Source organism: Melospiza melodia, chromosome 15 (genome assembly GCF_035770615.1).
Source record: "Melospiza melodia melodia isolate bMelMel2 chromosome 15, bMelMel2.pri, whole genome shotgun sequence".
Lineage (NCBI taxonomy): Eukaryota > Metazoa > Chordata > Aves > Passeriformes > Passerellidae > Melospiza > Melospiza melodia.
The window spans coordinates 5,239,912-5,759,507 of NC_086208.1; the positions used below are offsets into that span (position 1 = coordinate 5,239,912).

Below are 519,596 nucleotides of genomic sequence, written 5' to 3' on the forward strand. Positions count from 1 at the left end.
CCTTCATCCTTGCAGTTTTTGTCTATTTCTGGCTCTTACTGTATCAATAGGCTCCTTTATACTCTTACCTTTGTTGCCATCAGAATCTAAAGCTGAGGTGAATTCTAGGCAGAGCCTGTTTCCATTATTATCTTTATTTTGAAGGAATCATTTGTCTTCATTATCTGCAGCTGCATCCTGAAGGATTTAAAAAAGGTACATATGATATTTTCCACTTATGGGAGCTTGGGCTTTATGCAGGGCTTCCCCCCCTCCTCCTGCCTGTTAAAAAAAGAAGTTTCCGCTCCACTGCTGGCGTGACAGTATAGAAAGTGTCTCACAGACAGACTGTCTCTCAAAGAAGCAAGAATCCTAAAACCCAGCAGATTCATGTCTAAACCTCATTCTTTCCCTACTGCATTATGAATCAGTGTACCCTGCTGCAGTTTCTTTCCCTCTGCAGTTTTCAGCATACTCCACCTTTTTAATTTCCTCTGTAGCTCTACCTACAGCTGGCAAACTAATCAGTTTGCCTGAGCAGTGCACCTCAAAATATTTGTTTATGTGGAGTGAGTCTAGCTGCATTTTCTGTTTCCCATCATCTGCTGATCATGTTAATCTGTTTCAATGTTTGGTTCAGGTACTGGCTGGTCATCTTAATCTCTTTCAATGTTTGGTTCAGGTACTGAGCTCAAAGAGCAATTATTTTATTCAGGGTAAGGAAGGAGGCACTAGAAAAAACTTAATATGAGCTAGCTGTGAAAATGAGTGTTTGGCACACTTTTAGCATGAAGAGAAGCAGAGACTTTTAGCACAAGTAAGAGAGTTATGAAGTCACTGTGTGGACTTATAGAAATGCACAATTCAATTTTTCCCCACTATAGGGTCTACATTGCTACAAACCTCTGTTGCCACAGAATATTTAATGCTGCAAACATGTGGCTTAGACTTAGACAGCTGTTGAACATAGGCAATTTCAGCTTCACTCCTTTTGCCTTCAGTCAATCCCTCCCACAGCCTTTGTTGCTGTGACCTACATTTTGAGCAAATGCTTTCTGATGGCATTTCAAAAGAAACTAATCTTGCACTCAGACTGAATCATGGCTGGATTGATCTGTGCTCCATATTCGGTGCATATGTAAGTTTATTTCTGCCTCCATCCCAGAGCAGCAAATCCTTAATGATCTGTGCTTGCACACAGGCTCACCTGCAAGGCACAACTGCCTGGAAGGAACTTCCAGGGCTTTTCTTTCTCCAAAAGCTAAGCTGCTGCTGGCTACAAGGACTAAAGATTTATTAATGGTATCAAATCTTTTTTCAAAATTCTAAATGTGCAAAGGAAGATAAAAGCTTTAATTAATAACTTTAAAAACATGCCATAAGACTAATAATGATGCTCCAGTAATTAACACATACCCTGGTTATACTGTGCTAACTAAATTCCCTATGCAGTTGTACTGTCAATAATACACCACGTGGAGAGCAGGATACCAGTGTCAATGTTTTCCTTGAAGTGAAGCATCCTCACAGCCTCCAGAGCTCTGGGATCAACAATGAGACAGAGTGAAAGAAAAGTACAAGAAAGGCACCTACTCAGGGAGCTCTTCTAAGTTACAGAATGTACTGTTAGATTTCTGGGTGACAATGGTGACATTGAAATGGCCCTTTGAGAACAATGGATCAATATTAGTCTCCTAAATGTGTCATATACCTACACCCTATGAGGCAACTTTTTCTTTATTTATTTCTCCAAAGTACAGTGCCCATTCCCTTCCTGTTAAAGGTGCTGAAGCATCTACTGCAGCAGTCCATGAACTTGTCCTTATTGTTTTTACACAGACAGTGCAATTGTCCTGTTCAGGCATTATTAAAGCCTTGCTATTACAAGGGGACAGTCTGATTTAGACTTTGCTGGCACTGTCACATTTACACAAGCACTCACTCCATAAGAGGGACTGCTGCAGAGAAAGTGTCACACTTATGGATTTGAACCATGCACTACCACACCCTCAGCTGTGGAAGGATGTGAGTTTGCATCCCTCTGAAGCATCCTCTCATAGACTGAGCAACATAATAGAATAACACCAGCCTCTTTCCAGTCTTCTCCCAGGACATCACTGGGATTATCCCTGCACCCACAGTGAAATGCTTCATGCTGCCACCGAAGCTGCAACATGGATGCACAGGGAAATGAAATCAGCTGTAGTAATTTCTGGCACTGAGGCCCAGGGCTGATGGGGTTCCTTGCAGGGACATCTGGTCATTAACCCTCACAGAATAAGGGCTTTTAGATCCTTTCAGTCAGGACAATGGGCTATATGCTAGGAAATGCTAACTTTGTGCAGCAGAGATTTACTCACACCTTTTGGGACCTCAAAAGCTGGTAGCTATTGATTGAGGCAAGGGTGATGAAGCACAGTCACAGCTGCCTTCATCTTTCATGTGGGGTCCATGGAGACCACTCGTAGTAGCAGGCAGAGTTCCCTATTGATTCAAGTAGCTTGGCAATTAAAAACCCTGTTTTCATCCTTTCAGTCATTTACCTTTCACCAGATGAAGCCAAGAGGCTCAGCCAACCTCAGCCAATGGCTGCTCAACTGAGGTGGGTGCACCCAGCTGTAACTGCAGATAAAGCTGAGCACAGCTTCATTTCATGCAAGTGAGAGTTGCCTGAGACACACACACCCCAACAGATGGGACAATGTTTCCCAGACACAGACTGAGGCCAAAAACCTGGTGAAGTGAAAATGGTGTGGCTCTGGAGAGGCCTTGCTCTGGGGAGAGCTGAGAGGGGAGGCACTGAAGCAAGGCTGTGTGAATGATTTTTCTGTGCTGCTTAAATCCCCCTCCTTTCCCTCCAGCTCACCACTGAAATTCAAGAGATGACAACCTCCGTGTGGGTCATTTGAACCCCATGGGGAAGAGGAGTGTGTCCTTCTGTCCCCAGGACTATTGTCCCAGAGTGTTTACAAAGGCTGAAGCTTAGGAGGGCCTCAAACCATCTTTGTTCAGCATACAGCACAGTGGAGTTGGGGGCAGTGGAGGGGCTCTGTCCTCCTGTGCTCTCAGTAATACCAATGGTAACAACTATGGCAAAGGCATGGCCTCAGCCCAGTCCATTTGGGGGCTTAAAGCACACATGGACTTTCCATCAGGAAAGTGGATGTGTTTTTTCATAAATCACTTTGCTGCCTAAATAAAATAAAAGGCCATTTCATTTTCTTAGCCACAGTTTCATAAAACAATAGACAATAATGCCCAGTTTATCATGCACATGGAAGACAAGACAGCAGAATAATGCATTCAAGCTACAAAGATTCCCAGAAACAATAGAGGACTTTGCCATGTGTTGTGGAGAAAACATCTCTGGTGAAGGCTCATGCAGGCTGAATGCCTTCTGGCTATTCTTGCAACACTATGCATGAGAAGACAGTAGTTATACCAATATAGGACAAATTATGCCCTAAAAGTCACATATAAGACAAAGCACTGTTGCTATTTTTAGAGTTAGAAATGCAGCTGGCACTCTCCAAATGGACTTTGAAAGAAATCCTTTATGCCTACACCCATGGTTTCCCTGAGCAGCCTTGCACTGAGATCTCCTAGTGCTGAAGTGTGTGTGCTGGGCAGCTTTGAGCAAGGAACCATCTTCCTGTCAGGTGAGCAGCACTGAACACAACTTGCAGGACTGAAACCTCAGCTAGGTGCAGTGAAAAAGCTGTGTAAGACACCCTTAAATGTAAGGACACCCTTGCATCTATTTTGAAGGGTTAAAAGTGTATTCCACACAAACACCCTCTGTTCATGGCTGCAATTCCTGACCATGCACCTTCCTCTCATCTCCTCCATTCCTGAGCCTCATTCCTCCACTCAGGCAGAAAGGCATATCTTGACTCTGATCAGGCAGGGGCAGAGGAGGAGCAAGAGCTGCTTCCTTGACCAAAAGCAAGTTTTGGGCTGCTGAAAGGCACTGGCTCTGTGTATTGCATCCCTGTTGCTCCATGAGCCCTTCTCACATTTTGTTGCCATGGATAACCCTCCAAAGCCAGCTAGCTCCTTCCATCTTCTGTTTAACTCTGGACAGTGCAGAAACTCAGTGGATTCCACTGGGAACCTCTGTCCAAACTACAGAGAGAAAACTTCATTTTAAAAAGCACCTTTACATATATGTGGGTAACTATGGTAATAAAATTCTTGCAAAGCAACAATGCAACTTCATAGGAATAAGTTTAAAATTGCTGCCCAGAGCGCAGTACAACAGGGTGATTATATGCCTCCAGGACTGCTGAGTGAGGGGGAGATTCCCACTATTCCCAGCTGCTGAGCACCGTGGTGTTTGTAGATTCTTATCTTTTCCTTGATCTCCTGTTTAGGACCAGCTAGGAGAACTGTTCTCTTCACCAGCTGGCTGTTATGGGGCTGCCATTAGAGGCTGGTGCTGTGCCCAGGACAAAGAGTGGTGGCCCCCTGCCATCCCCAGGGGCTGCCCCTGCCTCCAGCCACCCAGCTGTGACGCTGCTGCCTGCCACAGGAACGCTGCCACTGCGGCTCTCTTGAATCAGCTCCAGAAACTTAACAGTTAACTCCTGTCTTGTTTATAGAGAAATGAATTTTAAATTCTTATCCCAATACCTTCTTCTTCAACATACCAACTTTCTCTCCTCAATTTCCCTCTGTATTTACTTTGTGTTATTAAATGATGAAATCCAGCTAATGGGCACCCTAATTATTGCAGCATCCAAATGACAGGCTTCAGGCAAAATGATAATTACTTATTCAAAAGTATTCATAAAATTAACATATTCTGAATAAATTCAGGCTTAATTTAACAGGCCACTGCACTTATTACAAGCATTTAGCACATCCAATTGTTTAAACTTAGTAGAAAGCAGCTTACTCTTTCAAAAAATATCCGGGTCAGAAGTAGATGTAGCCATAATTTGCCTTAACAAAAGCAAATGTCAAACAGTTTAGGGAGCTATACAGCAATTTGTTCAAATGCTTGTAAGTTAAAAAGCCTACAAAGAAGCTCTTCCCAGGCTTTTAATTATGGCAAAGTATCCAAACTCTTTCTTAAATTTTGTTTCTCAGCCAAAATCAAGAAGGAAAAAAGTTATAGAAAAAGTTATAAATTCCCTTTCTCTCCTCCTCCTCCCTGTCTTGGAACAGACACAGGGCTTTATGCTGAGATCCTTCTATGGTTCCAAGTATTATATTTGAGATTTATTAGACTGTGATATACGGTGCAGAGTGTTCCCCACTGACATACTAACACACTAAGTGCTAGCTCTGGTGAGAGGGGAAAGAGCTATTTGTGTTCACATGGAAAATCTTGTGTGCCGCAGTGTCAACCTCTGCAGTAAAATCAAAAAGCTTTGGGAGAATAATGGAATGATTTATTTCATAGCACCATTCACCCTACCTGCAGGAGTGTCTAGTGTTCCTTCTGTCACTAAAACTGTGTCACCTGTACATGTCTCATTGTATTTCAGCCTGCTTTCTCAAGACTGGGAGGAGGCCTTTCAGTCATGCCATCTCTCTATCTTTCAGTCAGGGAGAAGTGAGTAACTTTTGAACAAAATGGGTCACTTTCCAATGAACTGAAAGAAAAGCAAGCAAGCACTAGGTTCATCGTTAGCTAGGGCTACTAGAGCTGTGTGAAAATCAGGTCCTGTGGCATGATGGCTAATTCACACAGACAAACACACACTACACCTCTCTTGCCTCCTCCTTCCCTTTCTTGAAAACACAGTTTTGTGCCCATACCACCTGGGACCCTGACTATGAGATCAGGAGAAACATTGCAAGGTGTCCCCCATCCCAGGTCCTGGAGTATATTCTTAGGTTCCAGCAGAATGAAACATTGGCAGCAAACCAGTGGATTAACTAATTCTCCTGTTACTTAAACAATGGCAAGGAAGAAAACTCTATCTATGAAAAAAATCCTTTTACAGCACTCTGACCATTCCCATAGCTGCCCTGTGACCTGTTTTAAAGATTTCTTTTGTTGCTGCAACAAAATTAACAACAGCAACATTTCTGTATAGCCTGTACTGGAAATATATAACCTGTAATGGAAAACATTACAGATCCTTGCTGTTTCTTCTTCCTGTTCATCAGATAGTATTGATATCCAGTTCATTAAAAGAATTATGGAGTAAATCACACTTGAAAGAACAGGATACCAGTCAGGTCCAGATGCTTCCAATTTACTTCACTAAAATACTTCTGATTAAAACACATTACTAGTGACGTGTCTTAAAAGGAACTTGGACTTCAAGCTCTGTAATAACTGCAATATGTTCCCAGTCTCTAGCCTTGCCACATGCCTAAGCTCAGTGTTAAAATCTCCTGCAAAAAGAGTTATTAGGTGCTTCCTTCAGAGACAGGCTTTCTCACTGCAGTCATTGCTGATGTCCTGGCACACCCTACAGAGGATCATGCAAATTAATATCATTATTTAGATGTTCCAGACTCACTACACATCATTATGGCATAGTGTCAGGTCTACACAAACTTCCACATATGGAGCAATTAAAAAATCTCTCAGCTACAGCAAGAGAAATGGAAAGCAATAGCTTCAGCAATCATCAGCATCTTAAAAGCAGCAGAATCTCAGCACTGACATGGACTGTGTATTAGTGCTCAAAAGATCTTTCTGAGTAGCTTTGATATGCAGGCTCCCAGAAGCCTCGGGGAAGAGTCTTAGGCACTGAATTCTGGAGGAGAGAGGACGTTTACACTGCCCCACTACAGCTGTTCCTATCTGCAATTCTGAAAGAACACTACAGCTCCAATTGCACCTTTATCTCCCACCACCAGCAGCTACTTAGACACAAAAGTTTCAGCACCTTGAAAACTTTCTGTGAACTCATCAGACTTATGATGAAATCAGTCCTCCAGCTCCACATGAACATCCTGTGAAGATTAACGTTGAGATAATTATCTGCAGGGTTTTTAAGAAATCTGTAGTTCAGACAGTCACCTAGGCTGTCACATCCTTTCTGCTTGAGTAACTGAGCTGCCTCTCCTCATGAGCCACTGGTTTTTGCAGGAGAGAGCAGTCTCTGGCAGAAGACTCTGGTATTGTCTGCTGCAGAAACCATTTCAAGCCTCTCCATCTCCTTTTCTGGTTTCAGTGTGTGACTGTACAGCAAATTCTAATGGCAAATCTTACTCAAGCTTGTAAGAGTTTAACTGCCTTGTTCCTCTTTATTCTGAGACCATGGCCAAAGAACTGTGTGCTTGCCACAAATCACATCGGCAGAGCATCAGATTGTCCCAGTTCTGACATGGCAGTGCTCAGAGAGCATGTATTTTAAAAATATTCAAAGACTCTGGATTCTGTAGCCATGTGGGATTTGGGGCTTCCTGTTAGCAGAAATGTTCCCTTTGCACTCAAGTGTGCAAGAAATGATCACTTGAGCTAAAGCAGCACTAGGTCTTCAGAGCATACAGCACGCAGTGGGATAGCTCTGATCCACACAAAAAGAGCTGGTGAGACAGATATCTGTGAACTGAACTATTCAATGCAGTGTCACATTCCTGCTGAGAATTTTTTTCGTATTTTGAGTCTCCCACTGTGGATTATTTTGATTCCAGCTTCACTGTCTGATCTGTTTACTGGTTAGAATGTTTATTTTTCCTGAAGAAAAACAATAAATGTTTTATGAAAGCAGCTTAAGAATAAAGTATAGAAAATCAAAGGAAAATCCTGAATTGAACTCTTCTTGCCTTAGGGCAGAGAACATGGCCACTGGATCCTAGTGTCCCACTCGTTGTTGAGAGATGTTCCCCATGTGCCATGTTGCTGCAGATACCCCTAGAACCCTTTCTTTGTCTCCCTGTAGCAGTTGCTTATCTGCATGGCCTGGGCAGTGCTCAGTCCCAAGCCTGCAGGGACAGGGGCTGGCAGTCACTTGCCCAGTCACAGCCACCCCAGTTGTGATGTCCTCAGGCTTTGTCCCTGGTCTCCTGCTGTCCTTCCAAAGAAAGGTACAGCTCCCCTGAAGAGCCTGCTTTGTGCAGATGTCTTGGATACAGAGGATATCTAAAACAGCTGTGGAAAGTTATGTTTAGGCATAATACTGAATACTCACTTGTACTGTATCCATTCAAGGACTGTTCAGACAATGGCAAGGCAAAGCTTTCAAGGAGGAAGACTTTTCACCTTCTTAGCTGGCTGTATTGTGCTGCCTTTGTGTGGAGAAATGCTCTCAAACATAAACAGCAGGATGTAGTACACTCACAAGGAAAGTTCCCTCATGCATTCATTTCTACGGTCAGAAGTCCTTTGGCCATCACCATCATCCTGCAGAGCTCAGGAGTTTGGCTTGTAGGGCACAGGGATGTGCAAGACAGCAGATGGGGGTTGGTGCTTATGCATCCAGTGGTCAATCAGCAGCCATCCAGATGGAGGTGGGCCATGTTTGTCACCAGTCAGTGCTTAGAACCGCAGAGGGTTTCCAGCCCAAGTGACAAAAGTGTTGCTTAGAACACAGAAGAGTGAGGGGAAGTTTCTGCTTGCCCACTGATACAGGTAACTGTGAGCCAGGCTCTGTCCCTGCTTGAGCAACTGAACTGAGCCACAGATAGTGTCACTTTGACTTGAATTGGGAAGACAATATCTGTGAAATCCCTGGGGCCTTTTTCAGACATCCATATGCTATCAACTAATCAACAAACCACTTATGTAACCCTCAGGTGCTCCGTTGTCCTTTGGTTTTTTAGGCACCTTTGCCTATAGAAGTTCCTCCCTCCTGTGTGCAGAGAGCAGCCACCTGAAGCTTTCAGGACCCCATTCTGCTAAGGAACCATTTAACACTCAGACATCACGAAACTTAATTTTTGTGGATGCAACACAATACAGTAACTCTACTCTGCTTCCATCACCTCATCTAGGAGTGTGTGTGTGCATGTGAATTCATTACTTTTTACACAAAAATTGGATAACACTGTTGGCTGCCATGGCATTATTCAACATCCATGTTCCCAAAGGAGCTTAATCTCAGCAATGAAAAAAAAAAGCAGGAGACAACTCCAAGGCTTTTTGCCAATAAATTCACTCCAAATCCTTTACTGCCTAGATTTGAAGGCTTTTAAATCCAAGAGGACTCACAAAATGCAATTTGGCCTTTGCACTTTCAACAATGAGCCATAAAACTAACACCCTGGACCAGTTCTAGTCTCTGTTCATAGGAATTTACCCATGCACCAGTAAGTTTATTATAACTTCACAAAAGTCAAGTGGTAAAGCTTCCACACTGAAATTATTAAAGAAAGGAACTTCTGTCATGCCAGACTGCAAATGAAGCTTAGGAGAACAGCTTCAAGCCTGTAAGAAGAAAGTTCCCAGTTATTCAGGGCTGCTCACGTCTCCAGAGCCTGTTTTTAATCATAACTCCTACAAGCTCGTTACATAGCTCATGCTTTACTACTTGGATAGTAGTTGCCAACTGGATGGAAACCTGACTTGGGATTTTCCAGTTTTTGGGAAACTTTGGGAAAGTTTTCTGAAGGACATTTGCTTGAGCAGCACAACAGCTTAGCTTGAGCCTTCCTAGAAGAGAAACACAGAAATCGCTACTTCCGTTAAAGGCACTCACTGGCTTTAGACAGTTTGAGGCCCATGCCAATGCCCTGCTAACCCTCACAAACTGGGCATTAGGGCTGTTTTAGACACAGGTGGAAAAGGTAATTGCTAAGAGTGGCAATTTTTCTTGGAATGGCAAAACAGCCCTGCTACTCACTGGCTTTGTCTCTACTACTTGCCTCTTCAGCTTGTACCATCCTCTACATCCACCACACAACTTCTTAGTGGTGGAGGCAAAGCCTTTGTGGTGTTGGTGGGCTCCTGGTGCTCTGGGATATGACTTGTGCCAATATGTCCTGCAACACACTGTTATTGACTGCTCAGCCTTGATGTGGCAAGACAGTCTTGTCTGCATCCCTGAGCAGCTTTGAGAGAGCTGAAAGCCTGGCACTTTTTTGTGGAGTCCCTTTGGCACAGCTGATTGCACAAGCAGATCCAGATACTCCTGAAGTGGAACTTGTTTATAACAAAACACCCAAGTAGTTTAATTTGAATCTTAAAAGATGATAGAAAATTAAGATAGATCTCCGTCTTCCTCTCTCTTGGTTTTGTTCTTACAGGAGGGTAGCATAAGAACGAAAACAAGAGGGAGGAAGACAGGGATCTATCTTTCTTTTCTATCTTCTTCCAAACTCAATGAACTAATTTCAGCCCCTGCCTCAGTGTTGGCCAGCATGCACTCTATTTAATTGATACGAATAGAACCAAGGTCTCAGAAACAGGATTTGGCTTAAGTTTAGAGTGTGGAAGAAAAGAACCCTCCTTTCAGATTGCTCCTTTCAGCTGCAATGTGGTATCTTGAGTGCTGATGGCAGAGAAAGCAAGCATGACCTGTCAGAGCAGAGGAGACAGAAAACACTGCATGTTTCTCTCCTGTTGTGCTTCTGTAGGCCACATTGCAATAAACACAACAGCTGGCTGATTTCTTCATGGCAGTTCAGCAATCCTATCAAAGGGGATTTCTCTGCATAGCTATGTGAGGGATGAAGAGAGAGTCATTTTTCATGAATGCTCAAGATGAGTAAGTTTTGGTCCTATGTTCCTGTTGTAAGTAGTGAGCAGAATCCAGTGAACAGGACATATATTCTGCTAACATTGAACCTCTTAAAAATCTTATATTACTGTGCAACATGGAGCAGAAAAATTACTCTTATAAAGATAAAAGCTGGTCAGATAATATTGGATATTGCAGTGAAATAAGTGCTCCTAGTCTCAATCTCCAGACATTTCCAAGGCTGAAGAACTGAAGATTATCTGGTTCATTAGTGGAATGTCTGCTCAGTTTGAATCTAATACTTGATAGTGCTGTGGCCAGAACTCTGAGCCAGAATAAATACATTAAATGGGGGGGGGGGGGGGGGTTTAATTCTTGAACTATGGCCCTGCTTTGTGAAACACTTAGTTGCTCAAAGAATTGAAGGTTGAATCACCAGAAGTGAGAGTTGTAACATGGAGGGGGACTGAAGCCATTGGAAATTCTCTTTGTCACAGGAGAGAAGGTAGGAGAAAAGCAGCATTCCTCAGCTTTAATTTTATATGGCCAAAACAAGTAAAGTCTGTCAGATTCTTCTGGCTCTCTGATCAGACCTGAGGTGCTTGGGTGTGATGACAATGAGTATTAGTCATGATCACGGTGTTATTTGTCTTGTAGCAGGAAAGGGGAGAGATCTCACCTTGTCTTGTCTGGTTCAGCTTAACCCCAGTCCCAGCAATCACAGCATACATGAATTATTCCTCAAAAGGGAGGAAGAGAGGACATGAGAGAGAGAGGAGGAAGAAGGAGAGAGGACAGAAAGAAGGAAAGAAGCAGAGCTCTGGGTTCAAGAGAGAAGCCTGCAGCTCTTTGAAAGGCCTTGCCATCCACTTGCTCTCCATCCCTTGGTGTTGCCCTAGGAGGTGTTCCCTGACTGCACAGGACCTGCCACCAGCAGGGGAACTCCACACTGACTTCAGCAGAGGGTAAAAAGTGGATCAGTCCTAACCAAAGCACTGCTGGGTTTTCAATTAAAAACACCCCCAACCAGTTGTGAGTTATGCCCAATACGTTTAATAACCGAGGAAACCATAGCAAGTGACAACTACAAAATACAAAGCAGACATGAAAATTGATGGCCTAAAAGTGGAGAGGAATAGTGTCTGAAATGAAAACTGAAAGCAAAATACACTTAACAGAGGATCTGGGTTCAGATCTAGCACACACGGTCACATACAACACTGCCTTAGTAACAGCACACACAGATACTCGTTGTACTGGGGGTTTTCACAGTTCTCCACTTCATCCCAGATGACAAGTAAATTGATGCTTTTATTCTCTTACATAAATTCTTGTGCACACAACATCATCAGCACCAAAGGTCTGGAAAAGAAATAAAAATCAATCAAAAGAGATTGAACCAGCAAATATTTAACACCATTTCAAAGTGTTATTTTTACTAAAGTAACTAGTTCTACAGCAGAAATACTTTTTCTTATGTCTTTTGACAGATGAGAGTAAAGACAGAAATCATTTTGAAAGAGGAATGCAATGTAAATGACCTGTTTTTCAAGGCAGGGTGGATTTTGTCAGAATGATAAATGATGCATAAATTCTCTTTTTCTGTAGTTTCTTGGCATGAATTGATAAATAAACATGAGAAAATAAAGTGAATTCGGAATGTACTGTTGTTATATTTAGAAACAGTTGCGGCACTTTGAACTAGAAATGCTGAGGGGGAATTCAGATGGCATGTTCCAAAGGTATTCTTTGATATTTGCAGATATAAATCCAAGCAGGCAAATGAAGTCAGTGGAGGAAAGATGAAGACCAGGAGAATGTACACCTGTAAACACAGTGCTGCTGCAAGCAGCTGACGGCTCCTCCTGGGATACCAACCTCTCTTCCAGGCTGGAGTGTGGGCAGTGCCAATGACAACCTTCCTTCAGACACTGTGCCCTTACCCAGTGAGTTTGTTAGCCATGAGAAGGATCTGGAAGACCCTACAGATTATCAGAACATGTAGGCAGGACAGTGATTGTGGGGCTGTCTGAGAAAGCCACCTGAATCCCAAAGTGTTTGTATGTAATTTCAGGTCTGGCAGGCTAAAATTTGAGCAATGAAGCATGAAGGAGACAATAGGGGCAAGAGTGAGGAAATAGAGACTGCAAAAAGCTTCTTCACATTCAGCTATGCAGACAGAAGGTTTTGAGCTCAGCACTAACAAGGTCTGAGTTGGGATGTCTGGCTGTGGTCACTGCCAAGGTCTCACTGAAAAGTATACATTAGGAACTACCCCAGTGCATTATGAAAATTGGGCTATTTGTCTTAATGCTTTCTACACCTGTTCTGGCCAATAATTTGAAAAGACTTGGCTTTAAAACTGACTCTGGATTATACTTTGTTCACTTTGTTGGGGACACAAGTCTGTTAGTATTTTGGAGATACAGACTTTGTTTTTATGCATATCAATATCATATCAGTGCTTAATATATATTTTTAGATTTTACATTAATACACCTGAAAATAAACATTAAAAGATGTGGGTAGTTCTCTAATGTTCACAACACCAGCTGCAAATACCCTTATTATGGCTTCCTTCAACATTTCCAAATTATCCACAAAGGCAAAATTATTTCAGCAGGAGTTTTGCCAGAGAGAGGAAGTAAGAGTCAAGACCATCCAGGGCTCGAGGTTTTCTGTGGAGACTGCAAGATCCCTGCAATAGTGATTGTCTTTCACACTCAGGCACTGCTAAGCACAGGGAGCCTTGGGTCCCCTGCTGCTACTTCAACACAAATCATAAACAGTAGTAAAACAATTCCTGTGTAGTGTTCTCCCAGAGCTGGCACAGCCCCAGTGTGAGAGCTGGAGCTGCACAGCCATGCAGCCATGGGTGGGTGGGGATGGATGTCACATCAGTCAATTTAATGAGAAAGGCTGCAGCCAAAACTCATCTAACCTCCCTGACAAATTTATGTCCATTCTTCCAGGCAAGTTAAGGGAGAAACTCCTTCCCCTAAAGCTAAGCAACAGCAGTTATTCTCAGAACAGCTCAGCAGTTCTATTGAGAAGGAGCACTGCAGGGAGGAGTAGATGGAAATAGATGTGATTCATACTGCAAGGAAGCCACTGTGGATCTGAACTTCTGAAATTGCAGTGCCCAGTTCTAAGATTGTGCTCCTGGGCAGAGCTTGCTCCTAAGACATCAGTGCAGTCTGACTGGCAGCTTCCTCGGGAGATTTACAGGACGGAGTGTGGAAATAAAGACTAAAATTTGTGGAGGAAGAAAAAAGACATAGGACTTTCTGGAAAAGCTCAGTAGTATGGGTGAGTAGCAGCACCACAGAGAGTCACAGCTCAGCATGTTTGTGACACAGGACACAGACTCCTCACTTTGTACTTCCAGCATCCAGCTCCAGCTAGACTTCTGGACTTCCGAAAATTGCAGGCAAAGGACTACATTCAAATTACTGTGGACAAAAATGAAGTGCAGAAAATATGGACATTTTCAGGGAATCCAAATTTTAAAAAATCAGTTGCTACACACAAGGACTCCACAACACACCATTCTCAGAGTCTGTAAAACTAAAACCACTATAATTTAACACAATAATGTCTTTAAATCTGGATTGCAAAGAGATAGAAATCATGCAAAGCACAATTACAACATGTAACCACTGTGCACTTCTCAAACAACAAAGACATCCTTTCCTTGAAGATCCAGCTTAGGTTATGTGGCCTCTGACCTGTTTTAGGAATAAACTGCATTTTTTAGCACTTGGATTTCATACCTTATACACATTTAGATGATTAACAACATAATTGAAACACATAAAGGGCTTTATTGTCACAGTAATGTACAGGTTTCAATGTGGACTTTCACAAAAGTGTTTTCCTATCTTATCATGACTCACTATCATTTGTTCATAAAACTCCACTCAGTGTTACTAAAGCAAGCAAGAAGGAATATGTTCAAACTTGCTGCATTCTTTTTCTTGTGGTAACTCACAGAAATGTCTGATGTACAGCGGGGCCCAAGGTCAGGGGAGGATCCAAATCCAAAGGGTGCTATTCCTCTGTTCTTCACATTTAAATCCTTGTACTCAATGGTAGGATAAAGCAGTTTAGTGGTTTTAATTCTAGACTCAAAAGAAGTGATAGTTCCTGACCAAATAGGCAGACTTTAAAGATTTCCATGACCCAAAGCAGCAGAACTTCCAAATGAAAAGAGAATGAGCAGTCCTGGCTATTTGGTGTTGTAGTTTCATCAGAGCGACTGAAAAAAGTGCAATGGTACCAAATTGTAATTCAGCTGTAACAGGAAGATGCAGGATTTTCAAACACCACCTTCTCATTGGCTTGGAAAGGTCCCACTTATCTCATAAAATGCTACAAGGCAAGGCTTCTATCTAAATCTAAAATAGGATTTTAAATGTGCAATGACTGCAAATTACAGAATTGTTTTCTTCACTTAGCTTGTCATAATCTGTAGCTAAGAGTCCAAAAGCACACTGCAAACAAAGCCCTGCACAGGGGATAATCCAATAAATTGACCTCTCTCAGTTCACTCAAAATCTGATGACCACTGACATCATGAGAGATTAAAAGAGAATTACAGGGCAGTAATATATTTCTGTAGGAGCAAATCTCCTTTTTGAAGGCCTTCTTTATAAATATTTACTGAGGAGGCTTTGTGGTAAGTGTAGACACAATATAAGGAAGAGTGTCATTGAAACAATCACCTGGGAAAGATCACTTCTGCCACTGTTTGCAAAAATCCCTTTATCTGCTCATGACTGATCAAAATGCAGAGGCAACTTACAAAAGGAAGACAGAATCCATCAGCAAAATGATGGAGAAAAGAAGGTATTACTTAAATGAGTCCTCAGAAAAGGCTTTGTCCATGTGCACACTTCCATGTTATCTAGAATAAAGATATAAATCTTCACAACAAAGGCATGTTGCCTGTTTCCATTCTCCTCCTGACTCCTACAAAATTTTAAGAAAGAGGTTGATCCTTACAAGGCCATAGTCACTGAATGTGCAGCCCCCACTTTCAAACTTGTCTATTAATAGCAAATCACCCAATTCAAAACTTCATGTTCCTCAGGACATCAATTGATAGCACCATGAAAAATGAGGCAGTTTCTCAAGGGGCCTAAATGTCAGTATTTGTGTTTGAGCACTGCTATATTATACAGTTTCTTCAAAGTTGTGCAGCAAATGAAGGACACAGATCTGAGACAATGATATCTCCCAGGTAGAGATGAAAGCCAGGGCACAGAGAACATCTAAGCTACAAGTGATATTACAAAAGGCTGCATTCAGGATCGGGTGCAGCCAAAATGCAAAGGGCTTTGGCTTTTTTTTTTTTGTTTGGGATGTGATCCAGACAAGGCTGCAGTAATGAGCAGGGGCTATAGATCCCTAAGCCCCCTTGTAAATCTGCTCATGGCAAAGAGTAAATTAAAGCATTAGGCCCATGCAACACACATGCATGCATTATTACAGGCTTCTGAACTTCTGTCAAGGCTGCTCTAATGGAAGAGCAGCCACCCCCCCATTCTGAGCTTGATATGGCTAGACCCTTCTTTTGAGAATTGATTTTATATAAGATCACTCTCTAAAACTTATAGAAAAGTTAAACACTTAGGTAGTTTGACACAGTTTGATACAAGGCTTAGGCGCATCACACATTCCAGCATTCCGCTGCAAAATCTCATTCCAAATCTGCATTGACCCTTCTCACATACTATATTTAATTTCAGAAGTCAGCAAAATAATTTAAAAAATGTTCACTCGCTCATCTAGGCTCCACAGCTCACTAGTTTTAATCTTGATTTTTCTGAGAGGGAATGTAGACTAGAAACCATGCTTGAACCCCCACCAATGTTCTGATCTTTGACCCTTGCTACAATTGATTCTGAGAACCCCTGTGTGATAGGTGAACTGTGTAAAATGTGCTCAGAGGCTGTTCTTAAAGCCCCTCTTCAGCAACCATCCACTTTAAAACGTTTGTGTGTTACAAATTAAACTTAAATCGATAGAGGCATGAGCAGCTGTGAAAGCAGCAATGCACCTAAGGTTTGAATATAAATGCATCTCATTTGAATAGCTGATATTTGTAAGCAGTATCCTTCAACTTTGCAAAGAGCAGATCTTTTGTTCTGCTGACTTACATAAGTGATTGATAGCTCATTAATGTCCCTGACAAAAACACACAGCCACAACAAAAACATTGTGAGCATAATAAAGGGAAGAAAAGGCACTTAATTCCAGGTCATAATTTTCAAACAAATAAAAGAAATATATATTTTTTGTGTTATATTCTGATCTTGATTGCTCAAATGCTAATCCAAGTGTAGTTTATGAATGCAGAGTTGTAAATACAGATATCCTGACTCTATGTATGCATTACAATCCTAAAGCACAATACAATATAGAGATGCAGTCAAGACAAATAAATGTCAACTTCAGTGGGGAACTACCCTTTCCACCCTCCCTTGCTTGCACATTCCAGGTAATTCTTATCTACATTATTCAGTAATTTTAAAAGTGCAGCGCTGAAATCCCAGCGAGTGCATCGGATGAGATTAGAATAAACAGCTCTGATAAAAGATGTTGCAATGTTCTAGTTTTAGATCAATGTTCTAGTTTTCAGACCATCTTTTTATAATGCAGAACTCGATCCTCCCCTTCCTTAGCTGAAAGAATTCTTTTTCTAACAGGACTTCAGGCCTACACCTGTCATTGTATGAGGCAAATATTATTTATCTACTAATAAGAGCAATTTTATTCTCCATGCTGCAAGGAGCTAAGGAGAACTGAAGGCAACTGAAGGTAAAGAAAACCTTTGCTAACTAAATAGTGTGTGCTCAGCATCTGTGTACCAGAGAACATGATGTCACTTCCAAGACCATCATTTTACTCCAAGGAAATATCTTTAAAGAACAAGGAATTCTTCTGCCAGGATGCAAGAAAGATTGATAACTATAGAGTAATATGGTTTCTATTGTAGCTCTGTGGTAGTCATGGCAATTAAACACTGATTATTTTTTTTTATTGTTATATAGGCTAATAAATGCATTTTATTTAATAATGCTGTGTTGGAGAGAAAAAAATAGTCTTACACTAGGAAAATACTATAATCAAATGGATCCCCTAAGCAATGCAGCACTTCAGATCAAAATTATGTGGCAAAGATCCAACATTTATGGAGCCAATACTAACACAGTAAAACTAACTTCTTACCCCCTGCCTGTCACCCCAAGTCTTTCTTCAATTCATGCTTAAGTCTAACACAGTTTACATTCTTTCTTGCAACTTCTTTCAAACTGGGCATGACTTTTCTTGATTTCTTCTGCAACTGCATCTAATAGCGAATAAGGAGTCTCAAGACTTCTTGAAAGAATTTTTTGGATGGAGAATCAGAAGCAGAGCCTTACTGAAGCACATCAGAGAGAGCAAAGGAACAGATAACATTTGTTAGGTAAGCAGGGAAATTTGAGAAGTGTGAAGATGGGAATTGTTAAATATTTGAAGCAATATGGACAGCAAGAGTGAATGAGAATTAATCTCAGGTCCTAAAGATCCCTAAGAAAGCTGTGGGGGTGGGAGAAGAAAGAAATCAATTTAAGTTTCATCTGTAACACCCAAATATTTTAAAGTGGTTGATGACTGACAAAGGGCTTTAAAAGAAGAATACAGAGATCTCTTCTTCTCATTGCGATCTTGCTTTTGAAGTAAGATATAAGTGGGGGTTTGCAGACTCAGATCCAAGGAAATTCGCCAAGCATAAAATAAAATAATCTAATGTCGAATCTTTGTTCACTGGAGTGATGAAAAACCCAAACATTGTGGATGGGCATGAGATCAACAGAGTCTTTTCACTAAGGGCTCTTATTCCTACCTTGTTCCCTTTTACAGCTGCTGAACACACCTCAGCCAATCCCTTCAAATAGTTTAGCTTCTAAAGCCCAATTCTCTGAAGGAATGTTCTGGGGCTTTAAAATGAGGGACCACAGATAAGAAAATGTAGCTTCTCCTCTTCTGTCTCTCTTCAACCAGTAGAACCTTTTGTTGCCTCCCATAAGATTTAATTTTCAGATTTTTTTTTTCTTTTTTTTTTTTTTTTTTCCAGAAGGGCCATTTCAGCTTCTGCAAAGGACCAGAGGTCTCACACCACCATTACTCTCAAAACCACCTCATTACTGAGTTTTCGGCTGTCAGATCTCGAATGTTAACCCACATATTTAAAAGATCTGTACATTCAGTCCCATCAAATGCCACGAGGGCTTGAAAATGCTTGTCCTGAGGATGAATTATTGTCATAATACTTTATAAAGCAAAGGAGGTAGGAGAAACTGTATATCTTATTGAATAGTAAAAGTGAAGAGAGAATGATCCGGATCACTTGGAAACAAATACCAAATTTTCATAATGGTCACAGTAAAATCACACATTACAAGCAATGAATGTAATTCCAGCTTGCCTGAGACAGGAAGGGGATCAGTCTGGGGAAATGGAAACCAGAAAAGAGTTAACGAAGCCCTTGCAAATAAATCAGGATCATTTTAGATAGGAGTAGGGAGAGGAAATCACTGTAACATCAGGTGTTAGATTGCTAGCAAAACAGTACATGCCATTCGGGTTTTCTTAGTTTAGGAGGGAAATTTGCAAATTGACAGGCTTAAAAAGCACTCAAATAATGATTCAGTGAGAGCTTTCTTTACATTGAAAGACTCGAGGTCTTCCAGTGGTTTAGCTTCACAAACACAAAGTTCTTCTCAGAGGTGGCTTGATTGGTGGTGTTAAGAGAAGTATTTGCAATAACAAATTCTAGGCATATTATTTAGGTTCTTTTATACACAATATGTAATGACTGGAAGTTGAATCTACACATACACAGATTGAAAGAAATATGTATATTCTAATGGCAAGGAAATTAACCAGGAAACCAACTTACTGAAAGTTCTCAGTTCCTATAAAAGAAAATATTTTACTAAGAAGCAAGTTGTTCTAATTTGTCTCCTAATTGGAAAAATAATTAATTCACAAAAGCTCAACAGACTGTATTAAACAAGAAAAAAGGTTAGTTGGCTTTAAATCTTTGAATCCCTCTAGTTTCTTATCCAGGTTCATTGTTCCTCCCCAGCAGGGTAAGTTCACATTGCTGCTAGCAGGAGGCAATTGTATTATGAGCGGCTTTCTTGCTTTGCTCGGAGCAGTGCACTTTATTTAACAGCTGCCTCTTCAGCTTGTTGCTTAAATACTAAACTACAGAAATGTATTGTTAGAAAGCTGGAAAAGTTATAGGAATAACTTTTAGTTAGAGAATATATTTTGTCCACTGCATTTCATCTAAAGATCCAAAGAAGAGATCAAAGTACTTTGCCTCCTAAAGTTTTGTGATAATATAAAGCATTCCAGTGGTTGAGTCAAAAGAAATTATGCAGCATTGGACTATTCATTCATTAGAAACCAGTGTGATTTCACTAACAGCACATGTCCTCATGTGGGTGAACAGTTCCAAGATGTCTGGAATAATATTAACACCTTAGAAGCTTTTTGTTTATACCTGGTTAGGTTTGAGCCCTGTTTTTGTTTCAGATACAATCTTAAAAACAGAACTCCATCTGCTTTAGAGAAACACTTGGGAGGCTGTTTGTTTTTTAAAATGCAGAGGTTCAGTTAGTGTGATAGTTAAAAAATAAAACCTCCCTGCTTTGATGTTTTCTTACCCACCACTCCAGGAGCCTGTCTTCCATGTCCAAACTGATGAGGCATAACAGTCTAATCAACTGTTTATCCAGAATTCACTAGTTAGAACATGTGCAATAAAATGATTCTGAACTCGAGCTGAACTGCGCTGCCGTGTCTTTACTCAGATGCAGATACTGGTAAATTAATCTGGAGTGACTACTGAAGAAAGGTGCAGCAAAGAGAACTCTAACAGAAGTTAGAGTATTAATTAAATTAACAAAGCACAATCTGAATAAACAAACCGTGTGTGACTGAGGGTGGGCACGGCCAGGCGGTTGCAGAGGTGCTGCTCACAATGCCCACGGTCACCCTGCTGCCAGGTGGAAGCTTACACACCACTGCGGGGACACTGGCTGACAGCAAATGTGCAAATCTCTGTATTTCTAAGAAACTCATGAAGGCAATTCTCAATCTGACTTGGAGGTGATCAGGGAAGTGGGGAAGGTGGCAGAGATATGGGAGGCAATGACATTTTTTTCATGAACAGGAGGGATTACAGCATACTAACAACATGCCTATCTTTCTTGCTATATGCCATGTGACCATGGATAAGAAGTATTATGCACATGCCTAAAAAGAAGATTCTCCAGAAATGAGGTCAAATGCCTTGATCTCACTTTCACCAGAGAAAATCTGCAATAAATCAAGCAAATTCTTTGATGATGTTGTGAATTTACAGAGCAGAAGTGGCCAACTTGTGATTATTCTACCAGTACTAGTATGGTGAAAGTTTTAACAATCAAATGCAAGTCAGAACATGCATATATATCCATTTGCTTTGAAAAAAAATAGAAAAGAAAGGGAAAAAAACCAATGTATTAATTGTAAAGTAGAGGATTATAACAATGGTAGTCTTCCAGATGGATTTAGGTAAAGAAAAATAATAACTCATACTACGTGGTAACAAAAAAACCCTGATAATATGGTGCATGTATTGAGGGAATTCAAGGTTCTTACCAAAATCAGTTCATCATTAGCTAATTCTCTAGTCCAGTATGTTTTGGGACCTTCTCCCTCAATAAGAGTTTGTTTGCAGTACATCTTGTTTTCATTCTCCCAAGTGGCCAAACTCTGCAGGCAAGAAAACCATTAGGAAATACATTAATTATATTCCCCAGCAGCATGAGACAGAAACAACAATGAGCAGTAGTGAGAATAATCACTCCACTAAAGGAGCAACACATAGATAGTCAAAGGCAGAGGAAAAAAAGTAATCAGTGGAAAGTGGTGAAATAAAAATTAAGGTATGAAGGGGCATTTTGGAAAGAGGAATATATTAGTAACAAAGTAATTGCAAATGTGTCTTTTCAGTGTGAAGACACTCAGTTTCCATCAAATGCTTGATGTTGGAAAGTGTAATTTAGGAACATGCAAATGTAGCGTCTACATTCCCAATCATCTTTGTAAAAATGATTTGATCTGACGTTATTTATCACTACAGAGTCCCCTAAGAGTAAAAGCATAAACAATTGTATATATCAAGTTGTAGTCATAAATAATGCAGTATTTGTCACTTACAATATTTCCTGCTCTATGGCACTGTGCCAAGTTAACTGTGTATTAAACATATTGAGCTAACAAACTAGAATAAATCACAGCTAAATTTTAAAAAATGTCAGAATTCAAGTGTTTGTGACATTACTTTTTTTAAGGTTGTGAGTCTGAGGATTGAAATACCCTTGGGCATTTTTCAAAGCATTTGAATAACAACTATGAAACCACTGAAAAATAAAAGACCCCGAAATGACATGATTTTGTTAAACTTTCACAAACTGGCAAGCCCTGACTGTTGCTTTTCACTTGAGCACTGAACTCCACAGTGCAATGGAACAGCTGTGCAGAAGGATGCCCTGTAATGAATGTTCAAGTAATCACTTTATAACTACACAGGGCAGACATTTATTAGCCTATGATTATATACATGTACATATACACATGTGCATGTGCGTATGTATGCCTAAATTCAAGTTAACACTTCACAGACTTTCCAAGGGAAAAACCCTTTACTTTGATTAAAAATTAGCTGTTTACTTTTTAAATATTTTTCAAAACAATAGATTTTATAAACTAACAAGCCATCTCAAATGGCAGTTATAGAAGCTGTGCCTTGAAGTACAAGCATATATGATGCCGTCTTTGTCTGCACAAACAATGGATCAAGTTAGTTGGCAGTACAAAACCCTCCACCCCATAAAGTATATCAAAATCTATCACCAGTCATCAGTTTTGCCAGATACTGCAAACTACATTCTGGAGTATAATTTTATTATCTGTCAGTTTCTGCTCTGTGGCCACATCTTGGTTATATACACACAGCAGTACAACTTATTGCTGAGAGCGGACTATAAATAATTTCACAACACATGGAAAAAATTTACTTCTTCACAAAACCCATTTCTTTCAGGTTTTTCCAACTTTCATAGCTTACAGCCTAATTATTCTTTTTCCATCTTCAGCAATAAATCCTTCTCTAGAAAGCGGGTCACATTTATTGTATATGCATTATGTATGAAGACACTTTTGTTGAACAAGATAAATTAACAAAGCCTGCAACATTTCCTGGACAAAGTGTTAAATATATGATAACTCATCCTAGAGAGCAAGTGGATGTTCTAAATATTCACTGATTGCCAGAATCTGCTTCTTGTTTCATAAGTTTCTGTTGACACCAATTGCACTGGAAGCAGTAAGTTCTGAATTTTTATTGATAGAGATGGTCTCAAAAGCTGACCCAAGAATTAGGAGAGATCATATTTTGGAAAGTAGATTTTTTTACCAACACTGGATACTTTTAAAACTGGATCCTCATTTGAGACTACCTTCTGATAATCTTTATTTGTACTTCCTTTATAAGAGTTTTATGTACACTTATACATACTCCTTTATAATTATGAGAGTAAACTTTCTGACAAAGGCATAACTAACCCATGCCTTCAATAATGGTTTTCAAAGGGCAGCTATGACCATAGCCCAACTCCCCAAATCTCAGATCCCACATATCTACACCAGCAAGAACCTGGTGTCAGATGCTGCCGACTTAAATCCCCCTCCACAGCCACAAAAGTGGTAACAGAGGTAGAGGAGCAGCGTCTCACACACAGAATCCAGCCCCAAAAATTCCACGGAATGCATCTAATGCACTTCTGCTCAAGGAGATGGTGTAACTGTGTCTGGTGTAACACCTGCTGAAAGCCTGTCTTACACTGTTAAAGAGCTATCTATCAGTAAACTGGACATATGCACGTGGCAAGAGTGTGAAAGAGGATTTCAGCCCCAACCAACAGTCTGTGATCCTGCTTGAGAACTCATCTGATTCAATCTAAGACAAAAGCTATGTCAGATTTGTGCAATAAATCCTGACTCTTGAGGTCTCTCTTGCTCCACCACTTCCCATGTTCGTGTCAGGGACAGAAGCTGGGGAGAGATTTCACTGCAGCTGAGGTCTTCAGGGGAGAGGAAAGCAAAAAGAGAACTAAACTCTGCCAAGCTGGAAACCAGATACCTGAACTCTGCTTTCAGGACCTTTCATGTCCTGCTGCCTTGAGATTTCAGTTTTATCCCAAAAGAGGGACAAGGGAAGTGGTGACCATCAAGAACCTCCAAGAATGCTTCAAGAAGAGGGTGGAGGGCAGCAATGCCACTGTCTGGGGAGATGTGTTTGTCCCATCTAAAGAGCGGCAGATGTGTTTGTCCCATCTAAAAAGAACTTGGTAACACACACACACCCCACACATATGCACATGCCCCAGCTCTCCTCCTACCCTGCACTTCCGTCCATCCACCGTCTCCTCCTCAAAGCTCTCCCCGATTTTGAAGTTGATCTCAGTGGTGCGGACAGTAGTGGAAGTTTTGATGTAGAACTGGTCCCCGTCCTGGCGGATCTCCACATGGGGTTTGGAGGCGGCTGCCACCGCCACTTTCCTGAGCATGGCATTGACACCTGGGCGAAGCGGGGAGGAAACAGCTTGAAGTGGCCAGCGGCGCCCTGGGCTGACCTCGCCCAGCATCACACAGAGCAGGGAGCGGGGCGAGAGCCGGGGCACCGCGCGTAGCCCCCGGCACAGCGGCGGCGCTCGGGCAGGCTCCGCACGGCCGGCGGCACACGCGGGCTCCGGCAGCGATCCCCGCGGCAGAACGCCGGGCCAGCGGCAGCCCGGCTCCTCGGGCAGGACCGCCGGTGAGGCGGGGACCGCGCCGTGCCTCGACCGCCCCTTCCCGGGTAGGGCTCCGAGCCACGCTCCGCACCGGCGGGAGCCTCTCCTGCCCGCGGCCGAGGCGCGGAGCTCTCCCGGAGACACCGGGCACCGGAGCGCGGCTGCGGCTGCCGCCCCGCGTCCCCTCCCGCGGACACAGCCCGGCTCCCCCGCCACTCACCCAGCGCCTTGAGCAGCTCGTCGAAATTCTCGCTGCTCTTCATCTTCCAAGTGCCGGCGAAGTTGGGCATGGCGGGTCGGGCGCTGCGGAGGGCGGCGGGGACGCGGCGCTGCTGCTCGCTCTCCGGCTCAGGCACCTTGTGAGTGGGGCGGACCGCGGCGGCAGCGGCAGGGAGAGCCGGGCACACCCACCCGGCCCCCCACCCCTTCCCTCGGGCCAGCATCACACCGCCAGACAGCCGGCCCCCTCCCTGTCATGGCCATCCATCCATCCATCCATCCATCCATCCATCCATCCATCCATCCATCCATCCATCCATCCATCCATCCCCGCCTGCCGCCTGCCTCGCAGGCTCCACAGCTGCCCCTCCTCTGGGGCTGCCCAAGAACGAGAGCCCGATCGCCACTTGTGCGACAGATGAGGCGGACAGTGAGGACGTGATGAAGAGCCCCAGAAGCAGGCAGGGAAGGCAGAGGGCTATCCCACCAGGCTCACGCTGGGCTGATCCCAGCACGGCGGGGCCGAGGCACAGCAGCCCATCGCACCCCACCCGAGCCCCGCATGCTCGGGCCTTCCCGCTGCCAGCCTGCCCGCAGCGCTGCTCACTGGCACAGCCAGCAGCTCCGAGGGGTGGCAGGGAGCAGAACCCTTTCCAGGACAGGGAACTGCTGTAAGGAAGCTGTCACCACCCTGAGCCGAGTCTCCCCTTCGAGAAGGGTGAAGGACAAAGAGATACAAAGCGCCTAAAGCATTCCCCCACTTCCTTAAATCAGCACCAGTGTGCTGAAGATTAGAATGCTGTTCTGAGCCTTTCCATTGTGTTTGCTTTGAATCCCTCAGTTTCAGGTCAAAGATGCTAGATTAAAGTTCCTTATCAAAGCTGATTTATCCACATGATAAAATGGAGCAGAATTTGACAGGTTAAGGCGTATGGAGTTTTTCTGCTGCTATTGTGCATAAGGAAATAGTCAAAACATTCAGAGGTCTGTGATTTCCCAGACAGAACAGAGCCAGATGTATTTTAATTATAGGAAAACCTTTGCTGAACAAACTTCATGGTACATTCACAATCATTCTTCACTTGTTAGATTCTGTAAAATGAACTCGTAGGTTACTTGAGTTATGTATAAAATGTGTTTACTCCTGGAAAATGAATAGTTCTGGGAGTTACTTTAGTATGTTAGGCAGGGTTCTATATATGCTGAAATTTGCTCTCATTTTTTATTCCAGGAAGAACTTCACCTGAGTAAGAACCATAGAGCAGAACCAAGTACTTGTCTGTTGATTGTCACTCTTTTTCTACTGATTTTTGTTTCTGACTTTCCAGAAGAACACCCTGGAGACCTGGCATAGCTCTTTAACGGAAATATTTTGATGAAAAATCTGGGTTTTTTTCCAGGAAATGAACATTTCAGAGAGGAATATATGTTTTCAATAACAGGGTTTGTCTAAAAAGAGAAACAGAGCAATACAAACCCAAAACAAAAAATCAGAGCACAAAGCATCCTTCAGTTGTTTTAGTAAATGACAATAAATTCATCTCCATCTGAAATACTTTAAAATTTCAAATCCCCTCAGAGAAAAACACTTCTGAAAAAAAAGACAGACACACAAACAATTTCCTATTGCAAGTAGGTTTAAGCTTTTCAAATGTAAGGCTGCAGGCCCAACAAACACATACCAAGCCTTTATATTGCATGAAACACTGAAGAAGAACCCTGCTCAGATCCTCAGTTTCAACTTCCCATCTGCACACTGAAAACATGCTACATGCTTTGCTTCCAGAATCCTGCTTCCAGAATACCTGGAGCCCAGTGGAAGTGTTATGGCTCACTCTTTGCAGGACAAAGTCCTCAGCTACCTATGACAATGAGTATGAGCAGCATAAACCAGATGGGAACTCCTGTCTCTACATGAGAAAATAAACAAAGAAGAAGATTTTAAGGAAGGACAATGTCTTGTTTAAAGGACCACTTAAGCTCTTTTGTTTGCTGACCTGCTGATACAAACAGGAACTATTGCAGCAGATGTGACCTGAGAGAGTGTCTCTAAGATGCAGGACACACGTTCCAGGTGTTGCACTGTGGCCATTGACCTGTTCCATTAGGACCAAGAGGGAGCCTTCAAAATACCCTTCACCTAGAAAGTGGGTCAGGCTGGAAGGAAGAAATGCCTTCAGTCAATAAAGGCTCTATTCTGCAATGGCAGCACATTGAGCTATTTATCCTAAACATAGAGATATTAAATTACATTTTTATTTACCTTATAATCTTACCTAAATACCATGAGGCACTGTTCTACCTACACAATACAGTTTCTAAAACAAAAGCTCAGTTACACTCTAGAGTGTGTAACTGCCTCACTGTGGCAATGTGCACACATTCAGACCTTATTCATACAGAGAGGCAGTTTCCTTCCAGCACTGCATAATGCAGGCTTAGCAACTGTTCAGAATTCTAGTTCAAAGTTCAGCTCCAGAAGAAGTTGCTCCCCTCTGAGAGTGAGGGTCCCCTCTTGCCAGCACAGGCAGGAGACAAGCATGTGCATTTCCAGAGCCAATGACTTCCCTCTCACCCATAGCTCTTCATGTACACACGGTAGTTGAACTGATCACCAACAGTTGTTCCCCCCTTAATCTTTGAGTTTCACTTCTTTTTGTATCCTTTCTGCATGCTGCTTCTCTTTTCTTTTAAATAATTTATGGTTTTCCTCTTGTTCTCAAAAATAAGCCTTCATGTTTCTCTGGCTTTACTAATTAATTTAGAAGTCATGATGAGTTAAACTCCAAAGTAAAAAGGAACCTAACTTTCCTCCAACAAAAGTTTTAAAGCAAAACATCTCTAGTATTTATGTCCCTTAAGACAGCTAAAGCTCAGTGAGAAAAATGATCTTTCTGTTTTTCCATGTGGTGTTTCATGAAAACATTGCATAACAATCCCATTGCCTGGTGGAACACAAATCCCCACTTAGGCTGATAAGGCAACAGAGTGAGGTGTAACTTAAATGGCAACAAATTTCACACAATTTATACACTAGTTCCACCAATTTATTATATATAAACTAATAAATGATATAAAAGTCAGTAAGAGCTGAGTTTCTATTTTACAAGCTGTGATCATATCAGTTAGCTCAATGCTCCGAGACTCATTTGCATGCTGAACTGTTTGAAGGAGAGGGAAGGAAAGACAAGGAAGAAAATATGGAAAGAAGCTTAAAGGAAAGGAAAACAGAGGTGTGATGTAAGACTCACAAGGTATATAGCACTGCTGTAATAAAAAAAGTTAAGAATGTGAATTAGGATCAGTTTACTGCATATTGGATCACTCAAATGAAGGACAGGAATAACATCACTCTGGCAGACATGACTCAAGTCTCTACTGTTGTAAAGTGAAGATCAGAAAGTTATACTGATTTATACTAGCTGAGAATGTTGCCCATGGACTTTTAATTTAGCCCACTTCATAGATCCTTTTTCCTACCACAGCAGCAATAGGAGATGTTTATCAGGTCATGCTGAAATAACCCAGACTAAATGACAGTTTTACTTTTCTTTCAATCTCCTTCTGTATGTAATTTCCCCATTAATGTTATGAAAACCAGTTTGATTTTCAAAACATGCCTCTCAGCACTTTTTCCCCTTGGCATTTATTTTATTTACCTGAATCCCTTAAGGCTGATCCTTTCCTACAGATGGACCTAATTAATCTTTCCAGCAGCGCCTCTAAGACAAAGGGAAGTAATATATGTACAGATGGGACCAGGGTACTCCATCATCTATACAAATAAGTGACCAGTAATGTGACCAAAACTATCCCCTTGAGGTTATTGACTGACCACTGTGAAGTCACACAAGGCTCAGTGTAAACAATAGATTTTATTTACTAAGGTGATACCCTAGGAAGAAAAAAAAAAAAAAGAAAATATTGGTTTAAGTGACAATATAATAAATTATTTCTGACATGAATAAATTGTACAACTGGAAGGCAAATTGCCATCGTAAATTTATCTGCCAAATTAATTTACAATGGGCCTCTAGCATGACAATAGGTGAAATGTAATATGATGTGTGCAACATCAACAGCATTTCTGCAGTGTTGCACCGTATATTCCACTGCATTCTTATTAAGTTGAAAGAATACTGATTATTCCCAAACTGAAATGCTAGAGGGACTTCCAATGCCAAGCTATCCTTTTCACTTTTGAGACCTAAGTCATAGGAAAGTAAATTAATTCTTGCATTGTTAGGGCCAAACAGTAAAGTTTTTGCCAGTTTTATGTTCAGTAAGAAAAACAGATATGATTATCCTAATTCCTTCCCTGTAATATTCCCTTTCATGGGGAACTAGTTGATCTCTGTTCTTTCCCACAGCCAGGCTTTAAGCTGGCCACCTGCTCTATCTTCTGATGTGCTACAAGGATACAATAAAATTGAGAATTGTTTCCTTAACCAACGTAAAATTTGCTTCTCTGACTCTGAAAACAAAGGGAGTTTGACTGTGGTTTCACTTGGGCATTAATTCTGCAGACTGCTGAGCAACTTGATCCTGATCCAGCAAAGTGTAGTAGCAATGTAGTAACTCAATCACCATGAACTGTGCCTTAAAGGTGTTCATGATTGTGTTTTCCTGGGCAAGCACCAGAATAAAGCCACAAATATCAGGAAACAGGAAAACCAAGATCACTCCATCTCAGACCATTGTTCTGTCTGTAATATAAACTAGTTTAGAATTTTTGGAAATTTGTTTGGAAAATTACTTACAAACTGTTAAATAATTTTGTAGAAGGGCCATACTGAATAACCAACATCCAGTACAGATTTTCAGTAGCTGGACCTTTTAACAGACATTTGAGCATTTGTAACATATCAAATTTGACCACTGACCAAGTGTGAGGAATGCTAGTGACATTACCTTCTGTCCAAACTGCCCAGCTACCACCAGCTGCCTTGAACAATTCCTGCCTCCTGAAAGTCAGATTCTGCCTGTGGCTTGGCAGCTGAAAGGGAGTCATCAATCCCCAAGCCCCTCTGGTTTAGACAAAGCAACATGGCAGAAAGTGACAGCTTAGAAGCAACATTAACAATCTGCCAATTTTAAAATACAGTATTGTATGAACAGGAAGGAAAAAATCTATTCACATGACTAAACAGAGCTTTCTGTTTCATTGGGCAAACAATGTTATTCAGAAAGAAAAAACCAAACCAAGGATTTATTGATTTCAGAATCTATGGCCTGAGGTGAAAGTCATCCTCTGTGAGTGCATTACACATGTTTAAATGGATTTTTTTGTGGAACTCTTAGTCAAGAATGGCCCTCTGAATAAAGAAGGTCGTGGAAAGTCCCAATAGGTTTTTTCACAAACTATTAAATAAGACATTAGCCTTCTTTTCTTTTTCCTCAACTTTCCTTTTTTTTAGCTGAAGGAAGCTATTCAGACTGATTTGACTAATTTTGGCACAATACTTCAGCACAATACTTTCACTTCAGACAAGATAACAAACATCTCTTTAAGCAGTGGAGTTACTGCACCTGCTCACAGGCAACCTAAGACAAGGACTAAGCCAGGCGAGTAGAGGATCACAGGCAGGGACATTGGGATACATTGGTCTACATCAATCTCTAGGAGATAAAATCAAGTGGCTCCAAGCCAAAGAGTCCTTCATAGGTATGTCCAAAACTCAGGAGCATAGTTCCTGTTCCCCTATCAGAGGCTTTTAAGGAAATAGCTCATAGGATGTATTTATTTGATGTCTCCAAATGTGCACTTCAGTCAGGCAAAGGGTAGAGGTGATAAAGCAGCTTTTAAAACCCAACCTTTCCTTTGAGCTATGTCTGGTAGTTTCCCCATGTGGTGACTACAAAAATCTGAACAATGCTAGAGAAGTGAGAGCAGTGCTCTGGGTGTCACAGCCTTGCTTTGCTATTTCAGCCCATGACATTGCTGAAGTTGTTAAATTGGAAATGTTCCCTATAATTACTAATGCAGAAGATTTGTTTCTTTTTCATAAAGGGGTTACCACGACATTTGAAACCAGGGATTTTCATAGTGGCTTTCAGGAACCCAGCAAGTCTCCTTTTCTTGAACAAAAGGCATTAATAAAGCCATAGCTGTCAATAGAAAAGTAATCAAACTGTGGCAGCTCTCTGAAGACAATGCAGGTCTATTAAGACTGACTTAGGCAGATGGACCGAGCTGATGTGTGGTCATTAGAGATTCTTAAAGGACCTTCGTCTCCAGGGAGAGAGGACCATGGTATTTTTTCCAAATGTCCAGAAGAAGAATGAGTGAGTGAATTCAAAGGAATATATTCTCATTTAGGTCTGGACTGAACTCCCAACAGGGCCATGTCCTGAAGCTATAGAGGCCATGCCATTTGCACAACCGGAGGTTTTACTCTGGTGCCCTGACCTTTGTGTATGTGCTAAATTCAAAAGCTTTCCACTACATCTGGCAGACAAAAAGAAGATGAAGAAACTTCATTTTCCCTTTCCTAGCAAAACAGAGTATTTAGCATTCCACATAAATTAGAACCAGGAAATAAGGATCGTATCCATTAATTCAATTTAAAATTCCAAATGTCTTTGAAAGTCTTTTCATCAGCTTATTTTGAAGCAAAAATAAGTCTAAGCATTTGAGCTAGTTCTTACCAATACAAACAGCTATAACTGTACTCGTTTCAAGGAAGACACAACAATTTATACTATGAGAAGATGAGGTCCAGAAATATGAAAGCTGTAGGTGTTCGAACTCCTATCAATTCTTCTCCCAGCTTTGTTTTGTCCTGCTAAACTTTGCTCAGAAAATGACCTTGAGTACAACTGCTCTTTCTATTGTTAACCCTCTGACCTTCTAAACTAACATCCTTTGCTCTTTCTAATTCAGAAGGTTTCTGGGGCTTATTAACTGAACAGGCCAAGTGACCGTTCCCAACCGAAACCAGAGTCCCTGACAAGGAGGTCATTGTTTTCCAGGCTTCCTCCCCAGTACTAGATCTGCAGATTTCAGACTGAAAAAGAATAATGCAGACATTCTTTGTCTAAACATTATCTGGAAAGCATCAAGATAACTCAAGCCACTTCCTCGCCTATTAAAATTAGAGGGGTCATCTCTTGGGACCTAAGTGATTATGGCCACAGTTTTCAAACTTGGATGATGAAATTTGTAGCAAACTATATCATGAGGCACCTAAATAAAAGAACCTCAGTCTTCAGAATGAAAAATAATTTGAACTAATGTCAGTCAAAAGAGAGGGTACTCAGCATTCCCATTTTTTGCAATATTTTTACTTATGTCCCTCGCTATATACTTCGATGAATAGTCAAAAGCAATCAAATTTGGAAAGTGTGAACAAATTTCTCAAAAGATGCTGTAATTAGGCTTCTAAGTTTAGGATTTAGGATCCACGAGATCCTTCTATAATACATCCTCGAAAAACAGAAATTCTAGCCAAGACACAGGGGCATATTAGTATGGGCTTCAGCCTCTCAGCAACAGCAGACCATATTCATGCAACCCATTAGTACAAATAAGTCACTTTCTACAGCATTTGTCTCACTTTTCCCAAGAGCCCCTCCCTCACAAGAGGCCATTAAAAAGCGGATAATCTAGGAAATCAATTCTGTACATTTTAAGAGCTGTTTGAACCCCCCTTATTTGCAAGGTGGTGGCAGTGAGCGCGCTGGTTCCCGGCGGGGCTGCAGCTCCTGCCAGCAGCACCACCTAGCGCAGAGCGCGCTCCGCGTCCCTGCCCCGCCATCTGCATCCCAGATGCGCTCAGCCTGGAGCGCCTTCCTACGAGCATCTCCCATCAATAATGTGAGCAGCAAACACAAGGCACGGGGACAGGATGTTATGGCAAGTCATTTCGAGACATCAGCTCTCAAAGTAAGGCCAGGTCAAATACTACAGTTGAATTCCAGGGGGGTATTTTTAGAAAAGCTGACAAATAGAAAGTTCATTACATAAGGAAGGCTGTTAAAAGGGAATCGCTAAACTTTACACGTGGTTGTGCCGATGCAATCTCTTTACTTTGCAGAAGAGCTGACAGAAAAAGGAACCACAGTGAAACTGCAGGGATATTAAAATTTGTATTTTAATGTAGTATTGGTTTATTTTGCAAAGAACAGCAACATCTTTCCATGCCAGAAAACCTAAACAGCAATCTCCAAGCACAAATTTCTAGAGCAAAAAGTTAAACACTTCCTTTGTGCCATTAATTACTGTGGGTCACTGACTAAAGAGCACGCTCCTCATCTGAACTCAATTTCTGCCACCAGACTGTTGGGATGGCTATGGCTTTCCAGCCATACAAGAGATTCTCCCTTAAGAAAAGACAAAAAGAAAGGCTTTGGTTTTTATAACATTTAGAGTGTTTGTGACTGGGCAGATAGTTTATAAAAGCAGAAATGTCATTACATGCACATTTTTGAAGCAATAGTCTACAACTAAAGAAAAAAATTTAATAGTTCCATGTAAACAACAAGACCTAACTCATAAAAGGGCTGATGACCACAGAGAACACTCATCTTTTTCAACTATGCACTGTTCTCTAATGTTGCATTTAAGAGGCCCTCCCAAGATTAAAGTCCCCATTATGTCATATGCTATAGATGTGATTCTGCCTACATTCTTTCCATTCATAAACAATGGTGAATGCTATTTTCTTGGTAGAAACAAATCAATGTACATATCTGGGACCCAAGCTGTTAAATCTTTATTAAAATGAAGGCTACAAGCCTAAGTAGAATCTCTAAAGAAAAATGGAGCCCATATGTCAGAGACACAACTTTAGATTATCACAGCTGGAAATGAAAAAATTGTGGTGTACTGATTAATTTTGATTTTGCTTAATGAACTATGACAGAAAGCCACTAAGATGAATGCATCTTCCTTTCTGGAACAGGAGGGGTTCTGCTCATAATGTCACTGACTTTGAATGGGGTCTCTCTAATGTTTTTTGGATTTGTTTCTGAAATTGCAGTAATGAATACAGACCAACCAACTTAAAGTGTAATGGAGGCTACTTCTGTGAACAAAGAGATGTTCCAGTATCAGAAGCAAGCTTACTGGGAGGGCTGTCTGTGATCTAAAACAGCAAGAGAAGTGAATAATATCAAGGCAGTTAAACTGTATTCAGAAGCTTCTTGTGCTCCAGGAATGAGAACTCACTGTCCAGTAAGGACTTGTCAATTACAGATTTCTGGTGTAGCACAGGTGTGGCACAGGTGGCAGAGTGCCTAAGCAGCCTATGGGATAACAAACACCTCTGCTTCCAAGTGCCACCTATGGAAGCTGTACCTGCAAGGCAAGAAAATGAGGAGCAGAAGCCTTGATCAAAGGAGGGAACTAAGAACTGGATAGGATTCAGCACCTTGTTCCAGTCACAATGGACTCACACTCTCCAGACCAGCACACAAGGACAGACTGTGACACCAGCTACAGTTATCTTTGTCCAGTGTTATATACATGACAGGTTTGTTGGTCTTTTCAAACAAAACAAACCTCCCTGCATAAGAACAGTACCTTGCTGCTTATGATTTTGAGATGTCCCAGTTCTAGAAGCAGTATTTGCCTTTAAGATGTGGGCTAAACATCATGGACTTAATAATGAAACTCTTCACTCATTAAAATATTATAAGAATGGAAAAAAAAAAATTGTACCATTCCTTTGAAGGTAAACACCATGTAAACTCCTGACTTTCTGCTGATAAATAGGACCTTCATTCTGATGATTTATTTCTTGCTTCAGAAAGACACTGCCTGTAGCTGTGATTAGACAGAATATATTTTCACAACAATCTCTAATGTGCTTCTCATGGTTTTTAGACTGTGAAAGCATAGTTTGCTGCTGGCTAAAGGTTTCAAATTCTGTTTTATCTGACAGTTCTGAAGGCTTGGTTACACCATGGTCACATGCAGAGAGGGGTGTGACACTGGCTATACACAGCATGCCCCACCATGTGTCACTCTGGGGAGAAAGAAACCCCACAAATACATGTAATGTATTAATGGCTTAAACCATTCTCTGCCACATCTGAAATGTCCTCTGTGCCCAGTTCACCTTTTACATGGAGTCCCCAACCTTGGAAAAGGGCAGGCAAGAAATAGGTGAAGTATTTGACCAGTAATATTGTATGATCTTGATGAGGGAAGCAGTCTGTGCAGTCAGCTCCAAAATGTCATTGCTGTGGATGCTGTGACACTAATGACATGTGACAAGAAGAGTAGGTAGGCCATCATGTTAAATACAAACAGACTCACAACAGCCATGGAAAGTGAGATGGGAGCAGGAAGGATAAGTGATAGACCGAAAAGACAGACTGACAGCTGACTACCTCTGTGGGATTCTAATTGAAATTGTACCCAATGTATCCCTTCTGAGGCAAGAACTAAAAGCCCTCAGTACCTTGCAAGATCTGTAAAACTTGATTTTTAATTTTTTTTTTATTTTTGGCCACAGATTTTAGCTCTTCAGAAAAAAAACACCAGTAAACTGGAAAAAAAGATCTACAGAATGGTGTACTGATTCTAAATGCAATGTAAATAGTGTGTAAGGCCAGCTAGAACTCATATAGCACTAATTAAGTGCATGACAGTCCTGACTATTATATCCAGAAGCCTGTTTATTCCTGCTTGTCACAGCCCAGTAGCAGCACATCAGCAACCCTTGATTCAGAATAAATTAAAACCTTTCGTTTCCTGGCCTTGGGCACTGACAACAATAAAAAAAGAAGGTCATTTACTCATGATACCACTGCTTGTTTTGGAGTAGCTGTGCTGGACTGACTCTGTGATCTCTGGACACCATGTAATGTTGTAGTGGATGAGAATCTGAAGAGAACACCATGTGCATGTGTAGAAAGATGATGGGAGTATTAGAAACATTTACTTCACAAAGCCCTCAGGCATACAAACCAACACATTGAAATAGTTTTTAAGTTCTTGGCATCTCCCCCAGGCTAATTGTTTCACTTGTGGGACAAAAAGAAATAACTGATATTTGGAATCTTATCAGAAGATTATGAAGAAAAATCACATCCCTTTGTCTGCAACTTAAAAGAATCTGTAGGAATCAAATGCTTTATTACTGCCTATCTGAGTATTCTGCTTGCATAAAGCTGATGCAATTTAGAGGTGCCACAAACTAAGAAAACAAATCATACCTGTCTGTGATTTTCTTGCAAATTCCTGTAAATGTAGAGAAGCAGAGAGAGCATTATTCTGATATTCTTTACAACTCATTTACTCTGTGAACTGTTGGCTCCAGTAAATTCTGATGCTTTGCTCAAATCCTCTCTGGAGGAAGCTCAGCCCTGTAGGGTTAGTTCAGTTTGGAGATGGGAGGGGAAATCTCAGCCAGGACTATGCATGTTCACTGTGGTCACCCATGAGCATGCAGGAGCAGTGTCACAGCATTCAGGTGTTCCACATCCCCTTTTATATCTTTACCAAATAAACAGTACGGAGAAAAGCATTAAAAAAAAAATAAGAGAAGTAGTAACAAAGCCACAGACTTGCAGGAGGACTCCCTGCTGCACCTACTTCAGTTTTAAACTCATTGCTTTAAATTGATTTGGTTTTCTGCCAGCTATATCTCACTAGGGTGCCTATTTTCAGCAATAGCATGAAAGCAAGCTCACACTTTTAAGTGAGATATCAGATTTGGATTTAGTAAGGAAAAAAACATGGAAATTAAAATTTAAAACTCCTTGTTATATCCCCATCTTCACATGAAAGCACAATGTCAGAATAAGCCTCTGGGTCAGGCAAAAATAGGAAATAAAGATGAGACTACTGCACTTCACACTTGTAGAGGAACCCCTGCGGCATAACGCTCTGCATGAAGAATGTGGCAGAAACACAGACTTTCCCTGCAGATGCTAATATGATCTGCTGCTTTAGGAAATCATTATTCCTCTACTTGGATCAGTTCTGTGAAGATGAACTCATACCAGAATGGATGTCACTGATTTGAGAAAACCCCAAATTTATGTCTTTCACATATATACACTTTTGTAAACAGCACCTCCTCACCATTTCTCCCTAACACACAGAACAGTGCACAACAGAATAATAAAACTTTATCTATGAGACTGATTGATGTTCCTCACAGGAGATATTAAAAATCCATCTGAATGCAATCCTGTACAATATTCTCTAGAATGACCCTGCCTGAGCAGGGAAGTTGGAGCGGACTCACTGTGGTGCTTTCCAGCCTTACCTATTCTGTGAACTGGTGACTTCACTGTCACACAAGTTTTTAAGAAAAGGCACTGTTTTTTCTGGAACATTATGAAAATTCAGCCATTTGCTAGCACTTCCATTAAATGCATGTCATATTCATACACAAAGAATATTTTCCAAAAAGCTTGGGAAGGCACATTGGTATGAATACACTCCTAAAGCAATTGAAAATGGGGGAATCTGCTCCTAGGGAAAGATAAGGAAAAGTAGGAAACTACTTATTTATGCCACTTTCAGAGTTTTAGACATACTTTTTTACATCAGAGTCTACATAAAACATGTTTTTCACCCTACAACATTTTAAAAACAAACTATATTAATCTCCAAGTTTTTAGTTGTTATCCACTCCAAAGCAGTCAAGTGCTAACTTTCTGATAAAGCATAACACACACAGAGAAAGACCTCTTTGGAAAGACACACTAGACAAACAGACAAACAAAACAGAGAAGTACTATTCTTCATCATGGCAATGAATCTCAGCTGCTATTCTAGGAGACTCTAAATCTTGGACTTGAAAGGAGCTGTTTTGTTTACTGAAACTGTTAAATCAAATCATCTCTCTGTGACTGCATGTTTCTCTGTGACCACAAGAGATATTTCTAGTATATTTAATGATATTTAATTAAGTCTCCATTAATGCCTATTCTAAAACAGTTTCATCATTACCCAGAATGATTGCTATTAACTGCAAAGAGGGTAGCCCTGGGCACTGAAAGATCAAAGAGGAATAAATCATCTTATTGGCTGAGCAAGGCACTTTTAAATCTGTCAGTAACTATCTCTGAAAACTTTCTAAACTTGCTAATGGTGCAGTATTATAGTTCTGATGGCATTTGAGTTTATTTAATTATGCTAATTATTCACAGTTTTCTTACCCTGGTTGTTACAAACCATGGGCTGATGGATGTTACAACAGTTGGGGCATTCATGCACAGGCATCTATTTACTTCATTTCTAATGCATGCTAACATGCTGATACATCTGTTCTTGTTACTTGACTGTTTCAAAGGATACTGAGTTTGACATGGATCCAATTATTTCATCTGGAGATTATTTATTATATAATAATAATAATTCAGAGCAGATCTTCCTACCTGACAGACTCAGGCTGGGCTGTCTGCAATCTCTCAAGTGTGCCCAGTGAAACCAAAGAGGCTGCTTCAGGAGTAATGCACTCTTGCATGTGAAAAGAGAAGCAGACTCTAGCCCATTGTTACAGGATTATTGCAGAACCCATTGTACTGAGTGCCAGATGATGAAAGGGCCAGCATTTATAGCTAGGAACAGTCTTGAGAGTGAAGACAAGTAGCTTATGCTTAGCAGGATACAGTTACAAAAACAAGTGAGTCTGTGCAGATGAGTCAGAACTGTGATAGGAGAATTGTGGATAGAACAATCCAAATCATCAAGAAAAAGAAAAGAATATTACAGCAGCAGAGAGTCAAGTCCCAGGATGAAAGTTTAGCCCTGTGGCTCTCATTATCATAGAGATGTTATGGAGAAAATCTCTGAAGGCTTTAGAGAAAGGCAGATAAAAACACAGGAAAGAGGCAAGTCAAAAATGAAGTCTAAGTCTAGAAACAGACCTGAGAAATTCACTGAATTATTGTGTTTTCCTCAGTGACTGGGAAAAACATAGGGAAGATAATGAGTTCTTTTTGGCTAGCTTGGACTTCAGCTGGTTGTGAGGCCTTAATGAAAAAAGGCAGGAACAAGTATAGTGATTCCAGCTGAAATTATAGGGGGAAATTGCATTACTCAGAGACATGTAAGAGAAGAGATTTATTTGAACAAATATGCTTTGATAATTACAAGCTGTTATTAATTTTGCACTGATTTTACAAGGTCACTTCTATCTACAAACACAACTGAACAGCTAGAGCTCCACACAGGATGCATTTCCCTTGAAATAGTGGGGATTCAGAAACATCAAGGGGACACTGACCTTTACAAAGATCTTCAGAAGAAATCTACAGGCATCTACTAGACTGGGGTCCTTGGATTCATTCTGAATCCTCAAGTCTGTTCTTCCTTTTTCAGGTATATGCTTAGAGTTCTTTTTTCTGCAATGCTTATTGTCTTGTGGTGCAGACTTTATTTACACTCCTCATGAATCCTTTATCACATACAGCCACACACAGAATACAAAGGGATGCCAGTTCCACATTTCTGGACCTCTCATATCAATGTTTTTCATTATAATAATGTTTCAAGAGAGTATCAGTACTATTTACTATAAACCACAAGCATTATGCCTATGGCAATAATTTTTCTGACTATGTGTGTTTGCCTTGAATGCACTGCAATGACAGGATAAAACACTTCTGATCAGAATTCAGTACACAGATAATGTTTCAGAACACAGGACATGGAGATTGGTTTCATCAGAGATGAAAGCAAAATATAGCCACTCTAAAAAGGAAAGGTTATAGCTATTCATGTGAGGAGTTTGGCATGATATAAAAAAAATTTGTTGTCTTGATTGGATTGCATTAGGGCAGGATCCTCTAGGAAACACAGGGATTTCTCATATTTTGTAAGTAATTACCTGAAAGAGTAGAGGGGGATGAAAGAAACTCTGGAAAAGGGGTAAACACATTTCCCAGCCACCATGTGTGCAGCGCCATCAGTTCATGGAGAGCAAGAAGCAGCAATATCATGTAGCAGAGAGCACTCCCTTTGCCTTTCCCTCCAACCTTCCCCTCCACCAATAAACGTGGCAAAGTTTGGTTCCCTGGAGCCCAGTACCTGCCCATACTGCCCAGTTGGTCTCCTCTTGCCTCAGCAAAGAGGTTTACATGGCTTGCACCAGCTGGATTTCACCACAGCGAAGCAGGTAAAGAAAGAAGAAGTAGACAGGGGCTGTTTCCTTTCTTCCTGCACAATGTAGCAGTCTGAAAAAGTTCAGGATGGTCTTTTCCACAGTAATTTGCTGTGTATCTCAGGTATCCCTGCTCATTTCCCCTTTGCTTATGCACTGCCTCCCACATCTCTTTGCCAATCAAAACATAGTCCAATTAAGTTTTCAGCAGCTTGCTGAAAACTGAGGCAAAGAAGAGCCTGGAAGGGCTCGAGTCTCTGTTTTCCAATAGATTAAACTCCTTCAGAGGCAGAGCCTTCCTTTGCTGCCTCACACCTCCCTCTTGAAACCACTGAAACATTTGGGGAACTGTCACATTGGATATTGTTACCATGCTCTAATGCAAGGAGATTGGAGTGACCTGATTCATACAAAAAGAAAAACTCCAACAGACTAGCAATAACAAAATGAATCTGTGCAGACAGCAATGCAGAGATGGCAAAGCAAAGGGGATTGTGTTTACTTGGCAAGCTGATATTTTCTTGAAGGAGCTAGACAATGTAAATCCTCAAAGGCAAGCTCACTGCTGAAAACTGGATTTGCCCATTTGCATTTGGCAGAAATCTAGCTCTCAAATTCAAGATGGTTATTACTCAAGGCAATCAGAAACACTTTTGCTTTTGTTCAGTCTCTCTAGGGTAAAACTGTGCACTGAGACCATGACATACAGTCTGCATGTCTTTAAATCAGCAACTTATCAGCAGTTACTATAATATATTTTTATTACCACATGCAATAAACCCAAGAACCTCCCATCTCTGGAAAAGAGGCTGTTCTTGCTGTGACTTGCTCAGAAGAGGTGAATACACAATGCAGCATCACTGGCCAACAGCTGCCATGGCTCTGGGGACAAAGAGCCAGCCAGGTTTACCACCCTGCCACTCAAGAGGATGAGCAGACTTTGCCTATGCAGAGCTTGGGGCTCCAAAGGGTGTCAGAGTCCAGCTCACGTTACTGAGTGTCCTTTAGCTTTTGTGCATTTCTCTCCCAGATGAAGCCTCTTCCTGAGCCTTGCTTGGTTTCTCAGAAAACAAAACCTGGCACAGGAAGCATATACGAAACAAGACACGACTGGTCCTTCATACTTACACTAGAAATCTGTAATTTGTTTTTTCTTCACATTGTAAATTATTCCAATTCTAAACACGTGCTGGAAAAGCTGCTTTTCAAAATCTAAAACTGCTGCAGAGGATCATGTGCCAATATTTAGACCACCAGCTGTGAAGCTGTATTTTCCATTTTCTCTTCTGATGTTTGATAGAGCACCTTTTATATTGAAAAATGACTCTTCTCAGAGAGGGCCCCATAGCACACACATCTTTTATCAAAATGTATGGAGACTCTACTAGGAGTAATCCCCTCTCAGGAACTGACAAATCTGACCTAGGCAAAACATCAGTCTAAAATATCTCCCTAAAACAAATTCCTCATGACTTGTGCAACAACTTTCACTAAGACAAGCTTCACTGAGGAGAGGGGAGAAGGCTTTTATTATCTTCATCTACTGTAATTAAGACTGAGAACCAGCAAAACACTTAAACACCATGATTCCAAATATTTGTATTTCAATGCTAAAACACTTAGTGTATGCTTAAATACTGTGCTGGATCAGAGCTGGAGCACATTTGTGTGTACCAGTTCAGCAGTGCAAAAGAGCCAGACAAACCCCTCCACTTTCTGAGCACTCTCATAAAATCCCTGTTTATAATGTCAGTCCAGACAGGACCACTGCTGTCCCTTGTGTGGGCCAAAACTCTGGTTCTCTGCTTTCTAGCACTGTGTTTGTGCTGTCTGTTTGCACTAGACTAGTCAATGCTATGCTGGCCAACACTCACATATTTTTGCTACCACCTTTCTCGGTGTTCAAACCCCTATGACAGAGCTTCTGCTGCCAGTTAGGGGCTTGTACAAGTCCCACACACCCCTGCTGTGATCATTGCATATCACAGGAACATCCAGTGGTGGCACTCAAATTCAAAATATCCCAGTAATTCCTATGATGACTGTAGCACCTCAAACAATAACCTGCTAAATCTCTGCCTTTAAACAACACACTAACTAAGACTAATAAATGAGAGCTCCTGACTGCACTTTATGGAATCTGATGGCCTAAAAGATCACTCCCTTCCTGACCTCGGAACTGCAGGGGTCAGTGTGTAATTGTTTTCATGCAGGATCAGCTCTGGCCTAGGTGTCATTACTGAGATGTGCATGACTTCCCTCCATTAGCAGCACCAAGAGCTGCAGCTAAGTGGGTCACAGATGCTAACAGAGCTCAGTGCAGCTGCTTAAATTCGTTGTTCTCTTTCAGCTGAGCATGGAAAGCACTGACTCCTGTGCACCGAAAAAGCCACTTCACCAGCACTTGTCAAATGTCCTATGATGAACACATTTAGGGGTTCCTCACTCTCAGTACCTCTGAGTCTACCCTCAAGGGCCAAGACACCACAGGGAAAGTTGCACTCTCAGTATTTTCAATGCATCAATCTCTGCAAGCAAACCTTTCCTCAGCAGTTTCCCAACATGGTTTTTGAGAATTTGCAACCTCAGTTTTGAAGGGACACTTGCATTTTAGACAGCATTTCCAAACCACCAAACCTGAAAACTCAAAAAGCACAGGGTTCCAGGTGCCACTTCATAAATTAACTCAGATATCAGAAGTGTAAAAGGGAAGGTTTTCTTGCCCCAGAAAACACAAAGAACTGAAGATTTCTTGGTATCACAGCATCCAAATTTCAGAACAATGTTATGTGATCTCAGCAACAATCCTCCAGTCACACAATTGATCTGAAGTTCACAGAAATCAGGACTTGTTTTTCCTCTCTTTTTTTTTTTTTTTGGTTCTATGTCTGACTTAGAAAGCCTGAAGCTCTTACATACAAAATCTCTTCCTTCCTCGTGCCATGTTTCTGCTAATGTCAGTAACACATCACTAAACATAGGCAGACCAAAGCAGTCAGACAATCACCTCACTACGTCTGAAATTTTTTTTCATTATATGAAACACCCATCACTGACACAATGTCAAATGTGAATGAAGTACTTATGATGGGAAGTCACAAAAATCTCTAGCATTTTATATGAGGTATTTATGGAACTGATTCAGAAGAGATTTGAACATGTGTTCAGGACCCAGTAAAATCCATGAGACATGAACACATGGTCTTGCTGTGCAGGAGCAGAATGTTGAATCACCACTGTAAAATGGGCTCTCACAGCCAGCAACAACACAGTGATTTAACCAACTGGTATGGTTTGAGTCAAGCATCTCATCCAGAGGTAGCTGAACATAATCACAATGCTTTATGATGTGCCATACTTAGCCCTTCTCCCTCTGAATTCCATGGAGCCAGAGCTTGCAGAGCACTGCCATTTATCCTGCAGCACAACTCCTCTGTGTAAGGTTAATATTGTCAGTTTGATTCACAGGGGTTTGTGAGCCAGGCAGGCAAACTGAAGAAGAAAAAGCCTCTCTCACAAGGAGACAAGGACACGAAAGAGGTTGCCCAGCAAAGTCATCAAAGCAAACAGCATGAATGAGACAGTGTTGATGAAGACAGAAGTGGCATTGAAGGCTGCAATAACAAAGCAGGGCAGTGACATGAAGATAAGTGGCAAAGTAATTGTCTGGTTGAGCCAAGTGTATCCATACAGTCCATCTGCCAGCAACCCATGCAAATGGACACCAAGCACTGAAGATCTAAGTACCTATTTATGTAAATATATTCCAAATGGTGACACAAAAATATGTAGGAACAAATAATTAGGAAACACAACTAAAAGTTTTTGAGAGTATTGGAGGTAATTATTATGAACAGTCTTAGCATCTACTGCCAACAAATGAATGATTTTCTTCCTGGTTTTTCTTACTAATTGTTCTAAAAAGCCAGAGTTGTGTCCTCAACATTTGATCCTGTAAAAGTTTATCATATAAAAAATACTCTTGATGTAACAAGGAGCCACATTGCCAGGCCAGTTTCTGAATCCCCACTCCAGCAAAAAATTGTCTAGAAGCCAATTTTAGCAGCTAAGTGGATTATCATTTTCGAAAGAGAGTCTCTAAGAAGAATAAAGTTAATAGCATTTTATAGTGGAGCAAATAACATATCCAGAGACTGGATCCATGGTGCCTTCTTTTCATCCTTAGTGAATTGTAAACAGCTTGGACAGGCAGAGAATGTTACACAGCAGATGAAGGAAAACCCTTCCCTCCTCTCTGTCTCCCAGTCCATCAGCCTATTCAACCTTTATCTGTATGGATCAGAAAAAGACAAAAAAAAAAGATGCTTTCTCTTGTCTTTACTACCACCCATAGTAAGCTTAAGTGACCCAGATGCAAGTAGAGGCAGCATTCTGGGTAGAGAAGTGCAGAGCATCCCCCATGCCTTCCTCCTGCTGCTTTGTGAGAGCAGCATCTCATTCACACAGGCAGGGACTGCAGACATTCCCTGGCACTTGGGGGTGAACAGCATTTGCCTGAGGATGGCACAGAAGAGCCTTCCACCACACATCATGTATGGACACCAAAGTAAAAGGACACAGCCAGGCTTAGAAGAGAGCCTTAGATTATGTGGTCAATACTTAGTAGCTCACAACTAAACAGCCAATTATTAATGGACAGCCAAAAGTGTTTTCCTAGAGCTCAAGTGGTTCAGTTTTGGTGCATAAGGTCATCAGGTCATGCCCAGCTGTCATATATGTCTGAAGCCACAATAGCAAGGGACATGCATTAATTTTGGTAAAACATGTGAAATTCATCATCCTGGAGAAAAAAGTTTTACTGCTAGACTTGATGTATGGGTTGAAACTTTGTGCCTTCTGTAAGTCAGTCCCAACTACATGCATGATGTTTTAAAGGGCCTTATTTCAATCCTGACAAATGAGCACCAGATGTTTCTTTTATCTTAGTTGCATTCTATATGCAACTATATATTCTATATATCCAACATGTCAGGCTCATGTTAAGGTCTGAGAAACTCTCTCTGATCCACCTCTTGCTCCTTAAAAAAAGAAAATTGTGTGAGAGAATAAAATAAAGAATAACATATTATAATTCTGATAAAGTAAATAAATGAATGAAGAACTGAAGTCTTCTCACTGGGAGAAAGAGAAGATAGGTAGAAAAAAACATCTGGGTTCAGTTATCATCCAGCACAGACCAATTTTTCATTAGAAAATCTCTCATGAAGAACAATTACTTCTGCTCTTTTTTTTTGCTTATTTCATTATTCCTTTCAAAACAACTGTATTCTGAAAGGTTCTCTTTGACCTACACATACCATGAGCAGGAGGTTAAAAGGCCTGTAATTACAGCTGACCATTCTGGCTTCTCTGCAGATGACAGTGGGGATGAGGCTCCATCCATGGGGAAGAGAGTCCAGTTTTTAGGATTTATTTGTTTAATTAACTGTTTTATTTTCTTCTTTTCTTCCCAAAAGCAGCTGCTCATTCACTCTACTCTCACTGTCCACCTTACCCACTCCAAAGGAACCTGATCCATTCTGAAGGAAAGCATTTTCCAGGCTAAGCTCCCCCTGACCAGAAGGTGACCAGGACACTTGGGCTGGAACTGCACAGTGCCAGCCAGAGAAAGATTTGTTCCTGCAAGTGCTAAGGACTATTTTCATTCCTGTTAGGCTAGGTCTCCTCTTCATTTTTGTCTGTCCCACTTTTCCTTGCTTGTTGAATGAATACATTGAAATACTTCCTTTCTCATTAGCAAAGCAATGTAGTATTGAAATGCAAACTTAAAGCAGTGTCAGTGTGCAGATACACACTGAGCTAGAACACATACCAAGAGGCTGAGAAACAGTTCCATTCCTCGATCTACCACTGACTAAATTCGTCACCTTGCTTCAGATTTCACCCATCTGTGAAATGGGATAATGATCCTTCCTTAACTCATAGGGCAAGAATGTCATTAATATTTGGTTTGGTTTCAGATTCTTGAAGAAGAGCTTTTCCATTATATCATTTCCCTGTTTTGGCCAGCCCTTGGACTACAGTTGTGACTACAGTTCCAACTCTATATCCTATAAGGTATGAAGACTGGGTTTGGTGCCACCACTTGCAACATGCAGTGCCCTTACAATGAATGCTTTTCAAAATAAGACAAGAGCTTTTTCAAAGCAAAGCTTTTGTTTGAAACTCTTCAAACTTCAGGAAAGTTTATACTTGACTCCAGATCCCAATTCAGCTGCTTGGGATCATCAAAAAGAAACCTATCAGTGAAAAAGTACTTGGAGTTGCAAGAAAAGGAAAGAAAGGGGACAGCAGCTGACAAAAAGATATAACAAAGAAATAAGTGAGCAGAGGAAAACCAACAAAAGCTGAAAGTTCATCAAATCTGCATGCAAGGAACTGGACTTGTTTCAAAAGTGGAACTGAAGACTGTATTAAGAATCAATTTTCTGTGGCTCTTGTCTTTTGCCTCAACTGCCCCAATGCCAATGCACTGCAATGCTGACACATGCTATACAAAAAGCTGTAGATACTCTGAGAGACTTGGTGGAGCAGTCAGAGATCTGAAATGAATGAGCAAACAGTGCAAATGCCATTGCAATTCACTCCCAGGAACACAGTCCCTTGATGGTTTCCTGGGGACACAGCACCCAGAAGCAGAGGATTCTTTGCTCCTGACACAACTGTTCAGAGTCCTCAGAACACAGAAGGATGTGAAATGATTAATGTTTCACTGTGAATACCAACCTCCTGGAAAGAGGATGGAGATGCTCTTGCTGCTGCTGCCCCACAACAGGGAGATGGAATACATATGCATATATATATGTATATATATATATATAAATCTGCACACAGGCTCCACGCTCTGTCACAAGTCACCCTTTGTTCCTGCAGTACCTGTGGGTGACCAATCCTACACTGAACCCTAAGATGGAAAAACAAACCCAAAACTGATGGATCAGTCCTGAAAGAAGCCTGGAATTGAATCCAGCTCTCTGCAGGCACAGTTGTAATACACAGTCACTTTCCTAAACTGACATGGCCTGACATTAGTAACCACAAAAATGCATATTCCTGTATTACTCACTTTGGCAAACACCACCACATAACTTAAATACCATTCTCATCTTCCTCAAACCCACTAGCAAATGAATTATTTAGTGTGGAGCAGGGAGAGAAGCTGACATGTCTGGTACTTGAATGCTGCAGTGCTCATGCACCTGCAGAGCTGGAGCTCCCAGTTAATTATCTAGCCTTCCTGTTTTATGGAAGTTCATGTGTCTTCAAGACCTTAATGAATCAAGGCTTACCTGGCATTCCTCTTGTGTGTGAGGCTGGTGTTGAACTGTGAATGCTGACCTGAGCTGGGGCTGTAGTACCAGACTACAATGGCACTCAGCCCGTGTTCTTAAAATGTCCTGCTCCCAAGGTGTTCTCTGCAGCTGAACTTTGGGCTAGGAAGTGCCTTTTGCAATCTTCATGTGGCATCCAGTCATGACCTAATTCACTTCTACGTGTAAGCACAATGTGAGGGTGATCATAATGATCATTTTAATATGGCAGGTTTCTTCCCTGTACCACTGTTTTAAAAGCTGTCATTTGAACCCAGAGGCACTCCCAAGGCATTGTGATTAGGGCTGAAATACCCATGCTGACACAGTGCTCCCCAACAAGGACAGACATACAGAAACCTGCTCTCAGTTACTGTTCCACAGAGGCAATTTATCTGTAAATCAAACATGTGCCACACTGCTTCAGATTATGCTCTTGATGCACCAAAGCAGCATCTAATCAGCTTTCACTCTATCAAATACAGATTTGTGTCATAAGTGATGTAGGACATAACCCACAATCTCACTCTGCCCTCTCACAGGAGAACAGGAATGATCTTTTCCCATGAAGGCCTAAGGTGTTCACTGTACAGAGCAAATACCAGTGCACAGAGAGAACTTTGAAACCTCTGGGGGGATTAGAAACACTTTGTCTGTCAAAGATTATGTTACAGTCCTGCAGTACTCTATACAGAACTGCAAGACCAAGCTTGATTATTTGAACATAAGGTGAAAGTAGTATATTTTAAGTGCACATTTAAATGAAAGAATTCTTAGAAGAACCCTGGCAAGAAATAGAATAACTTCTTTTACTTTTGGAGAATGTTTACCATTGCGTCATTACAAACGAGTAAATGAGGATTTCTGAAATTCAAGACATTAAAGCTGTATGCCTGAAAATCTTCTCAAAGCTCAACCTAATCAGAGAACTAAGGATCCTGTAATTATATGTAAAAGTCTGTAATTATGTGTAAGAGTTTTACCCAGATTTTCATTCTTGACTGCAGAACTGTGTTAAGACACATTCAGAATTCCTGTTTCGGTTGTTACTCTGCTTACTCAGACAAGTTCCATTGATCTCAAAGAGCTTTGTGTACGTATGAAAACTGATTAAGAGCTGTGAAAGACCACTGATCCTTTGTCTTTAGTTTTAAACCTCAGGGAATCTGATTAATTCTCCTGAACTTAAATTGTGACATTTTTGCACTTTTAACTCAAGCAGAGACAGCAACTTGAGAAACTTCAGCTTCCAAAAGAAAAGTCATACCTTTTTTTTTTTTTTTTTGGATCTGACACAGATGATTAGCAGGGAAACTTCCTTTCTGGAGCACAAGGAGTGGCTGAGGGCCCTGTGCGGGCTCAGCCCGGAGGAGGCTCGGGGGGACCTTCTTGCTCTCTGTAACTCCCTGACAGGGCGTAGCCAGGTGGGGATCAGGCTCTTCTCCCAGGAAACAAGTGACATGACCAGAGGAAACAGCCACAAGATGTGTCAAAGGAGGTTCAGGCTGGACATCAGGAAGAATTTCTTCACAGAAAAGGTGGTCAGGCATTGAAATGAGCTGCCCAGGGAGGTGGTGGAATCACCATCCCTGAAGTGTTCAAGCAATGATCAGCTGTGGCACTTCGTGCTCTGGCCTGATTGACAAGGTGGTCAACTTAGGCTGGATTTGATCATCTTGCAGCCCCCTTCCAACCTTAATGACTCCGTGATTCTGTGATTCTGTGAAGTTAAAGCCTTCTGTGCCGTGGTAAGAGCCTTGGGCAGTGCTGCAGCCCAAGGAGCGCGGGGTCGGGCAGTGCCGTGCTCGGGCGGCCCCTCACCTCCTGCACACCTCAGACAAGCGGCAGCCGGCCCAGCCTTCCCTCAGGAGCTTCTACACGGCTGGGCCGGCGGCCCTGGCCGCACCCCACAGCTCACACCAGCACTGCCATGGCAGCACCGCAGGGCACCGCTGCCACCGCTACCACACACCCAGCATCTGAGGGCTGCCCACAGCGATGGCGCCGGCCCCGCGCCCGCCTGGCCTGTGGGTGAGCGGGAGGGGATGAGTGAGAGGCGGCCATGAAGATGTCAACTGTGGGACGCCGGTGCGGGACGCGGGACCGGGGGCTCGGTGCCGCTGTCCCCGAGGGCGCTGACGGGCAGGACGCGGGGCCAGGGCTCGGTGCCGCTGTCCCCGAGGGCGCTGACGGGCAGGACACAGAGCCGGGGCTCGGTCCCCCTCTCCCTGAGGACGCTGACGGGCAGGACGCGGGGCCGGGGCTCAGTGCCGCTGTCCCCGAGGGCGCTGACGGGCAGGACGCGGGGCCAGGGCTCGGTGCCGCTGTCCCTGAGGGCGCTGTCGGGCAGGATTCGGGGCCGTTTCCCCCGGCGGGATGTGTCCGTTTCCCCCGGCTGTCCCTCCCGGCCACAGGGCGGCGGCAGAGGCGCGGGGCCGGAGGGCGCGGGGAGCGGCGCTCTCGGTGGTACCGAGGTCATCACGGCGCGACGGCGGCGGGAGCTGTGTCCGGCTGCTGTGGGCGCGCTCCCCTCGCAATTGTTTTCAGAAAGACATGACCACACAGGTAATTAAAAACACAGCGTTAGCTGAGCTAATTGCTGGCTTGAGGTGTGTGTATGTGTATGTATATATATGTGTATAGGCTGCTCATGTGTAATATTAATTATTTTTTCTTTCTAGTACGGTATTCTCTTCAAGCAAGAGCAAGGTGAGCAAACGCTAACGGGTATTGAGCAGTGTTGGTGTTCTGGGATGATGTAAAGTAGATAATGGCAGGTATCCGTGTGAGGAGACCTGGTTATGTGTGTATTGGGCATAAATCTGAGTAACTCAGAGGTAGCTGTGCTGCTTTTTCGGCATTGACGCTGCTCACATATTTTGGAAGAAAGAAGACAGTGACGAGGCTCTCAGAGCGCTCAATAGACCTGAGGAGCAGGGCACGGTCTATTGCCAACATTGCAGCTAGCCAGTTCAGCATTGCCAAAACCAGTTGTGGTCTTCTATCAAAAGAAAATACTTATTTTTTAATTAATGTGCTTATATTCTCTTTTAGCTCATGATGATGCCATTTGGTCAGTTGCATGGGGCAAAAATAAAAATGATGGTTCTGAAACAGTGATCTCTGGCTCTCTGGATGATCTGGTAAAGGTCTGGAAGTGGTAAGTGCCCCATATTAATCTGTGTTAGGCCTTAGAAATGGTCTGTATGGAGCAGCCTTGAATTTCCACAATCTCTAGCGATGTTAGAAGAATGGCACACAGAGCTGCTTCTTTGAGCAAGTTTATCTCCATTGGTGTGTGCTTTCTCTTGGAGTGGTGGCATTCTGGTGTGCTTTCATTAAAAAAAAAAAAAAGAGAATCCTTTTGAAAATGCATTTCAGAGAATACTTAATGAACTTCTAAACCAAAGAATGAGAAATGCACCTTTTGATGAGACAGTGCATTTGGAGATGTGTATTGTGAAAGAAATAATGGGAATAGTGAGAAAGAGGAAATGACATCTTCCTTTTTTATTGAAAGAAAGATCCTGATAATCCTAATGGAAGTGTGCTTTTGCAAAGGAGTTATTGTCTCTTAGGAAAAGCAGTGTGAAGGATTTGCTTCACTTCAGTGGTAGGTTTAGCTTGGGTGGGGTGACTGTGAAGATGTCAGTCGTGGTACTTGGTGCTGAGCTCACAGGCCAGCCCTGTGCGCACCCACAGACTGGGGTGTGATGGACATTTTTTGGTGGGATGGCTTCCAAACGTAGGATGAAGTACCTGCTTGGCAGGAATGTGGTAAATTATTGATTTGTCAGTTCTTTAAGTACAGAGAGTTTGTGTGCAGCCCTTCAGGGAGGAATTGGATTGTTTGTTTTGTGTGAGACTGGGCATGTTCAGCCCCCCCAGCCATTCCCAACGAGGCTTTTCTTTCCCTGCACGGCAGGAACGATGAAAAGCTGGATCTGCAGTGGACTCTGGAGGGGCACCAGCTGGGGGTGGTGTCAGTGGACATCAGCCACACGGGTGCCATCGCAGCCTCCAGCTCCCTGGACGCCCACATTCGCCTCTGGGACTTGGAGACTGGCAAGCAGATCAAGTCCATAGATGCTGGTCCTGGTAAGACACCAGTGCTGAGCTGGCTCTGCAGGGGAACACTGTGACTCTTCCTGGCAGATATCGGGGTACCTGAGGGCATTAAGGTCTTTGGGGGGTTTAATCTTTCCTGTGTTTGCAGAAGTCTTTAAGGTTTTATGAGCTCCACACAAAGCAGCATCAGACAATTTTACAATTTTACAATTTTATTTTTACACACTACTTGTGCTTTCTCAGGTACACATAGTAGGCATTTTGCTGCATGCATAAAGCAGAAGCTTCTCTTACACATGCATTGGTAAAGGGATATTTGGAAGAAATAATTCAAGTGCTTATTCAGATGGATTTGAATGTTCTTCATAACACTGCAGTGAATTTGAGCCTTGCATCTCATCCTTTTTTATCCAGCATGTCCACTCCTGAGCAAGCAAGCCAAAACAGCTATCAATGGTAACAATGCTGATGTTCTCCAAGCTGGAATTCAGGGCCCAAGGTCTTATTCCAAGTATTTCATGAGTCCACTGGGACTCACAAATTTAAGAATAATCTTGCAGTGTTTTAGGCAATTAATATTTAACTTCTGGAAAAAAAAACCTGTAAATTATATTGTCCCAGATAAATACATTGCACCGCTATGAAAAATGATGGGTTTTTACATTCAATTGCAGGAATGTTATCTGTCTTACATTTGTCTGCATTTCTCCTGTACTTTCATCTTCTGTGCTTTGCTACATACTGTGTTGCTTTTTCCAGTAGTGTCAGTCTTTTGTTCTGGGAAAAAAGTAAGAATTTCCACTTAACTGATGCAGTCTTAAATTCTAAATTTAACATTACATGAGGGTCTCATAAGGTCAGGGTCTTACTAGAAATGTAGTCTTTTACTAAATGTAAGTAAATAGCTCAAGATATGCTCCACTAGTTACATAGAAGGGGTGACTTGATGAGCTTGTACATTCTTAGGGGGTTACACATCTAAACAGATGCATACAGGACTGACACTGTTGAATAAGAACAAGAACAGGATCCAGCTAACTGGTTTTTATTTTTTAATACAGTTGATGCTTGGTCCCTGGCTTTTTCACCTGATTCCCAGTACCTTGCAACAGGAAGTCACGTGGGGAAAGTAAATATTTTCGGTGTTGAAACTGGAAAGAAAGAATATTCTCTAGACACCAGAGGAAAGTTCATCCTTAGCATTGCATATGTAAGAAGCACATAATTCCTTATGAGAAATTGCTATTGCTGTAATATGTTGTAAATAGGTGTTTTTGTTTCCATCTATCAGTTTATCTCTGCAATAATATTAGGTGACAGCCATAGTTCCAAATACAAATTGTTTGACATTTCCCCCTGCACATCTGGAAAATATATTTGGATCTTGTTTATAGCCTTCAGGATTTTTGGAGCCCAGGTATCTTGCATAGATTACTATTTGTGAAAAGTTGCCAAGGGAATGTCAGGGCTTACACAGCATAAATACACACAGATGTTGAATCACACTTTTTGTGTTTTATTACAGAGTCCAGATGGAAAATACTTGGCCAGTGGAGCGATAGATGGCATTATCAATATTTTTGATATTGCAACTGGAAAACTTCTGCATACGCTAGAAGGTATGGTTTGGTTATTTGCAGTACCTAATTCTGACCTCATTTCTGACAAAATTAAAGGATATAATGCAAGTCAGAATAAGCTACAACAACCATGGCAAAAATGAGTTGAGATATTTGACCATTAGACAGTATTTACTTATTTAGTGTGTTCTAACCTAAACCACTTAAAATATTAGAGGCAGGCTGTAAACTCATGCTTGCATCATAAATGCCTTTTTTAAAAGATACAGTCAGTAATGCTTAATTAAATTCTTAAATTGGAGCTCCTTGTATTGCAGAAAAGTACAAGGGAATGAAGCCAAGCCAAATGTGTGCTGCCCTGCACATGATTTTTCTTTTTCTTGTGTTATTTGTTCTAAAGCAATTTTTTGCTGGTCTAAAAAGTAACTGAACATTTTATGTTGTAGAACACATGCATTTTTATCTAACAGATAAATGGGCTTTTAATGTTCATGCAGTTTCTGCCCAGTTGTAACCAAAACTCCAACCACTTAAATATGCAATCATACTATAAAATATGACATGATTTCTAATAGAGATGCACAGTTGAAAGAAATTAGATAGTCTTTGTGTTGGGGACATGCATTAACATTGACAGTTGAGAATTGCTGTTTCATTTTCCCTTGTGTGAAGCAGCCTCTGGAGAGAAGGAGGCTTCAGAGGCTGCTGTGTCTGAGCAGGCAGAGCTGTTGCAGCTCGCTGGGCGCTGTGTCAGTGGGAGGAGTGCCAGCCCTGCCCTGTGTCCCTGTCCCTGCAGGCCATGCCATGCCCATCCGCTCGCTGACCTTCTCCCCTGACTCCCAGCTGCTCGTCACCGCCTCCGATGATGGATACATCAAAATCTACGATGTGTGAGTGGCTGATACTGTGAAACATAGAGCTAACCCTCCGCTCTCCAGAATTCCTTTCAGCTTTTGGTGACTTTTTATGTAATAAATAATCTTAAATCGTAAAATACTACATCCTTAGATAGTTTTTGAAAGTGTAGAGGTAGAAGAAAGCTGTGAATTGAAAACAAATTACTTTCCTCGTATTTGCCTGTAGGCAGTAAGCTAATTCTTCTGTGTATCTGTCCTGTGAGCTTGTGTTCACCTCTCTTAAACATCTGTTCTGTGCACAGGAAATTATATTTATGACCTATTTCTGTTGCATCTTGCAATACCTTGGAAGACCCTGGGGAGGAAATGGCCCTGCTTCAGTGGTCTTCACCTTCTAAACCTGCATTGCTTTGGCTTTGGTGAAACTCTTTGTCCTCCAGTCCATCTTCTGAGCGACTTCTTTTTATGTTAACTATTTGAAATGGAAAAACAGAATCTGCTGTAGCACCAGTTCAGCTTGGATGAACAAATGTCCAGAAGTCACCTTCCATTGAACCATTCTTGATTGCACTAGCTAGGGTATATTCCTGTTGCTTTTTCCCTGGAATTCACAAAGCAAATGCTAATGTGTTCTTTCCACAGGCAACATGCAAACTTGGCTGGCACATTAAGTGGTCACGGATCCTGGGTTTTAAATGTAGCATTTTGTCCCGATGATACCCATTTTGTTTCCAGGTACTGAGGATTTTTAATTGTTTTTGATTACTGGGAAAAAAAAGTGTACAAATTGCAGTGGGATCTGTAATGAAGTAACATAAAATTTAAAGGCTCGAGCCAATCTGTGATGTGATACCAGCTGTAGTGAAAGCATTTTACAGAGTAAGTCTTCCCATTGCAGTGTAGTTCCTGACAAGTGAAAAACACCTAAGAGAACAGCAGTTTGATTCTGAATAGCTGAAAAATTGCTCTTGAATCAAGAATTACAACTGAAAGTAGTAATACATTAATCTACTTGAATCTTTGTATTAATTCTTAAAACAGCTGAGGTAGCTGGGGAGCCAAGTATATGTAACAAGAATTTCCTTATCCAAAGAACTTGCCTCAAAGAATTTTTTGGCCAAAATGGGAGTCTTCATTTTCACATTGCAGATGTTGGAACAGTAAATTTATTTTAAAGGTAGTGGAACCTAGCAGAAGATGCAGTCATTTGCTACTTCATTCCTGTATTTGATGGGTGAAAGAGGGTTTCTTATGTCTGCCATATGAGAACCTTTAATGTTTGCATTAAACTTTAGTTAATATATTAATTTAAACATTAATCAGTGTTATTTTTCTTTCAGTTCATCTGATAAAAGTGTGAAGGTTTGGGATGCTGGAACAAGGACCTGTGTCCATACTTTTTTTGACCACCAAGATCAGGTATGGCTGCTATTCCCTGAGTCACCACGTTCCCAGGAGAGCTTGTGTAGTTGAGCACATTTGTGCTTCACCTTGGTGCTGCAGCTCCAGGCTTGCAGTAATGCAGCTTCAGCCTGCTGTAATGAAAATTTAGAAGTTGTGGTTATTTAGCACTTAATATTGAACTAGTACTCCCAGGTGTATATGCTGATCTCTTCCAAGTCATTAATATTTTTCAGGCCCAAAAAAGGCAATCCTGAGTGGAGAGCCTAAGTCTCACCAGACTCTGTTACCTTTGTCTCTGGTTTTACTTATTTCTGTGACTAACACAGCATGTGTAAGGGTGGAAGTACTTATTTAAAAGGATGGAATTACTTAAACAGATGCTTGAAAGCAGCCTGGCAACTTGGGAGTTTTTCCTCCTTCAGTGTCTGTAATACTGGGGGTTTTTACTTTATTGTTCAGTGACAGCTGCCTGTGAGAGAAGGAGTTAGGTTTCTACCCATTTACTCTTTGGCCAAATGTTAGATGATAAACAGAACAAGTGTTTTATTTTAATGGACCACTGAACAAGAAACAAAGGATATTCTTTCAGATTTTATTTGAATGTTTTCTTCTTGAATGTAGTACTTTCTTGCTGGTAACCTTCTTTTCAGTTACCTGTAGTTGTGGGGGTTTCTTTCCCCTGCTGTTTAGCTATTGTGTATGATCTCATTCAGTCTGTGGCAGACAGAGATGTGTTAGTTACTGGGAATGCTGGGTTTGGGTACTAATGCAAAATAGTGTCCAAGATTACCCAAACCATACACTTGTCAACACACCCACTCTGCATTTCACATGAACGTGCTGGGGAGCCTTCACCCTTCCTGATGTCATTCTGATGGAGATGGGTGTCAGGTCAGAGCTTGTGTAACTGTCTTAGATCAGAGTGACCTGAATTTTTCTAAGTTTTGTACTGGTAGGTAAATGGTTCTCTGAAAGAGCTCAAGGATAAATCCAGTTCTGTTCTTCAGTCTGTCATGGTCTCAGTCTGCATGACAAATACTTCCTCTCTTCCTTTCCTGCACTGTACTCTTTTCAGCAAGGGCTGCAGGATGGGCAGGAGTGAGAATGTTTGGGTTATTTATGCAAACTGGGGCGAGCACTTTTCAGCCCTGCCCGAGGATCTCTGGCTGGGTGAGGCACAGTCAGTGGTGTAGGAGCTCGGCAGGCTCCTAGAGGGCAGTGTCCTGCTCTGCTTCGGTGGCCTCAGCTGCTGGTGAAGCAGAAGCCACAACTACACCAGTTCTAATTAGGTGACTTTTCAATAATCTTTCCTCTACTGCTTGTAATAAATATTACTGCTGCAAAGATGATTTTTCTTTGTGCTCTCTGGATAAATTTGCATATGTCTTATTTACAGGTTTGGGGAGTGAAATACAATGGAAGTGGGTCCAAAATTGTGTCTGTTGGTGATGACCAAGAAATTCATATTTATGACTGTCCAGTGTAAATGTCTTGACTCAGATGCTTCAATAAATCTCTTGTAGCAGTTTCAAGGGACTGCTACTGTTGTATGTAATTTTTTACTATGATAAAAGCATTCATACTGATCTGCAAAACCAGATCTAATTTTGATTTTGCTTAGCACAAGAGAAAGTCTTACTTTTTTAAAATAAAAGCTACAGCTCCAAGTCCTTGTGTCTAATTCTTGGGGAAAAAGTATTTTTGGAAATAGGTAGTCATGGGTGAAGTACTGCTCAGTTAATCACCCCTGCCTTTAAACATAAATAGACCAGAGCTGGACAGCATGGCCTAAGTGTTACAGCAGCTTATTTTAGCAGAAGGAGAATGACTGAGGCTGTGTTTTAGATATGGGAAATGACAGCCCAGCTTGTCCTGCTGCTAGTGAGTGCAAGAGGATCACTTAAGCTGAACACCTGTTTCAACAATTGTGTGGTACATGGACACAGATCATTCATCATGGTTTCATTCCACTAAAGGGGATCACTTGTTTCTAACCCTGACTTAATACAAACACTACCAGCAAATAGGTAAAATGGAAAAAAGCTTTAATGGGATTGCTGTACTGTGGTAGCATGTATGTTACAAAACAGCAGCAGTATACCCAGTGCAAGTGGTTTTGGTTTATTCATTTTAGTTAAGGCACAAGTATACAATGCCTAGGAGGAAGTAAAAACCCTTTCTAGGAAGGCTGAAATACAAAGCTTGAGCTTCTGAAAGGTCAAACTTTTATTTGCAAGTATTTGCTTGTATGTAACACATTAGAGGACAGCTTGTAACCTTGGGTCACACACAGAAGCAGCTGAAGGAATGCTACTGTAAACCCACAAAACACAGGAGGAAGGCTAAGAGGCAGAGAGGAGGGCATGCACAAAATGCTTCTGAAATACAAAATGAGACAAGGTATGAGTGGTACAGCTAACACAAATAATCTAGACTGGATGACAGGAGTCTGAGCTTAGAAGAACTTGCTTAAATAAAGGGGGTTCCAGAATGGCTTAGAAAGTATAAGAGAAGCACGATAAAAGGTGAAGTACTATTTATTAGAAGTTATTCTGCTATGTTTTATTCTATGAAATTAATTTTCCAGTATGAAAGTATTTACATAAGACACTCCACTTAGCCTCTATTGATATTGCCAAAGTCTTATAGAAAGAGCACAGGTGAATAAATTGAGAACCTTCACAGCAAGGAAAATTCATACCAACTTGGTTCTCAGCTGTATGACATTTGCTTTATATAGAAAGACTACAAGAACACAATATAAATTAGTTACAAAAAGGTGATACTGACAGCGCAGCAACTCAATTTGCTGAACACAAAAACCACAAGCAGTGGCTATTACAGCCATGCAGTTTTCATTGTGAAAATTTACATCTTAGATGACATCTGCTCCACCTTGCTTTAAGATGCCTGACATTGTACTCCTGTTCTTGGACCCTCCTCATCTTCTTCATATGCTTCTCCTGCACTGTTACGGTAGGTTTGCTCATTTGGATCAAAATCTTCAAGGTCTACCTGATCCATCTCATCTGTAACCATAACATCTTCTCGGGAAGGAAGCAGAGCCTCCAGCAGAGACAGTTTCTCCCTTGGGAGCCAGTAGTGCTCTGGAAACTGGACCTACAATTTTATATATTTAAAATGAGTATTTATTCATGTGCAAACATGAGTATATTGGCTACAGAAAAGCATGCAGCTTACCAAAAACTGTATGATCAGGCTGCCTTTGTCCATTGGAGATTTGTAGACAGGCATCCCTTCGTTGTAGATACATTTCAGGTCACCATGTTTTATCACTTCACCTATGGAGGCAAGAGCTGTAAGTGGGCTGCTGTGAAGGGATGGGCATTTCACAGCCACACGAGGCAGGGCTGGACTGTTCTCATGGCACCTCAGGCAGATTGTAATCACTTCACAGCACAGACCTAAACCCAAGCTGTACACAACTAAGCCCATTCAGACTATTTCCCCTGCTGTAAGAGAAGCCAGCTTTTCTTGGCACAGCCTTCAGGCTGAATGAACAGATAATTTAGTAGAATTAAGATTCTTTCCTCTTTAATATCTTTCTGGTTATCCACCAGCTGGGGCTGAGGTTTATTAAGAGGCATTTGACAGCTTCAGGTATAGAGTAACAACAACAAAGAACCAACTAGGTTAAGTGACTGCCTCATGAACATGTTGCATCATCTGGTTAGAAAAAAAACCAACCCAAACAGAACAATCTCCACCAAAACTCCAGTCCAGGTATAATTAAACCAATTAGTTTACATAGTATTAGTACTCTTAACAACCTACCTGGCCTTGTAGATATGACAAGAACTCTGTTGTCCAGAGTTTCAATTGTCTTTCTGAAACCACACAAAGCCTCTGAGAGTTGAATTCTCATTTTTGTGATTAAGTCATGCCCTCGTCTCTGAAAGACACTGTGATCCTTTTGGTCAAGCACAATTATAACATCACCAGGCTCCAAATCAGGCTCCTGGTCACCTTCTCCATGAAATACTATCTTCTGACCATCTTTCATACCTGAAAAAAGAAACCCATTTATTCTCTGCAGAACTATAGACTATAATTGACTATTATTTGGGAACCAATACAAATACACAGATCTTACCTTTATCAACATGAACTTCTATGATCTTTTTCTCTCTTACAACCTTACAGCCATTGCAGTTGTCACATCTGTCTTTTGGATTTATTCTTTCACCTTGGCCTTTGCATTCTGGGCACACAGTTTGGATTTGCTGCACCATGCCAGGTCCAATCTGCTGAACTATAACTTGCATCCCTCTTCCTTTACACACAGGACATTTTTCTACTGCCCCTCTCTTTCCGCCATAACCTTTGACAAAAGAATTAAATTCCATCTCAGTCTCAAAAAATTACAGTAGTCAGGCTGGAAATCACTGACTTCAAGAGCATGGTTAGGGTAACTTAAAAGTAGTTCAGTAATGGAATTTAGCTGCCATCACAAAACATAGCCCACAAGCTGGAGGTTTCTACAAACAAAATGTTTATACAGCTTATTGTATTAGCCTCTGCCCCACCCCCCAGTAACTCCTGGTTTCCAAGGAACTGTCAGCATACCAAATGCAAGACATAAACATTCCATTAATACTTGGAAAAGAATCTGCTTATGAAATATTTAATAGAGTACTAAGATATAAGACCTTATTAAAATTTACCTCAAAGAGGACCAGTCTAGGGAGTACTTAGTAACTGTAAAATTAGTAGCATAACACAAGCTAGTCTTCCACCCACAGCAATTAAAGAAGTTTTACAGAGTAAACATTTACATCCAAGTTCTGGGTGAAGATAATTTTAATTTAGGTACCCCTAGCTGCAACTCACAGTGAGTTTTAGTTTGCCATTAGAACAATCATTTTGTAACACTGTTGAGAGACTTACTTTCGGATAAATGTAAGTAAGAATTAAATACCCTGACAGACTTTCAGGGATCAGGCAAAGAATGAAGACACAGAAAAGTAAGAAAGCCTTCAGACTTTCTTCTCAGCCTCAGACAAGCCATACAAACAACTTGAAGAAGGATTTGAAACCACTACTTGTGTTTTTTTACCTTCACATTTTGCACAAATAACATTCTTTTGCAGTGCCAGTTTCCTTGTAATGCCATTATAGAGGTCTTCAAGAGATACACCTAACTGGTGCACCACATTTTTGCCTTCAGAGAAAAAAAGGAAAATATTAATACTTGTTCAGCTTTTGTGAAGATAAATGTTCATGCACAGTCTTACTGAAGAAATGCAGAGCTCATTCCAAACTTTGAACACAACTCAGCCCCCTTAAAAGCATGTGCAATTCCATCAGCTTCGGCTAAGCTCCACCCATTTATTTCCAAACATAAAGGTTGAGCTGTAATTAAAGCAAAGCATCATCAAAGCCACCCTATCCCTACTCCTAATTTTATAAGCTTAACTGAAACAGCAAGATGCAAGGACACTACCAGCTTCAGATCTGTCAATTTAGAAGTTGCTATTTATGCCTGCCTATGCATTTCCATGCCACTTCATAGGTAATTTCAGTGATTTTACAGCAAGTTACTACTTGCTACTTTAACAGGCATTGGGCCTGGAAAAGACAAAAATCATATCATGCTTTTGGTAGCACACTGTACTCAGTTTCATGTAATTTCTCCCAAATATTTTAATGGGATTTAAAATTACTGAAGTTTAAGTTGATGGTGTCCTTTGAAGCAAATTGCCCAAAAACTATGAGCAAGTGAGGCACAGATTTGGAAAAAAGGAACTTAAACAGGTCTAAACCTGCTGACTTACTGATGTTTCCCCCTCCCCTACAGACTACCCATTCCCCCTTCAACAAAAAATAAACAGAACTTAGCAAAAAGATGGCTATGGCTAAGCCACATTATCTACTTTATTAGACTCTTAATGCTAGAATAACTAGAAAAATCATAGTTTACTTATTCTATTGTTGCAACAAGTAATATCCACACTATGTGCACTCAGCAAAACAGCAGTACCATAGCACAGGTGTTTTATTCTTAAGTGCATGGTTAGAGTTTCTAGAACTTGTTTAGAACTGTGTACCTCTTCTCTCTCTATTCATTCGGCCTCCACCACCAAAGAACATGTCAAAGATGTCCATGGGTGAAGAGAAGCTGCCGCCACTCAGGCCTCCTTCTTTAATAGCCTGCTCCCCACCCTGGTCATAGAGGTCCCTTTTCTTTGGGTCCGACAGAACTTCATATGCCTGGGATATAAGTTTAAACTAAAAAGAAAAAAGAAGCTCTGAACAACTATGACCAAAAGGAAAAGTAGCCCTCTCATATTCAACTCCATCTACAGATCGAGCCACTACAACACCCTCTTGTAGCATTTGTTGCCAAAAGGAAACTCCCTGGGAAACAGGCCATAATAGCACACTTTTGTGCAGGAAAACCACCCCTTTCCTCCCTCTCCCCCCTCCTCCCATGTTTTAAGTGGGCTTAATTCAGTCACATCCACCTCACAAGTATACACCAACTGCATTTTGCTTATTGTGGTAGTTGCAACAACCATTGTAACCTCTAACAAATCCATTTGGAAAGGAATATGGTGCTATCCCTGAAGTCCTGCAGGTGCCCAACTGCTCATGGCCACAGCAGTGCCAGTCAGCCTAGAGCTACACAGGGATTCTCCATGCCTGCTGAGCTGGTACATCCAGCTACAGCAGAGATTTATGTGACCAGACACGGGTGTTGCTTACTCATCACAAACACAAGGACTTAGATACAAATCAAAACAACTAAGGATTTTTCTTAAATAGCTATGAAGAATTTCCTATTACTAAGATCACCAACTGAATTTTTAAAAAGAATGACCACTTCAATTTTAAAATTTCATTTACTCATGGCCATGTAAAGTGGTGTAAGCAAAAAAAGCAGGCCCAAAATAAAAGCAGAAAAGGTTGCCTTTGACTATGCTACTGTTTGAGTTCTATAAATTAGTATTCTAGAGGCTAACATAAGGACCTACTATTCCTGTATTAATGTATTAGTAAGTCAGCTTTTAGATAAACAATCCCATCATTCATGTTTTCCTTAGTTCTCCAATTGTGGTGCTCGTTTATCATCCAAGTCAACACAGGCAGCTGTGCAGGTCTGTGCTGATAGCATGTAAAATAATTCCCTTGTAAGGAGCCCACCCACGTACAGCCCAGTGATTTCCCGGGTATAGTTACCTTGGACATCTACATCAGCATTTTTCTCTGAAGAAAACCCATGCTGTTCAGCAGCACAAACCCATCCAGCACAACAGTGCTGGCAGCTGGATCCACTACCAGCCTTTTAAACGTCTGACAGCACAGTGGCCACTGGCACACTGAAAATCCTTCCAGCTTTGCCTGTTTTAACCAGCTCCTCTAAGGACGATCTTCCACCGTAACTACAGGGAAACTAGTATGCGCCACATCAAAAAAAAAAAAAAAAAAGGAAATGCTGCATCCCCTTTGCCATAGGCCTGCTGCCAGGCTCACAGGTCTAAACAGAGACGTGGAAGTAGGGAAGCCTTCACGCACCGGCAATACGCTCCAGAAAAAGCAAAGCAGAATTTGAGCTGGGACTTAGTGCACACTGGCTGTAACAACGGCCTGGCTGTGGCGGACCCGCGGTGCTTCCGCGGGCGGCCCCGCACCAGCGTCCGGTTCTCCGGGCAGGGCTGCCCATTGCGCGGCCTGGCGGCGCCAGTGATGAGCCCGGCTCGGCCCCGGCCCGCCCGAGAGCCGGACGGGGCCTGCGGTGAGCCCGGCTCGGGCCCGGCCCGCCCGAGAGCCGGACGGGGCCTGCGGTGAGCCCGGCTCGGCCCCGGCCCGCCCGAGAGCCGGACGGGGCCTGCCCCGTGCATGGGCCATAGGTGTTGCCTGGAGCGCCGCTGTCTCACGGTGGGTAGGTGGGTGGCCCGCAGGCCTCGGCCCAGCCCCGGCCCCGACCCCACGTACCCGCTCGCCCTCACTGGGGTTCTTGTCGGGGTGGTACTTCAGCGCCAGCTTGCGGTAGGCGCGCTTGATCTCCTCGGAGGAGGCATTGGGCTTCACCTGCAGGATGTCGTAGTACTCCGTCTCCTTCACCATGGTGGGTGCCTGTGGGAGGACGCGGCACGTTACCCTGGGGTTACCCTCGGCTTATCCCGCCCAGCGCCCCACCGAGGGCCCGCGCTCACCGCTGCGGTTACTCCGCTGCACAAAACGCCGCCACTGCCACCACCCGCTCTCCGATCCCGGCAGCTCCGCCTCTTCCGCAGCCTTTATAGGAGCCCCGGCCGAATCTTCTGGAATGACGCCGCGCGTGACGTCACGGGGCTGGAACGGTCTAGAACGGCTGCGCGTGACGTCACCGGCGGGGCGCGCGGGGGGAGGAGCCTCGGGCCGGGCCCGGGTCTGGCGCTCCGGATTTAATTTGCCGCGGCTCGGGCCGGGTTTAACCGCTCGGGCTGTGCGGCTGAGGCTGCCCCGGAGCTGTGCCTGGCATGCCCTGAGTACAGCTCACACGAACTGAACTCGGGCGATGGGGTACCGAGCAGTTAGCATTGCGTGGGAGCTGTAAATTATTATCTATGCTAATGCGGTAATGCAAGTCTATTCTTTCCTCTTCTTTATCGCTTTTAGATTTATATGTCATACTATTTTTCAATAAAAGTTCCAAAATACTATTTTTTTTATATGGAAGCTTTAGATGTACTTTCCATTAGTTAAAATGTGACTATTTTATGCAGCTAAAAATATATTAAAAACTAGCCAAAATTTTATATCTTTGTATTGTAGGCACAGTCTGTTTAGTCTAATTTAGAAAATTCCTACCTATGTCAGCTTTAGACAAGCCTAAAGGACTGTGGGCCTAGCAGCGGTGAGGGGTCCGTCCTGAGGGGCTCTTCATGGCAGCCACCTCAGTAAAAAACTACCCAAAATTTTATATCTTTGTATTGTAGACACAGTCTGTTGAGTTTAATTTAGAAAGCTTCTACCTGTGTCAACTATAGGCACACCTAAAATACCCTTTAGACAAACCTAAGGCGCCACGGGCCTGGCAGGGGTGAGGGTCCCTTCTGAGGGGCCCCTCATGGCGGCTGCCTCAGTTGGCACCCGTGTCTCTCCCTGCCCTGTGAGAGGCTGGTGAGCACCCTGCTACAACCTGCCCCATGCTGTGTGTTAGATCTTCTTCTGGTTAATTAATAGAAGGCTTTCCTGATGCCTTGTTCCTCAGTATTTTTTCAATTTTTAATTAATTTGGCTAATGTTGTACCCCTGCTCTGTATCTGTTATTTGCCTTTTCCTCAAGCCAGCCTGCCTGGAGCAGACTTGGAAGCTGGGATAGTTTCCATCTTTCTCCAGGTAACCAAAGGTCCTCATATAATTATTTACTGCTCAGGGGAAATGAGATAACTGGTACTTGTGTGGATCTGAGCAATAGCATATTTTCCTAGAAGATGGCAACTTGACATTGAAAAATCTCAAGTGAAAAATACAGAAAAGCTGCATGAACTGAGAACAGATTTTGCTCAAACTTGAGTTGAATAGGAATGTTTACAAGCTGCTCTTTTATTCCAGGAAACAGTTCCTTATTCCTGGGAAGAGTTTTATGAAAGCAGAGCATCTCCTGTGGTTATGATAGCCCAAAGGTTCCAGTGCCCTGCCCTGCCAAGCACAGCACAGGTAAAGAGTCAGGATGACTGAAGGAGAGGGCCCTGTTGTGTTGTCTAACAGTGGGAAATGGGGAAAAATAAAAAGAGGGACAGATCTGAATGAAAATTCATCATCATTTAGAGCTCTGCTGCCACTACAATGAACTTCCTACTGCATTTCAAGTAAATACTATTAGAAGATTGAGTTAATACAATCTACTTATATTCAGCATGTAAATTTGCTGAAGAAGGGGGAGCTAATTACAGGAAATCAACAGAAAATATCAATGAAAGTAACAGTTCAAAACCACAAGAAAGAAATCAGTGTTGATAACTATTATTTTCTCCAAGCATAATTATCAGCAGCTGAACATGTAAATCTATGTTTTGCAATTGTGAAATTATATTGACAAGTAAATGCAGGAACTCTTCTCTAGAAATATTTATGGTAAGTTACTCTGTAAACTTGTAGGCCAAGAACTAAATGTCTCCTTTTTTAGGCAAAGAAAAGGTTCATTCTCATAATGGTCTCTACCTTAAAGATAAATTAGCTATAATCTGTTGTTATGAACATAATATTTGTTTTTAAGAAGAAACAATAAATCAGTTTATAGCTTGGTAGTAGCTGAATGCTTTAGTAGATGAGAAGCTTTCAAAACACATAATGAATTTTAGAGATCCATCTTTAGTATGTGATAAAAAGAGTACATAATTTCTGTGAATAGAAATCCACCTGTAGGTGTGTGTAGATACTGGTAAATATAAGAACTCACACTGGTCGATGGTTTCTTACTGTTAACATTTGTTACTTGTAATAACAGCCAAAAACTTGGCTGGTTTGGATCTTTGCTTAAGAGGATTGAGCCTCCTATGTCATTTACTTTCATTTTATTAGGGAGACCTATCAGGTTAAGTTTACCTTCATATGCAGTATTTGTTTTCTCCATCTTTGGTTCCAGTTGGTGCTATCAAATCATTATTTATTCAAATAATTAGTGGGAAAAGTAGTAAGGGTTGGTGTTTGAGATTATAAAAACAGGAGATACCACTCAGTGGATATTCTGTGCATCATCATGTGCTCTTGTCTGAGAGATGCAGTCATTCTGATACCTGAGGAGAACACAGTCCTACAGCTGTCTGAAGCAAGACACTTCCTATTTATCAATACTTTATTTATGGAACAGAGTTAGAATCCTCAGCAGATGGCTTTGTCATGATCAGTAATAAATGTGATACAGCCTTTACACATGCAGACATGTTTCTCAGCAATTACAGTCGTGGTTCCTGTACTCAACCAGCCTGGTGATGAAGGGTGTATGTGCCCAGCTCTGTTTCTTGTGGTGCACACCTTGCCTCCTAAAGTTTGTGGTTGCTGCTAACCCATTTTTCACATGAACAACTAAGTTCTTTTACTGTTCTTTCTTTCTTCCCTCCTGGCACATGTAACATGAATCACCTCTTTGCTTTTTACTTGCCCAGTATCAGATTTGCATGTGGATGTCAACAGGAAAACAAGCAGAGAGTTTCTGTTCTCTGCAGGGAGGCAGGAATGGACTGGGAATGGGCAGTAATTGGATCTGGAGCCTGGTGCATTTAGCCACCAGAGGACTCTGGTTCTGAAACAGCTTAGCACAAAACAGGAGTTAAAACTGCTTCCCCCCTGACCTTGGGACCATGCAGCACCTTTATATCCTACAAGAATTATGCATTTATCTTTTAATCCCATTATATAAATCACTGCTTGAATCTGCTTGTTTGCATTTTTTATCTGGCTGTATTGCTATTTGTCATTCTTGTTGGAAGCTGGATCCTGGAGACACAGGTAAGAGAACAATCTGCTGAACTGCAGCTGCAGCTTCTTGCAGCACCCTTGATTTTTGTAAAGTATTAAAAAACCCTTTTATTAAAACACTGGGAAAAAAAGTCGGGAATCTGAGGGATTGTCTCTTTTCAGTCACACTAAATCTGCTTAAAGAGCTTCAGTATTTCCTCTATAAGGTGAAATTAGAATCACAGCAGACTTTCCTTTGTGCTCAGCTGGATTCTTTCAAGCATCCAGATCTCAAAAGTTAGCACAATTTCTACAAACTTTTTAGGGAAATATCCTTCAAGTAATATTTTTAAGCTATGATTTTTAGTCTTATTCGAAATGTATGTTAAACAATAAAGTGTGACAATTTCATTTAATGAACCTTGAATGGCCCTGAGCCTGTAATTATGATATGAAAAGGATGTTTTCTATAGAAACAAACTGTTAGAAAAATCTTTTTGCTATAGATGGAAAGTAAAAGATGGGTATCTCCAGGAAAAATGTAAATAATGGCATTTCTTTGGAGCTATTGTAGGGTAGTGTGTAGTGAGTAACTAGCAGTCACAGGTTTGTCTAATCTGAATTCCTGCATTAGAAATAAATTAGTATAAAAAGCATATGTGAGTTTAAAAAGCTGTTGCTTGCCTGAAGCTTTTCATTCTGGAATCTGCCCTCAGTATCATCTCCTTGGCCCAAGGTAGCATAAATTGGTTGATCCTTAAGGTGTGTGTTTAGACTCACTTGTTTAGTAAGATTTAATGAAGGCTTTGGCATTGTAATATTTGAAGACATGTTTGGATTTAGCATTTTGCATAAACCCCGAAAACTACTCTCATTTGGTGGATCTGTGGAGTTTAATTTTTTTTTTTTTTACTTTAGCTAAAATGTTTTAGACACTGAATGAAATTTTTAATTTTATGAGAATGTAGGAAAAAGAGCTGTAGATAATCACAGTAAATGTAGTTAACAGAACATAGCAGGCAGAGGGCTGCAGTTAGTAGCAAGTTGAAAAGCTGACAGGCCCTAAGAAAACTGATATGAAATATTAAAAAATATTAGAAGCGGTGCAATTTATGTAAAGAAATGTAACAAAGCCTTTGAAACAATTTTGAATAAAGGTTATGAGATGTTCTGCTGGTAGTGGTTGTGAGGTAAGGCCTTTCTTTTTATTTGATTTGGATTCAGGGCTGGAAGATGGGAGGTACAATAGGACTACCAGTTGAATGTTTGCACCAAAAAGTATTGTTTGGCACTATTTCTTACCAGTTATATGACTAAAAAAAGGGGCCCTGTCATACAGTTGCTTAAACTAACTGGGATGACTAGCAAGGAGCATCCAGAGTTAGTCCACCCCTCTGTTCATTTAAGTAAATACAGATTTTATGGTGAAACATTCACTTTCTTGTCTTACAAGTAAATAGATGGGGGAGTACTCAGCCCTGGGTAGTTTCACATTTCCATAGCCTTACTGTGAATTAAACCTGAAACATCCTGTCCCCAGCATGCTCCATCCACACCCAGGCTGCTTTGCCTTGCAGTGCTGTTGGTCACTGCTGGACCTTAGTAACAACATGGCTTTGGTTTGGCCTCTCTGATATTTCTGTTTGGGATCTTGTGACTGTGCAAATTGTAGGGACAGTGTCTTCAACTTTGAGGATGCAAATTTCTGAAAGATACCAGTCCTAATTGCAGAGCAAAGGATGTGAACAGTATGTGAGCTTTATTTGGCTTTTATATTCCTTTATTGCTTAGTGAGCCTGTCAACGCCCAGAAATCTTATCCTGTAGCTGCAGAAAGCAGCCCATCCCAGCACAAATATTCTGCTGGGTCTAGTGCAGGCTTGTGCAACTTGTATGCAGGTAGATTTAGGCATAAAAGAAAAGGATTATACCATCTTGTGAGGTGCAACATGTAAAAACCATTTCAAGATGAAGGTTTTTTCTGCTGAGCTCCATGTAAGTTGCTGGCCTCATTTGTTAGGATTTGTTTCTTGAAACTTGAAGTCAACCTAGAAATGTACCAGAACTGCAAAGGCAGGTTCTGTGTCAAACTGTTGCAGCTTGACATTCATGAGCCTGTTGTTCAAGTGACAAGATGGTAGCTGACAGTTGCAGGGAACAGAGTTTATCACAATGATGTGAGTTTTCTGTTACAGTCACACAATAGAGAGTCCAAAGCAACTCTTCTCCACCAATTCCCACTGATAAATTCCCCTTACTTCACAGTCTGCCTTCCCTTCTGGCAGTAACAAGCTGCCCTTGTTACTGGAGGAGTGATCTGCCACTGGATAATGCTTGATTGTGTCAAAATAATTTGCTAACCATCAGCAAGTTTAAGGAAAATTATAGGAAAAACAAACAAACAAAATCTTTCATAAACACAGTGTATACAGAAGACACCTAAATTGAGGTTATTTGTTTATTCACTGAAAGTACAAGACTTAGAGAATGAGCAGCCATTTCCTTCCAGGAGACCAGCCTGCTAGCCAGCCACTAAACACCCAAGATGCAACTCAACCAAGGTAATTAGCAGCTCTCTAATTGGTTTCCTTCATATAGCATCTAAAACACTTTAGATGACCTGAAGAAGAAAAAGAAGGGTTTTCTTGCAGCAGAGTTTTTATTATGTTACTGGAAAGTTGGTTGCAAGGAAGAGACCTTGTGGCTTTCTGCAGAGAATTGTTGGAACAAAGGGTTCAGAGAATTATCCCAAAATGAAAGAGCTAAATCAATCCTGACAAATAGAGTTTTGCTGCATATGTTGACAAATTTTTACCATTGAAATACCCCCCTTTTGAGTTCAGATATTTTCAAATCAAGTTTCTGGTGTTGAGAATAGATCCCTTAGAATCTCCCTTCAGAGTTTTCTTTCATTTCAAGTTGCATTGTCTACAATTATGTGTTTGGATGTGGTGCAAGGCACTCTGGAATAAAATCCACACTTTCTACAAAGTTAATATTTGCTATCTTAGTTACTCCTAGTCACTATGGCTCTCTTTGTACCATTAAGTCAAACATTTTTGATGATGTTCTCTGGCTCTGAAGGCCGTGGCACAGCATGGCTTGCATCTCTCTTCCTCCTCCAGACAGGGTGGTCATTAATATCTCCAGTGACAGCCTCTGCCCTGCATTGTCCAGGCAAGTGCCAGTTCCTACAGAGCCATGCCAGGGAAGGTGCTCACAGTGGGTGGCTTGAGCCATTCTCTGGATTTTGTTTAGTTTACCAGTATAGAAGTAGCCTAAACATCTGAACTGGTCTCTCTTACATCCTGGGAAGTAATTTGTTCAGTCATGTGTAGAAACCTCCATGTTAAACCATAGGCCTGCTCTGGTGAGGTGCAGGAAGTGCTGCTGTAGTTGTGGTGCTGGCGGAGGTGCTTTGCTGTTGCAGTGCTGGGTTTCATAGGTTGAGTTGACTTTAAGGCATTTCCTAATTAATCTGTGTTTTCTTTAAGCAAATAGCTTCATTGAATGTTCTTTTTCAAAACTAGACTTAGTAAAATTAGAATTGCTTCAACTTGTGTGAATGAATTTGTGGAAATCTTGGCAAAAGCAAAGATTTGCATCTTAAAGCATTGTGAACTCATTAAAATTCTTCTCATGGATAATTAAAGAAAAGTGAATTAAAAAGAAAGTTTAACAGTAAGCAGCTCACAGGCACTGCGACATTTCAAGCATGTTAAAATCAGAAAGAAATAGCTTTTGTAGCAGTAGACTCCTCCTCTTGTATTACGTGTTGTTTTTTCCAACAAATAACCAGTTACTGTTGGTTTCTTTGGTTCTCCAAGTAGCTCATTTATGCCTGATCTGCACAGCTTTTCAGCATATTTGTGACCAGCTTTGCAGGGTTTGTCAGCATGCTTAACAGTGGAGAGATCCTCACAACACAACTGCAGACTGAAAATGCAAGGAATGTTTCAGGAAGCTGTGAAAATGGGTAAAGTAGCTTGAGCATTTATTTTAACAAACTCATACACCAACTTTTCCCAGCTTAAGTTTCTCTTGTACTACTGTGAAGATGCACAAGAATTTTCCTGGTATCTCTACTATCTAATGAAGGATAAGGTGTATCTTTTGAGGCTAGAATAAGAGAAAATTGTTAATGAAGATTATAAATAGGTTTATTCTCCTTTGCTAAATCCTACTTTGACTTTAAATCTACTAGCATCATTGGGTAGGTGATATGTTGCTTGTATCTTATTGGCATATAGGATACACCTGTATAATGTTTATTTTATAGCACAGAGGCTATTTAGCCTCTTCTCTTCTGGATTTGGGGGGGTAATCCTCAGGTAATAACTGATCTTTGTGACAGACTATCTTCTTCCTGTCAAAGGCAGCAGAACTTAACCAGGTAACCCATCTCTTAGAGGTGGGAGTGGGGAAGTGACGTTTAGAGGAGTGTATTTTGATGTTTGTGTTACCTTTTACAAAAATAATCCTGGTGGGTGCTGTCTCCTCCTTTCTGTCCTAGGCAGCACAAAAAGAACACGTTGTTTCTTCTACCTGTTGATCTAGCACTGGAATGGTATCTCTCTAGAGATGGAGAGAATCTCCCCATCTCTGGAGTTTTTGGAAGTACTTAAGATTAGAACAAGAGATCTCATGGGAAATATTTTAGCTTCTGATTGTTAGAAGTTGTCAGTGTTGCTAAGGACTAATATCCATTTCCAGAGACTGAATTTAGTCTTAAGTTATATCTAAGTTCACATTTATTTAGGGAATAACTTGCATGTTATGTCTCTTGGAAGATTTGTTTGATCCTTTCAGGTAAAGGATTGTTGGGATAATTTCTGCCATAATGGTTCCTTCTGTTCTGGGCTTTGTAATCCTGGGTAAGAATCATGAGGAGCAATCCAAAGACTTAATGTTTTCAGAACAGGAAGAAGTTCAAGAAATCTTTGAAAACCTTTGAATGTATTGTTGTTGCTTCTGGAATCCCAATGTAGTTAAGTAGTAGAATTGCAAGTTTTTGGTTTAACCTGTCCAAAGATCATAAACCATTATTTGACTTGTGATCTGTGTAGGTATATGTACTCTCTGACTCATGAAAGGGAGGATTTTGCTAAGTCAGTAATAATGCCTCTATTTTAGTTCAGGCATGCTTCTATTTGTGACATACTTAATAAAAAAACCCTAAAATCTGAGTTTACTTTGTTAAGGAAAAAAAGTTAAAGGAGAATTTAAAAGTACAATGGTTTGCATCCACTGCAAACAGGAAGCTTAAGGTTCCTGTGTTAGATATATGTTTAGCATTTGGGTTTTTACTGAATTTCTGATGGAAGAATATCAGACCGTAGAACTCAAAATACTTGTGATGCATTCAAAGTCTTTGGCATAAACATCTATGTTTGTTTGTTTTTGAAGATGCCAGTGCATGTTGCCATGTTCATGCTGTTGCATTAAATGCTGTTGTTTACCTGGTGTGGTTTGAAGTTAGGTAGCAAAATTCTGTCCTTTTTTTAGTATGCTGGAAGTAGGATTCCAAGTAGAAAGGACTAGACAAAGAAAATAAAATTGTATCAAATGGAAATAGGAAGATCTTTTATAAGGCTGAAATTGAATCAGTATGACCTGATTCATTCAATGAGGCAGAGATGAAATAATGAGTTCTGTGTGACCTAACTTTGCTACATTCCCTGCAAATAACCATGCAGAGACAGATACTGGGAGATTTCTGCTTCAGGTCTGGGTTTTTGCTGTGCAGGGGAGGACAGAGCCAGAAAATCTGTACCAAGGTCAGGGCAGGGTTGTAGTATGCTCCCAATTGCTGAATAGAGCCTTTTTGGGGGAGAATAAAAAAGGCTCGTTACATTGTTTATTTCTTCCCATTCAGCCATGAAGTTCTCAGCTATCCCTAAAACTGCTCTGCTCACCAAAATACATGACCTGATTTTTGAGGATATTTATTCTCAACAAGAATAAAATGCTTCAGTTCTGTTTTTTGCAACTAAAGAAATAGGTTTTACTAGAAGGTGTGTGCCGACTGTTATATGGTAAAATAGATCTCAGCTGTTTATCACTAGTATTTTGTTCTTTATTCAGCATTTGTTTAGCTTTTAACTATATCTTTGTGAGAGAAGTTGTGTGAGTAATTTGACAAAGACTGGTTTCTTGTGCCCTGGGAAAATCAAAGTTATTGTTGAATCAGCTGAGCCTTTTTGCAAGAATAGGAACATATCTGGGCTGATCTATGGCCCTGTTTTTAAATCTCGTGAGGGCATGGAAACCAATTAACAGCTAAATCTAACCTGTTCTTCAAGGGCAAAGGGGAACTTTTAAATAGAATTAATAAGGAATGTATTATAATATTGCCCTCATTTGAATAGAGGAGTAATTAGTAAATAAGATGACCAGTCATAATAGACAGCAGTGTCCTGTAAAGGGCCATGGGGACTTCCTGTGACTCTCTACTCATTACAGGAAAAATACTACATTACAGAAAATGGGGGTTTAAAGAACTAATGTGGTGTGTCATTACTGTGGGGTTTTTTTACCTTATGTCATAAAAAATGAGAAAACATCTTCAGAACATCTTGAGTAATAGTTGGTAGCACCTCAGAGTCTGGAGATAGAAACAGCCAAGAAAATATTCTATGCCAGTCTCTTTAGCTGCCAGTCTATCAAAGCTGTGGTGCTATGTTGATTTGAGTCAGAGTGACTTTATTGTCTTTGTCTAGAACTCTAGGTCAGATCTGTGATTCTGAATTTATTGTCTTTGTCACATTGTAGAAATGTGCTCATTTCTACATTCTGTCCCTAGAGTTCTGTTATAAAATACTGGATTTGGTATTTTGGTCTCTTATAGGATACATGGGGATTTGGGAAAGGATTTCTCATGAATGGGATCCAGATGAAGATATTTAGTTTCTGAAGTCTCTAGGCAAAATACCAGAGTCATTACAGTTTTCAAAGGTTACCCATAGGTAATTTAAACCATTACTTTTTGCTGCCAGAAGAGTTGGCAGATGAATACTTAATGATTCCCTCTTGAATTCAATGTCCCAATGAGCTGTTGAAAATGTCTAACACCCAATGAAAAATTTTTATGAATGTGCAGATGTAGACCCAAAGCACTCCCCAAAGCAACTCTAATGCAGAGTAAGGCTGGTGGAATGTGTATAGCTGGGATGGCCTGGAGAACATGCAGCAAGAGCTTGGAGGGGGGAATTCCTCAGTGCTGGAACAGAGATCAATATTTGGGACACTTGTCACCAAGACTGAAACAGCACAGGATGGACACTTGATTAGAAGAAGGATGTTTTGTCATCCACTTTATAGTGGATTCCTTAAATAATCAAGCCAACAAGCTGCAGGAGTTCAGAGAAGGAATTCACTAAGTTGTCCTCAAGAGAAGCAAGTAGTAAAAGATAAAATGAAAATTTATGGAGAAGTTCTGTCTTGGAAAAAGGCGTATTTTCCACTTCAGCCTATTTTTTTGTGTGTTTATTAAATAGGATTAATATTTAATAGTTAGGAAAGCCAGTTCAATAAAGAAGTATTTGAGAAAAAAATGCTTGTGCAAATGGGGATCTGCACACATTGCTCCTTAAGATAAACACCTGTGTCTTACAAAATATTTCTTTGGGCAAGGCAAGCAAAGAAAGGAGTTTAATTAAAAGGTGGGACTTTTTTGTAAGAAGTATGAAGTAACATGCCCACTGCCATGTGAATGCAGTCTCTGGTGAGCTTGTAGGTGATATGCCTGGAGGAGCAGCCAGGCAGAGGAAGGAGCTGCCCTGCTTTGGATCATCACAGTGAGAGCAGAGCAGCACTGAGCCTTCCTGAGAGCCACTGACTCTGGAAGCAGTGCTGTCAGAGCATCCCCAGGAGAGGCTGAACAGGATTGCTTTTTGGAAGAAATCATGTAAGGGACAGAGAAACTGTATGCACTCTGCAGACACTGTAACTGAGCTTTCCCTCCCTATTGGCTGTGTTCTCTGTTGCAGTCTGCAGGATAATTTCTTTTGAGAGGGCAAAAGCAGAAAAATCTTGCAATCTGCAAGTTTTATAATAAAAGCTTTGAAAGTTAAGTGGACCTGAACTGCAGTAACATAGTTGACCACAGCCAGATCACAACCTCAGCTTATCTGATAATGAACGCAGCATCTTCAACAGTGACTATGTCTTATCCATTAAACCAGAATAAGAATAATTAGTTAATAAAAATATTTTGCTGCACGATGATCTCACATGTGGTACAACAGGACCCAGGAGCAGGGTGGGAGTGGAAAAGCTGTGTAATGAAGAAGCCTCTGCAACAGGGATACCAAGAAAGGGAGGAGGAGATGGTATCTCCATTGTGAATCTGACAGCACAGGTCTGGAAGCTCAGGATGTGGCTCTGAGTGAATGTGTGGTCTGAACTACCCACTGGTTTTATGACAAAAAAATGTTTGAGTCTTCTTTGTGAGCAGTTGTTAATGTGATTTCCAAATGCAGAAGTACTTTGGCTTGCTATATGTGCATAGGGGGTTATGAGTAAATATTCTGATGTCTAAACGAATACCTTGTCCTGAATAATGTATTAACAATTTATGAATGTAATTATTTGTTCAATGGCTTATTTTTGCAACTTTATAGAAAGCCTCTCTCTCTCTCTCTCTCTCTCTCTCTCTCTCTCTCTAGAAAGGCTAATCTTTTAAATTTTTGATAATTCCTGTAGAGAGCTGCCTGGTAAAAACTTAACATTGACAAGATTACAGGAGTTGAACAGGAATAGGATAGGGAATGGGAATACCAAAAGAATGAGATGTCTTTTTATTTGCTCAAATATGTAATCTGTTTAATGAATAGGTTCCCCTTAAATTTCATAATAATATCATGGCTGCATAACAATGTTCATATTCTCTTGGTGCAGTTTGTGGTAGTAGAAATCAGTCTGCAAAAAACAGGCCAAAATGTATCCTAGAACATAAATTTCATAGTTTTTAAATTTGAGAGAAAAGCTACAACATAATTTTACAGGACACTCAGTGTACTCTGTAAGGCTTATTCAAGTGGGAGTTTCTGTAAAATGTTTCTTCCAAAGAGGAAAATGGTTTATTATCATATTAAAGACTGACTTAGTAGATTCTCTTCAGTTTTATTGTTTGTATTTTCACCAGATTTTACTATGAGGAAACAATTTAGATGACAGCAAATATCTGTTTCTGGCCTAGAGCGTGAGGTTTAAGCAGAAATTCTCATTCCCAGAACAGGAAACAGAGCCTGTGGAAGGGAAAGACTAATTCCAAAGTTCTTTAAAACAACAATAAAAAAATATGGAAATTGGTATCACGGTAAGCAGTGCCATTAATCACTAAGCATCATTATGGGAACAGAGCAAACAGTTTTTCTAGGGTGCAGTTAGCAAAAAACCACTCATTTTGTAATGATAAAAGCAGAGAGATTTAGCTGTGGCATTTAGTTTCTGTAGTTACAATGAGAAGTGATACTGTATTCAGTGGTTGCTATCAAATACACTCAGATAAAGCCAGTAATTGCTATGACAGCAAATCCAGATTGGATGCTTCTCCTCTGGTGACTCACACCCAGCAGGAAGGGCTATCAGTTACATCAATCATTATTTTACCTCACACACACATTGCTTCCTGGGTTGCAAAGATAAATCTCACTAGAGTTGTTACAGTCATGGAAACAGAGGGAAAGGAAGCTGTCCCTTTGTTAATCCCTTTGTTAATAGAGAATGTTCAGAATCTTGCTTTTCAGGTTGGCCTGGTGTGTGAGAGCAGCTTCAGTGTGGAACAGCATCCAGGGGCACAGGGGAGTGGTGGGAGCTGTGGGTGGGGTGGGCAGTGCTGGGCTTTGCCCCAGAGCTCTGGATAAACCAGCCAGCCTGAGCTGTCTCAGGTGAGAGCAGTGTGTTGAATTCAGGCAGCAGATGAGGTCATGTTTGCTAGAGCAATACATTGAAAATAAAGCCCAAATTACATCAGGAAATACTGTCATTCAAAAAACACCCATGCTAATGGAGTTCTACAGAAATATGCTTTGGTTAGTTCTAGTTGGTCAGTGTCTTGGAACTCTGTCTCAGTTTATCCTAATTGACTTGTTCAAATGACCCCCACTGTTGAATTCAAGCTCTGTGTGATTTGTAGAGGTTTTTGCTTATTATCTTTGGAATTGTAAACTTGCAGAAATCAGATGCAGAAAGTCCACCTTTAAACTGGTAGTTGGATTTTGGAAGATGCTGGCCCTGCACTAATAACACTGAATAATTTATGCAGAACCACAGTCTTAATAAAAAATTTAAGAGCCAAAGTCCAGATCTCTGAAGCATTTTGGTTTTGCTGGGGCATCTTGGCATCATGCCATGGTTCTGCAGTGCCTTTTCTCCTTGCTGCAATTTATGCTCAGTAACCTCTTGATCAGGCAGCCCCACCAATTTCTGCTCAGTTCGGTCTTGAACAGTTCCAGATACCATAACCATTCTTGGATATTTACTTAATTTTTAAAGAAATAACTCTTAATAAAAGGTTAAAGTAGAGTCATCAAAGCCACATTCTTTCACTCAGAAGCAATGGTTCTGAATACACACAGAAGTTGTTGTTGGAAGAGAAAATTTCTTAATTGTACTTTCCGGGCAAAAAGCCTCACTGGCAAATGAGCTGCCTGATTCCTGGGGACAGGTAAGAACTATGTAGCATGGAGTGCTACCAACTTTAACCCTCACAAAGATACTGAATGTGTAGGGACCCCATGGGAGTTTTGCACATTGAAACATTACCAGAGGAAGTCCAGAAGTTCAAATGTTGGTTGCTGTTTTTCTATAAAGAGAATATAATGTAAACTGAACCAGTGTCCTGTAATAGATAAGAATAAAGCAATCTAAAGAGATATTAATCTGGAAAAAGTCATTAATAATGTTTATTAAGGTTTTGAGTATCATCAGATGAGGCTTTTCTGGTACATTACTAATCAGAGTTGTTTTATTCAGAAGGCTTTTCTGCTGTTTGTTTTCATCAAAAAAGTTTTGGTTATCTTTGGACCAAGACTTCAGGTTATTTGTTTTGTAAAATAAAAAGCTTTTTTATTCACAAGATATTTAAAGCAAAAGGTTCCACTGGATTGTTAAACATCAAATATAGTTTTTCTTTAAAATAGGAAAAGAATCAAGAATTGTATCAAGTGTTTTGAGATAGCAGACAATCATATGTTCTTAAGTTATTTCTGATGGGGATTTTTTGTTTTATTCCCAAACAGATCTTCCTCGTCTTTCATTCTGTCTTTGCAATCCCACTTCATTAAGTCACCATTTCTTCCACATATCAAACACAGGCTTACCTTTCAAAATGTGGGATAATCCCCTTCTGTATTTAAATTACTCAGTTTCTCCCCAGCATCTGCCTTCACCAAGCCAGTGACTATTTTCAGATCCTCATTTTGCTTATCAGACAAGCCCTTTCATGTTTCATGCCATTATGCCATTAACAAGAGAGGAAATATCCTCACAGGCAAGCTTAGTGATGACTCCTTGTTTTCCTTCAGCTGCTTTTGTGACCTGTGCCCTGCCCTGAGGGTACCTGTGGGGAAGAGTGAGGAGGGAAAAGAACTGTGGTTGTTACTTCTGAGGGGTGAAGAGTTACAGAGTCTGCTGAGTTATTGTAAGGGAGACACAGCTTGCTTAAGGCTTTTGTGACAATAATAAATTCTAGGAGTGTCCCACATATATAAGTATTTTACAAGTGTGGTTGTTAATATGAAGTGGGAAATAGTGTCTGATGAAGTGTTTGGTCCTGCTGTTTGCTCCCTGTCCCCACTGTGTAAAAACTGCTTTTGAGGTTGTATTTATTTGAAAGCTGTGAAGGGTATTGTTTCAACTTTCTTTTTCTACATTTTGAGTTAATTTATTACTGTGAGGGGAAGGATTTCCTGAGCTTCACTCAGGACTCTTCTGTTGTACGTATGGGGAAAGAATGAAGGAAGTTCTAGCTTCTTCTTAGCCTCTAAAGCTTCTGATTCCCACCATTTGTTCTATGAAGTGAAATTAGCTAAATTAAAAAATCTTTATGATGCTATTCTTGCATAATCTGTAGTGCATTGCTATATTTGATAATTTCTAAATGCTTTTTGTTTAGGTATTTTGCACATGGAATTCTTAGCAGTCTGTCACCTTACAGACTTTTTGGGTTAGAGTTTGTATTTGTACTCTAAACTTGGTCTGTTTACTTTTAGGAAAAGTTAATTTCATTCATGTGTTAATGATAATTTGTTGTGTTGGTGACATTGTTGAGAAACTTTATTATTATAATTATTAGTATTATTATTTTTAAAATTGCCTTCTCTTCCTGGCCTAAAAAAAAAAAAAGCCCTGACTTCAGAGCTTCATCAAGGTATCAACAGTGACAATTGACAAGGTGGTGTTGTTGTAGCAGTGTCACTGTGATCAGGGTTAAGATTGGTAACTCATTCTTCATACTTGTATGGTTCATGGCCTCTTTGTGGAATTTCAAAGTTAGTGTCTTCATCTGGTATATTCCATGATGTTTTAACCAAAAGTGTGAAATAAAGAATGTCTTTCTTAGGGCAAGGCATTTCCATTGCACTAGGTCACAGTGGAGTGTGCAAGAGTGAAAAGTATTTGATAGCTCTGAACTTTCTAATTCCACCTGCTTGTATTTCAAAGTGCTTGCAAGCTGTGGTTTTGTTTACCTTTTGATATCTATTTTGCATATTTGTACGCTGATTGTAGTAGATCCTGCTAGTGCTCCTGGATAACATCTTAATAGTTCTATTTGCTTTTAGAACCTTTACAGATGCAGAGACTGTCTGCAGGGATCTGCTGCCTCATTTGGAGGAGACCCAGGGTGAAGGCATAGAGCCAGCAGGTAAATATGTTAAAGATGATCCTTGGAAATTTGAGCTCTTCTTAGGTTTGTTTTTTCTTTTTAAATGTATTTTTTATGTCTATTCTAGCAGGTTTTGAGTGACAATTTCTCAGGGCCCAGTTAATGAAAGACAAGATTAAAACTGAAGTGAGTCAGGGCAGCTGAAAATTCTTCAGGAGCTGCCTGAAAATTTGCATGTGTTTCTGCCAGTGTTTGTCTGTATTTGAAATGATGACTGGATAAAAATTAAAAATAGCTTGATCCTATTGAGAATCATGCAAATTGTTGTGTTACCTTTGGCATCACAGCCTACTCACCAGCTGTCACCTGGGGAGGATTTGGTGTGCAGTGTAGTAACTGGAGGCTTTAAAGGAATATCTGTGCTTTGGTCAATTGTGTGTTGCATCAGAGCATGTGCACACTGGTGTCATTGAATCCAGCTGCAGTGCTGAATGGCTTGCCTGAGCGTGCTGCCATGTGGCTTAAAGGAGGTTTGCTAGCAAAACTTTGGAAGTTTGCAGCCCTAAGAGAGTTCCCTGTTGCCTTGGAGAGGCTGCTACTGGTATCTAAATGTGCTCATTACAACAAAACATTTGTTCTTGGAGAAAACTGAAGCAGTGAGCACATAGCTATCTGATCTATGTAAGAATTTTGCATGCAGGCTGTATAGTGTGTATAAATATTTATCTGTCTGGATATATAGTTACTTTTCAATAGGCAGGTCTTTGATACACAGTAGGGTTCTTTCCAAGAAGTGAACTGCTAGGTATATGCTTTCAGTGAGCAGGAAATAAATGTGGATGAATAAAGGCATAACAAACTCCTGTTTTCAAATTCCCAGGGTATCTAATTGTACTGTTTGAGCTACATGTTCTCTATGTAGATTGTCACTGAGACTGATTCTGCAGAGTGCTTGTGAAGGCTCTGACCTATTTTCCTAAGCATTTATCTGGGACAGTGGTTAATGCTGCCAGCTTCCTACCTGCTTCTCTCCCAGAGGTTGCTGCAGTTTACAGAAGTAAGCTGGGCTGTAAAGCAGAGCTCCAGCAGGAATGCACGTGTCACTCAGCCACTCCTGCAGGGCTGACCACAGCCTCTGCCTCAAAGGTGAGGAGAACAGCTAAGGATAGAGGCCATTCCAGCTGTTCCATCATAATTTTCCTGCAAACACAGGTCCCATCTTATCCATTTTAATTAAGCAGTTCCCTTATTGGTGTTTAGATATGTTTCTAGTTGATGAATCAGGAGCTTACAATTTGTTAGACTTTGTCTTTCTTCTATTTGACCTTGGGAATCTGTGGCTCTATTTGTTATCCATTTAAATGGGAAGCAGGCTTTAACATGGAAACATCATACTGCTATACAGATGCTGAGTGGTGAGGTGAGGACTGAATTTCAAAAACTCCTCCCAAAAGATCTTTCATGAGAAGGAAGTTCAGTGACTGGTTGCAGGAGTTCTACATTATATATAAAGAGAAAAGGAGGAGATTCTGATATCTTCTAGTTGTTCAGAAATGACTTCCTCATTTTATCTTTGATACATTCTGCAACCTCAGGAGTAAATTTATCTAATAAGGACCACAGGTTGTTCTATAATTTTTCCCCATTCCTTTCTACCAATGTATAGAAGCTCATTGCTGTGGAAGGAGTATTTGGGGGTTTTCTAATGCATATGTGAATCCAGAGTACCTTAATGTTGGCAGCACGCATTACATTGACTTAAAACCAGTGTGAAGTTAGAAGAGAGCTCATCCATGCTGGTTTTATACTGATGGAATCAGCAAAGTAATTTATGTCAGAAAAGAGCACTGGAGGGCAACTAGGACATCTTTTTGCTCATAGGAAGCCTTGTGGCTTTGTTCAGCTGAGTTTTGAAAACCTCCAGGGAAATTGTACAGCTTCTCAGTACCTCTTCTTAGGCTGAGTCACCTACACTGTGAAATTCTTGATCCAGCAAGAATTCTCCTTGCTGCAGCTCATGTCAATTGCCTCTTGTCCTTCTGCTGTGTGCCTCTGAGAAAAATCTGTTTTCCTCATAGTACCTGCTTCAGTCTTTGACAAACTGCAGGTAGATTCATTTTTTATCTTCTCCAGACTGGAGAAACACAGTTCCTGCAGGGATTCTTGTATGTGGTGTGCTCCAGACCCCTGAGTGCCCTGGAATCACTTTTTTGGCTTGTGCCAGTTTGCTTGTCAGGATCTCTCTCTTGCACACTGTCTCAGGGGCAGCCTTAGGGGCACTGAGTAGGGGGAAATAATCCCTTTCCTTGGTCTGCTGGCTTAATCTTGCCAGTGCAGCCAGGGGTGTAGTCAGCCTTCATCTCCATTGGGGCACGCATCTGACTCACAGCCAACCTGTTCAGCAGAGCCATGGGGGTTTTCCTGCTGAGCCAGCTGGCACCCAGCCCATGCTGTCCCATGGGGCTGTCCTTCCCAGAGTGCAAGACCTGGCTTCACCCTTTTCAAGCTTTCAGGTTGTGTCAGCTCATTCTTCCAGTATGCTGATGTCCATCCAGATGGCCTCCCTGCCTTTTGTCCTGTCCATCACTTCCTCAAGTTTTCTCACTGAAGCTGGTGAGGGTGCATTCTGTTGTCCAGGACAAGAGAGCCATCATTGTACAGTGTATTTCTCACAAGTAACCCCTGAAGAATGTCACTTGGAATTGACTGCTAACAAGACTTAGAATTGCTGACCACTGTTCCTAAAGACTACTTGTCCAGTCAATATTTTATATACCTGTTCCTCCAATTGCAGCTGGTTCAAACCTTCCAAGGATGCTGAGCTAGGCAGAAGTTGTCAAAGACTTTGTTAAAGGTAGAGTAAGCAATGTGCTGCTGCTCTCACCTTCAGAGCTAGTCAACTCATCTTGGAAGGCAGGTGGGTTATATTTTCTGGACCAAGTTAAGGGTGGCCATTCTAGCTGGTTTCAGTCACCATTTTATAGCTCAAAATGATTTCTAGGAGAGTTTGTTCTATAGCATTTCCATGGACTGAGGTAAGGCTGATTGACCCTTAGTTTTCTGCATCCTCTTTCTTCTGCTCTTTGAAGACAGGTGTGGCATTTACCTTTTTCCTTGTGATGGGGACCTTACCAGATTGCTGTGCTTTCTCAAAGATGACAGAGAGCAACCTTGGGATGGCTTTGACCTGGGTTCTCAGTGTCCACTCTGAAGGAACCCATCTGATCCCATCAACTCTTGTATGCGTGCAGTTTGTGTATGCGTGCAGTTTGTGTATGTGGTCCCTACTTTGATGTTCTGCTGCTGTAGGTAGAACAGCTCACCTTCCAGTAGGATTGGAAGCTCAGGAAGCCTGACCTTGAGGTGAAGAAGGCACTGAGAGCATCAGCCCTTTGCATGTCTTGTGTCAGTGAGTTGCCCACAGTATCACTGGTTCTCCCTCTGGTTGCCACTGTACCTGTAAATGCCCTTCTTGTGACTTTTCACATTACTCACCAATTTCAATTCTGAGTTTTGACTTTCCATTCCTGCATGCCTGGGCAATGTTTCTGTAGTGATGTTTCCTCCTGATTACACCCTCCACACGCTTTCATTTTGGTGCACCGTAATCACTTTTAGAGGCGTCGGTATTGTTATGAAGCTTGTTTTGCACTTGTCCTGCTGCACCACTCCCTCCACGTCAGCTCGTGGAGGCATTCTTTGGAGGATATCTCATTTCTCTGGTCCACAATGTAGGGGTTTACTGATGTGAGGAGGAGAATGTTTTATTGTAATTAATAATTGTTCCCTTTTCCTACAGTGGAAAAAGTAGTAGTTTCTATTAATTGAAATATTTTTGTGTGTTTTGGTTAATTTAAAAATATTTCCTCTATTTGTCTTTTCTGTTAGAGAGGGTAAAATTATTTGTTTATTGTGGAAAACTGGTAATATAACAGAAAACCCTTTTCTTCCCCCAGCTGTGGCAAGACAAGCCACAGGAACACACAACCACACACAGTTTGTGTGTTTTATTAGAAGAATCACTCTGTGTTTGGGCTGGCTGAGACTTTCAGGTTCTCTTGAAATTCCAAAGTTCTGTACCTTTGTTTAATCTGTTTATTGGCACAAGGAGAAGTTTGACACAAATGCCAAGCCTGCAGACTCTAAACAGTGTTTATTCAGCTCCAGCTCTTACTAAAATGAAGTTAATCTTTCAGGGTCATAGACATCTTGAAGAAAAGTGAAAAGTAGTGGGTGAGAGGAGGAATGGTGTATTTCTGTTTTCAGCAGAATGTGATGGCGTCATAGCTGTGGAATCTTGGATGGTGACTGACAGGAATGCCTCCAGCAGAGAGCTGAATTCCTTCTCTTGTCATTAGGGCAGAGTGATGTTTTGCAGCACCTGGCATATAATCAAGACCCTGTTTTGTGAGTTAGTTCTGATTAATTTTCAGGCAGAAGTTAAATTACTGGTTTACTTCTTGCTTGGCAGGGCATATCTGTGGAATATCACTTGGAGTTGCTCAGATCATGCAGCAGGGCCATTCCACAATCAGGCTGTTTGTCTGTCTGAAAGGTGACCTTGGATCTTTTGCATTTTATATGACTCTCAGAGCTGTTCTTCCATAAACACCTGAATTCATTTACATTCTCAAATCTTTTCTGGCAGTCACCAGAATACTTGCAGGTCAGGTAGTGAACAGAGAGAAGGTTTCACTAATGATATTAGCTTTAAGCTGTAGGATTAGTGTATTTCTCTTGATTCCTCTTGATCCTTCATATATCCCAGAGGTCCAGCAGTTTCAGTCAGACTGATTATACATGGGAAAAAAAACTTATTTGTTTGTCTGTTTGAAGTAATTTTTCATATCTGGGCTTGTACCATGTCAGAACTTCCCATTTTACATGGTGGAAGGAATAAACTGGCTGTTAAAAACCACAAAATGTGTAACTGTTCTATGTTGTGTGTAATTTCAAACTTGGTGTAAAATATTTGAATAACAAAGGTACTTTGTACACAGTATTCACATGTAAACAGTTCATAAGTTTGGGATTGTATTGTAAAAGATCAGTTGAAAACTGCAAGTGTGTCTTCTAAGGGGGTCTTAACTACTTTTCCTCCTGTTAAGTTTCTTGTTGAAAATTTATACTTTAGTTCCCATCTTGGTGGGAAAACTGCCCATCTGAAATCCCAGGTATTTAGATCAGCTTTTCTTAGAACAGTTCCCAAGAGAGGTTGCAGTACAGTGATCCTGTTATAACTAATGAATGAGACTACCCTGAGCCATTCCTTCAGCAGGGAAGGCAGTGAAACATGGAAAATGAAGTCTGATCATGGAGTTTTTGGCCTTGGAGGAGAATGACATAGGGAAAAAAATGTCCTTCCAGAGCCTCAAACAGTGACAGTCCAGATTTTATCACCTGAATAAAATCTCTGTTCTTCTTATCTGCCAATATAGCCTTCTTTAAGCAGAAATCTTCTTGCACCATCTCTGACCTTCAGGATTCATATGAAGGACATGAGCCAAGGTCACATAGTAGTGAATGAAAAAGCATTTTGAGTATGAAGTATAATGCAGGTAGCAGGAGTTAGTGGAAGAAAGAGGAAAGGAACAACTACTCTTTGCTTGCATACACAAAACTTTCAGTGGCATCAAGTGCTTTGAGCTGCAGTGCTGGGTTTTTTCCTGTCACTCTGTGGAGCTACAATTGTATAAGGTACCAGTGCTAAGAGTGTATATTGAGGGGTTTTATTCTGATCTCCACTTGGTTTCAGGAGATACTGAGTTGATTTCCAGCCTAGAATTGCAGCTTAACTTTCAGATGCTGAGGCAGAACACCTGTTTTGCTTCTCCCAACATTTATAATTGATGCATTTAGTATTTAGCCAGGCATTCCTTACCAGGCACTTTCTATGAAGAATGAGCCCTCTGCTCAAAATCCCTGTGCAAACTGACAGAGGAATATATTGTTCATGTTCTGGGATTTTCTACTAACTCTGGGGACAGACAAATTAGATTTTTAGAATTATTTGGCTTATTGAGATTTCAGAACTGTTTTGAGGTTTAAGTTCTACCTGCAAATACATGCAAAAGCAAACACTGAATGGGCATTCAGGTTTGTATTTGTTTGCACTGTATCTTGAGTATTATTAAGGTGATGCACAGTCTCTGAAAGTGATTCTGTTCCTTGTCTTTGATATGAATCAAAGATGCCTTTTTAACAGTAGAAAAACCTGCATAATGAAAACAAAAGGAAACCCAGTTTTCAAGTACATTTTTTGGTTTCTATGTATAGGTATTTCAGGGATTTGATTGGTTTTCATTGTTCTCTGGGAGCAGTGCTGTTATTTGCTCACATGTGAAGTGAAAAGACACTATTAATGCAACTTCTCTAATGTTATTGTAGTAATGTTGCTAATATTTTCTGTTTCCTTCAAGAGAGGAACATCTTTATTCAGGAACGTTTTTAATATATGGACCAGAAAGTTATATTTTAGATCTGTATGCTATGATTTTGTTTTGAACAGAGCAGTCACCTATTTGTGTTCAAGCACACCTGCAATCCCTGATACCTTTGTTTTGGAAGCCAGAACATCTATATATATAATTTTTCATCTGGGCTTTGGTGTGTCACTGCATCCAATAAACATTTGGATTAACAATTCTCTGACAGGTCTTACCTCTCATCCTTTTCACACCTGCTTTGGGGTTAAGTGCAGAAACAGCTGCTTTGCCTTCTCAACTCATAAAATATTTATTGGGTGCTACTGCTTACACTTTGATAAAGTCTGTCTATTACCTAAACTCCTTCACAGCTATTTGTTTCTAAACGGTCTGGATTTATGATGCCCTTTCTCCAGTGACCTAAGCACAACTCCACCCCTATGTTTTGAAAATCATTATGTGCCATTGACACATGAGAAAATGAAGGTGCATGGAGATGAAGCAGCTTAATTTGTTCTTATTGTTGTCATTAGCACCTTCTGTTTGTCAGGAGAAGAATGCAAATCTGCCAGCCAGGAGCAGGAATGGAATGAAATGTTTGTGAGTTTACAGTAGTTTGCTCTTGGTGCAGGGTGCGAGTGTGTTCTAAAGCACTGGTGTGGATCCAGCTGTGGCTGATGTGTTCCTGTATTGCCACAAGTGCTCAGAGAGGCAGTTCCCAGACCTCTGAAGCACCTAGAATAGCATTGGAGAGGCGTTGTGATGCATGTTGTACTTTTGAACACTCCAAAACTGCTCTTTTTCAGCCACTGAGGTAGCAGGAACAGCAGAGATACTAACTGAGCTTGCTTTGCAGATTTTGCTTTCCATAGGCACAGTGAAATACAATTATGCTTACTAACTTGTATTACGAATTACAAAAAGAACCGTTTTCTGTTACTCTTAATTCTTATAAACCCAAGCACTTTGGTCTGAAATTTTTTTCACCAGCTCACTGTAGAATATATCCATTTTTATGCCTGTGCTAAAAAGATTGCTTTGTTTATGAAAGTACGTCTAAGGAAAAAAATTTCTTAAAAATGTTCTTGTACTGTTTATTCATAAGTATGGGAACTGTTTGATGGAGGAGTCGTGGGAGGATTTGTGCTTTCCATGTGAGAATTCACCTGAATTTTGCCAGCTTATACACCCTAGATCCTCTAAGGAGTGTATTCATACTCAGCCTCTTGCAGGGTTTGCAAGAGCCAAGGACAGTCTTTGAGGCAGACATTTCTTGTGAGTGCCAGGGACTGTCCCAGTCCTTGGCACCAGTGGTGAGAGCCAAGTGACATTTGTTGGTGCTCTGCATCTTTGTCCTGTCAAAGAAGGGGAGAAAAAAACACAGGGAGAAAAAAGTGGATGGTATAAAGACAGGGTGAGGAAGACAAGAACAGAAGATAAAAAATGGAACCATGGAAGCAGGGCAAGACAGGAGTGAGTGGAATGGACACATTGGAACATGGGACAAATGACCAAGGGAGAAACTGTGGGAAGTAGTGAGGAGCAGGGACAGGATGAGGGAGAAGAGCTGGAGGGGCAGGAGGGAGGGAAGAGGTAGAACACACAAAAGGAGCTTGGATACTGAACGGGGGTGGAGGTTTTGTATCTTTTGGATGTCTTCAGCCTTCTGATTCACCAGCTGCTCCATTGGCACAAGGGGGAGTGCAGAGCTGAGCACAGGCAAACAGATTCAGCTGGATCTGGGGGTGTACCTGAAACACACATCATCAACATAATTCTGTATGGGACTTTCAATCAAGATGCAGAATGAAGTACAAGAAATAAAGATTTCTCTTTCTACTTGGTATATTTGATAATGAGAAAATTGGAAAACCCTTCTCTCAAGAGCTGGGAAATGCCAGAGTTGTGCTTAGTCCTGGGGTCTTTATTCAATCCTCTTGTTTTCTGGTACACAGTCACATGGTATTTTTCAATTGCAGATGACCTTGACAATGGTGCTTTACCTTCCAGAGTCTCTGTGGACTTCTTTTGCTGATGGCAGAGTCAGACTGAGAATAGATAACTCATGCCCACAGACTCCCATAACGGTTCATCAGATGTTCAAGGAGAGCCTGGAAAAATATGGATCCCTTAATGCTTTGGCCAGCAAAAAGAATGGAAAATGGGAGAAAATAACTTTTTCGGAATATTACTGCCTCTCTAGGAAAGCAGCCAAGAGCTTCTTGAAGGTAGGTGCAGGAAACAAAACCAATGCCTTTAATCCTTCTGTCTCCTTTAAAAATGCAAAAAACAATTAATAAAAAAACCCAATCCCAAACTCCACAATATATAAGAAGGTTTTTGCATTACTTGAAGATCAGTATTCAATATTCTTTATTGAAATTATAATGATGAAAATGACTTTTGGTCAGAGGTAACACTGCTGTCAGGGAGCCTTGACTGCAAGTGAGGAGATAAAGACTATCTTTAAAACATTCTAAATATAGGGTAATATCAGTACTCATTATGCTCTTGTTCATATTGAAATATTCTGGGTCTTGAGACTTTCTGGGCAGCAGAGTTCATGCAGACAGGAGAAGGCAGTGGAAAATTCACATCCTGTTAATTGCTTATAAATGCCAGATTTGCTATGGATACCAAAACATGCCTTCACATGCCTTGTCAGTACTGTGATAATAAATCAAAAGTGTTCATGGTTTATATTTGTGTGTATGTTTCTCTCCAGTGGGCCTATATTATATAATCTCCTGTATATTATTTTTAAGCTTGGTCTTGAACGATTCCATAGCGTAGCAATCCTTGGATTTAATTCTCCAGAATGGTTCATCTCAGCTGTTGGAGCTGTTTTTGCTGGGTAAGATTTTTTGGGGGGAGTTAATTTTTGAGGGGGATTTGGGTATTTCTATTTTGCTGGTCTGGGAATGTATCAAGTCAGTACTTTGTATCATATCTTGGAAGTTGTGTTGCTACTGATTGACACTTTCAGCAACCTGCTGGAGCCTTACATCCCAAATAGTTCAGACACTCATAAATGGATCCTGTTTGCCATGGGCTTAAGCATGACAGTCACACAGAAGGTGTTGTACAGGATCTTATCAATGGAAGATGTGGGAAATAGATGAGAATCCCAGTTTTATATTAATGATAATTATACAATATTAATGATATCTACAGTAAGATATATTCAAACAGATGAAGTAACATATGAATATTAACTACCCTGATTTAATCTGTTCTGATACCTGTTAATTTGAATTTTATTTCTTAAGCTGTTCTGTACCAATGAAATCCAAATTGGTATCTGTGCACAGCTTGAACAAAAAGAGGACATAAGTGAGGATTTTTTTACCACTTCCTGAGCTAACTCCTGTGTAACCTTAAGTGAGTTAAAACACTGAGTCCCAGCATCTTCTACTGAATTGTTTACTAATTACTTTTTGCAATGAGCATAAATCAGAGATTCGTGTATGTCTGAATATGTGAAACAAACATTAGAGCTGTCCTGCTGTTTGCTTCCACATCTTCATACCCCTTCAGGTTTTATCTGATCTTTGATTATTATTCTCTTTTGATACAATGTGCATGTGTATGTGTGTGTATGCATATAAATGTATGTTCTTATACATATATATTTATATTTACATATATCTATATTTATATATATATATTTTTTAATGCAGAGGAATTGTCACAGGGATATATACAACCAATTCTCCAGAGGCCTGTCACTACATTGCCCATGACAGCAAAACTGATATCATGGTTGTGGAAAATCAGAAACAGCTGGACAAGATAATGCAGGTACAAGGTGGCTGAATGATTACTGAAAAGCCACAATTTTTCATTTCTCAATGCTGTGTTGGTCCCAAATACCATGTACACTCTCTGAATCATGAAACCTTTCTTTGTGAAGTGTGTGTTGCTACTCAGAGATCTGGTATCTGGTGTCAGAGCTCGTGGGTGGCTCTGACCCTCTGCAGTGTCTGTGGCTCCAGCAGAGAACTCACTGGATGGTTCACTGCAGGTTTACCTGGAAAAACCCATTGATCCCATATTTTTACTGTCACCACCTGATTCTCTTTGGAAAAACACAGTCAACCTGAATGGAAGAGATTATGCTGATGCGGGTTTGTAAAGGTCTGTCATTTAAATATTAAGAATGTCAGTGTTCAGGATTTTCTCTTTCCAAGGTATCATCTTCTCCTGCTTGTAATATCAGCCACTAAGGCTCTTGAGTTTACTGCACTTTGGTTAACATGAGACAGAGCTTAGTGAGAAAGCAGGATCCTCCTTAAGTGAACAGTCTCAACTTTGACAGAACTCTTGGGCAGCTGGGCCTGCCTTTCAGCAGCAGTGCCAGATAGAAAGACCAATCTGATGGCAAGGAGACTTGGGAGAGGAGCACAGGAAGCTCTTGAGTAGGGTTTGTCTGTCTGTCAGATGTTGAGGGAAGCCTGTGGATTGATCAAACTTGCACCAAATGGCACCGTTTGCTGAAGCAGGAGGGCCCTCCATGATGGAGCTTTCTGCTAAGACTACATACCTACAAGAGAGAAAATATGCAGGTTTTTTTTCAAATGTATTTAATATAAGTTGTTCATTAATTACTTTGTATTTTGTAGTTGTGTTTTATATGCAATATGGAGGAAGAGAGATTTTTGTAAGTATTCTATAAAAATACACAGTCAGATAAGCCTTCTTGCAGTGTCATTGATACAATACCAGGCTATGCTGTTGTGAACATGGGGAGAGGAATCCAAATGGAACAACTCAAGGGATTTGGTTCATACACATTATATAGAAAAAGAGAGCTCTGGCCAGCACTGGTTTATCCAGCAGAGGGTTTTTTTGAAACTTTTTTTCTGGAACCCAAGACTGAAAGAATAACATCTCAACTGCTATCTTTCTAATAATATGTACATACTGGCTATCATCAAGCCACTGCTTTTGTATTGGCAACATTCAGTTCAAAATGTGATTAATTGAAAGGTGTCTGTGAGGCATGGGGGCTCACAGAATTCAGTGAAATCAATGCTTCCAGTCCATGTAAAGCACATAAAGAGCTGCTGAAAGCAGCAGCCACTGCTGGCTGCCTGTAAGCCTGCAGCTTTATATTTTTATTTATCCTTACAATGTGCATACAGCTTCCTTTGATTTTTTTTTTCCTTAAGGAAGTAGAACTTCTTTTTAGCACATGAACATCACTTTTTGCTGTGGGACTTTATTGGTAATCACATGCTTGGGTCAGCTTCTAGCTTGGCCTGCACTGTTCCTTTTTGTTCCCTTTTCTGCATTATGAGAAAGGATGCTGAGGAGCCATTTCTGGTCTATTTTTCATTTTTTAAACCTTTTGACTGGAACTAGATTTCCTGGAGCAGACGTGTAGTCTGTGTAGACTATGTAGTTCCCTTCCTCCCACCTCTAGTTGAGCTGGTTGGTGATGAGTTTAGGGGAGAATATTTGGAGGTGAAGGGAAATGGGAGGTTTTTGTGCTGTCAACCCATTACAGTTTTGGTAACATTAGAGTGGATAAAAGCCCACACAAGATATGAGTAATAAATAACTTTGTTTTAAAAAATGCAACAGATCTGGAATCGGTTGCCCCACTTGAAGGCCGTGGTGCTTTATAAGGACTCCATTGCAGAGAGACACCCAAATTTGTACACGGTGAGTGAAACTAGAACAGAGGCACAACCAAATAATGCACGGGGTTACACCCATGTGTTACAGTTAATACCTGGCTGTTATTTATTTGATACATTTTTACTGTGATTATCTGCTGTTTAGAAGGCATTGCTGTGCTGCAGCAAAAACATTCAAAAGCTTTATCAGCTTTTTCTGTTCAATTTACCTTTGATACTTCACATTTAAGAAAAGCTCTACCTTACTTTACTGTCTGTCTTGTGTCTTCCTAATTTTTAACTTGATTGAGTTATTAAAACACCTGTAGGTTTTAGGTGGGAATGTGTACTCTCAAATGGTTAAAAAAAAGTTGCCCCCTGGTGCCTGTGAATTCAGTAATTTTTTAAAAAATCCAGTGTTTTAACTGGACTACAGATCAGATTTTAGGCTGAAAAACTTCAGCTGTTGAAAAAATATATTGAAGAGAAATATAATGTATTCAGTATATAAAAATATAATGAACAGTGAACAGCATAGAAATATTTTAAAATACTTGCAGTTTTGATAATCAAATAAGAAAAAAGTTTTCTGTGCTTTTTTTAATGTCATGCATATAACTTAATAATAAACTGTTATTGTTCCAATACTATCCATACTGATATAGAGCATGCCTTGCATCTTGTACAATAAAAATGTTAATACAAAGATGATCTTACTATTTAAAAAGACTTAGTGCTAGCATTTAATTCTTGAACAACTTGCACTTACTGAAATCTAAATGTGTGAGAATTGCTGTATTTTTAAACACTGGTTCAGTGTTCAGGTGTCATGTTGGACATTTTCTCAGAAGAGCAGGGCAGCTGTGAGTGTCTGACAGGTGCCAGAGCTTATGTCATCTAAAGGAAAGATGAGAGCTCAGATCAGCAGAGGCAGAGTGATTGTTGCTGAGGCGTGATGCAGAGCAAACCCCCAGCCCACGCGGCGTTTGATGACAGGGATTTGTGCCGTGTGATGAGCGGTGGCAGGGGCAGAGCTGGCTGAGCAGTGAGTGTTTCCAGAAGGCAAATGCAGAGTCAGGAGTGTGCTGTGACTGTTTCTGTACCTTCCACACATGCTGGAATGCCAACACCATCTGTTGCAGGTGCTGCTCAGTAAACAAAGCCTGTGCAACTGATTCTCAGTGATCAGTGCATTCCACTGTGAGAATACAGTATGCTCAGGAGAGCAGGAAAAACTGCTCAGTGACATACAAACAATTACGTCCTTCACACCACCAGGCTTTCCAGGAGCTTGTGAAATTGATGCAGCCACGTTCTGTGGGGAAGCAATAGAATGTGACAAATCCCTGACTTGCTACAGAGCTGTGCAGTGCCTCTCTTTTCAGAGATGTGGTTTGTTGGAAGGAAGTATAAAACTGATGAATAATTCTTGGGACAGCCTTGCCACCCAAGAAAAGGCAGTTAAAGTGCCACAGATGCTGACTATTGTAATCTTTGTAGCCCAGGGCAATGCCAGATGTCTGAAAGAAGAAATTAACTACCCTCAAGCAGAGGCTCTCCTTTTTTACCTCTGTTTTCTCATCATCCCCATTACTGCTTTGTGGTCCTAGATATAGCTCCAAGAAATTGCTGAAAAATGATTGCATTTAAATTGCATTTAAATATTACACTTCTGTAGCACAGTATGAATCACATGATTGCAATGGGAAACTGACCATTTGGTTATCAATTTTCTTTAAAAATTCTGTGATACTCTAGTTTCCAATTAGCATTGCACGCAATGTTACACTCAACAGCACATTGGGGTGTGCCACAGAAGTATTGGGGAGCAACCCATATAATACAGAGGAGCAGGTTCAGGATTCTTCTAGGCCAATTTGTGTGGTACAAAAGTCCAGTGTCATAAAAGTTTTATCTTACTCTAGAATGAGTCAAATTTGAATGGAAGTTGTGACCAGCATCATCATGTGCTGTTTCCTATAAAAGAGCACATAATTTGGGCAAACATCTAGATCATGATGCTTTTGCAAAGAAGCTTTTGTTCAATTGTTTTATATTTATATTTATATAGTGTACAATGAGTGATAGATGGGCTGTCACAAGTGTACTCTTAAAAATGATGCATCCAGATTCCTTTAAATAATACTCAAAATCATTCTTACAGTGTGAGAATGTAATGGAGTTTTAGCCTCTGTGACTTATCCATAGTATCCACGTTGGAGGAGTAACAATATTACTATTCCTTCTTAGACATTAAAAGATTCATGACAGCACAATAGTCTGTTTGTAATTCACACATTAAGCTCTAAGACAGACTCACCATATTTCTTCCATAGCCAGGGTCTGGGGAAACTTGCCTTGGACATGTGTGCACAACAAGGCACTGAAATGTTCTAACATTTTTGAGACAGGAAAGATGCAGTAGTACCGTGTCAGTTTGTAGGAAGTCATTTGGTATCCTGTATTTTCTGTTCCATGTTCTAGATGGAAGAGTTTCTGGAGCTGGGAGGTGATGTCTCTGACAGTACTTTGGATGACATTATTAACTCCCAAAAGCCCAATCAGTGCTGTGTTCTGATCTACACCTCTGGAACAACGGGGAAGCCAAAAGGAGCCATGCTGAGCCATGACAATGTAGGTACTTTAGGCTCCTGTGGCAGAGGAACAGCAAAGTGTGGGGATATTTATTCCTGTGGTTTGAGATGCCTGGTACATCCTAGAGCCCTGAAATGCTTTTGCTTTTACAGCGTGGATAGGGCACTGCCAAGCAAAGGGCAGTCAGCTGTTTCTGGTAAAGTACAAACAAGGTAAAGAAAGAAATTCCATTCCAACAGCCCTTCACAAAGTTGAACAGTTCTTTATGAATATGAAATTTTTATTCACTGTATTTCTTGTAAGATCTAATGCATGAATTCATAAATATAGTTCACAGATTGCCATAAAGTCTCTCAAGTGAATGTCATAGGTCACCATGAAATGAGCAAATCATACACATCAGCCAGCTACTATAAAAACAGCCTGGTGGACTGCTTTTGCAGATTTTATTAAAACTGGGGTGGATGTGTGAATTTTTTACTTTGGTGATTTTTGTCCTGGATTTGTGTGCAGGTTTCTATGTCTGTCACTGGAGGATAATACAGCTTCAGTGCTCAGTGCTGGTGCTGACAGTAACCCTACCTGTGTTGTTGCAAACAGAAAATTTCCAGTTATAGACAAAAGCAAAGTTGTTTGCTAAAAGGACTTTCCACAGAGGTTTGCTTGGAAAGATATGTGTTTGGTGTCTGAGCAGGAGTGGAAGGTGGTAGGAAGCCTTTCTGAATACATAAAGAATCTGTGCAAAGGGATGGTCTAAGTTGAGGCCTCACCCCTTAAAGCAGAAATTGTTGCAGACATGCACAATGTGGAAACAGCAATTAACCCAAATGTAGGCAGTTAGTGCACTAGTACCTGGAAGCAGAACATAATGAACTTGGGACACAAAAAGACTGATTTGATGTTACAAATCTATGCTCTTTTATATCAAAGGAGTCTGGTGTCATTTCCATGCCAGCTGCCAAACTATTCTTGGCTGCTGATCACAAACAGGCTATTTTTATGTTGACAAACAGTGGAAGGCATGCCATGCCTGTAGCTTTGCTGCTGCCTTCTTTAGTCAGAGATGTTTGCCACCATTCACATGTGCAAAAACAGTGCTGAATCAGTCCTGCATGACCCTCACAGATCTGCTGTGAGTGTGCCTGGGTACTGTGAAGCTTGAAGTAGAAGCAATGAAAACAGACACATCTTAAAGACATCCTGTTCTTCCTACTGTGTGAGTCTCCCATAGCTGCTTGTCCAGTGCTGCCACCTAAACTTGGATGGCCTGGCCTGGCAGCACACTGCTCCTTAAAACCCTCTCTTGAGAATCTCTATTTCCTTAGGCCAAGCCTACATTTGTACCTTCTAATTTTTTACAAAGGAATGTACTATGATAACAGGAATATATGTTGTTTATGTCTGTGCTCTGCCATCTTGAATATTCTCATTTCTGTATCCTGCACTACCCAGTTTAGATTACAGACTTGTCTGAGAAAGAGCTGTTTCTTTTTGTTGCTTGGCATTTTCTGGTTTGCTTTTTTGGTTTTTTTGGGGGGTGTTGTTTATTTTGGTTGCTATTTTTGTGCACATATATCTTCTCCATTGTCTCTCACACCATCACATATATTTGTCTTCCACATCCTATGTTCTGATGATGAAGATATGCATATTTAGCATCCTTGAACTGCATCTTCTGAGATAAAGTGGGAAATAGGAGGAAAGAGGGGGAAACATCATCCAGGTTCACTAAGTCAAGCAACACAACTTCAAAACTGTTCATGTATGTGCTGCCTCTCATGAGAGGGGTGGGTGTGTATGTGTCACTTGGGAACCACTGCAGTGAATATCCCAGAGGCTTCCAGAGGAATAGAGTACAGCTGCTCTCTTCCTCCTGAGTGCTTAGCCAGGGCATGATCAGTACCAGGCAATGATCTTGTGGCTGATTCTAAATTGTCCTTTGAGCTCACTGATCACTGAGTATTTATTGTTCCTTTCCTAACTTGCAGATACAGCACTGGTGGAAGGTGCCAGTTTAATAGAAAACCTGCAAAGATGGAGAGGTGGAAAGGAAGGGACAGGTCAATTTGTTTCTCCTCCATGCAGCCCATGGCTGCCTGGCTGAATGTGTCACTAGGGCTTGGGGAGCTGCTAGTGTTCACAGCCCAGTCAGGCAGCACAAATGCTGTGTTTACTTATGTTATCTGCTCTCTGTATTGCTGCAAAGGTAATCTGGCTTTTGGCAGTGTCCCCAGGGAACTGACAGACTGGTGTGTGGTCAATACTGCAATGTCTTTCTGTGAGCACAGATTTTTCAGTTTCATTAGCATAGCAAGAGGATAACAAGTTCATGTTAAGAGGAAGAAAGGAGAAAAACCCAAACCAAAATCCCGACCATACCTGATGTGTTGTATTATTTATTTAAACAGATAACTTGGACATCAGCCCATTGCAGCAAAGCAGGAGGTATGCAACCTGCAGAGGTCCAGCAGGAGTCTATAGTCAGTTATCTCCCACTCAGCCACATAGCTGCACAGATCTATGACCTGTGGACTGGAATCAAATGGGGAGAGCAAGTTTACTTTGCTGAGCCAGATGCTCTAAAGGTACCTTGTCTTACATTACATCTAATTAAGATTGCACTTCTTTCTCTTAGAAAACATCCCAAGGAGAAAATATGATATTTGAGAAGTTGTAGAGGATAAAGATTGAAAGTCCATTATTGTAAAAGTTATGGAACAATAAAGCTTATTGTATTTGTGACCCAGTGCTCTAGATTCTAATTAAAATATATACTTCATATTCATAAGGTTCTTTTAAGGCAAAAGAAGTATAAGCAGTTTTTGGAGAAAAGGGATGCTGGAGGAACTCACCATGTGTGGTTTTCTCCTTGTGTATGTACCTCCCCCAGTGTGTCAGACACACATCAGTGCATATGGGTGACTGAAGGGAGCTCAGCCAGCCCTTTTTTATCTTCTACATATTTAGTGATATTCTACAAAATGAAACATTCAGGTTTTACTTCACCAAAACTCCTTCTCTCTGGTGTGTGCCTTTTGTTGAAATTATTTCATTATTATAACAGGGCAGCTTGATCAATACACTAAAAGAAGTGCAGCCAACATCTCACATGGGAGTTCCCCGAGTATGGGAGAAAATCATGGAGAAGTTAAAGGATGCTTCTGCTCAGTCAGGATTTCTGAAGAAGAAAATGCTTTCCTGGGCTATGTCACTTAGCTTGGAGAGGAACCTGAATGGCTCAAACAGGTGTGTAGTACAATGAGTGAGATTTCCAGCAACCTGAAAGTAGCAATTTGCTTGTTATAAACCATGAAGCCTCAGTGAGACTCTTTGTACAAGTGGGTAAAGTCTGGCTTGGCAACACAGCAAATATGGTGCAGGGGGGAGGGTGTAGTTATCAATTGTTATTGATATTAATTTTTTCACAATGAAGTGGGGGAAATTTCTTATGCAGAATGGTATTCCAAAATATCATTCCATGATATTCCTTTGCTCATCTTATCATTCAGTTTCTCAGATAGATTTTGCAAATTTCAGATTTCAATGGTGTAGGTTGTCAGAGACACATTTAACTGATGAAAAAACACGTATACAAGAGCTGTGTTGTATAAAATACGTTTTTACAGATTCTTTATGTATTTGTTGAATTCAGATACCTAAAGAGTTGAAGGTAGGAAAGCTCCAAAGGTAGGAGAAACACCAAATAAATGAAAGGAGGATGAATGTGTCACCTTACTTATGTTCTAACTTCTGTCAACACCCAAAATCAAATGACAAATACATGTCCAAACAAAATCTATGCCTGATTGTGTTTTGAAAACTTCCTAGGTTCTCTGACTTGTGTATTTTGTACTCAGCAGCGATCTAAAGCAGCTCTGGACAAGATTAGCAGACTACTTAGTGCTTGCAAAAATCCGCAGTGCACTGGGGCTCTCCTCCTGTCAGAAGCACTTTTCTGGTGCTGCTCCTCTCAATACAGAAACACTGTATTTCTTCTTGGGTCTGAACATCACCCTGTATGAGGCCTATGGGATGAGTGAGACCACAGGCCCACATTGCCTGTCTGGGCCTTACATTTACAGGCAGCACAGGTAATTTTGCTTTTATTACTATTTTTTAATATTATCTGTTTCATTTTTATCTATTAAAAAATATTTATTAAGGTCAGCAAAGATACTGCAGCTTATTTTATTTTCCAAGGGCATTGCCACTCTGTTGTGACTTTGGGAGTCAGAATAATTTCCAGGTCAGAATTTGAGCAGGTTGACTCAATAGCACAGTGCCAGGAGCACTGAAACTGAGTTGCAGCATTATAGCCAAACACAGTGACTACATCTGACATAAACCCTAGCCCTTGCCCAAGGGAGAAATGCAAGACCTCAAAACCAAAAGTGCTTTTATGCCTGCAGATAGAGGGGGGGAAAGCAGCAAGCACAGGCCAAGACAGACTGCCAGAAAGTGCTCAGACACCCTGACAAATCTGCCCTAATGAAGGAGTATTCCCTGGCTGTTGGACAGTTACAGCATGGTGATAATTGCAGTCACAGATACTTTGGCAGTTTCAGGCCAGCTTATCAGTATTATGTTTGATGTTTCTGTGATCCTTGTGGGGTTTTTCTGCTCTTCTCTGGTAGCTGTGGTAAACCAGCACCTGGATGCAGAGTGAAACTGGTGGACAAAGATTCAGAAGGCAATGGAGAAATCTGTTTCTGGGGAAGGACTGTTTTCATGGGTTATTTAAATATGGAAGACAGAACAAAAGAAGCCTTTGATGAGGAGGGGTGGCTGCATTCTGGAGATTTAGGAAAGCTAGACAAGGATGGCTTTCTCTATGTCACTGGAAGAATTAAAGGTAATAGGCAAAATCTTGCTCTCTGTTTATGGTAAATGTTCAGCACGATTCAGTCATCTCTCAGTTGTAGTCTATCTAATGAAGTGTCTTTCCTCTAATACCAGCAGCACTGCCCTAACAGGAAGGTAAAATAAACTTTCCTATGAGAAAACCACAGTGTGCTCTGTGTTCAGGGAAGGTTCCCTCTAGTCTGTAGTAGGTGGACATGATTCAGTTCCTACAACCAGGCTTTTCATCTCCCACTCCTTTACTCACTATTAATTCCAATTAGCAATATAAACTACTAACACAGGTTTAATGTGTTGTGTTTGATTTGAATGATATCATTAAGCTGTCCAGTCTCCCTCTGAATCTTGCCAGTGTCTTAATTGCACATTAGAATGTTTAGGGGGAAGGAGAGGCACCCTCTGCTACTGAGAAATTGGTGCTGTAGGTCAGAGGTTGGTTCCTCTGGGGTCTTAGGTTAAGTGTTTGCAGAGACCAGAGCTGAAGCTGGAGAGCAGAAGGGAAAGCTCCAGCTGAAGCCATGCACTGAGGTGTTACTACAGGGTTACTACAGACACTGGCTGAAGGCTCATGAGACTGGGACTAGTCACTGCTGACTTGGAGGCTTTCTCCATAATACCTATTCAGACAGTGGGATGGGTCACAGGCAAGATGTAACTGAGCAGGATTTAAGAATTGAGTAAATATCATCTCAGAACTTCAGATGAATCACTAGGGAGATAAAACAGATGAGTGAATTTGTCACAGGTGCCATCATGTCCTGCTAGGAATCAGGACTGAAGTTGGTAGCATTAATAGCCTGCACCAAATGCAGCTGTCTTGATTTTAACTTTTCTTGTCTGACTAATTTTCCTTTAGCACAGCAGTCACAACCCCTTGTCTCAATTCATAACATTTGTGTTTCTCTTATATCTGTCTGGATTGCTGAACTAATAGCAGTTACTCTAAATGACAGGATAGGTAGACAATCTGAGATAAAATAACTGTATGTCCAGTTTCATTGAAGTTTTAAATCCAAGTCCAAATAAGGACAATAAAAAACTAAGGGCCAGAGAGATTGGTAGAGGATCTGAGACAAAGACAAGGCTATTACAAAAGGAGGGTGGAATGAAAGGAAAAGTTAGACTTATAAAAGTGTGTCTCTGTTATTTGTTGAAGCATGTTCTGAACTGCTGCAAAAACAATTATTTGAGCACAATTGGAAGTCACCAATATAACAAAAGCAAAGAATTGCTATTTACTTAGAGAATACTCAAGTTTGTAATAATTTCATGGAATATATATATTACACTTCAGAACAAATGTTGCTTTTATCAAACCTTCCTCCAGTAGTAACTTCTTTTTGTCTGACCCCTCTTGGTGGATTCAAGAATTGGTTTTAATCATGATAACAATGAACTTGCTTTCTGGTGAGATAGCAATAATAGAATAGTGGGTGAATCCTATGCTAATTTGGAAGAGAATCCTATGCTAATTTCTCTCAAAGAAAAATTCCAGTTATGTAACAGTCTCTTGAGAATAAGCTGTTACTGGATAATGTAAAAAATATCTGGAGCAAATATACTGAGGGACAGCTGAGAACTTGAGCACACATTTGAAAAATAGTAGCATTTTTGTTTTGAAGCTAATTAATAGGATTTGTGGTATTTGAAAATTATTGTCTTGGAAAAAAGATCTCGTATTTTTTATGTCAGAATAAGAAGAGCAGGTTGAGCCAGACATCAGCCTGATCTCTGGAATTTATTTGAATGCAACTAATAGCCTTTCTTTTTTTACCTAGATTTAATTATTACAGCTGGAGGTGAAAACGTGCCTCCAATTCCAATTGAAGATGCTGTTAAAAAAGAACTTCCAATTGTTAGTAATGCTATGGTGATTGGAGATAAGAAGAAGTTTTTGTCTATGTTCCTGACCCTAAAGGTAAACCAGTTTTAATGTTGCCTTCAGTGAAGTTATACACCTGCACCTAACAAAAGAATAATAATTTTGAACCATTTGTTAAAAGACCTAAAATTAGATAGGAAGATATTAGCAGGGGGAAAAAATATGTATCAACTACAGACAAATCCTGCTGGGTGTAAACCTAGAGTTACCTGCTCTGCTAAACATCCACATATTTACTGCTGTTTCTCCTACACGTACAATAAGAGCTATTTTCTATTTAAATGCAAATTTTTATATAAGAAATGCTGGAAGATTGAGAAGCCTTTGTAACAGAACACAACAATAGTTTTTATGCTTACACATGAGCAAAACCAAGAAATGTTTCTGTTACGGGCAAACTCAGAAACCTTCCAACAGAAACATTTCTCTACAATTTGTTATTTTTATAGCACAAGAATGATGACCATGGAACAAAATAATTAATAGCCTTGCTGTGGTATAAGCTTCAATAGAGAAATCACTGTTCTCCTGAAACATTTGCACTTCAGTTCTGTGAACATACCTAGTGAATGCCATTTAGGTGTTTTGAAGTTGTTTACCTCTATGACTGATACTCTCTATCTTCAGGTACAATAGAAATACTAATTTAAGAAGTCTAGGAACACTTCTATCTCAAGCTGTTTACATTACACCATAATAATTCCATTGAACATGAGCTAAATGTTTCCCTGCAACAATGGAGTCATTTGGAAAATATGGCAGAAATTCAAGGTCAGAGATGGACTCTGTGGCCTAATTCATTCCCATGTTTCAAATCTGTTCATGACATCTGCATATAAGCCGAAAATATTTACATTTGGTAGCCAAGTGGAAAGTAAAGCCCTTTATGATCTGTAGGTGTTTCTGCTTTTTAAGGCTTACAGAATGTTTGTGTGTTTATCCTGAGCCTTCTTCCCAAGGGGGAGGGCCTGGTAGGAGATTCTGTTAATGCCTTTTAAGAGTGAATGTTTAATTTTCACTTCATTTGGTATTTTAGAGTGTGCTGGACCCAGATACATCTGATCCTACTGACATTCTCACAGAGCAAGCCAGAAACTTCTGCCAGAGGAGTGGCAGTAAAGCCACCAAAGTGTCCGAGATTGTAGCCACAAGAGACGAGGCGATCTACAGAGCCATCCAGGAGGGAATCGACAGAGTCAACAGCACTGCTACCAACAGGGTTCACTGCATTCAGAAATGGATCGTCCTGCCAAGAGATTTTTCCATTTCTGGGGGAGAACTAGGTAAGACTTACTGTTTTATCTTGAGGTACACAAAGTTAGGAGGCTGCTAATCTAAGAATATTCAGTACAGGAGGAAAAAATGGTTACGCAGTGTGTGGTAACAAATACAAAAATTGGAGTTTTTGTTGCGCACACATTTATGAATCTGTGCTCATTTGCATGTAGAGCTCTTAAATGTCTGATTGTTTTGGGTAATTAAACAATTTTGGTAAATTCCATGTGCATTAAAGTATTAATAACTTCCTGTAACAATAGTGAAAGTGATGCCTGGAATGGCTACCTAGAACAGAGGCTGGACAGAGTTAAAAGAGAAAGGATAGGTTTTTATTGAAAGGCCCTCACAAGGTACACCTTGTGAAGGCCTTTCAATAAAAGTGCAGGAGTGTCACAGAGAGTGTCACACCCAAGATGGACAACCATCACATGTTGATTGGACAGATCTAAGTTTGGTCTATTTGCATATTGGAGGTTAATGTCCAGTTACAGCTTCAGACAGTGGAATCTCATTCCCCTAGTTTGCCCCCCCCACCCCCTTCACTGTAGTTTACATTTTTTGGGGCCTGTGAAAATAAGGTAACCTTGGGTTTCAGGCCTAGAGAGAAACTTTTTTTTCTGAATAAAGTGGGGGAACAGTAGCTGACAGGCTATGGAGTTTGAGAGCTATACACTAAAGCAGTCCTAATCTGGAAAACATAAAAGCTAAAACTTAAGGCATCATAAGTTTCTCTTTAAAAGAAAACAAAAAAAAGCAGCAAGATAGTGGAAGCCTGATAATGGAGCCCAAAGCATATTACCAGGCTCTTTGAATAAACTGGGAATCATTTAAAAGCTTCTAAAAATGTATTTTTAGCAAAAAAATAGTAGCCAGTTACCACTTTATCTGCAGCTCCCTTTAAGTCCTCATGCTTATGTGGAGGCAACCTCACATATCACACTTACTTCTCACTTTTAGCATTTATCTGTGCTGAGAGGGGAGCGTGTTCTTCCCAACAGGCTCTTCAATAAAATACTCAGGCACTGAAGCACAAACTGAGTAGGAATTTTTGTTCCTATTTCTGGAATTGATTCTCCCTCTTTTAAGGTCCCACAATGAAGCTGAAGCGTCTTGCTGTGCTCGAGAAATACCGAAATGAAGTAGACTCCTTCTATAAAGAATAAAAAGTGTTTCCTCCAAGCATTAAGAAAGATCTGTGAACAAAAGGAAGTATTTTCTCATCAAAAGTATTAACAAAGATTTATGCTTTAAGTTTGTAGTCTGTTGAACCAAACCACTAGAAAGCTGCTGATTTAATTGTTCCTGATACTCACCTGATCATTTGTTCTTTTTACAGAAGCATTTTTCTGCAGTGTGTCCATTCTCCAATACTGCTTTTACTTTATGACCTTAATGACTAAAACATCTTTCTGTTGTATAAAGCAGATATGACTAACTCTTCTAGATTGAAACATAACAAGTTTTTATATAGTCTTCCATTTTTCTTTTTTTTTTCTTTTGTTCTACAGGATGTTTCCTGCAGCTCATGATATATTTTGCTAGATAGCAGTACTGCTTAATGAAACTGTCATACCACTCTAGTGATAATTATATAAAAAAAAAATAATTAAAAAATCAAAAGGGCTGGGATTTTTTTCCCTTCCCAGAGAACACTTTCTTGTTCACTAACATATTTCAGAACCTGAAGACATTCTTGTTTCTGTAATGCCTAGAATTCAGACTTCTGTGAACATAGCAGTTCGCTTCTTAAGTCCATGTTGGAATAAGTATTGCTATTTCTCATAAAAAGAAATAATCAGAAGTAGGGCAATAGTTTCCTAAGACTGAAAGGCACAAAGGAATAACTACAGGAGCTCTCACATTAAAATGCTATTACAGAAACTTCTTTAAAATTGTTTACAGTGCTATTCTTTGAGCAGTGTTTGTCAAATGTGTAGCTGCATGTTTCAGTATTCACATTGCACTAATTCTGACAAATGTGGGCTACATTTCTTCTTACCCATATGCAAAATAAATCCTATTATGAGAAGGGAATGCTTGGCACGAAGTTCTCTAAAGGGTGTGCTGAAAGTGATCTCTGGCAGACAGCTCTAGTAGCTCACACAGGCAGGGCAGACCACAGCCCGTTATTGAGACAAAGAAATGATGCAGAACAGGATAAGGTTTCCATAAAAGTTCCATTACCAATCTCACACATCTTACAGACCTAAGATTTGTTGCAAGTACCAATAATCAACTCAATATATAAGACAAAACAGCACCCTAGGATTATAAAAACAAAGCGAGCAATAGGACTTTGAAAAGTTTATTCTTCCCCATCTTGTGCGCAATGGTAATTCAGAATTTCTTTAACAATATTAATCTGAAGGAAACAAGGAAGCAGCAGCTGGGAAAACACAGAAAGAAATGTTGCCCTATTCACAAAAAGCTGAGTGTGGGAGGAATAAATCTCCTCCAGCATGTTGTTAGACTGTATAAAAAAGCTGGGATGCTTACTTCAGAGAGTGACACCAGAAGTTGTTACTCCTTAGTTGTTTTACTTCTGAAACAACCAGCTGTAAACAGTCATACTAGCTATTACTGCACTTAGTTACTTTCTATTAATAAAATGAAGCTGTAAGAAGCCTGCTTCTGGCAGGAGGGGTAATCCTGTGCTATACTAACAAGTATGAAAATACATATTTACTTGTCAGGTGCAGGAATGGAAGCAATACCTTGATAGTTACAGATCAGAATGACTCAAGTGACAATCTGCATCTGATGGGGAGGGGAAGGGAGGGCAATGAGTTGCTTTTGCACCTATTAAGCTTAGTAAGCAAGGAAAAAATAGATTCAGATCCCCTTGAATAGGGATGAAATGTATTTCTGGAACATAGGCACCAGAGCCAAACCGCTGATCTGTCTTAATCCATTTAGGACTTGTCTCTTACATTCAGAGTTTCTAGAATAAAATTACTGGTCAATACAGCACGACACACTGAACAGACTGTGCAGAAACTACAACACAAAAAGCATTCTAGCCGAAGTCATGAAATATTTAGTGTAAATTTGCAAAGTTAATACTTTCCTCTCACAATATATGGTGGAAGTAATTTTGTACTGTTTGCTTTCATTAGAACTCTATTGTAAAGTGTGTTTCAGAGAGGAAAACTTGTAAGAATTATTTTGGTATATAGATTTGAAAAATAATTTCAGCATTAATTTTCACCCCTTGGTAATGGTTGTAAATTTGTTTAAAATACAGAAATAGAATAAATCTCTAGAATTTAGTATTTCTTAATTCATGCCTTTTGTGGGCAGGGCTGTATTTCATTAATCACCAGAGTATTAAAGTGGTTTTCTTGTTGCTTCTAACACAAAATTGCTATTTTAAGTTATTTCATACCCGTTTCTGTGCGTGAAGATCATCTTGTGCTACTCTTAAGCTGAAAACCTATGTTTTTAATTTCAACAAGATCAATAAAGTAGGTTTTAAACATTAAGGTGCATTTATATTTCACTAATCTGTCACTGGTTTGTTTGCATAATTTTTCTATGTGGAAAGTAAAACTCTCTAATTGAAATATTAGACAGTTACAGTGCCAATAAAGGAATTCACTTACATAAAAATGTTCACCAGATAGAAAAAAATAAATAAAACAAAGCACTTGGAAAAGTCCACCGAAAGCAGGCACAAGCATCATTTGTAGCCATTTGGACTAGATTTATTAATGGAGAGGCTTCAGCTAAAAAGTTTGCTCTCAAGAGATAAGCAAACTCTATGCATGTGGATATCAGGTTACATATATTTGTACTCTGTGACATGTCCTTCCAGAGTCCTCAGCAGCAGCAGGAGGTTTAGTCTTTGTCCCGTACTCGGCGGCAGATCTCATCTGTGAATTCCGAGCACTTGGCATTGCCTCCCAAGTCTTTTGTCAAGACCTGAAAGAAAGAAAAAAATAATGTTACTGAAATGTATTATGGGGCCAGTCTTGTCTCTGAACAATTCTGGACGTTCTTATGATGTGTTCTCTATGGATGGTTAATAAGATGAGCAGAAATACATCAAGTTTGAGTTCTGCATCCCATAGAGACTTTGTAAAAAAGGACTGTGCAGGGAGAGAAAACCTGAGTATCCATGAAGTACTTATAATGTTATCAGATTTCAATGTGACTTTAACATGATTTTATCTTAACTACAGGAATAATGTGTGTGTGTGGTCAAAGCTCTACAAAGTGCTTTAATGGTGTAATTAATGATTAAGTATTTACATCTTCAGTAAGAAGTTTGTCCTTCGGAAGTAAAATTCATATACAAAGGCTCAGCACAAGGACAACTAATTAAGAGTAATTCAGAAATATTGGGTCTTTTTTAAAATGAAACCCATGTAGAACAAGCACACATAACTCTTAATGCTGCATGTTAACAATTCTCAAAATTTGCTTTGTTTATTTAAGAGAGAGGAAATATAGAGTTCAAAATCTCTTTCATCAAGTACAACTCCTGTCTGGCATCATGAAGACAGTAAAATAAAAATAAAAAAGTGGGCAACATTACTTGTCCAACCTAGCTAGATTAAAGCACTTTAGGAGATAATTAAAATTATCAGTTTCCCTCCCATACACACAAATCTTAATTAATTTGTTGAGGGGAAGGGAGGAATAACAAGCAAGAGAAGCAATCATGGTTACTATTTTAGGATGTTGTAATTTAAATTGCATTATGGGGCTTTTCAATTAAAAAGACTGTCTCCATTGTGAGCATATAAACGTAACATTGTAAGTAGCCGTGTCAGGATCTTGCACTGTTATCTTCCATGGAATTACTGACCTGCTGATGGAGGATATCATTTCCAGAGCAGTGAATGGCAACTTTACAGGAGCACCTCTTTATTCAGTTGTAAGTTTAGATTTTTTGTTAACTGGCTCCTACATACAGCAAGATAGCTGCAAACTTACAAAATGATGACAACTTTTGGTTTCAGCATTCTTGTTACTTTTAATTACAAAGCAGCTTCTCATGGTCCTGCCTAAAATAAATGAACCAGCATGACTAGCTAATCCTCTTTAACTACAATCTTCAAAATCTTGACAACTATGTTTTCAAGAGATGGATATGAATTTAGAAGAGTGAACCGATAATGGTAAGATCACAAATTTGTCATGTTTTAGAGCATAAGTCCCCTCTCCCTCCAATATCCCATCTGAGTCATTAATCTAAAGACACTCTCTTCCAAAGAGAAACATATACAATCCTCAGAGAAAAAAGTTAATACTGGATAAAAACTGTTCTTTTCTAGTCAAAAATGAGTGAAAGGAGTAAGAATGAAAAAAGAAAATAATTAAGCTGAAAAAACAGAAGTATTACAGTCAGTACTGAAATGCTATACAAAGTAGATGATGAAGCCTGGGAGTGTCCTTCAAATGAGGATCTAGATTTCAATATATATGCTTTGTAGGTTTCATAAACTTTATAAGTGAAATGCTAAGAGTTACTTCAAACTCTGATCCCCTTCTTGAAAAACAGCCGTCCAGTTCACTATTCTGGAGTTGATAAAGCTGTGGAAATCTAAGATGAGCATTGCTGAGACAAAAGGAATGCTACAGCCTGTCCCCTTATTACTGCAGTGCATATTTAATATCACCAAAGATAACAGAATTACTGTCAGAGAACAGTGGCACTGCTCATGCAATAGGCTAGCTCAGCAGGCCATCCCCCACCCTGGTGTGAATCTTCCATGTTAATTCTTGCTTTGATAGGATATGATTTTAATTCAGTGCATTTATTTGCCCACCCAAGTTACCTTTCCATCTTTAATTGTTTCGAAGCAAGCTGACTCAATCTTGGAGGCATGTTTGTGCATTCCCATGTGGCGCAGCATCATCACAGCACTCAGAAGGAGGGCAGTTGGATTTGCCATGTCTTTTCCTGCAATGTCTGGTGCCGTTCCATGGACCTAGAAATGAGAGTAAAGCTATCTGTTATGTCATTAGGGCTGATTAAAATGTTCTCCTAGGCAATTGTGCAAGCAACCTGAGCCACAGGTCTTCATGTTAAAACAGGACTTACTATGCTGTGATACAGTCAGTGGAAAGGAGATACCAAGGATCAAAACAATTCAGTTCAAAGACGTCAGAAAGGGAAAACTAGGTCAGCTAATACCTTTAAGTGGAGCCCATCAGGTTCTATTTCTTAGAGGGTATTTATCATATGAGAAAGGGGAAAATAAAGTATTGGCCAAAAAATGGATATGCAAAAAACATACATATGGAATATTTACTTTAACCAGTCTCTCAGGGTAAAGCTTGAGTATCTTCACAGTAAAAGAGAGTTCTAGGAGAATCTTTGTTAGATAAATGTCAGCCACATTGTATGGCATGGAAAGTTTAGATTCTCAAGCTGAGACAAAGTTATCACTGATCTCCCTTTGTGTGTAACAAGACTTACGGATTCAAAAATGGCCACGCCGTTGGCACCAATGTTTCCGCTGGGTGTTACTCCAAGACCCCCAATGAGTCCAGCACACAAGTCACTGAAAAAAACCAACCACCAAATTAAAGAACCCATGAGTTTTCCCATATATTTTCTTCTCTGCAAGGTATTAAAACATTTTTGTTTATCAATTAACTGCAACTAATTATACACCTGTACAGTACACCTGTACCTGTACCTGTACACCTGCAATTAATTTATACACCTGTACAGTCTGAGAATAATATGGAAAAAGAACAGACGCTGTTAGCCACCTGTACCCCATCAGAACATTGGAAAATTCTTAGAACTTAGCAGAATATAATGTAATAAAGGAAAACTAAAAGGAAATTCCAAATACTAGAATAAAGCTGATAAGACACAGGCAAAACAAGAAGTACTAGAAGCACAGCATATGTATAGAAGTCTCAAAAACTAATTATGTACAGTTCCCTTCAACTATACAAAGATCTTACTTCCTCTGAAGGGGCCCACAACTACTTTTCATATGTAAATTCCTTCTAAAAATGTGGAGGAATTTTGCTCAGGTAGGTGAATTACTGGTGGTTTTGTGATGTACTGTGTGCAGCCTAAGGAATGTTTTCCAAGTGACACCAGACTAGCTTTTCCCCTCTTTATTCAACAGCCTGCAGGTCACAAGTCTGACATTAGCAGATCATCAGATCTAAGCAATCTGCATTTGGTTTCCAGCAGAATTACCATGGGGAGCAACAAACCAACTGTGCCTGTTGTCATCACACTGTAAGTCCTGAGCTGAACACACTGATTAACAAAGCTCTTAAAACTCTGTTTCACATCCATACATAATTATTGCCTACAAACTAAGCTAAGTTAGTCCTTAGCTTAGGACTAACAAGGAGAAAAGTTTGGATGACTTTGCAGAACAATATTTTAAGCTAAAAATAAGCCACTTAAATTACAAATGGCCTGTGGGGAAATACAGTCTGCACTTGTCACTCTAAGTATTTAATGCTCAAAGAGAAGAGATTGTCTTCTACCTATTCAGATCTATTCAGTCTAAGGAATCTACCTGGCATTTTGTTCATACTTTTAGAGCAGGTGAGACCTCACCCAGTGGTGACAGTGTCCTCTTCAAGAACAGATTCAAATTTATTGAAAATTTTTAGAATGATGGAATTTTTTATGGAATTTCCATGAGAACTTTAAAATGGTTGATAATGAACTCTCTGAAATGGTATTGATGATGCCACTCCTCTGATTTGATCTCTCTTAGTTAATACTCACACAGTAAGAGCTGCTGTGAGGGCCCTGTGCACACCCTCACCAATTCTTTAAACCAGAGGCATTGGTTAGAAATCTGGTTTTTCTTAGTGTGCACAGCCTTATCACAGAGAGAGTGCTGTTTTAAGAGAAGCTTAAGAACCATTTTTTCTTATACTTAAGTTACCTTTAAATTTATTATCTGTACAAAACCAGGAGATGGATTCTAACATGTGAATAGTCAAACTTGTAAATAAAAATTCCAGTTCAGGATCTTTCCTCAATCTCTCCTTAGAGGTGTGAGAAGAAACTATTTTACATAATACACTTAATAGTCCAGATTAAACCACTTCATTTTACAGGTGTTTAATGGAATTTACACTTAACTAAATTATATATACTTAAATAATTTATATATACACTTAAATAATTTTACAGATGGAGAATGTGTGCTGATAGGTTTTGCCTTCAAGACACAAAGAACCCCTAGTATTAATGTTATTCAAATATAAAATTTAATTTGACAGTAAGGAAAAGTAATACATAAACCAAGAGCTGGCAGAATATTAAGAGGCCACACATTTAGTTCTTCAGTGACTATGCAGACTGATTTAAATGTATGATGAGCCCCCTCTGTACATCACAGTCCCACAGAACCCTACACAATCTGTTTTAGTGCTGAGGATGAGAAAGTTTTTCTCCAATATCTAACCAGGCATTCAATTCTCTATTTCAATGTAAGCCATTATATTCTTCCCACATTTGGAGAAATTTCTCTCTGTACCATCTGAACAATATTCATAGCCTCCATAAGTAGAAACAGATTTTTTAAAATAAAAAGTACATTCTTATCATACAGCCCCACCCATTAGTATATTAATAATTGAAGCAGTTAATGTCTGTTAAGAAGTGTGAGTGCATAAGATGATCTGGCTTGCATGTGACCTCAATGATTGTAGGGAAAGTATCAGTATTTTACATGTTGGGAGTTCAATGAAAATCTCCATACCTGAGGATGTCACCGTACAAGTTTGGCATAACAAGCACATCAAATTGAGATGGATCTTGAACCATCTAGAAGGAAGGATATTTTCATTCAGGTTAAGAATTTAAACTAAAAAAAAGAAAATAACCCCAACTAAAACATAAATACTCACATTCAGACATACAGTATCCAGATACATTTCATTAAATTTAATATCTTTACAGTTTTCTGCTGCCTCCCTGCATTTTCTCAAGAAAAGCCCATCAGACATTCTCCTGCAATTAGACAAGCAAGAGAATATTGCAGTTATTGTAAGGAAGCATTACTGGAGATAAACTGCATGCAACAGGGGTTTAATTAGCATTCAGAGACTTGACTTGTGACTATTATCCCTCCTAAAATATTTCTGTATCAGTAGTTTAAACAGCATATATTAATTATCAGAATGACTTACATTCATTTATGAAAGGCTTAGTGATTTTGTGAAGGTGATGCCACATAATATCACATGTGTTATAACTCAGTTCAGTTTTAAAGATACTTTCATCCTCAGTTTTAAAATTAATTTTCGTTGTTTAAAAGTTTCTAAAATAAGAGGTTTGGGAGGAAGGACTACTACAAACTTGCTAATAAGAACATTGTCACACAATTACCAAAGTATCAGCATTGCCCATTTTTCTTAGGAGGCATTTACTTGAAATTTTCCCATTTTACTGACTCCGAGCGCCAACAACAGAAGTTTCACATTTGAATAAGACTTAGGCAGTTATTTATGATGAAATTTTTGGGGATTTTTTTTTTTTTGTTTTTCTCAAAAGAAGTGTCAACATACATGATATTTGCCTTGTGCACAGCAGTCACGTGGCTTCTCTGATTGTTTCTGGCATACTCAAAAGCAAACTCTGCAATGCGCTTGCTGGCTTCTTCTGTGATCAGCTTGATGCTCTGCACAACCCCATCAACAATCTGAAAGACAGGAAGTGCATCAGCAGTGCAAGTTCATTCTTCCCATGTGGAACCAAGCAGCAGAATTCTGAGTGAGGCAGAATGCATTTCACAATGGAGAAACCTTTTTATGGGTGTCAGACATTAAAAAAAATCCAACTGAACCCCAGTGAGATGGGCAAAGTCAGCAGTTCTGTGTGGGAACCCAGGGCATCCCTCTGGCTGTCCAGGATGGCCAAGACCCCTGCCAGGGGGCTCAGAAGCCCTGGCACAGAGCCCAAAACACCTGTGGGTTTGATTATGACCTGTGGAGCAAGTTACCAACCTTATATGAAGGTCAGCAAGCCACAACAGTTTAAGCAGAATATTAGTAAAGTTATCATGGGGTGAAAAAGTAGATTTTAGGGTTTTTGGTAAGGAGGTTCAGGAAGCAAGATGGAGGGAACTGGGTGTGTCCAGCCTTTCTCCTTCTTCTTGGCCTCCAACTTCTGCTGTGATGTTGGCACTTACAGACTGGTTTAGAGTAGAAGCTCACTGTCTAACATGGGTGATGGGTATTAGAAAGTAATTGTAAACGTTGTATATGTAGTTTTTAGTATGAAGACATAACACTGCCCTGGGGGCAGGCAGAGTGCCTGGAACTGTCCTGCTGGACCTCGGCAGGGCAGGAGAAAATTTTTTATAGATAAGACACAATAAACAACCTTGAGACCGAGAAATGAAGAGCTCCAACTCATTCTTCAAGCGCCCAGGCTGGGAAAAGAGACTTTTTAACAATCTCAGGGTCGCAGCGACCCAGAAAGGCCCTGAGAGTGCTGCAGCAGAAAGGCAGCAGAGGCAGCAGCCATGGCAGAAAGGCAGCAGAGGCAGCAGCCATGGCAGAAAGGGAGCAGAGGCAGCAGCAGAGGCAGAAAGGGAGCAGAAGCAGCAGCCATGGCAGAAAGCGAGCAGAGGCAGCAGCCAAGGCAAAAGGCAGCAGAGGCAGCAGCCAAGGCAGAAAGGCAGCAGAGGCAGCAGCAGCCATGGCAGAAAGGCAGCAGAGGCAGCAGCCATGGCAGAAAGGCAGCAGCCATGGCAGAAAGGCAGCAGAGGCAGCAGCCATGGCAGAAAGGCAGCAGCAGAGGCAGCACCCACCACGTGCTCGATGCCGCTGTACTCGCCCTCGGTGTTCTCGCGGATGGTGACGATGTTCACGTCCGTGTAGGGCGTCTTGTAGCCCTCGATGGACACGCACGGACGCACGTTGGCGTAGAGGTCGAAGGTTTTACGCAGCAGCAGATTCATGGATGGGTGCCCTGCAGCGATTGGGGTCTTCAGAGGCCCTACAGGAAAAAAGGTACACGAGGATGAACAAGAAAATAAACTCCTCCATGGATCTGAGAGCAGAAACTATAGGTAAAGTTGGACTCCTCCAGAGGATCTCCAAATTCCTGTTTAACCCTTATGCTGGAATGCCATGGGAATTCTCTGTTCTGTCAACTACTGCATAGGCACATTCATCGGTGGGTAAAGGCCAAACTGCGAGCCTTACATGGAACAGATTTTACAAAATGTATTCATTAAAACATACAAAGATGCTGCTCATTAGGAACCTAGTTATTGCATACTGTTGTGTATCTTAGGAATGCCTTCTGCACAGAGTCCAAAGGTTGTTATGTAAGCAATTTCAACTACAATAACTATCAAACTTACTGCTTGGAAATTGCATTAACCTTTCCTGCGAGGACTGCTCCAAGATTACAGACAACTACCTGCCAGGCTGTCCCCTATTTTATTGTGCTACAGAGGAAGAACTCCGGCTTTACATCAAACTCATGAGAAACACAATAGTATTTCATATCTGTGTATTAACCCCTAAAATACCTTTTAATCCCATTTTGTTTTTATCCATGGATTCTTTGGCTTCTGGGGGTATCATCCACTTTCCTCCTGGTCCTTGGATAGCCGTAACATTCCTCTCTTCCCACTGAATAGGTGCCTAAACACACACAATCTATGTTAACTTTCATGTCATGCTTTGCTTCAAGTTTTAACTATCACAAGAAGGTGTGTAAGGAATTTTGTCCAGGCCTTTCTAAATAGTATTTTCTCTGGTGAGTGAGGGTTTGAACTGAAGTAATTTTTGAAAAATGTAGTTAAGTAAATGGAAATTAAATAGTGTGAGCAGCAAATCGTCATAAATGTGAATATCACAATGGCACCCTAGATGTCATATACACAAGTGCTATTTCTTTAAAGGTTTTAGAGCTATTGAGTTCCTTGTATACAAGGGACAACATTTTAAAGCTGAATTCATTGAGGACTCATCATCCCCACTGACTGGAAGACTGTGTATGACATAGATGTGTGTCTGTTATCTCACTGAAAATCTGCACATGCTCCACAATGCTTTCTGAATTTGCATTCACCACAGGACTCTAAGTGGAGACAGGATGCCACACATTCATTTCATCAGGAATGACCACAAAAGAAAAGATACATCATTAAAGAAACTTCGTGTTTTCAAATCCATGTTGGATAGTTGTAATACAAAGGGAATATGCTGGGTACTGTTACTAATGTGGAACAATTTAACAGGCAATGAAGAGCTGTATTTCCTTTCAAGGAAACTTGACAAGCTCTAGTGAAGTTTCTCAGATAGGTAAGGGAAAGTTCTTGGATACAGTAAGTTTTCATCTCACTGAAGTTAATGTGATTGGCAGCACAGCAATTGGATTGCTAAAATGAGCCAATCCTTTCACACACACTTTTGACCTGCACTTGAAGTCCTAATAAATGAAAGAACATCCTCTGTCAGTTACTCAGGATTACTACATCAGAGTGATTTCACATGACACTGAGTTCGTATTTCCAAAAATCAAACACAGCATTTGCTCTCAAGTCTTTACTCCTCTGTCACCTCTGTCAGTTTCAAGGCATGCCTTGCTATCACATTCCTATAATTTATTAGCTGAAGCTTCGAAGTTTTTCTATTGGAAAGAAGTTTTAATAGCTTAAATATGACTTAATCTCTTAAAAGAGATTTTAAGCTTTTTTAAATATGCCTAGTTAAATATGCTGTAGTTCAATTTGCAATGCTTATAGCAAGACAAATATGACTTACTTTGGCAGCATCAAAGATCTTCATGACAGCAGCAGAAATCTCAGGTCCTATGCCATCTCCTGGGATTAAAGTTACTGTTTGTACCTAGGTAAAGAAATATCAGTAGTACAACAAATGAATGTTTGTTTTCTACATAGAAAACATCTTCATGTGTTGTAGGAACCAAGTAATTATTAGAAAACAAAATAAATTTTCCTTTACCAAATATTCACTATGAAGAACAGCAGTCCTGGACAGGAGAAGGACTGGCTTGCTTTCCAAGGGAGTGTACAAATATTTTGAGAGAAATGTTTAAAAATTCACCTACTACCTATTCCTATTTCACAACAGAGGCTGAATGTGAAAGGCAGATTCCTGCTCAGTACTACTTGAAATTAATTAAGGTAGCATGCTTTCCTCTGGAAATCTGGAGAGCAAGTTGTATTACCTAGTTATGACTCTGTTCCACGTATGTCTACAATATTATCAACATGCTGCATGGTACTGACACATGCTAGAAATGATTACATGTATGAAAAGATACGTTCACCTTAAAAAAAGGTCATGCCAAGCTGAGCTTCTCAAGTGACCTCCTAAAAATCTCAGACCCATTTTAAACAATACCAACTTATTTCTCTCTCATAATGTTCTCAGTTTTGTTTCTTTTTTATCATTATCGAACAAATGCACAGCCAAGGCTCAACAAATAGCAGGGGAAGAATGTATTCTTCTTTGAAGAAAAAGATAAATTATGATCACTGTTCTAAGGGTACGTGCTCCAGCTCATTTTGTTTTATTTAAAGAGATCAAACAGCTTTTATGGGCTCATTATTACCTACAGAAAAGGCAGCTCACATACATTATTTGAAAAACCCCTAGCAGAATCAACTCACAAGCCAGAACTTCGATATATATTGACTGATTTTTTAACTTTTGAGCCAAAGAAATTCACTGTGCACAACAAAAAAACCAGAGCTTCAAATAAAAGAACACTGCTGCTGAGCAAGCTGTCACTGATGAAATGCCTTGAGAACAGTATTGAGCTGTCTGTCAGCACTGCAGGGCTCCACCTGAGCCTGAAACTGTTGTGTGTTCACTAGAACCAGGGGTGCCTCACCTCGTGATTCTTATACTGTATAAGTGACCTTTCAGTTTCTTTTCTAACTTTGTACCTGCTGTTCTACAAAACTTATCATGTTAGATAAGTTCCTCTAAAAGTCACAGTTCCTCTTGAAGATTAAGTCATGCTTAAGAATGCTGAGCCCTGCTCCTGTCTTCACCAAAAAGAAGGCCCATGGGCACTTCAAACACATACACAAAGAAGAAGGTAAAACATCTACAGGGAAATACACAACGTCTAAGATAGTTTAAAGAGGACCTTGAAAAGGCAGAATTTTAGATGCAAGGAGTTCTAAAAGCAGCAGTAAAGTAAATCTAGTGCCTAGAGGGAAGTCTGCAAAAGAAAGAAAATGAGAAGCTTCTCAACAATCTTTCTACTTTGCCCAATTTATATTTGCTCATTCCCAGATGAATTCCAGAAGACTGGCTTATGCCTGTATTTTGTGAAAACTTTCCACACCACTTCTATGTTTTGCTAGAGCCTTTTATATTCTCACAGTGATGTGCAATTGCCAATGACAGTGATTAAGAGCACATTAAGAGCACGCATGTTCACTTGTTTGGCCCTTATTTTTTGGGAACGTAAGAATAACAACAATGATCTTATGAATTTCCAAACCCACTTATTGAGAAACTTCTTAAAAGAAAAAAATGGGACTATTATACTCACAGCATTACCAAAACTTCTGGTCACCTTTTTTTGGCTTTTGAAAGCACCTAGCAATCGAGAAACCTGCAAAAATCCAAACCAAAAAGATGTTCTTTTACTGCACAAACAGGATTTTACAAGTTTAACAATATTGCAGCAAATCTTCTTTTTAAAGTGATATTGCTTTAAATCTCCTAACTCAAACTAGTATAAAAATCCAAATGAAACCAGAGTACGCAGTGCTTTGCCAAGTTGCAGTCGAACACTCAGAGCAGCAACTCCTTGTGAGTATTCTTAGCACAAGGTGAGCCCAGGACAGCCGTGCTCTGCCCCATGCTCTGTCCTGCCTGGGGGCCCTGCACCCCACTGGAGTCCTCTCAGAAATGATGTTGGAAGCAAACATGCAGGAAAGCAGGAACTCTAACCAAATACATCATATGCTAAGGACAAAGACATGCGGAAAGCAAAGTGAAAAATCAAACACTTCACTGGGAGCAGTTGGGTGGACAGTATCTTTACACATTTCAGGTGATGTTTCCAAAACTACTTTACATTTTAGTGTCACTTCTTCCATTCAAACTGTGGTGAATTTTGTTCTTCTACCTTTTATACCTGTAGGTGTTGTAGTACTGCCTTCTGCATGACTGATGGTTTTTTAAAAGTGGAACTGAAATGCACATTGAAGACAAAATTCACCATATCAACAAGTCTACACATCACAGTCAAAGAATTACATCTTCTGAGTATTCTGAACTGGCATTAAGCTTCAAAACTGGGATGGTATCTAAGCTTGGGCTCTTGCCCAGCTGAGCTCCATGAACAAAATCCTTACTCTGCAGAAAAATCACAGCCTCCCAATCTTAACCTCTCTAGGACTATTGATGCTTCTGGGACTTAAGAGCCAGAAGACTTCTAACTGCTCACACTACTTCCATTCTGCCATACTCACATATGCAAGCTGTCTGCAGCTATCAGGCTAGAAATGACTTTGACAATTCATATTCCTCTCCTGTCCCACCTGCATTTGTTATTTCTTTACTGACAGAATGGTGTGTAGCAAAAGGAACAAACTATGTTGGCACCAACAGAAACAACTAGAAATAATACAATTCTCATATTGTAATGATAATAAATTAACAAATTATAAAATAATATAATTATCGTATTGTAATGAACACTGGGGGAGAAGTAATCTAAGCTAGATCTATTTTTACTTGTAGCCCCACATGAGATTTACAAGGTCACTGCAACAGGCAAGCAGAGTTTACCAAAGCAGGCCCTATGTTTGAGGATGAAGGCAGAGCAATCAAATGAAAATGTGAGGTTGACTGTACAGGGTGTTCTCATGGTACAGCTCCTGCACATAGAATCAGGATTCACATTCCAGAGTAGCCCTGGGAAGGGCACAGTCTGTCTTGTCAGAAATCACGGGCCTAGTACATTATTTTGAAGTTCAACATTGGTAACACCAATAAAGAATCCACCCAAGGAAAACTGATCCATTCTGACCTTAAAGTCACGTGTCACGATTAGCTCTTGTCAGTTCTTCCTTACTTTAGCACATAAGGTTAAACGGGGCGGCCCCAATGACTTTGCCTTAAGCAGGCTGTCATTTAAAGATACAAACCAAATTTCATTTACTCAAGGCAAAAACCTGTATTTCCGTGACATCCCCAGGATAAGGCCTGCGTTTCAGAATGGTTCACAGCTGCAAATCCCAGAGGACAGGTTGGGGACCAGAACGTGGCCAGCCAGAGCCCGGCAGCAGCTCTGCCCCGCCGGCTCTGCAGTGCCCGGTCCCGCGGGCTCTTTGCGGCAATGGCGTTCCGGGCTGTGCTGGCTGCCCCGTGCGCACCGGGAGCTGCCCGCGGCCGCGGTGGTCCCGCCGCTGCTGTGACCTCTACGGCGCGACCTCTCCGCAGGCCGCTCCGAGGGATGGCGCGGCGCCCCCCCGGCCGGGCCCGCTCGAATAACGGCCCCTTCCCGCCGCCGGCCCGGGGAGGGGGGAGGAGGAAGGAGAGAACCCGCGAGAGCCGCGGGGCCGCCATTCGGCCCGAGCCCCGCGGCCATTCCCCCTCGGAGCGCTGCCAGGGCCCGGCGGCACTGCGACCTTGCGGCCGGCGGCCGCGCCTCAGGCGCCATCAAGCTCCGGGCGCGTCCCGGGCGCCGCGGAGATAGGGTCCGGCCCGTCCCCCTGCCTACCGTGGGCATCCACGCGGCCGCGGCCATGACGCTCCCGGGCAACGCGGCTGCCAAGGCCCGAGAGCTCCGCGCCCGCCGCTAAACCGGAACCGGCGCGCGGGGAGCGGCCCCGCCCCGCCCCGCGAAACCCCGCCCCGGGACCGCCGCTGCGGCATCCACGCGGCCCCTCAGCTCCCGCCCGCCGCCGCCTGAGGCGGTCCGAGCCGCCTCCCCGGCCCCTCAGCTCCCGCCCGCCGCCGCCTGAGGCGGTCCGAGCCTCCTCCGCGGCCCCTCAGCTCCCGCCCGCCGCCGCCTGAGGCGGTCCGAGCCTCCTCCGCGGCCCCTCAGCTCCCGCCCGCCGCCGCCTGAGGCGGTCCGAGCCTCCTCCGCGGCCCCTCAGCTCCCGCCCGCCGCCGCCTGAGGCGGTCCGAGCCGCCTCCGCGGCCCCTCAACTCCCGCCCGCCGCAGTCTGAGGCGGTCCGAGCCTTTTCCCCGGCCCTTATCCCGCGGCCCGATGGAGGTGCTGCCGGGGAGCTCCCGCTGCCGGTGCGGGAGGCACCGAGGTGGACGGACGGCCTAGTGCCGCCCGAGGATGCGGGGTCGTTTATGGGAAAAAAAAAATAGTTGCTAAGAAAGACGCCAGATTTTTCAGAAGCCTCCTAAGCCCATATAAAGTGTTTAAAACAAAGCTGTTGAAATCGGGACAATTTAAGACTTCTTTTTGCCCTCATTTCTGAGGTTAGTAATAATAACAGCTTGTCTCGTTGTTTTTAAAAGCTGATTCTGTGTCAGTCGGAGGTGCGGCCGGGGGCCCTGAGGGCGCAGGGTCCGTCCCCGGCAGCTCCGCGGCCCGGCCGGGGACAGACACTGAGGCAGCTTGAGCTCGTACCTCTGGGAATGGCCGCTTTTAAAAACTACCTTTTTTACACTTGGCAACATTAAAATTTGAGGTTTGTCCCAGATTAATTTCGTACCAGTTTTTGGTAATAGAATTAGAAGATTAGCAGTCTTTCCAGTTACTTAGCTCATTGTTGGTAACTATATACATAGCGAACTGATATATTAATGTTGCTTTCTTGTGTTTGTGACTGTATCTGCATCTTCATTGTTAGGTTGCACTTGGATTGAAAAGTGGGGGAAGGGGAGATATTGTGGAGAATTCTTTTACACATTTTCAACACCCATTTCTCTATGTCTTGTGGGTGTTACCATAATAATGCTACAGTAATAAGGCGTTAACAGTGACTGGTTTGGATCTGTTCCGAGAAGGGCTGCACAAGACGATAGTAAACCCATGAGTACTTATTTTGCTTAAGAAAATAATGCCTGTGAGGAGACAGTAATACTGTCTTTCCCCTAGTGATCACTATATTGTCACTCCCTATGGGGAAATTCGTTATATTACATTTAGCCTGCTAAGGCAACCATTACATGTGTTATTATTTTGTCCCTGAGGCAAGATACTGTCTTGTGTAAAATACCTTAAAAAAAAAAAAAAAAGGTAATGTCTATTTATTATGGATAAGTTAGGCTTAACAGAATGCACTCAGAAACCTCCCTTTTCTAACGTGGGGTATTTTTAAGCTAGATAGATAAGATCATAAAACAACACATTTTCACACAAGGTTTTCCTTTTTGTTTATTTTCTTTAGCATTAAAACTCCCTAGAAAGTTCCTGCTCCTCATAGCAAAGTCGGCAGCTTTCCCTGGTTTGGGAGACATGAGTTTTGCATGTTTCTCAAGGTGTTTATTCACTCCTCAGAGCTCAGAGCATCCTCCCATCCACCATGTGCTGGAAAAGCAACTTTTTAACCCATTGCAGTAGCAAAAACTGTAATTTTTTGCATATTTTAAATTTTCGTAACTGTGTATTTACAGTTCATGCAATTGTATTGTTTTCTAGCTCTGTAGCATCTTTAAGGAATTTTTTTTTTAGCTCCACAGCAGCTGTATAAGGTGAGTGTTATTACTTTTTCTTTATTTTATGCAAACAGAATTTTGAATAGCTTTCCAGTAATAAAACAAATCCCAAAATCTCAGGGGGGATTTTTACAGCATCAATGGAGGATAGAACTTCTCACATTCCATATAGTGATCACAGTTACTCACACCTGCATTTTGGGCCCCAGGGACTTGTGCAAGGTAACAACAAAATACATGTTCAGGCAGCCCCTCTGAATCAAAACTGTTGGTTTTGCTAACAGAGTAACTGTTCTTTATGAACAGTTATTGTGCAAGGAAACATCTGTGTGAGAGGGAAGTTGTTGGAATACTTGGTGTAATGGGCATGAAATTTCTTGGGTTCCTTTCTCCCCTACTAAAAGCTGTAGCAAACCAATGTGTGAAAGCAGCAGATGTGCAAGGTGATTGCTAAAACTCTGTGTGGATCCTCTTGTGGTGAAGTGGTCTGTTCAGAGCAGCTTGAGCCTCCTTTGGTGAGGGATTGGAGTTTATGCTTAAACCACCCTCCCATTCTCACAGAGGCAACTTAAGGTACTCTGACCTGTCTGTTGGAGGCCATTAAGCTTACACCTCTCCTAATAGATCAGATCAATCTCCTGTTGTGGCAGCCAGGGCTTGCAACACTTCAGAGCAGAGAGATTTGCACCAAAGGCTGTGTGGAGCAGCCAGCCTGGCACGTCCCCCTGCCTGAGCTGTGCCCAGCTGAGGCCATGGCAGCTGACAATACCACACTGACAGTAACACACATCCTGCTGTCCAGTACTGCTCTGGGGGGTGAGTAACAGTGAATTTCCTGCTCTGGGATTTACACTTCTAAAGCAAATGAGCAGGGGCTGTTTAACCGTTGTCTCTGGTACAATGGGCAGTGAAATGGTAAGACTATTCTAGATATACTGTCCCCCTTACAAATGCAACCCATTGCAAGATGTTTGTTATTTCTAATAGCTTAAAACCACTCAATTTGGCAAACAGTTTTTTAAAAACTGAAGTATAGTGAAATGTAGTACTACTGGTAGTATTTAAGGTCAGTTCTTGCTGTGCACATTGAAAACTATAGATTTGTTGCAACATGCTAGCAGTAAGTTTGCTTAACACCCAACTGGCAAACAAGGTAATCTTTGATAAACAGGAACAGATAGAAGTCCAGAAGAGTAAACTGGAAGATCATCTGAACTTTGACGTGTACAAACAAATAGGAGTGAAAAAGACTTTGTGTATTCTACTGTCTTTAAATTTGACCCAATTGGCACAGCAAGGTAATTGTGCATTGAGCTGTAGTTACCAGTGTGATATGCTTGAGAAGAGCCAGCTGGTTAACACTTCTGTCTGAATCCTCTGGCCTACATTGTAACCACAAGTAAGCCTTACCTGGTTAATGCTTTCCATTAAGCTCTGCTGCTATTTTACTGCTGTTATTTTGATTCAAAAGACAGAGACTTTCTGGTGAGTTTGGCATCTAGGGTACAGGGGAAGCAGCCAGGGATATAAAAGCAGGGAAAAACCAAGAGATTGGATGTCAGCTTTTCACTGTAGGAGTGTTGTTAAGCGTGCAGAATCACAAGATTAAAAGATACTGAGCCATATCCACCCCTGCTGATGATTAACTTGTGTATAATGACATTAGAGCTAATTTGGCCATTTATACTTAATCTGATTTGCATAGAAAATCAGCTTGAAGTAGGTGGCTGTGAATGGAATGCCATTTCATGCAAATCACTTGCCTAAATATTGGTCTGGTCTGATTGAGAGCAGTTGTTATCTCTTGCATTTGAGTAGCACCAGATCAGAGATATTAACCATGCTTAATTATATGTATAACCACTAAAGCCAATGATGGAGCTCATTCAGAGTTGAGGACAGGTAAGAACTTTCAGAACAGTACAAGTTCTTAGTTTCAAGGGGCCCTTATAGATTGTTGGTTGTTTTGATTAAAAAAAAAGTTGAAATACTGTATTTTGCAGATTTTTAAAAATTGTTTTTAATGTTCTGACTTACCTGCGGAGAACTTTTTGGAACCTAGTAGGAATCCAATGCTACACACCAGTGAAAAGGAGAAAAAAAGCACCAGTGGCTGGGGAAACAGAGATGGGTTTTGCCATGTGACAGTCACTACAACTATATGGTATTTGAACAGGTGCTTGCTGCTGTGTTGGTCTGATGGTAAATCATTCTGTTTGTATTTTCCTTACTACTCTAGCTTCTTCCCTCTTATTTTGAAACTCTGCTGCAATATACTGTATGGCTAGAATGCATTCTTTGATGTTACAATTCCGATGTTTGCTTATTGCTAATAAGTCTTATTGCTTACATCCTCATCCCAAGGCATTTATTTTGTATATGGGTTATACCTTGTAATTTTTGTAGCTCAGGGCAGTGCTGGTTTGCAGCTAATCAAACCTGCATTTCTAAATCTTATAATTTGAATAAGCCATCTCTTACAACAGTCTGTGGTTCAGCACTTTTTAGAATGCTTTTACTACACATCCAACACACTTCATAGGATGTTTTTACTATGTATACAATATATTTGCTTTCGCTATTACTTTTAAATGCTTGTTGTTACATGCCAAGGTGAAGTGAACTCCTATTATCCAATCCTGTTATCAGACCAGGATCATTAGGAGCTGTAGGAAAAAGCACACGATAATTCTCCAAGTGTTTTTATTAAACTTGCTATCTTGATGAGGGAATATTGACCATTGGCAGACTACAAATAAACAAGTTGGAAATTTTACCCTGTTCTGTTCCAATGTGCCTGAATGGAAAGTGAGCTTATAATGGGTCCTTCATCCTTTCTCACTCAGACTTCTTCCTGCTTTTGTTATAAGAGCTTATCATTCTGCAGATGTCGGATAATATGATTTTGTCTGTCTGCTTCTCATAGATACTCTTTTATTTTTTTTTTACCTTCCCGTCAGTAGGGTTGTGGTGCGCTAAATCACACCGTGAGCCCTCTACTGGCACTTTCTGCCTTTGCTTTAGGCTGTGCTAGAGTTTTTTCCTTCCCAGCTGTGCTTGCTTGAGCCGAAGGAGGGAGGATAGCGTCTAACTACTTTAATTTTGCTGACTTTTAAAAATTTAGTTCATGTGCGAAGGAGTCCTTGTGTTCAGTGCTGTAACCGGCAGTTTGGTACCTTTGGGGGTGAACTCGCATCCTCGCTAGGCACGGTGCAGACACGAGTGTTTCCCGCGGGAGCGGGGCCGTGAGGACTCAGCGGGGCTGATGTAGGACACGGTGGGGCTGATGAGTAGGGCTGATGTAGGACACGGTGGGGCTGCGCCCAGCCGCGCTCCCCGGGCAGCCCGGGGCAGGCAGGGCAGCTCTCGGAGCCGCCGGAGCTCTGTCTCCCCGTGCGCTCCCCTGTGCCCAGGCTGGCTGGGGTGCCCGGCAATACGGCTGCGCTGGGCAGCGCCACCGGCTGACGCAGAGCTGCTCCAAAACCTGGAGGTGCCGTGAGGAGCGCCCTGAGTGAGACCCCGAGAGGAGAGAGCTGCGTTCGGCTGGGAGCTGCTGCTCGGGGTTTGGGTTATAAAAGCTCCGTATGCATCTTAGAAAAGCATCTGAAAAGGGGCAGATTGGTATCCCTGGTTTTGCACGACACCTGCCTGTGATTTTAACGCTTTCCTTTCTGGCACACTCCAGTCAAGCCTTTGAAAAGATTTCCCAGACTGTCCTTCCTCACTGGGCAGGTGCAATCCAAACCAGTTCAATGCAGGCTCTGGCATTTTTTCAGCACACTCACGGAGTATACGTGCTCTAAATGCCTACAATACAGAGGAATCCAGCTACTTCTAATGGGATGCATTTGCCGAGAGGAAGAATTCCTCATCTAAGATGGGCAATAAGCAAACAATATTTACTGATGAACAGCTAGATGCCTACCAGGTAAGATATCTTGGTTTGCATTCGGGGATGAAAGGGAGTAATCTACGTATGTTTATGATTTGGGTTTTTGTTTGGTGTGGGGAGTGTTTTTTTTTCCAATATAATTGAAGACTTTCTTTCTAACCTGCATGTATATATTCTACTGTTCCTTTCAGCAGCTGTAATAATATTCTAAGGCTGGGTTATTGAATATATTAATTTAATTCCCTCTCTGTATGGAGGGAGAATGGTCACATCTTCAGTGTCTGAACTAGGAAGCAGAATAAAGATTGTGACTAGCTGGACAAAAGTGTAGCACCTTCTCCACCCGATGCCTTTTGCTGACAATAGAGCAGAAAGGAATAAAATAGATCTTGTCTAAATTCACTTCTTCTAAGGATGAGTCAGAGAAATATGCTTAGTGTAATTCCAGAATAGGTGTTGTCATACTTGTATCCACTCCTGGAAAACAGTTTCTTGCCTCATCGAAAGTAAGTGGGCATTTCATGTCAGGGGTAATTTGGTACTTCTTTATTTACTTAACATTGTATAAACTGCTTTTAAATAGGGTAAAAAGAAAAAAAAAAGGATCTCCTCCTAAAACATATTTATAGTCATGTTTCAGCATGCTGCAAATCTCACTGAAATGAATTTCAGGAAGCTGTCTGCCCAGTGGGCATCTTGAACAAGTTTCTGAAAATACAGTGAAGCAAAGCATTGAGTAGAAGTGTGCTCAAGAAGGAGGCAGCTAACTACTTATTAAGAGAGGCAGCCAGGGCTGGCTGCATTGCCCTTTTCTTCTACATGAAGTGATAAACATTGCATTAGCAGCACAGGAAATCAAGATTTAGTTTATCTTGTGATAAACTAAAGATAGACCCTTAAGGGACTGAGTAACTTAATAACATTTTACCTTTGTGATCTTTGATTAAAACTATTGAAGTAGAATCTATTATTTTAGTTACTAATTTTATTTCAATTCGTTGCCAAAACTATGTGGACTTGTCAGAGGTGTAAATACTGAGCCATGGGGTGAGGCCAGGTGTATATGATAAAATGGTTACAACTGTTATCTGACACTGAAAGTAAGGCATAAACTAAATGCTTTTATAAATACCTAGTGAGGTTTTTTGTCATTGTAGGAAATGTGACAGTGGGCCTTCTTAATTTCCACTTTGTTACACTTCTCACCAGCAGACTGTAATGCATTAATCTAAATTAATGATCTTAGACTTAACAGTCCAAGATCCAAAAAAGCTTTTTCGCATCCCTGCTGGAGAGGGGAGAGAGAAATCAAAGATCTGTGAAGCACCAGTCTCCCTACTAACAATAGAAGTGAACACAAAGCAGAGCACAACTGCAGTGAAACAAAACAAAATCCAAATGTAATTAATGTTATCCTCTTGACATAAACTGGCAAATGCAAGAGCTGAAATGTCATCCCTAATTCAGTGCTCTTCATGTAGAAATTGCCTCTCTCTAATGGCTTTTGCAGCCCCTGCCTTTCATAATGCTGGGTAATTGATCTCAAAGCCTGGCAGGAGTTTGGCCCAGTGGATTGAGTCGCCTTTGGGATTTCTCTGTTACAGGCAGACTTGCAGTTCATTAGTGTAGAGCTAGACAGTTTTTGACTATGTTTGGCAAGTACCATAAAATAATGGGTTTCAGGACAATAACTGGCCTGCAGAATTTGTCAGGAAGGAGTATTAGCTTCATGCTGTGAAGAATCAGATAAAGACATAATTTTGATGGTGATTTGCCTCTGATTTATTAGTTTTGCATCTCTCTCTCGTCTTTGAAACAAAAAGATCCTGGGCTGACTGCTGGAGCCACCCACACAGAGAGCTCTTGTCTCTCCACACCATCCTGGGGGAGACAGCACTTTGTACCTGGAGCTGCTTGGCTTGGAATTTGCCATCTTACCTGCCATCTTCTCATTTGTGGAATTTCTTCAGAATAGAAAAAGGAAGAAGGGGGCCATGTTTCCATAATTTTTTTAGTGCAGGTTTTTCATGTGTTGAGCCAGCAGCTGAGTTACCAGGGCCTCTAAACCATGGGCCAAAGTAAAACACTGTGTACCACAGTCCACTTTGCAACAGTCTGTTGTGCACATCTGTACCCCAGTGACCAGGAAGGCATCTACATATAAATTGCTTTTATAAATTGATCATTGAGTCTTTTTTTTTCCCCTAAAGCAGTTTCTTGTGAATTTATGTGTCTGTGAGTTAGTTCTGTACTCCTTACAACAGTGGTCCAGTGATACTATGAACAGTAGTACAGTGTTCATAGTATCAGCATTCAGAAGCAAAAGTGTCAATCTTTTTTGTAAAATTTATCATGGTTGTTCTTTTTTTTTTACTTCCTCACAGTTTCTATTGGTAGACTGTTCAAAACCTCACTCACCTCATGGTTAGCCTTATAATTTCCTTATTGAAATCTGTTTCTGGACATTGTATTATCTGGTTGTCCCTTATATTATTTCTGTCTTTTGTACAAATTGCTTTGAGCTTATAGCACCTAATATTGTTTCAGGTGGAAAATTTTTATAATTTAAAAAAAAATCATTGTGTTTTATGTGCTTGTTCTATAAAATATGCTATGAGGTGAAAAAGTGAGAAGTTTCTGTGCCTAAAGTATGGTAAAATCTGCACAAGTGGCTTTGGCTTTAGAGACAGAAGATTAAGCTGCAGAAAAAGCACCTGCTTGAAAAGCTGGCATACATAAATCTCAGGTCATTAGTGTGATATTAATGAAATAAAAGAAATCAAATAGTTTGATTTATCTAAAATTTTCTGAAAAGCCTATATATGCCCTTTTTTGCATGTAAATTGTCATATTGAAAGCCAGTTGTTAGCAGAACTTTTGACTTTAATTAAAGAATTGTATATGTGGTCACCCACAGGGTATATACACCTCAGTGTTTTCAATGGACAACTTTTAAATGCTCTTCATTAAGTTTGGTAGCCAGCTGAAACTCTTTGTACAAGAAACCTGTGATAGAACTTGCTAATACTAAACCATTCAGATTTGCTTGTTTTTTAAATTCAAGTAGGTAGAGGCAAAGTAAAGAAAATAAATTTTCAGCTTTCCAGGCTAACACCTTGTCCTAACACCTGCTATTAAGATCACATCACCTGTTATTATGAGTGTTCTTGTTGGCAGCTCTTTACATTTTCAGAAGATTGGTGAAATATTTTGCAAATTAGGCTTTTGGTAGCACTGGGTTGCTCATAGAGATTCACATCATTTAAAATACTGGCCTTCGAAGAAAAGGAATTTTACTGGGAATTTATGATTCTTATGCCCTTTTTTAATACAGAAAATGTGAAATCTAACCAAGGTCTCATGAGGGAGAAGGTAAGTATTGATAGGCAAGAAAGATGGGTTTCATTGCAATAAAAGAACATTTAAAAATTAAGATTTTAAAAGCTGCCTACAGATTTTGGAGGTCAAGTCTCATATTGAGAAAAGAAAATTAACTTTTTTGAAATTTTAGGGTGTTTTGAGTGTGTACAGATGCTTGAAGCAATGGAAAATACAAGTATGCTGTAAAGCAACTTATTAATTCATTCGGAGCCATTTATTCACCTCGATGCACAGCATTTCTAACTGTAAAACAATTGTATTGGGTAGGAAATGCAGAGAAACTGTACTTGGGTTGTGGACAAACTCCTGCACTGTTCAGCCAATCTCATTTCCTTTTTTGGGATTACTTGAATCAAGAGATCTGAATTCAGTACAACTTCAGTGATCCTTTTGTTTGTTTGTTTTATTTCCCTTCTAGAACCTAGAGATTATAAAGCATATTACTGGTTTTATTGCAAGCCATTTGTATTTGTTCATTAATGGTATTGTTTACTCTGCATTATTTAATGCAGTCTCAAAACAAACTGATGTTTACCCTGGCAGTCTTATAGGCAATACTGCAATACAATATAGTACAATGAGGTAATGACTTTCTTCTTTTACACAAGAATTTCTCTATTACAGAGCTCACTTTTTCCTTTTATCAAAATTGATGTCAAAGTGCAATTCAACTATATTTCATGAGCATTAATCAAAACCAGATTAAACAAGTTATGTTATGATCTGTCAAGAAACACCATTTGTAAAGTAAAACAGGTTCATCAAGCTGTCTTTTCAAAAGCCATCCAGACTTTGTCCAGGGTCTTGGAAATTTAATCCTTTACAAGAATACAAGAAGTGCATTCATAGGTTCCCCATGATCTTCTGTAAAAAATATTTTTCATTTGATACAGTATTGCTGTTATTGTGCAAGTAAAAGTAGCATAAAGTTTTCAGTGAAAATATCTTTTGTCAGGTTCTTGTTTCATGTTACCATTTGGTGCATCTGTAGATTGAGCAAAATTACTTTTGTTGGCAGTTTGCTTTTTTTCAGTCCTTGCTAATGTCTGACTTGTTTTTACTCCCCTGTTGCCATATGAATATGTAAACAGGTTCTTACAAATGCAGATTTTTTTCCTTCTGAAACTCAGTGGGTGTTTGGGTTGGTTTGAGTGTAATTGTGAATATATATGATGACAAGTAAGGATGAGCTGTGTGGTTAAATTTTCATTGGTGCTCTGATGCAAACAGCATTTTTAACTCATTGGCTCTGTTAACTCTTTATACACTAACAGTGATGAAAATACATAAATATGTGGCAGACTCAGTCTTGCACAACTCCAAGCTAGTCTTAGTCATGTGGAATGTAGAACAAAAGTATTGCATTTGTAAAACATTGCTAGAACAGAGTTAATAATTGATCTTACGTAAGAGTTCATTTGCTTCTGTCTGGTACCAGATTCTTGATTGGTTGCTTCACAGGATGATATTTTGATGGTGTTTTGATTAAATGCTCTTACACACATTTTGTACTTTGGCACAATACAAAATGTCATTTGCAATTTTAAAAATGAAACCTCTGAAGTAATTTGCTTTAACTATTCCCCTTTAAGGTGCTGCAGCATCTAATAGCTAGCATTTTTTAAGAGCTGCTCTCTCAGATAGCTATAGTTTACAGCATCTGCATTGTCTTTGAAGCTGGGTTTTTTTAATTTGCAGTGATTTTATAAGACTGATTAATATTATTTTTGTATTTATAAAAGTTTCCAATTAAGGTGTTCCAGGATCAAAGTAAACCTGACCTTATGAAACTATACATATACAAAGCAGAATATATATGTGTTTTCTTAGAAGAGAAATATGCATTTAATGACTTTCAGAAATACTGTTTCACAGCATATTTGTGTATGTCTATTCTTCCATTCTGTTGTTCATTTCTCCAGTTTTTGTTCTGTAGAGGGGTGTTTTGCATACTGCCATGAAGTTAGCTTTGTTCCAGAGCTGTACTTTATGCACAGTGCTTGTTTCTGGGAGTGGTGATTGGTAACCTCCCATTCACTGGGCTCTGTTGCCATTCACAAGCTGGGTGCTGCTCTCAGGAACTGGCATGGGCTGAGTGGAGCCACACCTCCTGCTGTGCTGGATGGACACTCTGCAGACAGTTCAGCAGCAGCATTGTCAGAGCATCTCTCTCTCCTTTTTTGCTTTGTTCAAATCACTGTAGAACTCAGTACAAAGCAGAACCAACCAAGGAGTTTGCAGTCAAATCCTGCAGATGATTGGACAAGGTGTTGGACCCCCATATTTCAGGCTGTTCTGTCATAAATCTGCATTCATCTGACATAGGAAATAAAGGAATTAAACTAACAGCATGTGCATGCTGCTCTGCTATAAAAATTAAGTTTTAAGAGCAGAGACTGTTAACTGCACTTAACAAAAGACTGGATGTGGCACTTGGTGCCATGATCTAGTCGAGGTGTTAGAACATGGGTTGGACTTGATGAGCTTAAAGGTCTCTTCCAACCGTGATATTCTGTGATATTCTGTGATATTCTGTGATATTCTGTGATATTCTGTGATATTCTGTGATATTCTGTGATATTCTGTGATATTCTGTGATATTCTGTGAACAAGCAATGCTGAGTCCAATTACCAGCCATGAGCCAAGCTACCCATGGAACCTAAATGCACCAGCTGTCTGCCCCTTCTATCTGCAAAGTATTTTAAGAAGTAGTTAAGCCATCTAAATGCTAAATTTGAGAATCAAGTCCCATTATACAAGATCATGATCTCCTGGAAATCAATGGGAAATGTCTTTTCTGTTTGCTTGGTTTTATTCACATTGTTACAAGATGTTATGTAGATAATTGCAGATTTGTTTTAGTGGTATCTTACCTCCAAACAACCATCAGTGATCCCATGTTGGACTTGTAATTTAATGGATTATTAAGGGCATGAGGGCAGACTGAGCAGGAGAGTTGATCTTGGAAAAGGTGCATGTTTGTTCTCAGGGGCTGCAATAAGTGAGCTGTCAAGGCACAGCCTCTGTTCTCAAGAAGCTAAAGCCCCTGAGGGCCTGTTAGCAGAAGTTTTTCAGGCCATTGTATAGCACTAGAAATAAAGGCAATAATTCCCAGGATCAATTCTTGCCATAATGCTGAACTGATAAGAATTATGAAAACTCTGGTAATATTTGTTTTGTATTCAGTTTCTGCTTTTCTAGCAGGACTCCCAGACATCTTAGTGTCCAGACAGAACAGACAGGTTGCTTTTTGTGCTCTTGGTAAACTCAAATATAATCCACAAAATAGCAAATGTGTTCTGTGATATCTCTGGCTTGCAGGAAAATCAAAGTTATCATGTGCATAAATGACAAATGCTTTCCAGAGCCAACTTCACCTTTCCTTATGAGAGAGTGAATTTAACATGTTAATTTACTATTTCTTGTCCTTCATTATGTATTTTTCTGTATGAATGAAGTAGACAAAGAAAATTGGATGATTCACCTCCGTGTTTCTTTGGCCAAAAGTCTTTAATTAAATTGGAATTAAATTGCTGAAGTTCCAGCAACTATAAAATGTAATTATGTTATTTAGACCTTTTTTCCATCATGATTTTAATCCAACTGAGGGCTGTGATTTCAAAAAAAAAGGAAAATTAACTCAGTCCTGCACCCCTTTCCTACCATCAATAGATACTTGTTTCACCTTTGTCTCTTGTACCAGCACTGCCAACACTACATTCTAAGTCACTAAAAGGAAATGATCCAAGCTGAAAGTGTGTCCATTATTGCTAGGTTCATTTACAAACACATTAGTTCCTTCCTTCAGAGTTCTCTGCTGCAGTTATTCTGTTCATCAAGGTGAAGTCTGCACAAAGGAACAGGCAGAAATAAATGGTGGGGGAAGCAAGAGGCATGGCTGGACTTCCCTGTCAGAGCTGTGGTTTTGCACTTGCTGTTTGACACCAGCCAGGCTTTTTTATGGTGAACTGTTTCATAGCTGCTATCATCTGGCTGGATCAAGAGTTTAGGCCAGGTCACAGTGAGTTTGTAGTTTTAAGCTCTCTCTTAACAGTGAGACCATTCTTAAAATTTTTTGGCAACCTTCATCCCTGACAATTCCATGCAATTGGCAGGTGTAATTGAAATAGAGCTGTCAGTAACAGTGGTCAGATAGATAGTTGCAACTGCTTCTGCTATAGAGGTTTTCAGTAGCAAAACCTCTGGGGATTTAGGTTTAGGTTACATTAGTAAAAAACTTGTCGATCAAAAACCAGGCAGGCAGCAGTGTTTATTGTCAGCATCATGATGAAACTCAGAATAAAATATAAAAAATGTGTGGACTGGCAGCAAAAATGGTTCATTATCTGACCTAGTTTGTCTTCCAATAGCGTTTTTGCAGGACTTTTGCAAGGTAAAGATAACTTTTCCTTTTAATCTTTGTCTCCATTTGTACATTGCTTTCCTGTCAGCTCTCTAGTTAAGTGGCTGCTGTTTTCCCCAGCCTGTATAATTACAGATGATTGCTGCTGAGGGCATTGCAGTTATTTGTGAGATTACACCTGCCCTTTCTTAGTAAATGAAGCACCTTTAAGTGACAGTTTGACTGTGTTGATTGTGTGGAGTTAAGGAAGACTTGACCAGCTGGCTCCAATGTCACTTTGTGCAGTTGCAGACAATGTAACATCAGTAACAGCAGCTCCCAAGGTGCTTCCTCCTGGGCTTTGTAGCTGCTCAATCCACTGAAGGAAGAGCTGCTGCTCTGGGCACTTTGCATGGAGGAGAGCAAGGCAGCTCAATAATTGATACCTGCGGGCCGATCGCGTTCCTGGACACCCGAGACGGGCTCTTCGCTTCTGCCAGCCAGGGATCCTTTGCTTCTCCCCTCCTTGGAAGAAGCAGGCATTTAGCCCCAATGAGTCTCATCTTGAGAAAGAAATACTTTTTCACTGGTTGACCGAAGAGCAGGACTTGTAGAGGCAAAGTACTTGTATGTACCCTTTAAGGATGACTTACCAAGTCTGATAGTGTTGTCTTGACACAAGCTGATTTTAAACAGTGATATATTCTAAATATCTTTCCATTAAAGGGGGGCAATTACAAAGATCTGAATGGTTAGGCAAAGGCCTTGCCACATCACATGGGCCTGTGAGAGAGGTGGGTAATCAGGAAGAATTTTCTGTGTTGGTGGCTGCCCCCTGTATATACACCCTCAGGAGCTGGCTTGAAGATCAAGTTACATATTCTCTAAATCGATGAATGATGTTCTCAACTGATTATCAAATATTTCATTACTACTAGTGTTACTAGTCTTGGATGCAGGCAGAATTTCCATTAAATACATACTAGATAAGAGTGGAGATTAAGGGATTGTTTTTGAATGGGATGGGACTGATTACTGTTTTCTCACAGCACCTGAAATTATATGGGGTTTTTTGTGACTGAAGTAGAAAGGCACGAAATGCAAACTCTGCCACTGCTCATATTCTGGTTCTTTGGTGAAGTGTTGAATTCTAGTATAAAAGAGATGTTCATTAAGTTAATTAAGCCAATGTCAATTTAGTCACATCACAGAGCCATTTAGAAAGTAAGTGAATGTTTGTATGCTCTTCTCTCAAGTCCAGCAAGCTCTACTTTTGCATGTTAGTTATTTCTAGTTCTGTGATAGCACAGGGAGAGCTGAATGGTTTGCTGCTGTTCGGGGCAAGGGCTATCCATTAATCCATGCTCCTAAAAGAGAGGAGTTTGCAGCCTTCAGCAAAGTGACCACAGTGCAAACTGATTGTTAGGAAAAAGGGTTAATAACTAATAAATAACCACATCATTTTATTATTAAAATAAATAATTGTCTCCAGTTGTCTCCAGCAGGGGGATACTTAAAGTAAGAAGACAGTTTTTGTCATCCACAACAGATTGTTGTTTGTAGTTTTCCATATTCTTTTAATTAATACTTTTGGCATATACCTTCTATTTTAGATTTAATTTTGTTTCTGGTCTGGTCATTCCACATTGGAGAAGTATCTCACAAACTGGTTTTTCCTCCTGAACTATCACATTATCAATATCTTTCTTTTTACTGATAGGCCTATCCTTGAAATATTTCTGCTATTTTATAGTGTATATTGCTTTCTGAATCAAATGTAGATGGCACCCAAATGGCATCTTTAATGTGTCCCTGTCAGATCTGAGTTTCCTTCCAAAAGGTTGAGAAATAACTCTTTGCAGTTGTTTTCAATATTTCTGTAGCACAATGACATATTTTGTTTCTTTAACAGGACTGCACGTTCTTCACTCGGAAGGAAATCCTTCGGTAAGTAAACTCTTAAATTTCTCCTTTGTGATCCATGTGGAAGGGGCTGAATCTTTTTATCTGACTTGTGAGGAAACCAGATAAAGCCAGTTATTCTGCAGGAATTAATTGTAAAGAATAGAGTAGGATTGGATTTATGGTGCACTTATAATGTATAATTGTCATAAGGTGGTGATTAGCTTAAAGTGTATCATAGACTATTTTAGGTTGAGCCAGTGACTTGTATGAAAGGGATTTGCTGCTTTTCTGCTCAGTGATACCAGCGAGGACACGTCCTGCAGTCAGTGTAGAATCCAGAGGTGTTTCTACATTTATGAAGTGAAGTTTTAATGAGCAGGAATAAAATGGGTTATAACTCCCTGGTTGATTAGCACTTACTGATTTAGCATCTCCCTGTCTCAGTGAAGGGGCAGCCAGGTACTGCTGGGCACTCATTTACCCTGCTCACAGGATGCTCACAGGCTGATATGGAGGAAATGCAGGGTGAGTCCTCTTGAGGCTGAACTGAATTTCTTGTGCAGCTGCCAACTTCAGTGAGATGATCCAACAAGGAGCAACCTTACAAAAAGATAAAAAAAGAAAGCCCTGTCTGTCTCACCATCCATTTCCATGGCTGTTAATGACTGTTGTGTAGGTGGGGGATGAAGGAATGAATGTGGCACCTTCAATTTAGGTTGCTATAAACTGATGTAAACCAGCGTGAGAGTGCAATTAGGTGAAATGGGCTAAGTGTTTTTATCTGTCCCTACAGGGAAAGTAGCCCATCAAAACCCCAAACAACAGTAAATCTATTTTCTGCTGGTTTAATAAGCTGAATCAGCTCTCTGAAGGATCAGATGAGTGCAAAAGCTGGCATGAGAGCCACAGCAGGCAAATGCAACTGAGAATGAAGAGAGCATTTCCCTACCAGTAAGCTGTTAGATTGACTTGCATACTGACTTTAGAGTGCAAGGCTTTGGTGTCAACAGCAGCTCAAGTCAACATAAATACAGGCTGTGGTCAGAGGGGTTGAAGACACATTTTTTGATTAGTAATCTGAGTGTGAATAATGTGCAAATTATTAGAAAAATAGAAAAATTTAAATTAATAAGTGAAGAAAAGTTTAACACAAAATGCTGAAAATGAATATAGGAAAAAATATAAGGTAAGACTGCAGCAGAGGCAAGTGTGTCTGGTGAAAGAGAAAAATAGAAACCATAGCTCACTATTGGTGTTTGATAGCTGTTTATCACCAGAAAACCTAAATACACTCCTAAGTCTTGGTTAAAGATGATTAATTTTTGGAAGTGTTGATCACAGCTATGAGCATTCAGTCATGGGCCCAGGGCAAGGACATATTAAAGAATGTTGGTTATTGTAGACACATTTATGTTATCACTGACTCAAAACATTATCTAAAATATTAATAGGACAGCTGACAAATTTTTAGAGCTTTTACTGGTTGCTTTGGTGGTATTAGGGCTTTGAAAACATCCCCCAGTTTTCTTATGGAGAATGTGGAAATTCAGACCAATGTGTGTAGCTTCAGGACACAACTTTTCTGCATGGAGAGATGCCAGAACACACTGGTAGACAATCAATCTGTAAGAGCCTGGAACTTAATACATGCTCAGAGGCAGCCACTGTGGATTTGTTAAAAGCAAATCTTTCTGTGAGTTTCTGCTTTTGTAAGTCAGAGAAAAAGAGACGTTGCAACGTGTCTTTCTTTTGGTAAAGAATTCTACATATTCCAGTTTGTAGTAGGTCTTTTCTACTTGTGTAAGTGCACTGAACTCTTGGTCAAAATACTCCTGAACATAGAAAATTGGTGAGAATGGTAAGAAACATTGAGGTGAAGTGAGTTGCAGATGCTATGAAGATTGAGATGAGCTTTTTCAACAGTACTGAGTGTGTTAGAGAAATTACTGGAGTCAAAGTGAGCAAAAGAAAATTCACACACTCAAGTCCTAAGAACTGAGAAAAAAATTGGAAGTGCAGAATGGAGTGTATCAAAATAATGGGCTGGGGGGTTAGTGATCTGAGCAAAGTGAGCAGCATTTTAACAACACCAGCCCCACAATACTCTTGCAAAAAAAGAGAAATGCATTTCTAAAATGCATTAGCCTCAGCAGTGTTTATAAAATGGAGAATTCCAGTTAGCAGTACTGTGACCTCAGTAGGAATAGGCTGGCCAGTTTTGGGCATCACGATTTAAAAAAGATTTTTTATCCTGGAAAACATCCTGTAGAGAGGAACAGGAATAAAAAAGAAAAAAATTATGTGAAGAAAAGTAGGAAAAACCACTGTAGTTACAGCAATGAATCTGTATAATGTGCCTCTCTTGTGATTGTAAATGGGAACAAATGGTTGAGTTGTCTCTCATAAGGCATTATTTCTCTTAGTCACTTTTACAAATCTGATTTTCTGGCAGACAAGCTTTCACTCTATCAATAATGCTTAACTGTTCATCAGCCCATCTGTTTCTGCTTCCCCCTGTAGACTGGTACAGTTTGGCACCCAAACAAGCACTCAGATGCAGGTGGTTTTGGATGTCTCTCCTAGCCAAAAAGCACAAAAGTTGTCAATTCAAATTGTATTACCTGCGAGTGACTTAACCTAGTTAGACTGCCAGGGGAATATGGCACTAAATGACCAAGCTGGGCACCATTTGGGATATCAGCAAACCTTTGAAACTTCTGGTAGAAGAAAAATAGTTCTTCTGTTGCCCTCTCTGCCTGTTTCATGGTATGTTCTTGATGAGTGAAACGGGAGGTGACAGGACCCTACTAGCCAATCCAGCTGAATGTTGGATTTTAAATCTGCAATCTGCTAGAGAATTAAGCAGTGGCTCCTTCAAGTGTCTGGAAAGCTTCCTTATAAGGGAGCAAATGCAGCAAACTGCTTGGGAGGCAGCTTGCTGTGGAGCAAGTTGCTACACAAAGGAGGGAGGAGTTAGAAAACAACTCCTGTTTTTCTTTTAAAGAGTTTGAAATTTTGTATGTAGAAAGGGGAATTGCCCTATTGTCAGCTTTGGAGGAAAAAACATCAGCCAAAAGAATGAAATTAGTAGCTCTATATCCTTAGGAATCTTCCTGAGTTATACGCAAGAAACTATACACACAAAGAACATATATCCTGAGGCTACTGTTGATCTTCTTGATAATTGCGTTACCATTCTTGTTGTTAAAAATGTTTCTGAATCCTCTGAATGAAAAAGAAAAAAAAAAAGGATTTTAGGCAGTCGCTGTATTTCCATACCATAAACTTTTCCTGTATTATGTTTAAGCCAGATTGAGAGGAGAGAATCCCTGTCAGTGTTGATCTGCATGGAGTCAGATATGTTCCAGTTCTGGGCTCCCCAGTACAGCTGCTGCAGCATCTGGCAAAGGGCCATTGAGATGGATAGGGAACTGAGGACTCTCCTAGGAGGAAAGGCTGAGAGAGCTGAGATCTGGAGGCTGCAAAGGACACAGAGGCCCATGCCAGGAAAAGGGGCACTGGCTACAGACAGAAACACAGGAGGTTCTGCCTGAACACAGGAAAGCACTATGAGGGTGACCAAGCACTGGAACAGGCTGCCCAGCCAAGGTTTGGGATCTCCAGCCTTGCAGATACTCAAAAGCCATCTGAGTGTGGCAGCCTGCTCCAGCTGCCCTTGCTGGGCAGGAGGTTGCACCAGTTCATCTCAGGAGTTCCTGGCAATCTCAGTCACTCTGTGATTCTTGGAATCACCAGCAGAAAGATGCCTGTGAGCAGGGGTTTGAGTGCCAATTCAACGAAGGAAAAACATTATGAAGTGTTCTTATCTGTACTCACTATGCATCATGTAGGTCTGGGAACAGTAGGGTACATATATTGGAAGTCAGAGTTTTCATAACTATAACTAGATTTAGAATAAATGTATTATAGATTGTCTGCCAAAAACATTTCTCACAATTTCTTTGTAATTTTACTGTAGATTACTTGGGAGGATATTTTTGTAGTATTCTCTTAAATGAATTTGTGCTGCTTCATTTTGCATTGCAAAAACGAATAAATACTTGCTAACTTAAAACTAGCAGAAGACTCATCTATCCACTTTTTCTCATCTTATTATGCTGCCTTTTTATAAATTATTTCAGTGCCCAGTTATAGTATTTTATTGATACAATGAAAATAACTTCAACTGGAAATCATAAAAGGGCAAAGGCATATCATAACAGAATTCCTTCAACTTTCAACTCTTTCTGCTTGTGTTTCTCACTGTCCTTTGTTCTTTACCTGTTTGTCAAACTGTGGCAATTCAGTGAGTTGTGGTTTCAGTTTCTGACTGAATTTCCTTGTATCATGTTTCCTGTCATTTTGGTCTCAGCTTCACATGGTAGACCACGTTCTCTAATAGACTGTTCTAACCTCTTGCATTCTTTGGAAGCAATAATTCACTGAGGAATTGGTGCAGCACAGGGATTTATGCCTCCATTACCATGTGTAACATTTAACATTTATTGTTGCAAAAACAGTTTGTGCAAGTATGGCATAAATCTGAGACCCTCCAAGTGCTATATCAGTTACCACAGAGGCCCCAGATTAAAGAACCTCCTTCTTTTTGAGCTGTAGCAACTTTTTCTCCCTGTGTGGCAGACCTGTAGGTTTTGGTCTGTCTGGCTCTGTTCCCCAGCTGTCCATTAAAGGACTGCAGGACAAGAGAGCATGTGCAGTTCACTGATTTGCATCAGTACCGGGCTGCAGCCTCTGTAGCAAGGGCTGTAAATCAGTTCCCATCAGTGCATTCTGTCCTGCATTCTGTGCAGTCTCATCTTCAGTGCTGCTGCTTCTTTTACTTCCAGCCATCTCAGGTGCTTGGAAGGGCTGATTGATGAGACCTGCCTCTTTCCAGGGCTTTATGTTGACTTGTCAATTCTCCTGCTGGTCTCTGGAGTGGTGAATTCTCTGTGAATTACACAAAGTTCCTCTCCAGCTCTTCCATTCAGCTCTAATATCTGGACAGGAGCCTATAGCTCTGATTGTGGTGAATAACCAAAAGTACAACTGAACAGCAGCTGTGCACTTGTGGTCTTGCTGCCAGCACACGTTGTTCCATCCTGTACAAGTGTACAGTCAGGTCATGCCATGGCTCCTGGGAGCCCATGGTGGGACATCAGCACTCACTGCCTGCTTTCATTGCTCTAGTTAAGCCATTTGCTATTTTTTTTCTGACAGTGCAGAACAATGCCGAGCAATCTAGAATTTACTCCTTGAGATGGTATTGAGTGCAATGTACGTGTCTTTGAATGCATCCCTTTTACTCAGGAATAAATAGGATATATATTGCTGAATAAAAATGTTTCCCCCTTACAGCATAAATCAGGTGAGTGTTGCTGTGGGACCCAAACCAGGAAGATGTTTATTCATTTCTAAAGGCCACTTTAAAGCCTGTCCTTATTTCTAATCAATGAGCCATTGCAAGCTTTTATCCTTTGTCTTCAGCACTCCTTCAGTGCAGAGTTCCTGTTAAAAGGACAGCTCAGCCAGCTGTAATGTGTTGTCACTACATTTAATGCTGGAGATGAATGTACACCAGGCCAAGGAAGGGCTGCTCTGTGTTTTAACACACCCACTGGTGACCTTGGCTACAGTCTGACTCCCTCCCAAATTCACTAGTGAATTTAAATGGTTGCTGAAGGGTGTAAGCTTAGAAATCTATTTTTTTCAATCTATTCAGGTAGAGCAGGAGGCTCTGTTGTAAGAGACATCCCAAACTATATCCAGCAAATTCCCACAGCATCATCCTTGCTGACTCTAGGATGCTTCACCCTTGAGAAGTGGGAACGGACTCTGACCTACCTTTTTCCATGTAAAAGACCCAAAGTAGTAAAATCAAAGTTATCATCAATCAAAAGTAGGCTGTGGGGACAAAACTATGTTGTGGGCTTTTTTCTGAACACAGCACTTTTGGTTTTCATTGATTGATGGGCAGCTGTTTGCAGGAGTTAGATCAGAGCCACTTCCTACAGACTCATTTGGATGCTTTAGTGTGAAATCCACTCAGATAGAAAGCTCTTACATCCACAGATCTTTGACTGATTTGGTGAATTAACAGCAGAGTTAGCTGGGAGGAAAACAGGATATGAGAGCTACCCTCAAATCTGCAGTTAGTTACCTGCATGGTTCTGTGTCCAGCACCTGCCTTCCAGACATTTCTGTCAGTCTAAAGTTGTGAGCAGTAGCCTTCTTTCAGCTGCCAAAAGGTATGGCTGAACTTCAGTATAAATAGATTGCAATTTCTGTGGACAGGATAGTGAATTCTGTCAGCAAGATGCGGCAGGTTTACTTTGCATTGATATTACATGTTTTAAAGAGACAAGTCTAATATTAGATAAAATAAAGAAGGAAATCTTGACAGTTAAAATAAGCAGGAATCATCAGCTCCTGATTTTCTGAATGTTGTCCACAACAGTCAAGTTTTGCCAATAAGGAGTGCTTGATTTTCTTCAAGACTAGAACACCATTTCAGTATTCTAGCTTTTAAAACAGTAGGTAACCCGTAGATGGACATTGGACTTGAAAGTTTTGTTTTCTTTTAAGTTTTTCAAGTGCTTTTAAGTTGCTTTTTCTGTTGTATTTAGAAGCATCTTTTTAGCTGCTGTTTACAACAGAGAAATCAATTGCTAGAGAGGGAAATGGCTATTGCATCTTGAATTACACAGTATTTATGAAATGTCAGGGTGAGCTGTGGTAAGCAGCTGAAATGTGCTGAGATAGTGGATATCCAATTTCTGGTAAGGCACAAGGTATTGCTGTGTGGGATAAGGACATCAGTTTCCTACAATGCAGAAAAAAAAGTGTTTCTGTGTTTCATTTTATGTGTTCTTTGTGGCACATCATAATAATGAGAGAACAGATGCCTGTAGATTATTTTACCCTAGTTTTTGAGTTTATTTACACACAGGAACCTGAAGTATTTTACCGTAGTTTTTGAGTTTATTTACACACAGGAACCTGAAGTAGTTCAGTTGGGTACGGATCTGCTGCAGGTAAAGCTGGAGAAATTAAGGCGTTGCTGAGGCATTTCTTCCTGTATTACTGTTTTGTTTATATTCTGCTGTTAAAACACAGTAATCTCTAGATGTAATTGTTAGTATGCCTAGTGAGCAAGCAGGATTTTTTGTTAAAAGGAAAGTCACAAAATATAGCTTTATAATGTATACAAGTAGTATATATGCCCTCCTGAGAGATCAGAATACACTGTGTTAGTGCATAGGACATGACAAAGGGGCACTTGCTGTCCCTTATGAATTAGGTGTAAGACTTAACTTCCACATATAATAAGAATTACATTTTACAGTACATGCCTTGGTTCAGCCTTCTGTGCACATACCTGGCAGTGCCTAAATGTTACATACACACAGTGTGAAACTCTGCTCAGTTGCAGAAACACGTGGCTGCTGAATGCTGCATCAAAGCTCTCTTTCTTTCAGAAAGATGGCAATTTGGTGGGCTCAGACTTGTGCACTAAAACCAATGATTAGAGCTGCAAGACAAATTTGTAGGTGATTACTGTCTGAATGGAATTGGTTATTTAAAATTGATTATTGGCTGTTTGTTTCTGCTTGTTTACAGGTTGCACGGCCGATACTATGAAATGGCACCAAACGTTGTGCCCATGGACTATACAAAGGACCCAGATGTTAAACTACCTATGCAGCTTATAATAAACATGCCTGAGCTGAAGGTATCACTTTTGACTGCTTGCAAACTCTATCTTAACTTCTCTAGCTCATCTGCTAGACCTTTTTCCAAAACTGATATCCAGAAACGCTGTGGCATGCTGTCTTCCCCTTCCTGTTATTGTTCAAGGCCAAAACCAGCCCCAGAAACTGAAAAATATTCAGGTGAATGTCTTTCTTGCAGAGATAGTTAGGGTAGATGTTAAAGGAAACGAATAGGAAATAAATTTAGCAATCTTTGCTTTTTTGTGTATATGCCCTGCAGAAGTCGTGTATCCACAAGAATCTCTGTATGAAGAGCTGGTTGGAAATCTGAAGTTCTTATCTCAGTCTGTAGGAATTTTGCTATCAATGTGCAGAATATTGCTAATAAAAAGTAAAGGTTTTCCCTTTTTTTCTCAGCTACTTAAGCACAATAAATATTATTTTTCTTGATTATCAGGAGTTTTCATGGGGACACTGCATGGTAGGAAGTGGAGAAACAGTCCATGTAACTGCAAATGAGAGAAGCAGTAGGTATAAGGCAATAAGTGCAAAGAAATTGAGACACTATTTGTTTTTATTCTCAGTTCAACAATTCAATAATTTATGGTTTTAATGGGACAAATGTGGACTTAGCATTTATTTTTAAACAGTTCATTGAATTATGTTGTGTTTTGTCACACAGTCTATTTTTCATGTATGCTAGTCAACTGATGTCTATAAATTACCATAATGTGGAAACAATTATGTGCTCAATCTGATAGTTGCATGAAGCATTATTAAGCTTTTTAGGAACAATGCTATAAAAACCTTGTAATTGATGGCTTTCCACTTAATTTTAATGATCTAGAAATTCTTCCTTAGCATTGTATTTTTTTTCAAATATCTGGTATTTTACAAGCAGAAGCCATGCTTTAGACATTCACTTGTAGAGAACACTAAGTCAACATGAAGGGAAAAACATTTGAATTAGATTTCAAGTTGAAGGTTACAGAAGTCTTTGTTCCTTTAATACCACACTTGCTGTACGTTTGATTCTGGGATAATATAATTTATTGAACAAGAACCATGTTTTGCTAAAGTGTGTTAAAAAGTATTCAACCAGCATTTAATATATAAATGGAAACATTAAACACATGCAAGCATTTAATTCAATAGAAAACCATGGGAAAATTTTTATCCTTCAATTATTTTTTAGACTCTGATTTAGCAGATGCCTATGGACAGCTTGGGTTTCTGAAGAAGCTCAGAAATAATTTAGAATTCTTTTTCACAGTAAGCATGGGCTTCTTCAGCAAAATATATTTATGCTTTTTCCAATGGCATCAGTATTCCTTAGGGTTTATGTTATCATCTCTGAGATCTTGATAGCACAACATGAATCCTTTGGCACAGTTCTTTGACTCCTCAGACTTTAACTGCCAGACAGCTTTGTGACAAATCAAGGCTAAGCTTAAAGGAAGTGAGAAATTATGATCACACAGAGTCTTTTTGGCTTCAGTGACAGAGGATTGAACACTTAAGGGACAGCTCATATGAGAACTTTGGAGATGGAAGGCCTGGTACTGAAGCTGACATACAAACCAAAAATTTTATACAGGGTCCTATTTAGATTGAGATACAGGAACATATCATGCTAGCTTAGCAAACTTAGGTGGTAATGGCAGACTTCCTAAGAGGCTTCCATGTATGGATCATAATCATGTATGGATCATATATGGATCATAATCTATCTACTGGCACCACAAGTCTGTGAGGCTTTCTCACCCTGCTTTAGAAGATAATGGAACTTGACTTTATGAAAGTAATAGGACAAACTCAGTATTGAATTTTATACAAATTCTCTCTCAGGTCTCATAAGTCTGTGCAAGAACCTTAGAAATATTGATTGCAAACCACTCATTTTATTTCAGGAATTCTGGGAGCTTACAGAGAAAAGTGCTTTCAATAGCTACTGAGCTTGTTTCCAGTAAAATCCCAGCAGGAGGAGACTAAGTGATATTCCAGAACTCTTTCAAAGCATTGACACTAAAAGATGTTAAAATGCCTGGGATCTTTGTTATAAACTGGGGTCCATCTTGCTCATGAAACATCTTGTGGGCACCTGTGCAGACAGGAGTGAGGGGGAGAGAGGCTTTCCTCAAGATTTTGTTTTTGAAGCAATCTAGGTACTAACTTCAGCTCATACACTAAGAAAAAAAATCCTTGACCTTTGCAACTTGATCAGACTGCCTAACAAATCATAATGGTGTTTTCTTTGGTAAATTTTCATCAAGGTGAAGACAAAGACAACATTTACTTCTTAAAATAGAAATAAATGACCTAAATGTCTATTGAATTCTAATAAAATTAGTGCTAATTTCAATGCACCTGGCTTTTTTCATATACACATTACATTTCTAGTTACTGGCAATGTTGAGCTCAATGCCACTGCAGGTTCTGACAAACGGATAGAATCAATAATGCACTTTTCTAAATTAGATTCTGCTAATATAAAGAAAGATCTTTACCTCCTGCATTAAAGCTTTGAGCCAGGTGTTTTGTGTTTCAAGGGAAAAAAAATGCTGATGGTCATTCTCTTTAATTGATAATGAATTATTCACTAACTCCTGATTCTGAAAAGTTGAAAGTTGGGACAAGAAATAAATAAATAAAGAAGGGGAAGGTACTTTCAGTTGATTAGGTCTACCATTACAGTGAAGTTAACAGAGCTACTTTACTCCATCAGTTCCATTGCAGTCTCTGTTCTCTAATTTTTGCCATCTTGGTTACACAGGCACCAGTCTAATAAATTAACTTTGGGGCATCTGGACACCTGTGAGATGGCAGTAATTAATATAGCAAGACTGTAGCCATGATATGGACTGCTCAGTGTGGGACCAGGGAGAAAGCAAAAAGTGATATTTTTTCAAATTAAAACTGATTTCGGTCACATTATCACTGTCATTGCCACAGAGCTGCAGGGGGAAGTGTAACCTGGTGTCAGAGCCCCCTGTGGTGGGTAGCAGTGGTGGGTGTCCATAGCCACATCCCAGATTGCCTCTTTGCTAGATTGTGAGCTCTCTGGGGGCACTGCAGTGCAGAGCAATCCTTCCCTCCAGGGCTGGGCCCAGAGGGCTGCTGGAGGGGAACCAGTTTTGTTTCACTCACTTTACAGTCTGTTGCTTCCTGCCTTTTGGCTCACACAGGAACTTCACTGATCCTTGCAGGTTTGTTGTAAGCTGCACTGGGGAGGAGGTTTTAGATGTGATTTCAGTGAGTTTTCAGGTTCAGAGCTTTCTGTGCATTGGGCAATGACACCTGGGCCTTCTGTGTAAAGGGCAGTGGGTAATGCCAGGGCAGGGTGATCTCCCCAAGCCCCAGCCCTGCTCTGGCCAGTTTTTGCCTCCAGCTCATCTCAACATCCTTGCTGCATTCTGTTAGTTGTTCCTAGTTTTGATGGGATGTTTTACTCCCTTTGGAGGAGCAAAACTTTACTCCAACCACTCTCATTGCTTCTCTGAAGTCTCTTTATCAAGTGGTGTAGGCAAGGGCTGTTGTCTCTGCATCAAACCCCAGGCCTGCACCTCCCCTGCAGCCTTGTCTGTACACTTCCCTGTCAGATTTAGGAATCAGTTCTTGTCACAATGCCTTATCTTCCCATGAGGTGCTGGTAAGTTCTGTAATATTTAAGCAATTCTGTATACAGCTTAAATCTTTGGATTTTTGGTCGTTGTGACTTCAGTAAAGAGTCATTGTTGAACTTAATATGCTTCTGCTTTCTGACAGAACAAAATGGTCTTTTTCATTAAGACATAAATGTACCAATTTAGCTCTGTCTTAGGCTTGGTTTCTGCAGGAATTTCTTAAATAGTACTCTGCAGGCACTGCAGAGAAGTTTGATGACATTAATATAATCATAGAAACATAAAACCCAGGTTATTGATTTTGAGGAAGAAGAAAATGAAGAAAAAAACCCTGCAAAGAAACTTGCTTTTTTCTGCTCCAGGGACAATTTGCTGTTGCACTTATTATGCTTCCATTTTGAAGCACCAGTCTTTCCTATGGAGCTTTTATAATTAACAATTTAGCTACTTTTATATTAATGTTTGTCTGATAGCAATTTTTCCCCCTCTGTTTTGGAATAATCCTGAAATTTGAGAAAGGCTAGTTTTTCCCATTGCTAAAAAAGTCCTGATTAAAGCATCCAAAAGGATTCTGACTTGCAATAGTCTGCAAAATAGACTGCTTTGTGCTTTTAAATATATTCTCTAAAGTCAGTGGGGACTTATGTTCAAATACAAAAGGGAAAGTCATAATTGTGTTTCTGTGGATATAAAAATTAAGCAGCATTTTGTAATGACTCTCCTGTATCTCCTACTTAATTAACTTGACCTATCTTTGAACTTCACTTGCAACCTCTTATCTCCAAAATGCAGTCAGCCTGTGGGAATAGGATTGGATGCTTGAAATTAATTCTTCAAACTACAAAGCAGATAAGGCAAAAGGCCACCAGAGTACTTTCCTAGAGTCTGGGATGGAAACTAGAGGACAGAAGAATATAACAGGTGACTTAGCTGCAATGGCAGGAGAAAACCCTCCAACAGTTTGTTAGAAAACTAATGGCTGTGTTTTATTGTAAGCTGTTAAAGGTTTGAATGTTGGAATAGATGCTGTGTAAGATTTTAAATGCATAGAAACACAATTATCTGAGTAAAAGAAGCATTCCTTGCAAAGATGGATTGCACATTTAGGATTGTCTCGAGCCACTACAGCAACACCAGCAATCTGCAAAACAGCAGAGCTGGTTCTTGGTTGTAGTGATTCTTTATTGTTTCTGTCTCCCCTCTCATTTTTATCATGAGACTGCAGAAAAAGCTTTTTAAGACAAGTGTAAGTTTCTAGTTTTAAAAGGAATATTTTTTTCAACAATTAGTGCTTATGGGAAAGCAATCTAGGAAAAAACAATATAATTTTCCTCTTTACTCCCTTCCCCCATGGCTCTTCCTTTAAATATGATGGAACCCTAATCTGTGCTCTTTAGAGTAGAGGTAATGAAATTACAGAAAGGATGTGAAAAGTATCTGTGAAGGTAAGCTAATACTTTCCATTGTGTAAGCCACAGATATACTGCCTGAAGACACATAATATGAGAAAGTTAAAGGAAAGAAATCAATATGAGGAAAGATTTTATTTTTCATTTTGGTTTTAGCGATCCATTTGGCAAAGAGTTACTTAAGAAGTATGCTTAGGTTCATTTAATTAATTCTTAATTGATCTGTATTTTCAAGACCTCTGACATGCCAAATAAATAACTCATCTTATGCAACTGCAAAATGCTTATTGAGTCAGTGAGATCCTGCCCCAGCCTTTCTAAAGCACAAAGTCCTGGGCTTGATAGTCACTGCTGATAGGGATATTTGCATCTGTCTGCTCCTGGTTTGTTACCCAATGCTGCCTCTAAGATGTCAGTTTTACTACTGTTACCATGACACTTACTTCTCTTCAGGTTTGTTCCAAAGAAAGCTATACAGCATTTTAGAAATGAAAAATAAATTTCTAACATGTTTTGATGCCCATTCTGATGTTTGGCATTCTCAGTGATTAAACATATAACACATTATTTTTTGGTGTGCTTTTAGGAAGAAAGTGGGCCTTTTCATGTATTTCAGCCCAAATGAATCTTACTTTGGCTTATTTATAAACTGGCAGTTTGAACAATAGAACCAATTGTTCCTCCTTGCATGTCTATGTGTGCATATCCCACAAACAGGTGTATGTGTATAACCACAGGTAAATCCCACAAACAGGTAAATGTGTATTCCATGAATATCTCCAGGGACTTTTCCAGGCATTTAAGTGAGATACTTTAACTTGAGCAGTACCCACAGATGCACACCTGCTGTACCTACACATCATTCACAAGACATGAGTGATCACTGTATATCCTTTTACAGTGAGCTTCTCTCAGCCATCTGCCTGGCTCTGGGGTGTTATTTTTCATTCTCATGCTCTGGAGAGATGTGACCCTTTTGCTTTTGAGGCTGCTTTTTATTTTCAGGAATCCCTCTTTTCTATTCTATTTAATTTGGTTTTATCTGCCCTGGTTTTGTCTTCATCTGAACAGTGAGCTCATTAATCTCCTGTCCTTTGAAATCTGTAGGCCCGTTGTCAATTGTGGATTCCTTCAGTCATCCAACACTGCAGGAGAATTTGTATTTAGTATTGGCTTCTTTATTGGGCTGGCATTTGAGCCTAAGGCTCTGTGGTCCCTACTTCACCTGTCCATAAAAACAGCCTTGTTCCTGGTCATTACTTTTTTAGTCACCACAGTTATGCCAAAAATGCCTTCTATAGATGCTTGTGTTCTATGTGTGAATTATCAAGAAAGAATTCAAGTAAACTGAAAAACAACATTTTCTGGTCATTTGTCTCTCAAATATAGCTAGTTTTTGAAATTTCATTTAAAATAATAGGATGGTTTATGAATACCTGTTAGGTAATTAAATTTACAGGGAAATAAAAGAAATTAAAAGGAGATATGATTGAGCTTTTGAGCTTTCACAGTACTGCTCCTTTAAAAGCCAAACAAAATGCTGCATGCATATTAAAAGTAGTGAACCTGATATGCCACCACCACAGCTGCACATATGTATGGATCAGTATGTTAATCATTGTCTTGGCTTCAGATGAGATCTGTATCACAGATTTAATGAGATGCTGCTCACAGCCCAAGTGATGTTTGTGTTCTGTTCATATTCAACTAAATTGAATTGATTTTCCAAGTTTTATTGATACAGCTACAGATTAGTGTTGGGGTTTTGTACAGCTCTGAGAAAGACAATGGGTTTTTACTGTAAAAACATTTGTTTTGTGTGTTTATGGTTTTAGAATATTGTCATATTCTAAAGTGCTAGAAATGATTTCGGGATCATCTCCATTGGTGACTATATTTCATTTAAATTTCTGAAATTTATAGTCAATCCAACCACAGGTTGGACATTGACATGTGTCAGTGAAAGTAAAAGGCCAGAAGTGGTACTATGCAGCAGCAAGGACTGCTGAAACTTCCTGCTAAAGCATACAAATGTAAGTTTTTTGATGGATTTTTGGGGAGAAAAAGATGTCTTTAAAGAGCCAACTATGCAATTAAATATTCATTATCAAGTAGTCTGCAGATTTTTTCCATCTTCCAAATACCAGTCTATGTGTGTCTTTCACAGGAGAATCCCTTCAAAGAAAGGATTGTGTCATCTTTCTCAGAAGATGGAGAGGGGAGCCTGAGCTTCAATGACTTTGTGGATATGTTCTCCGTGCTCAGTGAAATGGCTCCCCGAGAGCTGAAAGCAATCTATGCCTTTAAGATTTATGGTACTGTGTGGAGGGGCTCTGGTGTGCTTTTGGTGTTTGGAGTAAATGAGTGGTACACTTGGTGATCTTTGGTTCTTCTATTGTTTAGATTTTAACACAGATAACTTCATTTGTAAAGCAGACTTGGAAAAAACCCTCAATAAGCTGACCCGGGAAGAGCTGACAGCGGAGGAGATCACTCTGGTTTGTGAGAAGGTCATAGAAGAAGCTGACATGGATGGTGATGGGAAATTAGGATTTGCAGATTTTGAAAACATGATTTCCAAGGCACCAGACTTTCTCAGGTATTATTTTAAGAAAAACAGAGTTCCTTGCATACTTGCAGGTATGTTTTAGGATATCACTGTGCAGTCCAATACAAGAAGTGTCAGATGTAAGTATTTTACTAGAGAACTCACTGGGGGATGACTTCTTACCTAACTCAGTTTACTTTTCCTGGGCATATTCCAGTTCTCTCCTAATTTAAGACTAAGAGCTCAATGACTTTTAATTATCACCTTTCCTGCTCCTCCACTCATCTTGGTGCAGTTCAGGAAAATATTTTGATCCATTATGAGCTCAAATTCAGCCTATAGCAAGGATTAAGCCTAGAGCAAGGATCCCAGCTGTCTGCATAGGAATGTGTGTAAATATTGCATCCATGTTACAAGTACACATAGAAAGACATTGATCTCTTTGCTGTGAAAGTGCTTTTTGAAGAACTGTGAAGTGTCCTGCAGAACACAGAATAGTATTTCTTTCACAAATGAAACTTCTGAGGAAAGAGGTTAAAAGCCATTCAACGATAAAGCAGGAGGACATGATTCCAGTGAACCTTGAGAAACATCAGCTTCTGGAGAGGAGACATTCAATGTGAATGTCTTTTATACATTTCAGGTATTCCTTGACTAGTCAAGTGTATCAACAGAAACCCCTTTAGAACAAGACATGTATCATCAGTATGGTGAGGCTCAGCTCAGTAGGTATTCTAGTATTTTGTTTACAGTTATTTCCAGCTAAGAAAATGTGCTTCTTTATGCTGCTGGGATCAGGTAGGGTTTCCTTTAATCAATCAAAAGGCTGTGCTACTCCTACAAATCTGGTAGAGAACAGTGATCAAATGGGAAGAATTGAAGGCAGATCTGAAGATTCAGTAGAAACTGCAGTTTCAGAAGTTTCCTGTGCCATGACTGATTTTACTGCTGTGTTGTAGAGGCTTGCAAACTGCTGACTGAGAGTTCCAAGCTGAGGATGCTGTGCAGTCCAGTCATTTCCTGAGAAAGTTTAGCTGGGTCATGGGATTTATCTCTGAAATCCTCAAGCCTAAGAGCTCCTGGTGATATATAGAAGGGTCTCCTTCCACCTCCTAACCAAAACATGGGTTTAGAGTCTCTGACCAGGCAGTTTCTATATAAAAGCAGTTTCTGTGGGGATAACAGTACAAAGAAAACAATTTCTTAGCTGGAAATATATGTAAATAAAATATTAGTATCCTCTGAAGGATCTGATGTTTCTTATGGTTCAGCAACATGTGTCTTTGAAGCTATATTGGAAAATGAGACTGTAATGGAAAAAAGCCTCAGAGTTGAGAATGTGTAGGTTCTCTAGTTTGGTTTCTGTTTTAATTTTAAGAGTTAACAGCTGCAGGAAAAGAAAGTGACAGGGTCATAAGACTACTTTTATCCAAACCGATTTACATGCAAGATTTGATACCTCTGCCTTAGTGTTGTTTACTGTTCATTTTTTCTGTAAAGGTATTTTATTTTTTTAGGACATTTTTAGTTCTATTTTTGCTGTGTGCACTGCATCACAGACTGGCATACTTGTTAATACTGAACTTCCTGTTCTGAGGAACTTATTCTAATTTTTAAAATACTGGGTAAATACTGCATTCTAAAGAGAGATTTGACTTTTGGAATGGAATTCATTGCAGTTTAATGCCACAATAGGTTCACCAAAGTCTGACTGGGATTGAACCTAAGCAAGCACGCTCTGGCAGGAGCCAGTGCCTGCCAGCATGTGACAGACTTTGTGACATAGGACAAGAATGCAATTCCTGTAGCTGATCTCTCACCACAAAAAGCCCAGTTCTTTGTGCCATAACAGTCTTGGAAAGGTTACCTATTCATTTACTGAAACAATGTTTTCTTGCATCTTTGTGAATTAATCTCCAGCTCTGTCTCTAGCCTCTCATTTTCTTTTGAGTTTTCAGCTGTAATGGTTGTCTTAAATGATAGCCTTGGGCTGTGTGCAGCCACAGGGCAGGCAGGGCTGTGCAGCTTCACTGGGTAATCTACTACAGAGCATGCAAAGCACAGGAGGTGTCTGAATAGCAGATGACCAATGCTCTATGCCAGTGGAAAACTGAACTAGCTTCTTACTATTACAAAAAGATCTAAAAACATGCTTTCATCTAAAATAAATTGGCCATTTGAAATCTGAAGCAGATGTGTGGAAGAAATACCAACCCATCAATGTCCAGAGGCAGTCACAATTTCATTTGCTTTTGCTTATCTCCACTTTTTGTGCCCAGTTGAATGCATTTCAGAATTTAAATTCAAGGAAGCCCAAGAGTCTAATGATTTACACTTCCTGCTGCTCAGCAACTGTGAAAATGGAACACCTAGGAACCAAAGCAATAGCCACATTGAAAATGATTGCCAGTGAGCAAATGCAGATGCTGGGTAACTGCAGTTTGTAGGGATTTTGCTGTGAAGCCATGGGCCATCAGTAATTCTGGGCATCTGATCCCAGAATACCATCCTGGCAATGTGCTATGGGAGCCTTCTGAAAATGCTGAATAACTTGCAAGGCCCCAGATGATTTTTATCTGTAGTAAAGGATTTACTCTGTTCTTTTGTCCCCACCTCTTCATATCATTAAAGGGGGAATGTAGGATTCCAGGCAGTTAGGTTTTATCCCTGGCTCTGCCATTGCTTGAGCAGCTGATCTGTACAAAGCCACAGAACACTTTTTTCTCTCTGCTCTCTTATGTGGGACCAGTGCTCACCTGACTTGTGACAAACATTGAGAACTTTCATTCAGCTGCAAATGATCATCAGCAGCAGCATGAAATTTGAAATTACTGAGGAGAAATATCTTCTTTACTCTGTGGAAAACCTTTGAAGGCCAGATTCTAATAGCAATATGCACTCAGGTTATGAAGCACATGTTGGGGTGTTTTTAAGCTGTCACACTATCACGCCTACTTAACATATGCAGCAGGCATTAGCTTTGTCACCATGATCCAGGCTTTGACCTGCTGTGAGCTGAAGTTCATCCACTCTAGGTTGACTTATTTTCCTTATCTCATCACTCCTTTCTCAAACCTTTATTTAATGACCCTGTGTAGGTTTAATCTCCTACCAAAGCCTTTGCCAGCTTTGTGCTGCTGTCAGGCAAATGAAGATGCAGTAAAGTCTGTTGCTTGATTTGCACTGCTGTCGTTGAGGAATTTTTTCCAGACCAGAAGAAAACACTGTTAATCATTAACCAGGGAACATCTATGCAGTTGGCTGTTATCCCAGAAGCTGAACTAAGCTGTAAATGATAATGACAGTTACTAGTTGAGAAAATTGGATCCCAATAGTTTTATTTCACTAAAAATTGTTATCATTAAGAAGCTACTTGTAGTTTAATGGAAGCATTGGCAGATTGAGCTGGCACTAGTTAAGTGTTCTGTTCTACAAGACTGGTTACGTTTTCCACAGGAAATTGTTTTATAAATCATCCTGGAAGTTTCAGCTTATTTGAATGCCTGAGGGTGAAGCCTGCTGTAACAATAGGTGATGGGGTTTGAGAGGAGTATGGCATTAGTAATACCTAGGAACTGCCAGAACCAGACAGGGAAACAACACATTAAACATTGGAAATGCAGGATTTCTGAAACTGTTGTGGGCATAGTGACAAATGTGTTTGTGTGCCTTAATCTTTTTCTTTCTTTTGCAGTACTTTCCACATAAGAATCTGAAGATGTTTCTGCCAGTCCAGCTTTTCTGAATCTCAGGCACTCCAGGGATTTTTGTCCTCTAGTGAGGGCTTCCTAGAACTCAGCAGAAAGTACTGAAAGAATTCTGGTCCACAAAGAGACAGAAGCATCATATGATCTACAGGATATTTGGAACAGACACATTTTTATCTTCTCTGCTGGCCAAGCACTCTGGCGAAGATTGGTTGTTGGATTGTGGTATTTCTTTTTTTCCCCTCTTTTTTTAACAGTCAGAATCAGAATATTATTAAAAGTATTTCCACAGAGTTTTTATATTTATGAATATTTAATACTGCTCTTAATGGTGAAAAAAACCCAAAAAAACCCCCTGAGAGATTAACTTTGGTGTGTTTTCCAAGAGTATTTGAAAGAAAGCATGGGCCTTAAATAATGAGATGCCTCTATCACTGTGTTGTACAGCTGGGATCTTGCATGGAAAATACCTGAGGTGACAGAACTGCAGTCAAGATCAAGCTCCCAGTGTTGAAGACAGCCACAGCCCAGGTTTGCCTTTCAGCCACTAAAATGGCAACTGCTGGGTTTGGTGCTTACCTTCAACCAATATTTTATGGATTGTTGTGTCCTTATAAAACTTGAAATATTTGCCTTTTGTATATGATAATTGTGTACGTGATTAATTCCTTCCCAAGATAAATGTTAAAACTGTGTCCTTATTCTCAAAGGGGCTCCTGCATTTTACTCATTCTATGGGCTGATAATGTTCTTGAATGGAGGAACATGGTCATCTGTAACTCATGAAGAAGTTGAAGAAGCACAGAACTACTATTAAGGACATGAAAAGATATTTTCTTTTGAAACAAGCTATGCAATCTCTCCCATAAAATGCATGAATGCAGTTCTATCTTTTCCTCTCCAGCTGGAAATCAGCTAGATCTTTTTGTTGGGTTTTGTTGTTGTTGTTGTTTTGGGTTTTTTAATTTTTTTTTTAATTTTACTTCCAGTATTGTTTAGGTACTGGGACCTGAAGACAATCATATGTGTAATAATTATTGTTCTAACAGTCAATAGAAGGGCTCTGTCACTTACATGGCTTCTGTATCAAGGTCATCACAATTAAAACTTTTGAAGCATTCTGTTGTGCTTTGAGAATTTTTAGGCTGACCACATACTAATTTCCTTTCTGATCATTATTCCAATTACTATAAAGTTAAATCTTTCAAGGAATGAAATGTGTTATATAGAAAACTGTTAAAGTAGAGAACCTAACCTGTTTATCATTTCTGTAGGGATGGTGATGCCTGTCTACCTCAGAAACTCTTCTGTGTGGTGAGCTTGCAGGGTAGCTTGCTGTTCAGATTTACACACTATGAATAAAGAAGAAATATTTACCTAGCAGCATGTGCGTACATTAAAAGCTTCAATGGAAATTTTGGATATTCAAAGTATACAGGACAGACATGTCTAAGATTGCACAGTGAAAATGACAGTAATTTTTACATTTATTTGTAGAGCTGTCATGTTCATTCATGTTTATAGCATTTTAATGCTTCCTCCTACTGATTTCTGTTTAGATAAAGAAATTAAAACCTGAATTCCCTTACCCAACTTAAAATTAACAGAAATCAATCCTCATATTAAGTTCTGATTGAGTAAAAAGAGATTCAAGCCTGTTTTTCATTTTGAGCAGATTAAGTTAGATCTATTAGCTGATTCAAAATATTTGCAAGACATGGGCATTAAGATAGATTATGTTAAAGTTACTTCCTCTTAATTGAAGGATCAGCCTAATTTTATAAAAATTTCTTTCAAGACAGACATTTAATCGTGGAAGCCTTGTGAGGTGTATAGGAAGATATGATTAGGATGTATTTGTAAAATACTAGGTTAAAAGATTTGGGATCAGATTATCCAGATAAAAAGGATCTGGTGCTGAGACATAGGTCAGTTCCTTTTGGCATCAACATTCCTCTGTGTGTTATGATTGTTATTAGCTAAAATTCCTGTTTTCCTGACACTGTGTGTCATTCTTGGGTTATACCATACTCTGCTCTTAAAGGATATGCTGGAAGTGCTCAGTGTCTTGTTTCCCTGGGTCCTCTCTGACCTAGATGTCAGAAAGCCCTTAGGAGACATGGGAGCTTGCAGACAGACGTTTGACCTTGGAGTCATCCACCTGAGATGGGAAACAAAGAGAAAAATAAATTAGGAGCACATTGTGGAGAAATATTCCTGTTCATAGAGATGTGTTCCAGCAAAATGCTGCAGATACAAATGTGTGCAGCTGTCCTAACTGCCTTTATTTTTTTGACTTACATTCATGTCCTGTAACAAAAACCAGAGCAGCATTGTGTGTCCCTGGCGTTTGAGAGAGGTCTGTGCACTCAATCCTCCAGCACTGCCTAGTGGTGGGTGATTATTTCCAGCACTTGATGGCAAAGGTGAGGGATAGATTTCTGAAGAGCTTTGTATTGGTGCTTTTGTAGCTGGATGTCTTGTGACTAGCAGTTTTCTTACAGCAAGATTGTTAAGTGAGTAGTTCAGTGGGATGCAAATTTAATCCTGTCAAAAGGTACCAAACCTGCTGGACTTTGGCTGCTGTATTACTGGCACAATCTAGCAGATTCTCTAGCAAATGTTTCTTCAACCAGCCTTACTCTGAAAGAACTATCAGGCCACATGGAAAGAAACTGGAACAGTAAAAGAGGTTTAAATTAAAACAGTTTTGGATTTGGCCCAAAAGTAAGAGGACATACATTTTGAATTGCAGGAAAGTGTTAAATATAAACAGACATTGCTATATTTACAAAAAAAAAAAAAAGAAAAAAGAAAAGAAAACCATTTCATTTTTTTGGACAAAGAAAAATGTACAAAGAAAAATGAAAACCATTACCTAAAGCCTCAATCAAAACAGCTGTGTGTGTGATCTCTCATTTATATACAGTTAAAGCATCTTGGGGACAAAAAAAGAGTTGTGAAAGTAAATAAAACAGTATCAAAAAGTAAGAAATAACTTGGTTATTTTAAGTGATGGTTGTTTTAAGGAAATACTGTAAGCCAAGATTTGCAACAGCCTGCCGGCCAAAATCTGATTTGCATTACTTCCACATTAATCTCCAGTAACTGCTGACTTCAGTGGAATTAACTCATGTCTGTAATTGGATCTGTGTTGAGGAAAGTACTTGAGGTTTTGCTGCAGTTCTTTGTGCCCTCTCATGCCCTTTAATGTAATCTTAATATGCTGAGTGCTCTTTTCTTAACCAATAACCACATGCTCTTCTTTGTCAACAGGCTCACTGTTGGAATCTCTTGCAATTTATTGCAGTCACAGAGGAACAGTCTCCTTTCCTTTTCTCCCTAGGACTAATTTTATCTCCTTGTGCATGTTAGAGGCACTTACAATGAAACCTCACAAGGTGGCACCACACCACCATAACGAGTCATAACTTCATTTAACAATTTAAATGTCCTCAAATACATGATACTCTATAGAATCTATGATGCCACAAACAAAAATATGAAACTGTGATTAATTACTGATTTAAAAACTGTACATAATTACAGAGAAAGTTTTGTGTTTCTCAACAGCATATCAGTAAAAATATGTTTTAATAAAGTCCCTAAAAATGGAAATGTATGTTAAAAATTAAAGAGGGATTTTCTTGCTGAAACTGTAAACAACTCATATTCTAGAAACTTGAATTGGTTAAGATTATATTCTAAAATAACAGAATATTAAGTAGAGTAGAGTTTTTGTGGCTGATGGGAAATATTATGCTTGTGAGCTCAGAATCCCCAGGAAATCAATTTGGGCTGAAATAACAGCAAGATTAAGAAGAGTTTATAATGTTGTTGCCTAATACACCTTGTCTGGGACAGACAATGGAGTGAAATTTGATGAGGAAGACATTAAAGGTAATAAAATTATCATTGTTCATGTCCTTAGGAAGATCTATGTCTGAGAAAGAAGTACAGAACCCATGAACAGATGTTCTCCTCTTTTGTCTGTATAATTTTGCAGTTTTGGGTGTCTTGTAGAGATGTTAGTGACACTGAGTCACTATCACATTCTCTTTGGTGGGGAGAAAGAGGAGACTCTTCTTGGTAGAATTCAAAGAGCATCAGCATTTAAGATAACAGTGCCTTTATTTAACTCTAAGTTCTGCCATCCTTGTCTGTAAGACATTTTCCAATCTGAACTCCAAGTGAAATTCCCCACTGTCTTTTCCTTTTGGCTGCCTGATGTTGGCAAGGGCAGTGAGGAGCCCAGGTGTGCCAGCCCTGGGTGCTCTGCAGTTGCAAAGTAGATGAGTCCTTCCCTCTGCTCTTTCCCAGTCAGGAGCTGCTCAGAGGCAGAGATTTTCATGCACAGAGCCCTGCCTGCCCTGTGCCATTCTGCAGCTCCAGGCTCCGTGGCTGTTGGGTGCGTGCTCACGAGCCCTGCAGCACAAGGCACCATCTGTACCCTGCTCTCCAGTTCCTGCTCAGGCAGCTTGGGGCCACATGTGCCTGCAAATGCAGGCCAGAGTGGTTTAACTCTGCTGAAGAGGGTTGTGGGCACCAGGCCAGCCTCCTCCTTTTCGAACTGTAACTTTTCTTCACTGAAATCAGTGGATGTGGCAGCCTGCCAGGAGCAAGGCAACTCGTTGCTGTGGGCTTAATCACGGCTTGGGCAATTCAACAGGGATCAGGCTTGCCCTGTGCTCTGCACACTGACAGGCTCTGGGAATTGGTAGCTGCTGGTTGAAGGGGTGGTAATTGAAGATTTGGTCTGGTCTCTCATGTAGAACTCTGTTTACTTGGTGGAAATTGTTTACACTTCAGTCTGATAAAGTATTCATCTGTCCAGAAGTCAGGCCCAGCTTTTTCGTAGGTGTCTAATCCCCTTGGTTATGGGTGTTATGTTTATGGGCTGTTTCTCACATCACTCTGAAGGCAGCACTTGACAGATAGTGAATTCATGTGGATCATTAGTAACCTTTTATTAGCAATCTAATATTCAGGGTTACTTTAATGGCACTTAAAAATAAATTGATATTCACCAGATTTCCCCCATCCCAGAGGAAAGGAAATGATCTCTTACTTAGACATCTGCTTACAGGATCAGAGGATCACAGAAGATGCTGATTTGACCCATCAGGATCATTGAGTCCAGCTGCTGGCCCTGCACAGGACACCCTAAATATCACTCCAGGTGCATGAGAGTGTGTTACAAACTCTTCAACTTTGTCTGGTTTGGTGCTGTGGCCACTGTCATTGTGGACTAGTAGGCCCCGAGAGGAAAAAGAATATTGATATTTTAACCAAAATGGTATTTTGGGTTTCCTGAAAATGCTGATGCTTTTTTTTTCGTCATACAGATAAAAAAGTTCTGCATACAAAAAGCTGTAGATTCGGAGAGAATTCCCTCTAGAAGAAGTTTGAAACTGAAAGACTGTTACTGTTCTGCCTAAGAAAATAAGTTAATTGATGGATATGTTCACAGAAATAAGTTCAATTCCAGGAAATTCAGTGAGGCCTTTCATATGTTCACAGATTTTCATCTCTTGTATGGCCATTTTAATGACTATTGTTCTTCTAATGTTAGAACCAAACATGATAAGGAAGAATATAAAAATTCCCTATTGTAATTTCACCCATCCTCATAATGACAGTAGCATTAGAATTTGCATTCACTAATCCCTCTTACTACACCTCTTTAAAGTTGGGCTATCTGCAGAATTTATTTGTAAATATTCCTAGTGAAATGACTCAGTCCCACATGACTAATTCTCAGTATTTTTTTCATTTCCAGTTATCTCCTCTCACTGAAAAAGCAGAGGCAATAATTGGTATCCAGAGACATTAATGTGTTTTGAGGTATTTTCATTCCAAGGAACTCACCAAGTGAAACAGTGGGTTATTAATGCCCCACACTCTGCCAGATTGGTTTAGAGGAGTTTTTTTCTCACTGTGATAATTCTGTAGTAGGCAGATATCCTTGGGAGCCAGATCTCCACAGGACTCCTACTCACTTCAGTAGGCAGCAGGTCCTTAAATAATAATTTGCTTTATTCAAGCATGGAATGCATAAAAAAATGAAAACCTGCAGATAATAAATTGTTCTGTTTCTGTAGAAATACTAATATGCAGGCAGAGATGGAAAACAGATTTACTGCAAGTATTTTTACTGTCTCATTCTCTATGAGACAGTATGTAAAATGGAAGAAAACATTAAAACTTTGTATGACAGATAAGTGAAGAGGGATTGTAATTATCTTTAGTATGTCCCTTTGATTTTGAAGAGCTTATTAAAATATGAATAGCTAATCTGAGAGTACTGAAAAATGCAAAAAAAAAAAAACTTGCTTAGCCATTTCATCTGTGTCTGACACATTTTGTTTGAAAGTCTAGGCTTTACTACACTAAACAAAGAACATTGGAGTTCTCATAAAGAACACAGGCATTAGAGTTCTCACTCTATTTTTATTTCCTTTAAAATTGTACAGAACTCAGCTATCATTCCCTCTCATTTGCTTCCTTGAAATGAGGACATTCTGTACACAAAGAGGCTGCAGACTTCCTACTAATGCCACTGCACTTGGCATTATGAGTAAGCATTTCACTGAATAAGTTCTGGTAAAGCCAGAGGAAATACTTTGAACAGTATCTTCATATTTCTTCCCAAATTCTTCCTGGAAAGAAACCTGATATTTGTTATATCCTTTTGAAAATATCAGTGTGTCCTTTGAAGATTCACTCTTATTCACATCTTCAGCAGAGATGGGGTAGAACACCCACAGTTTCTGCAGCTCCTCTGTTGTAGTGTGGAGAATAACAATGCAGGGGAAATGGAGCCTGTTATCTGAGAAGAGCCTAGCAAAAACCTTGGCTTAGTAAAATGAAGCTGAGGGGGTTAGGAATGCTGATGAAACACAGGAACTTGATCCAGTGACCTGAATTTGGAACCCTACAAAACCTTCTACCTTTCCTTGTCCTATTTATCTAAGATATAAAGCAGGTGGAATTATTTAATTGATGTCTGATCCAATAATCTACGAATGTGATTCTTTGTGGCCTTTAATTCTTTTTATATCTCACTAAAAGTGGGGGAAGTGAAGGATTTGCCAAAGAAAAGAGAGTCAAGGGCATTTTCCTGGACATCTAATGATTTATTCTGCCCCCAGGCACAATCTTCCATCACCTCCACTGCTGACGTAGCTGATTTCTAAACTTTTTTATCTTAGAAGGCCATTATGGGGTCAGGAAGAAAAGAAAATCCTGGCAATAATTTTAAATCAAGTTCACAGGTGATTTCATTTTTATGAATGAGATTTCCTTTCTATTTAAGACCATCCTTCTTTTATATTTTTCTACTAACAGTGACACTGGAGTAGTGTTGCTGGCTGCCTACATTATCTTTTTATTTCTTTTTTGAACTCATGAAACAATTTATATCCTTTCTTTAATGGTTTTTGTTAGCTCACAACAGAAGTTTGGGGGGTTGTTGTCAGCTGTGATTTACAATTGTCTGTGATGCATAGCAGGCCTTATGATTTGTTTGTTTTGCATCTTTTATCTGTGGGCATAATGAGCTGATAAAAATAGTTTGTTTAAACAAAAAAAAAAGTATTCAAATGCTAGCTCCACTGAGAATGGAATTTTGGCCTGATGCTTCTTTGAATGCACATGGTCAGTGAAAGCAAATAAAGAGAATGGAAATAGCTACATGTGCTTCTGGAATACTCACATTGCTTTGGGATCTGGAGGATAGAAATTCCTCTTCATTGCATTTCTGTCTTTAATCCAGTTGAAATGCAAAAGTGCAGAGTACTAGTAGATTTTTTAAATAGAGCTTTTCTGAAAGTTCACAAGAAGATACAAGATATTTTTGTGAAAATATTAGATAGATTATGGAAGACAAGCCCAAACTGCTGTGTTACCCACTATTTTTTATTATGGGTGCATGATTGCAGGTGTTTTTATTCTGAAGAGTTGTATTTTGTCCATCACTGAACTAGAACAAGATGTATAGTTTGTATCCAAAGTCTGCCAAAAAGCACAGGAGAATATCTAGACACTATGAGAAAGAGTATTTTCTTAGTTAAAAAGTTATTCCACTTTAAGTACGATTATTTTGTCTGCTTTAAGATTAGTGTAATTAAGTGTAGTAAAGTGTAATTAAGTTTGTCCCCAAAAATGGTCATTTTGGGGTGTTATTTCTGTTATTTTATGGGAGCTTGTTTATTCAGCTGTAACCACAAGTGTCTAACAGCACCTCGAGGTCTGAACAGAGAAATAACAACTATCAAGTCATACCTTGCTGTAAAATACTACCAGAAAGCCTTAGGTACAAGGTACAAACTGTGTACCTCTACAATTAGGTACAATTTCCCTGCCAAAACATTGTACCAGAACTACCAGGCCAGAGCTGGTTCTGCTTCCAGGTCAGGCTGTATTGTTCAGTGGATCCCTTAGTTTTATTCTTAACAGATGTTTCTTGTCTCTTGATCCACTTGGTATTAGAGCTCTCCACTAGGACTGCCCATATCCTACCCTTTTTCCTCAGGTAAATTTATCACTCCTTTAGGAATTGTGTCTCATTTGGGACTGAAGAGTCTGGGTTGACCCTCAGTGCACTGACAGTAAATAAGCCATCTTTGTTGTCCTTGTTACTCCTTACTTTTATTTCTTCCAAGAGCCTTCTTCCAACACCCTTCTGTCAGCCCTCTCTCCTTTCTGCTTTCTTGGCAGAATACAATACTTGAGTTACTCCTTTTCTCACCAAAGGCTCTGCTTCTGTGTGTAGAGGTTGTGTGCAGGAAATAACTGGGTTATGTCAGTACACAGCAGTCTTGTGACTGGGGAGCTGTTCTGGTAAATGCTTGAGGTTAACTTGGTGAAGGCCTCCAAAGATTCCAAACAAAAGTGATTGCTAGAGCTGTTAATTGCTTTGAATGTGGTCAGTATCCATTCCCTCACCTTTGTGAAACCTTCCTCAGTACCCCAAAAGGCAACAGAATGCAGTGCTGTAGTATAAACTGACACTCCTCAGACTGAGCACACATGGACAGTGTTTTCAGACAAGTACTATTGCAAATTTGGCATATATGATTCTGGTAACATTGGATACAGGAGAGAATTCTCTAGATATGTGGGCATAATTTTCTCCTCACCTTTTCTTAGATAACACTGCTATTCAGTATCTGCCTCAGTGGGGCAGGACTTGGATGAGTTTGGCTCCAGATTTAAATGTTGTGACTTACTCTTGAATCTGTATTTCCTCAGTTGTCCCTGTGCTTCCTGTCTTTCTACAAAGCCAACACCAGGAGTTCCAAAACAGAAAACCACAGGAAAAGCTGCTCTGGTAATGTTTGTCTTGAACGGAAACAAATAGCAATAGAGATTTCCTGCAAAATAATTTTCATGTGACAAATGTAGCCTGGATTCTAGACCAAATAGTCTGGCTGAATCTCTCTATTTTTAGTTCAGATTATATCTGTTATAGCTTTTTCAATTTTTAAAAATACATTTCAATTAACCATCTGCAGGGTTTTTTAATCCCATTCATCTTTGACAAATACAATTACTCTTTACTAGAATATTTGGTTCATTTATTGAAAAGTGATGAATAGACTTGTTATACAGTTAAGAATTCAAGAATTAGAAGGATTTGAAGAAAGCTTATTTGCAAAGAGCTGGTGTGACTGTTTGCTGTAACTTTTAGCTAACACCTCTAAGTATGTTAAGCAGTTCATGGTCTACACCAAAAGAAAAGTTCCTGTCCAAAGAATTTAGGCTGGAATTCATTCCATTGAAGTTCAAACATTGCAATGATTTGCTCTCCATCATCTGCTGCTTTCCCATTGACACTAGATGGAAACTGGAGGGAATGGATTTCTCACTTGCAATATACATTCCATCTGTGGATTATACAGAACTTGCCACTGCAGCATTAGGCCTCAGTTAAATATCTAAAGACTGGGGAGAGGAATCAGCTTTCAGAGAGATGGACATTCAAACTAAAGATAAAATGGTGAGAAATAAGAAGAGCATGTTTGGATAAGAATTAAAACAGTGGGTGCTGGTGGCACTGGGGGTTGTGTGTAAACTGTAGCTGTAAGTACAGAACTATTCACTGAGGCACACACATTGTCTGGGCTTGTTCCTACCTGCAATTCCTGGGAAAAACAGCTGGAACAAGACAGTGAAAGTTTCTCAATATTCCCATGACTGCAATTATCTGACATCAGCACTAAGCTTCAGCTAGGAGCTGCTGCCTCTTTGAAGAGGTTTCTATTACAGTGCAAATGGAGAGAGGGAAGTGGTCCACGACTACTGTACATGGAAAGAAGGAAGTTCAGGAGCTACTGAAGATATGCAGTTTCATGGTTGCAGTTAATACAATGGAAAGATGTAAGCCAGGCTATTGTGTCCCAGGAAATGAGTTAGAAAGTCAGGAAAAAGGCCACAGTGTGACTGACAGGTGAGAAAACTGGCTGGACCTCTGAAATGTGCTGAAAGTAAACACAACTTAAGACACTAATGGGCTGTATAACTGCTATTTAGCATCACCTAGTATCACCTAGTTAATTTAGGTGATCACAGAATCTTTCTTTTTACTGGACACTTCTGTAAGTCCCCATTGTATGTTTATATTTGGTTCTCCAAAGGAATGAAGTATGACATGGAAGTATATGCATTTATGTAATAATATAAAGAAAATATCTATATAAATGGAAGTAAGTTACATTGTATGCAGCTGAAATAATTGTGTTTTATTAATTGTGTCATTAGCTTTGGTTATATCTCTTACCCATTAATCATTTAATCTCTAAAACAGTACTCAAAATTCTGCTTTTCCTCTTCAGCATACCTGCCAAGGCCTGTAGCAGTTCTGCAGCTCCCAGTTCTCCATGGGATCCACATGGATGCTGACAGGCCAAGGACTGGGTGCATATGGATTGCTCAGCTTCTTGCCACAGTTAAGTAATTCCTCCTTTTCTATTCATAAGGGTCTAGTTTGACTCTTTATCTTCTACACAACTACCAACTTGCCTGGATATCTTCACAAGTCAGATTACAGATTTCCAGCTAGAAATCAACACTGCCATTCACTGAATTGTATATTGTTGCTTTTTCACAGTGAAGAGTTCTTGCTAAAATGCAGTGCAATAACAGCAAAAAAGAAAAAGTAAACTCATGTATTAATGTTGTCATGTAGTCAACTGGTGTTAGATGAGACAGTTAACTGAAGTTAAATAAGATCTTTCCTACTGAATCAGAAAGTGCAGCTAAGCTTCCCAACTTATCCACAGCTTGTATCCTTTTCCATTTTGAGAGGGGAACACAAATGGTGAATGTGCAAGAGGAATGGAGCACCATCTAGTGCTTAAAGAATAATGCTGGAAAATGAGACATTGCTAGCACTTACAACAGCCCATGTAATTGTTTGGCTGACTTGTTTGCATAGAAAGAGAGAGTGTACTCTGCAAATGTAATACTGTGATGTTCTTCAGGACTGTGTGGTGACTGAGAGGCAGGGGAATGTAGAATGACATGTCAGACTGCATCAGAAACAGTCATTTGAAAAAATACTTTGCCTGTTTATTGGTTAAAGAAAAACCTTAGGAAAGTTTTTCTCATTCTCCACCTCCAAATAATTTAAATAATAGTAGGCCAAAACCATTCAGCCTTCAAAATAATATGTGATAGAATATGCAAGTACTGTACATAGGCTATAGCAGGGTGACAGTACTGACCTCGGCAGTGACAGTCATAGATTACATTTTGCAGGAACCTGCAAAATGTTTGTTAAAATGGAGTAAAAGTAACAGTTTAGCCCATATCTCAGCATGCAGGTTTGGGCTGATGCTGTGTGGGACAGGAATGGAGAGAGGCAGTTGTCTGTAGTTCCATTGCTCTGGAAAGAAAAGACCAATGGATGTTCTGTGTGAGCTCTGAAAAACTCTGGGTTTCATCTCTGATGGAATCCCTATTTGTCAGAAGATATCAGACAAGAGACAGTAATTTTTGCTTTCTGTGATGCCCAAAAGATAGGCTGGAATTAAATCCCCATAGACCACTGTCTATAGAGCAGGTATTTACTGCAGTGCTGGTGGTGAGGAGGACAGTTCCACCTAACTCACCTACCCTTGCCAAATCACTTCATCACACACACACAGGAGCTAATTTATATAGTATGATCTCATGGTTATTAGATTTTGCTTGCTCCTCCCCAGTTTGAGGGTCAGGGGTCTTTGATCAATGCTTCCAAGGTCTTCTTCCCATCTGAACTTCTCAACTTTGTCTGCAGAGCATGCACAGTTACTGTGTACCTTGGTCTGTCTGGTCTTAACAGGCCTAAATTCTTTGTTTTGTAGCTAATTGGCTTTACAGTTGCCAATTTCTCATTAGTACTATACTTATCTATCTCTAAAGCTATCCACCTGGTGAGTTTTTCTTCTTTTTTTTTCTATTCAGCATTAAGCAACTAGTTAATTTTATACTAACCATTGCATTGTATAGGAAGTTATTTATATCAGGTTATATAGGTGCACAATTTATGATTGAGGTTATACAGGTATAAAAAGCTATGATTCAGGTTATATAGACATATAAAAAGTAATGACTTAGGTTATATTGATATCAGGTTATATAAATAGGTTATATCAATATAACTCAAGCTATATAAGCATCTTTAACTTTGATCTAAGTTATATAGGCATTGTGGAAAGAAGCAGTGTATGCTCTCAGCCAGTCTAATTTTGGAGCTATGATCTCACTTTAATCAAAAGCACAGTACAGATATGCTGTTTTATTTATTTTTCTGTAAACATGACAGCGTGAGCCTGGCACAGACACAAGCTGTATCCTCTCTGCCTCCATGTTGATGACTTCCTTTTACTTGCATATTTACCTTTTGTCAAGAATAAATGTGGACTTACTCAGGAACCATGAATGCTCATATTCAATATAAGATAAAGTCACACTTATTACAAGTTAGACCAGTCTCAACTTTTTGAGAGTAAAAACATTTTTATTTTTTATGTGGAGTTTTTTGCCTTGTATGCCAAAAGTGCTATAACTAAAATACTAGTTAACTTTTAGGAGAGAAAACCACAGCAGAATAAAAGGGAATTTCAGTATTTTCATGTTTGACAAGCTTTGTGGTCCTTTTAGGAGTATAATGACTGTCTCACTGTGTGTAACATTGGCTTGGCTGTTGCATTATGCTTAGGAGTTCTGTGCACACCAAAAGCTTCATTGACCCTGGCCTCTGGCCAGGAGGGAAATCTTGCCTCGTGATGTGCTATTTTTAGTTGTTTTCTAGACATTTGTTAGCAACAGAATGTCATCTATGCATCCTGGACATGAAAGGAAAAAGCAGGTAAATGTATTGTTTTCATTTAATTCACCACAACAACTTAGAGATAAGTTGCTGTTATTTGCCAGTCCACATCTGGATCTGTTTGTGAAAAAGTGCATACATTAAATAAGGAACTTATTTCCCAACAAGGGGAACTGTATGCTTATATGAATCAGCTGTGAAATTAGGGGATTCTCCTGCTATGAGAGTAGTAAGGAAGCTAAACAGAAAATTTAGAAAGAGAAGTACTAACAGCAAAAGTTTTGAGGATTTGGGATCCTGTGATTCTTTGCTTTGCTGCAGGATGTAATCACTGATAGCCAGCAGGAGTCATGGGTGCTTAGCTCACAGAGAACAAGGCCACACTTCAGTACACTGATGAGATAATGTAACAGATCAGGGACAAGTGCTGGGGCACTTCAACTTGTCTAAATGGCTGAGATAAGGGAGCGGCAGCTTCCAAAGGGAATCAGTGTTTCCCCTGTGTAACTCGTGCTCTGGCAAATGACACTTGGCAACAAAGAGCATGATGAATACTTTGTATTTGGGGAAGAAGAGACTGAGCAGTACGTGTGGAAGAAACATTACTGACCTGTTATTAAAGCAGGATCAACCCTTCTTACTGTCCACATTTACTAAAAGAATCCCAAAAGAAAAATGTCTAGCCTTAATTTGCAATGTGTAATCTTTCAGTAGATCCCGCTTATGTCATGTGAGTAGACTGGGGAGGGAATTTCCACACCTCATTTTCTGTAACAAATCACTCATGTTTTCCTGCCAGCAGAACACTGGCTGTCTCCTCACTTGGCACATTTCTGGTCGGGAGGTGGCAGCCACAGGGGAGGACTTGAGGAATGCTGCAGCAACCATAAAAATACTCAGGTGCTTTATATCCTTTATATGCTTTACCACAGAATGAAAATATTTTCTGATGAGACAGTTACTTTTTAATGAGAAATTAAGGCATTTAAAAATGAGGACAGAGTGAGAAGCTCTGGAGAATTTAGGATTTCTGGGTAACTGGAACCTCCAAACTGTCAAAATTCAGCCAGATGCTATTTCATAAATTGCATTGTACTGATAAAAACACCATAGCACATATTAGCTTCAACAACTATTTTGACAGCAAACCTTCCTTGCTGTATTTAGGGGTGAGAATGAAAAGCTGTATGTCATTAAACATGGAACAATCTCCTCCCATTTTTGGATGATTATGCCACACCAGACTGTTTTCTGTATTAGTATCAGAGCATTAGGCATGTTTAAAGGAAACACGCATATACTGTGCTCGGAACACTCAGAGAAATGAAGTTACGTGTACCTCCCTGTGGTAGCCTGGTGTCTTCACAGTCAAATTTCCTATGTTAGAAGTTCCTTATTATTAACACCAGAAGTTCCCTAGAGCCCAAAACGTGCTAGGCGTTTCAGTGGGGAAAAAAAAAAAAAAAAAAAAAAAAAAAAAAAAAAAAAAAAAGAGTTTGGTCTGTAGCAATTCACAAGCCTAATCCCTGTAAAATACAGCTTTTTACCCAGTGATGCGCCTTCATTTTCCGTATATTTTTTGCGCTCCTTTGTCTGCTGCTGCGATGCCGGGCAGGGATAAGATTCAGAATAGGAGACTACACGAGACTACAAGAGAAGGGTTTTAATCTGATCATAGGCCAAGGTATGATTTGGAAAACCGTGTTTGATTCGGGAGCCCGGGAGCCCGGCACGGTGCGTGCGGAGCGGGGAGCGCCGTCCCACGTCAGCAGCGGCCGATTTCCTGGGGCAGGGCCGAGCCGGGGCTCGGGGCCGGGGCGGCGGCGGCGGCGGGGCCGCGCTCGGGAGTCGCGCTCGGCCGGGGCGGGCGCGGTGCCGGCGCTGCCGGGGCCGGCGGGGCGGGCCCGCACCGCACTACAAGTCCCGAGAGGCGGCGGGCGCGGGTCGGGCCGTCCCCGCTCCCTGCGCGGCCCCGGGGCTGCGTCCGCGGCGGGCGAGGCGATGCCGGCGGCGGGCTCGGAGGGGGAGGAGGGTCTGGCCGGGGAGCAGCCCGGCCCCGGCACCCCCAAGCTCTGCGGGTACCTGCAGAAGCTGTCGGGCAAGGGGCCCCTGCGCGGCTTCCGCAGCCGCTGGTTCGTGTTCGACCCCCGCCGCTGCTACCTCTACTACTTCAAGGGGCCGCAGGAGCCGCTGCCCCTCGGGCACCTGGACATCGCCTCCTCCTGCTTCAGCTACCACCAGCCCGAGGCCGGCGCGGCCGCTTCGGGGGACGAGCTCACCGCCTTCGAGGTGCACAGCCCCGGCGGGACCGTCACCGTTCTCAAGGTAGGCCCGGGGCGGGCGGGACCCATCGCCGCTCCTGCCCCGGCCCCGGCCCCGGCCCCCTCCCCGGTGCCGCCCGCGCCCTCAGCCCGCGGCACCGCCCCGGCCGGCGGGGCCCCTCCGCCGCTCCGTGCGGGTGCTGTAGGAAGGAAGGTGCTGTTTCGCAAACGCCGCGGGGATCGGCAGTACCGGGCTGGCCCCAGCTGCCTGTTAGTTGCGAATTTCTCCTTTACGATTTCGTGTTTTCCGTGCTCCTCCTCTGAGGAGGAAATGCTTCTACTGAGCATGGGCTGAGTGGCTTCTCTGGAATCGTCTGGGCAGGAAAAAAAATTCCGAGGAAATCTGACGGGTTGAGGTTTTGGAAGTTTGGAGGGAGTGGTCGGGTTTCAGTTTTGGAGTGTTTATGTTGAAAAGATGATGCGTGGCAGGAGTCTGCGTCTAGGCTGCTTTGGGAGGAAGGAAGAGGAGGGAGAATTGTTTCCTCATAGTAGCAGAGCTGCTTATCGCCTTGTCTGTTCAAGGACTCACATTTTCGTAGGACAAGAGGTAAATGTTTGGATTATTTAAGATATCTTTCCTCTATTGTCATGCTTAGGAAAAAAAGCCAACAGGGAAACCATTTTTACTCAGTAAAGAAGAAATAAATTATTCTGAGCATCCATTGTTTTTGAATTCTGTTAAGGCAGATACGTGTCCTTCAAAGAGTGTTCTTCTGTATAGAATGTAACTTTTCACATGAACTGTGTACTTTCTGAGAAACAATATTAGAACATAATCCATTAAGTGTTGAGCAGTAGAACTTCCTATTAAATCCTGGAAAATACCTCTTACATACTTATTTAACAGTGGAGATTTGAGCAGTCATGATACCTGCTGGGGCTGTGGAGCATGATTGTGTCAAGCTTTCAGCATTCTGTTTTGATGAGTATAAATGTCAAAATACCGACTCATTAACATGCTTTACTGGAGAATAGGAAATTTATTTACCTAGGAAACTAATACAATAATAATTTTAACAGTATTTGCTTAGGTAAAAGCAGTGTAGTCAGTTGCACGTAAAAACTACCTTTGTATAGTTGTAAAAGATTTTACTACTTTCAATGACTCTGCCTTTATAGCCCAAGTGTTTGTGTTATGAGAGTTAAAACTGCACACTTGGTTTAAGCTTTGCTTTCAATAGTTTGAGGAGTTTTCTTTGTTTTAATTAGCATCTAGTGATTTTGTGATTTTACATGGAGATCTTCAGAAAAGTTTTGTGTTTGGGGTGCCTTTTGAACAGGAGGGGTTTTGTTGAGAAACACAGGATTTGTGATAAAGATTGCAGTGTGAAATGTTATGTGCCATGTTTGACTGTCTGTCAGACAGTACTTTGGCAGCAGCCTTGGATGTCTTCTGCAGTCATGAAGACACAAATCATCCTCAACACTGATATACAAATGTAAGACATGAAGGGTTTCTTTTTCATTTTTTCTTATTTTGTATATTTTGGCCTGTGATGTTGCTACTCTGCCCATATTTTATGTGTTAATTTTTTTCCAGTGCTCTCGAGGAAAGAACGTGCACAGATTGGGAACTTTGTTCATGTTTCCCTTATGGGGATTGAGAAATGGTACCAGTCAAGAAAGTCAAATTAATTTCTGCAATTAGCAGAAAAAGATAATTTTGTGTTGTGATGCCCTAAAGCAGCCACATAATTGTACATAAAGATGATGTTGTGTTGTAGGTGTTTATATAGTAAAGAAAGAGTTAATGAAAATCTTAAGGGATATTGCAGGACCATCTGGCATTTTGTGGCCGGTTTTAAAGCTGAAATTAATTTTCTTCAGTCCAGCATGATAACTCTTTAAGGCCTTTAAAAGCATCCTCAGCTAACTTAGGTAGAATTGCAAATTAATTCAAGATGGTAAATGAAAAAACCCATACACCCCAACCCCTCTCCCTCCCCCTCCAATCCAGCCCCTGTTAAAAGCAAATGTGATTTTCTATCAAGAAAACATTACACACAGAGCACGAGGAATAAAGTCAAGTGAAATGTATTCTTCAGCCTGTAATTCACATGCTTTGTTTTCCTCAATTTTCTGTTTGTTCAAAATTTCCACATCTTGTGATCTGGCCTTTCCCATTCAGTGTTACAGACTAAGAAGGCCAATAAAAAACAAGCTGCTGGAATTCCAGATTGAAATGATGATGCTATTGAGGAATGCATTATTTCTTATCATGCCTCAGTTTCGTGTTAGTGTAATGATTCCATCATCTTGATTGCTCAGCCTTTTGTCAGGTATTGGGAGCTGAGAACTCTATGATGTACTCTAGCTTTTTTGCCCAGATAAGAATTTTGGAAAAAATATACTGCAGCCTTTACAGCAAATAAAGCAAAATGTTCATATTTTAGAGCTGTAGGTAACCAGCCTGCCACTTGTATGATTGTGTTTTTTTTCTGTACATTTCCAACAGGTGCAGAAGAAGCTAAATGTGTGTAAAAATCTTTTCCATTTAAATATATAACAGATACCATCCATTTAGGTAAAGGAGCACAGAAAATTGTGTACTTTATGAATATGGATAAATTATGTTTGAGAATATTTTCATGGAAAGGCATGCAAATACTGATCCTGCAAATATGTCCTGTAACACTAGGATGCTGTAAATACTATCAAATGAACATTTGGCTGTGTTTGCACAGCAAGGCCTTGCATTAAGGGGGGAAATAATTAACATTACGAATATATAAACATGAACAAAGGCAGCATTTCTCATTTATTTTTAAAGCAGTGTCTTGTGGTGATATGTTTTGCTTGCTTCAGAACCAAAGGAACTCTGGCCAGTGATGCTGGACTGTGTGTCTGGTCACTTCTCTGTGAATAGTGGTGAATTGGGAGTGGAACAGAAATTTCACAGAGTTGTGAAAGAAAAAAAATTCTCTGGACTATTGGCCAAGTGTAAACATTTCAGAGATTTCAGGGCCCTGATGCTTCAAAGTATTGGACCCCAAACTTGCTGAGCTGAGAGTGGCTTAGGGGCGGATGCTGTAATTTGTCAGTGACCAGTGATGTTGAGCTTGAACAGTTTTGCTGCAGGGCCTGACACAGCAGAGGAGGGTGTTTTGTTTGAGCTGACGCTTCTTGCTCAAAACTTTGCTGGTTAGTGGTTGCAGTGCTTTAATTAAAAGTTGGGCTGCCCTCCAGAAGAAGCCATCTGGCTCCAGAGTTGCTGTTTGAGCATAGCAGGAATAGTAAATCTTAAGAAATGCAAACTTTCTGGTGATGTTCCCTTTTTACAGAATAGCTTGAGGGAGAGTTTGTCTGTGTTCAGAAATGTAGCAAGAATTTTCATGGGATTTCTCAAAATGTGAGGTCTGCTTCTTGCATTTCTTTGGACTCTTCCTTTAAAGTATTTAATGTTGGCATATGTGTTCCACCAGTGTGTCCAGTGGCAGTCCATGGATGTTTTCCTCAAATAATTCTTCTCTGTCATGTCTGGATCAGAAGGTGACAATTCTACATCATTCTTTGTGGAAGAATTTAGGGGAATATTTTAAATTAAATTGCAGTAATTTTCCATTGCTTAAGTTGAGAATTACATGGTGCTGTATGGCTCTTCACTTAAGAGCATCTTTTACTCCTAGTGTTGCCTGTAAGTTTGCAGCAGTACACTTACAGTAATTCCTTATTTCACACCAGTTCAGGGGACATTCATGGTAGTTTTTCTTCTCCTCACAGAAGTGCATCCATTAAAATGTGACTGCATGGCTCTGCAGTAAGAAAGCACCTTAGCAATACCTTAGTAGCTATAAGGATTCTTTTGTGAAATTGATTGCTACTCTGCTTAATTAAATGTTTTGGCTCTCATGGTGGGCAGTAGCCAAATACTAGTAAAAGTCATGAGAAACAGGCAAGCATAGGAGTGTTTCTTTCTTTGACAAATAAAGTGAATTTAAAAATATGTTTCAAAATTTGTACTCTTTATGATTAGGGGAAGATGAAGACTTAAATATTCTATGTGTGGTTCTTGGTTTTATTTTGTTTTGATTTTTTTAAACAGTCTATTTCAAACAACAGCTTAAATGATTAATTTTGTTTAAACAAAACTAATTTTAACAGAGATTTTTTAGGATATTCTTTTAGTTGTAAATAACTGAGATGCCTGTAATAAAGTCAGCCAAAACTGTTCAAAGGGAGAGGAAGACTTCAGAAGAGGAGGACTGTGTACGGGAGGGAAAAAAAGGCAAGGTAACAGGCTGGGAGCAGCAGGAGGGCACGGAGTAATTCTTGGGGAAATCACTTAAAGCAGGGGCCTGAGAAGCCTGTGCTGCTCTGCCTTGGCACTTGGTGCTGGAGGGCGGGCACGGCTGCCTGGCCCTGTGTGTAACAGCCTCCCCTGGCAGCTGAGTGTGCCTCATGCAGCTGGGAGTTGGAAAGCAGCAAGGAGCAACTCCAGGAACATTGATTCACTGCTCTCTGAGGGTGATTGGTGAGCTGGGAGCGGGACAAGTTGTGAGAGAGGTCATGAAGTTCAAGAAGTCATGGGCAGAAGGTAATTGTAGGTATGACTTAGACTGACTGCAGGTGGGTTGCCTCATTAGCTGTGTTGTGGTAGCAGAGAACCACGTAAGCACTGCATCCTGTGTTAGTGGAAGCTGTTTGAATTCTTGGTGGTTTTTGCTGGGGCACAGTAAAACATTGCTTTACATGGCCTGTGAGCAGGTGTCTCTAAAGGAAGTATAAGCTCTCATATTTACCAGGACTGAAGTTTTCCCACTGGTTAAAGCTCCAAAGGAAATACTTCAGTGCTAGGAGTAGAAGGGGAGATGTTTACTCCTGACAAGAAGTGATTGTAGTCTGTAGACTTAAAATCCTGCTCCTGTGGTGGTCATTCCCAAACTGCCAGAGGTGGCTGTGGGGATTGGCATTGCCCAGAGTCCAGTTCTTTGCCCTTCTGAACTATTCTTTACCCTATGTATTTTTTTGTGAGGGAAATGGTTTTCTCTGGTTTCCTGTGAGTAAGCAAAAAATAATACATGAAGGTGATTTCCATTTCAGATTAGAAGTATCTTGGTTACATATCTTTCTTACTAACTGTCTCTGCAGTGTTCTCATGTGTCACTTGTTTGTTTCACTTCTTGATTTATGAATGTTTATTTGATTTATATATCTTGTATCCTGCCATGTGCATAATGTACTGAAAGGAGCTGAGGCAGCAGCTTCAGGAATAACTGAGGTTTTCTGCTTAATCTCCTTGAATGGTCCTTTGGAGCCATTTGCTGTAGGGTATCATGGGTGTTAAAGCTCGTAGGGGTACAAAGAACCAAAAGGTAAAATAAAAATTCATCTCTCTCATGATTAAACGGAGATTACAAATTGCTGAATCAGAGAGAACACCCTGGGGAAGCATCAGTTTTTGTTTGTTGTGCTGTTTATGCTTTGTGTTGTCATTAGCTGCTCTTGGGGCCAAAATATAGTGGCCAATGAATCTTCAATTTTACTAGACCAGAAGTGTTCTTATGTGAGAAATGTAGACAATTCTGTGCCATTGCTGTGCTTTGTGCAGCACTTTCTGTATGCCTTTATATGTAAATATGTGTTGTTTGTTGCCCTCCATTCTTTTGCAGCTGTACCTTGCACAGGTGCCCTCTGAATTTCTGAGGAATAGAACAAAAAACTGTTTGAAATTAGGTTGTCTTTAAGGAGTAAACATAGTCCTCTTTTCCACTGATAATGCCCTCATGCACTTTGGGAGGAGGTAGGAGAAAGGCCAGCTAAAAGATAAGCACTCCATGTGCTAACAAGCCAGAGGAGTTAGGGGTGTGTCTTCTCATCAGTGCTAATTTTTTTGTTCCTAAACAATCCATGTTACCAGGTCAGGTGCTTGTCCTAGACTGGCAGCTGGAGAGGTATGTTGAAATAACAATTACTTTTCCATGAGAGCACCTGCAGTGTCAGATACTTTCACTTGTCTCTTCTTGGTATTTGTATATTGTCATTTCACGTGCTTTGAAATGACTTAGAGCTCTGATTCAAGGTATGTTTGAATTCTTCCTCACTTACTGCCCATTCATATTTTTGACTGGAGTCTTGTAGATTAGGCATTAATGTTGGGTTATGGGTTTTTTTGTTTTGAATATGATTTTTCTATAGAAGGTGGTTACTTCATGGTATCATCAGGAAATACGGTATGCAGATTTAGTCATTAAAGTAAGAGGCATTGCAATGCATTATTCATCTTTGGTTTCTGCTGGTAAGAAAACAAGTTAAAAGAAAATGGGAATCTTCTGCAATGTGTATGGGATTTCTTCCAATAATATACATTTGTAGTTATATGTTCAAACAGTACTTGGTGTGTAAAATATAAGATGCTACTGCATTTTCTAAAGTTTGAGTGTAAAACTGAAGAAAAGGAATGCACAAGACTACTTCTAATGAAAAATTCTGGTGTGAAAATCATGGATGTGCATGTGACCACAAGGTGCACCTGGTCCATTGTGGTTATTCCTTTAAAATCATACTGATTTTGAGTGATGGTACCTTGGTGATCTGCTGCTGATCTGTGTGGGGTTTATTATTGCACTTGGAATGACTGTGTTCATGTACAAGGGCACACAGGTGTGGGGTTTATCATTGCACTTGGAATGACTGTGTTCATGTACAAGGGCATACAGGTGTGAGTTTATTATTGCACTTGGAATGACTGTGTTCATGTACAAGGGCATACAGGTGTGAGTTTATTATTGCACTTGGAATGACTGTGTTCATGTACAAGGGCATACAGGTGTGAGTTTATCATTGCACTTGGAATGACTGTGTTCATGTACAAGGGCATACAGGTGTGAGTTTATCATTGCACTTGGAATGACTGTGTTCATGTACAAGGGCATACAGGTGTGAGTTTATCATTGCACTTGGAATGACTGTGTTCATGTACAAGGGCACACAGGTGTGGGGTTTATCATTGCACTTGGAATGACTGTGTTCATTCCAAGGGCATGCAGGGGTCTCACAGCACTCTGCTCCCGTGTCCTGCAGGCTGCGACTCGGCAGGACACGACCTACTGGCTCCAGGAGCTGCAGCAGAAGAGGTGGGAGTACTGCCACAACCTGGACAGCCGCACCTCCCCCACGCCCAGTGACTTCTCCAAAGGGCTCGTTGCCAAAGACAACCCTGGTACGTTGGGAACCTGAGTGACAACAGAGGGCACAGCTCTCCTCAGTGTCAGTTCATCAACACCACGAGTTGCACTGGGGTACAGAACTGCCTTAAGAAAGCCTTTTCACATCTTTTCATCAAGTAACTCTATGTAAACTTTGCATATGCTACAATATTTAACATAAATGTGATTTTATATCCTTTACAAAATCTGTTGATTTCTTAAAAACAGATTTTTAGAAGTGAAATAAAATTGAGTAGTCTTACAACTAGGTTTCATTAAGCTTAGGTAAGTTGTCTTTTAGTGGTTGCAACATCTTAAAAAGTTAGTATGGTAAATATCCTGAGATGTAGACTTCAGTTTTTAATGGGAACAGGTATATTTTGCATTCTGGATGACCATGCTTTGTTCCTGAAAAGGTATGGTGTGGTGGAGCTGTCTGACTTTGATAAAAATGCAGTGCCTTCAAAACTGAAAGACAGTCTGCACTGATGTTACATAAGTGAAGTTCAGTCTGTGAAATACCTTTAGGCAAGGAAAACATAATTCTACACTAGTGTCAGAGTTATCAACATTATACAGAGTTACTCTGCATTTTTTACTACATTGCACAAGCACTTGTGAATTGTTTTATTCCTCAATCCCTACAGAAATTGATTCCTTGCTGATTTCTGTTGTCCATAAATAAGATTGAGTAAAATCCAATTCTGTGCCAAGTTAGGCATTAGTAAGGCTCTCCTGGGTTTAAGCAGTCTTGTGGTCAGGCGTATTTCATCAACAGGTGTCACATTTGGTTGATGTCACTTTGCTCCCCTGTAAACCCGGCAGTGCTGACCTGTTGTTGTCACACCTTGTCCCCTCCTGAGTTTCAGGTCCCATTTTAGTGTTGTCCTCTAACCCATTCTCTCCTCTGAGAGAATGTGCTGCTTGTGGCTGCTTGCTCAGCACAGCCAGCCTCACATGTGTTTGCTGGGGCTCAGCTGGGCCTGGCAGGCACTGCAGGCAGCTCCTGCTGAGAGCAGAGCCCAGCCCTTGAGCTGCTGCAGGCTGGCCCTGCCATGTGCTAGTGCAGGGTCTGCAGGCAGCAGCAATCAGCCTCTTCTCCAGATGAGTTTTTTGGCCAGTGTAGTTTCCAGAAGTGGTTTGCTGTAGGGACAGGTGAATGGCAGGATTAGCCCAAGAGAATTGTTGGGAATGCCACGTGGGATGGTTTGAGACCCCTTTTTTTGGCAGTAGCCAGTCTGGGTAGCAGCTTGTCAAGCCATGCAGATGCAGAGCACATGTATTGGTGGACAAAAATCTAAGTGTTGCAAAAGGGAACAGGCTTTGGTTCTTTCTGCCTTCAGCCTCTTGTTCTCTGCTGCACAGGCTCCCTTTTTTGTTGTGTTTAACTGACCCTGTGCTGAGTAGGTTGAGGTCATATATTAGCCAGAAAGGAGCACTTTTTTTCATTTCTGCTAGATTGATGAGTGGAATATGTTCAGTGTGCAATCAGGTGATTGCACAGCTGGTGGACAGGAGGGAACAAGGCACAGCAACCAAATACAGGAAGGCAGAGTAAGGCAGCAGACAGGCCTGCCCTCTTGGCAGCAGGGTGTTGGATCACATCAACTGTAATGTGTAACTTGGCCACAGAATCTGTTCTTTTTTGTGCTACTTCCCTCAGAGCTTGGGTACAATGTGAAACAAGCCTCTGTGACTGCAGCACCTGTTTGCATCACATCCAGTTGTTTCATCACTGATCTGGTTTTTTCTGTAAGTCATTAGGGGCTTTCTGGAAAAGCCAGCTGAACCTCTTCATGTGTTTGTTGTTTTGTTTTTTTGTTTTTTTTTTTTTAATTTAAATTACTATTGTTATTATATCCAGGACTAGGAATGTCAGCATAACATGCACGGGCTGAGTAGGCCCATCCCTTTCAGGGGTAGCCTGCAGTTAAACTGCATGATGTAGAATTTGGAGCTGCATCTAGAGTATCTCATTTTCTAGGACAAATCCCAGTGATAACTCTTATCATCAGCTGAAGTGTTTAAGTAGGGATTCCTTCTGGGGAAAATGCAGATACCCAGAATGATTGATTCTTGTTCTTTCCTTCTTTTTAATCAAGTACTCCAGGAGTTTCTTCTAGAGTTGCGGGATTCTCTAAGGCTCTGGTTCATGTTGATGACCAAGATATGTGTCTTGTGGCTTTTTCTTCTTTTTTTTTTTTTTTTAAGAATTGAATGTGCATGCAGTGTTGTGCTTTATACCAGAGCATAGAAATTGGTTTGTTTTGCTGGTGCTCAAGTACAGATGCTATCACAAATGTTTTAAATGGGGAAGTAGTCTGCCTTCTGTCCAAACCCAGAACTGCTTACTGCAGCCTTACCTGTCTGTCCTCTCCTGTTCAGAAACCTGGACTAACTGGGGCATGCATGGAGCTAGATACAGCTTTGTGGATCAGCCTTGAAAGGTTTTTAAGAACATTCAACATAGTGAAAAATACTTCAAAGTTTTTATCAAAGTGGGATGTGGAAAATTGAATATTAACAGTAATTACACTGTAGGATTTGTCGTGGAGATGCCTTACTACCATGGAAGTCAAATAAATTATTTATTCTTTATACCATGTGGGATTATTATTTTTTCTTGAAATCTAAAATGTTAATGTAGTTTTGATTATTTCAATTCTTAATTTGCGTTAATAAGATGTGCAATGCCACGTATTTATAAGATTGTTGTGTTTTGAAATAAGTTCCAAAAAAAGATTTTTTTTTTTTACTTGGAGGTTGCACAAGCAGCCACTATAATTTGCTGCTTTGTGTGCTGTGCAGTCCATGCCTCTAACAAAGCTCCTGGCTGGTGTGGGCAGGGGATGATGTCCAGTGAGCAACCTCAGGGTGCCACATCCAGACAATTGGCATGTCTGGGAGGGGAAATGCATTTGTTGGGAATTCAGCTCTTGAGCAGTTCCTTTACCTGGACCATCCTCTAAAAGGACATAGCAGAATCACACAGGTAGAAGATGAAACAAGCTGTAAGTGTAAAGGCAGAATGTTAGTATTCCACCTTGGCTTTGAGTGTCCATGAAATTTTTGTCTCTGCATTGTGGCTTGGGTTGGTTTTTTTCCCACTTTTGGAAGTTTGGGTTTTCTGGGGGGAAGGGAGAGGGTTGGGTTTGGTTTTGTTTTTAATTATTATTTTGTAGTTAAAACCTACTTATTCTCTTTCCTCTTCATTAGACAGTAAATATAATCCCATGTTTAGTTTTATCTAAGCTATTTTAGCTGAACTGTGCTTAGTTAGAACAGCCACAGTGCAAAAGAACTTGGAATTCCCTTTGGCTGATAAGGCCCTGAAGTATCTGTTTATAAAAATCAAGGCAGTGTAACTTGTACCTCTATTTGAAACATGATATGATACATTTCTGTGTCAGATACCATTTTTCAAGGGTTTGAGACATTCCTAGTGTCAGAGATCTTTAATATTTCATTTTCTTTATCACAGAATGTTCTTTCTACTTCTAATCTTTGATACTTGGTAAAAGTAACCCCCTGGGTAATTGGAGGGTAGGGTTTGCTTAAAGATGGTCTCTGCTGGTGCCAAGCAATTGTCAGAGCAAAGGCTGAAAGACTCACCAGGGATAAAAGAGGGTATCATAATTTCCTAGGGTTTTTTTTAAGTCAGAGCCCATCCAATGTGTTACTTGCTAATATAAATGCTGAATCAAGTCTGAGAGTGTTGTCCAAAAAATCTTTAATCCACTTCAGTACTTGGATTATATCAAGACTGAAAATTGCAATTGGGTTTGTTTAACTTGCCTTTTCAGAGGGTTTGTAGAAGGTTGTAAACCACTTTATGCTTCTCTCTAATGCTTTTTGCTACTCATAGTATATTCTGTATTTTTTACTCCCTCTTCCTCCTGGAGGGAGAAAGCAACTCTCCAGACTAATGGAAGCACAGAGGGAGCACAGGCACTGCAGGTTGTGCAGGCTGTGTTTGTCAGGGTGATGTGTTGGAGCCCTGGTTTGGGTCAGCCTGTGCAGGGCTGTTCTGCAGCTCTGCAGGGCCTGACCACGGGGCCCCACTTGCTGCAGGGCACAGGAGATTTGCCTGGGCTGGCTTGAGGAGGAGCTGCATTCAGGAGCCCTCCCTGGTGCAGGAGGTGTCTGATGTCCTGCAGAGCTGTGCCAGCATTCTTGGTTCTGGCAGTGCCCAGCCTGGCCTTGCACAGCTCTGCCTCAGGGCTGTGAAGGTCACTGACTTGCAGCAGCAGAGTCACTTTTGGGATGAATAACTTACAGGATGAGAGCTGGGTCAGTGTTTTTGTGACACTGTTCTGGACTTGGTTCTGATTGCCTATTTTGTCGCTGACTCATGAAATAATGCTTTGTAAGCATCACACAGGTCCTGTCTGTTATCAAAAGTATGTGGCCACAGTGAGATCTGACTGAGAAGTTTGTGATTTATAAGTTTCATTAGAACTGAATGTTTTATAAAGTTTTTTGTTTTTAGCAATTTAAAGTAAGCCCTGAACAATGTCACTAGCAGGCTTAGCAGTCTATGACTTTACAGAGCCAATATTCTTTTACTTTTTGAAGATTATGTTTATTTTTTCTCTCTCTTTTTTTTTTCTTTTAATATAGATATAAATATCCTAAATCAAAATGCTTCAGCAGAGAGAGCTAGAAATATTCTAGCTGTGGAGACTTCTCCTACAGACCTGGTGGGGGAGCAAGCAGCATCCCAGCCTGCACCAGTCCAAGGAAGTGCCATCAATTTCTCACTTAAACAATGGAGTACTGAGATCAAGTAAGTTGTGAACCTGGGACAAAGAGTTCCCATGAGATGGGTAGTTCCTGACCAAGACTGTTTCCTACATTGCTGTGTGGTCAGTGGAACTTAGAATGATGGGAGGTGATGGGTTGGGTTTGTTTGTTGTATCTCTTCAAGTAAACAGACTCTTTACTTACTGTTTGAAGGTTTAAGGGAGCATTATTGTGTATTATTTATTATTGTGTAGCATCACTGATAGCTGAAAAGTCTTGTACAGCACTTCCAGTGATGGCTTTGCACTCTGAACCCCAGTGGTTGTTGAGGCTGAGTTGTATTCTCAGCCACTGCTGCTTTTTCATGGAGCAGTCAATTCCCAGCATTGTATTAGTCCTAGTACTCAGTGCATAGGAACTATTTTTGGTGATGAAAATCAAACCAATGTAAATCCATGGGTTTTGTTTTCTTCTTAAAAGAAATGAAAACACATTTGAAGTGGACACAGATTTGAAGTGGATGTAGTTCAAATTCTTGAGCAAAAATGTGTCAGACCCCTGCTCTACAACATCAAAACCCCTCACAATGACTTTACTCTCTAGTATTAATTGCTTTAAGGAAAGCAGTCCCATTGGTTTTCAGCTCTCCTGCTGGGTTTCTTTCTAAAGAATTTTGTGGTTTTCTTGGCCCACATAGATGGATTTTCTACTTCTGCTTAAAGCATGTTACAGTGCTAATGCAGAGCAGCTCACAAAGCAGAGCTGTAGCTTTGGTTTAAAAAACTACAGCATGTAAAGCATGTCCTTCTTGAGCTGGGAGGAGAATGTTAATTTTCATCAGCAGTGCAAAGTTAAACAGATCCCCTTTAAAGCTTTCTGGTTTAGTGCAGAGATCTGAGAGGTTACCAGATGGTGCTGGTTTTGGCTGTGGGTTGTTTTAGGTTTTTTTTTCCTCGTGTTGTGGTTGGTTGTTTTCCTCCCTTCTCCAGCAGTTCTGTACCATTTGGGATGGGGGAAGATGTGGCAGCCTTTGGAATAGGTGTGCTCTATGCAGTGTCTTACTGGGTTGTGATCAGTTACAGCCCCAGTGTTAGAGGATGGATCAAAGTGTGTCTAAAACTGCAGAGAGCTTCCTCTCTTGCTGTGAGCACGTTTTTGATTTATATTTATGAATTTCTATTAAGGTGTGTAGATGTCTCAGTAAAAGCCTTTGTCCTCCCTCCTGAATACATTTACACACATTTAGTGTGATGCTGTCTGACAGAGAACATATTGCTATAATAGCTGTATTTGCATCCTAGGTAGCAGTTGTGATGTAATAATGGGGGGGAGAGGGGAAGAAAAATATGTCTTGGAATTAAGCAGTGTATATATTTACAGTAATTAAAGTTGAAATGTGCTTCTCTACTTTTAAAAATACACTTTGATGTATACAGACATTTAGGCTTGATTTTTTTTTTTCATTTTCTTGCTCTCACCTACTTATTTATGCAGAATATAGATTTGGAAGCATACTGAATTACTGTAACCCCCAGTTATATAACCATAAAAACAAGACTTAAAACCCAAACATTTAAAAATAAAGATTCGTTAGATCATATGATTGGCTCTTGTGTAAGTTGCCCGATTGTAGTTAGGGAAATAAATGCTGTTTTCAAATTTATCTATTTATTCTTTTGTAATATTTTAATCTAATAGAAAGTATTGGAGGACTGCTGCTTGAATGCCCTGAACAAACTTGTGCAAAAGCTTCACAAAACTCAGCATCAGCTGTGATTTTTCATGGGCCTAACAGCAGTTCTTTAAAGAAGCTGTTCTAGAAGTCACTTGGCTTGTTCTTTATGGTTTTTTCAAGCTTTAGAAGGTGATGTTCAGGCTTTTAAGTGTTAAGGCTGAGTGAGTGCAGAACAGGCACAGAGAACAGAAGGGAGAATGTGGAGTTTTGCCTGGTAAGAGATCAGTCACCATTTGGAGAAGAGGTGTAGAGATGCCAGGGAGCACCTCCTGAGACCCTCACTGATATTGGGTGTCCAATCTGTCATTGCCCAATTTGATTTACATAATTTGTGTGGAATGTCTGAACAAAGAAATTAGGCTTCTTGCTCCCAACAGGAATTAGGATTCTTTCTGGAAGAAAATTAAATCTGTAGCATAAATGAGTCTTTGCCAAGCTTGTAAATTGATTGCTGAAATAGTTTTATTAATAACCATTAGGATTATTTTTAAATTGTAAATATTTATCAGGTAATCAGATTATAAAAGTTGTGCACTACTTAATGATTGGCTTAGAGTTCATGTTGATGAGATGTTAAATCTCTTGTGAAGCTGAAAGACTGGCTTGGATCATCAAATGATCTTGAAAGTGTAATATTGGTTATTTTCTGCTTAAGTTTTGAAGAGAGAATGTGGATGATTGAGTGAAAGCATCTTAGTGAGCCTGCACAGACTCTGTGGAAAATGCTGAGATACTCAATGTATTTCCAGTTCTATGCCAAAAATATTAAACTGGTTCATATGGGTTGATTTGGAATGTTCTTATGTAGTTGAACAAAGGCTTTGCAACACTGAGCTATGTTAATACTCATGGATGTAAGAGTGGACATTTCCTGAGTGCATGATGGTTGTGGGGAGCTGGGTCAGGTAATCTCATCCTGCTGGGAAATGTATTGTTCTCCTATAGAATTACCTGGCTGGAATTCAGAGGCTGCCCCTGAAATGTTCTTGCAGATAGTTGGCCATGTTCCACCGTAGAAAAGAAAAACTGTAAAGGAGTCTTGTCATCAGCAGTTCAGCTGCAGCAGGTCTCTTGGATGATCCCAACTTTTGCCTTAATCCCCAGTATGGAACTATAACATACTTGTGTTTTGACTGCATGCTGTTCAGTTTAATGCTTGGCAGTTACCCTAAAATTCTAAACTACAGCTGATCAATAAAGAGATGCTGCTTGTAAATCCTAACTTTGTTTTGTACTTGCCCCCTGGAAAAACAAAGCTAAACCAGGGGGATGCAAAAGAGCATAACATTAAAGTTAAATAATTCTTCTGTTCTTGGAATTTAGCTGTTGATTGCAAGTGCTATTTGGTAGTGTATGTTTTGTTTTCTTTGAGCTTTTATTTGGTATTGATTTTGTCTGTGTTTGTAGCTTAGTTTTAGTTTGCACTGTTTGAACTGTGAAAAGCCCCTTATAAAAATAATGCAAAATGGAGAAATATTTGTCACATTTTCCTGCTGCCTTTTCACAGAAATTCCATGTCCTCCTTAAGAAAAGGAAGTAACGACAATCGCAGGAGTATATTTTACACGACTGAGGAGTGGGAATTGCTGGATCCAACCCCAAAAGACTTGGAGGACTCAATGGCACTGGAAGAAAAAAGGAAACACCTGGCAGAAGGAAGTAAAGGTAGAAGTGGAGGAAGCAAGGGGATCATATGCCTTACCTTGTCTAGCAGAGAGTACCTTGTTATGGCTGTCTCTAGGAGATGAGTGGAAGCTTTTCTTTTTCTTCACAAACCACATCCAGAGCTCTGTAAACCATTTTTTTAAAAATCTGTTTCTTAGGATGTGTTTGGGGTCCTCTGCCATTCAAATACAAGAGAATAAAGACAAAGCCTTGTTATCCACTGGTGTGGGTTTCCTGAGCATGCTGCTGGTTTGTTTTGTCACATGACTTGCAAAGTAACCAGGCAAAGGGAAGTGCTGGTGTCTGTAATTGCTCCCTTGAGTGTCACCCACTGAAGCAGAGTTGCCTTTAGACTCTGTGTATGTACTTGTTACCTTGGCTTGCTTCTGAAATGGGGCACAAGTAGGGATGGACATGAGGCAGCAGCTCATCTGTGTATTGTAACTGGTTCTCAGATTTGACCAGTGTCTGGAATAACCTTGTCAAGATATTTTTACATCTCTTTTAAGAGCACCTTAGGTGATATCCAAGTGATTTAATCTGTTAGAAAATACCCTGTATGTGGAGGTGGAACCTTACATTGAATCCTCTTACAGGAGCAGTAGGCTGTGATATCAGAGATGGTTTTGCTCTGATTATTTGAAGCAAAGTTTACTTTGCCATAGTTACGGATACCTTTTATTTTCTGTAATGAATTGTAAAATTCTCTTCATGATTTATATGAAAAGTGTTAATTTATGAGCCATTTATTTATTTATTATTTATGAGCCAAATTTATTTAATTTATCTGGGAGGGGAGAATATTTTTGAGCTTTTTTTTTCCCCACCAAAAGATGCAACTTGGAAAATGAGGCATGTTTAACACTATTGTATTGAGTGGTTTGAAAGCTGCTTAAAGTCTGATGTTAATGAGTATAATTTTTAAGGAAATCTGAATGCTTTGAAATGCCTTTTTACTAAGTGAACCGAACTAGAAGAAATTGTTTTATGCAGGACTGACTAGTTCAGCTTTTCCATTTGATTTTGGCCGCATTCCACACAAAGCAAGGCGCCCCTTGAAGGATATGATTGGATCAAGCAAAAACCGCACCAGCAGCGACTCCTCCCCAACAGAGTGCTGCTCTGGCAATGGGAACAGACTGCTCTCTGAACTGCAGCTGAAGTATCAAAGCCAGCAGGAAGAGTTGGAGAAGCTGAAGAAAGATCTTTTGAGCCAAAAGGTAATTAAACCTTCAGGCAAAGTGCACAAAAGCAAATGGGTCTGGCAGGTGATTGGGAGTTTAACCTTTCTGGCAATCTCACTATGTTAAGAACTGGTTGGTTGTTATAAAATGATGGCTCTAAACAAACTTTTGTGTGCAAAAGGTCTTGAAACAAGAAGGACCATCTTTTACTTCTGTTGAAGATAAGATCCCTGAATAAAACTTCCTTTGCACACTGTTCATTAATTGGTTTATCTGTCTTCCTTGTTCTCTGAAGTTAACTTGTTTGGTGTCTGCCAGGATCCCGGCTGATAGTCATAGCTTCTTTTTGTGTATGTACATAAAATATCTTGGGAACTTCTCCTTTCAGATTCTCTGTGTTTGTCTTTTGATTCTTTCAGTGCTAGTGCAGTGGACAGGAAATAAACCTGGCTTCTTTCTCTCCTCAGGAGGGGTTTTGTAAGATAGGTCTAACCATAATGTGTGTATATAGACTGCACTCACATGATGGCCATGCTTGTGTGTCCTCAGAACTCCCAGTTTATTCAATACCTTGCTTTGATCTGAAAGAACTTCTACTCATTTTAAGAAGAAAAATATTTTAGATCTAATGTGGAGCTGCTGCTTCTGCTCTTTGTATTTTCCTATGTGTGAGGTGATCAAAGGGAAGCTGGAGAAGGAGTCTGAGCCCCATATTTGTACTCCTCTTTCCTAGGAGTACATTTGAGCTTCTGAGCCTGCTGCTGTGGGAAATCTCACCGGTCTAGTGCAACACTTCATTCACAGCTGCTTCTGTTTTAATAAGAAGAAAAATGGTGTCTTAGGTGGTCATTTCTGTGGCAAGATTTTCTAAACAGCCTTTCACAGACTTCCTTTTTGACAAAGCAGAGTTTGTTTTTTACCTCTTTTTATTTTCTCCACATCCGTTAGAGAAGAGAGCTCTTAATTACCTTTGCTTTTTCCATTCTGTAACGATTTCCTGTTAACTTTTTGGGCTTGAGCCTCTTCCTGTTCACCCTACAACAGGATACCTCTCTTGCAAGCAAGGCTTTTTTCAGCTTCCAACAGCTGCTGGGCCACAGCTGTTCACTCCTTTTCCTTAACCTGTTGCAGCTATTTCAGGCAGGATCCTTAGCTCAGTGAAGGATGCTGAAGCCATCTCTGTAGGCCAGTCATTGTAAGGTGTTAGCCTGCTAGAAATCATGTTGTAAAGTGTTTCTTCTTCTCTTTAAAACCCCAGCATGAGGTCTTAACCCATGGCAGAAACTTTATTTTGTTTGACCTTAGATTTCTAAGCTATAAAATTTAGAAACTTAAAATGTCATCAGGTTTTTTTGCTGTTGTTTTGTAATTCTCAGGAACTTGTTCGACTTCTGCAGCAAACAGTCCGATCTTCCCAATATGACAAATACTTTGCAAGCCGCCTTTGTGAGGGGGTTCCCAAAGATACATTAGAGCTGTTGCACCAAAAAGATGACCAGATTTTGGGCCTCAATAATCAACTTGAAAAGCTAAATCTGGAAAAAGATAGTCTCCAGCAGGAAGTCAAGAATTTGAAGTGTAAAGTTGGAGAACTCAATGAACGGCTGGGAATGTTGATGGAAACTATTCAAGCTAAAGATGAAGTCATCATGAAGCTCTCTCGTCAGCTCAGCGAATGTGAGGACAGCACATCCTCTCAAAGTGGAGCAATAAATTCCCCCACGGCCACCTGTACTAATAAGGAGCTACAGGAACTGGACAGACTAAAAGTAAGAGCACTGTCTCTGTCTTGATGCATTTCTTCTGTCTGTAAAAGCACTTTTTAGTCTGCTGTACTGTTTGAGATCACTGCAGCAGCTCCCTAGGACACTCATCAATGGAGGCTTTCTCAGCTTGGAACCTCACTTGGAGCTGTTATGTGACAATCTAACTAGAACTTACTTCCTTTGGGCCATCTCTAGTGCAGGGCTATACTTTCAGTCAGTTAATCATTGCTGTGGAGCAGAAGAAATGTAAGAAATAATGAAAGGAGCAGGAAGGATTAAGGGTAAAAGGAAAATACAAGCATGGAAAATACAAACAAAAAGAAAGCTTGCTTTGGTTTTTTTATTTTAAATATAACCCTAACTGCCTGAGGCTTTGGTGTGAGCTAGGTTGCCAGCTAGTGGGCAACAAAGAGCATGTGGAAAAGCAACAGGAAGCTCTGAGGAGCCCAAAAAAGAGGGAGGAGTATAAGAACCTGTTTTTCTAAAGCTGCTACAGCTCCTACTAATGCTTTATTTTTATTCTGTAACATACCTCTCAGAATGTGTCACAAGTTCTTAATGAAGTTACTGAAGTTATCCCCTTTGCTCTAAAAAGGCTTTCTTGCCTTTGTGTAAATTTGTATTTCAAATTGATTAATGTTCCAAAGCATTTGGAATATAAATAAGTTGCTTAAAATATGCTTAAACATATATAGTTTTCTTTCTTATTATGTGAGCCTGGTAAGTTTTAGTAAATGAAGTTGAAGCCAGAAGTCAGTGGTCTTGGCAGAAAGCAGTCAGGGCTCGTGGATGCTGGGGAGCGTGAGAGTCTGTGGCTGTGGGAGGTACCAGCCTCATCCCACAGGCTCAGCTTTCAGAGGCAGTGTTTGCAGCCAGGATCTGAGTGGATTAGGCAGGCAAAGTCATTGTTAAGGATTTATCTTTCTAGGAGGCAGACATGAAACTTTTTCTGTTAATGAGGGCTGCTGAGGGTGGTGAAAACCCAAGGGACGTTCATCCCTTTTTTTTGCGTTGCTGTGGCCTCTGGGATGGGCTCAGCCTGCGTGTGCCTGCTCTCCCTGCCTGTCCCCTGACAGCAGCCAGCTGCCTTCTGCAGGCAGTGGAGCCCTGGGAGGGATGCAGGTGGGGCACAGCACCACCCTGTGCTCATATTTGGCATGTGTGTTTTGTTTTCATGAAGTCCGAAAATAATATTTGATTTGTGCCTGATATTTTTAATTAAAATCCTATTAGTAGCTGCTGTTTCTATGCTCTAAGGTGATCTTTATCTGACAAGCATAATCCACTTCGTTTTTTTTTATCAACAGGACAATCTTCAGGGTTATAAGACCCAGAATAAATTTTTAAATAAGGAGATTTTAGAACTTTCTACTCTACGAAGAAATGCAGAAGCAAGAGAGAGAGAATGGCAGGCAAAGGTCAGCATGTTCTCACTTGGCAATGTCTAAAGCAGTTTTCCATACTTTATCCATAAATCTACCCAGGAAATGGAGCCATTTAAATGTATTAAATATGATAGCTTAAAAAAAAAAAAGCCTTTCAGTCCTTACAGACCAATATTTCTGAATGGGCTCTTGAAGGAAGTAATTGTTTTTAAAATTGTGTGACCCAGTGGATCATTTTGATAACTTATGAACAAAGGCATGTACATGTCTGAAAACATTGTTTTCTCAGAATAAAGGCTGTAATGATTTTTTTTAAAGGTCAGTGACAGGATGTGTAAGGATTGGTAGGTTACTATCAAGCTTTCTCCTGAGCACAAAGGATGACTGTGGTATGGTGAATGTCATTTCTGTCTGCATGAATGTGAGTGTAGAGATGTTGCAGGTAAATAATAAAGATTTCCAGTGCTTGGGTTAGGGAAGATGCACTCATCTGTAACTAAGGTTAGATACCTGTAGCTGGTTCAGTAGGCTTTGCTTTTAGTTGTTTGGAAGCCATGCACTCGGTGGCCATGCTTAAATGTATTTTTGGCATAAAGGTGTGTGCTTATAGTTCTTACATGCTATTACCTAACTCTTATGCCACTTGAGTTGTCCTTGTTCAAACATGCACAGGCTAAAGCTGCTAAAATGCAACCAATTTGTTCTTTTAAAGTATTTCATACAATGCAGTGATAATTAAGGTTTGCTCAGAATTTCCATATGCAAAAATATGTGTGGTGGAAAATATCTGGTTTACTATGCTGCCCTATGTTACAAAAATGGGAAAGTTAAACTGGCTGTTCTTGACTTAGATGTTTCTAAGCAGCATAAACCAAGAGAATAGCATTGAGGCAGGTTTTAAAAGAGGTGTAGTACAAAGTGTCTGAAGATTTGTATCATGTATTGTTTTCTGCAGTATACCAGCTTAGAAGCCAAACTCTGCCAGATTGAAAGTAAATACTTGATCTTGCTTCAAGAAATGAAAACTCCTGTTTGCTCTGAGGATCAAAGTCCTGCTAGTGAGGTTATCACACAGTTACTGGAAGATGCCTTGAAAGCAGAACCTAATGAACAACCAGAACAAGCATTTTTCAAACCCCACCTGGTCAGGTAGTTAAATTAAATGTGTGTGTGTCTTGGCCAGTGGGCTCTGTTATAACACTGGAAAACACAGTGAGAATATATTTGCAGGTTTGGGTTATTTATTGCATTTCTCTTCATTAATCATGGAATAGTCTTGAAATCCTTTTAGCTGTATAGAAACATTGTCTTGGGGAGGATCTGGTGCAGGTCGAGATGCAGATTGAGGTGTGGGTGGTCTAATCTGGAAGATGGAGCCACAAGCCTGGTGGCACCAGGTAAGGGACACTGGGAGACACAGTGAGGACTCGGGAGGAGGAGGAGGGCTGTGAAGACTTGGACTGGCAAGGGTTAAAGCCCTGGGATTGGCACCGTGGCACAGCCCAGGCTGTGTCTGTGTGCCTTGAATACAGTGTTCTATGGAGCCTGAGACTCTGCTGAGGGGTGGAAGCTGTGAGGAGCCCTGGCCTGGCTGTGAGTGTGGGGTGAGCAGGAGCTGAGCAGGGACTGTCGGGGCTTTGGCAATGACAGTCTCTGCCAGGGAGTCAGAAATTGTCCCACTGGGAAGTTTCACTGGCAATTCATTATTTGAGATGCAATATCAAACTTAGACAAAAATATTGCCCTACAGCTGCTGAATGTGAGCTGCTGAGGAGATGGGTACATTCCAACTCAACCATGTTGTTAAATAAATTGCTTAATTTGTGTAGCAATATATACAGGAACATGGGCACCAAGTCTTTTGTATATGGAATTGTACAAGTAATTGTTAAATAAAGAATATACTTCAGAAAAATGTTTAATAAGAAGAACTTGAGAGCTATGGAAAGTGGCTTTGAAATAACTTTGTGGTGGGAACTTGAGAGCTTCTGGGCTACTGAACATATTTTTAAAACCTTTTTTCTTCCTCTCCATTACAGTGAATATGATATATATGGTTTTCAGACTATCCCAGAGGATGATGATGAGGAGAAACTAGTAGCAAAATCACGAGCTCTGGACTTGAGATCACTTTCACTCAGTGAAAATCGAGAGATCTCCACAGGAGTGAAATGGGAGAACTATCTTGCTAGCACAATGAACAGAGAGATGATGCGCTGTGTGGAGCTGAAGAACCTCATTCGCTCTGGAATCCCACATGAGCACCGCTCCAAGATGTGGAAATGGTGTGTCAATCTCCATGTTAAAAAGTTCAAGGACAGTGCAGTACCTGGCTACTTCCAAATCTTGCTTCAAAAAGCTCTGGAAAAACCAAATCCCGCATCCAAACAGATTGAGTTGGATCTCTTGAGGACTTTGCCAAACAACAAACATTACTCCTCCCCCACGTCTGAAGGGATCCAGAAGCTGCGAAATGTGCTGCTGGCATTTTCCTGGAGAAATCCTGATATAGGATACTGCCAAGGGCTCAACAGGTAAGGTTTTGCTTATCTTGCTTAATAACTATGCAGTGAAACACTTAATGAGCCTTTCATATCTCATGTATAGCAATGTGGTTTTGAACAACAGTTTGCCTTAAGGATTATATGCCCATAATTTAAAATAAACAAATAACTATCACATTTTTTAAACCAATGAAAAAAGCAGTTGACCTGCATAATAAATTTTGTAAAATCAACTTGGCATCAAAACTGAATTAGCTCTTAAGAAATGAGCTACTCAAATGTAGTTTTACTGATTTCATGTCCTTTGTAGGGGATTGTGTTGCTTTTTTGTGTGAGAATTTGTTAGATTTTTCTTCTTCTAAAGCAAGCAGAAAAAATGCTTGAAAGCTTTTTTCATATTGTGAAGACAACACATTTCAGCATTTTCCACCAATGTCTTCAATCAGAATTGCAGAATTTAAAGGCAATTCTTGTGTTACAATGCTAAGAAAAAAATCTGATTTGTTGCAGTTGCCTTTGCCAGAATAACTTTACTACTTGGAGATGTGTAGTAAACGAAGGTGCTACTTGAAGCAGGTGTGTTGGTCTAACACCCTGTCTCATCCCCATGATGTAGTATTATAGATGTCCACTTGTGCACTATTTTATGTACTAGCATAGACTTTTGAACTTAGAGCAGCTTTGTCTTTTGAAAGAGCACTGAAGAAGTAGTAGAATAGAAGCAGTGAGTCGTGTAATAGAGGTGGTGAGGCGGTGGTGGTAGCAGTTGTAGTAATGTGGAAACCTCCACCTAACACCCTTAGGATAAATATCTCCTTTCTAAACTAGACTCTGTGTTTAGAGGGCTCTTAAAATTGGCAACACCAACACTTCAAGAAATTCTTAGATCAAGGTTTTGCCTTTTTCTGTTTTCTTACTTAGCTGAATACAAATCCTTGATGTGGTTAAGAAGGCATGGCTTTGCCCCATCTTAAACTTCATCAGGTTTTGCTGTTCAGTGCTCTGCTGTTAATACATTTATCTCTGCTGAACAGAAAAAATACTGTAATGGTTCTTACTATAGTTTGTATCTTTAATAACCTTCTCCTCCAAATAAACCCTGTTTTCAGGTTGGTAGCAATTGCACTTCTGTACTTGGAACAGGAAGATGCTTTTTGGTGTCTGGTAACAATAGTGGAAGTTTTCATGCCTCGTGATTATTATACCAAGACACTGCTGGGATCCCAGGTATGTGCTCTGCTGTAAACTGCAGCCAGTCAGCAGCTTTCCTCTGCAGCTGTCTGATAGGCCTCCTTGGAAGGGGATGGGAATGGAGTTCACCAGGGTGGGTTCCAAACACAAGGACCCTTGTTTGGATAAGGACTCATGGAAATAGTTGTTCAGTGTCCTCCTTGGAGTCCTTAACTCCCCTTCTCATTGATAGCTTCACAACCCTGCGCTGTATTATCGTTCCTTTCCTCACATTTGGGGGAATGGTGATGCTCTGGGGGAGGGTGGGGTGAGAATGCATTTGCAGTGGGCAGTAGCCACTGTAGCATTCCTGCTTCCAGGTGATGCTCTGGTCCAGGCTGCCTTCTCCAGCCAAGTGTTTGCCCAGCATTCTCTCTGCTCCTGTGCTCCTGCAGCACTGGTGACCAGTACTAGGAACACCCCACTTGTGTGGGAGGAGCCTTGTGAGACTGGGGCTGGGTTGAGAAGCAGACAAGGGCAATCTGCAGTGAGGTAGCTGTCTGTGCTTTGAGTGGATCTAGCTTGGAAGTGTGAGGTAGACAGTCCTGGGTTTCCTGGTTAGCTCTGGAAAAACTTGCACTTACAGATTGGTAACAGCCTTGTTCTGAATGATGTGCTGTACAATTGGAACAGTAACACTCTATTTGTCATCTCTTTAGGTTGATCAGCGAGTATTTAAGGATTTATTGAGTGAGAAGCTTCCACGACTACACTCTCATTTTGAACAATATAAAGTTGATTATACTCTCATCACTTTCAACTGGTTTCTTGTGGTTTTTGTGGACAGCGTGGTTAGTGACATCCTTTTCAAAATCTGGGACTCCTTCCTCTATGAGGGACCAAAGGTGAACTTACTGTGCTGAGTTTGTTCATTTGTTACCTGATAACAAAGCACTGTGGTGTTACTGAGTGCAGGGCTAAATGAGGGTTGCTTTGCAAAACTCCTGTTAGTTAAAATGACATCTTGGAAAAAAACAAGGGAGGAACTATGCAAAACCATTCAAAACATTTTCCAGCTTTTAGAAATAGGGGCTGGGGCAGGGAAAGGAGATAGAGAGAGATGTGACTGAAGGGCTTAAGTGCAGCCTGTGCATGAGGAACTCTTGTTGGGGGTTTATAAAGATGGTCATGAGACTCAGTGTATTCTGTACTTACAAAGTACCAAATATTATATGTACTCTTATCAGGTAATATTCCGATTTGCCCTGGCACTGTTTAAGTACAAAGAAGAGGAAATCTTAAAGCTGCAAGATTCAATGTCTATTTTCAAGTACCTTCGCTATTTCACACGCACCATCCTTGATGCCAGGTGGGTAACTCACACTGGGGTGCCTCTGAGGGACTTGTAGTGGTCCATGGGAGATGTCTGTCTTGTGGCTTTGGTGTAGTTTTCATCCAGATCCTGATTCTTATATAAAGCAACTAGAGATGCAACCAACTGCTAGGATTTGTCATGAGCACTTTTATCTAGCAGAGACAAATCAGAAGTGATGTAGGCTTAAATAGTAATTTTTGCTTGTGAAGGAAATTGCCTTGTTTAGGTGTTATATCATGGTAGCAACAGGTCAGAATTTCAACCACAGATGAAGTTTCCCTTTACATTGCAGATGTAACTTGTTACTAAAATGTTTTATGTTAAATAAAAATACATCCTGGCTCAAGCATGAAAGATGTGAGCCCTGTCCCCCACAGCTTAAATCTCTTACATATGGTTAATGGACAGGCTCTTGCCACATAGTTCCAGCTGGTTTTAAGATATACTTGGAAGCAGAGAATAAATAAAAATAAGATACTTTTCTTGTCTTCAATCCTTGCATAGGACTTAGAGTTTGTAAATTAGGGTCTAGTGTTTTTAGATTCCTAGTTTCAAGACTGTAGAGCAGAACGTTAATCTTAAAAAGAAGTCATATTGGGATTGGTTTAATGTCTGAAAATGTTTTGCACATCTTTTGAAGCTCACTAATTTTCAATTTAGAGAAAAACTGTATATTGAAATCTGAGACTTTTTTTTAATGTGATGAATTTCACAAAAATTGAGGCTTACACTTTGACTTCTGCTGCAAGAGCACTATTATTTTTACTTCTTGTGTTTCAGTTTTGCCTGGAGAGAAGTTAAAGTTGAATAAGTTTGTGCTTGAAAGGGATTGCTGGGATTGACACAGAGAGAAAAAAAAATAATTTTTTTTGTTCTTACCTAATCCAAACAAAATTTTGATATTTAATCAGAGTTGAAGTTTTGGCTTTCCATTCTTTTTCCACTTGTGTAAATGACGTCTTGATTCTCCTGTCTAAACTTTCTGGTGCTGAAATAACCTATTTTAAAGATTTCTAAAATTGCTGAGTTTGGTGTTAACAAAATGAACTAATTAGGGATCGTTGAGGGATGGGGAGTTCAAGTGAGGACAGAAGGACAGAATTCAGTACATCAAAGATGTTTGGAATACAAATATGCTCTGTGCTGATCTGTAAGGCTCTGCCTTTTGGGGTTTTAAGAGTGGAAGCAGTGCAGTGCCACCTGGGGAATATGGATTTGCCTGTTAGGACTGACAAGACAGAATTCAAACTGCCTGTTTTCTTATTCTGCCATGTTTGTACAAGTTTTACATCATCAACATTTGAGCAGTACAGGAGCACGTAGAATGAGGCCTTTCTTGTTATGGACAAAAAATGATCCTGTTGTAGAGGAAAAATTCAGAAATATTTATTTGTATAGAATTCATGGATGTTCTGAATGGTTAAAATCATGCACAGAGTTTCTAAGTTCAAATACTGTAGTAAGAGAAAGGTCTCTACAGACACGTGCATAATTATATTCTAGTTGCAAGATGTCATAGCTGGTTTTTGTGCAGAGCCATGGCATGTTGTGCACAGGTAGAGAAGCTGCTGGAATATCTTCTGTGTAGAAATAGCAGGAAATCATTCCTTGGTCACTCAAAAATACAAACCTACCATTAAATAAACTGTCCAAAGAAATTTTCTTAGTATTTATTTCTGATAATTCAAATAGAATAAATTAAATACTCCAGTTCCCCTTTTTTCCTCAGAAAACAAAGATGGTTTTGGGTGTAGATCAGCATTAATGATGTAGTTGGATGCAGTCTCTTTGGACTGATTAGACTGAGCAGTTGCTGGGTTTGCTGGGGCTGCAGGATGGTATGGTGCAGTGTGACTCTGGAAGGGGGCTGGATCCTCTGTGGTGCTTTGCATTGTGCCCTGACAAGTTTGACTTGACACTGGTCCAAAGATCTCTGTGCTCCAGCCAGCAGAACCCCCAGAGCATTCTCACTGTGTTGGAAGCTTTGGCTTGTCCATGTTCTGTATTATCCTTGTCCTTGTGTGTGTTGTCCCTGGCTTCATCTGGTCTCCTGATTGTCAGGTTATCTTGGTTAGCTGGAGAGCTGAGTGGTTTGGGATTGAAGGAGCTGCTGTGGGTTCTGTGGAGGAAATGATCCAATCTGTGTGGGTAGCTGGATGTAACGAGTATCCAAGTGTAGCCAGGGAAGCTCTGATGACCCAAGCTTATGTCTTCTGCTCAGCATTTCAAGGCTGTGATCTTTGTAGCAGAGTTTGCATGTGGCTTGGAGAACTCCTGAGTGTTTGATTACATTCTATCTCTTGAAATAACCTTAAGGCTGAATGCTTTATAGAAATTTATTGAAATATTGATAACATCTGAGACCTATTGAGTGTGAAAGAGACTGGAGATATGTCACGTATGATAAAAGTTGATATGGATGAAGTTTTAAAGCCCACCAAATATGAATGATTGTCTTCTACTATTGTGTAATCTTGCAGGAAACTGACTGCTATTGCTTTTGGAGACCTGAACCCTTTTCCCTTACGCCAGATCAGGAACCGCAGGGCCTATCACCTGGACAAGGTGCGCCTGGAGCTCACAGAGCTGGAAGCCATCCGCGAGGACTTCCTGCGAGAGAGAGAGACCTGCGCAGAAAAGAGAGACCTTATTAGTGATGATGAGGAGGATAGCTGAAACTGCTAATATAAACTGTCCTTTGGGATCATGACCAAAGTGAGTTCACCTCCAAAACACTTTATTAATCCTGTGAAACAGAATGTAAACTCGTTGCTTTTGGAAATATGCGGGACAGATTTCCAAATCCCAGCACTTTCAGAAATACCGCTTAGTATGGAGGCCAAACACTTCTGTTTACATTTATGTTCCTGGAATCATTTGTAGAGCACTTAATATCTGTCTCAGTTTAGTCAATCAGCTGAATTGACAGTTGTTTACCCACAGTGCACCATTAATGCCTGGATGTGAAACAATAAGAAAGGTCCATGCTCTGTTACATTCATTGTTATTCTGAGTTTAGGGGTTTTTTGGTGTAATCATGTTTTTCATAGTGCAGGCTCAATGTGAGAGGACATCCATATTTCTTGGATTCAGGTTGACTCCATCCAGCCTTTCTTGAGGTAGCTAACCAGAAAACCATGGGATGAAGATTCCTTTGTCTTTTCCTGAAGTGTCATGCAATGGATCACCAAACAGAACCCTTGAATATTTGTACTCTAAAGTAAAGGTAAAAGAAGTACCTATTTCTGTCACTGCCTGTTGAGTGTGTACTGAAACAGTGGTAGCAAACATCATTTCTACTTTTCAGAGCAGCTGTGTTGATAAATTGTCATTAATGGAAAAGGGTTTATAGATCAAACTCTCTTTAATAAATTTTTTTTGTATTCACTGTTTTGATTTCAATGGTTTAAAAAGGTCACAACCAATCTCCAGATATTATGGAAGAATGGAGCTTGTCACAGGAGTGCCATGCTTTAGGAGCTAATTTTTTGCATATTTGTTGGAGGGTTGTTTTGTTATGGCTTTTTGTTTCTATGAGGTTTTATTGTTGGTTTTTTCCCCTTTTCTTTTAATGCTTCTTCCTCTTTAAGACCTAAGGTGAAGTCTTGCTCTTTAAGAAGAAACACAGCATTCTTTCTGAGTGATTGTAGAGCTATTGTAGAATAGTGGTAGTGACTGGGTTCATAAAATATTTATCAATCAGTCAAAAGAAACCTAAAGATCACAACATGCACATGGGAACTGAAGATCCTTTTTCAACAGAAAAATGCAATATTCTCCTAATGTACTCAGCTTTACTGTGTGTTGGATGCACTTCCTGCAAGACAGCTGAAAGAAGCAACATCTGGGCTGTTGAGCTATAGTGATTCTGCTGTGGAAATGTTACTTGGGACCATTTTCTCTGCTTTGGTGACTATAGCAGTATTCATAAGTGGTTCTCTGGAGAAGGAGGGTTTCTTTCTTGCTGGGTATTCTCTGGACTTTTGCAATGTTTTTTCTTGAACTGTTGGATTTTCAGAATGTTGTATTGACTACAGTGTGTCATGATAAAACTAGGATTCAAATGCTATGCAGCAAATCACCAAACTCTGGGGAAGTGGTTAATTTGCAAAAAAGAAAACTAATAATTGGGAAGAGTGAAGTGCATCAAGCTTGTATTTTGTCCTTTGGTTTGTTTTTCTAGAAGTAGTAGTACTTTATTTGGTATAATCATGTAACTGTTTTAGTCAACTTAAGTGGGGGCAGAGAGAAATCCTGCTTCTGTTTCACAGCACTTTTAAAAAAAAATTATTTTAGATAAGTAGTTGTAGCCTTCTCCAAGTAATCATATTATAAGTTAGTTTATATGGAAGGGAACTATTTAATCAGAGGTGAAATTGTAACTTAGAGGACTACTTTTGATATAAAAATCTATGCTTCCTGTATGACACATAATTTTTTACCTAGCCAGCAAATCCTTGCCAATAAGGAACAGATGATGTGATCATCTGGATTTGTATGTTACTAGTCTTCTGAGATGTCCCCTATGTTGTCTGTGGTAGGCAGTAGCTAGGGATTTTTTTCTAATTCCCTAGTTACTTTTGGTTATGTACTGGAGGGCAGGGTTTTGATATTATTGCATGTACTGTATTCTTTTTCTACTTACAATCAGTATTTGAATACAAAAATGGGACCAGGTTTTCTAATTTTCTAGTTATGCTGTCTTGGTTTTGAAAGAGCTGGTCTCTAAATCAATATGTAATGCAGGCTTTTTGTTTGTATGTTTGTTTTAATGATGTTGTCAAATGCTAAATGAATTTTTTTTAAGGTGAAGATCTTCCTTTCAGTGACCACAAGTGAAATATTAAGGTAAAGAATTTAGATACATGTACTTAACCTATTCCTACAATCCATTTTTCTTTGGCTTTGAGTCTTCACTATGAACTAGTCCTATGACTCGAAGAGATGTTTTCAGACTATTCCATTGGAGAGTTTGGGTTGTGAAGATAAGGCTAAGCTTGAGGCAACGGTTCAGGAAGTTCTTTCACTGACAAAACATGACCTGCAATATGACAGGACCATTTCTGTTAGAGTTGTGCTGATGGTTCAGTGTGTACATGTGTTGCTGTGTTTCATTCCATTAAGTTGTTTCCAGTTGTACAGTAAAGCTAAGTAGCTCTGTTTCTTCTGCCATGGAGTGACTGTTACCCCTGAATGTCAGGAATCCTGTGGAAATTGTGTTGTCTCTGGGTATTCTGTCAGCTTGCAGATAAGAAATGAGTCGATGCTGTTATGCTCAAGTCCCCAGCAAGCTGTTGGCTTCATTTTGTTAAGCCTTGTTACTGATTTAGTGATGAGCTAAAAGGTCAAAAAATTGCAGAGGCTTCTCACCTCTGGCCACTAGAAGTCTCTGCCGAACCAAAATGAGATGTATAGCAGGAACTAACATCAGGGGAGCTTGCCTTGCTTGCTCTTGCAAATGTCATTGTGTGACTTAGTTTTCTAGTGGTGCTTAAATCTGGTTCCCTTGGAGAGTAGTAACTCATTAGGCACATGCAGGATACACAGGCAGTATTTAAACCTGATGAAACCAGGCCAAAATACCGTGCCTCAGTGGCCTGCCAAAGCTGAACTGCACAGAGCCCAAGAGTTTGTGCTTGTGTGTGAACTTCTGAGGTGGTACATGAGGTTTACCATTCATGCCAGCCAGACAGCAGGCAAGTGACCTGTTCATGCACATTAGAACTGCCAAAAAATATTTTAACTTCAAGGCCTTGCACATAACGTGCAAAGAGTTCCTCATGTGTGGTTCCCAGAATATGTGATGTAACCCAAACCACTGAGTTGCATTGTGCAGAATATTCCTTCATCTCTATTCATGTGTGCATGGCTTCCTGGGGAAACTTTTTATTATTTTTAAAAGGGTCTATCATCTTCTGTCAAATAGGCAAAAAATTGGTGTACTACACCTCTAGTTATTGGAACTGCACAGTATTTCAGCTTGACCTGTACATGTTTACAGGTAGTGTTATCATTCAGTATTATCCCATTGTTTGGTGGTCTTCTTTTTACCTGCTATGTAATCAATAAAAAGGATTTTTCTGTTGCCCTTTTGGTGTCTTCTGTGAGAGAGTCTCCCCTTCCTTTCAATGTTTGTAAAGATGGTAAGATATTTCAGCAGAAAGGGAAAGATTTCTTTTCTTAGTTATAAAACATCAGAAATGAATGAATGGTCTTAAATTTGACAGAGTTGGATGTTCAGACACGTAACTGAGAAATGGCAAATTGATTAATTTAATGGAATTGTGTAGCTGTTTAAGTGACTGTTCCCCTAAGTGCCATGTTAAACATCAGCAATATGCGGTACAAGAAATTTGAATCACAAACATAAGTGATGTTATCTTCAAGAAAATTGATGTAAAGAAAAAATAAATTGTTTATTACTTTATAGATTGCTCTGGTTCTTCTTCTTTTTTTCCTATACAGATGGAAATATCTGCAGGTGTCATCAGAATAAACCAGTGGTAGAGCTTGCATTTTTGTCTGATAATGAGGTGTGAGAGAATCTCTATAAAGGAACATACATGTAAATTGGGCTTTGAAGCATGAAGATGTGAACCATAGACATGTTGCATGCAGGTGATGCTAACTGGTAAACTTGTCATTGGTGTCCTTCATTTCTTGGGAGAAGAGAGGAGGGGAGACAAAATTTGCATAAGTGTTCACAGGAATTTTCTGAATTGACACACTTTCTGGGAAACATTTGTATAATATCTCGTGGCACCCCAAAAGCTTTTCTAGGAGGCTTGGTACTGATGTTCTGACACAGTCTTTTGTAGTCAAATAAATAATTTCAGCTGTTTTGAAAATTTCACCAAGTACTCCATTAATTTGGAAATCAAGTCTCAATATCTGTCTTTCAGATATGGATTTTGCACTTTGGAATTGCTTGAGTCCCTTAAAGAGGGAATACCTCAGCTACTTCATGTTACTTCATAGCTAAGTGTAAGGGAGGAAGGAAGAAGAGTTGGGACATGACTGTAATTGCATTTCCAAGCCTGTCTTTGGTATCAGAGGTGAATAGTGCACAGTTCTTGTCCTCTGGCTCTGCTACAGAATGGCAAGCTGTTATAGGAGTAGATATTGGCACAGCTGGAAATCTGTTCAAAGGGATTGCAAAACAGGATAGAGATCAGCAATTGAGGCAGAGCACAGCTATGGCCTAAAGACCTTGTGTGCTGTAGGCTGAAAATTTTAAGCCAGAGAAATAAACAGAAGATTCTGGGAAGAGAGTGCTTGGGGAGCAATGTCCTCCCATGGATACTTGGCATGTTTAGCTTGAGTAGGTTGTGTTGCCCTGAGCAGCTGCTGGGGCCTGCAAAGAACAGCTGAGACTCCCATTTGCTCCTTAGAACTAGATTTGAAGCATCTGCTTTCAGTGGGATTGCAGTAAGGATGTGAGTGTGGCTGATGAATGTTAAAAACCTGGTTCCTAAAAAATGCATAACTCAGTATAAACACAGCTGGCCTGCTCTGAACTGAGACCAAATACCTGCAGAGTCTCACTGCTCTGGCTGCCTTAGGGACACAGAGAACCCTCTGAATCTGCTGGTATTACAAGGTATCAGGTGTTCCTTCTCTGGGATTTTCAGAAGTGCTAAACATAGCTTTCTTATCTGCAGCTCCTTGACCTCAACAGAAAGCAGAATCCATGTAGTACTGAAGCTTTAAGAATTCCCACACATGAAGTATGTTGCCTCAGATAATGCAAAGGAAGGGTGTGCTCTGCTTTGGAAACTTCCCCCCTGGATAACAAGGTAAAAGGTTCCATCAGAAGTTAGCAGAGTAGTGTTTTCACTATGATTATCAGCTGTAAAAGCCACATTTGTCTTCAGTTCAAGGATGCCCACCTGCAGTGCCAGCTTTTCAGACCATGAGACTAGAAAGCAAAACTCAGGACTATATACTGAATGTGATTTTTAAAAACACAGTTATTAAAAATATATCTCTCCAGTAATTATGACATTCAGTATTAGAATATGACTGGTAAATGACGATGACTTTGGCCAACTAAGATTCCCCTGGTCTTGAGCATTGCCTTTCTCAAATGCAATGTCCCTTTGGTATGTACAAACCAGCTAAGTTGTGCAGTGAGTTGCCCCTAAGATGTCAGGTTTGAGCTCATGAATGGAATCAGTGATGTCTTCAGGCACTGTGATTGGTGATTAAACTGTGGAATTTTGCTATTTGCCTGTTTTAAAAAGTGCAGGTGGTGTTCTTCTGGTTTTTAATCCTGGAACTCCCCCCTTGGAACATGTTTGGAACCCATAAGATGTGTCCTACTTTGTCACTTCTAAAGGAGGCTGGCGAATGTGTGGCTGCAGTGTTTGCTGGTGCTCTCTGCTTGAAACACTGCTCAGGTTTGAGTTGTCTTTCTTTCCCTGTATGCACATAAAGGCTTTAACCTTCATCCAAAGATGTTACAAAGAAGTCTTGAGTTAATGTTTTAAGGGTGGATAACAGAAGCATGAAAGTGCAACATCCTTCTTAGGCAGAATTTGTATTTGGGCTTACAAACCCTATGGACATGGCAGCAGGGGTGGGATTCAATCTACCTTCACTGCTCTTGGAAACTTTTATTCTAAGTGAGGTTATTCTTGGTCTAGGGAGAGCTTGTTGCAATTTGAAAAGCAGCTGTAGCCTCTCAGGGTGTTTTGTTCCCTTCCTTGCAACTAGGAGCAAACAAAAGTGGTGGCTTTCCCAGTGCCCTTTTGCTCTGAGAATTTTGTAGTATGATTGCTGTGACTTCGACGTGATCATATCCTGTTGTAGAACTAAAGATGAGAAATGAAATATCTTTATTTCACGTTGAGAGAGTTCTGAATGCTTCCACTGCCCTTTGAAACATTTACTATTGCTCCCATTTCCTGTTCTCCACCCTGTGTAGTATCAGATGCAGCCACTTTGCTTTTGGAGTTGGAAGAGCTGGGTGGAACGTGTGGGCTGTGAACACCACTCCCAGGGCAGGCAATCAGGGGCACAGTTCATCCTCTTGACTTGGGACAAGCCAAGTTTCTTTTTAACTGTGATAATGAAAACCACTGCCTTTAGGTACTTGCCTAGGATAAATCACTCTTAAATTTAGCTATCTTCACACCGTACTGCAAAGGAAAACATCCTGCTTATTTATGTGTGATAATTTGACATTACCATTGTGTTACCTTAATCACATAGAGGATTGGAAGAGAAGGCAATCTGGTGCTTGTAATTTATTTTGAACATGTGAACAATCCCACTTTTTTATTCATTGGCAAATGATGGATAATAACTTGCCCAGAAGAAATGTAAGGAGACCTAAGAGTGTTTGCTGTGATAACTGTGTGTGAAATAAGGCCGAAGAAAATCTAGTTTTACAGGTTTTGGGGATGTCTTTATGATAGGAGAGTTCACGGATGAAGGATGTCATTGTTGGAAGGCAACACTAGCACTACGGCAGCCTGGGCAGCAGGATGGCAGAGGTTTGTTACAGTAGTGCAGCTTGAGCTGAGAGCCTGTGCTGTTCTTTGTCACAGCGGTCTCTTGAAACAACGGGCAATTTCACTGGGTAATGGTGAGTTTCAGACCATGCAGGAACCAAATCTAGGCTTGTGATTCAGCTTGTGGAGAATACAGAAAGAAGGCTTATACAGCTTAAGTGCCTCTCCATTGGATTTGCCTCCTCAGCCTTATTTTCTTAGTACTGCTTTCACATATCCTGTATGTACTAAAGCAAGGAAATGGGATTCTACATCTGAGATGTTCCCCGGTGAGCCTGGGTGAGCTGCGTTGGACTGGAAGGCTTTGGACCGGCCCAGCTTGAGGTGTCTGCATCCCATCAGGGGCGGTGCAGGTGTGGCACGGTCGCGGTGGTGCTGGGTGCCCCGCAGGCTGCATTACCCCGCACTGCCCTCAGACAGCATCGCTGCGGCCGGAGCGATGGTCCCGCTGCCCCTGCAGCCAGCCCGGCCCGTCCCCGCCCGCCCTCTCCTCACGGGGCTGCCCTGGGCGGGGCGCGGAGCCGAGCCCGTCCCTCAGGGCCCGCGGCGGGCGGGGCCCTGCGGCTCCTCCACCCGGCACGGCCCGGCCCGACCCTGCGCGCTCCGGGAGCCCGGCGGACGCGGTAAGTGGGAGCTGCCCCCTCAGCTGACGGCGCCTCCGCAGGTTCCCTTCTCCGTCCTCCTCTGGGTCTGTCCCTTAGGCTGAGCCGCCCTCAGGGCGCTCCCGCTGCGTGTCCCGCCTGTGAGGGGTCGCGGCTGTGCAGCCCCTCTGGCCGGGCAGCTCCGGGGCCGCCGGCGGGTCCCTCCCGCGGGGCTGGGGGCGTGCGGACCCTCGGCCTCCTCAGGGCGTCTGCGCTGGCTCTGTGTGTGCCCGCAGCCGCCAGCCGGGGCAAAGGCAGCTCCCCGCAGCATCCCCGCCACGAGCAGCTGTCCCCTGCAGGTTCCACTGGGGCCGGCAGAGCCGCGGTGCCACCAGTGCTCCTGCTGGTGTTACAAGCCGCTCGGTCTGGCGGGGCTGCCGTCCGAGGCCATCGGGGACATTCAGCGAATGCTGTGCTCAACTTCCATCGTTTATCCGCAAGTTTCTTCCTGCCTTTTCCCTCAAGCAGCTTCACTTGTGTTTCTCTACACCTGTTCCTCTGGCCAGTGAGCCGGGGGTCCTGAAGCAGCACAGCACGGTGGAGGGGCCTGGTTTGGCTGGCCTGCATGCGTGTAGGGGACAGTCCAGAAGGAAGATGTGAGTTAGAGAGTGAAAATGTGTGGCAATTGCTCCTGCTTTGACTGATCAGTCACCAGCTGCAGAAGGACCAAAGTCACAGTGCTCACTTGCTTAATGCGTGAGGTAAAAGCTCATCTCAGGCCCTTTTCTGAAACATCAGCTGGTTTCAGACTTTCCCGTGCCTTTCTTTGTGCAAGAAACACAGATCGCAGAGGGAGGTTTCCCTTGACTTTGGGGCAGTGCTGTAAATGATGTGCAGCAGTAATCCTGGAAGGCGCCTCAGGGACGGGGACAGGCTCTGCCCGTGCCAAGCCAGCGTGCCTGGCCTTGCGGGCTTCCCCTGCGCCCTGAGCGCCCGTCCAGGCTGTGCTCCCACCCCGCTCATCGCCCAGGCACGCCGGGCTTTGGGATCCCTGCCCCTGGCTGGCAGCTGGAATCAGCTGCAGAGCCAATGTGGTTTGTACATGTGCTTGAAGCGGAGCCTTGGAAATAGCCTTGGGTCATTCGCCGCACATGTAATTACTGCAGGGTAAATCTGGGGGGTCAGAAAGGGAGCCCTTGTGAGTTAGTGGCAGGAGCAGTGATTCCATATAACTGGGATTGAATGCTCAGGTGGTCGGTGTGTTTTGTGTTCTTTATAGACACACAGTAGTAATAGTTGCCGTAATTTCCTGGCAGAAGGATTTTTAGGCTACTTTTGTTTTCTGACAGGAAAGTGTTTCAATGAAAATAAGGGTTTGCTGGAACTGATAGAACTTTTAACTGTGCTACGCTTAATTAGAAGTAGAAGGTAAAACCCACTTGGGTTGTTTGGGTTTTTTTTTTCTGTTGGAATTGCTTAGTCTTTTGTGGGATAAAAGAGAAAGAAAGATGGAAAAAGGAATGAAAGTGAAAGAAGAAAATACTGTAACGCTTATAAAAATCTCTTTACTTTTAGTATAAAACAACAAAACTAGAAGACAATATAACTTCAATTTGTTTAATGGGTTTGGTTTTTTGGTTTTATTTTGGTGGGGGTTTTTTTCTTCTTTTCTGTTTATTTTTTTTCCCCTTCATTTCCCAGATCATTAATTTAAAACAGTCTGGTTTTGAGTCTAATTTGGTTTTGGTCATTTTTCAGTATTATAAAACAGTTCATATGGGAGGTTTTTACTTTGGTCTGTTCTAATGTGTTTGGGCTTTTGGTTTAGTGTAACTAATGTTTTGTAATATAAAAGCATGTCAGGGGAATGCTTCTGAGTTTGGCAAAGGGTTTAATGATTCAGCTCATGTCAGGTGTACTTGAGAAAGTCAGATTATTCAGCTGTTACCTCAGTCACTTGAAACTGGTTTCCTTAGGACAGAAGAAGCCCTAGGTAAAAAAAAGCCAGGCTGTTGGCAAGAGAAGTGCTCCAGCAGTTTTGTTCTCACCTCTGATTTCTGTTATTCTGCTCTTGTTTACTGTTGGGTGGACATTTAACGTGGGTTTGGTGTGTATAGACCAGTCACTGGTTGTCACATAATTTGGTAATGATGGGCTAATAACTTAACTTGTGCAGGGAAAACTTCATTAGAGAAGAAAACTAGAAATTACTTTCTTCTGCTCCTCTTGAGAGGAACTGTGAGGAATCCCAGAGCAAAGAGATGAGGAGAGGAGAGGTGGGCCCAGTGTGGGATGGTTAGGGAATAGATGTGGCATGTTCTGTGAAATGATACAGAAGCTCATCTCCTCTGCTGAGGTTGCCTTGGAGCAATTAAGCTCTGTCTGATTGAGAACTCACTGAAGCAGATACCTTCATCACCCTGGGTTTAATGAATTCTGGTGCAGCTCAGTGATGGGAATGGCCCTGACTCACTGGGTTGTGGTATTGTTTGGGCACATGCCCCTAAGTGTTAGCTTAAGGTGTGTAGCAGGAAAAAAAAAGTTGGTTGTTGCTTTTTCCTCAGATCCTGAACAACTTTTTTGTCTTGAGTCCAAGAAGAATGTCTGTCCATCTCTAATTCTGCCTGCCTTCACTGGCCACCATAGAAAAAGCACCACCTGACTAAAAAAAAATAAATAAGGCTCTCATTCCTGCTTGGATGTACTTGTGCTCTGTATTTGTAATGGTGTCCAACAAAAACCTTAGAGTGTAAGAAATCTTTGAAAGTGAAATCACCTTCGTTTCCTAAGGTGAGAGAAGAGTAACATTCATGCTTGTGAGTGGCACTTCTATTTCAGATGAATTTTGAGTGTGTGAAGGTTATATTTCCTTGGCTTACCCTCTAGTGCTGTGCTGATGACAGTTGCTTTGGATCATCAAGTGCATGATCTATTTTGGGCATTTGCTGAGTGTGACTGTTGGGTGGGAGCCAGGGAGGGATATCCGTGGAAGGCAGGACAGGATAACATGAAGTGATGGACATGGGAAACACCAGCAATCAGAGGTGCCACTGGGGGTCTGAACATTGTGCAACAGGTTTGTCTTCAGCCTTCAGAAACAGGACTCTGGGCTTGAATGGGTTCTTTGTGGGAGATTTATCTCTAGGGCTTTGATCTCTGCAGAAATGGGTGTAAGAGATCAGCAGAAGGGATGAGAATTTCCTGGTTATTTTTGCATGGATTCTGCTCACCCACAGAATCAGCTGTGTTTTTGGAGCATGCTGAGAAATGAGTGAACTTGTCAATCAAACATGAAGTGATTGTGTTCACAGAGGCACTTTGGGGGGGTTCCCCCCTCTCAAAGCAATCTGTTTAACTTGCTCTTCTGAATGGCAATGAACTCTTTCTTAAAACAATGACTTCTTAGGTGTATTTGGTTTTATGTTGTTTATAAGCATGCACCTTGGATTCTGACAAAGGGAGTAGTCAGCTTGAGGGATTTACAGTCTTTGGGCAAGTCTCAGCAGCATCTCTTTTTACCTGGGCATTTTCCTGCACTCGTGTGCTCAGAATGTAACTCTGCAATTCAGGGTGAGCGAAAGGTTTGGGTTTTCAGCAAGGCTTGGCTTTGTCCTTTGCTTGCTTTTTTGAACTCTGTAAAGGTTGAACACAGCCAACACTTAAAAAATTCTGCTTTGAACAATAGCAAGCAATAATATATAGACTTAGTAAGAATCAAATAGCTCAGAGATGTCTTCATTCTTGTAAATATGACTGAAGGATTTATTGCCTGTAGTTTCATGATCTGAGCAATAGTGGTTGATGATCTTTTGGTGAGATGATGAAAGGTTACTTGAAGAATACATCAAGTATTTTTCACTTTGCATAAATCACTTTGTAATTTGCTTACAAAGTGAAATTTGAGTTGCTTATTTTCATTGGAAAGTAAAATAGACATTTTTATCCCAAGCATGAACATGATTTTAGGAAGGAAATTATTGAGCAACAGAGTTAACAGAACAGTTCACCTGGTTTCACCTTGAAAAATGATGAAAATATCAACAAAACCAGAGTAGAATGTGGAAAAATAATAACACACATTGCAGTGCATCATGCTCACCAATGCAAGTGTTGGTTTCTACAATGTATTTTACTAATGTGGTGGTTACCCTGGGCTTCAGTGTCACATCCTGTGTGGTGTCTCTTGCTTGCCTTGGGTAGCCCAAAAAGAGAGATCATTGCTCAAACACTGTTACACAGGAGGGCAAGGGAGGTGCATTTGTCTCCATTAAAGAGCTTTGAAACTGGGGTTTGAGCAGGTGTTTTAATAGGAATGCAGCAGCCTCAGAGCCCTGGAGCTGTTCCCTGTGCAGTGCAGGCCTCCAGCAGTGCTGTCCTGGAGAGCCTGTGAGGAATACCGTGCATCTCCCTCTCCTCTGCAGGGGCACCTGTGAGTGTGCCATGGGATGGCAGGAATGGCAGGAATGGGTGTGCTTGGGCCATGGGCCAGCTGCAGGTCAGCTGTGTCACCCCACAGGTGTGCACACACACACCTGCAGAGAGCACAGGTTGCAGTTCTGATGTGTAACTGAGATACTCCTCATCATCTGACAGCATCTGTGCCTGTCAGGATTGATGTAGTGGCCCTTCTGCTTGACATAGAGCAATCAAAGAATTCTTCTCCTAATGTGTAGGTTTTGCTAACATCAAATAAAATATATATTTATGTAGAAGCACTAGGAGACTTTCTGTTCCTTTGAAGTAACAGAAGGGGCATATTTGGAAAGGAATTGATACTCAACATGCCACCCATGTATTAGAAGCCAGTGCTTTGTAAAAAGGGCTGGGGCAAACAAAGCAACCAATCATTTTTTCTGAGGTGAGTGAATGATGACAGCTTGGGTGTGTATTGAGGAATTGTTAGATTTTTACAATGTATTTTCTGCTCACAATACCTGCTTTTTTTGAGAAAAATCTTCAATTTGTATGCCTTTCTGTTTGTCAGGAATACTGCAATTGCTCTTTGATACTTAGTTCTGTTTTATAGGTCTGCTGAATCTTGCAACACTGAATTGAACTTATTTCTAAAGGATCAAAATGGAGCTTTATTTGCTTGTGAAATATGCTTCACAATATGCACCAGTCAGTTGCCAATGACTGCAATTTAAAAATCTGCAGCAGCTGTATAGAGATAAGGAACTTGGAAGTCCCCAGTGCATCTGAAGGAAGCAGCATCTGGGATTCATAAAGCAAACAAAACCCATTACATTGACAAGATACACTGTTGAGTGTAGAGATGTGTGAGAATAACTATGTGTCTCAATGCAATTAGATTTTATTGTGCTACTAGAAGCCTTACAGCTATTTTACATGTTCTGATCTAAACAGTAGATATTTAGTAGTTGGGCATAGTGCCAATGTTCATCTCCACAGGAAATAGCAAATAGTTCATGACCTGACTGGCCAATTACTCTGTTCAAATCTATGCTGTTCCCATAACATCCATTGCTGTGGAGGTGTATCCCAAGGAATTCTGTGAGTTCTCATCTGCTCCTCTTCCAGAAGCAGCCCAGTGTAATGCACAGATGCTCCAGTGCACCAGTGTGGAGCTTGTCACAGAGATATCAGTTTAAAAGATTGTGTTCAGGACACAAACTGCACAGTTACAGAGAGGGACACCTGTAGCAGATGCTGCTGGTGGTGTTCTCATTTGAAACACCTACTGTGCATGATGGAAGATGTGCTGAAAGCTCTGGAGAGGGAATGGGACTTTTTTTCCAGCAGCAGTTCAAATGTCTGTGTGCTGTCCTGCCTGTGTGCTTCAGGAGCACTGCCTGACCTGAGGAAAAGGCAGCTCTGCCTCCTGGTCTCCCTGGCTGAGGATCTGGCTGAGGGAGTCTGTAATGCTACTTTTTGTGCTCACTCTCTTTGGTGTAGTGTGGAGGCTTTATTGTCCAGAACTTTGTAAATAATTAATTCATTTTCCTTTTATCACGTTTGTGTTTCTTGGTATGTTCTGTCATTCCAGTTAGTTGTGTTCTTGGGTACATCAGTGGTGGCCAAGAATCTCCTTCACTTAAAGGTGCTCATCTCTTTCCAGATTTGAGCCCTCACTATTTGGCTGAGTTAGTTATTTTGACTGATCAGTGGTAACTTTGGTCATGAATGAGCTGCAATGCATTCAAAGTGCCTGTACCACAAATGTTTGTTACTGAGACTCAGCCTCTTGCAGGATGTAATGAATGTCATTCTTCATTCATATTCTAGTTGCATCATCCTTGAGTATCAATGAGAGACCAAGTATGGCTTTCTTCAAGCAACAGAAGGTGGAGGACATTTATGAAATTGGGGAAGAGCTGGGAAGGTAAGGTCACACTGATGACACCAGTGATTCTAAAAGCTGACACTGGGGATATTTGCTGCTTCCTTTGGCCTGTGATAGCCTGGATCAGTTACAATATACTGCAATAGCAACACACACCTTGACAAAGACTGCACTTTGGATAGGATTTTTTGTAGTTTTTTTGGGTTTTTTCTTTAGATTAAATGTGCTAACTGTTTTTTCTGTTTCTTTTCTTGCAACTAGGACAACAAAAGGTATGTTTGCATTGTCTTTTGTAGATAGGTGTCTCCTGTGTCCGTGCTTTAGATTTGAGTTCACATGCCCATTCTCAGAGCCAGCTGGGAACAGGAGCCTGTGCTGCTGCCACAGACACAGCAATTCCACTTGTCCTGTTGTTTTGAGCAGCACTCCCCACAGCACTGTTGTTTTCAGCTGACTCCAAGCACTGACATCACTTGCTCATATGTGCCTACAAAAAAAGGATCACGTATTCCTGAAAGACTTTTTACCTCTCAGATCTTCAGTTGGACTGGTTAATGCTGGTAGATATTCTTTAATGTATAAAGGCTTATCTGCAGGTATTAATTACAGGTGTAATTACCAACTGTTACCATGTTTAACCATGAAGCATTGCTGGGGTTGTGAACTGGATACCCAGGGTACTGGGTACTCAGTCTCTCAGCAACATCCAGTGCTCTGGGTGAGGATGGCTGCTTCCCATTCAGTGTCCAACCCTCTAATGGTTTTTGTTTTAATATGCAAATAGCTAAATTAGGGCTGTACACAGGTTGGCTTCTTTCCCAATGTGTGGCAGGTGGTTTCTATACATGACTGTGTATGTGCCATCACCCTTTCTCAAGGGCCAGTCATGAGCTCCATTAAAACACCTCAGCTGATGATGTTTGGAATTTTTTTTTCACTCTCAGCTATTTAATTTTTAGAGTTAGTGAGAAGACTCCTTTTAATGGGAGAGGGGTTGAGGTTTGTTTGTTAATTTGTTTTCCATTCCCTTCCCTCTCAGGAAGGCCATAACTATTAAGTTTCCTGGAACTGCTTACTTCTATCTGCTTACTTTTTACTTACTTTGCTTTTAACTGCTTAGTACTGAGAGTGTCAGTCTGACAGTGAAAACCTCACAACAGTGAGCAATAAAGAAATTCAGTGTGTGCATGAAGGGTGTAAGAGGTGTGGTTTTTATCAATGAGGTCCTAAGTTAAACAGTCAAACTACTAAAATGAGAAACTGGAGACTGAGTAATTTATTTTTATTTCGGTTTATGAATTAGTTTTGGGAATCTTTTGAGATGGTGAACATAATTCTCCAAGCTGATGGATATTGGGGATTTTCAATGGAGAAGTGTAGCTGAAACAATCTGGTGAAGGCTTGCCATTGCTTCTTCAGTCAGCCAGAGAGGCTGGTCAGGGTTTGTGTGGTCACAGCAGCCCTCCTCCTCTTCAGGCTGCATGTACAATGTCACACAGTCTTTGTCAGTGTATTTTCACTTTCAGGTTTTGAGGGCCAGTGACAAATGGTATTTTGCTTTGCTAGAAGGAAGTTAACATGCTGGACAGATTGCAGTGACTGATCTTTTCCAATGCTGACTGATGCCCTTAGAACCTGTAGATGCCTTCTATTAGTTCAGTTTGCAACAAGCTGTTAGTTACTCACAGGTAGAGTATTTATTGTCATTATTTATTTATTTATTGTCATTCTGGTGGCAGAAGTCACAAAAAATGTTTTCAAGCAACATCTCTGAAGAGTCTGTCCTATTCTTGTCCTCTTCACTGAGTTTGTCACTTCTTGAGAACAAAACTAGTTAACATGGGCCTAGTGCTTGTTCTAGCAGGGATTCAGCCATCAGATGAAACAGAGTATGTCACTGACAGAGCCAGCCCCTGTTTATCTGAAAGTCTTTGCACAGCGCTCAGGAAAGGTTGATCCACCACAGACTGCAAAGCCTGAACTCTGCTCTGGTGATGAAAGGAGGCCCTTCCTGTCATTGTGCAGCATTGAGGGTGACCACAGCAAAGCTCCCCAGCTCATGTTAAACCCTGCACACAGAGAATGTGGGCAGGCACTGCCCAGCCAGGTCATCCTCGGGGTCCCTGTGGGGCTGGAAGCAGCTCAGAGAGAGCTGTCAGTGCTGGGCCAAGGCAGGGGGGTGAGAGAAGGCATTTTGCAGAGAAGGGAGCAGGTTTTCCATGGCTGCAGCTGTGTGCTCTGACCAGCTGCTTAGCTCCAATATTCCCTCAGTCTTTCAAATATTAATCTTATACCAACCTCTGTTGCTCAACTTCTCCAAAGGTACACACAGGGAGCAATCTATCAGGCATGTGGCCTTAGAGACAACTTGCTGATGGCCTTGTTTGTTATAGCAGCTCCATTTGGGAAGCTTAGCATGGCCTGTGCTCAATGTGTGCAATACTTCAAATATACATATATAATTGTGTTGCTTCCCTCAAGATAGTATCAGTCACTTTCAGGTCTGTGGGCACTGAGGTTCTCTAGCCATAGCTGAAAAGAAGCTTAAAAAGAGGACTCTAAAGTGAATTTAGCAAATTTCAACATGATAAAGAAATTGTTAAAGACTTTAACAATTTGTACTGTTTTGAGGAGGATCCTGGCCTAATCCATTTGCAGGGATGTTAACAGCTTGACAAATCAGTGGAAATACTCCTTGAAAAATGTGAAGAAGTGAAGACTAACTTGTCTTCCTGGGAATATGCAGCAGGTCAAATAACTGCTGCTTCTTGTGGCAAGGGAGGTGACAGCTGGAGACAACCAAGAATGGAAAGTCTCAAATCAAGGGCACAGTAGGCCCAGAGAAAGAAGAACTGCCCTGCTGAGCTAGGGCTATGGTTTCCAGGAAAGTGGCAGCAGTAAAGCTCACTGGAAAGCCTTTGATGTAATGTTTCAGTTGTTCTGTTTTGGCTGGGTAGTTGTGGCTTTTTACAACACATAAAGTGTTGTACAAACATCCAGGAGCCCATTCCAGCTGTACTATCAAACACTGATGGTGCTGGTAGGTACTGGAATTTGAGATGCACAGTGTGATTTCTAAAGGGATGTATCATAGAGTCATTAATCTATTACCTGAATGTGGTGCCAGTGAGGCTGGGAGAGCTGTTGACATTTGTGCCTTCTGGGCAGTGCCACTGTTACATGCCAAGTTAGGGCTGAGGGTAGGAAGTGTCATGGAGCTTTTCCCAAAGTGTTTTTACCAGTGCCCATTGAGAAAGTGTGCTCCTCCAGGGCTGTGTGGGCCTGGCACTGCTGTCCTGGGCCAGTGTCCTGCTCCTGCAGCTCAGCTCTGCAGCCTGCAAGGACTCACACTTAGCAGAGAAAAACAGACAGACCTTGGAGTGATGCTTCTGAGCATGGAAGTCTCCCCCTTTCCTTCACTGTTGTCCTTTCACTGGAGGGAAGGGGCTCTGCCTTCCTCCACAGTGTGGGCCAGCCTAACCCCCTGTCACTGCAGTTTCTTGCCTGTATCAGTAACTGGCAGCTATGCTCATTCCTCATCTCCTGGGCCAGTCAATGCCTTCATGCAGAAAATATCCACTGTGATTTCTGTTGATAAGTTTGGACATAACTGAGCCTCCAGTTTCTCAGCCCCTAGTGACCTGGGCTGTGGTTTCATGTTTAAAGCCAAGCTCCATCTTTCATCAGTGGCTTGTTATGCCTCCTGTAGTTCCCCATCTTCAGCTACAAGTGCCTGCTTCCTCTGTGCTTGTGTGGGGAGGATTAACTGTGCTCTCTGAGAGAGGAGATACCCCATTTTCTGGGTGAAGCTTTAAAGGACAGCAAATGCAGCATTTTACCAGTGGTAATAGGACCTTGGAGCCTGGCACGAGTCACTGTTCTGACAGTGTAACTAAGTATTTATTTATGCAGTGAAAACAAAAAGCAGAGATAACCCAGGTGCTCTTTGCAGGGCAGGAACCTGGAAATCTACAGTGAAAAGTCCTGGCCCCCAGCTAGCTGGACTCTCCCTGCTAAACAGAGCTGTGGTTGCAGTTGGTAAAGTTACCCTTCACTCACACCACACAGTATCTTCATACCAGGAATGTTTTTTTTCTAACTGTAGAAATTGCTCAGTACTGTGCTTTCTCAGACATGAACTTTAACTCTGTTCTTTGATTAGTTTGCACTTTAAATTAGTTCTTTAAATTTTGAAGAATAACTCTGGATTATTTTCTCTTACAACACACACAAAGCAGGCCTTTGTGTTTGATGCAAAATGTTAATTTAGTTCCTGAGGACTAGCCAGCACTTCTGTAATGTTTCTTGTTACAGATCCTGTAAGTCATGTTTCATGCATGTGAATCTTCTGCTGAAACAGTTTTGGCATCTGGAACTTGGTCACAATCACTGTGATGGTTATCAGCTGTCTGATGCAGTCACTGTTCTTGATTTTTTTTTTCTTTTTAGTCCTTCTAGCAGGTTTCAGTATTAGTATTAGCTACCTTAACTGTTTCCAAAATAAAACATTTGTTACAGAAAGTGCAGAGAAAATGAAAGGTTTTGGGTTTTTCCTAATAACAAAGTTGCTCTATCTACAGTAAGAGAGAAGAGTTGGCCTTGGCCTAATTTGTAACAAAGTCATGCATTCCTTATCATCAGCATACACTGAGATCATTTCCATCATCAAGGTGGATCTCCTCAGTCCATGTCTGGCTTTGAGAGTATAATTAGAGATGATGACCTGATGATGTGGTAGTTCTCACAAAGCTCAAATTTTGTAATTTATTTAACCACTGAATAATAAGCAGAATATTATTTCTAGAAAAAGACATTAAATATTAATCCCAATCTTTGTTTTGCCATTTCTGTAAAAATAAAACTATTTTTTCCATTTTGCATTGGAATAGAAAGCAGATGGAAATTTCAATAGCTGAGAAAATATACTGTGTATAGTATTAATTCCATACTTTAAAAATGAAAAATATTACTTATGAGTAAAAATGCACATGAAATAAACATAGTGGAACTCTAATTCTAACTGCACTGGGCAAATTGTTAACATTGATGCAGAACAGAGCTCATAGGTCTGATGGTCAAGGTCTCAGGTGACATCTGTTAATCCTTGTTATCACTCTACACCAGTTTGAACCAGAGTGAAGACCTGTTGTAATAGCTGAGCAGTGAAATGGGAATTTCAGCAGTTTTGGCCTTACAGATAATTTCTTAAAGTCTTGAATGAAATGTCAGCATAGTTTCCATCTGTTTGATACGTGGGGAAGGAGAAAAGTCATTTAACTATTTGACTGTAATACTTCTCCCCTCTTTCTTACAATTCATGTGCTCCTGGGCCTGCTAGTCTCAGTCCATATCTGGGTGTGTTTGGACCTTTACTCACCCAGGTGCAATGTGCTAACCTTTCTTACACACATTACGTCTGTCCTGCTGTTGTTCCACATGGTGAGAGGGACAGCTTATCAGATCAGCTATTCCTGCTGAGCATGAGTCAGCTCTGACCTTCCCTGGCTCTCTGCACTCTGCTCATTGCCACTCTGAGCACTGATACTCAATCCAAAAGCTAAGGCTGATAAGCAGGGAGGATTTTTCATCATATGCATTTTATTCTTGAGCTTCACATTACACAGAGAGCTTGCCAGGCTGTTGGGAACCTGTCAGAGCTGCTGGGCTCATCTCTCTCACTGCTGACTCTGCATCTCCGGTCTCAGGAGGAGCTGATAAGGGCCACATGGATGGGCACTGCAGGATTGGGAAGTTTCCAAAAGCATTGAACAGTTTCAGGAGATGCTGTTGACGATTCAGGAGGTAGCACAATTTCTTGTGACTCATGGCTAAGGTATTAATTGTGCTATTGTACTGAAAGCTTGTAATAATACCTAGCACTGTTCAGAAACATTAGATTTATCAAACTCTCTTTGAATTTCAAATGAGCTGCTCTCTTACTTATTCTAGTAAACCAGATCCTTCTGTTAAGTGTCAATATTCTTCTTTTCTGACTCTTTTCTGGCCCTGGACACAGAGATCACCTTTGGGTCAGGGTGTGTAGGTTACCCTTGTGTGAGTTCAGAGAGATGGAGATGAAAGGTGTCAGACAGTGACTTTATCAAAGACAGAATATGTCCAAAGGTGCTCAGCACTTCCCTTCAGAAATATTGAAATTTATCCCCCAAAGTCACTTTGCTCTAGAACATTACACAATCAGTAAAAGGTGAGTTGTGAGCAAAAACTCGCACTGTGTTTAAAAGCTGCAGATGATTTTTTTTTTCTTTCTACTACTTTTTAGTAGTCTGGTGAAATTCCTGTGAAATGCCCTATTTAAAAAGGTTTTGAATCATTCTGTTATAATCTGGCATCTGGTAGTTTAAGTTCTGTGTAGTTGCTTTAGGAGAGGTAATCACTTCCTTTGCATTTTGTTGGGGGGGGGGAAGAAAAACAAACAAGTAAACCAAAACTCAGTTTTATCAGCTTAAACAGTGGTGACATTTGTGACAGCTTCTTTTTAAAACTATTTTTGAAGTTACAAGAGATGCCATCAGAGTATTTAACAGAAGAAGGTTTTGGGGTTTTTTTAGTTTTATTCCATAAAGCCTCACAGAAGCAGTGAGATTCTTTCCCTTTGGTGACCTTGCCGTAGAATTTCTGATTTACTGTTTCAACTATCCTACTCTAATTTCTTTATAAATGCTGTGCTATTTGACTTCCTATTTATTTACTGTGTAGATTAAATTTTGCTGTACCAAAATCCTGGTTTAGTCTAAAACAAAAAGTCTATAAAAAATAAAATGCACTGCAAATTATTGTCATTTACAGAAGGCTTTTACATCTTTATAGCTGTGATTACAGAATTCCTGCAAAACCCCTCCATATATATATGTGCTTTTATGCATATATTTTGTGAACTTAGCATGGCCTTTGGTTGATCTGTGTTTCATAAATGAACAGAAAGCATAAAAATAGATTCTCACTGTTGTTCCAAGCAGACTCCTGTCCTCTCTGCTGGGAAGAGCACTCAGTGCAGTTGCAAATTGCAGAAGTCATCTCTGAAGTGTAAGCAAAGAGGGGGGAGAGTATTTAGTTTAATAAAACTATGGTTGAGCAATTGCTCTGATCACTTAGAAAAAAAAGAGTGAAAAATATGTTTTCCTCAAATTCAGCAAGAATTCTCCAGGGCTTTGCTTTGAAAGTTAGCAAAAAACCCAACCATAAATGGATAAAATTACTCATATATTTTTCCAAGAAAAGTAAATAGGAATGAAAAAGATGGAAATGTAATAAGGTGCAGACTTTTTCTAAGCTTGAGATGACCAGTTAAAACCAGTCAAATTTAATAGTGGCAAAAAGGCATGATGAACAAAACTGTTGACATTATAACAATGGATGTAAATGAGAATGAATTATCCTCTGCTGGACTGAACACACCAGCCTTGAATGCAGAGAAGCCCTGTGTTCAGGTTGGCTAAGTGCTATTATTGTGGTTATGTTTATGTCTATTGACTCATGCATGTACACAGGATGATTTCATAAGGTATTTTTAGTATCTTTAAACTCTTATGCAGTCACAGTACTGCCTGTGAATTTAAGCAGTTAAAAACTGGTCTAGATGCTGTTCACTTTTATTTTAGCCTCTTTTCAGGTCATGTATTCTTGTGCAGGAACACCTAGTGAATAAAATATGAATTATTATAATTGCACTTCTAGTGATACCTAGTGACATGAAATGAATTTGTATCCTTACCCCATATAATGTTATTTCATTTTCCAGTAGTATTACCTGTATTTTACAGACTTGGGGAAATTAGGTACAGAAGGACAAAGGTGTTACTTTCCATCAAGTGTGTAGAAACCTAATTACTGTTAAAGTCAGTGGGAGGCTGCCTAAAATCCCTTGCAAATCTGTTCCTAAGTAAATTGCCCTGGCTCATGTAGGGAGTTGTGTCACCTCTTGACTGGCAGAATGCCAGAGCACTGTCCTTTGCCCAGGTTCATTTACTTTTCAATGAACTTGTTGAAAACATATTTCAGTCTAAAGTGCATCTGTCAATGTGTTCTCATATATCATGTCTTTTATGGGAATTTCAAATTTTAACAACTAAGGCATCGTCATCATATGTTTTAGAATTCTTTAATGAATAAAATGAAGTTGAATATGAACAAGACATAAAGAAATAGACTGAACACGAAGAAAGGGAACACATTTGGTATTTGGGGAAGAAATGGTTTGCTATTCTGAAATGATAGACAGAATCAGCTTCCTGACTTCTCCCCACTCAGGCCTCAGAAAGCCTGACTGGAGTCAGGTAACTTGTACTGTCATCTCAGTACTTTTCTTACATATTTGCAGTGTTTTGAGAAGAGCTCCTGAGCCATGCAGTGTTCCAGGAACATCAGAGGAAGACCGCAATAAACTTGTACTTGTGCAAGCAGTTGCTTAACGGCTCTCTTTATTCTAAAGCTGTGGGGCAGCAGCTCTGCTGGGCACTGGGGCATTTCAGATTGGCATCTGCACTGCTCTTGCTCTCAGATGACATTCTGCCCCAGGGCATTACCCTCCAGAACCAGTATTAGAAGGAAACTTTGACAAAGAGCAAGAAGTTGTCCTGTTATTCTGGATTGTCCAGCTTCGCTCTTCCCACATCCTCTCCTGAAGTGCATGATGATTAAATGAGCTGAACTTGTGCTCTTCTAAAGCATGCTTCTGAAAATAGACTCCAAAACCACCCAGTAATATTGTCTCTGTGTTCTTATTCAGTGACAAACCTCCTACATGATAGTAGGAATGCAGATGATGGGTTGTCTTCATTGCTGGGATAAATTCCATCGTTACTGATGGACAGATTTGATGTTGTACCTAATTATATTATAACTGACACGATGCAGCTGCTATTGTTCATACTCTTCAGCTGTTTCCACAATTAAGGATGCTTAGTGTGTGACAAGGCTGTTGCACAGCTGTGCACAATATTTCTGGAAGGGAACAAATGTAACTTCTTGGAAAAAAAACATTTTAGAAATTAGAAATAGTAGTGTCATTAAGTTTGGAAAAGATTTCAAAGACCAGTGTCAAAGCCAGGCGCATCCAGTTTCTCCGAGAATGCTGTGGGGGACAGTGCCAAAGGCTTTACTGAGGTCCAGGTAGGCTCCATCCAGAAGTGTCAGCCCCTGAGCTTATCCTGCATGTGTTGGAAATACTTCTGTTCGTGATCCAAGTCATCTTTGTTTCAGCACTGTACTAAAACCCATGAATTCTGGCAAGGTCTTTTGGCTGAAATTTGGATATCTGAGCTGTGAAATTCAGTTTCAAGTTTAAAATCAGGTACAAATGCCACATGTGAAATTATCTAAATGGCTTAATTTCTCAGTTCTGTCAACTTACGTGTCAGGAGGACATACTTTCCTTTCTTCTGCTTTTTTCCTAGCCTAGGTCAAAAGTTTTGGAAGCTGACAGAGTTTGATTCTTATAGTCTGAAGGCAGATGCATGAGAAGGCACAAAACCACTGCTGTCTTGCTCCTGGCCTTACAATCTCTGTAGCTGACAAGGAATCCAAAATGTCTGACTGTGACTGTAAAATGCCTGTGAGGCATCCTCTTGTTTTATAGCTGAATGGACCCGCAGGAGCTCTTCATTAGTAATTGCATTGTAACTGTCTTAAATGTCACAGGATAAGAAATTGAGCATTGGTGTCCTTCCCTGTCACTTGTACCCTCTTCTCCTCAGTCCCAAACTCTCCCACTGAAGAGTTGTCTGCAAAAGCCTTTTTTAAAGGGATATGGGAAGTGGCATGAATGCTGGGACAGGAGCAGCAGCAGTGTGTGTTGGTGACCACACATGCAGGGGAGCAATAGTAGATTACAAGAGAATTGGTACTGTAATAGTTATAGTCTGGGACAATTATTTATGTCGAAGGAGAAGACAGAAATTCCTATGCTGTGTCATTATGAGTTTTGTAAGCTTTTGCATCAACAGAAATGTACAAAATCCACAGTATCACTGGAATTTCTAAATGCAGAAGTGATTGTGTTTGTTCCCATAATCAGCACTCATAAAAAAATATTTTCTCCTGAACTTTGACAAAATTTGTCCCTAGAGGGGATTCAAGGAAACAAGCACAGGAACATTGATACCATGTTTCTTCAGAAAGTCTGAACCATGCAAGATGCATGTCTTGCAAAATATGATCCAGCAAACAAGAAAAACATGAAAATCGTGATGTTTTACACGAGCAGCTCTCAGCACTACAAAGCAAACTCTTTTAGTAGAATGTTTAAGGCAAGTTTGGGAATTTTGTAGTGGGAATTTCTCTAGGGTTTGCAGGTAATGATAAAAGCAGGAGAAATATGAATGAATTAAAGCATGTGACAAATGGCCACAGTCTCAATTCCATTTGTGAATGATTATTCCCAAAGGGATAAGTACTCTTGTCCCATCTGTTCCTGCCTCCCTCCTGGGAAGGGTTTAGGATGTATTATGAAAATGGAAGACTAAAAGAAGTATGTCAGGCTGCCTGGCGTTTGTTTGAACTCTGAAATGAGAGGCTGCCTCTGCCATAGGGGGGGAGCCTTTGAGAGCAATTGAGCACCAAGTGACAGCCTTAATTTTGAATTTCTACTCCTTTGTATTTTTAAGACAGACTCCATTCAGATGTCTGTGTTGATGAAGCACTAAGTACAGCATCTAATGAGGTGCTGAATATAATTGCTGTGTATGCTGCATAATTTAAATACCAACTGTACTTGGATTCCTCATTTACCAAGCCAGTAAATGATATAATAATATTGAAAACCACAGCTCAGTGCTTATACAGTGTAGTCATGGGAGGATGCACTTAATGAGTTTGTTTATGATTCTTATAAAGAGATCCTATCTGATAAAATCACAGTAGCTAAAGGTTATGGTACCTGAAAGATGAGCCTTTTCCTTCCAAGTTTGGATATAATGTCCTACAAGGAAGTATGTGATACTAAATGTGTATTCTGGGACTGGAGATCTGCCAATTCCTAGGAGATAAGGCAGGAATTTTGCACTTGGAGTGCATTAGGAGCCACAGTGAGGAAAGTTTTACTAGCAAATTGCAAGAACATGCCTTTTAACCTTAATGCAGCCACTGTACTATTTGGTACAGTGGGAAATTCTTTGTCCTTGAGGTGCAGTGAGAAACCTGCACTTACTCTAGTTATATTTACAATCAAATTATCAAGTGAATGCATAAATACAAATAAACATTTTTTTTAATTTGGAGATTGGTTACTGGAGGCCAGTTTTGCATTTCCAAAGAGTTATGATTCATTGGAGTTCTTCTCTAGGGACTATTCTTAAAGACAAATATTTTAGTGTGTGTGTGTGTGTTCTTTCAGAAGACCCAGTGGTGTGTTGCAGACTTGAGGGTCTTAAGTGAAGTAGTGGTAACTTGAACCTTTTGAGGCATATCTTACTCATTTAAACATGAACTGTTTTTAGAGGTTTAAACTCTTTTGGTCAGTCATTGTTTGGTTTTGCTCAATTTCAGACACAGTAGGATGTTACCTTGTTATGCTGTACTGCCTTTGACTGCAGAGTCCTGACAGTCCTCACTCTCGTACCAAGAACAAGCTCAGTGGTGCTCAGCAGTGCTGCTTGGGGCTTACAGGATCAGCCTTTGTATGGGGCTGGCTTATGTGGGAAGCTGTCATGTAAAAGCCTTAAGAGCATTTCTGTTGTCTGCTTGTCCTGGCAGTGGCCAGTTTGCTATAGTGAAGAAGTGTCGAGAGAGAAGCACAGGGCTGGAATTTGCTGCCAAGTTCATCAAGAAGCGCCAGAGCCGGGCCAGCCGGCGCGGGGTGAGCCGCGAGGAGATCGAGCGCGAGGTCAGCATTCTGCAGCAGATCCTGCACGCCAACATCGTCAAGCTGCACGACATCTATGAGAACAAGACAGACGTGGTCCTCATCCTGGAGCTGTGAGTAAGGGCCCTGCACACGTGGCTGAGGTGAATAGAAACCTGAGAGCACTGCAGAGGCTGCCAGAGCACAGGGGCTCTGATAAATGGAGCTGTTGTGTTCTCCTGTTGCGTTCTCAGGCTTCACAAATCTCGGCAGGAGCACTGAGTGAGGTTGGTGGTAAACAGCTTCCCCAGCTCATCCCTGTGCCCTGGGGATACAGGTGCACCCGAACATCAGCTGAGGTCATTTGATACTGGGCCAGGGAATCTTGTCAACTTGCAAACAGTTTACTAAGGGAGGAATTAGATTACCTCATGTCTGCCTAGGGCTGCCCTGACATAAACCTTGGAGGAAGTGCAAGTGACCGCTGAACGCTCATTTTATTTTTCTTCCTGCTTTCATCTCTTTCAATACATGTGAGGCCATCAAGCCTTTTCCAAAATTCTCAGCCATTCTCACTACTTCCATATTTTCCTCATTTAGATCAGCTAGAGGAGAAAAGGGGAGGAAGGCAAGGGAAGAAGGTTTTTTAACCCCTTGGCATTGACTGTTGAGGATGAATAGCAGCAGGATGGGAATGATGAAAATCTGTTTACTCTTGTGCCACCATAGGAGGGGAGAAAACCACTGCCATTTAGGTCCTGCTGACAAGTGGACCTCCTCACCCCTACATGTAAAATGATGCAATTTTTCATTGCGTATGGGGCAGGAAATACAGTCACCATGTATTATGTATGTACAGGTATACAGTCACCAAGTTAGGTAGACCATATATTCCCTAGGACACCAGGACCTTGTGTATGGAATCCAGGCAACGAGGCTTTTATCTCTGAGGGAGCTCTCTAGGGGAGCCAGCATTTAGGTCAGCGAGCATTCCTGGAGATTAGTGTGACTGCTGGAAGATGGCATATGAGTGATGATGAGCACATGTTAACTTTGAAGTATATGTCTGGCCAAATGTTGGTCTCTGCAGCCAAGCTCTGAAAGACAGGGAAGGAGCTTGCTCTTTCTCACTGGTGACTACCTTGAGCTAAAGCAACCTCTTGTTTCATTACCTTCTGCTTTTCCCTGTCCTCAGCTTTTCCCTGTCCTCATGTGGCCTGACATATTTTGTGTGTTCTTTTGTCAGACTGTAACATATTGCAGTTTGTAAAAATCTGCATGCAACAGAAATTTGACCTGATAAAGGCTTCTGCATTCAGCTGCTGTATACAAATTGAGGATGATGATAATTGCTAATAAAGATAATTAAATTCTCTCTGTAAACAGATAATCTCTTCCCCTCTGACACCCTGCTCTCAGAGTCTCATATTCCCTGCTGTTTATCAAAGTAAGTGTAGCAGCACCTGGCCAAGCACATATGGTAACCTACAGTGAACTTCAGCTTCAAAGGAATGGCCCCAGTATTGCTGGGTAATTGAAGAAGCTGCCCTGGTGTTTGAAAGAGGATTTGTCTGAAATGTTGACCCTCTCCCATACTCACAGTGCTGGCAAAACCATCTCTTTTCAGAGAGGTCAGTTCTGCAGGTGCTGGTTCTCCTGTTCAAGAGGAGTGCCAGGTCCATTGCTGTGAAGTGCAGTTTGGCAGGCACAGGGCTTCTCTTTCCTTCTGCACATTCTCCAGGGACTTGCCCCAGCTTTCTGTGGGGCTGCTGTTCTCTGTGTCCTGGGCCCTGCCTGGAGCCTGCTTTGCCCAAGCAGAAGCAGCCTGGAGGCAGGTTGGATTGATAAACCAGTGTCTCCTCTACAGGTTCTCTCCTCCCCAGTGTTCTGTACAACAAAACCTGTCCAGAAAGACTGATGGTAGTGCTGAGACCCTTGGCAGGTGTCACCTAGAAAAGAAAATCAAGAGATGAAGTAACAGTCTCACAGGTTGAATAGCTGAGATTAATAGAAAGGAGAAGATGGCAGCTAAAGACAGTAGTTGCAACATATTTCCGGGTCATATGAGCTTATTTTGTTTGCCAGGTATTTAGTTGTAGCAATTAAAGCATCAAGTGACTTCTGCCCAGGTGAAGGGAGGTAACTTCTGCCAAGGTGAAGAGTCCTGCCTCACATGAATTAGAGAAGTTTCTGATCATGTGAGAGGTGAGAAAAAAAATCTGGTAATCAATGGGCAAGTCACTATGCCCAGTGTAAGTCTCTGGAACAACAAGGCACCTTGTCACCAGCAGGAGCAGCAGAGGAAGCTAAGACACAAACCAAATGTCTTTGTGGCTTTGGACACGCTGCTCTTGCTTGCACTGACTTGTCCTTGCAGGTTGTGCAGCTGTTGACAGTGGCTTCCTCTGGAAGAGGCAGAGTAGGGAATCACTATGTTGTCACCAGCAGTGTTGTGTGGGAGCCTGGGGTCAGAGCAGTGATTCCCTAAAAACCTCTGGAGCACCAGTTGTGATCTGACTTGTCTGTGACTCCAGCACCTGAGGAACTCAAAGCATTTTGACCTGCCAGTGCTTTGACAGGCCAAGAGCTTGTTTTCCAAAATGACTGTAGAGTCTCTCAGGCCCTTTGCTTGCACTCTGAGCACAGATGGTGGTGCACCAGCACCCAAGAGTAACAACTGTTTGTGGGTGCCCCCAAAACTGAATCTGAAGAGAATAAAACTATAATATTAATGACAGTGTGAACTGGCAACAGTAAGTGTAAACATAAATATGAATAATAGCTGCAAACAATGCCTAATTCAAGATTTAGGTGATCTTGTTTCAGATAAACAGAAACATAGTGCTGGAACTCTCTGTAGAAGGCACAGAAATGAAAATAAAACTTATATACTAATAAGGGTGGAATGAATTTCAGTTTTGATGTGAAAACTCATAGTAACTTAAAGCACTTCCATGATTTGGGAAAACTGGTTTTGGTACCTTCCAGCCTGTTGCAATCTGCTTTCTTCTTAAAAAATTCAGCACCAAAGAAATCCTTTCCTGTTAGTTATGTCAGGCAAGAATCTGTAGTAGAACAGGTTAATGGCTGTTCTGTAAAGAAAAGTTTCTGTTGGCACATTTTACTACCTCAGGTTCTCATGGGAACTGCTAAGAAAATTAATTCTTCAGCAGTTATTGACTCTTACGACTTGTTCATACAAAATGTTAAAAAATCACAGTTGTAGTGGTTAAGTTGACCTTTTGAATAGGTGCATGTCTGGGGATTCAGCAAACAATGTAACTCCAGACCTTTGTGATCCTTGCAGCATCAGTGGAAAAGCCTGTCCTTAGTTTACAGGGAAGAGAGCTGAAGCCAAAAGGAGGTTTGGGCACACCTAGACCAGAACACAAAACTCGTGGTTGTCTGCATGAGCAGACTTTTTCTGACTGTATTGAGGTTCTTTGCTGCTTTACTTTTCTTTGCTTGCATTTATGTTATGGATTACAGTGCAGGAGATAGCAGGATGTTTTTTGGTGTGTTTTGCAGGGTTTCTGGAGGAGAACTTTTTGACTTCCTGGCACAGAAGGAGTCTTTGAGTGAAGAGGAAGCAACCAGGTTCATCAAGCAGATTTTGGATGGTGTGAATTACCTTCACTCTAAGAAAATTGCTCACTTTGATCTAAAGGTAAAGATGTTGATTTAGTCTTTGGCTGACCTGTAGCTGCTAATTTTGGTATTTTATATAGGTAAGGTCAGGTGGTAACTGAAGATGTTGCAAGAATTGCAAGGTAGAAATCAGAAAGCATAAGTAAAGAATCATTAAACTGACAGTGACTATCAAATGACATATTATATATTCACTTAATAAATCTCCTGGGTTTTAAAGGACTGGGTGTGGAGTTTAGCAAGTGTTAAATTAGAGAAGCATTTTTAAGCAGTGATCTGATCAGATAGAGGATAGTTCATCATTATCTCATCATTTGACAGGGCTCTGTTGCCTGCAGTGGAGCTCTAATGGTTTATACCACCTAAGGGATAAAACAGTCCTCCATCAGGTAGTGACAGTGACCTTTTCTGTATCTGTCTGTTCTAAAGATGCTTACCTTATGTGTCTGTGGTGAACATATATGCCCTGGATCCATGAAAGAAGCCAGGCTTGTTACCCTGAGGCTAACACATGATTGGTCCAATGACTGTGAGAATAAATTATTCATGTGCTCTGTTTCCCAGTGCAGCTCTGACTGAGAGAATGTGTTAGCAGGAGCAACTTCCACGTTAGATTCTGCTCTGGAAAAGCCAGGCAGCTGCCAGCAGGGAATCAGACTCTCTTGCTCCTGCCCTTGAAGTTATGATTAAGTTATGAGAGATGAATGCATTGAAGCTCATCATGGGAGATAAATTGAACCCACAGTTACTCTGAAACCTGTGAATTCGGGCCATGCTAGGGAGTAGCTAAGGATGAGAAATTTAGTTGAAGAAAGGACTTTATGAAATACGTTGGATCTGGTAAAAAAGTTGAGTCTGTGGTTAAACATGTTAGTTTTGATTTCACAGTTCAAGCTTCAGCTTTTTCTTACAATGCTGTGAGAATGCCACATGTTCTTTTAATAGCTTGGTATGCTCTAGGACCTCTGACCCCAACTGTTTGCATTTTCTGGACTGTTCAGCTGGTAAATCCAGAATCTTTTCTTGGCTTTGTTGCAGCTGTGAATTTAATCTCATAGGGAAATTGTTTTTTCCTTCCCTGAATAGGTTCAGCATTTACCAAAACATTTTCCATTGGCTTACAATACAGTATAGGGTCAACTGGGCAAATATTGTGAAGTGTAAATTCCAAGAACAGATCAGTAAAATTGCTGTCAGCAAAATATTGTGCTGTGCAGCTGTCACTCAGGGCTGGGCAGTAGCATTTTGTCTGCAGACACCTGCACTGCTTCAGCTGCCTGCTACCTCAATCTAAAGAACTGTAAATGGTTAAGCACAGGGGTGTTTTTCTTGTTCTATGATGATGTATATGCAAAGGAATAAAAGCACTTGAAAGCTCTGTTACTTTCCAAGAAATGAATATTTTAATAACATAGGTCTATCTTTTGTCATTTTTAGCCTGAAAACATTATGCTTCTAGACAAGAATATCCCTATTCCACACATCAAACTCATCGACTTTGGCCTGGCTCACAAAATAGAAGATGGAGTTGAATTTAAAAATATATTTGGAACTCCAGAATTTGTAGGTGAGTGACGTGTTCCTTTGTCTTACTTTGCAAATTTCAGAGGAAGTTGAGACATCTTGTCAAAGTTAAAAATTGAGGGATAGAAGTAGTTTTGATCTTATTTCTGTCAAGGCTACTTAAATCTAGAGGTTTACATTATTTTTCTGGAATAAGCAAAGGTGCTTTCTGTAAACCAGAAGTACTACTCTTGTGAGATTAGGCTGCTGCCAAATAAATATTTAGAGATGTAAATTCAGGATTGGGATTGTGAAGCTCTGCATATTCAAATTATAATCTTTTTACTTGTTGCCTGGGATAAGTAGATCTCTGCATTGTGGTACACGAGTACACAGTTACATGGGTGTCTGTCATTGCTTTGTAAATAAAACCACCTCACACTGTACACCTGCTGAGTATCCTCATGTCCCCTTACATTTTTCCATGTGGTTCTCTTTTTGTTCCTCCCTGGTCATAATTCTGATGTGACTTGCCTGGATTTTAAGTTATTCTCCTTTCTACTTAAGTTATGCTCCTTTCTACTAGTTTCTATTTTGGGGTTTGTTTGGGGGCTGGGTAGAGAATTGTAATTAATATTCCAGTTAAACACAGCTGTTACAGATTATTTTTTTCAACTTATTTCACCCTTGCTCTTTTCTCTTGCATGCAGTCTTATATGGGGATGTTTTCCAATGAGGAAATGTTTCTTATAAAGATAATGGAGTTTGACATGGACAGCAGTGTAGTCTGGCAAGTTATTTCAATCTCTTGCTCAAGGGCTCTTTCTGACTGGCATTTACGAAGTTGCTATAATGGCACCAGTTAAAAACAAAACAAAAGCTCATGCTTAGGGGCAGCAGCATTCTTGGGAGGTGAAATAATTTGTTATTTGTTGTAATTTGCAGGATAATTACTATATAATGTCTGTTTTACCCTTATTCTTGAGTTGCATTATGCTCCAAATTAAGCTACGTAATCTCTTCTGAACAGTTGTATTTGGGCTGTAAAATTATAAACAATGTATTCCCTAACCAACTTTTCCCTCTTCCCCTTCTCCCTCTTGGTAATTCTTGGCCTGCTACTCTAGCCTGGTAAAAATTTGTTCCCTAAGTTGCTGCTGTTTGATTAAATGTTTCTTACAGCTCCAGAAATCGTAAACTATGAACCCCTTGGGCTAGCTGCAGACATGTGGTAAGTTTTATAATGTGTTTGTGCTTTCTTTTCCTGGTTACTGTATAATTACTTTTTCCTATTTTGCTCTTAATAGAATCCATTGCACCACAACAAATTAAAAAAAAAAACCAAGCAAACAATAACTTAAATACAGTTAATGAGTCTTTGTTCTGTCATTCTATTTTTATACATTATTTTAAATTAAAAGATAAACATTTAATTTCTGCAAAATTACATTGAAAAGCTGGAGTGGTGGCAGTTTCAGAGTTAACTGTTTGCCACTGTCCATGCAGAGGAGCACTCTGAGAAGGAAACATGTTCCTGCAGAGCTTGTGACAGCTTTATTTGTAAGAGCCCTTCATGCAGAGGAGACCTGTGTACTAATGTAATGGGAAGGCAGGCAAAAGAGGTCACCCCAAGTCAAACATCCTGTTTCTGCTCCTCTGTGTTTCATGTGTGCACTGTAGTAAGTATCCACTGAGTAGAAATACACAGACTTCCAATATCCACATTACTTGATGTTATATGAAAAATTTATTTTTTTCCTCAAAACCCTGTTTTGTGAGAGATGTTAGCAGTTATCTAAAGTCACAATGGCTCTCCTGCCTCTATTGCAGCTACTATTGACTGTTGTGTATTCTGCACATTGGGAAGAATACTGGTCATGTAGAACCCCTGCAATTAATGTCCTTTGTTTTTTAGGAGCATAGGAGTCATCACCTACATACTGTGAGTACAACAATTCCCTCCTGTAGAAGTGTTCTGTGGCACTGGTACAGAACAGTTCTTCCCTTCAGCCATTTAGGGACCTGCACATGTGTGGTGGGCAGGGGTTTGTCTAAAAGACAGGGGTTATCCCACAGCCTTTTCCATTTAAAATAAGGAGTACAGGATATGGGGCATTCTGAGCAGAAGGAAAACAAGTGTCCCCAGCATCACTAGGCTTTTCTGCATTTTATGGGATCTCATCAGTTCCAAATGATAGAGGATGGAAAAGCCAAGAGGATGAATAGCTCCTGGAATGACTGTCAGTTACCAGCCTGAGAGCATAGAAACAGAAAGTGTAACAGACCCATTTACAAGTTGGATTATTTCAGGAGGAAACAGTGAAGTTTTTATTTGCTTGTAAAGGTAGCAGTCTAGATTATTATGCATAAGTAAAGTCACTCATTTCAAAAAGGTGAATTTAAGCTGAAAGAGGAGCAGAGAAGTTGACCCTGGAAACTGATAATTCAACTTATAGGAGAAAAAGAAGGGTTTGTTAAAGCTAGTAAAGCAAAGGTTGGTTGGAGAGATCATCATAGTCAGTAGGCATAAAGGAAAAATAGTTCACAGAATACTTTTTAGATACAGATTCTCTTTAGAAGAAAAGTGTGTCACTTGTGAATAAGTAAAAGGAGGGAATTATGAGGTGCTCAAGCTCTCAAAGAAATGAGTTTCTGTGGGCATCTGAGGACAAGTAGTTGAGGGTTTTAAGATGGAGCTTGACAACTTGGGAAACTACTTGTGTGAAAATGAATGCATATAACAGAGGAACAGCACTCCTTGCTTTTCCTCTCCTTTGACATGAGAATTGCAGCAGTGGACAGTGATCCTTGATCCCAACTACTTCCATGGAAATCCTGTGACTCCTGGGGAGCAGGGAGATGACACTGCTTGCTGGGAATTTGCACCCATGGCTTTGGCTGGTCCTTGTGATACTCAGAGGAATAAGTCTTCAAGAAGGTGGACTCCTGTATGAGATGGATTTGCTCTACACATTTCAGGCATCAGGACAAGTACAGAGGCTTGAAAGGGAAGGATTGTCTTTTCAGTGTGGAAAATAAATCTTGGTCTATGCATCAGGGTTAGACCCCAAAAGCTGTAGAAGAGAGATAGGATCTGAGGAATCAGATTCAGTGCAACAAATTCCCTTCTTTTCTGCAGTGCAAAGAAAAGTTTGGGGTATTGGTTGAGCCCAAGCTCAGGTAAAGGGATTTAAAATACTGTCCAGACCCTTGCTTGTTGTCAGCACTCTGATCTGCACTGACACACCTGTACTTGCCAGGACATTAAACCTAGTGAATTTGTAAAATGGTGTTCCTATTTGATGAGAGGAAAACTTAGGAGTTGAGGTCAAGCAGCAGATGGGAATACTTAGCCTGTGATTAGTGATGCACAGAGCCAGCTGCTCCTCAGATCTTCCTGTTATACTGAGGGAACAGAGTAAGGGAGTGGTTCCTGTACTGCTTCCAGCACAGGAGAGCTGTTTTACCTGCTTGGCTACTAAGGATTGTTGTGGTCATTAAGGTAGAAAAATGTCTCCACACAAATGATCAGGAAAAAAGAGCACACTTTTTACAGTGGGAGGGATCAGCTTGCATGATAGGCTGTGGATGAGAAATTTGCATGCCTTCAAATCATATTGCCTCCTAATTTTAAAGCCTTTTGCTCAGAAGTGTTCTGAATAATTGGGGTGTGTCTATGATGCCACCTACTTTAGCAAACGTGGCAGCAATCAAATGGATGCCATCATCAGGTGTAGAGTTCAAAATGCATCCAAGTCCTCAATTCAGTAATTCTGCAGTGATTCAGTAACTCTGCAGTGATTCAGTGGGTTATAAGGCAAAGCCTTTATTACTGAGGTCTGCTGGAACATATTTACAGGCACTGAGTCAGGATATGACAAAGGCCAGTTGCACTGGATATTAGGATTTGAGAATCCTCCCATTTCACAGATTTCAAAACTGAGCCCCAAAGAGAAAAAAAGAAAAAATCAGAGAATAGCAGACTGTTGATTTTGGCTTCCAATAAAGGGTCAGAAGGTGGAATTACAGCTGCTTCATGGCATAATTTGGGGAAGGGGAAGAGAAGCCAAGGCCCTAGGGCAGGTTTCCAAGTTGCAGTTTTGGAGCAAAGCTCATGGTCTGTGGAGAGGTGCCTACTTGTAGCCAGCAGAAAAGGAACCAAGGCTTAAGAGAAAGTATGTAAAACCCCTGAAGAACTGAGACTGACTGTGGTTTATGAGATGAAATTTAGTGCATCAAAGACAACTGAAGGACCTCACTCATGCTCTCCTGCCTGTTTCAGATGCTTTGGTGGTGTTGTGTGATTGTAGAGGGGGGAGGAAACAGTTTATGCACCTGAGTGTTTATTCTGTGGATAAGATCACATATGGTAGCTGGGAATTGGGCTGAAAGGCTTGGGTGGTCCCATCTAACTGAAAGCATTTGTCCCATTATTCCCCAGTATTCCCAGCCAACCTGGTGGTGGCAATACAGACAAGGTTTGTTGAGAGTGGGATCATGTAAGCAAATGGTTTAGTATTCAAAACCTCAGTTTAGTTCCCTGGAGTTTGCTGCAGTCCTGTTTTGAGCCTGCTGCATCCTGAAACTGTTATCAAAGCTGGACATAATAGATAAGCACAATAATAGTCCAGAAGATGATAAGAAAAGGGGTGAGATCAATCTCCTTGGTATAAATACATTTCCCATAAATCAGACTTTTGCAAGTCAGCATCTCCAGGCTCCTTCTCCTCCAACACAAAGAGATGCTGACTTGCAAAAGTTTTTCCTACATGGCAGAGGTGCTTCAACAAAAGAGCCACAAATGTCCTAAGAGTATATTCCACAGTCACTGTAATTTCATTAGGGGACTTCTGCTGTTTATTTTACCAACTGATTCCTCTTTCTGGCTTATCCAGGCTTAGTGGTGCATCACCTTTCCTTGGAGAAACTAAACAAGAAACACTTGCCAACATCACAGCTGTGAATTACGATTTTGATGAGGAATTTTTCAGCAATACTAGTGACCTGGCAAAAGACTTTATTCAGAAACTACTGGTGAAAGATACACGGTAAGCAAATATTCAGAGAGACCCATTTATCTCTAAAATAAACCTGGTGAAATGTGGCTTGACAAGTGAAAAAGCTTTTCTTGCAGTGTGTATTGCCAGTCAAGAGCAAGACAGGTGGATGCTGCTGTGACCCTTGTTAATCACTGCATCCAGAAACCCTGAGGAGAGGAACCAAATCTCCTCAGCTAAATGCCATGTTCAGGACTGAATTCTCACCTGAGTCAAGCTGGCACAATGGGGTGTAGCTGAAGGGTTGAAAATGATGTGCACAATCTTGAGTTCAGGGTAACCACCACTCCACTGTTTCAGTTTCTTATGAACTACTCTACCAAGGAGGTGATACCATCCCAGAATATGCCCCCAGTGGTGCAATGCCAGAAAAATCAGTACATTTGCTGATATGGAGTTGGTCTAAGTCTCTATATCTGTGGCAGTCACCTAGGGTTTGTGTGACAGCTATGGAGATCTTTCTTCCCAGGTTACAGGAACCACCATTTCTGGGTTTGTATTTGTTTTTGTTTTGTTTGTTTGTTTTTTAGTTTTTGTTTTGTTTTGTTTTACTTGCTTTTAATAAAGTGCACACCAAGGTGGCAGCTCCTTCCCTGTAACTGTCTTTGTCCTGGAGGAAAGTCAGACCATTGTGATTCTTTCTAATGGCTTCATTAGGGGAGAAAATAGCTATGAGAGAGAAGGAGCTGTTCAATGAAGATTTCTGCAAATCATCAGGCCTCAGTGTGGGGTAGAGTAGTGTTTGATGAGAGTTTTGCACAGGTCTAGCAGCTCCAAGGAGATGTCAGTGCTGTTGGTATTTGTCTCCTGTGCAGACATGGTGCCTGTGCAATGCTGTGTTTCTGTCTTTGATTCTCAGTGCTCTTAACATGCTCTTCACCAAACTGCTACAATGCAGAAGGAAGTTAGGTTTGATCCACTTTGATTAGGTTTGCTGTATTCCTCTCAGAAATGTTGCTTTCAGGAAGCAACAGCTCCTGCAGTGCTGTAATACTGTGTTCCAGAGGACAGCTTTGGTATAATTACTGTTGATTCAGACACAGATGTATCAAAGGTGTATAGCAAGAATGTATTTTCTAAGCACCTTGGATGAACAAAACAAAGGAGTGTTGTATAACTTTTTATGGAAGGGTGCACAAAAGTACAAGTAGATTTTGATGAAATAAGAATTAAAGTTGTGTGGAGTAAGGACAGTTACCTGCTGAAGTTTAGAACAGTAACTAAACTGCACACAAGCAGTGTGCCTCAGGGAGAAACATAAACTTGAAATTTGAGGGTTTTTCCTGGAATGATCCTGATAAAGGCTTCATAGGAAGCCTAGGAAGAGTTTGGGTCAATGGACTTCTCTACCAAGTATTTATCATTCAAATCTTTGGGATTTTTTTGTGTTGTTGTTTCTTAGGAAGCGGCTCACGATTCAGGAAGCTCTGTCTCATCCATGGATAACGGTAAGACTGAATAAAGAAAAAGATCTTGTTTTTTTCCATGAGCAAACAGAGATCATATTCTCACTCTAACTGATGTGTTAAATGGAAAACTGCCCTCTAAGTACTTTGTGATTGATGCTGGGTGACTCAAAGAGATGTACAAGGAGAAAATTACTTGGGTCTGACCAAATCCTTGGATTTCTGCAAATTACTTCCTTTATTATGATAACATTCAAAAAGAGAATAACAAAGATCTGATGTTTATTGCACATTACAGTACCCATAATGGACTGGGGTTTGCATTTTTCCATTCCTCTCTGTTTGCATGGGCACATACTGTGTGTTGGTTTTCGTGTTTTCTGGAATTGAGAGTTGACTGCAATCAATATAGAAAATACGATTTCTCTGGAGAGAGAACTGCTGTGTACCCTGTGTTCTGGTTTGCTTACATTTGTGTGTTGGTATGTATTTTTTCATCATAAACATTGCTTGCTTATGTGGATAAGTCTCTTACTGAAAATACATTTAGCTAGTCTCAGCATGACTAATGAAGATTTTTGAAATTCAGTTTTTGCTTTGCATTGCACAAAACATTAGTTGGAGTGGTATTAGAGTTGTTGGTTTTCCTCCTACAAATATTGATAGCTTTGATGCTGTTAATTGCTAAAAATTAGCATGAAAATAAATTGCAGCCATGTTGTTTGCACTCATCACATTGGAATGAAAGCATTTGTCACATTCAGGTCTGGGCTTATGTGTTTGGTGTTTGTTTCTTTTAATCAAATGCACGAAGGAAAATCTTTGTTAGCAAAGAATCTCCCAGCATTGTGGAAGCCCTTTGTCCCTGCATCCTTTGTGTAGAGTTTTTGAATCGCTGCAGTCTTGTAAATGTTCAGTAATATTGGTTCCTCTGTCTGACGACTCACCAGCTGAAAGATGAAACCAAAGTCCAGGAAAACAAGAAGGTGGGGAACGCGCAGCTGAAGACGAAGCGCCTGAGGGAGTACACCATAAAGTGCCACTCGAGCATGCCCCCCAACAACACCTACATCAACTTTGAGCGCTTTGCCCGCATTGTGGAGGACATTTCCCATGTAGAGCAGGGTTTCAGCACCCTGGCTGCATCCCACGACTCCTTGCAGGAGGACATGGATGCTCTGCTCTCCATTTATAATGAGAAGGAAGCTTGGTACAAAGAAGAGAGCGAAAGCGTGAGGCACGCGCTGTCCCAGCTGAAGTACGAGTACCGGAAGGTGGAGTCCCTGAAGAGGCACTTGCACGAGGACACTGAGGCTGTCAGTGCCAGTCTCACCGGCGTGTGTGGGAAATATGCTGAGCTGCAGAGCCACTATGAATCCCTCAGGCAGGAACTTTCTGAGGAAATCAAGTGGATACAGGATTTAATGAGCAGTTTTCAACTGGAAAATGAAGCCTGTGTGAATGGAAACTTTCACTCTGTTTTCAGCAGAGATATTAATGAATCACTAATGGAGCTGTTAAATAGATCTTGCTGTGAAGAATTCCTTGCAGGGTTGAATCTTGATGTGACAGAATCCCATCAGTAACACTGAGATCAGGCTAAGTGTAGGGTTTGTTGCTTGTTTCAATGTACATCAGTTTAAAAAGGTTCTGGTGCATAGATTCTACACAAAAACATGACCTAGACTTGAAGTAGAAGTTCTGATGTATTGCACAAGCTGCTGACCAAGGCCATAATCTCCCAGTGGTTTGTAGTGTTGAAGTTTTGTTTTTTTCTTGTGTTCAATGTCTGAACTTGCAGGAACAAGATTATCACGGTGGTATGGACACATCTAACGCCAAAACCTTTGGTATTGCCTATATTTTACTCTGCATAATGTATTACAGTTCCTAAAGATTACTAGGTAATTAATGTGGAATAAAGAATAAGTCAGTCTGTACTTACTAGAAACTGAGTGCCTGGAAACTGATAAAAAAATCCTCTTATAGCATCTTTGGTTGGCTGAAGGAAACAGTTGGATAGCCCTGCTGCAGACAGTTCTATACACCTTATGATACAAATATTTGTAAAGGTTAAATCTGTAAATTAAAGCAAATGGTGTAGCAATTTAGCTAATACTGTGGAAATTTGCTGTGAAATTGCTGTCAATGAAGAATTTTAGGATTAGTGTTTAGGCCAATTGTGCAGGGTGAACTCTTTTACCATCAAAAGTAAGGTGAATTTTAAACTGAAGGATTAATCGACAGCTGAGTTTCCTGTCCTGTACCAAAGAAATTTTATTCAAAAGACACCATTGGGGACTTATAATGATCAAATGACTGTGCAATTTTGCAGTGCAAATGTCAATTTTAGACTAAGTGATAATATAGGCATCTGGTTTGTTTTCTACAGTGAAGAATATTACAAAGCTACAACTAAATCTATGGTGTGGCATTGAGGCTAGTGTTCTTGCTATAAAGAATTGTTTTCCTTAGGTTTTATAAAGTAAAAGAAAACCCAGCCTTGAATCATGCCCTGCTGTCTTGTGTTTCAAAGAAGTCCTTTGATTATACTGTAGTAATATGCAAAGATGTACCAATCTCATTTTTGAACAAAATAAATAGTTATTTATGCAGGATGCAGTTGTTCCCTGATGGTTAGTGACTGAAAAAGACACCAAATTTCTGTGGGCATTTGCTGCATGGTGACTGTTGTGCAACTACAAGAATCAGTGAGATAATAGCTCTAGTCCAGCTAGAGTGAATATTTACATCTATGTATTAGAGTATATCTTTCACTGCCCCTCCTCCTTTTGCAGAGAAGTTAATGACCTAAATAAACTGAATTGTTGTTCTTCCTAACATGATTAAGAATAATGTTTCCTAATTTGAGATAAAAAGATAAAAGCATACTCATCTAATTTTTTGCAGAGTACAGTGGACCCATTTACTGCTGTGTCCTCACAAAGATGTGCAGAGGCTGATGCAAATTCAGAATTGTGAAAATAGTTATTCACTTGGGATATTGTTGCTCCCATCTGGAAGGAGGATGGAGACTGGATGTGCTCTCTGTGTCATTGTTCTTGGCACAATATGTGAAATTTTCAAAAGCTTCTATAGTGTAGATAGCCAAGATGTGACCCTGGCAAGCTGGCATTGATGGCTGGGGACAATTGGGCTCTACTGTGACAAATAGGATTGAACATTTTGCATGTGTCCATTTTCATTCTTTCAGAATGCTTCTGCAGGTTTCTTTGAGCTGGAAGACCCATTCTAAAAACTGTCCAGGAGAACTGGAACACAGGATTTTATTGTCAGGGGGAGAGAGACTTAATTCCTAAAATGTAACTTAAAGCCTAGTGGGAGTTAGAATTTGCAGAAAACACTCTCAAGAAAGACAGTCTGCCTCCCCTCAGCCATGATCTCATATTCTTTGTTGATATTGATTTTCTTTATGAACAAATGCACTGGCATGATGAGAAGGAGCATTAAATGAGGCCACCTTGTTCCTGAGCATGTTTGGGTGAGGGCAGTGTTGTTGTGACTCTGTCCTTGAGGCTACTCACACTCTGCTTTTGAGAAGAGATCCTGATGACTTGAGAGAATGACAAGGTCACTGAGTTGCAGGGTACCTAAAATGAAGAGGTGGTTATTAGCACTCTGCAGTAAAGTGAGTTGTTTAGAGTCAGTGGTGGTTCTGAAAGGGCACTGGGAAATTTTTCATAATGATTGTACAGCTGACATTTAGCCAGTGACGTTTTTTCCACTTCAAATTGATTTCTGCTCGCTTGTTGCACCAAGCTGGCTGTTTGCAGCGTGAGGAAATTATATTTAAAGCTTAATTGTCCCAGTTCTGTTGAATGCAAATGGTGTGTACATCTAAATGAGAAGGGGACCCAGCTGATAGCTTGGCTCCTTGAAGTGCTGCTGAGATACCTGCAAAAATGCTAAACTTACAGCATTTGGTGAGAAGAGTGAATTTGTTGTCTCAAACGTTTTAGATTATTTTGCTGAAAAAGATGTTTAAATCCTCACTGTCGTGTTTTCGATTCTCCTTTGGTACTCTTGCTGTTTCAGGTGCATGGCTTGGCTGCATTCCAGTCCAGTTCAGTACAAATATTTCTGTGTTATCCACCTCCTACATACGCAGATCAGAGCAGCTGGAATGGTTCTCACTCCATACTCTTTGAAGGGCTGATTCCTGGCCTTTCTCTTTTCACTCTTGTCTGATCTGGTTTTGAACCATTTCTTTCTTGCAATTTCTCAGATTTGGTTTTAAGGTTTATGCAAATTTTGAGGTACTTTTGGAATTGAAATGTGCTTCATTTTCAGAAGGACCGTGTCAGGATTTGTGGAACATCTGTTCCTTAACACCAGGTTGACATCCAAAGCACTAGGCACATGTCTGAATTCTGATCTATATTCCTCTTTATTCCTATTTTTCAATCGTCAGATATTGCAATTATTGCCTGGGTGTCAATGCCTTGTGCTGTCATACTCTGGCTATGGTTAAAGGGCAAAGCTGCAGTTTTCTCAGATAGCGTGTATCCTTATCACTAATACTACATGACAGCTACCTTTGTTCCATTTTATTACGGTGATGTCATCTAGAGAAAAGGGAGATGGGGCAGGTGTGCATGAGAAGCACCTTAGCAACTTTACAAAGTGAAAGCATAGCCTTAGCACCCAGTAGTTTTAGGATTTTATTTGTGATCAAAAGGGTCCTGTCTAGGCCCAGAGTGGGTTAGATTTAATTCTTTTTGTATGAAAAAACCTGTATGAATCTGTAGCTTCCCCAGCTTTCTTTCAGCTAGCTCCAGTTCACATGAGGTATCTTGCATATTTTATGCACCAAAGGGAGCTGAAGAATAAAATTGCTCTTTTATCTTCCAGCCCATGGACAAGCAGCAGGCTTTGGTCCGGAAATCATCTGTTGTTAACCTGGAAAACTTCAAAAGGCAATATGCTAGAAGGCGATGGAAGGTACAGCAACAAGCCTTTAATCCTTCTCACATGTGGCTTCCCAAGCCTGGTGGGATCAGAGGGCAAGATAGAGCTTGAAAGTAAAATTGTAATAGGCAGTAAATGAATGAAATGTGTTTGGATATGTCTGCACTGGCTATGTGTGATCACATTGGTTTTCCTCCCTCTCTGCACAGCTCTCGTACCGCGTCGTTTCACTGTGCAACCGCTTATCGCACTCGCTGGTGAATAAGGTCCTGACACAAGAGGAGAGTTTGGTAGGTGCATTCCTCACACAGGAAGAAGAGAAGAGCTGGTCTTAATGTGCAGTCATTTTTGCTGTCCTTCATGGATGCACAGCCCAACAAGACAGCAGTGGCTTGGAGTGGGAAACCAGAGGGGACTGTGGCATCATTTGTGTCTTTAATGCTGCTGTATGTTCTGTTACTGTGACAGGAATCTTGTGCAGGGAGAGCCAGGGAAATGATGGACCTTCTAGGGGCTAAGCACATTATTGTGTAAAGGAGGAGCCTGCAGATGATGTCTGGATCACAGGCAGTGACCATGGGGTGTGACTGAGAGCTGAGCAATTGCAGGGGAGGGGCACAACTGCTTTGTGCCCACCTCTGTGATGGAGGGTGGAGGACCCTGGCACTGCCTGTGACCTTCTGAAGTGAAAATTTATAGGCTCTATTAGCTCTGCTCTTCTCAGTAGATGATACTGATAATACTGGAACAGCATGTTTAAGAGCATGGTATCTGATTTACATGAGACTTTTTGGCCTTTCTATTTCAGAGAAATTGTGAAAGTGACAGTGAGGATCTTTCACAAAGGAAAGCCCCACCTCAGAGGAGAAGCAGCATATCATAATGGGATGAGAATTCCATGGACAGGAGAGAGGAAACTTTCATCCTTGCTGAAGCAAGCAGCCCTGGCAGCAGACTTGGACTTCTTGTCTGAGTCCTTGGTATGATGCTTCTTGCTTCTCAAAATACCCCAACAACTGGACAATGGTCTTAAATGCCTACTAAGCATTTTGTAAAATTGGGAATCAAGATTCCCAGGGAAATGCTACAGCACAAGCACCAGTTGGAGTGCTTTTATATGTTGAGTGTTTCAGTGATACTTCAGTGATAATGATGTCAACTGCACTCAGGGTGTGGGGTTTCTACTGACAATCTTTACTGCAGAGTAATTCACATTCCATACAGTGGTTAAGACTGTGGGCATTATTATTTCAGTCAGGGAATTGCTAGTGAGTTGTAAGGGTTTTCTTTAAATTCAATTTTTATAATTGTTAATAGCATAAATATTTGATGGCAGGTATCTGACAGGTTTTGTTAGCTGTATGCAGCACTCTGTTATTGCTGCCACTGAAAAGAAGATCACAGTGTCATTACATATCATAACCTTCATTTTGTGAACCTGGCAGTAAATAGTTCTGAAATGCAACAAGAACTGTGCTCTGGCCATGGTCTCTGCCTGAGGATTAGCACAACTCTCATTGTTAGTGTGAGTGCAACTGACTGTGGCACTGAAGTAGGACAATGCAATTTTTGGATGAAAAAGAAAAAAATTCTGTAGTGATTTACATGCACCCGAATACAACATTTTCACAGAATGATGACAGGATGCCTCACCAAAAAAAAAGGACATTTATAAACCTAAAACATGCAAAGAAATAGTCTTTATTAGACTTGTTATTGCTGTCAATATTATTTCTTTTCAGCAAATTGGAGACTCTTTAACACCTATTTGTATAGGTGCTGTTTACATGTAACTCAGACTGCAGACATCTGTATTTTATTCAGGGAGTTGTATCCAAAATTGAGGAAATAAGCACTTTGATATTGGTGTAATATCTTTGCATAGGCAAGTTGCATCATTTAAAATATATTAGTTTCTAAGCCAGTATTGTTCAATTGGTACCAAAAATGTGCATAGACTAGGAAATTTTTTCATTTGAATGTATTTGCTCTTAGAAATTCCTATTTATTTTGTGATTTAATGAATTAAAAATCAGAAAGCAAGTCTATTAGAAACAACTATAGATGGACGAGGAAACTGATTTAGTTTAGCTTTACACTTGTCACCTCTAGGCTGAGGTTTTAGAGTAGAAGGTGTTGAAAACTAGTATCAAGTTAATTTTGATGGCTTCCAGTTTCTAAGAAAGAAATAAAAATATGCTACTTATATTTGTAACTTTGTATCCTTGCTGAGTTGGAGACTAAAATGCAGTTGATAAGAAATTACTTCTCTGAAAGGAAGGAAATGTATGAGAAGCTTTGGAGGAGAGGCAGAATGTAGGATTTGATGGAAGAAACATAAAATGAAGGAGCGAGTGGGAGGAAAAAAGCAGTGGAGAGGAGTGAGTATGAGAGGGATGTGGAGCTGATCCTGGACTGGGAAAGTTGGAGGAAAGGAAAGAGAATGTCGATATATGAATTGTGGAAGCTGGAGAGTAAATGTTTCTGCAAATATGGCACTGCATTTTTATACTAATTTCTATACATTTTTATTTAATTTCTATTTATTTTATATCTTGTGCTGCCATAGCCTGTGACATGAGCTGGTCAAAGGATGAGGTGCAGGGCATGGGCTCCTCTTCATATTCAATTAAAAGGTATATTTCTGAACTTTCTGTGTAATTCTTGAGACAGAATCCTCAAAAAGTGTCACAGTAATGTATGTATTAAGAGGGAGCAGTAACAGGGAAACCTGAAGTTTCAGTGTATCCTAATTTCAGCTGGAATAGAGCTAATTTTCTCCTTATTAGCTGGTACAGTGCTGTGTTTTAGATTCACAATGAGAATAATGTTGATGATAATATGCTGATGTTTTAGTTGTTGCTAAGTAGTGGTTACCATGAGTCTGGACTTTTCAGTTTTCCATGCTCTGCTGGTGAGGAGGTGCACAAAAAGCTGGGAGGGACCATAGCCAAGAACAGGTGTCCCAAAATGGTCAGAGGGATATTCCAGCCCATGGAATGTCATGCTCTGCATGTAAACTGGGTGAGCTGGCTGGGAGCCAGGTCACTGCTCAGGGATGGGCTGGGCATTGGTCTGTGGGTGAGCAGTTGTGTTGTGCATCACTTGGCTTTCCTGGGGTTTATTCCTCTCTTTTCTTTTCCATTATTATTCATTATTATTATAATATTTTTCTTTAGTTCAGCTACAAAACTGTTCTTATCTCAGAGTAAACCTTGAGGTTTGCTTTCCAATTCTCTTCCCCACCAGGGCCAAGGAAAGGTGAGTGAGGGGCTCTGTGGGGTCTAGTTGCCAACGGGGGTTAAACCATGGCAATGTCTGGAGGGAATCTTTCATAAACAGAACACTAAAAATATCTATTTGGATAAAAAGCCTCCCAGCTTACCCTCCAAAATTTTGCTTTCTGCTTTCCCAAGGATGTGGAAAACCAAACAGACTCCAAGCCAGTGGTATTTTTATGAATTTTTGGACTTTGAAAACACCTCTGGTTTTCAAATTTGAGATTGTGGGATGTGTATGTAAATTACACTTCTGAAAATAAAGCCCTGGTTAAAATAGGTGTTAGGTTGTTGGATCAGGATTGTGCTTTCATGGAGATGGGGTTATTCTCATGTAAAATCCTAGCAACTATTGAGAAAGATGGGACTCAGCAGAAAGGCAGACAGAGTGCAAGGCTCTAGGAAGCTCTGGCTTATTAATTCTACCTTTATAAAGATGTAAGGTGGTGTTTTAACAAAGACATTGCAGACAGCTCACTAAACAGTCTTCAGTGATTTTTGTGCCCAGGTGAGCTAAGGCCAGGCCTTTCTCTCTGGCCCTCAGTCACTGCACACGGCTCCCAAGCAACTTCATTGCACAGAAACCACAGCACGCAGCACTGGTGCCCATACAAACCCTTCCCTGACTGTTCCAGGTAGGAGCATGCTGCGAGTGTAGAATCTCTTGTACTCAGGACTAATGGTGGTGATGCATTAGGGAGCTTTATGGTGTTTTCCCAGCTGTGGTGTTCTCTGTGTGTCCCATGGGGTGAATCTCAGCCTGCTCAGGGAGGCACAGTGTAATTGTGCTGCTTCCAGCCCTGGCAGGACATCTGCTCCATGCAGGGCTGCTTCTGATATTCACCACCAGGGCGTTTTGAACAACATACAGGTTCCTTTCAGTAGAGGGCCAAAAAAAAAAAAGAAAAAAAAAGAAAAAAAAGAACTACATGGAAGGAAAGGGAACATTGAAACAATTTTCTGCTTTGCTGGGAGAAAAAAAAAATCCATTTTCTATGTATTATTCTGTTTTGCATTAGAGAACCTGGAAATGAAGTGATGTCTGGGAAAAAAAAAGAAAAAGCACAGTAAAAAAAACCCCAAAAAAACACAAAAGCCCACGAGTATTTTTATTAAAGTATGGCTATTTGGCTAGTTTTATTCTTATTTTAGTAGTGATGTTTTTTAATCTACATATATTTTTTATTAGGAGAAACACACTGATTTTTAATATTTTTTTGTTTGTGCCTGGAAATAGTACAGACTGTCAAAAATAGCAGAGATATTTGTAATTTGCTAATAAAATATTGGAAAGCTGGACGGGTGTGTGTCTGTGTTTCCCGAGACCAGGGCCTGAGGCGAGGCCCCTCGGCCGCAGCTGTGGAGCCCAGGAGGGCGGGAAGCGGCAGCGCCTCAGGGCAGCGGGAGGGAGCGGGCCGGGGCCGGCGGCTCCGGGCGGGTTTGTGCCGCCCCTGCCCCGCAGCCACGGCCCGCTGGGCGTGAGGGGCTCATCGGGGTGCAGGTGGCGGGAGGGCCGCTGTGGGGCTGCGGAGGAGCCGCCGCCGTGGCACCGGCTCGCCTTTTGGTCCGAGAGGGCTTGATGGGCTCGACAGACCGCGCTTCCCCCTCAGGAGCGAGGCTCCACAGCTCGAAGCGGGTCCCGCACCCTGGACAGCGAGGTAAGCCCAGCGACTGCTGAGCCCGGCAGCTCTGCTCTTGCTGCTCTCGCCTTTGGTCTGTGCTCTCTTACTCCATTTACTTTCACTTCCTCCTATTTTCTTTTAATAAGAGCTGTTGTTCCTATTATACTTGTATGTAAGTCAAGGAACTTGTATGTGCAGGGAATATATTTAACAATGTTCAGTTGAGAATCAAAGAACTTGGAGGCATTTCTTTTCCCTCACTCGTTTCTATATGATCACTGTAACTGGCTGACATTCTGTATTGCTCACATAAATGTCTACTCTGACTTCACATAAACTTCAAACTTCAACAACTTTAGTGCTCAGATGGTAGCTAATACATGACTTTCAGCATGCAAATTTCAGTGGGTCAGGTACACCTTGTTACTAGGCAGGGCTGGCAGGGAACCATTACCTGTAAGTGATCATGAGCCTGATGAAGTGATATTGCAGCAAACTCCATCCAGCTGGGGCACAAAGGGTTGGAAGCTTGTGCAGGATGGCCAGACTGTGGCCTTCTCGCTGTGTTCTGAGGCTCAGGGGCAGAAGTTTGGCCCTGAGGCAGAGCTCCTGATGAGTTGAGAACGTGAAGGTTTCAAATGGACAAGAAGTCATGGTCCTTGTCACAGTGAGTAACTTTGCAGAGGGAAGGGTGGATTAAGGAGAAGTCTTGGGGAGCCCTGATGGAGTGGAGAATGGGCTTTGGCTGTCTGAGGAGATGGGAAGGAATGGCTGATCTGGCTGTGGGTCTGGGCCTGGTGTGTGCACAGGGATCTGTGGCCGTGCCCTGTACACAGTGCACCCCATATCAGAAACGTGGGTGATCCAGAAGTCTCAGCATGGATCTGGGTTCTACCTGCAACTCCTTGTGCCAGAGCCTGTTCAGGAGTCTCCTCACAGTGTCATTGCTGGTGTATTTGCTGTTATTTTTGAGGGGTAGGTGCAGAGACTATCACTGAGCATTAGCTTTTTATAGCAGTTTGCTACAACTTGTGGCCACATCTCAGAGGTGTGACATTTTCCTGTTCTACTTGGAACTGTGCTCAGTCACAGCCTTTTTAGGGTGGGATGTATCCACTCAACAGAAAACCGAAGAAAAATGGTGCCACATCAGTATTTCCTAAAATATTTTCCCAAGGATGAACCTTTTGAGCTACGTACAATGCTTTGTTAAATATAATTGTATGAAGTGTCTTGTGTGCATGTGAACTGTCTTAATATAACAATTATTTGGTAAAAAAGAAGCTCTTAGGTAATTCAGTTACCTTTTAAATCTTTTTACTCTATATATGTAAAATATGCTGTAATGTATAGGTATTAAATTTGAATTTAATTAGATTTGAAGTGTGGAAAAGCCTTTCTAATTTTTAGCTTACAGCCTCTCATTCAGCTAGCAAAGGATGGGAAATGCTACATTTTGGTTTGGTCTTAGTTATGTAATTCAAGAGAAAGCAACATAAAGATGGAGATTTGGTCTTGGTGCTGAGCCTTTAATCTTGTCTTGGTTCATGCTGGGTCTTTAAAACCTGTAGCATATAAAGTTAAGTCCTCAGAAGTCTGCAACAAGCGAAGTCTGATTTTGAAATGTGAATGACTCAAAGCTCATGATGATGAAACGTTGGGAATATGTGATGCTGCTCTGTCATCTGGAGTGCTCTGTTTCCCTGCACCTGGATCAAAGCAGGCAGAATGGCTTTTCTGATGCTCTGCAAGCCAGTACTGAAATATGCAGTGTTCCCTGCACAGTGTGTGTCTGTGCCTGGATTTGTGCTCCTATGAGCAAATCAGAGATTCCAGATCCTTTCCTGAAGTTTGGTTATTCTGCCGGGAAGAAATTCTGCAGGACTCTGTAGGACGCCTGGAATGGCACAAAGCAGGAGGCTGTGTAGCTGAAGTAGATCCAAAGCCAGCTGGTGGGGGCAGCTCAGTCACCAAACATGGTCTGTCATGCCAGGGGTCACAAGCTGACAGACCTGTGGTTAACTGGTTAACAGACTTGTGGCCCAAGGTCGTGCTCTTACGCAAATACTGACCTACATTTAGAGTTTTTGGGTTTTTTTTAATCATAAGGACCAAATTCATAGAGCTATTCCATTTGGCATGCATAACACTGGAAAAAGTATAATGTACAACGTTATTAATGCAGAGTCTATACTGAGACTGGAATGCCACTGTAAATGGAACCATGCTTATGAGATGGCTGATCAGTTAGCAGAGCAAATTATAAAATTATTTAGTATAAAATTATTTAGATCTCTACTTTGGGGCTTTCTAGAGCATGTAAGACAATTTATGATTTTTTTGAGGGGTGTATCCTGGTGTTACTGATGGAGAGGTAAAAATAGTCATGTATGTGGAGCTGCAAGGACCTCAGTTTTTGCTGTAGTTGGTAAATACAGAATTTTGAAGACTGCTATCAGAGGAAGCTGGGTAGTGCTGCTTTCAGGAGGGACAGCTGTATTTTCTGGGCACAGAAATGTCTCAGTTGCCCACAGTGAGATTGAACCACCGCTTGTTTCCTTCCTGTAGTTTCTTTCCATAGTTAGCTCTAGCAGCTCCATTCCAGAAGTGATTTCCTGGGTCTCAGTGCTCAGAGCCGACGGTGTCCTCCCATTGTTTTGCTTTGAAAGCTGAGGCCATTTAGTCACACACAATGGTGTGTGCTCAAGGCATTTGAGCTAAAATGCAGAAATTGTCCTTGTGTGCCTTGTGGCTACCAGAGGTCTCACCCCTTCTCAGCCGAGAGCCCTCAACGCCAGGGTAGTGACAAATGCTCGCTCCCTGTGCTCTGAGCAGCCTCCCTGGCGCAGAGGGAGCCAGAGAGAAGCTGCAGCACCTCTGGTAGCTGTGTGGAAGGACTTGGCCATCCGTGCAGGAGGAGCTTGGTGCCGGTTCCAGGTGACAAGTCAGGGCTGCCCCCAGAGGCAGACACTCTCCCACGGTCCAGTACAGCACTGAAGGAAAGAAGCCTTGAAAGAGGAGTTTCAGGTATGCCTTTTTTATTCTATGAGTTATCTAGGGCCCATTAGTAATTATGGAAATGTTTTTCTGTTATGTATAGAATGATTTGAGGGCTCTGATGAGGTGCTGAAAAGCTTTTTAAATTTTTTTAATGGTGGGGAAAAGCACCTGCAGTTGTTTATTTTAACCTGGTGTAGTAGGTCCCTGCCGTTCAGTGTCTTTTTTGTAGGGATTGAATGTGCCTCAGAGGGCAGGCAGTTTGTTGGGTATGCTAATTAATAATTGTAGAGTCACACCAAGGGTTTTGTACATTAGCACATGTCAGAGTTGCTGTTTTTAGTGGAGGAGTTCTTGCAGCCTGCCACACATGGGTGGGGTGCGCCTGAGGTGGCACAGCCTGCATACCATAGCACAGGCAAAGGGCTTGAGATAGCCTTATCACTGAGATCCATATGTGCATAAGGAAAGTCTGCCAGCTTTCGCTTTTCATAAAATACTGTGGAAAAAAATGATGCAGTTTTCATGAAAATGAAAAGTTTGCTATTTGCATCATAAGGGCTGAGGAGGCAGAAAACGTAAGTTCAATGCATATATTCTATCTAGGAAAGGATGGTTTGGGGCAGATGTGACAGGGGAGGTAGGGGAGGTGGGGTTTCAATCATTTCAGAAACAGCAGTGATCTTCAGTGAGAGTACCTGTAAGGGAAAGACCTCTGAACAAAATCTCCAGAGAGCAGAATGAAGATAAATGTGCTAGTACACCTTTCTAAATTGTCAGACAACGGAGTATGTTTGGAAGAGTTTGTGAGTTCCTTTCCTACTGGTTTTGATGCAGATTTCTTGCCTTCTTTGCCTCACCCCAATGTGTACTTCCACTCAGATTTTTCATTTCAAGGAGCACTGACTGTTTATTTCTTTTAAAAGTCACTGGAAGGATTGCAGATGTTCATTCTGTTTGTTTTGAAAATCAACAGGCTAGGGACTGTTAGAAATGGTACTGAGAATTTTCCCAATTGATGATGATGATGAACTTTTATTCTGTTTAATGGCTTTGGCTCCACTGAGTCAAGTAAAACTTGATGGAATTTTCAGATGGGGTTTCATTTTTGCTAAGTTCAGGTACATGATCAGTAACAGTAACATGTGGGGAAATAGAGGCTTTTTCACCACCGGATGTCATACCAAGTCCATGTGTCTTTGGAACTGTCTGTGCAAGTAACTCATGTCTAGTTTAAAGGCAGACCAAGCAGGGTCTCACACCACTGAAAGTATCTGCTGCTACAAAACTCTTATTAACAGAAGAGGGCAATAAAAATTTCTTCTGTCTTAAACCAAAATAAAAGCACAGCAATACCTGAATGGGAGAAAAGTGGCAATGCTGCCTGCAAGTCTGGGACGTGACTTTGAGCGTCTTTTGGGACGGGGTCTTCATGACAAAACCTGCACTAGCAGTTTGCATGCCTTAGCTTCAAGCAATTTCTGTAATTGAAATTAATTAAAATACTCACTAGCTGCTGTTCTGAAGTGTTTGGCTCTCCTTTTGTTACTGCTCATATGAAAGGGGATGCCTGATCTTTAATAAACTGCATGATCTGCAGGAACTTCTGGCAGAGCAGTGTTATTTTGGAGACGCAGATCAGCAGCCAAGGAGGTGAATTTTAGCAAGGAAGAGGACTCACCTGTCCCTATTAGTGTTTTTGTGAGCATTAGAGCTTCTTAGAAAAGTGCTGAAAAATCAGAGGGCTGAATTCTGGGGGTTGCTGCTGCTGTCCAGGAGCTGCTCTGTGTATCTCTGGTGAGTGACCCAGAGCACATGGCTGAATTGGCCTGACACTTTTTGTTTGAGTGGTCACTATTAGGGAGACACCTTCTTTGCCCCCTGAACAGATACCCAGTATACAGGATGGTTAAGGGGAGGCTGCTGACAAGGTACTGCTTATCTGCAAGCTGTTATTTATCTGCAAGTGGTAGATAAATAAATACTCTTCTGAGGCTGTGGTGGATGTAGCATTTCCTTTTCCTTCTGTCATCACTTCCATAAAATGTAGCCTGGGAGCAACACCCTGAGTGATAAAACTCTGTTCACTCCAAATGGCACTGACAGGAGTGTGGGATTCCCAGTCCCACCAGGTTACAGGGCTGGTGGGGAGAATCCTTTGGACCCCAGAAGGGTGACCAAAGGCCTAAAGGAGACTTTTCAAGCAGTCCCCACATGGTTTGGCCTGTGTTCCTGACTCTGCACCCAGAGAACTTTTCATTTGTGACAAGAATTAGATTATTTTCCACTCCTTAGTGGAAGAATCAGTGAAAGTCCCTCTTCTAAGACTGCAGCAAACTAATTTTCTTCCAGAAAAAGTTGTGTTTTGTGGGACCAAAAGGCACCTTTCAGAACAGGTGTTCTAGTATCTTTGTTCATATCTCCTGCTAGAGCATCAAATGAGCTCAGTGGGGCTTTCCTGGCAAGCTGGTAGAATGCATGCCCTTAAATGACTGAATCAGTCTGATTCCATTTTCCTCCTCTGCTTGTGAGCAGCACAGATGGTTCTGATTCAGGTAAATGCACCTCACAGGGCAATGCTGCAGTGCTTGTGGTGCTGTGCATTGCACTTGTGCCAGGACCTGAGAGTGGCTTCTGCAAGGTGTTTTGGGTATTGAATCTCTGCACCTGAATTTAAGGCTGATAAAGCAGTTAACAAAATAAAAAAATTGTTAGGGAGTTCAATTAAACCATTGTCTAGTAAGCATTATTAAGAGGTAGCTGAAATGTTAGTTCCCTTGGCTTTGGTTAGGACCAGTGTCTATCTCAGTCTGCTTTGAAACTAATTAAACTTAAACCTGCAAGGTGATGTGCAGTAATTAAGAAAAATAATTAATAAAATAGAGAAAAATGTGCTTGGGAACCAACCTGTGTGACTTGCTTAGTTTGAGGCAAAAAAAAAATCTACAACTATCTGTCAGAATATATTGCTTTGTCTCAGAAGAAGTGGAAACTAGGGAAATTGAGCAAAATGAACTTCCAACATGGTCATGGGAGTTTAAGAATCAATTGAAAAGCTACTTTCTGTATTAAATCAACACTAATGTTCATTTGTTATCAAGTTAAGACATTTTATTTGGTAGCAAAGGAAAGCTGAGAATGTTTAAATGCTCCTTCACACAGCTCTCCCTTACCCTGCCCAGCCTCTTATGCTTTTTTGTACTTGTAGCAGCTTTGCTTAACAACTCCCTAGAGAAACAGGGAGCAAAAGATAATACAGATGTTTTGTTAAAAAATAAAAAATCTGAAACCACTAAATTAAAAAAAAAGGAAAGTTATAAAATCTTATGTACTTTTCAAATCAATTTTATGCAGCTGCTTTTAATCAAGCTTTCATAATGTTTATCTACAGTAAACTTTTCCTGTACTTAACAGCTATGTACAGCTGTTGCCAGCCCAAAGAAAGGTCATGTTCATGTCCTGGTATCATTCTAATTGCATGAAGTAAAGATTTTCTCTCCAATTTCTCTTTCTGTTAAGTACTGCAGCTTTCCTGGGCTCTGTTGAAATTCTGTGTTAGTGAAGCTGTTCTCAGGCAGTGCAGTTCATGCCAGACTGGTGGTGTTCACCCCAGCACGTGTTAAGTCTTAAGTACTTTGGAAGTGACACACTGTTTACTTTTGATTGTTGTTCAGTAAAAATGTAAATATAGGACAGTGATTTTGAGGGCAGTGACTTCAGAGAAAGTTGTGTAGAGCTCTAAAACGTCAGCCAAGATCTCTTCTGACCCAAATGCTAAAGATCAGCAGAATTGACCTACATTGTAATAAAAATGTGTGTGGTCTTCAAATGGCATAGCTAATTAACACATAAAAGAAACTAGCAAATTTGTTACAGTACTCTATTTAAATCCCTTCCCGTGTTTGTACATGGTGTCTGAGCACTGTCTAGTCGTGGGCAGCTTTCAGAATGGTGTGAAATATCCTCTAAGGCTTAGCAAGACACTGATTCACTTGACTTGTCTTGTCACATGGGTTCTTGCTCACAAAAATTGAGCATGTTTATGAAAAGTCTAGATTCAAGCTTATTTTTAAATATAAGCTTAAAACCTTCTTAACTTCTTAGTGAACTGTAACTTAAGGGGAGTTAAGCATCTCATAGTTAAGATACAGAAATGATGACTCACTGCAGTGAGAAGTTGCTGGGCATTTGCTGGGTGTGCTCTTTTGTTCTCTGTTGCAGTGTCCCAGAATGAGGAGTGACTCTGTGTGTGAGGAGGTGCCCGTGGCTGGCCCTGTGCCAGGCTGCAGTGCAGATGCCCCGTGGCTGTGAGCAGGACGGCTCTGGCCTGCCAGGCTGGCCCCTTTCCCTGGCACTAATTGCTTTCAGCGTGCCTGAGCTGTGCCCTGCTGCTCTGCTGGGATCCAATGGCTCTCCTTTGTTTCTGTGCTATACTGGCCTGCACTCCTCCTCCTGTGTCACATTCCTGTGTCAAACTGTGGTGCAGCACAGCCTGATTTCTCATGCTGTAAAATACATTATTTTCAGATAGAGGAGAACATCTAGAATTGAAATAAAAGTCTGACCCTGAGCTCTCAGAAGGACAGGGTCGCACATGTCTACCAAATGCTCTTCTGAAGGAGCTCTGACCTATGCTGCACTGTCTCTCTATTTAGATCTAAGCATTCCTGTCTTTGCAAAACCTGAAAATCCTTCTCAGGGTCCTGCTTCAAAGGAAGAGCCCATGTCTGTGCTCTTTTCGTTCTGTAGACTTTCTATCTGTCCTGCCTCAGTTTAGGCATGGCTGTGGATCCTGGGGCATGTTAGAGCAGCCTGGGCTGGAATGAACTGTGGTTTGAAAATTCACATCAGCGTGTGGAAAGATGGACAGGCAGATACCTGCCCTCCCTGTTATTTCACTATTGTTCTGCCTAATTGTCTTCCTGCTCCATGTGCCTGACAGCCTAATCTCCTCTCCAGTGCCCAGCTCTGGGACAGGTTCATCCCCATAATTCCCTGGTAGGGCATGGGATCATAAGGAACCCTGAGGGCTGGGGTGTGCAGGGGTCCTGGCAGAGGGGTGCTGGAGAGCATCCCTGCAGGTCCTTGCAGGTTCCTGCCCAAGAGCTGCCAGTAATGGATGACCAGCAGGGAGAGTAGCCTGGGTTGATGGGTGTTGTGTCAGGGAGCTTCCTGTTTGCCCAGGCCACCAGGACTACACTCCTGCTTTTGCAAAGGCCTGGTGTAAGCCATCACTCTTCTTTCACTGATTGTACCAGTGTATTTATAAAAGTTTCCCACTTCATACTTTGTCCTTTGAAATCTGGAGGCAAGACCCAGAAACATTTCTTCAGGCTACCTTCTCTTTCAAATCCTGAGCAGGGGTTTCCTCTCAGCATTCTCAATCCATAGGTCCCAAATTTCTTTCCTGCTGCTGCTGTGAATGGTAATTCTGCATTACCTTCCTGTGGTGTTGATTCCTTGTTTTCACAGTAGCATTTCAGCTTTTAATTCAAGGAGGACACCCTAACATGAAATGTGCAATGTAATAGAAAGTGTTGTCCATGTTGCTTCAACTGCCTTGCTGCTTTTGGTTTATCTGGGTCATGACTGTTGCATTGCTTCTAAACTGTGGCCAAAGTAAATGACTGCTTTTTTTTTTTTGTTTTGTCTTCAGTTGTGAACTTTAAACATCGTTCTTCCAGCAGCACATGAACAATAATATTAATTTGTATTGTTTTATTCAACTGCTGCATTGAAAGGATGGCATTGGTTTTGGTTTTAGTTCCTTTGGGGTATGTTTCTTAAGACACCGTTACATGGAAGAAGAGCTAAGGACATTTCTTGGAGTGGCATTTCCAGGTATTAAAATAGCTTGTTCTCTGTTGCATATGGCTAGACATCCAACAGAAAGCTTGTGAATGATGGTGGGCCACTTAGAATCCCAGCACTGAAAATATTGCAGACAAAATAAAATACCAAACTGTCTCACTCCTGTGCCTTCCCCAGCTTCTCTGTTGTAGATAAATAGCTCCAGCATCAGCCTGGGGAAGTGCATGAGCACTGATGTGGGGCACGTTGCCTTCCCAAGCACCAGGTCACAGTGTTCCCCTGGAGCTGCTCCGTGCCAGGCTAAGGGCACACATCCCCTGGCAGTGTGAGGTGGCACTGCTGCTCTGCTCATGTTGTGTGTACTGAGCACAGGCCAACTAGAATAAAGTGTGTTTGCAGACTGGCTGGCCTTGCAGTGCAGGGGGCTGGGTCATGGGGTGATGAGAGAGACAAAATGGAAAATGTTCTTAAAAAGGGGAGAAAGGGTAGTGAATGAGGGCAGCAGGGAAATGACCCTGAGGAGAAGCTGGGAGAGGTGGGAAAGGGTCACTGTGTTGGGAGTGTGGGCAGCAGACATTAGGGGAGGTGGAGGGGATGGCAGTGGGTGTGGGCCAGTCCATGTCCTCAGGCATTGGCCAGGCACCATGCCCTTCCAGTACAATGGGAGTTTTGGTTCTGTGACACCCCACAGCAACAGAAGAGATGCCTATTTTCATTCCCATGCCACCATGCTGAAATTAGCCATTCTGGCACCCTTCTTATCAGTAGGTTTAATTCCAGAGCTTTGACTTCATTCTTAGCACCAATATTCAGCACTGGATCACCTCACTGAAATACAGATGTGAGAGCAGGACCAAAAAGGATCCCCAAGCCTCTCCTTGCTCCAAGGCTGGCACAGCAGGCATCTAATTGTACATTGCTATGGCAAACTCTGTATGTGACAGCAGAGAGTAGGAACTTGGGGAATGCTTCAGCTGGAAGCAGAAAACTGACAGAAAGAATTTCTAAGCTAATTCAAAAAATGATCCATGAAGCTCAGATAGAGATAACTTACATCCCATCCTAAATACACAAATTAGTCAGAGGATGTATTGATGGGCTGTTCTTTAGGACACCAGCTTGGATAAACAGGATGCTCTTTGCAGCCTTTTTGTGCCAAGGGCAGAGCTTTCTATTCATCTATATAATTCATTTCTATATATTCTATTTCATTAATTTCTATATAATGGAACTGCTTTCCATTTCAAAGCAAAACTTGGGGTTATTTTGTGTTTTTCTTTTTCTGTTAGGGGAATTCCAGGCCTTTTTTAAACAAAAAAGAGAAAACTGCTAAGGTGTGTTGGGTAGTAGTTTGGTTTCACTCTTGAGAAGAGGAGTGAAAGGTCTTAAATGTTATTTTCCGTGTGATTCTGTAATTAAATTGATTTAACACTATGCAGAGCCTGATATAGTGCATTTGGAGAAAATTCAAAAGTAGGTGTAGGATGGGGTTTTAAATGAATTGTCTGTTGTGTATTTGCCTTGATCTTTTCTTACTTCCTTATTTTGTTTTTTTTTTCTTTGAATCATTTTTATTGGCTCTTACGTGCTATCATAATTGTCATTATGGAATTAGCTGAAGTGTTTATTAGTGTTTCATGATAGAAATGTTTTAACTCATCTCTTTTCTGGGTGCTTTAGGGCTGAATTAGCTGTGTCAGAGAGGAAATGTCTGTTGGATGCTCTGTGATTGTGTCTGTCAAATCCAGGACTTCATGGCACATACAAATCCAGAATACCTGTGCAAGGAGCCCTGGGCTTTTGGGTTAAACCCTGGAATTGGAAAAGTTGCTCCATCTGTCTAGGCTTAGTTTTGACCTCTCTGAAATGAAGATGATGATAGCACTCCAAGTGAAAGATTTTTTTTCCAGCATTCATTTGGGAAGTGACCTTTATGCTTCCGAGTCTCCCTGGTGAGTGGGTGTGCTCCTTGGCCAGGTGCTGTGGTGGAAGCAGCCCCAGGAGCTGTGTGGGACAGCAAGGAGGAGTTTGGAACTTTACCAGTCCCTTCTACACAGAGCACTCTGAGCAGGTGTTTCCTTGTGAAAGGAGAATATCAGGTAACGTGCTGAATGAAACACAGCCCGTGCCAGACATACTGGGATGAGGTAACTCTATCCTATTTGTACATTTTCCCCCTCTCATCTAAGGGAAAGAGGATTCTTTTTGAAAAATATTGTGACTCTCAAAGTGAAAGGTGTGAGAGGGTATTGTTTGTCTTGTGGTGTTTGCTGGAAAAAAAAATTGAATGCAAGAACAAATGGGATGAGAGGAGATGTGGAAACAATGGGAAGAGAAAAACTGCTTTTAGCCTTACAGAGTAGTCATTGATTCATGAAAGCACAAGGATAATTCCTCATTGTACAGCTTTCAGACAACAGCTGGAATATTCACTTTGAGTTAAAGACTAGAAAATGTTAATGAACTGACAGAAGCCAAAGAAAAGTCAGTAAAAAACCCCAACAGTTAGAGGACCAGACAAATAACTGCTAGGAAAAGGGAGGGAAAAGTGGTGGAATGGAATGAGCAAGGACGACACATAGGTGTCAGAATTGAAAAGAAGGATAAACTCAGAGAAAAATCAATTGCTTTTGTAGCTCAAGTTCAGAAAGAGGAATTCTGGGGCAAAAATAGAGTTGTAAGTTTGGGGTTTTTTTCCCTAAAAAGATTTTTTTGAAAATCTGTTGTTTTAATTTTATCTGGTTTATTCTGAAGAATGATCTAGATAATGTGGAAAAAGAAATTCTTTCTAAAAATGCAAACAGTGCATTTGAATATGCTGTGCAGATGAAAGGTTTTTCAGTATCATTCAGGCCTTCAGGTTTCATGTGGCACAATCACCTGAGTACTGTGTGTAATCATGGTCTGGAATGTTACTAATTTTGAGGACAGCTCTTATCTTTTTTTATGCATTTGTATTCTGCAAAGAAAACCTAACTCCCATTATAAAAAAATGCTTTTCCTAGGTTTAATATTTACCTTTTATGAGATTATTATTTATTCTGACTTTTGAAATTAAATTCTTGATGAAAGAAATGATGTATAGGATCTTGCATGGAAAATTGTGGGAAAGGATAATAATATTTTGCATTTGTGCAGAAAGATCAGAGCAATTTGAGAGCAGGTCTGTGCCAGTACTTAGATGTATAACTTACTTCAGAGAGAAATAACAAGGAAGGGGATTTAGTCGGGGTCAGATGGCCTCAGTGAAAAAACTGAAGCTTTTTGCTGTACTGAAGCGCTCTAAATAAAGGATTTTTTCTGGTTATGGAAATGGGGAGTAGATCAATGTTGTGCTTGTGAATTGCACAAACTTTAGTCTTTCTTTTGTTAACTTTTCACCTGTCTTGGGTTCCATTGAAGAAACCAGAACGGTGCTTGCTGGAAACAGCTCAGGTGTTCCTGTGCTGCTGAGCCCAGTTTGATGTTATGCAAGTCTCTGTGGATATTAACTGGGGCAGCCCTGTGGTGCTCCCTTTTGGGAGGGCTCTGAGGCTGCTGGGGATGCACACAGCTCTTGCATGCTGGATTTGGCAGAGCTTGGATCCATCCCCTGTGTCCTGCCAAGAGCAGCTGCTCTGTGTGCTCCTGTGGCCATGGAAGCTGGGTCACCTCTCCACTCGAAATGCAGAGGGACGGGGAATCTCCAGTAGGAAGCACAGAGGGGTTCAGAGGGGTTTTAGAGCCCTGTGCTGCCTTTTTTCCCTGCTTCCATTCAAAGGTCTTGCTCACTGAGTAGGAAAGAGTACAGTGTGTGGGAGGGGAAAGCGAGTGTGACAGGCACTTTTCTTTTCCTGACTGCATTGCTGAAAGCATGGGAAGTGGAGACACACTGCAGGGTTGTGCAACAGAGGTTTTAAAGCAGAGCACCAAAATTCACTCATGAGACCCCAAAGGAACTGTGAACAACCCATAAGAATGCAGCTAGGAATGGCAGTCCTATGCATGGTACTTTAACCATTGGCCATTCTCTTTTGTTGATTAGTACTCTCCATTATTTTTGTGCATATAGGTATTATTGTGACACAATATTTAAGCTGCACTGTAGCTGTGCACTGGATGCTACCAAATTGAGGTGATGAGAATTCTAATCCTCTTGAAGTCCTAGTAACCTGCTTGCCACATGTGCTCAAAATGTCTCATAGCCATGCATAGATAAGGTTGGAATTAGTCCTGTGTATGAATTCAGTTGTTACTTAGTTGCTCACACATAATCCTTTTAATTTCCCCAGTGTATTATCATTCATTGTCTTCCAGTGCAAACCCCCCTTGATTCCCATGCCTTTTCCCCAGTGGTTCACTGGAATGTTTCCTGTCATGGCTTGGCCAAGGGCATTTCTGAGGTGTGGAACCTTGATACAAAGCTGGGCTGAGCAAAACAGTTTGAAAAAGTTGCCAGCTAGCTAAAGAAAGAGAGAGATGGCCATGGATTGAAGTAGATCTTACATTTGAGGTTACTTCAGACTGGTTCCTACCCTGCATTTCACAGTTGAACCAAGAGTAGAAGAAAAGAAGTGACATGACTACCTGCAATCCTGAGCCCTGAAACTGCTGATTATGTGGCACTGATGATTTGTGCTGGGGTAGGAGCCAGCTGGCCGTGTGGATGTGGCTTTAGATTGCTTCTGAATAAATAGCACTTAGTATGGCTCAGCTTGATATGAACAGGAAGTGCCAGGCAGAGGAACTGTCACTCCAGAACATGAGTCAGAAGATGAAATGAAGGGCTGGCACAGATGCATTTATTTCAGTGCCTTCATATTTGGCATCTGTGCCCAGGCAAATGATCTAATAACAGCTCCCCTCACATCCTTGGATCCACGGGAAAAGAGCCAGTGCTGTCACCAGTAACACAGAGAATACATAGGTGAATGTCTGGCTAGAAAGAATTTCTCCATGCATTTCATAGATTGGTGTAGGTTGCTTTAGTCATGTTTTTTAGTGCTTGCAACTGCTCTGTCCACACCTCCTCAGTGACTGCCACAAGCTCCTCTCCTCATCTGTTAATTGGCAAACTCGCCTCCCTTTTGCCTCATGTGAATTGTGAGCATGAGAGGAGCCTTGCCTTTGAATGAGCCCGCACAGAGATGATGCCTTCAAAACTTTTTATTGGGTAAGTCCACAATACAAGACTCCTCATATTTCTAAACACTCAGAATGTAACTTTGGGCAAATCTGGGTTCTGTTATGGTTAATAACTGCCCAGGCAGATCACTCTGATTTTTAATTACTCTTGGGGATGATAAAGCTACACATGGAGACCTAAATGCAAGAGAGAGTCACAAGTAATAATTTGGTGTCTTCTATCCAATCGAGTTTTGTTCAGTATCATTTGTTCAGATTTGGGATCTTTCTTTTTTTTCCATTGACCATTTATTAACTGGTGGCACAGGAACATTCAATGTCCTTTGTTATAATTGTTGGCCCATTTCTGTATAAATTTTTTTCTGAGTCACATCCCAAACCATACAGACTCCTTTCATTGCCATGACAACAGCAAGGCATGCCAATGTTAGCAAAGTCTGCTGGAAAAAGAGAAGTCAGTAAAATCAAAACACAGTTAATTGAGGTATTTAATATATAAATTCCCATTTTCTGTAATGATCTAAAATTATCCTGCATTGTGGAAAAATAGTTAAGGAGAAGCCCTAGATAAATAGCACAGCCTCATGCTGGACATTGGGTCTTGTCCTGGCACTGCATTATAAAAAAAGGTCTTACAAAAATAGTGAGAGTGGAATTGCTCATAGCCCTGGTGAAATGTTTGGATCAGAAGAGGATGAAGAGTTAAATGTGGTTACTAAAAAAGTAAAGGATAATTATTAACAGTCAGAAAAATGTTTGATGTTCAATTGTGTGTTGTTCTGTCACTATACCTATCTTTTCATTGCTTAATATTAAAAGTACATTTGCTGGGATTACATAACAGTACATTTTAAACTAATAAATAATGCAGTAACTCATGCAAAGTAATAGGGAATCATTGATGTAAAACAGGTCTTGTAGAGCTAAATGCTGGAAGAAATCTGCCTTAGTCAAGTGAAGCTGGGAAGGAGGAAGACTGTGGGTGGGACTTGAGAGGTCTGCATCATGGAGGATTATTTCTGTTTTAAAGAAGAGGTGAAGCACAGAGATAACAGAGGTACCATCCACAGCCTCCTTTCTCCTGAAACCTCCATGATCAGTCATATGGGCTTTCTCTTGGCCTCCCTCTATGCTTTGAAGGTAAACTATTTTGGAAATAGAGATGAAGGATGAATGTCCTGCAGTCAGGGACATTAGGGGCTGAACTCTTGAGATTTGTAGTTTTGAATACTTCTGCTTATGCTTGCTGTGAAGGAGGGGGAGAGGATGAATGAAAAGCTGTGATTCGGGTATTCCTGGCCTGTGTCTGGGGATGTCCCATAAAACTCTTCTCAACTTTTTTTGTTCCATTCACCCTGTTAATATATAGCTGCAGGTGGCTGGAGGGCTCATCTTTCCTCTGGTATGTCCTCAGGGTACCCAAATGAGTTTCAGGAGCCTCTGCAATTTCCAAAGGATGCAAGTGCTATGTTTTCATTTAATGATAATTGACTCTCAGATGAGGTGGCTGAATGGTGGTGACAGCCATTGGTAGCATCAGAGCAAATGCAGACTTGTTCCCCTTATTTATGTCCTTACTTTCAGACCTGCTGGAGCTACTGTAGGCTGGAATGCTGTTTGCTTTGTTTGGGCTCTCAGTAATTCTGCCAACACCTGCCTGTGATGCTCTAGACCTCCTCATCCTGCATCACCTGCCATGCTAGGTTTTATTCCAGTGGGGAAGCTCCTGAGTCCAGCTGGCTGCAGATGCAGACAGCAGCTCAGGCACTGGGGGTCTGGCTCTGAAGGGGAAACTGTGGAAGTCACTTGACTTAGCAAAGATTGTAGTTAATATTAAATATTCACAGTTGCTATCTAATAAACAAGCTTCATGTGAGAATTCACAAAGATGCTATTCATAGCAATAGCTATTCACAGCATTGATGGTCCTCCAGTGTAACCTAAATTCTGAGCTCAGGGAGCCTCTGGAAACAGCCCCTGCATCCAGCCCTGCACCTGCATCCAGGCAAATGGCAGCCCTTGACTCTCAGTACTGCAGAGGGATTGATGGGCTGGGTAAATACAAACAAAATAGAAAACCTTGCGGTTTTGTGAACTTAATATTTAAGTGTAAGTAACTTAAAAGCATTAGACATTTGTGAACCTAAGAAACTCCTTGAGAATTATACAGTGCTTGGCTGCAGGTGGAGCCTTCAAGCCATAAAAGCTGCAGTTAATGATAAGATTTTGTCTTCATGTTGTGATTAATGTGTGTGGGCGTGGGGCATGTGAACATGGAGAAGAGCACATACTGCTGAGTGTGTGTGTTTATTATTCTTTCTCTTCTGTGGAATGGCAGATCCCCTGGACATGTCTGCACTGAATGTGTTTTCATGCATCTGTTGATTTTTTAAAGTGTATTTCTTATACAGCATCCTCTAGCTGACATATCTGAAATACGTAAGGAATGCTGTAAAATGTTTTTATAGTTTGCCCCTATTTTGATGGTACTTGTTACCATAGGTGGTCTCATCAATAAAGAAGGTGCTCATTCACAGCAGAGTTTGACTATGATTCTAGACAAAAGATTAGCTGGTGTAGTTAGAGGTACAAAACAAAAAATCTTACAACTTATTGAACAAAAATGGGTTGTCTTGACCATTATTCTCTGGGTTGATCTTACATGGGTAAATTGCCAACAGAGACTTTTTCTTAGTCTGTGATTTTTAGCTTGGTTGGATCAGACTTTTGAAAGCAAGGCATTTGAGTTTTATTCTGATGCAAAACGCTGTGCATCCCTGAGTTGCCTTTTAGGGGACAGAGTGAAAAGCCATCCATACCTGGGACGTGTCTCCACAGTGGTCAGTGACATTTAGTCCAATTTTGGTTGGAATTTGTGTCATGAAATGTAACAGTCCCTCCAGGGAGCTGAGCTCTGCCATTAGGGACCTCCCCTAACACTTCATAACTCAGAATAAAGCATTGAGGCTAATGAGCAGAGATGCAGGGAACACAGGCTACAGGACAAGAACATCGGGATGGGATCGCTGATCCACTGGCACTGAGCATCAGCTGTGCCTTGGGAAGGAAAGGCAGCAGCAAGCACAGAGCAAAGTGTCCCCAAGTATTTTAGGGCTTTTGTGGGACAGGGCATTTTTCAGCCAGAGGAGATGTCTTTGATAAACTGATGGATTTTTTAATTTCCTGTATTTTTCCAGTCTCTTTTTGAGTCCGGGCAAACTTCTACTACATTTTGTCCTGCATCAAGGTGTTCTACAGCCTAATTATATGTGAATGAAGAAATAGTAATTCTTTTCATTGTTCTGAATTTTTCATCTACTCATTCCTCTTGTTACCTTCTAGCTCTTCCACTCGAAGAGCATAAACAATTATTCCCTGTTCACCTATTTCACATCACTAATCTTTGTAAGCTTCCATTGTGTTCCTGACTTAGGCTGATGTACTCAAACGTATGCAGTCCCTTCTTGCAGAGTTTTCCTCTTGCTTCTGGTCAGTTTTCCCATTTAGTTTGTGAATGTCTACTGACTCAGTCATGACATCCCTAATCTTGTATGGACTGTACCAGTTCCTGTGGCTATAACTGAGATTTCTCACTGTGTTGTTTGTTGCCGCTGTGGCCTCGCTCATCTTGGTGTGCTGTCCTTGCTGCCACCATCTAAGCTGTGACAATGCTCACCGCATCCTTTATCCTTCTCCAGCCTTGGAATTCCATTCCTCAGTGGCAGTTTGACTTTTTGCTGTTATGTTGTTCGTTTTGTTAAAGCAAACACTTTAATGTCCTCCTGCTTGTTCTCTAACGTGATTCGTTCTGCCTTTTCTGCACTTTTTGTCCCTGCGTACGGCATCCATTTCTCTTCACTGCACGTCCAATACATCAATTCCATCAGGATCCCGGCCTAAATGAGGTGCTTCGTTTCCCTGACCCGTTTCTTTGGTCGTTTTCATGCAAAAGCATTAGTCTGCTGTTGCTCGCGCTCGCAGAAGCCCAACAAACCCCAGTATCAGGGCACCGTCTCCGTTCCCGGTGCCCGCCGCGCTCCCGTTCCGCCGGGCCGAGCCGCTCCCGCCGCGGGTTCCGCCGCCCTCCGGCCTCGGGGGCGCGCCGCGCGTGCCCGCGCACGGGAGGCGGCGGCGGGGAGCGGCCGGCGCTCTCGCGAGAGCCGCGCGGTAGCCCCGCGAGATCGGCGGCTCCCCGCCCGCGTCATGTTTTCCCTGTGACAATCCGGGCCGGGAGGACGCGGCTCCCGGCGGGATCTCCGCGCCCCGCTCTCCGCGCCCCGCCGGCCGCTCCCGCGCGGCTCCCGGGCCGAGCGCCGCCGCCTCCCCCCGCCGCTGCCTGGTGAGCGCGCGGCCGCGTGGGGCTCGGAAGCGCGGGCAGGGGCGGGAGGCCTGGGCGAGCCCAGGGCCGGGATGGCTCTCCCCGCGCCCTCCCCGCCCCACAGCACCGCGGGGCCGCAGCCGCGGGCGGCCGGGGGCGGGGGGAAGGTGCGGGAGGCCGTGAGGGAAAGGGGAGGCAGGTGGGGCCCGTCAGGTGTCACTGCCCTGTTGCTGAGGGTGGGAGAAGGAAGGGCGTCCTCCCGCAGCTCTTCTTCCTTCGTGGAGGATTTTGTGCCTTTTCAAAGCGGTATAAACTGCGAATTCTGCGCTGTGCTTCGGCTGAGGTCCTCGGAGCCTGTGCTTTTACCTCACGAACCTCATGAATGCTCTTGTAGTGTGGCCGTGCATTTTCCTCCAAATGTTAAATGCATCTCTGGGTACGTGCATCCCAGGTGGGCCCGGCAGGTGTCACAAAATTCAGTCTGAAATTTGTCATGCTTGCCTTCATCAGCTGCGTGCGTGAGTGTGGGTCGGTGTTCCTTGTGTCTCCACACCTGTCATCTGAATTGCACCGGCTTCCCATGGCGTGTTTGTTGGGTCTTGCTTGCAATACTGAAACATTGTATGTATACTTTTACTTAGGGATTATTTATTTTGTATTTCCAAGTGAGGTCCAAGCAGGTGTTTTGTTGTTGTGTTTTGGGTTTGTTTTCTTTCTAACTGCATATGGTTAATTTCATTGGGATGTTGCTGCACACAAACTGCTTCTCATGTTTTTTAAAGGGCAGAATCCTATTGTTAGGCCCTCTCCCTTTTACAGTGTATAGGAGAGGTTTAGTGCAGTTGAAACATTTTAATTTCTGTTGGCACATATCTAAGCTGATTGATTCCTCGTGAGTGGTGTAATTTCTTTAGCTGGAACTGTGCTCTATATACATGTAAACATATCCTGTATGTGTCTGTGTATATACATGTGTATATTGATTTATGAGGTTGATCAGATTTGTAGTTTAGCCGAGTGCTCTATGCTGGTATTTCATAATAAAATCTCAGTTTACATGTGCTGAATTTAATGCTGCTTGTTAGAGACCCCATATATATAATATGTCTGCTCTATCGGGATGTGGGACTGGGGAGGACTTTGATCTGAGGATTAAGTCTCACATAGTTTTGGGGAAAATTATAATAAATATTTAATGTGGAAAGGTAGACTGTGTCCCTGGTCAGTCTACTACTACTTTGCCATTCTGAGAGGAATCTGTTTTTGCATGAAATATTAAAAGCTGTACAATGTTGTGCTACAGGCCAGAGTGGCGTTGCCCATCTCCTGTAGCCTTGCACCTTCGAGGAATTTGTTAGGTGGCTGTATCACAGTGGTTGTGTTTTAAAATGAAATATCTTAAAGCTTTCTGTCTCTAGAGTGCAAACCTGTAGTGAGGTTTTCCTCTCTGCTCCTGTGGTCTTATTTAAATATGTCATGGATGTTCTGTTCTTTGAACATTAAGACTAGACGAGTTTATGGGGTTGGAAGTGTGTAAGTTGAAGGGGAAGTGGGAGTCTTGACTTTTTTTTGGAAACTGTGTAAATGAGGTGTTTATCTAATTGCTAGTTAAACAGAGGGATGTCAAGTCTTTGACTTATTTTTGCCAAGAGACTGCTTGGCATGGTAAGAATATAACACAGTATTTTTTTGTTCATTTAATCTGTGAATTGCAAAAAAGTTTAACAGTGAAAACTTGTTCTACTGCTTCAGAACTGAATTACATAGATAGTAGTTGATTAAAGATCTTTGTTGGGTTTTGCCTTTAGTTTTCCAATCTGAGGTAGCCATGAAGTTTATTTTTCAAAGAAAACAGTACAGGGGTGCTCTGCAGAAGGATATTAATATTTTAATTTATTAATAATATTAATATTTAAGTTATCAGTAATGACTGGAGTAGGACCATTTTAAGAATGGGAAAAGCTACATATGAAATTAACAGTAATATTTGTGTTTGAGTAGTAAAATTATGTACATTTAAGACATTAAGACACATGTAGTATTCCAATTTTTCTTTCTGTTTTTAGTGTTATTATTCTTGTAATACTCGTGGGGTAGAGATGTGCTCATTCCCATTTTAAAAATAAGTAATGGAGACAGAAATTATGTATATTTTAGGTAGGCTTGGTGGAGCAGGTCATAGGTTGTTAGGAAGTCATGAGCCTTTCAAAGCAATGGCCTCAGATCCTGTACAGATACTTTATCTTCCTCTGTTCATGTAACTTGAGAGGTTTTTTACCTTGCACTGGTGTTTTTTAGTTCAAAGTAGATGCAATTCTCTGGCTGTTTCTGACTCCCTGCTGTCAGTGGTGGGCAGTGAATGGTGAGCTCTGTGCTGCTTGTGTTTGCAGTGATGGGCTCTCAGCAGTGCTCAAACTCTGAAATTGCTGCCGGGGATTCTTTTTGTGTGTCTCCCTTGCCCTGACTGACAGTCAAGTGGAACATTCAAGTCCAGTAGGTGTTAGCTCTTTGAACACATGTGAAGCAGCCCTCAGAAACGGGAGCTGTGCTGTCACAGGGCTGCTTGCAGTAAGTGCGGGTGTGCTGCAGCTGCTGCTGTGCTTTAGAGTCATTCACAGTAACCCCTGTCCATTGGTAACATGAACAAAAGAAAACCCAGCCAGTCTGGAGCCCGGTGGCTGCAGGGTTTGTGTAGCTGTGACCTCGGAGCTGGCCAGGTGTGTTCCCTGGCCTGTTGTCATTGACCTGATGTCACCAGGCTGTTTGGGAGAATGTTCAGGCGGCTCAAGCAATCATCTTCTCTGCTGGAAGTTGGAATTAATTTGCTGCTTAAAGAAGAGCTGCACTTTGAGTCCTTATTAGTAACAACTTTTTCTTTTGCTGTCAGGACTAGATAATACTGCAATTTCACCATCAAAACATTTCCTTACAAATGCACGAATTTACACAGCAGAAGTTTCTTTTTCAAGTAGTTATAAAGGAGTTCTCTGAGTCAAGAAATGCAAATGTTAACAGGAGGTGTTAACACAAAGGGGCATCCACAACGTAGCTGGGCACCCTGCTCCAGTGGCTCAGCACCCTCATTGAGACATTTCTTCTTTATATCCAATGTTAACCTAACCACATTCAATTTAAAACTTGAAAATTTAAAATTTCCTGTTGTCCTGTCACCACAGGCCCTGGTAACAGGTATCTCTCTATTGCTCTTATATGCCCCCTTTATATAGATATAGATATATTGATCTATCTATATATATGTGTGTGTATATATCTATTTAAGGGCTGCAGTCCACCCTTCTGCTTACATACAGCTAACTTGAAAATTGAATATGTTTGAATTTTGACTGTGTGCACATATTGCACACTCCTGTCTGTTGCTGAGTTTTCAAGTCATGATTTCTAGTAAGTACATCTCTAAAACTTCTGTAGTTTTTGCAAGAAAATGTTCCTATGTGTTGTGGTTTTTGAAAATACTGTTACTACACTACACAGCAGAATTACAAGTGATGGTACCTTTTGGGGAAAGTGGTAGTGCTAAAACCTCACCATAGTTTTTGTCCCTTTTCCAGTGCAAGATCAGGCACCTTTCTTTGCTCAAATTGTTGGGATGTTTTGATGCATGGGGAATTTCTGCTTCTCAGCTCCTCTTCACCAACTGCTTTTGATGATTGTGTATGTGGAGCACCTTGCATTCTCAGCTTTTGTTTCAGTAACCTTAAAGCATCTGAAGAAGTAATGGATTAAATTGATTTTTCTAAGTTTATCTGCTGAACAATAATGATCATTTTTATTTCTCCTCTGCTTGGGTAGATTTTGTACAGCCCCTGGGGGTTTACATTGAGAAGCCATGATAAGGTTTTTATATCACTTTCCTTTTAAACACTAAAGTCAAAAGGGCAAATAGCTTTAATTTCATATTAACTTAAAAATAACTTTGTCTTCCTTTAGTCTGTCTCCAAAAAGATGTTTGGAGTAACCAGTTGTGACCAGCTGAAAGCATAGGGTTATATTGGTTTCAATACTATACCTGATAATGAATAAATGAATGATCCCACAAGAACCTAAAATCGTGTAGGAAGATGAAAAGTGGAAGAATATCAAGTAGAACCTTAGCATGGCTTATTTCACAAATATGAGTTTGGGTGGAATTCAATATTTGGAAAGAAAAGTTGATGGTTGTTTGCATAATTACTCTTATTCTGAATGATTATGTCATTGATTTAGTTTCCATATGCTGAGCAGGGGGCTGATTCCAGGAGGGAGGATCCTGCCCTTGTGCTCAGTGGAGACAGATGTTCACATGCATTAATGCTGGTGTGTGTTTCACTGTCATGTTTCAGCAGTGAGGGACGATCTGCTCTAGCTGCTGTTCTTGCTTTTTCTGGGTTAGTTCCTTTTGTTCCTTGCTTCCTAGTCCAGATTTGGAGGAGACCACAACTTATTTTTTCTCTGCTGTTTCACGGTCCATCTCCTGTTACTGGTGCTGCTGCCTTTTTTATTTTTTTCACTGCTTCTGAGGACATTTTTTGCTTTCAGTTCTGTGTGAATTTGTAGTAATTTCTCTGCAGTGCAGGCACTTTCTAATTTATCTTGTTTTCTGTTCCATGACTGTTTTGGATAGATTCCATTCTCCTTGCATCTCTTGTGACAGTGTGTCCAGACTACATGGACATGCCAAAAGGAACATTTGAAGATTCCTGCCTTGTATAGTGACCTACAGTGCTTTTTGGCACTGGTGGAATATTGAACAGATAACTCCTCTAGCCAACATTATGTCCTGTTGGTTTCAGCTGTCACAGTGTCCCCTTGATGTAAGCCATATGAAATGTCTTGTGGGTTTTACATTTCTGTACATTTCTTATTTTTGGTATGTGACAAGGCAGGATTTTAGTTACTTTTATATATTCTTGGTTTCTAAATCACCTTTCCATTAAAATGCTCTAAATGTTGTTTGGAGCTCTGATAGCTGCTGCTAAATCCTATATATACAGTCCCTTATTTAGGAAAAAGGGAAGCAAATCATTTCAGGTTACTTGTGCTTTCATTGTAAAATTCTAATAACAACTGCAAAAACTGCTGCACTCCACAGCTGGCAGCAGGTGAAGCAAGATCCTTACTGGGACTTTGTGGCTTCTTTGTAAGAAGTATGAAAGACTGGAATGACAAAAACTTCAGGTAATCTGACATTTTATGGAACATGAGGAACTGTTAGGAGTGGAACTTGGCAAAACCAGAGAGCAGAGAGCAGGCCTTCTGTTGCACAAAATAAAGGTACAGCCATATCTTGAATTTCACATTCAGCTCCGGAGTTACACAGGTTAGGAATTGGACAGAATATTGAGAAAATAATTTAGTAGTCTTGGATACAGACTAAAGATTTTGGTTTGCTGGTAAGAACATTACATGTATTTGAATGAAAAAATAATTTAAAAGGGTTCTAAGAGCTTATGCTAAGAAACTGAAATGTTGAAACTTTGAAGAGATTCCACTTGTATAATGCAGCTGTAATACTGTCATCACAGTGAGGCAGTAAATAGAAACATATATTAGGTTTTCTGTCATATTTTAAGCAAATTAGCTTTTCCAGAGCTGTGATTGGCAATGAACTCAGAACTTCTACTTTATCAAAAATTATCTAAAATAACATCCCAGAAAAAGTTCTTCAGTAGTCAGTGTCACTTGCAGTGAATGAATTGATTTATATTTTTAATGAACTAGTAGAATTATCTGATCATTCTGATTGTGAAATCTTTTCTGAGTTGTGTGTGAGCCACAAAATGCTCGATGTTTCTGACCCATCACAGAATTTAATTTGCAAACAAAGCTTTAACCACTTGTAGCAGCATCAAGAGCTGTAGTGGGATCTGGCTGCCATCTGTTTAAATATTAAATTTTCTACTCCTTTTTAGAAACCACCCAGGTGACATCAGGCTGAGGGGACCTTGAGCACAGGGGGTGCCCTGGGAGTCCCTCAGGCTGAAAACAATAAATGGAGCTGTTGCAGACTGCAGGGGCTCACTGTCAGTGAACACACGGTGAGGAGCTCTGTTCATGTGTGTGGGACAACACTGCAGGCAGGCAGTGCACACAATTCAGTTTCACAACCACATCTTCCTATTGAATTTTGGTGTTTCCTGCCTGTGATTTGACTGTACAGACAGACTTGTTGTGTTGCAAGCTTTTGTAATTATGGTCCCATAAAATAAATGTAGTCAGCTTCTGACAAAGGTTGCTGAAATTGCTGATTGCAGAGAGGGAGAGAGTGAATGCTTGTGAGGTTTATTTTTCCTCTGAGAAAACTTTTTATTTTTAGGATATAGAATATTTACAGCTTTATAGGTGCAGTTTTTCAAGAGCTTTGCAGAAAATAAAGCTTTCAGCTACTTTTGTAGGAGTTCTAAGAGCCTGAGCACTTGGCTTCTGTCAGAATAATTTTATGTGTGCTTGATTTCTGCTGTAATCAGGCTAAGTTAAAGAAAAACGGGGTAGTATTTTGTAGCTTTGTCAAATTCCATCCTTGTTATATCTTCAGTGTGTGTGCTAGTGTCACTGATTTAAAAAAATTGATTTTCTTCATACTAATGGAAGATACTGTCCATAATTTTATGCCATTTATATGTTTGAAAATCTCCATGGACTGTGAGTAGTTGTGCCTACCTTAAACACTATGTTAAAATAATTCCCCTTTTGCTGTGTTCATTTGACAACACTTGATGTAACATGAATTTTGCTTTTTATCCCTGTATCACAATGTTTATTTTTGAGTCTTCTACAGGGAGGGAAGCACAAAGCTGTAAAATAACAGTTAAGCAGGAAGATTGAGGTCTGTACAAGCAATGGGAAATCACTGTGCTTCAAGATTTACCTGCATTTCTGAGCTGATTGTTCATGTTCTCCTTTTCATGGCCTGAACAGTGGGTGCACCTTCCTCCCTATCTATGGACTTGCATTGTTCTTGCTGGAATGCCAGTGCTCACCTGCCTTTGGCAATGGGTGGAGCCAATCCCTTGGGGGGAAGGGCCCTAAATCAGCTCCTCCCTTGCTCGTGTTTCAGTGGTTTCTGTCTGTTGGTAAGTTGAGGGTGTGTGCACTGAGGACTTCAAAAGCAAAACGTGTTTTGTGGGGAGACCACTCTTACACTCTCTCATCAAATCAACTAGATAATAATTCTGCTTTTTAAGGATTATTTCTACAACTTTCTTTGAAACAAAACATAAACCCTTTGTTTTTTTCTTGTCATGACTTTCATACGTACATGCCTTCCTGCAGGAATTCAGTGTCACCTCTTTTTGTTTGCCTTGAGCTGTTCCTGATCTTCCTGATCCCCTCAAAAGGAGCTGCAGTGTGATGTAACTGCACTGTACAGCTTCTGCCCAGTCCCCACCTTTCTTTAAATTGTTCCAGCAGTCTTTCTCTTAGATCCACACACAGCAACTTCTGAAGAGCTTTTTTAATTTCTAAGCATTTTTAAAATTAAATCTAAACCCTAGAAGGGAGCTTCCTATTTACTTATGTTAGGATAAATTTGTTGGGTGCATGGAGGTGGTTCTTGGTGGCATTCAAATATCTCCCATAATTTCTGAGCTGACATGGAAAGGGAAGAATGTGGAAATTCCTTTGGGGAATTGTGTGTATTCTGTCCAAGACCTGTCTTTCCTGCTGGACTCAGAAACAGAACTTTATAACTCTATGGACTTTAGCCTTCACCCCCATGCCAAAGTCCTTTGTGAATGACTCTCATTTCCCCCTGTTCCCTTGCAGTGTAGGAGTACTTGGGGCAGTTTCCAAGCTCCTCACTCCTTTCACTGTGTTGAAGGTGAGAATTTCCCATACTAATTTCTTTAGTAATGTTTTTTTCCCCCCTTGTGAGTTCTTATTCTTGCATTTGAAAGTGATCAAAGCTGTCCCACTTACCTCAAAGTGGCAAGACCTAAAAACTTCTTGGTTTCCTGAAGCTGTAGTAAAAATCTGAAAAAAATGTTTGTTCTTAGAGGTTTGACAGTCTTGCTGTCTGAGCCAACCAAGTGGATTTATGAGAAATATTTAGTGTCTCCTTTGTTCCCTTTCTAGAGAAATCTCTTTCCATAGCTAATTTAGGAGATGGTGCTAAGTGGCTGGAAATCTACTGTTACTTCTCAGTCCCATTTTACCTCACATATATCACTTTATATAAACACAAAAAAAAAATTATACAGAATCTTCTTGATAATTTCACTTTGATGTTAACTGAAATGCTTTGGAAGAATTATTCCCCTTTGAAAAGAAATAATTGTTGCAGAAAGATTACTTGTGTTTCAGACACATGTACGGGAAACACAGATATTTTTAGTATCTAATATAAACACCAAAATATAAATATAAATATATATAAATATAGAAATATTTGTGGTGGAATGCCTATTTCATTGTATCTCCTGGTCAGTTGTACATTAAGGTGTGAGTCATCCATGCAGTCAGTGACTGGCTATTGTATATATGCAATAAGCAAGCTGGGATTAATGACAAGATCAAATTCCTCTTTCTCTTTCTGTGATTAAATTGCTGTGGTGGCAGAGAGAAAGAAGGAACAGCATTCATAGTTTATCTCCTCATAATTTATTTCTGTTTCATGGAAATAACTTGTAAATGTAGTTAGATGCATCTCCAGTCTCTTACTTTATTCTTGTTTGAGACAGGGGAATAGTTCTTTTTCCTAAAATAAGATGCAGTTTTTCTCAGTGGAAGAATTAGCTGTTTGGCCTATTTCATTATTGATATAAACTTAATTTTAATATGCCCAATTGTCTGTTGTATTTAATAATGACTTGCAATAGGCCATTCACACTGTCAATACATGTAATTTATTAGTTATTGCAGGCAAGCTTCCACCACAAAAAATAATATTTAAAGTGACCTGTAAAAATTAGCTGGTGGTTTTAGGCTGAATTGATTCCTACTTAAGAAAAAACAAACTCTTTAATAACACAGCATATTTTAAATTCTTTAACATTATCTGCTAGGCCACTGAAGGCTGCATGCTTTCCCTATAATATGACAACTTTCCTCTTTTTCCTTATTTTTCTCAAGAGGGAAGATCTTAAGTGGATCAGTTATTATTAGTGTATACTCTGTCTTGCTGACAAACATTTGTAGGCTCTTGATTTTTTGTTTATTTTTTCCTTAAGTGCAGCAAACACATCTAATCAAAAACTTCTTAAAAATCATCATCTAACTAAATATATGAAGAGAAATAAGTGGATAAAGGGGTAATGAAATTTGTCATAGCTTTCTTTCTGAGTTCTTGGCTGTGTGGAAATGCATGCCAATCACTGAATTATTATGGTTTCACAATCACTAGGGCTGCTTGAAAGTTGATTTCTTTGAATTTGAAATGCATCCTGTTACCTCCTGTCTATTACTAGTTATGGCAAGATGTGGAATCTTGGTTCTGAGCTTTGAGTTCCGGTGCATGTTTGGCTGTGTGGTGTGGGTTTTTTTGTGATGGGGAAAGCCATGAACAGAGCAGAAGTAGCTGGTTTTGACTTCTGAGCTTGAAGGGACAGAATCAGGGGTACAGAGTCAGTCTGCACTGGGGTTCAGCTTTGGCAGCTACAGCTTCACCTTCAGGTGCATTTAAAGCAATGGACTGATACAAGGGAAAGGAACCTTTGTCTCTGCTGCAGGGAATTTTCATGTTTCTTATAACATTAAGAGAGACCTCTCTTAAGAATATTTTCTTCCATAATTTAAATGATTTGCTCTCCTCTTAGCTCAGGCAAAAGCCTTCTCTGATTATATTCCTCATGTTTTCACAGGTTTCATTTTAAAATTCTTTCCCTCACATTCCCTTTGATTTGATGTAAGAGGAGCAAACAGCAGTGCAGGGATGGGTACCAAGAGCTCTCCCTGTGCTTTGCACATATTCCAGCAGAGGATTTGATGAGCCCGAGCCTTTCCCTGAGTTCCCTGGCAGCCCTGGCTGTGGTTCTCGGGGAGAACGCTGGAGGCAGCTTGGTTACCCTCACGAGTCTTTCCGTGCAGTTCGAGTTCTCCATCCCGGACACAGAACTTGCCTTTCAGGGTTTGATATGTGCATTTCCCCCCCACCGGTCCCTGGAGTAAGCTTTTGAAATAGGTGTTACATTTGGTAACACTGTTGAAATCTTTGTTCAGCTATGTGTTTTAAGTCCCATTTTAGTTGATTTACCAATAGGCAACAGTAAAACATATGCAAAAATGTACTGCCCCAAAATGGTGATTTCCTCAACAGGAACTGTGGTTCTGAAAGATATGACAAATAAGTTGTGTTGCACATTCTCACGGTTCACTTCTTTTTTTTCCCCCCCTCAACCCCAAGGAGCAGAGGGAGAAAGGGAGGAGTAAGGGCGGGTAAAGTGGACATTTTGTTTCATTTGTTTGTTTAATATAAATCCCAGAAAGTTCTGGGTACTTTAGTTTGAAGTGTTTTAAGTGTTCCAGTGTTGAAATAGTTTTATAAAGCTGTTGCTATACATTTAGATTGTTACAGGTTTATGATGACAAGAGAAAAGTACTTTTCTCCACTTGTCACATGTTTCTGGCCTCTCCCTTTGTGCTGGGCTCTGTGATCAGCATGTTCAGACAGTGTGTGGGACTGCACCCTGTGGGACTGGCCCACCCTGCTCACTTGTGCCTCCCACATGTTCACCTGGCCCTGCAGTGCTCAAATACAGTGAAATAGCAGTGAGCATTCACTTGAGTTGTCAAAGCCAAATTATTTTCTTTTTGTCTGCCTTAAAAAGAACTCAGATGTTCATGTCTAGGCTCTGGAGCAATTATAAACCTTGTATTTGTGGCAATGAGCTGGAAGAAATGAACCCTATCTGTACCCTGTGTAACTGTTACCTGGTTTCTGCTTAACTTCAGTGCAGGGAGAGAGATCTTTTACATTTGTATTCAGAGAGAATTTCCAGGATTATGAGCAGTGTCTGGTTAAAGCCTTCTGCCTGTCACATGAAACTGAGTGTTATTTCCAAGGTGGACCAACAATTTCTTCTGAAATCTGCAGAAGGAGAGTAGGGCACTGCTAAGGGCTCAGCTTCAAGCTTCAGTCTCTATTTTTAGAGATGCATACAAGGGCAGGAGGGAAAAGGATCTATCAGTTTTCAGGAAAAGCAGCAGTGTCTGCACCTTTGAGGTACATGAGCACGTTTTGAAGTTACTGAAAGAAGAGTAGCTGGTGAAAGCATAAAGCCCATGAATAAATCTGTTTGGGAACTTCTTAATGGAGCTACAGTTCCATGTTTCACCTCTTTATAAGGCACAAACTTCACATAAGACCAGAGTTAGGGCATTTTCATTAATTTGCCTTACAGTTTCTGTTAGGATCCAATGGTAGTTAGCAAATACTTTCTGACAAATGAGATGGTGTTGCTCTTTCTTCATCAGCAGGGTCCTGGTGTAATAGTACCTGTCTCTGTCACTTGGAGGCTGAGCTGCTGGGAAGTTTTGTGGTGTGAGTAGACAGAAGGTGTGTCTTGTATGAAATGCAAGGAATGCTCCCTGCTCTGAGTGGTGCCTACAGCTGTGGCTGCAGTTTAGTGAGACAGTCCTGAGTAAGGGGCAGGTACTTGGGTAAGGCTCACTGGGGCTCATGGAAAGCTTTTCTGAAGGTATTCTTATGTTGTAGGGAAAATTTGGCTGAAATAAAAGTAAGTGCTTCATAGCACACAGTATGCTTTTTTGGCAGATGAATTGGCAGAATAACTGTAGTAGTTTATGTTTTTAATTTATGATTTTAGGTGTGAAATGTCAAGGTAAAACAAGTACCAAATTGCACTGCCTGTTACCCGTTGTCCTGCAAGCACGACATGGCAGCAGCGCTGACTTTCACTGCGTGGCAGAGACTCCCTCCACCCCCAGGAGTTTAGTTTGGAATTAGATCAAACAGGACTCACACTACCAAAGGACACAAAACTCTCCTTTAGGAAATTATAGTACTTTTTGGTGAAATTGTGATGTGTTAGGACTTACAGGGTCAAAGAACAGAAAGTAATCATTCAGAACCTATGTGACCCATGGTTAATGATTATAAAACAGGAGTTAAGCACATCTGTTTTGTATAATAGGAGATAAAGCATTACTCTAAAGAAAATTCTTTTAAAAGGAGCAGTTTGAAATCACTCACTTTGAGGAAGCATCTTTGCATATTAAGCTATGAACTACCTTAGCAAAATTTGGAGTTCACATCAAGAATCCTCTTGAAGAACTGGAGTTCTAAATGCTGCTGGAATTAAAATTAGTAATTTGAGTGTCTCCTTAGGATCAGAATGTTCTTTTAATTTGTTAAATTTTAAAATTTTCTCAGACATAGACTTAGGAGAACCCTGGACTCAACTATTTGTGATCAGTCTGTGTTCTTGTATGTGAGAAATTTTTCGAACTCAGTGTAGGTCTTTAGGAATTGTGATCCTTTATTCAGACAAAATAGCAAAATATCATACCATTACATGGATGATCCTGCAGACATAAATCATCATAGTGCTGAGATATGCTTATCAGCCCTGCACCTTTGTGGTTCTTGGCATCTAAATCTTAAATTGCCTTATCTGTTAAATGCTGTTCATGTCACTTAGAAGAATTAAATTTGCTTTGTGTGAATTTTTGTATGGATTTAGAAAATGCAGACTGACTTACACTAGAATTCTTACATCATGTTAAGTAAGTTGCACATGCATATAGGTCAAATGGTGAAACTGGTAATTCTTGGTGGTCAATCTTTCTCTGCTTACCTCCTGAAAGGATTATTTGGGTTTGTCCTGTGTCAGTAATAAGATCTATAGATAATATTGCATAATTGACAGTTTTTTTCATTTGCAGGACTAATGGCAAAGAAGTAAACCAGCATGGCAGCTATGGTCCCACCTGTGAAGCTGAAGTGGCTTGAACACCTAAACAGCTCATGGATCACAGAAGACAGTGAATCTATTGCAACAAGGGAGGGAGTTTCTGTCTTGTATGCTAAGTTAGTTAGCAATAAAGAAGTAGTGCCATTGCCCCAGCAGGTTCTGTGCCTCAAGGGACCTCAGTTACCAGATTTTGAGCGGGAATCTCTATCTAGTGATGAGCAGGACCACTACTTGGATGCCCTTCTTAGCAGCCAGCTGGCACTGGCAAAGATGGTGTGCTCAGACTCTCCGTTTGCCGGAGCTCTGCGAAAGCGTCTCCTTGTGCTGCAGCGTGTGTTCTATGCACTTTCTAACAAGTACCACGATAAGGGCAAGGTGAAGCAGCAGCAGCATTCTCCAGAAAGCAGCTCTGGCTCCGCAGATGTGCACTCTGTCAGCGAGCGCCCCAGGTCAAGCACCGACGCGCTCATAGAAATGGGAGTTCGGACTGGCTTGAGCTTGTTGTTTGCACTGCTGAGACAAAGCTGGATGATGCCTGTGGCAGGACCCGGCCTCAATCTCTGCAATGATGTTATCCATACTGCAATAGAAGTTGTGAGCTCTTTACCACCTTTATCTCTAGCAAATGAAAGCAAGATTCCACCTATGGGTTTGGACTGTTTGTCACAAGTAACAACTTTTCTTAAAGGAGTAACGATTCCAAACTCTGGGGCAGATACTCTAGGTCGTAGATTAGCTTCTGAGTTGCTTCTTGGTTTGGCTGCCCAACGAGGTGCCTTGAGATACCTTCTTGAATGGATAGAAATGGCTTTAGGTGCTTCAGCTGTGGTAAACACCATGGAGAAAACCAAGTTACTGCAAAGTCCAGAAGGGATGATCAGCTTTGATTGCTTTATGAGTATATTGACCCAGATGCGACGATCTCTGGTAGGTATAACCAGCTTTGGATTTTCTGCATTCCAATGTAGCTGCATTCTTAACTGAGTAGTTTCTCCACCCCAAATGCCAGTTTGCTGAATATGTTAGAAAGAGGGCTTTTTTTTGTGATTCCCCCCTCGTATTTTCTTTGTTACCCACCATCTCTTTCTCTTCCTTCCTGCCCACCTGGTTCCTCATAGGTAAAGATGAAACAGCAAAACAGTTTCTGTGTTGCATTTTGGTGCTATTCTCTAGCTTCAGGGAAAAAATTGAGGACACACTTGATCCACTTGGACTTGTACATTTAAGTTCATAGCAGAAAAAGTTAGAAAATCCCAAGTTCTGCAATACACCTTGTTTCCTATTAGTTACTTTTATTGCACATTTCTGCTCCCCCATTCACCTAGGCCTCTGCTTATTCATCTTCAGGATGTTCAGCAGTTTTGCTGATGCTCAGAAATTAATGTGATAGAAAATGAGCTAAATTGGAAGTGTGGCACATTGCTTGGTATATTGAGTGCTCACTGCTGGTGCTAGATGAATATTGCTTTCCAAGGTATGAAATTATTGCACAGTTCACAGTCAGAAGCTGTGGCAGCCTTCTGTCTTGTGCTCAGACTGAAACAGGAAATGACTTTTTTCCTCATGCGGTCATACTTTCCTTTCAGGCTTGTACTGCTTGTTAATAAACATAAATTTTAAAATCTAAAAAAGATTCTAAAAAAGATCTGAAAAATGTTTTGAAGAATGAGGTCCATGAGAAGAGCATGGCAGTAGCAGTATCTGAATTGGAATAAATGTTGTGGTGGGCAACTTCATTTGCTGTTGGATTTGGGCTATATATAAAAATAGAGACCAAAATATGAAAGTTATGTAAACATAAAATTATTTATGATTAGTAATTTAGAAATAATTATCACTTTAGACGCAAATAACATGCATTTCATTACAAAGTAGTATTGGGAGAAATTACCTCCAAACCCAGATACCTTCACGAAACTGAATCAGTATGAATGTTGGACTAGCACTTGTGGCAGTTTTGTTTTCCTGAAGTGTATGCAGGTAACCCAACTCAGGAGAGAGGTAGTGTACTTATGCTTTTATAGAAAAAGATGTTAATTTTTGCTTAGCCATAACAAGAAGTTCCTAATGTATTTTGTTCAGGTGAATGTTGCTGTATTGGAAGTGTATTATTTCTCCTAATAACAACATTTAAACATTGTAGGGATCATCTGCTGATCGAAGTCAATGGAGAGAGCCAACCAGAACATCAGATGGCTTGTGTTCCCTGTATGAGGCAGCTCTGTGTTTATTTGAAGAGGTATGTCTTGAAAAAAAACTTTTAAGTTACTGTAGTTTACTTCTCCTCACACATGTGATTGGCGTGCACATGTGGGTGTCGTGATTCTGGAGTCAAAGAGGTGCAAAAAACATTGAAAAATAAAATGTAGTGAGACAAAGTCATTAAGCTAATTAGTCAGCAAGGTAATGATATGGTCGTGGTGATTTGTATTTTAGACAGTTACTGTGTTGAGGGGCAGTTAAAGCTACATTAAACACTGTGACTGTATAGGAAGAAATATGAAATGCTGCTGTGTAATAAATCTCTGGTGTGAACAGGTTTGTCGAATGGCCTCAGACTATTCCAGGACATGTGCCAGCCCTGACAGCATTCAAACAGGTGATGCTCCCATTGTGTCAGAGACCTGTGAGGTGTATGTGTGGGGCAGTAACAGCAGTCACCAGCTGGTAGAAGGAACTCAAGAGAAAATACTTCAACCCAAGCTTGCTCCAAGCTTTTCTGATGCACAGACGGTGAGTGACATCTGTTAATGGTACATTATGTAACATTCAGCAGTTTCATAGTCACAGTGCGAAACTGAAAAATAGTACTTTATTTCTGAATGTCAAGTTGTAATGAAGCAAATTGTAATGAATGATGTTCAGAACTGGTCACACAGGTTATTTTACTGAGAATATCTCACTACTTTTATTGATGCCTGGGAAAAACATTCTGGTTTGGTCTTAATGACATGCACAGATAAATATTCATGTAACAAGAATGACTGAATTACTTGACTTGCTCTGTGGAGACAAGTGTAGCTGCCTGTAGTTTTTTTTTGGTGGGTTTGTTTTGATTTTGGTTTGTTTGCTTTTTGGTGGATTTTTTTGTTTGTTTTGGTTTTTGTTTGGTTTTTTTTAATTGTTGGTTAAAAGGTGCCTTAATGACTGCATGCTCTTTTCCATTGGTAGTTTTCACGCCAGGGATTGCTGAGTTTAAAGCTCCAAGCTGGACTAGCTGCTGACACAGCACCTTAATTAGCTTTCTGAAAATCAGTCTACATGCTCTTTCTGCTCTGTCACAGATTCTGCAATTGCAGCTGGGCACTTCTATTGATGCATGACCCAGAATATAATAGTTTGCTTTTCTGGTACTATATTGGCTTTGCAGTGTTGACTTAAGTAAAAGCACTTTCTGGTCACTAGACAGTTTAGGTGCATTTTCTGGAATTGTTTCTATGGACCTCACTGATGTATTTTATATTTCAATGGGTTGCAGGACTGGACATCATAAAGCAAGTTTATGCATTCAGAAAAGTTTCAAAACATTTGAAAGAGTAATCTTTCAATTCCATGATTGAAAGATCATGGAATGCATGATCTGAATGAATGTATTACTCTTTTAATAGTACTGTATACAACTATACAACAAATTTATGTGATTTTTCCACTTAGCCTTCCATTTGATGATTGTGGTAGGATTATCTGTATGAAGATATTCATTCCCATTAAACAGGGCTGTGGCCACCTGTTGGGGCTGGTTTATGGTGTCAAATGGAGCCTCTGCACTTCTGCTGTGTTAAGATTCCTATAGGGAATGATTTCTGTGTTGGGTCATTCCTCAGCTTAGCACTGACTTCCCAAAAGGGACAAGTTCTTATTTGCTTAAAAGCTTTTGATCCTATTTCTTTGATGTTCACGTGATTATAGTCTCAAGTGAGTGGATTTTTAGCATTTGGTTTATTTTTGGGATGTTACTGCTTGGTACTGGTTAAAATTAGACAAAACCTACAGTGTTTTATCATGCTGTTACTTTGTCTTTCTTGCTTTTAAAACATTAAGATTTCCATCTGTGAGTTTTGGAGATCTGAATGCAGCACAAGTTCTACAGTCTGTAGAAGAGATACAAGTAAATAAAATAATCACTGTTCATACACTTTAGTCAATTATGAAAATAGTTTTAATTGTAACATTTTTTCCAAGAATTTTACTTTTACTGCTTGCTGAAATCCAAATTATTTTAACATTGTGTTATATTTAGTTTTTACATCATTTTGAAATTCTGTTAAAAAATACAGACTCCTAGACCTATATGTAAATTCTGGATTTGTCTAATCTCTGTATTTCTCTATTACATCCTTTTTCTCTTTGTAGATTGAAGCTGGACAATATTGTACATTTGTCATTTCTACGGATGGTTCTGTTAGAGCCTGTGGAAAAGGCAGCTATGGGAGACTGGGACTGGGAGACTCCAACAATCAGTCCACGTTGAAAAAATTGACTTTTGAGCCTCACAGGTCTATTAAAAAGGTGTCATCTTCAAAAGGATCTGATGGTCACACTTTGGCATTTACAACAGAAGGGGAAGTCTTCAGCTGGGGTGATGGTGACTACGGAAAACTGGGACATGGAAATAGTTCAACTCAGAAATATCCCAAACTTATTCAGGGTCCCCTGCAAGGGAAGGTATGTTTTGTATAGTGGAGCATGTGGTTTTGTTCTGTTCAGCTGGGATGTTGTGTAAAGTTTGAAGTAGATAAAATCCTAAGAAAGAGTTCTGTGTTCTTTCTAGACTTTTCTTTGAGGCTGGGTTTGCTTGCAACAAAACACTAGAGCTTATGGTTGCCTGTGATTCGGGCAGTGGCATTGTCAGGAAAGCTTCTCACTGCCTTGAGTCAAACTTGTTCAGGAGCTTTCACTGAATTACAGTTTCAGTTTTGCTAGCTGCAACATCAAGGCTTTCACATATAGATTGTCTTAAACATCCCCTCATGCTGCTTTTTTCTCCTCTAAGACTAGGGTATCATCATGCTAAACCTGCTTGATAAATAAATCATTAGTAGTTTTCCATATGAACTTTTTATGTACTTATTTCCCCTTATCAAATAAACAGAAAAGATTGCAAAGATTACGTGTGTACTTAATCCTTGTGAATGAACCAGTTAGTTTGTGTAGACTCCTTCTGAAACTAATCTCTCCTAATTTTTCAAACTTCCCACTTGGTTTGTGTAAAAACGTTCTTTCTTTATGTGTGTGATGTAGGTGGTGGTGTGTGTATCAGCGGGCTACAGACACAGTGCTGCTGTTACAGAGGATGGAGAGCTGTACACGTGGGGAGAAGGAGACTTTGGAAGATTAGGTAATGTGAAAATTTCATGAGATGCTTTTGGAAAAATCCCTTTGTCTAGTAATGGTTTTATACTCCTGTTTGCCTTGTTCTCCAATTGTCCACTCTGCATACACATACACATGTACTCAGGTGTGTGCATACAGCTGACAAGTGCAGCGGATCTTAGAAGTTTTTAATTCAGTTAATTTTACAAAGATTATTTCTAAAAGATTTTTCATTTCAAGGCAAGTTGCTTTTTATTAATTCCTAAGACTATATCATTGCAAATGTCACTGGAATGTAAAAACAGTTGACATTTAAAATAAACTGAAATTCTATATAAACCTCATTTAGTGTGATAGTAGAATGATTCTTTGAGGAATCATAATAATATGGCTAATAATATCAAGGGTCTGATTCTAATAAGGACGCTTCATGTTAAGTTTGCCAGAATGGCTTAGTGTTCTTTTACCTTAATACATCTAAAAAGTTAAATTTAACTGAAACAACAAGCCCTGTATTACTATTTCCTTCAAGTTAACTTGTTTATTTCATCATCTTTGCTGTAGAGCTGCTATGCCTGGTGTAAAACTACTCTTCTTGAGCAGGTTCAGTTGAACCAACAGGTTTTGTGCAGAAAATTTTTTCAAGTTGGGTTTTAGTTCCCTTCTGTTTTCTTTAAATGTCACAATCATCAAGTATAGAGGAGTAAAAACAAGCAAGTGGCAGTGGTGGAAGATGAGGAGAGTGTTTGACAGTCACAGCTTTCAGGGGAATCAGTAGAAGTTCTGAGTGTATCCCTGTTGTTAAGAAAAGAACTCTGTGTTAGAGGTTTAACTAGAATTTTGGTGGGAATTGTGGAAACTTCTTTTGGAGTTTTAGATTATTTTTGAATTTTGACATCCTTTAGGGGTCTTGGAGTGTACAGTGGTGAGTTCTAGAATGTAGCTCAATGTAACATTTTATTGGGTTACAGGACATTCTTAATATTTAATCAGTTATGGATACCAGTGATAATAATTTTCCTCTATTCTCCATTTTTCTTTGGTATCCACAGACTTTCTGGAGTTTAGTAGAAATAAAACTTTTTATGAAGTAGGTGTTAGCTGTAATGAACATGGTTTCTGCAGAAAGGACCTGTTAGAAATGTGGCTGTCTAAAGGCAGCTGAGGGGCAGATCTGTTCAGTCTGTGCAATGGACAGGAGTGACAGAGGGCCCTTATCACAGCTCCCTAATGCTGTGCAGGATACCTGCTGCCCAGTGATGGCAAGTCTAGCTACCTAATCAGCTGCTATTGAAGGCAGTTTTATTTTATTAGTTTTATTTCTTTTCAGCTAGGTAGAAAATGATCATAAGTTTTAGAGGCAGTGAGATCTGAACAGGTGTTCTGGAGTATGTCCTAAGATTTAATGTTTAACTTTGTGACAGATGTCTTTCAAACCTTACTATGAGTCTTTCAGAAAAGTTGGCAGAAATCATAAGTTGTAATGTCTGCAATACACATGGAATATGAAAAATCTTATGATTGCAGAACAGATATAGGCCTTTAATTGTCACTAAAAGAAAATACTTCTTTCTTTTTTCCTTAGGTCATGGTGACAGCAACAGCCGCAACATTCCAACTTTAGTAAAAGATATTAGCAATGTAGGAGAGGTTTCCTGTGGCAGTTCACACACCATAGCCCTGTCCAAAGATGGGAGAACAGTGTGGTCCTTTGGAGGAGGAGACAATGGTGGGTAAAACAAATATTTTTGGTAGTAATTTTTATCTTATTCCATCTGCCTCATAGTTTCAGTACTCCTTGCAGTTTGCTTCTGGTTTTTATTCATCATTTGGTTGCCATTCAAGGAAGGGATTCTTAAAGAATCTAAATACAATATCTGAAGTTCACCTGCAAGATGATAGAATTCAAAAAAATATTTTCAGCAGGGGAGGAGTTTCACAGCGCAGAAGGGTCAGTGAATAGATGAACAGTTCTGGAAAAAATGCTGTGCTGATGACTTTCAAATAAGCTCACTCATGATATGTCAATAGCTAATTATGTCCTACAAACTATTGCATATAAACTGCCTGGGATTTGTGTTTCAATTTTAAAATAGACTATAATAAATATATATTTGTATCTATATATGTATATGTATATATATGTAATTACAAGTCTGTAATTACTGTAATTGAAAGAAAATGGGTTTTATAAAAATTGTAATATGTTTTAATTTTAAAAACCTACTCTGATATTTTTGGAAATCTAAAAAAATCTCTTGGGGTACTTTTTAATTGTTGTCTATGCATTGAAAATACCTTTGAAATACCATTGAAAATAAGAAAGTTGTGTTTCCTCCTTTGCAGGCAAACTTGGTCATGGTGATACAAATAGAGTATATAAACCTAAAGTTATAGAAGCCTTGCAAGGAATGTTTATTCGAAAAGTTTGTGCTGGCAGTCAGTCTTCACTTGCCTTGACATCAACAGGGCAGGTAGGCAAAACAAGTTTCACTCAAATTACAGGAGTTGGTGAGGAGGGTCTTGGTTTTTATTATCTCTGCATTTATTATTTTAACTGTTGAGAAAATGTTCAACTAGTACTTAAGTAGAAGTGAAGTTCTTGATTAGAGATTGAAGTACCTAATGTGCAAGAGTATTTCAAAATGTGCTAAGAGTCATCTAAGACACACTTTTCAAGATTCTTGCTTAGTCATAGAAAACATGCATTAACCTGTGTTTTTAGGTTAATCTATGTAACCAGTGTAAAATCAAATTGGATTCAAGAAACAAACAACAATGAAATGCTTGTAATTTTTAATACAGTAATCAACTCAGGTGATTAAGTGATTTAATAGTTTTTTAAAATGCATATGTATATTAGAATATAGTTATTAACTGCAAGTTTTATTTCTAATCTGAAAAATCTCAGGAGAGCTTGGAGCTGAATGTTGAGGTGGTAAACAAGGGCCCTTCCTGGCCTGATGAGTATATGTAATCCAATAAGCATTTCCACACATGTAACCCAGCTGGCCTCCCCACCTTCAGCTCTGTGACTCAGAGGCTCTGGCTTTTCTAAGTGGGGGTTAGGAATGTTGACATTCTCTGCAGCAGTTTGTTTTCCTGCAGCAGCCTCCCTGGTGCTGTGCTCTGTGGCACCTCAGTGCCTGGGGGAAGGAGTGCACACTGTATGACACACGTGCTGAGTCAGGAAAGTCCTGTGCCCACTGTGCTGAAAGTGTCATTGCAGTCCTTGTGCAGGGGGTGTGCTGGGCTGTTGTTTGCTGTGCTGGGCAGTAGCACAGGTGTGACCTGCAGTGTTCTGTGCTTGCTTTGCTCCAGGTTTACGCGTGGGGCTGCGGGGCCTGCCTTGGCTGTGGCTCCTCAGAGGCGACTGCTCTCAGACCCAAGCTCATTGAGGAGCTGGCAGCTACCAGAATAGTTGACATTTCCATTGGTGACAGTCACTGCTTGGCACTTTCTCATGGTAAAGAGAATAAGCTCTAAAATGACATGATCCTCCTCTAGATCAAAAGCCAGTTGTATTTCAGCTTTTTTCTACTTTATTTATGTTTATAGATAATGAAGTTTATGCTTGGGGTAACAATTCAATGGGACAATGTGGACAGGGAAACTCTACTGGCCCCATTACTAAACCAAAGAAAGTCAGTGGTTTAGATGGAGTTGCAATTCAACAGATTTCGGCAGGAACATCCCATAGCCTTGCCTGGACAGCTCTTCCAAGGGACAGGTAATGATGACATTTGGGACAGGTATAATTTTATTCTTTTATGCATAATCTCTGTCAAACACTGTGGTTGTAATGTTTTGTTCTGGAAAGTCTTCTTCCTCTCATCTTTAGATATTTCTTCTTTATGTATGAATGTTTCTTACATGTAGTTAGACAAAACCTACCACTGTTTACTAAATATTGACAAGGGAGTCAGTGGGAGGTGAAACAATTCAGCATTCTTTACTTTTTGCTTCTAAGGGGATTTTTTTTATGACTTGGGAAGTTTCTTTTAGTGTAATAAGTAGTACACTAATCAGGAGACTTTCGGAAAGGGGAAGTTCAGGCAAATTACTGAGGTGCATTTAAAGGTCTTAAAAAAATTTCTGTTTTATGGTTGCATGTAAAACTGAAAATAAATCGTTTGGTAATTAATAGACAATAACTCAAATAATATTTTTGCACCAAGGATGTTAGCAAATGATTGAAGTGAAACAGCAAACATTTATGTATGAACTAACACAGAGGAGCAGAAAAACTTAATATTTGGAAGATAATTCAAGAAGAATTTCAAATGCCCTGTTCTCAAGGGAGCTGTCAAATAAGGAAATAATGCTCTGTGCATTTTATCCAAGTCTCTAACCTGACATTTATCATAAAACCAGCTTTGTGAGTACTGGTCAGCCTTTGACTGAATCAGATTAAATGCATATGGCTTTAGATTTATGTCATTGAGGTGTTTTTGTCCATAAATGTGGAGTGTTTGATTGTAAAGATTTTTACAAAAAAGAGAGAAGAAAATACCTTCATGGGTCAGGAAGTTGGTCTGCCATAGTTGTATTAGTTTGCTCTAAGAAAGAAACTGGTTTAGTTAAGTGTGTATTCAACTTGTTTAAACTATTAATTTATTGAGGCAGTTAAAGATTTCCAGAAGGTAATTTTCCTTGATGTTTGATTCCAGGCAAGTTGTGGCATGGCACAGACCCTATTGTGTTGACCTTGAAGAAAGTACCTTTTCACATCTTCGTTCTTTTCTTGAGCACTACTGTGACAAAATTAACAGTGAAATTCCTCCTCTTCCTTTTCCTTCATCAAGGTACATACAGCATATATGCGTTACAGATTTTTATATTTGTTTTTTCTTTACAGCAGTGGTGCATGGCTTAGTCTTGGTTGCTCTATTCTTTAACAAGCATAGATCTGGTTTACCTGCTCACTCAGGTGCCATTTGTGTAGAATTACTGTAGTGCACTTGTATCACAGAGGAGCTTTACAGTGTCTCAAATGTAGCAGGATCTTTAGTCTGAAATTTGTTTTCATGATGTAATGAATTAAATGCTTTATTTCAGATCTTTCCTTTAAAACTCATTTTTCTGTGCAGTTGAAATGCATTTACTGTTTCTGTGTTGTCAGTTCTTACTCCTGTAACCTGTGTTTCAAATATTTTTAAGAGGACTAGAAAAGAATAACCTGACTTCTTGTTTTTAACCTGATTAGTGAACTTCTATATCTTCTGAGAGAAGATTACATTTATTGCTTCTTAAAAGTTATTTTTTCCTCTGTGTATCATATTATTGTTTATTTCTGTATTTTGGGACTGTTTTGCCTCATAATTCACGGGACTGTTAATCTAAAGCGAATGCCTCTTACAACCATTGTCCACAAAACCACTTCTCTGTTCTAGTTTCAGTTTTTGTTCTTTTAAGGAGGTTGGCAGTAAGTTTCTCAGAGGAGTTTCCTTCAACTCCCAGTTGGAATTTACTTGCTGGTATGAAAAATCAAAGCAGAGTTAAAAGCTTAGTGTGCAAAAAATGGAAGGGAGTCATGCTAATAGTAGGAGAGGTTAATAGATACATATTTCTTTTACAGGGAACATCACAATTTTCTTAAATTGTGTTTGAAGCTGCTTTCTAATCACCTTGCACTTGCACTGGCTGGAGGTGTAGCCACCAGCATTCTTGGCCGGCAGGCTGGTCCTCTTCGAAATCTCTTGTTCAGGCTGATGGACTCTTCTGTCCCTGATGAAATTCAAGAAGTAAGTCCTGCCTTGTTGTTTATATGTGAAAATTGTACTACTCTCTTCTGGTTTTTTTTCTGTAGTTAGATATTTATTAGACATTCTGAATGATTCTGACTTGTCAGTTTTACTCATTAAAGGTAAAAAAATGTAGTCACCATCACTGTTTCATGATCTGAAGGCAGAGGAGAATGTTTGCATAAGAATTTCAAAAAGCTGCTCTATTTTGTAACTTTTTAATTATTCTTCCCTGTAATAATGAGCCTAAAATGTTTTTGTTGTGGATTGAGTAACTGACTTGGTTGAGTAATTCTGCTGAGATGCACTCTTACAGGAAATAGCAACTTTTCTTGGTCTTGTTTCACTCCTTCAGTGTACTGCACATTGTTTGTATCACAGCATAAAAGATTAGTGTGCTATTGTCTGGTAGAATTCTGATATTAAATGAAATTAAGCAGGTATTTGGGATGTATCATGTGTGGTGTATGGTAATTTTTAAGGATACAGGTGTGTTGATTATTTCCTATATTAAGAAGTATTTTTGGCTGCTCTGATTTTAGGTTGTAATTGAGACACTGTCAGTTGGAGCAACCATGCTACTTCCTCCATTGCGAGAGAGAATGGAATTGCTACATTCTCTTCTACCCCAGGGTCCTGATAGATGGGAAAGTTTATCAAAAGGACAGGTAAGGTCAAGTACAAATATGCCTGAGAGCAGCTGGGGTATGCTTTGATTTAGAGATAAGATAATTTTGAATACTAGATTGATTGAACAAGCCTTGGTGAGAGAAAATTAATTGTTTCCTGGGATGAATACTTGTATAACGCTTTCCCTACATGGATTTCACACTACTTTGCAAAGATGACTGCAAGGTTCATTTTTGTACCCTTTTTCCTATGTACAGTGTAGGGAAATTGTGTGTCTCACACCCATCTTCCCAGATGATCAGATTTCTCCAGGAAATACTGGAGAAAGTGTTCTGTTCAGTGTCTTACACTCATTGCCCACCATGTGGACAGTCTGGTTTCTGTCTCTCTTAATCTCAGATTTTTACTAGGTATGGTCAATGCAAGTCAGTATATTTATCCATTCTCTAATAGTACAAATCTTCATGAAAACCTGGAATTTTTAGTAAAACCTTCCAGCTTATTTCTGTGTCCCATTAGAAGATTTTTACTGGGTAACTGTGACTAATGCATTTTTCCTTCTTAGCTCAATATTTTATCTTTATTAACAAAGAGTGATTTTTGTGTCTAAACATTCTTGTTTAGAGAATGCAATTGGACATCATTCTGACCAGCTTGCAGGATCACACCCATGTAGCCTCCCTGCTTGGCTACAGCTCCCCATCTGATAGCACAGAAACTGCCTCGATGTGTATCAGCTATGGAAACCTCTCTGATCAAACATATGCTGTCCAGAGCAGTCATCCAGACACTCACCTAGCTGAAATCTTAATGAAGACTCTTCTTAGAAACTTGGGATTTTATACAGTATGTACAGGCTTCATATTAACTTTTCTTTTAAAATTATAATTAATTTTTGATATTTTGAAGGATTAGTATTTTCCCCTTCATCTTAAGGAAATGGTGCTAATTTTGTTTATCTGAAGTAGCACTGCCACATGTATGTGTCTTTAAGTGGACTAAAGCCAGTTAAATCATCTCCAACAATATGGTTCTGATATTGCTCTAGTGGTATTTATTGTTTAAGGTGACTTATGTAAGTGCAGCTGGTTTCATGTCAGACTGTTTTATTGCTCTTGCTTTGGTTTCAGATTTTTCTGGAAGAGAAAACATAACATAAGATGTAAATAGTTTATATACAGTGTTTGCCAGTATAATCTCAGCCACCAGGGAACAATAAGCAGACACCAGGAGCATTAATCTATTTCATTAACTTCACTATGGTGGTAACTACCTTGTAATAGAGCAGCAAGTACAGGTCTTACTAAACACAGTGTGTCAGCCAGATTGTTGTTCTTAGAAAGTGTAGGGGAGCATGGGAGCAAATCACTGACTCAGCTTCTTAATCAACCAGCCAGTTGAATTCAACAGTGAGAAGAAATCAGAGCTTTGGACTTCTTGGCATAGTGTGGAGCTCCTCAGCACAGGCTTGGCAGTGATTTGTTCTTCTCTCTAGACCTCTTTCAGTCAGCAAGGTGGACCTGTCTGCTTTGAATTGGCTGCTTGAAACTAACTCAGTTTTTCCAGTGGATTCTGAGGGAAGTCAAGCAGCCTCTATGTTCTCCTTCTGCTGCCATCCTGGATAGTGCAATCAGGGATTATAATGTGAGATATATTATGCATCAGCCCACAACAGATCCTAAGGAATTATTCCACAATTTTAACACGTGCCTAAATTATTTTAACACATTGTGCTTTGGGGGCTAGGTTAGGAACTGAGGTTTTGAATCTAGTTATCCTTGGTGAGGAATAAAAATGTTGCTGCATGTGAAAGTAATATTGTAAGAAATGTTTGCCTGACAGCTACCACAGTCATTCCTGTGGCTTTATAAACAATTGGAATTTCAAGTTTGCTTATCCCACGATCCACTTGACACTATCCAATTTCTTAAGTAATCACAGGTGCACATAGTAAAGATGAAAATGCTTCTTTTTAGATGATAATAAAGCATTATAGTACTTGAAGCAGAGTTAATTGTTATCTTTTTCCCCGCTTTTGTCTTAATAGGACCAAGCCTTTGGAGAACTGGAAAAAAACAGTGATAAATTTCTGCTAGGTACATCATCCTCAGAAAACAGCCAACCTGCTCATTTGCATGAGCTTTTATGTTCCCTACAGAAACAATTGCTGGCTTATTGCCACATCAACAGTGTTACTGAGGTGCGTATCCTTATTTTTACCATTTAAGAGAGAAAATAATAATTCAGTATTCATAACTGTCTGAATGTTGTAATGTTCCTTTTGAAAATCTTCTGAGTATTTGAAAGCTGAAGTGTTTTAAATAATGAACCCCTTATATGTATTTACAGAATTATTCTTATGTTTGTTTCCTTCTAGAATTCCAGCAGTGTGGCACTGCTTCACAAGCACCTTCAGCTGTTATTGCCTCATGCTACAGATATCTATTCCCGTTCTGCAACACTGCTCAAGGAAAGCTCTTGGAATGGCAGTGTTGGGGAAAAACTGAGAGGTAACTGTCCATGGAAAAATCAGTAATGGTGGCCCTATAAACTTAGGCGACTTTTTTTGCTTAGGTCTGAATTAAGAAATCCCTTATTTTTCCCTATATCTGCACAAATTGGGCATCCCAAGGCTCCCCACAAAGGAGGAGATGAGGTATCTACCCAGGAATGGCTGGTTCATGTTTTTGATAGAACATTTTGTGTGCAGGAAAAGCACGGGTTGGAGAATGCAAGTTCTCCATTCTGTTCACCTTCACTCCAGAATGTGAAGGTGAACAGAACACAGAATGTGCATTATTGTTTCAGTAGTTGTAGATTTCTCTTTTTAGAAGTACAATTATTGTGACTACTGAGAAGTGTGTAACTAAAATAAGAGATTAAACAAACCCATCAATTCAACCTTTATTGTTTAAGACATTCTGAGATAGCTGAGGTGCAATTCTTTGACTTTTAAAATTGTTCTTTCATAATTCCATAACCATAATTAATTCAGGCTTGGTTTTTTCTCTGCAGATGTGATTTATGTATCAGCTGCTGGCAGTATGCTCTCCCAGATTGTCAACTCACTGTTGCTGCTGCCAGTGTCAGTAGCCCGGCCTTTGCTGAGTTACCTGCTGGATCTGCTGCCCCCTTTAGATCGTCTCAACAGACTCTTGCCTGCTGCAGCCCTTTTGGAAGATCAGGAATTACAGTGGCCTCTTCACGGTAAGTGTAATAACAAACCTGCTTTTAATCTGAGAAATAAACAATGGCATCTATTCTAGTGGAATTTAGCTCTCCCTTTTAAAATGTCTGTTTTTTTAAAACTGCTGCATCTCCTTTTCAGTTTCCTTAATGTATTAATGTCCCTTGCTGTGAAGTACTTTTTTCTGCTCTGAGTGCTGTTTCCAGTTGTATCCTTGATCTATACTTGTTTATCAGAACACAGAGAAGTGTGTATTAGACAAAGCAAGTTCTTGGGCAGAGTTTAAAAGAGCCTTTACTTCATGAACAGCTGTGCCATGAATGGTGGTGGCCTCTGCTGTGCTGTGGTTCCAGTGTTCAGCAATGTTTGTCCTAGCTGCTGTTTCTTCAGTTGAAAGGTTGCTGATTGAGGGGCAAATCTGTGATTAACTGGGAAACATTCACAAGATCTGCCATTAGCATTGGGATTTTGGAATTGTTTGTGACACCTGGGCACGGGTGACTGAGCTGGCACTGAATGCTTGCAGGTGGCCCTGAGCTGATCGAGCCTGCGGGCGTGCCCCTGCCGCAGCCTGCCCAGTCCTGGGTGTGGCTGGTGGACCTGGAGAGGACGGTGGCCCTGCTCATCGGGCGCTGCCTGGGGGGGATGCTGCAGGGCCCTCCAGTGTCCCCTGAGGAGCAGGACACGGCCTACTGGCTCAAAACGCCGCTGTTCAGCGATGGAGTGGAGATGGATATTCCTCATCTAGGTGAGCTGTCAGTGCCACTGCCTAATGCTCAGTGGAAATGTGTTCAGGTGTGAAATTTTTGATGATGTTTGAGTAAGTCCCTGTATAAAGGTTTGTCTTTCAGCATTCTTGTCTATTTGTGTAGTAATACAAAAAGTTCCAAAATGGTATTTAAGGTTATGATGTAATTTATAAAGAGTCTTGGAAATGCATTCTGGAGAAAAAATTTGCAATTTCTCAGTGGAAGACTACAGACTTCACTCAGTTAATTGGAAATGTTTTAGTCTTAGATGCTCAGCATTTAACAGACACTCCAGGAACTTAATTTTTCATATTAATTATTGGAAAAATCTCTTCTATTCTATTCTACTTGCAAAATGATTTCTTTATTATTTAGAAACAATACTATTCATAGCAAACTTCATTCTTTATGATCCCCCAGAATTATCAACAATTCTGCAGTAGTGTTCCAGTCATCCCTTCCTATCTGAACGGGGCACTTGCTTCTTTCCTCTTAGTTCACATTTCCTCCTCCCTCTGGTTCTGAGTAGGCTACTTCAAGACTTAAAAAAAGAGTGTTTGAAAATGGGTCCAGGCAGTAATTGCAAGTGCATAGCTGTGCAGTTCAGGTAGAAATAATGATGCAGATGTTTGAAGAATTCTTGAAGAAGAATTGGATAATGCTTTTAAATCTTCATAGGTTTCATATAGATTGTCTTTTAAGTCACTTCCCTATGTAAGGTGAATTTGTGGAAGGACAATGACATGTCTTGATTTTTTTCCTTTTTTTTCAAACTAAGAGGAAGGTCAAAGGTAGTTTAAATGCTTTTAGATAGATATGTCTAATCCTCAACATTTGCAGAGTTTAATTTCTTCGGTATTTCCTTTCTGTTAGATAAATGCATGAGCTCCTTGTTAGAAGTGGCCCTGTCTGGAAATGAGGAGCAGAAGCCCTTTGATTATAAGCTGAGGCCGGAGATCGCAGTCTATGTTGATTTGGCCTTGGGCTGTACAAAAGAGCCAGCCAGGAGCCTGTGGATCAGCATGCAGGACTATGCTGTCAGTAAAGGTGAGGTGTTGAAAATACCTGTGTATGTTGAAAGCAAGTTAAGCACTCCAACTACGCTCCTAGCATAATCCTGCATTTTCTTTGGCAGCGATTTTTAATCCTACAGCACGATAAACTTAATTTACTATTATGTTCTGTGATCTTCCTTTTGGTTTTCCTGTTACTTGCTTTTGACCCTGATTTCAGTGCTTGGCAAACATGTAGCTCAATGTTGTTTTCCTTCTGAACTGGTAAGAAGAAACTCTTGTTTCCTTACTCAGTTGTTGTTTTTTTTCTATTTTCTGAGTAGAGCAGGGTAAAACTTGCAATTAAAAAGAAAAATTAAAGGGGATGAGATGGGGGAAGGCAAAATAACTTGCAAAATATTTTAGGAATGGAATGAAGGACTAAGTCAGCTTTTGTTTTTCAAGTCTCTGGGAGGCTGGTCCTACAGTAGTAATAGCTTTTTCATGCTTATTGCCTATAATATGGGTTTCATGCTCAGTCTATCCAGGTTCCTTTTATTGAGATCCACTGAGTATTGTAATTTTACTGTAACTGCTGTATCCAGAGATAATTTTCTGTAGCTCTGGCTAAGCTGAACCAGATGAAAAGAGAAAATGGTATTGTGTGCCTTTGGATAACAGCACAGGGAATTCTGTTACAGGATTCCACAGAAGTGGGAATTCCAGTAAAAACAGTGCTGGTTGTCTGCTTGCAAAATCTGAGTCAAATGGGCTGATCTGTATAATCAGGCTGTGGAACTGGGTTCCTTAGAAGTTGATAGAGGTCTGCTCAGTTCAGCTGACTGAAGGTTGTATGCTCATGTTAGTAGTGTGTCACAGGCAGTGTCATGAAACCTGCTGAGGAGCAGATGTTTTAGACTAGACTTTCCTATGGCCAGGTACATTTTGTCATTTCTACAGCTGCTCACAAGGATTTATAGATAATATTTAACACAAAAATATACTGTGAACTTATTTGTAAAGATGGGAGACAGTAATTTTTTATTTACCCATGGAGAATTGTGGTGCTTTGTGAAGGTTTGCCTGGCAGTTCAGTTATGTCATAGTGGAGCAATATTATTTTCAGACTGGCTCTTTTGAAAGTGGGGGAAAGTTTTTTGAAATTAAAAAGTCAGTTTCTTAAAAAAAAATTAAATGGCTGAAGATATTGAATACAATATTGAAAAAAACAAGTATTTCTGTTTTTTTGGGAATGGTAGCTAATTTTGATAAATCATTTCTTTTTTCAGATTGGGATACTGCAACTTTAAGTAATGAATCCCTCCTAGACACTGTGTCCAGATTTGTCCTTGCAGCTCTTCTGAAACATACGAGTTTACTTAGTCAAGCTTGTGGTGAGAGCAGGCAAGTAACTCAAAGCTGCTATAAAAAAAAGTTCAGCTTGACTTTTTAAAAGGAAGTTTGTGTGATTTTTTTCTGGCTTGGCTGTGGTTTTCTGTAGGTACCAGCCTGGAAAGGCCTTGGCAGAAGTTTACCGCTGTGTATATAAAGTTCGGAGTCGCTTGCTTGCCTGCAAGAACATGGAGCTTATTCAGACCAGGTCATCCTCCAGAGACAGATGGGTAAGGCTGTGCATCTCTTTGCAGTTCTTCTGGCTTTACTGGCTATTTAGAAAATACTACATAATTGCCAGTATTTTTTTCTATCCTGCTGTAAAACCTTCATGGGTTTCCAAGTGAAAATGGGCAGGGTATAATTAGGAATCCATTGGTCTGGAGTATGTGATATTAATTCAGTTAAAGACAATGATTGGTTGGCACCATTTGACCCAAGCCCAGCCTCAAGCCTGGTTTTCCCTCTTCCCATCTCTAGAATGCTGGGCCACAGAAGCCCTACAGTTTAGCTGGAGATAACTCACCTGTGTTGGGCAGGCCACAGCTTTGTCTGGCTGCCATTCCTGAATCCAGCTGCATTACCTGGGCCTCTGACCTCTGAACCTTTCTCTTCCCTTTCCTTGCCTACCCCTTCTTCCTTCCTCCATGGTCACATTATCTTCTTAGTCCTAGCATTACTTTAGGGCAACTTGTCCTTGTCACCCCTATGTGAATGTCTGATGTGAGAGCACTGGGCCTGAAACTGGCAACTTCTGAAAAACTTTATTTAGCCAGATCAGCATTAATGATGAAGGTGTTCAGTGAATTACAGAACTGGGGCCTGTTTCGCAGTACAAAGTAGTCCTTAAAGCAGGTTTCTCTGATAGGATTTTTAATTGTGGTTTACAATCTACAAGCAAGATATTTTTAATGAACAAAATTCTCTTGCAGCATCAGGATTAAGAGGCTTTTTAGCTATACTGTAAAGCACTAGTGGTGCTCTTAAAAATAGTGTAGGTGTGTCTCCTACTTTTGGTTAATATTATGGGGATGTGTGTATCTTGCTCACTTCCTTTCTCAGGGTAGGGGTTTGACATAGTTGCAAGAGGCTCAGCACTTCTGAAAGCATTGGGTGTGCATGCAATAAGTTCTGTTACTCCCAGAAATCCTCAGACTTACAGATGCACTACAGCAAATCTGATATATGCAGTAGATTTGTTGCTCAGATTTAATGCCATTGGGAAAAAGGACCTGGTTTTCTTTTACACAGTATACCCAGGCTTATGGTTTCTTCCTTGGTGCTGAAGTGTCAAAAGTTTGACTGTAGAGTGTAAGTAAGCATTACAAGGAGACATTTTTCTGCTCATGGTTACAAAAGGAAAATTAAATTTTCCAACTTAACTGTTTAAAACCTTGAATGTAAACAACTGTCTTCATTGTATAGTTCACACAGTATCACAAGTACTTCTTGGTAGGAAGAAACCTCTTATTCAATGCCCATGTCTTTGTACATTCATCCTTCATTTTGGTGAGAATTTCACTTTATGTGTGTAATTTTTTTAATCAAGATGCTAGATAACCAAGAATCTGCTGATGTTGATACTCAAGAACATTCTTTTACTCGTACAATTGATGAAGAAGCAGAAATGGAGGAGCAGGCAGAACGTGACAGGGAGGAAGGACACCCAGAACAAGAAGACGAAGAGGAGGAAAGAGAACATGAAGTTATGACAGCTGGGAGTAAGTACTGGTTATGTGTGTAAATAATGCCATGTCTTTTGGAAGGACAGTGTCTTCTTCACTCTGAGGTAAAACTGAAAAATTATTTAAAAGATTATGAAAGATCTGTCTGCATAAACATTTTGAGAGGTTTGTTTTTATACAATGATGGTAGTGTTTTTTATAGTGCAGGTAAGTTTTTAGATACAAAGGAATGTGAATACTAAGTGAGTTCACTGCAATTCAGGCTAATAAAAGCCTGAAACTGTTCCAGTGTCAAATTGGAGATATTCTGATGTCTACAATACAGATTTACAGAAGCATTATTTTATATGCATCTGCTAAAAGGCAGACATGAAATAATCTCTTTCTCTTTGATGCTATTGAAACATGAATTGGGTTGCAGTAAGATACGGAAAGTTTTGGTGTTCTGTCAAAGTGCATTGTCCTTCATTTTAAAGTTAACCTTGTATAAATGCTTCATTTAACTTGTTTGCATGACTTCTTTAATGGCACTGTATTAGCATTGTATTCTTTTACTGTTAGAAAAATACTAGCTTTTCTTTATAGTGGGGCAGTTCTTGGCCCAAGATGTAGATGAATATTTTATTCTCTGTGGCTTTGTTTAGAAGTTAAGACTTTGTTTTTGTGTTGCCTATTACAGAAATATTTCAATGTTTCCTGTCAGCCCGTGAAGTAGCTCGCAGCCGGGATCGAGATAGGATGAGCACGGGCACGGGGACTAGAGCTGATGATCCACCTGCTCAATCCCAGCAGGAACGAAGGATCAGCACTGATCTGACAGAAGGGCAGGATGTGTACACTGCTGCCTGCAACTCTGTGATCCACAGATGTGCCTTGCTGATCCTGGGCGTGAGCCCTGCCATCGAGGAGCTGCAGAAGCGAAGGGAGGACGGGCAGCTCCAGCAGCCTCCCTCTGCTGCTCCAGAGGGCATCGGGCTCATGACCAGGTGGGCTGTGCTGACTCTTACACCATGGTTAACTCTTCTCTACTCCTTTTAGAATTGATTATACAACCCCAGTTTTCCTCTGAGCATTATTGCAGTTTTATTTAGAAGAAAATTACTGCTGAGAGCAGTGTTATGCTTCTGTCGAAAAGAGTGATTTTTCTCAGTTTTTCTTGTCCATGCTGACTAAGCCTGAAGAGTTTTATTCTGTGTGTACCCTATTTAAGTTTCAAAGTTGAGCTTAGTGGTAAGTAGTTCAGATTATCAAGTGTACAGACAGCATGAGGTACTTTGAAAAATTGTTCATTTTTTGTGTTTGGTTTTTTTTTTTTACCATATTTGTGGTTTTTTGAACCATACCAATGTCCTAGATAGTAGTGTTAAAAAAAAAAACAACTGTGTATGTTTAAAACAAAAGATTCAAAGCCTATTATGACAACTGTGGTGTTCATGATTGATTTTTACAGATATTCCTATCATAGGTAAGGATAAGACTTGCTGTTAGGTCTCCTTTTTTGATACTTTAAATTAAGATATTGGTGGGAAAGATATTAAGATATTGAGGAGGAAAATTATATATATTCAGTACCCTTTTATTCTTTTTGCCTCTTTTTGGAAATCTAGTCCCTAAAGCACGGGTGGCTGCCTCTGTCATTGTGAAAGTGGCTTTCATCTCCAGCATATCAACTTTAGGATGCATTTTTTGGGTGGGTTTTTAATAAGTTCAGTGCTTTTTCACCCAACTTACTCTGTCTCTGTTTCTTGTCCTCTCAGAGTGTTTCTGTTACTCTGTGTAATACTTATGAAGGCTCTAGAGCAATCACTCATTTGAGGTTGACTTGACCAATAAGGCTGTTAAGAAGTAACAGAATTACTAATACCCTTTTAAAATACAACTGAAGTCATCAGACCACTCTTTTCCTCTTTAATGTGGTCTTGTGATGTTCTGTGATAGTCTCCTCCCAAATAAAACTGTGGCAGCTGCTAAATTTGGCTATCTTACCTTTGTGTAATATCAGCATTTTTTTTTCTCTGTGTGTGTGCACACGAATGTGCGTGCACCTGAAGCAGGAGTGAAAGTCTTACAGCAGAAAGTCGCTCAATCCATGCAAACTCGAGCTACAGACTGATGAAGTCAAGAAGTGAATCTGATTTGTCTCAGCCAGAATCAGATGAGGAAGGTTATTCACTGGTAAGTAAACCAGTATGATGTATTTAGGGGTTGTCAATAGAATGTTTGGATGGGAAGTACATCTGAAACATTTGTTTAGCTGTGTTTCGGTACCTTAATTCATTATTGTTAAAAAAAAAGGTAAAAATAATTTTAAAAAATTGTAGCTCTGTCAGCTGTCTCACTTTTATGGTGAGGGATGAAATGTAAATACTCTAATATTATGCACCACATATGATCACCTGAGGAAATGAGGCTTTTATTATTCTTTTAATTTAGAGTGGAAGACGAAATGTTGATTTGGATTTGGCAGCATCTCATAGGAAGAGGGGTAAGTTCTCTTGTTTACCTAGTGAATACTAACCTGATAAATGTTAGGAGTGTCTTAAGTTAAACTATGTTTGCAATTGCATACAGTTTATGGTTACATAGCAGGTGTTAAAACTGAGCATTTAAAAATAGCATTTAAAATAATTGTTACCCACTCTGTGTTGTGTGAACTTCTGTTGCTTTGTGGCTTGGTTATAGTATTTCCTTGGTTATTACTCTTCATTCTGGTTTCTGCAATTGTAATGCTCTTTTAAAACAAGTGAGGTTTTCTGTTAAATGAGTCAGAAATCTGCATTCTGTTTTCACTCATGTGACTTCAGGAATAAAAAATTGTGAGAGAAGCTTATGTGGAATGTTCCATTCTTGTGCTAACAACGAGCTTTTACTATAGAATGTGCTTGAACCTGGAGAGCTTGTTATTCAGAAGACACCGCTTTACTTTGCATCCTTTGAACACCAGCACATCTACAGAACCAAGCAGCCACGTTTCCTGGTGCTCTTTGTTACTGCTTCATACTGGGGAATGTCAGTGAGCTCCCTGATAGAAGATGGTGGAGGGACTAAAAAGTCCCACTGCCATCTGGATGATGCAGAATCTGCCTGAGAATCATGACTCAGGTCTGCTGTATCTGTAAAAAGCATGGGATTATGCAAACAGGAATTAGGTTGAGTTATGATATTCCTCAGTAACAGAAGCCTCAATACAGTTGGGTAAGGTAAGAATTCTGGTTTAAAAGGCTTAATTGTTGAGCAGAATATCAGAGGTTTCATGCCTTTGAAAGTCTTGTGGAATTGCAAAGGGTGTTATCAATGGCAACACTCACTAGATTTCAGTATTTAATGTGGAAAGTGATGCCTTGTCCATGCATAATCAGTTGAATCAGTTGAGCAAATAAAGAAATGCACTAGAGCTGCTTTTACTGTTACAGCAGTTGTATCATGGCATTCTCAGGGTTAGAAGATCTGTCAGAAGGCCTCTGTCAACTCCTGATCTGCAGGACATTCTTTGAAGTTGGCATTTTTAACTTTGCCGTTGCTCTGACACAGAACTCTGTACTTGACATCCTCTGTGTCCTAAGAGTAGCCTAGGAAATAATCTTGGATTAGGTCTCAGGTACAATATGTCTCATGTATTATGGTTCCTGGACTGTTGCTTAGGCCAGTGTTACTTTTGTCACAAGCCTCAGGAAGTGAGGAATGGTGCAAGAGTAGACTTCATCAAAACTTTTATTACAGCAAGAAGATTCTCTACCAGGTCTGAACACTGAGAAGAAATGGGTAAATACAGTGAATCTGTCCAGAACCTAAAAAGACGCTCAGATAGCTCATTTGCAAACTGAACACTGTCACAACATGTACACATGCTGCTGTTTTGGTACTGGAAGACTTCCTTGGGAGTTAGCACACAGTAATGCAAGCTTGTCTGCTTGTGCTGGTGATACATATGCCAGTTTTGGTTGATAAGCAATGCCAGAGTCAGAGAATGTATCTATAGGAAAACATTCCTCGTACTTCTGTCAAGGTCAGGAAAAGATCTACAAATACTTGTGTGATAAATGGATGGGCTGTTCAGCTCAGTGCTTTTTATGGTCTTTTGTCTCTTGTGACACATCTGTTCTGTTAATCCTAATTATCTCCTAGAACTGAAGCATGTCCCAGTGTTTGGTGAGGGTGTAACTTGCAGCTTTTTTGGATTGCACACCCCTTGTCATGTGGCCAGCACAGTGCAGTGGCAGCTGTGGATGTTTGGTGACTCCCCTTCAGTTTTATCTTTATTCTTGTGGTGTGCTGTGACCAGTAAAGTACTATGAGTTCCTATGGTCTTTTCGATGAGTATGGAAGGAAAATCATTCTCTTTTAACTTCATTAACATCATAGCTACTCAGTCCAATCCTTATTCTAATTACCTTCTTAAATTATTCTGTCTATTCAGAAAGAGAACTGGCTATTCCTGCTTCAGCCTGAGGATCCTTTGAGTATCTTGTTCCCTGCTGTTATTCAGTTGTTTCTTTATTAGTAAACTTTTCCTTCCATACATACAGAAAAAGTCTTTTTGAGTAATGTTGCAGTAAGGGGTAATGAGCAGCACATTGCTCTTTTCCCCTTGTATCTAAGCCCTTTGTTTTTTCTGTTGCTTAGATTAATTTTTTTCAGTTTTGCAGATCCAGAGAGTGTGCCTCCAAATGTTGTGTACAGTGCCTGTGGGGTGCTGTACACCATGTTATGTGCACAGCAGTAAGGAAAGCACAGCCAGCAGGGCAGTCACAAACAACTACAGATCAGTGAGAGTCCTCCACTCTTGGCTTTTTATCATGTACAACTTAGTGAATTTCAGTGTACTTGTGTATACTGCTGTGCCTTACTAACACAGCTGGGGTACTCCAAAAAAAGCAGCAACTTCACTGAAATCTAAATGGAATTGAAATATTTTAGTGTACCTGTAATAATAATTCTGTCTTTGAAAATTGACAAATAATGCTTAAGGAAGGGACTTGAACCTACAAGCCAACATACATACACATGAGTGCATACAGCTGTGCTACAGGGGATTATGTCTTTTTTCCTTAAAAGTGAAGAATTTAGAAAGATTGGTATCTAGGCTGTATTCATGCCAAACAAGAGTAAATATTTTTTCCACATGCCTTGCTGCTTGGTATAATGTATTAATTGAGATGAGACTGATGGTTTAAGTCAGGATAATATGAGACAGAGATTTTATGAGTGTGTTACCTTCTGTTTCAAATGTGTGCTTTTGTCTTCTGCTTCTTGTATGGTGTAGTGTATTTACTCCTTTTTGGCCAGTTGAGCCCCAGAAAAAAGAAGAGCTTCAAGCAAGTAACTGATGGCATGTTTATTTTTTGTCTCTATAGCTTCCCTACATAGCTTCCTTTGTTCTATAAAGTGTGCATTGCAGCTGTGCCACATTCATTTAGAAAGCTCATTATTACAAGCTGGCTTATAAGGACAAGTAAAGTTGTTGTTTTACTGTAAGCTTCAGGTTTATTCATCTGTGCAGCTCTGTTCATGTGATTGTGCAGCCTTCTGGAAGCGCTGGACTGCAATCGATTCTGTGTGATTGATGTTACACAGTATCAAGCTGAGCTCCAATGTAGTCACATATTTGATTATTCTGCTGATAAGTAGTATGTTCAAGAGAGAAGAATTTACTCTGTGCCCTAATGGTTAAACATATTTAATTCTGGAGTATTCTCCTTTGATGTCTGATATTTTTGTTTAAACCCTCTCCTTTCAATTATAACTTCTATTGTTCTACATTTAATCTGTAACTCATAATCATTGCACTTTTCTCCAAATTAGAAATATTTTACATTGGTTTTATATTTAAACATTCTTGCATTTTGTACTAAAACAGTTAGCTGAGATGTCATAGTTTCTTCAAACATGAAATAGTTTAGGGTTTTATTAATATGTGGTTGGGCTTCTTATAAGGTTTGTTGCCTATCAAAACTAAATTTTCTTCTGATGTTCTGTAAACCTGTTAAAGATTTCCTTTAGCTTATGATTTAAGCCACTGGAATTGGCTTTTGTTTCTTGACAAATGCTTTGATTCTGTGCTGTGGCATAGTGCAGTGTGGGCAGGTGGAGGGGAGGAAGCTGAAGTCACTGTGGGGTGCTTTGAGCTCTCCTGCTGTACAAAGGCTGGAGGGCTTATGGGGCTTCTGGAAAGAGCTGTTGCTCTGTAGGCAATATTTTGTGGACTAGGAAATGGTTTAGCTGTGCTTCTGTGAGTAATCTGAGGCTTCATTTATCCCCTCACCTGGGCTCTGTTCACCATGCACTTGCCAGGGAACTGCTTCCTACATGAAACCGAGTATTTTAGCACCTGTTTGTTCTGTTCTGTCTTCTGTTTCTCACCAGCCACTTCCCCATGTAACTTAGATTTTAAAGAAAAGCTTTAAAGCAACTATTCTAACAATTGATGTTAAAATTAGAGTAAAGGTGATTTTTTTAAAAATATTATTGCCAGGTATCAATTGTAAAATTGAGTAACAGAATTTCTTTAATTTTTTTCACAGTAAAGGTGATAAAATAGGTTGCTCTCTGTAGACCATGTGGTCTTACTGTGTTATGTAAAGAAGAAGAGATTAGGAAATTAGAATGCACTTTGAAAAGAAGTGTTTGAACATGATCTTTGCATTATCCAAAATAAACTTGAGTCTGTATGACCTAAGTACTGTAATGGCTCTTCCCGAGGCCCTATCAGTCTGCTTAGTAAGGAATACTATGGAAATGCACATTAACACTATTTACTGAAAACAGAATGGGATGTGAAGAGGTTTTCATAATTTGTAGCCCTGACAATTAAAGTTTTGGCAACTAAGTGAAGGTAACCTGGTTAACAAAAGAGAAGCAAAATTTCACAGTATTTTGAATTTGTAAATTGCATGAAGGTGCAAACTGTGACCTGCACGTGCTGACTCATTGGCAGAGTAACAGCATTTTGCCTTTACTTCAGGAAAAAAGTGATGTAGGTTGCTAGGAAAGCTAGCCCAAGTTCAAAACTGCTGTGTCTGTCTTTGCTTGTTCTGTGAGCAGCTGCTGTAGGGAGGCAGCATTTAAAGGAGGCCCTGTAATTTGGATCTGGCTTTTACCATTGGAACTCAGGTTTGCTGTTGAAAGCAAGCTTTGGACAGATGAATTCCTATGACTTTGTGTGACTTTTCTCTGAAAATGGCTATGTTTAATAATGTTTGAAGCTGATACCCTGCAGAAAGATGTTTAAAACTGAAGTAATATAGATTTCTATGAGTACTGTGAGCAGGTTGTGATTCTCCAAATTATAACTTACTGTACACAAGGTAGATAAATATTTAAACATTTTTTGTACATTATGTAAATTATTCAAACTAAAATTTCAAAGTGAATGTAAACACAGTTTAGGTTTCCACAGAGATCTCCAGACACTGTCTCTCTGTACAGATAGGAAGTTCTTCTGAGCAGGGTGTGCATAAGTTATGTTGGTAGAAAATCTTTTCTTTACTGTTATGTCATTTAGCTGCAAAGCATTTTTTATTCAGTGTTCCAGCTTTAAGCTGAGCAGTTTGAGTGGCTTCTTTTTGTTTTCTTTTTTTTTTTTTTTTTTTCACATGGCAGCTTGTTACAATAGTGCTGAACATTTAAAAGAAATGCAGCCTTTTCTTTAGGGAAATTGCTGTAAATTTAAATCAAGTGTTTTGCTCTAAGTTGCTTAATGCATGGTATAAATAACATGAATATTCATTTTCCACCTGTGTCAGTAGCAGCAGCTCAGTCTTTACCTACTGCCAAAATGTGTTACCTGAATTGGAGTTGATGAGACTTCCTTGTGTGTGTCTTTAGGAGCAATACACAGCCAAATGGAATCTCTGAGTGACTCGTGGGTTCGACTGAAGCACAGCAGAGATTGGTTATACACATCCTCCTACTCATTTGTTGAGTCTGATTTTGACCTCTCAAGATCCCTTGGAGTTCATACTTTGATTGAAAACGCTGTCAGTTTTGTAAGTGGAGATGTGGGAAACTCCCCAGGATTTAAGGAGCCAGAGGAAAGTATGTCCACCAGTCCACAAGCATCAGTAATTGCAATGGAGCAGCAGCAGTTGAGGGCTGAGGTAATTCTCAGTTTTACAGCTCTCCTTATTCTTCATGCATTATGCTCATTCTAGGAATTTTTTTTTGAAACAGTGTCCACATTCTATCTATGAAAGTAATTTTTCCTTCTTTTCTGTTAAATATCTTAATTGGAACTGGGAACGTTATGTAAACAAACTAAAGCAAAACTGAAAGTGTTCAAACAAAACTGAAAATGTTCCCTTTTAAAAAAAATCTGTGAAGGAGAAAACAGTGACCTTATTTATCTTTGCTTACGGTTCAGTATAATCCACTTTCCATTTCTGAGGGTACTGGCTACTTAGTTAATATTGTCTTTTGCCTGCCTTTACTTTTAGCTTCGTCTGGAAGCACTTCATCAGATTTTGGTGCTTCTGTCAGGAATGGAGGAAAAAGGCTGTGTGCCATTAATGGGAAGCCGCCAAGTACCAGGATTTCAGTCTTCTTCACTGCTTACTTCTGTTAGACTCCAGTTTCTTGCTGGCTGCTTTGGTCTGGGCACTGTAGGACATGCAGGGGCCAAAGGAGAGAGTGTAAGATTGCATCACTACCAGGTGTGTACTTCAGCAGTTTCTGCTGTTTCAATAACCCAATGATAAAAATGTCTCAGTTTATAATAGTTATTTGTTTGTTTGGCCCAGGATGGTATCAGAGCAGCCAAGAGGAGTATTCAAATTGAAATCCAGGTGGCTGTGCACAAAATTTACCAGCAATTATCTGCTACTTTAGAAAGAGCTCTGCAAGCTAATAAGCATCACATAGGTAAGTGAAAAGCAGATTTGCAAACCAGATGTTCTCTAATGTACAGTAGAACAGCTTGTATGTTTTCCAAGGCAGACTTTGATATTAGTGACCAGAATTCACTGATATACCTATCTGACTTGTTTTCCTTAAAGAGAAACCTGCATTGGTTGGTAGAACCCAGTGGCTATTATTACCTGGGTCGTTTTGGTGTGTCACTTAGAGAAACAATGTGAAAGAAGTACAAAATGAAGTATTTCACCCAGTTACCTTTATCTTAGAGAGAAGATTCTGGTTTGAGTTTTAGCCTCAGAACATTTAATCACAAACTAGGTCTGGGTGCTGCTCTTTCTTGGACAGTTTTGACACAGAGTTACGCTGAGCTAAAGAAGAATGCAGTGGTTCATCAGGAAGACTACCTCAAAGCATCTGACAAAACTCACCTTTTCTTTGAAAATTTAATTAATTAAATTATATTTTAAAAATAATTTGCTGATCTTCTGTCTTAGTATTCTTACTCCGAACATCTTATTGATTAAAAACAACTTTATTTTAATCTTAGAAGCACAGCAGCGTCTTCTGTTGGTGACAGTCTTTGCTCTCAGCGTGCACTATCAGCCTGTTGATGTCTCCTTGGCCATTTCCACGGGGCTGTTAAATGTGCTGTCCCAGCTGTGTGGCACAGACACCATGTTAGGGCAGCCCCTGCAGCTGCTGCCCAAAACTGGGATTTCTCAGCTCAGCACAGCTTTGAAAGTAGCCAGCACGAGACTGCTGCAGATCTTGGCTATCACCACAGGGTGAGTGTCCCTTGCTTTTGGGAAACATCATTGCTGAGCTTATCAGCACCCTTGAAAAATGTGTGAGCTTTCATTAGAACAGTAAATGTTGCTCAGAAATATATAAGTGAAGGGGGTGGGGGGAAGAGTAGTCACATTATTCATAGGAAAGATACATGTAAGGCTAACAAATATTTTTCACTTGGAGTGTTTGAACTTGAATAGTCACAACTTGGTGATCTGTAAACACTGTATTCTAGTAACCCCCACTTTGCTACTTCAGCTTTGTGTGGAGGTGTGTTCAGTTGATGTGATAAGACTTCCTGTTGCTGTGTAAAAGCAGTACTGGTAATGTGAGAGTTTCTCGGAGCAGGACTTAGTGCTTCTTGCCAGAATATGAAAGAATTTTCTGAGGAGTAGTGCTAGACCATGGGACAGCATGCAAAGTCCTAGCAATACTTAAATATTAATTCTTGCTCAGTAAAGAAAACACAAGTGGAGAAGGTGTTTTCTAGTTGAAGTGAGAGTATTGTTTGATGTTCAGTATATGCATTTTTCTTTCAGTCTTTGTACAACACGTTGCATCTACCTGCCAAATCTGTTATGTAAAAAAGCCCAATAATCCTACACCAGAAAAATCCCCCAAACAGCCCCTTGTGTATAGAAATTGCAGTGGAATTATGTTTAATTAATAGAGTTGTTCCTCTTTACCCTAGAAAGTATTGAAAACTTATCCTTTGACTCCAAAGATTAGGACTGTTTTCATTTGTATTAAAAATAGGGTTGAAATAATAAAAAAAATTTATGCCTGTAATGGAGGATGGGGAAAAGTAACCTTCTGCAATTACTGTTCCTTAGATCAGCTCTCAAGTACTCCTAATTTTCTTTTTGTGTGTGTACAGAACCTATGCAGATAAACTGAGCCCAAAGGTGGTACAGTCCTTGCTGGATTTATTGTGCAGCCAGCTGAAGAACTTGCTGTCACAAGCTGGTGTGATGCTGATGGCTTCCTTTGGAGAAGGGGAAGGCGAGGAAGGTGAAGTGGAATCAAAAAAGGCAGATTCAAATGGGGATAATGAGAAGAGAGACTTCAGAGGTAATTATCTTACATAATTTCTGTAACAATTCTAAAATACCAGGAAACATAATAGAAGAAAGCAGTGAATGCTGAGGTGCTCATCCACTCTATATTGTGTACTGGTTTTTGTTGGGTCATTTTTAATTCTGTAAATTAGATTATAGTCATCAAAGGATTTTGTGCTCAGTTGAGATATACACAGAATTGGTGCACAAAACTGCAAGGATAGAAGCAGGCTGGGAAGAAGAATTACTTCATTGCACTTGGAATTAGGAAGAGAATATAGTTTTCCTTAAAAAATGAGTTGGTGGTCGTAGTGTTTGTCATAAATGTGGTAATAGGAATTTAATTATCTAAATAAATAAATACAGCTTTATTCAGGAAACTATTGTATTTGCTTTGTATTATGCAGTTTTGCAGTCCAGGTGGATGGCAAGAAGGTAACACTACTGTGTCATATGGGAAAATCCACAACAAAAGATGTCAGTATTTTCTGAAATACTGGTATCTTCACGTAGCTTACAATCCCTTAATGAGCATTTTGAATTTTGGTGGAAATTGCTTTTGAAGAATTTTTAATTGTAGCTTACTTTTAAGTGTATATATAATGTTTTTGTTTGTGCTTTTAACTGTCTTCACTTTAAAATAATGCAATGTCTGATGAATTAGTAAGATAATTAATCGGGAATTAGAATATGAGGTCTTCCCACAGAGATCTCCCTCCCTTACCTTGGCCCACAAAAGTTTAATGTTATTTTCTCTTGCTGAAGAGCAGGAGTTGAGAGCACAGCTTGGTGGGCACCAGCCAGCTAAGGTTAACAGCCAGCCACCCTGTAATAACTGATCATTGTGCTTCTACCTGCAGAACAGGTTGTTCCTGGTAACCAGGACTGCCACTCAAGTTGGAATATTAAGGCTGTAAATGAAAACTTTTGCTTTAACTTCCTAGCTGCCCTCCGAAAGCAACATGCAGCAGAATTGCACCTGGGAGACTTTCTTGTTTTCCTGCGTAGAGTTGTGTCTTCAAAAGCAATTCAGTCCAAGATGGCATCTCCAAAGTGGACAGAAGTCCTTCTTAACATTGCTTCCCAGAAGTGTTGCTCAGGTATGATCATGTCAGAATGTGCTCCATGGTTACTTTGCATTTCTGTAGTGCAGTTCCAAAAACTAAGCCCTGTTAGAACATGTATTACATAGTGAGTTGCTAGTGAGCAATTCAAACCAACTGCAGTGTAGGTGTACAGGGGTTGCACTCTGGGGCACTGGGGGCGTGGAACCAGGGGCAGGCCTGAAGGTGAAGTAATTTTAAGATTATTGACATGTTGTTCCATCTCCAGGAGTTCCCTTGGTTGGCAATTTGAGGACTAGACTGCTTGCACTTCATGTACTAGAAGCTGTACTACCTGCATGTGAATCTGGTGTTGAAGATGATCAGATGGCTCAGGTCTTTATATTTTGTTATAAACTTTCACATTTCCTCAAAAATCTCTTAAACTGCTGAATGTTTCAAAATCCAAGTCAAGCAAGGCTCAGTGTAGTTACTTGTTAATCTAAGAACACTAAATATTTTGATGTTTATACCTACAAAGCAAAGTAAAACAGTATAATGTTGCTGTTGTCCTCATGTTGGCATTAAAATGATCTGAATTGTATCCCAATGCCCCAGGTTGTTGAGCGGTTGTTCTCACTTCTGTCTGACTGCATGTGGGAGAGTCCAATAGCCCAGGCCAAACATGCAATTCAAATAAAGGAGAAAGAACAAGAAATAAAGCTCCAGGTAACAGTGCTTGTACTTTGTCTTGTGACTGAATGCAGCTGAATTACATTTACCACAGATATTTTGTTCTATTTCTCGTAGAAGCAAGGAGAATCTGAGGATGAAGATGAGAATCTTCCCATCCAGGAAGTGTCCTTTGACCCTGAGAAAGCTCAGTGCTGCATAGTGGAGAATGGGCAGATTCTAACTCATGGAAGTGGAGGCAAAGGATATGGCTTAGCTTCCACTGGAGTTACTTCTGGGTGTTACCAGTGGAAGGTAGGTTGCATAAATGTGTATTTCTTGCCTTCTCTCTCATTTTTGTGGAAATGTGCTATGTTTTATTAACAGCAACTGCCTGTGTTTTTCACTTCTGACACGATTCTTGAGTTGTTACATTTATGGTTGGACTCTGTAATCATAAGGATGTTCTCCAACCTAAGTCATTCTGTGATTTTTCAGTGCCAAGGGAAGAGTTTGTGTCTGCTTTTGAGTGGTGGGATTTGAGTATTTCAGCATGCAGATTGGAGACTGTGAACATGTGTTATGTGTTACTAGAGGTAATGGTAGTTGCCTCTAAGGTCCATAGTCAGCATGCATGTGGAGTTTTGCATGCTTCATTACCTATTGAATTATGTAGATTTAGAATTTTTTTGTAGAAAAACATTTCACAAAGCATGTTGTTTTCCTGCAAAAAACACACATCAGCCTGACTGACGAGAACAGTGTTAAATACATCATTTGGAGGGATTTTTAAATGGTTTTAGCATATAAACTTAGTGTTTTTCTCATTAAAAGCTTCTATGAAAAAACAATTAAAAGTAGGCATACATATGTGTAAGGAAGATTTTCATTGCTTTGTTGTGTTAAAGTGTATATTCCTGATGTTTTTCCCTGTGTTTGTTAGTTCTACATCGTGAAGGAGAACAGAGGCAATGAAGGCACTTGTGTGGGAGTGTCTCGCTGGCCCGTGCATGACTTCAACCATCGCACTACCTCAGACATGTGGCTCTACAGAGCCTACAGTGGCAACCTGTACCACAATGGAGAGCAGACTTTGACTCTGTCAAGTTTTACCCAAGGAGATTTCATTACATGTGTGTTAGATATGGAAGCAAGAACTATTTCCTTTGGTAAAAATGGAGAGGTATTTAACATAATTACTTTTTTGGTGGGTTTTCTTGCAAAGGTCATGTGGCATGAACAAGCATGAGAGTTAAAACATTTGGCAGTTTCAGTACTTAGAAGATTTATAATACAAACATAACTTTCTTAAGTTTCATATTTTTGCTTGTTAGGGTGTTGTAAGATTGAGGGGTTTTTCTTTTGCTTCTTCCCTAGGAGCCAAAACTAGCTTTTGAAGATGTGGATGCAGCTGAGTTATACCCTTGTGTTATGTTCTATAGCAGTAACCCAGGAGAGAAGGTAACTGAAATGTTCATCTGTGGAGGTTTACTGGTTTAGACTGGTATAGAGTCAGTATTCATCAGAGCAGCCTGTGTGGTTCTGCTTTCCATTACTGACCAAAACAGTGTTGCTAACACAGAGTGTTTCAGTTATTGTAATCTATTGTAAATTTAAAATGTATTTTAGTATTTAGAATAGATTTAAAGGCTTCGTGTTCTACACAAAATATTCTATTCCCCAGAAACCAAGGAGAGTGTAGTATTAGGATTTCTAGATAGTCTTGTGTGAGAAACCATGAAATACTCAGCATCCTTGAGTCTGAAGGATGGAAGTTTTACTCACTGTTAAGGTGGATTTCCTAGGGATTCTGAGGGAAAAAGACAGTGCTAGTAATTATTTCTATTCCAGGCCACTCCAGTATTTATAAGAAGAGCTTATTGAGGTATGTTGAGAAGATAATTTGCAAACTGTTTTCTTTAAACAGGTGAAGATCTGTGATATGCAGATGCGTGGGACACCAAGAGATTTGCTGCCTGGTGATCCCATCTGCAGTCCTGTTGCTGCAGTGCTGGCAGAAGCCACAATCCAGCTGATTCGAATCCTGCATCGCACAGACCGCTGGACACACTGCATCAATAAAAAAATGATGGAAAGACTGAACAAAATCAAAACATGTCTTAAGGAAGCAGGTCAGAAACTGAAGAAAAGTCGCTCTGTTCAAAGCCGAGAAGAGAACGAGGTGAGAGAGGAGAAAGAAAACAAAGAGGAGGAGAAAAGCAAGCACAGCCGCCATGGCCTGGCAGAGCTGTCAGAGCTGCAGCTGAAGATGCTCTGTGTGGAGGTGTGGCCTGTCCTGGCAGTGATTGGAGGAGTGGATGCTGGGCTCAGAGTTGGAGGTCGATGTGTGCACAAGCAAACGGGCCGTCATGCCACCCTGCTGGGAGTGGTGAAGGAGGGCAGTACCTCTGCCAAGGTCCAGTGGGATGAAGCAGAGATTACAATCAGGTATGCCCATTTCCTACATTTTCTGCTCTCTAGTGGTAGTGGTTTGTGGTTGGAAATCCTCAGAAGAAACCTATCCTTTATATTAGAGTCATGCTGATCAATTACTTCAAGTGTAGACTTCAGTGATATTGAAATTAGTGCTGCCTTGAGGTAGTGTTCACTCATTCTCCCACCTGCCTTCAAGTGTTCAAGGCTGGAAGGAGATGCTCCTTTTCCTACCCATCTTCCAGACAAGCCTTGAAAGGGAAAGCACCTGGAAGGAAGCTGAAATGAAGCTTCTCTGAGCTTCTTGGTGCTTTCACAAGAATTACCTGTGTTTTTGTGTGGAAAAGATTTGATTAACTTAGTTTGTTGAACTCCTGCCTATAGCTGAAGAAGTCTTTTGAAGAAATTGAGCAGTGACTTTTTATTTTTCTTTTCCCTGCTGGTTACAATTACATTCTGAAATAACCGAAGTTTTAATAACTTCGCTTTTCCGGCTGTTGCAACATTATGTCTGTTTTGTCTTTGCAAAGACTGTGGTCCCTTTGACTACACCAAAGTACAGTTAATTTAGTTCCAGGTATAAATTCTTTCAAATATGCCCATGTGGTGGTGTAGCCCTTAAAATAATTCAAAGTTTTATTTGAGTAATGTGGAATAGCACTTGATCATAAGCAAGCTTTTGATAAAGCATTTAATTAGGTTCATTTTTCACCTTTTTAATTAAAACCAGGCTAAAGCTTGCTTTCATTTTTAGGTAGAAGTTTACAATGTAAGATTGGAAAACTTTTAGGGATAATAAAAGGAAGATTTAAAAGTCATTTATATGCTGGATGTAGGGAAAATACAAGGTGTATGAAAATACAGGCTGGTGAATTTTTGTCCCGCTTCAGGTGAAAATTAGTCAAGTGTAACAGTCCTAAATAGTACCAGAAAATATCCCTGAATATAGATGGACAGGTAGATAAATGTGTCTGTTAGGTTTTCTGACCTGTGTTTTTCAAAGGTCACTGTCCTCACTGGGTGGTCTGTCCTGACACACAGAGACAGAATTGTCTTGGACTCTCAGTATTGTGCTCATGGTGATGAATAGCTGAGGTCAATCAAAGCTTTTCCTTACTGTTTAAAAGTTTTCTTTATAAGCTTTTATACCTGTTAAGATTCAGGTATGATGATAATATTTACCTTCAGGTAGTTTTTCTTAATAAAAGTCTGTTACATATTTCTGATAAGTAATATATCCAGAACCCGTTAGCACAGAATGGATAGCTTCTGTGGGGCTTCTGGGTTTCAGTGCTTGTTATTGAAAACCTGTGTATGCTTTGTTGCATTTGCTTTGAAACCATATCTCCCTGTTTTCTGATCATAACCTCATTTTCCCGTTTGCATTTAATTTTTAGAATTGGTTTGTTTTATTAAATATATTTTGCATCTTATTTGCCTACATTACTTCCTGAACTTTCCTTCTGTCTCTCCCTCACTTGCTTTTTCCTGTGTCATTCTGATCTTTATTAAAGCTTCCCAACTTTTTGGTCGCCTAGTGATACTCCGTTGTATAATCTGGAGCCCTGTGAGCCACTGCCTTTTGATGTTGCAAGATTTCGTGGGCTGACAGCTACTGTGTTACTGGACCTTACCTATCTGACTGGCATTCATGAAGATACGGGAAAGCAAAGCACCAAGAGACATGAGAAAAAACACAGACATGAATCTGAAGATAAAGGGGAAATGGACCAGAAAATGGAGGGTGACATTGGATCAGATACACGATTAGGCCAAAGTGCTGATGATAACAAAGGACACGGTGCTACAACCTCTAAGTCGGAAAATGAAATTGTTTCCTTTTCTCTAGAACCATCAACACTAGGTATGGAATCCCAACACCAACCTGCTGAAGGAAGAAAAAAGAATCACGAGCACACCCCACGAAGTCATGATATAGTGCAGTCAGAAATCCGAGCTGTACAGCTGTCTTACCTTTATCTTGGTGCTATGAAGTCACTTAGTGTTCTTCTTAGTTGTAGTAAGTATGCTGAGCTGCTGTTAATCCCCAAAGTGCTGGCAGAGAACGGGCACAACTCTGACTGCGCGGGGTCGCCGGTGGTGCACGAGGACGTGGAGCTGCGCGCGGCGCTGCAGTTCCTGATGCGGCACATGGTGAAACGCGCCGTCATGCGCTCGCCCATCAAGAGAGCGCTGGGGCTGGCGGACCTGGAGCGGGCACAGGCCATGATCTACAAACTGGTGGTTCATGGGCTGCTGGAGGACCAGTTTGGTGGCAGACTTAAACAAGGTACATTTTCAAAATGAGATTGAAATGAATAGTAACAATGATAACACAGTTAACATAGTCTTGTCGATTTGTAATGGTTGTACTTTATGGGAATCTTAATCGGACACAGAAATTTTACAGAACTTCATTTATAGATATAACACTGATTGCTTTGGCCTTTTTCCTAATTCCTTATCTTAATAAAAATGAATGCACAGCAATCAGAAATAAGTTTTTAATGTCTTTAACATTTCTAAAAGTGATCAATGCTCTGTATACTTGTCAGAAGGCTTTGCAATTCTTCTAATCCAACACTAAAAACCCCTTAAAAATGCTACTTGCACAGCTGAGTTAAAAATAGGTTTATAGTTAATCAGCTGTACTTTTATCTATGACCTCTTCCTCTTTTGTCTGTTTTGAGAACAATCCAGGCTGTTACAACCATAAATCTGAATATTATAAACTTTCGCATAAGTAAATGGTTTGTTTGCTATTTACCTTGTATCCCTGTGAGAACAGCAAGAGCTCCTGGACTGATTTCTTTTCTCAAGTCCATGAGTTAGTGGCAGAATCTGCACACCCCTTTCTTTTTCTAGGATGAATTCTAAATAACAATAGTTACTTTTGAAAGTTTAGCCATGTCTACTGCTTTGATCTGCACAATTAATGTTGCTGTAACATCCTTATTTTTCTGTTGCAGAAGTGGAGCAACAAGTAGAAGAAGGTGATCAGTCTCAGCAAGCCCAAACACCAGTTACAACCAGCCCTTCTGCTTCTAGCACAACATCTTTCATGAGCAGCTCTCTGGAGGATACCACCACTGCTACTACTCCAGTGACTGATACAGAAACAGTTCCAGCATCAGAATCACCTGGTGTTATGCCTCTCAGTCTGCTGAGGTAAAAAATCCTTTTAGCATGTATTATTCTGTGGGTGTAGGGAACCAGTTGCATGGTTTAGGTAGAATATATGGCTTCAGCTGACTAAGCCCTTAAAAATGCTGCCAAGAATTGCCCCTGCAGAGGGTCACTGTTTAAATGTTACTTTGCCTTGCAGGGCATGTGTTTTTTATTAGAAAGCTGTTAAGCCTTTGCTATACACTGTTTATAAATGTAATATCTGAATTCTTTAAAAAGGAGAAAATGTTCTCCTTAAGTTGTTCTTCAGTTCTCGTGTTTATTTGGTATAGTTTAAATTACAAATCTCTGAAACTCATTTTTAGTGAACACTTGATTCTCAGACCAGAATAGGTCTTGGTAGGTAACATCGTGTAAAGCTAAGATGTTCTTTCAGCTTACCCTGACATACTGAAATGGAAGATAAGCTACTGAATTTGCAGAGGCAGTTTGCACTGTTGAAGGAGATCTGCTTTACCTTGCATAGAATACGTTTCTAAATTTATTAATTCAAAGAAGTTTTGCAGGCATCTTTTGATAAAAGCCAGAACAATGTCTTCATACTATGACGGTGAACATCAAATACTTAACCTTAGTAAGTCAACCTTAATTTATTAGTCAGCCTGAGTTCTGAACAAACCAGGGAAATGGAAAAAGTGTTTATATTTTATCTCCTAGGAGACCTCCTGGTCTCTGAGGGGTTTTTTTAATGTCATGCTTAGAACTTGAGTGTAGAGGTAAAGTTGGTAGGAATGAGCTGTTTCCTCAAAGTATGTGTTGTCTTACCCTTACTCAATTCAATTGCATCAAGTGGGATTTGCCAAGTGCACTCCAGTTGGATGTACTTCTTGTGTCAGACCTTTTTCAACACAGTTCTGTTCAACATAAATGTATATTGTTCTTTTTTCAAGGCAAATGTTCTCCAGTTATCCTACTACAACTGTACTTCCAGCACGACGTGCTCAGACTCCTCCAATATCTTCTCTACCAACATCTCCTTCAGATGAAGTTGGAAGGAGACAGAGTTTGACCTCTCCAGACTCCCAGTCTGCAAGGCCTGCCAATCGCACAGGTAAACTTGTCAGTGGAGCAGAAATGGGAACAAGTTAGGAAAGTCCCAGGAGCTCAGGGACCATGTTCTAAGAGATGCAAACCCCACAGAGGTTCTTCTTAAGGCAAACAAACATGCTAAGCATTGTTGAAAACCTTTTAGTCACTATCTTAGGAAAAAGGTTATAGATTATATAGCTGTGGGCTTTATCAAGCAGACAAAATGAGTTTTTAAGAGCTGTGGATTGGATTAAAAAGCAATAAAGAGGTATAATTGGTAACTGCTTCAAAATGTTCATCTGATTTGGGCTTGTTTACTTGGTTGTGTGCTGCTGTTATATGCAGTAATTTTCTAGCTTTTGTTAGATCACATACCACATAGAAAACAAGAATTGATGTATTTTATGATACATTGACCAGTACTTTTTATTCTTGCCCTTATATCTGTGCTATTAATTGGGGTGTTTAGTGGTTCATGTGTTGCATAGCAACTGATCCCCTCAGTTTCATGTCTCTTTTTTTTTTTCCTTTTGATTTAATGATGAGATGACTTGCTTCTAGTTGCGATAGTGTCTTTACAACAGTGTTTGTTTGTTAGTGCATTTTTGTCTTCACTGATTAGACATTACTTTTATGGCAAGTCAGAAAGAAACTGTGGGTTTGGGGCAGTAACTGACCTCTTCAGAGTCCCTTGAATGACTCTGCACAGGATCACAGCCATCATCCACCAAGAGGTTTTTCAGATACATTCTGAGTTCAGCTGAGGTCTTTTTCTGTACCTTAAGAGGAATGTATAATGATCTCACCACTTGGGAATCTCTGATTTGGACAAGGATAACTTTATCTGGCTACCTTAATATGGATCAAATAGATAATTTGATACAGTTCAAAATGAAAACAATAGAAATTGCTTAAATAGTCTTTTGCATATCATCAGTATCCTACTTGATCAAACTGAGTCAGTGAACATAAGCTGTGTTAAAAGAAGAATAAACTCCATCTGGTTTTGTTACAGAAAGTATCTTATTTTGTGGAAAGTAATTGAGAGAAAAGTTGGGAGTAATTATTTCCTTAGTTCAAGCTGATATATCAAAGTAAGATGTAATAAAGTAACACTAGAGAAAGATTTATATGATTTACACTATCATTTTCTGTCTTTTAAGCTTTGTCTGATCCAAGCAGCCGACTTTCAACATCCCCTCCTCCTCCTGCCATTGCTGTTCCCTTGCTGGAAATGGGGTTCTCCCTCAGGCAGATTGCAAAAGCTATGGAAGCTACAGGTAATCTACAGCTATAATATCAGTTTAACTGAAAGAATGGATACACATGAAACACTTGTTTTCCAGTAGAATACTTAATTTTTAAGTTTTATAACCATTTCTGTGAAAAAACAGATTGCTTTTTTTGTAACCATCAGTGGTAAAATACAGTTCCAAAGTGTGGTTTTCCTGCTTCCAGGTGCCAGAGGAGAAGCAGATGCACAGAACATCACAGTGCTGGCCATGTGGATGATTGAGCACCCTGGAAATGAGGATGATGAAGAGCCTCAGTCAGAGGGGACTGCAGAGTCACGGCACGGAGCAGTCGTCTCTGGCAGCAGTGGGAAATCTGGGGATCATTGCTATTTGCAGTCTCCAGGGGATATCCCTTCTGCTGATGCCCCTGAATTGGAGGAAGGCTTTAGTGAGAGGTAGAAGAATTTTCTTGTCATTTCTTGTAATCTGTTTCCTAAAACTGGAAATCTCACAAATTCATTGTTGCTGACAGAGAGTTACTTTGTAATGCAGCTTTTGAATTTTGTTACAGCATGAGCAGAAGCAAAGATGCAATTAAATTAGGTGTACATGGTGCATTTGTTTTCCTGTACTGTTTGCTTGCAGAACTGGGGACGATTGTAACTGAACATGTTTTCTTCACAGCAAAAAAAGCAAAGAATGAAAAAAAAAAATGAGGGCTGATAGTATAGTTGTATTTTAGCTAAAATACCAAGTGTTAAAGCAAAATTCCATTAAAGTCATGTTTAGCCAAATTCACGTGTCAAAGGTGAATTGACTCAGCCAGCAACAATAGAGATGATTTTATTTCTTCAAAAGAGGAGAGAAAATTAATTCAAGCTGATTAATTAACTATTCAAGCTACTAATTAACCTAGTATAGAATGAGTGCTCTCTAAAAATTTCTGCTGTGCTTAGGCCTTCTGGAAGATCAAGTAGGTGTTGACTTCGCTGCGTCTGATTTGTTTGAAGTAACTCTTACAGTCAAAACCGTATACACGTGCTGCTTGAATCTGAAGATTCTTGAATTCCTTTTTTTCCCTTCCATTAAAGAAAGGAAAAATTGCTAGTATATATGACTTAGTTACTGTGTGTGGTTGTTTAAAACTTGGTTTAATTGACCTGTAAATTCCATATTCCTGTAGCCCTGATAATCTGGATCATGTGGATAATGCAGCTGCAGCGAGCGGCCCTCCCTCTCGAAGTCGGTCAGCTGTCACACGGAGGCACAAATTTGATTTAGCTGCCCGAACGCTGCTGGCACGTGCTGGTAAGGGACTGAAAGAATTCCAAGGGCTTTGCTTATCCAGGAAATGAATAGGAAGGGGACTGGGACTTTGCAGGACATTTAGACAACTCCTTCTCATATGTGTGCCAATGTATAGTTAAGAGTTTTATGTTCAGCAGAAGAGTTAAAACAATGTATATTTAAGATTGTTCAGCAGAAGAGTTAAAACAAAAAAGAAATTGAAAGTACAGCCAGCTCTCTGCCGTGGAAAATAAAAGTCCTGCTTTCCTTTTTCTCTCTCTTCCCACCTTGAGCGGGATTGTACCGCTCAGTGCAGGCCCACAGGAACCAGAGCCGCAGGGAAGGGATCTCCTTGCAGCAAGATCCAGGGGCACTGTATGACTTCAACTTGGATGAGGAGTTGGAGATCGACCTTGATGATGAAGCAATGGAAGCTATGTTTGGGCAAGACCTGGCTAGTGATAATGATATTCTGGGAATGTGGATCCCAGAGGTACTGGATTGGCCTACCTGGGTGTGTGTGACTGCAGCAGGGGCTGCTTTAACTTACTGCTTTTTGCATGCTTATATTTTCAAGTTTAAAGCAACATGTGTATGTTTAGAGCCTCTTTGAAAGTATCTTACTAAGTGCCAGCAGTGCTTAAAATCGTCTTGTATTCTGCAGTATCATCTCTAGGTTAAGAATAGTGATTTCTTGTGTTTCTTGCTCTGCATTTCCATGTGTAGTTTTCTTCTCCTTCCCCTGAAAGTTGAGAGCAGAACTCATATAGTTATTCTGATAATAATTATTAGAATTAGAAATCAAATAAGTGTTCCTAAATGGTTTAGTTGTGTGAGATAACAAGGACAGTAATAGGACAGTAATAAATGTTTCTTCTGCTGCTACTGCTAATAGTATCTAATCTCTAGCAATATAATTTGCACTTCAGTCAGTTTTTCTTGTGTCATGTAGTCCATTCTCTGAGAAGGATGTGGTGACAGTCCTCACTGAATTTTTCTGTAGAGCACTAAATAAACTGTTCAGGTGGAAAACAAAGATAATAACAGCACTTTGATAATCTTTGGATTATCCCTGTCAGATTAGACAATCAACCCGTAAGACTCAGCTTTTCATCTCCTAGGTATGATGCTACCTAGCTTTGATATGGAAGCAAGTTGCATGATGCATATTGAATTTTTCAGAGTGTTTGTGTCACTGAAACATCTCAGTGAAATTACTGACTTAGGACAGAAGTGTAATTATGAAAAATGGACTTCACATTGAGATAAAACCTTGATATTTGCTGACACAAATGGTAGTTTTTGTTGCCCAGTAAATGTAAAATCTGGTTGTCTGAAAGCAAAAAAGGATTCTTTTAATTTTTAGCTCTAGTTTCAGAGAAGTTCTGAGGAGAACCAGATACAGACAGTGTTGAATGTGATAGCGTTACAAATGAAAAGTTACACTGTCAAGAATTCTTGAGTCAATCTAACATGAAATAAGAAATTAGCTCCTCTGAAGCTTTACTTTCAAATGTTTTTCCTTTTCTGAGATGGTCTTCATTATGTCATAAATTGTATGTTTCTGCTTTACTTTTGTGCAAGTCAACCATATAAATATCACTTAGTGACAGAAATGTGCAGGGACACCCACCTAAGGATATTGGCATGTTTTATATCTAAGGCACAGACACTTCTTCTGTCCAAATAACATGTGAAAACCTTGCTGTGCAGCACGTGTGTGAATCTGAAGATAGAGAAGAGGTGGTGGTTTGTGAGCTGTGTGAATCCAGCGTGGTCAGCTTCAACCAGCACATGAAGAGGAACCACCCTGGCTGCGGGCGCAGCGCCAACCGCCAGGGCTACCGCAGCAACGGCTCCTACGTGGATGGCTGGTTCGGCGGGGAGTGTGGCAGTGGCAACCCCTACTACCTCCTCTGTGGAATCTGCAGAGAGAAATACCTGGCCCTCAAGAGCAAATCTAAAATATCAGCCTCTGAAAGGTACAGAAATAGGAGACAGTGGATAAGGAAAGGAAACTAAGCATGGTTACGAGCCATCGGCATTTTAGGGATTTGATTTAAGAGAGAATGCCTAGCAGGATTTTCTGATACTTAAAATAATTCTCTGTGTTTGACAAATGTATATTTAGAAAAAAAAGGTTGCTTTGATAGTTATGGTTTCTAAGTTAAGAACAAGGAATAATTTCTTGGCATGTTGCCTCCTTCTTATTGACTTTTGAAATCTCTTAATCAATTTTGTCTGACAATTCCAATTCCATTTTTTCTATGGACTTTTCATACATTAGTACTGCAAAGTGCTTCCCCCCTCCACACACACTTTCAGAAACCATTTTATCTGTTTCTCTGTTACTAGGCTTTTCTGGAATCATTCATAAATGTATGTAGACCTAACAGTAAAGTTAGACTAAAAAGGGAACCAAATTTAAAATTTTTATGAATATTTGTAAAATATGTAACTCAGTAACTTTCTTTGTTATTTTTTCATACAGGTACAAAGGCCAGGCACCTGATCTAATAGGTAAACAAGACAGTGTCTATGAAGGTATGTTTTTAAGTTGCACAGGGTATTGTTTTTTCTAAGAGTTACATTCGTGCAAATAAACCTGAAGGTATAATTTAAAATCTCTTCCAGTTAGATACAGTATTTTAGTTTTGGGGATTTATTTAGTTCAAATCAGAAAACAAAATCAGTGAATTTTTTCCCCTGTCTTTCCACTGTAAGCAGCTGAAAGGGCAAACACCTAACTTGGGGTTGATAAGGTCTTGTGACGAGATATTACATCCAGAACTGCACGTACAAAATCTTATGTTCAAATACCTTTCTTCAGCTGCCTTTGTTGGAGAAATTAATTAGTGTAAGTTAGTGTCCCAAAAGTCTGCCATTAGTCTTGTTCTTTATTTTTTTCCTTTTGTCCAAGCTGAGAGCATCCTGAGGGTGGCTTTCACTTTAAACAGATAATTTCTCATTTGTGTAGAAAACTTTTCCCAGTTGGTTCTGTGATTCTGCTCCATTCTGTAGCTCCTGTGATCACAACTTTGTGATTTACCACATTTGTCTGAGACTAAATGAGTGCTGCAGTACTTAGGGAAAGTCTGTCTGCTGTAGATCAAAGGTGTTCTGATTCTGTTGTGTGTGGAGGGAGAGAGAGCTGAGAGATCAGTAAATATAAGCTGACTTGTGTGTACAAGTGCTGCAAGTGAAGGAAGTGTCTTGCTGAATTGCAGTTAAAGTGGTTTTTCTTTGTTTTTGGGTTTTTTTTAATTCCCTGGGAATGAAAAGCAAAAGCCTGGGTGTTCAGTTATAACCCATGAGCTAATGCATGCTTTTTTGATGAACATGAAGACCAGAATTTTCTAACATCTGTCTTTTCCATTCAGTCTTTTGAAATACACACTTGTTTCCATGATTTAAAGCATAACTGAACACCTGCACTTTTCACTGTACCCTAGGTTTTGGAGCTGTCTTGTATGTGGTGACCCCTAATGTCTGTCCTTTTAAAGAGTAGCTAGTTTGATAATTCAGAGAATCTTCCATAAAACATTTGTGCAGTATAAAGGTCGAGTTGAATAGAGAGGGCCAAGAACAGGATTTTGTTTTTCTGATTTACTTTGTTATATCTATGTCAACATCAGAAGCTGAGTTTTTAATTCTGCTGTGCTGTAGATTACAATACACATTTCATACCATCTACTGTTTGTTTATTTTTAATTAATTGAAATTATTTAATATTTGAGCTTTTGTAACCAAGTCTAATTCTATTTCTCCAATTCTAGAAGACTGGGACATGTTAGATGTGGATGAAGATGAAAAGCTGACAGGAGAAGAGGAGTTTGAACTGTTGGCTGGGCCTCTTGGGTTAAATGATCGACGCATTGTACCCGAACCCGTTCAGTTCCCTGACAGTGACCCTCTGGGTGCTTCAGTTGCAATGGTGACAGCCACCAACAGCATGGAAGAAACACTGATGCAAATAGGTACATTTGAAATCCATTTCATTTAAAGAAAAAATGATAATAATAACAGCAGCAGCCACAACAATAATGATAACAATCATCACCACCTCCTCTCCTTTTTAGTGGGATTTTTCTAGAGGCAAGGCAGGAACATCCTGACAGTATTTCCTGCCTGCCACCATGAGGAAGTGGAGACTGCCTCTGAATTGTCCTTTTATTATAGGGAAAGTAGAGAGAGGAGTGTGAGGCATTATGAATTGACAGGAGGATTGAATTTTGCCAATAAAACTTGTGACTGTAGTTAAACAGTAGATGCCAGTAACATGTTTTGCAGAACCCAATGAATGGTTTTAAGTTGGGACATAAGAATAGTCCCCTCTGATGGAAGAGGGAATCTGAGGAATTAAGATTGAGTATGTCAGATTGTGTTCCTCTCTCTTTGAAAATAAGGAGTAATTAAATTAGGGAGTGTGTTTTCCTCTCAGTAATTATTACTTTAGTTCTGTATATATGAAATACTGAAAAATGAGTAACTTAGGCTGACTTTGCTTCTATGCCTATTACTATATGATAATGTTTTGGTTTTTTTTAAACACTAATGCAAATCATCATTATTTCCAAGGCTGTCACGGCTCAATAGAAAAAAGTTCTTCTGGCAGAATAACCTTAGGAGAACAAGCAGCTGCCCTGGTAAATCCCCATGACCGTGTCATGGCTCTCAGAAGAGTGACAGCTGCTGCCCAAGTGCTCCTGGCAAGAACAATGGTTATGAGAGCACTGTCACTTCTGTCTGTCAGGTTCGTGGCATCTTTGGCATCATTTCCCCCTTTCCTTTTGTAACCACTTACCCAGGTCTGTTTGATAATGATGCAATTTCAAACTAATTGGGGAAGCAATTCTCCTGTCTGTACTTACATAATACTGCTAAGAGAAAAAGTTTTATATCCAAGGGGTTTTATATCCATTTCCACAGTGGTTCCAGCTGCAGCCTGGCAGCTGGCCTTGAGTCCCTGGGGTTGACAGACATCCGCACTCTGGTTCGTTTGATGTGCCTGGCAGCAGCGGGAAGGGCAGGCCTGTCCACGAGCCCATCCACAGTGTCCAGCTCCACGGAGAGATCCAGGGGCATCCACAGCAAAACCAGCAAGCCCATCTCTTGCCTTGCCTACCTGAGCACTGCAGTTGGCTGCTTGGCATCAAACACTCCCAGTGCTGCAAAGCTGCTGGTGCAATTATGTACACAGGTAGGACTTCAGTACTTACTTGAGACTACTATGATTACTTGTGCTTTTACCTACTCAGCTGCTCTCACTTTGAGGATCTCCTTAGAGTCCTTTTTTGTGGCTTTGCACAGGGGTATGTTTGATTGTTGGTAAAAATGAAGTAGCTGAATGTGTCTTTGCTGAGTACTCTTTTCAAGTGGGGAAAATGAATGTACTTTTTCTGTTGGTAAGATTTTCTGTTAAGGTTTTGGTTTTTTAATTCAGTTAATTCTATGCAGAGAACAGAAAAATAAAAGGAAAAACTGTAAAACTAAGTGCAATTTATGCAACTGAAAATGTTTCTAAATTTGACGGTTCTGTTTGTTCTGATTATTTATCATCAATTATTTCTTTTCAGAATTTGATTTCTGCAGCAACTGGTGTGAACTTGACAACAGTCGACGATCCAATTCAGAGAAAGTTTTTACCAAGTTTTTTAAGAGGAATTGCAGAAGAAAACAAACTTGTCACATCTCCAAATTTTGTGGTTACTCAAGCACTAGTAGCATTGTTGGCCGACAAAGGGGCCAAACTGAGGCCAAACTATGATAAAGCTGAAATTGAAAAGAAAGGTATCATACAGCTTTGTTTTTAAATATTAATCATTAGATCTTAAGTTCTTCACTTGTGTGTAAGGGAGACTTGCTAGAATAGTGTATAAATAGATATGCTTTTAAAAATGGACAAAACTTGCTTTGATCAAATTAATGTTACAGTTTATGATAGACATTTTACTTAGAAATATAGTCTTATTCTGAAATATGGTCTTATTCTGTAATTGCATCTTTCATCACTTCAAAATATAGTCTGAACTTGGGTATATTCAAAGCCATAGAGCTGAGATAGTGAGCCTGGTTATGCCTCTTCGATGAAATCAAGGAAGGTAACAGCTGATTGCCATTACCCAAGTGCTGCCCTGTGTCTGAGGCAGAAATTTGTGCTGGCTGTCCTCTGAGAGGTCAGGGAGCCACAAAGAAACAGCTGTGCCCCCTCCAGGCTGCTGCTGGGATAGAGAGGGAAGGACAGGACAGTGACAATGGCAGGTCTTTGTCAGTGGAGGCTTTTCCTGTTTAGAACGCACTTGCTCTTTAACCAACCATTTTCATATAATGGGAACGAGGCTATTTGGAATTCTATTTTTTTTACTGTAGTTCACATGATTACAACATTGTGTTAAGATGCTTGTTAATCTCTTTCTGGAAATGCTGGCTGTTGCTGCGTTCACTCATGTAGGCATCATCTCACTGTTTTGTCTAAGCAGGTTTAATTGCCCATTTGTATGCCCATCCTTGCTATGATCCCTCTGCTGTAGGCCCTCTGGAGCTGGCGAACGCGCTGGCCGCGTGCTGCCTGTCGTCACGCCTGTCGTCGCAGCACCGGCAGTGGGCAGCGCAGCAGCTGGTGCGCACGCTGGCCGCGCACGACCGCGACAACCAGAGCGCGCCGCAGACCCTCGCCGACATGGGCGGAGACCTGCGCAAGTGCTCCTTCATCAAGCTCGAGGCTCACCAGAACAGGGTAAGCGTGGCTGCCTCGCTGCACCCGCTGCCCTGCTCCCTTTGGCACAGCACAGGAAAAGGAACAAAGCGTCGTTTTACAATTACACTGACTAAAATGATTTCCCACAGGAAGTAATTTTTTGGAGATAAAGTTGTTGCACCTCTGATGCACAAAAACGTTCAGCTTCTTTGAGGCTTCAGTTAAGAGGGTCATGAAAATATTGTCATGATATATCAAGGCAGCAGAATCACTCTGAATATTTCCTTGGATCTTAATTTGCATTAATTTTTCTGTCACAATAGTTAACAGATTTGTGCAGTATTCTGTGCTGTGACGGTGTTCACAGGGGTCTCAGGTTGAGGGAAGAGACGAGGATCTGACTCCATGTTTCAGAGGGCTTGCTATATTATGATATATATTACATTAAAACTATACTAAAAGAATAGAAGAAAGGATTTCATCAGAAAGCTAGCTAAGAATAGAATAGCAAAGAATGATAACAAAGGTTTGTGGCTTGGGCTCTCTGTCTGAGCCAACATCCAACATGGGCCAATCAAAGATCCACCTGCATTCCACAGCAGCAGATAATCAATGTTTACATTTTGTTCCTGAGGCTTCTTAGCTTCTCAGGAGGAAAAATCCTAAGGAAAGGATTTTCCATAAAAGATGTCTGTGACACTATGTAATAGCAGCCAGTGGAGCATGGGGCTGTATGAAGTGTGGTGTCCCTATCAAGCCTGCTTAATTGCAGTAAATAATGCTGTAAAAGTAGAAAAATAAGTCTAGTTTGGTTGTTACAGGGTGTTTCAATCACTGTCTCACTGGTTAGTGTTTGCTTAATATTAGTGAGCAAACATACCCAAGTTGTAAATTCCAGTTTTGTCATGGTTATTTTGCTATTTGTAGGTCATGACATGTGTTTGGTGCAATAAAAAGGGACTTTTGGCAACAAGTGGGAATGATGGCACCATCAGAGTGTGGAATGTGACAAAGAAGCAATATTCACTGCAACAGACCTGTGTGCTCAACAAGCTGTAAGTTGATCCTTTACAACAGCCAGATATTTCATTTAAGCTGTAATTGTGTAAAATACTGCAGGGTTGGGTGTTATCGTTACCTCCTGCTCTTAAAATCTCTCATTTGTTTTCTGTTGCATGCAAACTAAATAAGTTAAAACTTAAAACAGAACTAAATGTCAACCTGCTAAGAGTCTCTGTAAAGAGATCATGTCAGTGCTGTTTAAAAACATCCTTAATTGATTGATATAAGGAGATAGGGGTACAAAAAATGGTATGGGACTGTCATGTAGCAGAAAAGTGAGTATCCCTCCACTGAGTTGCAGTGGACAGTTCCAACATATAACATGATTATTGCAAGTCATTGATTCAAGTGTGAAAGAATAATTCTGACTCCTGAGATACAGGAACTAAATGTAATTCTACATGAGCATCTTGGAAGTACTTTTTTTGTCATTTGGGTGTGTCCAGAAAAGAGGAAAGCAAAAGGAAAGATTAAAATCTAATTCCTTAGTGAAGCATAGTTGAACTTGGAAGAATGATGGAGCAATAGTGAACTACTAAGTTGTTTTGTGACAACTTTTTAGTGGTTGGCTTAGTTCTTGTTTGCTTGCTGGTATTAGATGTGGCCTTAAAAGAAACAGCCAGAATGATATAACAGTATTATATCCTTCATTGTTCTGGTACTAAAAGCAGTAAAAAAAATGTGGCTGTTGTGTATGATCTAAAGGGCAATCAAAGTTGTCTGTGGCCCTATTACATTTAGGCAAAGCAGACTTTAAAATGGAGTTTTAGAATAGTGTAACAAGATTGTAACAGGAGGAAGAGTTTAAATTAGAATTGATAGTAAGATGTGCCTCTTTTATTTCTTGTCCATGCTATTGTTTCATTTCATGACTTCCCAGAAAATTTTGTCTTTGCTGAAGATGTTAAATTTGAGATTAAATAGGTAAAGACTTTCCATTTGAAACCTAATTTTGAAGTTTCTGGGAAATAAGTAGTATCTCATTCTATAATTTGACGTGGTTTCAGAGGGAATGTAATACTGTGAGCAGAAAAACATTTTATTTAAATCTACTACAATGACGGGACTTGAGGTTCTAGTGCAGATATTTTATGAGTTCTAGGTTTTCCTGTCTGCTTAAAGGAAATGCCCTCTTAATTTAATTCTTTTATTCTATTACAGAGAGGGTGACTCTGAAGAAGGTCTGGGGTCACCCAGTGACCTTAGTTTATCTCTTGTCTGTTGGAGCATCAGTGGCAAGTACCTGGCTGGAGCTACAGAAAAGATGGTGAACATCTGGCAAGTCAATGGTATGTCCTGAGCTGCCTGTGGGTGGTTCCTGGTCCAGCATAGAAATATGGGGAGCTGCCAAGTCACTGCATGTTTGTTTACACCAGTGTTTAACTGTCCAGTTAAATGCCTACTATCTCCCACAGTCTCTTGTGAACATGTTTAATTTGAGAAAGGCACTAACCCCAAGTGGATATGTGATACACATCTTTGAGAGGAGGGTTTTAATCCCTGTAGTTTGTAAACTTCGTTTTGTTGCTTTGCAGTTAGAAACATCATGAGTTACTGTGCCTGTGGTAATAGATAGACCCCAAAAAAGTATAAATTTACTGGGTACTGAAGAATTCAGCTTCCTTCCTTAGAAAAACTACCTCAATTGAATGATACATGAGATTTGTTCTCTAGATTTTGTATCTGCATAGGTTAGTGAACCATCGTGTTGTATTCTTGTAACTTAGGTGAATTTGTAGTGTGTCCTAGCTCTCAGTAAGATCTCTTGATTTTTTTTCCCCATGGAAAAAGAAAACTTTCCCATGGGAAAGTATTATTGTTTTCTTTTCTTTATGAAAATGAAGTAGTTTTAACAGGCTTTTTGATCTCCTAGGAGGAAAAGGCTTATTGGATCTTCAGTCTCACTGGGTATCTGCTCTAGCCTGGCCAGAAGAAGGGCCAGCTGCAGCATGGACAGGAGATGCTCCAGAATTGTTGTTAATTGGGCGCATGGATGGGTCTCTGGCTCTTATTGAAGTTGTGGATATTTCAGCCATGCACAGGCTGGAACTGGAACACTGCTACAGAAAGGATGGTAAGAGACTGCATCAGTATTTGAAATTAAAATTGTGAACACATTCCCACTTTTTATTAAAGAAGTATATAATAATTTTTGGTTATTATTCATGGGATATGATTTCTGGTTCATGGGAGGAGAAAAGTCTGTGGGATCTTTTTCTGCACCCTGATTCCCCCACAGCAGAGGCAAACAGTGGGCAGTAATCTGGTAAAATCCTTAAAATCCTGCCATTCCTTGCCCTTGTGGACAAACAGTAGTGATCCCCTGCAGTGTCTGCTCTTTCTGCAGATGGCCTGCAGAGTCTCATTTGAAATCCTCAATGATTGCATTTTTCCTTTATAGCTTCAGTCCCAAAGGACATCAAGTAGCAGATTTTTAGTAGTATTGTGTGGTTTTGCATCTGGCTTCTTCAGGAAGCCTTACAGATATTTTTGGCAGAATCAAGTGAAGCGATATCTACTTGCTAGGGGAGGTAAGTTGTTTTCAGAGCATTTTTTAGAAGCCTATCTCAGATACATGTATAAGATTCAGTCTACTCTTTTTCTTTTCATAAAGAGAAGAATGAGCAAACTAGTGCAAAAACAATCTCAACAGCTGTCATTAGTGACACTCAGTTTTATCTTTATCATATGAGTTCAGGAAAATTTTCAGACCAGAATATGTTAAGTGACCTTGGTGGTTGTGGACATTGTTATGTACTTCATAGTTTAGACAACTGCACTGCAAAAACCTCTTTGATTAGGAGTGAGGTTCAGTTTAGTTTAATGAATGTTTGTGTTGTCTGTTCGTGCAGTGTCTGTCACATGCCTGGCCTGGTTCAGTGAAGACAGACCATTTGCTGTTGGCTATTCAGATGGAAAATTGCTCCTAGGAACAAAGGAACCGACGGAGAAAGGAGGAGTCGTTCTCATTGATGCACATAAGGTAGAGCTGGTCTTTATTAAACTAACATAGGCTTTTTGTAGGTAAAAATTTTATTTGTAGGTAAAATCTGTTTAAGCTGTTCTATTTGAAAGCTATTTATAAAGACAAGTGACTGTTATTTTAAAAATTCACACCTATTTCTGATACACATATTAATGTAATGTACTCTGAAGGAACAGTATACCAAATGTAAAAAAAAAAAGAAAGATAAACTTGATATCTTTGCTATCAGACACTGTGAAGTGTATGTACATACAGTGATGGAAGTGAATTAAGCACACAGCTGTGCATTGACTGGGTTTAAAAGACTAAGTGTTTTACTTGGTAAGAGTACTCATAATAAATTTTAATTTTGATTATGTCACATGTTTTTGTTTAGCTTCCTGTGCAAAGCAAAAGGTGTTTTTCTAAATATGCAGTTGCAAAGCATTAGAACCTTTGCTTGGTCAGAATGTAATAATGAGTCATTAATAGTCCATTAATTATTTGTTAGGCTAAGAGCAGAATTCCTCAAATGCAGGTGTAGTAAGAGCATCCTGATTAGCTTCCAAGAGCTGCTCTGGTTGTGTGAAGCAGGGCAGTCCCACACTGTGGCAATAAATCTGTACTTGCCTTCTTGCTATGGGCTGTCTTCTTTTCCTGCCTCAGACTGAAAGCTGTTTCTGGGGAAAAATAATCAAGAAGGGTTTGCAGTAAAAAGAAAACATCTTTTTCTATGTTTCCCATTTAGTTTCTTTCAGCAAACTTTTTAAAGTCTTTTTAATTTGATAGTTCTGAATTGTGGCATTATGACTTTATAATTGCAACTCGCTATCTGTGATTTTTATGAGAAGAAAATACTTTTGTTATTAGTAATTAAAAGTTACATTAGCTCCGAGAGTTAAATCTCCTCCTCATTACTGTGTTACTTCATACCAACTTTTCATTTTTTTAAATCCAACAGGATACAGTTGTTAGTATGAAATGGGATCCAACTGGTAAGATTCTCCTGACCTGTGCCAAAGAGGAGACAGTGAAGCTCTGGGGGTGTCTGGGAGGGTGCTGGAGGCGCCTGCACTCCCTGTCCCACCCAGCCCTGGTGAATGGCATTGCCTGGTGTGCTCTGCCAGGGAAAGGACCCAAGGCCCAGCTCCTGTTAGCTACGTGAGTCATTGCTTTGTTGTTGTTTCTGTAGCTCTTCTGCAGGAGTTTTCTTCCAGTCTGTAGTGTCAGTAGCAAAGAAAAGGATTTGTTTTTAAAAAATAATATTCTTTCAGTAAGTTACTTGTCATGAGATTTATGAAATTCCAGAATTCAAATAAAAGGAGTGACCCAGCTGTTTTCTCCATGACTTGTGGATGCTAGTCCTGCTTGGAATTTTTTTGCTTCATCCAAATTTTTTTTCTGAGAATATGTTGTTAATAGAAATGGAAAAGCTACAGCGTGTGAGATATAGGAAAAGATTGCATTGACCCATTGGGAACAGGCCCTTCCACTTTAGATTGACTGATGCAATGTGGTTTTATAGGAAGGGCCTGAAGACTACTGGTATATAAGTTAATATGAGACCCCTGATATTTTGTTAGTAATTATCTTTATTTTGTTTTTCTAATGTCACTTGCCATGCTTTAGGGGATGCCACAATGGTTTGGTGTGTGTCTGGACTGTTCCCCAGGACATAATAATCACATTGCAGTCCAGCTCAGCGTGCTCAGAGGGATGGTGGGAACAAGAAACAAGTGCCAAGGTAAAAGGACAAAACTTGGTGTGTAAGAAATTCTCTTTGCTCATTGTGAAGTTGAAAGAGAAGAATATGAGTGAGTTACTTGAATCTCAAAGTTTCCTGAGAGAAGAAATTTGCTAAAAAAGTTTACATTGCATTTGTGTATGTGTAGGCAGTTTCAGAATAGGAAATTGAAACATTTATTTAAAATTAAGGCTGAAGATTATATTTTGGTCTGTTTTCTTTCCTTTAAAAGTTGATCAGTTTATCCTAAAATTTAGTGAGAGTTCAAATTTTTTTGTAGATAAAGAGTGAAGATTTTCACCTACATAAATTGTAATGTGGTCTTTGATGTTGATGGCATTTTGTAAGGGGAAGAAAGCTGATAATGTGATCAAGTTATCTATAAAATATTGTCATGGGCCTGGGTGTTTTTAAATTATTTAGTGGAACTTTGCTCTGTGTGTGTATGATCAGTATTTATTGCAGAATACAGACATGTCATGCTACTCCATTTCCTGGAAGTAGTGCAGTGTTCCACAAGTGTGTGTTTGCTTGCAGGATGGATACAGGAAGGCAGTGGAGGTGAAGTGTGTGTTCCAGCTGAGAGGACACATCACTCCTGTCCGCACTGTTGCTTTCAGTCCTGATGGGCTGGCCTTGGTGTCTGGGGGCCTTGGTGGCCTCATGAATATCTGGTCTTTACGGGTAAGATCATCTTTGTGTGCCTTGATTCTCATTCTTAGTAAGAGTATCTGACCTGGTCAAGGTACCAGACCCACTTCCACCTCACCACATGCTAGATACATTAGAGAAAGTGTGGTGTAAAATAGTGTTATGACATCATAAATAATAAAGTATAAATTGAAATTGTACTTAGCATTGAAGTACTTTATGGTTCAGTATTGATTGATTCTGTAGAGTTGGTCATGTTAGTTAGGCTTTGCAGAACCAGCTGCTTTTGTTATAGTTAAGAACAATATTCTCTTATGTTGAGGACTCTAATTTAAAGCGCTAGATAATGTGGATTATTAAACACTTTTAAATCCTTAGTTATATTATCTCCTTAATATGATAAAAATGAGGAGTTTCTGCTTTTAGATTAAGCTGTTCAGTTTTTAAGTAGTAATTGAAAGCTTGTAAGAGTACCATCCCTTAGGAATGTGTATGCACTTGAACAGAGCTGTAGCTCTGTTTGCACCTGACTCCAACCCCTTCTCTCCCTAGGACGGTTCAGTGTTGCAGAGTGTTGTGATAGGGTCTGGAGCTATCCAGACTGCTGTGTGGATCCCTGAGGTTGGAGTTGCTGCCTGCTCTAACAGATCAAAGGTGAGACAGAAATGTTTGAGCCTGTGTGTTTTCTGGCCCCTATGGAAACCAATCAATGGAGCTGAATGATCCTGCTGTGTGAATTTTTAATTTCTAATGTGACTGCTGTTGAACAGGATGTGTTGGTGGTGAACTGCACCTCGGAGTGGATCTCCTCCAATCACGTGCTGGCGACGTGCAGGACGGCGCTGAAGCAGCAGGGAGTTCTGGGCTTGAACATGGCCCCGTGCATGCGCGCCTTCCTGGAGCGCCTGCCCGTGATGCTGCAGGAGCAGTACGCCTATGAGAAGGTAGGAGAAGTGCCAGTGCTTGTTAGCATTCATGGCTGACAGTTCACTCTTTAGATCTCAGCTGGATTCAGTCTTTCACCAGAGAACCCAGAAGACTTTCCTACATTCTACTTGAAATATCTTTCACTATTCTCAAAGCTAGTAGTCTCCTAATTTGAAAATGTTTAAAATATTAGAAAAACTTTGTTTAAGCATTGGAGGAAGGTACTGTTCTACAGGGCTAGCTTTTAAGGACTTGTATTTTGAAGTGATTGGTGTATGTTTCTAACTGGATGTTCCCTTTTCCTCCCTGCTGCCCTGCAGCCCCATGTGGTGTGTGGGGACCAGCTGGTTCACAGCCCCTACATGCAGTGCTTGGCATCCCTGGCCGTGGGGCTGCACCTGGACCAGCTGCTCTGCAACCCCCCCGTGCCCCCCCACCACCAGAGCTGCCTACCTGACCCCTCTGCCTGGAACCCTACGGAGTGGGCCTGGCTCGAGTGCTTCTCCACTACCATAAAAGCTGCTGAAGCCCTGGCCAAGGGAGCTCAGTTCCCAGAGTCCTTCACTGTGCCTGACCTGGAGCCTGTTCCAGAGGATGAGCTTACTCTCCTGATGGTAAAAGTTCATATATTGTCTTAACAGCCAAGTGTGTTGTTACTGAGCACACACTGTGATGCAGTGAAATCTCTGAACTGTAAACATTTATATTTAGTAATATAAGCACCAGCAATAAGTTTATTTTTTAATTAACTGGTGAAAATATACTGTTAAGATTGCTCTGTCTGTGCGTGTGTGTAATGAGTGCTAGTCAGTTGCACATTTTATAACAACCCAAAATACATAACAACCCAAAACTATGACAGTAATTTTCATGTGTGAAAGGAAGAAATGTAGTGCTATTTTAAGAGTATCATTTTGTGACATTCTTATCCTGAATTATTTTGCTAGTGTCAATTTTCTTCATGACTTGTTATGTAAACCAAACCAGAAATTTTTTATTAGGAATTTTTTATAAGCAAGCTTAAAACATTTCAAGCCAGTGTTTGCAATTGAAAGTCCAAAACACCCTATATATCAGTAAATAGAAAACGATTACTTCATCATGAATTTAGTTTTTCTTCCATTGATTTGGATCACAAGTCGTGGATAACAGTGTCATTGCTAGTCTGCATGCATTTTTGTTTAGAATAATTTAAATATTGTTCTTAGGGAAATATATATTGTATAACAAAAAAGAATGTGCATCTCTTGCACTGAACATGGTAAATGTGGCTTTTGCTTTGTAGGATAACAGTAAGTGGATCAATGGCATGGATGAACAGATCATGTCTTGGGCAACATCAAGGCCAGAGGTCAGTGAAATTGTTTGTTTGGAGGGTTTGGGGTGCTTTGGAGGGGTTTTTATTCTTTTGTAATATGGCAAGCTGTTGAAAGTGCACTTGTTCTAAAGGCTTCTTTCATGCTCTTCCCTAGGATTGGCACTTGGGAGGCAAATGTGACGTGTACCTGTGGGGAGCAGGACGGCACGGGCAGCTGGCAGAGGCTGGCAGAAATGTCATGATCCCAGTGGCAGCACCTTCATTCTCCCAGGCCCAGCAGGTGATCACTTAGAACCAGTCATGATTTCATCATTTGCCATCTGTTGTTTGTAAAGCTTGTCAAAATCCCTCTCTAAATGTCTTTTCAATTTGTTGTTTGAATTAACTCTAAATATCTCAAAACATGGGTTTCACTAGAAAGGAAATCTTAAATTATTTAGCAAATTCAAACCAAGAAGCCACTCAAATCTGACAACACAGAATTATTTTATGTGAACGTGATTTTAAAATACAACTTTCACATAATACATGTGACAGTTAGGCTTCCTGAAATAGCATTGGCTTGATGGAATATTGTTTTTATGTATTTGCAAAGAAAACAAATTAACAGGTGTGCTGTAATGCAAGTATTGCAGCAATGCTGCATTTAGCATATACTTTATTAACATTCCTTCATGTCTTTCTAACCTAGGTGGTTTGTGGTCAGAATTGTACTTTTGTCATCCAAGCCAATGGCACAGTTTTGGCTTGTGGTGAAGGGAGCTATGGGCGACTGGGACAAGGAAATTCTGATGATCTTCATGTCTTAACTGTCATTTCAGCACTGCAAGGTAAAACTGTTGTATTTGAGAGGAATCCAGTGATGGACCATAAATAAGCATTTTGGTAGTTAGTATAATTGTTTCTAACAAAACAATTCTGACGCTCTTCTGCAGATTTACTAGTTTAAATATTGTAGATTCTAATTTAAAATTTGAACAAATAAACAAGATCTTCATATTTCTTTAAGATTTAAATAGTATGTTAAAATTCTTTAATTTTAAGAAGGCTTCAGGGAAAATTGTCTGCACAAATTACGAACATTTAATTTCAGTACTAATGGCAGGACAGAAGCGTAAGTTCTCCATAAGAAAACAAAGATTTTGTTTGAATTAAAAGTAAATTAATTGCTATAAAAAGAAACCTTAATGCAGCTTGTTCCTTTCCCCAGACCTAACTGGCTGCCACAAAGCACCCATGGATAAATCTATGTAAGAGTTTGCTCTAGGCGATGCTAAGCTTTGTTTTCTCACTTGTCTTTGCTAGGCTTTGTGGTGACACAGCTGGTGACCTCCTGTGGCTCTGATGGACATTCCATGGCTCTGACAGAGAGTGGGGAAGTCTTCAGCTGGGGAGATGGGGACTATGGCAAGCTGGGCCACGGGAACAGCGACAGGCAGCGCCGGCCCAGGCAGATCGAGGCTCTGCAGGGAGAAGAAGTCGTGCAGGTTTCAAACATATTTCTTTTTCCCTCCATCTGCAGGCCTGGGAACCCAGTGCTGTAGAACTGCATGAAAACAGGCAACTTTTTAATTCTCTGGGCTTTATGAACAAGGGTGGTTGTTTCCAGTTAAAGGATGTCAATACCACAGATATATTAATCGACAGTTGGTACTGGAGAGGACGAAAAATAGAGCATGGAAGAAAGGGATGATTTAAAGATGATCAAAATGCTGACATGATTTATAAGTTTCCCTTCATCCTTATAAGGTGACTTTTACCTACAAAACTGGTCACCAAGATTTCCTCCTAAGTACTAACAATGCACATATTTGCTTTTGACAGGAGTTTCTTTATAAAAAAATTAGATAATCACACAGCAAATTCTTCATGCAGATATCCTCCAGTCCCCCTCCATAACATTGCCACTGAAGAGAGTTAAGAGATGAGTTGCTGGAGAAATCATTAGTACTAAAATGTCTGTATTTTAGCTCTTTTAAAAGGAATATGGTTTAGGGTCAATAAAGGTATTACATATGTACATGTAATAGTCAATATAAACTTCCAAAGATAAAATGAGTGTAAAAATAATGCTTATTTTACTTCTAGATGTCATGTGGCTTCAAACACTCAGCTGTGGTGACAGCAGATGGCAAACTTTTTACCTTTGGAAATGGTGATTATGGTCGGTTGGGGCTTGGAAATACTTCAAATAAGAAACTTCCAGAAAGAGTGACTGCGCTGGAAGGTTACCAGATTGGCCAGGCATGGTTTATCTAATATTAGAATTGTATATTAGTTTAAAGCTTGTGTTTTTAACATACTTAAGTGTTCAATTGTGGTTTTTAACCATGGCTTTTATTTTGATTATGATGGCAGAATTTGAGTATGCATGATTTTTTAAATACTTACTTTCCTGAGTCTTTTGATCATCTTTGTGCAAAACTGCCTATGTTTTTAACATTTCAAGATTTGGGCATTTTTACACATGAATTAATGAGATTTTTTAATATATTTTTAAGCAGGGAACATGTTTGCCATAGTACCATCCTTTGGTTCTGTGAGCTGAGATAAAGCAAGTGATGATAAAACACTGCTGTATTTTTTCAGTCCTAAGGGTCTTTAAGACGCTCTAATAAGCAGTGGAAGTTTTAGTGGTTTTACAAGGATAGTTCATTTTTAAAACACAGTTTTTCTTCTTAAGAGTTGCTGGTATGTTTGAGTTAGTAATCAGCAAAAGCAGTGGCAATAACATTATATCTCTCACCCAGGTTGCCTGTGGCCTCAATCACACTGTGGCCGTGTCAACGGATGGCTCAATGGTTTGGGCTTTTGGAGATGGAGATTATGGTAAACTTGGTTTGGGAAATTCTACTGCCAAGTCCTCACCACAGGTTAGATTCCCAAGGAAATTATTCTTTGCATAAACTTTCAGTGCTCTTAAAGATATTGCACAGCGTTGAGAGTGTGATTTGCAGATGTTATTAATTCCATGCTGTTGTTACACAATCTGGCACAAATATTTCTGATGATACATTATGCTGAGCCTGGTACTCTCCAGAATTTTGTGTACAACATAGCAACTGTGACCCAGTAGCAGTATAAATAGTCAAAATCTGAGGGTTATCTTAGAAAAGAGAGATTTCCTTTGGAAACTGTGGAGAAGGTTGTTTCCACACCCATCTACTTCTTCCCATGCCACTCCCCCTCACTTCCAGGAAAAATAGATATTTTGAATCATCATACATAGAATAAGGTGTTCATTCCATTAAAAAAAAGTTTCTGTATCCTGTACTAATTTCCAAGTGTTAATTAAAATAGTCCTACAATATTTGTGCTGCACAGTGGGAATAAAAAAATTTTTTTGGAAGCAGGAGTTACAGATTGAATTTTTGTTTGCTTTCTATTTATAGCCCTGTAATACTATAGCTTGTTTTCCTTTTACTTTACTCTGTAGAAAGTGGATATTCTTTGTGGAATTGGAATAAAAAAAGTTGCCTGTGGAACTCAGTTCTCGGTTGCACTGACAAAAGATGGTCACGTGTATACTTTTGGCCAAGGTAAGACAAACTGCTCTTTTGACATTTCCATGTTTAGAAATAAACATGGAAATGTGTAAATTGCAGGTGAAAAGGAAGAATATTAAGACATGTTTCTAAGATTGATCTAATGCTACTTTTTAGAAACATGTTGCCGTAATGTAAATTTTGAAACTTGAACAATGCAATTTTAACGTACACCTGAAATCCATATTTGTAGCTTTGTCTAGTTTGATCTCAGAACACCTTTCATTTTGCTAATTTACTTTTTGAAGAGCATTTTCCTAGAACTTCATTGAATTTCACACATCCAAAACCATTGGTTTACTTCAAATTTTGTGTTGTCTAAAGAAGCGCACATACTTCACATGTTTAACCAGTCTGGGCAGGAGGATTTCCATGTGCACTAAATGAAACATGCATAAACTTCCGAAGTCGGCTAATTCATGTTTGTTACAAACCCATGCATTTAGATCTAGAGGCCTTGGTTTAGTAGAATTTGGTCTTGTTTCTGACTGACCATGGATAAAGTGTAAACGAGCACTGTAGGCAGCACTAGTTGGCAGGGAACACCCACACTCTGTCCCTTAAGGGTTCCCCTCGTGTCCCAGCCCCAGGGCTGTACAGATCTGCTGTCTGTCCCTCCCCTGCTTGTGCTGTAATGAAATTCCCCAGAGTGCTGCTTGCTCCTGGAGCCTGGTGCTTGCCCTTGCAGATCGCCTGATCGGGCTGCCCGAGGGCCGCGCCCGCAACCACAACCGGCCGCAGCAGGTGCCGCTGCTGGCCGGGGTGTTCATCGAGGACATCGCCGTGGGCGCCGAGCACACGCTGGCCCTGTCCTCCACGGGGGACGTCTACGCCTGGGGAAGCAACTCTGAAGGCCAGGTACATCCTGCTCCCTGCTCCTGACCTCGGGGAGCCTCTTGCTGCCCTACACAGCTGTGCTGGGCATGGCTTTCCTTTGGCTTTCCTTTGATTTTCTTTCCCTCCTTCACCCCTCAGCACGATCATGTTTTAGGCGATTTCTATTCTTGTTTACTCTCTCTGCTCTTTCATGGTACCAGTTTGGGAAAGCACTCCAAACATGCTACCTAAATTACTCTAATTCAAGCTTGCAGATTTTCTCCGAATTCTAAAGCTGTCATCTTTTCAACATTAAAATATTTATGGTTGATGTCAATCATATTTTTGAGATCTATAGATACTTTCCATAATGAAAATATAAATGAACCTCTTCAAAGGAATGATTTTTTTGAAGTCAGAAAAAACGTGGTAAATGAGAAATTCTCCTCCTTTACCACATACATTACTCATATTTTCCTACTGCAGGCTAAAAATTTTAGAAAGAGTCTCTGGATGTATTAGCTACTGGTGTTTCATGAAGTTTGGGGCAAACTTCATCCTGTGGTGTTCTAAGATTGATTTTTCGAGAAGCCTTGTTGAGCAATGTGTTTGGAATAATTTTTGAGGAACTTATTTGAGGTGTCTATTTTAAATTACTTTTATTAGTGGTCTTTTTAATATGGTACTTTGTATTTTTGGAAGAGAAAAAATAGCATAAAAATGTAGAGAAATTCATTCTGAAAGCTGTTTATATGATTTTTCTTGTGGTTCAAAATACTGGTTTTATAAGAAGTGGGGAAAAAATACACTTTTTTGATATGAAATTTTTAACTCAGAATATGAAATTAGGATATGATGTGAAACTCGGCAAAAAGTCACAACAGCTTCAGTAAATGTTTACATTTACTAAAAAAAAAAACAACTGTGTTTTTGTAAACCAGGATTTACATTCTAGAACAAAAATGCTGTTTAAATAGCACAGGGGAGATGTAGGAGCTTTGCTGTCTATGTATGAGAGACTGAAATACGGGACTTAGCAGCGTGGATCAGATCCTCAGTCTGGGAAAGATTTTTTTGAGAAGTCTCCAGCTGTTTTCAGGTCTCTGACATTTGGATCTGTTACCCTTGTTGGGTGCAGATGCAGTATTTTGTCAAAAGGTGAATATATATAGATGGCAGATACTTTTTATCACAATATATGCTGTAAACAAATATGATTTCTTTATCATCTTCTCTGAATTCTTGCTTGGAGAGTTGTAGCAATACCATCAGTTGTTGATTGTTGCCTTTTGGCAGCTGGGGCTGGGCCACACCAACCACGTGCGGGAGCCCACGCTGGTGACGGTGCTGCAGGGCAAGAACGTGCGGCAGATCTCGGCCGGCCGCTGCCACAGCGCAGCCTGGACAGCTCCGCCCGTCCCCCCTCGCGCTCCAGGTGAGCAGCTGGGCTTTGGCCTGGCCTTTTCTGTAGTCCTGGTGTCTCCTGGGCTGTGAGTGTGACAAGAATTTCTGGATATTTAGGACAAAATTGGGGGTTTTTATATCCATACCTTGTTTTGTTTAATATACAAATTATCTTACTCTCAGTTTGGCTTCTGTTGTGGTTTAACTCCAGTAGGCATTTGAGCACCTTAGAAGCTCTACTGAGAGGAAAATCAGCTTAATCCAAGCCAAAGCAATACACCTTCTCTTTCTCAAACAAGTGTTTGGTTTCTCTTTCTGTGGCAGGTGTTTCAGTGCCTTTGCAGCTTGGTTTACCTGATGCCATTCCACCCCAGTATGGGGCACTGAAAGAAGTGAGCATTCATACAGTGAGAGCAAGGCTGAGACTGCTCTACCATTTCTCTGACCTCATGTACTCTTCATGGCGATTACTGAACCTCAGTCCCAATAACCAGGTAAAATTCCACTGGAAAAAACTGACTTGGCTTTGTTGTTCTGCTAGAGAGTTTCTGACCAGATCTAGATGGACCTTAGTAATAGGCTCTGTAATTTCTTTGCAAAAAAAAAAAATTAAAAATAAATAATTCCATAATAAAGCAAACTTCTTGAAGGTATTGCTTTACTTTTTCACTTATGCTATCACTGGCAAGTGATATGCTCTGGTTTCCAAAAGCTTACAAGCCTCAAAACTAAAACCAAAAAGTGCTGATCTGTGTCCTGAAACACTGAAGCCCTGTTACTCAGTTAAGAATGGAATGACATCCTTTATTGATACATTTATTCTCATTGGTGCTTCATTGCAGAACAGTACATCTCATTACAATGCTGGAACGTGGGGGATCGTGCAGGGACAGCTCCGGCCCTTGCTGGCTCCGCGGGTGTACACCCTGCCCATGGTGCGCTCCATAGGCAAAACCATGGTGCAGGGCAAGAACTACGGGCCCCAGATCACTGTGAAAAGGATCTCCACCAGGTCAGTGCTGCTCTCACAGGCCTTGGCTTACACCTTGTGTGCATGCTGAGGTTCATACATTGCCCTCTGTTCTGCAGTTCTGAGTTCTCTCTGGACAGCTTTGTTGATCCAGTGAGTTACATTTTTGGCTGTGTGTCTCTCCCCCAAAGGGGTCGGAAGTGCAAGCCCATTTTTGTCCAGATAGCAAGGCAAGTGGTAAAGCTGAATGCATCAGACCTTCGCTTACCCTCCCGTGCCTGGAAAGTGAAGCTGGTTGGAGAAGGAGCTGATGATGCAGGTGGAGTGTTTGATGACACCATTACAGAAATGTGTCAGGTACGTCTGTGAGTATTTTGGGAATGTGTAACAGGAATGTATCACAGTGCAGTCCCAGGGAAAAAAATATTGTAGCCTGACATAAAGACAGGTCATGAAATAAACATGTCTTTACTACTTAAAATCATCCTACCATGTTTACCTTCTCTCAGTGTTTCATATGAATTTGTAAGGAGTAATCATCACCATAGTGAAATATTCTGTCTTGTAATGCTAAAATGTCTTAATACTTCTGTCTTAAGTTTGCTTTCCCTCTTTCTAAGAAGGCTTTTTTGTTGTTGATTTTTAAGGAACTGGAAACTGGAATAGTAGACCTGCTTATTCCTTCCCCAAATGCTACAGCTGAAGTAGGCTACAATAGGGATAGGTGAGTTGTACAGGACTTGCTTTTATTGCAGATGGTAGTGGGTTAAAATCTAAATCTTTCATCGACTTCTGTATACCAAATTATGAGACTTCATGATTGTCTCTAGTGTATTTTTTGCCTTCAGGGTATGTTGTCTCTTCATTTTGAACCAGGGCATGGCTTTAATGTGGACTTGCTGGATTGCTGATGGCAGAATTCAGACTAGCATCAAGATGCCGGGCTTTGTGCTCAGGAGTTCTGCCTCCCTCACGGTCCAATGTTTTAACAGCTAAAGATAACAATAATCTTATTTGGAAAAGTTTATTTGGACAATTGCTGATAAGTGCACTGGCAGTTACTGTGCTGTGCTTAGAAGTGTTTTCCCTTTTACTTCTAATGAGGTAGCATAGAAATAACACTCTTTTTCACTGCTTCTTTGTCCTTTCAGATTTCTCTTCAACCCTTCAGCATGTTTAGATGAGCATCTGATGCAGTTTAAGTTCTTGGGCATTCTCATGGGTGTAGCTATTCGTACAAAAAAGCCATTAGATCTTCATTTGGCTCCAATGGTCTGGAAGCAACTTTGTTGTATCCCACTCATCTTGGAGGATTTGGAGGAGGTAGATCTGCTCTATGTGCAGACCCTCAACAGCATTCTTCACATTGAAGACAGTGGGATTACTGAAGAAAATTTCCATGAGGTAAGATAAGAAAGACAGCACTTTTAGATTTATTCTGAAAGCAGTTACTATATTAGATTGACCTTCACATCAGTATTTCTATAATTTCAGTCTCCATTCTAAGTGCACAAGCACTTGTGCATTTAGAGTGGTCTGTGATCTTACTATAGTTCTAGATGACTTGTAGTAAAATGCTGTACTTGAATCACTGGGGTGACTGATGCTTTTTCTGTTTTGCATAACAGATGATTCCTTTAGATTCTTTTGTTGGCCAAAGTGCTGATGGTAAAATGGTTCCCATAATCCCTGGAGGGAACAGTATCCCACTTACCTTTTCAAACAGGAAAGAGTATGTGGAGAGGGCAATTGAGTACAGACTCCATGAAATGGATCGACAGGTAAGAACCTCATTGTGGCTTGCCCCTGGTGTTAGTGGGAACAGGGGGTAATTTGTGCCTATTTCCATTACAGCTTATTCAGTGATAAGAAAAGTTTGGCTTTCTGCATCTTTTTGGTTCTCTGTATTTTTTCTTCCCCACAAACTGTTTTGGCCCTTTTTTAAATTTTAGTCTTGTTTTTTCTGAATGATTACTCAGTTGGGAAAAGAGTGTTAGAAATCAGAGCTGGTCTTCCATTTGAGTAACCCCTCTTGAGAAAAAAACCTGCAGTTTTGCATGCTGGGTACTCTGAGTGGACATGTGAACAACACATGGCTAAAGTAAATACTATTGACAAACCTTTGTTTAGCTTGAAACTATTTATCTTTTGTTATGACACAAATCCTGCAAATATTTCACAATATGTTTTGGGAAGTGCTAGTGTATTTTGTAATTTGTGAGAGCAGCATTCTAATTATAAGGTAAAGATGCCTGTGTGATACCATCTGCCTTAGAAAACATCTTCCTCATCAGAGGTACCAAATCCCAAGTCTTGCAGAACAAGTACAGCATTCTCATCATACATCTGAATTGGAACAAAGTCTTTTATCTATTTACACAGTTGCTTGGCTTAGCCATCATTATTTGTTGTTGTAATTTTTTTAAATAGTTCAGTGTTGGATCAGAACACGTTCTTTAATGTGCAATTACAATGAAAAATATCTGTAATATTCTCTAGAATTTTGAGAAAAAATACAGTCCTTGCAGGGGCTGTGTGTGTGGGAGGCTCTGTTTAGAAGACATTGGTAATTTTGTCTCTCAATGCCATTTCTCAGCTGAAGTTACTTTTGTGTTTGGATAGTCCAGGAAGTGGCAGAGATCCCACAGTTGCACTTCAAATGTCTCTCCCGTTTTTGGCCATTAGGTGGCTGCTGTCAGGGAAGGAATGTCTTGGATTGTTCCCGTCCCTTTGCTTTCACTTCTGACTGCCAAGCAGTTGGAGCAGATGGTCTGTGGAATGCCAGAAATATCAGTTGAGGTTCTGAAGAAGGTTGTGCGATACAGAGAAGTTGATGAGCAGCATCAGCTGGTGCAGTGGTTCTGGCACACCCTGGAAGAATTTTCAAATGAGGAGAGAGTCCTTTTCATGAGGTTTGTGTCAGGAAGATCTCGACTGCCAGCCAACACAGCTGATATCTCTCAGCGATTCCAAATAATGAAGGTTGATAGGGTAAGACACTGGTGTTTCTATTATTATTATTATTATCATTATTATTACTGTTTCCTCTCAAGTGTAGTCTGTGCTTTGGCACAAGGAGACAATTTCCATAACTGTAAATTTACAGAAAAAGTATGGAATGGGATATGCTCTAAGTTAATAAACTCAGACATTTTGGTTGTGTAGGACACAGGCTGCATGAATTGCATCTTAATTTAATTGGTAGAACTGGTGATTGGACATAAAGACAAGAAACAAACCTTTGTCTACTTTAACTGTTCCAATCTCTTTTCATTTAGTAATTTTCTTTCTGTTTTCAATTTTGTGTAAGTAGCAACATACCACTAGTGAACTCTTAATGTTTTAAAACCACTGCAATGAGTTTACAGTGTATAGTTTTACATACAGGATGCATTCATTGGGGTTTTGTGCAGTGAAAGCGCATTCTCTGTGAACAACATGAACAAAAAGCTTGACAAAAATCTCAGCTAACAGGGTTTTTTTTGTCATATTTGGTTGGGTGTCTCTCAGATTGCCTAATGCTAAGGCACGCTAGGGTATGTAATTTGAACATTGTTTGGTATTTAGCAGTGGGCTTCTAAACAGCAGTGTGATCAACTTTTCAAAAGGCTGAATTCAGTAGTGGGTTGTGTTACTTGCAGAGTAGGTGCTACAGTGGTTTTGGACATACTTAAGGGTGGAACAAATGCTGTAAACAAGGGAGGTCAGTCTGCTTCTTAAAAGGAATTTGAGATAGAATGTGAGATTGGTAGAGGCAAGGAGCAATGAAATGGGGATATTGTTGCATTTTTAACTTGATTCACAACTTACCAGTGTCCCACCTTTTATCCGTTTCCACAGCCTTACGACAGCTTGCCTACCTCACAGACTTGTTTCTTTCAACTGAGGCTCCCACCCTACTCCAGTCAAGTAATCATGGCAGAGCGTTTGCGCTATGCAATCAATAATTGCAGGTCTATAGACATGGACAATTACATGCTCTCCCGGAATGTGGACAATGCAGAGGGCTCAGACACAGATTATTAACATTCTGTGAACAAAATCATCTTCCTTTTACTACAAATAGTGCCCTAAGTCCAATTCATCGTTGACATAATTTTACAGTAACCATAGATGTTTTAGGAGCATAAAACCAGATCTTAATAGATGGTGGCCACACTTTAGTTACACTAAATGTAACAAAAAAATTAGATGTTTTTATTTTTTTGTGATTGTAAAAAAGAAAAAACAAAACAAAAAACTATGATCGGTAAGTTTTTTCTCCTTTTTCGGTCACTTTTGATAAGTTTGCATGGAGACATTTTGGTGCATTTTTGTTGGAAATAGTACATTTGTAAGCCCTCCCAGTGAACATGAAGAGTTGTACATTGTGTATAATTGTTCATTAGCCAGAACAGTTTTACATGAATATTCACATATTTATTTTGTTTCAATTTGAATTGCCTGTGCAGGGTTCTTTCTGCAGAGAAAAATAAAGCAAATTCAAGACTCGGTTGCTTGTATGCATTTGTGAACTGTGGTTGGCTTACTCAGGCTTCATACTTTTATATTTTGACTCAGGAAATTACAATCTTACAGTGTTGAGACAGGGTGTGACATTTGAAGCCTCTTAAAATGTTTAGCCTGCTGGACTGTGCTGTGCAGCCCCATGCTCTGCCTTCTCCTGGCCTGAGGCCCTGGCTGCTTGGGTGCACTGCTGTTCATTCCTCGTGCTGCAATACAAGTTCATGCTGGGCTTGCTTCCTTCTTGCTTTTTGTTTAAACAGTTTGCTCCTCCGTAGTACTTGTTGACAATAACAGCATGCTGCCACCCTGATTCAGAAAACTTTAAATATTTTGAGCAAAATAGTAATATTTTAAATGGACACATTGATGTAGTTGATTCCTGCTCAGAGTACCCAAAAATTAAAATGGAAGGGACAGGGTAGTAGTCAAGGTTGTGAGTTTTATTCACATTTTTAGTTCTGCCTTTGGTCTCATTTTGTCTCAGCTGTAGCTATTGTGATCAGCATGGTTTGACTGACACAGTGATGGATGTTCCTGTTTGGTTAGGACAGCAGTACTGCACAAGGAGATCTCTGCTCTGTGCCTTAGGGAAGTGCTGGACAATTGGTAATTGCCCGTTGTCACTGTGAAAGACATCACTGATGTCAAGCTACAAACACTGCTTGGTGTTCAGAGCAGGATGTACCTGGGGAGGGAGAAGGGGAGAGGCTGTCCCTAGGTGAGTCACAGCTGCTCTGCTCCCATTCCCCCTATGCTCCATTTCTTCCTCCCTCAGCTCCTTGGGTAGATGCTGTGGGAACTGAGGGCTGGTGAAAATTATTATTAGTGTCATTCTCACCTGGGGCAAGACTGGTCCATCTGAGTGTGGAGTGTAGGGTAGAAATTCCTGTTACTTTCTCTCATGTGTCTGTTGTACATTAACAAGGATTGATTGGGAAATTTCCTGGCTGTCCAAGACTGAGCTGCTGTATTGCTGCCAGCTGGCACTGCGCAGAGGGAGGGCTTGGTAAGCTGTGAAAATTTGCATATCTGGGTTTTATCTGGTGAAGTTCTCTCAGGGCTGTATGTGGGCTTTTGAAAAAGGCAAAAGCCTAGCTGTGATCAAAGACCACTGCAGAGTGAAATAATTGAGGGGGATCAGGAGTTGGGGGAAGGAGGGTCTCACAGCTCTGAAATCATGCAGACTTGGTTTCCTGCCTTATTGTCTGTTAGGTTCCAAATTGGGCTGAGATATTGGTGTCCCGTTGCTGTGTTGTGAGGATGTATAGTCACATCGTGGCCTAAACGTGTAGGTTTAATAGGTAAAAAATACAGTATTGAAATAAATGGGGAAACAGCTGTACTAAGTCCTGTATTATTGCATTCTACACTTCATGGATGTGTCTTAGTGGCACTGATTTGTCAGCCTGTTTCAATCAGCTCAGGAAATAATAGAACTGTGCCTAAAAATGGCAGTTTTATGTGGACTGTGCTGTTAGCTTTCTGGGTAATTAAGATCTTTTTGGAAGCAGTTTACAATAAAATCACAGGGGATGTTGATTAAAGGTTTGTGCTTGATGGAACTTTAATGGCTTGGAACTAAAGAAAACAGTAGACATGTTTCCATCCTTCCATAATACCCTAAGTAAAATGTTGTCATTTTCTATACTCTATTTTCAGATTGGATTGTGAAGTAAGAAAATTCATTATTGATGCTGAAAAAAATGTATCAATACAGTAGTGTTCAGATTTTACCATGTCATGAACAAATAGCCCCATTCAAGGAGGGGAAGAACCAAGTAATAAGTTAAAGCATTGTTAAACAAATAGGGAAAGAAATCAAGTGGAGAGTGTTTGAAGACCCTTGTTAGCTCTATAAAAGAAAACTAAAAAACCAAACAAACCACAAACCCCACAAAGTACCCTTCCCCCCCACCCCCCCACCAAGTCCTGGTAGAAAACTGGCAAAAAGGCTTAATATGTAAACAGATGCAAATGTGCTTTCATATCTTGTAGCTACTTGCAAATCTGTTCCTGTTACAACTACAGAGATGTCTTTCACCACAGAGTGCTGGGAGAGCTGGTGGCATGAGGAGGCCTTTGCTTGCTGCAGTGACTCTACAAGTTCATGCCTTGTTTTGGCTTGTCAGCAGTGTGTGGAGCTGTTGTAGTGTATCCAAGGTACAAGTTGTGTCAGCTTCCCAATTTCCACATCACAGTAAATTTGTTCAGCTCAGCAATGTCCTTTCATAGCTGTCAGTGCTGGGTGAGGATTGCTGTGTCTCCTTGTCTGCACTTCCAGTTTTCTTCCTTACCTTGTGGTGCATAAGGACCCTACGTGAACTTTAGGAAGGAGTTAATGAAATACCACTTTTACAGTGTCATGCTGTTAAATATCTCTAAGTAATGAAGGTGGAATAATTTCATTTCCTCATTGGTTTTCTGGGTGAGTGTTTCTTACAGATGCTCATACTGATGAAGTATTTCTCTAGAATTGCAGTGTTGTTTGACTAAGTTGCTGTAATGCTCTGATTTATTTCTTACCTCAGCCAGATTAGAGAATACCAAGTATATCTGTGGATCAGTTAACCAGGATCAGAAGGCAAAGTAAGTATATTCAGTTATGTTGAGAGCTGTAAAGGCCTCTTTGGTGTCAAATTTTGTAGATGGTGGCACAGCATCAAAAGTATGTAAAACAAAGTTTCACTTCCAGGTAGCAGAGCAGCGTGCAGGAAGGGGACAGCCTTGTGCTTTGGGATGAAAATAGCTTCTGGTTCTGGACTTTGCAGTGAGAAATGGGTATTTATATGCAGCTGGTCTGTACTGTGTTCCTTATTTAGTATTAAAAGACAGGCTATTAGTCACTGTCTTTTCTTGTGAGTTAGTTCTCTGAATTAGCACTTGTTCAGATTGCAGTTCCTTTAAAGTCAGCTTTAAAAAATAACTTGGTGCATCTTTTTTATGTAAGTACATCATGCAGAGGGTCAAACTGTGTTTTGTGTGCCTTGAATCCATGCTTCTCTCATTAAATAAAAAAGCCTGGTAAATTAGCTGCCACTGTTAATCACCAAGGAAGTGCTGGTGGTCAGTACTCTGCTTTTGCTAGAAAGATGTTTCAGGGAGTGGTTATCCTCCTTGGTGGATGGAATGACTGTCAGGTAATACCCTTTAACAGAAGTTTGTATATCACTCTTGTCCTAAAATTTGTGAAAATCCTCCAGTGACTCAGGCTCTCTCTGCAGTGGCTTTATTGCCATTACATAAGGAGTTTTGAAAGTGTAGGGTCCAGTTTGAACCTCGTGACCCAGAGGGAGGCTCTTCCTTAATGTTGTGTTCTCAGGTCCCTGTGTGCCTCAGTTCACTCTGTGTTTCTTCCATGCAGTCAGTGAACCTTGCTGTCAGACTTACTGCACTGTGTCAAACTACTGTTAAACTGTCTTAAAAGTTCATCAAATTGATTGAACTCTATCAAATTATTTGGCCTCAATAAACACACTGCTGCTTCCCTCTTCTGAGTGAGGACATCTGCAGCACGAGGGTACCAGAACTGCAGTTTTCAGCAGATCTGGCATTTTGTGACAGCAACGCAGGGTTTCCCAGTTTCAAGGAACAACAGAGAGCAAACAGTTATTTCCTGAAGCCCATCCAGGAGGAGATGCATGTCTTTTCCCTTTACAAAACAACAGTTTGTTTGGACTTGACCAGAACCTGTGGAAGTAGCGACAGTTCTTTGCTACCTCAGTGAGGTAAAATACCCACACCTTAAAGCTGAACCAATTTTCTTGATGCTTTTTCAAGCATCAGCTTTTTTCCTGGCTTGCTGTCTGGGATCATGTTAGCACTTCTGTCTGCTCTCAGCATCACTGAAGGACACTTCTCCCTGACTCTCTCTAGCCCAGCCTGTGTTACATTGCGGCAGAAATCCACGTGGAGCGTTCGCAGGGATGCTCCGTGGAGGGTCACTGCCTCCAGGGTGTGGTCAGTGATTTGCACACAGTTCTCCAGCTTGAGGCTCTTCAGGTTCGGGCAGTTCTTGAGAAGCTGCAAAATGCAGTCATCTGTAACATGGCCACATCCAGAGAGGGTCAGAGACAGCAGATTTGGACATCTGAAAGCAGGATGGTGACAGGTGAGATGGGATAAATAAATCATAGAGCTTGCAGAAGCAAATAACATCAAGAATAAATATGAAGGCTGAAAAAATGCCTCCTCTTCATCAGGAGGGGCAAGGAGGCACAAATAGGTGAGTGTACATGTAGATCTTAATGTTCAACTTAAGGCAAAGCTTACTTTGCTTTTTCTGTTGGTAGCAACATCTCTAGCTCAGCTGGCACAGTGGCATGTGGAGGCCTGTTTAAGCTGTGGCTCCATCATTTTTTCTTAAGGAGTTGGATGGTGCTGTGCTTCTCCAGGCACAGACAGAGGAGACCCAGCAGAGAGGAGATTAATTTCAGGATGAAGTGGAGGACAACTGAGAGAAGAGACTGCTGTGCAGACATGCTAAGCATGAGCAAGTAAGGCACTCCCACTCTTAAGTTTTAGGAATTGCAGATATGTTTTATCTCCTTGGATTTCCTGAAGCCAGCCGCTTCCTAAAAAGTGTTCAATGTTCAAACCCCACTCAGCTCTTAAACTTTCTTTGAGTCACTGAAACTGGTAATTCTGTTGTTATAAACAATGATGCAGCAAATGAAAAAAGCTTTTTCTTGCTGCTTGAGTAGGCCTGGGGAAGTAGAGGGAAGGGCTGTCCCCAGTGGGGTGTGGGTGCTGTGCAGGAGCAGCTGCTGTGCTGAGCAGGCCCTGTGCAGCACTGCAATCATGTGCCATGTCTGCTCCTGGCTCAGCCCCTCTGCAGGCAGCAGCAATTCAGCATCCACCCAGCTGAACAGAGCATCACACACAGGTCTGTGTCAGTGTTGCTCTTGTGAGGCCTCTGGACAGAATTTTTTTAAACTCTTTCCTGTTAAGTGCAGTTGGAGGAAGAAGTTGGCAGCAGTCAAGAAAGCCTTGAACAGAATAAAACTACTTTAAACTCAGGAAGAAAAGCTGGATATTCAATTTGCATTTTTCTTTGTACACAGTGCTAGGAATTTTGACTGGAAATGCTTTCAATGGGTTGCAGTAAAAATAGATAGGACCTTGTATTATCCTTTCTAGGCACAGGTATGCTGATTCCTCCTTAATTCAGATTTTTATCTAATTATTCTAGAACATTTACTTCTGAAATCTGGCACTTGCAATTTAATTTGTTTTGAAGCTGTTTTTCAGTCCTTGTTTTGAGATTGCGCTGCTGCTGGCTCTCTCCTGTCACTATCCCATAATTTTTTCAGTTGTTGTTTCAAAGCTGAGGGCTGTGGCACAGGTGCACCATGTCAGGGAAGCACTGCCACAGCCCCTTGGCTCTGCTTTGGGACCGAGCCAGCCCTGATGTTCCCCACACACAGAGGGAGTAGCTCTGCCCTGTGAGCCTCCTCCTGTCACTGCTCTGCTCCTTCCTCGGAGCTGTCTTGCAGCAGCAGAGCTGTGAAGGGAAAGCTGTGCACCCAGAGCTGCTTTTCTGTGGTGCCATTTCCCTTCCCTCACTGCAGTTTAGAAGCAGCTGGGAGTTTAAACTTCAGAACTTCAGACTGAACTAAAGCTGACACTTAGTGACATGTTAATTGACCTTGGTTGTAATGAGGTGTGTTCAGTGTTTGAAATCTGGGCTGGGCTCTGCTCCAGGCACCCCCCCGACACTGCCAGAATGGTGTAGTTCAGCTGAGCAGCAGTGTGAGAGGCAGGAATGCACTTTCCCATATTAATAATGAATTCTTAGGAAAAAAAAAGGAAGGAAAACATAGACTTAAGGGAGATCTAAAGGAAGTATACACTATTATGTAAAATGAACTTACACTACAGTTGTAAAGGAAAAGCACTCATGTACTTCATGCTCCATTTCAGGCAGGGGTTATGGAGTATTGGAAATAACTCTGACTTCACTCATCTCAAGGCAGTTACTGCACACTCACACCCACAGAACGTACCTGTTGCAAACGTCTAGTAAAAAATCACTGACAGTGTTCTCATGCCTCTTACAGAAGTCTTTCTGGAAACTGTTTTTCATCCAGTCCTCAATGTTACACACCTTGACTCTCTCTGAATACCAGCAGATGGATAAGTGTTTTAAAGCAGGTCCCAGGAGAAAATTATCCTTCTTTAGTTCCACTGGAGAATGAAAGTTCAACAAAGACCACAGTAAAGGATCCTGAAACACTTCTAGTAACTTGTGACATGTTTTTGCCAGATTTTTCCTACTGTTTTTGTCCAGAAAAGAGAAGAGATGTAGAAGGCATTCCCGGTTGAGCTGGGTTATGTGCATTGCCCAGCAGCAGTGGCAGAGTGTCTTGGCCGGGTGGAGTAACAGCAGTGCTGGAGGGGGTTCACACTCACCAGGAGGCTGTTGCACATATATGGTTGTGGAATGGGGTTTATTTTTGGCTAACAACTGGTGCAGAAGCTCAGAACAGGGAAAGGAACAGAGCCATGTATGTAGCTTGTGCTTCCTTCGTCCAAGGGAATGGAATGGGCATGTACAACTTGACTGTCGTGAAATGCTTCCTTAAAAGGGATTTTCCCCCCTGCTTTGTAGACTCTGCTGGAGTTTAGCAAAGTTCTTGTGCTGAGTTACTGCAGTGGGGTGGGGCTGCAGCTGCAGCTGCTGGGTGTATCTCTGTCAGTGCTTCCCATTTGGGAGATTTGGCTGAGCACCACTTTGGTTTGGCACAGTACACTTGGCTCTCTGTTAGTTCATTGATTTTTCTGAGGTTGCACATTTGGTTCGTGTTCAAGGACTGTTACATGGATAATGGAACTTTCATAAAGTTTTTTAGAAGGAGCTGAAGCAGTCTCTGGGTGCCTTGAAGCACACACACGGTCTGCAGTTCAGTTCACAGGCCCCAGAGGTAGGGACAGTTTCCTGCCCAGTTATTTGAGGCAGAGCTGTGATTCCATAAACAAAGCTGGCTGTGTCCCCACCTTCTGCAGGAGGGAGGCAATGACACAGAGGCAGCCATGCATGGCAACAGCAAGCCTATGTTTAGTTCCTTGTGGGCTTGTGCTTTTAATAGATGTCTTCTACTGGCTCGAGTTTTACAAGTTTGGCTGTTGTGGTTTTGTAGGTTTAGTTCCATTACCACAGAAATATTTTTCCCACCCTTTGGTGGAATAAGGAGATATGAAATTGGAGAAAGTGTAGCAGAAAGTTGTTCCTAGAAGAAAAATAAAGCTACAGCAAGGGCAAGTTGGAATTAAATGCAGTAAGCATCCCTTTAACTTTCCAGCTTGTGAATCAAAAGCACTTGAGATGAAGGTATGCGTAGTAACTTTCTGCCTGATGTTAATACAAGAGAATAAATACATTCAAGAAATCCATAAAAAGTTACAGCAAACAGCACTGGGGGAGTTTTTCAAGTGGCCTGCACACAAATAGTAGCTGGGAAACTTTATGGCATTTTAATTAGGAGTGTTTTAATACAGGACAAGGTTGAGTGGGACTCAATTTTACCTCCTCCTTCACATCCCAAGAATGCAGTTTAAAATTCAACTCTGAAAAACAAGATCTGAAATTTGTTTGTAGTCTGCAACAGTCACAGCTTGAGGAGGTGCTTGAGTAATGTGTCTGAACACAGCCGGCATACACAGAGAAATGGCAATTCTTTCTGCTTCATTCTTTAGTTAGTAACTTTCTACTATATACAGTAAGCTGTGTTTAACAATTGCTAGTCTTGGTTTTATATCCTTTGTCATTTAATCTTATATTTGAAATGATAAGGAGATTGCTCTTCCCTCTCCCCCTGTCAGAAACAGCTCTGGTCAATGCTACAAAAGGGACAAGATTTCACATCCCAGGTAATGCAGTTTACTGAAAACAGCAGCTTAAAAGATGTGCCTGCAGGTGTTCTTCATTGTTATATTAGCATTTTCAAAGCTCAAGAACTTACCTTTGTTTTTGAGCAGGCTTAAACAGTTGAGACTTCTCAGAGTTATACATACAGGAATACTATTTAAAAAAATACTAATTAAGAAACCCCCCAAATTAACAACAAATCAACAGTCTAGCAAAGCTGAATTACAAGGATGTGAGGATGGACTCTTGCCAGACAGAGGGGACACACCACAATCTGACACAAAAATTAACAGCAGTTGGGTGACAAGGAATTTAAGATGGAATGGCAGGTCCTCTTTGGGGTTAGGTGCTAAATTTGGGAGAGGTGTTACAGAGTTAGGAACACTGCAATTGCTTTATTTTGTTTTTCCCAGAGCAAGGTACAGTATTCTGCCATTTGTGTTCAGAGGACATACACCAATGTTCTGCAAGCCTGTAGAAGGACAAGGAGTTTCATTTTCTAAGGAAAGGAGACATTTTAATGGCACATTTTCCATAAACACACTATGTGATGAGATATAATTCACATTCATCCTGGAAATGCTCCAGAAACACACAAGATGAGCACAGTCAGTAATCCTCACTGAAAATTACACACAAGATTTTAATGGTAAACAATTACAACTATGGCACTACAGTACTTGAGAATATCCTAAAGCACGTTGGAATCAGCTGTCAAGGTGCCCATTACCTCATCAGTAAGACACAGACACATCAGTAATGAAACATTGCTGGGGGAATTTAACACCATGTGTTACACTTCCCACTGATTTAGTAAATTCATCATAAATGGCCTCCTGTTTTTGATACAAGTCCACTATCCCTTCCTGTCTCAAACTTTTAAACTGACATTTAGGAGCTGGACATTTTGCTGTTTTGATTGACATAAATATTGGCTCCAGTTGTATACGTGGCTAAACAATCAGTAACAAAAGGACAACCTTTGATTGGACACATTTTGGTGAAAAAGATGAAAGTCTTTGAACTGTAGAGAGCAGTTGCTGCTTGCAGAGCAGTCTCAAGCAAGAAAAAAACTTCTTGCCAGCTAGTGTGTACTATGATGAGCAGTAAGTAGAAAAAAACATTTGGCTTAAATGAAAGAGATATTCCCCCCCACAAGCGAGTAGATAAATACAGGATATACAAGCTAGGTTAAAAAGGTAATACTAGGCCAGGTGCAGTATTATGTTACTGGTTCAGTGCTCAGTTACTTTTTTTTTCGACACCACACTGAATAGAATACAGTGGATAAGCAAAGTTCTCCACCAGGAAGAGAAATACTTGTGTTGCCACAACAAACTGTTCATACTGCCCATCTGAGTTTGCAATGGGAGAAAATTAAATTAGGAAAGGATTTACAATGTACTTGTTCCAGCAAAGCATATGGCTGAGTCCTGAGCAGCACCTGCTGCAAGCAAGGACAGCCTGCTGTGATTGCATGGTTTCCCCAGAGCTGGAGCCACCACTGCCCAGGAGCTGCGTGGGACACAGCACATGGGACTGAGAGAAAATGCTCAAGTCAGAGCATAACTCTGACCCAAACAACTGCTGACAAGAAGAAGTCGATTAAAAGAAGTGAATGTTGCTGAAGATTACAAATTTAAATTTCTAAAAATACAGAAAGGCACATTTACATCACTGTTTTGCAAGAACACTGCATACACCTGACTACTGTAAGTTAAACTGCTGCTGGCCCAGAGAGAGTCGTGTATTTTAAGCTTGGCATTCTCAAAGGTAAATTCTAAAGAAAGCTGGTCCAAGCAGCATGCAGAGAAAACACAGCTAGAGGTGGCATCTGTGCAGCTCCCTGTGAGCAGCAGGAATGGCAGGAATGTGGTACAGTGCTTTACCTGCTCTGTTTTCTGCTTGTCTAAGTATCAGCAACCTATTCTCGTTGATTAGAAGACTGCCTGCCTGTAAGGAAGGGAAGGTGACAAACTATCTACTTAAAGAAATGACAAGTTCTATTTACTGTTCAACTTAAGTAAAAGACAGCATCCTTATAAATATGTCACTGATCAAATAACGCTGTAGTCTTAACCTGTGTGCACACTTCAAAACCCATCAGCTACGCTCAACCATTTCTGCAGCTTTGCATAAAGCCAATTTCTCCCTTTTCTGGTTTAAGCTGCTGTGACAGAGCTCCCAAGAATGGCCCTGTACCAAATGCCTGACTCCAATTTGTCCTTGTCCTGGCCTGTGAACAGCCAGCAGGAGCCCAGGGCAAGGCACTGCTGTGCCCTCCCTGTGCCCCAGGCTGCTCTGGGCTCCACTCCAGCCTCCCCACCTGTGTCCTTCAGGGGCATCAACTAAAACAGGACTCCCAACTGCATTTCCTCGTTAACTAAGAGCTGCTGTTTGGTGGTGGCACTCTCCATCAGCTGTCGTCTCTTACTGAGCTTTCAGGAGCATCCAGCTCCTTGCCTGGTACAAGAGACCCAGCTAGAAAGGAGAGACTGAGGGAACAGATCTGAAATGCAACAGTTCTCAAATGTCATGTTTTCTGTCAGATTCCTGGCTTTGGCAGTAGTGGTTTTCCTGTCTGCCTTTCTCTTCACAGTAGCTGACTTCCACCATCAGCAGTAGAGCTGAAACTGGTTTGGGCTTTTTTAGCATAGTCTTTCTCTGTTACCTAGCCAGGTCTTAGAAACTGCACCATGACTCCAGTGGTCACCTAGAGACTGAAAAAAATGCCACCCTGGGCGAGTGTGTAAATGCCACAGGAGCTCTCTGAGCCTGCTCCAGCACTTCCCCTGTGAGGGCTCTGCTGTGAGAGACTGAGCATCCTTCCTTGAGTTTCACTTGAACTGATAGAACAATTTCATGCAAAGCACCTGCAACACCATCTGTCTCCTCCTGCTTGCAAGTGACCTGTAGCCATGGAGCAGAGCTGCATGCAGACCTACACCTGTTCTCACAAACCCCAGCCCTTGGGGCCAATTCCCACTAGGAACTACAGGCTTCTACTTGGGATTTACTGCCAGGAAGTCTCCCCAGTTTTCAAGCATGTGAGTGATCCAATTTCAGGATGACAGTCTAAACCAAGAGATGTCAAATGCAATTCAGGTTCAGTTTAAAACCATAAAGGGCAAAGTAATTTAGACAGGTAAAGATAATTGTTTTAAATTTGCAGGGGGTAGGAGGCAGCATATCTGAGCAGTACTGTAATTAAATTGCAGTATTGATACAATTGAACCAACTGTTTATTTACAATGATTCCTGAAAGTCACCAGCCTGAATACACCAATATAGCAGCAATTACCTGGTCTACTTAATGATGTTATATTGCCTCTCTTCTGCAGACAAAGGATGATTGGTCAGAGGTCACTGTTTGAGTCTCTTGCACGAGGGAAACAGTTGTACGTGCAAACAATTTGTTAATTTAAAGAGATTAAGTCATATCTACATCATAGGACTGCGAACAGCATGAAGTTGTATTGCTTTTCATGATCAAAAGCACATTTATCTTGCTTGTAAGGAGGACAGAGATTTTCTGATGTAAATGTGCCTTTAGAAAGTGAGAACTGAAAACATTAATATAAAAAAGTCAAATAACTATTTCATGAAACTATATATATAAAAATTGAGTTATCGCAACTAAAGCAGCAAATCAAAATCTGCTGAGGTTTTCTGGTATAACTAAAAAAAAAGTTAGTTTGTGTCCAAGTTCAGTAAGTCAAATGCTACCATTGACACAACAAAACAAAAACCCACAAGAGGAAATTGCAAAGTGCACAATGAAATTAATAAGTCTTGGATCAAGTATTTATGGAAAAATGGAAATGTTTGTCCGGTGGACTTGATAAGTAAGAATGCAAAGGAGGTATTAAAGTTTCTCTGCTCCAGGCTTGGCTTGGCGCTCCACGTAGAAGAGGATGTAGGCCTTGGCCTTGCCCACGGTCTCCTCGTCAGTCAGGGTTACAGTACTGTCGTTGAAGTGGAACCAGCGGCCCTCGTGCGCGGCGTACGCTGTGTAGTGGCCGGAACCAACGCTGTGGAGCAGGCACAGGGACAGCAGTCAGGGACACTCACTGAGGCACCTGCTCCTGGGGCTGAGGGACTGCCTGCAGGAAGGTACCCACAGCCCTGCACAGCACATGCTTCTCTTTTTGAGCAGTGGGGCCCAAATTCTTCTTAAAGTTCTACAAGAACACATTGTCTTGTCCCTTCTACTGTTACTCTCAACAGATCTGTCCAGGGCTGGGGAAAGTTAAAAGACTTCTAGTAACTTTACTTCAAAATATGCCCAGTGCCTTCCCTGGGCGTTCCTGTGAGCCTTCACTGCTGTGGCAGGAAAGGTAATGGTGATGATCTCTTTCACCATACACATGCTCATACACTTCTTTAACATAAAGGCAAATGTACCTTCCAACATGAATAAAAACAGGAAAAAATAGTCCTGGTTTGTAGTAAGAATTTCAGAATGAGACATTAATTCCTGGAAGGCTCCCTGACTCCTCCTCTTGGTTTAGGGCTTTTTTATTTGTAGAGGCACTAGACTCTTTTCATTTAATCTCACACATTAACCCCAAAGGCTGCCAGGGGGCATTCATAGGCCTATCTATTGAAATTAATTCAGCTTAGCTCCCTGCCAGCTTATAAACTATGGCTTATTTCCCTCAGCTAAAATACATGCCCGTGGGACAGAAACCCCTTCATTCTGTCTGCATGTCCCTGAGTGGGAGAAGGTCTGTGCCAGGAGGCCAGGCTGGCTCTATGTACTCACCCTGAGCCGTGATGCACAACCACAGCCACCAGGTCATACAGGCAGCTCTCTGGGCCACTGTTTTCAGGCTGTGGTAGGAAAAAACAGAAACTCTTCAAGTATCAGTAGCACCCTGGAATTTGTAATAAAGACATATGCCATGGAACAAATTTCTTGCAGGAGGCATCAGGAGGTCTGCTTACCTCTAACAAGTAGCATTTCATGTCTAGGCCTCGCAAGGGAAACTCAACATATGTATCAACCTTGTTCCTCAGATATGCTGTCCAGTGAAAGCGTTTCAAGTGTAAGCATAGCACCTGCAGGGGGACAGTTATAAAAGGTGTGTTAGAGGAGGGGGCTGAACTCCATTCCAGACACTGCAGCGGGGAGGAAGAGGTCTTGGTTGAACCATTATTTCCTGTGACATTTTGTCACACTGTAATTTCTCATGCTTATACAAACCTTTGGTAATTTCTGAATCCAGAATTTTTTGGTGGACTTCTGTTTCTTTTTGCATTTGTGGCACATGTACAGCTCTGTCTCATCAAGTTCTTCCAGGTCTGTAAAACTGCGAAGACAATCTAGAAAAAGCAGATACATCAAGTGGTTTTTGTAACATGAAATACAACAAATACAGCAATATAGGTGTGCTCATCTGCTGCAACCATTCTAGTTATATCCATCTGAGCAGCAAAAAAACTGTATAATGTTTAATACAATAAAGTGTTGTAACATGCAACCTTCCCTATTCCTGAAAGCAGCTAGAGTTTGAAAGAAACAAACATGCATTCCCAAAATCTCCATCTTCCAACAAGATTCCATCTAATGTTTAGAAAAAACCTGCTTTCAAACAAAGATAAATTATTTTCTAACATAGAATAGTCAACTTTTAAAACCTGTTTGGCTTTAGATACAAAATGAACAGATACAACAACAGGGTTTTGTTGAATATTTCATGATTTTCAGCAAGTCTATTCACACATCTGTAAAAAACTAACATCCTGTAAAAACCAAAGTCAGTAACAGTACTGCTGCCCAACCTGCAGGACTGCATTGATGTGGTTTAAATGCAGAATCCCCAAGAGCCACCCTCACTGTGGGCATGGGCAGATGTGTCCGAGGACAGAGCCCCAGAGAACACCCACAGGCAACACTACAGATCAGTGTCTGGGGGGAGTGAACTACCTTGGAAATGCTCTGATTAGAAAGAAAATCCTCTTGGGCCTGCTATGATTTCATTAGCCAGGCACTCTTACCTCGTAGCGTGCACATTGGTCCACCCTCTTGGTTTTTAGTACGTTTATTTCTGAACTGACTTGGAATATCTAGCGAAAGGTCTAGAAAAGCAATGATTTGAAAACAGAATTAGGGCTGAACAGAGCAATGCCTGGTCTTTTCAGGCTGACACGCTGGGTTTGTCATGTGACATCTAAATATATCAAGCTTCAGATTTAATTTTCTGCTCTAAGTCACACGGTATTTGGAATACAAGAGGCAGCATCTTACCTAGGAATGGGTCAAACTTTCTAGATTCAGTCCCACATATTAGGCAGTTGACTTCATTTTGAAGAATGCCTCCAAAAATGGCAGTGACAACAGTAGATGCTCCATTTCTAGACAAACCACATCAGAGAAGTACAGTCACCCAGAAAGCCTGAGCTGAATCCCCAGCACTGTCCCATGTTTGGTGCTCACACCTCCTGCTGTTGAGCCAATGAAACAGGGACTGGGTGCTCCAGGCAGAATGGGCACTGCAGCTGCCCAGGGGCACATCACATGAATGTAGTGCCTACACTGCTTTATCCTGCACCTAAAGAAAGGGTGACCTGGGGGGCTCTAAGCACATGCTCAGACTGAAAGTGCTGTGCATATTTCTATAGTCGAGCTGTACTGGATGCTCACACAGGTCCAGGATTTTAACCCTGTAATTAAGACTTCCTCTGAAACAAAAATTCTTTCTTCTTTGGTAGGTCAAGCATATTTTTGTTTTAACTCTACACCCCTTCTTACATGTGCTTTTGACTTCTTTGAGCACATTTCTGCACTTCACTGCCAACAGCAGCTTAAGTTGCATTAAGACATGATAAACAATGTGCAAGATCAGCATTGTTCTCTAATCTTTCATTACTCTCCTACTGAATTTTTCAGCAGATTATGTAATGGGCCTGCTTCTCACAGTCCAATTTAAAAAACACACGAATTTTAAGTTATGTTATTATACACTACTAAGGCTTGCAGAAACCTGTGTTCCTTGCCTGCACTCCACCTACATCTTTCCAGCTCATCTCAACGCTTCCTGAGCAAGAGGAAATAGCTGCTCACAGGGACTGGTGCACAAGAAGAGAGCATTCACAGCCTGTTTGTTACTTCACTGGAAGCATTAAAGTGCCCTCACAAGAAGGGCAGCCTACCCCATTGAATAGCCTTTCTCAAGACAAATTTACATTAGATAGGTGAACAAAGGTTAAATTCTCCTGGGATTTTGACATCCAAAATACTGACAAAACAAAATCAGTTTAGATTTCAAATATATGTCAATCCTACAAACATTTTAAGATTCTTCTGGGGGATTTTAAAGCATCAGCAACACGACATAAATGCAGTAAAGAGCAGAGTTTGAATTTTCTTAGGCTTTCCCTAATAAAGCATCTATAAAACCCTGCATCTCAGGCCCGCTTACTCTGTCCTAATGAGTACAGAAGGAAAAACTCAAACTCTAGTTTTCTGTAGGGAATTAAGGACTTAGGGACCAAATGTGCAGGCTAATCTGACATCTTTCCTTCATGAAGCAAAATAAGTTTTGTCTCTTGTGTGAGTTTCAATCTAAGAGAAAACACAGCTAGGAAAAACGACAGAAAAAACAGTATTTTGAGAAATACAGAAAGAGGAGTCAAACACCCAAATTACACCTGTTTCAAGGTACACAGTAGCATGAAAACCAAAATTATGCACAAAACAAAGCACCAACTATAACTGTGAAGTGATACATGAGATCATCTGCTAGAAAACTGACTGCAAGCAATAACTGCACTACTCAGTCATTTATCCAGGAGGTCTACTCACAATTTAAACGTCAAAATCACTGGCCATTGTTTTTGCTCCTGCAGCATAGAGGCTATCTATCACTCTAAGAAAATTATATTGTCTGGGGAGAAGAAAGAATTCTGTGGGCTATAGAAAATACAGTTTTTTATTTCTGAAAGACTTAGGAATTAAAATGTCTTTACAACTTAGCCTGTATGCTCACTCACACCTATGAAAACTGCTGATCTAAGACACTTCCTTTTGAAAGGACACAGATTGTACAGAATCTTCAGAACCTACAGTTTTGTACTGCCTAAAGTCAGAAGCACTGAAGAAAACTTAAAACAAGGAACACTGAAATTCCAGAGCCATCACATGCAGACCCATGCAAAGCCATGAAGGCTTTGAAGAAATTAAAAACCACTTCTTACATGCAACATTTGTTGCTTCCAGACAGGTTAGAATTTTCTTGCAAGATGACTGAACGTGAAACACCGTTGAAGCCACCCTGGAGTTCCAGGTGTAGATGGTCCAAAAGGTAACGCATGAACTCGTGGGCATCCTGCTGCTGGTATCCCCTGAAGAGAAAAGGAAACAATAACAAAATTGCTTTAGAGGCAACACACAGCAAGCACCAGGGCCACAGGAATAAAACCTTTGCTTCTTTAATCCTACTAAACAGACTTTCCATATGTGCTTGGCTCCAGTCTCACATGTGCTGTGCCATCAGCAGCAATGTTGCTCAATCACCATTATTATTTCATCACTAAGAAACCTTACCAAAAAGAACAGAGAAGCCATCAGGGTAAAACATGCCTTTAAGTTATTTAAGCTGAATCATGCATCAAATTCAACAAACAGCTGCTGTTCACTTGCCATTAAGCTGCACACTGAGACGAAGCATGACAAGATAGGTAGTGAAACACTGAAAGCTTTGTGCAACACTGACCTGAGTATGTGCAAGTCATTGTGGGCCCAAGCTACAGAAATCCCTACATAGCCAGAGCTGGCTTTCCCTCCACCTCCTGTCCTTTCTCATAAGCTGCTTTATCAGGCCTCCCCCTTTCCACCTCACTACCCCGCCTAAGTGCTGGCAATAACTGTCAGGTAGGAATGTCTGGGAGAGAAATATAAATGGGTTTATAAATGTGAGTGCTCAGGAGAGGGAAAAATCCTGTAAGATTCATGGCAGAGTACCCAGAAGGGGAGAGAAGTGCTAACAGACTCACTGCAACAGAAATATGCCATGTGAGGCTGATTTGCTTAGTGAGGAACACAGATGTGTCCAGTGAGAGTATTGCTAAGAGATAACAGAACAAAACCAAAAATGTTCACCTTGTAGGATTACAGTAATGCTTTCTTCCAAACCAGCAGCTTTAAAATAAATCAGGGAGCCTGTATACAGACACATGGGCAGCACTGCCTACCTTTTACATAGAAAACCCAGCACCCAGAAACACTGCTGTGCTTCAACAGGCCACAGTCTGCACAGCCAAGGCAGGACTTACTGTCCCAAAGTTGCAAAGTAATTATATGTTTGTTAAAATTGCTGGCATTAAACTTCCTTGATTCTCAGAAGCTAAATGAAAGATAACTAACTGTATGAAGAACAGAATAAACAGATTTGTGTTGTTTGGGTAATTCATTGAACAGATGTATTCACAGCATCTTTTCAGCAGTGCTAGAGATATAACAGGTAAGAGAACATCTTTATTATGTGAGAACATGGAGCAATTGCAGTGGTTTTGGTTCACTAATCTGAGTTTTTCAGTTAATGCACCAATTAATGTGGTGGGTTTAGCACTGGCCAAATGCCAATGTACTCATTAGAATTATTTATTCATTTTTTTTGCTGCAAGATAAGGATTAGGAGGAGAGCAAAGCAGACTCAAAACTTTAAAGGGCATAAAGAAATCTTTATTAACCAAACTAAAAGAAAAATATTAAGAAATCAGAATAAACCTTCACAACACTTCTCCTCCCTCCAACTCTTCTTTCTTTTCTCTCTGACAATGTTAAGAGACAAAATGTGGTATTTTCAATCAGTTTATTACTTTCAAAATAATCTTTCTCCAGTTTACTTAGGGAGAGGAGTCTTTCTTGCCATGTCATGGAGATTTTTTCACAAGAAACAGTTCTTTCATGGTTTTAATTTTCACTAATAGCAGCCACCTGGAAATTTACAATTGTAAAGTCTCTCTTACATTTGGTAGATTTTTCACAACTACTACCATGGGTCATTTCAGTTCATTGGGGTGCAATTTTAAGGATAAGCTGTTCTAGTACAGAGACAAAAATTTTCTTTATTTTTGAGAAATAGAGGTCTCTTCTTCTATCCCTGGGGCAAGGTTTTTCATTTTTTTAATTACTCTCTAAACTTTTCATCAAATTACAGCTACTTCAACATCTGCTTGCATTAGTATTGGTGCTCCTGCTCATGGCTGTGGTTACAACACTACATCTCTCCAAGGCATTTCATGAGTTATAGGGAAAAAGAGTCTGATGTATTAATTATATCTCCATCATAGCTTTAAAAGAGAATTTTAACTTAAGATTAAGGCTTTTTTTTTCCTCATTTGGGCTTTGGCTCTTTTTTCTTATCATTGTTGGTTTCTTTATGTTGTTCTTTTTATGTGCTTTAAATTTTCTTTTTTTTTTTTTTTTTATTTGGTAGAAGTGGCGCTGGCAGGTTTCTTTGTTTTCAAATGGAATTTTATAGCACTGAATGAGTTAATTTTATTTGGGCTTTGCATTAGGAAATGGCTTTTTCTTGTTGGTCACATGGTTTCTGCCAGGCAGTGGCCACAGAGGCTCACAGCATTGCTTTCAGCTGTTTCTGTGCTTCTGAATTGGGATTATGTTGTTAATGGGTGATTTCAGAGGCATATTTCACTTTTTTAAGTGGTTTAACAGGGTGTCAATATTTAAAATTAGCTAGTTGAGTGGTTTTGTTGGGTCCAAAGGAAGCTGTTAAGGTTTTTATAGGGAATTACTTCCATAGTTGGTGGATTTTTTCCTTAACTAAAAACCAAACTATGATAAACTACAACAGCAACTTACCTTCATCACAATATATCCTAACAGGTTTCAGTGTTCCTTTGAAAGAGGTTCAGGGGTCAGGACAGGGAGACCTCCCAGAGGAACGATACTTGGCTTTACTTGGGTAACCTCCTTTACCACTTTATCGTCTGTTCTGGAAGTATGGGCCCAAAATGCTTATTAGGCACAGAATCTTTCTCTTCTAGTCCTTATATCATGTCCAGCTGGTGACTACTGTATTTTGAGAGAATCAAGGAAGTTTCAGCCAGTATGTTTGCATTCAGATCTGTAGGTGCTGTATCTATCAATCTGACTACATCATTTTCTTACTGCAGCCAAGCCTGGGTTCACTCAACACCCTGCACTTGGCACTTACCAACCAGTCAATAGCTTGATTCCTCTGGAGCACTGGCTCAAAGGTACAACTACCACTGTTTCTCCTGTGAGATCTTATTCTCTCTGAAACTGCTACATGTGGCAGAAGGGCAGAAGGAAAAAGCAAGCACTGCTGATGAACAGAAAACTGTTGATCAAAGCAAAGATCCTTTTCAAAGCACATCTGTAGGGATATGGAAAGCTACAGAGTGCATCCTATGGATGCAGTCAATTTTAGAGTAGGACACCAGTAATATTTGGTTGCAATCAAGAATACTGTTATTTTTTTAAAAACTTACCTAAAATTTGGCATTATTTTCCAAACAACATAAAATAAAGACTCCGGACTAAATGCAGTTTGGCTTCCTTGCCATAAAGCACAGAGTGTCTTTCTGAATTCTTCCACAAGTGAACTGTAAAGAAAGTAAGAGCTGGTGTTTAATGTACATTTGTTTACAACCCTTAGAGGTTTACTTGTTCAATGGTACAAGTATCAGACATTAGCTGGGTTAAGACTGTAACAACTGGGTAAATATCCTTTCCAGTAGCTTCAAAGATTTTATGTCCAAAATCCTACCCACAATTGTTGAAGGCATACAGATTTGGAAAATTATATTTCAGATGTTCAGGATGCACTGTTTGGCATTTTAGTGCAGACTCTGCTCACATCCTTTTAACACTTGCTCAAGCAACCTACAGATCATCAATCACTTACTCCTGAACTTTCTGTAGTAGCAGTCACAGTAGGTTGACTTGCAGTCACATCCTCATTACCCTATTTTAGCTGGAAGTCAGGAGCATAATGTCTGCAGCACATATCAAGAGGACTCTTAACATGATTTAACATGTCACAGTCCAGCACTACCTGAGGTACCTGACTGCCTCTCCCTGCAGCATCAGACCTGTAACAGCAAGCTGCAAGTGATACGAGTTTCTTTCTTTGTAGACAACTATTTTCTGTGCCCTTGTCCCCTGTGAATTGTGCAAGATCAAAAGTGTCCAGTGGCCCCAGCAGCCCAAACCTGCTGTTTCCTGCACAGCTAAGAGCTCACAAGGCACACACAGCTTACACATTGTTATCCCCCTGGCTCCTGGTGTGGTAAGTTCGCCGCCCTGCCGTCTTCCCATTCCTCAGCTCCACTGCAGGCAACTCTTTGAAGTAACAGCAAAACTGCTGAATGTTACTATAAAAAATGAAATAAGAAAGAAATCCTTAAAGGGCAGAGAAAAAGGATAATATTATGTATTCTGGAGCTTGTTCTTTGAAATGCATAAACACCACCTCATGCAGTGATACAGGATGGCAATCGCAAACAGTTCAAGAGACAAGAAACATACAACAAATACCTTCTGTCAGTAGCTGCACAGATCTGCAAATATCACTGTCATCCCAGCTTCCTAAAATAATTACATTTTGGCTCTGCTTTGACCAAGAGATGCCCTGCCAGACTGAGCTATCATTTCCTAACAACCCAGACTTGCATTTGCTGAGGAAGCTAACTTATTTTACCAGCTCGGCACTCTCCTGGTCTGCCAGGGACACGGCACGTTCCCTCTGGAATGTGTACCACAGGATGTGCCTCACACCATGAAACACAACTTCATCAACCCATGCACACCCACTCCTGCAAATTCAGATACACCTCTGTCCAGTGGGAACATGCCAAATTCACCTGCCCAATGTACAGCACACAAGCCCCCTGAGAGTGGTGGGAGAGCTGGGGAAGGTACCTGAGTGACTGAAGGATTGCATTCATGAAACAAGTGTTCCCCAGGTTCCGAAGGCCTGTGGCACAAAGGGCAGTGGTGCTTCCCTAGAATGAGAACAGTTAGGTTACAGAAACATTTATCACTGCTCCACCACTTCCCTCCTGCACAGCCAGCACTGCTGGATCAAGCACAGATCTGAACAATAACAACTACACTGAGTGCAGCTGCAAGGCTAAAGCAACCCCTCAGCAGCAGCTTAAACTGCCCTGAAGCTCCATCTTGACATGAAAACTCTTTCTTACTCATTCCTGTCAAGAGAAAACCATACTACCTGTGCAAATAAATCTAGAATAGGACAATACAGTTAATCACAGGCTCTTATTGCCAAGGATTTGTGTGTGTGTGTATGTTACATATTCACACTCCAATAGTGCTCAGTGAGAACTGGACAGCAATTTCCTACAGTGCCTTTGAAAAATTAAAGTACCAATCCTCATCCATGTTTTCCCATGTCTAATATGCACAGTATGGCCACCTCCAGGTTGTTTTTAAGTCACCAGTGTGAGTCTCAGTGGGACTCTGTGGTGGCCAGAAGGGTTTTTGAAAGACAAGACAACAGCATTTATTTGGGAAATAAATAGTCAAGTTAGACTGTGCAAATAAGAGGAAAAAAGAGAAGCAAAATACACATCATTTACAGCCTAGAACAATGAACCCACAGATGTGCCTGCTTTTCACCAAATTATCTCCAGGGTGGGTGGGGAGGAAAGGGAAGAAAAATGTGGACAACACTGCATATCTGATTCTAGAATCTGCAACATTTGGACACTTTCCACTGTCCACAAAATAACACACTGGAAGATCATCAAATTTCTGGGCTTTCTTCATTATTCTAACAGAATTTAAAAGCTGGGCTTTTAAAATCTTTTAGTGTCTCAAAGTGCAAACACCACAGCGTCCTGAGCACATTCTTTTCTCTCTTGCCCCAAGTGCTACAGCACAGCACTGATGCAGCATTGCCCCTGCAGTTCAAGATAAGCTCCAATAAGCCAACAATAAAAAAGAATCTGTTGTTAGAGGCAATACTGAAGTATTAATAAAACTGACAAAACAGCAAAGAGTAGGAAGAATAAAATAAGCATTTAGTTCAAGCTTTCTAAGTCTGTCTTGTCCTTATCTAAACGTTGCCTGGAGTTTTTTTTTTTGTTTTTACTGGCTTTCAGTTTTCCAAACAGAAATGATGCCATAGCAAGAAAGCCCCACTATTTCTCCTAGGCTTCCTCAATCTCTGCAAGATTGGGACAGTGCAGGAAGTGCAGACAGCACATTCAGACAACCAGTGCATCTTTTAAAGTAACTAAACCCCTCCAGACTTTGCCAACAGCAACCAACTGCTTTGCTCCACCCCAGGATCCCCTTGGGCAGTTGCTCCTATGGCTGAAGGAGCTGCTGCTCCAGCTGCTTTTGGTGACACTGCTGTCCCACAGCCCAAAAGCCCTGCTCCATCTCTCCCCCATTTTCCCAAGGGTGAAAATGAACCAGTTGAATACAGCTGGGTCAGTATCTCCCCTCTCCATCCTCAAATTCTGGAAGGAATTATGAAAACTCCTGTAATCCAATCTGCACAAAAGAGACATTTGACTTGCGACATTCTTTGTTTGGAAGAAATGATGCAGCCCTTCGGCCATCTAGCCAGGGCTGGATCCTCCTCTCCTGGGTGCTATCTGCAGATCTGAAGTTAAAATTGCAGGAAGATGAAATCAGGAGAAGAAAAGCTTAAAAACAGTCCAGAGCTCCTCTTGAAACCAAGTTTTCTGAGCTCTTTAAAAAAACTGGTAACATTTTTTACTTTTTCCTAACAATTACTCTTTAGCCTCCCTCAAGAATGTACCTCCTCCTTTGCCTTCTGCACCTGGGACAATAAAAACCAAAAAAACCAGAAAACGACAAAAGCTCCTTATTTGCTCAGAAAACCAAAGCTCTGTCTTGACATGAAACCCTTCTAAAGGCCAGGAAGGCTCAGTCTACATCAGCAGAAATGCAGCAGAGCATCAGCCATGTTTCTGTGTGAAAGGGCTTCTCAGGTGTGTGGTCAGAAGATGCTAAAGAGCACCAAGAACAATTTGGGTCTAGGCCAACCATAAACCTCAGCAGGTTTACAAAAACCCTTTTAACTCACTGTACCAGATCTGTTGTACTTACATTTACTTTCAATAACTTGCTGTTCAGAGATGAGTTTTCCAATAGTTTTCTTTTCCTATGTCTGTCTGATGTAAAGGCCGAACTGTTGGAAAACAATTATAAATGGTTATTTACCAGAAAAACAATGTATTGTGTGGAATGGACCAGAGAAAATCAACTCATGTTTAACAAAGTGATTCCATCTGTCACCAGTTGTCACTGACAGCAAACAGGCTCCCCATTGCTGCAGTATGAAATTGGCTGCACCTCTCTCAGGGCACAGCCCATCAGTAAGTTTATGAAGGGTGTTCTGCTCAGGGATGTGTGCCTTCAAGAGTGGCCTTAGTAGCAGCTACTTGTCATCTAAAATACTCATCCTTCTCCTAGGTCAAAGAAATTAAGTTCTTCTGTCAGGAAAATCATCTAAGCCTTTAAAAATACCACTTAAAAAAAATCACAACAAAATTAAGTTACCAAAAATCAAGAATATGTGGAATGTTAGTACTTGTGTATTATAAGTGACGTCTCTTACTTAAAGAAAAATACATGAAGTTCTAACATTTGTAATACTAAGTTACAAAAATAATTGCTTAGTCTTTTGCACATCAATGGAAATTAATGACCCCTCAATTAAAGCAGTTGATGACTTCTCTTTAATTTGATGCTGTAATCATAGCTTGTTTCAAGGTTTGATTGGTAGGTTTTTTCCTTTTCCTTTCTTTTTTATTAAAATGCCCTCCAAGCATTCAAAAAGTACCATTACACAGAATGGAAGCCTGCACTGTATCTTTTATCTCCCAAGAAGTTACATGGCTTGCATGTTTCCAATTCACTTCTCATTATACTTACACATCTTTACATCTCATAATGTACCTGACAAGACCATCAAAAGAGGATGGAAAATAATGAAAATATTAATATAACCTAACAAGTAATTGATATACTTAGCTCAGGGAGGATCCAGAGATTTCCCCAGATCACAGGAATTTCGTAGCAGGAGTCCTGTGTGAGCTCAGGGGCATTCTGATGTACATGGAAGCACTGAATGCACCCACATTTCTGCTTGGCATTAGGTAAGATTTGCAGGCCAACTGTGCAAGCACTTTTTGCTCTCTAGGACTGGCCACAGCACATATGCCACCCAGGATCAATTATCTGCTTTACAGTGGAACAGCACCAGACAGAGACAAAGGAAAAATGTCTCTTCTGTGCAGTTCCAAGTTCAAAAGTCTTCCTAATCTTTTTACTAGCAAATCAAACTGTACAATTAATATGAAGACTACTTCCACCTGCACTTCTTGAATTTCTCTGATAAAAAAGCTTATTCTGGTTTTTTGACAAAACTCTGACAACAGAACAAGACATACAATCATGATCAATCAAACCCATTTGTTCTGCACCTCTGCTTCTCAGTGATGAAAAGGTTTTTAAACACAGTGTCAGATACACAGAAGGATTAAGACAGATGTAATTAGATACATATACACATATGAAACAAATACCACTTAATGATGCACTATTACAAGTGTGCCCAAGGCAGTCTGGGTGCAAACAAACTACTTACTTTTCCAAGTTCTGTAGGTGCTCTCTGACCTTCTGTACCAGGCCCAGCTTGGTATCATTGACTACAAAATCATCACAACGATAACTGCAAGAAAAACAGTTTTTAGAATATGCAAAGCACCTCAGTGAAGCAGATCAAATCACACAAGCCTATGTGTGGAAAGCACCAAAGGGATCCAGTGAAAGATTATGGGAACTGTGGAGCACAGCACCTCACACTGGGCTTGGCTCCCTCCAAGAAACCCCCTCCAGCAGAAGAGGGTACAGGAACCATCTTATTACATGGGTTTTCTGCTACTTTAGTTCTTTATTATAAATCAAAAGCATGATGTACTGCCTGGCCCAAGGCAGAATTCTAGTTCAACAAAAACTGAAACAGTGTAATGACAATCAGACTTCGTAGTCCATCCACAGATTCATCAGAAAAGATCAACTGACCCCTAGTAAACAGAATACAAAGCTTTTATTAATTTTTAAACTATTTTAACATTGTAAGTTATCACTGAAACCTGAAGTGCTGAACAGATATATACAAAACATAAATATATATATAAAAACACATATATATGTTTATATATGTAAACATAAATATATATACAAAAAAAAGTCTGTGCTATTGAAAAAACACCAGGGAAGATGATGGACTAAGAGATTGCTTGAGTGTTCCAAAGTCAGTCCAGAAGTCTGTGGCAACTTGCACCTCGTGCTTAACCACAAATATCATTCAATCACTCATCAGTTTCTGTACATACTGGGAAGTGTCAAATTACAGCTTTAAATTTTGGCAGGCAACTGAACAAGTGAGGAAAACTAACTTTGGATATGTTTAATATCAGAACTGTAGCTATGTCTCTGTTCCTTTGGCACAAGAGTGACTCAAATGCAAAATACATCATCATCATCATCACCTCAGGCTATTCCTCTGCTGGAGCAGATACACATTTGCTTCCTAATTCAAGGAAGCTACTGACTTCAGGCACAACTGGAATTCACAACACTATGCTGCATAAATCTGCAGGTATTGCCAGTGTTACTACGAACTCTACGTTCTTGAAAAGGCTACAGAGTTGAGAAAGTAAAGGTCCTTGCCACTGAATGGAGCCCCTCAGATCAGTGTGTTCAGTACCTCTGATTTTTCCCTCTAAGAAGAGAAATTAACCTGATGCCTCTCAAGACATTGCACACAGCAGTTATGGCGTGGCAGCAGCTCTCTGGCCACAGACAGAAAACACAGCTTCCCTAGGCATTGTCCTGGGCAAGGCTGAGAGAAGATCAGAGAAAAGAATGAGAAACAAGTCTTATCTTCACTTGCTGCACCTGCTGTTGTGAACATGTGGAATGTGTTATGGAGATGTGTTTACCAAAGGATGGTTTCTTAACTGGCCAGTGGTGGTGGTGTTTGGATTGAAGGACCAATTGGCTCCATCTGTATCGTGACTGTCTGTAAGGGCAATGGGTTTTTTAATAAGTATAGTAAAAGAATGTGCTTGATCAGCCTTCTGGAATCATGGAGTCAATGCTAATTACTACCCAGATGGGGGCCTGTGACAACATTATGGGTACTTACACAAGATCTAGAAATTAGTAAGATCACCAGTATTTCTTCTTTTACATTTTTAAAGATGGCCACAGACCAAGTTAGTTTGGGAGGGAGAAGAAGTCTGTTAATGCGGTTATTTTCCAGCCACATCTTAGGTAGTCCTTGCCAGCTTTTTCAGCTACCTACAAAAACCTGGTGAGGTGCTCCTGCATTTGGCACTCCCACAGGAGCCAGCTCTCAGGCCCAGGCAGCCAATACAGTGTGGGACTGCTGAGCAGGGGCAGCTGCACCAGCACAGCCACACTGCCACTAAAGCTGGAGTAGCTACTCTTGAGAAAACAGGGGATGGAAGCAGGTACAAGCTCACTGAAACCTTCAATGAGAACTTATTGCTGAAAGATAATTTCATTGCTCCCGTGCCCTGAAGATTACATTAACCTTATTTTTACACACCACTTTAGTACATGCCCCAAGACAGAAGAATAAAAGCAAATACATCAGTAAATGTCAGGGTCCTTCCAACACTGGAAAAGTAATTTAAAGTTTCACTTAGAATCAAGACAATCTTCTATTTCTCTTTTTAGTAGACAGATTTTTTAAAAACCTCTCTTGCAACACTGAGGATTCAGCACTACTACTAGAAATAACAGCATTATCTCCAAACTATTTTGGATAAACAAAGTAAACAGATTTAGAAGTAGTTAATGTTTTAGTAACTTAAATTTGCTAAGCCCACACACCTTAAGGGTAAACTGCTGAGAAATTACACCCTATACGTGAAGCTGCCATTCAAAACAGCTGCTTAATTTATGATCCTCAGGATTACTGCAAATTAACAAATACCTTTTTTGGATACAGTAGCTACAGCAACGACACAGAACAAATTCTATACCTTGCAGAGGGTCCCTTATATGGCTTGGCACAGTATTTTCCTCTATACACTCTATTTTTAGTACCTCTGCTACTTCCAAGACCTAGCCTCCTCTGCTTCTAAAATGGCATTAAGCCAGTGAATATATGCACTGCTCTGGGAACATGAGTGCTCACTGCTGTCACAGGGCTTAGCAGGGACAGAACTTCATGCTGTGTTTAAAAGCCCTGACTAGATTTGAAGATTTTACAGGATAGGAAAAATTAAGAAAAGGTTTCCTTAGTTATACCAACACCTTATGTGAATCAACAAAGAGCTCAGGTTTTACTGTCTGGATAAAAGGCTTTTTACTCTTCTTATTTTCATTGATTGTAGAATGCAAAATAATAGAACTAAGCAGCCTCATTTTCCAATGCTCATGGCACCAGCACAGTAAGTCTGGTTTGTTTTTTAAAGAGAACCCTCTTCACAGAGACTAAAAAAGAATTTTTTCTAAGTCCTTGACAGTTGGTTATTTTTACACCAGCCAGGAATGCACACACACACCCCTGACACAGCTGTGTCCCTTTAAGGGGTAACAAGGAGGGTAATGGATGAGAAATCTGACCTGCAAACTGTGTCTGGGATTAAATGAACACAGGAAACATATTATGCAAATATATCAACTATCAACAGGGGAGCCTTTCTTCTTCAGTGCCAACTGTCTGTGCACTAGCACAGAGAAAACCAATTTACAAGAGTCCTCTTTCAGGAAAGTGGGGCTCTTACATGTATCATTTTACTTCTCATGCACAAAAAAAACCCTAACACAGAATGAGAAAGCACCCTCTGACAGTTTGAAGACAAAAAAGATCTGTACTTCTTGCAAACTCTTTGTGTGTAGTACTTTAGAACTAACTGAAAGGCTGAGTACCTCCAAAAGTGGGATTCAGGACTCTCTCAGCAGTTAAGGTCTCAAATATAATTAGTCTGAGTGTTCAGTATTGCACCTTTTGTCTCAAAAGCAACCAAAGAATCAAGAAGAGAGCTGTACTCTCGTAACGAAATATCAACAAATTCTCTCAACTTTTCCAATGGTAAAACTGGGTATTCTTGCAGTTGAATAGGAGGACTGAGCAAGCAAAGAAGAAAACCCTCTGCAAAGACTGCATTACAGGTTATGGCATGGCCAAAGGAAGGCAAAGGATCAAATGCTGCCTTCTCAGAAAGCCCATACAGGCCCGTTCACTGATACCATCATGCAAGCCAAGGAACACAGTAAACTGGGATCCATAAGATAAAAATGGAGTAAGAGCATCATGCTCAACTTTGTGCAGTAAACAGAACTGCACGTAAAAATATAAAAGCCAGCACTGCATCAAAATATCCACATTATTTTTACAGTAGAAATAAAATTCAATTAAGTCTTAGGATGGTATTTTATTGACTTTCAAATTATTGAGGCAGCCCACCCTGGTAGCATAAAATATTCATCTTTACATAAAGGTTCACTTAAAAGAACCACCATGGCATAAACTCGGGACTGCCTACTGGATTCATGTCTACCCTGCAGTTCACAAATAGGCTTTTCAAAGCTATTGAAAGCCCATTCACTCCCCACAATACCTAATTATGTCTCAAATTTAGCCAACTATTAGCTTTAACTGGCAGCAGCCTCCACAGTACTGTCCAAAATAAAGGGGGAAAAGTTGATCTGGATGCCTTCTGTTTCATCTTTAAACTTCTGTGCTCATTTCAACTGGGCACAGTAACAAATTCAAGTATCTTTCCCTGATTATCATGTGGGAAAAACCTGAAATATCCTAAATGAAAGCAAAGATAAACTGCTTTTGAAATTTGTTCACCTTCACATTAGCACAGGAGTGCTAAGCTGGCAAAGCTGGCTACAATTAGTTCCAGTTCATCCACAGATGACTCAGCCCTCGAGTACAGCAGAAGAGACATGACATGCTGAACTGCTTCCCTTCTGTGCTCCCACAGACACACAGCTCCCCAGGTGCAGGGCTGGGGTCAGTAACACATCCCACAGCCCCAGTCTGGCTGCTGGCATTCTGCAATGCCCACACAGGGTTTGGGATAAGGTCAGCAGGGTGCTTGGGCTTGCTGCTCTAACTCACCAAGCCTCAGCAAGTTCAGAACACTATTTGTATAATGGAGATATAATCAAACACTTCAAATACCCTGCTTAAATTCCTCCACAGATTATTACCTTCAGAATGACTGGAAGACAGGGTATCATTCAAACAAAACAAAAAGCCACAACAGAGAACTCAGCTGCTAGCAGCATTGATTGGGAAAGTGAAACCAGCTTCTCATAGCTGTTGCAATGCTGGTAACCTGTGCAAATTTACCCCTTGGAAAACTTGTCTGTTTTCTCATGTATTCACACAGGAGCAGATAAAAATGCCAGTGATTAAAATAAAATGCAAACAACGCAAAATTCCCCTACATCACAAAGCTACTCAAGCCTTTAGTCTATGCTTAAATACCTACAGCTGCTTCCACCATCTAAGCAGTTTTTTAGTTGCTCTGAACAAAATTTCTTCAGGTGAAATCACATCACTGGGGTTTTACTTAGAGGGGATAAAAATATTTGCTACAAAAGCATTTCTCATAAAACTACTTCATAAAACAGACTTTTTTTCCTTAATGAACTACCCAAAAGACACCCAACTATTTGAATAAAATACCCATTAGAGCAGCCACCTATCCAGTAATTTTACAAGACTGTAACAGGGATTTCCCTGAGATTTACACTGCTCAAATCCTGCTCTGCCACACTGCACAAGTAACAACACATGGGAAACCATGGAGCAGCTGCAAATGGGGAAGCACCTGTCAACAGGTCTGCTGAAGGGGAAAGAGGATGGAGGATGCTGAGGCAAAAAGCAGAGCTTTCCACTGACTCCCAATCTTTGCCCTCTGGGAACAAGGACCATGGGGAATGCAACATTAGCAGCATCAATATTAAGTTTCCCTAAACAGTGCATATCACACCAAGAACCCCACAGAAGGAATCAGCCCAGGCCACTGTGCTGTTTAAAGAAACATTTCTGATTGTTTTCCTTACTCTTGTTAGAGACTTGATGCTGCTTCCCAACAGGATCAGCCACTTTCCCAGACTCACAGAAAGTACAGGCACAAACACAACTCAAATTCAGATCTCTAGGACAGGAACTAGTGTAATAGTTTACCTTCTGAATTCTGACAAATAAAGGACATGTGAAAGGCTCACCAGCTTGATGGAAGGAGCAACACCAACCAAACAGCTTTTGCCATTAAGAGGTTTGGGTCTCCACATACCCCAAAGCAAAAAGAAACAACTCCTACCCCCATAGCACTTATTTCAGAAGGTTTCTTCTCCATTTGAGACAATTGACATGTGAGAGTTTAGTTATAGCCAGTAACTGTACAGTGCTGCAATACACATGGAAAAGCAGAGTGTTCCAAAAAGACAAAGCAAAAGATGGAAAGCAAAAGATGAAATGCTAAAAATGTGTGTAATATAATACTGCACAAGTGTCTGATGTTTTCACCTTCTAGTATATAAAAAGTTGTCAAATTACAATGTTTAAACCCTTACCAGTATGTACTGTAACTACTGCAATCCATACACACAGTATGCTGAACTTTCTCCTGTTTTTCTGTTTTCTTATGATTGGTCATAGGAATCTGTGCATCTTCATAATGCTTTTTTGCATGGCCATTCACATATCTGAAATAAATGTAAAAGAAGTTTATACTTCTGAAGAGCTAATAAAATTTTTTTTCATTAAAAAAAACAGGAATAAAAAAGGCATCCAATATTTACAACAGCATTAGAAAGACAATTCATTTGTGTGAAAACACTGGCCAAATCTTGTAATGTTTTCCCCCTTTACTCTCTCCTGTGGTCCAAACTGGCCCCTCCATCTCCTTGACCAAATCCCAGGATCTGTGCTCCTAACAGATCAATGCACTTCCACAACTGAGAAAATCCTGCAGCCCCTTTTCCCACACCTGTAGCACCCTTAGTTCTCTGTACTGCCTTCACACACACTCCTCTTACAGCTCTACCTTTTCTCCCCCAGCACTTGTATTTGGGATCCCTTTAACAGAGAGCTGGCTCCCACTTTCAGCTTTCCCACTCTGCAGCACGATTCAATGTTAGAGACATCGAGTTCATGAACTTGGGCTCTGGAGCTTGTTGTTACATAAGGGAATAAGAAATCTGAAATCCTGCAGCTCTTTTGCTGACACAATGAGCATTTTCATGATCAAAGTTTGATATACAGGAAATTAAGCACATTTAAAGAAAAAAAAAGAGCCCTAAGGTGTATTTTATTTTCTCATTCAATTATTTTCCATTCTCAGGATGGGAGCTGTTTGGAAAGACAAAAAAACCTGCATAAATAACTGACTCAATATCTACCAACTGCACATAAGAAAGGCTATTTGGAGACAGTAGTAATTTTTTTTAAGATTAGTAACAATTAAAATATTCCAATTATTTATTGCACACCATGAAGTATCTCCCCCTCTCTTAGCTCCTGCCAAGTATAAATTTATTAAATAGGTAAACAGAAGGGGAAAAAGGGTCAGTGTCAAAAACTCTTAATAGGACACATTATTAAACCTGTGGCACTTACTGATTCCCAGATCAAACAACCAAAACCTGGAGTTTTATTCAAACCACTTTAAAAGACAAAATCACTATGCTTAATGATGCTTTCCCAGAATAACAGCACACCAGCACAGATGTTACCCAAGAGAAGAAATCATGTTCACACCTCAGATACTGCCTAAATGTCAATACCAACTGCATTCCAGTAATATGTGCATCTCAAACATTTATGGAGCAGCACACTTTCTACAATTATCGTGACATATAGATTACAGCATTGACTATACAATTCCTTCACAATTTATTTGGTGTACACAATTTATTTGGTGTACACAATTTATTTTTATTAGTGTTCAACTAATACAGACATCAAGGTGAAGTCAGAAGGAATTCTGATGGCAGCTACTCCTTACATGCTATGGCAATAACTTCAGGTCCAAAACTACCCTGCAGTACATTTAAGCTATTTTCAGTCTCAGCTAAATAGTTGCAGTTTCTCTCAAAATAAGCTGTGCCAACTTGTGGCTTTGCAACAACTCTTATGTGTTCATCTTGTCACAAATGAAACATCTTCCACAGAATGGAACTTTACAATAACCCACTAAACTATCAGCTCTCCACACACTTTTGGAACTGAGCAATCAAATTTACTGCCCATTTTACTTTAAAAACCCAATGAAATAAAACCCCCTTATCTTGAATATAATCTCTGGACTCTCCTAAAGTAGCAAAGAATCATGTTAAGCATAAACATACAATGTTAAAGGTTTATTTCAGGGAAATTTTGAACTAACTGCCTCAGAGTGAAGCAACAAAGGAGAAAGATAAAGGTGTGATTAGATTTGCACACTAACACTGTACCCACCTTCCACAATGGACACTCGAACACGTCAGACAGACCCAGGGACTTTTATTTGACCGGCACACTAGAAAAGATTAAAAAAAAAAAAGTGTCAAACAAATGAAGTCTACTTGATTTTAAAACACAATATCAGAATGACAAAAACATGGCAAACCTTCCAATTTTTTCTTTTGAACACAGGATAAAAAGCTATGGCACTTATGTTTCATAAAACTTGTTCTACAAGACACCATTTTACAGGAGATCTTGCAAGAAGCATGGCAATCTGATAAGGCAGCACACAGAATAAATTACTGGGCAATGCATGCTAACACAGACCATTTATACAGTGTGAATTCCTACTCTGCAGTGCTGATACAGAATTTATCCATAATGATTTCACCCTCAGTCCTGCACAAGCAGCTGAAAGGTTAAAATGTAACACCACTGCTGTGCTTCACAACCTACTCAGGACATCAGAAGATGTTATCTATGTTTTTGGCTGTCATATTTTAAATCTAGAAAATTTAAAATATGGATATTTTAAGCTAAAGGGCTTAAACAAAAAAACAAAAATAATAAAAAAAAAAAAAAAAAAAAAAACAAACACCCAAAAAAACCCCAAAAAATGAACAACTATCCATTACCACAGAATTTACAAAAATAATATTACACTTCCAAATACCTGACTAATATTGTGAGAAAATTAAAATAAAATGCTAAGTGTACTGCTACAAGGCCAGAAAACAAAAATAAAATACAACTTCGATTATCCCCAAAATACTAAAGCGTATGATACCACACCCTTAAATTTTACACATCATAAATTTCTGCTGCTTGGAACAGCCAGTGAAGAGAGTCACAGAGGAGAGAAAAGGCATTGGGAGCTTGAGGGTCTGTGAGGCCAGGGGGCAGAAAGACAAAGAACAGGACTGACCCTGGCTGTACATGTAGATGACTTATATTGTTATTCATTGTGGGAAGGGTTGAGAACAGCCCTCCCTTTCTGGAGTCACACCTTAGAACAAGAACTGAAGCAGCACCGAAGCTGCTCCAGGATAGGATCATCTGAGCAGGCTAATGCAGGACTTGTAGCAAAACCCAAAATACAGCTCACCAAGCTACAAACCACGATACACAGTCTTGGATCTTAACAGTTTACTATCAGAGAAAACCAAGCTAAGAAAAGTGGTTTCTTTATCAAATTAAATGTTCATTTTTAATGGAAGGGGTCAATTTTGATTCAGCAGAGAATTGGCAAGCTCAGCTATTTAGGAGAGCTAATACATTTTTCCACTACCAGATTTTACCTTTTTGATTTAAATCGGGTGGGGGAAAAAAAGAGTACACTGCTTTTTAAACAACTTTTTTCTGCATTTGACTTTATTATTACAAATAGCTGCTGCATTTCAATTCAAAAGCTAAAAAACCAAGGCACGTTTAAAATGAGAATGTTGCAGTGTTACGTGGGGGTAAAGGCACATTCTCCAGAAATATTTTATGAAGTAACTTCTTCAAAGTCTTTACTCAAGACTCCAGAACTGCTTCCTTCAGATACTTTACTGGAGAAACAGATTTTCTCACAGGTCTCAGTTATCTGGCATTGGTTCTGCAAAACCCAATTTTTCTATTTCTAAAGCTGCTTATTCCCACAGCTGTGATGGTCATCTTGCAATAGAGAGAGGGCAGCCAGGTAGAGCTGCTTTGATTTACATTTCAACTCAGGAACATGGAAGAAGTTTGTCTAATTCAACCAAAACATTACCAAGAAACCCAAAATTTAACACTGGCAAACAGAAGAGAAAGGGAAGATCTTAAAAACAGCTATGACCAATTAAAAATGGGCTAAAGGAAACACTGGTCTACCCTGATCCAATATTATTTGCTTGAATTTACAAACAGCAATGTAAAATATTAACCAGAAGGAAAGAAAAAGAAGCCAAAACCATTCATGCACTTAATCTGTGTTTAAGTGCTGTTTGAAGAAAGCATTACTTTACACTTTCCATGCCAGGAACACAAAAAAGGTCATCCTAGGATTAAAATCCTAGCAGAAATTTCCCACTGTGAAATAACATGTTTGCTTTCACTATGTTCTCATCTATGCATGGAACTGGTTCTCAACCAGTAGGTCAAAGCATTATGATGGAAACTATTACTCCTACTTTCCACCCCTACCAGACAATTACCATTTCACATTCAGGTACTTTAAATACCTGTACTGCTTGTTTGTCAAGTGTTAAATTATATTGGAGGAGTGCTCATTCTGCAGGTTTAAGTGTTCTGAACAAAGCCAGCAAACAAGTCCGACCTCTGCACAATACCAAAAAAAATCACATACACTAAAATTTTCCATCTTTCCTATCAGGGAATAGGAAAAGATGGTTCATTTGTTTATTTTAACTTTTAGGAAGAACTTTGCCCCAATTGCATCACATCAGAAATGTGTAGTTTATCTTCTGCACAAACATCTCCACCCACAATGAACTCACACCACATGGAAGTGACTCCTACTAAGATTAAACACAGAATCCAGAGTTAAATCTGTGACCTCCAATTGCTCTGTTCTCAGAGAATTACACAACTGATTTTTTTAAGACATTGCTGGAGATTGCATTCTGTATTTCTCTGAGGCTGGCTCGGCAGATAACTGCATTGAAGCCTGGCTCTCCAGGCATTCCTCAGTTCAGATCCTGAAGCAGTTATCATCCTCCTACTTCATAAATTAAATTAGGCTGGAAGTTTCAGGCATTACTTAGGACTTTATCAAACAGGCACAGCAAAATCACAGTCACTGTCCAGAACTACTCATAATCTAAACTAGAGGTAGACAGTTTGGCTTCATGTATAAGGACACTGCACATTATTCCTTTCAGATGGGGTACTGACATGAATACAGAAGGTTCAAAGTAGGCCAGAAGTGAGAGAGAGTGATCCACAGCAAATCCCTTTTCAATTTGAAGAACATTACACAGCCCTGGAAGATGATCCCTAAAACAGATTTGGGTGTTCTGAACTTTCAGGTCACACACACTAAATCATGAGGAACAAGTTTCATTCATATAGGTACTGATATATTAGCTCCATAATCAGTTTTCCAATTGTGATTTGGAGGTTTAATTTGTTTTTCTTTAAGCACTACTTAAAAAAGAGAGGGGAGCATTACATTAGCATCCCTTACTTTGGATTAAAGTTATGTTCACACACTGTAACCCCATTAAAAAAATGATCTGTCTTATTTAGTGGTATACAGACCAAGGCTGCTTTCTCAGCTTGGACAAAAGTTTGGCTACTGAAACAGTTAACAACTGCCTCAATTTGCTGTATTTTTAGAATAAATTCAAGTGGTCAGGCAAAGACGACACTAACGCGTCAAAAGAAAAGGGAAAGCAAAGCTGCAACGCCACAATCTTAACTGAGGCTATTTGCCACCTTACATCAAAATCATCTTAATTCAGACACTCAGAAACACAATTTTTTATCATGTAATAGGAATAATTCTTTTACAGAATGATTTCTCTGAGTAAAACCTGAATACTGATGTGTTACACGGTCTGCAAAGCCCTCTCTGAACCAAGAGGAATTATTAATCCATCCTCAGGAGAGTAAAGACTCATACGTAACTTGGAAAACACTCAGACATCCGTGCAGCTTGCACTTTTTGCAAATCACCCAGGTAAGGTTCACTGAGTTATGCCAAATAGAATGATAAGGCTAATCAATTTGGTGTTCTGTCACCACAGGGTCCCCACTGCATCCTACCCCCATTATTATGCAAATATGTACTTTTCGTGCTTGAGGTTTTTTTCCTTATTGAAAACTGACTCCAAGCACACTTGTGTGAAGCATGACTGCTCCTGGCAAACACTGCATTTCTTACACAGCAAAGATGCAGACTGTCACTGAAGGAAAGTTACAGCTATGTAAAAATATACAACAGACCTGTGGAATGAATGGGTTTGTTTAAACAGCACACTGCATAGCTGTAAAACTGGTAATAGAAAAAAGCAGCAGGAAAAGGAAGAGACACACAGGAAGCAGTTTCTGTAAAGCAGCCAAGTTCAGAAACCTGCAAGATGCAGCGTCCGCCAGAGATGCGGCAGCAGCACAGCCATGGATGAACACAGCGGGAGTGACCCCGGGCCAGGGCTGCTACAGAGCTGTGCTCACAGCCAGGGTTTAAAACAGCCCCTCACTGCTGCACTAAAGAAAAGGTCACCGAGCATCAGCACATTAAGAGAAATGCTTTAGTTCTTCTGTTAAAAGCACATTGACTAGAAACAAGATTAGGGTCACTAAACTATTTGCAATAGTCTCCACAGCCTTTACCAGACAGCCTTTGCCAGCCTGGGCTCAGCTCTCAGAAAGAGCTGCAGCAGCATTCCCATGTTACTGGCCCAATTACAGACCTCAATAACACAGTGACCTGCACAGAAACATCTCTGGACCAACTGACCTCCAGTCAGTTCACTTTATATTCACACAGTGGGTCAGCTATACCAAAACAAGCTAAACTGAATAAAAAAACCCCACTGTTGCTCCACTCAGGAAGAAGGAACAATATTTACAAACTTGTGGCATCAGTGGTACACTGACACTGTGCTGAGGAAATAATCCCACAAGCACAAGCACTTGGTGACAAACACATACCCATGCTATGTAAGTACAGCATGCTGTGCCATGTGACACACGAGCCTATGCAAAAACCCCACAATAACACTGTTACAAGAGATGGAATGCTTTTCCTTTCCCATACCTTTACCTTAATTTTGCCTTAAAAATCTCTCAGTGTCCTGTTTAATTATGATTTAGCAATGGGACTCCCATTTTTGCAGCAGAAGAGAGCTGGGCAGTCTGCACTAGCAGCAACATGCAAAGAAAAAACCATCAACAATCCACACACCAACATGAGAAACCCCTTCCTTGTAGAACATGAACCTTCTGCTGTGACACATCAGGCCTAGGGAATCAGACTGAAAGCTACCTTTTCCAGGAATCTGCAAGTAAAGGTGGGAGAAATTTGCAAGGAAAAATCCTGGTGACAGAAAATTCTGTACAAGTATTTAAGCAAATTTACAAAACCCCCTTTAGTAATAGCATTTCAAATGCAATGATTTTTAGTCAAAGCATTTTTCAGAAAACCCATTTCCATTTTACAGATGAGAACAAGAGATTGAATCATTTACCAAAATAATTTTACCAGCATAGATCAGAACTGAGTCTACTAGCCCATACACCTTAATCCTTTAAATTATTTTAACTGCAGCAAGGGGAAGACATCCCAAAAGCCATCACTCTACACAAAATTTGTAAGGTGATTTGCCAAAGCAGCACCTAGAACTTCCCATATGAAATATACAGCAGGCAGCAGGTGTTTGAGAGTCATCCAGGGAAGCTCGTGTTCCAGGTAAGGAATCACTCGCGTTACTAACCTGTGAGAAACATCAAGGAGACAAACGCCTTGGATGTGGTCCCTCCTCTGGGCTTACATGCAGAAAGGTTCTGCCCATGCTGGAATTCACTGCTCGGGAACTCCCTCTGGATGCAGGCACAAGTTTCTTCAAAGACTGAATAAATCAGCAGAGGAGTTTTCTCCACAAAATGCCCTTTCATCCAAGACATCAGCATCCCAAGTTTAATGCATGTACCTCCTATCCTTGAAAGACCTTTACAGACAACTTGTAAATGCTGAGGTAGGGCTGCCAATTCCTTCCCATGAGTAAATACTTCTTTTGGGGAACAGTGAGACAAAGCAAGAGACTGAGTGAAACTTTCACCCAGCCCAGCATTTACAGCTTTCACCCAGGCTGCAGGCTCTACAGCAAGGAATATTTATGCACTCTACATTCAAAATCCACCACACAAAACATTCAGTTGTTAAAACTGAGACTGGAACCAAGGATTTTCCACCAAGATGAATGGACCAAATCCCAACATTCCAGAGTCACGTGCACTCTTTCCTCCTGGCGCACAAACTCACTTATAAACCAGCACATACAATAAACAGCATCAAGGTAAAAATTACAAGTCTTCCTCATCACAGAACGTCAGTCAAGACTGTGGATACGTCCAGAATTAGACACTGGCATTGTAAAAAACACCTTCTTGCCAGAAACAAAGAACCCTAAAGAATACAGGTATCCTCCAAGGTACATTAGCATTTTTACCAGCAGCATGAAAAATGCCTAACAGGCAATGTAAGTTCCTTACTACTAAGCACAAATATACCAACACAACTGATCAGGTTCCCAGCTTCTGACAATCATTTGTGTATTTAAAAAAGCAGTTCCTTCAAGTGTACACACAAGCTTTATTATTATCTGACCTTACTGTGTGTTTACATTCAAGAGGAATCAAAAGTACTGAAAAGACAGAGTAGGCCTTAACATATCCAGAGGTGCAGAAAGAATACTAATGCTATCTTATAATCTATAAATAGGTTCCTCAAAGTTAAATACAGAGTTAAATGTGCATGGTTGTTGACTGTGGGGTTTTTTTGTTTGGGTGGGGAATGTTTAAAGTGTAAAGGCATTTGGGAAAAGCATCAGCTCCATATTTAAGAAGGCCAGTAAATTCCAGGTGAATAACTGCAATGAAAGTCAGGTGACTGGAAAAGGAAGTAAATGTTGCAAGAGTATCTTTTTAACCCCTGAGCAGACAAAAGTCCCATTCTAAACAAAGAATGCAGGAAAAAGGAACATTACAGGCTTTGAAAACCAGTGACATGTTCTACACTTAGAAGCCAGCTGGTTTTACTGCCCACGTTTTAAAGAACACTCCCATTTGTTTTCAAACTTAATTTCAAGAAGTTTTTCTTTCTCTCCTTCCCTCTGCCTTATTAAAAGAAGCTCATATGTGCACTAAATTTGCTGTAAACTCTTAAATGTTACCAAAAAAAAAAAAATCTATTTAACAATATGTTGCATAACTTTCATTTGTAAGACATCTTTACTGCATATTTTAGGAAAACAGCATTCTAGCCAAAATGAAATCAGATAGAAGGGGAAAAAGTTTTCCATTATACTACTTAAAATGTTTTGTTTTAAATTGAGCTAACACACATTTACCTAAACTAAAAATTAAGAAAATATTAAGGAAATTTCAATTACATTTTTATCAAAGCAAGGAAGCAAGTCTCCTAGTAAGCATTACTAAACATATAAAAATGTTAAAACCTTCTTTCACAATGAAGAAAAGTCTCAACAGTATCAAGTCCTAGCCTGACTCACTCAAATCACATTCAAATATAAGAGGATTCAAATTAAAATCCAAAGAACATTTAAAGAAAGAAACAAACAACCCTCACTTGCAGCTATGGGAAAAAAACTCAAGTTACTTCCCCATCTTTATCTTTCAGCTAAAATCCAAAAGATCAGGTTTCTAGTAAGAAGATAAGTCATTTAGTGATAGCTTGTGAACTATTATTTGTGCTCCTGCATACCTGTACATGTATGTTCCTCCTCCTTGTGCTAAATAAAAGCATTGCTCAGTCTCATAGAAGAAATTTCACATGGTTACAGTGAACCATTCCCATTTACAGTGGAAAACCATACACAATTTAGATACACGAAACACCTGTGTGAGAATATAAAGCAGGAGTAGGTGCAGAACTTTTCACACAATAGGGAGGTCACTGAAGTGCCCAACACACTCCTAACGCTGCAGAATATCAGAGAGCAAGGTGATCGGCTTCATCGGCCTGAAATTCCCTTCCCCACACTCAACCACGCTGCCTCCAGCTCGGCATTCAGATTACTCAACCCAATTGCACGCAGAGAAACGGGGATGTTACAAAAACGCGGGCGTTCTGTTTGCCTTTACTCTCGGCGCAGCGACGGGAGAGCGGGCAGGAGGCCGGGAAACCTCCCCGAGGCAGGGGCACAGGGTCCCCGGGAAGCGGCTGAATGCGGGAGGAGGCGCCAAACCAAAGCCAGGCCGCTCCCAGGAGCGCGACAGAGACCCCGTCTGTTACCATGCGATAGGAAGAACTCTCACAGAATGGGACAGCCCGAGCTCGCTGCTCGGGGTAGGGACAGAGAGAGGCGGGATCGGCGCTGCGGCCGCGCACGGACATTCGGCTCCCAGCCACAGCAGCGCCATCTCTGCAGCCGTGTCAGCAGCGATCTTCCTGCTGGTACCACCAAAATCACACCCTACCCGAAAGCACAGTGCAAGGTACGGAAACACAGGCTGACAGAACGAAAACAATAGGGGCAGTCTGATCTTAATGAACAGGCATAGCCAAAAGCATTTTTTAAAAAAATTACTGCCTCCATTTCTCTTTTACACTCTAAAAACATTTTTTAGTTGTTCGGCTATGTTGATAATTAATTAGCATACAAATTTAAATACATATATTTTAAAATTGAATGCTTTTATCTTTATGTTAGAGCAAGACACAAATGCTCATTTTCAGACAGCAGCCTGAAAAAACACAGCAAAGCCAACAGCATAATGTCATTTTGAGTAAGTCAGCAATTAATAGCAGGTCAAAATATGCAAGCTGGGAATAGAAAGGAAAACAGGGGAAAGACAGAAAGAAGTTTTCTTGCTTTCTTTTTATAATCTAGTCTAGTAATAATCTCTTTGTAGTTGCCACTATTATAATCCTACTTCCCCGATACCAGCAAAAGATACATTAAACCATCTCTGTGACCCCCAAAAACAAAAAAAGAAGAAAGGCATGGTGGACGAAAACATTTCCAAATTAAAACATGAACTGAAGGGTAAAACCCTCAAAAAATTAAAAAGGTCAAGGTTATTGTGTGAAAATGTTATAAATAACTATGTAGTTATTGTCTTTCACTATTATTAGCTTTTGTAAATTATTTTAAAATAGTACAGTTTGTAGTCTCTTTTGATATAGTATAATTTGTCGGCCTTTAATGGTTAATACCCTAATCTCTGTGTAAATTGTATATCTTAGCATAATAAATATATACATTATAGTTTAGGCTTTTTCAAAATATTAAAATAGAGGCTATGTACTATGTATTATAACTCACTTTTGCAGAAGTAATTGTAGTTGTAAAATAATAACTAATGCCTTTGTTTTTGTAGGTGACTGCCAACAGTGAAATAGCTAATGTTGATTGAAAGTACTTGTAAAAATAGCTATAACATCTGTACGATAACACTGGAAAAAAAGCAGACAAATAACACCCAAAGCACAAGGAAGAATATACCACAGACCCTTCAGCTAACAGCAACTGTCAAACCACAGACCAGGGGGCCTTGTGAAGAAATAAAATACAAGATTCTCAAAATCCCATCTGCATTTTGGCACGTACTCTAAGAAGCTGAGGTCAAGGGTCAAACTTGATAAAGAATTCTTGGAACATGTAAACTCAAAGGAATGTTTGAACATATATAATATTCGTTAATACACAGTGGACCAATGCAATGAGAAATTACATAGGAAGAGTTGTTACAGCTAATGGTGTGCCTCTAGCAGTTTGTCACACACCCCAGCACTGGGTACTATCCCTTTCATCCCTTATTAAACTTTTAAAAATTTTAAAGACTGACCTTTGTTTCTCACAGAAAGACACCTATTTTGACACAGATAAGCAGATGCTCATATTCCCACCTATGAATTACCTTGAAAATCAGAACTTCCCTGTTTGATATTGATAAGGACCTTCAACCCCCATCTCAAACCTGAGGGTATCACCTTGCTTCCCAGGCAGAAAGCTGTCTGCTTGCATCACGGGACAACTTCCAGAACCACCACCACCACCTTTTCTGCCAGGCTGCCTGGGGGAACTGGGATTAGATTCACCTGGGTAATTAAATCTGCCATAGAAATCTCAAACTACAAGATCCAAAATGATGCAAGATATTCCGAAGGGGGTAACCCCAGAGGATTGCTTTGACATACCAGATAAGACTGCTAAGTGAGATGAGTACACTGCCAAGTGTCCTCATCATGTCAAGTACCATTTAACACATCCTCTTATAACCGAGGAAAATAATTTTTAAGGACAAAATCTTACACTACTCCTATAACAAGGGCACCATAAAGCAATTCCAATTCACTCTACAATAAAATCTGTTTCCTCCAACAATATTGAAGTATAAATCAGAACAGCCTTAACTAGTTTTCAGATCCAAATTTTTTATTAAATTGCACTTTCTAACCTTCATGGAGTATTTTAATTAATGGCTTTTAATCACTTTTTACCTAGGTAAGGAATGTTAGTTAAAACAGAAAACAAAGCATGAACAAAGTACTAAATGAAGTGAGTGTTACTGATCGAATAAGAAATGGCTCAAAGCTTAACTTCATTCCAAACAGTGGGTCTGAAACTTTTACTCTGTCAACCTCAGACACACGTGACAAAAACCCCCAAACTTAGCGAGTCTAAGTGTGCCAGCCTCAGCACCCTGACACCATCAGACAAACAAAGCATAATGCACTGATGTTGTTAAACACCTGCACACCCTGAAGAGCCTGGGAAAGGCGTGTGAAAATCATCCTGCCTACACTGAAACCAGCTGTAATGAGATTTACCCTAATCTGAGGAAAATCAAGAGTCTGCCATGCACACATGAGTGTCTCATCCTGCTTCCACAATGTCAGACACTTTGAAGAGCCATTTCAAAGCACTGGATACTTACAACAGTCAGTAAAATTTGCCCTTCAAAGTTGATCTTCAAAATCATCATGAACATTAGATTTAATTTCTCAAAGGCAACATATTAAACGTCTACTTCTTTACTCTGAAGCACCTCTTTCCCAATCTAATGCTCAAATTCTGTGATAGATTATGACTGTTGTGTAGAACATAAACACAATTTTCAAAAGAAAATCTAGAAAATATTAATCACCACCAATTTAAATTTACTGACTTGTAAAAGATACTAAGCATCTGAAAGACTCGCTTCTTTTTTGCAATTAAAAGAAAATTTCCATCTAACTTGAGACCAAAATGAAGACTTTTATCCTATCTCAATAAATGTGTATCTTCTAACAGAACTGGTTCCAAAGCAGTGTGCTCCACCTCACAGGCCAGGGTAGCTGCTCACCCCATGGTCAGCTCATACATCAGTAACCAATTCAAACAGGGAAAAAAACCAAAACAAAACAAAAAAACAATTTTAAAGAAAACAAGTCTGAGTCTGAAAGAACATAAATCTAACAAGCTAACTTAAAACAACAATCAGGGAATGAATCTAAGGAGATATTACAACCTATAGAGTTACAAGCATTCCTGCATAGAAGCAGCCCAGAGCAACAAAAAGGTGCAAGAGTACCCAACTTTGAAATTGAAATTACTAAATTAAAAGGGGTAATTTTAAAAATATATTTACTTTGTTATTTAAATTTCAGAATAAATCTGGTAATTTCCAGGCCCAATTAATTTTCCAGATATAGGGTGACAAATAATCCTCACACACACAATACAGACCATTAGGTCCACACACTGTCCATGATCTCACCCTGGGTTTGCACGCAGAGAACTGAAGTTTTCTTAGGAATAAGGTCCTACCTAGCCCTCTCCAGTTTCAGCAAGTCTTCCCTCCTCCTATATTACAGTAATAATGAAAAGACAGAAGAAATCAGGACCTCTAGTAATAAAACTGGAAAAGCAGACAGAGACAGAATTACTTATGGAAATGGAGAAGTAACACTAAAAAGCAGCTGGGATGGAAAGGAAAGCCAAGAGGGTAAAGTCTGTACCTGTGCTTTTATACTACACTTGTTTTGGCACTGACTGCAATGGTCCAAAGCCAAAAATCACAGTGTGGCAGAATGGCATTATCCACCCCAGTGAAAGCAGAACAGTGAGACTAATTTAACTGAGAAAACCAAATCTGATGGGGGTGGGCAGGGAAGCAGCAAACAAAAAAAACCATCAAAAGCAGCCTGATCCAGTGCAGTGATATTCTTGAAAGCTCTGCTCAGCCCAAAACATTTGATCTCAAATCTAAATAAGCACTCAGGGATATCTGGGGCTATTCTGAACAAACTGAATTCAACAAATATTTTAGTAACTTAAAAGACACACAAAGAAAGTCATTAACTCAGCATAATCACTGTTCATGAGGCCTCAAAAAGGCTGCTCGTGCTGGCTCTCCTGGCTTTCATATTCCCCGTGTCATTTCCAAATCCCACAACGTGTGTTTCTGACCATTGGTGCAATTACAGCTCTTATGCAACAGAAATCAGAATGCAAAAAACTGATGCCATATATTCAGCACATATATTCAGCTTTTGCAGGAAACACCAGTCTACAGCCAGAACTGCTCTTCAATACTCAACAAAATTGTGTTCTTTAATGGGGGAAAAAAGCATTCAACTGACAGTGATAAGCATGCTTCACAAGTGCAATACCCCTTAAAAAAACCCCAAAATCACAGAATCTCTACTTCAGCAGGTGCAATCCTATCAGTCCACAGTTGTTTTTCTAAAGATGGAACTTCAACTTCTACACTGAACAACCAAAGAGCCCAGTGAGAACAATGAATCCTCAACCACACGGAAAAAAAGTTGGAAAACTGCTCCAGACTTCCGCAGGTGTGCTTACAAGATTGCAATCTCACTTAGGCGGGGCAGGGCTCCCTGTGGTTTGATGAGTCCATGAAAAGCTGTTGAGAAATACCACATCTGAGCTGTTCCAGAGTACTTTTCATAATTACATGATTTGCACAACAGTGCAGAAGGTGTGGCAAATCGTACAAATGCAACAGCTTCAGTCTGACACAGAACCACCAGTGCCTCCAGCTACTCTGCCTCCAACTTCAGCACAACTTTCAGACATTAAAGTGCATGGAAAAACTGCACTCCAGTTGGGATTACCAGATATCTGCCCACATTATTTCACATGACAGCACTGATTCAAAGCCATTTCCAGTTTCTATACATTTCTACTTTGCATATATATCTCCTCCTAAATGCCCAATTACAACAACAACCTGCCTGTAGATCTGCAGAAAAAAAAAAAAAAAAGCCCAACAAAAAACATTCTGCACTCTCTTTTGATAATTCTGAAGCTTCTCAAAGCAAATACTGCTTTGCTGCTTTCTGCACTGCTTCCTGTACACAGCAGGCCTGACAGGATTAAACACCCAGGGGAAAGCACACCACTTTCTGAATGGGGGGAGCCCTAAACTCTCTGATTTCCAAACTACCTAACAGGAGCAGAACAGAAAGCAGAGACACTTAAAAATGAACATACGCATTGCTTATTAACTGAGAGCAAACCCGTTGATATTTGGATCACACCCTTGCTGGCAATGCTTCCTCCCAGTGCTTTTTTGAGAATCTTCCTTCATCACAAGGCCTAAAACAGCTCTGGCAGGAAGCTTTCAAGGGAAACTTATTTAGGCCATCGGAGAGCAGCTCAGGCTGCACACACTCCTCTGACTTGCTGCCTTCAGCAAGGCTGGCTGCCAAACGCCAGCACCAAATGCAGCACTCCTCCACTACACAGTGACACAATATTCAAGATCAAGTAACAATATTTAAAAGTGCCTCCATATTACCTTGTGAAGTTATTGTTGCAATCAAGAGTTTTTGGGGAGAGACAAGGAAAAGATACTTAACCAGTGTACATCACTCAGCATGGCAGCTACAGCTCCACAAATCTCTAGAACCTCAGATAATGACAAAAATAGCCACTGGCAGTCTGAACTAAAACTCACTCTCCAACCTATTCTGCAACATTTTGCTATCACTGCCACATCAGGTGGCTGCCAGAAAGTTTCCTGGATCACTATCCTTTTCTGGGAAGGTCAGCAACAATTACGAACAGGACTGACAAGTTCTGAGTTAGTTTAAGACAGCATACTTGATGAGAGATGCTCTGTAATTACAGACTGCAGAAAACTGCCTTCCAAATATTTTTCTACAACTGGGACACTACCACCACCAAACAGAACTAAAACGACACAATCTTAGAAAACAGCATCAAAAGTGATAGCAAATGCATTAAATTTTGACAAGGTATTCATTTACATGCAGCATTGACTGTTTAATTTTATATTACAACGTTCCATCAAATAAGACATAGTATCTAGTGTGACTTGACATAAACCAGTATTACATATCTTTAAAAAAAATAAAAGTCATCAAAACGAGTACAAACAAGAAGAAGACAGCACTCTACATACCATTAAGCAGTTAATGTAGCAATAATCACATACTGCTAGCTGGAACTGAGAACTGAGGCACTACAGCTTTAGTATACTAGTAGAAATACAAGAGGTATTTTTAAAAACCCCACAATTTCATTTGCTTTAAAGTAACAAGAGCCTGCTGTTTTTTCACTGGACTGCTCTAAATACAATGTACTTAGCTTTTTCCTCTAGCCATTGTTAAGACTTCTACAGCTATCTACACGAGTACTGTGTGATTTATCTTTATTTTTTTAAAAAGCATTACAAACAAAAAACTCCCTTAGATGCGGTGCCATCATTATTCAGTTCCCAAAAAGCCCTCACACCTTCCTCCTGCCTCAGTGCTGTAAAATAACTCTGGTGATTGCCCAGCAGTTGGCTCTCCCTGTAAGTGCTGGTTTGGGAGAAACTCCTCCGAACAACAAAGAAAAATTTGTTCTAAGTGCTGAACTTCATTGCTGAGAAGCAGAATGCATAGGAGGGTATCCATAAACTGGCTATTATTTTAAGCTATGAAGTTATATTAATACCTCTGAATATCTTTTTACTTTTGGTACTTTTATCAAAGTTCTCTGAAGGGTGGTTCCCTACTGCCATATACTTCTCGTTGACAACATTGCTTACCCGTGATATTCTGAAGGTAACTTACAGAGTTAAACTTCTTGTCAATAATTTGTTTGTTTCTATAAAAAAAAAACATTAGGGACAACAATTTTTCCTGTACTCCTCCTTTCCTCCTAACCATTTCTCCACATGACTCCACTGTAAAGTGTACGTTCTCTAAACCAAAAGCATTACAGAAAAAAATAACTGGTTTTGCAAAAGGAAGCAGAAACACTACCACACCTTGGCTCCCGGAAACTGCAATCAGGAACAAGTTAAGTAAGCAGCAGCCTTCCCACACCAAGGCACTGACACTACGAGACAAAGGAAAACCATCTTTCCTTTAAAAAAAAAAGGAACACCTTAAAATACACCCAGCCCTTCAGTGCTCCCTGGTCGGTCACTCCCAAAGGAGCATTTCTCTCTTTCTCTCCAGTGCCCACAGGCACAAGTCCCGCCGCTACTCTGGGCAGGGCCTACTTCCCACTGGAAGCGACAGAGCCGTGTCCGCTTTCGCACGGAGCACAGCTGAACACAGCTACAGCGAGCAAACAGCCACAGCAAACATCGGGGCTCATCTGCGGAGAAAGCCAAGTGTAAAACACCTGGCGCACGGCACGTTTAAAGGGAATGCCTCTGAACAAACAAGATCATGTGAGGGACAGCAGTGATGACAGGATTATTTGCATTATTAAATCAATGAGCAAAATACTAAAAAAAACCCGACCTCTTCACTCCTGCCGACTCACAGGCAGGTGAGCATGACTCCCAAACTCCACAGACCTTCACCTTCACTGAGATGCTCCTGGGCCTGAAGGGGGGTCCCAAGCGACGCCTTAAGCCGCAACAGTCTTACTAAAACTACACTCTCTAAAGTCATTCCAAAAACGTGTATTAAAAAAAAAAAAAATCAAAAAAAAAAAAAAAACCAAACAAAAAAAGGAAAGTAATCTCAGACCAATCTGAAGAACACACTGACCCTGCAGTTGCCAGCGGCTCCTCTCCCCTCAGCCGCGGTCCCGGGACAGAACCGAGCACGCAGCTCCTCCGGCAGACAAAAGGAGCGCAGAGCGCGGCCCCGCAGAGCTCCGCGGTGTCCGACATTGGTCCCGGCGGGACAAAGTCCGCTGCCCACTCCGGGCCGGACGGTACCGCGCTGGTAGCCCGGGGCAGGGCCGGGGGCCGGAGAGCAGCCCCCGCTCCTGCCTCGACACGCGGCTCCCCCGCGGGCGCAGCGGCGGCTGGAAGGCGCAGCCCCCTTCAGAGGGTCCCGCGGGGCGGCCCCGCCGGGTGGGGGCCGGGGCTGCCGCCCTCCCCCGCGCCCCCGAGCCCTCCCCCGCCCGCGGGGCGCCCTCCCGCCGCCGGGCAGCGAGGACAAAGGAACGGCCGGGCCACCTCGGGCCGGCAGGGCCGCGCAGCGCAGGCCGCACTCACCGCTACAGCACCAGGAGGAGGGCGAGCCCTGCGGGAACTTGGCCGAGTCGGGCGCGATGCAGACGCTGGAGCCGAGGTGCGGGCACTCCATGGCGGGCGCGGCGGAGCGGGGCGGGCGGGCAGCTCCTCGCGGCGCTACAGCGGCGGCGTCCCGCGCACAACAGCCATCTTAAGGACGGCCTCCCGCTCCGCGCCGCGCGCGGCCGGGCCGGGCTTTGCGGGCAGCCGCCCTCTCTCCCGTCCGCTCCGCGCCGCTCCCCACCCGCCGGGCTTTGCAGGCAGCCGGCCGCCCCAGGGCAGCGGCCAAGCGCGGCCCGGCGCACAGCGGCCTGCGGAGCCCGGGCAGGGCTGAGGGGTGGAAGGACCTTGAAGAGCATCCCCTTCCAACCCCTTCCACTGGAACAGATTGCCCGGCCCGGCTCGGCCCGGCACACAGCGGCTTCCGGAGCCGGGCAGGGCTGAGGGGTGGAAGGACCTTGAAGAGCATCCCCTTCCAACCCCTTCCACTGGAACAGATTGCCCGGCCCGGCTCGGCCCGGCACACAGCGGCTTCCGGAGCCGGGCAGGGCTGAGGGGTGGAAGGACCTTGAAGAGCATCCCCTTCCAACCCCTTCCACTGGAATAGATTGCCCGGCCCGGCCCGGCACACAGCGGCTCCGGAGCCCGGGCAGGGCTGAGGGGTGGAAGAGCATCCCCTTCCAACCCCTTCCACTGGAACACATTGCTCCAGGCCCCATCGAACCTGGCCTTGAACACTTCGAGGGATGGGGCATCCACAGCTTCTCCGGGCAACCTGTGCTTCACCACCCTCACAGTGAAGAACATTCTAATAGCTAATCTAAACCTGCTCTCTTCCAATCTGAACCCGTTCCCACTTGTCTTCTATCACTTCATGCTCATGCCCCATCTTTCCTGTAGGTTCCCTTCAGGTGCTGGAAGGCGAGAGTCAAGTCACCCTGAATGTTGTCTTCTGGCTGAGCAATCCCCGAAATTCTCTCGGCCTTTCCCCACAGCAGGGCTGCTCCACCCCTGTGGTCAGCTCGGGGGCCTCCTCCGGCCTCGCTCCAGCCGCTCCCGGTCCTTCCTGAGCAGGGGCAGCCCTGCAGGTGGGCTCTCGCTGATGGGCAGGACCCCCTCTCCCTGCAGCCCAGGCTGGCTCTCTGGGCTGCGTGCACTGACCGCCAGCTCCTGTCCAGCCGGTCCTCCAGTTTTCTGTTCTGTAAGATGCACGCCCTGAGGCTTGTGCCATCATTTTTTTTCAAGAGCTACATGGCCTCAAATTTAGCTTGTTACTGAATTTCATACTCTATGACTAATATTAAAGTGGCAATAAAAGTGCAGATGTTGCGTAACAGCTTTACCAGACAATGCAGAATGACTCAGCAGTTCTCACACAGCCATTTGCAATACCAAAATACAGTTCCTTTTCAAATAGGGCAAATAAAGTCCACCAGCATAAAAGTGGAGATTTTTTAATCTACGGAACATTGCATATTAGGAGTTTTAGACCCTTACCTTAATGTGAGAAATGCAATTTTGCCACTGGTTTTGCCTGTTATGTGACTTTTGTGTAGACACAGAAAGCATCTACCTCAGTCTATTATATGTGGTGCTGCACCATTTCATGGAGGAATACTTTAGAAACTGACAGTTCTGTATGGATTTTCAGATGAGATACTTTAAATATTCATATCAAAGGTGTCTTGGTGGTCACTAATCTCAGCAAAATGTCATTCTTTACCCTTTGTTCTTTTTCACCCTGTTTACAACAAGAGGTGGGGGGTGGAAATTCAGAGCATGAAATACCCAATTCTTCACAGCATCAGAAACTACTTGGACTACACTCTATGAAATTAGTTTGCATTTCTAGCTGAGTAGCTAGAAGCAGAATTAGGTCATTGATACCAAACTGTGAATTAAATGGCTGCAAATGTTACCCTGACACAAAACCATAGATCTTCCTCACACACCCCCGTCCTTCAAACTTGTAATATTTTATCTATTAGGTAAGTAACATTCCCATCATATACTTTACAGGTTGTATTATATATAACCTGTATAAAAATTTATATAATATTTTATAGAAATTTATTTTTAATGAATTTATATTTATAAATTTTAAATAAATTTATTATAATATTTATAAATTTAAATTAATATTTATATAGCTTATAAAATTTATATATAGAAATTTGTATACTTTTTGAAGAAGCAAATACAAATAGAGAAAAATCAACTGGAAAAACAATATTTATATTTGCTTCATACAACATACAAACCTTGATATACATCTAAGAATTACTAGTTTAGGGAGCTTTTAAAAAGGTGGTCATGTTAGCATGCTTTACATTAGCCCAAGGTCTTTTTGTTTATTCTGCACCCTCTGCTGCAATGTATAATGAAGACAACACATTAAAACAGCAGTTTGACTGCAGTTGCTGTCTTTTCTAACAAATGCATACATTTAATCCCCACCCATCCTTACACACAAACAATGAGTAAGAAACCTCAACTATATCTGCTCTTCTCACTTTCCCCTTGTACCTGCATCACTTGGCCTTTTCCAAGGAGTATAAACCAGAGTTTAACCAAAACAGTCAGTTCTTACCTCTGTGTGGATTATGTTTGTCTTTCAAAGTAAGGAAGCAATATATTAACAAGATTAAATTGAAATATGTTAAAATAAACACATTTATATCCTTTTGGTTGTCTACTTTCACTTTAGCACTGCTATTACTGACTTTACGCCTTCTTCCTTTGCAAGATAATAATGGAGTTTTCTTTCTTTTTTCATTTGTGGGTTGACAGCCATTCACTGCATCTTTGAACAGTGTAATTCTGTGCAAAAATGTGCTCATTTCTTTGTTTTAGTTGCCATGCCCACGGAAAAATGTGGTAGCCTTTAAGTGTTTTTATCTCTAGCTGCCAAGATAAGTACTGAAGTAAGGATGATTTTATCTGTTAGGGAGTCATAGCAGTTATCACATATGTGATGATGCAAAAGGACCAGCATAAGCATGTTTGTAATGCAGCCTCTTTGCCTGTTGAAAAATAATTGATCACTAATGCAACTCTCAACACTCAGATCTCAAAAGCTTTGCTTACAGTAAACAAGGGTAGTTTTCAGTGGCTTGCAGTGAGGTGTACATGTTGAGTGCAGAGGAAAAGTGGAGTAGGAGCTCCGGGTGTGTTTTTCCTTTTTGCTTAGCTTTTTCAGTAAGATTTCTTCAGTACAAATCACTTGATTGGGAACCAGAGCCTCTCCTCTTGCTCCCCCCTTCCTCAGATCAGAGTACTTTAGATGGTAGCTAATATAAATCCTACAGGCATGCTTATAACGGGTTCCATCAGTGCAGAACAGGAGCTTGTGATTTAGCACTGTGTATTAGAAATTTCTATTTAATATAGCATATCATTATCTCTACTACAACAGAGATGTTTCACACAACGTCCTGTTCTGGGATATATGTAGTCATCCATCTATGCTATAGGCTGCACCTGAGAGCATTTGAGCTTAGAATTTGGTCCTGAATTGGTATCTTGCATTTACAGTGGGAGAGGGGAAGTTTGCATGGAGAGTTCTTCTGTTCTGCTGTATTCCTAAGAAATAAAATTGGGGGTGTTAAATATTTGAAAACATTGGAAACATTACCTGCCATGAGTATGTATTATCATATGATCTAATGATGCAGCAGCAGCATTTTTCCTCGTGCTCTTGGCTTCCTTAGAAGCCACTAGATGAACATCACTCAGTGCTCAAGTGAAGCAGATTGTTGCCTCAGCTGACTTCCACATTTGCTGTGGAAATTGGAGAGCGTGGAACGAAGAAGGGATGATGCTGCAGAAGTGGAATGAATGCTGACCTGAAGAATTGTAGTTCAGTCTTTGCCAGACAGTTCTAGTGTTATCACCTGGCAGAAATTTAAACCAATTTCTTTACAAAGCAGGCCTATTTGCTTGTTTGAAGACTAATGTCTGTGTGAAAAGATTCCAGCTCTATTCAGAGCATACACATTGGACTTTTCCCATCTCTATGGATACACATCCATCCTCCACTTCGAGATTAGATGCATAAAGATAGAAAGAATATCATCTCCCATGGCATGTTTCTTCTCATTCAGAATGAGGAACATTGGCCAGTGCTCTGAACACTCAGGTGAAATGAATATTAGCAAACCTTTTGCTCTGAGCACTGGGTTTAACCCCAGGTGGCAGCTAAGCTCCACACAGCCTCTCACAGTGACCACTCTGAACACACTACATGCCAATCCAGACCTAGCAGCAACTTGATACATTGGGATTGCACCTCTAATTTCCCAAAGGTACGACACTGAAACATTCAGGTATGATGGCAATAGTAATGGAGACCACAGAAGCCCAGAACAAAGAAATGAGTCCTTTACTTGGTGCAGGTGCAACTCTGAGGCAGATGCTGGTAGGCAAAATATCAATAGAAAGCATCAGAATGTAGGTAAGTTGTAACACAAGGTCTCAGCTTAATAAAAACTCTACTGAAGTTGGCCAAGCAGTTCTGTGCCTTTTATGCCGTCTGCAGTGGACAGAAGCTTAGCTGCAGGCAGCTGTGTATGAAACTACACTAGAGCACATTAAATACAACAAGCACATTTCTGCTGACATGTTGTCTCATTAACAAATCTATTTCCATTTCCTGTGTGGCCTCTGAAAATAAAGCTCACACACTTTTTCAGTGTTTGATCATAAGAACACCAGCAGCTCTTTACAAGGTTCAAGATTCTTCTGTAAAGTGCGAGATCTCCGAGGTGAAGGACAAAGAATTTGAAAGGAGGTAAATGCCCAGAGCAGGAACCTGTGACAGCTCAGAGCCTGGGGCTGAGGCGTGTAACCGGGCAGGACTCGTGTCCCAGGACACCTCTTGAGGGCGGTGTGACACAGGGATGGAGCAAAGGGTCCAGGGCCCCAGGACGAGTTCTAAACTCTCCCTGCTCACACCGGCACTGCAAAACTTCCCCGGACATCTACTGCCACGGGATTATAGCTCTCTCTAGTAATATGGAAGATTTTAACCATCCATCATTTCTTAATGAGTTGCTTCCTGTGGGGAATAAGGTTGACTTTGGCAGTACAAATGGCATTGGGCTGATACAGATTCCATCAGAAGAGTGTGTTTATTTTCTTAAGTAGAATTCAAATATGTATCTGAGATCTAGTTTCTTTAATTTCTAAGAGCCTATTCTAATTTTACATCACTTTTCTAAGGATTCCAGAAGCAACTAATTAAAAAAAAAAGGCAGTGCTTTAATTCTACCCCAAACTTTGCCTGTTCTGCACTATCCCAGCTTGGGCACAATGTAAGGGGTTAAATAAAGGTGAATGTGAGTAGCTTCATCATGGTTTACTGTGCTCCAGAGCCTGCTCAATAATGCAAGTGCATCAGGATGACATCCAGCAGAATTAATTCATGTCACTGAATTACTTCATTAATTAATTCATGTCACTGGCATTTAGTTTTTACTGTATTTGTTATGTAAACTTTATATTACATTATTCCTAAAGGCAGTCTTGAAAATAATGATTCTGTACTTCTGCTTAAGCTTATTTAAGGATCAGCAGACTTTATTTCATCCCATCAGAATAGAATGTTTTATAGCCAAGATAACTAATTTATCTTCATCACAACTGAACATGGCTTACTCATTAATTTTTGGAAAATGAGGGAAGTACAGGTATATTTAAAAAAAAAATATAGGCAGCTCAGTTTACATACTGTACCAGAGCACAGAAAAAAAAATTCCAAGCATCCTGTTGAAAGAAAACCTAGTAGTATCTATTTGCTTGGAAAACATTATAATTGGGACCAGCTCATCCATTTGATCAAGGAAGGGAAAACTGTTCAAAAGCACTTGAGAAACTCCAGAACCTAAAACTCACTGCTAATATTTCTTGTGTCACAAGGAGCAAACCCATAGTTATTTCTAAGCTCCAAGTCCTGCACGTTTAAATGACATTCAGGTTTTCAATTTCACTGCTATGATTAGTTAATTAACAAATCTAATGACAACACACAATAATCCAGATACAAAAAAATGTAAGAAATATTACTCTGGTAATAATCTGGGAGAATTAGGAAGATAATGAAATGGTATAGAATTATACTATTTCAGATAAAATTTAGGAATCAGAGTGCAAAATCTACTTGCCAGTGAAAAAATAACATGTAAAGAAACTATTGTAAAAGAAATATTAAAATTAATTTCTGAACTCCCATCTCAAACTTACAAATGGAAATTCCCAAGATCAACTGGGTGATCTAAAATGAATTTTTTCACCTCTAACCTCTGTTACAATATCTAATTATATATACTAATTATATCTGTTGAATATTACTACAGTAAAAGTATCCTATGTATCTGTGAACTGTAATTCTACACAAATTATATCACGTTTCTGCTATATTAAACAAGGTTGTTGATAGTCAAAGACTACATGCTATTTCTGCTTCTTTGTTTGCAGTAAGCTACAAAGGCATCCCACCTGTCTCTTCTGCGCGTACTTGCCTCCAGTTTTGTACAACAAGTTTTGTACTGTACTGCACACATATTAGATCTTGGTTCTACTTTACTATTCACAAATAACTGTAAATGCTAACGCAAAATGTGCCAGCATCTCAGAGCATTTTGGTTCTGAAGCGTTTTGTCTCCAAAGCAAAGTATCCCTGGACTTGGAAAAACTTGCCATTATACACAAAGATAGTATACACACTTCATTGATAACTAGATTGAATGGGACTTGTGTTAGCAAAATGGCACATTTTATCCTGTTTGGAGATCAGCTCATTACCAGGGAAACAGGAATTTTCCGGCCATGTCATTAGCATTACATTATTATGTTACTAATGTTGTTATTATGTTACTCTTCAGGCCCAGTCATTCACATTGTCAAGTAGCAATCTGAATTTTAAAATAGGAGACCATCGGCCCAGATTTCCTTTCCTCACTCCCTTCACTTAACATCTGTGAATTCAAGGACTGAACAAGGCCTTCTGAAATGTTCCTGCTCTAGCTGGAGCTTGAAACTTGAGATGGCAAAATCTCAAGGGAGAGGGAGATGTTCAGCTTGTTCTGAAATAAGAAGCTGTTGGGACATCTCGTGAGCAGAACTAAACCCTTGAAAGCAGTCTTGCAAAGCCCCAAACACTCCAAGTTACTGGGCTGCTGATCAGGCTGACCCCAAACTCTGCCATACCCATCCTGCCATACCTCCCTCCTTCGGCATGAAGACCGCCCATAGCCAGAACCAGCCTGGTTATGGTGATATTACGATATTGTTGATAGTGCTGTATAAGCATTGGCAATATTAAACCAAAAGGTATCTATGTACAAGAAACCTAAAACTTAGGACTACCTGCAAGCTTCTTCCTGCAAGAATGAGCACTGTGTACGTTCTGTCTCTGTTGTTGGCACATGCTCCTTACTGTGTTTACAAATTATTCTGTTCTCAGAGACATCTACAAACATTTCAGTAATTTGAGATTATATTTACTCAGCTGACTACAAGCTGTCAGGGGGTATGCAGATGCATCACTAAGGGCTGAAATGAAAAGTGAAATTCAAGAATCCATCTGACTTGCCATCATCTGGACACATTTGTGGAAAACGTGGAAATGCAGATAATGTAGAAAAACTCTTCATGCACTGCCTGTCAGTGAAGGAGTATTTCCCATTCACCTCTGTAAGCAAACAACTGCAGCATTTCTTGGTTGTGTAATAAGACAGGCTATTCAGCAATGTTCCCACTCTACAGTGCTGGGCTATGCCGGTCCCTTTGACTGTATTTGCTATGATAACGTGGTTATCAGTGTGCATGAAATATCACATTTCACTCCGAACACGAGACTGCTGCAGCACACAAGCTGGTGGGAGAGCTCCAACAGCTCCGTGTTCCAAGGCTGACTCCAAGAGCCCCTGGTGGGGAGGTTTCAGAGCAGCAGCTGCACCCCAGTGCACTCCCTTCCCAAAGGGAGCCCAGGCCAGCAGCTGGGGACTCCTGCATTCCTGGAGACAATTAATATCTTGAAATATTTTGGGGACATATTATAAAAATGTAAGAAGAATACATTTAAATTTAAAACTTTTTCATGCCTTCATGCAAAAAACTGGCCCCCATTTCGCTCTCTCCCCACTCATAACTCCCTGGCTTTTACAGTCACTATGAAGAATCAACATTTCTGGAAAACTACAAGACTGACTTTTTTCACATTGGCTTTTAAAGCCAACATATGATTGGCAAAGTGTTTACCAGCCAGACAAACCAAGCAAGCTTTTTAGGTCTCCAAAGATAATAAAATAGTGCTTGGAGCACGGCCTGCCTTGAGTTTCTGCACGAAACTCCACAGAAGGAGATGGTTATTTTAACCATCCTGTAGTTCCTTAAGCATAGGTTCTACTGCTGATTTAGAACAGGCTCAATCCAGAACACTAAGCCATAAATACATTTGGAGCTGAGGCTGAAGCAGAATTAATATTCATCTCTCTTGTTGTATTTTAAAATATACCTTTAGATCTCTCGATGTGTAGCAGAGTCAGTGAGTCACTCCAGACAATTTAAAGATGTTTTGGAAAAAGTTGTAAAGTACATTTTTGGCTTTGTTTTTCTTTCTTTTTTTTTTTTTTTTTTTTTTTCTTCTTTTTTTTCAATCTCAAGCAGACTTGGCTTTGTTCTTTGGTGTTTTTTTGTAATAGAAAAACGAGAGTTGAATAGGTGTTAATGAGCACATAATCTTCCTCAGTGACATGGACACTCCAAGAGAAATGGAATGACTTCTGGCTGGACTCTAGCCAGCCACCCCGTGTTGATGGAGCTGGTGCAGTGAACCTCAATGCTCAGAGCACAGGGCACAACTGCAAGGAGGGAACTGGCCATTTTCCCACCCTGCCCCAATCCATATTGCCTTGTGGGTCTGGCTGGCCACAGTGTGGGGAGTATGCAGCACCTACAGATATCGAGAGAGGTGTAGGGACAGAAATTAAGCAGAAGCAAGCAAGTCATTCCCAGAGTAAGAAAGTGACAGTCAGCATGGGGACTCCCTGCACCCTGCCCAGCTCACTTTCTTCCAGCCTGCCAGCTTAGAACCCAGACAAGGCCAGGGCTGACAGTGGAATACCTCTGTCTTCTCTACAGCAAGGCTTTACTCTGGCTACTCCTTGCTCAAGCCTACACCATGACCATGTGAGGTGAATGAAGCAGACAGGAGAGGCCAGCAACAAAAATGATCTGGTTATTTTGAGGAGTATTTCGGGCAGGTTCCAGGGGTGCAAAGCAGTGGGGAGAAAGCTGTGTTCCATTTTTAGTGGAATGCCTCACTTTGCTGTACTGTGTTTTGTGACTTGTTTGCTTCAGCCTTTTTTAAACCACACTTTTGGGCTTTCCAGTGTGTGCAGACAGGACAAATATAGAATATAGTGACTAACAAGCATATACCTGCTATTTAGTTGTTATATAAAGTGCACCTGAGTACACCATTAATTCACATTTTAGGTTTGCTGGAAACTTCTTTTGGAAATTTGTTCTGGGCTGTTGCCACCTTGCAAGGATCCTTTCTCACCACCCCCTCCCTCCCCCCCAGGCAAACCCTCAGCTTGTTTTTAAATTACTACATAGAAGCCCTGTTAGTCACAGCAGTGACCACAAAAAACATTTTGACTTTGAAATTCTTATTTCATGCAGCTTTCTTAGGTAACCTTTCCTAACATAGGATACCATTTGTGCTTGTCATGTGGCGGCAGGCTCACCGCCCTGGTAGGTGACAAAGAAATGTGTTGGAGCCTGTTTTAGGTAACAGATCTTCTTGCACATCATTCATAGCCATCACTATGAACAACACAGCTCACTACCCTGCAGAAACACATATCTGAAGTGACCCTCCTGCCCTCATCAGCAGAATGAGCCGTGCCCTTGTAGACCATGCAGTAACCATGCCAAAGCAGCATATCCATCTCATCCCTGTGACTGAGAACCCCTGTTAAGTCATATTATCTATTAGCACCAAAAAGCTTTATTACATTTGTATATAATCAGTTTGTTATTCACTGCATGCATTCCCTACGTGCATCTAAGCAGACATTTAACAGTTTTTTTTCTCAGACACTGAATGCAGTGCCTTGAAATTAACTGGCAATATATTTGTGCTTTGGACTCCCCTGCATGCCAAGATTAGCAGTATTTCTAACTGGCTACAGTCACAGACACTGTAAATACAGCATTCAGTCTGCTTCTTTGATCTGTTTAACCTATTCTAAGCATCATAGTTTAGTCTGCTGTTTAAATAAAAGTTGGGTTTTCCCAACAGCTGGGACCTGAAGTCAAGTTGCTTTATGGTCATGTTTTACTGTAATAGGTTAACTTCAGTCCAGAAATGCAAGAGAAATTAATCCTTCTGCCAGAAATGAAGACATACACTGAACAAAATCAAATATGCACTCAGAGGGAACTTTAGGTCTGTGCCTGATGGGATCTTTCATGCTCCTGTAAATCTGTTTGAGAGCAGACTTCAGGGAAGACAAGCACTAAATCTGAGTATCAGTTTGAACAGAAAAAAAAAATGTTGGGGAAATTTATTTGAATTTGTGCAAGTGGTCACACACAACAGTGCCTGATCTTCTCTTACAGGAAATCCTGGAGTGCTGCTCTGCTCATTCTGCCAGTTCCCAGCCCATTTAGCATCTACTTCAGAACATGCAAGAACGCTTAAATACAGCTTCACTGGGCTACTCTGCCACAGCAGAAACTTCTTTCATAAGGGCATAATATTTTGGGGAGGGCAGATGGGAAATTGCTAACATATAGAGAATTTCAAGAGGTCAAATAATTTAGAGGGCAGGGGACTGGATTTATGAATTCCTGCTCTAACTCCATAGCTTGCAATGACCAGGGATCAGTATCTTGGTTTTGTGCATCATCTGCAATATGATTTTTTTAAAAAGCAGTTCTTACCTTGAAGACTTGCAGATGTAATGAAAACAAGGCAAAACCAACACCCACCAACACCCACCATCCTCCCAAACTGGGGAGTTGGTGAGACCCCATGAGATGGCCTTATGACCCAGACTGATTTTAGTTACTGCAGATAGTGAGGTAATTGCTTCTTTTGGATCCAACTGACCTTCTTTGCTTTCTGTTTACAGTATGCAAGTATGCTCCGTAGTCTGTTTGTTATCGCCATTTATCTGTATTTTTACTAAAAGGTTTTTTAAAGAAATGCAGTATCAGCATCTTCTCCAACACTGCTCACATCAGAACAGAATCACAGAATGAAGTAGGCTGGAAAAGACCTTTGAGATCATCAAGTCCAACCTATGACCTAATACCTGCCTGTTTGAACTGCAGCCCAAGCTGCCCTCACATGTGCCATGCCCTCAAAGATGTGTCACGCCCTCAGGTGTGCCATGCCCTCAAAGCCATGCTACTCCCTCAAAGATGTGCCAGGCCCTGGGTCACCACACTCCCTAGAGCCTTCTTTGACTCAAACTGCCGAGGGCTGCAAGAAGCTCCACCCAGCACCTGAATGGCTGGTGAGAGGACCTTGTTTTCTGCTTTATTACAGCTTCACCTCTGAGGTTAAACACACCAGGAAGAGGGAGTGATTGTGGTCAAATGCTCACAGAATTTGCAAGTGAAAACTCCAAATGTACTCTCTAATGAGAATGCCTTGTCTCACCCATTTGCTTTGAACTTGTCCTGTGCACTTTCCATGATCACATCAGTCTTTGCTTTGCTACTGCCTTGGCAAAACACCACCAAGGTTACAGAACAGTGCAAGGTAAAGACTGATAAACCCACACTGCAGAATTCCAGCCTGACTTTCACTCGTATTTCTCATGAGCCACCCCCATCTGTGAAAATGTTGCTCTGTCTCTGCCTTGACCTGGTGGGGAAATGAAAATAGACTGCTATCAACCTAAAATTTCTTAAAGCCAGAATAAAATGCAATCCTTATGTAGTTTGTGCAGAACACTGGCAGGTAACTGTGTCAGGGAGCTTTTTTTCTCTTTTTCCATGGCTTATATTTTGGAAGCAAAGAGCTTTTTCTCCAGCCAGCCTTGAATGCACAAGCACTGCCTGGAATGCCTCTCATAGTTGTGAAGCCAAAATGGCTTCTGCTGTAGCAGGAACCAGGGGAGGAGAGGTACAGATTGTGAAAATGCAAAAATGGTCTGAGGGGGATTCTAAGAATCAGAGCATACTTCACCATGGTGAATGTTTCAAGAACACTGGCAGAAAAGATGAAGGAAGGAGATAAGAAAACACAGTTTGGCAGATAGCTCAGTCCATGCACTCCCACAAAACATGGTCTTTTTGTAGAGCAGGTAATTTTCAGCTCTTGATACCAACCTTAGCAGCTTGTCAGACAGGCTGCCAGCTATGTGAAGGCTGATGACAAAACCCCTTATTCTACAGAAACCTACAAAATGGTGTTTCCAAATTTCCATTGGGTTAGGAAGGTCCTGCAAGCTGTGTGCTGATAGCCCTCATGCTGAACACACCCAATATGCCTTTTGTACCAGTGTGGCAGACAGTGTCCCCCTGCTTTGGACAATGGCACTTGTGAAGCCATGTTAAAACATTTTCATTATAGCTTACGCTCTCTAACTCTTGATTACATCTGCCTGAACCCAAACAAGCAGAATTACAATCTAGGTTTACAAAATGCTAAGAAGTATGAGAGGAAGCGTTCTCAGCCACAGCTGCTTTCTAAAAGACTACAGGACATTAATTAGTTGGTGCTGCTCCTTGCAGACTCCCTCTACCTAGACTGGGGGAACTGGGCTGTGGATGAAGAGCAGCAATAGACCAGAACCATGCAGGGCCCTGCCTGGGATCTAGGCACAAGTGAGCCATGCTACAGTCAATTTCCCTTATCAGCCTCATAAATGACATGAAAAAATAAGCACATTTAATAACATTGAGTGATTACACAGTAGCTGATAAATAAAGATGTTGAAAATAAAGTTTGACCAGTCAATACTAATACATGATAAAGCTGTTACTGATATATAGCAAGCAGTTAATAACAATTATAAATAATAATGTACTCAAATAAAACCAATGGTCTCTTCAATCTCACCTTCTGCTCCTCCACTATGCTCCCTTTAAGAGCTTATTCCTCAGTCACTGACAGAAGAGGACATTAATTTATACATTAACTTATGTGCTCCTCTTAACCCCTCTCCATACATGTCCTGAATAATATCAGATTCTGGGACTGTTGCTTCATGAATTTTCAGTCCTCCCTACTTCATGTGTCCTCATGGTTCCAAGAGCATTCAGCTAAAAAAAAAAAATCTGTTCCTGACAAGTGGGAAGGTTTTTGTGGGATATGTCCATGGTCCCAGTTCCACACAGAGCCTCACTTCTCCTGCCCTCCCTCCAGTCCTCACAGTGGGCCATTATACTAGATTGGGCTGATCCAAAAATGGGAGCTGAGGGAGACTCTCTGACACAGGCTAGAAAAACTCTCTTACAAATGTGGTATGGCCCATAGAAGTACAGATTTTTAAAGCATTTTTGTCTCTGCTAAATAATTTCTCAACCTCCATGTTTAAATTCCCTAAGTGCTGGAGTGTTCCCTGTGAGGACCTCACTAAAACTGAGGTAATGAAGGATATGATCAGTCTTCTGAGGGTGTTCTGACATAGAGGCAGGTCTGATTACATCATTTGTTTTGGGTTGAGTCTCAGGAGCTTTATAAAAAGCAGCCCTAAAGGCAAGGAGAGAGAAAAGGGGAGAGGAGGGCAATAACTCATTAGCAGAAGCTCTGTATATGTGCATTCTGCTATTTGCCACATGTCTACAAGGGAATTTCCTCAGAGTGCAAAGAAACCTGTGAACTGCTGGAATATTATAAGTCTTTCCTTGAGATGTCAGCCAAGAGCTTCAGTATAGTCACAGTGGCTACTGTGCTCATTTTCTGCCAAAAGATTCAGCTCTCAATGCAAGCACCGTTGAATGGTAAAGTTTTTCAGCTTTCTATTTTATTGTCTCTTGTACCTTAAGGCAGCCATTTATGCAGAAAAATGGCACCCTTTCATTATTACTATTCAATCATGCTCAAAGCTGTATATTGTTGCAGTCTGCTGTTGTTTGGAGTTAGTATCCTTATTTTAATTTCTCAGAATAGGTATTCTGACTTATACAGGGAAATTTGTCCTCTGATTTATTTGACATTACAGACTTGTTTATAAATAAGCAAGCATTGTTTTAACCACAGGTACATGTGCTTATAGTGGTTGGATAGAACTACTGTCAATATGCTTTTGCTTTGTGTGATTGGTCAAAAAACTTTTAAGTGAGTTGTAACATTAACATTTGTAGTTACACTCCACTTATATTCCTTAGCTCTCTAACTAGAGAAAAATCCCAGGGGTGCACCTACAGACAATCTGTGGATATTTCAATTTCGAAAAAAAGTACTGAGAGCAGTCTTGCCCCAAGACTTAAGTGACCACAAGAGACTCATCCCTATGGGCACGATCACAGGGATAATTATAGTTACCATTTGAGTGAGGAAGGTCCATAAAATATCAGAAAGTTTGAAAGTATCTATGCTTTTCTGTGTTTTGCTCAACAGCTGGGATTAGAATGATAGAGAAAAATATTGCAACATTCAATACGTGGGTTTAAGTAGAAATTTGTTTCTTTACAGAGTAAGATTAATTTCAAATACTCACAGTAATATTTCCTTTTTCTTTAAACAGCGTCAAAATGGTCTTATATTGGTAAGTACTAATTCATACATACAAAGTTATGGCTTTCTTCTGTGCATTAAAGACAACTGGTCAAATGTATTCTGGTGAGTACTTACTGGGATCACAATCCTTACCTAGAATTGAATCTGGTCAAATTTCTTGAAATCTGCTGTTCATCCACCAGGTTTCATATCTAGGTGACTGAGAATCAGTTACTGAATTCGAAATTTCCTTGTGGAATGACAAGAATTTCAGCAGACCAAAGCTGGGCCTACGACTGCAGATGGTCCCCAAAGCCCTCTGTTTCCTCAGCTGTCACATTCCAGCCCAGTTCTGCAAAGAATTCTCTCCCTACCCGCATGAGTCCTCTTTGTCAGGTAGAATCAGAGTTCAGTAAGTCACCTGTATTCTGTTACTGGAGGCTCTGGTCCCCGAGGATCCCAGCAATGACAAAGCAGAATAAAACACCCTTACGAAAGCAGTGTTAATTTGTAACTAATCCTTTAAGTCATCTACTAACTCAGAAGCACCTGGTGGCTGCTCAAGAAAAGAATTATCTAGTGTTTTTCTTTCAACTGCTCAAATCCTCTAGCCAGGTATTTCCTCACTCAGAGTAGCATTTTACATGCCAAATACCCCTGCAGAAGTAGGTGGTATAGAGAATCTCAGAAAAAAATGCTTGTTCTTAAGCTTTTGGTGCTGCTCCAAGACAACACAAAGAACCTCTGAGAGTGAACTTGCTGCTAGGAACTCCTCCTTCTGGCTGTGCTCCATTTACCTGACTCGCCTCACATAAGCAGCAGGAGACCTGCCAGCTGCATGTCTATCTGCCAGTGCCCACACACAGACCTCACATTCCCAGCACTGAAAAAGCTTCACACAGCTTTAACAAAAACCTGGGTTTTCCCCTTTGACAGCAGCCATCAGATAAACCTAACCCTGCTGGACAGTAAAGAAAACAAGACTTTTTTTACTACCATGAAAGCAGAAGTTTTGCCCTCCTTCCTTGTTTAAATTAGTTACTTCTCCCTTCCTAGGAATTTGGGTACCAGTGTTGATTTCAAAGTATGTTATTCTCAGTGTCCAACTTCATCAATTCCTATTAAGCTCTTCCATACTGCAGTCTGATTTTGACATTCTAAATGTAAGGAGGATAAAGAGAAGGTTCACAAAACAGATTATCTTTTTCCTTCAGCTACAGATTTTGAAACATTTCTAGAAAAATATATAAAAGCAAATGTATAAAAGAAACTTCAAAAAACTGAAGTGGCAACTGAATTTGTACAGAACAATATAGAAAAGCAGAGGTAGAGCATTGACCCCTACAGAGAAAAGCAGCTATTAGAGAGACTGTTCTGAGCCAGGAAAGAGCCCCTCCATACTCTCCTACTGATCCTTATGCCATTCTAAATCTTCCACTGTTTACCTTTGCCCCTGAAACACTTTGCAGTGCCTCGAACTGAAATTAAGTCAACAGGAATGGAAAGGAAATCAAGCCATTATAACCACAGTGCAAACTGATATCAAGATGAGGGTCAAGGTACAAGATTAAGGGTGGAGGAGAAATCTGAGTGCTCATTGTCAGAGATTTCTATTTGTTGAGTATTTTACATATTTTACAATATGTAAAACTGAATGTTGATGCAGTGTTAATACCTCAGGCCATAGTGGCAAAGCAAGATGACACCACATGTGATCAGGCCTTACCTATTCAGCACAGGCTTTCCAAAGACATGAGTTCACCTTGCCTAGAATGGAAACTACTGCATTAAATACATCAAATATAAAGGCTAAACCTCTTCTGTTTGCTCCTTCCTTAGCCAAACTACAGCAATGCTATTTCTTCTTCCTGTTTTCACTACCCTTGTATATAGAACAAGAAAAAGTGCCTGGAGGAAACACCACAGAGCAGTGAGGCCTGAGGCCTCCACCCCTGGTGACACAGGCTCGCTTGGTGTTCTCTGAAATGTAGCTCCATCTCCTGTAAGATGGACAAAGTAGATCAAGGGTATCATAAGGAAAGAATTTTTAGTCAAAGAGCTGAAAGAGTGGTTCCAAGGCCCCACAGCTCAGGGCAGCATATGCACCCAGATTTTGGCAATCCCGCTGTGTGTCTGTGAGGTGCATGCTGAAGTCTTCTGGCCCAAAAAAACTCAGTAGAAGTAGATGTTAGGCTTCAATTCTTTGGATTCTGGCTCTTTTTCTGTAGTGTTAGTGGGCTGGAATGAAATCAGAGAACCAGAATCATCCCTTCAGAGTGGACAGGCAGCTACAACAGAGAAAACTGGTTTTGCAGACAAATTTAAGGTAATAGTGCCAACAGAATTATTAATGAACTTTAGCATGGGAAGAGACAACTTCATGCTGTAATGCAGGCACAAGAACTGCTGGTAACAGACATCAGGCATCTTTTATTCTGCTGCTGCCAAGTACTCCAATTCAGTGAGGTGCTGAGAACCTGTGCTAAGACCCTTTCTCTTCCCCTTCAGAAATGCTAGCTTTAGTGAACACACTAGAACATGGCCCAGGTTTCTCATACAGCACTTGGATGCAGTAACAGCGACAGCTACAGCCCTTGGCAATTCCTCTATCTCACAAGCTTCTCTCTGGACACACGTGTGGAAGATACACACACATATTGGCTCTGTGTGCACAGGATGGTAGCACTGATCACTGAGCAAAATGGAAACCACGTGGTCACGTCACCATGGCAGGGAGCCTGGGCTCAGCCTTCACCACCACCTCAGCCCTGGGCAAACAGCAGCTTTACAGCTTCCAGCTGGCTGGAAACAGGGCAAAGTGCTCTGCCTGGCTGCAAAAATACCACAGGCATTCCCTGTTTTACTCACCCAATGTATTTTACTACATCACTTCAGATTCAGAGAACTTGCATAGATTGTGGGAAGCTGGAGCAACACGAATATTAATTGGTGATCAGAGCAATAGTCTGTTGGTACCACTGGTGTCTCATAGGGCTGTTTTCTCCTTATCTTAAATGGGCCAATGTACCCTGGGAGGAGACACCACTGTTCCTGAAGGAACATCTGTCCTGCATTGCCCAGCAGCACCAGCGTTGTTGGGGCTGGCTGGAAAGCGTAAAGCTGTCAAAGGAAATGTTACAATGGACCCATGCAGTCTTGGCACTGAGGGTATTTTGCTCAGCTCACTGGGTAGTGGGCAGCCAGACAATCCAGAAAATTATTCCTGCTTTACTTACAGACATCTTTTATTAAATAGTTGTGAGGGCACAGTCAGGCTCAGAGCTATTTTCAGTGTGGCAAGGGAACATGGTCCTGCAAACTTGTGTCAAGCAAAGCAATCCACAGGCTGGATTTGAGCAGCCTGAGTTTGCATCCCTTAGTGTGGGAGTGACAGGGAGAGCTCTTGGCAGCCCTGGGAGCAGTGGCAGCAGGAAGGATCCTACCTCCACTGGCATCAGCAGCTCCCTACCTTAACATGCTCACTCCAACAGCTGAATTAGAATGTTTAGGGGGCAGAACAGACCCATGGCACAGTCAGAGCTCTGCTGACACAGTCCTCGTGGGATCCTCATTGCAGCAAACACTTCTGAAATGCCTGGGTGACAAATGTGTCACACAAAAAGGAAATTACCTTTGAATATAATTTTGCAATACTTCTGTTAATATCTTTGGGGACTTGTAGCACAGGCCAATCTTACATGCACAAGCTGTTCTTTAGTAGTGATCCGACAAAGCCTTTGTAAACACAATGTGATTTCCATGAATTTATCTGAGTGTACTGGCACAGAAAAAGGAAAATCTGGTTCACAATCAATCCATTTTCAGCAGACCTAACTGAGAAATGCCTTCCAGCTGTGTGGTTTATCTACCTTGGAAATCTCAATTTCACATACGCAAAACTAAGCTGCAGTGAGCTCAGCTCTTTGAGACAGGAGTTTTGAGGCATTGAAATTAGAAAGACTATGTGATAAAAGACAGAACTTCTATAAAATCTGGGTCTGTACCAAAAAAGAGGTCTTGTTTGGTTTTGTAGTTTCTTTTTTAAATTGAGCAGGAATGAGAAACAAGCAAAATGTTCTATAGCTTAAAGGCCTGTGAGTGGAGTTGCAGATTTATCTCAAGAAAAGGGTCAAGGTACATAAAGACTGTGACCTGTGACAGCTGCATCATTTTATAGAAAAGACAAAAGATTTCCTTCTGAACTGGCAACGTAGGTGTGAAGTTCCCATATTCTCTTGCCAGCTCTTCCAGACATTTAAGTCACCCAATCACAATACCAAAAACTGATTGGTACCTCATGACTCTCTGGCTGGGACTAGACTTCTATTTTATACTACATCAATCACCTATTTAATTATCAAGTCTCCAAAGCTGTGATATGTAATATATTAAAATCTTCTTGTGAACTCATTACCTTATCAAGCCTTTTAAAATTATTGAAGTCTTTTTACAATAAAGGCTTCTCACCAATTTTCTGACATTGCTGTAATCTTAGTTCCTTTAAAAAGTGTTAAATTTCATTGTCATTGTCATGCACAGTAAGCTTGAACCTAATAAACTGTCATTTCTTGGAATATTCTAATGCATATTTTTCTGGGAAATATTCTTCAGCACGTATTCCACAGTATGGAATTTATGCTCTTCTGGATGTATTTGTTATTTGCCAAAAATAGGTAGAGGAGAGGCTTCTATAATGTCAGCATAACACTTTTTAGCTTTTTAAAATAATTTCAGCAACTTTAAGATAGTATCACAAGGATGTAAGAAGAAAGAAATTGATGTGATTTTCAGTGAACTGGAGTCAAAAAATTAAGTTACAGCAACAGCAAAGCCTATTTATACTGAGAAGCACTGATTGAGTCTGTCAAACTGCACACTGCGAACAATGTCACCTGCTAACCCCTAAGAGTCTTGAACACTCTTAAACAGCTTTAGCAAGAAAGTAAGTCTGTCTTTAAGCACCAGAACTGATCTTGTTGATTCTGTCACATGAACTATGTTTAGGAAAGATTCACCCCCACTATCCATTTACTTGGCATTTGTCTTTCATGTAAATAAGATGAACTGCTAATGGTATCCTCCTGCCTGTTAATTTCCTTCAGAAAATATCTGAACTGGCTTTGCCTGTTCCAAGAAGCCCCTGGGAATATTATAGTTTTGGAAAAGAAGCCTTCTAATCAAAGACTCAAGGGACTCAATCTACATAGTTGAAGAGAAGTGAGAAATTATATCCTCTATGTTATAAGTACTTCAATGAGGAACAAAAGTATGGGAACAGCAGGCTCACAGTGAAAAGCAAGGAGAGTAATTATCCATTGGGCACTAATGAAGTATCTTTTATCTGCAATGCTGAAAGGAAGAGTAGAGGTTTATTCCCTTCTGAAAACAATGGCCTCATGGAGTGGAAATTTATCCAGGCAGGCCCAGTGTCTTGTGTTACACAGATCAGACTGGGTGATCCCTAAGGACCTTCCTGCCTTGGAAAGAATCATAAGTGTTGAGACAAGGAGAAACAAAAGTTGCAAGTACCTCTTCTGGTATTTAAATCCAAATCATCTCATCTCACGGTCTGCAAACAGCTGCTAGCTGGTTAATGTGCAATTAAAGCAAAGGCACAATTAAAATTCTCTTGATATTATCTATTCTTTGTAGATCTTACCTCGGGCAAAAGGCTGTGATGAAGAAAAGTTTCACCAGAGTTTGAGCAAGTTATTGCAGGTCAAATTACCATAACACTTTCAATTTTTGCAAGTTAGCTTTTCACTGTGGGTTATGCAATCCTGTTAGATAGTGCCAAATAGTTTGTACAGTAAGGAAATGTCTGAGAGTCTGATATAATCAGACCTGTCTCTAGGTCACAACACCCTCAGAAAAATGATCATACCCTTCATTGCCTCCATTTTCATGAGGTCCTTTTTTAAAAAACAAAGTCTTAAAAACTCAGAAAAGGCTTCTTTTCCAAATTTTTTGTGAAGGCTGACACAGGAGAATTTATGTGTTAACTGCAAGTGAAGGTTTGACAAATGTGTCTCTGTTAATTCACACAGGTCCTGATGGAGAGAAGGCCTGGCCAAAGAAATACCCATTTTGTGGAGGAGTATTCCAATCACCAATTGATTTCCACAAAGCTATTCTCCAGTATGATTCTAATCTCTTGCCTTTAGAATTCATAGGCTATGACGTGCCCTCCACTGACCAGTTTACATTGATCAATAATGGCCATTCAGGTAAGGGAGCTCACAGACAGCAAGGAATGGTAAAAGAAAGAGCTGCAGGAACTCACTGTTTTGTTTGTTTGCCTCATGGGTAATCCTTTGATTATTAGATTAAATTAAGATGCTAATCAGATGAGAATATCTTCACATCAGCATACCTACATCTACAGAACAGGCTAGAGAAATCTGGGAAAGTACTAAGTACAAATGGTTTCCCAGTGAGTAAAATTTTAAATAAAGAAATTTAAAATAAACTCTAGGCATGTCAGAATTAATGCCCAAGGTTTTCTTATTACTTTGGTTGAGTTGCACTGATACAGAAACAGACTTTGTGATTCTGCTAAAAAGAGGTTGACTGATAACATATGAGCAATGGGTCTCTTCAATTCATCACCAATTATGGGAGGGCATGGGGAAGAGGAAAAAAATGTAGGACCTCCATTCTGTTCTTTTGAGTAGAGATAGAACCCTCTTTAGCATAAGGTAAGATGGATAGTGATACATAGTGATAGGTGAGAAGACAGAAAAATAATTAGTGTACAAACAGGTCCTCCCCACAGTAGCACCAAATCAGTATCAGTACAGCAGGTAAAGGCAGAGATGATGCTCTCACAAAGGTCTCCTATAATGACACAATATACAATACCAGTGAGTCAGCCCCACCATTTTTCATTCCTTCCTGAAACACCTGAAGACACAGAAATAAAAATAGTTATAAAGTCCTCCTTCCTTGTATCCTCCTTTATTGCAGAAGTATCAAAATAACCTGCATTATAAAATGGCCTTTGTTCCCATATGCTTGGTTATAAATTGACCAACATGCAAAAATCACTTTTTAAATCATTCTTTCAGTGAAGTTGACCTGCTCAATTGAACATCATAAGCCCATTCTTCAGTAAGGGCCAATCTCTTGGGACAGACTCCTGGTTTTCCTCTTGATCAATTTCTCCTTTAAAACCAGGTTGTTTCAGACTAGGAATGGCTGGAACATTCTTTTCTTGTGAGCCTTCATTTCCTGGAAGTCCTTCTCAGTCCTAAGTGAAAGACTGGACTGTCACAGTTGAATGCACCAGGCTGATGTGACAGGCAATAGGCAGAGAAGGAAATCTTGTCATTGTGTACTTGAAGGGTGCCAGAGTGCAGAAGGAGCCAAAAGAACAGCACTGAGAGCCTGTCCCTCCCAAAACAGTCACAAGTAAAAGCAAATTCCTTGGAGAGCCTAAGTCACTACCACTGTCAGATCTCACCTCTAAAATACCAAGTTTGATTATTCCCTAAAGAAAGTCAAGACAAAAGTATAACCCCTCAAGAAAATGGGAATTCATTTACAACATCAGTGCCCTCCTAGAAAGCAGTAGAGATGCCTCCTACTCTAGAAACCACACTTAGATACAAATTAATTTACCTCTGAGTAACAAAATTTAGCCTCTGTTGGACTGATCATTACACCATCTGCTGCTAACTTCCTTTTCAGCCAGAGGAAACCAGTAGGATGCTTAGAATTATGCTGTCAATTAATTCCTATATGATGTTTGATGCTCTTCACCAGCCAGCTCATTCAGACACAGTCACCTACATCAGCTGGACTGAAAACAGTAGAGCTCAAAAAAAAATCCCTTTCAGTAGGAGTCTAAAAATACAGAGGGTCACAGCTGTTACTTCACTATGGTTTTGAGCCTTGTTTCCCCTGAAAAACATGTCCAGGGCAATCTGAAACCAAACTGTATTCAGTCTGAAAAATAATGCAGATAAATTGCAAAACAATCAATCTGTTTTTGACATAAGCCATTGCTTTATGAAGTACCAAACGCTCCAAGTGAACAACTGAGAAGTTTCTGCTGGATTGGGAATTACTACTGTAATTTCCACACAACAATCCCCCAACAAGCCAGGCAGCCTCCCCACCCCGGAGCCTTTGTGAGGAGAAGGGAGGCTCGTGCATACAGGGGTGATGCTCCAGCATGTCAAGAGAGGAGGTGTTCCTTCTTAAGGCCTAGGATTTTCCTGCTGCTCGACATCAGTGTTCCGGATTTTGGGAGCAGCAAGGAAAGAGAGGAGTTTATTTGGTTCTATCCTGTGTCCCCAAAAGAAGATTAAGAGGCAGCAGAGTTCAGTATAACAGGGGATATAAATTACCATGAGAAATATTAATTTATTAATCAATTTTCAACCATTATAAGGGGATTGAAAGAAGATACATGAGCATAATTTTGCTTTGACATATCAGTAATTGTCTCTTCAATGTCTGAGATAAATTCACATTCTTCAAAGATTTCCACTAGCAACAATTGTCGCTTTAAATTCACGTATTTAGGAAAATAGAAACAGGTATGTTGTAAAAGTTCTAAATCCTGATCTACCAAGAAAGGCTTAAAGAGAACAGAAGTGTTTATCTCCTACCATGGGCTGAGATGGATTTGAGTCAAGAATCTGCTTTTTTCATGCTCCATATATAATATACTCAGACTCGGTATTTTTATTTGTCCTGTTCCTGAGAGCTGTGGTATCATTTGTTCCTATCTGGTTTTGATCTGCTTACAGTGAAAATGTATCTGTCACCTGCTATGTCCATCAGAAACCTCCCATTTGAATACACTGCATCTCAACTTCACCTGCACTGGGGCAACCAGAACAAGTCGGAAGGCTCTGAGCACACCGTGGGCGGGAAGCATTTTGCAGCAGAGGTAAGGCAGAGCAGCTCAGAGCAGGCAAAGAGGCAAAGAAGGTTGGGTGGGTAGGTTCTATTGTTTCAAAGTGGGATCTCTGTCTCGGGTGAATGACTGTAAAAGGCTGTGAGGTTCTAAGCCAAGTATTTATGATCAGCCAGCAGTCCCTGAAGAACCCTCCTGCACCATCTCATCCTGAGGTGGCTGCATGGTCCTTTCTAACTGTGAAACACAAATGTGAGCATAACCCAGATGTTATTGTAACAAAGTATCTTCTCCTTTGTAGCTGCATATTGTACATTACAACTCTGAGAAATACCCAGATATAACAGCAGCAATGGACAAAGCAGATGGACTGGCTGTTCTGGCTGTTCTCCTTGAGGTAGGATGCAGGATCTTTATTTCCTGTTTGTTTAGAGTATGCTTTCAATCATTCAGTTATGAGAGACCTTTAATGTACAAAATCACCTACATTCTTTACATTATTATTATCATAGACAGTGGCTGAGTAAAGGATCTTCCTTTCCTCTTTCACAAAAAAATAAAAAGAGTCAGATTCTAGCAGCACATACCAAACCAGGAGCAAATGCCACAAAAAGAGGAATTCTGAGTATTTCCTCATGTTTTTTAGTAAATTAACTTCAGCTATGTTAAATCCATTTTTGTATTCATTTACATTGGTAGTGTTTATCAAATAAGAGGCAACAGTGAATTTCAAGCTCATTCACTCAAAGCTGCCTACTGTAGCATGGAGCAGTTTGAACACACAGAGAGGCACAGGCAGGCACAACCCTGCCTTTGACCACTGCATGTAATTAGGATTTAACCACAGTCTTCTCCCTGCTAACTTCCCAGATTCTTTGAATCACGGATTACAGAAAACGAGTACGTCCAGTGACATTTTAAGATGTCAGGACAGCTTTCCAATTTTTCTCTCTTAAGTCCCACATATGAAGATAATAATGGTCACAAACAAAAAGAAAAAAAATTAGTAGCTTGTATATGTATAATTCTTATTGAGGATTAAAACTCATCAGTAAGATAACTGTAAAATAATTTTTAAATGTGAGGATTTTCTGCAGTATAACAAAGCAAAACCACAGGTTTCCACATTTCCATCAAAAAGTAAAATGTTCCAGTTAGCAAAGCTTGCATTGATATTACCCAAGCTCACTTCCTAGCACCTCGAAGATTCTGAGAGTAATTTTGTGTAAAATTTCATTTAATTTGGAAGTTGTAGCTGTGAAAAGTGTCAGAGTATTGTACATTACACTAGGAAGTAATACTGGGATTCTGGTTATTTCTAAGCAATGGTATTTGAAAATCAAGTTAATGAACAATGGAGATTAGGTCTTGGAAATCCTTTCAGACTGCTGGTGGGTATTACAGTTAATGTAAGGACACCAGTTTAATATGTCTAGTTGTCAGAGGAGTTGCTCGCACCAGCTCTGAGTAATTGATAAAAAAGGCATTGATTATTAGACTGAAAAGCTACTGGTAGCAGTTGAAAAAGAGTCTTGTGTGATAGATGAGTTATAGCCTAGGTCAGATGTCGAGCTGTAGGCCTGTGGCCCTGTGGTACCCAACAGTGTCATTCTTCACCTCCCCAGACTGTGAGAAGCTGCGCTATAAAAATGTTTGTGGGTGGAAAATGTGGCTTTGACTGGAAACCAGGAGATGATCTGAGAAGCCTGGCAGCTGAGAACTTCTGCCTGCACTGCTTTCAGAGGAAAGGGCTTCTCTTCATTTGCACTGCACTCTGAGCAGGCAGGGGCAATAGGATCAGTGCTCACAAAAGGTCTGCACTGCAGGTGTAAAGGCAGCAACACAACACAGAAGCTCTTATAGCCCTGGAGCAGGAATATTATCATGGCTCTGAGGACAGAGGGAATGTTTTGAGTTATAAAATACTTATGCCATCCTAGTACATTAATATCTGCACAGGGGAAGCCCTTGCCTTAGGACAGGCCAGAAGCACAGGCTCATATTCAGACTGGTGATTTGCTGCTGTTGATAATGTGATCATTGCAGATTGGACCCTTCAGCCCATCCTATGAAAAGATCTTCAGGCACTTCCGGAATGTGAAATACAAGGGTGAGTGGCAAAATCAGACTGAGAATGGCTGAGAGTATCAGGTGTCACCCTGAGAGGGATTGAACTGGCAGAAGAAACAGTGCAGAGATCCCACACAAATCTGTCACAGACTGTGAAAGGCTTCCAAATGCAGTGCATTCCTGGGAAGAGAGCGTATGGCCAGCACGCCCCATGTGATGCTGACTGAGCCTTATTTGTTCCACATTGTGTTTTCTAGTTAATATGGCCACAGTTTATCTTAGAGGAGTCTGATTTGGTGTCTCAGACACGATTTGTACATAGGAAACTTAAAAATCTGTAGTCCTTATTAAACTGGGATCGCCTCTGCTAAAAGATATTTTTCTTTTCCTAGTGATATGACACTGAAAATATCCAAAAAAAAATTCATTTCACCTGTGTACTCATGATGCAACCCCCTTTTTTAGATCAGAAGGTCCTGGTCCCTGGTTTCAATGTTCAAGAGCTGCTTCCTGACAGGCTGGATGAGTATTATCGCTACGAAGGGTCCCTGACAACTCCTCCCTGCTACCCAAGCGTTCTCTGGACAGTGTTCCGACACCCTGTTAAAATCTCTCAAGAGCAGGCAAGTTCCAAGTTCCAGCAGAGCACATTTCCCTCACTGCTGTCTGCTAAAGAACAGTAAATACATAGTCTCATTTCCTGGATTTCTCGTATGTTCCTGTAAAACTGAGCAGGGACCATTGCTAAAATCCTTTAAGTGGGAAGAAGAGCACAGAACTGACATAAATCAATATCCCATTCTGTTTGTTGTTAGCATGTTCTCAGCTGGCCAGAACAAAGGACAGACAGCTGCACACCAATTGGTACAGTATCAGCTTGAAAAAATTCCAGTTGAGTGAGATGAATTTTGATTTTCATTATGTACTTATGTACTGCCTGGCTCCGAGTCTTTCAATGAGTTACCTGCAGGTTATTGTTTGGGCTCCATATCTGAACATTAATCACCAAGTGTTTTGGTGTTACTTTGATCCTGATGGACTTGAGTGGGTTGGAAAGTTTCTAAAAAAAGCTTGTGTTGTGTTATTTATCCATCTTGAGTTCCCTAACTGTTCTCCCAACTTACATTTTTTGTGCTTATCTAATTACCTTCTTTTGCTCTTAGGTGGCCACTTACCTTGACTATAAACTCACAATCACTATCTTCTGATTCACCTAATTATAGACAAAGGGGAAAATATTATTAGCAAAATCTCACATCAAATTACTGCAAGCTCCTTGTCTTGAAAATGCATTCTCAGCTTCTGTCAGACCATGTCTCTACCAAAATAAAGAACTCTTTCAAAAAGTTGCCTTTAATACTACCTAGGAGTTAGACTATGACAGGGAGAGTATGCTGGGAAGTCTACCATGTTTCCTCCCATTTAATTTTTCTGGCTGACAATCTGATAATAAGCAGTAGTTTCACCAGGATCTAAACAAAATACAGGTATGGACTTGGAGATGTCACACTGTTTTACATTAAACATTATTCTGTATTTGGGTTCACAGGCCACATAAAAATTAATTATTAATGTATCCCCTTCCCTTTGACTGCACTTTTTTCTTTTTCCATCACTCCCAGTGATCACACACAGACACTGCTTTCTCTGTGTTCTGTGAGCTGATCAGGTGCATCCCTTTATAGTTACTGGCACTGGAAACAGCCATGTACTGCACAGAGCGCGACGACCCAGAGCCCCTGGAAATGGTTGATAACTTCAGAAATGTTCAGGATTTCCATGAAAGACTGGTTTTTATCTCCTTCCGTGAAGGTGAGTTGTGTGAATGCTTCTTTGCAAAGAAACAGTGCACAGCGGTCTGTGTAAATGTGAATACTGAAATGGCAGTCCTGTCCGACTGTACCGCTGCAAAAACACAGATATCTCCCTGCAGTTCACTCGGTTGCCTTTTCTCCTCATACTGCATTGTGCATGGGCAACTCTACAGGAATGTGGTATTCCCAGGGTAGGCAAGAATTTTTTTTCCACAGTGGGTATGAGGGAAGCCCTGCAACCCTTCTATCAAAGGCAAGGAGACAAAATAAGGAAGACATGATTGGCCTTGTCATGCTTTGCAGAAGTATTTGCTGTCACTCTAAATACTAAACAGCTCCACAGCTGAGCTCTTTCAGCCAGTGTGAGTGCTTAAGGTGGCCTTGTCTCACCAGTGGCATTTGCTGGTTCCAGCAAGGTCAGGCTTGATCTTCTGCAGGCCACACATTTAAAGGGAGTCCTAACTTCAGGGACACTGTTTTGGGGAAATTACACAGAATCAAAAAAGGTCCTTGAGGAATTCAAACTTGGCAAATAAATATAATTCATAACACTGGATTGTATGATTCAGTGCTACAAATTTAAAAAAAACCAAAACACCACCATTTTATGAGGAGGAACTGATTCAAAAGCTTAACTCTGCAGTGTTACACAACAACAACACGTAAGTTTGGCTGGGGGGCTTTGCACAAAAGTCTGCATCTGTGGTGAGAAGCTGAGCTGTACCCCACAGAAAGGCCTTTAGTACATTGTGCAAAATGCATTGTTCACACTTCTCTGTTGTCTTGCAAACACATACTCTTTAGCATCTGTGAAGCTGGCATGTACACTCAAGGTAGATGATTTCAGGCAAGTCACTGCACTATTTGAAATTATAAGATTTATAAAAGAAAAAGCAGGCGTCACCAAAAAGATTAGCCAAGCAGTAAACTTTCACATTAATAAAATGTGTTAACACATCATTTCAACTTTTCTCCCATTTCTTCACTGTTTAGGTGAAAAAACAGAAAACACAAGTTGTCTGTTTTGGACACAACAGAAACAGTTCCCTGCAGGCACACTGCAGCAGCTGTTCTTGCCATTCCCCTCTGCAGACAGACCTTTTCATAAAGTATCTATTCTAATAGAAAGTTATAAAGAAGAAAAGTGAAAATTAAGATCAGCCAATACAAATCCTGGGCAGAACATTTCTCTGAAATCAGAGATGATTTTGATTTGTCACCAAAAGTTGGCTGATCTCTTGAAATGAGAGTTACACGAGGAGTGCTCTTGTTGCTAGATTCTAAACATAGTACCTAAGAAGATGTTACAATTTAACAAGATTGCCAAATTGTCAACAGTTTCCTAACATCTCTGTGATCAATATAGAAAGTGATACTAGTTGCACAAACAATGCTTTGAGTAAATGGAAAGACGACTGAATAGTGAAAGAGGGGAAAAACTAGATTATGTCAGCTTTTTTTCTCCTTTTATGGGTTGGCCAACCAGATAAGAATGCCATGGGGGGCGTTTTTATGACCACAAAGAGGTTAAAACTTTCTTCTTCAACCTCCAATCTCACTGGCTGCTGCCTAGAGAGCTAGCTGGGTTCAGAATCGTTATTTTAATCATCATCTTTGAATCACTGCTCAAGCCAGATTATGTGCAATGATTTCAACCAGCAGAATTTGCAATGCAGCTTCCATGTTTCTGAGACTCAGGCTTCCTCCGCAGGTCCCAAATCCCTGCACAATCTATGATAGCAATGCCACTGCAGAAACACTTCCTGAAGCACCACAAGTTCCAGGGTGAGCACCACCCTTGGGATTATAATAGGTTCACCATGGAATCCTCTGCAGTGACCCAACTTCTGCATTTTCTACCCTCATCCTCTGTTTATCACAATTCACTACCTGGTGGGCTTGGCAAGGGTGTGTTGTCAATTCCTAACAGCACCTACAAGCCATTGATCTGCTGAGTCCAAATGGTCAGTCAGAAATGAGAAATGCAGTATTCCATCCGTTCTTAAACTGACCTTTCAGCACCTGACTGTATTCTCTCTATAAATCATACTCAGTACTTAATAGTAGAAGGTAGAGAGTTACAACCCATGAAGCCAGGAATTGAAAATCTGACACTATGCTTCTCATCTAGGAATCTCCAAATATTTCACAGAAATAGTGTAAGCATTATTATTTCCATTTATGGGGGAAAATTTGGTCTAGATGTGACTCTCAAAATTGTTGCTGTGAACCAGAGCCAAACCAAATAACAACATTTGGTTCTCCCTCTGCTAAGGCACAATATTTTGTGCCTTAGAGATTACACCAGCCATAAAAACATTTTCATTGTATCTTTAAAGCTGGCTTGACTTAGCAGAGTTAAACTGTAGGAGTTATTGTCCTGTTCACACCCCAGAACTGGTCTCTATGGCTATGAAGGACATTGCTCAGTGCTACTTTAATAGAAATCCCATTCAGTCTATGTACATTAAGTTACAAAAGCTCATTGACTCTACCAGTGAACCATAGAAAAAATGTTCAACCCATTTCAAAAAGAGTATACATTTCCCCTGTAATCTCACATTCCACTTACTGCAGTCACAAAAGCTTCCTCACAGGTGCAGCCCCTCACCTAAAGGGGAAAAAAGGAAAGAAAGGGGAAAAAAGAGAAAAATATGGAGAAATGTCTCCTGTCAAAGCTCAATGAAGCACACCTGGCTGCTGCAAGTGCCCAGCCTGATGCAGTCAGCTGCACCTCAAACAGGAACAGAGCTCACCTATTAAGAAGGGAAGGAAAGGCCATGCAGAGAGTCAAGGACCGAGCCAGGCAACCACTGAAATTTGTAAAAGAAATCCTGTTGTGCACACCTAAGCCCCTCCCAAGCAGGTTTTCAGAGAAACTTTTCTGCCTTATCACTGGCAAGCCTGAACTGCCACCTTCCCCTGAGCACAGACACCACCAGATGGGGCCACTGGCCTGTGTTGTGTAGCAAAATTGAAAATGCCTGAGGTGTTCGGTCATCCACACTTTTGACGCCAGTAATGACCATCTAAATTCACACCTATATTTATAAGAACCACATTTCAAAAAGCCTCTAATCTTTAAGTATTACTCATCAAAACTCATGTGTGTTTGTAATACACTTTGTTTCATCAGCAATTTATTCCAATAAATTCCCCTTCACATAAATGCAGCTGGAATTTGCTGTAATGTTCAAATCACCTGAGTTAAACAGGAACTTGTGTCTAGTTTTGATTGGGTACCAGGCTGAAATACTATCTTATTAAATTTTCTAAGAAGATCCTCTCATCACACAGAAGTGCTCCCTGCCCTTTCCCTTCAAACTACAAGCTCTTTTTTTTTTTTTTTTTTCTACAGTTATCTCTTTGGTGTTACATTTTTGTGTCCATTTGATGCCTTTACTATGACAATACTCACCTTTCACAAAACAGCTCCTCTTCAATTCCATGGATTGCAAGCTTCTTCCATTCAGCTGGACTTCAAATTAATGGGTCAAATGCGGTTAAACTCTACATTTTACACTTGTTTTTCATCAACAGCTGATTTAATAGGAGAAAATATTTAGATGGAATGCATGAAACCTGTCAGTTTGACTCTGAAAGTGCTTTGATGTTGCCTAGTGAGAGCCAATCATTTGAAAAACTATTTTAAAAAATGTGTAAATAAATTAAGAAAATGCAATTAAGAAAAGGGAGATCACTTCCAGGATCTTTGTGGAAGTCAAAATAAATAAAAAATACCATAATTGCCAAAAGCATACATGAAGCTCACTAAGAAACATAGCATTATGATAATCCTTAAATCTTTATGCAAACAAGGGATCACTCAGTTTTTCATACCAATATCCTGAATTCATTTTTACCTTCTTTGATGCCTTTCAGCAATGTTCTCAGCAGCAAAGAATATTATTCTTCAGCTGTCCACAGTCAGTGGTGCTCTGTGGTGTGAGAGAACAAAAAGGATTGAATTTAATGTCCTTGATTGCCTGGGTTTAATTCTTTGAGTTTGTTTATGAGCTCTAATTTATCATAGCATAAAACTCATACTCCTGCTATGACCTGCTGTACCAGGGCCTCCACACTGGCACTGTGGCTTCAACATGTGCATCACACCCCAGCACTGTGAGCTGTGGAGCCAGCTGTGGCACTGGGACATCCCAGAGAACATCTGTGCACAGCTGCCCATTCACAGTCACAACGTGGTGTGACAAGGCTGTGCAAAGGTTGCCAGTGCAGAATGCAGACATGGTGGCAGATCAGAGACTCACCTTCTCCACTCAAGGCAATGGTATTAACACTTGTGCCTGTTTTCCCTCTTTTCTTAGGTTTTGTGGTATCTGTTGTGACAGCCTGCATTCTGGGAGTTCTCATCGTTCTTGCAGTAGCATTCTGGCTACTGAAGAAGAAAAGGTAAGATGTCTGGCTATCATATCACAAAAAAAATTCAAGCCATATTTTCCCTCTGACATAGAGAAGTGCTTGCGTGTCCAAAACTTTGACCTTTTTTATAGTGATAAAGTTTGATCTTTCAGAAGACATGATCTCTTCCTACAAACTATGATTTGTTTTTATTTCTGTAGACATTATTTCCTTGTGTGATATGAGGTTGGGTCAATAAAAGATTTATCCAGTTTTCCTATTTCCCAAATGCCATTTGTTCTTTTCTTGTTATTTTTGCTAGCACTGCTGCTCCTAATTGCTTTTTGGTTCCTTACATTTTTTTCCTGGAACTGTATGTGAAACAAGGAGAACGGAATTTTAGGAAAACCTCTCCCAAAGATCACAACCTTTTAGATGAAGAAATAAGTACTACCAAAAGATCATTAAGCCACTGTTTGCTGACAAAGCCAAATCCTGGGGAAAAAATCTAAGGTTACAAATTTTGCTACAGCCTGATTTCCTTTGCATTCAGCATTGACCTTGCATACAAAATGTGGTCTCCTGAAATATTTGAAACAATTAATAATAATAAATAAGCTATGTGACATTTGCACTAGTACAGATAAAAATAATCTCATACATGCGTAATGGACAACTTTAAGTAACTAATTGTGCTTTTCCTTCATTGGCATTACAGTTATTTAATTTTTTTTTTATTTTAGTTGCAAAAAGGGAGGTGGAGACAACAGAGGAGTCATCTACAAACCAGGCATGTACAAGGAGAAAGAAGACATCTCCAAAATTTGATGCCCTGCTCTGTCACAAAAGCCCCTTTTCATTCATAGCACTGATTTATTTTGAATTAGTGAAACACATCACTTGTTCTTGGATAATGATAACCCTCAAGAAAGTTCTAAAAACACATACCAGCCTAAAGTTTTCTGTAGCCCTTGTTGTCTTGTTTTCCAGAGAGATATGATCAGTGAATTCCCCTGAGCTGAATTCCTCGCCACATTCTTTTCATGTCTGCTGCTTACTGAGTCTGGGTGTTTTATTTGATTTTACAGTTAATCCTAAACTCCAGTTTTATGGTTTGTTTAGCACAGGTTTTCCCAAATCTGCAGACACTCATCAAGCTACAAGAACTCTTCCCGGCTAAAACAGGACATTGGTTTTAGCAGCATGAATATAAACAAGATAAAGGGCAAACTGTATTTGACGCCAGTATTTGAGCTGGGTTGTTCAGCAGATACAGTTTTGAAAAGTGCAGGATATGATGTCAGTGTATTTACCAATGGAATTGTAATATTAGAGGAAAAGACAAGTGTAAATGCAATGAAAGCCACATGGATTATTGATGGGGTTCAGGCCCAGGTACTCTGTGCTGAAAGAACACTACTAGGGGAACAGCTCGCTTTCCAGCTATCACACTGCCCCACAAATCTGTTAAGGAAGTCAGCCCCTCACTGTCACAGGAATTAGAGAAGATTGTCTTATTATTCTGCTCTTATTTATAGTGTATGAATAATGTGAAGATAATGTACTTGCTGCTGCTTGTAAGTAGACTTGTCATTTAACCACAAAATCCTGATAGATTTTACTGTATATATTACAGCTGCAATTACACAGTATACTTTTTTTCCTGTTTACTTCTCTTAGTAATCTAACTCTTAGAAAGAAATCTGAATTATCGTTTCAAACCTCATGAGCTAGATACTCGGAGTTTGATTATGCATTTTTGGAAGTGAGAAGCACAAACCTGATTTCCCTGCGGACAATGTGGAAAGCCATTGCCTTCAGGAAGAACTGGGTGATGCATACAGAATTCCTCTCAAGTCTGACATCTACCGTACAGATCTGAAATGCTTGTACCTCAGTATGCACACAGGAAGTAACAGACACATGATTATACCTAAAATAACATCCGGTCTGAATGCTGCTAAACACTGAACTTTATACTTAGATACCTTTTGTATTCCATTGCAGCACCACCACGTCTGTGACTTTAAAGAAATAAACTCTCAAACATGTTTTCTCCTTTCAAGACGGCAGATTCAGACTGTTTCAGCTTAGAGTGTTTTAGATTCTTCCTCTTCCATCCCCAAGTAAACTGTGTGATGTCATAAGCAGGATTTTCAGTGCAAGGAGAAATAACTTATTAACGCTAACTGTACATGAAATTTAGGAGCACAATTTTACAACTGAGTACACTGCACGTGCCACCATTTTTATCCCACATAAACAAGCACATAGAAATAATCTTGTTGAAATGTTTGAAATTACTTCAAAAGCAGCATTTGTGTGCTACGGGGAACATAACTTACTCTTTGAATAAAAGTGTTTAAAGACAAAATTGCATAATAATTTTTTGCTGTGTCTTTGTCTATGCTTCTCTTGTTTCTTCCAGAACAGTAACATTTTATTGTGTATTTTGACCTTTACCTCAGTTGATTGGAAACATCCACCAGTCACTCTCTTTGTACTGTGACTTTGCACTGCCAGTGGTCCTTAAGCTGAAAGAATCTAATATGTTTTCTGGTCTCTGCAGCCACTGTCATTTAATAAACCTATTGAAGGATTGCATTTTTTAAAAATAGTTTCCAGCAGATTTCTTTTGTCACTCTTACACACATAATATGTCCAGGAAAAAAATCAGGCATGATCAGAAAGACAGATGTAGCTAACATGCTACCATTATAAGACCCACAATCCAGTAAGGGGAAATATGACCTTACTTATCCTTTTCTGCTACTGTGATTCCAGGCAGCTTCTCTGGCGAGGGAGATTTACAGTGCCTGGAGAATATCTCATGTGTGACACAGATAACAACATTGTGTCCCTGGCAGACCTCTGGGAACTAAACTGTGACTGGGATGCTCAGAAGCCACCAATGTGTTGTGCATTGTTTGATTTCATTCTTCTCATGCACCTTTTCCTTGAGTAAATGGGTGAGAATCTTTCCTCATGACTTCAGTCAGTTCCTAACACAGATTAAGACTTCTGGGGCTTTTCAAAGAGAGACACTACAGAGATTTGAAAGCTAATAAATGTGTATTTTTTCCTCTCTCGTTTATACTACTACTTTTGAGCTGGATCATGAGCTACTAGAGGAAATGAGGACAAGCATCCCACCATACACCCTATACATGGCTTACTGGTGTCACTGGGCTGTGCTCAGGGTGGCAGGGAAAGCTGTCGTGCAGCAGTGCTGCACATGGTGGCTGGGAGGGAGGAAAAGGAGCAAACAATCCATTGCCTGTGTCCCTGTTTCCTCTGTCAGCCATGAGATGGCCAAGCTGCCTCACCACAGGAGAGGCCCACCCTATTCAAGTTTAGTGTTAAGAAATTGACTCAGTGCTTATGAAAAAGACATCAATTCTTGCCCAAGCCCCCCCAAACCCCTCAGGATATCTCAAAATCCTTGTCCCACCCCATTTCCAACAAAGGCACCACAGAAAGTGACCATGAGATCAGCTTTCCTTTTATACATTCTCCCTCTGTACCGTGTTGGCAGCATCAAAGGATAGGCGAGCAGAAACGGTCCCTTAGGGAGACCCTTTACAGGAGAAAAGCATTTATTTGCCTTAGTCTGATTGTCTGATTGTTCCTTGGACCTTTTCAGAAAAGATGGTGGCTCTGTGCCAGTGTGTCTGCCAGACTCTGCTGTGACATGAGCCTCACTGGAGGCCTTACGGACACAGCGTGCTCTGGCTCCCTTCTGATGGAACACCCTGAGCCTTTGCAGCACATGAGGAAGACAGGGACCTAAAAATTCTTCTTCCCTAATGAACCTTAAGAACAAAAGCACAGAGCTGGTATGTGGGCTGGCTGCCTGGAAGGTAGCCCTGGGTTTGGGAAGTCAGATCATGTGCCAGTAGGGTTTGCTCACAGGGAATGGCTCTGGCTTAGGAATCGCCCGATGCAGTGAAGCCCCTGCTTCCCTTCTGGTAAGGAGGGGGAATAGCTGGGGGAGGCTGATGGGCCAGAGGGGAAGCTAGACTGTTCTCAAAGCTTTACTGGGCATTGGAAAATGCTCTGGGACTTGGAGGGCCTAAGTATATTCATCTATTTACATACCTTTTGCCCAGCACTCTAAGCAGTGGCTGGGCAGTCTCTGAGTCTGTGAACACTAACCAAACACAAAAATTAATGTTCATCTCATTCTCCTTTTTATTGGTTGGCTTTTTTAGTTGAGCTAATTAAAAGCAAGGCCTGAGTTAAAATCTTGTTTTTTTCAGGTTAGCTGTAGTTTAACATTAATGCCTGGGTTTGATACTGCTTATAATAGCAGTGAAGAAATTGTATTTTATGGTAGTTCTGAATCTCCTTATTTTCCAGAAGTTAATGTAATAATAATCATTTTAAGGCTCTCTTATTACCAGTTGTAAGTCTAATTTTCTAACAAGATGCTGCTAATTGCATTACTCTGGCTTCTGCAGTTTTCTTTGTGTCAGAGCCCCTTAGAGGGGAAGTAGATTCTTAGCCAGATTTTTGATTTGGTCCTGTAAAATGTAATTGTATTGTAACAGTAGCTTCTTCTTAATAATTTTTATCTGTTTTATTAATTATTGTCTAGGTTTTGCTACATCAATTACTTTTGCATTGCTGACAGTCCAATTGCATGTAGTTCAAATAGATCAGTATCCACAAACTGTCTCAACTGATTGTAATTGCATTACTCTCATTTCAGTGAGTACAGTATTTACCACCTCACCAGCTGGTAGAATTTTGATTGTATTAAAATTCTCAAAACATTACATTACCTGAAAATTCATTTGGAAACCTATCCCCAAGAGTCTGTTTCATAGTCTGCTTCTGTGAAAAATAAATGGACAAGTTAGAATTTGCCTTCAGCCATAAGAGTTTTTGAGGCAAGTAATGCATAGTCTGTTAGCCACATCTTGCTTGTGACCTTGTGACAGTGACAGCTCTTGGGCAGTCGCTGTCTGCATGCATGGCCCAACAGGTCTAAAAGGGAAGTAAAATTAAAATTAAGTGTGAAGAGCAGGGCTATAGTGAGTTCTGTATAGGGAGATGAAAATATGCCTTTTGGGGTCATACTGCCTGACTGAGTGTTACTGAGACTGTTACACAGTCTCATCTTTAGCTAGGTAGAGGGATACAGTATGTTAGCTCCCATTTTCAGAGACTCATTTTAAAGGCCAGTGTTCAAGCAAGAATTTTTTTTCAGTTTGTGATCTTTATTAAAGACTCTGAGGAAAAGCAGATTAGAGATCCCGATTGCATTTGGCACACACTGCACTGTGAATCCAGCATCCTAAGAAAGAGTAATTCAAGATTTGGTTTTGGATGCATCCTTTATGACCTTTCTGGTTGTTTTTAGGACACGCAAAACTACTGAAGCCAGTTATGTTTAGAACAGCGTACAAATCTGTATAATGCTGTTTTTTATGGCATGTGCTGCTGTGCAGAAAATAGGACTCTGAAGGTAGTTTAGTGAAAGCTAAATAAGATAATTACTAAGTGGATTAATTTAAAATGGTTTGCTAGTTGTGGGAACTACAGCATTGTTTCAAAAGTAGCAGGCCACAGAGTAATTTCAGTCATACAAGGGTATTACTCTGTGCATTTTAGATAAGAACTCAGCGACTACTGATAGACTTTGAGAATTTCTACAGCTCTCTGGTCACCTCTTTGGAAACTCACCTGTCCATTAGAATAACCTTCTTTCTTACAAATAAAAACAAATTGGAAGGTTTATTTGCAAGACAAGTGCTTGTCTGGTATTCTGTCCTGCAAAGATTGCTTTGTGTTACCTAAGCTAAATGTCACATAATAGTTTGTTTAAACATACTCCACCATGGGAGAGGTCAGCCTACACCAAAAATGCCTAATTTTGTCAAAATTTACATAGAATACAGAATTTCCCTTACAGAAACACAAGTTGTGGTGCAGTGTTCCCTTGTTTGGAAATCAGTCTTGGCTCTTAAGTTAAGTGGTTAGAAAAGATTGAATGGCCTATACCCAAAACTGAACACTGAGTACAAGTACTGCTTTTTCTGACATGGTTTGACCTTCTCCTAATTGCTGCCATCTGGGGAGTGATATCAGCCTGCTCCAATCTGGTGTCATTGATTCTTCAAGGGCTAGTTTGGCTTGTGAGTGGGAGAGGTGCATGACCTTATTGCCTATCGGCTAATACTGGAAAAGGGAAACGTAAATACCTTCTTGGTTCTCAGGCTTAAACAGCTACGGACTTAACATTTGGATCTTTTTACTCAAAGCTAAACTTTCAGAAACCCTTTACCATATCACTTTCATGATTATCTGTGACATAGCACAGTCACCTTTGGCAACTGGTAAGTCTCTAATAGGAATAAAGCCTGCAGTAGTCCATAGCAGCGAGCAGGCTTACTCAAGAGAATTAGGAATTAGCCTTTAGTAATACCCTGAGTGGGCATTTGCACATCCTCTGCAGAGCTAAAAGAACCTCTACATGCTAAAGGCTATGGGGAGCACTTTGACTTTAGACAGAACATTATCTTGCTATGTGTAACTAACACACACCCCAAGGATGTGGTGCTTTCTTCAAGTCTGACAAGGTAGGTGCTTCTCATTTTTCTGTGTTAAGGAAACAAGTAAGCTAAATGGGTGCAGATTGGGTACAGATGAGAAAATAAATGTGGTTGTCTTTTCTACCTCTGTTCTAGTGGACATTTGCTTGGATCAAAGATCTTTTGCAAAGCAGAAAGATCTAAATAAGGCTCATTCTGCCTTCAGGGAGATGAGTGCTGCCTGTGTTTTTCTACCAAGAGGTGGTTATCTCTTCTGGTGTGTCTTCTGATACTCCTTCATCCTAAGGAGTTTAAATCTGAGTGCTTTATTAAATATAATAATATTTATATATCAAGACATTATCTATCTTGTCTTTAATAGAAGAGAGGAATTCTTTTTTTTCAAAATGAATAATGAGAGTAAGTTTTTAGCTTTTTGTCTGATGAATGCTTGGGAGAAAGTACAGAGGTACATATGTTTTGTTATATACTTGTTAAATGCTTTATTCAAGTTCAGGGTTTTAGTACTCATTATACTCATAGGACAAAACATGCTGATACACGTAACAGTAGGAGAAATAGATGATGAATGAAAAATGCTTGGTGCTGTAAGCATGATGCAAGGCAAAGATCCCAAATTAACTGACTTTGTTTAGCTGGTGTTATTTTTGTTTCACTGTCATGTTTTTCTGTTCACTGCTCCTTGATCTGAAGCAAAGGGATAGAGCTCTGAACATTTGCAGCTCATCCGCACTGCAATGCCTTGTGGTCACAGTTTGAGATGAACACATAACAGAAAGTCAAATTAGATCAGTAGAGTAGCTTTTTTCATATCTGTATTGATTATGTGGCTGCTGAAATGGAGCTTGGCATGGACTAAGCCATCAGTTGGGCCTTGAGTGGCTGAGGTGAAAATTGCCCAGCCCTGACTGTTCTTGGGATGAGAGCCTGGGAGTTCTGCAGGGACTCAGTGCTCAGGAGGTGGGAAGTACTGTTGAATATGGATGTAGCAGCTCCAAGGAGAACTCAATGGCAGCAATAAAACCTCAGTCTTAAGGTCATCTGATTTGTTTGTGAGGAGTCACTCTTTTGCTGGGTGTTCATGTAACCATGTGTGTCATAAATATAAACTAGAGCTTACACATTCTCTTTGCAGCCCCAGCTGCCAGTTTCAGGGGTGTCAATGGGAAATTCTTCAAAGTACCTTTCTACTTGAAATGTCTTATTAATTTTGTTGCAGAAATCTTGCTTGCTGTACAATTTTCTGTTAGTAATACCAAGCTGAATGATACCAACATGTGCCTTCACCCTTTCATTGGGCCACACAAGTTTAAAAATTGAAAGTTCAAAAGTAAGTTGTGGGCAAACATAGTTTTTCCAAGAATCCATCTTGCAAAGAAAAAGTAGGTAAAATATGGGTTAAGCTAAGCAAGAGTAATGCATTATCAAGGAAGATGTCTGCAAATGGAGTCCATGGGGGATATAGTCATCAGGACTAATTACATTGTTTACATATACATATTTTACGTGTTCAAAGCTGCAAATGCTTTCTTTCAGTCTTGCCTCCATTGAAGCTAGTTGTCAGACATGCTTGAAACTACTTGACATCACAGCTAATTTAAAACCTGTTGCATCAAGCTGAGCCCAAGATTTCATCTGAAACATACCAGTGGTTCAAGTTGCCTTATCACCATGTTTCTTCCTTGTTCAGTTTGGAAATGTTTTTCATTCACAGTTACAACTAGATGTGTCCTGATAAAATAGGTTTTCAGTGTTCACTGAGTTCTGTTTAATCTGCTTATTACCTCCAAAAACAAATGTCAGAATTCTGATTCAGATATGTGTACACTGAGATTTAGTTGGCTGCAGTGAAACAATATAACAACAGTTTTCTAATTTAACAGTAGGTCCAAACTTACAGATCCTGTAAAAGCCTAGTTCGTATCAGCTTCATTAAAGGTGGAATTCAGCCTACTGCTGAGGGCTGGCATAAAACCAATCTATGATTAACTCTCCTTAAGTCCTAAAATATGCACTGCTTTTGTTTCTGTACTATAGTAAATGTTACATGGAGAATTTAACACCTCTAAGAATTGGGCCCCAAAGGCTGTAGTATTTGCTAAGGGGAAGAAAAATCTGAAATGTTCTATTGCACAGCACAAAAGAATACTTCTTGATGAACTAGAATTTGTTTTCACAGTCAAGAATTTTTCTTCATCTTCTGTCAAACAAATCTTGGATTTCATTGTTTAAAAATTTTGTCTCAAGACAGTACCTACTTATAAAATATTTCATTAGGCCTTCATTTCATTGTAATGGAGCACAATAAGAAATTTTTTGAGGATGTGGGGAAAGCTACTTTGAGTGCATTAATAATCAGGTATATATTGACTGGATATATGTGTATGTGTTTGCAACTAAATTGATGTGCTAATTTGAAATTTTGCACTTTCATCTGTCGAGACAGCTTGGTAAGATCAGCAGCAGTAGCAGAGTATGATGGTGACATATGGAGCTCTGCCATGCAGGCAGGGACATTGCCTGCATTGTTCTCCAGTGCTGACTGTCCAGGGGTTTGTACAGCCTGGTTTTGGTAGCACTTAGGCTGTGCCTTCAGTAAATCAGTGTGTGTCAGCTCAACATCTGGGTTACCCACCTTTCCCAGGTACAACTGTCAGCCATGTTATCAGGGGACACTGAGCTGTGGTTGTTTCCACGAGCAGAAAAACAAAGGAATGTGAGGAAACTCTGCCAAAACATGGTTTATTCCTGTGTAATTCCTCCAGTTGCCCTCTTTCAGTCATACGCTGATATTTTGATGAAAATTCGAACTAAAGACCCTGGAATACATTTTAATTAAGAGAGGTGAAGGAGAGAAGTCTGCAAAAAGGAGTGTGAGCAGTCTGGACTGAGATGGCAGCATGGGTAATTCCTGAATGTGTGCAGATTCATAAACACATTTTCTAGAGAGGTGCGATGTATGCAGTAGAAAGGGGCTTCCTGTGAGGAAGAAAATGCCTCCAGCTCTGCCTCAGACCCTGGGCACCGATGGACAAATGCCATTTCTCTGACTGGTTGGACAAATGCCATTTCTCTGTCTGGTTGTACAAGCCGTGGTTCAGTGGGCAGGAAGCAAAGCCCAGCCCCAAACCCTTGTGGAGTGGTGAGCTGTGATCGCAGTGCTCGGGGGCTGAGCACTCACCAGCTGCTCCGCTCCTGGGCAGGGAGGCACAGGGGTTGTGCTGCTCCTTCCCAGAGCTGTCACAGCACACAGCTTCCTGCTGTTTGCAGTCAGAATGGAATATTGCTCTGCCAGCCAAAGGGAGGCCGTCCTCTGTGATGTGCAGGGTGTCTCTTCTGAAAGCTCTCTGTGCTGCTTTGCTCAGACAAGAAGTTGACCGTCAAAATGGGAGTGGTAGACACTAAGAGTCTCATTGTTTCATAAGTCAAACAATATAGTTAAAAAACCTGTTTAAAGAGTTTTTCCTTTCTGAAGGCACTTTAAAGTCAAAGTTGCAGCAATAATTGTGCTAAGCATATGTGTAGCTGCAGTCTAGATTGTCTGTTCCAGGTAATAAACATTTTACACTCCTGAGTTTTTCCCAGCTTAGTGAGTAAACATATAGTCTTAGCTGACTGCAGAAAGATTAGTTTACTTCAGTGGGCTTAAACTATGACATAGACTAATCTTGGTGTGATCCTATTACTGCAAGGTCAGCTGGGATCGTAGCGTTTGATTGTCTTGCTTTGCTCATTTGATTCCCGTGTTTGTGGTTTGGAGCAGTTTTTGTTTTTGTTGGTATCTCTGAGACCTGTAGTCAGGAGAGAGCTGACTCATGTGATCCCAACTTTGAAAAGGTTAGGAGATTGTGAAGGAGGGAAAAGGGAGAGGTCCTTTTCTCATGGTGTATCCCCTCAGCAGCATTACCTTTTGGAATTTAAGTTGCAGCAAAGGAAATCCACCATCATTTGTCAGATCTCGGAAGATCTGTGTGGCAGAGGTTGGTCATTCTGGAAGGTACTGCTGTGATAAATGTTCCTAGCAGAATGGGAGAGCCTGCCACTGATGGAGCTGGTAAAGGTGGGAATTCCAAAATTGCCCCTGGACCAACATCTGGCTAATGGGTCTGTCACAGGACACTTCCCTTTGCCTCCCAGCATGACTGGCTCGTGGCTCTCAGGTCTGGGTGTTGCTGGTAGGGGATTGATCTGCAGCTGCCCAGAAGCTGTTTGTTTCCAGTAATTAACTTGGCACATCTCACCACTGAGCATGAACTGCAGCTGATGTCATGATCAACAGATAAGAGGGATGAGGTGCTCCTGACAGCCTGTGAGTGAGAGTTCGTGGTGGTGCCTTTCTCTGACATAAACACTACAGCAGCTCCTCTTGGCAATCCCAAGGAAATCAGTGAAAACTTAAAGGGTTTTCCCCCTTCTTCTACAGAGACTGGGGACAAAAAGCACAGCTGCTTATTTATCTAATGCCTCATAGGCAAACGGGAGCAATGGATTTTTCTCCTAATTATTGTAATCAAATCTCCTCCAACTTAATTAGGTTTCACTGCTTTAATGCACCTTTCTTAACAAATATCAGTCAATGGAGGGTAAAATGCTACAGTCAGAAAACATCCAGCATAATGGCAAAAGTCACTGGAATGTCACAGGGCTTGGTGAGTTATGTAAAGACAATAAACAGGGACCAGCAATACAGACAGGTGCTAAGCTCGGTCAGACAAGGCCACCTAGAACATGCTGATCCACTGCTTGCTGAGGTGTGCTAGAGTTGTTTCTGGACTGCATCATGGGTAAATTTAACTGAAATAAAGAAACCTCTAAGTGGTAGAGTTATAATGCAGAGAAGGGGGATCATAGTATTACGTTTCTATTTCTCCTCCCTTTTCTTTCTTCTGGTGATGAACTCTGAAATGAGATGTTAGGGTTCTGTAGCCATCCCTTTTAAATTAGCATCCTTCGGAGTTAAAACATCTTTCAAAACTTTGAACCCATTACCATAAAGAACTGTGGGCTTGTCAGCTGAGAATGTTCTTTAAAAATGTAGAGATTTTTTGCTGAAGCACTTTGAAAACCATAATCATGCTTGTATCTGTTCTTGTATCAAAGAACTCCAAATGATTCTACAAATATACTGGAATTCTGTGTCTTTGCATAGATTTATGTGGTTGCCTCTTTTATTCAGGTAGAGAAACCAAGATATTCAAAATATGGGGTGACTTGCATGTGGTCCCATTGAAAATCAGGGACAGGAAGAGAATATCTGATTCTCAGTCCCTTACTTTACATTGAAACTTGTTCTGTATCTTATCTTTACAGTTGTCTTGCAGCTTATCCCTTATACTGTCTTGTTGTTCTTCTGGCACCAAAATGTACACATATGCACATTTCTAGGTCTTCTCTAGGTTTCAGTTACCATTACTGCTAACTGGTACAAATTTATTTGGTGTATTTTATTCACTTTTTTCATTTTAAAAACATTTTTACAGTCAGAGCCAACATCATGGTATACAACACCAGTACATCAGGGTTTAGGAAAGGTCGCTGGCCAATTAAATTCCTTTTCATAAAGAGATGGTTTTTAACCTTTTCTGGACAATTAATTGCGTGTAAATATGAACATATTTGACGTTTCCCACATGCCAATGTGATAAGTATTAGCCATGCTTGTATTTCTGGAGGGAGGATGCAGAACAGTCCATGAGAAATCCCGTGCATTCCCAAGGAAACCGGCGCTGCAAAGCGCACCAGGTGGCGCTGCTGGCACCCAAAGGCGGCGAGCGGGACGGGCCGGGTTTGGGGGAGCGGGACGGGCCGGGTTTGGGGGAGCGGGACGGGCCGGGTTTGGGGGAGCGGGACGGGCCGGGTTTGGAGGGAGCGGGACGGGCCGGGTTTGGGGGAGCGGGACGGGCCGGGTTTGAGGGAGCGGGACGGGCCGGGTTTGAGGGAGCGGGACGGGCCGGGTTTGGGGGAGCGGGACGGGCCGGGTTTGGGGGAGCGGGACGGGCCGGGTTTGAGGGAGCGGGACGGGCCGGGTTTGAGGGAGCGGGACGGGCCGGGTTGGGGGGAGCGGGACGGGCCGGGTTTGGGGGAGCGGGACGGGCCGGGTTTGGGGGAGCGGGACGGGCCGGGTTTGGGGGAGCGGGACGGGTCGGGTTTGGGGGAGCGGGACGGGCCGGGTTTGAGGGAGCGGGACGGGGAGCGGAACGGGCCGGGTTTTGAGGGAGCGGGACGGGCCGGGTTTGGAGGCGTGGGACGGGCCGGGTTTGACGGAACGGGACGGGCCGGGTTTTGGGGATGGAACGGGCCGGGTTCTGGGGATGGAACGGGGCGGGTTTGGGGCGTGGGACGGGCCGGGTTTGGGGCGTGGGACGGGCCGGGTTTTGGGGATGGAACGGGCCGGGTTCTGGGGATGGGAGCTCTTCCCCCCAAGGATCCCATCCGGTGCGGAGCATTTCCCATGGATCCCACACGGAGGATGCAGGACTGGGCGTTCTGTGCTTGGAGCTTTGCAGCCGAACGCAGCGCTATGAATTAGGGAGTTGAAACATTACCAAAGCATCTCAGGGAAGTCTGTCCTTCCCAGTTTTCAGAATTGATGGCAATTCTGTTATTTCTTAGTAAGAACCAATTGCTTCTTCTACCTCGGGAATGATGAAGCACAGTAGGAAGCCTTGTTCCATCATTTATTATGTTTAATATTAGCAGAGCTTCAGCACATTGCTCTTCAGACATTCCTTGGTTACCCAAGCAGGGAGCAAATTTTCTGTCACTAGTTGTAGATACTGGCTTGTGGTGGGAAGCAGAAATAAGCAACTTCCAGAACTACAACCTCATTCTTTCAGTTCTCACATCAGTGGAGTTTTGTGGGTTGGTATCCAGTGGGGCAGTTCAAGGTTTCCATGCTTACTTGTCATTAAATTACTCATTTTGCTTATGCTCTAGCTTTTCGGTTCTCTTTTCTTCGCTACCCTTTCAAGTCCTCTGTTATTAGCTAAGTAAGAAACATTCTTTCTTGCAGCCTTTAATTGCTCATAGATATTGCAATATTCTGGATTTATTTAACTAGCTTTGTTTGAGATGTGGTAATGCATTGACACAAGTGGTGTATTGAATACTGAAACAGTGATTTTATTCAAATCAAATGAAATTAAAACAAAACCTTGTATAATTCTTCTGAGATCCTGTCCTCATCAAAATCTATGTCAAAACTCCACTTACTTTTAGTATTGTGAGGCTTAAGCTGATTCCTGCCTGTCTATATGCAGTATACATTAAAGTCACCCAGCCTGAATCCCATCTTCAGTGGGGACCCACCATCACTGACAGTGGTTCTACCTCTGAAATCAGTCTGGTTTGCATTTTGGGTCTAGGTTTAGACCCTGCTCACACCCAGGAGGCCCCCAGCATCTTTCCAGTCTGCCCAGCCCAACAAACTCCTGGTGCTCCCCTCTAGCTGCAGTTTGTGGTTCCAATAACAGAGTTAGCATTCCATTTTTATTACAGAGCAAAAGTAACTGTATGGATGTACAGACAATTTCAGACTCTTTTAGACATAGGAAAAAACATTCCAAACCATATATAGAATAGGAAATATTTAAAGGGATTTTATTTATGACATCTAATTGTTTGAATAGGAACAGAGTGCTTGGAAAATAATGAAAATATAGAGAAAATTAAGAAAAAGTCTTGACCTGATTATTCAGACAGACTGATCATAAGGGTCCTGTGGGGTGAATAGTCTGTCTGTACTTTTTATAATTTGTCAGTCTAGGCCAGCAGGTGTTTTACTTTAGGACAAAGAGGTGCCTTGTCACATAGACAAGTCTGAGACCAGTGAGAAGTCATTTCTCAGGGCTGATGATGCACAGAAAATAGAAAAATATTCAGCAAAGCTGGTTTGTAAAATAATCACATGAAGTGCAGTGTAATCCTTTCTGTTGTCTAATTTATTTTATTACTACGACTACAGGGACTGGAAAGAGTTGTGGTTTTCTATCTGTCTAAAAGGAAAGTCACTTCTGAGTGTGCTGAGACTGAACACCATTGTAATTTATTTGTTGTCATTATCCTTAAAGTAGAAATGAATTCATACAATGTTTTTAGAGGCTTAGCTTTGTACCCAGAGTAACAATTTGCTTGTTCTGTTTTAGTGTACCCGAAACAGTTATGAAGTTCAATCTCCATACAATTTTTTCTTATTATTATATTAATAGTCCTATTTTTTAGAATTCAGGTTTTACCTCCCCCATATTTCAAAGAACACAAGTCAACAAATCAATTTTCTTTTCTTAGCTTGGAAGACCTATCCATTTGCAGAGTCCTAGGATGAGAGAAGGGCCTGATTTTTCAGATTGTCCCAAGTGATTCTAAATGTGCCACCAGCTCTTTTAGCTTGGTTGGAAGGGGAATGTGGTCCCATAGTGAAGGAATCCAGTGTCCTGGTTCCAGCTCTGCCTCTCTGAGAGCAGCAGGAAGCTGTCACTAGCTCTCTGATTCCTGTAGGAGGAAATTTGCATACAAAGTAAATTGTTGTACATGGGAACATGGCATATAATACCACTGAGGCCTGAGTTTTCAGAAATGCCATTAACCATGAGCTAGATCCCCATAAATACCAAGACTGATTTAGGTAGTATTCTCTTCTGGATAAGGGTCTTTATCTGCTTCAGTTCTTGAAAAGTCACTTGAGACAACAGGAACCTGAATTGAAGAAAAGTGGCAGCTTCCATTTGCTGTTATAGGAGCTGTTGCTTTTTCAGCATTTTTCAGAATTAGGTCAGGAACTGTCTGAGCTTAAGCAAAGTTACTGAGTGTTTTATCAATATTGGAGCCTATAACCTATTATACTGCTCCTTATCTGTAGAATTATGCTGAAATTCTGTTACTAGTGTGGGTAATAATTATAGGAAGAAAAAGAGAGAGAGCACAAGCAGAAAATTATATTGATGTGTGAAGTATGGGTCTGTTATCCTTTCTCAGGAAGGTGTTATTTAACATCTCCTTGATATGTGGTGCATACCCCCTGCTCCCAGTACATGAGCAATTAATGGATGAGGAATTGTGCAGCCCAGACAGGCTGGCAGCTCTGATTGGTTTTCTCCTGGAAATCATCCCTGCCATCAGACTTTGGGTGAGGGGGAGCTAACCAGAACCCAACCAAAAGGAAGGAAGGTGTTCATCACATCTGGAGGTTCATGCTTTGTCCATCACACAGATCTTAGCACTCCCTTATTTGTCAGAGAGGAGAGTGCTTCCTTGCTTCCCAAGGGTGCTGGAGTTCAGGTTTTTAATGTTCAAGTCACTTGAATGTTAAGATGGACAGTGCTGCAGAAATAGCTACCAAGCTCTAGTGTAATTTAAGTGTGATACACTGCCTTTTATGGGCAGGGACAGATGAATGCACATAACCTTTTGTGCTGTCCTTTGTCATCATTTTTTTGTATTGCTATTTTTTTTCATCCCAGGTAGTTTCAAACCAGGGAAAGAAACCAAATGACTCAGTTTTATTAATCTGAGATGACGTCCCTGGTAATGGTAGCCAGAGCTTCTTGTGATACTGATTGAAAACACAGGAATGTCAAAAGTGCAGTGCTGGACAAATTTTCCTGTAAAAAATTTTCCTGAGGTCCTAGTTTCCATTTCTAATGTAACACCAGCTGACTGAGATGGAAGCTGATTGTGCTTTAAATTGCTGTGTGCTGCCTGTACAAGGCTCTAATGTACTCAGGAAAGGGAAAGGAGCCACAGAGCTCCAAGAGAAGAGCTCGCTGTGCTGTTCTGTGGTCAAATGAAGCCCATCCAAGCACAGTTTCTCAAATGTTAGTACCAGTGATCATGCAACCACATGGAAAATGGTTAAACAGCTGGCACCTAGCCCTGTGTCTGCAAGGAGTGTTCAGCTGGCTCAGCCTGCTGTTCAGTGGGCTTCTGCCTGCTGTAAAACTGTTCTTCTCATGTCTCTGAGGATGCTGTAATAAAGCAGGATCCAAGGAACACCCTCTATCACAATTCCAGACTCTAAAGTTCTCTGTGCTTCAATTCAGCACATCCTAAACTGCTAAGATGAACAAGCCTTTTGGTTTTAATTTTCAGTTTGAATATGTCTTTGTATGTAAAATGTGAGAAAGAATGGGCCAATACAGAGTAACATCTCTGATACCCTGGACAATGGGCTGGAGTGCACCTGTAGGAAATTTGCAGCCATACCAAGGGGAACACAGCTGGAGGCTGCTTCTCCATCAAGCTGGAGGAGTCAACCAACACAAACTTAATAAAAGTTTACTGAGGCAAATGCAAAGCTGCAGCCACATTTCTCTTCACAGAGAAAAGCATGGCATGACTTCCCAAGAATATTTCTGAGATTCACATTCTCTGAACCTCAGAGAAAGAAAAAACAATTCTTATCTCATTTACTGCTCCTGTGTTGTTCACAAGTGGAATGCATTGTGGAAGATTGCTTACCTGAAGGGAATTGACAACTGGATTCTGGTGTGAGTGTTTTGATTCACTGACCCATTGGATCCAGGGGTGTGTGTGTGTCAGGACTGTTGGCTGGCAGTCACGAGAGGCTGGGCAGTGCAGTGCTTGGCAGATTCAGTTTAGATGTAAGGTAATATCATGGAATAGAGTATAGAATAATATAGTAGAGTAAAGTAATTAATTAGCCTTCTGATAAGATGGAGTCCTCCTCATCATTCCTCTCCGTCAGGGGCAAAAATATCTGTGTTAGCAGGACCTGGAATCCCAGTGAACAGAAAATTGAAGGTGAGTAGTAGAGTGCCCTTGCACTGAAGGCTGTGTTAGTGAGAGGGAAGTGTTTGTGCCCTCTGATTGGCACTTACGAGTTTGCATCTGGAGTGCTGTCTTTATTTTGGGAGCCCCTTAGCACAGGATTTGCAAATATCTTTGTAGGAGCCCTTGGCATGGGGTTTGTTGTTCATATGATTAGTGCAGATTATTTCTCATAAGTGAGAGTGCTCACATGGGCACCAATTTACAGGCCCACTGACACAAACAGAGGTTATTTGTTTATCTTTTCTGTCCACATCTCATGAACTGTTTTAATTTTTCTTTAAACTTGCTATTTTCCTTGCAAGAGAAAGAGAGGGGGCAGACAGTTGCTAAATAAGAAAGGCTCTAGAATGGAGAAACAGACTGCTCAAGTAAAAGTACTTCTGCATACTTCTTCGGATTTTAGGTGTAGAATTGACTACATGGAACTTTTCCCCTCTATCTGTCACCTGCCAGTGACTTGCTGAATTTTTGTGTAAACTGTTACGTATTTAATCTAAATATGCTCTTGCCTAGGTTGCTGCAGCAGTGCTTTGAGGATATGTAGTTTACAGAAGAACTCTTCACCCAGCAGTCCCCAGTGACCTCCAGAGGGCTCATTCTCATGGTAGGTAACCACCACCCAGCAATATTCTGTCTGTGCTCTGCTTCATGGAGGCAAAGTAAGAGTCAAGAACTGCTAAGTGTGTAATGGACTCTAGGCTGGTTTTTCAGTTAAACACGACTCTTGAAATGTTTATATTGTATCACAAATGTCAAAGGACAACAAACCAGCATGCATTTTAAAAGAAAGCCTTCTTTTAAGACATCCCATTTTTAAAAAGTGCTTTAAGGTTGTTTTGTTTTTTTTTTATAATCCACTGCCTATGAAAGAAACTTGTGTTTAGTTTACTACTCATATTAAATGCCAAGTGAAGGAAGGCCTAATTCTACATGTCTTGTACATGTAGGTCTTTACAGAGGTCTAAGCCTATCTTGCCTCTTCCTGTCAGTGTAAATAAAGTTCATTGGATTATGGACTGCTGCTTTCCATATTTAGTTTGACTACTGGGGTGAGTGGAAACATTTTAGCTGACATGCTGGGCTACAGATATTTAAATCTATTGCTTTTTGTTTTAAACTAACATCAATCATCTCTGGTGTGTTGTCATAGAATACAGCTCTGCGAACAGCAAGAGCAATGTTGTTTGGGGGTTTTCCCCTATGGGCTGAAACAACTACAGTTGTCTCTAACCAAGCTTTTCAGTTTTTAAAAACACGTTGTGGTAGGGCCTTTGGGACATGGATCTGCTCATGGCTGCAGATGTTAAATTCCCATGGTGTGGTATCAATAAGATGTACAACTGCTTATGTCTTCTGTGCACTTTGAAATGAGTGCATCCTGCTTTGCCCAGAACACAGGCTGTCAAGGACCTTGATGGACTCCTGCAAGTGGAGTGTTGCTTGCACTCTGCTTGCTCCTTTACGGGGGTATATGCTCTTGTGTTTTTTCATAGTCTGAGGTTGACCAATTTGTTTTCATTGCAAAAACATGGAGGATGATGGACAGGTGTGTCATTTCCTGTCATGAATTGTTCCATTTCAGAACCAGTTTAAGGGTCTGTCACTTCCATACAGTGCCAGATATTCATTTGTTGTCCAACAGTATCCTGTGGCCAGAGATTATTGTGCTTTCCTCCCTCTGTGCTGATTTAGCCCACGTGCTTACACAGATCTGATCCAGGCCACACAAACCATTGAATCAGCTCAACTGATGAAGCAGAAAACTCCAACGTGAGACAGGAACCTTCATAATAACATTTGTTTAAAAGGTTTCCTAATGTGATACTACACTCCTAAAACCACAAGCTCTTTTGGAAAATCTATTCAACTTGTGCTTCTCAGTCACAGAGCTGTTGAAAGTGCCAGCATGGTGCATGTCTCTGTTTCCCAATCTAGTGGAAATGGCCCATGAAGTGTTATATAAACACAGTGGGGGCAAGAACATCAGCTTAGTTGCCTGATTTTTCAGCTGGGGTTAGTAGTCAGCAGCTTCTGTTGCAGTGATTGCTTTCATCTGGCTCTTGAATGCAAACATCCCTTTGGTATTGATGAACTGTGAAAATCCAGAGTGGTCCTTGAAGTGCACCAGGAGCAGTTACAGGGAGCTCAGACATCTTAGAATCGCTTGTCCAAAGGGACTGAGTCCATTGAGTTAATTCCTTACTTGCATTCTGCGCTGTCTTTTGAAGAATAGATTTGTTTTCTAAATTTCTGCCTTTTGAAGACTATGTCCCTGTTCTTGTTTTTGCTGACCAGAACAACAAATTTTGTGCATCTCTGTGTATCAGTCTCTTCCACATTGTTTTGTTTTAGCTTTCCAGCACAGTTTTTTGTGCCTCCTCTAACCAGCTGCAAGCAGCACCTGTGCCAACTTTACTGAGGCACAAAGGGATGAACCTAAAAAAGTATAATAAAGAGAAAAGTATGACTCCCTAACTGAATCCTGTAAGTCATGGTTCTGATTTGACCTCACAGTTAAAAATCTGCCATCCCCGTATATTTTTCTGAAATGGATCTCTGTTTTCTCAGCGCTCTCATCCGTTTTCTTTTTCTGAACCAGATTCTGTAACAAATTCCTGGCTGGTGTCTTCTGGAGCCAACTAGATATTTCCTAGTCAATAATTACTTAGTTGTTCTTTTAGAGCACCTTATGTCCTCGTTTCTTGTTTGCCCTCTCCTAACTACCTCCATTTGTTCTTACTCTGCACATTTTAGGCAGAATAATACAGAACAGATGCATTGAGATATTAGTGAGAATTCATGAAGGTTATACACACGACACCTTATCTACCCTCATTCCCTAATTAGTTACAATCTGACTGGTGATCTTATGGGTTGTTTGCTTTTAAAACCTTGTCGCTCTCATCCTGGGGCCTGGTGCAGGCATCAGCAGTTTTCCTTTAGGGCTCCACCAGGCCTCTAACCCATGGTCTGCTGAGGACCATCTGCTCTTTTCATGTGCCTTTCTACTGATACTAAAACAATTTCCATCTGACTGCCCTGTGCTTTGCACAAATAAAAACCTTTCGGGCTGCTGCTTCTAAAGTAGATTTACCTTCAATCACCATTTATTAAATCTCTGTCCATTAAAAACCATAGCTTGCAGAAGCTGTGTGCATTAAGCCTGATTATAGAGTCAGTAGAGAAGAGGGAGGGGGCCAGCAGTTGCTATCAGTGGATTGCCTTGTTTTTCTGCTTGGCTGGCTGCTGGTAGCACTTGTGACAGGGTCCATATCGGAACAGAATATTTGGCTCATTATTTGGCTTTGATTTTGTTCTATGCATTTGTCTTACTTTTTATTTAAGCTGTAATTTAATGATTGCTGGCTTCAGGAGAAAACCTGCTCAGAGTACGTGACTGAAATCAGGGTTTTCTTTGATGCTGGGGTGCTAGTTCCATTATGGAGGGGATTAAGAAAGGAAAGTTCACAGGTTCCTTACGGAGGATGAGTGGCTCCTTCAAACGCACTTCATTTAAAGGCTCAGCATCTGGATCACAGAGGGTAAGTCTGCAATTACCCAAATAGTGCAGCCAGAGGGAAACAGCTGGAGGCACTGTTTGGCCCTCTTACTTCTAGCAGCTGGTACTGTTATAAATGAGAACTATTCCCTTTGTGCTTGTGTAAGTCTCAGAGGTATCAGTTGTGTTCATTGCACTGGTTCTAGCAATTAATCTTATTCCTGTAACAGGAGTTCTTTCACAAGCTCCTGTCTTAAGGATCTTTGGGTTAAATGTCACTGTACAGGGCTAGCCTGTAATTATTCCTGTCCATATCAAAATACTTTTGATGACTATTGATACTCAGTGTTCATCACCAATTTAGATGCAGTAAATGCAAAGACTGGTAGGATGTATACAAGATTTTGATGTGATTCACTGAACAACAGATGACAGAGTCTATGAGAAAAGAGACTGTGGTTAGAGTATTTTCTGTGTAGGTTATGAATGAAAAAGCAAGATAGGAGAAAGAAGACATGAGTGACTGCTTTGTAATGTGTGAGCTCACTGTTGTTATCATAAGCTTGCAGTAAATGAATAGTAAGAATTCATTTCTTAACTGTTTTCAAGCTATTAAGAGAATTTACATACATATTTTGTTCACAGATTGATAGATCCTTTTTACAACAAGTACAGACTAACTTCAGCTCAGGATTACTTACATTCCAGCTCAACTGGCCTTTTTCAAACTGATTCCACTCAAATAATGAGAAATAGTTTTTGTCTACTCTTTGAACCCCTGCAGCCCTTTTACCTCTAATTTCTGTTGATTGCCATCACAGTGTTAGAGTCAGATTCTAGAGTCAGGGTGAAAGGAAGTTTGAAGGAATATAAACTGAGAGAAAAATGCCACACTGGCAACTAAGTATGTATCTTCTCTAAGAAGATTGTTCTGTACTATGTGCAATATTGGTCATAGTCATCTGTGATTGCAAGAGAGGATATGTCTGTGGTTGGGGACTTCTTCAGCAGAGACTGATGGTCATGGGGCCATTACCAGGGGAATTCCAAGCACTGTCTCAGAATAAAATAATTTACAGATTTGTAACAGTGATGGTTTTTACCTACTGACTGTGGACCCTAGACCTTCTCCCTGTAGAGATTGTCAGGCTGCATGTAATACCTGTATTACAGGCCAAATTACAGAAAATGAGTGCTAGATTGAAAACAAAACCACTTCAGCTGTAATTTCCTTGGCATCAGGGCCAAGCCCAAACATTTGGAATCAAAACAGAAGGTTTCGCAGTGGGTTTATGTTTTCCTCCTTTGATGGATGTAAGGCAAAGTGGCAAAATGAAATGTCAGCAACACTTAGCAAGTCGTACTTTGCATAACTTTGCCCATTTTTTGCACAGTTTCATCCTGGTGCCTCATGACAAACCAGGCTGTCCTTCAAGAATCTTGAGTTTCATGAATAAGTGTGCATTGCTTGCTTTGTTCTCCAGATGACTCCCAGCTTCATAGGCTGGGAGTATTAATTTTATTTATTGAGTAATACTAAGAAATAATGATAAATGAAGTTAAAAAGTATTTCCCTTTTAAAATGTCCCCAAGCCTGCTTTGATACTGCAAAGCATACAGCATTTTACATCTTGAAAGGAATAAAGTCAGAGTAAAGTACCCAGGCAAAAATTGCTTGATTTTGTCCCAGTATTCCCATGGGAAAGACTAGTCAAGTGAAGATAGAAGGAACACAGTTCAGATTTTAACTTTCTTGACTTCTTATTATAAGAAAACGTTGTCTTTCAAAAGCTGAAAATTCCTTTTGTGCCTTGCTTATTTTAATCTTCCCAATTCTTTTGGTGTTTATTTGCTTTAGTGTTCATTTCAGAAACAGAAACTTTACCTTTTGTGAAAAAAAGTTATTAGAGTTGGGTAAAAAACTAGATTTTTATGCTTTTTCAATAGGCTGCGAGTGTTATTTCTACCAGCAGTGATGTGGGTTGGTTCCCTGATGTCAGTAGCAAGCTGTTGTCATGCAGGCAGGTGAAGTGCTCGTCTCTGAGAATCTCCAGGCAGGAAACTGGGCACTGTCATGCTTGAGAGTGTTTTGTATTGAACATTAATTTTTGCTAATGATACAGCTGAAAAGGGGAATTGAAACTGGTGTTGAATGCGAGTGCCTTGTAGGGGTGTAGTGCTTTGGGCTATGTCTGGAAAACCTGTGCAGGAAAGGGTTAATGCCATGTGATTGAGGTTTAAATTAAAATTTCACCTGCTACTCTAATCTTTTTTCCCTTTTGCAACTCTCACTCTTGCATTTTTTCTGAGGAATGTGTAACAGTGTGTGGTCCTGGCCCCTGATTTTAACTTCCAGCTTTTACTGCAGTAGTTCTGGATACCAAGACTTCTAAAAATGTATCCTGCTTAGCGCTTTACTCTGCTTAACTTTCCTGTGTAGTCCCCTAATTTTGACAACAGTGCTGTAGAGGAAGATAGAATTTTATTTCGTGGGCAGTTTTACAAAACCAGCTGTGCAATTAAAGGTGTAATTCTCTACCTCAACAGAGAATTCCCTAAATGACATGTGAAACCCATGATACTTAAGAGTGTCCTTGTGTGTCTGTATTTTGATTTTTGTCTTGTAAACATCTCAGTTTATTAGTAAAAGAAGCAGCTTATCTTGGTGCACATCACTGCTCTGTCTTTCCCACTAATGGGAATTACTTCAAATTACTTTTCTGGTACTAAACAATGCTTTCATCTCTGCTTGCTATCTCCATTGACTTGATCTAAATGTCTTTAAGATGTACCTACTATGACTCATTTTCTGTTCCTCTGAAGAGAAAACCATTTTATTGAAACAGCTTTACTCTGCATTTATTTCTCTTTGCCTATAATTCTTCCATGCTTGTAAATTCTCTGTGGTTATCTGTATAAGGGTATATTCAATACAAGCCTTCCAGATGCTCAGATTTAAGCTTTTATAGAGCCACAAATGTATTTTATCACTGTCTCCTTCCTGGCTATTAAATGTAGTACAAGAAATTACAGTAGTGCCTAACAAAAAATTTAAAGAATATTTTATGTAAATGCAATGGAAAACTTTAAAAATCTCAACAGCACTACAATAGAAAATATAATGGATCTCTGTAATATCTTTAAGGAAGTGCAGTATTACCCAGTGGTTTATTGGAAAAAACTTCCATGGATTACAAAGGAGAAGAAATTATTAGACCTTCAGACTAAGGCAAATAACTTGTGCTATGTTTTGTAAATGACCAGACAAACCAGTGATGAATACATTCACTTAGATCAGAGAAAATGTAGCTTCTTGGCAGAAAACCAATTTTGTCTCCTCATTAAGTCACTGTTTTGATCTGTCTTACCATTTGCTAATGAAGCTTGAAAATTGGTGTGAAATCCCTGGAAGTGAGTTTCAGTTGTTAATATCAAATTGTATGTTTCATGTGCTTTCTTACCATAATATTAAACTTCAAATAGGAAGAAAAAGACTAACAGGATGAATTCACTTTCTGCTCCTAAACTATTAGTCAGGCAGCTGTGATTCCTTCCAGTTGCATGCCTTTTGATGGTTTAGGTTTAACATGGTCATAGGTATACTTGGAAGTTTTGTGCAATTAGCAAATGTTGCAGTTATGGTTAAAGAAATCCTTTGGTAACAGTGAAATAATTTTCATACTCATTCCTTTTGAGAATTTCAAGTTTTTCCCCCCAAATTTCTGCTGTGGTTAAGACATGTGCCAATATTTCAGTCAATGGCTCAAGAGCTAAAAGTGCTGTATTTTTTACATTTTGGGCAGTCAGTTGAGTGATGTAAGTAAGAAAATAGCTGAGTATGTTCATTTTCAAATTAGTTTCTGAGTATGTTAATGTTCAAAAAACTAACAGGGCAATAATTAAACTGTTATCACAGGTAGACTTTCATGGCCAAAAGGGGAAATGGAAGCAGACTCATGTCTGAAGAACAGGCCAGCAGGTTATCAGTTGCCCCTTTTCAAGTGAACAAAGACTGTAGTTAGCAACCTGAGCAAGGTCCTGAGGTGAGACACAGCAACACAGCCTGTGCAACTCTCTGTAATGGTAGAAGGAAATATCAGATTGGAATAATTTCTATCAGAGTAGCTGTTTTCTTATAAGAAACTGAGATAAGTTATAGCTGGGTATATAACTTTGTCCGGTTTTGACAAATTTTTCTACAGAGAGCATTCTGCAGGCTCTGTCACTTCCCTGCCCTGGATCAGCACCAAGGTGCTTTCGTGTTGACTGGGTATTGCAGTGTCCTTCACAGCCTGGATAAGAGCATTGTGGAAAACATCTATAACAGAGTGTGTGTTAGACAGCACCAGCTCATCTGAACAGGCATTGGAAATAATTCCTTTAACCCCCTAAGCAGGATGTTAAAGTGGCCAAGTGAGTTATAAGACTTGTTTTGCTGTGACACACCCTCCACAGGAAGAATATCAGTGTAGGAGAGGATTTGTCCAATTTGAGATGTAGAACCAAAAGGTTCTCCTTGGCACATCCGTGACCTTTTCCTGGACATCCTGTTCCTTTTCAAGACAGACACTGCAAGGTATGGCTCTTAGGAATCTCTCTGTTGTCAGGAATTGTTCCTAAGGACTCCAGTCTGTTCTGCAGGAATGACTCATCCAGCATAGTCAGGCACGCAGCATTGCAGCAAACCCTGTCCCTACAAGTCAGTGCTTGCAGACATCAACAGAAGCAGCTGTGTGTGCACTCAATGAGTAATGTTTGATCTGTAGCACAAAGGAAAGGTTACCACAAAGGCATGGAAGCTTGCTGCTCAAACAGGATAGAAGCCTGGAATCAGTGACAAGACCTCTTGCACTATGTCACTGTTAAAACCTCATGTAGCTCTAGCCAAGGTGCTGCCCTCACACAGCTGCTGTGTCATAGTGGCTTTCAGCAAGGTGAATGCCATGAGTTTTGTGGGAGCTTTTTTAGTTTAAGCCCAAATGTTTGGTAAATTCTTAAAACTGCTTGTAGCTGTTACTAACAAGGAGTATCTCCTAGAACATCTGTGTGTCTGGGCAAATACTGCATAACCCCCAGAGTTTACAGCCAGTGCAGCCTGAACCCCAGCTGGATATGTAGGTGACATGACTTCTGTACAGGGCTCATGGCATGGACTGAGTGTCACAGTCACCTTGTGAGTTATGGGATAAAGTTTTTTACTTTTCAGCAATATGCTGCTGTTCTGTTCAGCAGATTATATTCACTTCAGGCAACTGTGGGACTTGGGATGCATTTGTTATCTTTTGCAACTCTACTTTGCTGCCAGTTTCCCAATGTGAATTCCACCTAGTCTCACACAAAAAAAATCTGCCATGGTTGCCTGGCTCATGCTGCCCCTCTTGCTGGTTCCTGCTTACAGCATCTGTTCAGTGGCAGACTCAAATAAGCCTAATGCAGCTCTGAATAGAGAACAGAAAGCCTTGAGCAGTTTTAACTTAAAGTATGGTTTTGTTGAGAATCTGAGAATCTGTCAAGAGTGGATACTTACTACAAACTGAAACAAATGCTTATGAGTACTGAAAATCTCTGTCTGACTTTCAAACACAGAGATCAACAAATGCATGTTAGAGTGCTTCTGAGGTGGATCATTTTACAGTAGCAGGAGATTCAGAATGTCAGTGTAAGAGGCCTAGAAAACGCAAGTGTGCATAAGCAAAGGATAAAACAATTTTTCTGGAAGTTGATTGTTAGTTCACGTCTCATGTAGCAGTAGTAGGTTAGTTGACCTTGCAATGAGGGATGTGGATTGGGGTCCTTATTGCTTTCCAGTCCTGTTTGAAGAATCAGCCGCTGCCTTAGAAAACAAAAACTTTCTGATGCTTTTTCATTTCAGACTCTGCATTACTAGGATCACTTCTGCAAGTGATTGAGATTTTTTTATTGTAAAGAATTTAAAATGAAATTAAAAATATGGGCAGCATAGGAAAGCTAGACTCAACATTGAAAAGGGGATGTTTCATGGGCAACATGGTGTGTTGTATCAACAGTTGAACTTCTCTGTTTTGTTGCTACTTGGTGAAATTGGGCATCTCCCTTTTCATTTTTATTTTTTTTTAATGTTTCTTGTCCACAAAAATAGTTTTCTGTTATATGTGGGTCCCAATCTCTAGTGCAACTTCTATGATCTATGTTAATGGAAAAGTTAGACAAGCTATAGCTGGTTAAAACTGATTAATGTTCCTCTGATCATATACCCCCCTGCTTCAAGCCTCTTTCTAAATAAAAAGTAAGCCATGAGATAACCTGCTTAAGGGCTTACATTTGGGCCCCAGTTTTACCTCCTAGTATGTGTGTTATTTTTTGTGTTGTCAGTACTTTTTTCTGCCCCGTGCTTTTGCCAGCTGTTAGCAGGCAAATTATTGCTATTGAGCAGCAGAAGTGTCATTGCAGGGTTAGCACTTAATCCAGTTTAGAGAGGGGAGAAGTCCTGCAGACAGGCATTAGCAGGGTGGAATCAGAAGGCCAGCTGGTCTTGGGAAGTGTCATGAAGCTGAGAGGAAACAGCAACATTTGAATGTACTTACTTGTGAGGAGTGGAAAGGCCTGGAAAGCAGTGTTACATAACCAACAGCTGGCTCATCAGCAGATGGAAGGGAGGGTGGAGAGGATTAAAGGCAGGTAGCAGGGGCTGTGAAAGGCAGCTGCACATGCCAGACTGCCCAGGCCGGGGGATGGCAGCTGGGGCAGATCAGCTGGGCCAGGCAGAACAGGGGAATGAGAAAAAGGAGCCTCTGCAGCACTGAGCAAAGCTGGGGAGGGGGACAGGCAGTGGTGGCTGAGCAGACACTGAGGGAATTGCGGGGGACAGTGGCAGAGCAGTCACTCAGCCCAGCCCAGACTAAAGAGATGCTTTCTCACCTTTTGGGCTGTGCTAGAAAACCACACTCTGGAGCATCAATCTGGGGTCAAATGATTAAAAAACCAGAGATACCCTGATGATTAATTGTGACACAATTAGAGAAGAGTCTTGCATTTAAGAAAATGAGGAGACTGCAGGTATAGAGAATATAGATTTTTTTTTTCTGTAACTATGACAACTGATTTCCTTAGTGCAGCTGGTAGTATCTTATCCAAAACTCAAGAAACTGATTAGAAGCTTATTTTTCATGCTTATCTCATAGTCTTTAATGGATAATGCTGGCCTTTTCTGCCAGTAATTTTACTTTTTTGGAGGAGTGTGATGCTTTTTGTGATTTTAATAGCATTCCATCAACATTTGATCTAATAGGAATTTCTCTGGAGTGTGCAAATTCAGTCACCTGGAAGTGTATCAAATAATTAAAGCAATTGCTCTTCCAACACCCAGGCTCACCTGACAGGGGTTTATGCTTCATTAGAGAATTCTATGCTCACAGTGTTGATTCTGTTTTGTTAAAAATCTGTTAAAATCCTGGATGTTCCTCATTAGGACTTCATAAACTAGATGATGTTAGAAGTTTTAAACTGGATTAATTCCCAGGTACTGAAGATAGAAAATTGCCTGGCCTTGAACTTTCCTTAACAGAAGATTCAATATCACTATGAGAATGTTCTGGTTCTTCTGATGTAAATAGGAAGCTATAAAAGCAATTTTTTGCAGTCACAATAAAAATTAAGTAATCAAATTACTACAGTGACAGTGTCTCCTCTAAGTATAAATGGCTTAGATTTTGAGAATGAAGTTGAATAAAATTTCACCATGTCATCATTAGCACCTTCTTGCTTCAACTGTTTGTGAAGATGTGCTGTAAAGAAGTATCAGCTTGTATGATGTCCTCTTGGAAATGACAGGAAAAGGCAGCCTTGCTCCATAAAGATTAATCTCTAATAATAGTGCACAGTAAAAGATGTAACAGCTGGTATGGATTAATATTCCTTAATATCTACTTTCATGTGATTAATAGCTGCTTAAGCCCCTACCAGTGGAAAGTGAGCAGTGGTTACTAAGCTTTACTAAATGTACTGTTTGTAATTTTTTTAACAGAATGGACACATTTTTTATTTCCGGTGGTTTTATTTGACTTTAAATTCCCTCCTCCCTGATTTTCTTGTTGCAGGTCATGTATTAAAAATTTTATTTCCCAAAAAAAGGGAGCAATGTGTTGCTCAGGGGTTCATCCTCTGTTGTTTCTTATGCACAGTACCCAAGACTATTCTTGATACAGTCATTAGTACAATCACCATAATACAATACAATAATTAACTTCCATGTTGCTTTATTTATTAAGGTATTTCACAGAGATTGGCGGGTCAAGAGGAAGGCATTTGTTTTAGGCTTGATGTTCACAATAAGTACTGAATATCTTTGTCCAGTTCTACATTCCTGGTGGTGATTTTTATGTTGTATCTTTGCAAATGTAAAGTCTTTGTGAATTTGGCACTGAAGAGTAAAGGGTAAATTCTAAAGCTTTTTAAAATATTTATTCATCATGTGATTAGCTGGATCAGTGCTCAGAGCCTAGGGTTTGCTGTTTTGAAATTACATTTTAATCACTTAATAATTTACCTACATTTTATTGAAGTGAGTCTCCTAAATATTTTCAATTATAGATGTGGATTTGCTCATGACACTGAAGACTGTAAATGCAGGTGGGAATCAGGTGTACTGCTCATGAGCTGACAAGTTTGTTTCCATTTAATGCCTATTGAATTCAGAGGTCAAGTGTGAGGCTGCTCTGTGCTGCCCAGAGCTGGAGCAGCACAGTCAAGGGAGTGCTGCAGAGCAGGGAGAGATGTGGTTCCTCTCCCTCAGAGTTTGCTCCTACATGCAGATACTTCAGGTTGGGACTGTGTGGAGCAGAGGTAATATTGTTGGGATTTAGGTGAAATTATGTTGTTGCCTTTTAGTCAGCACAGTATCCTTCACCAAGATGTTCTGCGGCTTAGCTGCAAATTGTACAGAAGTGTGCAAGTCAGCTTGAACTCACTAGCTTTGGACATTAATTTTTATCTTTTATGATTTTTTTTCTCCTGACAGTATCCCAAGTTGAGAATCTTTTGATGTTGCTGTTGAATTTTTTACATGCTTTTGTATTTAGTTCTAATTTCACTTCACAATTCTGCTGACCCATCCTTACAAAATCTTGATTCTTCTCATTCCCAGAAGCAGATCAGACAATTTTTGTTTGTATTTGTCAGGCTTAGGTTTGAACAGAGCTGTTGAAAGGTGGAAAGTCAGTGTGTTTTCCTAAATCACTAGCTCTGAGCATTGAAATGCTGACATGAGATGAGCTGACATGCATTCACTAAAATTGGGTAACTCTGGCTGCTCAGCAGTGTCCTTCATCCTTAGAGTCCCAAACTGTCGTATCAGCCTCCTGTCTTCAGAGTAGTTCATTTACCAGAGAAATGCCTCCACCTTTTCAGAAGGATCTTGACATCAAGTAACATTAATTTTTGTTCTGTTTCAGTGATAGTTCTGCTGATAAATAGTGCTGCATGTAGATCTTCTGGTAAACCAGACAGCTGGGAGAAGGAGGATCCTTGCAGGACCCAGGGGCAGGCAGGCTCAGTACCACACTAAAAGCATTTTTTGGGTTTGGTTCCCCCCAGCGATGCCCCCATGGCCCAGAGTGCCTGATCTGTGCTGTTGCTGCCCCTTGGTGCCTGATCTGTGCTGTTGCTGCCCCTTGGTGCCTGCTGAGGGGTGTGAGCTGCTGGGGCAGGCTGGCAGTGGGGTCAGCCCTGAGTGTCTGTGACCCTGAGCCTTTTGGGCTTGTGCCTGGCAGGAGGGGCTGTGCTCCAGGAGATCAGGGTTTCTGCTGCCTTTGTGCATTTCATTCAGGAAATGGCAGAAGGAAAGATCTGGCTTGATGGACATGGCTGGCCCAGCACATTTGTCATTAGTGGCCCACTCCAGTCTGTGGCCTAGTTAATTTTAATCATTACTTCCCTCTCCCATAATAAATCCTATGGCATTAATGTTTTGCTGTAGATAAAGCTTTAGTAGTTGGAATAAATAAACCCACTAATGCAATCTCTGATCTTTCTGATATTCACCTGTGTCACTCAGTAGGATTTCTAAATGTTTTTTCATTTGAATTACAGATGTTCTGAAGTAATGTTTCTCAAGTACTGAGGGAGAGCCTTGTTGCCTTTATTTTGTATAACAGCCTATTAGGAGGAAGGAACAAGGGCACTTGAATTTAATTGAAACTACTTGAATTTAAGCTGTTAGTGCCATTTTCCATCCTCTCTGGCCTCTAGCTGCTGATGAGGTCTCTGTAAGATCCTTTGGGATACTAACCCTGGGACACACCAGGAATCTGAACTGGTGCCAGGTGTGTTGGTTCAGGCACCTGACTATTTTATTTTCTATATATTATATAATTTATATATAATTATACATATATTACATTACACATTTTATATACATTATATTTTATATATAATATATATGTTATATATAATATATTATATATATTATATAATATTATATTTATTATATCTATTATATTTATTTTATTATATTATATAATTTATCTATTACTTTCTAACAAATCCTTTGTTAGAAAATAATATGAACTGGTCCCCACAAAGCCCTGTTAATCTTATGGGTCTATTTCATTAGCAAATGCTGCCTGAATCAAAAGCTAGAGCAAGTCATCTTGCTGTCACCTTGATTTTTTTTCTCTGAAAGGAAACAGAGGTTATGAAAATTTAATGGAATAAAGATATGGGGGGTGGTATTTAACTTGGTCAAATTGCTTTGATTTTCAAATAATTGTCATGTTGAGAAGGTAAAATATTCTACTGATATTAAATTTTCACTAGTTTCTCCATGTTCATATGACTCTACTGCTCTTCAAAGTGTTGAAAGGGGTAAGTGCTTTTGTTTTCTGCGTACAGGCACACAAAACATCAAATGCATTTTACTGTTTTGCTAGAACACTACTCAATTTAGAGCAGATTTGAGTAATTTAGAATGAAAATATACTAGTAAAATGTTTCTATGTCAACCTGTGTTATGGTTGCAGAAATGCTAAATAAAAGATGAGTGGAAAAGGACATGAAAACAGGGCTGCAAACCTATTTAATTCCTGTACACAAAATAAGGAAGCTGTGTTCAAGTTGCTTTCTGGAGCAATATGTAGAGAAACAGATGCAGCTTGAATGGGAGAGGATGTGTTTGCAGCTGAAGTTTCAGTGGTCAGAATTACCTAACCCCAGTTCCAGGAGTATTGACAGGCCCCCAGTTCATGTATTCTAATAATTCTAAAGGAAAGGTGATTCCCAGGCTGTCTGGCAAAGTTACACAACACTCAAAGCTGATTTCTTAGAACTCTTGTATGGGCTTAACCTTAAGAGGTGTTTAAAATGCACATTATATTTTGTTGTTGGCTATATGCAGCACGTATGAGTCTTTTTCCCCAGCTGCAGTGCTTTTACATTGCTATTTTAATTTTGCTACTGGTATCTGTTGGAGGATTGCTTTACTTTAAATGAAACTATACTTATTTATACAGTTACTAACCAGAATTATCATCAGAGCATTATTCAAATAACTGCTATGTGAATACCCATTACTTCTTTAAACCTCCACTGGTTTAAAGAAATAATGGTTTCCCTGATGAGCTTGGGAAAAATGTAGGCACACTTTTGTGAAGCTTTTGTAATTACCAGCAAAAAGCAGTGACCTCTGCCCCTTGCTGATGGAATCCATTACTCAGTTCCACAGGACAGAAGTTAGCAGCTCTCCTTCTGCTCTGCTCAATTAGGAGCTGACACAGGTTAATGTCCAATATATCCCTGAGATAGATGATGAGATTGGGGAAAAACACAGCATTTTCTGCATTGGGCTTCAGAGCTTTGTGTGCTCACAGGGACAGGCACCAGCTCAGCCTGCTGAGGAATGTGTCGCCCCACAGTGTTTGCCCCCGCTGAGGAGTGTGTCACCCACAGTGTTTGCCCCTGCTGAGGGATGAATGTGTCACCCACAGTGTTTGCCCCTGCTGAGGAGTGTGTCACCCACAGTGTTTGCCCCTGCTGAGGAGTGTGTCACCCACAGTGTTTGCCCCTGCTGAGGGATGAATGTGTCACCCACAGTGTTTGCCCCTGCTGAGGAATGTGTCGCCCCACAGTGTTTGCCCCTGCTGAGGAGTGTGTCACCCTCAGTGTTTGCCCCTGCTGAGGGATGAATGTGTCACCCCACAGTGTTTGCCCCTGCTGAGGAGTGTGTCACCCACAGTGTTTGCCCCTGCTGAGGGATGAATGTGTCACCCACAGTGTTTGCCCCTGCTGAGGAGTGTGTCACCCCACAGTGTTTGCCCCTGCTGAGGAGTGTGTCACCCACAGTGTTTGCCCCTGCTGAGGGATGAATGTGTCACCCCACAGTGTTTGCCCCTGCTGAGGGATGAATGTGTCACCCCACAGTGTTTGCCCCTGCTGAGGGATGAATGTGTCACCCCACAGTGTTTGCCCCTGCTGAGGGATGAATGTGTCACCCACAGTGTTTGCCCCTGCTGAGGGATGAATGTGTCACCCACAGTGTTTGCCCCTGCTGAGGAGTGTGTCACCCCACAGTGTTTGCCCCTGGGCCATCCAGGGCTGAGGCTGGGGAGCAGCTCCAAGCCTCCCACAGCACCATCAGGGCACAGCAGAGGCTTCCCAGCCATCACTGGCATATTCCCCACGCAGGGGTAAGCACACGGTGGGCAGGAGTGCAATGAAGCACGGAGTCTGTCTGTCCAGCTCCACTGGGGGTCTCTGTCAGGCCACAGACAGCCCCAGTGCCCTGCCTGAGTAGGCGTTTGAGCCCCAGGTTTGTTCCTGCAAATTGTATTGGAGAAAGTGCTCAGTACCAGAGAACTCTCCACCAAATCTCCTTTATCAGTGCACGGAAAGGCAGGATTGAGGTGCCACCTTTGCTGGTGTGTTTCCAGCCTTATGCAAGGGGAGTGGCAGTAGGTCAGAATAAGAAAGTGTCACCTTCCTAAGGCTTTCCTGGCCTTCACCACGTTAATGGTTTAGTCTTCTTTCACAGCCAGCTGCACTTGGATTAATCAGCCACTAGATAGAGCTGTGTTATATAGAAAGGACCTCACTCTGCAGTATCACATTAAAATTTGGTATTTCCTACTAGTGAGCCAAAAAAATGGATCAGTTGTTGCAAAGGACAGATATCAGATATGACAGGAAGCATTCTTTCTCCAAGATGCAGTAAATTCCCTCTCCATCCCTAATTATACAATAAGATCATGGATCTTTTCCAAGTGTACCTTATAATAAGAATTCAGTGGATAGTCCAATTTAATTCCTATGCATTAATTATTAAATAAGGCATATCTTTAAATTACCCCAGCAGTTAATTTTTAATCAAGCAGTCATCATAGAGCTGTTTCATCATGACTGTGGACAGTAACCTTGAAAGCAAAGTTTATATTACCTTTTTGATTTTTCATTTCCCACATTTCCTTTCTCCCTTCCTCCCCTCTCCAGTGCTGAGAAATGCTCACATATTGATCCAAGAGCCATAAACATGAGAAAAAGGAATTACCTGTAACATTATCTAATAAAGCAAGCCTTTTCTGAGTTTTATTTAATACTTTATGTATTTTTATTCTAATTTATAGTGCTAAACTTCTGAGATATGTTTATTATAAAAGATCATTAGCAAAACAACTAGTGATAGGTTTAGGTCAAAAAACTAGGTTTAGTCTTTTGACTGTGTTTAAGATGTTATTTACCAAATTTGTATTGAACTGGTACTAAGCCATACTGTGTGCCTGAGGCTGCACAATACAGTATAAGTCATACTGAAAGATTTGCAGAAGTTGTGTGAAAGTTGAAAATGTGTGGATTTGACAGCTTCTGCTGGCAAGTGCTGCTGTAAGAACAGGATAAAAAACAACCTCCCTTCAGCAAAAACTACTGATGGCATCCTGTAGCTTCAGCAGGTACAGGCACAGACATTGTACAGATAATTCCATGTGTATTCTGGCCCTGGGCCTTAGCCATGAACAGAAAGAAATCCCTCTGGCTGTTCCTTAGTGGCACATTCAGTTCTTGGCCCTCCTTGGAGCAGCTCCAAAGTGCAGGACTTGCAGCCAGTTCAGTGGGTGAATGTCCTGCAGCCATGAGGCCATAACAATGACACAGTTTTCTTGCAAATTCATGCATTTGATTTTTCTAGTTTCAATTTTTCATATTCCATGCTTGACTTAAGCAGAGAGTCCATAATACACACTCTATCAAACACAAGCAAAATTTTTTAATAGCCAGTATTATGAGTGTGTATTTGATTCCATTTTGTTCTCAGTTCTTGCCAATAAAATGGCACTCAGCCTGCTGGTTGAGTGGATTTGTGATTCTTTCCAAGGATCAGCTGTGGATTAGGGAAGTGCAGCTGGTGTGTTTCTCACGCCAAGTAGTTTGGGCTTTTTTTATTTTTTTTATTTTGATATCCTTTTTAAAATAAATCCTGCCTCTTTTCCTATGTCTTTTCTCAGGATTTCATCTTGTTCAGTAGTAAACTTCATCCTTTATCAAACTGTATGTTAATGAGGCTGAGCAAACAGGCATTGCCCAAATGTCTCTTTACCCACAGGTGAATTTAAAAATATGTTCTTTGTTTTGTTTAACAAGGAAACTTCTTGTTTAAGGAGTCTCAGTTGTGAGTGGAGCTGCTGGTATAAAATGCCAATGATCTTACCCTGAGGCTGGTATGCACTAGTGTACAAGGTCTTGAGAGGCAGAATTCATGAGACTTCTGTCTGATAAAGCTTTTTTCATCTGCAGAGCTACATGGTAGTGGCCAGAGCTGTAATATAATACTTTTACTGCAGTAGTAAATGTTAATTATTTTGCTCCCCCATGTAAAAAGCACGACTGAAGAATATAAGCAACCCAAACTTAGCAAGTAATTGCATCTCAGCCATCAGAACATGCAAATTCACTGTTTATTTTTGCAGATTTTTCAGTCATGGTACTGTTGTTACAGGTAATTGTGGCAAGTTATGGAAGCAGTTGAGGTGGATAGATCCATTTTAGAGTTCCTGTCCATGGATTCATTGTGTTCAGTCAATGCTGGTGCTGGCAGAACCTTGGCTCTGTGACTAGGGCCCTTCACCAGCAGTGACCTGTCAGAGACACTAAAGGAAACCTAATGCCTGTTTTAATAGAGGTGATGATTGCTCCATGCATGTCAAAGCAGCACATCAGCCGTCCCTGCAGTAGTTGTTTATCAGCAGCCTCTGTTCTCTGAAGGACTAATATGAGTATTTGTAAGAATGACCATTTTTGCACTAAAAAGCAATAAATAGATGGGATGAATTATGAAGGATGCTAGTGACTTCTAACATTTCCAGTAAGTATATTACAGGGTATCTAAACATTATTCTCTGTGTAGATATATCTGCTCAATGCAAATCTTAGTTTGATGATTGAGTAGCTTGGCTCTTAGCTCCCGTTTGGACTCATTTACAGTGATAAAAAGATGCATTTTCTCTCAAGAAGTTCTCAGGTGACATTTTCACACTATTCTCTTTCTCATACAAAACAGTTCCTTCTTGAGAAGCACACAATAACTGGCACATTTCAAGCTCTTCACCAGACCAGTCTGAAAAGCCATGTTCCAAATCCCACCTTTCTGTGCTGGGAAAGTGAGGAGGTGTTTGGTGGGTGTAATTTGTCTGTGCAGCAGAGCATGTGGAATTACAGTGTGTTTTCATCAACTCCTGCTTGTAGCTTTGGGTTCTGCATCTGTTTTATTCTGTTGTGCATTTCAGTGCTTGAAAGCCTTTGCTTTTGAAAGGCCTCCTTTAACCTGCAGCCTGTAACTGTAAATCAAGGTTATTGCTTTCTTGTACATAAAAAGTGCAAAGTACTATATGTTTCATGGGTCTTTTCCCAGACAAAACAAAGCCATGCTGTTGTGCACAGATTTGCTCACTGATAGTCCTGAAATAGCATTTTGATAAAATTAAGATTGCTGGCAGTACTTTGATTAAGGTGCCTGTTTCCTCTGTGATTCTTGTTTCAGAATGCTGTTTTCTTTCCCCTGTACCATTCTTGAATGGCTGCTGAGGGGGAAAAAAGTAAAATATCATGCTAATGCTTTATGCCAGTGAGCTTAACTCTGTAGTAATCAGAGTTCAATGGAACTGCACATTCAGCAAAGTTGAACAGTGCTGAGAACATGTCCTGAGAACGTCCAGCTTATCCTGAGCTTTGCAACTGAAAAGCACAAATCATCTTACCTAATCTTTCATGGGAACTTCCAGCCTGAAAAGCCAATAAAATAAGCACACTGATGGTTTCCATAATTCCCTGAAAAGGCATTCTTTTGGCTTTAGGCATAATTTAAGTACATCTATATAATTTGGATAGATGCCTCTATCAGAAGTGTGAACAAAGTAACGAATGTAGTAAGATAGTTATATACACACAGGAAGTATGTGAATTACTCTGTGCAGTGAATAATACATGGTCAGTAACTTTATAGTGACTTTTGTTAAACCCTCAGTGAGGCTGGATGCCCTTGACAAGGATCCAGTACTCTCTTGGATTTGTTCAGGGAGCCATTCAAGAATAAAAGGAGTGCATCATTTCAGGATTTTTCAGAGCTGTGGTAGTTTGGGGACAGAAGAGGATTCAAGACATTAGTAGACTTTAGCCTGTACCTGTACACGAACCACAGCCTTACTACCAAGTAAGTTAGGAAGAGAGTGGCAAGCGCTTCCAAGGACATTGAGATAAATGCAGTGGGATCTGTGGAAGTACTCTTTGAAATCTTGGCTTTTAGAGCTGTAGGATAAGAGAACTCTGTTCAGGCCTAGTGGAATCTATCAAGAAGCCAGTATGCAGCACTTTTACATGACTTTCGGTAAAAGAGAGAGAGTGTCATAATGGACAAGAAGGTCCTAAACAAGCCCAGGTAGCAAAAAGTTTAGACCAGAAATAGGCACTTCTCCCCTCTCCCCTCCCTCTCTATCTCCTTTTTTATTCCCTGCCACTCTCCCTAAGTGGAGTGCTACAATTTTGCTGAATAAATAAACACCATGAGGGTTAATGTAACCATATTAAATGAAGTCTGTGTATGATTTGCACTTCACAAACAAACAAAAAAAAAAATCTGTGTCTGACTCAGCAAGCTCTCAGTCTCGCTAGCAGGGCATGATTGGAACCATAGATACTTTTGATCACGTATTTTGTACTTCCATATCTTCTGTATTCACATCTCAAATTAGATCCAGGAGGGTACCAGACTTTTTGTATTGAATTTATATTCCTTATAATCTGTTCAGATGAGTCAGCATGGAAATAGGCATACAGATAGGGTCAAGTCTTCCCGTGTAAATTCTGTTACCAAGTTTCATTAGAAACTCTGCTAATTTATTTTATTATAAATTTCAAACCTTCTGCTTTGCTCTACAACTGTGTTGTATGTTTAATGAACTTCCCTCACACTGGACAAGTCAGAAAAGCAGTCTTGTGATGAGTATGGCAGTAGCTCAGGATGGGAGGATGAGCAGCAACATCTTGACTTTGAACTCACTTCTGTTTTCTCTTTTGCTGTGAGAAACATGTCAAGTAATTAATTTGACAGCTTTACGTTGAGAATAAATTAATTTATTGCAAAGTATTCATTTGTTCAGTGTCAAGTATCACTCTCAACTGTTGTTCCAACAAACATCAGCTGTTCGACTCTAACCTTTATAAATATTTTGCTATTTAAGCTCCATGCTGAAGCAGCTCTGTTGGCCACCAGTGACAGTTCCTCTCCAGCTGTTTCTGTGATGGTGCAAGGGATGGATGTGTGTCCTGCACAGCTCTCTGGTGGATTGGTAACAAACCTTAAGTTCAGCAAATTAATGTGTTGGTAGAATGGCATTTAGGGTTAAGTTTAGGTGTTCTGTCAGCTCTGCTTTTGTGCCTTGTGCTGCTGTACAGAATCACCAAGTTGTTTAAATTGCCACAGTCTTTATAAAGGGATATGATAAAGCTTGGAGCTGCCATATTTGAACATGCTGTCCTCAGACAAAGAGAACTTGAAGATTTTCTTGAGCAGAAAGATAGAGGATTGTCTATATCAATTTACCTGCTGACTTACATACTCTATGGCATTTCAAGGTGAAATTATGGTATTGTAACCCATGTGTTTCTTTTCTCTAAGTGCTAGTCTGAGGAGAAAGTTAGTAATGCAAGTTTAAAGGGTAAATTATGCACATGTCTCATGGCATCTAATGAAATTGAGGATTTACTCAGAAACCCTTGCATTTTTTCAGCCACTGCTACACTTGGTAGCAGAAAAAATACTTGCATTAAAATGTAAAACAAAATACACTAGGGAGAAAATTCCTGAATTCTTTTTTAGTGGTTATACAGCTCAAGATTACTGAAACTAAATAAGATTTAGAGATTTCCTACCCTTCCCAGTAATGCTTAGAAGAATTATTAACTTCAGAATCTCTCTAACAAGAGCATTTGCTGCTTGCTGGCATTTCTGTTTTAATTACTGGGGGGAACATAATGTGTTTGACAAAGCTGAAAGCTGCAGTGCCTCATACTGTTTCAGCAACATACTGTGGTTTTAATTTATCTTAACCCATATTGATCAGTGGGACCTGAATTTATGACAGCAGATTTCCAGTCAAATGCCCCATGATTCCAGAATGTCTCCAAGCTGTTTGGCTTGGGACTATCTCTAATTTCACAAACTTTAACCAGCAGGTAAATAGCTGTCTGCTGTGTAGGGCTAAGAGGGAGTTTGTACATTAACTCTTCAGAAGAACACAGTTGGTGAAACAGAGAGTGTTCTCTTTATTGTAAAGACACTGGTTTGTGCATACATAGACATATAACTGGCTGTGAACAGCTTTCTGGGAATGGCACAGTTTTGTGGCAGTGTGTGGGCTCATCATGGCTGTAAATTAGGAGTGTGTGTAAGCATTTACAGAACCAAGAGTTAAACATTTACAGAATCAAGAGTTAAGCAAATGCCTTTGTGTGGAAAGCTGGATGTGAGCAGTGCAGGTAGGAGAGGAGTTCAAGAGCTCAGGCCCCCGTGGAGCTGCTGGCATGGGTGGCACTGCTCTGTTGCTGCCCTGAGTGATCAGCAGTTTTTTCTTCTTTGTCACAGCTCATCTTTGATATCAGTTGTGCTTAAGCAGAACACACAGTTCATTGCTGTTTTTTCTGTACAAAGCCTCTTCCAACACCAAAAAAAGGGGGTGGAGGAAGGAGAATTGTGTGGCCACTGTTGCTATGTGAAATTTAAAAGCTTTCCCTTAGGGAGGAGTAGTACTTATGGCGCTTGACTGTATTACAGAAACACATATCAGTGGGTGAAACCTTGCCAAAAATAACTCATTTCCCTCACACTTCTCACAGGATCGAACAGCCTTTCTTACATTAGCACCAGATTAAAAAAGGCTGTGTCAATTCTTGTCTGTTCTGCTTTAAAAATAGTCTTTCCAATTCCAATCACTTGGCATAACTCAACAGGAGGGCTGCAGATGCATTCAGAGTTGAACCTGGGCAGTAAAGAAGGCAATTATTTAACTTAGTTATACATCTCTGTCATCCAGAGAAGAATTGCAGTGATAGTCTCATACAGCTGAAAGAAACGATCAATTTTATTTTATAGTCCTGTCCACCTAAAAGCCCTTATTCCCTGCATAAGCAGCAGTATATATTTTCCAGGAACTGGGTGTTTCCAGTGGATTGTAGATTGGGAGGGAGGGAGTGGGTTGTATAAAGGAGAGAATAATGGGAATGCATTTTTTATTGCTGCTGCACTGGGTAGTTTAATCAGATCCTATTTAAGGTCATAATACAGTTGCTGGGGATGGTAGCCTGTGCTTCAAACTGGACAGATAATTCCATTCCATCCAAACCCATTTTGTACAGAGATTATCACATTTCAGTAAATGTAGCTTGGGTTATAGGAATCAGAATGGGAATTAAGCATTTCTCACCACTTCTGTTCATGGGTTATAGTGTTAATTGATTACATTTGAAGGCTGTTGAGTTGTTGTTTGTATCAGCTGTTCTACACCCAGAATGCCTGGGTAATTCATCACTGGTAGGAAGAGGGTTTATGATCATTTTGCTATCAAACTGTTTCTTCTTTGAGGTTACATTTTGGCTGTTATGAATGAATTCAGGTTTTATTGGAGTTCTAGAGGCTACAGACAGTGCTGTGCTTCAGCCCACAGTGCAGTGAGGGAGGTGCCAGCCCTGCCTTGCCTGTACCACAGCCACCTCACCAGCAGTTGCAGTGGCATGATGATTATCTCATCATTTCTCATCTATTCTGGCATGTATAGCTGTGACATTTGTATTTATGCTCATCACAATTCTCACCAGTTAGTAGTGGTTTATTCTGTGAAACCCTGGTCATTAGTTCAAGCTTTAATTCAGCTATAAAAGAAATAGAGGCTTTCTTGAGCTGCAGTTTTTCCCTGATATGACAACAGGTTTGGCTTGTAAGCAGCATTTGGTTCCCCTCAAATGGTGAAACTTCAATCCAAGGGAATTTTGACACTGTTTTGTGGTTTTGCCACCCTCTCCCTTTCTTCAACATTCCTGAATTATGTCCCATTGTAATTACTGCTCACTCCTTTGTGACTTTGGCATTTATAGTTTACTGGGGCATTTCAAGTTCGGATTTGGTCTGATCATGACTGTGGAAAGGAAGATTACAATGTATACCTTAGATGTTTTTCGTGAGGTCTGTCCCAGTTCCTACTCATGCACAGTTTTACAAATAGTCTTACACAAAAAACAAAGACATTGCAGCTTACAGTGCATTTTAGTATGTCAGAGTTCAGCTCACCCATTTGCTATCCATGAATTTTACTTTTGATCTGTGTATGCATGAGTGTCTATATGATATGGCTTGAAAGCTCTCAGAGAATGCTACATAAACACTGCAGGAGGATAAATTCAAGGGAAAACTTTCTCTTCATACTATTTGAATTAATTTGCTTTTATTAGGAGAGTATTTTCAAGACCAGTAAGTATCTGATAAGAAATGGTACATGGTGTTGGTTTCATTGATAGACACACATTTGGGACACACCAACAAATGCATCAGATCAGAGCAGTGTTATGTGTTTTATCTTTTTGTTAGAAAGGCTGTTGGCTGCATTCAGTAAGTGAGCTATCAAGCATGCCAAACAAAACTTACCACTTGGGAAAAGATATGCCAGCTGCCCATTATTCCTACATAAATATAATTGATTACCTAGGTATTGGATTTACAGCTCTTGTAATAAAACCTGTTCATTTTTGAAAATAAACAAGTTGTGTGCTGTCAGCGAAGCAAGAATATTTTTATTTTGGTGGTGGGAGTAATAGGGGTGTGATTTTACAGTGAAGGATGTAATTAAAGCTTTTTTGGTATGGACTCTTAATCATACATGAAAATATTGTTTAAATCAGTAAAACCAAATTAATGAGTTCTTCCTTGCTGCTTACTCCCTGTAAGCATGTGGGTACTATTGGAAACCAAGGGAATTTTTTTCTGAGACAGTCACACTGAGGGCAGCAGAGATGCATATCTTTATCCCTTTCCTTCACAGTGCATTTATATCAAGCCATGTCACTAAACAAACTCCAAGTGCTGTGAGCCTTCCCATAGTATGAGTGCAGGCATCCATGAAAACTATCCTTTGTCTAGTGGCCTTTTCTCTGAGAATGTAATTTTTTTCACTCATGTGTGTTATTCCTTTGAACTTTGAATGAGCACTTTGGCTGAACTTGGCAGAATTATACATTTAGAATTAAATGCCAGCAGTTTCTTCCTCTTACCATGCAGAATTTTGTCATAGGCTTTTCAGACAGTAAGCACAGCAGACAGTGTGCCCTTAACAACAGAAGTGCACATTTATTAGGGTTTTAGCCAACTTGGTTATGGTTTATTTTACACACATTGTGTATAAGGCCCTTTGCTTTTACAGGGCTGTTCCCCAGCCCACCCCTGGAACATGCTGGCTAATTCCTATTGTATTCTATAACTATTGTGGTATTATCATTATATTTTTAGAGAGAGACAACTATGTGCTATTTGAAGTACTGTTCAGAACATTCAGTGTAGGCATCCTGACAAGCTGTGGCATTGCTTAAAATGCTAAGTCTGAAAATTGTGGTTTTTAACATCATCCAAACTTCTTTATTTGCAGTAGCAAGTGAGGAAAGTGTTCCTATTGCCTGTAGAGAGGTCTTTGATCTCAGTCACCTTAAACTGAAGTCTTTAACAGTTACAATTTTGTTCTTTTTGGGTGGATGCATGTCTTGATTGTCTTTCTTGAGTCTTACACTTGAACTGAGGTGTCAGAGCAGTGTTAGGGCGTTCCCAAAGGGGAACGCTGGCAGGCTGCAAGTCCAAATTTCTGATAAGGAAAAAATCTGCAAAACTTGTGTTTGATTTTTATGAGTGCTGTACTTTCTCAGGTGTGTGTTTCTGTCATTGCAGTTTGGGCTAACAGATGGCAGAACAAAACACACATTAATGATGTTTCCAATATTTGTTCTTAAAATGTATCATGCCTTACAAATGTAGGTGCTGTAGATACAACTCCCTTTCTTACATAATGGCTGGCCAAAGAGAACTTGTTCAGCAGCAGAGAGGAATTAATTGCTTATTAACTTCCATTGTTATGGAGTACCTAGCCAAAAAAACATACCACATTCCATGTCCATGTTCCATTTTCAAAAGGGAGTTAAGTGCCCAAATCACCTTTTTGTATTAATTCTTTGGCTTATATATCTTTGATAATATTTCTTGTCCAATAGGTCATCCTTTTCTAGCTCACAGAGTACCCCACATTCTATATAATAGACATCCATAAAGGCCTCTCAAATTTGATTGTCCCCTGGAAAAAGAAACATCTGCGGACTTCATTGTGTGTCCTCCCTCCATTTCTGTGCTGACCTTTCAAGAATCTTCCATCCTCCATCCTTTTTCTAAGCTGGCAGGAACTTTGTCTCACTAGGAAGCCCAGGATCTGGTTCTAAAACAAAGCTGTTTCAGCTGCACACTTTGCCATTTAGGGCAGACAGAAGTTCAAATTAGATCTGTAAAACATTTTGTTGCCAGCCACAGGTAAGTACATGTTCAGTACATTGAAGATAAGTTTATAGGGTCAGGGAAATAAGGTTAGAGTCTAACAGTGCAGTGCAGCAAGAGCAGGCAGGCAGCCTTTAGCTCCAGAGAGCAGGATCCTTACATGTGATTCTGGATCTCACCCTTATCTGTTGCCTTATGGCAATTATTTTGGCCCCTAGCTCATGGAGGCAATTGTTGAAAGTTAGAACAAAGAATTACCTGCAACATACAGTGTCCTCTGCCATTGGTGGTTTTAAAGTATTAGAAGATGCAAAAAAGCCCTTGTCAGCAAAGGAATTAATTATATTGACAAAGGCAACAGGATATGAAAATGCATGTGATATGTAAAGTTACAAAATTAATGGCTTATTTACGACTTCAGCTGTTTTAGTACAGCTTTTGCCCAACTTCAAATTGTTCTAAAAAGGATTAGATATAATTAATGCTGTATGACCTCCTTTTTTCTTCTTTTCAAAGAATGTAGAGCTGTACATCTAATGAGGACCCCTGAAAGGACTATTATGTCCAATTGTCTCAATTATGCAAATAGCGTTGATATTTTAGCAGAAGGGAGGGGATACTTCAAATTAAAAGTTTCAGCTCCTGCTTTAGCCTTTCTGCAGTGCCGGCATTTTTACAGCAAGTACATCCACTGTTTGAAGAGAGGAAAGGAGGTTTAACAAATTGGAGATTTGGGCACTATCAAAGTAGATTTGTTGTGCCTTGTTCCACCATGAGATGAAAATACCCTCTGGGCAGAGAGATGGGTCATGAGACTTCTAAAGGATTACCTTCAAAGGGAGTCATGAGATTGGTTTGAACAAAGAAGCTGCTCACATGCTTATCATATGAGATTCTCTTCTTAAAGTGGTGGAAACCCATCTCCTTGGGAATTCTCATGAACTTCAGAGACTGGAAGTCCTAACAGTAAGATGAATGAGACGTCTGAACAATAAACAGAAAGATGGGACAGAAGCGCAGAGTTAAATGCACTTTATTTATTCTAGCTGTAATTCATCTTTCCAAACTCTGAAACACTTCCAGGGACGAGCAGGTAGGACATGATTTTAAATCATTTTTCATTTCATTCCTGATAGTCTTCTACCTTTTGTCACAGCGATGTGCACAATGGAAATTTGCACCGAAGAGCTGCGTAGTGACCTGCAGTTGATGGGACACAGATAATTCCCTTGATCTGATTAGACTTCTTCTTAGATTTCTCATTTTGGAGGATGTGAAACGTGAAGTACTAGATGCAAGAAAGCCAAATGAGTTTTCAGGTCCAAAAATTATGTCTCAACACTTCAAAATTAAAAAATTGCGTGAGCATGACTGTAATGCAATGTTGAAATACTGGCAAAGAAACCCCACGTACCTCACGTATTTCAGTATTTTGAATGCTAATTTCGAGCTACCTCTGCGAAAAATGGGGAAGGAGTTCTGGGGTTTTCTTTATTTTGTAGGTTGTGATTTTTTATTTTTTGGGGGCTGTTCTGGGTTTTCAAAATTAGCCAGTAATATTACTTTATGGAGCTCTCTTGTGGCAATACGCCTTCTGATGAGCAAGCTTCTTTCTGTGTGTGTTTGTTTCCAGAAGAGTTTATCAAGGTCTTATGGTAGGCATTATGGAAGTCTTAGAGGAGGAAAAGGGCAGAATTTATGGTGGTTTTCCCCGCCTCAGTGAGTGCTGGCCATGAAGGAGGTTCCCCAGTGAAGGACGTTTCACAAACATCAGCAGCCCCATCACGTTCGTACCCACAGTGCTGCTGCTGTCGTGTGAAGAAATGCATCCCTTCCATAAAGCTCATTGGGCTGGGAGGTGAGAGGTCTCAAAGAGCCCCAGCCTACCTGTGATCTCTGAGTATCCCCACACCAATCTTTCAAGAGATTGAGGAGCCAAGGAAGCCCAGGTTTGGCCCTTGTTCCCCCCAGCTCTTCGAATCATGGCCCCAAAGAAGCTCCCACCCGCTGTGTGTCCTTCCTGCCCTTTGCTGTGGTCCCACTGGGCCCTGAGCAAGCATACATCTCCTGCTGAGCCACAGACGGCCATGGAAACAGCTCCTGGCCTATTCCAGTCTCCTTTAGCTCCTCCAATTCAGGATTTTAAAGTTTTCGTTTCCATTTTTGATAACAGATTAAATCCAGAAAATGGAAACTTTTATTATAGTTTTTCCCTACTATCGCTCTAATTCAAATAATGGACAGATCGTGGATTAAAACAATGGATTTTAAAGAGAAGGAACAATGTGCTGCACACCATGATAAAAAAGTCCAGGAACATCACTGGACATACTCTTTTCTGTTCTATGGCACCCGTTAGTTCTCTTCACTCGCCTCTTCATGGGTTTTAGGTACATAAGGACTGAAAAGATTGGCCAGATTTGCTGAAAACTGTAAGCTCTGCAATCTCCCATTGCCCTCACCCTCTGTAATTGTTTCAGCCCTGAAATATTCAGGTTTTCAGGAAGTTCCCAATGAATGTTGGCCACTCTCTGATGTACAAAATGCAATATTTCAAACATAAGTATTTAGAGTCTGCAGGAAATAATTTAAACCTTAAATTCCAATGCTTTTATAAGGATTTCTGAAAGATTACAAGACATAATTTTGTGCAAACCCTGCAACCCAAGAGTTTAAATAGCTGGAAATTCTTTTTTTGAAAATGACAGAAAGCAGCAGGGAATAAAATGCATCTGATTGTGGCATATTCCATGGAAGGTTTTAGCTCTTAGCTAATGCCCAGAAAAAAATTGCTCTACTGAGTGTGAAATTAGCCACAGAAAGTTGCAAATTTTCAACAGCTCAAACTCTTTAACAGAATTCTACCTGAAGAGTCAGGAAAACTCTGTGCTGCAAACTAATGTTAATTTCTCCAGAGATAGATTGGCTAACTAGTGTATTACATACATATTTCCAAAAGGGTGCATATTTACAGTACACAGCAGAACTAAATATTGTAATATCCTTTCTCAAAATATGTATTTGTTCAGCATCTCCAGAACTGAGAGACTTCTGAGATATGCATTTATTCTTTACATGTGAATATAGAAATGTTGCTTCATAGCAATTTTAAATTGTATTTTATTAATGTGCATGCCCTAAGTACTGGCTTTTTGTCACACATTTTGAAAATGTTAGTGTAACAAATTCTTCAAGCCCAGGTGTTTTTTGTGCTTTGCACTTCAAGTAGTACTAACTACAACTGTGCATTTAGAACAAACTCTCATAGATGGGTAATGGTCCATGCAACATGTAGTCATTTACTTCTGTTGTTTTATGTTTGTGGTTTGCCCTGTTTCATAAAGAAAAAGGTTTCAAACCATACAATTATGTCATGTATGAAAAATCAGCACGACAAACTGACTTGTCAGAAGTTGTATAGCTCTCTCTGAACTAGGAACTTGTAATCTCATATATCAAAGAAGTGCTTTTACTTTTAGTCCTTTTCCAAACAGCAAGCATATCTTTTATTTATACTCTAATTATCAATAACAAGTCATTATTCTTAATAATATGGACTTGAATGACCCAGATCTCACTGATGGAGGCAATATTCTAGTCCTAATCAATGTTTTTTGCATCTGCATCTAAGTGTGGGCTAGTGTTTTCTGTAGACATGATTGACATCTATTGACACCATTTTCTAAACCACAAATAACCCGGAGAATTAAGTATGTGGGTAGTTTTAGTGAGAATTATTCTCAGACTTAGTTTTGTATTGAGGGAAGTACCTTGTCATGTTGATCATGATTTCATAAGTGTTGATGAATTGCACAAAGGAAAGTTTGCTGTTGAGGGTGTTGAATCCCAGGGGTTTTCATTATAGTAGCAGTTTTATATTTCAGGTTAGAATGAATGGCCTGTACTAAAGGCTCATAGTTTAGAATTATTTAAAAGAAACAGCCCACATGAAAATAATCTGGAAGCACCCTGACTTCTTTTGAAAATATTATCTAACAGAGTCTTTACGTTAGCCAAGACAAATAATAGTTATAGTACAAAAAACATTCCTGAGCCTTGTCAGAACTAGATACCAGGATCATCTTAAACTTTTAAATAAGAATTATCAACAAAATTATGTTACAGATGAGACTAGGAATTACCAGACTGTTTTGGCTAATATAATGTTAGAAGCTGCTTACTGTCTCTCCCTGCTCGTCCATCCTGCAGTATCAGAGCTCTTGAGAATGGCACTCAGGTGAAGTTGCTCACCACATCTTAGTGTCTTGGTTAGTGTGTGAGATCTGGGAGTTAAACTTGGCCTGTGGAGTGTCTCTGGGCTGAAGGTGCTTTGGGGACAGAGGTGCAGAGGCTCAGTACAGGTTGGTGTTTGTGTTCCCCATCTCCCAAGCATCCAGACGGGAGGGCTAAAGGTAAGAGGAGGATTTGGTAAGGTATTAACAGAACTGGGATAAGTAACAAATGGAGATTAACCTTATTGTTAGCATGTCTTCCCTGAAATTTGGTGCAGTAAGGGAAAGGACAAACTGTTGCAGAAATGCTTTTTGCTTCCTTGAAATGTGGTAGATGTGGTGGTTAAGGTTGTCAGTGAATTTCTTTGGTATTTCACACAGAAAAATTCTGTACTGCAAAACTACACAGGGTATGTTCTCCCCAGGCATGTGCTGAGCCAGGCTGTGCTGCAGCGCACTCCAAATGGTTCTTTAAGTTGCTTTATTATAGTTTCATTAGCAGTGTAGTTACATTAGTGCTGGGCTGTGCCTGCCTCTCTGTAGGAGCTCATCCAGCACTTTGCTCCTGTGCCTCCATGGACTTGGTGCTGGGGCTCTCCACCATTTCAGAGGCAGCCAGGCTGCTGTGCTATTGAGGCTGTAGCTGTTTTTCACACTGCAAAGCCTCTGGGGATGTGCTGTGTATCTCTCAGAGGTGCAGCAGAATCATCTTAGCTTTGAAAAAGGAGCTTGTTACTTCTTACTTGCATGCTTTGCAAACCGTGTCCCTCAGTTAATGAACATGGAGAGAAAATGGAAAAGTTTTCTTTTTACGGCCGATGTTTACTGTGCCTCTCCAGGAACACAGAGTGTAATGAAGCCATGAAAGCTCCTTACAGCTCTCTGTGCAGTGTAGCATCATTTTCTGGTTTGCACACCAGCAGCAGGAGGGATTGCTGGCCTCAATTTGAGATAACAGCATTGCTTGCCTTGCTTACAGACACTGCCATCCTGCATGGTGTGTGTTAGTCTCTACCACAGAACCAGTGGCTCCCTGACAAAGTTGCTACAAGAGCATGGATTCAAATTGAACAATATGAAAAACACAGTGGGCTGACTGTCTCAAGATCACATATAAAATTTGACAGAACTCTCTGTATCACTAAGAATAAGAATTATCTCAAGCGAATAGGATATTATTTGAAATAATCTTTAAACTGTTACAAATCCCTTCTTGGTGTTCTTATTCGCAAAATATATAAGGGATCTTCTTTCTCTTGGGTGTTGTTTGGTACTTCATACTTACTAAAGCTATTCTTGGTTCCACAAGTAGAATTTTGATAGAACTCATGCTCACAAGAGTTTTGGAAATTCAGTAGATTCATAGGCTGTTGCTGTGTTCTATAGTTGGGGACATTGTTCATGGCTCTGGCTTCTTTGTGGCATAACACAAATTCAAAATTTCATGCCCTGTACTTGTTTAGCAATGAATAACTTTTCAGTAATATCTTACAAGTTTTTGAGTGGCTACAGGATTGGCTATTAACGTACATCACATAGTTTGGAGGATTTTTCTCTGAGCAAGACCTTGTTATTAGGAGGAATGTAATTTCTAGGCAGAACTAATCACCTGAAAGATTAATTAGTTGGGCACTTGGAAAAACTGTTCCTTCAAAGTGAAGAAGGATGATGAATGGTGTAATTGGGATGTTGCATTTCAAGGCAGCACAAAATAGAAATTGTTCTCGTGTCAGGATTTAAGTTCCAGATAACAGAGATTCTGCTAATATAATGATTTCTTTTTTCTCCCAACTGTTTATTGTTCTTATTTACTTTCTTTTAAGTAAGAGTTCAGATGCTCTTGATATGAATTTCATTTCACATTCAGATTACTTCTTTCTTTCTCTATCTCATCAAAGCAAACATCCCTATGCTCAAATCTAGCATAAATATCCCAGTTTAATTCTGTAGAGCATTCTAATTTTATGATTGGGCAGCACAGTTGAGATTTGATTTCCCTGGTACTGCCGTCTTTTCTGCAGCATACTGCAAGCCATAGGAGGATTACCTGAAAAGTTGATCAGATGGTGTTAACAGGGTTACAGATGAATGTTTCCATAAATGACAACAGTCATCTTAACAAGATACTGGTCAAAGTAATTTGTACTAGTCCACAGATGTAAGCTCTGCTGCCCAGCCAGATCCATTTTTGTATTATTGTGTGCTTGACTTAGCCTGAACAGCTCTGTCAGACCCTGTATTATTCATGACATACATTTGTTTGGTCCCCTGCCTGCTCCCTCAGTGCATTTGTGCACCAGGCACTGTCCGTGTGTCCAATCCCCATCGATGCACCAAGCCCTGCTGTTCTCATCCTGCTCACCAGCTGGGCCTGGCCCAGGCTAAACCTCTCTGGAGAGCAGCAGCTGTGGAATATGTGCTCCTCCCTTGTGCCCCAGGTGCCTCTGAGCTGTGTGGCAGCAGAAGCTCTGCAGCTCCAGGGTGAGGCCAAGCCCTGTCCCATCCTGTGCCCAGTTCAAGCAGGCCAAGCCATCGAGCAAGGACACGAGTCCCTGTTCCAGGAGCAGCACTCTGGGGGTCATTGGAGCTCACAGAGCTCAGTCCTGCTTTTAGACCTGCTTGGCCTTTGGCTGTGCTCCAGTGGCACAGCAGACCCTCATCCTTGCCCCCCGTCCCTCCCCAACTTCTTCCACTCCTTTTGCTGGTCATTACATTCATCACAACCACTAAATGCTGTGCCATCCTCCAGGGGTATAGCTCTACTGAAATTCACAACTTCTGGTGACACAATGTCATGCAGGAGTTTGCTGCATGACATTTCCAGTGGCTCTCCTCTCCTGTCTGGATTCCTTCCTTGGAGATTCTCCAAGGATGTATTTATTGGTGCATAGCCCACCTGTTGCTCGTGCAGTGAAACAGGGCTGCAGGCTTGGTTGTGGTACAGCCTGAAATTCAGGCCTAGTGCTTCTTTACTGAATGCTTGGTTATATATGAAGTGAAATACATAAAATTTAATGTTAATTTAGTAGAAAACTGAGATTTTCTATGTGTTGGAGAGAAAATTCTCTTCAGTTGCTGCAGCTAAGATGATTCAGTTGCTTTTCTCTCAGCAAATAGTGTAATTCATTTGCAATAGTCAAAGGATAATTGGTCTTTTTAGAACTAGTTCTTGTGTTTATTAGTTCCTATTTTAGTAAGGTGACTAGTGGTTAGGGTCTTGCTGTTGTTACTCTGTGATTTACAAACCAGTTATACTGATTTCCTTTTGTTTCTGAGGAGGATAACTTTATAATGCTAAAGACAGCTAGCAAAACCCTATAGTGGAATAATATAAATCCAGTATTAGTTTATGCTGTTTCTCAGCAGCATATTGGTTTCTAGGCTGAAGTACATGAATTAGCAGTGGTTTGGGGTTTTTTTTTATCATAGCTTAGGAGACCTGTTGCCAGTTTACATAGTGGAGAACAAATATACCACTGAACATCTGAAATGTGTTTTTTCCAAAACTAGGTTCTAAGTAATACATTCAGGATTTGCAGTAACAAGCAAGTTTGAACTTCACTACTGTCAACAAGCTGGGATCTAGTTTGTTTTTTTTTTTTCTCCAGAGATGTATGGAAAACCACCATTAGCTGTTGGTCTGAAAACTGTAGCTGATCTATCAAAGTCCTATAACAATTCATCCATGCCAAGGCTGTTAAAAAGTGCTTACTGTTTTTTCATTCTCACAAGAGACAGTATGTATACTTACATTTTTCCTTGAAAGACCAAGAGCTTTTCAATCCAGAGAGAGAAATGTACAGAATCTGTACAAAGTAAGTGGAGAAAGTGCCCATTTTCTGACAGCAAATGTTCCTGCTCAAGTATTTGCACTGGATTATAATGAAGCTTTGGTTAAGCAGATTAAACAGACAAAAGCAGCGAAACTTCAAAGGCTGACCAAATGTGCTGAGGTTTTTATTTCCCCAGTCTGTAATGCCTGCTTTTGCCTTCCTCTCATTAGCACAGAAAAATAAGCCAGTAGAGCACAATGTGCTGTCCCTCTGCAGTGCCTGCAGCGGCTGATTGCTAACGGGGTTCTGGGGTGAGTATCCAAGGCTTTTCCAACACAGCAGCAGATAAGAGACCTCCTCTGAGAAGGGGTTTAAGAGCAACTGCACAGATGAGAGTGCAGCTGTTTGTAGAGCTCCTTTTAGATACCAAGATGCAAAAGCTTCCTTCCAAACACAGATGTTAAGTCTGTGACTTAATCAATGGTTAATTAACTATTTTTAACATGCTCAAAACAGCAAAAGGATCTCTCTGCTTTGGTAAGCTACAAGGAATAAGGTAAAGCAGTATTCACTGGCGTGGTGTAACAATCCAAACTGATTTGATATTTCTAGATTGCATTTTCCAGTATTCTCTACAGAACGGTTAAGTGTGCAGCATCTGTTATGGTTTTTATTGTGAAAAGTGTTTCCTGCACTGTGGGATTGATTTGGGCTTTTGTGTCACTTAGTCAAGGAGTTACCAGAGACCACACAGAATCTGGAATTTTTAATCAGGTGGGGGAAGTGAATATGTTTAGAATATATAAAACAATATAACCAAATTATTTAAAAAATTAAATATGTACAATTTTAGATGTACAGAAATTATGTAAGCTCTGTAACAGGTTCCTGTTAAGATCATTTGATTATGTTACAGTTTATTAACTAATATGGTGTATATGAGAAGTAACAACACTGGGCATAGTTATGAAACAGCAGTAAATTTGTACACTTTGTACATTTGTGTGCTTTAGGAATAATTTTGAAAATTACTGTAATTCAAATAAATAGACTATTTTTGGATCTCTGAATACTTTGAACTGCCTGAATACCTGTGAGGTAGCAAAATCTCATTCTGAGCAGGTAAATGGCATTTCTTTGATTTAACCACCCACCTCCACATACCACAGAGCCTCAGGGATCTCACTGTTGGGGATGTTTTCTCTGGATTTTTCTAGAACTGGACTCTGATGGTATAGAACAAAAGCATTTCCTAAGCTCCACTTCAAGTAATACTATTGCTGAAATTTGTCATGTTGTAGCAGCCTTACGAGAAGGCTCATGAAAAGAACCTTCTCAATAATTTTGGAAGTAAGGCTTTTTCATTTCATTTGAAGAAGGAATCTGTGGAGTCAAGACAGAAAAGCTGACTAAGCCCCACAGCCTTTCAATATTAAATCTAATACTCTTTTCCTTCTTATTTTGCTATATAACCAAGCCCTTTATGCTAAATGCCTGAGATACATGCCTTGTCATTCAGAAAGCAAGTAAAGCTGTAAGCCACAGGAAGTTTTGTCTATCAGTTGTTATTTCTTCCTCACTGTTGTGCTGTGAGGCCCCAACAACTCCTTCTAAAATGGCATGAGATGGTTCTGCCTTGGTAAATCAGCAAGATGGGAGTGGAGAGCAGAGCTGCAGGATCTGCCAGGCCACTGACTGCCCAGACTGGCTCAGAGGCACCTGGGAGAGGGGAATGTCTGTGTTCCTGAACAATTATTGACACCCTTTTAATGAAGGAGAAGCTTGGTTTGGCAACTTCCTTGCAGTTACTTGCAAGTTACAAGTGAGGGAACTTCCAGTAGTCCCCTGTAATTTTAGACATAGTGGAGTAAATGAAGAAGACAGATGGGAAATAACAAGTCAACAGACAAAGGAGCTTCAGAGACAGCTCTTTCCTTGCATGGGAGAGAAAGATGAACTCTGAAACCCCTGTTCATCATGCTGGAGCCTGTGCAGCATTCGGAGCATGGCTGGTCTCAAAGCGGCTGACTGGCATCTGCAGCTGGCTTTCTTCAGTCAAAATCAGCAAGGGTTTTAGTTCTGTCTCTAAGAAAAATCCCTTTACTTTTTTTTAAGTTAGGCTGAAAGTTGTTGTGTCATTTTTAGCTTCTGTGTCTGCAAAAATTTAATTTCACTTCCATAGCACAAACTAAAACAAAATGTGCAACATTTGCTTGTAACTTGAAAAGTGTTTCATAATTCAAACTCAGAAGAGGCAACTTTTATCAGCAAGGCAAAGGTATTGGTATTATCCAATTGTGAGTGGTTTTTAACATTTTTCATTTCTTTAAAGTTAAAAGGCTTCTTTGAATTCAATTTTTAAAATTGGTTTGCAAGCAGGATAATAAGCCAACACAATTTGAAGGTCATTTCCTTCCTCCTGTTTCACAGATACCCAAAGAGTTTGTGTTTTTACTGTTCACAGGGTATTTAAATTTAAAAATGCTCCTTCCAAGACACATCTCATTCAGAGTAAGATGCCTTAGGAAAGACTGGAACTTGATTTACAGTAGGAAAAAATTATGTGAGAAGATAGTTATGAAGGGAAAGTTACTGAGAACTTTCTACATACAAAGAATAATACTAAAGCATTATTTGAAGTAAATACTATTATCTATTTATTTCACAATTTATGATGATTTTCTGTGCTACATTGAGGCCCTTTACTGTTTACTGCAGTAGGAAGGAGCAGGCACATTTTTTGGTAGAACTTGAAACTTCAAGACCATCATCTTTCTACAGAAGGGTTTTTACACACATTTGAGATTTTAATTTTATCCAAGTAATAGAAATTTGCATCACTTCATGAGTAGATGTATCTGGTGTTTAAAACTGATGTAATGAATTTAGTAGCTGAAAATAGAAGGTGAATGTTGCTGTTATCTGCCACAAAGAAATATAGCAGTACATTCCTTTTTTTCCCCCTTTCTCTCTTTTCAGGGTCAGAAGGCTTGGATAGAGAAGACCTTTTCTAAAAGAGAATGCATCTATATAATTGCTAACAACAAAGATGCTACCAGGTAACATTTGAACTTTTTGTTTCAACAGAAAAGCTTAATACCAGAGAAACTCAACTTTGTTTGGGTTTTTAGATGTGTGAAACCCAGTTTAGTCACTGCCTGTGAAGGGAGATGACAGGGGAACAAAAGCACAAGTCATGCTTGCTCTCCAGTCTGCACAGAGCCATGGGACCTGTCACACAGAGATGTAAATTCGTTACATCAGGCTGGGAGCAGGGAGGCAGTGAGTTGTTAGCTCCTAGCTTTGCTAACCATAATAGATTCATAGTGAATTCTGAAAGCAAGGGTGCAGCAATGTGGTGCCATCCTTCACAGTTGGGATGATATTACCAATGACAATAGCAGACAGGGGGATTTGATTTCTTATTCTAAATATTACTGTTACTCCTTGGGCTAGCTGCATATTGCGGTCCAGCTTGTGTGGATAACAGAGCAGGTAATGTCACATGCAAGCTGTCACCTCTAGGTAAGAAACGGGTGGTAGGTGCTCCTGTTCTGCATTCTTCCTCCTTGCCTGGCCTTTTACCTAGAACAGCTTTCCAGTGCATGACACAAGTCAAGTGAATTTTTTTGTCTTTGCATGTTAAAAAACACCTAAGCCTGTTAATTCTGGCACATATGTGTATGTGAGAGGTGTTTTCTGTTATTCGTCTTGAGCAGTTGAAAATCTAATTTCTGATTTATTTTCTTTGTATTGTGAAGATACTGTAATCAAAGTCACTTCATATTTTAACCTCCAGGTGCTGCTGTGGCCAGCTCATTAACCAACACATTCCACCTCCTCCAAGTATAACAGCCAATAAAAATGAAGAAGAAACGAAGCAAGTGGAAGCTCAGCCAGAAAAATGGTCTGTCAGTAAACACACCCAAGCATACCCAACAGATGCCTATGGAAACCTGGAATTCCAGGGAGGAGGACATTCAAATAAGGCCATGGTAAGGGGCATAGGGTACTCTAAGGTATTTATTCATCTGGTGTTCAACAGACTCTTGAGTTTTCTTAGCAGTAAAAGTAACAGCAGTTCAAACTTCTGCAAAAATTCCCTTTGTTTTTCCTCTCTTCTGAAAAAATCCAAACTTAGGTTTGTTTCTTTGTTTGAAAATTGTAAAACTCCCTCTTCAGGATGAAATGCAAGCAGTAACCATTCTTTGCTCAGAGAATTTTTAGAACAGGTTGAGTGACAGCATTACACATTGCTCTTTGCAGTACATCCGTGTGTCCTATGACACTAAACCAGATTCTCTGCTGCATCTCATGGTGAAAGACTGGCAACTGGAACTGCCCAAACTCTTAATCTCTGTCCATGGAGGCCTCCAGAACTTTGAAATGCAACCAAAATTAAAGCAAGTGTTTGGAAAAGGTCTGATAAAGGCTGCCATGACCACAGGAGCTTGGATTTTCACTGGTGGTGTTAGTACAGGTAAGCAATTGCCATCACTTTTAGTTTACTTAAGAATTCAGTGATGTTCATTCACTAATCTTTCCCACAGGCAGAAGATTTAAGTCTACATGAACGAGTCATTACCCACTAGACCAAAAAGGAGCATTGTAATCATTTGTGTTAATCTCCTACCCAGCCCAGACCATAAGATTTTCCTGGGTCAGTATTGATTTGCATTACTTGGTGTTTGCCCTGAAAAGAAATTTCAGCCTTGGTTTCAGTAGAAGGAATCTACCACTAGTTCTAATACACTTCTTTTAGTGCTTGGTTATCCTTGTAGTTAAGAAGTTTCCTACTCCAAATTTAGCTTTGGTGTGTTTTTTCGTACAAAGATATTTTTATTACTGAAAGTGTATTTCCTGCTGTCATGGTTTGTGTCCAATGAATAAAATACCACGAGACAGACAAGGGAACAGATTGCACTGTGGCAAGTTGGTAATGGGGTAAGTCTTCCACAGACATCACTGAATTCAGCACAATGATGTGAGAAGGTCATGGGACTTACAACACAACCATTACAAAATAAAACCATGGCTGTCTGCATTGCATGTTCTACTATAAAGTACCAGTACCAGTTTAGTAGTGAAAGCAACACAGTAGCTCCATGAGAGGCAAGAAGAAAATTCTGTTTTTTAGTGATCAGTCTAAAGTGCCAAAAATGCATTAAATGAATTGTACCTGTAGGTGTCATTCGCCATGTGGGAGATGCCTTGAAAGATCATTCTTCCAAATCCAGAGGACGAATATGTGCCATAGGAATTGCACCATGGGGCATTGTAGAAAACAAGGAGGATCTAATAGGAAAAGATGTAAGTGTTTAAGGAAAGAGCTGTGTGAAAAATACATTGTTAATATTTCTGAAATAATACTTTTTTCCATTTCTAAAGCAGGTCTAGAAGGTGAAATTGAACAATTTCTTGAGAAAACCTATTGTTTAAGAATATTTCTCAGGTTATCATAAATGAGATCAAAGTAAATATGGAATTGGTGAGGTTTCCATTGCTTTCATTAGTAAAGACCTCTCTGTGGTGACAGGTTTACATCCTAACTTCAGTGTGGCACTCTGAGCCTTCTGTAAATCACATAAGGGCTGGCATTTATCATAGGTGGGTACTCTGGAGTGGCATATGAATTACTAGGAACTCCAAATGAGAATGTATTTTCCAATGCACTAAGAGGATTATGTAACAGCACAGTGTGTGAACAAGGAGAGCATGGTAATGAGCTTAGGGGAACATGCAGGGGAGTGCACAATCTGACTGTCATCCTCCAAAGAAAACAGTGCTGTCAGGAGGACAGATTTGGAGTGTAAAAGCAAGCTCCTTTTCTAATTCTCCTCTGGTTTTCATAGAAGTTTGCTTGGTTTCTTTCTCCAGAGGACTCTGAGTGTGCCTCTGTGGGGTGGTGAGGGGCATTTTCCCATTTGATTCTCAGTTCTAACCTAGGTGCATCTCTCCTCTTGGCACACAGGTAACACGAGTTTACCAAACCATGTCAAACCCTCTAAGTAAGCTCTCTGTGCTCAACAGTTCCCACACCCACTTCATTCTGGCAGACAATGGCACATTAGGTAAATATGGAGCTGAAGTCAAGTTACGGCGTCAGCTGGAAAAACACATTTCCCTCCAGAAGATTAACACACGTAAGTACGAGTGGGGCAAACTGTGACCATGACGCCTTGAAGGGGGGCAAGGAGGGCTTGAAACACTTGAAATTATGGAAATTAAAGGCTTCTTCCAGCTCTTTCCATGGAAATGTGATTAGGACTGTGTGACTGGACTAGAACATGTGCTGTTTGATAAGTGGTGAAAGAGCCCACATGAACCAGGCAGGAACACCATGGAGTAAGGATTGCATAAAGGGATGAGGAAAAATTGGCAAATCATAGTGAGGAGAAGCTTCAAAGCAGTGAGAATCTAAGGAAAAGGAAATGCAAAGAATTTGTGCACTTCTGGGCTAGAATTCATAAGCATCAGTAAACACACAGAACGAGGGGATTTTTTACAGTTCCTGTTTACAGGAATCCTGTGCAGCTTAGTGATTTCTGATTTTGAATATTCACACAAGCATTTTGTTTTCTCTCTTATACAACTGAATTTTTTTCATTTGAAATATCTCACTCAAAATACTTTGGTCTTCCTGATAAACTTAGCAGGCATTTCGATTTTTAATAACAATTAAGATAATTTCACCTTAATGCTCTCATATTTAGAGTTTTGTGCAGTTTAAAATTTCTTCCAGCTATTATGGCCTCTTTAAAATAATTTTCTAGAATTTTTTTCCCATTGTTATTTAGAAAATAATTATTTTAAAAATATATATTCATTAACATGTAAAATATTCGTTTTTAAAGGTGAAATAAAAAAATATATAAACTATTTAAAAATAACTCCACAACCCTAATTAAAAATCGTCCAAAAATGTTAATAGTATTTCAATTCACACATCAGTTAAGAGCTACTGGAGAATCTACAACAGTTCTACCAGTTGCTTTTCTTACCTCTTCCTGGTACCTCTGTAAAGTGTGTAAGCCTGTAAAAATAAGAAAAAATAAACATCCAGAACAGCAGTTGCATTGAACTCCATAGAAGTTCCTTACAGGGTCTAAGTGCTCTTATGGGTAGAGCAGAAAACTCAAGTAGAGTGGCAGGTAAAGCCAAAAGGTGCAATCAGGGATCAGCCGTGAGGTATCCAAATGTTCCGGGAATTCTCTAAGTGCTGCCCTGTGCCTGTGCATGAGCCTTGGAAACAGCTCAGCAAAATGCTGCCCCTTGCCTTTGAGCATGGAGGCAGTGCCAGGTGCTGCTGCCCACAGGTGGAAACAGCTCAGCCTGCTCCTGCTTTGTCATCTCTGTCTTCTGCAGAAATGCTGGCAGAGCTGGACGGTTGTAAAATGGAGCATTGGCTTGAAAGGTCAGGAATTCAGGGCCCAGAGACAAGATGGACAAGATGTTCTGTCCATTTCTTTTAATACCAACATCAGCTCTGGTTTAGGTAGTGTTTGATGGTTTTTGTCATGAGAAGGGCAAAGTTGGGAATACACATAGAAGCCTGTTCTGTGAAGGGCTGCAGTACACTTGCTAGTTACAGCATACAGAGAATTGTTTTGTTTCTTCTTAATCACTCTAAGCACAGGCACCTCTGCTGGAAATCTCAGGAGGAATCACTAAAGATTTCATGGACGCACAGGCGGGCCCGTGCTCTGTGACTCCTCCTTATCAGAGCTGGGGTTTACTGACAGGAGGATATCAGGAAGCTTCTCCTGTCACTGTGCATGGTGTTCCTGCTCTGCAGAGAGGAATCCAGGTTGAAAACATGAACTCTTTCACGCGTTCTCAGCCAAACAAAAAAAGTGCACCTTTATAAAGCGCTGGTCATTTCACAGGTTAAGAATTGAATTCAATTGCTTATGATAGTGGAATTAGTCAGCATTCAGGTAATGTTTTGTCCTTCATTTCCCCAAGTTTCTTGTGACCAAGGCTACTGAGACCATGTGACCTGTGGGCTTCCCTTTGTCATCCTATGCCTGGAGATCACAGTGAGGCAGGGACAGCAAAGGGATGCTCAGCTGTCGTCTCTTCCATCGGCCAGCCATTTCTGCCTCATGATAAAAACACTAATTCCATTTTTTTATCTTAGGAATAAGCATAGGTATGTCACCTCACTGAAGACTTCCCTAGGTAACCAATGAAGAGGTAAAGCATCAAAGGCTGGGAGCCTGATGAAGCAGTCATGTTAGCTGATTTGTCTGTACTGGTGTCTGTCGAGAGAGGTTACAAACATCCACCAACACTGAGTGGATAAGTTATCCGCATGGAGCTGGTACAAAAACAAGGGCAGAGAGATATCTTACTCTTTTCCTTTTGGGCTTGGGGAACAGCATATGGATGTTTTTGCTCACATTGGCCATGAAATGGCCATCATTTTTCCTAGGGGCTGTGGTTGGAAGCAATGCTCTAACACAGAAACCACATCCACTTATCTCAATCCTTAAACTAAGTTTCAATGACACTTCTTTTGTTTTCTTGTTTCTGTTCTTCTGGTTTTTGCAGGACTGGGGCAAGGTGTTCCTGTAGTTGGGCTCATAGTAGAAGGAGGTCCCAATGTGATCTCCATTGTCTTGGAGTGTCTGCGGGAAGATCCCCCTCTCCCGGTGGTGATCTGCGACGGCAGCGGGCGAGCGTCAGACATCCTGTCATTTGCACACAAGTACTCAGAGGAAGGAGGGTAAGGGTTCAAGATCTTCACCAAAGCTGTGTAGGACTGTATGCCTTGCTTTCATAGAGCTTCATTAAAAAAAGCCCCTCAAGGACAAAATGCTGCTAGCAGAGGCATTCAGCTGTCAGCCAGCTTTTGTTGCCCGTTTGGTCCTAGCCCTGAAGTTAGTGAGAAGAAGTTATTACCATTTTGAATACATGTTATGGCCCTTTGAAATGAGCTTGCTCTCAGTACAGCACACTGTTTTACAAGCTCCATCAGGGTTGCTGCACTATACTTGGTGCTGGGTTAAGCATGATAGAAGCAAGGACAGCTTCCCAGGAGTAACTCTTTTCTTCAGGCCAGGGTTGAGGTTAATTAATGCATGGATTTGCAAAATGTGTGTTGCCTGATTCTGCTGTATTGTGTGAATGAGTTTCACTGTCCAAGAGTGCCAGACCAGCTGTGGAATTTTTGGGCTTCCTTCATTCTCTTGCTTTTGCCTTCCAGGCAAACACCTTATTATTTGTCTTAATTAGGTTGTGGCACACCTGTCTTGTGCTGAAGACAGAACCTATTTCCTGGACTGAAGTTGAAGCTTAGCTTGGATTAAATATTAAGCAGACAAGTAGTGTTGCAAGCAGTGTGGATATTATTTGCTGAATTAGGAGAGCAGCTCTTATGCTGGATTTTGTTGGTGTTTAGACACAGCACATATTTAATTGCACCCACAGTATTTATGATTCAGCAACTTTCCTTTCTGTCTAACAAGCTTTCTTAGTTTAGATCAAACTTGGCTTGCTTTTTTTTTTCTTTCTTATTCATTTTCCCTATCACCTCATAGGTAATTGAAAGATCTTATCAGGATCAGCCTTCAGAGATGTGCCCACTGCATGACTTTCCCTCCCACTGACAGTGCATATGATGCAGTGTCCAATTTTCTTCTCCAATAATGATGATATATGTGTTCATCTAGTAAGGCAGATCTATAATGAGAATTTTTTGTCAGTCCAATCATTTTCTCACAGTGAATTTTGAATTTTACTACATCTCTCATCTGCTGGTAATGTTTGCCATAATCTGAAAACACATGTGTTTTATTGGAAAATGGATGAAGATTGAAGGCTATTTCGTAATGCTTTGGGAGAGCAAACATTACAAAACAACCCTTCTATAACAGATCTTTCTATAATGTTTTCAATCTAATTTCTTAAATTATCTTTTGGATTGTTCATTTGTTTCTCAGTTGGGTATTAAGAGGTTTCAGATGCATTAGCAAGTTCAGTCCTTTGTTTAAAACCATAACCAAGGTGACATATCAGAAGTGTGAAATATTTTGGGGTTTTTAGCTATATGCAAAGGGACTTGGAACTTTTAGAAGCAAAGGTATGGGTTCTGTAAGGCCTAATGATAAAATCCTGAAGACTGAACTTGCTAACAGAAATATATTTGTGATATATAAGAGGAATACCTGGATATTATAGTTTCTTAAACAGCAGGCCTTCTGAAGATATATTCATTCTGGCAATGTCTTCTTTTATGTCTCATTTTTCATTTAGGATAATAAATGAATCCCTTAGGGACCAGCTTCTAGTTACCATCCAGAAAACCTTTAACTACAACAGGAATCAAGCTCATCAGCTGTTTGTCATTCTTATGGAGTGCATGAAAAAAAAAGAACTTGTAAGTATCCTAAAAGTAGTTCACAAAGGTGATTTCTGTGACCAAACTTTCTAGAGTACTTTTAAGTGCCATTTTCCCAGGGAAAGGGGCTTGACAGACCTGTTGAAAGAAACTGAAGCACTGTGTTCCTGAAGGTCCTCCCCTGTTCCTTGCCCCTGGTTTGCTGCGGGTCTACTGTGCATTCTGCAGCCCTCACTCAAGCTCCTGCCTGTCTCCCACATCCCAGCTGCAGAGAAAAGTGTGCTCAGGAAAAGAAAACCTTTGACATTCACATCTGTGGTCTGGAAGCAGTGTATTGAAACTGCATCCACTGTGTCTTTGCAGGCAGAATGGATCTCTGAGAGTTTGACTTTGAGTAATCCTTTCTGTGAAGTTTTGTAAATATGGTGCCAAGATGAGTTCCATACATACACCTTCACTGGATGTAAAGTTGGTAGTAAACATGACTCTGATGAGCTGACTGAAAAGAGAATCAGCCTTCCTAAAAAAATTTGTTTGAGAAAAGGGAAGAAGAGAGCCCACAGCTGCTTTAGTCAGACTGTTTTGAATTTAAAATGTACATCAGAGCATGCCTGGTTTACTCAGCAAAATTCAGACACTGGCTCTGCAGCCTAAGCAGACTTATGGTTATGGTTTTCTGTTGATAGTTTTGTCTGTTCTTGCTAATTAGTAACATTTTTCCCATAGTTGTTCTTTTTTTAATATAATGTATCTTTGCATTCCTGCAAAATATGCTCTAACTGTTGAGAAAATTGCTATTCTCAGTAGTTAATGTGAATAGCTGCTTTTGGAAAATGAAGAATTTGAGGTTTTTTGGTCTGCATTTGTATTAAGTTTGTTAACATAGAATATTTGGTTATTCTGCTTTTGAATAATTAGCCATCTAATATGTAGTTAAATGGCTAAGCTTTACATTAATTACTATTTTTAAAGTCATTGAATTGCAATGGACTGAACTAAGCAAATGTGACTAAAAATACTTGCCTTTTTTTTACTTGGTTCTGCCTTTTTGATTGTTGTATGTAACACATCCTGCAGCTAAAAAGTGTTTGAGTGTTATTATCAATAAAATAGATGCTATGATAATTATCTTGGGTAACTAGCATTTCCATTTCCATTACTACTAGGAGTAATAGAACCATCAGAACACAATTGGTTTTGCATGGCAGTTTTGTCATCCCATTTTAGAATACATGGGCTTGGTGAAGATTTTTCATTAAGTTTGTCATGTTCACCAGTGCAGCGATATTTTAGGATAACCTGACTGAGAGAATTTAATTAAACTCTTCTATCAAAATGAAATTTCAAAGAAAAATTTAGTTGAACTGTACTTTTTGAGAAATCTTAAGTTGAAAGGAATAATGAAGCTGCTCCATTTTCTATCCACATGTTCAGTGTCTCTTTCCTGTGCTGTAATTTGGTGTGTTTGGTTTTAGATCACCGTGTTCCGCATGGGCTCAGAAGGGCAGCACGACATTGAGATGTCCATCCTCACTGCTCTCCTCAAAGGTGGGTGTTCCAGGCACTCAGAGGGCTGCACAAGCATCCCAAGTGGACATCCCTATGCACTGTCTGACTTTCAGTCCGCGTGTTTCGGTCTTTGATTTCTTCACTTGGATTGTAACAAGTGCCTGGGTGTGTTTGGTTAATGTTCAGATTAGCATGAAGCATAAAATCTAGACTGAAAGTTTTGTGTGGCTTTCCTCCCCTGAAAGTGTGGGATGGATGGGAGTGCTGCAACAACACTACTGCTGGTGCTGCAGCTCATTTTATTGCAGTTCTAGCATGCATTAATAAAGTTAGGGGGAAAAAGTGGGAAGATGAAAGGCTGTCTGAATTTCTCCAGATCTCAGATTGTGCCATTTAAACCTTAGAGCAACAGGATCAGTTCCATATTTAATTGGGGTTTGTTTTGTTTGCTGAGACAACTGTTTTCTGTCTGTGGGTATACAGTAGTGGGTGGATACAGGCTCTATATAGAATCTCTGGAGCCCCCAAATTGCCATTTTTATGTACAGTATCAGCCAGAGGAGCTGAGGTGTCTTTAAGAAGAGTTAAATATCTGTCTTTACCATCAAAATAAAAGTCAATGTGAAAGCTTTAAAAAAAGGGATAAAATCTCATTAATCCTTTGGAAATTAGGATTATAGGGTTAAATGGAAGATGCTATAATTTGATTGGATGAATCTACTGCTTTGTGTCAGAATTATTCTAATGGTAGTATGATATGGAGCCAGACTTGCTGTTTTCTAGTTATTGCAGGAGGTTGTCCAGCCTTGTTTCATCATGTGTGAAATATGAAACCTCTGTGGTTTCTCTTCAGGTACCAATGCATCTGCTCCAGACCAGCTGAGCCTGGCTTTGGCCTGGAATCGTGTAGACATTGCACGCAGCCAGATCTTTGTCTTTGGGCACCACTGGCCAGTAAGACAAAGTTTTCTTTCTTTGTCAGTAGTTTAAATTAAGTTGTGTAATATTTACACCTTGGGTTTTGATGCTGCACTGGCAGCAATGGTGAAACACTGCAGCTCACCTGTGTAACTAAAATCCTTTATTTAAGCTATTTTCATGTCTCACTGTGTTGATGCTTTTTGCTTTCCTATGTGAAACATCTGATACTGGATTAGTCCAAAGTGTCATGAGGAGAGCAGCAATCCAGTTTTCTTCTCTGTGCAGTTTATGTAACCTAAGCATTATCTGGAGCAAGTTTAGCCTCCAAAGTGTGATGCATGTGTGCCTCTGCCCTGGGCAGACAGGTTGGAAAGGGGAAGGACCTTAGCTGAAGAATAAATGTGTCTTGAGAGGAATAGACAGAAATACTGTCTGCAGAACAGAAGTGAACCAGTGAGTGGCTCTCCGTTCTCTCCTCTCTGCTCTGCAGTATGGATGTGGTTTGGCATCATGCAGCATTCTTGTAAGGCTCTTTCTGTCCAGCTCTTGTTGGTATTTATTTTCGCAACTATTGCTTTCAGAGAGAGCAAAGGACCTGAAGTGTCCCAGTCCTCTCACACTGACTTTATTTCTCAAGAGAATTCTTCCTCAGTCAATCTCCTTCACTGCCTTGACTTTCAATATTACAAAGTTAGACTTAACAACTTTTTAAAAAGAGTAAAGCTGTTACTATGCAGAAAGGCCCTTAAAGAAATTACCGTTTTTAGTTGACTCAACGTGAGAAGTGTTGACTGGGGGGTGAGCTTGGTAGGAGTGTACTCAGTTAAATAGTTACTGTAAGATCAATTAGATTTCTCATACTTTAATGCATTATAAACACAGCCTTTAGGAAGCCTTACAGCTCCTGATGGTACAGCTCCTGAGAAGGAAAAGAAATCTCCAGCACCTCAGACTAAAGCAGGCAGAGGGAAAGGAAAAGGAAAGAAAAAAGGAGGAAAAGCAAAAGAAGAACCAGAAGAGGAAACAGACCCAAGAAAACTTGAACTCCTGAACTGGGTGAGATGAAAGTATTAGTATAAAAAAGTGCTGAAGGTTTTTTTTTTTTATTCTGTGGTACAAAGACAGAAGGAAGATACACACTTTCATTCTGTAGAATGCTCTTTTGCACATTCCCACAAGATCAGCTGTAGATTCTGCAGGAATGCTGTTTGGTGTTAGAGCCAAGAATCCCTCTCTCATCCCAAGTGCACCACATGCAGCCATAACAGTACAAGTCAGTACTGAGCTGCAGCCTCTTCTTCCCTGCCCTTGTCAGAAGGAAATAAGACCACCAGGGAACATCTTCCTTCTGTGAATGTGTTGGTTTAACTTGTTCCTATCATGCTGAGCAAGTAAATCCCTTTTTCACATAATGTGCCAGGCTTGGTATGCCTGATTTAGTTAAAAATGCTAAACAAAATTATTGAAAGCTACATGTTGAAAGACTGAAAGCTACAGTTGTATTGCTAAAGGTTTGGAAGTCTCTGCTATCTCTACTCACTTCATGTGGTTAAAATATTACTTTCTCAATTCCTTTTTACTTACAGACTAACCAACATTTGTGGGAACTCAGTCCATATGTTAAGTAGTGAAAATGGCTGTGACTGCTGCCCACCCAGCTCACTTGTACTCATGTGCTCTCCCATTCTCCACCCTGCCATTCAGGTGAACTCCCTGGAGCAGGCTATGCTGGATGCCCTGGTCCTGGATCGAGTGGACTTTGTGAAGCTGCTCATTGAGAATGGAGTGAACATGCAGCACTTCCTGACTATTCCTCGCCTGGAGGAGCTCTATAACACTGTGAGTGAGCAGAAATGCTAAAAAGCCCTCTGGTGTTTTGCCACTGTGTATGTGACTTGGATCACCACAGAAGGGTTTATACAAAAGGGATATTACACAGCTCTTGATAGAAGGGTGTTTGTCACTGTAGCCCAGTTCCTTCTTTTCTCCCCTCTGGGGTGTGATGGCACATGGCTGTTGTCTGAAGTTCTCCTTAAGGTGCCAGATCACTAATTGTGTTTGTGTTTGTGTTTGCAAAAAATCTGAGGAACTGAAGCTCTAATGGACCGTGAATTATTTTTGTTTCAGAGACTGGGTCCGCCAAATACGCTGCATTTGCTAGTCAGAGATGTGAAAAAGGTAAGCAGTGTTATATTTGTGCGATTGCATTAGCCATGTGAATCAACAGTAAAAGCAATCATAGCATGGGGCCAAGCAGGCATTTGAAATTAGATGGCAGCTGTTAAGAAAAGTTAAATGTCTCCCTGTGTAGCAAAGAGTGATGTCAGTCTGAGTTGGGTATGGCAATGCTAGCAATTTAAAAACTAAGGAGCTAACTGAATTAAGCTCCTCTAGTGTAATTGGCATTTGAGATTTAGGTTGTCTCTGTTTCTTCTCTACCAGAATGCAGCATTACAGTGGAAGCAAAGGCCTGCTAGGTTAACTGAAAGCCCCACTCATGACTGTAGAATTTCTTGCATTATGTTTGTTTCCTTGTGTGTTTTCCAGTTACTTTTCCCCCACTAGTCCAACTTTTCACCTGGGAGAAAATCTCTTCTGTCCTAAATTTTTTACTCATTTGTTTCCATTTCATGAAAATTTGTTCACTGTATGTGAGTAGGGAGGGTCATTGTGAGATTTGTTGTATTTTCTCTCTTAGAGGCTTTGAAGCTTTCATTCAGTAAAATTCAGCTACATGAAATTGTCTGTGTTAATTTCTGCAGGAAATCTCCCAGTCATTCCAGGGAGGTTCAGATGTGGGGATTATGCAGTACTGTGTTAATGTATAATTCATATTCATCTGCTTCATAGCTTAACTCTTTTCTCATTCAGTGTTGTCACTGTGAGTGTCACTAATGTTCCTCTGCATTCTGCTGTCTGTCTGTCTGTCTCTCCTCTTTTCCATTGCATTTCCACGCTCCCTCCCTCAGCGGCAGTCCCGGGGATTCAGTTGGGTTAACCTGGAGGTGATGTGCTTCCTTAGGCTGTGCTTGTTCCATCATAGCAGCTGCTCAGTGGTGATGTAGAACCAGTCATTGCTGTAGGATGTAGCTTGGACCATGAAGCACCATTTTTTTCCAGTGGAGTCAATACAATTATCCAGTTTTAGCTGTAACTGCCAAAATTAGAGTTTGCCTTTTGCTTTGGTTCTGGGCTGCGCATTAATCATGGTCTGCATTGTAGTCTCAGCTGTAGATTATATGATGAAATATAAGTTTCCAATTAAAAAGGATATGAAGTATGTTTAGCAGGGATAGTCACCATGAAATTGTCATGCTTTTATACTGGATTAATGATAATTAGTATAGAGTTTCTTAAGTTCATAAATATAACTCTTGTAAACAATATAAACTTGTATGGACACTCATATGTGAGTAAATCAAATGAAAATTTGTTCAGAAATATGAATTCTGCCAACAACAACACAAAAAAGCTATGACCCCAAAAAATTTCATCTTTGTGGATCAGTTAATTTCATACAAATGCTCAAAGACTGAACCCAGTGGCTGTAGGTAATATCCATGTTCCAATTTAATTGTGACATATGTCTAGCCAGGCAATTTAATCTGTGTCATGTTTTCTTATCCTAAATCCTTATTAAGTTGTGGGTTTTTTTGTTAGGGAAATCTTCCACCAGATTATCATATCAGCCTAATAGATATTGGCCTTGTCCTGGAATATCTCATGGGCGGAGCCTATCGCTGCAACTACACTCGGAAAAGCTTTCGGACTCTTTATAATAATTTATTTGGACCAAAGAGGGTAAGATTTAATTAATTCTAGATGTCCCATTGTAGTAGTGGTAAAAAATAAGTAACACTGTTTCTTTGTTTTTGTGAAACACTGCATATTAAATTCTAAAGATGTGCTGCAAGGTAGAAGTTGAAACTCCAAGGCTGAAGTTATATAAGAAAAGATATCTCTGCTAAAGGATGTGAGGACATGAGAGGTGGTGAATGCACTGACCTGGAGGCAAATTTCCTCCATTCCAGTAGTTTACAATCCAAGTATTCCTAACTGTAGTGTGCTTAGAAGCACTTTTGGGTTTTTTTTTTTGGCTTTTGTGACCATGTGGTTATTTTAATTCTCAAAGCATTATTTATCAAATGATTCATTTCCCTCGTCAGTCTGAATTCAAATCTTTTCTTTGAGTGCAGGATAGATATTCTAACCCATTGTATTCCAGCAAATACAATTTAAATGAAGAGTAACTAATTGCAGCACTATCGGTACAATTATTTATAACAGTAAGTTTCATAATAAATGCTGTACATTTGTAAATGAAAATGGGTTTGCTTGGTGTTGTTTGGTCTTTCAAATTTTCCTCCCATCTAACTGATTTTCTTTTCTATTTTTTAATATTCAGCCAAAAGCTCTTAAACTACTGGGAATGGAGGTAAGTTGGATTCATTTAAAAAACTGGTTTTATCAAAACTTTCCTGGTACAATACCCTTTTGTTTTTATTTGATTTTCCTAGGGTGTAGAGGACCTAATTTTTTGTCCTCCATTTGAGATTTTATGTCCTGTGCTTCAGAGGTGGTAAATACTTTGTGTAATTGATGGCCCCTGAATTTTCCACAGAAAACAGAGATCACCACTTGCAGTTGTTAAAACTGCTCAAGGAGAAGTACATGCTCAGTTGCTGAGCTGAAGAGTCATCTTTGGAAATGGTGTGGGAGGTTGAGTTCCGAATTTGGATTTAAATTCACATTTTGTTGAAAACAGTGCATAATGCTGAGCTTGCTTGAACAAGAACTGATTTTGTAGAATAGCAATTTCTTTTACATGCAATCCATTTCTGAGAATTGGACTCAAGGTCTACAGTGATGATGAGCTCTGCCTTATATATGCAATGTTCTTCCTACATTTTTTTAAACCCTAACTTTCCCAATCATGGCTTTTCTCCCTTCAGGATCCTGCTTCATTGTCACTACTTCCCTTCAGTTACTTCCATGTTGGTTCCTGTAGTAATGGCCTCTCCTCCCTATCCCTTTAAGAAATGGGATACTTAATACCTTCCAGGTGCACTGCATACACAGGAGGAGATTGCTTATTCCAAGGTGAAGACTCCCTCTGGTATCTTGCTGTTCTTAAGGGTGCTGTGTGCCTGTCTTTGCCTTTTGCATGTTGCCATGGCCTGCACGTCAGTCAGAAAAGTGCTCTGGTACCTGGAAGATGTGCAGGGATAGACACAGACATGTGGAATCAGAAATGGCAGTGGAGCCCCTCTGTAGGGAATTCAGCTTTGCTAGAGTCCCACTGATACTGCAGAGGAATTCAGTAATTATTGATTTGTTGCAGGCCAGCCTGTGCAATTCCACATGAAGTTGGGATCTGTGTACAATGCAGTGTGAAGGGATGCCTGCACTACTGGGGGTTCTTCTGCACTTTTCCAGGATGGGTGATTGTAATTATGTGTACAAGAAACAGCACCCTGCACAAAATCTAAGTCTCTGTGTGCTTGCCCAGTGCATGCTCTGCCCTATTGCATTCATGGTAGCAAACAGCAAAACCAAGTTAGAATTTTGAGTATTAATGTCCTTGTTCCATGCATGGTGCTGTTGTCAGGTGAGCTGTTAAAAGTTGACAGGAACAATTTTTCTTCCCAGGATGATGAGCCTCCCACCAAAGGGAAGAAGAAAAAGAAGAAAAAGGAGGAAGAGATTGATATTGATGTGGATGACCCAGAAGTCAGCCGCTTTCAGTACCCCTTCCACGAGCTGATGGTGTGGGCTGTGCTCATGAAGCGGCAGAAGATGGCCCTGTTCCTTTGGCAACGAGGGGAGGAGTCCATGGCCAAGGCTCTTGTGGCTTGTAAACTCTACAAGTCTATGGCCCACGAATCCTCAGAGAGTGAGCTGGTGGATGACATCTCTCAGGATCTGGACAACAACTCAAAGTTAGTAGATGCAGAGCAGATTTCGTATCTACTTGGTACAAGCTTGCTGAGAAACTTTGCTTTTAGTTCAGTACAATAATTTCTAAATGTAGTTTCACAGAATGCCATTTGGAGCCAATTTATCAACTACAGACAAGGCAAAATGTGGTCTCTGGATCTCAAGGCAACACTAGCAAGGAGAAGACTTGCATTTTTTCTGACAGAATACATTCTTTCTTGAGCTTCTCTCTGTAAAACTAGCTAGTTTTATTTCACAAAGTTATTTTTAGAACTTACTCCCAGAAATTAAGGAGTATCTGATGATATATCTAAACTGCCTTCAAGATGTTATTGGTCTAAGTGAATTCCCTCTGTTCATTAACAGTGTGTTTGGAACTTTGTAGACTGTCCCAAATTAACAGATTAGTTGTTCTTGTCACTATAATTGTGTGTGGATAAGCACAATGCCTTGTGAACAGAGCTAAAACCCCAAAACAGACTGATTTCTAAGTCAAACTTCACTGATCTTATCTTGTTCCAGAGATTTTGGCCAGCTGGCTGTTGAACTCTTGGATCAGTCCTATAAACATGATGAGCAGATTGCCATGAAACTGCTGACCTATGAACTGAAAAACTGGAGTAATTCTACCTGCCTGAAGCTGGCTGTGGCAGCTAAACACAGGGACTTCATTGCTCACACCTGCAGCCAGATGCTCCTGACAGACATGTGGATGGGGCGGCTGCGCATGCGGAAAAACCCCGGCCTGAAGGTATTCCTGCTCTGCAGCATTCCCAAAGAGAGCTTGTTGGAGGCAGCACTTTGTTACACATAGCAAAAGTCACTTACTTAGAGATACATCTCTGTTTTGAAGCTAAATTCTTCAGTTTCCAATTTCAGGATATCTAAGGAATATTACACCATGACAAAGGAAAATATAACTCCATTAAACACTTAGCATGATTGGAATCTGAGAAACAAATTGTGGCTTTCAATAAAGCATGAGATTTGTTAATCGAGAACATGCTCCTATTAAAAATCAGTTGTAGACAAGCAAAAAATATTTCCATTAGGGGCCGATGCAATGGGAATAGAGATAAAATAAACCATATGTGGACACATGCTTCTTAAATTGCTTAATACCTTACCAGCTGAGACTCAGTGTTGAAAAGAGTGAAATCTGTGCAATTGCATTGTGTGAAACCATGTGATTTTTATTTCCTGCTTCTGTGATTTGATGATGCAGTCTCTCTTACTGATTTTAATATTTCCTAATTTGTTTGATTTACAAAAAAAGCAAGTAACGTGAGGGGGCTCTAAGAAGAGGAACACGAGTGAGTCAACACCAAGGAAGCAGAGCAGTGTTTTCTTGTGTGTGTTTTCATGTGAATAGAATCCTTTCTTTGTTGAGTTATGCAGTTGCTGTCACGCATATGGAGGCCCATCCTGCTCACCTCCTTATTTCCTTAAATCCCCATTGACAAAGTGCTGCATCTGTTTTCCCAGGTCAGATTCCCAAGTTTGCTGACATACACATTGCACTGTCTCTGCCACTCTCAGTTTATTTCCACTTTCCCGTATCTCCCTCTTAAACATGGTTGAAATCTTAGGGAACTGAATCTGCCTTTCAGATTGCATCATGTTCTTCCCAAATCTGTTTATTGCTTTCCTTTCTTTTTTCCAAAGAATTAATCAACCTCCTGATGTTTGTTCTAGTTTCATTACCTGTCTTCTTTTCTCTGCTCCTTTTCTACACTTTGGCTTGTGTTACTATATCTAAGCAATCTCATATAGTAAGAGAATTTTCCCAGGACTTGTGTTTCTCTATCTAAGCAATCTCATATAGTAAGAGAATTTTCCCAGGACTATCTGCAAAGATTCTTTTACCTTTCATAGCTTTTTTAACTATTAAAACTAATGACAGTAGGTGTCTGAAGTAACTGTAAACTCCAACAACAAACCTGAAGGCCTCTTTTGACCACTGTGTCATTCCATGGCATTTCTCTGCACACTAATTTTGGAACAGAATTTCTTAATTGCAGGGTATTTGTGGAGATGGGAGGCTTTCCAGGGTGCCATATTTCATGAAATACGTTTTTGCCAATGCTTCTTAAATACTTCCTCATTTCTATAGGCTTGAGGATGGCAGAATATCTTAAATACTATAAAAAAAATTATTTTGGGTTGGGACCTACCTTGTTACAAAAGCCATAATATAAACAAATATTGAGTTGAATTCTTTCTTGTTCACAGGTTATAATGGGAATTCTCTTCCCTCCCACCATCCTTTTCCTGGAGTATCGCAGTTATGATGACTACTCCTACCAGACATCAAAAGAAAATGAGGAAGGCAAAGAAAAAGAAGAAGAAAATGCGGTCAGTAATTGAGATTATTAGAAAGTTCTAATATCTCAGGACTGCTCATTTTTCTGACCTTTCTTATTATGCTGTAGCTCACTCAGGTTAAAAATCTCAACTGCCTCTAGGGGATAAAATCAGTCTCTCAGTCATGGGAGAGTATAGACTGGATTCTCAGGGCATGGGAAGTGTTTGTGTAGTTCCAGATTTGCAGAATTCTGTTGATATATTTTTTAAAAGAGGTCTGTTGCTCAGGAGAATCCCTGCATAGTTAACAGGGCTGGGGCTGTGGTTGAGGAAAACTACTATTTTTGCTGCTGTGTATTGATGAAATCTGACAACTTTGGTCTTCCAGGATGCAAATGCAGATACAGGCTCCCGAAAAGGGGATGAAGAGAATGGAAAGAAAAAACAACCGAGCCTTCCAATTGGAACAAAGATCTATGAATTCTATAATGCACCTATTGTCAAATTTTGGTTCTACACAGTAAGTTATGATGATTAAACTGACAGTGATAATTTTTCTCACACCTGTGAAACTGACAGGATTCCAATGTAAAAATAATAAACATGTAGTAAATAAATGTTTTACTGACTTTTGTGGAATCTAATGAGTAAAGCACTCCCTTTATTCAGAGGAAAATGCACAGACAGTGAAACAGAATGGATAATAACTGAAGCTTACATTGTCAGTCTCTAAAGCTCCCACATGCTGTGAAGGAGGCTCTGTGGGGAATACACCAAACTAAGTGCAAGCTCCACAATCCAGGCACTCAGTCCAAACTAGGCTGGATTCTCTTGCTTTGTAAAGGACCTGGCTCTGTTCTGCATTGAAATGTCCTTTAGGACCCAAGAAGTAACCCCAGGGTATCATTGCCATTTGCCCTGTTGCTCAGATGGGTGCGGCCTAGATGTGAGCACAGATCCCAGTCTGCTAAGACTTCATAAGTTCTTTTATTAAAACAATTAAAACCAATCTAAACTAAAATACTTATTTTTGACAAGCATCTAATTTTATTGCATCAAGAATTATCAGGTGTTAAACTGTTATAATTAAACAGAACATCTATTCATGCTACATTCCCAAATTTTGTGTGTGCCCTGTAAAAGGGATACTGGTTTCTTGTATGTTCAAGATTAGGATGCCTGATACCTGATAGGTCATAGTAATATGCAAGTTTTCAGTTTTAGACATTTTAATCACAAAACACTACATTAATCCCTTTCTGCTGCCTGAGTTAATAATTTAAAAGCGAAATTCCTGTTTAATTTCAAAGAAAAGTGTTCAGCATGGTTTTACGGTGCAAAGAAATTACATTTTAGTGGGCTAAAAAAGCCCCAGGCATAAAGAGCCTGGTTTAGAGTGCTTCAGAATGGCTGTTTTTCTTCTTTCAGCAATTGAGATAATTCAGCTATCTGGATCATATGCTCCCCAGCCTCTGGGACTCCTTTAGGTGCTGGAGGCCCCTGGCTGTGCCAATGTGGAGGGGTTTGCAGTAGGCCTGCTTCCTGCAGAGAAGGAAATATTTTTTCTTGTGCAAGTAAGGGTCTTCAGCAGCTGAATATTTCACACTTGGCCTCAACACACAAGTTCATATGAATGTCCTAATTAGCACAGTTGTTAGGGAACTGAGTAAAGGGGGCTTTGCTTTTCTGCATTACCAGGCCCCTCAGCTAAGAGGATTTGCCTGCCTTCTGTCTGGTGTTTCTTGTCTGGTGATGCAGCCTTCTCTGCTCTTACTGAATTAGGCTTTAGCAAGAAACTTGCTCCTGAGACTGGCAGCTGCTTAAAGTAACCAAACCCCCTGCAAAAACCTACTGTCCATGTAGATGGATTTAAGTGACGAGTGTAGGAAGAGGGACTGAGGAATGAAGTTTGTATGCCTCTGGCTTCAGCTGAAGAGTGTATTCTTCCCAGATGGGCTCAACCACATCATTACAGAGTGGAGAAGCAAGTGGGCTGGATGGCTCTTTATTTTCCCTACCCCTCCAGGCAGGTGCTGCTCACAGCATTACTCCCTGTTCTGCCTTGAGATGGTGGGTAAACATTTCACACTGAAAATTCCATTCTTTAGAAAACTCCATTTTCTCCCTGAAATATCCTTTGGTTTGTTACTGTTTTGCGTCCAGGTTTGTTTTTTCCCTTTTAAGTCATTGAATCTTTTTTGATTTCTCAACTCTGGTTTTCTAAGGTCTCAGAATTTTTACTTTGGCTGATCACCAAAGGCTGCTGTGCAGCTTGGAGACACAAGCACCAGCAGTTTGACATTTACACAAGTGGTTATAGAAAACTGAGTGTTAGCTCTTTTGGCTTACACTAATAATCCAGGACTGTGTAATGGAAATTAGTGGAGAGTTGGGTTTTTTTGTGTGTGCAAGTCATCTCTAGTAATTGAATACTGCCCAGTTTGGAAGGATCCTAGGATACATCATCTAGAGTCCATGAAGGATTTTCCTCTTTTTTGGCAGATATCATACCTTGGTTACTTGATGTTATTTAATTACATCATCTTGGTGCGGATGGAACGGTGGCCATCAGTGCAGGAATGGATTGTCATCTCCTACATTGTGACACTGGCTTTGGAGAAAGTCAGAGAGGTAAAGCCTGCCCATACCAACAGCTCATAATCCTTAGAATGAAGCTTGCTCTTTATAATGGCCTGGACTTGGGTATGGGGTCGAGAGGTCACACAGGAGAGAGAAGAGTGTCATATTCTAAATATGCTAATAACTAAAAATATTCTTGCTTGAAACAAATTTTGCTGACAGTGGAGGGTGTCTGATATTCAGATACCTGTTGAATATGACAAGATTTGTCTTTTTTCATGACCATTACTTCAAAAATGTAACTTGGAGTTTTTCTAACTGTTTTTTTGTTGTAAATTCATATGTTTGTTTGTTTTTTATTTCAGATTTTAATGTCAGAGCCTGGCAAGCTGAGCCAAAAAATCAAAGTTTGGCTCCAGGAATACTGGAATATTACTGACCTGGTGGCTATTTCAGTATTTATCATAGGAGCAATTCTTCGCCTGCAGAACCAGCCTTACATGGGTTATGGAAGAGTGATTTACTGTGTAGATATCATTTTCTGGTACATCAGAGTACTGGATATCTTTGGTGTGAACAAATATCTGGGACCTTACGTCATGATGATTGGAAAGATGGTTAGTGCCTAAATTGCTATAAATTATGTCTTCAAGAACTTCATGAGAAACTAAATTCCATTCTGCTTTAAAAAGAGGTTTTCTGTCAAGTAGGACTGAATACAGCCTGTGAAAAGTTGCCTTGTGAATTTCATGCACACACAGAAGATGTTACACTCATGAAATAGCAGATTGCAGGTACACCTGGATTATCCAGAAACCCATCAGCTGTGCAAGGAGATGGTACAGCAATGATTATATCATCTCTTTGCAGCCACAGAGGAGATCTGTGCTGAAAGCACAGCATGCTCCATTTGATGCAAAGGAATGGGGATAGCAAAGGTTCTAGCATTTTAAGTATTTTGAAGTATAATCTGGTATTCCTTTAAGTAACTGCTTTCTCTGCATTTGTATGTATGCTTAATACCTGAGTGGTACTTAAAGCACGATGTCCAACAGACTCTCCTGCTATTTTTGTTTGCTGCAATGTGTGCTGGCAGACAGACGTGCTGCTGCCGCTGTGTGGTCTGAGAGCCTCTCTGTGGTCCCTGCTCTCTCTCTGCAGATGATTGACATGCTGTACTTTGTGGTGATCATGCTGGTGGTGCTGATGAGCTTTGGAGTGGCCCGGCAGGCCATCCTGCACCCGGACGAGGAGCCCTCCTGGCGGCTGGCGCGCAACATCTTCTACATGCCCTACTGGATGATCTACGGAGAGGTGTTCGCTGACCAGATAGACCGTAAGAGTAGAATTCATAGTAAGAGTCTGTTTCCTGTTTCTCCGGCAGATGATCAGATCCAAATTAAAGACTGCTTTTAATTTGGAAGTAGTGGTTTTTCTTGCTTTATGATGATATTGTTGTTGTTTTCTTGTGGCAGACCCGAGGCTGAGCAATTTTCTCTTCCCCATTTGTGTGTCTGCTCTCTTGGTTTATATTCAAATTCAGTTAACACAGGAAGTGATGTAGTCTGGAATATTCTCTTGTCCAAGAGTGTGGCAGTGTGAAGTGTTCTGTTTACTTGCAGGGATCAACAGAGATCATTCTGAAATGTTCTTTTCATTCAGAGGTTTACTAAGAGTCAGTTCCAACAGAAGAAAAAAGAAATAAATCCCTTGTGCAGGGAGGTTAAAATACACATATTCTTTCGTCTCCAACTCACAAGCAATGAGCTCATACATTTTTACTCCCAGTCATACATCTGTCTGCTTTCAGAAACGTTTCCATTTCATTAATCACTCATGTTGTTCTTTTCTACACCTGTGGGAAAACAAAACAAAAAAAGCAATCTCCACTTGATTAGCTTTGGATGTGGAAATAGCCTTTCTTACAGGAATCCTGCACACTTTAAAAAAATACCTGTCAGCATTTTAAAGGAGATGTAAGCTGTCCTGTTACTGCTAATTTTGTGCTAATATTTGAAATTTGTATGACAGTCCAATGTGCAGCTGGTCTCCTCTAGTGTGTATCATGTAGCTTGTACTTTATCTGAAATAATACAAGCTGCTGTTTCAGCTTTGTGTATTTGTTACCTCAGTCACCTGCATATACTGACAGGTAGGGAAGTGAAAGGATGAAGAACCTGAAGGTCTGAGTTCAAAAACCATTAAGGTTCATCATCATGAGAAGCTTTTTTTCTAAATGTCATTAAAGTGTACTTTAACTGTTTAGAAAGGAATGAAGTGTCATTAGTCTGTTTCTGAACAGTGCACAATCAGCTCAACTTTGCTTTCCTGATGAATGTTTGTTTCAATAATGTAACTCAGGGTACAGTAAGTTACTCTTGCCAAGTGAAAGGCCAAGCCTGTCATCTGCTGTCTGATAGTGCAGTTTTGGTGCACATGAGAGATCCTGAGCTTATCCTGGTTCACAAGTGGGACAATTCCCCTATGGAGAGGAAGTGACTGTAATGGGCTATCCCTTATCTCATGTTCAGTTTGAACAAAGAATGTTTGCCAGTGTAGACAGTTTGATTTCTTTATAAATCAAAACTCACACCTTACCAGCCATCTCTTTAGTGTAAGAGATGTCCCAGGCTTCTCTCATGCTTCCAGTCATTTCTCAGTCCCATACTCAGCATGCTTTGGATTGGAAATCTTTCTTCAGCAGTGCAAAAGATTTGGGGGTCAAAAGGTTTGGACTTTTGGGTTGTACAAGTTCAGCTACTTGGTCCTTCCCAGGTCAGAAGCTTTGCAGGGCATAAACTAGCTTGGAAATGTGTGGCTTTATGTTGTTTTAATTTTAAAGTAATTCTGGCTATGCAAGGCATTCTTCTACACTGCCTTACAATTGTTCTGTATATTTCTCCTGTGTAGAAGTCTATGGACTGACTCCTGAAGATCTTGTTGCTTTCAATAAGAAATTTTCACTCTAATCTGTCTGTGGTTCTCTGTAAACACACCGCAAAAGCTGCCTCAGAAGTCACTGGGGAGTCATGGCTATGGGCAGTCTAATATGACTCTGACTCAAGAGTTAATGGCTGGTTTTGGCAAGGTCCAGAGGTGTTAAAAAATTATGGAAAAAGTATTTAATCAAATCTTCCCTCTGAAAGAAGGTGGTTGGATTTTGTCAGTAGCTTCTCTGAGGATAGGAAGAATCCTATCGATTCATCTGGAGATCACAAGTCACAGAATTTGCTGGGCTTGGAAGGTACCTTTGGAGATCATCCAGTTGAACTTTCCTGCTCAAAACAGGGTAAATTAGATTTATCCCAGATTGCTTAGGGACTGTCCAGTGATGTTTACAGTATCTTGAAGGATGAAGAGTGTGCAGCCTCTTTGGACAACCTGGTTTAAGTTGAATTGTCCAACTTTCCACCTTTGCCCACTGCTGCTTCTCCTTTCACTGAGAAGAGTCTGGCCCTGTGCTCTTTTCTCCCAGACATCATCAGGTATTTACAACATTGGTAAGATCTCCTTGGCCTTCTCTAGACTAAATTATCCCAGCTTTCTCAGTCTTGCCTCATTTGTCAGGTAGCGCAATCTCCTTAGCAATGGAGATTGGATCTCCTCCTCTGTGGCCATGACTGGACTATTCTGGTATGTCTATGTCTGATTTCTGTGGAGGAGCTGAGAACCAGGCACACAAGTCCAAATGTGGTTTCACCAGAGCTCAGTAGAGGCAAATAATTATCTCCCTTAATTTGCTGGTAACACTTTCCCTAATGCACCCCAGCTCTTGTGTGTTTCACTCTCTTTAGAAGATGAGCACAAGCAAAAAGTTATCAGCATCTTGTACTCAACAGCATCATATTCTTAAACAATAAAGAAACCTGGTTGAGTATTATCAATAGTATCACTTTTCTTACCAGCATTTAGGCATTGGCAGGCAAGTGTGCAGACTGGGAGTCCAAATGGGCATTAATGATACTGATGTTTTTACAGTGTCAAATAGCATGCCTATTAGTGGAAATGTAGCTATTCAAAAGAAACAGCTGGCAGATTCAAAGCCAGGGTGGTTTAAAAAAAAAAAAAGAGAGAAAGTATTTCCATAATAGCTGAAAGAATGATTTTTGTGTGATAATTTTGACTTGCTTGGTGTTGACGGCCAGTTTTGTTTACTTGCCAGAAATATCATGTATATTTAAATGATCATCTGCCAGAAGCACTTTGTGATATATTATTATCATTAATTTGCTGCCATATGTAACATTTGGGGAAAACAGCATGAAAGGGAAATTGCAGAATGCAATGCATTTTTAACAAAGACGTTTTTTCTCAACATATGTCTCTACTGTTCTGACATTTGAGTTGCTTATCCTTTCTTGGCAGCAGAACTGTATTTCCAGTCATCTTTTTTTGGGCTCTGTTTATTATTGTATTGTTTTCTTTTTTCTCTCCCTGCCTCCTTTCTATTCCGTCCCTTTGGACTGGTGTTCAGTCTATGCCATGGAAATCAATCGTAAGTCTCTGGGGAGAGCTGATTATCTCATTTAGCTCAATATGTTCATTAATGTTTTTCTTGACTAGTCAGTCATATTTTAATTGCAGCACTTATGCAATATTCAGGTGTGAATGTTGTTTTTCTACTGTAATAGTTTCATTAGAAAATAAGCAGAGGAAAAATATTTTAATACAAAATGCAGATCAGAAGTTTTAACTGAGTTGAAGTTGTTGCTAAGACTTGTTTCTAGTACACGAACAGTAAAATAATTGGGTTTTTTAATTATGATGCATAAGTGGCATTGTACAACTAATTTCCTTTGATTACCTAGATAGAATGTTACTGTGGTTTTGGCAGTATTTTCATTGGTCCATTAGAATAAAATAAGGACTCACTTTAATTTCCTGCTATACTTCTCTTAGGAAAACCAGGAAAAAATTTAGGTCTGATGTTTGAAAAGCAAGTAAAATGAATGCTGTTCATTACAGTCCAAACAGCTCTTTGAGACCTCAGAAAATAAGCTTAGTTTGTGTTCAAATATTTTGAAGTATTTTTCAAATGAGGCTGAAGCATTGTGGTTTTTTGCAAATTTTTAAAAAATACTGGGTTTTCTATTTACATAAACTAAATCTGTTATGAACTCTGTCAGACTTTGCATTTGCTTAGATTACAGCTAAGGAACCTGTGGCTGACAAAAACTTTACCTGCTACTAAATAGTTCCAAAAGTTAGCCTTGTATTTGAAAACAGATGTGTTGGCACTGCACTTACAGACAGAACATAATTGTTGCATTTACCCTACTCCAGGTCAGGTCTTACCCAAAACAACCTATGTAAACTTAGAATTACTTCAGGCAATTATTTTCTATTGGTTTGATCAATATTTTCAATTTTTCTACCATTCTCAGTAGTCTTGTTGTTACTATATAATTTTCATTTTAGAATTGGATCTTTTTGGTAGCATTAACTTGCTTCTGACATTAACAGTCCCAGACAGGTCAAGTAATAGTCTGGGATCCTTCTAGGGAATCCAGTAAGAGGCAAAAGGAGACAGGGCCAGAGACAGAAGAGTCCATCCAGGGCACTAACCCAGGTCCAAGGTCCATCCTGGAGGCAGAGGTGAGACACAGCTCAGGCAGGGACAGGTGCAGAGGGGGCACAGGTGCAAACCCCAGTGAAGCTGGTCAGGGACATTAAAGGGCTCTTCAGTACTCTGAGCCCCTGTAGGTTTTGAATTTATGCTCAGCAATCTGTTACCTCTAAAACAATGCTTTTATCTCTTTGGCAAGGTATGCTTACAAGCTAATTTTAATAATTTGTTTGTAATTCCACTATTAATATGCATGTGTATGCATGAAGATCTGGTCTTTGACTATTACTGTGAGAAAAAGAAACTCCATGGGAATGTGAATAGAAAGCCACACTGTACAGTAAGGAGTTGCCTCTCTGTTCACTAATATGGAAGCAGAATTTGAAGTACAAATTATACATACTTGCTCCTGGAAATAATCTGACAAAAATTCGCAACGTTTGTGCAAGTATCATCATTAAATAAACAAGAATAGTATTTTTAAGTATCAGGCAATTGGTGAAAAATATCTTTGCTGTTTTTCCTTCAGCTCCCTGTGGGGACAATCTTTATGATGATGATGGTAAACGCCTTCCTCCGTGCATCCCAGGGGCCTGGCTCACTCCTGCTATCATGGCCTGTTACCTGTTGGTAGCAAATATCCTGTTGGTAAACCTGCTGATTGCTGTCTTCAAGTACGTAAACAATCATGCATCTTTGTCTTATTGTCAAGATAAAGTTTCTGTTTGAGCCCAACCACTGATTCTGCAAGGGTTTGCATTCACTCAGGATCTCACTATCCAGGGATGTCACTGGCAAATTCTGGCAGCAGGATGTGCCCTGGAGAAGGGTGAGGAAAGGTGGCTTTGAATTTGCCAGCGATTGCAGCAATGGATGTGAGAGAACCTGACTACTTCCAGTTACCATCTGATGGACAGTGACAGGCCTCAAGGTTGCTGTGGAAAGATGAGAAATAGGATCCATGAAACCTGGCACACACCTGACAGAAACCCGTGTAGCCACTGGCAGTCACAGCTCTGCAGGAGAACAGCAGAATAAAACTCAAAAGCCTGAGGCATTTCCACTGCATCATCTGGCTTTTGTCATGTTTTGTTTTCCATTTAGAAAAAGAAATTAGGGCCTTGCAGAGTCCTTTCATGACCTAAAAAAATAGTCTGTATTGCCTTGAACCATCAGGTAGGATGGCTATGTGTTGCCAAGGTCTGTGGCCAATCCAAGCAGGGTGCAGTATGCTCATATTTAGACTTATCTGGAGTAAAACTAAATAAATTTCTGCTGCTTGTTCTTCCTACCTGCACCTATATTGCATGTTTTTCCTCTCATGATGTGGGGATTAAAAAAATAATGACTTGCTGGCAATACTTTCTGAACAGAGCACCTGAGAAAAGCAGGTGATCCGTTTTTGTTGCCTTCAAACATGTAGTGTTGGAGGGCTTGTTGGTGTAACCTTGTGTCACAAATGCAAAAAACAGTCCTTCGTGTGCCCAGAAATCTGCAGCTCACAAAGCCTGTCTTTCATTTGATGTATGTAGCTTAAAAGGTCATGAATTTAAAGTACTCAAATGCCAGTCACATAGCTGGGGAGAAGGGGAAGAATCTTACAATGGTAGCTATTATTGGCTGAAGGACCAAGGCATCAGCAGTTTGGGAAGTAGGTCATGCTGTTAACTCCTGCCATCCCAGCCTGCTTGCACTGGGTTGAGGTCTAGCTGGGGAATTCCTGCTGTAAAGGAGACATGGATGAAGACAGATTGTTATTTATCATTGATCACAGTCTCATGTAGACTTCACCTAAAGTATGTGGACACAGGAATTCTTTGGTTTCGAAGAGATGTTTTAACTGGTTTTTTGGATGTAGAGATTCTAAAGCATATAAAGTTAGGAAATAAGTGGACAGAAAATATAAAAAGGAAGTTCCAGTATCATCACCATCATAGAAGTGCAGTGCGCTGTCTGAAGATACTTTAAAATAGCTTGGAAAGCCTTTTCTAAGACAGAATATCAAGTCTGCTTTCTCTTAGTTGGTACTTCATAACTGTGACTATTGTTATCTCTGGATTGACTACTATCACTTCTTATCAACTGAATTTTAAAATTAAACATCTTTAAAACACACCTTACTTTGCTGTAAAAATGATGAAGCTTCCAAGAATAAATTCCTTTACAAGAATCTGCAGCATGTTTTCGAATCAGAAGTTTGAGGGAGTAAAGTTTGAATTTAGGACATTCTGTGAAAACTTGAAAAGTCTTCTATGTAGGTCAAGCTGATTAGCATATTAAAGGCAAACTATGTGAAGCTTCTGAGTTTAGCATACAAAATACTTTTCATGGATTTAATACTTTGTGTAGCATCAAATACTGGCGTGTGTTAAAAGAAATAGTTTATAACCAAGCCCAAATACCAATTATGTGATGCATAAATTGTGTGAGTTTGTTTTCACTGGCACCTAAGGGATTTGTACAGTAGCAGCACTTGGTCTGAGAGGACTGTTCTGAGTGGTGCCTGAGGGGTGCAGAGCACCTGCTGTTTGCTACCTTCAAAAGGAGTGGTGCAAGCACGAGTTCAATTTAATCCTTAGTTCAGTAGCACCCACAAAGAGCTGAACCAAGCAAATCCTGTGGCTCCATGAGGTTATTGAGCTGCTGCTTTTTTCAACACAGCACTTGCTCAGTGAAAAGTGAGATTAGGGACCTCATAGAAACTGTACCTGTGTTTCCTTTCAGCAATACCTTCTTTGAGGTAAAATCAATATCCAACCAAGTCTGGAAGTTCCAGAGGTACCAGCTGATCATGACATTCCATGACAGACCTGTCCTGCCACCACCAATGATTATCTTCAGCCACATCTACATCATCATCAAGCGGATCTGCTGCCGCTGCAGGAAGGGTGATGGAGACCAGGATGAGCGTGACAGGGGACTGAGTATGCAAAAAAACTTCTCTAAATTGAGTTCTTTGCACCATATTAGCAGAAAGCAGCAGCTTCTAGAACACTGAAGTGTTTTGTTCACCTTGCCCATCAAGTGTATTTACAGAAGAGAGTATGGGCCAATATTTGTATCAAGTACATGTATGTATGTAACAGCTCTTGGGCTCTGTGGGTACCTGAGAATTTGCAACTCTCAGATGCTAAAAAATACCTCCTTTAACATTCTTTCTTAAAACAAGATGGTATTTTCTGCATTCAGGGGTTTACCAAATTCTGGTGAAGCCCATATGTTGGGAGGGGCAAATAGGAATTACAGAAGGAATACAGTTTCAAATGTCAGTTATAGTGTCAGCTCTTTGTGAGCAATCTGTGACTGTGAGTATCCCCACCATCATTTGGAGATTTATGTGTCATTTCACAGGGAAACTGTGAGGATTGTTCTCCTAACATACTCTGTAACTGTTAATTAATATTTTCATTATATGCCTCGTGGAAATAATGTGAGGGATGCTCACAACATCCCTTTACTTCTACATTTCACAAGAACCATTTTTGGACAAGAGGAAAAATGAAGAAAGGAAATGTAACATTCCTTCCAAATGCAAAGGGACAAATTCAGATAAAGGATTAATTGCTCCCACAAGCTTATATTCCCCTTGGATTTTTCTTATGTGATTACAAATTTCTTAACATCTTATCCAAAGAATATCTCTGAACAATCTATTGAGTTTATCTGTTGCCTATAACTCGCATCCTTTTAAGGATAACACTTGAATGAAGGAACAGCCAAACTGGCAGAGATTGCCCAGGTCTTTATCTTGTAAAATCGGCTCAGTTTGTTCAATGCAGAGCTGTTGAGAAGTGCTAAAGTCATTCAGAACATAGAGCCCCCTGTGGATGGCCATGGAAGCAGATGAGGCTCATCATGCATTCCATTGCCTTCACAGCTCTGCCCATCTTTAGCTAAGTGCTCATTGCTTATTTAAAAAAATCATCTGTTCATTTAGTAGGAATAGGAGTAGAATCTGCAGTATGGCCATGTCTAAAATAAACTGCTAATTTGGATTTAAACTCTCTGCCAGAAGTTCAGAAAAAGGAAACTCCTCTTTTGTTCTTCTCTTTTGCACAGAGTTATTTCTGAATGATGAAGAGCTAAAGAAACTCTATGAGTTTGAAGAGCAGTGTGTAGAAGAATACTTCCAGGAGAAAGAGGATGAGCAGCAGTCATCTAATGATGAACGCATCAGAGTTACCTCTGAAAGGTACCTGTTGTAACAAAAATCCACTCTGTCTGTTGGGAACAGTCTTTTTAATATCTTCTTTATACCTGTGGTTGAGGGAAAATACAAAAGATTTTGATCTTGAAGAAAGCCACCACCAACTCAGAAACTGATCTGAATCCCAAATAACTACCTGAGCAGGTGCATCTCTCAAAAGAGCAAAGTTCTTGTTATTCCTTCTGTTTTGTCACTAAATCTGCTGGTTTGGATAGCTTTGTTATAAGAGCATCTTTGCTTATGATTAATTGTGTACGTCTTATCCATATGAGGATCAGAGTGATGCTTTTTATCCTTTTGAGAAAATTGCTGCTTGCTGAGCTTCCAACAGTTCATCCAACCATGAGAAACATGTTGGAGCTTAATGACAAAAGCACTGAGGGTTCTTCCCTTGGACCTGTGGTTTACATGAGGATCTGGCACTCACAACTGCTGAATTTTAATCTTGCCACAGATTCTCTTGCAGGCTTTGAACAAGGCATTTAGTTTTTCAGTGTGAACTTCCCCATATAAAAGATGGGGAATATTCCCATGTTAATCATTATGCTTGCTCTGAGGACTAGGTAGTGTTTGCACATTGCTGTGTAAGCGCACAGTGCTAATGGCAGCAGCCTTTTTTACCAGGTCACTTGGCAGGACTTTCCCAAAGGCTCTGCCTATTCTGTCAGTAGATCTAAGTAAGTCAAGAGATGGGGTCTTTTGTCACTTCCTTGAAATGAAGAAAAATTCTCCCTGTAATGAAAATCATACACATTTGAAACACTCTTTCACCTTAATCTGTCTCAGAGTATTCTGTTGATTAAGTACTCCAAATACATATTTATCTATATATCTATTTGAATCTTCATTTTAACATTTGTTATGAATTAGCTCTGTGAGCCATATAATTCTTTAATAGATAAAATTCTTTCTCTTGAGAGAGGCCCTGAACATCTTGCATTATTATATTTGAAATTTGAGAATAGAGAAGTAAATTAAACCTGCTACATATATTTGAGTAGTTTCTATCACACTGGTTATCCATGGCAATTTGTCAAATTCCTAGGTATTGTGGCAGAGAATAAAGCAGGGCTGATAAGCCTCACTGATTCACTATGGTCTATGGCCACAAAGCAGATTTGCTTATTTCTCATGGCTCCTTGCTCCAGATGCTTCATCATCTTTTGTGTATGGGAGCAAGAAAACGTTCATTTAATTTCCACAGTAGATTTATTAGTATATGATCTCTAAGCCACATTCCAGCTAATTATGTTTATATGCTTTTTTCTAGTACCATCGCATCTATTATGATATAAATGATAAAAAGAAAATGGGAAAAAGTATTATTTTAATTGAACTAGACAATAGTTCCATTCCCTTCAGCTGATACAAAATAGAAAGGTATTTCAAGAGCAAAAGCAATCCCATCAACACCAGTAAATGTTTCTCTCTCATGCAGCTGCAGAACCTGTTTTACAACATGCTTTGATGCTATTTTAAGTCACCCTGTGAACATGCCATTGGAAAGTATTTTTCATGTAATTAATTTGATATTTCACAGTGAAAGAGAAAACAAGTGAACACACAGTGGGTGGCACACGCAGAAATGTTAATAGAAGTCTGTCCCTAAGGGCTCTCTTGCCATGAATATAAGGGCAAAGTTCAAATACCCCTCTAATATGGTGTACAAAATCATGGATAACAAGAAAATGCTCCTGCTTTTGTTGCTACCCATAGGAAAAAAGAACAAGGCATGACAGACACCACAAAATTCTGCCTTAGGAAGAAATCAGGAGCTGTGTGCCTGTAATGGGTTGCTGCACAATTCTACAGGTTCTGTTCTCTGCTTCCTTTCTTATACCCTACAGAGTTGAAAATATGTCCATGAGGCTAGAAGAGGTGAATGAAAGAGAGCATTTTATGAAAGCCTCTCTGCAGACAGTGGACCTGCGGCTGTCTCAGCTGGAGGAGCTCTCGGGCCGGATGGTGAATGCTCTGGAGAAGCTGGCGGGCATCGACAAGGCCGAGCTGACGTACACGCGCTCGCGGGCCTCCTCCGAGTGCGACGCTGCCTACCTGCTGAGGCAGAGCAGCGTCAACAGCTCTGATGGCTACAGCATGTACAAGTACCACATCAGTGGCGACGAGCTCACCTTTGATGACAGCACCACGCCCATGTCTCCAGCCATGCGTAAAAAAGCTCACTCTATTGGTACCAAAGAAGATGGAGCAGACCCAAGGATGCTGGCTCCAGAACACCAAACTGGACTCCACACCTCGAGTCCTAATGCAATTGCTACAGCAGATCACAGTAAATCTACACTAGAAATTGCACAGAATGTTTCCAGAGCCCATTCTGGCTCAGGTGGTTTGGGGAGTGAAAAGCAGGGGGTTTTCAGTAGCGATGGAATGATCCCTCAAAGTGTGAACCAGATGAATGCTGTTACGAACAGTCAGTCAGCAGCAGGACCAGATTTTCAGAACACTCAGTTAAAAGTAGAACGTACCAAGTTAGAAGCAACCATCTCTTATCCCTTGGACAAATCCAAAGCAATGCGCTACTTTCCTCCTGAAACTTTCAGTGCTTGTCAAACCACTATGATGAAGTCAAGGAGCTTCATATTTGCACAAGGTGGAAAGCTGGTTGGAGGAGTTAACAACTGGACCTCAGAGTACAGTACCATTATGGATCAGGTGTGCCCTTCTACAATTGAGCAGTGGGCCACGGAGTGGAAATACGAAGTTGAGCAGCAGCTTTCTCAAGAGCGTCCTCCAGAATACCCTGGGCTGATCTCTGAGGCAGAAAGGCAAGCAGAGGAGAAGCAGATGGACACAGATGATGATAGTAATGTTGCTGAAGCAGGTATGAGTGCCTCTTACACCTCTATGCCTGCCCCTGTCAAGGCTGAGAAGGAGAATTTCCTGTCAGCAAAGGAAGAAAGGACTCCTGGGTTCCCATCAGTACGCTCCAAGAGTTTGCACAGCCATTCCCGGAAAGCCAAGTCCGTGAAGGACAAATTAAATAGACCAGGACATGCCAGCAGTGTAACTAATTTGGTGGTAGCGTTTGGCAGTGCAACAGAAGAACAGAAAACCAGGCAAGAAAATGCATCCACAGAAACTGAATGTTAAAGTGGCTTATGGTCCCTGTTTTACCAACAGTTGAGAAAGCAGAGTGACAAATTGAACAAATTAGGGATTTCAAAATTAATTTCTAAAGAAGAATTGTGCATATATGTATTCCTCTTCTTTTAAAATTAATCGATGCATGTTCTGTTCTTAAATAAATGTTTGCTGGGTTGGGTGAAAGGGAGATGTTCTCTCAGGGGCAGATAAAAGGTAGGTACAGTCCACAGATGCCGAATATATAGATATTCCTTTGTTCCATTTCAGCCTCTGTCATAGGCTCATTTAATGACAAGCTCATTATAAAGCTCTTAGAGGAAGAGCAATATTATAATGTAATAATTTTATCAGAAGATTTCTCAAACTGAACACATTTTTAACCAGCCTTAGTTTTATCCTTACTTATGCAGCTGGTTTCTTTGTAGCCATGGTGTTTTTTCAGATCAAAACAAAATTGTTGGAGGCAAGGAAAAATTATGCAGTCCCTTCTTTCACTTCTGATTTCATGCATGCTGCTCAGCTTCTCTTTCAGAATGGCATGACATGGCATTCTCATTCACTAAAATAGGTCAGACTGGCAAAATACAGTTGTGTTTGGAGAAATCTGACCTGGAAAGCCACATATAGACATATTCTTAATCTGTCCTTGAACTTCAGTGGCATAATCTTGCTTTCAGTATCACATCTGTCCCCAGCCCAAAGCCTGCTGTGACAGCCTTAAACTGTTGAAAAACAGTGATCATTGTTTCAAAATGTTTTGGGAGATTCTAAGAATACCAAGTACATAGATATTTTAATAATAGAAATCCAAGATCTGCATTAGTATTTTGTATAAATGAGGATTACAGAAGTCCATGCAGACTTAGAAAAAGATTCTGACTTTTCTTAGATGCCTGCAAGTGAAAACAAATCAAAACAGAATGGGAAAGGTGTTCTGATCAAGTGAGATTTTGATCTTTGCTTGAAACAAATCTACTGTGACAAATTCATCTTCCATCTTGCAATTTCATTATGACACACGAGGAACAAGGAACAGTTTCTAGGAGTCTGTCTAAACAATATGTAGATTTTCCAGATGAGAATAGAAATTCTTTTTTTTGAGTAAATTTTCTTGAGTAAATTTCAAAAACAAATGTCAAAGGAGAAAAAAAGTCTCTACAGCAAAATTGTTTTGAGGACAAAGAGTAGAAATCAGCATCTGTAGTTAGATGTATCCAGAGCACTTGTCTCTGCAGTGGCATTCTAAGTATTAGGTTTTGATCATTTTCTTCATAATAGCAGAGTGTTATTTGCCTCATTCTTCCCTGTTAAGTTTTAGGAATTTTGATTTCCCAAATATTCAGCACCTCTCTTCAACAGGGGATGCTTACCACTGGGCAGAGAATTTTGAAAATGAGTTAAAGGCAGAATACTGGTCCAAGGTTTATGCTTAACTCATTCATATGTTATTTTGAAAAGATGTAATTTCTTGTTTCACTCACCATCAGCCCCACAGTGCAGGTCTCAGTGTCCTCCTTGACAATGATGCTTACAGCATTTTGAAATGCAGAGATTGATGGATTGGCTTTATAAATGCATTAATGGTATCTGATTTGTATTGATTGCATTATATTTTCATCCTCCATCCATTTTTATACCCTGAAGTACTGTTACTAGACTGAATGATCATGGAAAGTGCACAGACATTTCACACAGTTCAGTCATCATTTCTTTTGGATTTTTCCTATCTTGGTTCTTACCAGCAGGTTTACTGGTTTCACTGCTGTTGGAACAGTGTTGACATTTTGCTTTTTATGTGGGTTTCTGTTTTCTTCAACTTAGGGAACTTGACATTTTGTACAAACAGAATGACATTTGAAATTGTTTCACTTCCATGTTTACTTCTGTGTTACCATTCTGTGCAACTACATAGCCATTGTGTGTATGTGGTTAAAATAGCCTCCAGTTTGCCAATGCCTTGTTATTGTTTGCCTGCACATTCACCAGAAATGGATTCATTACAAACACAAAGGGATGCAGCTTTTCAGCACTGTGCTAAACAAGCAGTATGCATTGTGGAATGGAATACAGTGTGTTGCATACCTCTTGTTACATTGTCTTTATAAAATGTGTGTTAATCATGCTTTTGACCACTTAATTTTTTTAGCACTTACATTGAAAATTTGTCTGATAGCATGTAGATTTCAAACAAAAATATTTTACCTTTGTATTTATATACTTCCTTTGTGTAAAAATATTTATAAAGAAACACATGAAAAATATGGTAAATTAATTCAATATACCAATTTTTTTCTCTATAATGTCCGAACGCTTTACTAATCTGTTTCTTCTTATGCAGTGCATGGGCCAAACATCTTCTAATAATTTTTTTTTTCTTAACAGTTGCCAGTAATTTTGCATAAAGTTTTCTACAGAGGGATGATTTTAAGAGGTTTGGATATTTTCTGTGTTCTCACACAGCATGAACTGAATGAAAATGTCTCTGCCACTACATGTGAAGTAACAACACTTTACTTGTTGGCAGAGTCATTTTGGACAAACAGCCATTTTAATAAGATTTAAATATGGTTTTGTATGTGCATAGAAGACTAATAATAGATTTGGAGCTCACTAAGCAGAATAATGACCAACACATTTGCATGTCTGCCTCCCTGCTTTCTTGAATAGTGGCTGAAAGGATGCAGGCAGGGAATTTGCATTTCTGAAGAGGCATGTTTAATAGTGCTTTTCAGGAAGATATGTCCCCCTTCACTGCTAGGCATGTGGTGACTCCACAGCAATGTCACTGTGAATTCCATTGCCATGATTTATTGTGTGCTTGACCTGTAGTGAAGCAAGTCAAGCTGAAAGGGTGTGTACTCTAGGGCTATGTCTATGCAGAGATATTACTCTGAGGTTATTCAAATTTGTTCATCTTACAGTATCTTGCAATACAAACATTTCCCTTTCCCTCAAGGCAAATGTTTTCAACACAGTGACTAATTGTCATATTCACAAAGGCAGGTTCATGACCCTCCCACCTGATTCCATGAGTTACCCCTTTTTACATTGCACCATTCAGGGACTAGCTTAGCTCTCAGCCTCTCCTGTTGCAGAATCACTTTATCCATTTTAGAAGCTGGAGATCGATACCTGAGAATCAAGAAAAGCCATTTTCCATATTATTTACTAATTCATTAAAGTAGCCATTGAAACCTTCCAACTATGGTTTCTCCATGCTGCTTATCTGGATGCTTTCCAAGGTTCTGTGCTTGGCATCTTCAGCAAAATATTTATCTGTTCTTCTAAATAAAAAAAGAACACATCTGCAAGGCCTTGTCAGGAAACAGGAACATGAGGAAGGTGCATGACCAAGGATGTTAAGAGGATCATTTGCATTAGCTCTGTAAGATGAATAACAGGACTGTGCCCTGTTACAGGTGTTCTGGGCTGGCACAAAGACAGAGTGCTGCTGGAGCCCTTCATGTGGAGCAGGTGAGTTTTCCAAATGACAGCAGTCCTTGGACACAGTACTGGGGTCCCACAGATGCTTCTGCAGCACTGTCCTGTCCAGCAGGGCACTTCTTCCTGAATTAGTGTTGCACTCAAAAGCTGTTGGGAGCCTTAGATGTAAAGTTAAGAATTTATTGTTGGTGTAACAAGTTTCAACAGTCTAATATATAAATTGTTATTAGTTTAGATCCATCTAATTAGAGAAGAGACAAGAAGAGAGAACAGAAAAGAATACTACTATGTTACTAATGGAAAACCAGAAAATGCTAAAGTTATTCAATGCACACTTCCTACTATCTACCCTTTATTTTGATATTTATTGAAACCTGCACTGATCCTCTGGGGCCAATGGTCAGTGCCTACAGTGAGGATAGTGAGGACATACTGCCAGCTGTCAGCATCCCAGATCCTCTGTAGGGTGAGCATGAGTTCATGTTGTTTCTTTGTCTTTATTTTTTACTACTTTAGGGGCATTTTTATGAGAGCTACAAAGTTATATCTTGTTTTTCATCACTGGCCTTTAAATCCTACAAATAAACCTGAATTTCTTCATCATTAGAACAATTGCTTTCACAGCTAAACAAATGAGGGACAGCTCGAGGCAGGTTAAGGCAAGTTTAGACAAAGCAGTCCTGACAACCCTCAGTCCTGAGGCCTTACAAAGTCAGCATAAAGCCTGTGGCTGCTACTAGCAGTGACAATTAGCCTCTGTTTGCTGGGTTATGAGGCTACAGTAGCCCTTGGGGTGTTTTCTTCTCACTGCAACCATTGCAGATAAATATTCTACCACATGCAGCAGTCACCTAAGCTGAAAATTCAGCCTAATTGTGGATTTTGATCCTCTGTTGTGTTCCAACATCAGACAGGAAGGCAAAAGTGATGTAAGGACGTGGTTGATGTGGCCATTTAAAGACCCTTTCAAATGGTGCCAGGCACAGGAGGTTGGGGCAGGCATGAAACAGCACTCAGCTGTACTTTTTGCATTGTAGGCTGACAAACCACAAGCCTTGAGAGGGGTGAGACAAACATTACAGATTTTCTTAAAACTGCAATTTTATTTTGGTTTTTTCAACTTTTAGCCTTATCTGAAGAGTTTGATATGGCAAAGTGGTGCTTTATGGTTGATGCCCTGTATCTTTACAATGGATGTAAGGTATGTCTTCAAAACAGGCTTTAAATTATTCTTTGCAGATGTTCTGCTGAAATATTTAAGTGCTGGTGTCCACCTAGTGCTTGGTGTTGGAGTAGTGAAAAAGAGGGTGCATAATTTCATGTGCCTGCTCCTCTTTTGTCTCTGCAACATGAGTCCCCAGTAAAACCACAGTGCTTCATCCTGCATGGCTCTAGATGCAAGCATCTCCCTTTGCTTACCCTAACTGGACTGCTGTGCTCAACTATCACCTGAGCAAACCAACAGCCTTCAAAAAAGGCCATGGAAAAAGATCAGGTTCTAGTTTAGAAGCACCAGTAATGTAATAATCACTATTACAATTCCTGTGTGAAATAGTCCAAGCCCAAGTAGAACACTGTGCCATGAACAGCACCCAGTAACTCCAGGCAAGTAAAACCTACACAGTGGTTAACAAGGAAGGTACCCTTACCTGGCATAGCAAAGCCCCATATCATCAAACCTCCACACAAAGAAGACACCCTCCACTTCACAGATATGCCTTGCAAAGGAGGCTTCTTTCCTGAGATACCTCAAGAAACTTCTTGCATAGTTTTTATGTCTTTTGTATATATTTGGCCAAGACTGTCAAATTTGCTGTTTTATGTATGTAAACACATTTTAAATATTCTTCTTCTAGGTCTTCATCAAGGACATTCAGGAATAACCAGGTTTTTACCAGCTGCTTAATAAATTTAAGGCATTATGTTTTTATTCTGTAAGAGGTAATACAGATCTGTAGGGGTGGCTCCCTCACAAGTCCCCAGAGTCCCACACTTCTGCGTGCAGGCTGAGGCAACTTGGGTGCACAAACCATTGAGTGCACAGAGAGGTGTCCAGGTAAAGTAATAAACTGTAGCACTTTCAGGGAAAAATAGAACTGACTTCCATCAGTGAATCCCTGACTTGGCAGGCTTGCTGCACACTTGCTGTAGCTCTGGGCACATAGCTCTGCTGTGAAATCAGACAACACTTGTGTCTTTTTGTCTTGGAGTTCAAACCAATAATTGAACCAGTCTTCAGAGAGCTATGAAAACATGGAAGTTGCCATAGAAATACAGGCCTGGAAGAGATCATCTGCACTAGGCAAGTTCAGCTACGTCAATAGCATCAGTGGCAGATGGTGGTCTAACCTGTTCTTGAATATGCCTAATGAAAGCCATTCTCTAATCTGCTGAGATCAAAAGGGACCATTGTGAAAATCTGTTGTGATTTAACCCCAGCCCTCATGCATTGCATAAGCCAGAGCACTTCCCCAGCCACAGAGCTGCCTTGGGAGGCTGGAGCAGAACTTTGAGGAAGGCGCCTAATCTGAGTGTGCACTGAACACAGCAGGTTCTGCACCCCAGCCATTGCTGACAGATAATTATCTGCACTGCCACAAACAGAGGCACTGTGTGTAAAAAGAGCCCTGGGAGACAGCCCAGTGTTGGGGGTGACACCACTGGGAGAGCAGGCCAGGCTGCTTCTCAGAGAGTGGCCAAGGGAAAGGGTCCTGGCCAGGCTAGCACACGGGAGATACCACTGAATAACAAGGTAGAGGCAAGGAAAATAACTGTGCTGAGTAAAAAAGTTTATTTTTTAAATAATGAGAATAACACCAGACATCTGCAGTCTTTTCAGTTCAGCTGGCTTTGTTGCACAGCTGTCTTCCCACCGTTATTTCAAGATTGCTCTCATAGACAAAGGCATTCTCGAAAATCTCTGGCTTAGCAGAGCTGTTTGAAAAAAGTGAGTGAGTGAGGCAGAGCTGGGATGGCCAGAGATGGGCAGGCAGCTGAGTTCATTGCCAAAAAGGAGCCAGAGGATTGCCCTGCCTGCACTTTTGCCTTGTCTGCCCTGCCCTGCCTGCCTATCCTGCCCTAATTGCCTGTCCTGCTCTGCCTGTCTGCGTCTCACTGCAAGTTGTGGTAATTAACTTGCTTCTCCAAAGTACTCAATTCTGCCAAATCAGCCTTCTTCTCCTACTGGCATAGAACTCTTTCAGTGGAAACTTGCAACCAGTTCCAGTAACAATCCTCATAAATCTTGTGAGAGCTTAGTTTTGATTTTGTTTTTTTCAGAACAGCACTGCAATTTCAATGTGTCAGTGCAGTCCTTAATGGAATTTTTTGCTATCCTGTGATCATCCTCTCAAGACTAAGATTGCTTTTGCAGCTACCCCTAAAAAGTCTCTGTGCTGATGCAGAAATACTCTTAGAATTCTGACATGGTGTAAATTATAATAATTTTTAATATCACTGGCAAATTTATCAGGTGCAATAACAAGTCTGGGTAGTTTCTGCCTTCCTCACCCCCTCACTTTCTCTTCCCCTCTTTTTGAGTTGAATTCCCTTTCACCAGTGTTCTGAATATGAACAAAAACTTTAAAGAAGGATAAAGATAAGGGCTAGTCCCGCAGTATTTCTCTTATCAAACATCCAAAGGATTTAGGTTATGAAAGGGGATGAGAGGAGCTGTGCTTTGCTCTCACAGCACTCAGCTCTACACCATCAGCAGCATCTGCAGCACAGTGCACTCTCTAAAATGGACTGGGGCATGAGGTCAGGCCTGGCTGAATAATCCCACTTACACAAGGATGTTTCCATCACAAAATAAAAATAGAGGATAAAGTGAAGGGCATTGTCTGCCATTAGCAATAAGATGGGACCCTTGTGCAAGGAGGTGCACTTGTTTTGAGAAGTACACTGGGATTGGTTTTATCTTCTTTCTATCCACAAGTCCATGAGCAGGGTGGTCCCTCCTGGGCTGTTGAACAGCATTAAATGTATGCACAGAGCTTTCCTCAGTCTAGGCAGGTGCCAGTGAATTCCCTCCCCACTGTTCAATCAAACCTTTCTGCTGCAATCAGTAGGGCATCTCCTCTAAATTGTGGGATCCAGATTGTGCCCTAAAGTACATTCTTTCACTGACCACACACCCTCAGACTTCACAAAAAATCCCAGGTTCTATAATGCAATATGATATACTTTCTATTAATAAGGGAAGATCTTGACTTTGCAGCTGATGTTGAGTACTGTATGTGTCATTTTGTGTCTAAAATGTTTTTCTGGAGGCCTCACCACTATGCTGTAGCAGGCCTTTACAAATGTTACATTGTACATGAGCTGTTCCATTTTCATGACAGTATGCTGAACAAAATTATGCTTTTTAATATGGTGAGGCTGCAAAACACCAGCAGTTTGATTGTCAGGTCCTGGCCTTCAACTCCCGCCCCTAAAGCATGGTCCTTGCTGTGAACTCTGCTTGGCTCACAGCTGGAACCATGACTGTGGGGCAGCAGCAGCCAGGGGCCAGCCCTTCTTACCCTACTGAACACTTCAGACCTGGCTCTGGAGAGACCTGCTGGATTAACCCAGTTCCCTTGTGACTGGATCATCAGCAGGAGAACCCAGACTCTCCCCCTTCCCTAGATCTCACAGCTGACACACTGTGTATTCCTGATTTGGGGTTCTCCATTAAACCACATTTCCACCCAAACTGTTGCTTTGTGTAGGAGGTATTTTCACTGTGGAGGCCAAGTTTAGAACAGTCATAATAAAGTATGGACCTTTATGGGTGCCACAGGCCACTAAGCAAACATGAGCAGTTACTCAGTTTCCTACTTAAAAGAGATAGCAGTGATGGATTTTGGCAGTTTAGGTAGGCGCCTGTGTTATTTCCATGTTCTGGAGAAGTTCAGGTGAGCAACACATGAGTGCCTGGAAAGCTTAAAGGGAGTTAGAATGATATTGGATCAACATCCAGCTCCCAGTCAGCAGGGCTGCAGAGTTGGAGGGTGACTGAGCAGCTGCCTGGGGCATCATCCAGCCCTCACAGAATCACACAGAATATGCTGAGTTGGAAGGGACCCACAAGGATCGTGGAGTCCAGCTCCTGGCCCTGCACAGAACCATCCCCAAGAGTCACATCGTGTGCCTGAGAGAGTTCACACAACCCTCAGCTGTAACGCATACACCTTCTGTAAAGGGTGCCAGGGGAAGAACTCCATAGCAGTAAGTGATTCACAGAACGCTAAGGGCTTGGAATGGAGCATCGATCAAAACCCTGCCAGGGGCAGGGGCACCTTGGACTGGAACAGGTGCTCAAGGCGTGACAGAACCTGGCTGTGAACGCTGCCAGCGATGGAGCAGCCACGGCCCCCGTGGGCAGCCTGTGCCAGTCTCTGACCAGTCCCTCTCTCCTCCATGCCGGAGCTGGATTTCACCGCTGCCTTAGGAGCCAGCCCTGGGTAGCGGTAACTCCTGCAGGCCCCGGAGCGGGGGTTTCAGTTCCCACGGGGCTCTGAGGCCGAACCGCGGCAATCCTGCGCTCCGGTAGGCGGCCCCACCCGCCGCAGGCC

At 40.6% G+C, this 519,596-nt stretch overlaps 12 protein-coding genes and 2 long non-coding RNA genes across 44 annotated transcripts; 9 read left to right on the forward strand and 5 right to left on the reverse strand.

Moving 5' to 3' along the window:
- Positions 1-11,595: 11,595 nt before the first annotated feature.
- Positions 11,596-24,816, reverse strand: CRABP1 (cellular retinoic acid binding protein 1). Its single transcript, XM_063170170.1, has 4 exons — positions 24,684-24,816; positions 24,071-24,249; positions 21,267-21,380; positions 11,596-11,927 (listed from the first exon to the last, which is right to left on the reverse strand). The coding sequence occupies exons 1-4, from the start codon at positions 24,751-24,753 to the stop codon at positions 11,877-11,879; spliced, it is 414 nt and encodes a 137-aa protein (XP_063026240.1). The 5' UTR covers positions 24,754-24,816; the 3' UTR covers positions 11,596-11,876.
- A 24,736-nt stretch (positions 24,817-49,552) lies between these two features.
- SKIC8 (SKI8 subunit of superkiller complex) lies at positions 49,553-56,654 on the forward strand. The gene is made up of 10 exons (XM_063169492.1): positions 49,553-49,643; positions 49,760-49,787; positions 50,133-50,238; positions 51,004-51,176; positions 52,208-52,356; positions 52,672-52,765; positions 53,523-53,616; positions 54,226-54,318; positions 54,924-55,002; positions 56,384-56,654. The coding sequence occupies exons 1-10, from the start codon at positions 49,632-49,634 to the stop codon at positions 56,471-56,473; spliced, it is 918 nt and encodes a 305-aa protein (XP_063025562.1). The 5' UTR covers positions 49,553-49,631; the 3' UTR covers positions 56,474-56,654.
- Positions 56,655-57,015: 361 nt separating this feature from the next.
- Positions 57,016-63,288, reverse strand: DNAJA4 (DnaJ heat shock protein family (Hsp40) member A4). The gene is made up of 8 exons (XM_063169493.1): positions 63,165-63,288; positions 62,944-63,084; positions 61,056-61,236; positions 60,065-60,169; positions 59,102-59,329; positions 58,783-59,013; positions 58,189-58,289; positions 57,016-58,107 (listed from the first exon to the last, which is right to left on the reverse strand). The coding sequence occupies exons 2-8, from the start codon at positions 63,073-63,075 to the stop codon at positions 57,889-57,891; spliced, it is 1,197 nt and encodes a 398-aa protein (XP_063025563.1). The 5' UTR covers positions 63,076-63,084; positions 63,165-63,288; the 3' UTR covers positions 57,016-57,888.
- Positions 63,289-64,238: 950 nt separating this feature from the next.
- Positions 64,239-154,094, forward strand: LOC134425172 (calcium and integrin-binding family member 2-like). 13 transcript variants are annotated; one of them, XM_063169497.1, is made up of 20 exons: positions 64,239-64,332; positions 64,549-64,653; positions 79,178-79,260; positions 87,657-87,874; positions 88,412-88,500; positions 89,327-89,447; positions 91,233-91,313; positions 93,752-93,901; positions 96,271-96,447; positions 96,927-97,108; positions 97,720-97,953; positions 98,497-98,714; positions 100,501-100,640; positions 101,641-101,887; positions 120,473-120,492; positions 133,985-134,019; positions 141,598-141,709; positions 148,889-149,036; positions 149,125-149,320; positions 152,964-154,094. In XM_063169497.1, the coding sequence occupies exons 4-20, from the start codon at positions 87,743-87,745 to the stop codon at positions 152,983-152,985; spliced, it is 2,304 nt and encodes a 767-aa protein (XP_063025567.1). In that variant the 5' UTR covers positions 64,239-64,332; positions 64,549-64,653; positions 79,178-79,260; positions 87,657-87,742; the 3' UTR covers positions 152,986-154,094. The 13 variants fall into 13 exon arrangements, 12 of the variants coding, with proteins under 12 accessions (XP_063025567.1, XP_063025564.1, XP_063025566.1 ...); XM_063169494.1 differs by lacking the exons at positions 64,239-64,332; positions 64,549-64,653 and adding an exon at positions 70,197-70,368; XM_063169496.1 differs by lacking the exons at positions 64,239-64,332; positions 64,549-64,653 and adding an exon at positions 70,197-70,368 and having other exon boundaries at positions 149,158-149,320.
- IDH3A (isocitrate dehydrogenase (NAD(+)) 3 catalytic subunit alpha) lies at positions 104,174-118,671 on the reverse strand. Its single transcript, XM_063169507.1, has 11 exons — positions 118,558-118,671; positions 116,377-116,439; positions 114,609-114,692; positions 113,369-113,483; positions 112,640-112,827; positions 111,393-111,526; positions 110,733-110,835; positions 110,585-110,649; positions 108,310-108,394; positions 107,666-107,818; positions 104,174-105,803 (listed from the first exon to the last, which is right to left on the reverse strand). The coding sequence occupies exons 1-11, from the start codon at positions 118,582-118,584 to the stop codon at positions 105,720-105,722; spliced, it is 1,101 nt and encodes a 366-aa protein (XP_063025577.1). The 5' UTR covers positions 118,585-118,671; the 3' UTR covers positions 104,174-105,719.
- A 492-nt stretch (positions 154,095-154,586) lies between the features above and the next one.
- Positions 154,587-162,399, forward strand: LOC134425502 (uncharacterized). The gene is made up of 3 exons (XR_010029695.1): positions 154,587-155,402; positions 158,063-158,155; positions 162,229-162,399. It is a non-coding gene; the product is annotated as an uncharacterized LOC134425502 (long non-coding RNA).
- A 5,892-nt stretch (positions 162,400-168,291) lies between these two features.
- On the forward strand, positions 168,292-209,642 carry TBC1D2B (TBC1 domain family member 2B). Of its 7 annotated transcripts, none has more exons than XM_063169513.1 (14): positions 168,292-168,616; positions 175,633-175,771; positions 180,378-180,543; positions 183,743-183,900; positions 184,894-185,120; positions 186,461-186,853; positions 188,158-188,268; positions 189,191-189,384; positions 190,275-190,769; positions 191,849-191,966; positions 192,629-192,814; positions 193,157-193,278; positions 195,817-195,999; positions 209,627-209,642. In XM_063169513.1, exons 1-13 carry the CDS (start codon positions 168,293-168,295, stop codon positions 195,992-195,994), a joined length of 2,811 nt encoding a protein of 936 aa, XP_063025583.1. In that variant the 5' UTR covers position 168,292; the 3' UTR covers positions 195,995-195,999; positions 209,627-209,642. The 7 variants fall into 7 exon arrangements, with proteins under 7 accessions (XP_063025583.1, XP_063025580.1, XP_063025579.1 ...); XM_063169510.1 differs by having other exon boundaries at positions 195,765-195,999; positions 209,627-209,641; XM_063169509.1 differs by lacking the exon at positions 209,627-209,642 and adding an exon at positions 196,378-199,713 and having other exon boundaries at positions 195,765-195,999.
- On the forward strand, positions 195,979-242,599 carry DAPK2 (death associated protein kinase 2). 4 transcript variants are annotated; one of them, XM_063169519.1, is made up of 12 exons: positions 203,363-203,422; positions 209,627-209,723; positions 221,394-221,615; positions 225,010-225,148; positions 226,567-226,696; positions 227,815-227,863; positions 228,548-228,574; positions 231,528-231,680; positions 233,092-233,137; positions 237,968-238,057; positions 238,234-238,314; positions 238,833-242,599. In XM_063169519.1, the coding sequence occupies exons 2-12, from the start codon at positions 209,662-209,664 to the stop codon at positions 238,905-238,907; spliced, it is 1,074 nt and encodes a 357-aa protein (XP_063025589.1). In that variant the 5' UTR covers positions 203,363-203,422; positions 209,627-209,661; the 3' UTR covers positions 238,908-242,599. The 4 variants fall into 4 exon arrangements, with proteins under 4 accessions (XP_063025587.1, XP_063025589.1, XP_063025586.1 ...); XM_063169517.1 differs by lacking the exons at positions 203,363-203,422; positions 237,968-238,057; positions 238,234-238,314; positions 238,833-242,599 and adding exons at positions 195,979-195,999; positions 234,046-235,603; XM_063169516.1 differs by lacking the exons at positions 237,968-238,057; positions 238,234-238,314; positions 238,833-242,599 and adding an exon at positions 234,046-235,603.
- Positions 242,600-242,864: 265 nt separating this feature from the next.
- On the forward strand, positions 242,865-341,915 carry HERC1 (HECT and RLD domain containing E3 ubiquitin protein ligase family member 1). Of its 9 annotated transcripts, none has more exons than XM_063169520.1 (78): positions 242,865-242,960; positions 274,012-274,967; positions 276,184-276,279; positions 276,579-276,773; positions 278,394-278,705; positions 279,282-279,378; positions 280,939-281,082; positions 281,700-281,827; positions 282,675-282,819; positions 282,912-283,083; positions 284,024-284,158; positions 284,932-285,097; positions 285,640-285,765; positions 286,352-286,573; positions 287,775-287,927; positions 288,105-288,237; positions 288,743-288,934; positions 289,441-289,662; positions 290,537-290,710; positions 291,945-292,059; positions 292,157-292,277; positions 293,597-293,768; positions 294,412-294,718; positions 295,787-295,907; positions 296,166-296,217; positions 301,557-301,828; positions 302,165-302,380; positions 302,468-302,588; positions 303,130-303,367; positions 304,249-304,442; positions 305,374-305,529; positions 305,762-305,868; positions 306,091-306,201; positions 306,283-306,459; positions 307,088-307,327; positions 307,522-307,605; positions 308,072-308,592; positions 310,092-310,867; positions 311,547-311,745; positions 312,654-312,814; positions 313,956-314,072; positions 314,251-314,482; positions 315,211-315,335; positions 315,608-315,828; positions 317,028-317,296; positions 317,806-317,858; positions 319,091-319,291; positions 319,893-320,067; positions 320,244-320,514; positions 320,891-321,104; positions 321,794-322,050; positions 322,939-323,066; positions 324,235-324,362; positions 324,947-325,147; positions 325,926-326,056; positions 327,000-327,199; positions 327,668-327,782; positions 328,320-328,466; positions 328,986-329,087; positions 329,204-329,377; positions 329,681-329,974; positions 330,646-330,711; positions 330,833-330,958; positions 331,370-331,508; positions 331,984-332,165; positions 332,767-332,922; positions 333,429-333,551; positions 334,115-334,217; positions 334,912-335,081; positions 336,336-336,474; positions 336,768-336,937; positions 337,286-337,455; positions 337,605-337,770; positions 338,061-338,137; positions 338,565-338,817; positions 339,042-339,194; positions 340,099-340,404; positions 341,254-341,915. In XM_063169520.1, exons 2-78 carry the CDS (start codon positions 274,038-274,040, stop codon positions 341,437-341,439), a joined length of 14,643 nt encoding a protein of 4,880 aa, XP_063025590.1. In that variant the 5' UTR covers positions 242,865-242,960; positions 274,012-274,037; the 3' UTR covers positions 341,440-341,915. The 9 variants fall into 9 exon arrangements, with proteins under 9 accessions (XP_063025590.1, XP_063025599.1, XP_063025596.1 ...); XM_063169529.1 differs by having other exon boundaries at positions 321,845-322,050; XM_063169526.1 differs by having other exon boundaries at positions 319,094-319,291.
- A 1,543-nt stretch (positions 341,916-343,458) lies between these two features.
- FBXL22 (F-box and leucine rich repeat protein 22) lies at positions 343,459-348,648 on the reverse strand. Its single transcript, XM_063169532.1, has 2 exons — positions 347,922-348,648; positions 343,459-346,006 (listed from the first exon to the last, which is right to left on the reverse strand). Exons 1-2 carry the CDS (start codon positions 348,254-348,256, stop codon positions 345,661-345,663), a joined length of 681 nt encoding a protein of 226 aa, XP_063025602.1. The 5' UTR covers positions 348,257-348,648; the 3' UTR covers positions 343,459-345,660.
- Positions 348,649-350,158: 1,510 nt separating this feature from the next.
- USP3 (ubiquitin specific peptidase 3) lies at positions 350,159-390,566 on the reverse strand. Of its 2 annotated transcripts, none has more exons than XM_063169530.1 (15): positions 390,433-390,566; positions 374,299-374,359; positions 372,414-372,545; positions 366,421-366,504; positions 364,878-364,959; positions 362,697-362,779; positions 362,036-362,149; positions 361,265-361,378; positions 357,983-358,129; positions 356,034-356,140; positions 355,784-355,864; positions 354,990-355,108; positions 354,731-354,844; positions 354,549-354,616; positions 350,159-353,814 (listed from the first exon to the last, which is right to left on the reverse strand). In XM_063169530.1, exons 1-15 carry the CDS (start codon positions 390,521-390,523, stop codon positions 353,649-353,651), a joined length of 1,563 nt encoding a protein of 520 aa, XP_063025600.1. In that variant the 5' UTR covers positions 390,524-390,566; the 3' UTR covers positions 350,159-353,648. The 2 variants fall into 2 exon arrangements, with proteins under 2 accessions (XP_063025600.1, XP_063025601.1); XM_063169531.1 differs by lacking the exon at positions 390,433-390,566 and adding an exon at positions 389,978-390,101.
- Positions 382,090-383,540, forward strand: LOC134425503 (uncharacterized). The gene is made up of 2 exons (XR_010029696.1): positions 382,090-382,449; positions 383,335-383,540. It is a non-coding gene; the product is annotated as an uncharacterized LOC134425503 (long non-coding RNA).
- Positions 390,567-404,201: 13,635 nt separating the features above from the next.
- CA12 (carbonic anhydrase 12) lies at positions 404,202-424,780 on the forward strand. Its single transcript, XM_063169533.1, has 10 exons — positions 404,202-404,418; positions 405,165-405,185; positions 411,184-411,363; positions 413,893-414,035; positions 414,304-414,399; positions 416,049-416,112; positions 416,538-416,695; positions 417,758-417,884; positions 422,212-422,296; positions 422,989-424,780. Exons 1-10 carry the CDS (start codon positions 404,328-404,330, stop codon positions 423,071-423,073), a joined length of 1,050 nt encoding a protein of 349 aa, XP_063025603.1. The 5' UTR covers positions 404,202-404,327; the 3' UTR covers positions 423,074-424,780.
- Positions 424,781-440,102: 15,322 nt separating this feature from the next.
- TRPM1 (transient receptor potential cation channel subfamily M member 1) lies at positions 440,103-512,772 on the forward strand. Its single transcript, XM_063169535.1, has 26 exons — positions 440,103-440,194; positions 477,103-477,182; positions 477,923-478,118; positions 478,390-478,603; positions 479,309-479,433; positions 480,095-480,266; positions 482,677-482,851; positions 484,381-484,504; positions 485,941-486,013; positions 486,828-486,928; positions 487,778-487,951; positions 488,600-488,734; positions 489,023-489,073; positions 490,556-490,696; positions 491,301-491,330; positions 492,545-492,834; positions 493,355-493,583; positions 495,065-495,187; positions 495,525-495,656; positions 497,639-497,767; positions 498,082-498,333; positions 498,878-499,052; positions 503,812-503,956; positions 506,007-506,206; positions 507,342-507,474; positions 509,337-512,772. Exons 1-26 carry the CDS (start codon positions 440,192-440,194, stop codon positions 510,598-510,600), a joined length of 4,866 nt encoding a protein of 1,621 aa, XP_063025605.1. The 5' UTR covers positions 440,103-440,191; the 3' UTR covers positions 510,601-512,772.
- Positions 512,773-519,596: the final 6,824 nt, after the last annotated feature.

Coding starts and splice junctions, on each gene's coding strand:
- DAPK2 (XM_063169517.1), top strand. CDS start 209,662: ATGGCTTTCTTCAAGCAACAGAAGGTGGAGGACATTTATGAAATTGGG. Junction 226,697..227,814: donor TGGAACTCCAGAATTTGTAG/GTGAGTGACGTG, acceptor TGTTTCTTACAG/CTCCAGAAATCGTAAACTAT. Junction 233,138..234,045: donor TGTCTCATCCATGGATAACG/GTAAGACTGAAT, acceptor ACGACTCACCAG/CTGAAAGATGAAACCAAAGT.
- FBXL22 (XM_063169532.1), bottom strand. CDS start 348,256: ATGCACATAACCCAGCTCAACCGGGAATGCCTTCTACATCTCTTCTCT. Junction 346,007..347,921: donor TTACTAGACGTTTGCAACAG/GTACGTTCTGTG, acceptor TCCTGCTTTCAG/ATGTCCAAATCTGCTGTCTC.
- IDH3A (XM_063169507.1), bottom strand. CDS start 118,584: ATGGCCGCGGCCGCGTGGATGCCCACG. Junction 112,828..113,368: donor AAACAAAATGGGATTAAAAG/GTATTTTAGGGG, acceptor TTTTTCCTGTAG/GGCCTCTGAAGACCCCAATC. Junction 111,527..112,639: donor ACAGCGGCATCGAGCACGTG/GTGGGTGCTGCC, acceptor CCTGTCTTTCAG/ATTGTTGATGGGGTTGTGCA.
- DNAJA4 (XM_063169493.1), bottom strand. CDS start 63,075: ATGGTGAAGGAGACGGAGTACTACGACATCCTGCAGGTGAAGCCCAAT. Junction 61,237..62,943: donor ACCCCAGTGAGGGCGAGCGG/GTACGTGGGGTC, acceptor TTTTCTTTTTAG/TTTAAACTTATATCCCAGGC. Junction 59,330..60,064: donor TATTTGTGCAAAATGTGAAG/GTAAAAAAACAC, acceptor CTTTTGTCAAAG/GTTATGGCGGAAAGAGAGGG.
- CRABP1 (XM_063170170.1), bottom strand. CDS start 24,753: ATGCCCAACTTCGCCGGCACTTGGAAGATGAAGAGCAGCGAGAATTTC. Junction 21,381..24,070: donor TGGATGGACGGAAGTGCAGG/GTAGGAGGAGAG, acceptor TCTTGCCTGCAG/AGTTTGGCCACTTGGGAGAA. Junction 11,928..21,266: donor CTAATGATGAACTGATTTTG/GTAAGAACCTTG, acceptor TTTCTTTTCCAG/ACCTTTGGTGCTGATGATGT.
- USP3 (XM_063169530.1), bottom strand. CDS start 390,523: ATGGAGTGCCCGCACCTCGGCTCCAGCGTCTGCATCGCGCCCGACTCG. Junction 372,546..374,298: donor TCGAGTGTCCATTGTGGAAG/GTGGGTACAGTG, acceptor CATTTATTTCAG/ATATGTGAATGGCCATGCAA. Junction 366,505..372,413: donor AGTAGTTACAGTACATACTG/GTAAGGGTTTAA, acceptor TTTTTCTTGCAG/TTATCGTTGTGATGATTTTG.
- CA12 (XM_063169533.1), top strand. CDS start 404,328: ATGTCAGCCAAGAGCTTCAGTATAGTCACAGTGGCTACTGTGCTCATT. Junction 411,364..413,892: donor GATCAATAATGGCCATTCAG/GTAAGGGAGCTC, acceptor ATCTGCTTACAG/TGAAAATGTATCTGTCACCT. Junction 416,696..417,757: donor TTAAAATCTCTCAAGAGCAG/GCAAGTTCCAAG, acceptor ATCCCTTTATAG/TTACTGGCACTGGAAACAGC.
- TRPM1 (XM_063169535.1), top strand. Junction 492,835..493,354: donor GATCTGGACAACAACTCAAA/GTTAGTAGATGC, acceptor ATCTTGTTCCAG/AGATTTTGGCCAGCTGGCTG. Junction 507,475..509,336: donor ATCAGAGTTACCTCTGAAAG/GTACCTGTTGTA, acceptor TATACCCTACAG/AGTTGAAAATATGTCCATGA.
- SKIC8 (XM_063169492.1), top strand. Junction 50,239..51,003: donor CTGGTAAAGGTCTGGAAGTG/GTAAGTGCCCCA, acceptor CCTGCACGGCAG/GAACGATGAAAAGCTGGATC. Junction 52,766..53,522: donor ACTTCTGCATACGCTAGAAG/GTATGGTTTGGT, acceptor CTGTCCCTGCAG/GCCATGCCATGCCCATCCGC.
- HERC1 (XM_063169520.1), top strand. CDS start 274,038: ATGGCAGCTATGGTCCCACCTGTGAAGCTGAAGTGGCTTGAACACCTA. Junction 283,084..284,023: donor ACAGCTCTTCCAAGGGACAG/GTAATGATGACA, acceptor GTTTGATTCCAG/GCAAGTTGTGGCATGGCACA. Junction 317,297..317,805: donor AAAATATCAGCCTCTGAAAG/GTACAGAAATAG, acceptor TTTTTCATACAG/GTACAAAGGCCAGGCACCTG.
- LOC134425172 (XM_063169494.1), top strand. CDS start 70,289: ATGCTTAACAGTGGAGAGATCCTCACAACACAACTGCAGACTGAAAAT. Junction 134,020..141,597: donor ACTCGGAAGGAAATCCTTCG/GTAAGTAAACTC, acceptor GCTTGTTTACAG/GTTGCACGGCCGATACTATG. Junction 149,037..149,124: donor CTATGCCTTTAAGATTTATG/GTACTGTGTGGA, acceptor TCTATTGTTTAG/ATTTTAACACAGATAACTTC.
- TBC1D2B (XM_063169510.1), top strand. CDS start 168,293: ATGCCGGCGGCGGGCTCGGAGGGGGAGGAGGGTCTGGCCGGGGAGCAG. Junction 188,269..189,190: donor AGAGAGAATGGCAGGCAAAG/GTCAGCATGTTC, acceptor TGTTTTCTGCAG/TATACCAGCTTAGAAGCCAA. Junction 190,770..191,848: donor TACTGCCAAGGGCTCAACAG/GTAAGGTTTTGC, acceptor CCCTGTTTTCAG/GTTGGTAGCAATTGCACTTC.